This window comes from Anabrus simplex, chromosome 2 (assembly GCF_040414725.1).
Source record: "Anabrus simplex isolate iqAnaSimp1 chromosome 2, ASM4041472v1, whole genome shotgun sequence".
Classification (NCBI taxonomy): domain Eukaryota; kingdom Metazoa; phylum Arthropoda; class Insecta; order Orthoptera; family Tettigoniidae; genus Anabrus; species Anabrus simplex.
Genome location: NC_090266.1, coordinates 930,444,509 through 931,021,224, shown reverse-complemented (window position 1 = coordinate 931,021,224; position 576,716 = coordinate 930,444,509). Strand labels below are relative to the sequence as shown.

Sequence of the window (576,716 nt, the reverse complement as noted above, 5' to 3'; positions counted from 1 at the left end):
GTACGCTTTCGCCGTCGCTGGGATAGGAGAGGGGTAGTACTGGGAAGGTAGAGTGGCCTTTGTTTTAATTAAGGTACGTTCCTAACATTTGCCTAGTGTAAAACATAGAAACCACAGAAAATCACTTTCAGGTCCGCCGACAATTTTGTTCGAATCTACCATCTCCCGAGTGTCTTTTCCTTTAAGTTACTATGGTGACAGTGGATAATTACTACTATCATAATTTGTCTCACTTGTTCATAACATCACCAAGTCACAATTCATTGACGAATTTACGCATCGTGCACAGCATTGTAGGCTACATATAAACACTTGATTTCGGGTGATTTGGTAGAAACTGAGGACGTTTTTGTAGTACGAAACAAGTCATTCTTTGTTTATTAGTGTGTGCGTTTTTACGGGTATTTTATAGTGTTATATGTGTTATGATTGTTGTTTTCGACACGCTGAAAATCTTTAAAGTTACATCTCCTGAATGCACACATACGTCTACACGAAGAAGGACCTTCCACGCGAAATTTACCAGATAGCCATCTCATTCGGCAGTCTACGACTAGAATGGAAAGAAACATAAAGGAAGATATCATTCCAGCAATCTTCTGTAACAAATGTTATAAAACTGATTATGAGATAAAATCACACTGACTTCAGCCGCAGGCCGAAGTTGAACAACTCACGTTTAGCTTCTTAGATGCAGTATGGTTATTGATTTAATTACTGAGAATAGCCTAGGCTGAGAGGCTCAGAGGATAGAGCACTGGATTTTCTGAGATGGCGGGTTCGATCCCGGTTCAGTCTGGTGGTATGTGAAGACGTTAAAATATGTCAGCCTTATGTCGGTAGGTCTACTGATACGTAAACGATCTCCTATGGAACAAAATTCCGGTGTCTTGGCATCTTCAAAAACGGGTAACAGTAGTTAGTGAGACGTAAAAACAATGTTATTATAAGTATCATATGACTCCTTGAATGAACTGTCAGCGCCATGGCCTTCGGTTCAGAAAGTCCTGGGTTCGATTTCCAGCCGAATCTAGGATTTTAGTCGTGTCTGATTAAGTCCTCTGTTTCGGGGACTGGGTATTCAGGTACTTCTCAAGACACATTTCTTCATATACGCACAACACACCACATTACGAACCACCACAGAAATGTAAACTATGGGTCCTCGTCCCGAGATGGTGCAGCTCTTTTCAGGCACACCCCTTTGGGGGAAAGCTGCATGTACCATGTATCATTTTCACACATACCAGCTCGCCTGCCATTCTTAAATCTCTGGCAGTATCGGGAATCGAACCCGAACCACAGAGGATGCCAGGGAATAATGGTATGGAGGCGGACCCAGCAGAAATACTTAATAGTGAATGCTTTCCCATTTTCAAACAGGCAAATGCTGGGGCTGTACCTTAACTAAGGCCACGGCCGCTACCTCCTCCACTCCAAGCCCTCTCCCATCCTTGTATCGCCGAAAACCTTCCATGTGTTAGTGCGACGTTAAATTACTATCAAAATAGTGAAAAGCATCCGGCCGTAAAACTGCGGCAAGTCAGCACATGAGACACAGTTCGCACCCACGACCTCACCAAGGAAAATGTACAGATTATTATTATTATTATTATTATTATTATTGTTGTTATTATTATTATTATTATTATTATTATTATTATTATTATTATTATTATTATTATTATTATTATTTACATTCGGGACCTTTTACTCCAATCATCTGGGGTCAGCACTGATGTGGATTAACCCAAGTTTTATGGCTGGATACCCTTACCTACATGGACGAATGTATTGAATATTGCGTGTTTCTGCGGTGGACGACAGTGTGATGTGTTGTATGTAGATGTATATTAAGACCAAGCCTCGAAACAGAGGAACTAATTATACGCAGTGAAAATCGTCAGCCCGTCCGAGAATCGAACCCGGAACCCTCTGAACCGAAGAACAATACGCTGATCATTCAGCCAAGGAGCCGGATTATTATTATTATTATTATTATTATTATTATTATTATTATTATTATTATTATTATTATTATTATTATTATTATTATTATTGATGTAGGTTAGGGTATTATAATGAAGATGAATGAGCATTACGAAGTACCAAGCGAAATGTTTTCTTACGCAGCAATATTCCCTGCATAACGGCGTCGGGGTACCTGCCTTGCATACAATTCGCAGCATCCGTTGTGTACCGTTATGAACACTTTCGTCCACTTTCTCCGACTGCGAGTGGCGTGGAATGTGCCTGATCATATCGAGGGAAATGTGCCACGTTATGCAACAACCGGTAAATATGATGAAATGGAGGATCTCCCTCCAGACCGGGTCAGATACACACAATAATTCCTCCAGTGATAGTTAACATTCTATTGTGTCTTTCTCGTGGCCATGGGAGGGGGGGGGGGGCGAACTGGTATTTTGTCATTACAATGCGTCACTTAAATGGCCCTGAAACACCAAGCATCAGAACTGGCTGTGTGAGATTATCACATTAACCATAAGTGGGAGATCCTGATAATTTTACACCTGCTAACATGGGCGCCCGCAGGATCTTTTCCAGGGGGGGGGGGGCACATTAAAAATTTTCTTGAATATAAAAACCAATATAACGTCAGCAACATTAAATTGTTTACAGAAACTTCCAGTTATAACATATGCTAGATGACTGTCAGTAATTTCAGTTTATGAAATAATCTGGTATGATATTAAACAATTGAACATCAACATCTTTAGAATTCCAGGGGGGGCAAGTGCCCCCCCTTGCCCCCCCTTGCGGGCGCCCATGCCTGCTAACCCTCTGGTTACACCTGTTCATATCCAACCTGAATGATACTTCCTCTTTGCTTACGCAATTCTACGATCTATCCCTAAAAAATCAGGTGGTGTTATCGCATTAGTGATATCCATCGCAATTCTTCTTTTCCTCCCTTTTACTGCAAATAATAAATTCCGTGGAATCCAGTTTTACCCAATCAATCAAATTCTATTTTGTTCTATAGTATATATAGTTGTCCTTTTAACGTGAATTGGTACTCGACCCGTAGAAGATCTATATATATTTTAACTAGGCAAATTCACACTGTCCTATTAAAATGCATCACTTAAATGGCCCTGAAACACCAAGCATCAGAACTGGCTGTGTGCGATTATCACATTAACCATGTCCGACTCGTTGGCGTACCGGGTTCGATTCCCGGCCGGGTGGGGAATTTTAACCTTAATTGGTTAATTCCAGTGACACGGGGGCTGGGTGTATGTGTTGTCTTCATCATCATTTCATCCTCATCACGACGCGCAGGTCACGTACGGGTGTCAAATAGAAAGATCTGCACCTGGCGAGCCGAACTCGTCCTGGGATATCCCGGCACTAAAAGCCATACGACATTTCATTCCATTACATTAACCATAAAACGGACGTACACGTCCGGGATACGTACCCGGGCGCGTAGTGAATTTCGTTCACCATTTGTTCTTCTTGATCTTGGAAAATTGTTAACAGTTTTTCACTTGCATGCGCGAACCACACACTTCATTATGCCCTCTCATAATTTTGTAACTATAAACCCTCCATCGGTCGGTCCTGGCTACGTTACTGACCTAAGACCAGTATTAAAATTCCCGGAATGGACGACGATTCAACACGGGGCCTTCTTTTAGATGCAGATACGATGCCCTTACTCGATGTTTTATATATTTCTCAGACTAGCGAACGTACATGTAAACAGAAGAAAGTGGCATCTCAAGAACTACATAAAAGGAAGTGATTGCTTTTGGTGCGATTAGGCTATAAACTAGTTCCTAAACAATCAGCTCAAAGAATAAAACCTTATTTTGTCAATATGGCTTCGAACTGAGAAGAACGTGCCTGTGTCCAGGAGTGAAGTATCATCCCGAAGTTGAAATAGGAAACAACGGTCATTCTCGTCCTGGACTGAAGGTGAGAAGAAACTTCTGGTGTCTCGAGGACATGACCTAGTTTTGAATCATTAAGTCAATATGGTCAGTGCATATTAGAACTGACTGTTCTTTTTCCTGAAACGTTTCCTACACCCTTCTTTTGTATTTCTAAAATTATGTACTTGTCATGGTCCGTTACTTTTTAATGCTGTGTTGAACATTGTAACTCTTGAAAGTGAAATTTTATCCACGTCACACGTCTAAACAGAAGAACGTGGTATCTCAAGAACTATACAAAATACAGTAATTGGGTTTAGTGCGATTAGTTCATAAAGTAGTTCCTAAACAGTCAGCTCAAAAAATTCCTTATTTTGTTAATGCTTTTTAAACCGGTGGGCACGTTGCCGAACTGATTATTCTCGTCAAAAATGTAAAACCATAAGCTTTCAAAACTGACTAAATGTTATGTTTCAAATATTTTGTTACAACTACACCCAGACAATTGAATTGTCTTCCTCGAAGCCCTTCTGCGGCATGTCCGAACCTCTGGGGTGCAACTAGGTTTATCTTCCTCTACCAGAGTGTCTCATCTTTGTTTGCTGTATATAGAGGAACGTGCATCGATCAGGTTGAGGTTTCTGTTAGAAACTGAACGAGACTTCATGATCTGTTTAACATGATGAAACTATGACTTATATTTCGAAATAATAATTTTCTCCGTCATCCCCGTGCAACCCTGGCAGCAAATACACTGGTGTGTATCGTATCATTTTCCAGTCCACTTCCACAATTTGTGTGACACAGTCAGTGCTCCAATGGTGCCATCGTCCACATTTCATGTTAACGTCATATTAGGTTATTGTAGTGACAATGAACACATTTCTACTTACCTTCAATATGCTTATGTGCCCATCGATGAGCATAAGATTCCTGACAAGGTGTTGGAATACCACACCTTACCAGGAAGAGTACAGTCCTCCACTTTTGCTCTTACGTTTTTACATATAGATCGATATCTATGAACCTGCCAATGAAGTTCATGGTTCTCGTGTAACTACCAACGACTCATAGATGTTATTCTGTGATGAACAATGGCAAATACTTCTTGTTGAACGTAAATATGGCGCCCAGCGAGTTGCGGAGTGCTCAGAATTTCACTTGAACAACGCAAAGGGAAATAAAACCGTTCCAGTAAACGGAAGACCTTCGTACTCTCAACTCATAAGGAAGACTACTTCTCTCTTCGATCTTTTCACATATTAACCACTCTACAGCCCCTGATTTTTTTTGTATCTCTAATACCATTCGTCGGCAATTGAAATATATTTGATTGCCTCCTCAGACGGCTACTCTGAAAGAGTCATTATATGAGGATCACATCACCATACTTCTGCCATATTCAACGAGGAACGAGATTACATTCTGCTTTGCACAAATAGATCCGGTGTATGAGCATGTGTCTCGGGGAACCTGGTTTAATTCATTGTGCGTCTCCACTTCCTTTAATGATGTTTATGTATCGTGGTGGAATGTATCGTCAAATTCATGTTAATCTCACGGCAGATTGTATCTCGACGTTAGGGAGAACAACTCACTGTGTTAAGAAAGCATTATCCTTATAACGTAATTCAATTTAAGCAGGGTTTCTCACGAATAAACTATCGGGAAATTGTTTACTTATACCTAACATTGAGGTCTTCGATTGACCAACAAAGGCACTAGTTCTGAATCCTATTGATTGGGAATGCGTGGACCGAGATGAAGAGACTGTTGGGGCTTTGTTTGCCTTGGACAGCAGACTTCCTGCGGGATAGTGTATTCCGAGTGTGGGAAAAGATGACGATGAACGAGGTCTGTGGCTAGTAGATTCATTGCCACTCTAGTTGCTAGACGAAGTGAATAACAACGGCACGCGGACTAGATGCTTGTTTCACACACTTGTTAAGGTTTTCATTTTCAGTGCCAGCAACAATTACAGCAGAAATTAAGAATAAAATTATTTGTAACCTTAATTTTACCTTACAATTATAAGGACGAATCTTGTAATGTGTTAATGTGTGATTGTTCTGCTATCAGTTTTATATTACCACACAATTATCGAGCGATTTGGCTATGAGGTTCTGGTTGCTTAGCTATGAGTTGCATTCGGGAGATGATGTGTTCGAATTTCAGCGTCGGGAGCTCTTTTTCCATGGTTTTTCATATTTACATCATGCACTTAAAACTAGTAATTAACTGCCTTCCCGAACATAGCCCTCTTCCATCCATAATCATCAAAAACCAGTTATTAGTGCGATGTTGATCCACTGGCAAAACAAATATATATCTTATAAGTGTAACTAAACCGACATCAAATCTCCAGAGTGAACGTAATGAATAAGTACCTTTACGCATCAAAAAAGTAAAAGTTGTACCAGTTGATTACTCCCTTTCGTTTTCAGTTTTTGAATCCTTGAGGTATAGATTATTGACTCACCAGAAGCAGTAGACATTCACAATATTCCGCATATATCACCCCCTTTATAATGTTTAAATTAGTCTAAATGTTCCTCATGTTCCTCTCCCCCTAGAATATCAGCATGCTCTTCAGAAACCAACCTCATATTCATGCAGAGTAATTTGTAGGGAATGTAATCGTTCCATATGCAACATGACAAACCAAATTTTAAAAAGTGGAATTAACAAGTATATATTATGAAAGAAAAGTGCCCCTGGTTAGTAAATCATTTTCCTTCTGCTCCCACGATAGCGAATTCGACCCAGGCTGAGGTTGGCGACTTTGAGGCTGTAAAAATGAAACATTTCCATGTTGTTGGTTTTCGTAATGCAATGAACTCTTCCATTATTGAATTCTGACACCTCGACGTTTCCTAAAATGTACATACATTGAAGGAACGTTAAAAAACAACATTGTAATGCGTTCAATAAAAATCATGTTCTAAAAGTCTTTAAATCAAATTTGATTTACTTATTGAAGTGCAAATGGCAGTTTAATACAGCTACCACGAAGAATATATTTTAGTCAGTTGTAATTTGTTCGATGTTCTCACTGATTATAAGAGAACCGTGATCAGAGTCCTGTACCACAGTTGAAGGTTAACTCGCAGTACGCATCATTGATCATTAACCTTCGATAATTCTCATTCTCCAAGGTGGATGTCCACAGAATATTTCTAAATTATATATTCATAAAAGTTAGCTATAAAATCTAACCTGGTACGTCCCACCCCCAGAAACTCATAGGATATACAGATAGGTTTTCAATTAACAAGAAAACACTTGTTTGTGTCCTCCGAAAAATGATTTGCGAGCCGGAGTTCACATGACGTAGGACGGACAGTTTTTGTATTGAATACAGGACTACCTCACATTGACTTCAGCAAGAAAAAATTCACAGAACATGAATAAAAAATATTCATCCACCTTCTGCCTCTTTTATGACTGGAAAATGAAGTAATATTTTTCTTCTGAGAGCTAACTACTGGAACATTGGAACATTAATTCTTAATGAACAACGCATCTAATTGGCGCCAGGAAATGAACTTCTCTGCCTGTCGATAATAAACCATGGGCGTACAGGCATTGCGAAGAAGGCTACCTCACTGTTTCATCTCATCTAACATCACCGTAGTTTATGGTCCGTTACCAGCGTCTCTAACTTTAATAATTATAATCATATTCGCTCACCGTTTTTTGTTGTACCGATCAAGTGACTGCGTACTTTGGGCCACGTAGCTGTCAGCTTGCATTCGGGAGATAGTGGGCTCGAGACCCTTTGTCGGCAGCACTGAAGATGGTCTTCCGTTGATTCCCATTTTACACCAGGTAAATACTAGGGCTATACCTCAATTAAGGCCACGGTCGCTTCCTCCCACTCCTGGCCCTTTCCTATCCAATCGTCGCTATAAGACCTCTCTGTGTCGGTGCGATGGAAGGCAAATTGTAAAAAAGAGTTATGTAATGTGATGTGATGTGACATTTACTGGGCGAACGAAGAAAGTAGCTTGGGGAGGTTTTCCTCAGGGTACTGCACGTTCTACTTCACTTGATTTCCTGTTCAGCAATCTGCTATCCGTACACGTCTTTAACCTGAAAGAGTAAGTAAACACTGCGCTGCTCTCAGACAAGGTAGACTTCTACCTCCCTGCAGAGAAGTGAAGGGGCGATGACAAGACAATGCACTTATGGCTGGGCAGCTAACTGAGCTACCCTTGTTACCTTTGTGTGATCAGACACCACCCATTCATTGCGTAAAATACGAAGAATCTTAGCCAGTCCTGCTAATTGATAATTGATCTATTGTACGACTATGTGCAGCTACTAATTCCTCCCACGGGAACAACTGATACCGTAAATCGGAACAATATAATCTCCTGCTTTGATGTTGTTAGTTTAATTTAGATGGTTTCCAAGCAAAAGTGAGCTTGAAAGGTGATTTCATTTTAGCCTCTGGCATTCGGGAATTACTGGGTTAGAACCTCACTGTCGGCAGCTCTGAACATGGTTCTCTGCGGTTTCCCATATTCACACCAAGCAAATACAGGGGCTGTACCTTAATTAAGGCCTCGGCCGCTTCCTTACCACTCCTAGCCCTTTTCTATCCCATCGTCGCCAAAAGAGAAATTTATCCTGATCTAACAATGGCTAAATGGTTAGCGTGCTGGCCTTTGGTCACAGGGGTCCCGGGTTCGATTCCCGGCAGGGTCGGGAATTTTAACCTTAATTGGTTAATTTCGCTGGCACGGGGGCTGGGTGTATGTGTCGTCTTCATTATCATTTCATCCTCATCACGACGCGCAGGTCACCTACGGGAGTCAAATCGAAAGACCTGCATCTGGCGAGCTGAACTTGTCCTCGGACACTCCCGGCACTAAAAGCCACACGCCATTTCAAGGGAATTATCAATGAACTCATAACAAAATCTTCTTTGACTTCTCCGAGAGATTGGTCATACGCAAGTCATGCGACTTTCAACTGCATTTTCCCAAAATAGAAACCAAATTGAAACTGAGTAAGATGAGTCTGGGGAGCCTTGGTTTCCGGCTGGCCTACACTGACGACACTGTACAAACCACATGGCATAAGCACTACCAGTTGCCCAAAAGGGTGTCTAACTGCTGCCTCTGTTTGAATTTCATCGTGAGATTTCGATATAGATCATATTTCTGTACATTTGAGGTTAATTTTTATAGTGGTTTAACGTCACAGTAATTCCATGTTTTCACGTGAGAGTGCGTTAGGAAAGGGTTAGGGCTGAGAAGGAAGCGGCTGTGGCCTTAATTAAGGCACAGCATTTGTCTCGCGAGATGCCGGCCTGAGTGGCTCAGGCGGTTGAGGCGCTGGCCTTCTACCCCAATATGGCAGGTTCTATCCCGGCTCAGTCCGGTGGTATTTGAAGGTGCTCAAATATGTCAGCCTCTTGTCGATAGATTTACGGGCACGTAAAAGAATTCTTGGGGGGACCAAATTCCGACACCTCGGCGTCTCCTAAAACAGTCAAAAGTAGTTTCTGGGACGTAAAAACAATAACGTTAGAACATTCTTATTATCTGGCAAGATAATCGGAAACCATGGAGAAGGTGGGATTCGAACCTACCGACTTGCGATTGCAAGCAAATAGCTACATCGTCGTACCGCGCATCAAACTCACTCCATTACTTACAGTTGAAGGTCATAATTTTTTTGTACATGGATTTTCTAGAAGGCCCGATCTTCCAGAGAAATTTCAAGGTAGTTTTTAATATCTGTTAATTGATCTGTGGTAAGACTTTCCTTCACAGTTTAATCTGTTTACCCTCCAGGGTTGGTTTTTCCCTCGGGCTCAGCGAGGGATCCCACCTCAACCGCCTGAAGGGCAGTGTCCTGGAGCGTGAGACTTTGGGTCGGGGATACAACTGGGGAGGAGAACCAGTACCTCGCCTAGGCCGCCTCACCTGCCATGCTGAACAGGGGCCTTCTGGGGGGATGGGGAGATTGGAAGGGATAGACAAGGAAGAGGGAATGAAGCGGCTGTGACCTTAAGTTAGGTACCATCCCGGCATTTGCCTGAAGGAGAAGTAGGAAACCACGGAAAACCACTTCCAGGATGGCTGAGGTGGGAATCGAACCCACTTCTACTCATTTGACCTCCCGAGCCTGAGTGGACCCCGTTCCAGCCCTCGTACCACTTTTCAAGTATCGTGGCAGAGCCGGGAATCGAACCCGGGCCTCCGTGGGTTTCAGCTAATCACGCTAACCTCTATACCACAATGACTGCAGGCAGTGCTATGAGCAGTAAATACATGCCTGATAATACGGCAATGTACACCTAAACCAATATTATACTTTTATATACTGAACTAGCTGTTGTACCCGCCAATGACTAGAAAACTGCTCCTGTTTTCTAAGAGGGACGAGACAGGAAGACAGACCCCTATAGGAATATTCGTCCCCGAAGAACTCCCATTCGTCTTGCCGTTGACGTAAACCACCTGTATTGCGAGCAGCGATCTGGCTATTATTCAGAGGTTCGAGGAACCTGTGGCTCAGAAGGTTAGCCTTCTACTCCTGCATCCTGGGTTCAGATCTTGGGCAAAGCAAAGCTGTATACATTTTCCCCGGGTATATTTTTCTCGTTATCATTTTTCTACTTTTGCTCTGCCAACATTCATTTGCTATTTCTCGACAGGTATTCGACAGCCATCAGTAGTCAGAATGTTCCAATTCTTCATCACTCACTCTGACCTGATACTTGGCTGAAGTAATTTCAAGTATACATACACTTATTACACTCATTATGTGATAAAAAATAGTTCTTTTTTACTTCTTTATTCATTATGGAACACAAATATTTTGATGCATGTCCGTGGTGTGCTATTTTGTCCAACCTACGTTTTGTGTGGTCTGTAGTTGTGTATTTAAGTGTAATTATTTAGACATAGTATTAGTCTAGGTAGATCCTCCTTGGCTCAGGTGGCAGCGCGCCGGCCTCTCACCGCTGGGTTTCGAGGTTCAAATCCCGGTCACTCCCTGTGAGATTTGTGCTAGACAAAGCGGAGGCGGGACAGGTTTTTCTCACGGTTCTCCGTTTTTCTGTCTATCTTTCATTCCAAAGACAATCTCCAGTATCATTTCTCGTCGTCATAAAAATAAATAGCAAAAAAAAAGTATCGTTTCATTTCGTCTGTTAGTCATTAATCATTGTCCCAGAGGAGTGCGACAGGCTTTGGCAGCCGGCACAGTTCCTATCTCCGTCGCTAGGTGGGGATTACATTCATTCCATTCCTAGCCCGGTCGAATTATTGGAAACACGCGGAGGATTTTCATTTTCATTGGTCTAGGTGGTCTGAAACTTGAAATAAGGCCCTGTTCCTCCAGAAACATTCAGTGAACAGAAAATTTCAACGGATCCTGTTGTGTATTAATTTAATTCTATTTGATAATGATAATATAGTGCATAAGTATACAAAGATGTATGCCATTTCTTTGTCTGAGACATATGTACTTCCAGTTCGTGATTCAAAATTGGAAAGCAAATGATTATTTATTCATCCGTCTGTTGGGACTTGATATAGTAATTCAGTATTGTATTAATTCTCTGAGAAAAGGGAATAATAAATACATGTACGTGTCACTGTCGAGCCTAATACACGACGCCGGTCGGCGTGCCAGCTGAGTTTGACAGTCGTGGAAGGCAGCAATTGGTAACGTGTAAACAGCTAGGTCCTGTCGCTGGACAAGCCAATGTTGTGCCAGTAGCTGTCCAGGCCGGTGAAATCAAACATGTTTGAATTTACCAGCAACTGACGTTCCCCCACCACCAGTTCCGAAGCCGACGCGAGTGACTGTCCCCGTGTGAACTCCTGCCAGTGGTTGTAGATGGCATCGTACGCATTTGATTTGCAGGTTTTGGGGAGGCGAGAAAACTATTGAAACACTGATAACCTTCGAAAATTAGTTTCAGAAGCTAGAGCAGCTAGTGTAATCACTAAGAATCCGATCTCCATGCAGTAATAGGTTAGATTTCAACGAGTCGAAGGCGTCCTTTAGGGTGCACGTAACTTCAGTAGGAAAAGACGCATAAATATCAGGGATTGAATATTGCCGTGCCCCTAATATTTATGCAACTCTCTAAACAGGAGCGTTGTGCGGCTTTCTACTCGTTGAAATCTAACCTATTACCGGTTACAAATGCCCTTGCTGGCGAGATGCAGTGTTTACAGTGCACTATATCTTCTGGTATGGGCTATATCAAATTTGTTACTTTCATAGATCTGTCTCAGTCTCATCGTTGGCTTTGACAATATGAAAGTGACTGAGGTATGAGTGATGCTAGTAATACCATTCCGTATGCAGCCAGTCCCTGTTATGAATGGTGTGAAGATATCGCTCATAGGGTCTGTTGGTGCCTGCATTTCAGTGGGCTTGGCAGACTGATACGTAATAGCAGCGGCTCGCTCGGTGAGGAAAGCAACGGGAAACTACCTCACTCCTCATTTCCCTAGTACGCCTCTTCAGTGACGCCTAGGCTATTTATGACAGCTGTTGGCGGAGCTGTAGAGGATCAAACCAGCCTTCGGGCTGAATACCCAACATACATACTGGTTACAAAGCCGCTCCCTGGTAAAAATCCTTGCTGGCAGTGCACCGCGCATTACAGTATCAGAACATATAGCCAGCGACTTCGTTAAACGCAATATTTCCTGTAGTTGTATGTGTCAGACTCATTAAAGCTTGGAGGATCTTGATAATATAGTTCGCCGGGCTGAGTGGCTCAGACGGTTGAGGCGCTGGCCTTCTGACCCCAACTTGGCAGGTTCGATCCTGGCTCAGTCCGGTGGTATTTGAAGGTGCTCAAATACGTCAGCCTCGTGTCGGTAAATTTACTGGCACGTAAAAGAACTCCTGCGGGACTAAATTCCGGCACCTCGGCGTCTCCGAAAACCTTAAAAGAGTAGTTAGTGGGACGTAAAACAAATAACATTATTATTATTATAATATAGTTCCTTTACAAAACTTACAGAAGCTCCCAGAGGATTTTTGTTTTGTTTTTACTTACCTAGTCTCATACCTATATACTTCATTCTTCTCTCCTCCGCTCCTCCTCTCCTTGATCAACAATTCCAATAACCCGTCTCATAGCACCAAAGTAAAAGATCTTACGGCATTTTTAATTGAAGCTCTTTTCTCTTCGGGCATTTTGACGAAGTTCATCTGGATGCCAGCAAGTCCACCTTCGACTGTTCTTGCAGTTTCTGGTACCATGTAAACAGCAATGGACAGTCTGTCATTCCATTCGCTAGATTCCAAAGTCATATCGAGCTCCTATCCAACTAGCATACCAGTCACCGAGAACACGTAAATTAGCCTAGAGAATGTTCATTCAGTTGTTAGAATAATACATTAATAATGTTAATGCTTTTACGTCCCTATTTTTATGGTTCTCGGGAACGCCGAGGTGCAGAGATTTTCTCCGCACGATTTCTTTTACGTGCCAGTAAATATTCCGACACTAGGCTGACGTATTTGATCACTTTCGTATACCACCGAACTGAGCCAGAATCGAATGTGCCAAGTTGGGATTAGAAGTCCAATCACTCAGCCCGGTTTATTCAAATGTTGGCCTTGTGTGTTACATACTGCTATACTATCTACGGTCTCCTGAGTAAATTATGTGCTGCTTTCCAAATGTCATGGCCTATGGCCTCCTGAGTTATGTCGTATTTTGCTAAACTGACGTAAACATCCGTGGCCTTCTGACGAGGAAAGGTCCCGATAGTTGTCGCTGAGAGTTGAATGAGACTACTTAAATCGTGTTTCAGGACATAAACTTAAGAGGAACTCATCGCACTTCAAGGTCGGTAAAGCAAAATGTTAATATTATTAACAGAGCCATATAACGATTAGTTAACATTCCCGATATTAGCTGCTAGTGGAAGACCTTGTCCACAAGAGAGTGATAGTAACCTGATTTTTAACAATAATAAATAATGTTATAGGTTTTTACGTCCCACTAACAACATTTTTACGGTTTTCGGAGACGCTGAGGTGCCGGAATTTAGTCCTTCACGATTCTTTTACGTGCCAATAAATTTACCGACACGAGTCTGACGTATTTGAGCACCTTCAAATACTTTGTACCTCCGGACTGAGCCAGGATGTAACCTGCCAAATTGGGGTCAGAAGGCTAGCCCCTCAACTGTCTGAGCCACTCAGCCCGGCTGGGTTTATTTTTGAGTGGTGTTAAAAGCATCCGCATGTGAATAAAAAGGTGGTCTGTAGGTGATAGCAGTTACATTTCACAAAGTGGTCATTGTGAGAATTCACGAAACGATCAATGTAGAATTTTTACTTGCACCATGCGCAGCGGATGAAGAACAAATTACTGCATTGATTACGAAAGTTCACTCCACCCAAAGTTCGGCTCCATGGCTAAATGGTTAGCGTGCTGGCCTTTGGTCACAGGGATCCCGGGTTCGGTTGCCGGCAGGCTCGGGAATTTTAACCATAATTGGTTCATTCCGCTGGCACGGGGGCTGGGGGGGCACATGTGTCGTATCCATCATAATTTCATCCCCATCACGACGCGCAGGTCACCTACGGGTGTCAAATCAAAAGACCTGCTCCTGGCGAGCTGAACTTGTCCTCGGACACTCCCGGCACTAAAAGCCATACGACATTTAATTTTACTCCACCTAAATAAAAGTGCACTCCTCCATCCTCCTGTGGACAAAATTTCCCATCAGCAGCTTTTACTGCTCTTCTGATCCGGCTCCATGGCTAAATGGTTAGCGTGCTGGATTTTGGTCACAGGGATCCCGGGTTCGATTCCCGACAGAGTCGGGAACTTTAACCATCATTGGTTAATTTTGCTGCCACGAGGGTTGGGTGGATATTTAGTCTTCATTATCATTCCATCCTCATCACGGCGCGCAGGTTGCCTAGGAGATTCTAATCAAAAGACCTGCGCCTGGCGAGCCGAACCCGTCCTCGGACACTCCCGGCACTAAAAGCCATACGCCATCTCATTGCTCTTCTGAGCTGCCGCAGACGTTGTGTGGTTCTTTCACCAACATCAACATCGTTGTACTTTCTCAAACTCAAAGTGGGATGGATTTCTTGAAAGACTCCAGGGAAGTATGCAGTCGCTATGGGCCTATGTTGCAGACGACGAGGGTTACAACTGTCGACAAGTTCCGACGTACGTCATGAAGTCTGGAACAATACCATTCAGTTGTGTTAGGGAGTGTAAGCTACAAATACTGCTGACAACATCTTAGCTACTATGGTGCAAAGGTACAGACAGATAGCAGAGGGTGTGGATCCAAGCTTAATCCAATTTGCTTCCTCCTAAAAGGTTGCACCAGACATCAACCACGTCGGTCGTCATCCTGGGCACTCTAGACCCTTCGAATTCTTCTCATTGTACTCAATGGATCACTTTTTTCTTCTGGATATCGAATGCATATAGCTGTTAAATATTTTTCTCTGTGTATATTTTTCTCAACCAAATGCACAACATTTCGCAATTAGCACAATTAGCGCGAAATCATATTGAGCCCCTCCCTAGTGGAATACTTTGTATAATTCTGTACTAATACGGAAGTTAATGGTCACGTGGCCTTACGAAAACTGTCTAATGCAAGAGGAAAAGTGCATTTGGCCGTGTTTGTTTTCTTGAAATTGATAAGAACATTTGTGGAGCAATATAACTTTTCTGGTTCCTAAATTAACTCGAAATTTTTAATAATAATGGCGTGTGGCCTCCGAAGAGGCCTGGTGCAGGTGTTTCGAGTTGACGCTGTATAGGCGACTTGTGCGTCTATGAGGATGGGGCGCTACCTCTGATGAATTCCAATGATGAAGATGGCACACACAACAGCCCCCGAGCCATCGGAATTAACCAATGAAATTTAAAATCCCCGACCCGTCCGGGAATCGAACCCGGGACCCTCTGGACTAAAGGCCAGCACGCTAACCATTTAGCCATGGAGCAGGAAATATTTTTAGATGGTATGTGTTCTAAACGTAATTTGAAACACATTTCACCTTTCACACATAAGAGCTGATAATATAGTGAAGAACTAATTCGTTCTCTACAGTGAAAAACTTAAGCATATATTCATACTTTTATCTTCGTTGAAGGGCGGCAAATTCCACCAAAGTGTCGATCCGTGAATTATTATAAATGTATTTATTAATTCCATGAAGTATCAGCCACAAAAGAAAAGATCCATTAACGTGCGCGCAGACTATCTCTCTCTCTCTCACTCACACACACAATTTGATTCAGAAGGAAACGAGATTAACATAAACTTTAAATATCGTAATAATGATAACATAAAGTGGTTGTTTTTCAAAATAATAACAAATTCACTTGGGAAATGAATGATGACCAGCTGATAGTGCATTGTCTGAGAAAATGTGCGATAGAAATGATTCCTGTGGTGGGCTACCCTGCCACCAAATACCGAAGCATAATATTGATATGAATAATGAATAAGGTGTATAAAATTCATTTTTATGCAGTAAAGTGATTTAGTTCATCATTGTGGAAAGTCTGCCACTGGTATCCTCACTAGGCTTGGATAGTGCTGCGGTTGCGCGACTGGCCCTATGAGTAGCGCCTTTCATAACATCCGAATACACTAGTTGTGATCTGAATGTCATTACTCAGCACCACCTGTACCTCAGCAGCTTTTACACTGTCACATCACAAATGAGACTAAGACTTCAGTCAAAGTTACATTTTTCCTGGCCCTTATCAATATTCGGCTGCAAATATATAGCACCCATCATAAATAGCAACAGGTGGAATTAAAAGTAATCGTTAGTTTTTCAACATAAATAGGAACAGAAGTAATTCTACTCAAAACTATCCTCGGTGCTGTTATTCTTTCAGGGGCTGATCAGAAGGATTTCCGCTGCTGAGTGCGAACTAATATAATGTCGTACATGACCATGAAATGATATTAAATAAGGAATAAGTGAAAGTGAGGCTGCCATATGTTGGGCATGTATCCTGTGGTCTTGTTCACGCTCCGTTCATCACAATAATGTGAAGTAAATGTTGTAGTTTCCGCTCGCACTGGCTTGAGGTCACTTCATTTTACTGCTTCCGCCATAAACCGAGCTGTGATGGTGGTCATAATGTTGATAAGTGAGAGTGCACATTGATATATCCCAGAGCAAAGTAAACGTATAACTTCGAGCGTGTCGGTTGTGACTGCATAAGATCCACGCCAGAGTTTCCAACCTAACATTACCAAGGTAAACCCTTGTCTCTTTTCCTGGTTTGGATAACAAATATCTAAAAATAAATTCAGGTATTTTGATGGAGCAGACACTTCATGCTACCTCTCTCCCTTCACGATGGGTTGTTTGTATCTAAATTAGAGTGGGATGAAAATAGATCGATGCAACAACTGGGCCCAGTCTAATTAGATGGGCATCAGTCTCGTTTCCTCGCTGTGTGTTATGTCCCTGTTAATAAGCTGGAAGCTAAGCCTTGGAACGGTGCACCATTCAAATAAGTGCCATCCTAGCATCTGTGAGAGGTGAGGGTGGTCAAGGTGGTTGTAAAGCCTCCTTAGTCTCGCATCGAGCCATACAACTTTGACTTTCTATTCATTTGATGGCTAAAACAGTAGACTGCTCTGGAACAAAAGAATATCGAGTCTCGTCACATTTCTGAGGTTAATGCGAACTTGAGTTTAACGATGTCTTCTTCTCAGCACAAATCATGATACATAATTATAAAGTTACTGTATTTCCCACTGTGAGAGGACTAACATGTGGTTTAGAGGAAAAGTGGTTCACAGATAATGTAGTTTTAAATCCTTCAATTTTCATTCTGTAATGGGGCCAACATCTACTTGCTAAAATGGCTGACTTTACACAACAGAGCTCGGAGGTTCAAAACAACCTGCCTGGGTAGTTTGTGGTACACGAAGGATTTCCATAAATCTAGTTAAATGGTCGTTATATATCTGTGGTACATTCTGCGAAGCGTTGATTACCAGTATAATTCTTCACCGTCGAATTACATACATTTTAAATTGCAGAAGCACGAATGCTATGAGAAAGAGCAAAAGAGACATGATGTGTACTTTGCGCTATGAGATGTGGCTGGGACAATTTGTCTTAAGACTATGAAATTTCTAGTAATCTTAGAGAACCATCTCTGTGGTGAGGCATATTTACTCATATCTGATTTCAGAGTCACAGGCTTTTTTTCAACACACAACATGTTTATGGAGAAGGTAATTCCAATATATTAGCTGTGTGGGAGAAGAAAACAGTTGACCTCACTTCCATAGTTCCCAGAATCAAGAGTGCCCTTGAATGGTTCTATGGCTTGGATCAGATTGGCATTAACTGAGTCTACCAACTACCCATGGTTCTTGAAAGCAGCAAAATATAAAAATGTCCCTAAACCCACTAGGAAAGTACTAATACACTAACCTTGGTGTTTTCTCTAAGTGAACAAAAGACATTCAATATAAATATTTGATATACCGTAGTCTATTGTTTGTCTCAAAATAAAAGCAATGACAAACTACCTCACTCCTCATCTTGCCTAGTACTCCTCATTTTGGTGCTTGCATTGGTTTTTGTGGTTTTCCTATAACTATTTGAGGATCCAACCAGCCTCTGAGCTGATGACCTAACAGACAGTAAAGCAAATCAACTAATCAAATATATAGACATTACTCAAAAACTAGATGATATAGAAAAAGTAAATTAATTAATTAATTTGAAGTTTTGTGCAAGATGTGCAACGGACAATGAAATATTCTCGTGTACAGTAGTTTCTTACTTGGGAATGAGTGTTTCGGGTAGGTATGAAGAACGCTCTCAGAAAAGTTGAAGCCTTCAAGTTTCCTTTCCTTGAAAGCTAACCACGTGATTGAGACTTCAGAGTCTTTCTTATTACTAAGCAACATTTGTCCTGTGTCAGTACGAGGTCAAGATTAATGCACGGCGTGAGATCTGTGTTACGTTCAAGAATTTGGGGCGCAAGTTTCCCTGGGCCTTGCCGCAATGAGCAGTTTCTTTCAAGGACACATTGAGGAAGGTGAAGTGTGGGGATTCCTCTGACATCGTCTCCTATATTGTAGCACATTTCTTGGTAATTATCAACGGCAAAGAACCGCATGGTGCAAAGGGAAAGAATACCGTCCACGTCTTGGAAAGTTGCCATATCATCCCATGTGAAGTTCGTTTGTAGTCTACTTCCTTTCTTAAATACAACACCGACAGATTTTTAATGGAAATGAGCTTGTGGATGTTTGAATTATTGTTTTCCTTTAACCCCTTTGGCTTTCTTCTCTGTTGGTTTTTTACAAGAGACGTGAGAGGTGAAACCTCCCCAGCCCCCGTTCCCTCTACTGCACTTTTTAATTCATATCCACAACTGTGCCTTTAGGCGAGGTGGGATCCCTCTCTGAGTCCGAAAGAAACCCAACCCCGGAGGGTAAACGGTTTAAGAAAGAAAGAAAGAAAGAAATGTTTGATTTGTGACTTTACATGTTTCTTGCGTTCATCAATCCCATGATATTTTAAATACCGGCTTGGGAAACTTAGTGCATTAAAGTGCAGCCGATGCGGCGAGGACCTATGGACTCAAGAGAAAGCACTGTAGGTTTGCATTACACTGCCGGGTATCTTTGAATTTGTTTGCCATTCTTGCTTCATTCCAACTAGAGATGAAAGCTGGGATGATACTTTTCTAAAGAAAATAGTCATTCTCTTCCGAATTCCGGTAGCAGATCAGATCCGACTGTAACACTAATTTTCAGATACACTTTAAACACAATCATTACATGGGGCTATTAACCATAGTGTACCAGATCCCAAGGGGAGGACATTACAAGGCAGATAATATTTCTGATATCACGAGTTGATCGGCTTAAATTTGGTTCTAGGTTTAGGATCACTAATTTAACGTTAAAAACATGTCTTCAACTTGTAAACTATCCTTTAATTAAGGTGGTAGAGGTGGTGATGGGAAGAGTGGAATGGATAAATAAGGAAGAGGAAAGAAAGTGGCCGTGGCTTTGAGTTACGTACCATCCCGTCATTTACATGAAGGAGAAGTGGGAAACCACGGAAAACCATTTCGAGGATGGCTGAGGTGACATCAAGTCGGTTGACTTCCCGAGGCTGAGTGAACCTTGTTCCAGTCCTCGTACCACTTTTCAAATTTCATGGTAGAGCCGGAAATCGAACCCGGGCATCCAGGGGTGGCAGCTAATAACACTAACACAGAGGCAGAAATAATAATGTTATTTTGCTTTACGTACCACTAACTACTTTTACGGTTTTCGGAAACGCCGATGTGGCGGAATTTAGTCCCCCAGGAGTTTTCACGTGCCAGTAAGTCTACCGACAAGAGGCTGACGTATACGACCACCTTCAAATACCACCGGACTGAGCCAGGATTGAACCTGCCAAGTTGGGATCAGAAGGCCAGCACCTCAACCGTCTGAGCCACTCAGCCTGGCTGTGCTGGGCAGATATGTTCAGTCTGTTTCCCTTCACGAGATGTACTGGGGTCAATTTACTGGGCTGCTTTTTAGATATTTCTTTATCGAAATTGGATTGAAAATTATTCCATTTCAGGAAAATTCCAGATATAGTTAATTATTCTGCGAAGTGAATGAATATAGAGTGATATTACAGAAACAATGGGAAGGAGAACCAATGATATGGAAAAAGAACGTCGCACCTACACCGACAAGTCTTATGATGACGATGGAATAGGATAGAGCTAGGAGTGGGAAGAAAGCGGCCGTGGCCTTAATTGAGGTATAGCCCAGCTGGAGAACCATTTTCAGGGCTGCCGACATTGGGATTCGAACCCACTACCTCCCGACTGCAAACTCACAGCTGCGCGGCCCGAACTGCACAGCCAACTCGCTCGCTCTTATTAATTTATCTTAGACCAGTACATTTTAAATGCACCGGCTATGACTTAATATGAAGATAAAATGGGGTCTAGTGAAAGACACACGTGTAATAATATGGACCGAGGAAAATCTTCAGGACCGAGCTCGATAGCTGCAGTCGCTTAAGTGCGGCCTTATCCAATAATCGGGAGATAGTGGGTTCGATCCCCACTGTCGGCAGCCCTGAAGATGGTTTTCAGTGGTTTTCCATTTTCACACCAGGCAAATGCCGGGGCTGTACCTTAATTAAGGCCGCGGCCGCTTCCTTCCATTTCCTGGGCCTTTCCTATCCCATCATCGCCTTAAGACATATCTGTGTCGGTGCGACGTAAAGCAAATAGCAAAAAAAGAAAATCTTCAGGAGTATCCAATTGTGTAACGTATACTCGGCTAATACAAAAAATAAAATATTTATTTTCCTTAATAAATATGAGTGAATTGTTGAACTATGACATAAAACACTTTGGCGCGTCTGGTGTTGCTGGTCAGGGATACCTTAATAGAAACCTCAGATTGTTCCTCTCCATGTGGTAAACACATGAGACCAGCGTTACGTGAGGCCTTTTCGCGACGAATAACAAAAAGACAAATTTCTGGCCAACGGGGGCAGCACATGGTGTACATATTGACATGGCTCTGTTAACCTTTCTGATCAACAGAGTATATGTTTATTCCCTTGACGTCTTGTTGTTGACCGGTGCAACATTGGCGCTGATGCTTTCGTTTGTCTTGTAATAACGTCATGTAAGAAAGTATTTTGATCTAATGTTCATACATACGTCTCAGGAACTTGATTTTATATCCTATATTACTAGAGTACTTTACTACCACAAAAGAGCAAAAACTCAAGGAAAGTATCTGGTCACTAAGAATTTTTGTGGCCTTTATTGATATTACTTCTGAGTTCCTTTACAGTACACGAGTAAAACTATGTTTCGTGATAGTTTCGTGTCAAACTTTATATGAAAAATATTTTCAATCTTTATACACTTCAGATTATTTTAGGATTTAAAGGAATTTTAAAAGTGTTAATTGAGCATTTTTCCTCTTTTGTAGGTGAGTATGCGTGCTGTGTGGCCACCCATTAAGGAATCTTCAATACGTAAGTTACTTATAATTCTCCTTATACTTGACTCAGAAATGTATAATAATACTTACATCATGTCATGGAATAAATTGTTTTCTTCGTATCCAAATGCAAGCATGTTAACGTTTAAAACTGTTGGCATCTTAAATGATGAGGATGCAATTCACTAACCTGTCCTTTCAGAATAAGAGCATCTCTTATTGATCTCCACATATTTAGTCCACGGACAATTAGTCTACCTATCACATTACCTTTTTCTGTCCACTCCAATATTTTTTCCACTAATTTTTTCGTCCAAGTAAAATATTTTCTTCCATTTATGACCACTTCTTCATTGTGTGACCTGTCAATATTGCAGAGTAGATTTCAAATAATATTGTGAATATTTGAAAGCCGAATATATTGCAGGGCTGGAACGAATTAGCCCACAATTATATTTTCACCTACATATATAGGATTCAAATAAATATTGTAAAATATTTCAATACCAAATGTATACAGTGGACTGTTCTACAACTATTACATTTCGAAGAGCTGCTTCGAAGTTACTAGGAAATTGGTAGTTTCTACCGATCGTCCTCTGCTGGTGCAGTGTACCGTCGTTTTGTAGTTCAGGGCTTGAAAGTATACAGGGTGAGTCACCTAAAATTACCACCAGCAATATATCTGAAATAACAAGGAATGCAAAACACAACTTTCACAGACAGCACTTTAGGAGAGAGCCTCAAAAATTAGTGGATACAATTGACTCAAAATAGACGGAATTATAGTTTTCACTACACACATACGTATTATTAAATGTAAACCCGTATTATCTTTAGTGGAAAGTAGGGAAAATAAGTAAATTATATCGTTTGTTACAATGTAATACGTTCATTCATTCTCGAGTAATTGTTGTGTGAAGTTGACCCTTGAGATACACTCCTCAACAGTTAAAACTGCAGAGGACATGAAATATCGCATAGAGGCAGGCTGCGCCATTCATTACGGGACTGATTACAAATGAGTACAGAAAATAAGGGGCAAAGCTTGGAACATTTAATTGTGTAGTTGAATATGTGCAATTCTCTAAAAAAAAGGTATCCTATACAGCACAGAAATTTTACAAGAACAAAGTTAATACAATGTTGACATATGCATGCAATGTTCTGCTGATGTTTATTTCTTAAAAACCGTTCATACTAATAAGTTACATTGTCACTGTTCTTCCTTCACCCAATTGGCTCCGATAGACACATCATTAAACTACTGAGGAGTGTATCCCAAGCGTCAAATTCACATTACAATTACTCGGGAATGAATTAACGTGTCACATTGTTACAAAAGTCCGGCTCCATGGCTAAATGTTTAGCGTGTTGGCCTTTGGTCACAGGAGTCCCGGGTTCGATTCCCGGCAGGGTCTGGAACATTAACCGTAATTGGTTAAGTCCGCTGGCACGGGGGCTGGGTGTATGTTTCGTTTTCAACATCATTTCATCTCCATCCACGACGCTCAGGTCGCCTACGGGAGTCAGATACAAAGACTTGCATCTGGCAACCCGAGCTTGTCATCGGACATTCCCGGCACTGATTTCAGATAATATGGGCTTTACATAAAACATACACAAGTTTCTGTTGAAAATTATCTTTTAATGCATCGTATTCACTAATTCCTTGATCTGTCTGTGAACATTGCTTTCCAAAATTCTTTGTTGTTCCAGAAGTATTGTCGGTGGTAATGTTAGGTGACCCACTCTGTGTATCAACATTTTTATGTCGATTATTGTTCTAACACTCTACATTCCTCTCTCTTTCCTTTTCCTTCAGTCCATCCAATGAAAGGATGAAATGTACTATTCTGGATTAATTCACATGGATGAAGTATTACGGTGGACGTAAAAAAAAGCAGGACCGAGCAAGTGGCCACGAAGTTTGGGTCACGTAGCAACCAGCTTGCATTCGGGAGATAGAGGCTCGAACCCCACTGTCGGCAGTCCTGAAAATGGGTTTCCGTGGTTTCCCATTTTCACACCAGGCAAATGCTGAGGCTGTACCTTAATTAAGGCCACGGTCGCTTCCTTTCAGCTCCTAGAGCTTTCCGATCCTTGCGTAGCCGAAAACCTTCTGTGTGCTAGTGTGACGTTAAACCACTAGCAAGAAAGAAATCTCCGTTCGGTTAACAGATTAATACACTTAATCGCACTTGTTTAACCGTAACCAAACGGAGATATTAATGAGATTCTTCAGATTAATACGAATCTTGTTCGACTCAGGGTGTTCATCGTTAATCACGTAAGAGAGCATTTTTCTTCTCTTGTGTAAATGGTCGACAACGAACGAGGGCAGATGACTGAAACAACAGTCATAATAATCGTCATCACCATAACGAACGCCGAATGAACGTGAGAGAGATGTGGCAGAGGATTTACATCTAGAAGAGGAAGTAGAAGAAGAAGAAGAAGAATTGCGTGCACAAAACTGCTGCGTGAATGCATTCTAATCTGCCTACGTTTAGGCTGCCTGCGTTTGTCCAGCTCCTTGGTTGAATGGTCAGCGGACGGGTCTTCAATTTAGAGGGCCTCGGGTTCGATTCCTGGCCAGGCCATGGATTTAAACTGTCCTAATAAACATCTTCATTTGTATACAATACAATGCATTACAAACCCCCACAAAGCACACAAGAGTGAATACATCCCTCCACATATGGTTGGCGTCAGGAAAGGCATCCGGCCGTAAAAACTGAGCTTAATCCACAGTAGTGCTATGAAGAAAAAGGCTGCCTACATTTCAGTTTCGACGCTTCATTTATTCTGCCAGATGGCAGAGAAATTGGAACACGTGGAACATTTCTTGCTCAGTTTCAGTTCATTTTCCCGGGGAGTGTTGAACGCACCTTGTTCCGCCTTTCAAAAGTCCGACTACTTCTGCTGTGTGTGAGCTGGCCTCTTGGGATCTTGAGACCAACACTATCACTGATCCAAGGAAGTCAAGTATCATCAGACCCAAGATACAGAGAGTGAATTCTGTCGGCAGATGGAGAAGGGTGATAAGTCTTCAGGAAGAGGAGGAGCTAATCTATAGCCTACATAGTAATATGCATATTTGCATCTACAGTTGGATCCTGAATTTATACTCAAATGTATTCTTTACTCGAATATCCCGATAATGAAGAAACTGTAAATAACTCCACAGTCACTCGACTTGCATAGATATAGTGAGTGTCCAAGCTACACTTTGGTACTCCTTTTACGTTCCAGTTTCCTGTATGTAAATAGCCAGGGTCAGTTAATACTTGACGCCGGGAAGGAAACAATTTACTTTCTTAATTCGCTTTCTAAACTCGAGGCGGATTTGTCTTAGAAGGTGTCCTGTCGTCGAGTTCTCAGGTACTGTAAATTGTACATGTACCCCATTCTTGACAAGATAGTTCATTCTGAAATTTATATTCTGAAATTTTGATAAATTATAAGAATATTGTGGTATTGTTCGTTTCTCTGACTGAACGGTCAGCGTTTTGACCTTCGATTCAAGGGCACTCGGGTTCAATTACCAGCAGGTTCGGGGATTTTAGCCACGTCTGGTTAGTTCCTCTGAGCGAATACAGCCCTCCCCAAAAGATTGCCTTTAGGAAGGGCATTCTGTTGTAAAATTAGTCTTAATGCACGTTAAAGCCGGCCCCAGATAATGCGAGAAAAGGCCAGGAAGAAGATAATATACTAAAGGAAATGGGTTGGGATATAGTACCAGATCTGAAATATTTATCTGATTACTGTTTGCATGAAGGAGTGATGCCAAATGAATGGAGAGTTGCAATAATAGCTCCAGTGTACAGGGGAAAGAGTGATAAACATAAAGCGGATAATACAGGTCAGTCTGTTTAACGTGTGTTGTTTGTAATCTCTGGGGAAGTATTCTTTCTGATTATATTAGACACGTTTGCGAAACTGGTTTGATGGAAGCACTCTTCGGGTTTAGGAAGGCTTTTGATATGGTAGATTGTGGGAGGCTACTGACGAAAATGAGGGATATTTACCGGACACAGGAGTGGTTAAATGGATGTCAAATTCTAGAAAGAACTCACAGAATTAGGGTAGGTGAAGCGTTATCTGATGCTGTAGTAATTAAGAGGTGAGGGGGTCCCACGGGGCACTATTATTGGACCTTTATTTTTTCTTGTATATAAATATGAGTAAAGAACTGGAATCACAGATAAGGCTTTTTGCGGATGATTTTATACTGTATAGAGCACTAAATAAGTTACAGGAGTTTGGGCTACTACAAAAAAACTTGGACAATGTTGTGAGATGGACAGCAAACAAAATTCACACACTGGTGAGTGTTAAGATTACAAGAGATGTTAAACTTATACCAAGGAAGTAAGCTTGTAGTTGTACGTGACTGTAGATATTGTGATCATAGTCACGACACCTCCTGCTTGACGTGAAATCCGAACCACTGAAACTTGACTTTTCACGAACTAATACCGTATCACCAATAAACATCATCATCATCATCATCATCTTTGATACTTGTAAGAAATACCATGTAGCTAAAAGATTTAATTAAATATTTCATTCGACTTGTTGAGAAAAGTGAAGAGAAATCATTTAAGCTTCAAGTCTAAAAACGTCAGTGCACATACCTGTCCCATTACATTTTGAGTTTACTACTATCACTATGAGTAGAAATAATAATAATAATAATAATAATAATAATAATAATAATAATAATAATAATAATAATAATAATAATAATAACACAAGGAGGAGGAACAAAATTTCTTTAATTCCTCTCAAGTTATTCTTATCTTATTACACTCCGGGAAAGTGAAAAAAGAACACCGTGCATTCGTAGACCCAGCAGAGGTAAATTTTATTGACACACTCTTGAGGACGTATACAACACACGATCACACCGACAAAACCATAAGCATCTGAGTGCAGTCGACAGGGCGTGCGCAATGGCAGCGTTAGTACCGTGCATACCCTCTTTTGCAGCAATGCAGGCCCATGGAGACGATCGTAGAGGTAAAGAATGTAGTCTTGCGGACTGGCCTGCCATGCAATTTCCACCAGGTGCCTCCATTGGGCCAGATTTCCAGCTGGTCGTGCAGATGGCATTTCATCTGGTCCCAAACATGCTCAATGGGGGACAGATCTGGGGACCGTGCTGACCAGGGTAGTTTTGACGTACACCTTTGGAGAGCACGTTGGGTGGCACGTCCTATTGGTGCAGGAACGGTAGCACGACGGGTAGAATGATGCACTGTTCACGGCCAGTGTAGGATATTGCTCCCCACACCATGATGCCGGGTGTTGGCCCAGTGTGCCTCTGCTGTATACACTCCAGACGTTGGCACTCACCTGCACGACGCAACACACGCGTACTACCATCATTGGCACCAAGGCAAAAGCGACTCTCATCACTGCAGACGACACGTCTCCATTCGTCCTTCCATAAGCGCCTATCGAGACACCACTGGAGGCGGCCTGCTCGATGTTGGGGCGTGAGCAGAAGACGAACTAACGGCACGCAGGATCCTAGCCCTGCTTCACGGAGACGGTTGCGAATGGTCCTCGCTGATACACCCGGACCAACAGTCTCCGTAATTTGTTGTGAAGTCACGGTGCGGTCCAGTACGGCACTTCGTAAGATGCGACGGTCTTGGCGTGCATCTGTGCGTCGCCGCTGTCCGGAACCAGGCCGACGGGCATGTGCACCTGCTGACGACTGGCGATGACATCGATGCACTCTGGAGACCTTTCGCCCCCCGTGTTGCGCGATTCTGGGGTACAACTACCCGGCCTCCCGCAGGCGCAGCTTGCAGCATTCCACGGCTGATAACGCCGTTGCTGGTGGGTCCGCACTCTGCAGCGCTGCCCATTTCATTATCACATGCACTGTAGTGTTGGCTACTGAATGCATGACTTGAAGCAGTGTATCGATTCATTCAAGCGTCCGAGTGAATCGATTCACAGGAACGGCGAGCTCACGGCACACGATTCAGCTTACTCCCAGCGGACAGTGCTGAGTGACGCACTCACTGGACGTTGACGGGGAGCCGAGCTTCCGCTGCAGCGAGACAGTGAATTATGGCACATCGAAAGAATCGTGAACGAGCACGGGTCAGTGAGGCAAGATACACACGGCTCCTTATCGGCTCACTGGACACGCGGAGAGACGAGCTTCCGCTGCAGCGAGACATACAGTGAGCCATGGCACACCGAAAGAATCGTGAACGAGCACCGCTCAGTGAGACACAAGATACACACGGCTCCTTATCGGCTCACTGCAGCGAGACATACAGTGAGCCATGCTACACTGAAAGAATCGTATGCTTTAATGGACTCTCGAGCTCAGCTTATTTCAAAATAATACCCACTTGCATTCACTGTACTCTTCTTACAGGGAGGTTTATATAATAGATGGATTTATTAGCAGTGTTAAATGGTAGTCAAAACATAATTCTGAAGTAGCTAGTAAGTAGGTAGGCTATAAGGTTATACTATTTATTAGTTTAATGAATCTTAGTATTATAACTTAGTTGACATTTGACAATTAAACTCGACTCTAGCCTGCCCTATGACTATGAGTCATGCTCATGACCACTCAAAAGTACCTGTTTTACATTGGGAAGAACGGCTCAGTATTCTCTCAGTTCATATGCCACACCGTTGCACAAGACTTCAGTCATATGTGGGCAGTAAGTGAGCCGACTGACTCAATAACTTAACCAACAGTATGTTGAATCAGAAAACCAGCGGGCTACTGTACATCTCGGGTAGCCTATACAAAATATGACGATTTAAAAAAAAATTCAGCTGATAGAAAAATGCATATGACTGAGCGAGTTGGACGTGCGGTTATTATCGCGTAGCTATGCGCTTGCATTCGGGGGATGGTGGGTTCGAATCTCACCGTTGGCAGCCGTTAAGATGATTTTCCGTAATTTCCCCATTTTCACACCAGGAAATGCTGGGACTGTACCTTAACTAAGGCCATGGATGCTACCTTCCTAATCCTAGACCTTTCCCACCCTGCGTCGCCGGAAAAATTCGATGTATTAGAGTGACTAGCATTTTTTTTCTAAGAAAGACCAGATGGCAGCTGCGAGCACTGAATGCTGTTGCTGCTGTCTTACCAGTACATACTACACAGATGCAGCAGGAGCTGTGACTAATGTGCCGTGAATCAGATCACTGTATCGATTCAGTAACGTGAACGAAATCAAATGAATCGATTCAGTAAAATGAATCGAATGTCTCATCACTAATACACTGCCCTGCCGTAGTGTCCCGTGCAACTGTGGCAGGCCTTATTCACTGGCATCAAGGTTTCTGGAAGTTTCTGGGAGCTTAATTGTATTAATTCTTTTTCTGTTTACAAAAGCAAAGCCATCTCTGTAGATACAATGAAGGCCCATAGAAGAGTGTAAGGTAAAGGCTTCCACTATCTGTAACCTGAGCACCAACTGCAGAAGAGTGTTTAAGTTATTTACCGGCCGCTTTTGGTTCTCGTTTTCGGTATAGGCTGCGTAAACCCCAGGGCTATGAGCCTTTCCAGAAGTGGAAGCCTCGTTTCTAAATATATCGACTCCTTAACATTTAATAAAACCCACGTTCTTCTGGGGAAACCGAGCACGCCTTTACTGACTTGGCTAAGCTGCCCCTTATTTTAAGTCCTACTAACATTGGGAAGTTTTAGATGAGTCTAGTATTGTACTTGGCTAGCAATGAAGTGGCCTTGGCCTTGATAATCATACAGTCCCTAGCATATAACTGGTGAAAATGGAAAAATACAGAAATCCATCTTCAGGGCTGCCGATGCTGGGATTCGAACCAACTATCTTCTGAATGCAAGCTTACAGCTATACGACACGTACCTCGTAGCAAATTCATTCACGTGTGCTTCCAAATGCTAAGTCTACCATAATTTAAATTAGAAGTATGCTGGTATAGGCCTATATTATAAAACTAAACATCTTCTCAGTCAGTTTCATGTAATGGTACTCCGTACAGAATTGCTTTTTTTTGCTAGGGGCTTTACGTCGCACCGACACAGATAGGTCTTATGGCGACGATGGGATAGGAAACCACGGAAAACCATCTTCAGGGCTGCCGATAGTGTGAATCGAACCTACTATCTCCCGGATGCAAGCTCACAGCCGCGCGCCTCTACGCGCACGGCCAACTCGCCCGGTCGTACAGAATTGTATCCTAGCCAATGTTCATGTACTCGGCTCTTACTAACACACCATAGCCACGGCTCCAGTTTAGGCATTTGTTGAAAGGAGGTATACGTCGCTAACCAATAGGTAAGTACGATGTACTCTAACAATTTTCAAAGGAAGGTAGTGATAAAGTACGAATTTCGTACTTTAAGCCATGCATGCTTGCGCAATAGGAAAGTGAATGTTTACTGCTCAAGCCAAATGAAAACTCAAGGAACATTTTTCTTATTCTTAATCTTCCACCACCTTTATCGCACCGTAGTGAGGTCGTGGGTGCGAAATGTGTTACTCTGTTTTACCACAGGGTGGGCTTCCCGACGCCAACCCTATGTGTAGGGATGTATTCATTACTGCATGTTTCTACGCTGGCCAGTAGTGTGATATTTATATGAAGAGGTGTGTATTAGTACAAACCCACATACCCAATCTTCGAGCCGTAGGAATTAATCAGACGTGGATAAACTCCCCGACAAAGCAACGAAACGAACCCGGGACCCTCATAACCAAAGGCCTCTATGCTACCATTCAGCCAAGTAGCCAGACTCAAGGAACGTTTTCTCATCTTAGTGAAAATTTCGTCCCAAAGTCTTTGTGCTCCTTCTGTATTTAACAACTACCAAGATGCTATTGCGTTTTAGATAAGGTAAGTTAATAATACTATGATGAAGCATTTTATTCTTTCTTTTTTTTACAATTTGCTTTACGTCGCACCGACACAGATAGGTCTGATGGCGACGATGGGAGAGGAAAGGGCTACGAGTGGGAAGGAAGCGACCGTTGCTTTAATTAAGGCATAACCTCAGTATTTGCCTGGTGTGAAATTGGGAAACCACAGAAAACCATCTTCAGGCCTGCCGACAGTGAGGTTCGAACCCGCTACCTCCCGAATGAAAGCTCACAGCTGGACGACGTTAAACGCACAGCCAACTCGCTCGGTCATGATGAAGCTGTGTGCCATCACAAGAGTTCATTTTTCTTTAAATCTTCCGCGTAAATTCTTCCGAAATATTGTAACTAGATACTTAGCTTAGTAGGTCAGGCTCTCGCCTCTGGTCATGGTTACGGAATCGATTCCCGACAAAGTCCGTTGGCATACCCCGTATGTTGAATCCTCAGCCGCAGGGCGAGTTGGCCGTGCGGTTAGAGTCGCGCAGCTGTGAGCTTGCATCCCGGAGATAGTGGGTTCGAATCCCACTGTCGGCAGCCCTGAAGATGGTTTTCCGTGGTTTCCCATTTACACACTAGGCAAATGCTGGGGCTGTACCTTAATTAAGGCCACGGCCGATTCCTTCCCATTCCTAGGCCTTTTCTGTCCCATCGTCGCCATAAGACCTGTCTGTGTCGGTGCGACGTAAAGCAAATAGCAAAAAAAAAAAGAATCCTCAGCCCGTAGGCTGGTTGGATCCCCAAAATCTCAACCACTAGCTGACATAGATAGCCTTCCTGAGAGTTCGTATTAGGGATATGAGGAATGCAATAGTTTGTCGTTGCTTTCCTTCCTGAGCCAGAAGTGTTTCTTACATATCAGTCTACTAAGCCTATTGAATATATTCTCACCAACCGACCTACGAACGTCACTTTCACAGCATTCATCATAGAGATTGCCTGCATGAATTATGGTGTTATTAGCACCGATTATACCTCCTCAAATTTCGTACTATCGAAGCCAAGGATGGGACTGAGACAGATCAATGAAAATCCCATATCAGAGGAAATGGAGCTTTGTGAACAATATAATATCCCACCAGAGTTGTAGCTATTATTATTATTATTATTATTATTATTATTATTTTTATTATTATTATTATTATTATTATTATTATTATTATTATTATTATTATTATTATTATTATTATTATTATTATTATTAGCTGCGAAAAAGACCAGAAAACTGATCACGCAAAGCTCACTTAGAAGTTGTGCATTTCCTTCTTTGCCAGGCAGCCTTCAATTGTCCTCTCATCGTGGTTCTTCGTTCTTCTGTCCATTTAGCTCCTGTCTTCTTCTTGTGGCTTCTCTCTGATTCTACTTCCCACTTGCAGATTTTCGTTCTGTGGCACGGCCACTTTGATTCCTGATTTTTCCAGGTCTTGGCGGATTTCTGTTGTCCACCTATTTGTTTTGATGTTTCCTGTTGCCTCAAGTAAGATTCTTGTCAGTCTGTTTTCTGGAAGGCGTTTGATGTGTCCGTAAAATTTCAGGCGTCTTTTTCTGATGTCGGGTGCAAGGTTTGAGAGCTCCTCAATTTTTGTACGAGATTGCAGTCTGTATCCTTCGTCAGTCAGTTTTGGGCCGAGAATTTTCCTGTTGATTTTACGTTCCTCTTTCAGGATGTCTTCGAGTACTGTTTTTTCTGTGGAGATCCAGTGTTTCACTCGCGTATAGTATTTCAGGTTTGATCACAGTGTTGTAATGTCGAATTTTGGTGAAGACTGAAAGGCATTTTTTGTTGTAAATGTTTTGCGTTCGGCCGGGGGCTCTCTTCATTTTCTGGATGCGGACCTCGAGGGCCTTCTGTTCTTTTCCTGTTGGTACTACTCAGTTATGTTTTCGATTGTGCCAAATTTCGTGTTCAAATTCTGTAAGTTGCAGTGGTTTGTAGCTATTATTATTATTATTATTATTATTATTATTATTATTATTATTATTATTATTATTATTATTATTATTATTATTATTAGAACGCCAAGAGGGGATTCATCGCGCCGAACACACGACACTTCCTAATCTGTAGGCCTCCGGGCTGAGCAACGGTCGCTTGGTAGGCCATGGCCCTTCGGGGCTGTTGCGCAATGGGGTTTGGTTTGGTTTGGTTTGGTTTGGTTTGGTTTGGTTTGGTTTGGTTTGGTTTGGTTTGGTTTTTTTGGTTTGGTTTGGTTTGGTTTGGGTTGGGTTGGGTTGGGTTGGGTTGGGTTGGGTTGGGTTGGGTTGGGTTGGGTTGGGTTGGGTTGGGTTGGGTTGGTTTGGTTTGGTTTGGTTTGGGGGTGGTGGTAGATGACAAAGGCTTACCTACATACACATATCGAAATAAGAGTGTTGTCCCTGTCAATATCAATGTCAGCCTGTCAATTTTGTAATTTTCCCACAGTATTGCAGAGTTCTTAAATTCGTGTTACCTGGTACAGTGGGTCAACTGGTATGTTAAAGTTCGGTACTTCATTTCAGAGAACTCCTGCGGGACTAAATTCCGGCACCTCGGCGTCTCCGAAGACCTTAAAAAAAGTAGTTAGTGGGACGTAAAGCAAATAACATTATTATTATTCATTTCAGAGTAAAATTCTAGTATTCTGGTGTCTAAAAAAAGAACAAAAATATTCAATTTAGGGAATGTCACACACGGCGATGAAATATTATGATGATGGAGAAAGACCACCTCTCGAGACTGGTTGACAGGGCGAGTTGGCCATACATTTACGGTCGCTAAGCTGTGAGCTTGCGGTTGGGATATGGTGGGTTCGAATCCCACTTTCAGCAGCTCTGAAGGTGGTTTTCCATGGTTTCCCATTTTCACAAGAGGCAAAATCCTGTGGCTGTACGTTCATGAAGGCCACGGTCGCTACCTTCCCAATTCTAACCTTTTCCCATCTTTGTGTCGCCGAAAACCTTCGATTTGTTAGTATGAAGTTAAACCATTAGCAAAAAAGACTGGTTGAAGGAAAATGAAGGACTTAGATCTCAAGTTTCCCCAGGTATTCATACCGATATTTATTATTATTATTATTATTATTATTATTATTATTATTATTATTATTATTATTATTATTATCAGGTGGTGGTGGTGGTGGTGGTGGTGGTGGTGGTGGTGGTGGTACATGACAAAGGATAGCCTACATACACATGTCGAAAAGAGTGTTGTCCTTGTCAAGTTCAAAGGTCAGCCTGTTAATTTTGTAATTTTCTCACGGTATTGCAGGAGGCAGTGTATGCCAGGAAGAAAGTTTCCAGGATGTTGCAAGCTGTCACATCTACTTCTTACGCACGCTCTCGAGAAATTGTCTTTTGTATCTCGGTATTGTTTCGTTATACGCTCAAGGTTGATGCAAAATAACACCACTTGAAAACATAGGGTCTGCGAGGAAATGATCACTACAGCAATAGACAGTTATTGGAAATTATTTCGATATTGTTAGTCGCGCTCTTTATGACTGAACTTTAAGGACAGTCCATCGTAATACAGTACAAAGGCTGTCACACATATCTAGATTAATTTATACTGTATCTTTAAGGAATTTTAGGACCGAAGGAAGAATGTATTTAGACACATTTAAAACATAGCTTGCCTTTACCGATGAAGGTACATTTCTCTTCGAATCAACATCCTTGGAAACGAGGAATATTGGTTGATATGTTTATTTTAATACAGTAATGTATAGAAATCCAGCCCGATCGTATATACGTCAAGTGCCTTCAGTAGATGTACTTCAGTGCAGTAAAAGACTTGATATTTGACCAAAATAAATCAGTCAACCAGAACAATATTTGGCATAAAAGTTTGGGTAAATATCTAAACTGCCGGGCAGCGTAGCTCGGACAGTCGAGCGCTGGTCTTCTGAGCCCAACATGGCAGGTTCGATCCTGGCTCAGTCAGATAATATTTGAAGGTGCTCAAATACGTCAGCCTCGTATCGGTAGATTAACTGGCACGTAAACGAACTCCTGTGAGATAAAATTCTGGTATCTCGGCATCTCCTAAAACCGTAAAAGTAGTTAGTGGGACGTAAAAATCAATAGCATTATTATTATTATTATTATTATTATTATTATGACCGGGCGAGTTGGCCGTGCGCGTAGAGGCGCGCGGCTGTGAGCTTGCATCCGGGAGATAGTAGGTTCGAATCCCACTATCGGCAGCCCTGAAGATGGTTTTCCGTGGTTTCCCATTTTCACACCAGGCAAATGCTGGGGCTGTACCTTAATTAAGGCCACGGCCGCTTCCTTCCAACTCCTAGGCCTTTCCTATCCCATCGTCGCCATAAGACCTATCTGTGTCGGTGCGACGTAAAGCCCCTAGCAAAAAAAAAAAATTATTATTATTATTATTATTATTATTATTATTATTATTATTAAAAATTTAAACTGAAGTTCCTGTGTTTTGTCCCACTTTAGAATAAGAATGTCCTCACCTCTATAAGTTCCTATTGAAAACATCGTAGGAAAAATGTTTTCTGTATCAGAATTGAAGTGACTCTCCTTTATTCCATGGCGTGTCACGTGGTCAGCATTACGACATCTTCAGCCATATTGCTTGGCTTTCCTGACCGGGTCTGTTGCATTTTGTCTTCAGGTCTTACGAAGACAGGTGATCCTCGTTCCAGCCCTCTGTTCAGAATACAAATGCCTGGACTGGCCGGGAATCTAAACTGGGGCCTTCAGCTAAGAGGAAGACTCACTATCCCAACACCGTAAATATTAAATAGTGTTATTAGATCCATTATCCATACATCATAAAGGTAACAATAAATATATAATATCCTTCATTTCACGAATTCAAACTAGCAGAAGTATATTCTCTAATCTACCTTATTTCAACCTGACCTGATAACGGAGTTATTAGCAGTAACCACAGTAATTAGATGGCTGAATGATAAGCGTACTCCCTTCGGTTCAGAGGGTCCCGGGTTCGATTCCCGGCCGGGTCGGGGAATTTAATCGCTTGTGATTAATTCTTCTGGCTCGGGGACTGGGTGTATGTGTCCGTCCCATCACTCTCCTCAGTATATTCAGACAACATACCACACTACCAACCACCACAGAAACACGCAATAGTGATTACATCCCTCCATGTAGGGTTGGCGTCAGAAAGGGCATCAGGCCGTAAAACAGGACCAAATCCACACATGCGACGCAGTTCGCACACGCGACAGGTGTGGGAAAAGCGGTAGGAAAAGAAGAAGAAGACGACAGTAATTAGATGAGAGGAATGGAGCGAGTACATGGTCACAGTTTAGCCGAAAGATGTCCGACTCGTTGGCTGAATGGTCAGCGTCCTGGCCTTCGGTTCAGAGGGTCCCGGGTTCGATTCCCAGCCGGGTCGGGGATTTTAACCTTAATTGGTTAATTCCAATGGCCCGGGGGCTGGGTGTTTGTGCTGTCCCCAACATCCCTGCAACTCACACACCACACATAACACTATCCTCCACCACAATCACACGCAGTTACCTACACATGGCAGATGCCGCCCACCCTCATCAGAGGGTCTGCCTTACAAGGGCTGCACTCGGCTAGAAATAGCCACACGAAATTAAAAAGCCGAAAGATACACTGTTTTGGTAATCAGGCCGCTTAGAGTGATATATGAGGAGTTCGTAAAAAGTGCTTTTCTTCTGTTCGAAAGTTCCGTCCGAAACTATGTAGACACATTACGTTACAGATAAACAGGTAAACATAAAAAGATGGACACTGGTTCAATAATTTGAACATATCTAATCTTCTTTTAATTCTCGAGATAACTTCTCCATACTAAAACAATCACCACAAAAGCACAGGATCTCAGGCAACTTTAAGAATACGCATTTGTTACTGATAGTGGGGGAAGGTTACTTCAGAAATACAATTCATCATCCTGGAAATAAAGGACTGCAAGTAGGACAGTTTATCTGTTCACTGAATTTGCATTTCGATAGCACAACTTCCGCTCAGAATAGTACAGTTGATGATACCGAAATCTCCAACGGTTCCACCTGCGTGCAGTCGGTCAGTTGGAAAGTAAAGTCCCATTCTACTTCCGTGGGAACATATGACGTGTTCTGAAGTGATGGTTATGTTTACATCACATGGGATAGGACCGTTATGCTTAAAGGCTGTGACATTATGAGGACTTTCTTAGTTCGAAACTTTACCATCTGGTAAAATTGTATTTTTTAATTGCATAATACAATGGGGAATTCTTTTAATCACAATTTTCTCAATATTTAAATTTCTACTGCACTACTGAAGGTAATAATAGCTAGCAATATCTGTTCGGTGTCCATGAGAAATTTGGGGTCGATTAACTGAAGTCTTATGGTCCGAACTTCTCTTTTATAAGAAAAATACGATAAATTTAAGCACATACCCTTTCATTATTCTCCAAATAGTTACTTAAAGATCATGACATGCATCTAGTTAAAACGAGGAGAGAATTTCAAGGTCCTAAATGTAAGTCTAATCGCTTGGCATGATTTTCGAAATTTATTTCCGTGTTCCCAGTTTTAAATCTTCTTTGTTGTTGTTTTTATTTAACGTCGGACTAACTTTTAAAGGCTTTTAGCGACTTTGGAAAAGAAGAAGGTTAGGTCTAGGAAGGTAGCGGCGTGGCTTTAATGAAGGTACAGCCTTTTCATTTGCCTGCTGTGAGAATGGGAAACCACAGGAAACCATCTTTGAGGCTGCCGACAGTGGGGTTCTAATCCGCTATCTCCCGGATGCAAGCTCACAGCTGCGCGACCCTAACCACACGGCCAACTCACTCGGTCAGCCAGTCGTTGTCCTTCTGCTCCCTATGATAAACTCAATTACGACTCCCTCTGAGATTGTTAAAATCCTACAACTCCATGTTGTTGCCTTCTGGCACGTTAAAGAACCATTTCGGGACTTACCTCCGACATCCCATCATCTCTTAAAATCCACGGTAATTAAATAAATGTTAAACGAAAATATTATTGTTACTTACACCTCATCTCGTCTCGTCATATGATTATTCCCAGACACTCATATTCGGAGATTAAATATTGGAAAGAATTCAATTCCCTAAAAAAACCTCATAAAGGCTCTTGGCCTTGCCAAGATGACTGCTGCAGAGTCAGATGGCTTGCAGATATTGGAGTGTCAACTGGTCAGCGTTACGGCATCATCAGACTTTTGCTTGGATTGTGCGACCGGGTACGTTACCTCTCTCATCAGACAGGCACATTGTTTGGTTTCATGAAACTGTGTGAATCCCGTTCTAGCTCCCGGACCGGAAATGAAATCTTTGGACTGACCGGGGATTGAACCCGAGGCCTCCTGGTAAGAGTCAGGTACGCTACCACTACATCACTGGGATGTCTCGTTTCTCTAATACGGTACATTCAACTTCTAAAGGGGACAAATTTCTAGCGTGTCACTCCTTCCATCTGGACAATGATATTTTGCCATATCAAACATATTTACAGGGTTTCCGCCAGCTGATAGTTTTACATTATATAATAAGAACATCAGCCGAAGATAAAACATATTCTTGATTTTCAGTCAACAAAAGAAAAATAGACAGCATATAAAAATAAAAATAAATCAAACAAAAGAAGAGAAAATTGGAGGTAGCAGTGTAGAGTTGTAAGTGGGTACCTGAGCCTCTCATTCTGGCTGGTGTTTGAGGATATTACTGTTCTTGTTAGCGCCACGTATGATCTCATCAGGAGGGGCGGGGCAGCCACACGTCCTATTGACATTATACATGTGACGTCCCAGGATCGCGGAAACACGAGATGACATTCCACTTACGCAAATATCTTGACAAAACAAATTAATAAATAAAGGAGACATGAGCCATTTCCCTTGAAGTCCTTCAGAAAACCTGCCTGGCATTACTGAGAGGTTGCCTCACGACTCCTTATCTTATTTAAAGTTATCATCCTAAACAAACAAGTCGGTACATTGCAACTTCCAGGATTAAATAACTCACAGTGTGCGTTAGTTCTCTCTTATAACCCGACGTAATGGGAGAAATCTCGGATAACGAGATGAATCTTAGCTGTAAACGAATAATAATAATAATAATGTCATTGTTCTTACGTCCCACTAACTACTTCTGAAGGTCTTCGGAGACGGCGAGGTGCCGGAAGTTTGTTCCGCAGGAGTTTTTATGTATCAGTAAATCTACCAACACAAGGCTGACATCTGAGCACCTTCAGATACCACCGGACTGATCCAGGATCGAACCTGCCAAGTAGGGGCCAGAAGGCCAGCGCCACATTCGCCTGAGCCACTCAGCCCGACCTCGGCACGAATATCACTGCTTGGCCAGTGAAATGAATAATGATGGCAGAAGCATGAAGTGTATCAAATACAGAAATGGGGACATTTGATCAGAAGACGACATAGGTAGATAGAGACACGCATAAGTTACTCAGTTTGATTTGGAGGGAAGTGTTAGAGTAAGAACAGTATAGGAGGACAATATACGAATATAACAAGCAGGTCAGAGTAGTTGTAGGCTACAATAATTATGTAGAGATGAAGAGGTAGGTGAAGTATAGGGTTGGATAGAGGGCTACATTTTATCAATCTGATAAACTAAGAAATAGCAACAACAACAACAACAACAAGAATAACAACAACAAAAATAGGCTTGTATTTTCACATTACCAGAAATGAGGATGATCGGCATCAATACTGGCGTTTGAACCTCGGGTATCCAAAACATTTACCGCTTTTCACAATTCAGGAGTGTCTGTTCAAAAAGGTGCTATTCCCCTTCAAATTTTTTAGTATTTCGTCCACATGCATCAACGTAGTTAAATACTATCAATTGCCATGAGCAATTCAGACCAAAAAAGCTAAATTCATTAAAAGTAGTACCTTACACGATCATGGGTATGTTTTATGTGCCTTGTATTATCCGTTTACTTTCGTTTTTCACAACTTTCTTAGGGTGGAAATAGCATCTTTTGAACAGGCACTTCTCAAATAATCTGAGATATAATAAATGATGCCAAGCTGGGCGTCCCTTGTCTACTATACCAGGCGGCTCGCAAACGACGTACTTCCTACTTAGAATTATCCCGCATGCACTATTGATGCATGGGATGCCTAACCACTTGTTTCCGAAGGAGAGCTACAACGTGCTGTGTTTTGGATGTTGTGAAACAAATAGCAGTCATTTAACTGCACACAGTCCACAACAGGGTGCATTTGTAAATAAGCCAAACATGCAGAAAAGAAAATTTAATAACGTATTTATTTATACACGTGTAGACATTCCGCCCTTTAAAAGAGTTGTTTGTATGAAATAAAAACTAATCCTGTTTGGCGAAATACGTGTGTACGTCTGTTTGGAACTTCGGCTGCATTCCGACCAGGTTCTCCAGATTAAAATGCTGTATGTGCATTCGTTGTTGCTGAACACACTAGCCATTGCCGATATGCAGACAGCAAATGTCGTGCTGCTGTACCATATACCAGTCTAGTATTATGCGGTCAAAAACTAGGTTTACTAATACAAGTGGTTGCATTAGACGGGTAGCGCTGAGTAACATGCTGCGAGCGACTGTCCGGTTGTTATCTCTTCATATTCCCACGTAACCTACCCGCTGGCAGTAGTGCGCCTGTGAAAATCAGTTGGAAGACATCCCGTTCATCATTTGTGTATGCGGGACATTTAAAAGTAGAAAGTACGGCGTTCGCGAGTCACCTGGTATAGCTTTTAAGAGATCCTTAGCGTTCTCTGCTCTCCCATTTAAGTACTCTTAAATGCCAACCCACTGCGCCCTTATTGGCGGGGAATTGGTTACTAAACGTATTTAAGCAAGTCACAAGTATCATCTAGCATACTGTACAGTTATGTAGGTGAATTACATACATTTTAGGAGTTCTCATAGTCCATACCCCTGATATTTATACAAATCTCATTGCAGAACCATTGCGCGGGCTAGATGATACTTGCGATTTTGCATTCTTACCAATTCGTGCCCAAGAATCCTTTCCCTACTCTTTAGATCCCGAAACCTTGTGTACAAAACGGATGCACTATAGTGACTGCGCAACTGGAATGATCGGAATTATACCCGTGGGATTGTAAATAGAAATCATTTCACTATTTACTCAGGGATAAAGAAACCAAATATTGAATTCGGATCTCGTTCGCGATGATTCTGTATCATTTTCCGAAAGAGTCTCTTCGTCAAATTGATGTTATCCATTCAAGCGGACTCCGCACTAGGAAATCAGTTAAAGACTACAGTGAAGAACAGCGTTTCTGTTTCCACAAAATCATGAACATGATATAAATGAGGAGACATGAATCGGAAGAGGGGACACAGAGGTCAACCACCACCGTAATCTACGTGGTACTGCGTACTCTGTTCAGCATTTTTTGGAGCAGTTACATTGGGTGAGGTATCCACACTTAAGATAACGTTGACGGTGCCGTGATTCCAGTAAGCAAGATGTAGGGCCTAAGCTTGTAGTTTTCCGTGACTGTTGACATCGTGATCATAGCCATGGACCTCCAGATTTACGTGGAATGAGAATTTTTATTTTTAAAACCCCACACGCATTGGCCAAGTTTGGAACGGCGGCGGCTTTAATGATCAGCCAGGAACAATACCACTCGTCTATCACGTCTGCGACAATCCAGTAGCGGATCTCCGCACATTGCACGTTCGCAATCTCCCATGGAGAGCGCGTTAACGCTCCTAGCTGCAAGAAATGAGTAACAACAAACGACACATCTAGTTATGATGGAGCCTGCTTCTTATCCATATTAATACGCAATCTTCCTGCGAAATCATTCGGTGTTGTCAGCAACTGGATGATGAATCTCTTTCTTGTTCATGAGGGGATGGAAGGAACTCTTCATCAAGTAATAGGAACGGCTGCTCATCATTCTCCTTTGGCACTTGTTTGGCCCCAGTTGTAGTCACCAGCATCTGGATAGTGATTTAGGAGCATCGTGATGAGGATTGTTCTGTCTTGACTACACACAACTTGGCCTAACTTCCTTTGTAACTCGCACCGTGACAGTCCAGAATCTAAATCTTATTACTCCTCTGGGACGCTGATGAGTAACGAAACATGTGATTACCTTCATTTAAAGGTCAGTATACAGCATACGATATCCAAAAGTACGCTGGCGGTAATCAATCGCACCGAGAAATGTAAACATGAGTTATTTTCAACTTGTGAGCGTCTGGTGTGGTGAAGCCGAACCACTAACAGAAAAGGCTCGTGTAACACGAGTGCTAGACATTCGCAGATAAAGCACAGCTGAAGTTTATAAACTGGCTAATTTGCAGCTGTTATTCAGATTTTAAATCGATCATAGTCGGATACATACCTGTTTAGAAAATGTATAAAACAAACTTCTAATCGTACGTGACTCTAGTTATCGTGATCATGCCCATCGGACATCCAGTTTTACGTGGAATTCCAACCATTAGGACGTTAATTTTTAATGTCACAAATTACACATTCATTCGTTGTTGTCAACAACACTTTCGTGTTGTTCATGAGGGGATGAAAGGATTCAAACTGCAGCAGCGTTGGCGAGATTCGACTAGCATATCCCATTTAGAATTCAGATTTGAGTTACGAGTCCTAAGTCATATTTAGCTCGAGATAGTTGCATTGTTCTGCCTGCGGCTGTTTCTTGGTAGAGTCAGCATTTTTTCATCTGTCCCTTGGGATAAGTCAGAGCAAAATGTACATCCACTGAAGTCTCAGTCTCATTCATAGCTGTGATGGTATGGAAGTTTCTGAGGAATGGATGGTGCTGAGTAATGCCATCCAGAGCACGACTTGCGCTTCTAGATGCTGTAAAGGTGCAACTCATGTGGTCACTTGTGCTGCAATAGCGCTTCGTGGTTCAGTGTGGAAAGCAATGGCAAACTACTCCAATCCTCACCTCGCGTACTAAGCCTCACTGTAGCACCGTTATCGGTTTTATCTGTTTCCTCATAGCTGCATAACCTTTGCCGGTGCTATTTGGGAATCCAATCACCCTTTGGGCTAATGACTCGACAGACAATTGTACTGTACTAGAAAACTGCTCATATGACTCGACCTCTCTTTAGATCTTTTCAGTCGAACTATGTTAACTGTGTTACATCTTCCTCTCGCCCCACGTAACTCTTGTAAGGGAAGTTGGTTAGATTCTCCCTTCCTGTGTTCAAGTTTGCTGAATCAAATCATAACGAACTCGGTTGGTATTATGAATTCTTAAAAGTGTGGCATCTTCATCAATATAACCGTTGGCACTCTGACCCTATAAAAATATAAGGTAAATGTTGGGTACCAGGAAGATATATATGTACAATTAAATATAGATTCGACACGAAATTACGAGGGCGAGTCCAAAAGTAATTTACATTTCCAAGTAATGGCCATTTATGAAACCACCTACCAACACGGCTATGACAGCATACAGGGTAAGTTCAATTTTCCACATAGTCCCCAAGAGTCTGTTAACATTTCTCGGAACGGTCAACCAACGTTTCGATTCCTGATGCGTACAAATCACCTCCAGCGCTATGTAACCTCCTGGAGACAGCTGCTTTCACCTCCTCATCGTTTGGGAATCGTCGTCCATCGAGATCTTTTTTCAGCTTACCGAACACATGATAATCGCGTGGCGCTATGTATGGACTGTATGGAGGATGTTGCCATACCTCAACCTTGAATCGCTGCAGCAGTTCGGACGTTTGGCAGGCCGTGTGAGGTGTTGCGTTATCGTGCAACAGAATCACACCGGCGCTCAATTTTCCCCGCCACTTTTCTTTAATTGCTTTACGCAGCCGTTTCAACGTTTGACAATAAGAAGCCGTGCAGACTGTCGTGCCTTTTGGTATAAATTCCACGTACACCACACCCTCTATACCAAAGAATACTGTCGCCATTGCTTTTCCTGCTGAAGGTTGGACCTTGGCCTTCGTTCGTGGTGGTGATGTGGTGTTCTCTTCGTTTCGGGGGTGAAGTGGTGGACCCACTTTTCATCCCCTGTGATGATTCGCCGCAGATACTCGTTGCCCTCCACAGAATACGGTTGAAAAAGCGACTGGAAACGTTGTCCCTTGTGAACATCGGTGAGCAGACGTGGGACCCATCTTTGACACAGTTTACGAAATCCAAGGTGCTGGTGAACAATCGAAAAAACACTGCAATACGAAATGTTCAGCATGCTGGCAATTTCCCGCCTTGTTATGCGCCGATTCTCTCTAATGATCCCATCCACATGGTCAACATTTGCAACGGTACTGGACGTTGTGGGTTTGCCTTCGCGATATTCGTCCGTGAGATCCGTGCGTCCGGCGTCAAATTGCTTACACAACCTGGGCGAGAAATTGCACGCTCACCATATACAGCAGTGATTTCACGATGAATGTTCGATCAGTTGAGCCGTTTAGCCCATAGAAATCTGATCGTTGCACGCACCTCCAATTTGGAGTTAACATCCGGTTGACGCGCCATTGAACCTAGCCCGCTCTGCACACACTACACGACGGGATACCAACACTAACCTTCCTTTCGGACGTGTCAGCAGTTACTGTAGCTTGCTCCGCATTGACCATGGTCACGACACACAGCGTGCTCTCGCGGCGAGCTAGTGTAACTTACTTTTTGTTTCGCCTTCGTATAATACCCACAGCTGAAGTTAATACATCTCAGATTGTGTCCGATGATTAATTGTTCTTATGGTAGGCTTTACATCACTCACACCTGGAAAACATGCTTTACAAAATGGATAAACTGGTTACTAAGCAAGTTAGAAACAACGGGAATATCTAATCTATAGTTTATGCAAAATATAATATTAAAGAAATAATACTGCTCGTTGAGTGAAATTGACTAATATGTCGCTAGGATAACTTGTGGCTTGATGACATTTACCTAATATTCACAGTAAATAAGCTGAGTTTCTCTAAAAATAGCCCTGAGTCTAGCACTAGGAGGATATCTCTTTTTGAATTCTTGAATATACATTCAACACTCGTAACTGTTGAACACGAACAACTTGTTCATGGATGAACTTGTGCCCTATAATATCAGTACACGAGAGGATTTAAAATAAACTAAGGTATGACTTGAACTTCTTCCGCGTACTTCAAACTAAACATAGAACCGATCGTTCTCGCTAGAGGAAATCTGCTGACCTTCTTATTTCGGTTTTTCAGGATAAGACAATAAATTAGGTTACAGGATTGTTCTCCGGTTAAGTAACTATATAATGATATCCTACAAGTTCCCTTCGTTAAAAGAGAACTCACACAGGCATAATGACGGCGGAGGGTATTCACTACAGCTCTTTATAAAGCATGAATCAATTAGTACTCCCATTACCGGTCTTGACAGCACATAAGTTCAAAACAGACAGTTCCATAACATCGTGGTATAGTGAATTTCCTCAGAAGAGAGGATATTCGCAAGTTCCAACTAACTTTAAGGCGTGATTTCCAAAGCTGGCAGGCTCTTAATGAAAGGGATTACTCTTACTCAAGTATTTCCTGTACTAGTCCTCTGCTACACACCAAACTACTGAGCGTCACTGTTGTATAAGATAATACTACTAGTACAATACATATATATATATTGGATATAATTGGATGTTGGTATATTTGTAATTAATAGACTCAAAAACTACTGGACCGATTTCGCTGAAATTTTCACAGTTTGTTCTTATTACATCTGAGAGGGATTATGAAGTGGTTTGAACGAAATCGGATAGGTAGTTTTATTATTATGAGTAATTTTATGTAATGTTATTAAATTGCAAAGCCGCACCAAGATTGAATCGACTTGATGGACAAATTGTTGCTAGGCGACAGCAGCTTACGCTATATTCTGATAGTCCGTTAAGAAATGCTGTATATGGGAGGATAGGAACACGTCACCATGGTTTATAAAGTACCATCCCTTGCTAGGAGCTTCATGAATGACCGTGGCTGTTATTTGAAAATAGCAATCTAACATGCCGTGATCGAGGCGTACTTTCAATATATAGGACCAACTTTGATAGGTCTGCCCAGTTTGAAGAATGTAGCTCTCTATTAGATGTGTAAAATATTTAAGAAACTGTGAAACATATAGAATATCAAGAGTGGAATGACACGAGTTATCACCCACTCCTAATGAAGAGCAACGGGGGGTTCCCAATGAGCAAAGGTGAGTCTATGTAATCTATCTATAGATCTATATACATCAATGTCATTGTATGTGGATATTTATGTATTACATTTCCTAAACCATTGGAGCGATTTCAAGCAAACTTGGTACACGTATGACTTAGTATCAAAAGACAAACTTCGTGGGGCAAAAACACCACAAGCACCCTTAAATGCGGATGTAGGGGGGCGAGGGGCTGATTTATAAAAAATAATCGATAATGGTATCGAATCCATATACGGGGTCGATGCGATGAATAGTGACACTCCGGATATTTGAAAGTCCAAGTTCAGCCCCCTTTTGTGTGGGGGAAAGGAAGTGAGATATAAAATAATCGAAAGTAGCGTCGAATCTATAGCTCTCGGGGTCGCCGTGTTAATGGTGACACTCCGGATTTTGTATCACTTAGGGGTGGAGTTCGAGGGGGAGATATACAAATAATCGTAGATAGTGTTTAATCCATTGCTTTTTGGGTCACTGAGATGAACAGTGACACTCTGGATTTTTAAAGTCCAATTTTAGCCCCGTTTGGGGCGAGGAGTGAGTGAGATATAAAAATAATCGAAAATAGTGTCGAACCCATAGTTTTCGGGGTCGCAGAGATGAATAGTGACACTGAGGATTTATTAAAGTCCTATTTCAGCCCCATTTGGGCTGGGGACGAGGGGGAGTGAGATATAAAAATAATCGAAGACAGTGTCGAATCCATTGTTCTCGGGGTCGGTGAGATGAATAGTGTCACTCCGGACTTTTTATCACTTACAGCTTAGGGTCGAGGAAGGGGAGATGTATAAAATAGTCGAAAATAGTTTTGAATCCACAGTTTTCGGGATCACTGAGATGAATAGTTACACACCGGGTTTTCTGAAGTCCATATTCATCACCCTCTGCGGGGTGCGAGGGGGGAGGGACACATAAAAGGGCGTGCTGTGAAAATAATCGAAAATAGTATTGAATCTATAGCTTTCGCGGCCGCTGAGGTGAATAGTGTAATTCCGGAATTTTTAAAATCCATGTTCAGCCCCCTTTGAAGTGGGGGCGAGGGCGGGAGTGAGATAAATATAATCAAAAATAGTGTAGAATCCACAGTTCTCTGGGTCGCTGAGATGAATGGCGACACTTCGGATTTGCTAAAGTCCGATTTGAGCCCCGTTTAGGGTGGGGGCGGGGGGGACTGAGATATACAAATAATTGTAAATAGTTTTGAATCCATAGTTTTCGGGGTCGCTGAGATGAATAGTGACACTATGGATTTTTAAAGTCCAATTTCAGACCCCTTTGGGGTGGGGGTGAGGGGGCAGTAAGATAAAAAATAATCTAAAATAGTGTCGAATCCATAGTTCTCGGGGACATTGAGATGAATAGTGACACTCCGGACATTTTATCCCTTTCAGCTTAGGGTCGAGGAAGGGGAGAGGTATAAAATAGTCGAAAATAGTTTTGAATCCACAGTTTTCGGGGTCACTGAGATGAGTAGTTACACACCGGGTTTTCTGAAGTCCATATTCATCACCCTCTGGGGGGTGCGAGGGGGGAGTGACACATAAAATTAATCGAAAATAGTGTCGAATCTATAGTTTCCGTGGTCGCTGAGATGAATAGTGACACTCCGGATGTCGTATAAGTGCAAGTTAAGCTCCAGTCGGCAGGGGCGAGAGAAGGGACGAAGAAATAAAAATGTCCAAATGACCATATATTATGGATTTTTATATGTTTTTCCAGCATATGTGTCAACTAAACTTGGTTAAAAAATTACCGACTATCTGGAAAAAATACTATGGGGGCAAGGCACCCCTAGAACCCCTAAATATGGGGGCGTAATATAATTATAACTAAAAACGACCTATATTGGTGTTGAATCCATACTTCTCTGGACTACGGGAGAGATTTCAACCAAACATGGCACACTTATGACTTACCTCCAGGAGACAAACTGCGAGGAGGTATGGTAACCCTAGCACCCCTATGGGTGGGGTGGGAGGGGCTGAGATGTAAAAATAATCGAAAATATTGTCGAATTCATAGTTTTCGTGGTCGCTAAGAAGAATAGTGACACTCCGGACGTCGCTGAAGTCCACCTTCAGCCCCCATCGGTATGGAAATGAGAAGGGATGGAAGGGAAATTGCCCAAAACGACCGAAATTACGGATGTATAAGTGTTTCTTCTAACATAGCCCTCAAACAAAATTGGTACACATATTTCTTACTGTCTAAAAAATACTGTTGTGAAAAACACCTCTAGCACTCCAAGCGGAGGTGGTGAAATATGAAAATAAACAAAAATGACTAATATTAATGTCGAATACCATCGTTTACGAGGTCGCTGAGTTGAACTGTGACACTCTGGATGGTTAAGTCTTACATACGGGTGTATATGGGTATGTTCCAGAATAGCTCTAAACACATATGACTTACCATCTTGAAGAATAATACTATGGAGATAAAACATACCAACCCCCGCTGGGGGTGGGGAGTGGGAGGAGATGGCATTTGAAAATAATAGAAAATAACCGATATTAAAGTCTAATCCAATGTTTATGTGTCGCTGAGATGAACTGTGACGCTCTGAATATCGTTTAAGTCCACGTTCAGCCTCCATTGAGACGGGAGGAAGAATGGGGTTTGATAGTAAAAAGTCTAAAATGACTGAGATTAGTGTAGAATCCACTGCTTTTGGAGTCACAAGGCTGATTGGTGACAGTCTCAAAGGGAGATGAAATCGTGTAGATCATATCTATAGCGCGACTAATACATACATGTAGTTACCCCTTATTAATTTTTTGAAAGAATCAAATACTTCCCAGTCAATTCGAGCTTCCACAAGGATAAAGTTTTACTTGATGATTAAATAATCGAAAACTTGAAATCAAACACATCTAAATAACTCTAAAGCTTCATAATATATATTAGAAATCAATATTCCAAAAAGGAATTCTATAAAAATTCACTTCGCACACAACTAACTCTTAATACTAATCTTAAAAGTAATCATTCAAAAACCAATCGGGCAAGGCCGGGTACTGCAGCTAGTAGAGTATATTAATGATTACTGTGATTTAATATAATCCTAGCTATTTTATAGATGCCGGTATGATACATGTTGGTGCCAGATATGGAATATTAGGTCATTAAAGCAACATACTGGCACCATATTGTATGAACCTGCGTGTAATTGGAATGGGGATAGTATGGAATGTTGTGTGTGAGGAAAGGAATATTAAGGACGTCACAGACACCCAATTCCCAGACCAGGGATATTAATCATTACAATTAAAAATCACTGACCCGTCAGGGAATCGAACCCGGGGCCGCAGGGTGACAGGCGGACGCGTTGACCCATACACCGCGGGGCCGGACAAGGGGCTCATTATCTGGACAAAATTTCATTACTCCGTAGACTTTAGGACTGCAATTGATTTAGGGGATGTGGGTGTCAAACTCATAGCATCAGGTTTGTGTTCTAACAGTTTACATATGAAATACTGTTTCAGAATGATATAAACCCCACGGTGCTTTATTCAAAGAATGTAATGGTACAAAAATACTGCTAAACAATGGCGCATTACCATTAAATTACCCTTGATACTTCTCGTTCCATTTTCACTTTCTTTATCGTATACTTCGTGATCTGTAACTTGTGAATGAAGGATTATATGTCTTCAAACTGGCAAGGGCAACAGCGTAGCAGCTCCTCGAAGTGCGTTTCTATCTGGACATACCTATCTTCTGAAGCCGAACATACAGCTACGTAGAAGGAAAGTCACAGCTCCTTTCACGAGTAAGTAGTACCAGGCATAGGAGAGGAAGTGGGCCAGTGTACGACCGCAATGAGTCACAGGACGGGTAACATCGTTTCCATTCTCGCTGTGAGTTTAACCGAAATATTGGTACCGTATGGACAGGTATGGGTTCCTGATCAGCTCTTAGAGACAGAGTACCAGGATAATGAGACGTAGTCGGGTCACGGTTCAGATTTTAATTCTTCTTCTTCTTCAACCGCTTATCCCACATCTGTGAGATCGCGGTTGCGAACTGTGCCACACATACACAAACATACATGGATTTGGCCCTTTTTACGGCCAGATGCCCTTCCTGACACAACACTGTGTGGAGGGATGTAATCACTATTGCGTGTTTCTGTGGTGGTTGGTAGCGTAGTGTGTTTTCTGAATATGAAGAGGAAAGTGTTGGGACAAACAAAATACCCAGTCCCCGAGTCAGAAGAATTATTAATAATAATATTATTAATAACCATAATACCGAGCGAGTTGGCCGTGCAGTTAGGGGCGCGCTGCTGTGAGCTTGCATCTGGGAGATAGTGGGTTCGAACCCCACTGTCGGCAGCCCTGGAGATGGTTTTCCATGGTTTTCCGTGGTTTCCCATTTTCACACCAGGCAAATGCTGGGGCTGTGCCTTAATTAAGGCCATGGCCGCTTCCTACACATTCCTAAGCCTTTCCTATTTTCACACCAGGCAAATGCTGGGGCTGTACCTTAATTAAGGCCATGGCCGCTTCCTACCCATTCCTAAGCCTTTACTACCTCATCGTCACCATAAGACCTATCTGTGTCGGTGCGACGTAAAGCAAATAGCAAAAAAAATGTTATTGACTTTATGTCCCACTAACGACCTTTTTCGGTTTTCGGAGACACCGATGTGCCGTAATTTAGTCCAACAGGAATTCTTTTACGTGCCAGTAAATCTACCGACACGAGGCTGACGTATTTGAGCACCTTCAAATACCACCGGACTGAGCCAGGATCGAACCTGCCAAGCTGGGATCAGAAGGCCAGCGCCTCAACCGTCTCATCCACTCAGCCCGGCCCAGAAGAATTAATCAGACCCGGCCGGGAATCGAACCCTGGACTCTCTGAACCGAAGGCCTCAACGCTGACCATTCGGCCAATGAATCTGCCACGATTTAGATTTTAATTGGGGGAGTTTATTTGGTGGTAGTGAAAATATGCTCACAATCGCGTGAGTGTAGGGAAGGTTTACTGTGTAGCGAAGCTTGTGACATAGATAATTATATTTCGGGGTCCGTCAATCCGAGGCGTTGAAGATATTCCGTTCATGCGGAAGGACGTGGGTTCGAATCCCCGCCAAGGAATCGAAAACGTTAGTAATGAGATTTCGCCTAAAGTTTCAACCAGTCTACTTGCAAAAATATGTATCGGGTTAATTTCGGGGTGCAAATGTGACCAGTTATAGAGCTAAACACTCTGTCCTACTTAGCGCCGAGGTTCCGGAGTTGGAGGCCTTTATCGTCTACGCCTACAAGGGCCTCCATTTTATATACGGAAATGGCTTTGCTTTTATAGCTCAGGTTGTTAGACAATGACTTTAAGGGATTAGTGAGGGCGTGGTTGGAATGTACGTTCGCAGATGGCTTTCCACCCAGACGAACGAGCTTTGAACTCCGGCGCATCCTGCAATGATATTTTTCTCGAAAATTACGTGGTGACAGGAAGAACACCCAGCCCTTAACCCCCAGTTAAAACCCAAAATACGTCAGCCTCGTGTCGGTAGATTTACTAGCACGTAAAATAATCCTTCGGGACAAAATTCCGGCAACTCGGTGTCTCTCAAAACCGTAAAGTAGTTAGAGGGACGTATAGGCAATAACATTATTACTCTGCCGGCTCAAGTCAGGAAATAAGCTTGTAGGTTTTCGTGAATGTTGATATCGTGATCATAGACAGGGAACTTCCCAGTTTTACTTGGAATACGAACCACAGGGTGGTGACCTTCCATTTCAAATATTCCATATCCATTGGCTGGGATTCGAACCGCAATCACCTTGGAGAGAATCTGGTGAAGATGTCACTCCTTTATCACGGCCATAGCCGAGGATCAATCCCGGTGTCCACCTTAATGTGTGAATTTTATGTTTGTTTTGTCCTAAACTGTACATTTTACATGAACTGTGTCGGACAAGACACACAATAAAGATACAAGTGAGGAGAATAAACCATGTTAACTAGACTGATATGGTAACCTGCCGTTATGCCGAAATCATGATCGACCGGGCGAGTTGGCCGTGCGGTTAGGAGCGCGCAGCTGTGAGCTCGCATACGGGAGATAGTGGGTTCGAACCCCACTGTCGGCAGCCCTGAAGATGGTTTTCCGTGATTTCCCATTTTCACACCAGGCAAACGCTGGGGCTGTACCTTAATTAAGGCCACGGCCGCTTCCTTCCCATTCCTAGGCATTTCCTGTCCCATCGTCGCCATAAGACCTATCTGTGTCGGTGCAACGTAAGACAAATAGCAAAAAATCATCATCGTGGTAAAACATTGAAACCGCCAAGAAGACAAAAAATACTGTGAACATACTCGAGGCAAGATTAATCGATAAGTAATGGGAAATTTTAAAACGTGTTATTTTTAAATAAAAGAATGAACCCAAAACTGTTTAGGCGTGCCTGGTCAAACATCAGCGAACAAGTTGCAGGCAACGAAGGGATGGCTCATGTATTGAACGTTCCCCGTGCTTTTGGATACAAGGATTTAAACAGTCTCTGGGATAAAGGGAACATTCTTAGATGAGAGTTCCTAATTTAATGCGCAGTTCCCTATATCTTCGTATTCTTTGGATTGCACAGAAAGTTACTTTTATAAAAAGCGTCTGACTCCTTGGATATGCTTTAAAACACTATTACTTTGTTTGAGAGGGCAAAAAGGAGGACTAATTCACCGAGATTTACCTGGAAGGACAAATGTTCAATTCCCTATCAAGAAACTGACAGATTTAGAAACGAGATTGCCGTTTCTGGACAGGCACTATGCGCAACAGAAAGAAGTATCAGGTTAATTTCTCGTTGTAAAAGTATCTGGGATAAACTTAACAATTCTATATTACGTACAAGGTAACTGTTTGTGATGGACCACACCGATTCAGATGAAACTTGGTAGGATGATCAACTAAGTCATAAAAACATCTCTGCTCGCCAGCCATTATTGTCTAGCCTGTCCACAATACGACAAAATTAGTGATTCTGAACTGGAATCCAGCAGTTTCCTAGTTCCTGCTAATAAAATATTATGTTAATAGCATGTACATTTATATACAGATGACCGAGCGATTTGCTACGCGGTTTGGATCATGTAGCTGTCAGCTTGCATTCGGGAAATGGTGGGGTCGAACCCCACTGTTGGCAGCTCTGAAGATGTTTTACCGTGGTTTTCCATTTTCACATCAGGCAAATGCTGTGTCGCTACCTCAATTCAGGCCGCGGTCCCTTTCTTTCCGCTCCAAAACCTTTCCTATTCCATCGTCGCCTTAAGACCTATCTCTGTCGGTGCGACGTAAAACAAATTGTAACAATATAACTTACAGATGACCAAGATTTTATACCTTGCAGTGCTCTCATTTTATGAGGAAACTTCCGCGGATGGACACGAAATCCGCAATTCGGCAAAGGTCGAGGAAGGGTCCACTGATCTCCCTACGCGAATTCCGTAACTTGCTCTTCTGCTCTTCAGGTAGAAAAACAGATGCGTCCGACTAGCTTGTACTGTACCTGGCGGCAGAGAAGAGCGTAGTAGTAGTGAATCTAGTGACGAGAAAGTAAGGTACTATTAGACGTATAGGATAGTGATACTGAAGATGAAGAATAGTGTAAAAGTAATGTATAGTGAAAGGGGTCAGACACTCCTACTTTTTAAGAACTTTACATTCAGACATTACAGGGAAGTGAAATCTACTGGTGATCATGGTCGGAGATGCTCGAAGAAGGAGAACTCTATTGCCAAAATTTTTACACTGGGAATGATCATATTTTGTCTAGGCACGTGGAAAATCACACTCATGATCCATCTTGAGAAGAGTACAGACACATTTGACTAGATAGTGTCTGGTCTGGTTCCGTACCAAAACTTGACAAGAAAACCAAAGAAAGACATCCAGAAGAAAATGGTGAAATGGACATATTGCTCTTTTTTAAATGTGTGTCAAGTAGAGTTTCTTACACAGCTTAAATGTTATCGTTAGCTTAAAAATATCTTCTGAACAAACGTACGTATTGCAAGTTTCGCACTGTTATTGTTAGCTTAAAAATATCTTCATTAGCTTCTCAACTGAGGTTGCTATCAAGAAGGGCATTCGGTCGTAGAAACATGCCGTATAAATTCGTCTCATCGCATCTCCGACCGCGTATCAGGAAACGGGACTAAGAAGTAGACATGCATACCGATAGATGAAAGTAGGCTTATTATATTTTGAGCAGTTGTTTACTTAACGTGTCAGTTTGAATCTTCGAACAGTTTGAACATTACTTAAGCATTCATTTAGTAGTGTCACCTATTGCGTAATGGGGAAAAGAAATTGTAAGTTTACTGTTAACTTGGAGATGACCTACAATTGCTTCAAAAAGGGTTGAACCGTCGAAGAAGCAGGGTGTTGCAACAAAAATCTTTGTTTTGAATTTGAAGAGAGTAAAATTCAACGGTTTTAATACACCCTCCTTTTGTCCTGCTTTTAAAACTCATTTACTTGCCTTTATAGTCATAACCATCTAGTAACCCTAAATTAAAGGTACTTTTGAGTCCTATATAGTCTCTGTTTGTCTGTCCCGATATGCATTAGACTCAAACGGTAAACATAAGTAATTTACTGTTTCAAAATCAGAATCCTATTAGTTTACGCCACCTGCTTGAGGGATGTCTTCCTGTAACAGCCCTTCAGTAGGGAATTCCCTCACAGCAACCTGAGTGTTTGTAATACATCATTATATTCTCACTGATAAGAGTGATCGCAAATTGGACAACGCTTAACACGTCAAAAATAAATTAGTCTTGTAGTCTGAGTGATCGCAAATGCGACAATTTTCTTGACCTTCATGAAGACATCACGGGGGTGGCTATTCTGCTTATGTTGTTCAATTTCTTCACAGATTTAATGAATCTGGTTTAATTTATCGAGGCTTCACTGGTTTTGAATCTGCCGAGAAAGTGATGGCTGTGTTGGTAAATATTGATCATTTAATTTCTAGCTGTTTTCTTTCCTCTGTTAGCCTCAAAGTTTAGGCACAACCATGGCTTCCGAAGTAATGGGGTCTTTCCATGTATTTCTTAGCTGCGTTGCTCACAGCGGTCTGCTCCATACTAAGTCCGCAGTCAGTGGAATTTACTTTTAATGTCTGCAGTTTGGAACGAATAGCCTCATCAATTACGGAGAGCAGTATCATCAATTTTCATTTCCCTTACCTTTGCTTAGAGTTTCAGCCGCATTCTGATGACAAGGACATGGTCTGGACCACATTCAGCACCAGGGTAACTTCTGCTGTTTAGGATGGAGGACTTCCAGCGACCTCTGATCAGAATAAAATCAATTTGGTTTCGTTCATTATTTCTAGTGGTATCCATGTAAGATAAATCGACGAAGAGGGTGAATACTGAAAGACCGTATTGGTAACAGCCATGTCCTTATCTACACAGGTGTGCAAAATACGCTCCCGTCTATCATTTCTAGTCCTAAGCCCATAGCGACCAACATGTGCATTAAGGCGGTTATTAAATGGTGTGTCACCAATCGTGGCAGTGAGGTCACCTTGAATTATGAGATCTTCTGTTTGAAGCATTCCAGTTGGCTGTATAATTCTTTTACATTCAGGAGCATCAGATGTCGGTGAATACATCTGTACAATATTTCAATGTCAATCAATCACTACTGATCTGCATTTAGGGCAGTCGCCCAAGTGGCAGATTGTTTGCGTAGCCTTTCCTTAAATGATTGCAAAGAAATTGGAAATGTATTGAACATCTCCCTTGGTAAGTTATTCCAATCCATAATTCCCCTTCCTAAAAACGAATATTTGCCCCAATTTGTCCTCTAATTCCAACTTTATCTTCATATTTTTATCTTTCCTACTTTTAAAGACACCACTCAAACTTATTCGTCTACTGATGTCACTTCACGCCATCTCTCCACTGACAGCTCAGAACATACCACTTAGTCGACAGCTCGTCTCCTTTCTCCCAAGACTTCCCAGCCCAAACTTTGCAGCATATTTGTAACGCTACTCTTTTGTCGGAAATCACTCAGAACAAATCGAGTTGCTTTTCTTTGGATTTTTTCCAGTTCTTGAATCAAGCAATCATGGTGAGGGTCCCATACACTGGAACCATACTCTAGTTGGGTTCTTACCAGAGACTTGTATGCCCTCTCCTTTACATCCCTACTAAAACCCATGAATACCGTCATAACCATGTGCAGAGATCTGTACCCTTTATTGACAATAATATTTATGTGATTACCCCAATGAAGATATTTCCTTATATTAACACCTAGGTACTTACAATGATCTCCAAAAGGAACTTTCACCCCATCATCGCAGTAATTAAAACTTATACGACTTTTCCTATTTGTGAAACTCAAAACCTGACTTTTAACCCCGTTTATCATCATACCATTGCCTACTGTTCATCTCACAATATTATCGAGGTCATTTTGCAGTTGCTCATAATCTTGTAATTTATTACTCTGTACAAAATAACATCATCTGCGAAAAGGGTTATCTCTGATTCTACTTCTTTACTCAATTCATAGATATATAAGAAAACATAAAGGTCAATAATACTGCCTTGAGGAATTCCCCTCTTAATTATTACAGGGACGGATAAGGCTTCGCCTACTCTAATTCTCTGAGGTTATATTTCTAGAAACATAGCCACCCATTCAGTCACTCTTTTGTCAAGTCCAATTGCACTCATTTTTTCCAGTAGTCTACCCTATCAAATGCCTTAGACAGGTCAATCGCGGATAAAGTCCATTTGACCTTCTGAATCCAGGGGATCTGCTATATATTGCTGTATCTTGCTTCTTAACTTGCTATTTAATTTACAAGGTGCTGAATTTAACCTGATGGAAATAGTTATTAGTGATGGGACATTCGATTCATTTTACTGAATTGATTCATTTGATTCCGTTCACGTTAGTGAATCGATACAGTGATCCGATTCACGGCACATTAGAGTCACTGCTCCTACTGCATCTGTGTAGTATGTAATGGTAAGACAGCAGTCTTGTGCAACGATGTGACATACAAACTGAGACAATACTGAACCGTTCTTCCCAATATAAAACAGGTACTTTTGAGTGGTCATGAGCATGACTCATAGTCATAGGGCAGGCTAGAGTCGAGTCTAATTAATTGTCAAATGTCAACTAAGTTATAATACTAAGATTCATTAAACTAATACGAGTAGTATAACCTAATAGCCTACCTACTTACTAGCTACTTTAGAATTATGTTTTGACTACCTTTTTAACACTGAAAATAAATCCATCGATTATTTAAACCTCCCTGTAAGAAGAGGACAGTGAATGCAAGTGAGTATTATTTTCAAATGAGCTGAGCTCGGGAGTCCATTTAGCGTACGATTCTTTCAGTGTATTGCTTCAGAGGAAGCCCGGCTCTCCGCCAGTGTCCACTGTCCAGTGTACCGATAAGGAGCCTTGTGTATCTTGTGTCTCACTGAGCCGTGCTCGTTCACGACTCTTTCGGTGTGCCATGGCTCACTGTATGTCTCGCTGCAGCGGAAGCTCGGCTCTCCGCCACCTGCCAGTGTCCAGTGAGCCGATAAGGAGCCGTGTGTATCTTGTGTCTCACTGAGCCGCGCTCGTTCACGATTCTTTCGATGTGTCATGATTCACTGCCTCGCTGCAGTGTAAGCTCGGCTCCCCGCGTGTCCAGTGAGCCGATAAGGAGCCGTGTGTATCTTGTCTCACTGACCCGTGCTCGTTCACGATTCTTTCGATGTGCCATGATTCACTGTCTCGCTGCAGCGGAAGCTCGGCTCCCCGTCAACGTCCAGTGAGTGCGTCACTCAGCACTGTCCGCTGGGAGTAAGCTGAATCGTGTGCCGTGAGCTCGCCGTTCCTGTGAATCGATTCACTCTGACACTTGAATGAATCGATACACTGCTTCGAATCATGCATTCAGTAGCCAGCACTAATAGTTATATCATTAAGTGGATAGTATCCGATTACTGCACTACATAGCGTCTTTGGAACAACGACCGCTACAACATTTCGGCTTTGATGATTATGTCCGGAGAAATATACTGCGATTCCATTGGAAGTAGTGAAATGCCTAGCACCTGTCCAGTGTATCTGACACAGTCCCAAGGTCCCACGCCATGCAGTGTATTTCTCTCTCGACAATTGACAGTTTTCCAGTCTGCAGGAGACCACTCACATTCCAGGTTCCACATAATGTCTATCTGCGAAGCGAATATCTATGATTCGAGGCTTCTCTCAATCCTGTCTCTCCGGAAAACCGACTCAGGGACTTCAAACTTCGGAATTACATTTAGTATTAAATCCTAATATTTAAAATTGAGCAAAGCAATATTGGGTTGTCTTCGGAATAATAATGAGATGGGTTCCCCTGTCCTTCCTCATATCTACCAGGCCACTGCTAACATGGAGGCAGACGCATTTTGCAGCCGTCCCTAACACAGAGAGCAGACGCTGCGTAGAGGATTCCAATCACTGAGGGGACCATTATCTCACCCAAGAGGGCTCAGTTGCCCAAAACCGTTAATACTTTTAGGGAGTCAGATCATTTATCTCCGCCCAACACTCGGCGTTGAGTTGCTGGCTGCACGGTCTATTCAATTCCGTAGCAGAGATCCCTGGCCAGACAGAGATATTTATAACCAGATGTATATAAAACTCAGTACTGTATGTTCACTCCAATTCATGTTCATGGACTGTCACAAAGCAGTGCTGGAAACACGGCTGTTTCTTGCACCAAAAATGCACAATATACGCAATGTCTTCCCATTCTGGAAATAAACTGTTTGTACTTGCATGGAAGTCGATTTCTAGTACAATTTGAAACACATCCTTATTTGTGCGTGGTAGAAAACCAGATGCTGTCAAAGATTACCTTAACATAGGGGCAAATTTGAGAGAGCTTAACTGATTATAAATTAAACTGTGCATCTTTATAATAAAAGGTTAAGAAGTGCTCCTTGCACCCTATATAGCCTTCTAGCAAAGAGTTTGTTCTTTCTTTCTTTCTGTCTTTCTTAATCTGCTTACTCTCCAGGGTCGGTTTTTCCCTCGGACTCAGCGAGGGATCCCACCTCTACCGCCTCAAGGGCAGTGTCCTGGAGCTTCAGAGTTCTGGTCGGGGATACAACTGGGGATGAAGACCAGTACCTCGCCCAGGCGGCCTCACCTGCTATGCTGAACAGGGACCTTGTGGGGGGATGGGAAGATTGGAAGGGATGGACAAGGAAGAGGGAAGGAAGCGGCCGTGGCCTTAAGTTAGGTACCATCCCGGCATTTGCCTGGAGGAGAAGTGGGAAACCACGGAAAAACACTTCCAGGATGGCTGAGGTGGGAATCGAACCCACCTCTACTAAGTTGACCTCCCGAGGCTGAGTGGACCCCGTTCCAGCCCTCATACCACTTTTCAAATTTCGTGGCAGAGCCGGGAATCGAACCCGGGCTTCCGGGGGTGGCATCTAATCACGCTAACCAGTACACCACAGAGGCGGACAAAGAATTTATACTGATGAAAAATATATTCGTCAAGTGGTTTACAACATTTCGTCGTTCTTTACTTACCCCTTTCTTAAACGTAGGACTTTACCTTAGTTTCTAATACACATTTCTCTTTTATCCCTGAAAGTTTCATCAAAATCCTAAGCAGGCACATCATGCACTTGCTTTGTTAGGCGACGTCTGTAGTCGAAATAACCCTTCAGATATCTCAAAAGGAGCTCTCGCGACGTCTTCAAGCACAATTAAATTGCGAACCCCCACCTTTTTCAGTGCCTAGGGATCAAGAAACGCTACGATCCGTCAAAAACACGATGCTGAGTTCTTGCACGAATGCAATATGCTCTTCACTGCTATTGCCGTTCGAAAGTCGAGAATGGAACTAAGACCAAGTATAACGACCACGGAGGCTACCACCTGATAAATTATGGTTGAACGCAGTTGACTCAGAATGAATATTACGAGTTAGTGGATTGGTTCCTGTCCTCATAAATTAATTGCCTTGACCCCCTTTATCATGGTTATGGTTACTGGGCAGAGGTGTTGCAGCTCTTCTCAGGCACACCCCCAATGGATGTAAGCTGCATGTACCATTTCAACCACATACCAGCCCTCCTGTCATTCTTAAATTTCTGGCAGTGCTAGGAATCCAACCCGGGACCCCGAGGGCGGCAGCTAATAACACTAACTGTTACGGTACGGAGGTGGACAATAAAATTCTCCTATACAGTATTTATGGAAATAGGCTATAATAATAAAGAAAAATGGCTTTAAAATATTTGACCACACTGAATTGTGGTGATAGTTTAACAATGGTTTCAGGAGAAATATATCCCTGTTCTATTCACTGCACAGCTTTTGTTTTTACAGAAATAATTATCTATATAATTTACAAAACAAAACACGCCCACCTAACGTAAACCCGTCTTTTCCAAATTCCTTCACTAGCTGATTTAAAAATACACTTTGTGGTGTCTTCAATTTCGGCTTTTTTCATGCACAGTACTACAGCACACATTTGGGAGGATAATTCTGTTCTGGAAAGGAAAGTTAACTTTTGCTTCCAAACCCTTCTCCTTTCCATTGTTCTTGGCCTTGATGTTCGCGGGGGTTGGCTGTAGTGGCGGATGTGAAGCCATTTATTGTGCTTGAGACACGTTAGGAAATACTATCTCCTAATTATCGGAGTTCTGTTTTGTGTTCCTGCATATTACTGCGAAACAGAAGGCTCATATGTATAAATACTTTCCTCACCCTATATTAGTCACCAACAACTGCTGGTCAGTTTGTTTGGGCATGAAAAGTATTTAGCAATTTCAACCGTATGCAAGAAGAATTTATAATTTTGTTATTTTTACTTGTGGATTTTTATCAGTCTGAATTTTAAAAATAAAATGAAAACAAAATTCTTCAAAATGCTATATATTGACCTAAATCCTTCTTAAAAGATGAAATGATGACTGATCAGCTCAAATCGGCAGAAAATGAAAAATAAAAACTTGTAATCATCCTTCGTTATATTGTAGAAAGCATTCCTATACTACTGAACAACTTTGTAACGCAAAGGGATAAAAATTGACATTTCGTCAACATACGCTCTGTAATCATCAGCATTAGCGTGGCAGGGACCCTTATCACTCCCGCAAAGTGTCGTTAACCTCGTTAATCATGCCTTTTTATCGATTACCTGACGTTGGTATCATAAAACTCCGGCATTCATGTACAATGTATCAGAAGTAGCTTTCAAAGAAGATGATGGTAATGCAGCCCAGACTGAAATAAGCGTCGATGAAATGAACCCATTCTGGTAGACATTCTCTGAACAGCAGAACATCATATGAATATTTCACGCTTAACGTTTTACTAACTCGGCTGGGTAACTCAGATGGTAGAATGCTGGCCTTCTGAGCTCAGTTTGATCCTGGCTCAGTCTGGTAGTATTTCGCGGTCCTCAAATACGTCAACTTTGTGTCTGTATATTTACCGGTACGTAAAATAACTTCTGTAGGACAAAATTTTGGCTCTTCCGTGTCTGCGAAAACCGTAAATGTAGTCAGTGGGACATAAAACCACTAACATTATTACAGCATAAGGATTGGTATTACTAACGTCGATCATACTTCAGTCACTTTCATGTTTTCAAAGCTAAGGATGAGACTGAAACAGATTATTGAAAGTAAAACTTGATTTAGCTCATACCAGAAGATACAATGCACTGTCAACACTCTTCAGAGATGGATCTAGGCTTTCAGTTACATCTTTTATACTTTTCTTGCGGAAAGGCTACACTTCTGCCATTGTACCTACCTGATCATTCCAGCAATCATTTGCGCCACTTTAATGTGCGTAACCACCAGTTCCAGAAAGTAACCGATCTACCTAGCTTTCACTTCCGTACAGAAAAGTCAGCCTAATTATAGAGCATTGTAAGGATAATTTGACCGAGCGAGTCCGTGTAGTTATGGTCGCGTAGCTGTGAGCTTGCATTCGGGAGATGGTGGGTTCAAATCCCACCGTCGGCAACTCTGAAGATGGTTTTCGCGTGGTTTCCCATTTACATATCAGGCAAATGCTGGGATTGTACAAGGCCAGTACTAACCCTTTACAATCATTGAGTCACCGAATACCTTCGATGTGTTAGTGCGAAGTTAAAGCACAGGTAAAAAAATAGGATAATTTGACCAACTAACTCACTTCCTTTTTTAACAAATGCCGCTAATCATTGCAACAAACTCGCCTTGTTTAGTTGGTTGCACTTTGATTCAACTTCCCTCTGTGAACTGCAGACCTGCAGAACTAAGTAATCTAAACAGTTCATCGGTTGCAATGTCACGTTTCCTACCTAGCATACGATCATTTTAAGAATATTCTCAAGTGACATCACTTTAGTCTTCGAATTGATGATTTTTCAAACCGTAACCACGTCAGTATTTTTTTTTTTTTCAGTTTCCAATATACTGTATTACATTGCAAGGTTTTGACATGCTGCCATTTAAACTAGGCCGTCAAAATAAGCCAATATACCTACGACATTTCTGTCCGACTGAATCCCTCTCTGCAGTTATGGCTTTCAGAAAATTACCCACGTAAACTATGAACAGCGAGATTGAAAAATTGTAGGTTCATTTGGTCCCCGGGCCGATGACCTCGGTGTTAGGCCCCTTTAAACAACAAGCATCATCATCATCATCATCCTTTGGTCCCCTTAGGTAGGCTTACTTTAAATCAAGTCCGACTCGTTGGCTGAATGGTCAACGTACTGGTCTTCGGTTCATAGGGTCCCTGGTTCGATTCCCGGCCCGGCCGGGGATTTTTAACCTTCATTAGTTAACTCCAGTGGCCCGGGGGCTGAGTGTTTCTACTGTCCCCAATATCCCTGCAAATCACATACCACACATTACACTATTCTCAACCACAATAACACGCAGTTACCTACATATGGCAGATGCCGCCCACACTCATCGTAGAGTCTGCCTAACAATAGCCACACGGAATTATTATACTTTGAATCAAGAATCCATATTGCAGCCTACAACACAAATGCGCATGTTCGATACCACAATCCCTTACAATAGACAATAATATATGGTTTCCCTTAGAACTCTGTATTATTATTATTATTATTATTATTATTATTATTATTATTGCTAGTGGTTTAACGTCGCACTAACACAGGAATGTTTTCGGCGCACCTAGCAAGCATGGATAAGGACTGGGACTGAGAAGGAAGCACCATGGCCCTAATTAAACTGCACACTCAGTATTTTCCTGGTGTAAAAATGAGAAACCACGGAAAATCATCTTCAGAGCTGCTGACAGTGGCGTTCAAATCGACCATTTCCAAATACAAGTTTACAGCTACATGGCTCACACCACGTAACCAACTCGCTCGGATTATTATTATTATTATTATTATTATTATTATTATTATTATTATTATCGTCGCCATAAGACCTATCTGTGTCGGTGCGACGTAAAGCAAATAGCAAAAAATTATTATTATTATTACTAGTAGTAGTAGTAGTAGTAGTAGTAGTAGTAGTAGTAGTACCAGCGAATTCTCCCAACATTGGAAGACGTTAAGTAAATAATTCAATCAATCCTTCTGCGGGTTCTTCTTGTTGTTCCTGAAGGCTTTCATTTTTGGCAAGGCTTGTTTACGTTCTTCCAACAACTTTCGTCTGTACTGTTTTTGTTGCGGTTGCTCTAATGTAGCTTCCCAATTGCTTACTTTGTGTCTAAATATGGCTCTTTCTAGAATGTCTGTTGAACTTGCATTTTTGAGGTCCTTTCGAATTTCGCTAAGCCGGGGTGTCGAGTTCTTAAGCGAGGTTACATAATCTATTATCCTTTTCGTCCATCGATTTCATGGTAATCTAGTGAGATGACAGAACAATTTCATTCGTCTTTTCCTGATGTCAATTTCGATGTTTGAGAATTGTTCTGTTTTGATTGATTGTAACCTGTAACCGTGTTGGCTGTATTTTGCTCCTACGATCTTCCTCTCTTCTTTTTTGATTTCTTCAAGTTTTTGCTTGCTGTTGAGTACCAGTGTTTCACTTGCGTAAAGGACTGTTTGCTTTATGACTGCTGTAATGCCGAATTTTGTATGTCTTGACATGGATGTTTTGTTGTAGATGTTTTGGACCAACCCTTCTTTAATTCTTTGGAGACGAGTTTGTTGCGAGATATTTTCAACGCCTGTCGGTTCGATAAATTCTTCGCGGTATTTAAAGTAAGGGACTCTGTCATTTGTACCATATTTTGTTCTCGGGCTCTTGAAATATGTCCTTGAGCATAAGAATGTAGTTTTCTCGAACGATATCTGCATAAGCGAGGTATGATATGGAGAGGTTATCTTTGGGAGAGCCTTCCAAAACTCACATTTCTTGAGTTCTTTCTCCCATTTTTCCGTATCCTTGTCTAGGACGACGTTGAACAGAATATGAGAAAGTCCATCACTTCGTCTCACACCTGTTTGAATGTCGAAGGGTTCTGAGATTTACCCCATCAATTTCACTTTATATTTCGTGCCAGACAGCGTTTGTTTTATGAGTTGTCGTGTTTTGGGATCTAGTCCCGTCTCTTCTAGAATTTGGAACAGTGAGGGCCTGTCGATCAAATAGTAAGCCTTCTCGAAATCTACAAATGTGAATACGAGGGTGTTTTGTCTGAGAGCTCGCATTCTGAGTATGGTTTTGAGGTTAAAAATTAGTTCTGGGTACGACCTACTTGGTCTGAATCCTGTTTGATATTCAGCTAATTTGGGTTCTAATTGGTTCTATGTTCTATGCAAGAGACATGCTGATAAAATTTTGTAGGTGACAGATACAAGGCATCTTTCATTATTTACATCGATTTGTCATCTATTTTATGTAATTGATGGATTAGAGCAATCATCCAGACATCCGGGAGTTTTTCAGCTTGCCAAATGTTTGGAATTATTTGTGTAATTCTTTTGAGTGAATTTGGGCCTAAATATTTCAAAAGTTCAGGTACAATTCCGTCCTCCCCTGATACTTTGTTGTTTTTAACTTTCTTGATGTGTGAATAAAATTCCTCTTGTGTTGGTGGTGACGAATTTTCTAGTGTAATTTCTGGCTGTATTTTCGGGAATATCTCTGTAGGTTCCGGACAATTTAAAAGCTGTGAAAAATACGTAGCTAGTTCCTGGAAATTTTCTTTATTTGTTAAGGCCAGTTTACTATCTTGTTTCCGAAAGCAAAGGTTCTGTGAAGAAAGCCCTTTAATTTGGATCGGTAAGGTAGTGAAAAATCAGTGTGTGTTCTAATGTTTGAAATCGTCTTCAGTTGGCTTCAGTTGATCGTTGACGTATTTCCGTTTATTTTGTCTTAGAATTTTAGATGCTTGTTTGCGAACTTCGAAAAATTTCTTCTGTGTTTCTCCTGATTTGTTGCAATTGTAGTTTCGAAATGCCTTTTTCTTTCTTCTAGTGCGCTCTCACATTCCTGATTCCACCAAGGGTGTTTTGATTTCTTGTGAAGAGGGATGAGATCTTTCGCCGTTTTGATGATCTTGGTTTGAAATTTTTCCCAGTTCTCCGCAGGTTGCTCTTCCCATTCTTCTGTTATTTTGTAGTCTTGTATTTTGTGTAGATCAAATTTTGTGATCACAGACGTTTTCCTGTTGAATTTTCTTTTGGGTGTGAATTTAATTTTTCTCCTGATTATTTAATAATTCGAATCGATTTTAACGCCTCTGCACATCATGAATTTCGGTAATTGTACGATATTGCCACATGATCTATTATTATTATTATTATTATTATTATTATTATTATTATTATTATTATTATTATTATTATTATTATTATTATTTCGAATGGGCCACCTGAAGACCACGATGTTCAACTTTTCAGCTTAGAGAGGGACTTGTTTGTCCAATACTCGCGCATTCTCTGACTGTGTTTCTCCCTTCCTTCCTTAGACCAGAGGGCGCCTGTTTAATTACAGCGTGGTCTGTCCTGAAACCTCTTTTGTCTGGTTATTCTTCTGAGAGGTACCCGGTTTCTGATGTCGTTTTAAATTACTCTCAGTTCCTGTATTTTTTTCTTCACTATGGTGTACCTATCTTCCTGTATGAGAAGCAGGTAGGTCATCCTAGTTGGGTTCATCCTCGTGACATGTCCATAGAAAGTCAGACGCCTCTTCCTGGCTCCGTCTGTGATTTTTTCAGTATAACAGTATAACTGTTCCTGGTTTGGTCGGCTTGTGTACTCGCCATCTACTGTGATCGGTCCCAGCATCTTTCTTAAGTTCTTCCTCTCCTGGACCTCCAGTTTGTCCAGCAATCCTTTTCTGTTCAGTATCAAGCAGTCTGCGGTGTATAGGGCTTCTGGGCGGATAACTTTCTGGTAGTCTGGTATTATTATTATTATTATTATTATTATTATTATTATTATTATTATTATTATTATTTTATAATTACAGTCTGTACCCTCCGTTCTGCGAAAGAATGACTACGGTAGCAGTTCGTTGGTTTGCACTAATTTCTGTACAAGAATGTTGTTACAGAAGAAACTGTTCTGCCTATTGTACGCAGTTTTCTTCTAGAACACAACCCAGACATAAGGCAGTGGGTGTACAGGCTTCTGCAATAACAAATGGGCCAGCCATGGTCTATTTGTAGGGTCACTGTGGTAGGAGATGAATGCCACACCTAAATATTTCCTTTATTTTTCTCAAAATTTGAGATTAATAAATTAATTTAAATATTAAACCACGAAAGACCATCTTTAGGTTACGGACAGCGGGGTTGAAAATACGCATATCCGAAAGTAAGATTAAAACTATATAACCCATACCAGGTAGCCATCTCATTGGATAATGCAGAATTTCAGCAGCGATACCACGCTGGTTTGGAGGTATTCATGACATTTCGCAGGTGCCACCTCTCCCAGAAGGATAATTTGTATGTGATACTTTCAAGCATGAAGAAACAAATAGGGGCCATTCCGAGGTGTACATTGTCGGTCGGTGAAATAACCAATGCAAAACCTAACAGTCTAATATTAAACAGCAAGTTTAGCTTTTGAGAACATCGACTGTTACAACGGCTGTGATGTATACATTACGTTCAGAAAGAGTAATGTATATTGTTCTTGCAGCGTGGCTTCCTCCTCAAGACGGAGAGGATGGCTTGCACGTGAAGTAGCTCACTCGTCAGCCTCAGTTCAACTCGTATTATATTTACGTGATTGTTGAAAATCATTCGGTCGTCGCCATAAGACCTATCTTTGTCGGTGCGACGTAAAGCCCCTAGCAAAAAAAAAATTAATAATAATAATCATTCGGTAGTACATTCTATGTACCTTCATCAATTGTTGATAGACTTATACTTCCTTTCGTAGAAGGGTGAAAAATGTTTCTAGACGTGAATATAATAATAATAATAATAATAATAATAATAATAATAATAATAATAATAATAATAATAATAATAATAATAATAATAATAATAATAATAAATGTTTGACTATTCTCCTGGGAGTCTAGATGCCGACTGACATTGTATTGGCTTCTCACCAAGGGACGACAGTTCGAATCCCTCCAGTGCATATGAGGGTTTAGGAAGGAAAAGTCCTATTCCCATGGCTAATATTCCACAAAGAATTTGAGACCCCGTAGCTTCTTTCTTTACTTTTTTCCGTTTTCTATCGGACTTAATATACACTACAGCACTGGAAATTTGCCTTGAATACCATTCCTCAATACGCTAATAATTTTTTCGGCACGAGCGTCTCATATGTAAGCACATTTGAATGCCAGCTGACTGCGTCAGGATTCGATCTAGATACCTTTAACTCAGGAGGTGAGCACAAAATCAATTGTGCCACACATTGGTCTTAGAAAACTGAAAACAGCAATACTATCTCCTATTTAGTTGAATGTGTGTTATATAAAATATATGGATTCATTTTTATTGTACAGTAGAATATTTCAAAATTATTTCTCTTCAATATTCCTTTAATTTATATAAATAAGTTCATTTTGCGACCATCAATTTTCCTTCGTAGAGAATCTAAGAAAATAAGAATAAAACTGTACGCTCCTTCATAGGCCTAATTATGATAATTAGAACATTAAAACAAATTACGAATGGTAACTGCTGTAAAATCATTTGAAGCAGAAAGTGTTGTCATACCAGGCACTCTTTGTGGAAAGGTTCAACACAGAGGTCCCCAGCTCAGATAACTTAGCGAGTGTGAATTATTTCTGATAACTTGAATTGGTGTGGAGTAGGCACTGGGTGAATGCGTTGTAATGAATTATTTCGAGATATTATTGGGAAGAAAGTGGTTACACCTCTGTATCAGGTACTATCCACGCATACTCCTAGAAATAAAGCAACGGAACTAACGAGAACCACTCTCAGGATGCCCGCCTAAAGCAAGATGTTAGATTTTAAAACGATTCACTCCTCAATAGTTCTCCCGAGGCTCAGTTCAACCCATTCTAAACTAGTCCCAAATTCTTGGTAGAGCCGAGAATCGAATCTGGACCAACCGAGCGAGGAAACACCTAGCCACGAAAGTATCGTCCAATTTTTCAACGTGTGTGTCCGCGATGTATGTGTGTTTCATATGTATATAAACTGAGTCCTCAATCGGAAGGATGGTCGGATATTCAACCATTTATCCATGAGGTCCTTCAGGCATCACTGAAGGGGCGAGCTAGAGAAATGAGGAGTGGGCGAATTTACAATTGCTTACCTCACCGAATCAGAATGTACTGTCAAATATCAGTCTGTCAAGCCCACATAAATGTATACACCAACCTACCCTGTGAGCTACAATTTCAACACAATTCATTGCAGGGACTGGCTACATAAGGAATGGTAAATCTAGTAATATTCGTACCTCGGTCACTTTCATATCGCCAAATATCAAGAATGAGACTGAGGCAGGTCAATGAAAGCAACAAACTTGATCTAGCCCATACGAGGAGTCCGTGCATTCTGCAGGGATGGATATGGGGAGATTTTATACGTAAATAAGCCTTCCCTTTATCTATACGTCATTGCTCCCCTTGGACAACACTCTCCCCTTCCTTTGTCAGTTAAAGCTGAAAACCTGACACTGAGGAGTTTTCACACAGTGTATTCGTTCTATTTTACTATGTACACTATATGATCCGAAGTAAATAACAACAAATCGTATCGTATAAAAGGAGGCGGAGGCTTTGTATTGCGACTACGCAACAGCAACATGGATAGGTCAGATGAGCTTAGTGACTTTTACGTTGCGTAATCATTGGTTGACACATAAGCAAGGAATCTGTAAAGGATATTTCTAACCTTACGAGCGTACCCAAATCTACCGTAAGTGATGCAATAGTAAAGTGAAAATGTAAAGATACAACTTCAGGACATCCACGATCTGGTCTGCCACATATACTGACACCCAAGGTAGTGCGAGAGAATCGTCGGTTGTCTGTGGAAAGAATCACCAGGGAATTTCAACGTGCTACACAAAGTACAGCCAGTCCCATGGCTGTGCGTAGGTAATTAAAAAGAATAGAATTTCATGGCCGCGCAACTGCCTATAAACGAAATATTTTTCCCTCTTAATAAAAAGTTCCACATGGCGAGGTGTAAAGAGCGACGCCGCTGATACTGAAACAGCGGAAACAGCTAATATTTAGTGATTAATCGTTATAAATTGTGACAATTTGATGGGAGTATATGGGTAAGGAAAATGCCCGGGGAAGTCTATCCACCTGAATGTTTAGTACCAACAGTTAGGTGGCATAATGGTGTGGGGACGTTTCTCATGGTACGGACTCGTCTCTCTTGTAGGATTGCATGGCACGGTAAATACAGATGGATATCAACACATTTTTAGTGATTAAGCACTGCCTACCATGGAAAATCAGTTCGGTGTTGACGATTGCTTGTGCCAACATGATAACTACCCGGATCATAAAATGAGCTCTGTAAGCCAATGGTTTAATGATAATGATTTATACAAACGGGCTGGCCTGCCCAGAGTCCCAAATTAAACCCAATAGAACAGTTGTGGGGTGAGTTATAACGGCGAGTTCATTCCAGAGCCTACCGTCGAAAATCAACGTGTTCTATGCCCAAGGCTCTTTCAGAAGAATGGGATGCCATTCGCATGGAACCGTATCGAAACTTGGTGGGAAACGTCCCCAACAGAGCCAGGGCTGTGATAAAGGCAGAAGGTTGACAAGCATCATATTAATATCAATTATTAGCAAAGTATGTTACCAACGAACTCTTTCTTCAGTTTGAAGTAGGTGTCCGGATACATGTGATCAGAGAGTGTACTGGTGATGATTAAAGTATCGTTAAATTCTATGTGTGTTACGATGTATATATTGTACCCTTAAGGGACATGGGTGCAATACACCAGACGGCTCGCAAGCGCCGAACTTTCTACTTATAAATGTACCGCATGCACAAATGTTGAATACGGTGTCTACTAACTGATTTTCAAAGGGACACTACTGCCAGCAGGCGGGTTACATTAGAATATGAAGAGATAACAACCGGACGGTCACTCGCAGCCTGTTCCTCAGCGCTACCCGTCCAATGCAACCCCTTGGATTAGTAAACCTCGTTTAAGACCGCATAGTACTAGGTTGGTGTATGTACTAGTGTACAGTAGCACTATATTTGCTGTCTGCATAACGTCAATGGCTGATGTGTTCAGCAACGATGAATACACAGACATCATCTTAATCTATGTAGAGTCTGGTGAGAATGCAGCCGAAGCTCCAAACAGACGTCTGCCTCCTACACATGCATTTTGCCGAAATGTATTAATTTTTGTTTCATACAAAAAACTCTTTTATAGAGTGGAATGTCTACACGTGTATAAAATAATAATTAAATTTTCTTTTCTACACCTTTGGCATGTTTACAAATGCACCCTGCTATAGAACGTATGCAGTAAAATGACTGCTATTTGTTTCACAACATCCACAATACAGCTTGTTGTAGCGCTCCTTCGAAAACAAGTGATTAGGCATCCCAGGCATCACTAGTGCATGTGGGACAACACTGTAAGTAGAAAGTACGGCGCTCGCAAGCCGCCTAGTTTATATAAACCAAACCAAACCAAACCAAACCAAACCCCATGGCTCTAGAGCCCTTGAAGGACCTTGGCCTACCAAGCAACCGCTGCTCAGCCCATAGGCCTACAGATTACGAGGTGTCGTGTGGTCAGCACGACGAATCCTCTCGGCCTTTATTCTTGGCTTTCTAAACCGGGGCCGCTATCTCACCGTCAGATAGCTCCTCAATTCTAATCACGTAGGCTGAGTGGACCTCGAACCAGCCCTCAGGTCCAGGTAAAAATCCCTGGCCTGGCCGGGAATCGAACCCGGGACCTCCGGGTAAGAGGCAGGCACGCTACCCCTACACCACGGGGCCGGCCCTAGTTTATATATAATTACTTAATGAATTCATTTTTCCCCGTTCAAAATATTCCTAAGTACGTGCTCCGTAATCTGCAATAAAAACCTACCATTTGTGTATGTGAGCTGTTTAATCGCTTTACACCGATTATTAGTATGTTGTTTAATTAAATTCGTGTATTCATCCTGAGGCGGTGCAGATCTTTTCAGAAACACTCCCAATGGAAGTGAGCTGCATATATCTTTTTATTCACATACCAGCCCACCTGTAGCTGCAGAGGCTGACGATTGTTGGTTAAGAAACCTGACCTCTGAGGAGTTTTTGCTGGTGGATTAGGTTCTCGTCTCCTGTGTTGAAAGGTTCAGGATCAAATTCTAGCCCCACTGGTTGACATTTGAGGGTGTTAAAAAGTGATATACACGTGTCATAGACGTACAAGCAAGTTTAAGAACTCGTTATAGGGAATATGTCCTAGCGCTCCGGTTTCCCTTAAAGACGACGGTAGCCGGCTCCTTGGCTGAATGGTCAGCGTACTGGCCTTAATTGAGGGTTTGATTTCGGATGGCGTGATAACCTAACACAGTTCTCTTCATCTACATTAAACACACCACAGGAACACGCAATAGTGAATAGATCCCTCCACATAGGTTTAGCGTCAGGAAAAGCATCCGGGTGTAAAACTGGACCAAATCCACATCAAGCGGAGTACTGTATATATTAAATATATTAAATCTTTGTCAGTAAGATATTTCCAAGATATCTTCGTCTCTTTAAAATTTACTTCCTCACTAAAGACATCCACCAGTAACAGCATGTTTCGCCAGCCCCGTGGCCTGGAGGTAACGAGCCTAACTCCTACACGGAAGCACTAGTCCGATTCTCGGCCAAGTCAGAGATTTTTAATTTGATCCGAGAGCTGGTTTGAGGTCCATTCAGCCTCCGTAAGACCAACTGTGGAGCTATCCGACGGTGAGATGGCGGCCCCGTTCTACAACGACAAGATTAACGGTCAAGGGGATTCGTCGCTCAAATCATGCATCACTCATAATCTGCAGGCCTTCGAGCTGAGCAGTGGTCACTTGGTAGGCCAAAGCCCGTCAGGGGTGCAGCGTATTTCAACGATTCAGTTCAATTATATTAAAGCTCAAAATCAAAATGGATTGTCCACTACAGGTGTTTAGAGATTTTATCAGGACCATTGAAAATAAGTATAAATATTGATTTACAAATTATTGTACCACGTTTATTCAATGCGTAAAAGGATGCATGCATGTGCTTATTAATTCTGTTCAATGGCTGTTCCGCTAGACCTGAGATATTTATTTCTCAGTTCATCAACAAGATTTCCTCCCAGAAGTCCTCATTTGTCAGCAGAACACTCACAGCTTTTATAACTGAAGATAGGTAGAATTTGGGTTCTAGGGTTACATGTATCCAAAATATGACAATTTTAGAGTTGTAGCGACATTGAACTAAGCGTCCGACTCATTCGCTGAGTGGTCAGCGTTGAGGCTTTCGGTTCAGAGGGTGGATTCCCGGCCGGGTTGGGCATTTTAATCGTGTTTGATTAATTCTTCTGGCTCGGGGACTGTGTATTTGTGTTTGACCCAACAATTTCCTCTTCATATTCAGACAACACACTATACTACCAACCAAAACAGAAACACGCAATAGTAATTATATCCTTCCATATAATGTTGGCGTCAGGAAGGGCATCCGACCGTGAAACAGGGTAAATCCACATGTGCGACACAGTTCGCACCCGCGATCCCATAGGTGTGGGAAAAGCTGTAGAAGAAGAAGAATATAATAAGAAGACACGGTATTGAACCAAGCCGTCGATTATTTTCCTTGTTACCAGGACAAATTGTGCTCCTTGAGTGTAGATTTCTCTGCGTTACTGTTCAGCTCAACGGATCACTGCACTAACCAGAACTTACTGTACTTGATGGACTGATCGCAATTCATCTACTTCTTACTGTAAACGTGCATGAGATATCAGCAAAGATGAAAATGAGTGCCCTCTTCCTAGACACCATCGCAGTATGTTCTTCTTGATGTGCCATAGGCTCTGATACGTTTATTGAACCTTCCAAAGGAAAGGATGTAGTTTTAGAAATATATCTAGAAAATAATTCAGTCATATTCAGTCGTGAAGTCTTTCCCCATTACCTCCTATCCAGCAGAATGGAACGTTTCCTGAGAATTCACCCCTTTCTCACTGGCAATTCTCGAACATTTGGCTGGTAGAAGTGAAGAAAATTCCAATTTGTATAACAATATTTCGTCCATACTTTGTGTGAATATATTCATATATTCTTACAGGCCATATTTGTGACTGAATAGTTACTCGGCGAAGAGGAGGTTCAGGGGCCGATGACCTTAAATGTTAGGCCTCTTTAAACAACAATCATCATCATCATCATCATCATCATCATCATCATCAAGAGGAGGTTCTCTGGGCTCTCTGTGCACGATGGCAAACTATGGCAAATACATGAGTCTCGTTTCAAGAAAGTTAATAATTCAATCGTAATTAAGATTACTTGTCTGCAGGAATTTAGAATTAAACTTTCCTTCTCAAATAGGATGTATATTAGTATACTGAGAACAACAACTTTGCTCTAGAATTTTCTGTCTCCGACATAAATGGGCAAATCACATCACGCTATACCGTGGGAATTCGTTGTCAGTATTCTGAACTTAAATTAATTCCTGTTAAATTTCGGGAAATTTATTCATGAGAAGTAGTAGTATACACGACTATTGTATTTTAACACACCGGGCATGTTGGCCGTGCGGTTAGGGGCGCGCAGCTGTGAGCTAGCATTCGGGAGATAGTGGGTTCGAACTCCACTGTCGGCAATCCTGAAGATGGTTTTCCGTCAATTCCCGTTTTCACACCAGGAAAATGCCGGGGCTGTACTTTAATTAAGGCCATGGCCACTTCCTTCTCATTCCTAGACCTTCCTCATCCCATCGTCGCCATAAGACCTATCTGTGTCGGTGCGACGTAATGCAAATTGCTATGTATTTTTAGTTCTCTTTATTTTAAATTTTACAGCAACTGTCTCCAGTTTAGATCCTCTCAGTTGGAGACTACTCTTCATTCGGACTAAATGCTTACATAAAGTGTTAGAAAACTCTTGAGCATATGCGGGCTGTCATTAGGAAGGAGTTAAACTTGTAACAATGGTAGAACGTAACATTTACGGTTTCAATTATTTTACTCAGTTATTTAATCGCCATCCATGGTGTGGTAAACACTGTGGAGAAAGAAAAAGGAAGAAGAATATATTTGCTTCAGCACGTAATTGACAGTTTGCATATCCTCTATCTCTCCAGTACATTATCCCTTATATTACGTTCTGAACGATGCCCCTCCTCGCGCCAATATTCCGTAACAAATAACACGCAATGGAACCACGCAAGAGTTGTATTCATGGTTCGGGTTACGTAGCTGAAAGATTGCATTCGGGAAATCGTGGGGTTCAAATCAAACCGTCGACAGCACTGTCAACATTTTCCATGGTTTCTTATTTTCACACCAGGCAAATTATTGGACTATACCTCAATTAGCGCTACGGCCACTACCTTCTAATCCTAGCCCTATTCGATCTTCGCATCGCGAAACTCTTCTGTGAGTTAGTGCGACGTTCAACCTCTGGGGAAAAAACTACGCAAATTTACTGACGAAGTGTATACTGGATTCCCCGTCAGGACGTCGAAAATTTTCAGAAAAGAGACTTACACTTCTGGAGGTGCACATGGTCCTGAGGTTCACTCATCCTACATCAAAAACGAGTACCAGGTTAATTCCTGAGGCAAAGCTAACCACTCTACCCCACTAGGTACTAAGGTTACGGATAGTGGAAGCCTTTACATTCCACCCGCCCAGGGGGCTTCGTGGCCTGCCCGGGGATGACTTTGCTTTTCTTTTATGTATATTAAAGAGTAAGAGAACAATTATATAATGATATACGGGCTCTGACGCTGATTATTGCGTGCAAAATTCCGCTAAGTTTTAGTGTCATGTTCATGAAGTGTGCATAGGTCAGTAGAACACTACCATCGCCTAGTAAGTGAAGACAATCCGTTGCTTATGATCCATTCACTTGGTCCTTTTATTACGATTCACTTTCTATAAATACATTAAACATTGTAAGGGTTTATACTCATTTTACAAATGGTCCCTTTCTTTTTTTGTCCTAGATTATATATAGTGTTATAGGCTATATATTAGCCGTCCCCGCGGTGTAGGCGTAGGTTGCTTGCCTCTTACTCGGACGTCCTGGGTTCGATTCCCGGCCAGGTGAGGGATTTTTACTTGGACATGACGGAGTGGTTAGAGGTCCAGTCAGCCTACGTGATTACAGTTGAGGAGCTATCTGACGGTGAGATAGCGACGCCAGTTTAGAAGGCCAAGAATAACGACCAAGAGGATACGTCGTGCTAACCACACGACACCTCGTAAGTTGCAGGCTTTCGTACTGAGCAGCGGTCGCTTGGTAGGCCATGGCCCTTCGTGGCTGTGGACCCATGGGGTTTGTTTGTTTTTTGTTTATGTATATTCTAGGACAAACATTTCATCAACTCCTGCTTTATGAAAATGGAGTTTATTTACCATCCCTTCCACTTCTTCAAGCGTAATTTCACCATCATCATTTTCTTCCTCCCCATGTGCTTGGTTGTTCGCGACACCACCAGGAAGTTATCCTTTTACGTTGAGAAGATTTTCAAAATATTCCCGCCACCTGTCCAGTGATTCCCTGGGATGTATTATGAGTTCACCTGAATTACTCAAAACACTGTTCATTTCCTTTTTCCTTCCATTCCCAAGATTCTTTATTACTGCCCAGACCTAGCCTATCCAGGTTATTACCAAAATCTCCCCACGACATCTTTTGGATTTAACAACTATTTGTTTCGCTCTGTTTCTTTCATCTATGTACAATTCCCTGCCTGCATCGGCCCTTGTTTGGAGCCATTTCTGATAAGCCTTCTTTTTACCTTTACAAGCTGCTCTCACTTCATCATTCCACCAAGATATTCGCCTTTTCCTGTCTTAACACACAGTCGTTCTTAGGCATTCCCTTGCTGTTTCTAATACAGCATCCCTGTATGCCACCCATTCACTTTCTATGACCTGAACCTAATTACTGTCCACTGTTCGAAACTTCTCACTAATCTTATCCATGTACTTCTGTCTAATTTCCTCGTCCTGGAGATTTTCTACCCTTATTCGTTTGCCGACAGATTTCACTTTCTCTACCCTAGGCCTAGAGATACTTAGTTCACTACAGATCAGATAGTGGTCTGTATCATCGAAAAATCCCCGAAAAATCCGTACATTCCTAACAGACTTCCTGAATTCGAAGCCGGTTAAGATATAGTCTATTATGGAGATGGATTCCTTAGCCTCCCATGTGTAGCGGTGAATATCCTTATGCTTGAATAATGTACTCGTAACTGCTGAACCCATACTAGCACAGAAGTCCAGCAAACACTTCCCATTCCCATTAGCTTCCATATCATCCCCATATTTACCAATCACCCTTTCGTGTCCTTCAGTTATATCCAACTCTCGCATTGAAATCGCCCATTAGCACTATCCTATCCTTGGTGTTGACCCTGACTACGATGTCCCTCAATGCTTCATAAAGCTTGTCAAATTCATTCTCATCTGCACCCTCACATGGTGAATGCACTGAGACAGTTCTCGTCCTAATTCCTCCAACTGCCACATATACCCACATCATTCGCTCATTTATGCGCCAAACAGAAACTATGTTGCGTGCAATAGTATTCTTAATAAACAGTCCTACCCCATACTCTGCCCTTCCCTTTTTAACACCCGTCAAGTACACTTTATAATCTCCTATCTCTTCCTCGTTATCTCCCCTTACCCGAATATCACTTACTCCTAGTATATCAAGATGCATCCTCTTTGCTGACTCAGCCAGTTCTACTTTCTTTCCTCCATAAGCCCCGTTAATATCGACAGCTCCCCATCGAATTCCATTTCATTCGCCAAGTTGTTTCCAAGGAGTCCTTCGCCTGTCAAATGAGAGTGGGACTCCATTAATCCCATAGGTCCGAGGCTTGCTTAAAATGTTCTGCGCTCGGTAAATTAAAGAAGCAGGATGCTATCCTACTTGCACATAGTCCAAGTGAGGATCTCTCCTCTAGGGGTTAGGGACCAGCGGAGGATTGTATAGTCTTAGTCTCCTGAGCACAAGGAGGGCCACGACTCAGAATACGTCCGAGATGCCCACTCCCATTCCATAGCAACTGGTATCCCGGCTCTCAGGACCACTTATAAGGCCACTCAGCCGTTACCCATGGTTCACGTACTAGGACGTTACTACAGTAACCCACACCATGAACCATGAAATTAGACCTGAAATGGTGAGGTATAGTGGGAAGACAGGGATGAAATAGCTTCATAGAGTAGTAAGATTAGCATGGAGTGTTGGTAAGGTACCTTCAGATTGGACAAAAGCAGTAATTGCACCTATCTCTAAGCAAGGGAACAGGAAGGATTGCAGCAACTATCGAGGTATCCCATTGATTAGTATAACCGGCAAAGTATTCACTGGCAACTTGGAAAGGAGTGTGCGATCAGTGGTTGAGAGGAAGTTGGATGAAAACCAGTGTGGTTTCAGACCACAGAGGGGCTGTCAGGATCAGATTTTCAGTATGCGCTAGGTAATTGAAAAATGTTACGAGAGGAATAGACAATTGTGTTTATGTTTCGTAGATCTAGAGAAAGCATATGACAGGGTACCGAGGAAAAGATGTTCGCCATACTCGGGGACTATGGAATTAGGCGTAGTTTCTTAAAATCAATCAAAGGCATTTTTATGTTGACAATTGGGCTTCAGTGAGAATTGATGGTAGAATGAGTTCTTGGTTCAGGGTACTTACAAGGGTTAGACAAGGCTGTAATCTTTCACCTTTGCTGTTCGAAGTTTACATGGATCATCTGCTGAAAGGTATAAAGTGGCAGGGAAGGATTCATTTAGGTGGAAAGGTAGTAAGCAGCTTGGCCGATGCTGATGACTTGGTCTTAATGGCAGATTGTGCCGAAAGCTTTGAATTGAAAATAGGTGCAATGAGTACGGTATAAAAATTAGCCTCTCGAAGACTAAATTGATGTCAGTAGGTAAGAAATTCAACAGAATTGAATGTCAGATTGGTGATACAAAGCTCGAACAGGTAAATAATTTTAAGTATTTAGGTTTTGTATTCTCCCAGGATCCGAATCAAGGTGTCGTAAAGCTAATGCAGTTGCGATAAACAGTGTTCTGTAAGAAGGAAGTCAGCTCCCGGACAAAACTCTCTATACAGCGGTCTGTTTTTGGACCAAAATTTGCTTTGCGGAAGCTAAAGCTGGGTGGACTCAGGATATATTTTTCATAAGTTAGAAGTAACACATATGAAAGTATCCAGAATGATTGCTGGTACAAAGAGCTGGGAACAATAGCAGGAGGGTACCCGGAACGAGGAGACTAGGGCTAAGTTAGGAATTAACTCTATGAATGAAGCTGTACGAATAAACCGGCTTCGGTGGTGGAGTCATATGAGGCGAATGGAGGAGGATATAGTACCTAGGAAAATAATGGACTCTGTTATGGAGGGTAAGAGGAGTAGTGGGAGACCAAGACGACGATGGATAGACTCAGTTTCTAACGATTTAAAGATAAGAGGTATAGAACTAAATGAGGCCACAGCACTAGTTGCAAATAGAGGATTGTAGTGATATTTAGTAAACACACAGAGGCTTGCAGACTGAACGCTGAAAGGCATAACGATCTATAATTAATATATATGTGTGTACTGTATTTATGTAGGACAAACATGTATCCTACCCTTCATTGGTTAAGTTAGTGCTTATGTTTTCTTTTGCCACATAGTTTTTTTAAACAAAAATGGTGTTATTCCCGGTTCGGTCCAATCTTTGGTTATTGATTTTACAATTGGTACACATATGTAAAAACCACAATGCCGTATTTTGTATTTCCAGCAATGCACTTTGGTCGAAAATCCCAGTCTTTATTAATGTTGGAAAATAGAACTTGCTTTACGTCGCACCGACACAGGTAGGTCTTATGGCAACAATGCGATAGGATAGGCCTAGGAGTGGGAAGGAAACGGCCGTGGCCTTAATTAAGGTACAGCCCCAGCATTTTCCTGGTGTGAAAATGGGACACCACGGAAAACCATCTTCAGGGCTGCCGACAGTAGGGTTCGAACCGACTATCTACCGGATGCAAGCTCACAGCTGCGCGCTCCTAACCGCACGGTCTACACGGCCGGTAATGTTGGAAACCAGCTGACAACATTACCCTATTAGGAGATAGTTTTATTTTGCTTCATATCTTGCAGACTCCTAAAATGAACTCTCGCTTCAAGCGAATGAGCTGACTGCTTGCCATTGTTCTTCTACTTTCTATCATATCACCGGAAATCCTATCCACACACTTTCTCGTATCCAAAGATGGGCTGCCCTCTCAGTGGACAATCCGAACAAGTGGATCACGGTCAACACTCACTAGCAAGTACGCGACATTCCGCTCTAAATAACTGACTACAGAAGCGGAGGACCATTGATTGCTATCTCAACTTTCTAGATAAATCATTGTTCTTTTGTTGCGAAAGTTACAGCAACCATCATATAAAGTAATAACTGATTCTGTTCGGCGTTTTCTGCAACAACATGATCCATGGCTTTTCCTTTGGCATTGAATCCTAAGGTTTGTCGATTCTGACTGCAATATACACTTTCTTTGTCTAAGACATGTCGCCAACGTCTACTGGATTGTACTTTAATGTTGACTTTCTTTGACTTGGGGCAAGAACCGTATCTCTATACTCTAACCAGTGGAATCTTCATACTTTCGAAGTAATTAAGCTAGTTCAAATATAATAATAATAATAATAATAATAATAATAATAATAATAATAATAATAATAATAATAATAATAATAATAATAATAATAATAATAATAATAATGATAATGATAATAATAATATGAAAATGTACAACCTGTTTCCAGTCATTCTACCGGGCCAGGAATGGAATGAATGAAGCTCCATCTAGCGGGAGGACAGGAATTATGCCGGTTGCCGAAGCCTGTCGCACTCCTCTGGGGTAATGATTAATGACTGACAGATAAAATGAAATTATATTGGAGAGTGTAACTGGAATGAAAGATTAAAGGGAAAACCGGAGTACCCGGAGAAAACCTGTCCCACGTCCGCTTCGTCCGCTTCGTCCAGCACAAATCTCACATGGACTAACCGGGATTTGACCCACGGAACCCAGCGGTGAGAAGTCAGCGAGCTGCCACCTGAGCCATGGAGGCTATAATAATAATAATAATAATAATTTATTATTATTATTATTATAAATTATTATTATTATTATTATTATTATTATTATTATTATTATTATTATTATATTATTATATTATATTATATTATATTATATATATATTATATATATTATTATATTACATTATATTATTTTTTTGCTATTTGCTTTTACGTCACACCGACACAGATATGTCTTATGGCGACGATGGGATAGGAAAGGCCTAGGAAGTGGAAGGAAGCAGCCGTGGACTTAATTAAGGTACAGCCCCGGCATTTGCCTGGTGTGAAAATGGGAAACCACGGAAAACCATCTTCAGGGCTTCCGACAGTGGGGCTCGAACCCACTATCTCCCGATTACTGGATACTGGCCGCACTTAAGCGACTGCAGCTATCGAGATCGGTTATTATATTATTATTATTATTATTATTATTATTATTATTATTATTATTATTATTATTATTATTATTATTATTATAAAATTATTATTATTATTATTATTATTATTATTATTATTATTATTATTATTATTATTATTATTATTATTATTATTATTATTATTATTATTATTATTATTATTATTATTAGTTTTGATATTACAGAATTTGTGTTGCTGTGTGTTGAGTATTAAGCCTGAAGGTTGGTTTGACCCTACACAGCTGTCTTAGATAACCTAGACGTCACTGACAAGGCATTCTAGATATATGAGGAGTGCTTTCTTCCCCGAGCCGGAAGTTGCTATCACATATCAGTCTGTCAAGCCCACTGAAATGCGTGCACCAACCGATTCTATGAGCGATATCTTTATACCATTCATAACAGGGACTGGCTGCATAAGGAATGGTATTACTAGCATCGCTCATACCTCACTCACTTTCATACTGTCAAAGCCAAGGATGAGACTGAGACAGGTCAATGAAAGTAACAAATTTATTCTAGCCCATGCTAGAAGACATAGTGCACTGTAAACACTACATCTCGTCATTCACATATTGTAAATGCGTTCCATGATTACCCGATATGATCTGTAGGACATAATTCATTTCAAAATGCAGATACGGGTCAAGTGGTTTTGACGGTGTAAGCGCTGGCCTTCCGAGTCCAAGTTGGCGGGTTAGATCCCGTATCGTTGCCGTGGTATTTGAAGGTGCTCAGATAAGCCAGCCTCGTATCGATAGATTCACCATCATGTAAAAGAACTTGAGCGGGACAAAATTCCAGCACCTCGGCGTCTCTGAAAACCGTACAGATAGCAAGAGCGGCGTAACACGAATAATATACGGAAACGTAAGTGTTAGTGACCTTGTCGTTATCTCCAGGTAGGTCAAGGCCCACTGACCAGGCATTCTGAGCGATAGTTTACTTGCGGTTGGGTGGCCAGTTTACTTCCATTCGTCTTCAAAGCAACACCACGCTGGTTAGCCGTTCCAGAAGTAACCATGCTCAACGTTGCTTAACTTCGGAGATCTCAGGGGATTCATTATTTCAACATAGCTACGCTTTAGGCCCAAACAGATCCCTATATACAAAATTAGACTGAGATATACTGTATCCGAAGAAGTTTTTAAAAACCTGAATAGTACAGAAAATAGAACAAATATAAACAAATGCTGAATACAAAGAAATACATGTTAAATAAATAACATTGTCATATTCTTGCTGTCTTAAATTAACTGAACTATTTCACACTGGATTTTCTCTTGGCTCTAAATTATCAAGTTTCTCGATTCGTTACGTAATGTCTTTTTTATTTTGTCAAAGGCAAATCTTCACCAGCAGTTCGAGAAATATATTTTAACGTTAACCATTTTCAGTATCGCGTAAGTCGTATCTTTATATTCGACGTAATGGAAGTTGCGGTAATTCTGACGTAATTAAAATAGTTCAAATATAATAATAATAATAATAATAATAATAATAATAATAATAATAATAATAATAATAATAATAATAATAATATATCTTCTCCTTCTTCTTCCTCTTCTTCTTTGAATAACCCTTTCGAGGGTACGATAAATAAACTTTGGTTACTTTTCTTCGTTTCGAAACTTCCTAATGTTGTTCCTCTTCCTCTTGAGTCCATTTTCTTCCAGTTGTTAATTTCTTTCTCTCCTGAAATCCTGCCTTTCCTGTTACTTCTCTGAAACGTGTTCTGTTTTCTATCGTATCTATTTTATTTCCAGCGTTTTTCATATCCGTTTCAATTTCAGTGAACCACGTTGGCTTGGATTTTTAACTGCTCGGTAAGTTGAAGATTTGTTTAGTTAGTCTATTGTTATTAATTCTATAAGTGTGTCAAAAAACTGGAGTCTTCTTTCCCTCATCTCAGTTGTCAGTTTTTCAAATTTTAAATATAGCTCTCTGTTTGATCGTAGTCTAAATTCGGCATTGTTGTTTCTTAGAGGTCCCTGTATTTTTCTCAAATTTTTTCTTTCAACTTCTTCTAATTTTTCAATATCCCCAATTCTTGTACGTTTAAGATTTTCTGCTGCATATAAAATTTCTGGCCGGGCCACTGTTTGATAATGTCTTAATTTCAGTTTCCAGACTAGAGATTTCTTATTGTATATATTTTTTGTCACATGAAACATCCTTTCCATTTTGTTTACTCTTATATCAATAGCTACATTTTATCTCGTGTTGTTTGTTATCCATTCTCTCAGGTATTTAAAGCAATCTGTCCGGGATATTATGTTATTGTTAATTGTGATATTTAAGGGACATTATTTATGTTCGTCATGAACTTTGTTTTTCAAACGATATTTGCAATCTAATGAGTCTGTAATTAGTGCCATATCATCTGCGAAAGCTAAACAATCTATAATGATTTTATTTGGATTTCTTCCTACTTGAACACCTTTAGTATTGATGGCTTTCCTCCATTCTCAAACTACCTTCTCTAATGCACAATTGAAGAGTAGAGGTGACAAACCATCTCCCTGTCGTACACCTAATCTTATTTCAAATGGTTTTGAGAGTTCTCCCAAAAAATTTACTTTGGATGTTGTGTTTGTTAATGTTGCTTTAATTATTTAAATTGTTTTATTATCAAGTCTAAATTCCTTTAAAATATCAAACAGAGTATTTCTATCAATTGAATCATAGGCCTTTTTAAAGTCAACAAAAGTGATTACAAATTTAGAGTTTCCGATCTTCTTCATAGCTATTATGTTCTTTAGATTTAAAATTTGTTCTGAACATGACCTTCCCTTTCTAAATCCTGCTTGATACTCTCCTAACTCTGGGTCTAGTTTTTCTTCAGCTCTTTTAAGAGTGCCTTGGACACAATCTAATATGCAGTTAGTAAAAGGGAAATTCCCCTATACTTGTTAGGGTGTGATTTATTCCTCTTTTTGTGTAGCGGATGTATTAATGTTGATGTCAATCCTGCTCGTAAAGTGCCTGTTGTCCAGATTTCTTCGATGATTTCTGTTAAACACTGTATCATATTATCACTAGAGTATTTCCACAATTCAGCAACTATATCATCTTCCCCAGGTGCTTTCTTATATTTAAGTTCCTTTATGATTTCTTTGATTTCTTCTTCTGTTGGTGGTTTTGAGTCTGGTTGTATTGTTGTTGTATTATCAAAATTAAATTTGTCTACTGGTTGATCGCTGTTATATAGTTCTTCAAAGTATTCTGCAAGTATCCTACAATTTTTTTGTGGTTAGGATCTCTGAAATGTAAACTCGGTGGTGTGTATTTCCTTACGTTGCTTTTGAATGCTTTGTAAAAAATCTCTTGAGTTGTTCTGTTTGAATTCCAATTCCATTGCTGTTAGTTGGTCTTTCACATGTTGTATTTTGCTTTCTGAGGCCTTTTGATGCAAGCTTCCTGGCTTCTGTGAAGCTGTTTCTATTTTTAACATTTTTGTTTGCATGCCATATGTTCCAAGCTCGTTATCGTTTTAGGATTAATTGATCACCTTCATCATTCCGCCAAGCATGTTTTCTTTTTTTAAGAATGGTAGTTTCTTCTGCTGTCTGTAAAATGTCATTTTGAAGTTGTACCCGTGTTTTAGGTGTCCTTTTTTTCCAAGAGTATTTTGAAACTCTTTCCTTTGACTAGATTTTGTACGTCAAACCTTTAGGTTGATGTTCTTTCTTATTCTTATTGGTTTAATTTTGAATTTAATGATTGACAGATAGTGGTCTGAATCTAAACTGGCACTCTCAGAAACCTTTACATTAAGTATCTCTGGTGCAGACTGTCTACTTATCGCAACGGTGTCGTCCCATTTGCGATCAGTCATCAGTCTCATTTGCGATCAGTCCCATTTGCGATCAGTCTCATTTGCAATCAGTCTCATTTGCGATCAGTCCCATTTGCGATCAGTCATCAGTCTCATTTGCGATCAGTCTCATTTGCGATCAGTCTCATTTGCGATCAGTCCCATTTGCGATCAGTCTCATTTGCGATCAGTCTCATTTGCGATCAGTCCCATTTGCGATCAGTCATCAGTCTCATTTGCGATCAGTCTCATTTGCGATCAGTCTCATTTGCGATCAGTCTCATTTGCGATCAGTCATCAGTCTCATTTGCGATCAGTCTCATTTGCGATCAGTCTCATTTGCGATCAATCCCATTTGCGATCAGTCTCATTTGCGATCAGTCTCATTTGCGATCAGTCCCATTTGCGATCAGTCATCAGTCTCATTTGCGATCAGTCTCATTTGCGATCAGTCCCATTTGCGATCAGTCTCATTTGCAATCAGTCTCATTTGCGATCAGTCCCATTTGCGATCAGTCATCAGTCTCATTTGCGATCAGTCTCATTTGCGATCAGTCTCATTTGCGATCAGTCCCATTTGCGATCAGTCTCATTTGCGATCAGTCTCATTTGCGATCAGTCCCATTTGCGATCAGTCATCAGTCTCATTTGCGATCAGTCCCATTTGCGATCAGTCTCATTTGCGATCAGTCTCATTTGCGATCAGTCCCATTTGCGATCAGTCATCAGTCTCATTTGCGATCAGTCTCATTTGCGATCAGTCCCATTTGCGATCAGTCTCATTTGCGATCAGTCTCATTTGCGATCAGTCATCAGTCTCATTTGCGATCAGTCTCATTTGCGATCAGTCTCATTTGCGATCAGTCCCATTTGCGATCAGTCTCATTTGCGATCAGTCTCATTTGCGATCAGTCATCAGTCTCATTTGCGATCAGTCTCATTTGCGATCAGTCCCATTTGCGATCAGTCCCATTTGCGATCAGTCATCAGTCTCATTTGCGATCAGTCTCATTTGCAATCAGTCTCATTTGCGATCAGTCTCATTTGCGATCAGTCTCATTTGCGATCAGTCTCATTTGCGATCAGTCTCATTTGCGATCAGTCATCAGTCTCATTTGCGATCAGTCCCATTTGCGATCAGTCTCATTTGCGATCAGTCTCATTTGCGATCAGTCATCAGTCTCATTTGCGATCAGTCTCATTTGCAATCAGTCTCATTTGCGATCAGTCCCATTTGCGATCAGTCCCATTTGCGATCACTCAGAATAGAGGACTAATTTATTTTTGACGGGTGAAGCATTGTCCCATTTGCGACCACTGTCATCAGCGACATACAGTCAGGTTGCTGTGAGGGAATTCACTACTGAAGAACTGGTACAAGAAGACATCCCTCAAGTAACTGACGAAACTACACACTAGGATTCTTACGAATCGTGTGTTGAAACTCATTAAATGACTTATATTTGCCGTTTGAGACTGATGCATTAATATCGGGACTGACAGAGAATAAACAGGACTCAAATAAACCTTTTATTTAGTTACCAGATGGTTGTGGGTGTAAAGGCTGTTAAAAGAGTTTTAAGAAGTAGGACAAAAGATGGGCGTATTAAAACCGTTCAATTTTACACTTTACAATTTCAAGACAAAAGATTTTGCTGTAACACTTTGCTTCTTCGACAGTGCTACCCTTTTTCTAAGCAATTATAGCTCATTTCAAACTTAGCAGATAACTTACACTTTGTATATATAATAGGTGACACTATTAAATTACTGCTTAAATAATGCTCAAATTATTCAAACATTCATACTGACACATTATGTAAACAGCTGCTCAAAATATAATTAGCCTACATTAATCTATCTGTATGTATGTCTAGCCGTTTTTTTAATGCTACTTGTTCGGGGCGTCGACCTAGAAAGATCTCTTGCCCCTACTTGCACCATATGTGAGGAACCTGTGTGTATTTTGTAAATGGCGGAAGTGTAAAGCGTTGAATGTGAGGAAAGGAACGTTAAGGACACCCAGTTCCCAGGCCAGGTATATTAATCATTTACAATTAAAAACCCCTGACCCGGCCGGGAATCGAACCCGGGGCCAGCGGGTGACAGGCGGACGCGTTGCCCCCTACACCACGGGGCCGGACACGTCTACCCCTTAGTCTCCTTTCTTGATACCGGGTCATGGATGAGATGAGATTAATTTATACGGCATGTTTCTACGACCGGATGCCCTTCCTGACACCAACCTCATTTGAGGAGCTAATGAACATGAAATCTGTTATGGTGAATGAATATGGGTAAGGGGGTGGGAGGACTCAGCTCTATGGATAGGAACTGTCCGGCATATGCCTGGAAGTGAAAATATTAAACCACACAAAACCATTCTGGGAGCAGCCGACGGTGGGGTTCGAACCCACGCGTTTCACGAATGCAGAGATTGGCTCAATAGCCGTAGCGCGTTAAAACTCGCGGCCACTCAGCCTACTTTCAACTATATAAATAAAATTACAATTTTTATCTCTACACTCGAATTAGAGGTACAGGATTACTGAACTTAATATTAAGAAAATGTATAGATTAAAATAAGTTGAAGCAATTATAATTCTGTAATGATAGCGCTAAAACTTGAGATTGCATTCGGGAAATAGTGGGTTTGAACCCCATTGTCGGCAGCCCTAAAGATGGCTTTCCGTGGTTTCCTATTTTCACAACAAGCAAGTGTTGGGGCTGTACCTTAATAAGGCTACGGCCGCTTTCTTCCCACTCCTAGCCGTTTCTTATCCCATTGTCGCCACAAGACCTATCTGTGTCGGCACGACGTAAACCCAGCGGTAAAAATTAACACCCATTTCACCAAACATCCCTGACTTTTCCGTAAATTTCTGTAAGAGTAGGCCTATCCATAATATAAAGCACAAGGCTTGCCTCTCTTCGTCTCATTGACCTGTATGTCGTAAGTAAGCACGCAGATAACAACAAAAGCTACATAAACGATAGATGTCTACAACTGGTATAATTACAGTATGTTAAAAACTATAGACTTATATTACTTCGAAAACGTTCAAGAGAGAGGGGACGGGTTGGGAGAATCCTTATCACACGGTTGTGCGGAGTACGCCTGCTGCATGGACGCTGGAAAACCATGATAGGCTGCTGATTAGTGATGGGCAGTCTGAGACGAGGTCTCGAGATTTCTCGGGATTTCTCGAGACTAGCGCAGGCACTATTTCTCGCGAGAAATTTCGAGAGATCTCGAGAGCGTTGTGCGGCGAGCAGCGTGTCGTAGGCCTACAGGTAGTCGGAGCTGAATGTTGTTTGTGCCGAGTATGCAAATAGCCAACAACTGACCTAATCCATTTCGTAAATACGTGTCAACAAGCGACTAGGGCGTTCATTTCTCTCATTTTTATCCAAGTCTATTTTGACGCAGTATAACATAAGTATAAAGGTTACACATTCTGGCATTGTATGCAGTGGTATTGTAAGTACACGAATGAATAGGCTAAGTACAGAAACTGACGGCTACTGTAGGTATACCGACCTGGATACTAGAGGCGTGCATTATTCGAACTCGAGACGAGGCAAGATGCGCCCTGCTGTCTATGCAACCACCATTACGTATGAGTGGAATGTGTAGTTTAAATTGCTTGAGTTTGCTCCAATTCTTTCGACAGGTTATCAGGTTATCGTTATCAGATCCCACATTCCATATCATATTATGACCACTGTTTTTATTTACCGATATTTTGATGACGAAGAAAATAATTCCTTAAAATGTTATGGAGTATTCGCGTCATATGTAAAGTTAGCATAACTACCCAACAACAACAAGAGTACAACAAGCAATTCCATGGAGAGAAAATATTAGAGGAGATACTACTAGCTCAACACTCTAAATCCAGCTGAAAATCACCAATTCAGTGTCCGTCGTTTACAGCTTTTACATTCCTCTTTACACTAGCGCTAATCATCTTCTTAAACGATATGATACCGGAAGATAATCTATCAAAGACTGCTGCAGGTTATTTGTTCCAATCCCTTATGGTCCTGTTTACGAAGGTAAACTTGCCCACATCAGTATGCTGGTTATTATTACACTACTGTAAGTGACCATTGCTACCGGGATATTTCCCATTTGCGATGTATTTGTTAATAATAATAATAATAATAATAATAATAATAATAATAATAATAATAATAATAATAATAATAATAATTAGGTGCTTCGGTATATGACAGTGCAAGTGTCTAGTCGTGGATGTCGGTTATTTTGAAGAGATGCCACATAGCACAGCCCGCTGTGTTGTTTATTCAAAATAAGTAAAATACGTCGGCAGAAATACATCTGGGATGATCTGACACTTAAAAACCCATACTATAAATGAAGAGGAATAGACATCGAACACCTCCAGCCCGGCCTGCATCACAGGAAGCTACCCTGCCGACAAAGATTGCGAGGCACCCAGGTAGGTTTACATCCTAATAACTGTTATTAACAAATTATACGGGTAATTCAGCTAAGAAGTCCACCTGAAATAACTCGTGAACAGTTTAAAATACTGGCATTCTGTTTTCACTTTCGTTAATGCTATTAAGGAGCTCATAGTTCAACATGCAGTGCTTTCCTATGCTTTTGACAAAATTTGTCATCACACATGTTTCTATATGAGAACTGCTGATGATAACTATCAAGCTTACACTCGTAGTAACTGGGACGTCGCACAGCTCGCAGCACACGAGAATCGTGCTCGAGAGCGTTACCCATCACATCTGCTGAAAGAATTGGAGCAAAGTCGGGGGTTTTAGATTACATGTTCCACTCATGTGGAATGGGGGTTGCATATGTAGCAAAGTACATCTTCCCCGTCTCAAGTTCGAATAATGCACGCCTCTAGTATCCGAGTAGATGTACATCCTATCTACAGTTATTCACAAATTTTGCATTGTTATTCAGCTAAGACGTCCACCCCAAATAAATCGTGAACAGTTTAAGATACTGACATTCTGTTTTCACTTTCGTTAATGGTATACGGGGTTCATAGTTGAACATGCAGTACTTTTCCAGGCTTTTGACAAAATGTATTGGCTCACACGTTTTCATATGAGAACGTTATTTCGCGCAATAACTGCCCATGATATACTATCAAGTTTACAGTCATAGTTACTGGTACGTCGCACAGCTTGCACTACAGGAGGATCGGTCTCGAGATTCTCGCGAGAGTCTCGAGGTCTGCGACGTCAGTCTCGAGAGTCTCGAGCGAGAGCGTTGCCCATCACTACTGCTGATAATTTTACAGTGATCGCAGATGGGACACGAACTGGTCTTTCTTCACATCCTTTTTCTTTTTTGCACTGTAATGGGAGTGATCGCCAATGGGACACAACCATGGCAACATGGTCAAGTTGTTTCTCACCACAGATTGGATTTGGGGAGACCCACGTAGTCTTTTTTCTAGGAAATTTTTTGAAGAATGTAGATTTTAGGACTATATTATGTTCTCTGCATATGCTAATGACTCTTTCATTGGTTGAATGGTCAGCGTTGAGGCCTTCGGTTCAGAGGATCCCGGGTTTGATTCCGGCCAGGTCGGTGATTTTAATCGCGTCTGATTAATTTTTCTGGCCCGGGGACTGGGTGTTTGTGTTTGTCCCAACACTTTCCTCTTCATATTCAGACAACACATTACACTACTATCCACCACAGAAACACGCAATAGTAATTACATCCCTGCATATTGGGTTGGCGTCAGGAAGGGTATCCGGCCGTAAAACAGGGCCAAGTCCACATATGTGTGACACAGTTCGCACCCGCGACCCCCTTTGGAAGAAGAATAAGAAGAAGATATACTAATGAGCCTTTCTCCATTAGCATTTGTTCTTCGATGAACAGGGAATTTACCTACTACAGATAGATGACAACGTTCTTTACCGATTTGAGCATTAAAATCTCCAAGCAATATTATTGCGTTTTTCGATGGAATTTGTTCTAAGGTGTTTTAAACCTCTTGCCAAAAATGTTTCTGTTTCTTCTTTCTGGGTGTTATTTATTTTTTAAGTGTAGGTACATGCACATTTACAGTGTGTAGACTTTATTCGTTGATTTAAAGGTTAGCGTGGAAAGTCGTTCACTAGGAGATTTAAACTCTATTATAGAATCTAATATATTCTTATTTACAACAAAACCTGTTCCAGATTGAGGTAAATTCTTCATAATTCTTTTTCCTTGTTTTCCCTTAAATACCCTGAATCCCTCTGAGTCAAAGTGCTGTTATCGAAATGTTTTAAATTCTTAGAACATGTCATTGTTTTAATTTTTTCTGTCTTTAAAAGTGAGTTCACATTAAAAGTAGCCACATATATTATACTGTTGTTATTATATTATTACGCTGTTTCATTCTGACTCTTCTAAATGCCAGTCGATATCGAACGCGAGGTTCTAGAGGGTAAATGCCAATAATTGTCTTCCGAATGCTAGCACGCAGCTGTGCGACACTAATCACACGGCCAACTCACTCAGTAGTAGAGTTTTGATAACGTTGGATACTATATAGATAAGTAGCTCACTGTACAATCGAACTTGTCCTGAACGATCTTACTGGATCCACGTGTACCAGATATGGATGTCAATTCAATCAGTATTGTGTGTTATCATGGGAAACTCTAGTCAAATGTCACTGATTACGATTATTTGAGACACATTTTCAGCCACTACAGTGTTCATGGTTAGTGTTAATCTTTTCCAATATATATTTGCAGTAAACCAGTACATGATTGATCATGATCCAAAGAATGTAAAATGCCTGTACGACATTGGGAATGGAATGTCCCATTCATCTGCTACCATTACCATGCCCGTTCACACTCCAATAAATCAAGACATATTTCCATTAATGGTCTGGTCGGTACTCACATAACACTTCCCTACTGATACAAAACACTCCATTTAAATATTCATTCACGGAGAGAGTTGCTGGGCGCTTCGGGCCGTGTAACTATTAGCTTGCATTCGTGAAATAGTCGGCAGTCCTGAAGATGGTTTTCCGTAGTTTTTCATTTTCACACAAGATATGACTGGTATATGAGATACCAAGCTATACCTTAATTGAGGACACAGTCACTAATTCCCAGTCCTAGTCCTGTCCTATCCCATCATCTCCATAAGACTTGTCTGAGTTGGTGCGACGTAAATCAAATAGCTAAAAAAACGAATGATTAATTTTGACGAAGTTTAATCTTCCAGCTAACGGCCTTTTGGGAATCTGGGAACAAGAGTATGCGAAGAAAATAATATGTCTCAAGTATGGGCATCTTATTATTTCCATTGGAAATATTCTTGCTTACTGAACTGAGATGATTCCACAAGGAGCCGAGCTGGCGTGTTAAACGGAAACCGCATAACCACAGTGAAGAATAAATCTGATATGCAGAACAATTTCGTGTCACAGAGATTTTGGATGCATTCTGCTGGCATAGGCTATTGCGTGACCATTCCATTGACCTCGTAAGTATCTAGTGTATCATATTTCTTCATATCTCTATACTATTCATCTGTATTAGGCTACCACTGTATGCATGTATGTGTTAATGACTGGTATATGAGATACCAGGCTATACCTTCATTGAGGCCACAGTCACTATTTCCCAGTCCTAGGCCTGTCCTATCCCATGGTCTCCATAAGACTTGTGTCAGTTGGTGTGACGTAAATCAGTAATCAGCCCGAAGGTGGTTGGATCCTAAGCGGATCCCCCATCAGCTGTCACAGATGGCCTAGGCGTCACTGAAGGGGCGTACTAGGGAAATGAGGAGTGCGGTAGGCTTGTTTTCCTCACAGAGCCTACTGAAATGCACGCACCAACCGACCCTATGAGCGATATTTTCACATCATTCATGACGGGGACTGGCTGAATAAGGAATGGCTTTACTAGCATCGCTCATACCACAGTCATATTCATACTGTAAAATCCAAAGAACAGACTGAGACAGGTCAATGAAAGTAACAAATTTATTCTAGTCATACGAGAAGACACAGTGCACTGTAAACACTACATCTCGCCGGCAAAAGCACATCACCATTTCTAAGTAATATGTATATTTTCTTTCTCAAGATATATTCTCTCCAGGTTCGATCCTGGCTCAGTTCGGTGGTATTTGAAGGTGCTCAGATACGTCAGCCTCGTGTCGGTAGATTTACTGGCACGTAAAAGAACTCCTGCTGGACTAATTTCCGACACTTCGGCGTCTCCGAAAACCGTAAAAGAGTAGTTAGTGGGACGTAAAACAAATAACATTAATTATTATTCTCTCTCTCTCTCCCTCTCTCTCTATTTATCCTTCATGGAGTGTGGTGGCATGCCATGTATGGTTTCGCCATGCTCTTCTATCTGGCACTAGATACGTCGCTTGATGTAGAGACCTCCCAATCAACTCCATCATCTGGTCAATCCACCTTGCTGGAGCTCTTCCTTGGATCCTTTTTCCTTGCACTTTGCCCTCTAGACCAATTTTTCCACAGCTTCATTCATCCTTGATATGTGGCCACAGTATCTCAAATAGGCCTGGATAATCTTCTTCATGAGCCTGTCCTTGATCTTGACAGAAGCGTTCATCCGGTGCTCAGTCCAGGATACTCTTAGAGCTCGGCGGTACACCCACATTTCCATCGCTTCAATCTTCCTCTTGGCGGCTTTATTAATTGTCCAGATTTCAGCTGCGTATGTGGCAATGAGAAAAACCAGAGCATTTACCAGCCTGAGTTAGGTGTGGTTGATGATGGCTCTGACTTTCCAGATCTTCGTCAACTTCGCCGTCATATTGCGTGCTATTGCAGGGCGTGTCCTGATCTCATCCGAGCAGCCCCCATTGATCGTTATTATGGCACCGAAATAAACAAATCTGCTCACAATTTGAAAGCCTCTTTCTTGTCTCAGCAGTGGCCAGTTGTTGTTCGCCCGGTCCACGATCATGACCTTTGTCTTGCCAATGTTGATCTCCACTCCACACTCCGCACTGCTCTTGTGAGCCGGTCCATTATGATCTTCATTTCCCTGATGCTCGATGCTATGATGAGGGTATCGTCTGCTTACATCAAGTTGCTGATCGTCCTTCCTCCAGCACTTTCCTCAAAATGTATTCTGAGTAGATGTTATAGAGCAGAAGCGACAGAATGCACCCTTGTCTGACGCCAGCCTCGGTCTTGAATGATCAAGAGACAGTATCATTGACGCGAACACTTGTTACCGGGAAGTGCCTTGGCTAGATTTATGAGATATATTAGATTGGGAGAATGTTTCCATTCTTGATATCACCATCCAGCCAGTATCTATAACTGAAGGTTTCAATAAATATAATAATAATAATAATAATAATAATAATAATAATAATAATAATAATAATAATAATAATAATAATAATAATACCAGGGTCACTGATTTCTCACCAAGGTGACTGTGGTTAGAATTCCAGCCATTGAGTAATATATTCCTGAAATGGAAAGTCATGGTCTTATGGTTCAAATTCCCGGACCTCTTCTATATTCTGTGTAGGTATATCAATAACATATCTTCTGTTGTTAAAATTAGTAAATTTCATCTTTATGCTGACGACCTCCAGATTTATCATCATTCCTTCACAAAATTATTCATAATATGAATGAGGATTAGAAGTCAATTTTGAAATGGAGTGAGTGCATTGCTCTCGGTATCAGTCCTCTATTATAATTGGATATCTCAAACTCCTCCATGTGATAAGCCACTATTAAGTCATTATACCCACTTCATGAACTGTAAAGAACTTTGGTGTCGACCCAACAGACACTCGTAAGTTGGTCAAAATACACAACCACTACGTGTGAGAAGGTTTATACATCTTTCTACCCTTTAAAGCGGATAAATAACTTCCTTCCTTACAAATTAAAAAGAAAGCCTATCCGACCTCTTATATTTCCTTTACTTGACAACTGCGACTTTGTACTGACAGACCTAACAAAAATGCCTTTGCTGGCAAGACCTAGTGTTTACAGTGCACTACGTCCTCTGGTGTGGGCTAGAGCAAATTTGTTACGTTCATTGTCAAGTCTCAGTCTCATCCTCGGCTTTTACAACACGAAAGTAACCGAGATATGAGCGATGCTGGTAATACCATTCCGTATGCAGCCAGTCCCTATTATTATGAATGGTGTGAAAATGTCATTCATTGCGTCGGTTGGTGCATGCATTTCAGTGGGCTTGCCATATACTGAGATGTAATAGCAACTTCTGACTCAGTGAGGCAAGCAAGCAACGGGAAACTACCTCAATCCTCATTCCCCTAGTACTTCAGTGACGCCTGGACCACCTATGGCGGCTGATGGCGGAGCTGTTGAGGTTCAAACCAGCCTCCGGGCTGAGCACTCAACATACATACCGGTACTTAACAAAAGACCAATGCCTGATAATAAACGCATGTGTTAGATTAATTTATAATTTACGGTATCGTGCACACGTAACTCATGCTTATAGGCAGTTAGGTCGGCTCAAATTAACAGAGAGAGAAGAACTCTATGAATTTTCAGATAGGTCTAACTATACTGAGTGTTAACCACTTCGACACTAGCATCTTTGACATCTAGATTTCATCTCCTCTTATCATGTCCTAACAACAATACAGGTTCTCGTTCAACTACTACCCTCCCTACTCCCCTATATCGAAGTGATTTGTAGAGTGATCCTTTCACTGCCGTTGCCTCTAAATTGTGGAACCCTCTCCCAGAAAGTATAGAACATCCAACTTCCTAACTATTTTGCGTCAGAAAATCACAGAATATTCCAGCTGTTACAGGAATGAATGCGATTTACTTGTTTTTCTTTCACTATTTCCTTAAATATATAAATTTTACTCATTTACCAAGTAGGACAAACAGTATGATAATCTTCCTTTTCGCGTTTGGTCACTCTTAGGCAATAGGTTTACACTAACATTTGTATTACATTTCATATTGTGTGATTAAATGTATGAGAAAACATCACCGTCCCAATTTCACTACTAATAAAGAGACCTACTACTACTACTATTATTATAAAAGGTCCCGTGGCTATGATCACCGTCTTGACATTCACACAAAATCATAAACTTATTTTTGCTTTAAAAAGAATATCTTCATTATACAGTGTGATGCCTTTCACCATTCAGTCTTCAAGCCCCTGTAAATGGACCAACCGCCTCCACAATCCTTCCCTTGCAACTAAAAATTCGGCTACGAAAGAATCATTATTTGAGATAATCTCATTGTATCCGTAGAGAAAACTTCAGCTTAAAAACAGTCTCATAGCTTGTGGTTGTTTGGCCAGTAATCGCCCACAGTACATTGTGTTACCACCCTGTTGTTAATGATACTCGAAATAATAATATGGAGTCTGTCTTCAGTACGACCTCTAAACAAGACTTCAAGCGCTTCAAAACTCCCACTGTCCTTCACATACTCTCCGTGCAGAGCAGACGATTGCCCTAGGAGACCATGCATAAGATTCTGCTTGGTATTTAGGTCATGCATTCAGTGCAGTAGAATAATGAAGAAAAGAGGACGAGGTAGACTTTAATAAGTCACTCGTAAGGTATATTAACAAGCATCAGCGGGTAATTATAGCTCACAGTGAGAGCTAATGAACGATATTCTACACCACGAGCTCCCCTCACCTTCCACTCAGCACTTATCCATTGCAGCCTTGGGAACAGCTGACCGCAGGAGCATCACGTTTGAACCCAGGATTTAAAATACAAAAGATAATTAAAATGCAAAACTATTGTTCTGAAAGGAAACGTGATAGTAATACGGTAGAAGTACACGTATAGCCCGCCGTGCCGGACGGAGTAGTTCAGAGCAGTGGCCTTCTGATTTCAAGTTAGCAGATTTTATTCCGGCTTAGTCTGTCGGTATTACAAAGGTGCTCAAATACGTCGGGCTCATGTCGGTAGATTTACTCGGACGCAAAAGAAATCCTCCAAACAAACAAAAAAATTGACTCCTCACAGTCTATGAAAACTATAATAGTAGTCAGTGGGATATAAAAGTATTATTATTATTATTATTATTATTATTATTATTATTATTATTATTATTATTATTATTATTATTATTATTATTTAAACCGTTTACCCTCCAGGGTTGGTTTTCCCCCGGCCTCAGCGAGGGATCCTACCACTACCACCTCAAGGGCAGTGTCCTAGAGCGTGAGACGGTTGGTTGGGGATACAACTGGGGAGGAGGACCAGTACCTCTCCCAGTTGGCCTCTCCTCCTATGCTGAACAGGGGCCTTATAGGGGGTAGGCAGATCGGAAGGGATGGACAAGGAAGAGGGAAGGAAGTGGCCGTGGCCTTAAGTTTGGTACCATCGCTGCATCTGCCTGGAAGAGAAGTGGGAAACAGCAGAAAACTACTTCGAGGATCCCTGAGGAGGGAATCAAACGCCACTCCCCCTCTCTACTAAGTTGACCTGCCGAGGCTGAGTGGACCCCGTTCCAGCCCTCCTACCAGTTTTCAACTTTCGTGGCAGGGCCCTCGGGGGAAGGGGGGGGGGGGGGGGCAGCGAATCACACTAACCACTACACCACAGAGGTGGACATTATTATTATTATTATTATTATTATTATTATTATTATTATTATTATTATTATTATTATGTCTGCCTCCGTAGCGTAATAGTTAGCGTTATTAGCTGCCATCCACAGGGGCCTGAGTGTGATTCCCGGTACAGCCAGAGATTTTAGAATGGCAGGAGGACTGGTATGTGGTTAAAATGGTTCATGCAGCTCACCTCCTCTGGGGGTGTGCCTGAAAAGAGCTGCACCTCTTCGGGACGGGACACAATTTGCGTTTATTATTATTATTATTATTATTATTATTATTATTATTATTATTATTATTATTATTACAAGTAGCCTATACTCGCGAAAGTGCAAATTTCATCGCAGCTGAGTCATCAACGAACAGGCCAAATGGGTCTATGTAGAACTGGAAGGTAAACGTCTTCCACTATTAGTAACCTCGGCACTTAATGGGATATAGTGTGTAGCTCTATACCCAGCCGACATTGCCTCGAGTAATTAGCCTGGTACGTATTTGTAGTGTAGGCTGAGCGAACTGGGAACCCTTGGGAGTAAGGAGATGAGCAGCTCGACTGAGCGGTATGTTCCGAGTTATCATTGGAGATAATGCGTGGAATGACATTAGTAGACGAATAAGCTTGATGGAATTTTTAAATGTAGGGAACATAATATGAAGATACAGTCGGAATTCAAGAGGACAAACTGCAGCAAATATTCGTTTATAGGAAGAGGAATTTGTGAATGGAAAAATTTACTAGGAGAGATTTCGATAAATTCCAACTCCTCCGAAAGAATTTAAGAAAAGTCTGAGGAAGTGAAGTCCAGGATCGGAGTGAACTGTTGTAGACACCTTAATTTACATCTAAAAATTAGACTTCGGAGATGTTATGTTTTCTCCACCTTTTACTATGGAGTTGAAACCTGGACCATAAAGAAACAATTCCACATGTTAGGGCCGCGTCTATAACTACTGCCCGGTCATGTCAGGGCACATGTAAGCGGAAATCCCGTTCCGCATGTGCGCCCCTCCCTTTCTTCTTTCTCTGTTGCATTTGTAGACACTCTACCCCATTCGATTGGGATAGGCCCGTCTTATCCCGTCCTCCCTCGGTTATGTCCTTACATGAATAAATTAATGATTCCCTGCCTAAATTTGTGCTTCCTTACACGGGCGGATCACCATTCCACATGCAAGGGCCACGCCTACGAGTTTTTTACATGAATGAATGAATGAATGAATTAATTAACGATTCCCTGGCTGGATTGAGGACTAATGTATGGATGGATTATAAATGGGTACATGAATAAATGGATTAAATGCACTCAGCCAGTAGCTACAGCCCACCAGCAGCTACGGAGAGATTAATCCCTTCAGCGAGGATGAATGGCATTCATGCATGCATGATAAGCAAGGAGACTCTTCACTCCCAGTAATGTATAACCGGTAACTGCGGAGAGAGCCCTTATTACTGAATTAAATGAATGATTGAATGAATAATAAATGGGTGAATGAGTAATGAATGAGTGAATGAATGTTATCAACCTATAGCTACGGATCGCCAGCAGCTGAGGAAGAAACATTCTATCTATTGGACCCTGTCTCATTACATGCAATTTAACAGTTGATTACGTTATGGCTGAATAACACTAACGACCTTACAGTGATACTAATACTAATATTCCTTATACTAAATACCACTATTGACAGATTACTAATACTAATATTCCTTATACTAAATACCACTATTGACAGATTCTTAACTAACCGGTTCATAACACAATCATCCCTCCGTAATCTGCCCTACCCGCATTGTACGCTCTTTCAACACTCTTCTATAAAATTTCTAATTACAATTAATAATTTACTGAGATTACCAGGCTTATACCATTCTTTGCTTATAATCCTAATAATCCTATAGACATTCTCATCCTCACTTACCATATATTGTTCTTCGCTATTCAAAAATTTCCTTCTCACCGCTAGGGTTTCTTTGCATGATTTCAACATGTGAAATTCTTCACTTTTTTTTCATCCATCCGCAACATTTTCAGATCCTCTGATATGTCTCACATCAAAGTGGAAGGCAGAAATCCTGATGGCCCAACGGGCTATACGACCCGTACGACGCGGCCTAACATAATAATTCCTGCTTATTCAAAGTTACTTCTCACTAAGTTAAATCATAAATAAATAATATCATTGATTGAATATTCGAAAATAAAGACGAATATTACTATCTTGAAAGAGAGGGAGTAGTCCCAAAATAGTCGCTGTCGGTGCTGAAATTCGAGCTTCGGATCTTTAAACGGAGTGGTTTCCCACTCTAGCATGGGAATTCAGCTAAGAAGATGAATTATGAGCTGATTAATGCAGAAAATGCAGTAATCAGTCATTCACCGTCTCATATAAATATATACCTTTCAGTGATTAAATAGCTAAATAAACTGGTCAAATTGTGATACAGATCTATAGAATGATTTCTATAATCCATAAAATGTGATTTTTTTTCAATTTGCTTTACGTCGCACCGACACCGATAGGTCTTACGGCGACGATGGTATAGGAAAAGACTAGGAGTGGGGAGGAAGTGGTCGTGGTCTTTTATTGCACTTGAGTGTTTTCAGGACTGCAACTAGTTCTGCCATGGTACAGCCCCAGCATTTGCTTGGTGTGGACATGGGAAACCACGGAAAATCATCTTCAGGGCTGCCGACAGTGGGGTTCAAATCCACTATCTCCCGAATGCAGGCTCACAGCTGAGCGCCCCTAACCGCACGAATACCTCGCTTGGTGGAAGATGATATAAAGTCCATGATAAAATGTTCAGCATTATGGAGGGAGAAGTTCAATTGATCTTTTGAAATAAATTATTGTTTCGTTTATTATTATTATTATTATTATTATTATTATTATTATTATTATTATTATTATTATTATTATTATTGTACCGGCTGGTACACCTCTACGCCGCACATTTCAAATTTCCGCCTTAAAGTACTCCTCTACAGGAGGAACTGTGAACTTAAAACTGGATCTACTTAAACTTCTGCTCTGAAGTTGTCACTGTGTTAATTTCGTCGTATTTTTGTTTACTATTTATCAAGAAGTTTGGACATTGTCTCATAAATGTCTCTACTAAAAAACTTTGATCATGCACCCTGGTGCGAAGTGAAGGAACTTTTTTGAAGAAATTTTGGATTCACAAGTTTTCTCTTTACTAAATGTCGTTCTTTCATTTGTGGGTTGAGAATATTAATCTTTTCTTCCGCCAGTTTTGAAGTTAGCCAATCAATTATTTATGTAATTAATTTTTGACCAATCGTGTCTTTCTTCTTCGATTTTGTGTGTAACTGTGTACGGTGACCAATAAACGTCTGTGTGTGTGTCTTAATTATTCATGAAAGATCTCAAATCTTCCCCGAGGGTATAAAAACTGCTGATTTTCTTGTCTCTCGGCCACATCATCAACATCTAACTTAGTGTACGAACGTGTAGCAGGAGGCGGGAAGCGCCTCTTTCTTCAGGCAGCAGTTTTCAGTAAGGTAATGGCCACTTAACATCTTTACTTCTTGCTAGCTCAGCAGTTTAACCCGCGGGGAAGGTCCGAAACTTTTACCATGTAACCTACCTCTTAAGAATGTAAATTTCTTCTTGTTTATGTAAAAACCTTATATATCTTTAACTGTAAATCGGGGATAGAGAGTGCTTTACCCTCTCGAGCTACCCTTTATTTTGATTTGAGGTGACTACGTTTTTGTAACCGATTTTGTACTCTTCCTTAATGTGTTAAATTTATTCAGTATATGAGTTACCTCCATAGTTTGGGAATAGCCCCTGTTTCATCGGCCTAGTGCATCTTAGGTTTTAGAAGTTTCATGTAGAAGTGCAAATTCACGCCTGTATTCATTTTGCATTTTGGGCCATTAACTTAACCTATTATTTTTCTACTAAGGCCCAGTAGGCTGGGTACAAGATACCCCCGTTTCATGTGGTGTGAGTTGTGCCTTGTTGGCAATTTAGGGTTGAGCCTGGTATTGCCGTTCATAGGCTTGGAAAAATGAGAGCGGGTCAGCTCTTTTAAGTATTGGAAATGTGCCTCTAGGAGGCTTGACATTGCTTGGTGGGACAAGTGCTCCATATTATTTGGGGATTTCTGCCCTGTGTTAAATATGTGTTTGTGAGCTGAGAGCTCAGGAATTGTAAAACTTGGGGCTTGAAGCCCAGATTGTTAATTTATCTCTAAATCTTGGTTTTCCTGGTCTTGTACCTGATTGTCGGTTATTTGTTGGCATGTTGTTATTTGTTAAACTTTGAAAGTCTATGTAAAAATTGTTAAGTGTTTCTATTTCCGAAAATATAACCTTTAATGAAATTTTAATTCATATCTCGGCTTTGTATCTAGACCCATTCACCCCGGCACCTTCTTTCACCTCTGCTAATCCATCAACCCACGGTAACAATTATTATTATTATTATTATTATTATTATTATTATTATTATTATTATTATTATTATTATTATTATTATTATTATTGTACCGGGGGTACACCTCTTCTCCGTTCATTCAAAATCAGCGCCTTAAGAATCTCCTCTATTGATCAAAAGGTGAAATTGATACTACACGAACTTGGAACTTTAATCAGAAGATGTCACCACTGAAATATTAAGTAATTTTGTTACTGTGTAGTTTCCTAAACTAATTGAATTTCTCCTTGTTTTGTTCTGCTATATATCAAGAAGTTCGGACATTTTTCCACAGATGATGCTACCAAAAAACTATGATCATGCACTCTGGTTCAAGGTGGAAGAACTTATAACTTAAAGAAGTTTCATATTCCCAGGTTTTCCATAACTGATCTATGTTCATTTATTTTTGGATTGGCAACACTTCCTTTCCTTTCCGCCAGTTTTGAATCGGACCAATCATAAATTTTGGTAATTAATTTTCAACCAATCCCGCATTTCTTGTTCACTTTGAATCTGACAATAAAAATTAAGAGGGTGTATCTTGATTAGTCTTGAATGCTCTCGAACCTTCCCTGAGGGTATATAAACTGCGGCTTTTCGCGTTTCCTTGTCAATTGATTATCGCCTTTCTGTGTGTGTGTTAAGGCAGGAGGCGGGGCTGCCTCTTTCTTCGGTCAGCATAACATCTATAAGGTAATGGCCACATAAATTCATTCTTTCTTGCTACCTCCGCAGCTTTATTCGAGGGGAAGGTCCGAATCTTTAATTTTGTAACAATGCTTTTCTAAAATGTAACTTTTCTTTCGGCTAATGTAAAAACTTCATAAAATCTTTAACTGTAAATCGGGGATAGAGAGTGAGTTACCCTCTCGATCTCCCCTTCATCTTGCTTTGAGGCGACTACTTTTTGCAACGTTTCTCTAATATGTTAAATATATCTCCATGTGAGCCACCTCAGTAGTTTGGGAATAGCCCCTGTTTCATCGGTCGAGAGTCCTATAGGTTTTAATATTTCATTATCTGGAGCGCTGTGTTCGCCTCCATTCAGTTTGTGTTCGGGCCATTTTATTTAACCTGTTCTTTTTTCGCAAAGGTCCTGTTGGTTGGGTACTTGCTACCCCTGTATTAAGCAATTCCCATTTGTAATTCGTGCCTTGTGAGGCCATAGATTGTAATAGTTTGATGTAATATTGCCTTGAGCGGGCTGCAAGAAACTGAGAGCCTGTTAGCTCTTTTCAAGTTTTTGTAATAGTAACGAGTGCCTCTGGAAGGCTAGATATTGTATTTTGGGAGCAAGTGCTCTTGAATTATGGGATTTCTGCCCTTGAGTAAATGATTCCTTGTTTGAATTAAAGTTGTAAACTGGATCCGGTATATCTGGAATTGGAACTTAGGGGCTTGTAGTCCAGAATTGTCAAGGTCTGAATCTAGAATTTTCCAATTTCTGAAATTGTCATTGTACCTGATGTTTCATTGTTATGAAAACTTGTTAAGTTTGAAGTTCTAAAAGAAATTTAACCTTCAGTTCAAGTTTTAAATTAATTTTGATATTGTAGATAGACCCATTCACCCCGACACCTTCTTTAACCTCTTTCTGCTCCACAAGTACCCCCGTAACTCTTATTATTATTATTATTATTATTATTATTATTATTATTATTATTATTATTATTATTATTATTATTATTGTTGTTGTTGTTGTTGTTGTTGAATCTCCGATATACATAACCCTATTACACAAAAAGTACGTTGGGATTATCATTTTACAAAATATAATGAACTATTACTTATAAATATAAAGAATATAATATGGCTGTGTGCTTCTTCTTCTTAATCTGTTTACCCTCCAGGGTTGGCTTTTCCTTCGGACTCAGCGAGGGATCCGACCTCTACCGTCTTAAGGCCAGTGTCCTGAAGCTTGAGAATTTTGGTCGGGTGATGAAACTGGGGAGGAGGACCAGTACCTCGCCCAGGCGTCTTCACCTGCTTTGCTGAACAGGGGCCTTGTGAGGGGATGGGAAGACTGGAAGGGATAGACAAGGAAGAGGGAAGGAAGCGGCCGTGGCCTTAAGTTAGGTACCATCACGACATTTGCCTGGGGGAGAAGTGGGAAACCACGGAAAACCACTTCGAGGATGGCTGAGGAGGGAATCGAACCCTCCTCTACTCAGTTGACCTCCCGCGGCTGAGTGGACCCCGTTTCAGCCCTCATACTACTTTTCAAATTTCGTGGCAGAGCCGGGAATCGAACCCGGACCTCCGGGGGGTGGCAGGTAATAACACTAACCACTACACGACAGAGGCTGGCTGTGTGCTTCTACAGTTGATACTGCTTGTGAAGATTTGATGGTGAATTACTATTGCTGCATTGTAGACTCAAATGTCTGTCAAGTCGTGAGAAATTCCGGTGAAAGTGAAAGTAGGTAAGGATTCCTTCACATTCAAGTTTTAACATTGCGAGTATCGGTGTATTGAAAGGAGTTTGTATTGTAATTTGATCGCCTGTCCTTCCTATCATACTTCAAATCATGGTGGAAGCGATGCAGCATTGAACGGAATTGGCTAAATACCAATATATATGGTTGCAAATTCTGAGCGGGGGATTGAATATTTTCCCCTGTAGCCCTTACAATATTGATTTTACTCGAAACTGTTTTACGATCTGTGTTGCTGTGAACTGGCACAGCGATCAGTTCAGTGAAACAGGGTTGTAGTTTTACGTGTCTTCTTATATCGTGACTATAGCCATGGAACAACCAGTTTTACATGAATCCGAACTATAGGAACGAGAATATGCATTTCAGAACCACGGCCACCTTGGTGAGAAGCCAGTGACTGTCACACGGCTATCATTCCCTTCGCTTAGCAGAGATTGCTGCCTTTCAGAATGGTTTGCGTGGGTTATGAGGATATAAAACTCGCGGCTAGGAGCTGTCAAAGGTTTTTCCCGGTCAAAAAGGAAATAAAATGTAAAAATATTTAGTCCAAATAAGCTGTTATGAATGAGAGCCTCCGTGGCTCAGGCGGCAGCATGTCGATCTCTCACTGCTGGGTTCCGTGGTTCAAATCCCGATCATTCCATGCGAGGTTTGTGTTGGACAAAACGGAAGCGGGGCAGGTTTTCCTCCGGGTACTCCGGTTTTCTCTGTCATCTTTCATTACAGCGACACTCTCCAATATCATTTCATTTCATTTTTCAGTCATTTATCACTGCCCTAAAGGAGTGCGACAGGCTTCGGCAGCCGGCACAATTCCTAACCTCGGCACTAGATGGGGGCTTCATTACATTCCTGGCCTGGTCGAATGACTAGAAACAGGCTGTGGATTTTCATTTCAAGCTGTTATGGATGATATTTTTGGTTTTGTTCAAAATCAAAATAGTCTGGCTCCTTGGCTTGAATGGTCAGTTCACAGGGTCCCGGCTTCGATTCCGTACCAGGTCGGGTAATTTTGCTATATCTAGTTAATTCCTCTGGCTCTGGAAATGGGTACTTGTGGTTGTTTCAATACGCATAACACAACCAACCACCACAGAAGCACGCAATAGTGAATACGTCCCTCCACATAAGGCTGGTGTTAGGAAGGTCATCACGCCGTAAAACAGGGCCAAATCCATATGTCTTACACGGTTTGCACCCACGACCCTACAAATCTGTGGGGGAAACACGAGGAAGATGAAAAAGACAAAAAGAGGAACATTACAGAGCGAGATACAGTACATCTTGATCATCAGTCTCAGGTGCTTAGTAGGTGTATCAATGATCTACCATGCCTGTACTATTCTAGTGTCCGTACGGCTGTTTGCATAGTCGAGTGAGAATCTCAGTAGAAATATACTCTGGGCCTGCTAGCAAGGATTCAATGGATACACTCGGATATTATGTATAATTCAGGATAACAGGAGAAAATTGGTTCCGACATAGCATCAAATCCTCGGTCATGAACAGAAACATATGACCTGCATTTGCAGTACATATTTATGTCAAATAAATTAGAAATTGGAATGCAAAATGCGCATTAAATATTAACATTAATTTTGTCATTACAATTCCATTCAGGGAAACGGTAACATTTATATTCTTATTGCAAAGATACGTGCTGATGATGATGCTTACTGTTAAAAGGGGCCTAACATCTAAGATCATCGACCCGAAAAGATACGTAGGCCGGGGTGACTTTCGATTTGGGGGGCGTTTGGCTCACTGGTGTATGCAGTATATATCTGGTGGCTCTAATAATGGGTTCATGGCCTGAAACTCAAGCTTCAAATTTCACTTCCATTCATAACTACAGTATTCCGTCACCCTCATCGGTTGATTGTCACAAGTTATCGACGTGCACAACCATGTATGTCATTGACTTCTGTACTGTGAGCCAGCCACGCCGTCTAGGGGTAGCGAGCCTGCTTCTTAACCGGATATCTCGTATTCCATTCGTGGCCAGGTTAGTTTCTTTTACCTGAATCTGAAGGCTGGCTACGTGAGAACGATTGAGAGCTATCTGACGGTGAGATAGCGGTGTTACTGCACATTCGCATTAACAATTATATCTAGAAATTATGTCATTTATTTGTGTTTTGTAAAATCTACATTATCGTAGTATTTCATGTATAATATGTATTTATTAATGAAAATGTGTATAGAGGTCAGCACTTCGCTTCCGGGACTGCTTTCTGGCGCAAGTGACTGGCTAGGGACGCGAGGGAGAAGCGCGTCAGACATGCCGCGAGTAACATGTGGAGACAACAGTCTCATAAAATAATTGCACAACAGTGCTAACATTTCCAGTGCAGCACAATAACAATTACGTCTTCAAGTGTAAAGAATATTTCTAGTGTTAATTTGTGTCAGTACATACCTCATGTGTAAATATATAATTGTATATGTACAAGAAGTACTTACAGTACTAGTGTGTTTTTTAGATCACGTACATCCGAATAAATCAGTGACTTGTGTGCTCTTTATGTTTTACATACTGTATTTTCTTAATAACATTTAAGTGGTCCTCCGAAAGTGTACTTTATTTTTTATATGTGGTTATCATACGCGACCACCACAGGTAAGGTTAGATCGGAAACAAAACAACAGTTTCATCTCGGTCAAACAAGCGGCCCCCGTCTAGAAAGCCAGGAATAACGGCCGATAGGACTCGTCGCCCTGATCACGCATCACCTTGTAATCTGCACGTCTTCGGGCTGAGCAGTGGTCATTCGGTAGGCCAAGGCCCGTCAGAGCTGTAGAGCCGGCGGTTTGTACTCGTACACTGTGCACTGGGCTTAAAATGAGTACTGAAATATTCTACTTTCGAGTAGCACAAATAAAATTAAAAGGCCTCTATAGAAAACCAAACCCCATGGCGCAACAGCCCCGAATGGCCATGGCGTATCAAGTGAACGCTGCTCAGCCCAAAGGCCGTCAGATTACGAGGTGTCATGTGGTCCGCACGACGAATCCTCCCGGCCGTTATTCTTGGCTTTCTAGACCGGGAAAAGGCCTTTCAACAGAGATGAAAAACGAACAAAAATTTGTTGAACTAAAGAACAAGACATGCTTTAATAATGTATTTCATAACCTCTTGCTTCCTTAATTTGTCTCCGTCGCGTTAGCATAGTAGCTTTCTACCTGGATTGGTCTGAGTTCAACACTTCCGGATTTGCCACAAATGTACGACTGGTTTAATGGCCTACAACAAGATCCAGTCAGCTGTAGGAGTACAACTGAGCATAGAAATGGGTTAATATTCCATTCCCAACACTTTAGAAGAATTTGTTTTCAATCATTTCCATCTTCAACACCAAACGAATGCTGAGATGACACAACTTAGACTCTTCCTTTCACTGTCACTAGTCACTGCTAACAACGATGGCCCAAGTCCCTTAAGGAAGCAATAACACATTCCTTGCTATGTTAGTTCTTTCGCTCACAAGTGCCGGCCCCGCAGTGCCTGCCTCTTACCCGAACGCCCTGGGTTTGATTCCCTCCCTGGTTAGGTCAGGGATGTTCACTTAATCTGATGTCTGGTTACAGGTCTACTCAGCCTACGTGATTACGATTGAAGAGCTATCTGACGGCGAGATCGTGGCCCCGATCTAGAAAGCCAAGAGTAACGGCCGCGAGGATTCGTCGTTCTGACCACACGACAGATCGTAATCTGCAGGCCATCTGGATGAGCAGCGTCTGCTAGGTAGTTCATGGCCCTTCGGGGCAGTTGGGCCATGAAATTTCGGTTTTTTCTCAGACAAGTAGGACAGAGTATTTAGAGCCATGTGCGGCTGTATAGGGGATCCGATATCGGCAGAGCATCGACATTGACTTCTCACCACGGCATGTGGAATGTTTTGAACGAAATGTTCCATACCATTGGTTCATAATCCACGTAAAACTCCAGTCTCCTTGGCTACGATCACGTTTTAAACAGCCTTGTGAAACTACAAGCTTGATTGCCACTTTACTGTATCCCTGACCACCTTTGTGCATCTCCAGAAAAGGGAGTATTGTTTCTATAAATTTGGACTTTCTGATGGATAATCGAAGTTTTAGGATGACGGTAGCACGCCTTTACCGTCTTGGTTAGGCAGCCCCGCAGGACTGGTTTACCCACCTAATGGGATGCTGTGAGGTAAATGCATTAATATTCCCCGCCAAGGTGGACACTCGGTTAATACAAGTGCATTAGAATGTGCTAATTAGACAAGCTGCGTTCCGTCACGCAACGCAATCGTCTCCTTCCTCCTTCGATCATATACAAAAAATGCAAACTTATTCAAGATTCAGTCATATTAAACGAATTAAATTTCAGTGGATTTCAATCTCCAGTGCGTGAAACAATTTTACTTGCTCACAAAAACTGGTTTCACTTTGTAGAATGTGAACAATTTCAAAACATGAAACATTCCACTTAAAGAGATACTTACAGCAATATTTGCGTTAGCGTTATCTCGCGATCTATAAGCCCTGCGAGTGCGATTTCTCCAGAACTCTTATTCGTTGCTCGTCAGTTATGGGCAAATGTTTATTGTATAACGGCTGCCTGTCAATAAAGAACAGTGTAGTCGAGACAATAAAGGCTTAGTTCAATCGAAAGGATAAGAGTTCAATTCTCTGTCATAAAGGTGATGAATTGTAAAACGAGACTACTACTCCTGGAAAAGTTTATGGCTTGTAATAATAATAATAATAATAATAATAATAATAATAATAATAATAATAATAATAATAATAATGTTATTGGCTTTACGTCCCACTCACTACTTTTCAGGTTCTTGGAGACGCTGAGATACCGGAATTGTGTCCCTCATGAGTTTTTTTACGTGCCAGTAAATCTACCGACACGAGGCTGACGTATTTGAGCACCTTCAAATACCACCGGACTGAGCCAGGTTCGAACCTGCTAAGTTGGGGTCAGAAGGCCAGCACCTCGATCGTCTGAGCCACTCAGTCCGAAGGAAACGGATGTGTTTTGGACGATTTGGATTCGTATTTCTAAATAGTTTGAATCAATTCCATCGCGCAAACACCAAGTTAGTCACCGGAGATCTTTTACTTGCTTACATCCCTTGACATGGAAAGCCGAGTAGATTTCTTCAAAAAAATAGTCCGACTACTTCTTCCGGGTTTCAACCCACAATCTTGGAATCCGGATGCCGAAACTCTACCACTGATCCACAGAAGGAGTTAACAACAGAAATGAGTACAAATTATTCCTGAGAGCAAAGGTAGGCGGGCAAATGGTAATCTTCGTTATCCTCCTTTGTGCTGAAGTAATTCATCTTGGAAATATTTATCTCCGGCATGTGCACGATGTAGGGGCTGCCTGGTCGAGGCGGTAAAGGCGTGCTCGGTTCGCCCGGAAGAACGTGTGTTCGAATCCCCGTCAGGAAGCCGTAAAATTTAAGAAACGAAATTTCCACTTCCGGAGGTGCATATGGCCCTGAGGTTCACTCAGCCTACACCAAAAATGAGTAGCAGGTTAATTCCTGGGGGCAAAGGCGGCCGGGCGTAGAGCTAACCACTCTACCCTATCACGTGCCGAGGTTAACAATGGTGGAAGCCTTTACCTTCCACTCCTCCAAGGGCTTTCATGGCCTGTATGGAGGTGAATTTGTGCACGATGTTTAAAGTTCTTCGTACAGAAAACATCTATGCTAAGCATTATTATGTCACTAAAGTGCCGCCAGGACACCAGCAACTAAGACTGCCAAATGCTACAATGTAAAACACAACTCCTAGAAACATTATGTTCCAGTCGTTCTAAACGAAATCGACCGAATCTCTAGGAAGACTTGTCACGTGTATCATACTAAAATGAAAATCTGATCATATTTTCAGACCTCAATCAATATTTTGTATCATACTTATAAATTTGTCCTATATTTACCTTGTTTAAAAAGAAATCGCCTCATTTAGTATAATACACCACAAAAAGTATCAAGCATCAAGAACTGAAAGAAAATGTATTAAGTAACACCTTGACAGTTACATTGTCTGTGCCTTCCTTATCCTAAAATGCCCGGATACCGGTATATTAAAAAACCCACTGAGATCGCTGTTACTCGATGTGATGATGTATCACTACATAAAAAATGTCATAAGATAAATGTATTGTTTGAATCATATTACATGAAATCCTCGTCCATCGTGATTCCTGAGAATGAATTACGCATAATAAATAATGATGATGATGATTTTAGTTGTTGAAAGTCCAAACATCGGTGTCATCGGCCCCAGACTGAACTAGTGTGAGTTGTGTTCTGAGTTACAGTTTGTTGCTGCTTATTTCACTTTTTGACCAGTGTAGGTATGGTGCCTCGATCATGGTAAAGCACTCCTCTCCGAACTTAATAGAGTATGAGATGGTCCGACGCCAGGCTATATCGGCAAACCGCTAAACGTTCCTGTAAAGCAGTATTGTCTATTATAACGGAGTAAGAAATATCCGGCCGAGTCTCTTCATGTTCCGTCCTTTCTGTCTGGGTGAAATGTGTCACCTCTGGTTTACCTTGTTTGCCATAGAATTGTACCACCACCACCACCACCACCACCACATACAACAAGAACAACAACAACAACAACAACAACAACAACAACAGGGCCGATGACCTAGATGTTAGGCCCCTTTAAAAGCAATACTAATTTTCAACAACATACTCATACGAAATGACTGTTTGAATTCCCGTTATGTGTGAGAAAATAAATTTGTTTCAATTACTATATACTAGTCATTAATTAATGCAATTACGTTTGTTAACACAATGAGAATACTCTAGGAACACAATATGTTTATTACTAAAATCATTTTGAACGAAACTTAATCGTACAGTTACGAGTTACTACATGCAAATGCCCATGGTCACAATCTGTATCGTCGTTTATGAACCAATAACCATGTAAGTGTAAAATACAAACGTTACACTATAAGGAAAAAATACATAAAACTGTGCAAAATGAGCCAGAAAACTTGGGAATTGGTCTCTTATAATGAAATAGTTCAATTCACTTGTATGTAAGAGAAAAATCCACAGTTCAAGCCTTTCAGGTATGCAACTCAATTTTGAAAACATCCTAGGGATTTGAGCTACGAATTTTAGGTAAATAAATTATAATAAAGTATGAGAATATTTTCTTCATTTATTCCTAAAAATTACAATCCTATTCTTAACCATCGTTATCCGGTCAATTAGATTAGCAATTTGCCTTTTTCTAGCACAACGAGGGCTAATGTGAGCCCTCATAACTACGTTCGGTGTGTGCATTGAACCAAGGAGCACATTACGGAAAGAATTATGTAAATAAGTTAATTTGGCTAGGATTTGAATCAAAAATACACTGACTGACAGTGACAATGCAACACCAAGGAGGAGTGGTTCGAAAGGGATGAAAGTTGGAGAAAAAACAGAGACGGTACGGATGAATAATTGATGTTTATTTCAAACCGATATGCAGGTTACACAATGCGCACGGCATCGACTCAGTAGGATGTAGGACCACAGCGAGCGGCGATGCACGCAGAAACACGTCGAGGTACAGAGTCAATAAGAGTGCGGATGGTGTCCTGAGCGATGGTTCTCCATTCTCTGTCAACCATTTGCCACAGTTGGTCGTCCGTACGAGGCTGGGGCAGAGTTTGCAAACGGCGTTCAATGAGATCCCACACGTGTTCGATTGGTGAGAGATCCGGAGAGTACGATGGCCACGGAAGCATCTGTACACCTCGTAGAGCCTGTTGGGAGATGCGAGCAGTGTGTGGGCGGGCATTATCCTGCTGAAACAGAGCAATGGGCAGCCCCTGAAGGTACGGGAGTGCCACCGGCCGCAGCACATGCTGCACGTAGTGGTGGGCATTTAACGTGCCTTGAATACGCACTAGGGGTGACGTGGAATCATACGCAATAGCGCCCCAAACCATGATGCCGCGTTGTCTAGCGGTAGGGCGCTCCACAGTTACTGCCGGATTTGACCTTTCTCCACGCCGACGCCACACTCGTCTGCGGTGACTATCACTGACAGAACAGAAGCGTGACTCATCGGAGAACACGACGTTCCGCCATTCCCTCATCCAAGTCGCTCTAGCCCGGCACCATGCCAGGCGTGCACGTCTGTGCTGTGGAGTCAATGGTAGTCTTCTGAGCGGACGCCGGGAGTGCAGGCCTCCTTCAACCAATCGACGGGAAATTGTTCTGGTAGATATTGGAACAGCCAGGGTGTCTTGCACATGCTGAAGAATGGCGGTTGACGTGGCGTGCGGGGCTGCCACCGCTTGGCGGCGGATGCGCCGATCCTCGCGTGCTGACGTCACTCGGGCTGCGCCTGGACCCCTCACACGTGCCACATGTCCCTGCGCCAACCGTCTTCGCCACAGGCGCTGCACCGTGGACACATCCCTATGGGTATCAGCTGCGATTTGACGAAGCGACCAACCTGCCCTTCTCAGCCCGATCACCATACCGCTCGTAAAGTCGTCTGTCTGCTGGAAATGCCTCCGTTGACGGCGGCCTGGCATTCTTAGCTATACACGTGTCCTGTGGCACACGACAACACGTTCTACAATGACTGTCGGCTGAGAAATCACGGTACGAAGTGGGCCATTCGCCAACGCCGTGTCCCATTTATCGTTCGCTACGTGCGCAGCGCATTTCACATCATGAGCATACCTCAGTGACGTCAGTCTACCCTGCAATTGGCATACAGTTCTGACCACTCCTTCTTGGTGTTGCATTTGCTCTGTCAGTCAGTGTAAAACGAATAAACAAACAAGCAATTTTAGGTTGTTCTTCCGGACCTGCATTTAGGCAGAAAGTGATTTTCGAATGATGTCCTTTTTAGTTCCTTGGCTTCACAGTTTGAAACCTTTCTGGGTCTTTTAGACCTTCAACTTTCGGAACGATTGAGGAAATTCCATAATTTTACGTTTTTCGTGGTATGGGGATCCCTACCTTGCTAAGACATGATTTCAACCTTAAACACATCAGTTCTATATCCATGTTAGTTACGCGATATTGAACCACCACATTGACTATAATCTGTTAACTATACGGTGTTGTTTTCCAAGCGACAGTAGACACAGCGGCAAGTTCGGTCTGCTATGAAATGTTCGCATCATGTTCGCTGATTGATTGAAACCGAAGCGAGTTTAAACCAGTTTCTACAAGACGTCATATTGACAAGTGTAGGGATGGTTCGACCAGCATGACAGAGTACTACACTCATTGAAAATCCACAGCCTGTTGCCGGTTATAACCGGGTCAGGAATGGAAGGATGAAGCCGCTATTTAACGGCTAGGTTAGAACTGTGCCAGCTGCAGAAGCCTGTCGCACTCCTCTCGGGTAATAATTAATGACTTACAGGTGAAATTAATTATATTAGAATGAAATATTACAGGGAAAACCGGAGTACCCGGAGAAGAAAAGCCTGCCCCACCTCCGCTTTCTGCAGCACAAAACTCGCATCCAGTGCCCTGGATTTGAACCGCGGTACCCAACGGTGAGAGGCCGCCGTGTTGCCACCAGAGCCAGTGTAGGGATGGTACCATGTGCATGACAGGACACCATTCATGTGCAGTAGCAAAGTAAAAGTGCAGCTCTTTTCAGGCACATCCCCATTGGAGGTGAGCTGCGTGTACTATTTCAACCACATACCAGCCCTCCTGCCATTCTTAAATTCCTGGCAGTACCGGGAATCGAACCCGGGCCTCCGAGGACGGCAGCTAAATACACTAACCGTTACGCTACGGAGGCGGACAGTAGCAAACTGAAGGGATACTCTACATACTTCTATGTATCTGAAGCACTAGTGCATTATTAGCAGGGAACGGCTTGAAGCAGAGTAGCTTTCAGCGGGCTAATGCGCGATGTCATATGTGTATTTAAGTTTGATATTTTTTCTTAATCTGTTTACCCTCCAGGGTTGGTTTATCCCTTGGACTCAGCGAGGGACCCCACCTCTACCGCCTCAAGGGCAGTGTCCTGGAGCGTAAAACATATGGTCGGGGATACAACTGGGGAGGTGGACCAGTATATAGCCTAGGCCGCCTCACCTTTTAAGCTGAATAGGGGCCCTGTCGGGGATGGAAAGATTGGAAGGGACAGACAAGGAAGAGGGAAGGAACCTTTTTTTACAATTAACAACACAGATAGGTCTTACGGCGACGCTATTTGCTTTACGTCGCACCGACACAGGTATGTCTTACGGCGACGATGGGATAGGAAAAGCCTAGGAGTGGGAAGGAAGCGGCCGTGGCTTAGTTAAGGTGCAGCCCCAGCATTTTCCTGGTGTGAAAATGGGAAACCACGGAAAACCACCTTCAGGGCTGCCGACAGTGGATTTGAACGCACTATCTCCCGGGTGCAAGTTCACAGCTGCGTGCCCATAACCGCATGGCCAACTCGCCCGGTCGTGGTCTTAGGTACCATCCCGGCATTTGCCTAGAGGGGAAGTGGGAAACCACGGAAAACCACTTCGAGAATGGTTGAGGTGGGAACTGAACCCTCCCCACCGCTCTGCTCAACTGACCTCCCGAAGCAGAGTGGACCCAGTTCCAGTCCTCGTACCCCATTTCGTGGCAGAGCCGGGAATCGAACCCGGGCCTGCGGGGTTGGCAGCTAATTACACTAACCACCACAACACAGGGGCGGACAAGTTTGATATCCTACGAAACAATATGGACAATATTCAATTTACAGAAATGTAAGCTGAAGAGCAACATTTCTATGCATTTCAGGCAGATTAGGAGTAGCGTCGAAACACTAAGTTCTATGTAACTATATTTCGCTGGTGAGATGAAATAAGGTAGGTAGGTAAGGGTTATTCTGCCCGAAGGCAGGCCCGAACCTCCGCAGAGGTGTTCCTGAGCCGGAGTTTTCGTGCGGTAGGGTGGCCAGTTCCTTTCCGCTCCTCCATTCCCTTACCCCCACCAACAGCGCGTGGTAACCCATCCAACTTATGACCACGCCCAATGTTGCTTAACTTCGGAGATCTCACGGGATCCGGTGTTTCAACACGGCTACGGCCGTTGGCAGATGAAATAAAAAATAAAATAATTGTATTCCAGAAACCAACCTGTACGTAAAGAATCACAGTTGATTGCCAGTTGACTCTTCATCACCGTCTCCACCCGTCCACGCAATTGATACTAGAAGGAATGACACAATGTTAACGCAATTTCTCCTTGTATAGGCCTATTATTTGCTTACCATTGTACCTCCAACTGTTCAATTCAGCCGTGTTTGTTCGATATGAATGAGCTATCTGCACTTTCAGAACACATTAGTAGTATACTAATGGTTAGGGATGAGATTTTTCCTATTTTCCTATTTTATTCCTGAATACGGGAACGTAGGCTTTCAAGATAAAAATGCATTTTAAGTTCCTTTTAGCAAGATTTTGTTAATATTATTGTGTCTATAAATAGCTATTTCAGGAGTCTGTGTCTGTTTGTATCATACTTGCTTATTTAATTCCTTTTGGCAGTCTTTTAAAGTATCCGATCTTCTTCCATTTCATTATGTCCTAGATGATGTGTTTGACAGAATTATTTTCTCGTTAATCAACATCTGTTTACGCCACTGACAAAAAGGAGAATTCTCAGAAGTATAACATAGTAGCGCTTGGGGAATTTATTTCAGGCCAAACAAGGAACAATTTGACCACGACGCTTTCGACCCCTCCCACCTTCTTAAGACGATATGCGAGAACTAATCAACGTCGAACTATGCTGTACACATCCATATTGCCTACCTCTCTCTCGACGTAAATTGCTGGAAGTCATTTCCTGAGATCGAATTGAGATCTGCTTTGAAGAAGTGATGATGAAAAAATGAAATGGCATATGGCTCCTAGTGCCGGGAGTGTCCGAGGACAAGTTCGGCTCGCCAGATGCAGATCTTTCGATGTGACTTCCGTAGGTGACCTGCACGCCGTGATGAGGATGAAATGATGAAGACGACACGTACACCCAGCCCCCGTGCCAGCGAAATTAACCAATTATGGTTAAAATTACAGACTCCGCCGGGAATCGAACCCGGGACCCCTATGACCAAAGGCCAGCACACTAACCGTTTAGCCATGGAGCCGGACAAGTGATGATGATTGTTGTTTAAAGGGAACTAACATCTAATAATAAATTATAATAATTAACTAACTACTTTTACGGTTTGCAGAGACGCCGAAGTGCCAGAATTTAGTCCCGTAGGAGTCCTTTTACTTTCTTCCTTCCTTTCTTTCTTTCTTATCTATTTACCCTCCAGGGTTGGTTTTTCCCTCAGACTCAGCGAGGGATCCCACCTATACCGCCTCATGGGCAGTGTCCTGAAACGTGACACTTTGAGTCGGGGATACAACCATGGAGGAGGACCAGTACCTCGCCCAGGCGGCCTCACCTGCCATGCTGAAGAGGGGCCTTTTCGGTGAATGGGAAGATTGGAAGGGTTAGAGAAGGAAGAGGAAAGGACGCACCCGTGGCCTTAAGTTAAGTACCATCCCGGCATTTGCTTGGAGGAGAAGTGGGGAAAACACGGAAAACCACTTCGAGAATGGCTGAAGTGGTAATCGACCCCTCTATACTCAATTGATCTCCCGAGGATGAGTGGACCCAGTTCCAGCCCTCGTACCACATATCACATTTCATGGCAGACCCGGGAATCGAACCGGGCCTCCGGGGGTGACAGATAATGACACTGGGCACTACACCACAGAGGTGGACGAGTTCTTTTACGTGCCAGTAAATCTACCGACACGAGGCTGTCGTATTTGAACACTTTCAAATACCAGCATAATTAGCCAGGATCGAACCTACCAAGCTGGGACCAGAAGGCCAACGCCTCTACCGTCTGAGCCACTCAGCCCGATGCACTAACATGTAGGTCATCGGCCCCTCTGAAGAAGTGTGTTTGGCAATGCCTGAAGCTTTCAAGTCCTACTGGCTGAAGCAGTTGATTAATGGAGATCCCATCTTCACTAACGATGGAGTTGCCGATGTTGAAGTAAGGAGGTCTCTTTTCTCTCACATTTCGTTGTAGCATTTATAGGCCTATTAATGTATGTATTGTGGTAAGTTGTTTTGTTGCACTGCTATATAATTTAGGCCATGGACGATGAGGACGCTGTCTATAAAAGAGAAGCCAAGAAAGTCATGCCCTGCCCATCGGTAAGGTCAGACTTTGCGTTCCTGAAGGAAACTTCAGTAAGCTGCCGGGAACCATCACAGAGTTGGAGAGAAGTAGCATGCCCCTTATGGAGTCCCTTAGGATTGTGAAAGAAGTTAAGGGAAGTCTTGATCAAACATCTGGGAAGGTAGACGCTATCAGGAAAAAGTTTGATTGGGTACTGCAATGAAATCCAGGGTGGAGAGATAGTAAAAGTACCACTTCATGTGATGTTGAGAGATACATCTCACAATACTGAAACATTCTTAATGACAACAGAACACGATTGTTACCTGAAAATGTTGAAAATTCCTTCCATCGTTGGGTGTACTGTCTGACTCCTTCCGTTCACAGGGTCGCGGGTTCGATTCCCGGCAGCGTCGGGGATTTTAATCGCATCTTAATAATTCTTCTGGTTTGGGGGCTGGGTATTTGTGTTTGTCTCAACAAATTCAGACAACACTCGACGCTGCCAGCCTCACAGAAACACGATATAGTAATTACACCCCTCCACATAGAGTTGGCTTCAGGAAGGGCATCCGTCCGTAAAACAGTGCGAAATCCATATATATGTGTGTGACACAATTAGCACCCGCGACCCCACAAGTGTGGGAAAATAGGTGGAAGAAGAAGTCACTGAAACCACGGAAAACCATCCACAGAGCTTCCAACAGTGGGGTTCGAACCCACTATCTCCCGAATAAATTATTATAACCGAGAGTTCGGTATCGGTTACAGAGTATAGTTCTGTAGTCACTGAAATATGAAATCAGTTAAAGTTAAGCACGAACAACCGGGCGAGTTGGCCGTTCTGTTAAGGGCCCGCAGCTGTGAGGTGGTTTTCCGTGGTTTCCCATTTTCACACCAGGCTGTACTTAATTAAGGCCGCTTCCTTCCCACTCCTAGCCATTTCCTAGCCCATCGTCGCCATAAGACCTGTCTGTGTCGGTGCGAGGTAAAGCCACTAGCAAAAATAAGCACAAATATCTGAGTGGTGCATGGTTGGCAGTTCAGCCGTTAAACCACAGAGGCAGTCAAATAAAACTTATTAAACTTATTTAATACTTCATACAACCTGACAATATATTGCATTACTTCTGCCTGCTGTAATTACATTTATATTAATGTATTCATAGGTTTTACAGTTCATTTGAGGGGGCCCGAATTTTTATTTTTATTTTGGCAGTGTACAGCGACGCGTTCTTCATTCGTTGCTTTGATCGTTTTGTGAACTCCGGTGAAGACCATGTCGTGAAATTTATTAATATAATTTCTGTCTCCTCTAGATCACCTTCTCATTCTGAAATAGATGCTTTCCGTATGAACCATATGTAAGCATTCCATTGTTCTCCCGTGGACAAAGAATTCGTGCGAGCACTAGACATTTTATGACCATTTCAACGATACTAGCAACATTGTGCTCTCCCGACCTTGAAGTGAGATTAGGTTCCCTGTCAGAAATTAGCTTCAGAACCCCAGTTATTGCTTTCATGGCTTCTTTCTGTAACCCAATTGTTTTGAAATTTACGACGCACGAGCGAAGTATAATTTTTGTGCCCACACAATTAGTTATTTGTACTGACAGCAATAACAGATATATTTGCTGACTTCGTAATTCCGATGAGATCATCATTCTAATCTCTTTGAATTATAATGTAGCTAGTGTATTTGCCTTCATTAACAAGAGTTATTTGATAATCCATTCCATTTTGTTTGTGTATTTTCAGAGAACAAGAGGGCGGATGAGGGAGCGCGATGATCAGCGTCACGGCGCTGCTGCTGGCTGTGACGTCCCTGTTTGAGTGCACTGGGGCGCTCACCATCAGCCACTGGGACCTGGAGGGAGCCAACGGGTATGAATCATTCTGCTACTAAGAGCCATCCACCGCCGTAGTCTACAGTTAGCTAAGTTTTTCTAGAAATAGTTATCTGTGGTTTCCAACTTGAACTCCATAAAAATGCCTAGCCTACCTGATCAAAGATCAGTCACCACAGTTGCACAGGTCATCAAACTTCTCACCTATTAAGAACACGGAGTGTACAAAAAACCTCCACTGAGGTTTTTCTACTCAGGTGCTCTAATTTGAAGAATGTGTCTGACATTTGCCTTGAAAGGAAGGGGAATTTCCTTAAATTTATTGACATATATCTTTAAAGAATTGAGTACTCTTAAAAGCGGACTGACTGGGCTGATTTTCAGAAAGCGACAGCCTAATCAAGTGCCCTACCAAATCGACCAAATGAAATGAAATTAGCTCCTCACCAATCGGATCCCAGTGAATGCATGTCGAAGTTTTGAAATAAAGAGTCGCTTCCTTGTGTCAAGATACATACGTAAATCTGCAGGTGCCAACATTACTATTTGCTTACTTACGGAAAATAAAATATCTTTGGTATCACAATCATGCATAATTTACGATTAAGGAAATATATTTAAATAAGATGAAGCTATTGGCATTTTTATCCCTCAGTCATGCCTTACGTGATGTGTCCGACCTAAATTAGAGTCTATTGTATATGTCTGATATTGTTTTGCACTAAACCCGTCATATGTGCCAACTTAGGTCTTGAGAATTATTTTACTATCCTGGGTGGCAATGTTTTGAGTGAATGGAAAAACCAGTTTAGATGAGAACCGAAATTCACTTGGCCGGGATCGAATCCCTAAATTCTCGCTCTATTGCACACACAGAACGTACCTTAGCACAGTTGGATACAGGAGTAGTCCTAATACGTTTCTTCAATAAATGATTCGTTAATGTGTCCCGTAAGTAGCACATTTTAAAAACGAGCATTTTAAATGTATTTGGAGAATTAATACAATATTGATAAAACATCAATTATAATTAGGGAGAGGATTTTAAGGTGGAAAATATGGTGATAAAAAAGGGGGAAAGATTCCGAAAATACGTACAATAAGGTACAGAAAAGGTGTTATTGAAATCGCTTTATTAAGGTTTAAAACAGGTACATGGGTTCTAATAATTAATAAACTTGTTATATTGGATTATACACAACAGTTCAATATTTTTGACAGTAAGGCGCTGATACTTTGAGCTCAGAAGATGCTTATATATAGAGAAACTCCACTCGACATATACAGAAAATATTGGAGCATAACTTGTCAGCACTCGTAAAGGAAGTTCAGTTAAAATTGCTAAGGTTTCCACATCTGGATTGTTTTTCAAATTTAATTCTAATTTGTATTTAGTAAATCCATCAAGGTTGTTCCTAACACTCATCAACTTCTTCCACTATTCCTCCTCTCGTAACCATGCGCTGCAAAGATTTCCATTTCTAGATCTTTATTGTTAAGTAATAGTTGCACCTGCTTGATGGATATTGCAACCGTTGAGTCTAGGGCACATATGAATCATTTAATTTTACCAAAGAATTTTCATAAGAAAACTGCGCATCTTATTCAAGTACCTCACCACGTGATGACAGGAAAATGTGGAAGGGGGAGCCCAGTCACCTTTTGGTACAAAACTTGAGGACTGTAAGCCTTACGAGAATTGTCTTCCGAGTAGCAATAAATTAATTTACCCTGCTAATTCTCCCCGATACTTTTACAAACACGGCGTAGTCTACGTGCAATATACGTCACATGGTCGAGGTTGGGGTATATGCTGTTCAGTCTTTGAAAAGCCGAATGCATGTAACGTGTTTCATCAGTCACCTCAAGCCTGACTTTTTCGTGTTGTATGCCTCATGACCACAGGTTCATACATGAGTCACTGAATGATCGAATTATTGTGCAGGCATTTGTGCTTTCGAGCTGGTATATTTTTAAAAGCATAGGCTTCAACCATTCATCAGATAATGGAAATACCAATACCTTCAAATCATATCTTTGCAGCTCATTAGTAGTATCAGCTAAAATGAATCCCACTTCATGTTTGCCGACCACCTTTCTTATTTTGTCGAAAACGTTCTTATAAATTGGCTATATGTAATTTTTTCTCAGAGTGCTCCGATCCGGTATTGACCTTTGAGTGTACTTCTCAAGTAATGATGTGAATGCGGGATTGTTTACCTTGTGGACTGGAATTCCAGACTCGATTTATGCCATGGCAAGATCCGCACTGAACTCATGCAATGACCACTGCTTTTCAGATCCTGAAGCGAAGGCGTGTGTCAGAGTAGTTTGCTTAAGTTTTGACTTGCGGAGTTCAGTGTTCTTTACATGTTTGCTGTACTGGATGTGCCGGTCTTTGACACTTGTCATCGATTGCAATATTTACTTTGCAGACGGCACATTGAAGAATGATGATATCAGCTTTGATGCATTTTGTATTTCCTATGAAAGTGCATACAACTTCTCCTTTCTAACCTCTGGCAAGATTTTGTGTTGTGGGAAATATGTTCTGGCCCGGACTGGTAAAACACTAACACGGCCAACAAGAGAGTACACAGTCGATAGATGGAACAGTTAAATTTATGTCAGTACTAAATAAACATAGTTTTAACCGTTGCATCATTATTGTTTAAATTTAAATTTCACTTCACAGCTGCAGCTTGGCCACTCTTGTTGGGATGTGAATTAGTGGTGGATCCCATAAATTATATTTTAATGGTTATTTGTTGACTACTGTTGACTTCTGATTAAACAAAATTTAAAAGATCTGTTTCCAAAAAGGGAAAAAGTTCTGTATAATCTTTTCAAAACACTGATAAAAGAGGGGGAGGGAGAAGGTGTTGAAGCACGAATTAAAAAGGAAAAGGTGACAAAATACAGTAGTCTCACAAGAAGGCGCAAAAGGTGGAAAAAATGTGGTTATTTTACTTCATTTCATGTCCAAAATACATATATTGACCAATTTGTATGAAAAAACTATATCTTAGGAAAGGTGCGGCACCTTAAAATCCTTATTATTAGCCTATGGAGTTTTCGTGGCTCACAGAAGAATAAGAAGTGCCTGGGTTTAATGGCTGGACATGGAATTACTTAGAGCGGCATTTAACATAACAAATTTGGAAATATTATTCCTTTCCTTTTTTAACAATTGAGAGATAGAATCTGAATGAATAACAATCAATAGAACAGGTTATTAACGATCTCGTCAGCTCAGACAATATCGGGGACTTAGAAGTCCGATCATCAGGTACAAAAACTTGCGGTAATTACAATATTAAAGTTACAAACAGAAGAAAATAAGTGCTCGGGAGATATACTATTCTACTAGATCAAGATATGCTCGTAACAGGGGTCCGAGCTCCAAGGTACCACATTCTAGCCTCGCAGAGTTACACTAGGCAACTCATCGGGTGACCCCACTTTAAAGGGTTCATCAATTGCTCCACAGTAACAATAACGTTGAGCACTGTCCCTGAAGGGAATCAAAACGCAGAAACAGTTACAGAATAAACAGCTACATGATTGCCCATACTACACTGGTTTAATAGTAAAAAGGAAAAGGTTGTACATAATCAGCCATAAACAAAAGGCGAGGAGGCGAAACAGCTGCGTTCCTTATGGCTTATGGCCCAATGATACATAGGCAATTCCTATACTACAAGGTGTGACTAAAGGAGAAACATTTAAATCCGAGACAAGATTTTTAAAATTTTGAGGTTGAAAGCTGTAGTCACCCAATGCAAGGCTGAATGGGGAACGACAGAAGGCCATAACTCTTGTTCCCTTACACTGGAACAGTTCAGACAAGACGGCCCTAAAGTGCCCTGTTTTTATAGTTCCGTAAGGGAAAGCTTTCAGAACCCTTTGTTGATAGGTTGAATTCCTGTACACATCCCCGGTTTTAAGTGGCTAGAGAAAATATTTATACGCTTCTGATATGAAGATAACAGTCGAGGAGGAACCAGTTGAAGTGTTGACAACTTCGGTACAGTATAAACAACAATCCTCAGAAAAAGATGTACCAGCAGCTAAAATAAGCATTACTCCATCATGTAGCTAGTGTTTAGTCCAGTAGAGGGAGCAAACAAATCGATGGTAGAGCCATCCAACAGTAGAAGGCGAAGTTCTTTGGTAGTTTACCAGTTCAAGTCCGTTGGCGTAGAGGGTCGTCAAGAAGGCGCTCATTTTAAATAGCCGGGAAATGTGTACCCCTGGGATACTGATGATAATAATAATAATAATAATAATAACAATAATAATAATATGCTTAACAACCTTTCACCTACTAATGGTCTTAAGTAACATCGAAGAACCAGAATCTACTCTAAAACGTTGTTTTGGCTTAAGAATTAAGATTATCCTAAATATATCTGGGGCACTGGAAGCTGACTCAACTGAATGATCAGTGGTGTGACCCTCAGTTCGTAGGGCTCTGGGTTAGATTCCTGGCCGGGCCGGGGATTTTAGCCACGTGTCGTTACTTCCTCTAGCTCAGGGTCCGGGTGCTTGTGATCGTCTTAATGCACATCTCCATCTATATAACACATCATACTACCAACTAACACAGAAATATGCAATACTGAATCTATCCCTCCGCATAGGGTTGCACCAGGTAGGGCATTCAGATGTAGAACTGGGCTTAATCCACATTATTGCTACCTCAGACGACAACTTGGAAAAAGGCCAAGAAGGGAAATTCTGGGTCACTAGAGTCACACTGACTCATTTTCGTTTTAGACGGTGGAATGAAGCCACATGTTCCCCATGTATTGTATGTGGTGTGTGATGCAATAATGTTTGGGACAGGACAAATAACTAGTATCCGAGCCAAGGAAGTAAATCATTCGTGATTTAAAATGCATGATTCGGGCGGGAATCGAAACCAGGATCCCGACGACCAGCCAGCTACGGAACCAGGCCGGTAATTTCCGGTAAGAGATCCGGTGGGGGCAAAAGTCCGTTCGTATCACCATTTAGAAAGCCTCAATTTGTCCGTCCACACCGTTAAGTGGGTATGAATACCTTCCAGGCGTTCTAAATGACTATATGAACGGACTTCTGACCCCACGAGAACGTTTAAAAGAAGCCTATCGCCTTAAATTCATAACTGCTCGTATGCGAAGCGGGAGCGGGTAGCTAGTATACACACAACGTGAACCGGGTATATGAGCGTAGGAGGGTTCGTCATACTGATAACAATTCGAAACAAAATTGATATCTCGCGCCGTTGTAATTTTAACAGCTTCTAGAATTACCCACTTAACAGTGTAGACGGACAAGTTGCCGACGTGACTCCTAGCCATTCCAGTGCAAGGACATCTGTGTTTGTTTTCATTTTCTCTATGTTAATAAGACCGAATGAAGTAAGTTAGTAGAGCAGCAGCATCGGTGCAATGGGAAAGATGGATAATCTACCAAAGTAAACTTTATTTCAATCGACTGCCAGGGAAGCAGATGAAAGGAAATACAAATCTCACTTATTGACTTCTATATAAGAGTGTAAAAATAATTATTTTCAATTCTCTAAATCTGCATTATCGCATAAAGTTTAAATTTTTTACGGTACTCTCCATTACTATCAATGACTTTTTTCCATTTTCCTTCTAGCTTAAAAATACCACTTTCCCAAAAAGTAGCAAGTTTTTGTAGGGTGAGCTGTTCGATGGTAGTTTTTCAGTCCTCGATTGAAGCAAGGCGTTTACCATTCAGAAAATTCTGCATAGATAGATTATAATTTGATGAAGCGATATCAGCGCGGTAGGGCGGGTGAGGTAACACTTCCCAGCCAAAAGACAGCAACATCTGACGAGGCGTAATAGACATGTGTGGTCTCACGTTGTCATCACTGAACACCACTTCACCGTTTGTTAATTCTAGGCGTTTCTCTTCAATGGCTCCTTTCTGATGGTCCGGCTGAGAACAACATCTGACTGAACTGATGATACGACCATTAGAGTTCAATTTGTAGTAGAGAATGCCTTTCCAATCCCAGCAAATACAAAGCAGTACTTTTCTGGAATGGAGACTTGGTTTAGCAACTGCGAATGGAGGATCATCTTTCCTTCGCCAGTGTTGCCATAAATGATCAACTTTCATCACCCATCACCAGACGTTTCAGAAATGGATCATGTTCATTGTGCCTTAGTAAGGAATCACAAATGGACTCGCGCTGTATCAAATTCCGTTCGCTGAGTTCGTGTGGCACACAGACATCGCAACGAAGTATCTAACCAAGCATCTTCACGTGTTTCTCCCGATGTCACCTTTGGGTTACTTTCAGCCAACTCCATGAGTCTTCCTTCGCCTGAAACAATGGATCTGTCGGTACGAGATTTGTTCTTTAAGGAACGAATTCCAGATTGAAACGCAGAAAATCATTTTTGGCATGTCCGATAGGTTACCCCATCCTCATCGTAAACAGCACTATCTTCCTCCGGATTTGCGAAGCACTTCTGCCCTTGCGACAGTAAAAGAGCATGAGGCGTCTGAAATTCTCATTTAAACTTCTCCTTTAAATAAACATTAGCATACACGAACCGCAGCAGATGATAGCGAGATCATCGACAGTCAGACATACGCTGAACATCTTATTGCGAGGAATTCTTCGTTGCCTACGTGAATGAGTGACGCAGCAACTGCTCTATCGCTGCTGTAGAGCGGGTTGTGGCCTTCCCAGGCTGAATATTCCTGCTGTATGGATTATAATACGAACAAAATAATCTCTTCACCAAATAATTCTTCTATTGAGCATTCATGCATGCCAAAGGATAGTGTACGGCAGATGGTTGGGCGCTCACCTCTTATACTCAAGGTTGTGGATTAGGAGTTCCGCACAGTTGACTTGCAATTAAGATTGGTAGATTTAAGATTACAAGAGACCCATGTCTGTATATTCACTGGCATGTTGAACAACCCTCATTCAGAGCGACATTCCGACACTCCAGCGTCTCATAAGACCAATAGAAGATGAAGGTGGCTTTGACACATTATTGTTAATAATAAACAATAATAATTTTATTGGCTTTACGTTCCGCTGACTAGTTTTACGGTTTCCGGAGACTCAGAGGTGCTGGAATTTATTCCTAAAGGAGTTCCTTTACATGCCAATAAATTTGCTGACACGAGACTGACGTATTTAAGCACCTTCAAACAAAGCCGGACTGAGCCAGGATCGAACCTACTAAGTTGGGGTCAGAAGCACCTCAACCGTCTGAGCGACTCAGACAGGCGTTATTAACAGTATTCTAAAATTTGAGATAAGATATTTATATCCTTATCGAGCGATTTGAATACATGACACAGGCCGTGTAGCCGTAATCCTGAATTTGGGAAGTGCTGGGTTCGAAATCTATGGTAGGCAGTCTTGAAGACGTTTTTCCAGTGTTATCCTGAATTTGAGAGATGGTGGTTTCTAACTCCACCGTAGTTAGTCTTGAACGCCGTACATTATTATGAAATGAAAATTCACAGCATGTTTCCTGTCATTCGACCGGGTCAGGAATGGAATGAATGAAGCCCCTATCTAGCGGGGAGGATAGGAGTTGTGCTGGCTGCCGAAGCCTGTCGCACTCCTCTGGAGCAATGTACACTGACTGACAGAGCAAATGCAACACCAAGAAGGAGTGGTCAGAACTTTATGCCAATTGCAGGGTAGACTGACGTCACTGAGGTATGCTCATGATGTGAAATGCGCCGCTGTGCTGCGCACGTAGCGAACGATAAATGGGACACGGCGTTGGCGAATGGCCCACTTCGTACCGTGATTTCTCAGCCGACAGTCATTGTAGAACGTGTTGTCGTGTGCCACAGGACACGTGCATAGCTAAGAATGCCAGGCCGCCGTCAACAGAGGCATTTCCAGCAGACAGACGACTTTACGAGGGGTATGGTGATCGGGCTGAGAAGGGCAGGTTGGTCGCTTCGTCAAATCGCAGCCGATACCCATAGGGATGTGTCCACGGTGCAGCGCCTGTGGCGAAGATGGTTGGCGCAGGGACATGTGGCACGTGCGAGGGGTCTAGGCGCAGCTCGAGTGACGTCAGCACGCGAGGATCGGCGCATCCGCCGCCAAGCGGTGGCAGCCCCGCACGCCACGTCAACCGCCATTCTTCAGCATGTGCAAGACACCCTGGCTGTTCCAATATCGACCAGAACAATTTCCCGTCGATTGGTTGAAGGAGGTCTGCACTTCCGGCGCCCGCTCAGAAGACTACCATTAACTCCACAGCATAGACGTGCACGCCTGGCATGGTGCCGGTCTAGAGCGACTTGGATGAGGGAATGGCGGAACGTCGTGTTCTCCGATGAGTCACGCTTCTGTTCTGTCAGTGATAGTCACCGCAGACGAGTGTGGCGTCGGCGTGGAGAAAGGTCAAATCCGGCAGTAACTGTGGAGCGCCCTACCGCTAGACAACGCGGCATCGTGGTTTCGGGCGCTATTGCGTATGATTCCACGTCACCTCTAGTGCGTATTCAAGGCACGTTAAATGCCCACCGCTACGTGCAGCATGTGCTACGGCCGGAAGCACTCCCGTACCTTCAGGGGCTGCCCAATGCTCTGTTTCAGCAGGATAATGCCCGCCCACACACTGCTCGCATCTCCCAACAGGCTCTACGAGGTGTACAGATGCTTCCGTGGCCAGCGTACTCTCCGGATCTCTCACCAATCGAACACGTGTGGGATCTCATTGGACGCCGTTTGCAAACTCTGCCCCAGCCTCGTACGGACGACCAACTGTGGCAAATGGTTGACAGAGAATGGAGAACCATCCCTCAGGACACCATCCGCACTCTTATTGACTCTGTACCTCGACGTGTTTCTGCGTGCATCGCCGCTCGCTGTGGTCCTACATCCTACTGAGTCGATGCAGTGCGCATTGTGTAACCTGCATATCGGTTTGAAATAAACATCAGTTATTCGTTCGTGCCGTCTCTGTTTTTTTCCCAACTTCCATCCCTTTCGAACCACTCCTCCTTGGTGTTGCATTTGCTCTGTCAGTCAGTGTACATTATTATCGTTATTATTTTACAATTTGCTTTACGTCGCACCGACAGAGATAGATGGTAATGATAGGATAGGGAATTGCTAGGAGTGGGAAGGAAGCGACCGTGGCCTTAATTTAAGGTACATCCCCATCATTTGCTTGGTGTGAAAATGAGAAACCGCAGAAAACCATCTACAGTGATGCCAACAGTGGGGCTTGAACCCACTGTGTCCCGAATGCATGCACATAGCTACGTTAATCAAACCCCGCAGCCACTTGCTCGATTGCTCATTAATTAAGGCCATAGCCACTTCCTTCCCAGTCCTAGCCCTTCCCTATCACATTTTCGTCCAAGATCTGTCTGAAATAGTGCGCAAAAACTAGCAAAAACAGTATCCTCTGAACTGTTCCATTTTGTGAGAAAGTATCAAAATTCATTCGTCATATAGGAATATTTCTGCGGTGGTGAAAAATGAGAGTTTGTGAATGGAAGAAAGGAAGGAGATACTACATAAGGTAAAGGATATCGTGGACAGTAGCACACCAGACCAGCTGACAATAATTATGTATGTTCATTTGCATCACTTATGACAGGCGAATGAAATCCTTACGTCTGTAAGGCTAGTTCTCGTCCATTCTTTCAAGGGCTGTGCGCTGTTCAGTGTCCACGCCAGACGGAAAAACAGCTGTTCTCATTACTTTTTCAGCAACTTCCAAGCTAGTGTATGCAGCTAAAATTATGCATGCGGCCTTCTGTTAATAAATATTTCAAGGGAAAAATTGGATACAAAATCGACATGACAAAACTGAGCACTTTCTTGCTAGAAACATTTCAGTCCACCGCTAGTTCCATCCTCCCTGCCTAACGACAGTCACGTCCTGCCGAGATTACAATACCACCCCTCACCTCATGAATCTGTTACGCCAAAATCATTGCACACGAAGAATTTTTTGAACACTTGTTGTTTGTACTACACTCCTCGGTTCAGGCTCGGTATTTCAGTTGACCAACTCACTTGTTACAAGTTATTAGGGATCCTACATGCTTAGGAAGGTAATTATCCCCAAGCATCGTGTGCCTGCTTCAGTATTCTGAAATGGTGTGAAAAGGAAACACGCTTTTATTTAGAGAAATCACGTCCTGCACGGAAATTTAAAACTATTATCTGCTGTAGAGGACTGCCTAACCGAGTCGTTAAAAGCGTGCATGGTTCACCCGGAAGGGCACGAGTTCCTTTCCTCGTCAGGAAGTCGAAAAATGTAGAAACGAGACTTGCACTTTTGCAGAGGCACATGGCTCTGAGGTACACTCAGCCTATATCAAAAGTACCATGTTAATTCCTGGGCTCAAAGACGGCCAGTCATGAAGCCATTAACTCTATCCTACTCAGTGCCGAGGTTAAGGATAGTGAAAGTCTTTACCTTCCACTCCTCCAGAGGCTGTCCGCAGATGGCTTTGCTATTCTTTTTTAGTGCCTTCTGTAATACCAGCCTAACTTTTCACTCATCAGTGATCTGGAAGGATTCAGTTCATGGCGGAATAATGCTCCCTGTGGCACCGGTTAACCATACGACAATGCTGTGAAGTGAGTTACATTAATGAGAATTTCCCTGCTTCCAAGGACCATGGTAGTTTAATGCCAATGTTTTGACATCTGCAAGTAAAAAGATCAAGTTCCGACCCCAGAAAGTAGTAGAGGTCTGAAATTTTACCCTGTCTCTCAGCAAAACAAGCTAATTCGCTCAGGTGTCCATATTAGCACAGCAACGGTAGTTAATGAATATTTAGTTCAGGTAGCCAATTGGTATATAGATCTTCAGTTTATTATTATTATTATTATTATTATTATTATTATTATTATTATTATTATTATTATTATTATTATTATACTTTCAGATTTGGACAGGTGCAGTTTTCTCACGATTTATGTACAGGAGTAGTTGGCAAGGCAGAGCAGGACATTCCCGGAAGAGGAGGGATAGGACGGGCCTACCCCTTAAAAATAAAAGAGAGATATGTGCGGAACGAGGAGGAGAGAGGCGGGGTACAGTAGGAGAGCGGTTACAGCCACACAAGTTCGACTGCTAACGGAATGGTGAGAGAGCTCCACTGTCATCTGGTATGGACGGTTGGAGGCGTCTTACGGGCCCCACGGATAGGGCCGGTCGTGTCATCATGGGAGGGCGGTCTTTTTTCTCACCAGGGATGATGACATGGCCGGACAGCAGCAGATCTTTTATTTTATTTACTTTTTATCCAGCGGGGTCGATGGTCGTGGCGGAGTATCTGATGGAGCTCATGCCCTAAGAGTCTCGTGTTGTTGTTTTTCTTTGTTCCTTTTTCCTGTTTTTGTAAGTTGTTTCCTATTGTGAGCATGTATTTGGGGCTAAACGCCTGTTATGTTCAAGAATAAATACAAATACAAATATTAGCACAGCAGTGATTTCCTCTGCACCGAACGAGTTGATTACGCGTGTCGGTTCACGTGGTTGTGAGCTAGCATTCGGGAGAGACTGGGTTCAAACCCCACTCTCAGCAGTTCTGAAAATGGTTTTCTGCGATTTCTCACTCCCACACCAGGCAAATGCTGAGGCAGGAAATTAATTAAGGCCACGGGTGCTTCCTACCCGTTGCTGTTCTGTCTGTGCCGATGCGTCGTAAAACTAAAAGATTCCTCTGTGCACAGGTTTTCTAGGGAAGAGAGACATCCCTTATCCCCTGAGCTAGAGGTCAAAAGAGAGAGAGAGAGATTATGTGTATCCGTTGTAAAATAGAGAAACGTAGGGGCCCACTGTTATGCAGTATGCTTACATTATCACTGAATGCTGCTGAAAGGATGCAGAACATATTCTTTCCCTCATAAATTAATGACGTTACACAAGTAACCTCATTAATATGTACTACGACTAAGCCAAGTGTAGGACTGGCCAAGAATCGGTTAACTATGGAGTGTAACCCTTGCACCTCTTGCGGTGGGCCGTCTCCCATCTGCACAGTGCAGTGCACTTTCAGTCCACCCGCATATTATTGTTCAGACTTAATCAGAAACCTAAAATTTCTTGTACCTTCTATAGGGACATTCTTTTATCTGTGCAGGAGATTGTCGCTCCCCCGGTCGCCCGCACTGCGAGCCTGTCTTCCCCCAAGCACTTTGCCGTAATGCGGCCAGCACGTACTTTTGCACAAGATTTCCCATATTTTATGAAGTTATTATGTATACATACACGCTCATATAATTAAAATGATATTGGAACAACACACTGAGCACTAAACACGTGAACACTTAACTAAGCTGAACCTTACGCTGATAAAGCTCTCAGCAGACTGCAAAGGAGGGGAACCTGTGGCGCCGAGAAGCGTACTGTATTAACGCAAAGTGCTTGGCGCGAGAGAAGCTCACAGCGCTGGCGATCAGGCGAGCGACAATCCCCTGCATAGACAAGAGAATGTCCCTGTAGCAACATAGCTATAATATAATCATAAGTGATTTATACAAATGTACCGGTTCTGTGATTTTATACATAACATGAAAGTAAGAATACATTACACTGAGGAAAGCTATATTAAAAATGACAAGCAAGAAATAAGTATGCACCGAGCTCGATAGCTGCAGTCGCTTAAGTGCGGCCAGTATCCAGTATCCGGGAGATAGTGGGTTCGAACCCCACACTCGGCAGCCCTGAAAATGTTTATCCGTGGTTTCCCGTTTTCACACTACGCAAATGCAGGGGCTGTACCTTAATTAAGGCCACGGCTGCTTCCTTCTCACTCCTAGCCCTTTCCTGTCCCCTCGTCACCATAAGACCTATCTGTGTCAGGTCAGTGCGACGTAAAGCAGCTGGCGAAATAAGTATGCATAAACAAAGTCTCTTCCACTCTTGAGATGTCCCCTTTTTGTAAAGAATGGTGTATATCGTAGTATTATAAATTAAATTTCTTAACGAACGGTATGTTATTCACACCAAGTACTGAGGTGTTCACGTCACTCAACGAACGATTACTCATTCAAATTGCATTGAATTTCATCCATGTTAACCGCCTCCAATATACAGGCTGTGTTGCTCTGATATACTGTGCCTGACCACCGAACACTGTGTTATGCACTGGAATTAACAATGAAGCGATATGTTGCCTTGGTTCGAATGGGCCTATTTTGGACAATGCTTGTTCAACTGTTGCTTTTTGATCTTTGCCCAATATTGGCGCATTTTCTGTCGGTGTAACTCTCCTTCATCTGTGCAGGGGGTACATTTCTTCCGGTTTTTGCCTGAAATCCATGGACTTCTTTCAGGGTATGTTGTACAGACAGTCTATCTTGTAGGTCTCATGTTCCCAGATCTTTAATGTCTTTCTCAGTTTCTATCAGCCAAGTGGCACGAATATTCGTGTTCTGCTAGAAGAAGAACATACGATTGGCCAATCGTTTGGGAGGCAGTCTTACTATATGGCCATAGAAAGCTACTCTACAATCAGAGAGTCTGTCTATATGTTCGTAGAGCTCGGAATTGCGCCGTTTACGGAATTCTTCAACTTCCTTAACCAGACCTAAGATCTTCCTGTGAATTGTCCTCTCTCTGACTTCCAGTTTTTCCATCAGACCTCTTCGGCTCATTGAAGGACACTCCATGGCATACAGAGCTTCTGGTCGTATGACTGACGTGTAGTGCTTCAGTTTCAGGTTGCGTGACAGGCATTGTTTGTTATAAGTGTCAGTCTATAGGCCAGTTCTAACTTGTTGATTCTCATGGATAATAATGCTCATTCTGAGAAGTTGGGCTCAATCCATTCGCCGAGATACTTAAATTTCTCAGTCCTCTTGATTTTTCCCTGTCCTAGTAGTATCTCTCTGCTAGCTTCTTTGATGTTAGTGAATAACTCTGCTTTTTGCAACGACACTTGAAGACCCAATTCGGTTGCGTCTTCTGAGGCAATTGACCTATATTGTTCCTGTATCCAGCGAATCGCCGATCGGTGCCATGTCATCAGCGAAGGCCAGGCAATCTACTATATCAAAATATAACATTTAGGCCTATGTTTAAAATAACAAATGGATCCGATAACCACATAGATCCTTAAATAGAAACAAAATTATTTCCTTCTACAAAAATAAACATTTTCTGTTTCAAATCTAAATAAGATTGAAAACAAAATACAATTACATTTTGATGCATGACGTACATACAACTACGCAGCAGAAAGTTTTTATAAATATTATAGGACATGTCATGATTCCTGTCTGAATAGCAGCCACCAAGGACGAGTGTTCCTACTCGAATGAAAGCTCACAGCTACGTGATCCAAACCGCGTAGTCAACTCGCTCAGTTATATATATTTTATAACCCGAAGTACTGTTATTTGAATTTTTCGATACCTCGAAGGATATTTTGAGCCCAGGTATAAAATATTTTCCCCTAACTTCAAGTTATGCACAAGATTATGCTAATGCGTATTTGTACTTTATTATTACGATTTGCTTTACGTCGCATCGACGTAGATAGATCTTATGACGACGATGGGATGGGAAAGCCCTAGGAGTGGGAAGCAAGCGGTCGTGGCCTTAATTAAGGTACAGCCTTAGCACTGGCCTGGTGTGAAAATGGGAAACCTCGAAAAACCAACTTCAGGGCTGACCGGATGCAAGCTCACAGCTGCGCGGCCCTAACTGCACGGCCAACTCGCCCGGTATGCATAGTTGATTATCTTCGTGAAAGACTTAACTCCTGTAATAGGAACCTGAACTTAAGTCGTCTGTCTCCTCATACAAAATAAATATTCTCTATATTTTATTCAGAAGGTTTTGTCTGACTAACCGCACATCATAGCAGTTTATAACCCTACTTTAGGCTACGACGCATCCCTCAGCATAATGTTACAGAGAAAACGTGCATAGGGAAATGACAGACTTATTTTCGAATATAGCATGAATCTTAACATGAGAATGATAATTATTAAGGCATGTAAAACTGGTTTCAAAATGAATGGTGAACACATGACGTTTAGGCCTACTTATGCTGTAAACATATTACCTCAGCTTTATTTATTCTTATATCACGTTATTCATTTCATCTCATTAACTCCTCTGATGAGATTGACGTTAGGAAGGGAATCCGGTCGTAAAACCTCGCTACGATGATTCATCACGCTTCACATCCGACTCCATAAATAAATGGGTTGAGGGTTCGACATACATACAGTAAAACTGGTTATAAAGGCACTGACTCTTGATAAGATTTTTAACAAAGCAGAATTGGTGACAAATATGAGGAAGTAAATAACGTTGCAGCTGATACATTTTGTGCAGGTGAAGTAGTATGAATGTTTCTCGATATCTCGAATTTTCGATAACTCGAAGTATTGTCAGCCCTCCGCAAATACTTCGAGACATCGAAGTTCGACAGTAATTTTAAATTTTCATTAACATTTCAATTAAACGTCACGAAAATGGAAAGTAAATTTCCAAAAACAACTGAAATGAAATGGCGTATGCCTTTTAGTACCGGGAATCGAGCCCGGGACCCCCGTGACTAAAGGCCAGCACGCTAACCATTTAGCCATGGAGCCGGACTTCAAAAAATACTAATAATTTATCAAATCAATTCTCGTGAAGTTTTACTTAGGTGACATTTCCACAAATGTTCGTGAAAATCCATGCATTAGGTAAATAGATCTGCTTATCTCCTGACTGCCCCGTTAACACTACTTAGAATAAAAATGGAGGAATGAGGTTATAGGCAAAAAGAAACGGAAGGGCCACAAAAGGGTGTGAAAGTGAAAGATATCCTAGGCCTCTCAAACCTACAAATATTGGATTCAGAAGAGAGCGAGAATCGACCATGGAAATTCAGATGCGAAAGATAAATTTGAGGTGCCCAAATGTGTAAAAGTAGTGGTAACAGATTATGCTATGGTGCTGTAGTTGCCACCCCACGTTCCCAAGTTGAAAACCTCGGAGAATTCCCGTTTTATGACAAGCAGGGGATACCGTGGATATACTCTACACCCATACCAACAGGGGGTTTGAGCGGTTTGAACACAGACACCCATTCTTCAACCCGAGGAATTAACCAACGTGGCCAGAATACCCGACCCGGTCAAGAATTGAACTCGGGACCCTCTGAAACGAAGCCCATCGCGCTGACAATTCAAATCAAATCAAATCAAATCAAATCAAATCAAATCAAATCAAATCAAATCAAATCAAATCAAATCAAATCAAATCAAATCAAATCAAATCAAATCAAATCAAATCAAATCAAATCAAAATACTTTATTTGCAAATGAGGTGTCTACCTCGGTGGCAAATGATACACAAAAATACATTGTTTTCAACAACCAAATTTTAAATTTAAAAGAAAGAAGACGTTTTCCTAAAATACCGTATTATACAATTTGCATTAACAATTTTTCTGTTCAACACACAGCTCACCCTTAATAAATTTATAATATTTACAAAATTCTACTCATAATATCTTCTGTACTTATACACATAATCAACTCATATACAGTATGTGGAATCACTTCAAAAAATACTATACAACTGCTATAAGATTTAAATTTACAATGCTTTTTTAACCCATTTTGGTACCTAACGTGTGTAACGACCTGCTGCGTCTTAACCAAAGCACTTTTTGCCGATGCTTTTCAGAGTTCCTGAAGGGCCTTCACAGCTACCGTAGCGGTCCCAGGGCCTTAGAAGACCCCACCGTACTTCACCCCTACAGGCAGTCCCCTACTTCAGCTGTCCAGTCTCCATGGACAAAGGGATGGAGTAATTTATTCACAAAAATACTTTATTTAAAATAACCTACACAGGTCGAATGCCCTCTAACATTTCTTTTCTCTTTTGCTGTTCATTCTTTCTCTTGCATATGTGTACGGATTTTTGAAAAGGATCAAACACTTCCCCAAGTAACCTGTTCCACTCTTTCACTCCCTTCCCAATGAATGAAAATTTACCCCAATCGTTTTTGCTAAAATCCCGTCTAATTTTATACTTGTGGTCAGCCCTGCTATTATAATTATTTTTCAACTGAAGCCTCTCATGGATTTCACCCCCAAGGTTCCTCTCCTGTATAGGCTCTATATAATCCTATAAATCTAGTTTTCTCCCTTCTCTTACTTAAAGCTTCCCACCCGAGTTTCTCAAACATTGCTGATACACTACTTTTTCTCCTGAAATTCAGTTAAGGAATCGGACAACAACAACACCACCACCACCACCACCACCACCACCACCACCAATAATAATAATAATAATAATAATAATAATAATAATAATAATAATAATAATAATAATAATAATAATTGTTACCGTGTTTTTGTGGTAGTTATGCGTGAAAGAAGGTGCGGGTGTGAACGGGTCTCAAACTACGAAAGTAAAATTAATTTAAAATTTAACAAGGTTATATTTTCTTTCCAAAAACAAAGAAATAACAAGCATGGCAGGTACAAAGTAGCAAGTCAAAGGGTAGTTACAATATTTACAGGATTTGGGCTTCGAGCCCCGAAAACACAATGCTTGGGCAATCAGCTCAGTTTTACCCCAAACACAAGTTTCAACAGAGGGGCAGAAAACCCCATTCATGCCTAGGAGCCCTAGCTCCAAATTACACTGAAAAGCCTCCACGAGGCATACAACACTCAATTTACATAAGAGCCACTCGCTCTCAACTTTAAGCCTCTCAAAGGCCACACCGAACTCCACCTTCAAGTTGTCCTCACTGGACATAGACACAGGGGTAAAATACCCAACCTACTGAGGTCTATTAAATGAAAAGGGGTAATTACATGACCTCTAAAATAACAATTTGAGAGGAGGCGATCTGCACTCCTAATACACTTGTTTTTAAAACCTAATCCGGCTCTAGGCCACTAATGCAAGGGCTAATCCCATACTACAGAGGTGACTTTAGAAAAGAACAATTTGTTTTACGTTAACGAAGAATAGGTTGAGAAAATAAGTTCACCTCAAAACAATATGATTGGGAGCTCGAAAAGGTTAAGCACTCTCTATCCCGATATGCAGTTTAAAAGATAGGATAGATACCAGTTTCTTTACATTTTACGGAAGGTTACATAATGGAAAAACTTCGGACCCGCCCCGAGAGTTAAACTGCTGAGCTAGCAAAGAAAGAAGTTATTAATTGGCCATTACCTTGTTGTTGACCGCTGCCGAAGAAAGAGGCGCTTCCCGCCCCCTGCTAGGTACTTTACACATAGAAAGATGGAACAGAAGTGGCGCAGAGACCCTAAAATCAGCAGTTTATATACTCTCGCGGAAGGTTCTAGGTGTTAGGGGAATGAAAACACCCTCCCACAAACTTTTTATTGGGTAGGATACAGCAACATATTCAAGTTGGGGGAAGATACCTATGATTGGTCAGAAATTAATAACGGAAATTCGGGATTGGTTAAATGCAAAACAAGGGGAAAGAGAGGGGTATACAGCCAACTTAAACAATAACAGAAAGAAATTTAACAAAGAACAAACTTTTGAAATAAAATTTTCTCCAAAGAACAGTTATTTTTCTTCGCACTAGGGTGCACTATTGTAGTTCTTCAGTAGTGTCCTCTAGAAGAGAAAGTTCACACTTCTTACTTCAAGCAAAACAAAAACACATCAAAAATGACACAGTTCTAAAACTCCGAAATTTACAGGTAGTGACATCTTCTGTGAAAGTAGAAAATTAATACCGTCAATAAAGTTCAGACTTCCTCCAGCAGAGGAGTTTCAACTGGCGCACATTTTAAATTAGCGGCGTGGAGGTGTACCGCCCGGTACAATAATAATAATGGATAAATCTACGATCTATGTGCTTCGGTTATACATATGTAGATTTATAGAGAGAATAATTCCTACTCATGCAGGAGATTAAGAAATGCAAGCAACTGATATTGTGAAATAATTTGTCTTGTATTCTGTTTACAGAACCTGCGACGGCAAGGCGACCTGCGAACACGAGACAGCAGGGCGTGGTTCCCGCTCTAGGCTAGACTTCGACCTTAATTGGCGGGAGAGGAACTGCATGTGTGATGCTCTGTGCTCTCGATACGGAGACTGCTGCCTGGACTCCCAGTACTTCATAGCAGCAGAGCAACGACGTGGTGCCACCTCTTTCTCATGTGTGGAGCTGCGTCAGTTCGGTGGCATCTACATGGTGACAACGTGTCCACCGGAGTGGGAAGATGTCGATATCCGAGCAAGATGTGAGAACGACGGCGACGAGCAGAAAGATCCTGTGTCCGCCATGCCTGTCACAAGTCATGTGACGGGACTGACCTACCGTAATCCTCACTGTGCCGTGTGTCACAGTGATCTCAACCACACGCTTAGTGACTTCTGGAAGCCCCGCCTAGAGTGTCCTAACTATAACCCTCAGCGTGGGCTGCCGGCCGATGTTATTTCTCAGGCACTGACTTTTGACAATGAAAGTAACTCATGGGGCCTTAATCTCACAGATTCCGGATTCCATGCTTGCTTCGTGGACCCTGTCATTCCTGAAACGTCATCTCACGTCGTAAGACGATGTGAGCCCAATATAATCCGTACTTGTGCTATTAACTGGACAAACGCTGACATTCGAGACCGCTGTGATGCTTACACATCCCACGTGTATCAGGGTGGAGATGGTTACCGCAACCCACATTGCGCCATGTGTAACAACGTACCCGTTCAGTATCTCGCATGTAGCAAAACACTTTTCCGATCAATGTTCCCGAAAGATTTTAATCCTGTAGCCTTTGCCGTGCTCTTCGATCTCTCTGGTGGAGGAGATACGGTGGGAATGGTGCGCCCATGCCCGGATAAAAAGCAGCTTTACGATCCCTTCTTCAGGCGTTGCCGTAGTGTTGTGTGTACAAAGGCGGGTCAGGATTACTCTGATGGTCGCTGTATTACCATAGCAAAGGATGAGGACGCCGAAGATGAATATTCAAATGAGCATCCTTCGAATGATCATATATATATTGTGGACCAAAACAGCACAGGACCTATAATTATAGAAGAAGAAGTCTATCCAGACTTAAACGAAACAGAAATCACTTTCTTCACCACATGCCCAAAATTTCTGTTAGATCAACAAGACTACGAGCTTCAAGATGGCAATTCTTCAGTTTATGTTCCGACATATGAAAGGACTTTTGGTAAAGGTGAATTTCGGATTCAGCCGGATGGCCACCTAGAGATTTGTGCATCTTCTCTTGGAACACAGTTTATTGACAAGTTCGGTACATATATGGGATATGTAACATTCGCAGGTCTTGGAGTATCTGTAGTGTTTCTAGTGCTTCACCTAGTGGCCTTTGTCCTTATACCTGAGTTGCAGAATTTATCTGGTAAAAATTTAGTGTCACTTTGTGTGTCACTCCTGTGCGCCTATTGTGCTTTCATGCTCGGTCAAGTTTTGGAATCATCCAGTGGCGCCTGTAAGGGCACAGCCATTCTTACATATTATGGTTTTCTGGCATCATTCTCGTGGATGCTGACCATGGCTTTTGATGTTTGGCGAACTCTTAGACTCGCAACATCCGAACTTCGTGTCTCTTCAGGAAAACAGTGGCGCAAATTTGCACTTTATTCAGCTGGAAGCTGGTTACTCCCCGCAGCAGTCGTAGGGGCAGCACTAATCACAGAGCATGCTCCATCGGGATCCGTGAATGAAGAATTTAGACCATATTTTGGTACATATTCTTGTTGGTTTGGTCATCGTAAAGCCTTACTAGTATTTTTTGCAATACCATTAGCCGTTGTCATGGCCTTAAACATTGCTTTCTTTTCTTCTAGTGCACACATGATATTCTCCACTACCTCCACTACCCGATTTACTTCTAGTAGTGGGACACAGCGTGACTTTCGCCTTTATATTCGATTGGCTTTGGTCATGGGACTGACTTGGACAGTGGGCTTGATTGCAGGCTATCTTGACATGGAGGGTCTTTGGTATGCTTTCATTGCACTTAATACTCTTCAAGGTCTATTCATTTTCTTGGCTTTCACATGCACAGAAAAAGTAGTTCGTGGAATTGCAGATGTAATCAACAATTGCTGGATGGAACATAAAGCCAACACGCGTATAAAGCCTCGCCGACCCCCTTCATTCTCTTGGTCTGGTGTATCAAGTTCTAGTACACACAAATCTCAGCTTGGAGGCAGCAGTGAAACAAGTCAGATCCCCAGAGAAGGGGAATCCGTTGACACCCTTTACTGAAGTAAAAGGAAATTATCATCAATTTATGGACTTCTAAAATCATAAGAAATGCCATGAATAAATGTAGTAATATGTTAAGCTCATTTTAATAACCCTTGACATATTTTACATATCCTTATGAATGTCAAGATAGATGCTTCAGTGTTAATTCCAAAATAAATATCATAAGGAACCATGATGGAAGTAGTTAGATTTATAAAAGTAAGCCTGTTACCCATTTGACTGAAACAATTTCTTTATGTGGATAGGTATAACTTATTGTATGAATACTTTTAAAATACTTATTCAAGAACAAAAGAAATAACACTCATCTCATAATTTAATATGTAAAGTTAATATTCACCTAGGGTCGCAATATACAATAAAATCTTATATGTATCCATTCTTGAAGGAGAGTTATGTAGTTGACGCCATTTTACTGAATACCAAAACACTTTGTTTGAAAATGTTATTGATCAGAGAAAAACTAATCAGTGCTTTTCTAGAATCTATTGGATACTAATCTACGTTCATAAATGATTCAAATCAAAGGGTTTGAACTAGATATATATGTAAAGTTATTTAAAGAACGAGCAGTTTTTGGAGATAGTTTTCATGTTCATTTATCAAACATTATTTCTGAATTTCCTTTGTTGCCATCCTTGTGCTAACTGAACCTAATGTTTGTGCCATATCTGAAGAACATTTTCAACGAATAAGAAATTAAATGTTCAAATGTTTCCATGACATTGACATCACCTGGATAAACAAATTGTTACTGGCTATGGGAAGATATTAAAACATTATATTTCCTTCATTCATATTATTTATTGAAGGTTTTGATCAATTATTCTATATTGCACAGGTACTGAGAAGTCATCTGTGAATTTCATGTAAGATTCAGTGTACTATAATAGCAACATCACATCATCCTACTGAATACTGAAGTTTAAAAGTGATAGAAAACGGTAATACCATTTCAGATTCTACAGTGAAGTGCTGTCTGGTCATGATGAAAGCAAAACTATCATCTAAGAAGTAAAATTTGCTTTCTTCAAAATAGGCTAGCACGTACACAATCCCATAATAACGTAACCGAATGCTTTAACATGTATCACATAGATGGATACTTCCAATATTATTTGCTATGTTGTTTTACCGAACGAAGGAAACTGAATTATCTTCTGTCCTAAAGCTCACAAGTCCATTTTAGCATATTTTCATTACATATTTAATGCCACAAGGAATAATAACTTAGTGATGTTCTTCAAGTTGTAACTTAATATCCATCTTTACCCTCTTCCAGTGAGACGATCATATATAGCCATATATCAGCAATATGTGAATCATTATCATTTAGAACAAGGTTCAAGTTATACTGTAAATACTCCCTTTATTAACAGTCCAGCCAAACTTGTTTGTGCTGTTGATTTTGATTTATGTTTCAATGCATTTTAAAAATGATCTTTATGCGACTATTTACATTCTCAAACCATTTTTTCCATTAATGCACGTGCTTAACTGATTAATAAATGTCATATGTGCCTTTGGGATCACCTATGGCAACTTTTATAATACTTTTAGGATGATCCATCATGTTAGAAATAAGATACATCAATTTAATAGTACCGTATTGAAGATGCAACTGTGTTTGATCTAAGTGAAGTAACGAATCATTGAGTTCAATGGCAGTCATAAAGTTATCAGCACAGTTTCTTGTTTGTAACATAACAATAAATAATTGTACCAGATATATTTACCATACACTTGAAAAAACAAGCTAAGTTAATTTTCTATCGCCTGTACAGTGAAAATAAGAGGCACTAGAAGGCCAAGTAAATATTTCATTTTCTTGTCCCTTTATCATTTGAGCCTCAGCTATTTAATTCCTCACCCAGTCGTACATTAAAGTGACAATTACATAGTAAGAAGTTACCGACTGCTTACTTAACAGTACATTATTTTGTAATCAGTGTTATGATGATTTTATGGAAGTAATACCAGTAACTAATTGGTGAATGTAATACTGAAATAAAATATTACACATTATTGGGCTGAAAGAGAATACTAGAAATCTGAAATGTACAATACAAATAAAATATTATTATACGACACTGAACTAATTTATTAAAAGAGCATACTATCAATCTGACCTATCACCAAAGAGAGGTATGTACAATGTTGGAGGAAATTGTTCGTACAGTAAATTAAAAGGTAAATACCCTTCGAATGTTGAATAACAATATTCATTAAGTCATTTACGAACAATGCTTAAGTTGTTTCCTGAACTGAAATTTAGAGCTCCAACTAAATACTCTAAGTTTATTATTACAAAGTATGGTAACATGCAATTCTTTCAAAGTGTATAGTGTACAGGAATACACTTATCATCAGTGAAGCTCTTCAACATTTTAAATATAAATGGACTCCTATGATAAAAGTATTACGTTGTATACCTTTGAACCTACCCATGTGTAGTTTTGAGGTAGATTGAAATAAGGTGTTGAAATGTAAAAAACAATATAATGTATCGTACCACTTGTTTCACTGCACCAAGTGGGTACAGTAATAATAAGAGTCACTGTTGCAAGCAAGTAGAAAAGACCAGTTTTCTCCTACCATTAAATTATGTAAAATGTAAATAAATATAATCTCAAATGTTTAATAATGTACATATTATTACACAGATCACAGTTTCCTACAGAAGTAATCAATAAATTTGAAGTCTACAGTAATGGCTATCAGACATGATCAGCATTATCGTTAAAATTTCTGCTCCATTCTCAGTAACAGTAATGCTTAAATAGTAAATATACACACACCAACCTTAATAATAAAAAGGTTATTGCACGAAGGAAAAGTTAATACCGGTATTAGATGGAAATTATAAAATTTTACAACAAGCTATTTCTATCAAGTACCGGTATTGAAATCCAAGTCAAGAATTTCAGAGTTTTTATAAGTAAAAGGTTTTGATAGAGGACTGCTCAACATTTCCATTATTTTCACTGAAAATTGTATATTGTAAAACCGAATATACCTGTGAATTTATGCTTCTTCTGAACTTGCTTCAACAAGATTAAAGAATACACCTCAGTAAAATTCAGTATCTTACTAACAATTTTAATTCATTGATGGAAACAGCATTGTAAAATTATTTGTATATTTGATATGTATAAATGTAAATGATGCTTTCTGTAATATGTTCACTGAACATTTAGAAGTAACTTTCTTGTTAATAGCAGTGCAATTATTCTTGTATATATAAAGTACAATTGAAAGGCACAAGGGTAAACAATAATCTTATTACAAAATTATGTGTTTGAAATGAATACCAGTATACCAGAGAATACAGTGCGCCAGGTAATTTTCTCCGACGCGATCCTAGTTATGCTCTGCTGTTAGAGAAAGCATTAATGGGCCGATGACTTAGATGTTAGGTCTCATTAAACAAGAAGCATCACAAGCAAGAACGCATTAATTTGGCAGCAGTAACAAGGATGGGTCATTGTCATGGCGTTTAATGGCAAAGGTAATGTGCATGTGAAGGGAAGATTGTCACGGGAAGGTTACTGAAAAGTGTAGTGTGCGTGCGTTTAGGCCTAGTCAAAATGGTGGTGACTGTGCGACACAGTAATGCTGCTAATGTTCTCTATTGCAGAGAGAGCTTTTATAGTTTACGAAAAATGTAAATTGAACTTTCATAAGCGTTTTCCTATTTCCAGCTGATCAAATCGCGATACTGTAAGTGATTTGATACGTAAATGGAGTGTAATCGCTAAAGTTCATGACGTACCAAGAAATGGCAAGCCTATGATTTTGACGGATCAAAGACTTGATCAAATCTCAAAAATAATGTTGCGTAGTTGTACAGAATCAACACGCAAGGTAGCACAATAGTCCGTAATCTCTAAGATACAGCAAATAAATCTCTATGTAAAATACATTAATTGTACCCCTATAAAGTTACTGTTAAAGATACTGTGGTTCAAGAATTAAAACAAACCGATCGTGCGAAGAGGTTGTTGTATAGTGCTTTGTTCCACAAATGCATAAATCGATATGAACTTGAAAGTTTTAAATGAGACTTCCTTTACGAATGAGGCATGGTCTCAAAATTCACGCGTTTGGTCTTCAGACAATTCCAATGCAATAAGCGAAACACCACTAGGTCTACATTAGCAGAAAATCTGTGCGTGGTTTGCCGAACATCTTTGATAGTTCCATAAATTGTAATGTCAACTCTTCCGAGACACTTTACACTTTATCCGTGTAATGCTCATCCGAATGCAGACGAAACTGAGCGCTATTTTTTTCAACAGGAGAACGTTATAGCGCATAACTACAAGCGCAAATTCGTGCTACCATCATAACTGCAGTTACTAGCAAATCCTTCAGCTTGGAGTCGCTACGGAGAAACATTCTTTGCACACTGTACTATTTCACAGGGACAAGTTTTATGTGATCTATTGTAAGGTATAAACCAGTGTATTATACGAGTATATTATATTGTAGTAAATAGGATAGTCAATATAATACCGGAACCGTATGTTTAAAGTAATCATTCACCTTGATGAGAACGAGATAGATAGATAGATAGATAGATAGATAGATAGATAGATTAGATAGACAGATTAGATAGATAGATTAGATAGATAGATTAGATAGATAGATTAGATTAGATTAGATTAGATTAGATAAAGATAATCAACTAACGAAGGATTTGTACGAAGTTCATCAGCATAAAATGGTGAAGAAAATGAAGTGACCGGTCTAACTTTCAGAGTTTGCTAATTATGTTAATGCCCGGTTGACTTCAACTGTAATCTTCTCAACTGGTCTTAAAATCTTCAGTTAGGTTCAAAGACGAAGACATTACTGCCATTAGTGCTCACAAAAGAGTTGTGATGATACAATTTGTGTAGAAGGAGTGGATATCAGAAACGCCGGCTGGCTTCCCACTGATATAGAACGCTTTAACCTGCATTCATGAAGCAAGAAATATCAGAAATATAGCCATCAAAATTCAAAGCACACTCACACCGTCACTCCATTTATAACCATTTAATTTTACACATTGTTCTGACATTTATATGTGTGCACTTTCTATTTCTTACCAGCACTACAGAATGGACTAGGCCTAGTTAGACAAGTATAATCATGTTAACCCTTGTGCCATTCATTTAATTATTACTGTAATTCCTTGTATGTAATATATTTTATTATTATTCCCAATTTCTGTTGAAATAAGTCTGATGTACGAAATTGTCATTACTTTTTACAATAAATAAGAAGAATAAGGCATTACTTATTTTACACCTTCATATCATTTCTGCTGGAGGTACCTTGTTTTTGATATGTATGGAGATACATTAGATATATACTGCGCATATTAATGCGCATGAAAGTGCCCATGTTAGAACACAGAAAATATTTCTAATGAGCACCTCACACTCTCATAATTTATCACTCCCATTAGTATCAAAACAAGATTATCGTCTGTATGTGACCCCCAAAATAATGTGCCTTCAACTAAACTAATTATCGTGAATGAATGAATTTGGCATAAATAAAAATTCATGTGTGGAACTCCAATGGCTTATGTTACAAATTTGTAAACTGAAGAATACAACAAGGCAGCTATGTGTATTATTTAAGCATTAAACATGTTATCCACAGAACTGTTCAAGTCATCATCATCATACACTAAAGGCTAAGCCTTGTGTCCTCTCAATCCTGCTGTCCTATTCACTTCCTTGTAGTTTTTACATCCCATCAAGTTTCTCACATCCCCGAAGTATGTCTTCCTTCGTCTCCCTCTTCCCTTCTTTCCTAGTATTTTTCTTTCAAAGTCATTATGTCTCAAGGTATAACCTACAAGTTTTATCTTCCTTCTTTCTATGTCATTTATCAGTCTCGATCGTTCACTGATTTCCTTTAGAACATCTCGATTCGTCTTTTTTAAGTCCAACACGTCTTCGTCATTTTCCTTCGAATCCACATTTCGTTGCTTCCAATGAATTTCTTTCCTTTTCCCCAATAGTCCAGCTGTCAAAATCGTAAAGTAGTACACTCCAGAGAAAGAATTTTACAAAAGCCTTCCTTGTTTCTAAACTTATATGGGTACTTGCTAAAATACTGCTTTTATTTGGAAAGGCCTGTTTAGCAAGAGCTGTTCTCCTTATGATTTCCTTGGTGCATCTATTGTCTTCAGTGAAAATGCTTCCCAAGTAACAGAAATGTTGCACGTGTTCTATTTGGGAATTTCCTACTCTTATGTTTGTATTAACTTCCCTGCCATTCTTCTTACAACTAAAATGTTGGTTTTCTTAGTTTATAATGTTTCACAGAACAGTCAACACCCTATTTAATTCCTTCTCAGAGTCTACTACTACGGAAGTGAAATCAGCAAATTTAATACTGTGGATTATTTTCCCGTTTAGCTTTATTTATTTAGTCCTTTCCTTTAAAACACATATTGCTGCATCAGTGAACAAAATTTAAAGGTAAGTTGAGAGTGGACAACCCTGCCTCACTTCTTTCTTAATTCTTGCCATTCTTGTACATCCATACACCACTACATTTGTACACTGGTTCTTGTAAATTTTCCAGATGAGCTCCTATTTTTCCAGTCAATTTCTACTTTTCCTTACATATAAACAATAGATCCCAGCTTATCATGTGAAAAGCTTTTTCCAAGTCAATGAATCCTATGAACACCTTTCTGTTCATTTCTAACCTTCTTTACAGTATCATTCTTAATGCAGGAATTCTTCTCTCGTTCTTTTGCCATGTCTAAAACCAAACTGATCATCATTTCTCTACTGCTCTATCTTAAATTTTATCTTATCCTTTATTATATTTAGGAGTACTTTTGAGGCATGGGATACGATTGAGATCTTTCTATAATTACTACATTCTATAGCATTTCCTCTTTTTGGGACGTGATGTTTCTGCTTCTACACTCATGTTCATAAAAAAGAACACCTTGAAAGACTAGAAATAGGAAGTTCATATTCACAGGACATATGTTCTGTAGAAACGATTAGCATTTCCGTCACCTAGGTTCAGCATGTGTCCCGTTGCCTAGTAGGCACTGGGTCCTCCATGGGCACTGATAACTTGTTCCATGCGTACTGATAACTTGTTCCATGCGTGATGACATCGGCGCGTATAAGATGCAAATTGCGCCCTGGTGTATAGCCATCCATGTTGCATTCACTTGATGATTGGCATGGGTCACAGCGCCGCACCCGTCGTTTCACCATATCCCACACATTTTCGATTGGCGACAAGTAAGGTGATCGGGCGGGCCAGGGCTATAGTCTGATAACCTATGACAACAAGAAGGCACGTGTTCGTGCAGCAACATGAGGTCACAGATTGTCCTGCTGAAATATGGCGTCTGGTGTGTCGTGCAGAAAGGGTATGGCTACGGGTCGCAGGATGTCATTCACGTAGGTCACAGTGCCCTGGACACGCACCAACTATGATCTGTGGTTGTACCCAATAGCACCCCACACCACAAAGCCTTGAGTTGGAGCTATATATCTTGTGCGAATGCAGTCAGTGTGATGACTTCTCCTCTGTCTGCGGTGAACCAAAATGCGGCCATCATTTTCAAACAAACAGAACCTGGATTCGTCCATAAACACTATCTGCTGCCATTCCTGTCCCCAGTGACGTCGTTCCATACACCATTGCAGTTTAGCATGTTTATGCACATTAGTCAAAGGTAGGCGGAGAAGTGGACGACGCGCCGGTAAACCAGACCGTAATAAACGGCGACGCACTGTCACTCCTGATAATGTACGATGTGTTACACTGTTCCACTGTTGCACCAGAGCCGAGGAGGACGCAGATCTGTCTTGCAACGCCATTCGGTTTAGGTGTCAATCTTCTCAGGGGATGGTCTGGGTGGTGCGACCAGACCCATCGTGTTCTACGCCCTTCTGTGAACCATTCTGTACACACCCGTTGCACTGCCAACACACTTCGTCCCACACGAGCAACAATTTCCCGGATGGATGCATCACGTTCTCTCATGCCAATAATGCGCCCTCTTTAAAACTCACTCATTTGACTGTACTGTTCTCGGATACGTCTGCGAAGCATCCTGCACGTCTGCTCGAGTCACACTGATCCATTACCTTCGGTTTATAGCGACAACGAGAGCTACAGGTACATTTTACCAGTCGGTGGTAGTGCGCCGAGATATCGATGTGGACCTTGAACCTGAGGGCTGACATAGTTCAAATGCTAATCATATCTCTATTCTTTCAAGGTGTTCTGGTGTTTATGAACATGAGTGTGCTGAAGTCGTTTGGGATCTCTCTTGTTTCATAACACAATGCAATTGCATTAAAAAATAATTATTCAAGTCTGAACCAGCATTTTTAAACAGCTTTGCAGTTATAATATCAGTAGCTGCTGATTTTCTCTCTTTTAAGCTTGACAGACCTTTCTCAAATTCCTGCCTGGTTATTCGGGGACCCATTTTATCACGGTCCTCATCTGTTACCTCTTCCAGTGCTTCATTTATGTCTCTGATTTCTTTATCAGTGTACAATATGCTTCTCTATATTCTCTCCAACGTTTACATATTTCTTCATTATCCACCAGTAGGCTTCCATCCTTGTCCTTCAGCAGGGTGGATTTTGTTTCAGGTTTTTACTGCAGGTATTTAATTTTATGGTATGCCTGATACTGTCTTCCATTTCTCGTATAATTTTAATGTCTTTAGCTACTTCCTTTGCCCATTTCTTTCTTCTCTCTACATTTACTTGTGATCTGACTTTTTATTACTTTATAGTCTTCCAATTTATTTTCTTTCCTCAGTTTATTCCTCTCTACTATAGGATCGAATATCTCATCTGGCATCCGTTGTTTTCTTGGCTTCAGTTTATTCTTACCTAAAACGTCATTTGCAGCCTATACTATTTCACCCTTTAACTTGATCCATCATCTTAATTTTTCTCGATATCTTGCTATCACTACATTGGTCTTCTCTTTGAAGATTTACCTAGTTTCCTCATTCCTCAGACCATCCAAGTGCCATTTTGTCTTTTCTTGTTTCATGTGTTCTTCTTAGCCGGATATTACATTTAGCTAGGACAAGATTATGGTTACTGTCAATATCTGGACCTGAGTAACTGTCTCTAGATTTAACTTGATTCCGGTAACGTTGATTAACTAAAATGTAATCGATCTGGAATCTCTGATGTTATCTAGTGCTTTCTATGTATATGTTCTTCTGTTATGCACTTCAAAAAGTGTTCAAGTAATTATCAAAATGTGTATGCGGAAAGGAATTATTCACTTAAGAGGCATCAGTTGCCAGTACCACAAATTCAAATCCAGTCAGATGCAAGCCTACATAGCATCTGATTAATGACTTTAAACCTGTTAAAACTGTATCTCAATAACAGACGGTAAGCAACAAAATACGTCTTCAGAACTAATAAAGCATAGTCAAAGATATTTTCAAGGGAGATCTGGTTCGAGAGGGAGTCCACAAGATCCTTGCTTTTCAACTACTGTTTTATGTATTTAAATAATTTAATACCCATGGAATACAATTTAGTTGTTAGGGAAGAAACTTTGGGGGGATCTTTTCTAGCGTCATTCCCAAACTTAAAATACTATTGTTTGTCTCTGTTTGAAGCGGCATACACTACTATGGATCCTGAAAAAGATTTCAACATTTTTTTAAAAAAAATTCATATTTTACTTAATACTTTGTAATATTTTAAAATTTGAACAGTATCTGTGGTTTATGACTATATACCTATACAGAAGAACTCCAGGGTAGAGATATCTTAAGGTGCCCGTACACTTGAGAGTAAATACTGGCGAGAACCTCTCGATAGCAGTTACTCGCCAATGGACACAGTGCCGAGAGCAACTAACGGAAATTCGCTCGCAACTCTCCGAGAGCTAACTTGTCTGAACTTGCTCGCTAGTCGACACATGCTCCCCGACCCTCCCGGAGATTAGCTCTCCAGATACGAACTGTGTTCGAATTGTGGCGAAGCTATCGAGAGCTTGGTTCAATTTCAATTTGAAGATGACTACAAATTCGTCACCGGAGGAAACAAAACTGTTACGGTAATTGAAATGTATGAAAGTCCAGATACTTTTTGGAATATGAAATGTACCGATTACCGTGACAGGGTGACGAAACATACAATTTTAGAGCAGATAGAAGTGAAGTTTTCGTGTTCCGGAGCTGAAGTTCAAAGCAAACTTCACAACTTAAGAAACCAAGTAAGACTGATTAATAAAGCTGAATTAAGAGTAAATTGTTAGTATACATTTTATTATAATCACATCAGTTTGCATTCATATAAATATATTATAATGATTGAAGCCTGGTTATTATTATTATTATAAGTATGTATATATATATATATACATACAATATTTAAATTAATCAATAAAGTCATGCTCTTTCTTGTTTAAGGTATCTCAAGAACTGAAAAAAATGAAAAACAGAAAAAGCGCTAGCGGGGCAAATGACACCAAAGTAGATCTTTTTACAGAGAATAATCACAGCTCCTGCGACTTTTCAGTGGTAGAGTGATGACATTTTGACTACTCTCCACTCTCTACAGGTGCACAAGTGGACAGGGTGTACCGAGAACTCGTGAAAGCTATCTTCGCGAGGGGACTCGCCGGGTACTCTCGATAGTTATTCGGGTCGAAATTAACTCTCAAATGGACAACGAACTGAGAGCGAATGTCGAAAGTTACTCTCCCAGTTCATCTCAAATGGAAACTCCACCCTTAGACTTGGCCAGTAGATTGGGTAGAGGGGAGTCCTGCCGAACGAGGTACGGAACGAAGGAGACATACGCAGTCCTTTACGAGTCAATGCTAAACATACGTAAATTCTCGTGTCCTGGTCCCGCGATGGTACAAATCTTTTCAGGAACCGCCCGTGATGGAGGCGAGTTACACGTAACATTTTAAATATATACCATTCTCCTGTCAATTCTCAATTACAATAGTGCCGGGATTCTAATCCGGGTCTCCCAGGACGATAGCTAATAGCGCTAACCTTTACACCGTAAAGCTGGACAAGTAAGTTATTACGACCAATGTAGTTAACAGTTTACTTGTTACACAGAGCATGCCTATGTTTATCACAGTACAACATGTCTACATGCCTGTTAGTGCTACAGATAATTAATAAATCAAAAGAATATACAACAATTAGATATAATTCAATACAGCGTGTAAAAGGAGATTACAAACCTGATTGTGATGAGATACTTGAATGCATAGGTAGCCAAGAGACTATGGATCGCGGCAAAGCAATGAAACAGAAAGCCTGTGGTGGAACTCCTTACTAAACACAAATTAAGCCTTGCTAACATTTTGTTCAAAACCCATAAACAGTGCTTTCATGCATATATAAGGCCAAGAGAAATTCGAAGATATGTAATAAACTTCATTGTGGTTAGGAATGGACCTCAGAGCATTATAATATAGTCAGAAAGTAACATCTGTCGTAACAAACCGAAAACATATGATAAGACTCGACATGATTCTGAAATACAATATTTTAGAAATTAATGTAATGAAACTATGGCTACTTTCAACGATGACCAAATATGCCAGGTGCTTCGCTAGCGCCGTGCATTCTACTTATAAATGTCCCGCATGCAATAGTGATGAATGGGATCTCTACCAACTGATTTTCACAGGAGCGTCGCTCGTAGCATGTTCCTCAGCGCTACCGTGTAATGCAACTCCTTGCGTTAGCAAACCTCAATTTCAACAGCATAGTACTAGGCTGATATATGGTACAGCAGCACTACATTTGCTGTCTACATACCGGCAATGGCTAGTGTGTTCAACAATGTCGAATACCCAGACATCATTTTAATCTATGGAGAATCCTGTCGGAATGCAGCCGAAGCTCGCAGACGGTATGCACAGGAGTTTCCACACAGACGTCTGCCTTCTACACACGTATTTCGCCGAACAGAGCTGCAATCAAGAGCTAATGGATAGTTCAAGGCACAAATGATCAGGGACAAACCCGTCCGCGACAACGCTGATGTTATGCAGAATGTACTGCAATACTTTGAACGCAGTCCTTCACACGCTCAGTTGAAATTCACCGTACTGTGATGATATAATAATAATAATAATAATAATAATAATAATAATAATAATAATAATAATAATACACAAACGAACATTGTTACAACGTGCACATGTTTAATGTTACTTACAATTAGGGCAAAGACGAGCGGATGACCTACGAGTATCCCGAACGTCAATACAAAGGATCTTGAAGGAGACAAAATGGCACCCATGTTAGGAGCACCTACATCAGAACTCTATGGAGATGATTTTGATCGCAAGGTAACGTATTCCCGAATAATGGCAGCGGCATTACAGCAAGATCCACATTTTATTAGGAATATCCTGTGGAGCGATGAATGTTACTTTTCGAATGATTCCGTCGTCAGCACTCACAATCTCCATTATTTGGTTCCAGCAAACCCGCGCAGGGTTCGAGCACATCACATGTAACTCCAGTGCGGGGTTAATGTGTGTTGCGTTATTATGGGAGGCTACATCATTGGGCCTCTTTTTATAGCCCCTAGGCTCACCTGTAGGCATTATATGGAATTTTTAGAGACTGACTTGTCTCTGGAAAATCTTGTAGAAGATATTCCACTGCAGCTAGTACTACAACATTGGTTCCAGCATGATGGTGCACCACCTCACTATTTTCGTATTTTTAGGAACTTCTTGATGCACGTTGTCCTGAACGGTGGATAGGTCGTCGTGGACGCTGGCAGTGGTCACCATGTCACTTGATCTCACCCCCCTGGAATTTTTTCTGTGGAGATATATCAAACCGAAAGTGTGCGAAACTGAGGCATAAAATACTGAACAATTACAACAACGAATTCGTGAGACCTGTGCTACAGTAACTCCTGAAATGTTGAGACGTGTTCATGAAAACACTGCGATACGTCCTTAGCACAGCCTGCACCATCAGAGACATGTTCTCAAGCATATCTATTATATTTTAAGTAGATGTAGAAGGGAACGTTCTGGTAGATCCAAGAGTGACCTTTTAATTTTCTGAGCTTTGAAGCTAATATGTATTGGTTTTCGTTTCATACACACAGCTATTTTATAGAGTGGATTGTCTGCGCGTGTATAAATTAAGAAGTTATTAAATTGTCTTTTCTACATCTTTGGCGTATTTACAAGTGCACCCTGTTATAGAACGTGTGCAGCAAAATGACTATTTTTTTTTCAACAACATCCAAAATACAGCACGTTGTTACTCCTTAGAAAACTAGTGAATAGGCATCCATGCATCAACAGTGCATGTGGGACATTTGTAAGTAGGAAGTTGTTTTTACTATTTGTTTTACATCACACCGACACAGGTAGGCCTTATGGTGACGATGGGATGGTGAAGGCCCAGGAGTGGGAAGGAAGAGGCCGTGGCCTTAATTAAGGTTCAGCCCTAGCACTTGCTTGGTGTGAAAATGGGAAACCACGGAAAACCATCTTCAAGGCTGCCGACAGTGGGGTTTGAACCCACTATCCCCCGAATACTGGATAGTGGCCGCACTTCAGCGACTGCAGCTATCGAGTTCGGCGTTTTCCTTCTTAAGGAAGATTGAAGAAGAAGAATAGAAAAGATACAGAAGGGCCTTAAAACATTTTCTTCTTATTATTATTCTTCTTAAGGAAGGCCGAGGAACGAGAAGGGAAAGTGTTTAGGAGGGTCTTGAACTGCTTCTTAAATAAGACTGAAGGACGAGAAGGGAAAAATATACAGGGGGCTTGAAATGTCTCTTCCTCCTTCCCTTTCTCTTCTTTTTCTCCTTCTTCTTCTTCTTCTTCTTCTTCTTCTTCTTCTTAAGGAAGACTGGGGAGCGAGAAAGAAAAAAGGTACAGGATGGTCCTGAAATTCTCCTTCCTCCTCCTCTTCTTCTTCTTATTTTTCTTCTGCTTAAGGAAGACTGAGAAACGAGAAGAAAAAGAGGTACACTTAAAATTCTTTTTCTTCTTCTTTTCTTCTTCTTATTAAGGAAAACAGAAGAACATGAATTTAAAAAGATGCAGGAAGGTCTTGAAATTCTCCTTCCTCCTCTTCCACCTCATCTTCTCCTTCTTCTCAATGAAGACTGAGGGACGAGAAGGGAAAAAAGTACAGGAGCTGCCTTGGCCGTCAGACCTGCTTGGCGGGCGTTGGTGCATCACAGCGGGGTTCATCGAGAAGAAAGTTACCAAGACCTTGTTATTAATAATAAAAATTGCTGCTTATGGTACGCAAAGAACAATAAATTGATAATAAATATGATAACGGTTATCAATGTTCATCCTCCCCTGCGAACCATGTGACCATGCTGCGGGGTGGGGGGAGGGGGCATACGCGTCTCAATGAAGCAGATAGCCGAGCCGCAGGTGCAACCATATCGGATGGGCTACTGTTGAGAGACCAGACTAAGGAATGGTTCATCGAAAGAAGGGTAGCAGCCTTGCGGAAGATATAAGGGCGACAGTGTAGATGATTGACTGATATGGCCTTGTAATATTACTCAACATGGCTTAATAATAATAATAATAATAATAATAATAATAATAATAATTGTTACCGTGTTTTAGCGGTAGGTAGAGGTGAAAGAAGGTGCGGGTGTGAACGGGTCTCAAGCTACGAAAGTAAAATTAATTTAAAATTTAACAAGGTTATATTTTCTTTTCAAAATAAGGAGATAACAAGCATGGCAGGTACAAAGTAGCAAGTCAAAAGGGTAGTTACAATATTTACAGTATTTGGGCTTCGCGCCCTGACTTCACAATGCTTGGGCAATCAGCTCAGTTTTACCCCAAACACAAGTTTCAACAGAGGGGCAGAAAACCCCATTCATGCCTAGGAGCCCTTGCTCCAAATTACACTGAAAAGCCTCACCGAGGCATACAACACTCAATTTTCAAAAAGAGCCACTCGCTCTCAACTTTAAGCCTCTCAAAGGCCACACCAAACTCCACCTTCAAGTTGTCCTCACTGGACATAGACACAGGGGTAAAATACCCAACCTACTGAGGTCTATTAAATGAAAAGGGGTAATTACATGACCTCCAAAATAACCATTGAGAGGAGGCGATCTGCACTCCTAATACACATTGTTTTTAAAACCTACTTGGCACTAGGCCATTAATGCAAGGGCTAATCCCATACTACAGAGGTGACTTCAGAAAAGAACAATTTACATTATATTAACGAAGAATAGGTTGAGAAAGATAAGTTCACCTCAAATCAATATGATTGGGAGCTCGAGAGGGTAAATCACTCTCTATCCCGATATGCAGTTTAGAAGATGAAGTAGATACAAGTTTCTTTACATTTTACGGAAGGTTACATAATGGAAAAAGCTTCGGACCCGCCCCGAGAGTTAAACTGCTGAGCAAGCAAGAAAAGAAGTAATTAATCGGCCATTACCTTGTTGTTGACCGCTGCCGAAGAAAGAGGCGCTTCCCGCCCCCTGCTATGTACTTTACACACTGAAAGATGGAACAGAAGTGGCGCAGAGACCCTAAAATCAGCAGTTTATATACTCTCGCGGAAGGTTCTAGGCGTTAGGGGAATGAGAACACCCGCCCACAATCACTTTATTGGAGAATAAAGAGAAACCCCTACACAAGATGAAGAAGAAACACATCATTGGTGGAAAATTAATTTCAGAAATTCGGGATTGGCTAGTTTTAAAACAAGGGGAAAGAAAGGGGTAATATTGCCAACTTAACCAATGACTGAAAGAAATTTAACAAAGAAACTTTTGAAATAAAATTTTCTCCAAAGAACAGTTCTTTTTCTTCGCACTAGGGTGCACTATTGTAGTTCTTCAGTAGTGTCCTCTAGAAGAGAAAGTTCACACTTCTTACTTCAAGCAAAACAAAAACACATCAAAAATGACAGTTCTAAAACTCCGAAATTTACAGGTAGTGACATCTTCTGAGAAAGTTGAAAATTAATACCGTCAATAAAGTTCAGGCTTCCTCCAGCAGAGGAGTTTCAACAGGCGCAACTTTTAAATTAGCGGCGTGGAGGTGTACCGCCCGGTACAATAATAATAATAATATTAATAATAATAATAATTTTACCGCTGGTACACATTCTCCGGTCAGCTAAGCTGCGCGCCTTCTATAAGGCCATTTAGGTAATCTACCTTGAACTCATGTTATGCTAGATAGTCTGGGTCTCAACTGTTAGACGTCTCTACCATTATTTTAATTACTCCATCTTGTGGGGTAAACTGCAATTAATCCATAAAGAAATTTATACACCTCGCTAAGAATTGTAAATTGCAGAGTACAAATCCTTCATGTTCTACCTCTAGTTCCAACAACAACTCAATCTGACTAAAGTGTCCGACTGAATCCTTTTCCCTAGCACTGTATCCAGGCTCAGTCCAGTTTAAACCTGCGGGTACTATGTCACATAACCAGGAAGGAAGACCGTCTAAGACCATCTTTGAATGTCTTAAAGAATGCCCCAAAATTGCCTCCCATACTCCAAGATTCCTGCCCTTCCTCGAAGTTGAGATAAATCACGAACCGGTAACGGCCCTTTCTGATTCCGGAAGTATTGTGTCCATCATTTCGGTAGAATGGTATTCCAAGCTGAAGTACTGTTGTAAATTTTCTGAACATGTTTCTTCTTCTGTAATGTGTTTCGGCCAACTCTTCTCCACTAGAAATTTTAGGATTTATCCGTGCCAAAATTCATATTTCAAAATTTACGTGGAAATCTAAGTTATTTGTTGGTAAAAATTTGTCATGCCCTGTGATATTAGGAGCAGATTTCATGTCATAATCCAGTATCGGGCTCTATCTTCAAAGTAAATCCTGCACATTCAAATTCAGGAGTAATTTTCATACACCTCTTTTAAAATGTAATTCTGTATCATCTTCTATTATTTCGCCTACCCAGAGTGAGAAGTCGTTAGATCATAGGCATCTACCTGAGGATCAGGCTGGTTGCATTCGTAAATTATGTGTCATTTCCCGATGTGTTTTCTGAAAATCTAGGTGTGACTGACTTCATTGAATACAAGATTGAGGTTACGGATTCGATCCCAGCAGGATTTCCTCCTTACAGGTTATCTCCGCCGAAAATGAAGGCCCTCAAGTAAATCATAGACCAAATGTTGAGGGATGGTATCATTGGACCTTCCAACTCGGCGTATTCTTCACCCATTTTTAGTACCTAAACCACACGGCGGCTTCAGGCCAGTAGTTGATTACACGGCGTTGAATAGTAAGATCGTCCTACAGTCAGTACCCCTTCTCGACTTACACTCATGTTTTTTTTTTGTTTCGTAAGGCTAAATTTTTTACCATCGTTGATATAAACCAAGCATATAATCAGATACCTCTTGCGGAAGAATCGAAATATCTGACTGCGTTCGCTACCGACTGGAACCTGTATGAATACAACCGCGTTCTTTTTAGACTCCTCGGGGCGCAGCGCTTCTCACTACGCTGTTAGACAGAGTCGTCTCTGATATTAAATTTGCCTATGTTTACCACTATTCAGATGTTACTTTCTCCTAGACCTTTGATGAACATAATCTCATATAGAGGAAGCTCTGAAACGCCTTCGTAACACAGGTTGGAGGTTAATCTGTCAAATGTATATTTTGCTAAACCATCTATGTCCATGGAGTTTCGGCCGATCATTCCAGAACACAAGCCTCCATAGTTTCGGAACCCCCAAGGATATTAAAGGGGTTGCTAGATTTCACCTGTATGATGAATGTCTTTAGAAAATTCATCCCCAACTTCGCTAATAGGGAAAGGTGTCAAATTCGAATGGGGTCCGTCTCAACAAGCCGTTTTCGAGGATCTGAAATTAGCTCTATGTAACGCCCCGGTCTTGGTTATGCCCGATTTTTTCAGAAAAGTTATTGTACAGACCGACGCCTCTTCATCTGCGGTTCTTCTTCCTGAATCCGAACTCGGAAGGCGGCCCATTGCCTATGAGTTCCGGACCTTGCCACCTCAAGAGGCAAAATACTCTATATACAAGTTAGAGAGAATGGTCGTGCTTTTTTGCCTTAGAAAAACTCCGCATTTACCTTGAGCATGTTAAATTTGAATTAGAGACCGACAATCGGTCCCTTAGCCGGGAATTAGCTAGGCCCCGTCGTACCGGGCGCATCGCCCGTTGGGCGATTCGGATTTCAGCGTTTCAGTTTGGCGTGCGACACATTCGGGGATCTGAGAATGTGGTCGCAGATGGATTAAGCCGAATGATTTCCTGCGATTCTGATTCTGTTAGTCGAGAGGAAAGCCCTTCGTCTTCTATTTCCACATCTCCTACTATTAGTGTTATTCTAACCGACGCCGCTATCCTATATCATGACATCGTGAAATACCAACATGAAGATCAGATGCTGGCTCCCATTCTAGAAAACCTTTCTTCTGGGGAACATGTCGTCCCTTATGTTTTTAGGAATGGAGTCCTGTGTTACCCATTCGAGGCACGATCAGAAGATGAAAGTTGTCGTTCCAGCAGAGCTAGAACCTATGATTTTCAAGTATTAACCATGAGACAGCGTTAGGGGGACATCAGGGCATCTTTAAAACCAGAGAGAAGATAACGGAAATATTTATCTGGAAGAGTATGGACGGCGAGATTAGGGAACCGGTTGAAGCATGTAAGTCCGGTTTGATTAGCAAGTCCACGTTGTCTACCATAGTAGGGCTATTGTCATCACACCAAGCCCCTCGCCCTATGGAACGATTCTATATCGATTATGTGCGACCTTTCCCGCAATCAAAAGGGAACGGGAATAAATTCATTCTCGTGTGTGTGTGGATGGTTTTACACGTTTCTCATGGCTGTTTCCGATAGGGCTTGCCACTGCACAAACTACTATTTCTTGTCTCAATTCTATATTTTCATCTTTTGGACCCTGTAAGTATATTGTTTCAAATAACGCTAAGGCGTTCACTTCTAATTTATTTCGTAAGTTCTGATTTGATCTCTCTATTTCACATATCACTTCATCCGCGTACTGCCCATAGCCATCTCTAGCTGAACGGGTGAATCGGAATCTACGATCAGCCCATATTGCTTTCCACCACGAAAATCATTCTCGTTGGGACACCTCCTTACAATGGTTATCGTTAGCCTTTAACTCGGCCGTACATATGTCCCACAAGTTTCCTCCCGTATCTCTTATGTTTAAGTTTGTCCCAAACACTCCCTTGTCCAATTTGTGGTCAGTCAATGAGCTCTTGCCAGAGACAATAGACCCAGAGAATATCAGGGATCCATGGAGAAAAGCTAGAAATAATCTTAAGGCCTCTCTTCAGAGAGTAAAAGAAGAGGTATGACCGTGGACGAAAACCCACCAATTTAAAAGTTGGAGATCAGGTCATGGGTAAAAATTGTATTCGAGCAGATAAGCTTGCCCCAGATTTCATGGACCTTGTATTAACCTTGATTTTCTAACTCCTGTCGCTCTCTTGGTGGGTAATTCGGGCACCGAAAGGATTTTTAGGGTTCACCTGTCTCAAGTAGGGGCCTCCGTGGCTCAGACGGCAGCGCGTCGGCCTCTCACCGCTGGATACCGTGGTTCAAATCCCGATCACTCCATGTGAGATTTGTGCTGGACAAAGTGGAGGAGGGACAGGTTTTTCTCCAGGTGCTCCGGTTTTCCCTGTCATCATTCATTCCAGCAACACTCTCCATTCTCATTTCATAGCATCTATCAGTCATTAATAAATCACTTTGGGAGTGGCGACCCCATCGTACTAACAGCCTATATCTACTTCATTCATTCCATCCCTGACCCGTTCTATGACTGGAAAAAAGGTTGTAGGTTTTCATTTTCACCTGTCTCAAGTAAAACCTGTGTGAAAGCCTTTGCTTTTTCATTATATGCCACCAAGTGAGGATGTTGCTGAATTACCTATATTTCTTTCCTTAGCTTCTTATTATTGTAAGTTTTGTGTAAGCAAAGTAAGAATAAGAGGGCCTTTTGTCCCTGTTGATTGTCAAAAGTTGTACTTATTTACATGTTTAAGTTACATCCTCAGTTAACTAGGATTTCTGGAAAAATATTATTTCAAAAAACCTTCCCTTCTTAATTGCTGAACCATTCTGCCATTACGACCCCTGCCCCCAAACCTGAGTCAGGAACTCCGTGTGCTCCTCCTCCCAAGTAGCCAAAATTATCTACACCATAATGTAGCACCGCCTGAGAAACAAATACTCTTGCCCCCAAATTTGAATGTTACAGTACCCAACATTCATCCGAGGCCACATCATGTCAACCTGGGAGATATTCCGGTGCGGGATATGGGCTCGCCTCGTCGCGGCCTAGACTCCATATTAAACTGCCTCCTTTGGGACTGTCAGCATTGGGAGATGCTGGGAGGCTGGTCCCAACCTCCTACTTGGGCCTTGGTGACCATCGCATTGGCTGCTCCCCTCAATATACGGGAGGACGGTATCTCAGGGTACCTTGGGAGTCCGGGCGACACCATTCTAACATAGCCAGCAGTGGCCGCTCTTGCCGTCAACTCTGGGAGCACCAGCCCGAACTTAAACTACTTCGGAAACACCATCAAGATTACCTTATTTCTAAAAACAAATTAGAACGGGATCATTATCAAGATATACTCCAACTTATATACGTTTTTCTAAAAAATGTATGTATTACAAGATTCAAGATTTCAAAGCTGTTAATACCGTGGTAAAACCTTAGGGGGTGGAGATCTGTACCAGGGGTACACCACCTCCAGCCAGTTAAACTGCGCGCCTTCCGTAAGACCATCTAGGTGATCTACTTTGAACTCATGTTATGCTAGACAGTTTGGGTTTCAACTGTTAGAGGTCTCTACCAAACTTTAATTGCTCCATCTTGTGGAGTAAACTACAATTAATCTATAAATAAATTTGTAATGTGGAGGTTTTCAACCTGGTTTTAGGATTGCTTTTTAATGTATCAAAGTTGTTTACACTTCTGCTGCTTCCTTTTTCAATAGCTATCAACCAATCAGAAATTTGTAAATATTTTTGCTAGTCAATTGAAATTGGGAGTGTGTACAGGAATCCGGCCTATCTGTAAAGAGTACTGGAAACTACTTCTCGAGATATTATAAAAGCTGGGCACTTTAGGGCCGTACTGTCATCTTCATCCGCACAATATTGAGCCCCAGTATAAAAAGCTAAGATTACCTCTTATGAACTGTGATATTGACATTTACACAGATGGGTCAAAAATACAACAGGGAGTCGCAGCTGCATTCTTTGTCTCCTAGTTTCTGAACATTACCACTTACCGCAAACTTTCTCCATTTATTCAGCTGAATTATTTGCAATCCGTCAAGCGTTAATTTATATCAAAAACCATTCCTTTCCGAAAGCAACTATCTATATCGATGCATTAAGCATGTTACAGGCTGTACCTTCCTGCAAATCATCTTTTAATTGGTTTTTGTACAATGTCAGATATCTCATTTATCAACTTTAACAATCTGGAGTTTATTTAACTTTAATATGGATACCAGGACATTCTGGAATAATAGACAATGAAAAAGAAGTTTCTGCAGCAAAATACGCAGCCCAACTTCAGACAGCTCCCCTTACAGTAGCCATATCTCCCCCAGACTATTATCCCCTTATCAAGTACGCAGCATATCATACTTGGCAGGAGGAATGGCGTAAATCTGCCAGATGTAAAGGAAAATTTTATTATCAAATTCAACCTCTCATACCTATTAAGCCTTGGTATACGACAGGTTCACACACTCGACGACACATTACAAACATCATATTTTTACGTTTTAACCATGTACTTACACATCCATTGTTGGATGCGCTTGTGAACGGTTAGCTGTTGAGAGAGCTCTTGCATTATTGTAGTGATAAAGTAGTTAAAACCTATTGAAATAGCTCAATTTTGTGTGTTTGTGGTTCATTTAGTGCTATTTATATTGTGAGTTTTAATCTTCTGGACAGCGTTACAGTCTTCAGTAACTTCTGGAAGGCGAAGTAACACATGTTCCCAGCTGCCACCCTAGCCTTTATCTTCAGTGACCTTGTTGTCCTCAGTCATGCGGGCTCCCAGGTACTTAAACTGCATTACTCTCTCGTAGGTATTTCCTTCAAATTCCAGTCCTTTAACACCGCGAAATCTTGTTTTGTCTCGGGTGTTCACCATGTACAGTGTCCGGCTCCATGGCTAAATGGTTAGCGTGCTGGCCTTTGGCCACAGGGGTCCCGGGTTCGATTCCCGGCAGGGTCGGGAATTTTAACCGCAGTTGGTTAATTTCGCTGGCATGGGGCTGGGTGTGTGTCGTCTCATCATCATTTCATCCTCATCACGACGCGCAGGTCGCCTGCGGGAGTCAAATCAAAAGACCTGCATCTGGCGAGCCGAACTTGTCCTCGGACACTCCCGGCACTAAAAGCCATACGCCATTTCATTTCATTTACCATGTACAGTACTTGGTTTTGTCCTTTTTTGATCTGTAAGCCCAGATGTTGTGATCCCTGGCTAATGTGCTCCAGAGCTTCCATCAGGTAGTTCGCACTTCTCCCGTGTAGATCATCATTATCATCCGCAAAGGCCAGGTACAGGAGGGTTCTGTTGCAAATGGTACCCCCTGGGTTCAGAGGTATTCGTCGCATAACATGCTCCAGACAGAGGTTGAACAGAGTGGTTGACAATGCGTCACATTGCCTCAATCCTCTCTGCACTTCGAACTCCCTGGAGAGCTGGCCCTGGATTTTCACTTTGGCTCTGGTACTTCTCACAGTCAGGACAAGGTTGGTGATCTTCGTCGGCACCTGCATCTCTTCCAACACCTGTCGCAGCCTTGACCTGTCCACACTGTCGTAAGCCTCCTTGTAGTCAACGTAGCTCTTCTCCTCCATACTTGAACAGCTCTGCTGCTAAACCGTCTTCTCCTGGTGCTCTGTTATTGCACATGAGGTCAATTGCCTCCTTCACCTCATTCCTCTTCACTTCGGGGACTGGCTCCTGCTCATTGTCAGTAGATGGATGGTCAGCTGTCACCTTCGAAGTGCTCCGCCCATCTTGACAATATCTTCTCTCCAACCAAAAGACCCTTCTTGTCCCTGCAGTATGAGGTTCTAGATTCAAACCCATTCTTGATTTCCCTTGTTCCCTGGAACATGGCGCGAACCTCCTCATTATACAGCTCCTCGATGGCTTCAAGCTGCTCTTTCTCTCACTGTCTTTTCTTCCTCCGGAGCACCCTCTTTGCTTCTACTCTCGCCATATGGTAGTCTTTTGTTGACCTTGTCGGTCTTTGTAAGGTCTTGTCCCTTGCTTTGGTCCTGCTTTGGATGGCCTCTTCGCATTCTGCATCGAACCACTCTGCTCTTACACTTGGTTCTTGGAACCCTACAGATTTTGTCGCTGCATACGTGATAGTTCTTCATAAAAGAACTCCTGCAGGACAAAATTCCGGCACCTCGGCGTCTCCGAAAACCGTAAAAGTATTTAGTGGGATGTAAGGCTATTAGCATTATTATTATTATTATTATTATTATTATTATTATTATTATTATTATTACACGGGAGGACATACGTCCTGTGAGGTAAGTCCTTGAACTTACAGAAAGTGAAATAAATTATACAGTCTAGATTCTATCTCTCTCCCTCTCTCTCCCCTCCACTTAAGAATACAGTTATAGTAATGCGTACGGTACATCAGAATAAAGGCAGGAAATGTGTAAAATATATATAAGCGAGTGAAGGAGAGAATGTATGACCAGCTCAGGACGGTGGGTTCGAGTCCAGCGGTATTTGAAGGTACTCGAATACGTCAGTCTCATTTCTAGATCTTTTTTGCAAGTTGCTTTTAGTCGCACCGACATAGATAGGTCTTATGACGACGATGGGAGAGGAAAGGGCTAGGAATGGGAGGGAAGCGGCCGTGACCTTAATTAAGGTATAGCCCCAGCATTTGCCTGGTGTGAAAATGGGAAACCACGGAAAACCATATTCAGGGCTACCGACAGTGGGGTTCGATCCCACTATCTCCCGAATACTGGATACTGGCCGCACTTAAGCGACTGCAGCTATCGAGCTCGGTGATGTCTACATCTACCGGTACATAAAAGAACTCTTGCGGGACGAAATTCCAGCACCTCGGTGTAAACGAAAACCATAGTAGTATGTATTTATTTATTTATTTTTTATTTATTTATTTATTTATTTATTTATTTATTTATTTATTTATTTATTTATTTATTTATTTATTTATTTATTTATTTATTCACGAAGCACAAGATACAGCTACACTGAGCAAATTTAACTTGCACTGTCAACAGACTATTTAACAAACGTAAACTTTCATAATAAAATATAACAAACATAACAAAATATAACAAGATCAGGTACATAGCCCACTAACAACAACTGTCCAAATCGAAAACCATGAGAATGTCCATGTTCACAGCCAAGTCGTCGTGGGTCAAGATGGCGGTATAATCCCTTCACATCAACTTATCTTTAAAAGACTCTTTACACACCTCTCGAATACACTTTTATTCGATGCTATATTAAGCTCTTGTCTCCTATTAATATTGTTAGTGTTGGGAGGCGGATTAGGAAAGATCGTTGAAGTATTGAGTGCTGAGTGTGGGGAATGTGGAGAAGGTCTTTGGTTCTGGTGGAGCGGGAAGGAACACGGAGAGAGAAGAGTGAGACAAGATTCCGAGCGGTAATGGCCATTTAAAATGCCGTGGAGGAAACTCAGGTCATCCACCTGTCGCCTGATGTGCAGCGGTGACATATTAATTGCCATTAATACCTGCTGCGTAGACAGAAATCTGAGCTTGGGGTTTCTGTTCCTTACAATTGCAGCAAAGGAGGACACTGCTCTGTCTAACTGCTTAGTACTGGAGGGGGAGGCTCTTGTCCAAATAGGAGAGCAGTAGTTTAAGAGAGGTTGAATGATCGTGAGGAAGAAGTGACGAAGAGCAATGGGGTCAGAAATTTATGTGAAGCGATAGAGAATGCCTAGTAATTTCATGGCCTTGATTGTATATGTTTCTATGTGGGTCTTAAATTGTAATTTTGTATCGAATATTACACCTAGGTCACGCTGTTGCGTAACTACGGTGATGGGCTTGTCGAGTAGGTAATACGATGTCGGTAGAGGAGATTTACGTAGTGTTATGGTCATGTGGCTGCATTTTTGTGGATTGGGGATAAGTTTCCAAGTACGGCACCAGTTCGAGAGGACATTGAGGACTGTAGCAGAGCTGTATCTGCTGTATTCCTGATCTCCTTAATATCTTGCAGTCGTCAGCAAAGAGTAGGGTATTGGCTGTTTCGTTGAGTTCGGACGGCAGATCGTCCATAAACAAAAAAACAGCAAGGGGCCAAGAGTACTGCCTTGTGGGACACCGGGGGTGACTGGTAACTATGAGGATGAAGTCCCTGATATTACCACTCTCTGTCACCGGTTATGTAGGAAGCCAGCAAGAAGGGTCAGTGTTTATGGAGCAACAGAGTATGGTCTACAGAATCGAAAGCTTTCGAAATGTCTACGTAGCAGATATCCAGCTGTGATTTAGCTGCAATGGCGTGTGATGCAAAAGCTATGCAGAGTGGTCAGGTTTGTTAGACAAGAGCCACCTGGTAGAAAACCATGCTGCTTGGTTGAGATATACGGCAAAGTGAATCCGAGGAGACGCTGGTGTATAATTTTTTCGAAGATAAAGGATAGTGTGGGGAGAATAGAAATTAGTTGGTAAGATGAAACATTAAATTTGTTGCCTGATTTGAGAAGTGGAACAATATTTGCCTGTTTTCAGGTATTAGGAAAATAGCCCGCGGCAAAACATCTGTTAAATAATTTAGAGAGAGGGACGCAAAGAGTGCTGGCAGTATTTTTGAGGAAAAGAGGACCTATAGTGTCGGTACCGGTAGCTTTGTTGGTACGAAGAGTTTGAAGAAGGTTATGAACTTCACTTGGTGTGGTAGTTATGCTTGATAGGGTTCTGTTTGAAGCTGTACCAACGGGAGGGAGCGGTTGGTTTTGTAAGGGAGGGGAGAAGTTGGAGAAGAAATACCTGTTGAACAGTTCATTGCAATCAGCGCCGTCTGCTGTTGCATCGTTGTGGTTAACGCTGACAGGAATCCGCTCCGTCCTTCTCCGTGTGTTGATGAGACTCCAGTAGCGCTTGGGATTGCTGCGGACATTTTCAGTGACAGTGTCTACGTGTGTTTTGTAGTCTCTTCTGACCATAAACCTCGCGTGGTGGCGGATTTTAACGAAGGTATTGTGAGTGTGTGGGTTAGGGAAGTCTTTCCACAGGCGCCAAGCTCTCTTATTAAATAGTATCATCTGATCTCTTGTGATATCCAGTGTTGATATTTGCTGGTAGTAGCCCACTGTGCAGGTACGAAGTCTTTAATTGCAGCTTGCAGCCAGTCGTACAGCAGGTCAAGAGCCGATTCGATATCAGCTATTTCGAGCAGACTCCAGGGAAGGCATTCCAGGGCACGACACATTGCAGGCCAGTCGGCACGGCGCCAGATGTAAGTAGGGCGGTAGGATGTCCTGCTGTGAGGCTTTGAGGAGGGGTGGGGAAGGAGGAATGTACCATCGAGGGACTGGTGGTCGCACAGGAAAAGGTTTCTGCCTGGGGTTATTGTTTTCAGTTCTAATGAGGAGAGTATGAAGTCCAGGGTGTTGGGTCCACGGGTTGGGTGCATATTAAACTGTTTCAGTCCGAGGCCATTAATAAAATTGTCTATAAAGTATGTGCCACAGTTGTTAGCTGACAGTCCGGTAGTTGGAGAAGACCACTTTATAGACAGGTTAAGGTCGCCCATTAAAATTACTTCACCATGAGGGAAAGCTGCAATGACTGTGTCCAGGCACTGTTCAAGGTCACAGAATGGGCTGTTTGGTGGCCTGTAGTAACATCCCACAAGTACAGGGCGTCGAGGAAAGAGTAGCTCCACCCACACTAACTCACAGTTCCGTTCGAGATCTGTCCTTCGCTTACACGGTAACGCACTGTTCACTGCTAGCATCACTCCGCCACCTCGAGGAGCGCGGTCACGGCGGAATATGCTGTAATTAGCACTGAGTGGTAGTTCACTGTCACTAGCCCACGAGAGCAATGTTTCAGCAAGTACTATCACGTCAACTTCTCTTAACTCTGGCAGGTATAGTTCACAATCAGAAAGTTTATTATTTAGGCTTTGCATATTCTGACAATAGATGTTTATCTCTGTTTTCATTTCACAAGTGGTGTACCGGGGTTTAAGTGGACATCTCCAGCCAGCAGTAGGAGGCAAAGCAAGCCTCCAATCGCTGAGCGACCCGGTCTAGGCTTGTTCGGCTCGGAGCTAGTAGGGAGGCGCCTCAATTCCGCAGTAAGCTTGAATGCTGGCCTAATTTCCATTCACGTAGCTTGGCACATTAGTGCTCCTATAAGTTTCCTGGATAAGCTTGAAGATATAACCAGCCTGCAAGCTGAAAATATGTCCAATAATCTCTCTCCTTTACTAGTTATTGAAGAAAAAAAGGAAACATTCGTGCAAAAGAAAGGAAAGGCATTAAGTAATTACCGGAATTTACGAAAATCACACTGCAAAGAGTTGTTAAATAAATTGCATCGTTTAAGATGCCCCTCTTTTCAAGAATATGGTTATAGTACTGTATATCAAAATAAGGACAGAAATATGTAACATTAATTTGAGTGAGAAAGTGTTCATTTCCTTAATTCCTCATTGAGCGTGGAAACTAGAGAGGGTCATCTGAGATGAGGTCTCGAGATTTTTCGATATTTCTCGAGACTAGCGCAGGCACTATTTCTCGCAAGAAATTTCGAGAGATCTCGAGAGCATTGTCCCCGCATTGTGTAGCGAGCAGCGTGTCGTAGGCCTACAGGTAGACGGAGTTGAATGTTGTTTGTGCCATGTATGCGAATAGCCAACCACGGGCCTCCTACATTCCGCAAATACGAGTCTATAAGCGACTAGGGCGTTCATTTCAACCGAGGTCTGTTATGATGCAGTATAACAATCATAAAGGATACTCATTCTGGCATTGTATGCAGCGGTAAGTACACGAATGAGTAGACTAAGTACAGAAACTGACGGCTACTGCAAGTACACCTACCGGGATATTAGAGCCTCTAATTTAGAGGCGTGCATAATTCGAACTCCAGACGTGGCAAAGTGCGCCTTGCTGCGGATGAAACAACCATTACGCATAAGTGAAACGTGTAATCTAAAATGTCTGAGTTTGTTCCAGTTCTTTCAACAGCTCGGTGTACATCGTTATCAGACCCCACATTCAATATTATATGACCACTGCTTGTGTTTACCGATATTTTGTAAATATAGAGTATTCGAGTCTAATTGTACGCGACAACTGTAAGACGTCTTATTTTGAAGAGATACCACATAGCACAGCCCGCTCTGTTGATTGTTCAAAAGAAGTAAAATACGTCAGCAGAAATACTTCTGGGATGATCCGGCACTAAAAACTCATATCAATGAAGGCGAGTCTTCACAAAACACCTCCGGCCCGGTCTGCATCGCAAGAAGCTACCTTGTCGACAACAATTGCGAGGTATCCAGGTAGGTGTTCATCCTATCTAGAGTTATTAACAAATTAGACAGGGTTATTTAGCAAAGATGTCCACCTCAAATAACTCTTGAACCGTTTAAGATACCGACATTTGGTTTCACTTTTGTTAATGGTATTCAGGAGCTCATAGTTAAACATGCAGTGCTTTCCTAGGCTTTTGACAAAGTGTATCGGCACACACGTTTCAATATGAGAAATGATGATGATATACTATTAAGCTTAAACTCTTAGTTACTGGGACGTCGCACAGCTCACAGGACAGGAAAATCTGTCTCGAGAGAGTTACCCATTGCCCCTGTTGAAATAATTGGAGCAAACCAGAGCATTTTAGATTACACGTTCCACTCATGTGTAATGGTGGTTGCATATGTAGTCTCAAGTTCGAACAATGAACGCCTCTAGTATCCAGATAGGTGTACGTCTTATCTACAGTTATTTACAAATTATACAGGGCTATTCAGCTAAGATGTCCACCTCAAATAAGTCGTGAACAGTTTAAGATACTGACATTCTGTTTTCACTTTCGTTAATGGTATCAAGGGGTTCATAGTTGAAGATGCAATACTTTTCTGAGCTTTTCTTAAAATTTGTTGGCTCAAATGTTTCCATATGAGAATGTTATTTCATGCATTAACCGCTTGTGGTATACTATCAAGTTTACACCCTTAGTTACAGAGACATCGCACATATCGCAGCACAGGAGAATCTGCCTCGAGATCTGTGACGTCACCCTCGAGAGTCTCGAGGGAGAGTGTTGCCCATCACTAGTGAAAACCGACTTAATTATGAATATCTTGATTTATTCCATCTTAACTTTTATCATTTACTAGGGTAAGGGAACATACATCATCAATTTTTACATTGAGGTGGTTCTTTTCTTTATGGGGCCTCTAAATATTAGTTCCTAATTACGAGGGCAGATCATAAAATAAGTTGCACTTCCCAGTTATGGCCATTTATTACACCACCTATACAACAGCAACACGACTATAACGGCATACACTGTAACGTCACTTTTCCGCATAGTCTCCAAGAGACTCCAAACATTTTTGCGAACGCACAACCAACTTGTCGATGCCGGATGCATAGAAATTTCCTTCAGCGTTCTGCAACCACTCTGACACAGCGGCCTTCACCTCCTCATCGGTCTGGAAACGTCGACCACCGAGCTCCGTTTTGAGCTTACCGAACAGATGAAAGTCACATGGCGCTAGGTAGGGACTGTAGGGTGGATGTTGCCAGACCTCCCACTTGAAACGCTGCAGCAGTTCTCTCGTTGGGCGGGCCTTGTGAGGTGTTGCGTTATCGTGCAACAAAATCACACTGGCGCTCAATTTCCCCCGGCGCTTCTCTTTAATCGCTTTACGCAACTGATGCAACGTTTGACAATACGACGCCGCGTTGATCGTCGTTCCTTTCGGCATGAATTCCACGTGCAGCAAACCCTCGATGTCAAAGAACACTGTCGCCATAACCTTACCGGCTGAAAGTTGAACCGTGGCCTTCTTTCGTTGTGGTGATGAGGGTTGCACCCATTCCATTGATGTTCTCTTCGTTTCAGGGGTGATGTGGTGGACCCACGTTTCGTCGCCTGTGACAATTCGCCGCAGAAACTCGTTGCCGTCTGCGGCATAGCGTTGAAAAAATGCCAGGGAGGATTGGAAACGTTGTCCCTTGTGCTCATCGGTGAGAAGACGTGTGACCCATCTTTGACGCAGCTTACGATATCCAAGATCCTCGTGAACAACGGCGAACACACTGCCATACTACATGTACAGCTGCGTCGCGATTTCTCTCAGTTTAATGCGCCGGTTCTGTCTAATGATCGCATTCACACTGTTGACGCACGGGTCCTGGACGTTGATGGTTGTCCGTGATATCCGTGCGTCCGGCTTTGAATTGCTGACACCACTTTACGATACCTTGCCGGAAAAGGGCCCGCTCCCCATGCACAGCACCAATTTCACAATGACTGTCCGTGCAATTCTTTCTTTTGGCCCATAGGAATCTGTCGCACGTACCTCATATTTGGAGTGAACGTCCAGTTGACGCGCCATTGCATTTGGCCGCTATTCACACAATACTAGACGAGACACCACAGCGACCTGCCTAACAGGCGTGTGGGCAGTGTCTGTCCCTTTCTCCGCTGTGCCCATGTCTGCGACACACAGCGCGCTGCTGCGGCGCGTTGGTGCAACTAACCTTTTGATCCACCTACGTAGCATCGACCTCCAAGACCTTCTGCTAACATTTTTTCCTTAAGTTCCCACCTAGATATACCTGCTCCCTTCACAAAACTGCAGGTTGTTCTTATTGGGTCTTGGATATTCTCTCTCTTCACCTGGTAGTCTTAGAGTGGAGAGTGATTCTACCCAGCACCTCACATTCAAAAAGTACGTGTTCAGCCGATTCCTCTGCTTCATTGCATTTCCTACATATATTGTCTATTATTCCAATTCTATCTAGGTGTTTTTTTTCAGATGGCAGTGTCCTGTCAACAGTCCTACCCATCTTATATTTTCTCTGCTGAGTTTCAACAGTTCTTTAATATGCTTCTTGTTTAGTCCTTTTATCAGTTCCTTTGCAAGCCTGCATCCTGTAAGTACATTGAGGTTAGTTTTTTATTGTTATGTCTGGTGATTTTAATATGCAAATACTCAGGTTGACAGCAGTGCTCAGCCATTACAAAAAAGAGAATTGGGCGGCGATATTTACTTTCTAGTGTATGGCCTTAAGTGGCAATTATTATAAACGTTTCCTTCCTATTCATATAAACAGGCTTATCACTAGTGATGGGCAATGCTCTCGCTCGACTTGAGACAGAATCGAGACATTCTCCTGTGCGACGATCTGAGAGACGTCCCAGAAACTACGACTGTAAGCTTGACAGTATATCATGAGCAGTTATTGCGCAAGGTAACGTTCTCATATGGAAATGTGTGCACACTCAAATTTTGTCAAAAGACGAAGAGTACTGCATGTTCAACTATGAACCACTTAATATCATTAACAAAAGTGAAAACAAAATGTCAGCATCTTTAACAGTTCAAAACTTATTTGAGGTGAATATCTTAGCTGAATACGGCAACCTTGCATAATTTGTGATTAACTAGATAGGATGTACACTTACCCTAATACCTCGCAATTGTCAACTGGACAGCTTCTTGTGATGCAGGCCAGGCCAGAGATGTTCTATTTCCATTTAGCGATAGTGTGCATTTTTAAATGCTGGATCATCCCAGAAGTATTTCTGCCGATGTATTTTACTACCGGTACTTTTGAATAAACAACAAAGCGGGCTGGGCTATGTGGCATTTCATCAAAATAATGCAACTTAAGTTATGGATGTACATTTTGGACATTGTCTAAGTTTTGTACAGGTATGTGCAATTGTACATTGCATCAACATATACTGAATTATCTCCTTCGTAACCAAATGTCGGTAAACACAAGCACTGGTCATATGGATATTTAATGTGGGGTCTGATAATATACACCCACAGTAGCCATCGGTTTCTGTTACTTAGCCTACTCATTCGTGTACTTACCGCTGCGTACAATGCCAAAGTGCGTCTCCTTTATAATTATGTTATACAGAGTCAAGATAGACCTCTGTAGAAATTAACACCCAAGTCGCTTGTTGACAGGTATTTACGGAATGGAGAAGGCCCATAGTTTGCTATTCACATACTCAGCACAAGCAACATTCAGCTCCATTTACCTGCAGGCCTACTACACACTGCTCGCCACAATGCAGGGACAATGCTCTCGAGATCTCTAGCAATTTCTCGCAAGAAACGGTGCCTGCGCTAGTCTCAAGAAATCTCAAGACCCCTGCTCTAGACTGTCCATCACTAGTCCCAGGAACATTAGTTGGGTCTGCCAATAACACATATGGTCAAGTTTTCCACAAAGGCCAATACACATTTCCATAGCAACATATCATTCAAAGATTACTTTGGCAGTAAGAACAGTACAGGGGAATCTTCATGGATTGATCCGAACTAGTTACTTTGTTGTCACACATTATGGTGGGAGGTAGATCACTTCACTCTATAGGAAGGAGTGGCTATATTTGTGTGCATACAAGTCTTTCTAGTGCCTCGTTGGCATTCTAGGGTTGAAGATCTATATTCCCTGTCAGTGTCTGGCCCTTGTTCAGTTCATTCATTCATTCATTCATTCATTGAATCTTTTTTGGCACCAATGGAACTGAACCATAAACCCAACTGCCTTCCAAAACACACTGCAGGAATTACTCTACATTTCTAAAACATCTACACGACTATGGGAAATTATGAAAAATGAAGTAATGTTGCAGGTCTTATTAAAGACATTGGGATCATCACATTATCAAGCCTGCCTGGTGGCCATGATCATTAAGGGGTCAAGTTAGTGATGGGCAGTCTGAAACGAGTTCTCGAGATTTCTCGAGACTAGCCCAGGCACTATTTCTCGCGAGAAATTTCGAGAGATCTCGAGAGCGTTGTCCCCGCATTGTGCGGCGAGCAGCGTGTCGTAGGCCTACAGGTAGTCTAAACTGAATGCTGTTTGTGCCGAGTATGCGAATAGCCAACCACGTAATTACGTGTCAACAAGAGACTAGGGCGTTCATTTCTACCGAGGGCTATTTTGACGCAGTATAAAATTATTATAAAGGAAACTCATTCTGGCATTTTATGCACTGGTAGGTACACACACCTGGATACTAGAGGCGTGCATTATTCGAACTCGAGACGAGGCAAGATGTGCCTTGCTGCATATGCAACCACCATTACACATGCGTGGAATGTGTAATCTAAAATGCTTAAGTTTGCTCCAATTCTTTCGACAGGTAGGTGTACATCATTACCAGAATCCACATTCAATAATATATGACTACTGCTTGTGCTTACCGATATTTTGGCGGCGAAGGAAATAATTCCATACGATGTTGTCGAGTATTTGCGTCATAAATAGGTACTTCGATATATGACGGTGCTATGTGAAATTGTGTCTAGTTGTACGCGACAAATTGAAGACGATGTCCGAAACGCAACGCAAGTCGTGGATGTCTTATTTTGAAGAGTTGTCACATAGCACATCCCGCCGTGTTTCTTATTCAAGAGAAGTAAACTACTTCTGGGATGACCGGACACTTACAAACGCATAATATCAGTTAAGAGGAATCGTCACAGAACACCTCCGGCCCGGTCTGAATCACAAGAAGCTACCCTGCCGACAACGATTGTGAGGCATCCAGGTAGGTTTACAACCTAATAACAGTTATTAACAAATTATACGGGTTATTCAGTTAAGAAGTCCACCTGACAACACTCGTGAACAGATTAAGATACTGGCATTTTGTCTTCACTTTCGTTAAAGGTATTAAGGAGCTCATACTTCAACATGCAGTGCTTTCCTAGGCTTTTGACAAAATTTATCGTCTCACACACACGTTTCCATATGATAACTGATAACTACCAACCTTACACGCGTAGTTACTGGGACGTCGCACAGCTCGCAGCACACGAGAATCGGTCTCGGGAGCGTTGACATCACCTCTGCTGAAAGAATTGGAGCAAAGTCGGGCATTTTAGATTACACGTTCCACTCATTTGTAATGGGGGTTGCATAGGTAGCAAAGCACATCTTCCCCGTCTCAGGTTCGAATCCAAGTAGTGTACATCCTATCTACAGTTATTCACAAATTATGCACTGTTATTCAGCTAAGATGAAGCCTCCGTGGCTCAGCCGGCAGCGCGTCGGCCTCTCACCGCTGGATACCGTGGTTCAAATCCCGGTCACTCCATGTGAGATTTGTGCTGGACAAAGCGGAGGCGGGACAGGTTTTTCTCCGGGTACTCCGGTTTTCCCTGTCATCTTTCATTCCAGCAACACTCTCCATTATTTCATAGCATCTATCAGTCATTAATATATCACTTTGGGAGTGGCGACCCCATCGTACTAATAGCCTATATATGCTTCATTCATTACATTCCTGACCCGGTCAATGACTGGAAAACAGGTTGTAGGTTTTTCATTTTCATTCAGCTAAGATGCCCACCCCAAATAAGTCGTGAACAGTTTAAGATGCTGACATTCTGTTTTCACTTTCGTTAATGGTATTAAGGGGTTCATAGTTAAACATGCAGTACTTTTCCTGGCTTTTGACAAAATGTATTAGCTCACACGTTTTCATATGAGAATGTTATTTCACGCAATAACTGCCAATGATACACTATCAAGTTTACAGTCGTAGTTACTGGTACGCCGCACAGCTTGCGCTACAGGAGGATCGGTCTCGAGATTCTCGCGAGAGTCTCCAGATATGCGACGTCAGTCTCGAGAGTCTCGAGCGAGAGCGTTGCCCATCACTAGGTCAAGTCTTTATACAGTAGTCTGATACAATGTTTAGCTGGTTCTAGTCCTGCTGGTGGAGAACACTATCAGAATGTTGGCTAACAGGGTAGGAGAGGTGGTGGTATACAATTTCTAATCACTAATTTGCGTGCTAGAAGCCTGGGTTAAATTCTAAACCTCTCCATACTGTTCATGAGTGAGGGCGTATGACTATGGCAATTCATCCATCAAATGGAGACTCGATGCATTGAACAACCCCCTTGTTATTTGACAGGAGTAGGCTGTGTAGCAACATTGCATTTCACGTACTCCCTGCCTCATAACAACAACAACAAAAACCATATGTGCAAGTCGTCCACGGGAGACAACTCGAAAGACCTGCACCAGGCCCCTCCAGTCCACACATATCAGACATACCAGGCACTTTAAAAAAACTGGGAAGGTGTTCATGGGTGTGTTGCAAGTGATATCTGATGACCATGACGAACTTCAGCACAATGCTAAAACACTATGCAAAGCTGAACATCTGAGACTGGACTACTACTGCTGGCTACTGTCTGGGGTTTAAAATTCTGCAATGGTTTCATACTGTGAAGTGCAAAATTGCAGTCCCCCAAAACTAGTCTTATAGTATTGTTAAATTGTGTCCTTCACCATCACATTGTAACTCAGACGAGGAATAGGCTTCAGTATTGTGAAAACTTTCCAAAAACCTTACCTGGTATACAAGCATACAGGGTTGATCTCTAACAGAACAGCAAAGAGTGGTGCATGATGAAACAACTGAGCAGGATACTTCTGTCACCAGTCAAGATTTTTTTTTTTTTTTTTTGCATAGGCACTTTGAAGCATTATTCCATCAAGAGCAGTCCCCAATAAATTGGGTAAGAGGCCAGGAAGATAATTTTATTCTAGATAGTGTAAGTATTGAGGTACAATTCAGTCTGGGAGACTATGGTCAGCAGTTAGACATTCACCTACTTTTTAGAAAACCTGACTAGTTTCACAGCAGATAATTTAATTGCAAGAGCTACGAACTGATTTTAGTTTATCAGGACGACTGAACACATGCATGGAAGAATCTACATCTCGCTTCACGCTTTTAACTACTTTTAGCAATACTCCAGTCTCTCCTCTAATAACTATGGTAAGTGTTGTTCTACGCATGTATCAACTTCTTGAAGTATACCCTAACGTAAACATGGCAGTTTCAAATACTATGTTTGCCTGACAAGAACTGTTCAAGTTAATTTTCCACAATATGACAACCGAACAATATTTCTACATCAGCAATGCTTGCTATTGTATTTAATGCAAATTTGTAAATGTCCCTGTTATTAAAGTGCCTGGTGTGAAAACTGGAAACCATGGGAAACCATCTTCAGGGCTGCCGACAGTGGGATTCGAACCCACTATCTCCTGGATGCAAGCTCTCAGCTGCGCGCCCCTGACCGCATGGCCAACTCGCCCGGTAAGACCAAGAATTAAAAACTGCATTTTTGAACACTGTAGTGTACATTTTTTAGATAGAACTAATATTTTGCAAGAAATTTGAAAGTTTAATAAATATGATTTTTAGTGTCTCTTATTCCTCTTACAGTAAAAATCTTATGAAACAGGTCAGAAATTATAGTTTTTGCAACTTTTATTATATTCAAGTTTTTGATACAGCTAATTTTAACAAACATAAGGGACATTCCTTGTTTAGTTTCCCTTAATATTGCTACGCCACTGAATTAATTCCTTGCCCAGTGTATACCACAGCTATCCCTGAACCTCCATACCAAGTTTTTAAAATTCTATTACCCCATTTTCCCAATGATTTACACCTAAACATGAACTGAACTGCTCCCACTTTCTGCTTTCTTCTGTTAATACCTAATACAAGACGAGTATGAAGTATGATGAAAAAAATATCAAGTGTACAGACAAGATGTTTTTATTTACATAGATTTGGCACTCTTATTCCTCTCCATTACTTACTGCACATCATTCCTAACTTAGTATGTCCCCCATTTCCTTTCCATTAACTAGAATGATGGGCTTGTATGATCCCCTTTTCCAAACTATTTTGTTACCTGCTAAGCATATTTTCTCCCCATAATTATTCTTAAAAGTTAAGGATTTTTTTTAAAAAAAAATGGTAAAATAAGTTCCATTCTGTTGAAGTAAAGAAAGTTAACTTTATTGAGAAATCTTAATTCCTACAAGTGATGTAACTAAAGATTTAAATAAACTTATCCTATTCATAAGCCAAGTTTAGTAAGTTAAACTTCAAAATGGGCACTGAACTAAACAGAATTAAAGCTTTTACTGAAGACAAGACTAATGTATAATAGGTCTATAATACTTAAAATAAACTATCAATACTGGTATATAAAAATATAATATAAAATAATATTTCATATTTGTTATTAATACAAAATATGTACAATTATTTGCTTTCCATGAACAACAATTAGATTTGAATGTAAGTAGACAAACTTCAAACCAAAAGCATACTAAACAAATGAAAATGGGAATCATTAGAATATGACATAGCAAATTATAAGCGCACTCCTGAAGAAAACAAATATGCAATCAAAGTTGTCATGCAAAGAAGGAGAAAGAAGTTGGTCTCCGTTGCAGCTGCAGCTCCATCCTTATCCTCAGATGTTTGTAAACCCTCACGTAGTTCCTTCTTTGGAGATTGTAACAGAACAGTTCTCAATGCTGTCATCTGATCAACAGAAAGCATCTCCTTTTTCTCACTGTCCACCATTTCAGCTGCCATGGGAGATAGAGAAGATATCTGCTCTGCAGTTAGTGCCTATGTAACAACAGTAAAGATTATAAAATTATTACATGGAACATATTTATGCAAGACTAGTATATTTCACAACACACCAAGTAGGCTCATGTTATGGAAGAATCTACTGCATACTATGAATAACTTATGATTGGTTGTAATAAAAAAAAATTCCTTTTGTATATATTTTTTCAAAACACACTGCCAGTACTATTATGTTAAACAAGTGAGATCATTTAAGGCAAATGATGATAATACTCTTCTACTATAGTCTGACTAGCCAAGAAATCTGCAATAATGTGACATTTCCTCTTGATCACACGTTTATTCCAGGACTTCGAAATGTTCATCCGATCACCTGAAGTGCAGAGAACATTTATTAATTTCAAATTCTATGTCTTATTAAATTATATTCTTTTTAAATGAAGTATAGTATAGGGTCAGTTTGTATGTACATTTCAGTAGGTTAGACAAATTGATACTTACTAGCACCTTCTGTAAGCAACAAGCAATCCCCTCCCTTATTTCCCTAGCATGAGTTCAGTGAAGACCTTTTCTAAGAAATTAAAGTAAAATTTACTGGGAAGTTATGGTATATGAGTGCTACTTTTTATGGCTTTGAAATGTAGGCCAGTGGAAGAAATTAAAAGATTAGGGGTATTTCAGCTTTGGTGGTTGAAACAAAAGAATACCCAGAACATAAAAAATGACAAACAGGGATGTGCTTATCAGTTGTGATGATGCTTGTTTAAAGGGGGCTTAACATCTTAAGTCATTGGCCACTAATGTTATGAGAAGAATGACAATTAAAATTTTAAAAATTTGTCCACAGACTAGAATTTAATACAAGTGAAGATGAACAACGATTGTGAATTTAATCAGTGGATCTAATTAACAGTGCCTTATTTTCAGTAAAATGATTATGGTAGAATAAGACATTGCCTCTGCCTGCTGTCATTTCTTGATGGATACAGTACTTTTGCATCCATCTCTTGGCACAGGCCAGAGTAAAGTGTAGCTTCCACCGAAGTCCTAGTCAACATCCATGACTGACAATATGGAAGCTGCTGGGGTGTGGGTAGTGCTGAGTAATGACAGTCAGAGCACGACTAGTGCATCTGAGTGTTATGAAAGGTGCTGCTCATAGGGTAAGTCATGCTGCAATAGTACTTTGACCCAGTGAGGAAAGCAATGGCAAACTACCTCGCTCCTCATCTTGCCTAGTACGCCTCATTTTGGTGCTGCCATTGGTTTTTTGAGTTTCCTTATAACCGCATAACCTTTGGTGGTGCTATATGAGGATCCAACCAGCCTCTGGGCTTATGACCTAACAGACAAGACATTACCATAAAATGCAATATCATGCAAATTATTATTTCAAAACACACATTAAAATACACAAACACAAACTAAAACAAAGTCAAATAAACAAAACTTAGTAAACAATAATACAAAGACTAATATGAAACACTTAAGTTTATATGCCTAAAACAACCACTAACCCTCATAAAACAGATGAGGTCTGCTTACTGCTTGTCATCTCACAGGATGAGGGAGATGGTACTCTGGATTTATAGACTACAGTGCAGATCGACCAGGTCATCGCACTCCGTACGGATGTGTACCGCTAAGATCGCCGTAAGTACACACTGGAGGGGGGTTTTCCTTTTAGTTAATGGGAGTGTGTTACTATACCATGGCAGATCTGAAGACTATATAATACCACTGCTGCTTTCCTCTGAGAAGCCTGAAGGGAAGTCCTCCATACCTTTGTTGTACCTTTTATTGCTCACCTTATTTGGAAGTGAAGTGGCCTGCCACTCCATCTCCCAATGGGACATAACCAAATGTCTCAGCTGAGAGCTAATATCACTTGCTGGAACCTTGTAAGGCAACGAGCGCAATGCAACAGCCTCCTTGGCAGCTGTAACTAGTTGCCCCTCTATACCCACATGGCTTGGGAGCCACATAAACAAGATTCTGATGCCGGCATCCAAACACCCGGCCAGCAGGTCATGGAACCACAGCACCAGAGGGTATCGAGGGAAACTTGTTTCAATAGATTGTAGAGAGTTCAAGGAGTCTACGCAGCAGAAAATGCTGGCGCTCATTGGACAGCGTGTACCGCAGAGCTTTACAGATGTCAAAAGAAAGAAAAGTTCCACCTGATCAATACTTATTTATTATCACATGTATGATAGAATATCCCATGTATAGTAGGACCAGTTTCAACCTCTTACAAGGTCATCCTCAGCTGCATTAGAATCTTATGTTTGCATTTTTGTATTATGCCTCATTCTTGAAAGCCTTATGACATACTCTGAAATTTAACATTATGTTCTAACGTTACAACATAGCTAAAATTATAACATGTTAAATACTGTTATTACATAATATAATGACCCAATGTACACATAATTATAATAAAATGAGTTTTTTTTCTTTTTCTAATGCGTAATGAGTATATAGGAATAGTTTACCATAGGCATTTGCCTATTCAGTTAAAATAAGCTCCATTCTTATAAATGTTTAGTCATGTATGAGGCGAGCTTTGTTGATACTTGTGAAGTGATTAATGTTATAGCAGTAAATTAGTAACATTCGCTAACCAAATGGAATTATAAGCTGATAGTTCAATAAAACACATATATCTACATTAAAATATTAGCAAACATGGTTAAACATGCTTGAATGCATTTTTGTAAGTCTTAAACAGCTGATAACAATAAATCTTGCGTTGTTTTGCAGTACGTATTACATTGAAATAATGTGAAATTTGCCCATTATACAAACATATAAACACATTAAAATATTCAATATTGTAAGATATGTTTTAGACACAAATGTCTGTCTGTAGTCTAAATTAACAAGTGACAGTACATTCTTATGTTTTAAAAACAGACTGATGAACATGCAAGTTACAAGCCTGAATTTGTTTAAGCTTAGCCGATACACTTTGTGTAAAAAACTACCACTTTATCTTTCTAATTTTGTTTTTGTGACTAACAATCCTGACTTGTTTGACGTGGCTGATGTTCTGGAAATTGTTCAATTTGAATGACAAAGTCGTTATTATTGGTGGCTCTTTCCTTTCTTATGATGTTGGTGTTGGTAAATATCTGCAAGTCGAAATGAATGAATTAGAGATTTGTTGAATTAAAGTTTGCGTACTATTATACGAGTTCTGTGATAATCTACTTACTGTTGTGGAGTGGTTGAGATGTATGCTGCTTGGCTGTCTGTCGCGTATTGTATCTCGTACTTCTGGTGTTGGTGTTGCCTGTTGTGAGGGGGATGGAGGGGTGAGTGGGGGAAGCTTCGGCGTGTGTGTGGGCGGTGCCAGGTATGTCCGCTGTCTGCGCTATAGCTTGCATGTGACGTTTGTTGACTAGTCTGAGGTAATCATTCTTTATGATAAGGATAATCTTATTAAATAAAATATTAGTTTTCTCAGTTATTGCATTAATATTGTAATTGGGGTTTGTATATTCATCAAATGTTATGTATAAGTATGTATAATTCTTCAATGCCATCAAGCCTAATTTTTCTGCAATAGGTCAGCACATGCACGAGTACAAGCATAAATGTACGGATATAGGTAATGATTTGAAAATATTAAATACAAATCCCAAAGGCCCTTTGCTTAATATAAATTAATATATAACATTTGATCAATATACAAACCTCGATTACAATATTAATGAAATAACTGAGAAAACTAATATTTTATTTAATAAGATTATCCCTATCATGAAGAATGATTACCTCAGATTAGTCAACAAACAACGTCATACGCATGCTATAGTGCAGACAGCGGACATACCTGGCTCCGCCCACACACACGCCAAAGCTTCCCCCACTCACCCCTCCATCCCCCCTCACAACAGGCAACACCAACACCAGAAGTACGAGATACAATACTCAACAGACAGCCAAGCAGCATACATCTCAACCACTCCACAACAGTAAGTAAATTATCACAGAACTCGTACAATAGTATGCAAACTTTAATTCAACAAAAATTTCTAATCCATTCATTTCGACTTACAGATATTTACCAACACCAACATCATAAGAAAGAAAAAAGAGCCACCAATATTAACGACTTTGTCATTCAAATTGAACAATTTCCAGAACATCAGCCACATCAAACAAGCCAGGATTATGTTAAAGTTACAAAAACAAAATTAGAAAGAAAGTGGTTCAGTTATACACAAAGTGTATCGGCTAAGCTTATACAAATTCAGGCTTGTAACTTGCATGTTCATCAGTATTTTTAAAACATAAGAATGTGCTGTCACTTGTTAATTTAGACTACAGACATTTGCATCTGAAATATATCTTACAATGTTTAATATTTTAATGTGTTTATATCTTTGTATAATGGACAAATTTCACATTTCAATGTAATACGTACTGTAAAACAACGCAAGATTTATCGTTATCAGCTGTTTTAGACTTTCAAAAAATGCATTCAAGCATGTTTAATCATGTTTGCTAATATTTTAATGTAGATATATAATTTGTTTTATTTAACTATCAGCATATAATTCCATTTGGTTAGCGAATGTTACTGCTAATTTACTGCTATAACAATCACTTCACAAGTATCAACAAAGCTCGCCTCATACACGACTAAACATTTATAAGAACGGAGCTTATTTTAACTGAATAGGCAAACGCCTATGGTAAACTATTCCTACATACTCATTACACATTAGAAAAAGAAAAAACTCATTTTATTATAATTATATGTGTACATTGGGTCATTAAGTAAGAGTATTTAACATGTTATAATTTTAGCTATGTTGTAACATTAGAACATAATGTTAAATTTCAGAGTATGTCATAAGGCTTTCAAGAATGAGGCATAATACAAAAATGCAAACATAAGATTCTAATGCAGCTGAGGATGACCTTGTAAGAGGTCGAAACTGGTCCTATTATACATGTGATAAGTATTGGTCAGGTGGAACTTTTGACATTTGGTGGCTATCAATACAGAACAAAAATGAAATTTATAAATCAGGAGCTTTACAGATAGCAGAGAGCTGTAGTAAAGGAAGAAACCTGTTATGGTCAACAATGAACACACAACCCATTTTAGTTTCTGTCCTCTAACCATCATTGTAAACTTTGAACCTAGATACCAGCCAACAACGGACAGGAAGAGACTCCAATGAATCAAAGGGTCTGCGTTTTCCTTCAGGCTAGTATTTCAGGTAGTCTTATTCACAGAGGTATCCCACTTGGTTGTTTATCAAGGCAGGGAACTGAAAGGTACACCAAACAATTTGTGACTGCTATCAAAGCATATTCCAACCAGCCGCGTTGCTCAAGGATAAGCAGTGTACAGCCGATGGTTTCCATTGTGGAATATGCAAGGATAGCTTGGGTGAAGTGGCATCTGTGCAAATTTGCAGCATAGGAAAGAAGCATATGCTGGCACCTCAGGTGTAGATCGAGCACATCAGATTCAGCAAGCAGGCTAGCAATGGGGCTTGTATGAAAAGCTCCCATTGCCAACCTAACCCCTTTGGTGAATGCTATTCGGTTTTGCAAGGACGCTTTGCCTTGCTGATCCATATGCTGCACTGTCATAGTCTAACCTGGATAAAATATGTGCCCTGTAAAAATCGCAGGAGCACCATGCGGTCAGCCCTCCAATTAGTGCTGCTAAGAAACTTCAAAATATTCAACTTAGTGCATTGCACTTTGAACTGCCGCACGTGACTCCCATGATAATTTGCTATCGAAAAGGAGCCCAAGAAATCGTTAAGTGTCAACTACAGGAAGAGCGAAGTTCCCTAAATGAAGCTCAGGATGAGAGTGAAGAGTGCACTTTTGGCAAAAGTGTACAGAGGTCTCTACAGTTGAAAACCGAAAGCCATGTTCTTAAGTTCACTGTTCCACTCTCCTAACAGCTTGCTGTAATTGTCTTTGCAACTACCATATTGTGTGAGCTATAATGCAGAGCAAAATCTTATTGCTGCTGAACCAGCAGCAGCAGCAATACAGTTTATGGCAATCGCGAACCAAGTGACGCTAAGAACCGATCCCTGTGGAATTCCATTTTCCTGAATGTTGTATTGCAAATATGTCCTCCCTACTCTGATACATGAGAGTTTGAAAGGAGCTATTAAAATAATGAATTGGTTCATAAGACACTTGTGCAGGCACAACACCATCGTTAATGTTTTAGAGGCAGAAAGTGGAGAGAAAGAGGGAAAGGTAGGAGAGTATTGCAGTTCATTAAGCAAATCGATGTGAATGTAAAATCCTGTGTTCAAGTTATACTAACTGAAGAAAGGGAGTGGAAAAGAATCCCTACCCACCAGTCTGCATTGATGAACCAAGAAGAATTTTACATAAAACTATTCAGCATCTTAATATAAATTCTTATGAAAAATTTTACAATTTGCTTTATGTCCCACAGCCACAAAGGTCTTGTCAAGACTATGGTATAGGAAAGGAGTACGAGTGGGAAGGAAGTGACCAGGACCTTAAGATACAGCCCCAGCATTTGCTTCTTCAAAATGGGCAATTATCTTCTAGTATAATTTACTTGAAAAGATGGTTTAATTTTTTCCAGTTATATCTTCAAATAGTTGTGGTATTTCAGATATATTTGTGACAGGCTTGTATTGATTTATAATCAGTTTTATCCCCAGGTTGAGACTAATTACATAACTATACTTACATTTCTGCTTTGAGTTAAAGACATATTGAATAAATCTAAGAGTGAGTTAGAATTTAACAGCATTCCTTGAAGAGATGGAGATGCCAGATCAGGGCCATATGAACAGTTTACTTTGAGAGCTTAATTTAGAAAATATGTAAATTCTGCTTATGTTAAAGTTTCTCAAATCGACTGAATGAGAATCAAATTTTTATTATATAAACTGGTAGAAAATACAAGTAAGAGTATTGCAGAAGGATTTGTTTTGTGTTCTCCAGTTTCAGCTCTCATTTCACTTAAATGCATTGAGACTGATTTCAGATAGGGTCCGAAGAAAGCGTTATAGAAATAACTGTTAGAATTTACAATCAAACATGTCCCTGAAATAGTATAATTTGTGCTTTATTTTATATTTCTGTCCTAGCCTTGACAATATATTAAAATGGCTTGAGTATTTTCAAGTGTATGAAATCTCCTTTCTAAAAGTGTGTCACTGAACCACTTAGGGAATTTCAGGATTCTGTAATATCTCACTGATGTAGCAATGAATACTATAATGAAGGATATTTTGGAATATGTGGTTTATCTTCAGTATTGAGATACTTATTACATTATTAGGTCTGAAGTGTCCTGCAGATCTCTCCAAGGCCATGCACATCAAGTTGAAATACAATCACCTTTCTGGCAATTTATATGTTACACGTAGTGTTCCACAAGATTCTCATCTTACCAAAGTGATGTTTCTGCTATAAATTGATACCAAGACACCTTTAAGTTTATTGATGTAATAATGGTTCAAAAAATCTAGAGAAAGGCAGTTAATGAGAAACAGCGAGGTCTGTGGAATTTATTGCAATTTTTATCACAAAGTAACAAAATGATATAGAAAGTCGCGTCTTCATAAACAAGTTATTTCTCGCTACAAGTTAGAACAACCACATCCTTTAATTCAATTATCGTAAGTAAATTTTCAACTGAGGGTTGATGTTATATGTGCACTTTCAGGGAAGACTAAGGATTAACACTTTAGCGTCGACGTGTACATTTGCTTTTTTTGTGGAAAATTGCTGAATTGCGATATACATTTTTCAGGTTTTTGTGGGCTACGGATGTTCGTAATTTCTTAATAGATGATAAAGACATAATTTATGTTCAAAGTTACTATTTGTGTCCCCCCCATTGGGGTGACGTATGGTTATTACGTTGACTATGCAAAAGAGAAAGCGCACATCACCCTCACAGGGGTGACGTCCTTTTTACCTTTGTTGTGGAATACTGTGCTCTGTGTTGTGAGCTGCTGTTTTACGTGCCTTTCAACAAGTTCCTTGTAATTTACAGTTTTGTGACAAGAATTTAATTCATGTTGTGTGTTTCTGTGTTGAGTAAGCCATGATTAGCGATAGAGATAGTGATGTTGACATTTAGGATTTGGAATATGATGCCACCTTTTCAGAGTCAGAATTAGACAGCTTGTGTAGCGAAGACACTAGCAAAGGTTCCAGTGCTGCATCGGGCAATGATTCAACCAAACCACCAGCCAGTGACAATTACTGGGGAACATTTTCAGGTTTGCAGAAACATTTTTTATTTACACGTAGCCCCGGTTTACAGTTTCCTCCGAGTGCTAAATCTGAACTAGTATGTTAAGAATAAAGCAACAATAGACTCCAGTCCACATTATTTTCCTTGCCATTAATAATTGAATTATGATGGTTGCGTATGTCACCCCATAGAACACCTTACGTGAACAAGCAATGCAATAAAACAGCGAATGGTAGCACTAGTTTCGTGCGACAGCCTTAAGTAGAGAGGCCTCGACACACTACTGTGCCACCCTATGAGGGGCGACATACTATATTTTGTATGAGCATCCGTCACCCCACATGGGGCGACTTCTTTGACGTGATAAAATCATTCAAATACACACTCCCGAAAAAGAAGTTTTGCATTACTCCCTGTCAGCAGTACCAGATCAATAGTTTTTGGCCTTTAACGAAGTCCTTACTAGTTAGGGCCTTGCCATTCAATGCCCTCTGGGGAGGAGTGAGAATTAACTTCTTGAGTACTATGGACCAAGCCTATAGTTTTAGAACTAAGTGCAGTAACTTCTTAGTAATAACACGACTTACCAATTGTAGGGTCGTTCCATTCTTCGAGAGTATTCTCCACAGAACACCATATTATTCTATTTCCAATTGGAAAGAATAATTTGAGGAAAACACTGATGTTTGCTGTACAAATTGATTTTTCCTCTTATCCACAGTTTTATGAAGATCAGAGACAAAAAATGGTTAATAAAATCAACAGGTTGGTTGGATTTTTATTTCCCATACTTAATTCTTGATCCATAATTTCTTCATTTACATACTCATCCCTTATTTTTAGAATCTTACCATGTAAATTAAATGCAGAGTCAATAAACTTCACCCAAGGTATTTGTATTGTTTGGTTATAATACCAAAACTCTTGTAAAGTGCACTGAACTTTTGAACAATTGCCTCCATTAAAAAATAAAATAAAAAATAATGGAGAGGGAGAATTTGAATTTATTGATTATTTACATGCCACTGCAGCTGAAAAGCCCCTTTATGTAGCATCTTCGTATAATCCAATACAGGTTTATGAACACATTTTTATAATATTAAACTAAACATTTAACTTTAAAAAAATTAAAATACAGATACCAAATCAAGTAAAATTAAAATATACATTATATAATAAATAAGAAAGTAAATCATTAAGCCCATTTGTTATTTTAGACTACATGGATCTAAAGAATACAAAGCTAAATCAGAGAAACAATTTTCTTCGAAATATACATATTTCTGGTTGTTAGACACAAGAATGCCTGATCTCAGCCTCATGAGTACTCCTCTAGAAAGATAGATGTTAAGGACTGTTTTAGTTTGGTACAGTTGCTATTTGCGAAACTATGAAGACCAAAGACGTTAAAGATAACTGATGCAGTGCAAATAAAGGATTTGTTAAATTTAGTGGTACGATGAAGGGGAATTTGAAGGGTAGTTTTTGTAAACCTATTATCTCTCATCTACCGACTCCATAGGTTTAAATGCATTATAAAGGTAGGATAGTATCTTCAGTTTGAGAATTTTGTGCGTAGGAACAGCTACTGAGATTTCCTGACGTTCATGGAGTTGAAACCATTGTAGCTGTATGTAATAGGATGTTATGTGTTCATCATGCCTGGCATTTGTTAAGTGACGAACACATGTGTTTTGTACCCTCTGTAGTTTTATGTTCAAAGTTTCACATAAGTCTTTGTATAACACTGAACCATAGTCAATTATTGGGAATATAAGACTTTGAACAAGTAGTTTTCGCATGAAAAGTGGAGTACATGACATTACATTTCAAAATAAGCATGGATGACAACTTTTCGGATTACATTTGATGTATGATCAGACCAGGATAAGGTTCTGTCTTAAATTAGACCTAGATTGTTAACGGTGTCACTATAATGGATATCTGTCTAGAAATTTTATTGCTGGGAGGGATTTGAGGTCAAGAGTTTTCAGGAGTTTTGTGTAACCTATGCAAATAAGCTGGGTCTTAGCCACATTTAATTGGAGGTTATGATTTACGCTCCATTCTATCAATCGAGAGGACATGGTTAAAATGCATTATACAAGAAGATGTGTTAGTGGGACAGAAGTGAAAGTAAGCTTGTAAGTCATCAGCATACATGTGAAAGGTACTGCTTTTAAAGACTTCAGATATGACATTAATATAAACAGAAAAACAACGAACCAAGAATAGATCCTTGTGGTACGCCACAGTTTACCAATTCCCAGCTAGAGGATTGTCCGTCAACAAACGTGACTGATTTGACAGGTATGATTCAAACGATAACAGAGCACTCTGGGAGAAGCCAGTTAACTTCAGCTTAGCAAGAAAAAAACTTATGATTAACAGAGTCAAATGCCTTAGAGAAATCAAAGAGACATGAGATAGTAAGCTGCCTCATATCGGTGGCTGCACGTATATCATACATAACCTTCAGCAGAGCAGTAGTACTATGGCCCTTATTGAAGCTAGATTGGTAGGGATTTAGAAATGTTGTATTTAGACAGATTCACATATCTGCTTATGAACAATTTTTTCTAGTGCCTTACTAAGTGCAGAGAGGGTGTTGATAGGCCTGAATTCACTACAGACTGCTGGCATTTTCTTTTTGGGCACACCTCTCCAAAAGTTTCAGAGACTGCCAAACATCATGGATTTTTTTGCTTTCAAACGCCCCAGTTCCGAACCGAGCATTAACATCGCCCACAATGAATGTGTATTTATTATTCGTAACATAAGAATACACATTCAGGAATGTATCCATGAACCCTACTTTTCATGGACGATGTATACAAGCGAAAATAATTTTAGTGTCTGAAAGGGCTACCTATATCAAGGATTATGTACTCCGGTTTCTTACTGTACTCTCCAGGAGATTTACTGAGTACACTACATTTCATGCTTTTCAAGTAAACTGCAACACCACCAGCAGCTCTTTATTCTTTCATTACAGAACATAATATACTCTTCAAGACAGATGGTAGAATGTGGTACTGAAGGTTTAGGAAATTTTCACTGACTGCAATAATATCAAACGAACTCTTGCCAAAAATTTGCCGGAACTCAGATATATGGGAGGAGTCTACGAGACACTGAATTGATATGAATGACCGTAAGATTTCTTGTGTTTCTCACACTAACACCGTATAGTAAGTCTGATAAGGGACTTACTACTTGTCACGAGTACAATATAGCACAAAGGGTTCAATAGTAGATCATTCAAAGATATATGATCTTAGTAGCCTATACTAATATAAAATAATTCAAGGATTTAGAAATTAAGTAATGAAGTGAGATAAATAAATGAGTAGAAAATTTGTATAAAATTAATCGTGTTAGCAGATATTTCTAAGTATTAAAAAAATTATAACTAATATACTACACTAAATAGAATGGTTTCAAAAGAGACTTGAATTGTTAGGCTCACCAGAATTATCTCTACATCTCATCGTAAGCATTTCCAGTTCAAGTGATACACAGGAATATGAATTCTCACCGCATCATTTAGCCTTCACTTGTTTACCAGAGTTACCCATTGTAATTCGATAAACTTTTACAAATTACTTATGAATCACGATACCTTCTTCCAATTGAAGTACTACTGAACATGCACAGGTTAAAACACCACTGAATGCACACTTGATATACACTTAACACCGCCTTATGACACCTTTGCAGTGATAAATACTGGAGAGAATCTCACTTGTGTCTAGACCAACATGAGGTAACAAGAGTTTTACATCAGCCTTACATACGTGGACAGAGACATGAGAGATGGTCTACAGAAATCAATATCAGCTCAATAGAGAGGGTTGTTATATGGCCACAACTGCATTTGTTGCAGGATCATTATTTGTCAGTCTGCATATATTTTTGTACTAATATTTGGAATACTTCATTACATTCTTGTTATGGTTAAAAGTTCTTAAGGTCAACATTAAATTTCAAAAAGTGTACAAATCTGATCTGGATCAATGAGGGCTGGATAAACGAGGTTTTGCTGTAAATTTTTTTATAGTTTTTGTTGAAATTTTCATACTACATTCAGTATGTTCTGGTTCAATAGAAGGGAGTTCGGGTTTGGGAAAGGTTATTCTACTGAAGCTCAACTTGTAGGTTTCCAGCGAGATATCTGATTCAGGTCAAATGCACTGTATCATGATTGACCTAATCTAAGGCCTAAGGTAGATCATGGGAGACTACTGGCAAAAATGAGGGCTATTGGACTAAACAAAAGAGTGAATGGTTGGCTATATTTCTAGAAAATAGAACTCCAAATTAGAGCAGGTGAAGCTTTATCTGACCGTGTAATCATAAAGAGGGAGATTCCTCAAGGCAGTATTATTGGTCCCTTATGTCTTCTTATAAATGATACGAGTTAAGAACTGGAATCCTAGATAACTTTTTGCGGATGATATTCTATACAGAGTAATAAATAAGGTACAAGATTGTGAGCAACTGTGAAAAGACCTCTACAATGTTACAAGATTGACAGCAGGCAATGGTACGATGATAAATGGGGTTAAAAGTCAGGTAGTGAGTTTCACTAATTGGAAAAGTCCTCTCAGTTTTAATTACTGTGTTGATGGGGTGAAAGTTTCTTATGGGGATCATTAATATTTAGATGTTAAAATATGGAAAGATCTTCACTGGGTAATCACATAAATGAGATTGTAAATGAAGGGTACAGATCTCTGCATACAATTATGAGGGTATTTAGGGGTTATAGTAAGGATGTGAAGGAGAGGGCATGTAAGTCTCTGGTAAGACCCTAACTAGCTTGGTTCCAGTGTATGGGACCCTTACCAGGATTACTCTATTCAAGAACCGAAAAACACACCAAAGAAAAGCAGCTCACTTTGTTCTGGGCGATTTCCAACAAAAGAGTAGCGTTATGAAAATGCTGCAAAGTTTGGGCTTGGAAAACTTGTGCTATATTCTGAGCTGTCAGTGTAAAGATGGCATGGAATGACATTAGTAGACTAATAAGTGAATGACGTTCTTAAAAGTAGGGAAGATCACAATATGATGATAAATTTTGAATTCAAGAAGAAAAAAATGGGGCAAATATTTGTTTATAGGAAGGGGAGTTAGGGACTGGAATAATTTACCAATAAATTTCTGAATACTTTGCAATCATTTAAGATAAGACTAGGAAAACAACACATAAGGAATCTGCCACCTGGGCAACTACCCTAAATGCAGATCGATGTTACTGTTGAGTTTAAACACAAGTGATAAAACAAGCAGAATGATTCTGATAATTTTTATGAACATCAAAGCAAATCTAATAGAAAACTGTCAGTCTTGACATATGGATTTCAAAAACATTTACTATGATTTTAATTGTTCTGTAGTGTAGTTAGTAGAATAGTAGAAACACTTCCAAGCTCAGCCAGCCATTTTCCCTTACAAAGTGTGGGAAGTTGACCTCACAGTATGCAGCTTTATCAAAGATAATACTTCCTTTATTATTGCAGGGAAACTATTTTATTTTGAGACTGTCCACAGTGATAGTCAAATTAGTGCCACTTATATTTTTGCAATATTAAAGACCAAGTAATGCCTTTCGAACAGCTGAACTGCTCTAGTATTTAGCAAATAGTTTGAATTGTTCATGTAGTGTGCCATTTGGTCAGCGAGGAAGTTCTTTTGTTTCCATTCTGAACTCTTTGAATGGATTTTCCTCTGGTGATGCAGCAAGTCTGTGGTTGCCCTTCATGCAATAGGGATGCTACAAGTGGAGGACATTCTGTAACTGGTACTACAATGGATTTCATACACCCAGCTTCATGGATTCAACTACTATAATAAGAGAATCTTCCTCTGAAGAATTTTTTTCTTTCTACTAGTTCACTTTGTTAATGGAGTGTTCATTTATTTGTGGACCTTGAAGGTAATGCAAGCACAACACCACACGATTTACACTTCATACCAGGAATTTTCTTTTAAGTAAGCAAGCAAGCAAATGTTTGATATTTGCCAAGCTTTGGTAAGTGAAAAACTCTTCAGAAAACAATATGCATGACCTGATTAATTTGTTAAGTAGAAATTGTTTAATATACATCTCCACAATTGTGAATTACTCCATGTTATACATCTTTGCTTCAAAAATGCCTACATTATTGTAATAAGTTGCAAGTTCTGAATCATGAATTGTTAGATTAACCCACTGTAACGTCGAGAAAATAATATTTGAAGATTACTATTATCTCTGCTACCCTGTATAATTACTTCCGGTATATCTGGTATTTTACTGTAATTTTGGTATTCTACTGTAATTTTAGTACGTCAGTACTGTGTGCAGCATCCTATTAATTTCTGAATGAAGCCTACTATTCTGGGATTCTTATTTTCTGACTGGCATGTAATGTTTAGGACTACCTCTTAGGCGATTTTAATATTTGATAATTACCGTATTTTCTTACCTAATTAATGCAATTTTTTAAATGAAAAATACAGGCAAAAACTTTGGATGCATAAGTTATTCAAGGAATTCAGATATTTAAAAATGACTTAAAATTCATTTACATTTAAATGATACATAAAATATAACAAACAATTTGAACTTATTTGCAGTTATAGTAATTTGGCATAAAATTCCAGCATGAGATTTTTTCTGAAAAGTCAAATAGGATACATCAGGTAAGTTGGACATGTGGGTTTGAAGTATGGACACTGGAAAATATTCTTTCCATTACGAGCTAACAATATGACCTGAAGTGAAAAAAATATGAATTAAAAGTACAATTCATGTAATGCAGTAACATGACATACTGGCAAAAAAGGGAACTGTCCACAAGAAGGGTTGGGCATCAAAGGAGAGACCCTGGTAGATTTCCCCAAACAGTTCGTATCCAATCTTGTACGAGTGACTTGTCCATCCACCCTTTTTTCTTGAATATGAACGTGGATCACTCTCAGAAATTCTTGCTTTAGGCACCATTTTTCGTTTTAGAAAAACGGAATGTGCAAGCTTTCTGCCATCAGCTGTTACAGCAAGCATTGCAGTACATAGATTTTCCCTTCTGGTAGCACGTACGAAAACACTATGTTCCTTTCGTATCGATTGTTCGACTTTGTGGCATAAGGAAACAGATTGGCATCTGACCTGCAATTCCTTTTTAAGAGATCAAATATTCCTTCACTTTACACTTCGTAATTACAAAGCAATGAAAATGGTTTAAATCCTTCGTCAATTTATGCCATAATGTTATTCTTCGAAGAGAAAGTCCATTTCTCATCAAATTTAATCAAGCCTTGGCTAACCTTCAAATCTGAGACGCTGATTCCATGTGCAGTGGCTATTTCTCATTCTTTAAAATACAGCATTTTATGAGAAACTGCTTATCCAACATTGCATAAAATCATATTTAAGCAGATGCTCCTCTACATGCAGAAACTTGCCACATTTTAGTCTACAAACCGCTTTGCAAGACTTGTTGGTCGCTTGAAGTCCACTTCTGTTTCTCTGTTACTGCGGTAGCGCACGTTGCATTCGGACACTGAACACTTGCGGCCCGCTGCCCTATTCCCATATGTTTTGGTGTAACTGATCACCGCGAGTTTGTATGATGCAGTATTACTCAAATACTTTCTCACTGTGGAATAAAACAATTGAGAGAACGTCCCGTATCCAAAACGCTCTTAAAATGCGTTTGTATGACACAAATGGAGCGTGACTAGTCACTTCTGGGCTGATTCTGACTGAATTAGTGCAGTGGGATTTCCTGCCAGCTAATAGCACGTTGCCCTCTATTTGGAACGCCTGCCTTTGCAACAGGAAGGTTACTGCTCCTTTAGTTGACATCTTGACTGTTTTAGAATGCTGAAGTCAACCATATGGAGGGAAAACAGAGCTTCACTTACGAATGTATGGTCACAACCAAATTTCCTTTTTTTGCAAAGAGGACTAGGGAGATAATTTATGAATATTTTGAAATTACATTCAGGAAATTTTGAAGTACTTAGAGTGAAAAATTATGTAATAATACATTTCTCTACAATATTTATAAATGCAGGATTATTTTCCAGTTTGGAAGAGTTTTTGCACACTTCCCACATTTCTGAACAGTAATGTTTATTTGACAAAGGAAGTAATGTGAAATCAATAAGCATTACCTGGAATGAGCTAGGCTGCATACATTTCACAGCAGAAGGTTGAAGTCCCACAAAAGGATTGTTGCTTGCTGTAGAGTTTAGAAGAGTCAAATCTTCTCTTTTTAAACCTAAGAAAGATTGAGATTAATAGTTTCACTACTTTCAATACAATAAAAAGCAAATCTTTTAGACCAACATTTAATTGGACAGAATTTGATTTTTAAACAGTGTGATATATATTATTCACAGTAGAATATATTCTTGTTGAAAGTAATAATTGCAATTATTCCTATAAAGCTATATTATAATTCTATCTCCTAACAACTTTTATGTTAAAGGACATCCTATGAATTAGGTTTAGCATGGTAAATGCATACAAAATTTAAATCATTCTTGCCAGATGATTTTGACTTCAAACTGTCATATTAAAGTTGAAGCAAGTGTAGCATTATCAGCAGAACAGCAGAAAAAATTTGTAAAAACAATTTACATTACGAATACGCAAAAGCATATTTCTAAAGGCAATAAAGGTTAAGAAATAGTCCGAGCAATCTCCTCTGATATTAGCAACTTCTTCCACAGCCTTCTATGGACATATATAATGCATAGTGACTTTAATCCATGTGACCATTTCTAATACATTGGGCATACATCTTCATTATGGACTTCTGCCTTTTAGTGTTCATTGTGCAAACCTTTTGATAACTAAGCACATCCACAATTCTCTATTTGAAACTAGCTCTGTGACTACATTTAGTTCCACACCTCCCATTAAATCAAAGAACAGTGTATACCCATCTTTGTCTTCCTCTAGATTTTGTACCACCCCTGCACCCCCTTCCTCTCTATAACCACATCCATTATTCTCTTCCTATGTAACTTGTCCTTCGCTTTCCTTACGTGACTGCATCACTGAAGTTCATTTATGCATACTGCTTCATGCATAAAGTTTATTTCCTAACATAACCTGCATTTTTTAAATTCCGAGTACCTTTCTACCAGTTTCAGCTTATTGTAGAAGGAACAATTTTAATTTCATTTTTAATTAAAAATTAGCTTCCTTGTAATGGCAAGGAATCCTGATACAGTATTATGGAACATCAGAAATTTTGTTGCACTACACATTAACAAGTAAAGGACTCTGTACTTGTGGGTCTCACCTGCAGCTATCACTCCAAGAGACATCAAGTCCTCTGCTGTCCAGCGTTCAGGATTTCCATAAGATGTGCGCTTTTGAGCAATGCGGGCCAAATCTTCCAGGCATATCCTTGGGCAACCATCCAAGAGTGTTTTGCCCATCACAACAGAAGTTTCTACAAATATGTCATCCTGTCCAAGAGAGCGATCCAAGTATGACTTTTCCAGCTTGCAAATCATATGTCCCATAGCAGCAATTGTTTCTGCATTCCACCTTGTGGGTTCTTCATTATTAGCCAAGAATTTTCGTGCAGTCAACTGCAACTAACATTGAACAAGAATAAGCAAGCTAACAAAGAAACAAGTGAAAGCGAGGATGTACCTACCATAAATTCTTTTGCTTTATTAATAATCATATCAGTGTACAGCAATAAGAATGTGAAATAGTACCATCTCATTACTTTGAATAAATCATTTTCAAAACAAAATAATTGCATATTATAAGGTATTTGTTTTCTAACATCAGACAAGTTTTTAAGGATATACCAGTAATTAATGTGAAGCACTGGGCGACTGATTTTTTATATTTTCTTCAATTAGATCTTAAGAATTTCAAAAATAATGAATTATCAAATTTGGAAAACTAAAAACTTGGACCTAATTTTGAAGTTAGTGGTTTTCGTGAGACGTTTTGTCTAGTTCATAATACTTATAACAGTATTTAAGTTCTATAGGTATTAGAAAATTAGGTTTTGAAATTGCACTTTCAAAATGAAAATCTTCGTTAACACATTAACTTCCTTAAGTTTTATGCTACTGTACTGAAATCCAAATTCCTGCAAACTGTTCTTATCACAGGGGTAATTCTATATTTGTTATATAATTTTATTAGAGCTCTGCACTATGCTCGTGACAAAATATTTGTATTTAATATTTCAAGGTAATGAGACTGTACTATTTCACATTCTTATTGCTGTACACTGATAGGATTATTAATAAAGTAACAGAATTTAGTGCAGGTTTCCTCTATGGTACATATTAAAATGGGAGTGTTCTCATAAATGAAATGACCCCTTGTGAGATGTGTGGCAAACAGGTATTATGCAGGTCATTGCTGGCATTAAAAGCTAGTCCAAAAGGGTGAATATGTACTACGAGAGAGATTTCCAGTTTCCAGTCACGGGCTTATTGGACCTTTCCTCTTTGAAGAAACTGAAGAGCGAGAGTTATCTGAGCATGCCGCACAATAACTTCATTCCACATCACCTTGCTACGGTATAGCCCTTCAACACACAGTGCTTCATGGAAGATGGAACAAGGCCACACAATGCAAACTTGTTCAATTTCAATGATGCACAATTTTGGCCCCTCAATAGTCCAGACCTTAAACCATGTAACTTTTCTGTGGGGGGTACCTAAAGGAAAACATTTCTCCTAAACTTCCACATGATTTCATGGAGCTCAGAAGACTTATCGAAGCCTGCAATGCTATCACAGAAGACATGTCTCGTATGGTAATTGCTAACATAAGTGTTCATTTGAAGGAAGTTGGAAATCTAAATGGTGCCGATATTAAGCATGTGCTGAGTTAGAATTTTCCATAGTGTGTTCTTTATTGCAGAAGGTTTCATCAAGTTTGTATTGATAAAGTTCTTATTCAGTAACAAAATGGAGACTATGTTGTGCACCACCCTGTAGCTGCAATTATCCTCTTTACTATTAAAGATGTTCTAGGCTTATTTCATTGCAAAGACTGAACAGGAGATTAGTTTTGTGAACTTACTTTACAGGTCTTGACTGAATTAGGATATAAGATTTAGTATCATTTCACATTAATAACTCAATTTTTATTAAGTTTATGTGGCAGAACTATTGTAAGTTTGTTAATCCCTATAACAATTTCAATATTTTTGTCCTGCGACTACACATTAAGTATACTAGAATTAACTGGTTAAATCGAACCAAAAGCAAAACATTTCCCACAGTTTTCAAATCGTGACTACACACCTAACATCCACTTTAAAAATTTTGCAACAAAGCGAACAACATAGCGTAATTAAATTAGCACTTTCTATCGATGAAGTGTTTTAAACTTATGTGCCAGGTTTTTTTGGATGAAAAAATGTGGCTGCTCTGGAACAATGTCAGCTAGAAAATAGAAGACTACCTATTACTGGGATTTTTTGTAATTTTATGACTTTAATACAACAGAATATACCCATGTAAAAATTTAGTTCAGAGGATCATTTCGCCCTGAGGTCTGGGGTAGTATGATTCTTTTTATTAGTTTAATATCTGTTCTTGCCATATGCTTGGAACAATTTATTAAATGTCTGGGAATACCAGAGGAACATAAAATTATACATTAAAAAATTCATGAACTGGTTTATCCATTTATACACACAAATTGAAAAAATAAAATCTTAAAATAGTTTTACAAAAGTTAATAGTAAAAGCAGAAGGATCACATTACTCATTTAACTTGGTATGACTTAGTGGGAACCCCTTTTCTGTTATGACTACAGTTAGGACTATCACAGAATCGTCATCCTCATCATCCACAACACTGGTGATGAGCCCACTTTGCACATTTGACATGTAATCCAACCTTCGGTATGTACAGCTCGTGAAAAGGTATAGCAATAAATGCATTTCTGAATTATCATTGCCATCATTATCACGACTCATTCACAGGCAACTGCTTCATATCACCATGTCTCCTCTTAGCTGATTCATCACTTTTTGTTCCCTGTTCTTTGAAGCTGCTTTCTCCTCATCCCTTTTTTTTTTCATTCACTAAGGAAATTTTATAAGGGCTACTGGTGGAAACTTCAGCATCACCTCTTTTGTTATGCATCAAGGTCCTTGATTTTAGGAATGGGGCTAATGTTAACTGGTGATACTAAATCAAATTATTTTTTTACCAGATATAAGCCTAGGCCTAGATGTTCCACTCTGTCCTGGCTGGGGGGGAATCATGATCTGGAAGGTCACGTACCTCAATAGAAGTTCTAGTTTGTGATACAGGCCTTGCTAAACCACCAGAAAAGACATTTCATCTGAAAAATCTGAAATGCATTTATTGAGAATCTAACCCAGTCCATCTTTGTGAGAGGTGAATCAACTTTAGTGCCATGCCATCACTCCGTGTTCCAAGACATAATAATAATAATAATAATAATATACAAAGGGCATACTATATTGTTTTACACTGTTTTATTCTACCCAAATGAAGTACATAACATCAGTTATGTCCACCTTCTCAATCTCCTTGTAACTGTATGCACTTTAGCCATTGATGTATTAGTCTCTCCAGACCTTGCTAAAACCATTCTTTTGATGTGCAGCATACCCATGCCTTGACAGCTGTGTCCAGTTCTGCAAATGCTGCAAAATGACTATGCAGAGGTTTCTTCATGTTCCTGCTTGCCAACTGATGGCACTGTTCGACATTAGTGGTGGAATGCCCCTATGCTTCTATTACATCGATTGTTTGTGGCTCATGGTAATGGAGCCATGTCTCGTCACCAGTGTAGTCATGAAGTCCACTGGATCTTGATCAAGACGTTGCAAAAGTTCTCTGCACACGTTCACACGCCTGTTTTTCGTCTGCAGGCGAGAGTCTAGGCACCCAAGTGAATGACACTTTCCCCAACTCGAAGTGGCCATGCACGATCCGCTGCAGGGTGTTTCGTTTAATTCCCGTGGCTGCCTCTATTTCCGTAAATGTGATTCATTTGTTTCCTTGGATGGCCCGGGCAATGTTGCCTGGTGTTCCAATGTCTCAATCCTTCCAGAACTGGTTCTCTTGTTCAGAGATGTGTGCCTTGTTTTCCAACCTTCCACCCAGTTGTAAACCGTTTGTGACGGCGTATGTTCTCCACAGACTGCCACCAAGCGCTGATGAATTTGTGCAGTGGTCATGCCTTCTTTCCATAGGAAAGAAGTTGTACAGCACTGTCCCCGACTTGCTTTCCATGTTGTCTGCTCCTACGCTGACAGTGTTGTTATGAAATGGCTATGACAAGTGCATTCATTTGCCCCTGTGTGTGTGCTGCCACCAAATGGTGGAACAAGACACTAGTTACATGTTACCACATTCAAAAGTGAAATGTGAACCATGCCGAGACGTACAAATAATAGTGTAAAACAATATAGTTCACCCCTCGTAATTATATTTTACTGTAATATATTATGGCAATATGATCCCCATGGGGTATAACGATCCCTTTCTCTGGGAAGTTTTTCCCAATTGCTCCCCTTACAGAAAAAGCAATGCAACAAATATGTCATCTATTGCAGACTAAATGAAGTGTCAGCAAGCATCTGCATTTAATGCTAAAGGCTCTTGCATACTCATGAATAAATCCATTTGTACACCGTGGGAGACAAAAAAGCAAAACAATTCCTGAAATCCTGAAATATCAAGACTACTTGAAACAACCTTTTCATGCATAATATTTTTCAAAATAAAATCATAGCAAATTAACACAGATGGACCTCAACTGAAGACTTAGCTGTCTAATTCTCCACACAATGGCACCGCCAAATCTAGCACATTAGTGATTATAGTATCTCCTGAATGCCATACACCAGTACTAGTGTCTGAGGTGCAATGTCCTAGACAGTTCAGACTTTAGGTCAATCGTGTACAAGGATTCAATTGTTTTGAATGCATGTTGCACATTGTAATGTTTTCCTGAACAATTATAGTAAGGTAATAATGCAAAGGTTAGGTAGTGGTGATAAAAATGAAAGCATGCTAATAACTAGCCTTAATTAAGGTACTGCACTAGCATTTGCCTGGCATGAAAATTAAAAAAGCACAGAAAACCATCTTCAGGGTTGCCGACAGTGGGGTTCAAACACACACTCTCCGGAGTTCAAGCTCACAATTACCTTTTTGGCACTATTGCAACTTTAAAATATTGCTCTCTTGACAGTGCAGCATTTAAATGGCCATGGATGAAAAAGGTAAACAGAGACCTTCATATCCCTTGAGGTTCATCAGTAAAAAAGAAGCCAAGTACATTTGATATTGATTCCTCTTGAAAGAAAATGAAAGCATTTTCTTGGATATTATGAAGTCAGTTTTAGGAATTAGAGCTCTGTCCAGCTTGATTGCCACTTACTTCCAAATCTAAACAATTTCCATACATACTTCTTAGAATTAGGCCTTAATATGGTTCCATTTAGGAGGCATTGGGAAGCTTTCCAATTTTTTAGGGAGCATAACTATGGCTCCAATTTTTAGAATAAGAATATGTGGAGGCAAACCATGAATTCCATGGAATTCAAGAATTATGAAAGAAATTGAAGTAGCGAGCTTTTATCTTCCATATTAATCTGTTGATACTAGTGTATGGTTTTGAACTATCAGTATAACTTTGAAATTAACTAAGAATGGTAACTTTTGATAAAAATGACATCTTTTGCAGAAAAAAAATCACATTATCATGTGCTAAAATTCTGGCTGGTAGTTCAGACATTTGATCTATCACCATCTACAGAGGGGTAGTTACAGTTAACTGCATATTTTTATGTAAGCTGTGTATTTTGAAGGAGGGTCCAAGAGGAAGAGTATTTAATACAATTATAAATGTTTGGTGATACGAATGTGGCAAAACCTTTATGAAATCTTGAACTGTAATTTTGCTGCTATAAGGAACATTATCTTTGATATATCTTAGAAGACTATTCACACACATTAATGAATGACTATTTTGCCATTGGGGGTTTATAACATTTGCTGTGCTAATCTAAGTCAGCTCCTTTGGAATAATCTTAATTCAGACACCAAACTTTCACTTAAATTTAGAGGAATTTTGAATGTAATGTGCACTGTTCAACCACTGGACAGCAAAACAGCAAGTATTCCTTTCTACAAAATGCAGCTGACCAGGAAGCCACCTGACTTCTTACAGCACATAGGTGCCTACCACATACCTCAGTCAGTCAATCAGTACTGATCTGCATTTAGGGCAGTCGCCCAGGTGGCAGATTCCCTATTTGTTGTTTTCCTAGCCTTTTCCTAAATGATTTCAAAGAAATTGGAAATTTATTGAACATCCCACTTGGTAAGTTATTCCAATCCCTAACTCCCCTTCCTATAAATGAATATTTGCCCCAGTTTGTCCTCTTGAATTCCAACTTTATCTTCATATTGCGATCTTTCCTACTTTTATAAACGCCATTCAAACTTATTCGTCTACTAATGTCATTCCACGCCATTTCTCCGCTGACAGCCCGGAACATACCACTTAAACTGTATATAGGATAATATCTTTTGTTTATTTCCACCTATTCAATACATTACAAGAAGTTGGCATTTACTTTAAAACATTATTCAGATGAGACATGTTTCGCCTCTCACTGTGAGGCATCTTCAGTCATTATCAAAAACCTTATTATTTTACCAGGCATCTGGTTAAAGATATTCAAAAATGTGTTTGATGATTATAAGAGAGGTAAGATTTACGTTAGTTATAAACATGTTCATGAAGTAACTAAAAATCAAATATATTGATAAAAACATATGTAGTTCTTTGTTGAATAGGACTTGTTTGATTCTACTATAGTAAGAGAAGGTGGCTTGAAGCCATAGTCGTTAATAGATGTCTAATAGATAGTGGAAGGCATAAAATATCAGTTCTATGAGAATATGCATTACATTCAAATGATACTAAAAACTAGTGGATTCAAAGGTAGTACATATAAAATGTTCAATGAAATAACTATAGATCTAATAAAATGTTAGACACATATGTAGTTCTTTGTTAATTAGGACGTCGTAAGATTGTTCGGCTTAAAGCCGTAGTCATTAATAGATGTCTAATACATAGTGGAAGGCATATGAAATCAGTTCAATGAGAATATATAATACAAACAATTGATACATAAAAACTGGTAGATTCATAAGAGGTACATTTAAAAATGAAGGTGTCATGTGACTATAAGAGACAGTTGATGGCTTAAAGCCGTAGTCAAAGTTTGAAATGTAGGTCAAATAACTGCTAAATATATGGTAAAAAGATATAAGTCAAAATATACAGCTTAGTATAAAAAATATGAAGGAAAAACATTCCAATTGCTTGACAAAAGTTACTTGACGTTGGCATGCGTATGTCCGTGATATTTATTGGTCAACATTTCGTAGGTTATTTTAGATTTATTCGGCAAGAATGCGTTGACAAGAAGTTCACCAGATGTTTATAGTTGGCCTAATTTGTAAAAACAAAGTTGCAGAGATGATGATGGGTGGAAATTCTCAACGTTGGTATGGTTTTTTTGACGTGAAGGTTGGAGAGCTGTTGTGTTCTTCTTCGATGACAATATATTTTATAAAACGTTGATTGTAAATAATTTATACTATTGAAGAGTATTATGGAAGTTTGATGAAGCTGTTGAATTATTGTTATAGAATGGTTCTGAAATGAAGAAAAAACTGTAGTTAATTTTGACGAAAATGAAAGAAAACATGGGAAGGTTTTGTTTAAGTGTTGTTAGTGAGAAAATGTTGGTGCTTACCTATGGCGTTGTAGGCCCATTTAACAAGCTGTGTGAGGCGCTATTAGGATACTAATGGTCACTAACGGTTTTTACTCCTTGTGTTGTACGTATGTCGTCTGGCTAGAGGGGGGTGGGTAGGAGGGGGCGGAGTTGTAGGCTTGTGATTCGTGAACGGGAGGGAGTTGTGAATGGTAGGGGAAGCGGAGGGGCGTGTATCATTTATTGGTTTATGAATGGCGCGTGGAGGGGAATTACGTAAGATGGGAGGGGGAGGGGGGTATGATGTATTTGTTGACGTAGGGGTGTTTGTTGATACTGTTTTGAAAATATTAAAAAACTTTTTGTCTTGAAGGTTTACATTATTGAATAATGTTACTATTTGGTCATAAAGGGCTTCTATTGTCTATTGGATCATTTAAATTCTTATTAGCATTGAATTTTTGGTCCAAAAATATGTATAAATTTTCGAATTCGGTCATAAGTCTACCTTTTTTTACCGTTTTTAAAATTTGAAGGTCCTGTTCAATTGTGGTAAAGTTGTGCCCCGTTTCTTTCATGTGATTGCTCATTGCTGAGTGTTTATTATGTTTCTGAGCATTGAAATGTTCCGTGTACCTAGTTATGAAGCTTCTTCCTGTTTGTCCGATGTATGAGCTGAGGCACTCGTTACATTTTAATCCATAGATACCGGAGCCTGAGTATTTATTATTTTCTGAATTTATTGTATTATGGGTGAAGAACATTTTTTGGTTTGAATTTTGAGTTTTGAAAGCTATTTTGATCTCTTGATTTTTTAAGGTGTTGGTTACTTGGTGTATGATTGGGTTGGTGTATGTAAAGGTTGCGAACTTTGATTTTTCATTTTTTATTGGGGAGAGGTTTGTGGATAGTTTCAATTTAACTTTATTGATTAGTTTGTCTATGATAGAGGGATTATATCCATTAAAAGTGGCTATTTCTTTTATTGTATTTATTTCTTGTTTTAAATTTGTCACTGAAAGGGGAATTTTTAGAGCTCTGTACACCATACTATAAAATGAGGACTGTTTGTGTGATTGTGGATGAAGGGAACTTTGTTTAATAGTTATAGGTGTGAATGAGGGTTTTCTGTAAATTTGGAAATCAAACTTATTGGAAGTTCTTGTTATTGTGATGTCAAGAAAATTAATTGATTTGTGGTTCTCGTCCTCTTTAGTGAATTTAATATTGTTATCCAGATTATTTAAATAAGTTAATATGTTTTCACTATTGTTGAGGTTTTTGTCAATTATTACTAGCGTGTCAACATAGCGTAGCCAGAGATTTAATCCATTGATGTTATTTATTATTTTGCTGTTTTCGAGGTTTTCCATATAAATTTCAGCAAGTATTCCAGATAAAGGGTCTCCCATGGCCTACTTGCTGAAATTTATATGGAAAACCTCGAAAACAGCAAAATAATAAATAACATCAATGGATTAAATCTCTGGCTACGCTATGTTGATGACACGCTAGTAATAATTGACAAAAACCTCAACAATAGTGAAAACATATTAACTTATTTAAATAATCTGGATAACAATATTAAATTCACTAAAGAGGACGAGAACCACAAATCAATTAATTTTCTTGACATCACAATAACAAGAACTTCCAATAAGTTTGATTTCCAAATTTACAGAAAACCCTCATTCACATCTATAACTATTAAACAAAGTTCCCTTCATCCACAATCACACAAACAGTCCTCATTTTATAGTATGGTGTACAGAGCTCTAAAAATTCCCCTTTCAGCGACAAATTTTAAAAAAGAAATAAATACAATAAAAGAAATAGCCACTTTTAATGGATATAATTCCTCTATCATAGACAAACTAATCAATAAAGTTAAATTGAAACTATCCACAAACCTCTCCCCAATAAAAAATGAAAAATCAAAGTTCGCAACCTTTACATACACCAACCCAATCATACACCAAGTAACCAACACCTTAAAAAATCAAGAGATCAAAATAGCTTTCAAAACTCAAAATTCAAACCAAAAAATGTTCTTCACCCATAATACAATAAATTCAGAAAATAATAAATACTCAGGCTCCGGTATCTATGGATTAAAATGTAACGAGTGCCTCAGCTCATACATCGGACAAACAGGAAGAAGCTTCATAACTAGGTACACGGAACATTTCAATGCTCAGAAACATAATAAACACTCAGCAATGAGCAATCACATGAAAGAAACGGGGCACAACTTTACCACAATTGAACAGGACCTTCAAATTTTAAAAACAGTAAAAAAAGGTAGACTTATGACCGAATTCGAAAATTTATACATATTTTTGGACCAAAAATTCAATGCTAATAAGAATTTAAATGATCCAATAGATAATAGAAGCCCTTTATATGACCAAATAGTAACATTATTCAATAATGTAAACCTTCAAGACAAAAAGGTTTTTAATATTTTCAAAACAGTATCAACAAACACCCCTACGTCAACAAATACATCATACCCCCCTCCCCCTCCCATCTTACGTAATTCCCCTCCACGCGCCATTCATAAACCAATAAATGATACACGCCCCTCCGCTTCCCCTACCATTCACAACTCCCTCCCGTTCACGAATCACAAGCCTACAACTCCGCCCCCTCCTACCCACCCCCCTCTAGCCAGACATACGTACAACACAAGGAGTAAAAACCGTTAGTGACCATTAGTATCCTAATAGCGCCTCACACAGCTTGTTAAATGGGCCTACAACGCCATAGGTAAGCACCAACATTTTCTCACTAACAACACTTAAACAAAACCTTCCCATGTTTTCTTTCATTTTCGTCAAAATTAACTAGTTTTTTCTTCATTTCAGAACCATTCTATAACAACAATAATTCAACAGCTTCATCAAACTTCCATAATACTCTTCAATAGTATAAATTATTTACAATCAACGTTTTATAAAATATATTGTCATCGAAGAAGAACACAACAGCTCTCCAACCTTCACGTCAAAAAAAACCATACCAACGTTGAGAATTTCCACCCATCATCATCTCTGCAACTTTGTTTTTACAAATTAGGCCAACTATAAACATCTGGTGAACTTCTTGTCAACGCATTCTTGCCGAATAAATCTAAAATAACCTACGAAATGTTGACCAATAAATATCACGGACATACGCATGCCAACGTCAAGTAACTTTTGTCAAGCAATTGGAATGTTTTTCCTTCATATTTTTTATACTAAGCTGTATATTTTGACTTATATCTTTTTACCATATATTTAGCAGTTATTTGACCTACATTTCAAACTTTGACTACGGCTTTAAGCCATCAACTGTCTCTTATAGTCACATGACACCTTCATTTTTAAATGTACCTCTTATGAATCTACCAGTTGTTATGTATCAATTGTTTGTATTATATATTCTCATTGAACTGATTTCATATGCCTTCCACTATGTATTAGACATCTATTAATGACTACGGCTTTAAGCCGAACAATCTTACGACGTCCTAATTAACAAAGAACTACATATGTGTCTAACATTTTATTAGATCTATAGTTATTTCATTGAACATTTTATATGTACTACCTTTGAATCCACTAGTTTTTAGTATCATTTGAATGTAATGCATATTCTCATAGAACTGATATTTTATGCCTTCCACTATCTATTAGACATCTATTAACGACTATGGCTTCAAGCCACCTTCTCTTACTACAGTAGAATCAAACAAGTCCTATTCAACAAAGAACTACATATGTTTTTATCAATATATTTGATTTTTAGTTACTTCATGAACATGTTTATAACTAACGTAAATCTTACCTCTCTTATAATCATCAAACACATTTTTGAATATCTTTAACCAGATGCCTGGTAAAATAAGGTTTTTGATAATGACTGAAGATGCCTCACAGTGAGAGGCGAAACGTGTCTCATCTGAATAATGTTTTAAAGTAAATGCCAACTTCTTGTAATGTATTGAATAGGTGGAAATAAACAAAAGATATTATCCTATATACAGTTTATGAAACTTTCAATACGGACGAAAAATGATTTTCATCACTTGTAACATACCACTTAGTTGAGCAGCTCTTCTTTCTCTCAATTCTTCCCAACCCAAACATTGCAACATTTTTGTAACGCTACTCTTTTGTCGGAAATCGCCCAGAACAAATCGAGCTGCTTTTCTTTGGATTTTTTCCAGTTCTTGAATCAGGTAATCCTGGTGAGGGCCCCATACACTGGAACCATACTCTAGTTGGGGTCTTACCAGAGACTTATATGCCCTCTCCTTTACATCCTTACTACAACCCCTAAACACCCTCATAACCATGTGCAGAGATCTGTACCCTTTATTTACAATCCCATTTATGTGATTACCCCAATGAAGATCTTTCCTTATATTAACACCTAGATACTTACAATGATCCCCAAAAGGAACTTTCACCCCATCAACGCAGTAATTAAAACTGAGAGGACTTTTCCTACTTGTAAAACTCACAACCTGACTTTTAACCCCGTTCATCAACATACCATTGCCTGCTGTCCATCTCACAACATTTGAGGTCACGTTGCAGTTGCTCACAATCTTGTAACTTATTTATCACTCTATAGAGAATAACATCATCCGCAAAAAGCGTTACCTCCGATTCCACTCCTTTACTCATATCATTTATATATATAAGAAAACATAAAGGTCCGATAATACTGCCTTGAGGAATTCCCCTCTTAATTATTACAGGGTCAGATAAAGCTTCACCTACTCTAATTCTCTGAGATCTATTTTCTAGAAATATAGCAACCCATTCAGTCACTCTTTTGTCTAGTCCAATTGCACTCATTTTTGCCAGTAGTCTCCCATGATCCACCCTATCAAATGCTTTAGACAGGTCAATCGCAATACAGTCCATTTGACCTCCTGAATCCAAGATATCTGCTATATCTTGCTGGAATCCTACAAGTTGAGCTTCAGTGGAATAACCTTCCCTAAAACCGAATTGCCTTCTATCGAACCAGTTATTAATTTCACAAACATGTCTAATATAATCAGAAAGAATGCCTTCCCAAAGCTTACATACAATGCATGTCAAACTTACTGGCCTGTAATTTTCAGCTTTACGTCTATCACCCTTTCCTTTATACACAGGGGCAACTATAGCAACCCTCCATCTGGTATAGCTCCTCCGACCAAACAATCAAATAAGTACTTCAGATATGGTACTATATCCCAACCCATTGTCTTTAGTATATCCCCCGAAATCTGATCAATTCCAGTCGCTTTTCTAGTTTTTAACTTTTGTATCTTATTGTAAATGTCATTGTTATCATATGTAAATTTTATTTCTTCTTTGGCCTTAGTCTCCTCCTCTATCTCGACATTATCCTTGTAACCAACAATCTTTACATACTGCTGACTGAATACTTCTGCCTTTTGAAGATCCTCACATACACACTCCCCTTGTTCATTAATTATTCCTGGAATGTCCTTCTTGGAACCTGTTTCTGCCTTAAAATACCTATACATACCCTTCCATTTTTCACTAAAATTCGTATGACTGCCAATTATGCTTGCCATCATATTATCATTAGCTGCCTTCTTTGCTTGATTCAATTTTCTAGTAAGTTCCTTCAATTTCTCCTTACTTCCACAGCCATTTCTAACTCTATTTCTTTCCAGTCTGCACCTCCTTCTTAGTCCCTTTACATCTCTATTATAATAAGGTGGGTCTTTACGATTCCTTACCACCCTTAATGGTACAAACCTGTTTTCGCATTCCTCAACAATTTCTTTAAACCCATCCCAGAGTCTGTTTACATTTATATTTACCGTTTTCCACCGATCATAGCTACTTTTTAGAAACTGCCTCATGCCTGCTTTATCAGCCATGTGGTACTGCCTAACAGTCCTACTTTTAAGACCTTCCTTTCTATCACATTTATTTTTAACTACCACAAAAACAGCTTCATGATCACTAATACCATCTATTACTTCAGTTTCCCTATAGAGCTCATCTGGTTTTATCAGCACGACATCCAGGATATTTTTCCCTCTGGTTGGTTCCATCACTTTCTGAATCAGCTGTCCTTCCCATATTAACTTATTTGCCATTATTTTGTTGGTCATGCTTTCTGTCGTTCGCATTTCCTTCCCAATTGACATCTGGCAAATTCAGATCTCCCGCTACAATCACATTTCTTTCCATGTCGTTTCCCACATAGCTGACTATCCTATCAAATAATTCTGAATCCGCGTCAGTGCTACCCTTTCCCGATCTGTACACTCCAAATATATCAAGTTGCCTATTATCTTTAGAAATGAGCCTTACACCTAGAATTTCATGTGTCTCATCTTTAACTTTTTCGTAGCTTACAAATTCTTCTTTCACCAGAATGAACACTCCGCCTCCCACCCTTCCTATCCTATCTCTACGATACACACTCCAGTGCCGTGGGAAAATTTCTGCATCCATTATATCATTTCTCAGCCATGATTCAACACCTATTACAATATCTGGTGAATATATATCTATTAAATTACTTAATTCTATTCCTTTCCTTACAATACTTCTACAGTACAACACTAACAATTTTATGTCATCCCTACTTGATTTCCAGTTCCCTGTTCCCTTATTACCGCTCCCTAGGCCATCCCGTTTCCCTGAATGTACCTCCCTATTACCCTTCCAAACAAATTTCCTAACTTATACGTACCACTGCGGTTTAAATGAAGGCCATCTGAGCGCAGATCCCTATCTCCTACCCACCCATTTGGATCTAGAAATTTCACTCCCAGTTTCCCCACATACCCACTCCATAGTCTCATTTAAATCCCCCATCACCCTCCAGTCAGTATCCCTTCTACACAGTATTCCACTAATAATCTCCGCTTTCTTAAACTTCACCCGTGCTGCATTTACCAGATCCCACACATCTCCAACTATGTTGGTACTTATATCAGCTTGCCTTACGTTGTTGGTACCAACGTGAAACACTACCACCTTCTCCTTCCCCTCCTCCCTCTTCTACTTTCCTCAACATCTGCCTCAACCTAATTCCTGGATAACACTCTACCCTGGTACCCTTTCCTCCACACACTTTCCCCACGTGTCTAACGATGGAATCTCCCATGACCAGAGCCTCAACCCTACCCACCTCGTTTGATCCCCTCCCCTCCTGATCAGCCCTATCTTTCCTGATAACTGCAGAAGCTATTTCCTCCTCCCTTTTCTCCTTCCCATGACCCTGTTCCACCTGTCTTTTCCTATCATCTACTCTACATTTTCCTTTTCTACCTTTTCCCTTCCTCCTACTCCCACACATCTCAGCAACAGTTCCCTGTCCCTCATCTTCCCTCTGTTGTTCTACCTGGAGTGACTCGTACCGATTTTGCACAGACACCTGTCCTGAATTCTGATCCTGAATAGAGCTCTTAGCCTGCAATCTCCTTCCCCTTAGAACATTAGACCACCTGTCTTCTACAACTCCTCCCTTTCCTTCCCCTCCCTCTTGTACACCTACTGTAACCTGTACGTTGTTTGAGGGATCTTCCCTCCTGTCTTCTGTGAGAATCCTAATTATCTCCCTCAAACTTTCCAACTCCTCCCTCATACCCCTCAATGCCTCGCCACACCCACAGAAACTACACTCGCGCTCCTTAGCCATTCTTTACGGGGGGAAAATGAAATTAAAAATAAAATAACTTATTTGCAAAAAATAAATGAACGGAGGGATATATTATCTGGGATAGTACACAACAATAAGGTAATTAATATACGACTACACTACAATACTACTTAGTCGTGCTCTATTTTTTTTATCCTACAACCCCTGACAGGATAAAAACTGCTGTTAATTACTGAGTATATCGAAAGTAATAGCCTACACAAGAACTACACAATTCCAAACTGCAATTAAGCCTATTCTAATTACAACAACAGTATTTTAGTACGAGTTTCTACGGATACCTCTACTACACCAGTACTACAAAAATATTTTACAATAATAAAATAATCACACTAAATTCTAATAGGATATTACTCGTATACTACTGTACAGTACACTACAGTAATGTTAAACTACTTTCAGACGTATCCTAATTACGGAACCGTACCGTATGTCACTAAATTAAGCACAACAGAAATGAAATTTGCAAGAACTACTGTACTCAAAGATTACCAACAAAGCTAAATGCTTAGACAAATTATTATTAGTATTACGGTCTAATAGATACACACGAAAAATAACACACGAATATAGCAGGCAAGATACGGTACTATCTAAATGTACTGTATCTATACTACAATGTATCTACACTACACTACCCTGCGTTTGGTTAAATGCTTAAGTATCGAAAAGATTGCCGTACACGAAGAAAAACACGAATATAACTGGCAAGATACTATCTAATATATTATACCTTATCTTCACTACAATTCTACTGAAATGTGGTTATGTGATTATTACAGCTGGTGGATTACTATTATTTTCCCTACTCCACGGGACGGAAAATAAAAGTGTCCTTAATTAGGCCTACTGAAAAATACGAGGTTGTCTACAGTAATTTCTCAAATATTTCTATAAAAACTACTACTACTACTCCTCTAGGGACTTGAACTGCAATTACTGGGACATATGAACTTTATTATTATTAGCTAACCGCTCATAAATATTGAAAGATCGAGGGAGCGAAATATAAATTACGGATACTTTAACTACCTACTTAGAAGTACCAATGAATGGAATACAAGATCAGCTGATTTTTATTTATATTTACTTGACTACACTACACCCTTTGTTCACAACTTAGCCAACAATGCAATATTTGAATATGAGGACCGACAATAATCAATAACAATACAACGACTGTTAACTATTACCGTGTAATCTCTTTAACTTCTTTTTAAATGGAGGTTTACAGGCGTATCGTGGTTTTTTTTTTTTTTTTTTTAATGTAGTAAATTATTACCTTCGCGACAGTTTGAACGGATATCTATACGAAATAGCGGAGAAGTTGCTGCAGAAGTTACGGTACTATTCCTTATGATAACCTACCTTTGTAAGTATAACCAACGAACCTACAGATATTTACAAATATTTTTAAAGTTAATATTATTACCTAAAGTATTTCCTAAACCTAAAATCGAAACAAGGTACACCTAGCTAGCCTACTTAACCTAGAAAACGTAATTTACTGAGGACCAACTGAATTACTTGTTACAAAATTTAAATAAATGTCACTACTCCCAATTTCTACCAACAAGCACTAAACACCACTATATAAACAGCACTAAATGAATCAGATATACACAAAATTTAGCTATTTCAATAGGTTTTCACTAATTTATCACTACAATAATGCAAGAGCTCTCTCAACAGCCAACCGTTCTCAAGCGCATCCAACAATGCAATCCACCTCCCTTATCGTGCCACCAGATCAGTGCTCTCAGGCCAATCAGAATGCTACATTGTCTTTAATAATTCAAAAATATATAGAAATAAATTTTTATGCTTTTAAAGACACTGCAAATCTACAGGACAAGGGCTATCATCAAAATGCTTTGCGATGTCAATCGGTTCAACCATTCTCTCAAACTTGCGATCACAAAAATCAGTCTACAATTTTAAATATACTGAATTAATTTTGTTCTTAGAATTTGTGACCTTCACGTCATGGTTTAACAAGTGTCATTGTGATATTTTTCTGGAAATTAATGCAATTCTTTTCTTCAAGACTATTTCAGTTTTGTATCTAATCTGAATTATTTTAGTCAGCTTATTTATCCTCCAATATGACGACTACAATATTGAGTGTCTCCTCTTTATGCTGATGACTTGATAATTATGGATGTTAATTGTGAAAACCACAAAATAAAGCACTGTTTCTAGTATGTAATTCAGTTTTGAATATATAATTAAAACAAGACAAAGAATTCAAAGAACTTTTATACACAAAAACCTATGTCAAAATAGCCAAATTCTAAGATTATGTATAAGTTAAAATATAAAAAATATCACCAGGGTCCACCAAATCAAATTATGATGGTGTAAATAAAGTGAAATTATGATCATCATCATCAAGTTCTAACTCTCCCTATTTAAAAGGGAAATGTAATAACGTGGCAGGGACTGTTGACGAACGATTTGGCTGTCACTAACTGTTTATGGTGTACCGCTAATCTATTATTCAACCGATTAAAGGTGTGCTAGTAATCACCAGTAGCCCATTGGGTACTGCTGCTTGACATTCAACTGTTTGTCATGCTTTAGTGCTGAACTGTGTAACTTGGACTGTTTAAGAGACAAGATGGATGTGAACTCTTATTCTGTGGCCATTATTTTCCCAAGAGACTGTTGTAAACCACTGTAATTGGCTTTAACACACGTTTTGAAGCTTTATGTACTGTAATTTGGACAATGGTGGTGTGTATCAATTTATTTTGGTGTGGTTTGTCTGTATGTACTTTTGTGCCAACTGCATCATCTTTTAGTAGTCATAATTTGTACGTCATGTATAACTCAACACGCTTCGTATCAGGCAAGCATTATAGCGGATTACATAAATGTTGCATGATCGCTCACAAATGTTGAAGACTAAGTCTTAATTCTACCTTCCTCTGTGACAATGAGGCATTGCACAACTATGATATTTTCAAGATTTCATCCAGCACTATGCCTGATATTCAGGTTCAATAGAGTCATCAACTCATTTTGGATACAATTGTTCAACATTGATTATCCATGAATTTTAATTCAGGGAGGACATCAAATAGTACCTCCCTCAACAAAGACTTAAAAATTTTAAACAATAATAATTGTAAAAACTTCAAAAATTTGGAATTTTAAAAACTTGTCCACGGTCCATTAACTTAAAATATATTTTAATTGTACGTCATGGTGTTATAAAAGGCTATTCATGTATGGAACGGTTCTAAATGATAATTACGTTTTCACGTGTGAATTAAGTACGCCAAGCTTATTATACAAAGGATTCATAGCCATCAACGAGATATGGTTTGCCGCCGACATCATCACATTTATTCTATTGTAGAAACACATTATTTCCTTACGTAGTTTTAAAATTTCTTACGTTTCAATGGAGCACTGAAGTTAGTTTAAATATATTGATCTACATTTTAAATTTAATTTCTGGCAGATTATTTCCCATGTAGCATGCCTTCGGGTGCTACATTAAGTCACGTTTCGAGACAGTTTTGTTTCCCTGTGATGGACTGATAAGGTAACATTATGTAATACATTGTCATTGCAATTTTTAATTGGTCATCATTCAAGATGGACACGTGATTGACAGCAATTCCATGCAGCTAAGAATATCAACATGCAGCAATGAGATTGTACTGCTGTTACTACTAACTAGTGCCCCTGCAGTGCAAGTTTAGCACTGCAGAGGCAGTTCCCTTACAATGAAAAATCTTTCCTTAAGTTAATACCTCTACTGTGTGAATTTTCTAGTTGACCAGCTGAGCCTGAATTTTCCACATCCTACATTATTTCGAAGTATAGTGTTTCACAAAATTATCTATGAAAGATAGCTTTGCCTTTAACTTTGTTGAACAGGAAGACAACTTGGGGAAATTACCATTTTTTCCCCTTCTCTTATAACTTACCTACATAAAATTCACAGAATGACAAACTTTCACCGATTTCATAATACTCACTTGAATTACCTTTTAACTGTCTGAATGGCCATCTACAGTAATCTGCTCTTAGGAGACAAACCTGTCCATTAATAATATGATTTGAAAGGTAGTTTAGTATTACGTGGTCATGTGTATGTGTCCATCCATTATTTGCTATCTATTTTTATGAAACCCATTGCATTTACTACAATTCCAAAATACATAAGTTCCTCTCCTTAAACAGGGGCAATGTAATATTTGAGGTTACAGGCTAGAAGGCAGCAGGAATCTTGAGCACCACTATTAATTCGTTACTGACTGGCAACATACCCCGAACAAACCGGTTAAGTGAGGACTTGTGAAGAAAACTTTCCTTTCAATAGTAAACACACGCACACAGGTATTGTAAAGACTGGGAACTGCCCACTGTATGTCAAGTCTCGCAATAGTGTGCTTGGAAGGGGTGTGCTCTGAGATGTGATCATGGACAGTGCTCAGTACGGAGGTTAAAATCCCAAGCAAGTAAACTTTTTTAACCTCCAATTTCTTGGAATGTGGCAAGGTTTCATTATCAATAGTTTCCACAGACTGATTTGTTAATTCAGCCCTGTAAAGGGTCATTTGTTTCATAGTGTAGGATAGAGCCAAGCTGGGCGAAGATGTCAATGGTATGTGGCTCGGACACAGGCAACCCGTTAGCTATGTTGTACGTGTTTCAAGCTTCGTAGGACAGATGGGGAGAAATATGCCCCATTGGTAAGAGTGTCAGATAGGTACGTAGCTCCACGAACTCCTCTCCTTCGAGGAAGGTCTCAACGCAAAGCTTATTCACTAGCTTGCGATATATTTCAGTGATGGGTATGTGGATGTGTTTCTCATTTATGGAGAAGATTAAATGCATTCCAAGTACAATCCCTGTATCAAATCCAGAATGCTATCCGAACAAGACAACTGACTGGTATGACATTCGAGTATGGAAAGAATGTCTGGGCTGCTGCATTCCTGTGAAGGATGCCGACTGTTGAAGATAATCCCATGGCATTAGCTCACAATCAAGTTTTATTGGATGCTATCTGGCACAACCCTCCTAGTATCACACTGGCTATTGCTCAGGAGACCTATGTCAGCTGGGAGTCTTATGCAGATATATCATATCCAGTCGTTTTATCATTACCACCTGTACTTACACCAAGAGCTCCATGGTCATGATTTCTAAGCCCGGGTGGTCTCAACAGACCCTATAGCATGTGGACACTGCTCCTGCCTTTTTAGCAGCCATCTTATTAATGGACAAACTGCAGTTCTACAACAATAGAACTGTTAATCATCATAATGTCCACTACTGGAGTGTGGATAATCCCCATTGGGTAATACGGGCAACTTTTCAGGGACAGTGAGAAAGTATGGTGTGGCATCATGGATGATCGCCTCATTGGTCCCTAACTTTTTGACGGCTATCTGACAAAGTTATCTGCAGTGTCTCCAAGGTGAACTCCCACTATTGTTTGAACATGTGTCACTCCTTGACCACTGCAGGATGTGGTTTCAACATGACAGCTCCACCGCACGTGGCAGTTGTCATCCAGAACCATATCCACGAGACTTATCCTGATGAATGGATATGAAGGGGAGGGACTTGTGTAGCCTGCCAGATCATATCTTATTCTCCTGGATTTTTCCTGTAAGGGTACATAAAACAACTGATGGGGTATGCAAAGGACCCAGCCAATCCTGTCACTGTAGACCAGGGCCTCTCGAACGCCCAAAATCTTGCGCACGCAAATAGAGGCGCAGAGACTCCATGCACTGTGCATCGGTCCGACTCTGCTCAACTCTGATGGTGTAGTGTGCCGAGAGTAACGAAGCGTTCAGTAGTAGATGGCTTGTTCATCAGTGAAACAGAAAAAGCTCAAGACAACATAATGGAGCAACCTGTTTCCAAGAAAGAAAAGGCTTCCGAAAATCCATTTCAATCGAACTGGGAACTTTTGTATTTTTCCTGAATCATGATGATAAAACCAAATGCTTAATCTATGGGACAATAATTACGTGATCATCAAAAAGATCTATTTTTAAATACGAAGGCCTTGCTTGAATTCTACGAGAATTTGTCGAAGGAAGATTTTCTTAAGCTGCATCGAGAAGCAGCTAAGATTATCTGCATGTTTGGTTCCACATGCATATGTGAAAGCATTTTTTCCATTTTACTTATACGAAAACTAGATTGCGTGCGAGTATCAGATTTCAATTTGAAGAACGCTCTCAATTACCATCAGCTGATCCCTAGTTCCAGACATCACTGGTATAACTGCAAAGAAAAAGGAAATGAAGAGCTAGAGAAGATAAACTGTGTGCTCAAACCAAACTGAAAGAAGAGTTTTTAACACCAGTAACATTGACCCATACAACAGAATGTCTCCGGTCACAGCACAAACGTTTCGCAGTGAGGGGAGAATCAGCGGGGAAGGTGAAGAAGGCCGAGACAGGCCGAACGGGTCAGACAGATGTAGGGAAAGAGTAGGGTTTTGTACTCTGGTCAACCTAGTGAAGTAGTCTCTTGCACCTTGCAGTGCACGGGCACATGCAGATCATATGATCTTGGTTCACCACCAAGACTAGCTGATAAGTTCGGCCAGAGGTGTTCAACGTGCCATTGTCCTTATAACATTGTGATTAGGTCTGTATTGACCACCGAGGTCATAAGTTTGAGCAGGTGTTGCAAAGAAAGACTTAGGTAACTGAAATCCCATCCACATTTCCTTGCAACTTCCAAGCCAGGTCAATACCATATGCCATGATAACACTGCCCATTTCAGGGCCAAATAAATCAGACTGGAACCTTAAGTATGCAACCTTAACATCCCAGGCGATTTCCAGTAAAATAGGAAATATTTGTGTGGGATTCCAACTTCCATACCTTCGAGCAATGTTGATTATGAAGTATGCGACCATGCTCTTTTCAAGTGATCTATTGCTGTACATGCAGAGGGAAGTTCCCAGCTTATTATTCAATACCTGTTCCTGGTTTGTGTGTGCACCTCCTGCTGTAATGCGACACCTTTTTTTTTGGTATCTATGCTCTTTAAGGGTTCATTCTGGACACCCAAAATTAAGAACTAGTGTTAGGTTTAATGGTCCACCCAATCAATACACTTCACTTTACAAGTGAAAACTAATATTAAAATATACTACATATACTTTGGAACATGTTTCCTCTAAGGCTTCTTCACCCATAACTTCTCGTAACAGATTACGATACTCATTGTTGCCATCTAATTTTAAAAATGGAAGAACCCATGTCCTTTATGAACTGTGAGAATACACTAAAGACAAATAATATTTACATAAAATTATCCAACACTTCTTGCAAAAAAAATTTCTTTTATGTTAAAATTTGAATTATTTTTCTTTAAAATATGACCTGCAGTGCTGGTAGCTTCAGTGTACTGACTGAGGGAGGTTTGAATTATGGTCTCCGAATAGGAAAATGGGACCATATCCATATCGGAATACTTAAAAGCTTTTAATTCTTATAAAAATTCCTTTAAAAAAATTAAACTATTCCTGGTAGAAGGAATCTAATGCTTCTGAGATAGCCTGTCGTATGGCAAAGATCTGCGCTGCATGACCACCATACTAATAGCTTAATTCTTATGAATATTCCTTTCAAAAGAAAAGGTCTGGAAAGAAAGATCAGAGGTGCCAACCAATATGGATTATTATGGATTTCACCTTATGATTACAGAATTACGGTCAAAGGGGAAATTACGGAAAAGCTGACATTATCAAAAGAAAAAATAATTTTCTACAGAAAAAAAGAAAAGGGAAAATGTTCAATCCTTAGGAGCCTTTCTCCTAAATTGTCTTCATTTCAATGCTTGAGAGTTGGCAATGACCCTTATAAAATTCATTGTGAATGAAGCTCAGGTACTGCTTTTCTCCACTATAAATCCTTCAGTAATGTATTTGCTGAGTTAAGTGTACCCGACAGTTGACAGAAAAATTGAGAAAGAAGTGAGGCCTACATTAAGCACATCTGAACTGGAATCTCTTATGGTGTAGAAGATAACAATGTCACAGTGGGAAGGATGCTTCAAGAAAATTACACAAACTCAGCTGCTGTGTGAGAAACAAGTTACAAGGAATGTTTTATCACAGAACTAACAGGTTGTGTGCAAATGTTATTGTGTAATTTGATATACATTCTAATAGACTGCTAGAGGGAAAGGCAAAAGTGGTGTCTGAGAAGGAAGAAGCATGCTTTGGACTTAACATTTTTCTCAGGGGCAGATGGCAATTTCTGATAATCCATTTCAAATGTTGGCACCTCATATAATTAATGGGTTTAAAACCCTCAGATATTTAAGAAACGAGTTTCAGTCACAAATGCGTAACATAAAAGCTTACCATCAAAACTGGTAAAATTCCCTATAGCTGGTTCACATCTGAGGCCCGCTCAGACTTTCTTCTCATCATAACTGTAATCTAATTATAACACGCTACTGCACATGTTATAATTATGTTTCCTCTCTCCCCATAGAACTTGGGTAGGCGGTAGGAGGGGGAGCAGTGCTATTAGTAGGGGAAGGGGAAACTGCTCTGCCTATAGGTAGAGCACGAGGGTGGGATGTTTCTTTTAGAGGAGGTAACTTCAATTTATTCACTTTTTGTTATCTACGTCATTCAAATTTTTGTTTGCGTTAATACTCTGGTCCAAACTTATGTAAGTATTTTCGTAATTGCTCATCAGGTTACCATTGCTCATTTTTTTAAATGGTCAAGTCTCTATATCCCTTTCAGACCGTGTACGCACAATTGTGCGGGTTCGTATTTTATTGATGTCTGGGCTTATTTGACGTTTTCGTTTTTTTGTTGTTTAAAGGGGCCTAACATCGAGGTCATTGGCCCCTAATGGTATGAAATGAAATTTTAAAAAAAATCAAAATCATCCACTGACCAAAATAAAACATCATGAAGAAGGAATGGATGGACATGAACCAAAAAACAAAAAACAACAAAAAGAGTGGATCCAACTCAAAAAAAGATCATAGATTATTTTTGACCAAGGGACCACTCATGAAGCACAATCCTGAATCGAGGATGCTTGATGTTTAAAGGGGTCCAAAATCCAGGTCTAAGGCCCCTCAGAATGGTACATGTTACGAGCAAAGTAGAACCATGGTATTTGTCATGTTGGGGTACTAATCAAAAGTAGCGAAGACTCACGGTGTTCCACACAAGATGGTACTACTCACAAGTATTGTACTTCGTATAGGTAACGCAGACCTATGGTGTTTCTCACACAATGGCACCACTCATAGGCAACGCAAACCGACGAGTTTCCTCACCTAGGTGTACTAGGCACGGGTGCGGGTCCCACGGGCCCCGTGGTGTTCCTCGCATAGTGGGTACTAATCACACGCAACACAGACCTACGGTGTCTCATATAGTGGAACAACTCTCAGGCAACGCCCAGACCCGCAGTGTTGCTCACATGGGTATGACGCATGGGTACTGGAAAACCCCCAGGCCAGGCTCTATACTGCTACTAATCACAAACCTATTTCGTACCCAATATAGTGGTACTGTTTGCAAGTACAGGCAACCTATGGTGTTCCCCGCGTGATGGTACGAATCGAAAATAGTTTCATGGTTCTAATTCAATCATCCTTTGGTCGCCCCTTTTAGTCTCCTCTCACGACAGGCAGGGGATACCGCAGGTGTATTCTACATGTGCGTCCCCCACCCACAGGGGTAGTGTGTTTGGTCCGCGAGAGGTATTTTATTTCCCTCAAGTCTGCCGGCAAGCCGGTTAGGACCTCCTATCCGCCACCTGGGACGCGCCACGTGGGAGTGTCACCTCTCCCCCTGCCACGCCTCCGTAGCAGGTTCATGGATTTGACGTTTTCTTGGCACTAGACCAGACTGCAGTGCTTGTGCGGGACACGTAGCATGTACTTCAGCTGTTTTTATTTAGTACTTGACCACCAGGGGGCAGGAAGAAGAGTTTAAAAATAGAGTTCATTAGCAAGATGGCAGGAAGCAGCAATGCCTAAAGTACGTATTTATTTATTGCATTCATATTAATCTAGAAGCTTTACCGAATAGCAGAATATAATCAATGAAGTGTGTAGACTGTGTAGCAAACGTAAATTGTGAACTTACATCGTACGTAATACCATGAGGTTTTGAATGTTGATACGCACATATGTGCGGGCTAAGTTTCCTTACAGGCAATGCATGCAGGAGTGCTGGGTGCTGTCACAAAAAGGACTGAAAGCAAAACTCTTACTCTACATGAGAAGTGTAATGTATATTTAAATTGCTTAAAATTGTTCCACACTGTAAAGTAGAACATTTGATCATGTACATGTGCATATTCACATGTACCGAGTTTTTTATTTTTTTATTTTTTGCAAGTAGTGAATGAAGTCCTGACGGCCACAATTGTGTGGGTTCTGTTTTTCAGCCGATAGTTCTTATTTTGTAATATGAACTGTAAAAACCTGTATTTGAGAGCATTTTAGTCAGTTTTTGACGTACAAACAAAAATTCACACCGCCAGTTTTCTTTAAGGTCTGAAAGGGATATTGGTATTTTGGTGACCAGCATCTCCCATATGGACACTCGGAACAGAATACTACTTGTGTTTATTAGCATTGACATGTTCTAGATACCTAGTCTGAAAACTAGTTTGCCCCACATACACGTAATTTACACTATTATGGTTATAAAATATATGATCATTATTGTTCTTTGTTGAAAATGAGACTGTATAGTCTTGTTTCTTACATAATTTGGGATTTGAAAATTCCCTGCGTTTGTAAATGTAACAGTCTCTTACTTTGAACTCTTGCGATTCTCTGGTGTTAGTCTTATGTTCTTTTCTTTTACTTACAATTTTATTAATGGTATTAACACCGAACCCATTCATATTGGCAATCTTCTGTATGTACTGCAATTCTTTTTCTCTTTCTGTGCAAGATAAAGGTAAATTGAAGGCTTGATAAACCATACTGAAATAAGCAGCCCTCTTATGACTCCCAGGATGTAAAGAATGGTTACCGGAGTAAACTTATCCTTTCTATATACTTCGTAAGAGAACTTACTGGGTTCCCTCTTAATGGTCACATCCAAGAAATTTAAAGCATTGTCCTTCTCGTTTTGAAGTGTAAATTTTATTCTTTCATCTAATGAATTTTAAAATTTTAAGATATTGTTACCATTGTTGTAACATTTATTATTACAAAGGTATCGTCCACGCATAGTGTCCAAAAATCCAAACCTTCAATATGTCCTATTTTGTGTAATTAGTTGTGCTCACAATTTCTCCCATCTTGTAGCACATAACCACATCCAGATATATTACCCCATTTTACGAAGAGATACCAATTTCAAAATTTTACTAAAAGTGGCAGCTTCATAAAACAATCTTAAGGGGTGGGTGGATCACCCAGTATTAATAATAATAATAATAATAATAATCAAATTCTGTAGTGTAACAGCCAGGCAAAGTTGCTCATAGGGTAGCAGTTTTTTTGACTGCAAGGTGGCAAATTCTATACTATCTCAGTCCAGTTGTGTTTTTAAATGCTTCAGATATGCAAGCCTCATGTTAAGATTTTCAAGCACATGCATGAACTCCTAGGGACCGAGCTCAATAGCTGCAGTCACTTAAGTGTGGCCAGTATCCAGTATTCGGGAGATAGTGGGTTCGAACCCCACTGTCGGCAGCCCTGAAGATAGTTTTCCGTGGTTTCCCATTTTCACATCAGGCAAATGCTGGGGCTGTACCTTAAGGGCACAGCCGCTTCCTTCCCATTCCTAGGCCTTTCCTGTCCCATCATCGCCATAACACCTATCTGTGTTGGTGCAACATAAAAGCAAATAGCAAAAAATAATAAAAGTCTTTAGAAGAGGAAACAGATTATCTGTCATTTTAATATAACAGAGCATCAATTAAGTTCATGTGTTTGAGATTTGGACCATGTTCCTTTATAAATTGGATGAAGTTTTGTAGCATATTTTCTGTAATTTTAATTCTGTTCATTTCTCTGCAGAAATTGAAGACATTTTTTGAAACTATTCAACATAATGGAGTTAGCATAATTACATTAGACAATGCAAAGCAAGGTCTTTACCAATGTATTTTGTCCGGAATTAATAGTCATTAACTTACACAAGTTTTCCAGTAAATATTGTGTGAATTATACTTCAAAATTCCATAAAAACATATGCCTCTTTTACAGTAAACTGCATATTATCAGAGACTGAACATAAGCTAATAAGCAGGTGTGAGCTCACTTCTACAAAAAACAAAGATAAATCTATCAAATTTTGTTGTATGCTTTCTGGTATTTACATCTCAATACACTTTGACATCCCTCACATGTTGGCACAAGGGCAGAAATTTGAATATGGGAAGGTTTTATCCATTAATAGTATACTTAAAATTGTGCATCAATGAATTCCTTTTTTCTATGCATTAAGTAAATTTATAACACTTCCTCTAATATCCCACACCTATTTTTTTTGTATTTGAGGAAAACCAACAGATCAAAAAAAGAGAAAAAAAGCACTTACCACAGTCTTGTTTGTCACCTCTGCACCCAAACCAGCAAAAATTTCTAGAGATGAGGGGAAAGTGAAATTCAGTTTGGATACTACCTCTGCAGGAATACTAGACAGAAGATGGCCTGCAGTTTCCAGCTCAACAGAAATGTTTTCCTAAACAAAGAAGCATTTTATTCAATTTTGGAGCATTTAATCTTACTCAGACAAGACATTGTGAAAGACTCAATAAGCAGCCTTAAGACTCATTGAAGAGATATCAACCAACTGGTCATTTCCACTTTTGTGGCAATTATCTGAAATTAAACTGTCAATGTAAGAAAGTTCAATGAAAATCCAAGTATTTCTTATACAAGGTGTCCGGGTTAAAGGTATAATATAAAATTTAATAACTTGAGAAGTAGGAGATATTTACTTGCGGTTTGTTTCTACAAGTAGAGTAACTCAAAATGTATTTTACATACCCACGTACCACACCACACTCTTTCGGCGAGTCCCGTTCCAACTATCACTATGCGAGGGGGTTCAGATCCCCATATGCGGCAATTGTGCTTGTTTACCGTGCCGGAAGTATGGAATGTAGTCTCGTCCGAGAAACAGAACAAATTGAGAAATGCCTCTTTTCCATCCATGTTTGCAGAATTGTCTCCGCGAATACCTTCCGTAGCAGCCTGTCCTGAGGTTTGATTTTCTGACGAAGCTGCAGTTTGTACGCCCATAGGCGCAACCTTTTGCGGATGACATCGTGTACTGTCAAACGAGGTAACTAACTGCCTACTTGCTTGTTGAATTGACTTAAGAGGGCTCCGCTTTAAGGACTCTTGGATTAAATCAACAGTAGCCTCTGAAACTGCGTGCTTGGTGTGGCAGACCGACATTGACAGCAAGGTCCCAGATTCTTGAAGGCGCCTGTCCCTTATCATGATTGTTACATAAGTGGGAACATCAGTTGGCAACAGTCCATACTCTGGCTGAAATCTACGTTGTACTAGTGTAACCGATATCTCTGCAAACGAAAGCACACGGAACACCTTCTGCTCTGGAGCCAACATGGTTACTGGTGTGCTTCTCATGAACAATGCAGTTATGTGCATGCGGTAACACCGCCACCGCAAGCGAACACAGAAAATATTTTTTGAGTTACCCTAGTTTTAGAAAAACTGCCAATAAATATCTCCATTATTTCTCAAGTTATTAAATTTTATATTATACCTTTAACACAGACACCTTGTATATTTGCTTTATTTTCAGCCATGGTATAATTTTTAATCTAATGCCATTACACCTCCCCCTCCCCCCCAAAACAATTATTAGGCAGGTATTTTGAAAAATGGTGATTTGTCCTATACCAGCACAATTTTAACGAGCTTCCTATTATGTTCCTGGTCTACACCACCTACTCATGGTTATAACCATATTATTTAGGTTCCTCACTAATATGTAGGCCTATAACTTGACCATTCATTATTTAATCATACCTTCTAGGATTAAAAATTACCCAATACCAGGAGCATGTATCTGGAGATCCCAATAATCATAATGTATCAGATAAGGAGCTGGTTTTTATCTATGTTCACAAAATGAGAGAATTTTAATAATCTCTAGAAAAAATTAAATCAAGAGATCAAGGAAAGCAGTCCCGAAAGTTAAATTTAAACACAATCACCAATTACCACTTTTGTACAACTGAATTTCAGTTTGTGAAAACTAATGCAGAATTAATAAAATTAGAAAAGACCTGAGTAATTTTTTTTTTTTTTTTTTTTTTTTTTTTAATCATACACCTGTAAAGTAAAATTTAATTTAAAACACTTTAAAACTTTGACGTTATACATTAAAGGAAAACCAAAAAAATTGCTACCACAATCACGTCGTTTTACAGTGAATTTCATAATGAAAATTTAAGGTTTCTTTGCTGCATAATGAAGGTTTGTTATTCAATTAGAAACATTTGTAGAGAAAATGTCTGCATATGCCTACTGATTATGAAAACAATGGGTCATTCATTTACAGTAATACAGATGTATGCTGCAGAATAGCATACCGTATTTACGCGAATACCCGCATATTTTAAAAAAAAAATTTGAGGCACGAAAATGGGGTGCGAGTTTTATTTGCGTCAATGTTGGCATTTTTTCTTTTTCAAAATCAGCCTTCCTAAAGTTAGGGTGCAGGTATTATTCGGTGGTGTGGATTATTCGCGTAAATACGGTATGATAGGTAATGTTTCCATCCTCTGGTATTTTCCAGTTATCAGGGTTTTACAGCTAGTTTTCTCCAAACACTGGTCAGATGGGGAATCTCCATCACTGAAGTTAATGACATCATTCCTCCATACTGCAAGATGTAGTTTTGAAGATGGGACACTATCACTGGTTTCTGTTGGAACAAGCACAGGCAAACAGTCTAAGGAAGTTTTTAATTTTTGCAAGTGATGAAATCTGTTTCTGTAAGGTTTGTAATGTTCGGATTACAATCTGTTTCTGTAAGGTTTGCAGTGTTCAGATTGATTACAAGTAAAGCAACATATGTGAGGGAACTTTCCAAATCATTAAGTCCACAAAAAAGAAGTCCATGAACAACCATGAAATTAATAGGCAACCTGCCATCAGAGGATCTTTTTTCACTGCAGAAAGACTTGGATGACCGAAGAGCTGGTAATATTTCCTCTTCCGCAGCTAACACTGGTTGGGGGCAAAAATGGTTCCTCTCCACTTCATCCTGTCTCTACAACATTCCTCATCCAACACTGTTCCAGTTCAGGTTCCTTTCTCCTATGCTGTTCTCAGTCTCCGTTGTAATGTTTGTCTTCGTCTTCTTTCCAGTACTTGCCTTGACAGCATTTCATGTCCAGACCATCTCAATCTGTTCTGTTCCAGTTTGTCATTCAGATTTTATATATTTAGCTCTTTCCAAGTGTTCATCCCTCCTTGTCTTCTGTACCATACTTCTCAGCTACCTGTACTCGTCTCCAATCATTATCCAGGTTACTGCTGCATACGTCATAAGTAATACCCTTGCACATTACTTTTTCAGCCTTCATGGGTACATCCTTTATTCTACATTAATCTCTGACTGTAAAAGGCACTCCAACTCTATCCTAATTTCCATATCCGGTCTTCCATTTCCTGCCAGTTCACTTCAAGTATTTTAAGTGATGTATTTCCAGTTACTTGTCTCCAATTTTGATAGCTCTTATTTCTTTTTTTTAACTTGTTCAAATTGATCCTCAGTCCCCAATGTTCAATCCTGTTCTGTACATTCACCTTTTGTACCACCTCATCTCCCCAGATGAGATCTGCAAAAATCATTACATTCATTCTTTCCCTCTAGAAACTTCCCTTTCTGCCTTTACGATGTCATCCACCACAATTATGAACAGTAAAGACAACAGCACACACCCTTATTTTAGCTCATTTTCAATTCCAAACCATTTTGATCAACCCACTTTTCACTCAGCTGCAACAGTTATATATTGCTGTTATCACTGTTATTAGTTCCTTGCCAATATTCAGTGTCAGGCTTCTCAAAACTTGTTCTGGGGATGCTATCTTTAGCTATGCCTTTTTCTATAAAATTCATTACCATACCTTCCCATATTCCCAGCTCTTATCAATCATCTGTCTTGGAATGAAAATTTGTTCCACTGTTGTCCTTCCACTTCTGAATGCTACTTGTTCCTCTTGTAACCAACTTTCCACTTTTTCTTTAATTCTCCCACTTGTCACAGTTCCCAGTACCTGAAGAATTGTTTCCTGCAGGAGACACCCTAGCATTTTCTGAGGCAACACCATATTTGCTCTCATTTTATGCTTTTATTAAAATGGGTTTGCCACTCCCAAAGGCATTTTAGAGCTAATTCCATGAGGTGATTAGGCCACTCCTAACATTTGGTACCAACTCCTGCAGCCACCCCTAACCTGGTGACAGACTTCTTGATGGGTTCCAGCATCATTTCCTAAATTGACGGGGCCATCACTCCAAGTAAGAGAACTACTCCACCGAAAGCCATTGGTCCTCTTAGGGAGTAGTTAATTTTTGCCGCCCAACACTGTGCAGATTTGCTGGCTGTACGGTCTACTCTATCGTAGCGGACTGGACCGGCCAGACAGTCTGGTACCAAAATGATGCTTAAGGTTAATCACACAAATAAATTAATAAATAATGAAAAAATGAAACTCCATTTACTCTCAGGGAGAAGATTACACAAGACAATTATTTACATGCTTTGTGAATTTTTTTAAAAACAGTAGATCAAAGCACTTTTCTCAAAGTTTTGAACAAAAGATCCCATTATTTACTTAAAATTTTCAATATTTTAATAAAAATTATAACATCTTTTATTCCCTTTATTAAAACAGAAGTTCTTTACTAGATATTTTAAAAATTTTCGGAAGTGCCAAATTTTATTTTATTTGCCATAGGTGAACATCCCAATTGAAAAGTCTATACCATATTAAAAGTGGTATAGATCTCCCAACAGCTTCCCAAATTCTGAGATATTTTGTTCAAAGTGCTCGAAAGATGTCAAAATTACCACTATAAAAGAATTAGAGATATTAAGTATGATATATACTATTACTGAATTAGAAACATCAGAAAGCACTTTGTTTAGAAGATTTCTTTAGGACCCCATTTTTGGCAACAGAAAAATTTCTAGCAAAACCATCATTGATACTTTTAAAAATCTTTGAAGTTATAAATGGAAGTATCTTTATAATCTCCACTTTACATGAGAAAGTACACTAGATGTTGAAAGTATTAGCATGTAGCATAAGCTATCTTTAAATAATAATTTTACATCCTACCGACTAAAGATTTTCAGAGATGCCGGATGCTTGTCTTGCGGGAATTTAATGTACCAGTAAATTTATGGACGATGAGATATTTGAGCACCTACAAATACTATCAGGCTGAACCAGAAAAGAACCTGTGAAATCTCTCTCAGAAAGCCAGCACTACTATCCGAGATAGTCTGCCTGGCACCATATTTCACATGCTGGGTCTATAAATTTAAGAGTTATATCACGAATGTTTGCCAAATACAAATTTCTAAGATCAAACAAGTTTTTAGGAATACAATAAAATAGAAAAACTGTTCCTTTAACAATTTAAAATTTTTAAATAAAACCATAGTTCTTTCCGATTCCAGTTTTGACATGTTGGTTATGGTTTGAATCTGCACCGTTCAATATACGTAAGCTGTAGCAGTTTATAACATTCACTGAAAGGCCATCCAAATTGGTCCCAGCATTACACTTATTGCCGTACTTTGAGGGTTGTGGGCGATTGGAATATAGCACTTCCCACCAGATTTTTGGTCTCTTGCTCACTTTCCCCAGAAAGTCTTGAGACTACAGTCGTTGGGAGGGCTGAAAGCTTTCCTCAGAGCAAGTTTTGTTGCAATAGCACTTTGCAGTGTAGCAACTGAAACATCTGCAAGGTACCTCATATCTCATATTGCCTAGTATGCTGCATAGCCACCATGATTTTTGGTTTTCTTAGAACTGCAAAACTAGAGCTTTTGCTGTCTGACGATCCAGCCAGTCTCAATGCTTGTCTTAATTTAACCTGAACTCCATTGTTTGAAATAATTTCAATTTTTGAACACTTTGATAGAAAAATGAACATGTTTTTGAAAGATCACAAAATAAAAAAAACACCTAGGCCCTAAGTAGTTTTGCAAATTTGTCTAAGAATACGCAATTCAGAATCTGCAACAATTATTTTACCAGCTTTATGTGGTGTAGATCAACAAGAAAACCTGCCAAACTGATTGTTTTTAAGAACAGATTCCTGTACAGATCTAGTAGCCAAGTTAATAAGGCTAATATCAGGAGGATTCATTGTTATCACAAAATTAGGGCATAATTTAACTAAGATAATTATTGTAATATTTAGCAGAGATACGTAGCCCATATTTTACAGAATTAGGGCTAATTACATCAGTCTCTAAGTGGACAACTGGGTGGACAGAATGGAGGAGAGACCAGGTCACTCAAAATACAAGTAACAAGGCCCAGATAGAAAATTGGAGCACATAGCACATAAGTGGGTAGACAAGTGATCAGTGTGCGCACCTCAGCACCAGTATTGTTACGTTACAGGCCATGAAGGTCAGTGAACAGTAAACATTCCTTTACAGTACAAATGAAGATATATCCACACAAACCATTCATAGAGCCATTTCCCAACTTCCTCGAAATTGAACAAAGTCATTTTGCCATATCTTCTGGCCCATTCTGGTAGTCTTTCAATCAATGGGTGATTTAAATTAATCATTTGTTGGTGATAGCATTGTTTGAATAGGGTCATTATCCATTAACACCTGCAATTGCTTGTCTTTGTACTTTTGTGGTCTACCAGAGCACACACCGTCTTTCACATTGAAATCACCATGTTTAAATTGTCAAAACCATGTCTCACATGTTCTAATCGAGGGAGCATGTTCACCGTATGTTTCTACCAGCAAACTATGACTTTCCACAGCCTTTTCCTTTTGATTAAATAAGAAAAGCAATAGGTGCCGCAAATGTTCTTTTTCAGGCACAAACGACACAATCACTGAACGATACAGAGACGCTGGTGTTTGGCAGGCTCAACTTCAGCGCGTTGGTAGGTTAATGTCAGACTAACAAACTGACTTACATGTCAAATTCACATGCTGCGTACTGTTTGCTGGTGCCATCTCTTAGTGAAACCGGAAAAGACTTCTGCATACACCTGGTATTTGTACATTGCAACATGAAACTTAACGTCAGTATTTTGAATATCTAAACATAGAAAAATAAAACTTAACAGCAGTATAAATCAAACCTGAATATTTATAGAATGTTTGTATTTCTTGAGATTATAATGCCTTTAGTATTGCACTAAAACATTGTTCAATGGTGTGAGGAGAGCGTGCTTGGCTCAATCTAGTAGCATTGCTCATGAAGAGTGCATTCAATTTTCTTTTCGACATATACTTGGTACGCAAGCTGGCAGCATTTCAGATTAGTAAGCCCGGCTACACCGGCTAGCCTCAACAGGTACCCAGCCTTAGCAAGTCTGGTCTACCACCTCTTACTCCCAAGTCTTCCCACCAAAATTTCAAACATTTTCGTAACATTACTCTATGGAAATCACCCAGAACAAATCTTGCGGCTTTCCTTTGGATATCTTCTAGTTCACAAATAGAGTAATTTTGTTGAGTGTTATACTGATGCCATACTTTAATAGTAACTTCTATGCTTTCCTACAAACGCTGAATACCCTGAACAATTTTATGAAGTCTAATTCTTATTCACAACCTCTGTGCGATTATCCCAATGAAGATAATTTCTTAAATTTATGATTATGATTACTATTTAAAGGAATCTCTTAACTTGTACCTATGTAATTGCAGTGAACCACGAGATATTTTACTCCAACAAACGTAATTAAAATCTGAAGGACTTACCCTTTTTGTGAAAATTACAACTTTACTTCCCACCATTTACCATCCTACCACTGTTTCCTGCCCATCTTAGAACTTTGTCGAGGTACGTAATGGTGTTCACTGATGCTGAATTTCTGCAAATATTGCTGTGAGAAGGATTATTTAAAATATATTCTAGTAGGCATACCTCCCAACACAGAAGCAGGCTGAAAATTTCAGTGTCTCCAAATGCAAGTATGACTAAGAGGAACAAGCACATCATCATAGTTAGCACGGCTAGGTTATACACTGAAGCTTATTTACACTTCAATAAACAGGTGCACTTTTATGCTTTTAGAAAGAGTTAACTACCATTTGCTACAAATTGTCCCGAATCAATCAATCATGATCATCATCATCATCATCATCATCATCAATCATTTAGGGCAGTTGCCCAGGTGGCAGATTTCCTATGAATTGTTTAACTCAGATTTACATTTACTTACAATTGTTTACCTACCTTTTTCTTAAATATTTTCAACAAACTTAGAAATTTATCGAACATTTCCCTTGATAATTTATTCCAATCCCTTACTCCTTGTCCTATACATGAATATCTGCCCCAGTCTGTCCTCCTGAATTCCAGCTTCATGTTCATATTATAATTTTTCCTACCTTTCATAGCTCCCCTCAAGCTTATTCTTCTACTTATCTCATTCCACGCTAGCTCACCACTGGCAGCTCGAAACATACCACATGAAGTAAAAAATTTATTATTCCACCTATTTAATACTCGACTAGCTTACAAAATTAGGATTTCATCCTTATTTTATTGCTAAATTATTTAAAACATGGTACATGTTTCGCCGATTTTCTGAGCATGTTCAGCCACTTTAGAATCTTATGGCTAATTAGAAATATTGACCTTTAACTTACATGATTTGTCATTAGCAAGCTTAAAATTAATGCCAATTTTAAGAAAACATAGCTAAATACAATTTGCTTGTATAATGTCAAATGGTTGTAATCCTAGTATAACAGCTATTCACAATCAATTAAAAAATGATTAAATAATTACTACAATTGCAGAAATAGAGTAATATAGGACAACTACTGGTAGATTTGCAAAACCAAACTAGGTTTGAAATTAAAAAGAAACTTCCTACCATAGCAAAAGAATTAATCAACAATAAAATCAACCATTCAAACCCTACTCTCTCTAAGCAGATTAAAGATTTAAGAACTAAAATTAAAGAAAAAGTAGTAACTAAAGCTGACATAGGTGAAACAACAGTTCTATTAAATAAGAATGATTACATTAAACAGTTTTTTCAGATAAAAATTACTTGGTAACAAAGATCCTGTAAATAAAATACAGACGAATTCAAAGTATATACTTAAAATATCCACTTTTTCCTTTAATGAACATGAGTACCAGAAAATGATTAATAAGAATCCAAAATTACCAATGGCTAAAGCCCTGCCGAAAGTCCATAAAGCAAAACTGCCTATATGACCTATAATCAACAGTAGTCCCAGTTATAAAATTTCAAAATTTTTACATTATTTAAAAAACTATAAATTTAACAATGATTCTACTACCTGTAATTCAATAGAATTTTGTAAAAAGAAATTGAACAATTTCAGCCTAAAACCACATTACAGGACGATATAACATCCTAGCATACCTATTAACAAAACCATTGAAATCTAGTTTAAACTAGCCAGGCATAGTAAATTGAGTAAGTGCAAAATAGAAGAATTTATTACTTTATTAAGATTAGTTTTCAACATTAATTACTTCACATTCAACAGTAAGATTTACCAACAGATGTGTTTGGGAATGGGAGATCCCGAATCAGGAATATTAGCCGATACCATATAATCCCGAATACCACCCGCCACCGAATAAGACCCGCACCCGAAATTTGAGACTGGGGAATACGGAGGGGGGGGGAAAAAAAAATTAAATAACTTCCACCTATTTAATTTTCTTCAAATATACCGCAAATATAAATTCAAAGAGCATACAATTAATAAAATCATCACAAAAATCTTATAATCGGTCCAATACTCAGATCATCCACAATTCAAGTCATCTGAAGTTTCACCATAGGAACTTTCGTCGCTGGCATCTTTCCACAAATAGTCCTCACTACCATCCACTGAATTTGAAATTCCATATTTCTTAAAACCTTTTGAACACTATATAGTTGGGAATGCGTGCACATGCAGTCTTGATCCAGCTGCATATTAGTCCCACTTCAGGCCTCTTCACACGTCCGGTTGGTGTTAATGCGTGATCACCTTCAGACATCCATTCGGTGTACAACTGATTCATTGCAGTTTTGAAAGGCCGGTTCGTGCACACATCCAACGGCTGTAGAATAGAAGAGAGTCCTCTGGGAACTAATCTATAATCTTCATTTCCGTATTGACGAAGTACACAATTAGAAATAGGAAAGGATTTCCACCTATCAATACTTGTTTATTACACTTATTATGCTGTAGCATTTCCTATTTCTAATTGTCCTCTGGGAATTATCGCAAGATCGATTTTTTCTTTCCTCATCATACTTTCTACAGCATCAGTTGTATGTCCTCTAACTGTCCAACACAAACATGTTTCGTTTTTGTAACAAAGCTCCTGGGTGAGGTTGCTAAACTCACTTCACCCAGTCCTCAACGAATGTACTGTCCATCCAGCCAGACTCCTGTGTTCGAACAATAACACCGGACAGCAGGTTTCCTTTCGGAAGAGTTTTCCTTCTCAGAACCACATATGGAGGGAGTTTGGTTCCATTCGCTAATACGCACAACATTACCGTGCATCGTTGCTTTTTGTCACCACCTGTTCTGATGGTTATACTTTTAGAACCCTTTGTATCCACTGTATTTTCCAAAGGCATTTCAAAATAGACAGGTGTGGTCAGCATTCCCAATTTGAGACAGCAAATAAGAATTTTGCTTCCTCAAATGAAGAATGTGACGCTGAAAGGCCATTCATTTTTCTTCATACGCCCCAGGAAGACATTGTGAAATGGACTTACGACGCCGAATGCATAATCCCTTTCTCCGATAAAAGTTTTGGATCAATCCTTGGCTTGCAGTAATACCCTGTGTTTTGAGTTCTTTTGAGATCTCTAGAGCTTTCAATTGACATTTCACTAGAAACACCATATCCTAACTCATGTCTTTTTTTATCACAAATTTGTGGGAGTCTCAATTTCCGGAAATGCTGCACTCCACCCGAGGAACGCTTTGCGATCACTGTTACTTAGTTTTTCCTTTTTCTGTCAATCGCAAATATACAATTCATCAATATCGTACTTCCTGCCAACGGCACGATTTTCATATATTTCAGCTTCACTTACAACTTGTAATTTCTCATGTACAGTAAATGACCGCAGATGGCGTTTTGAATCCATCGCTTACTATCGAGACAGCACTTTCACGAGACAGATATGGAATTCTAATGTGAGCGAGGTAGACTTCCATAACCAACAGTCTTGACTCTCACAAAGTATAATATCCTGCGAGATCAGCTATTTGCGTACCCAGCATGCCATCAGCACTTGAAACAAATGACGATCGAGCATCTGCAGCAGCGGCTTTCATATTTACCACATATTTACCCATATTCTTTGATTTACCGTATTTTATTACCTTACATTTCGCGTTTACATGCCACTGTAACTGTACCGAGATAAAAATATTTTGTTCTGGAAAGCAACTAAAACACAAAACATCCAGATAACTTAAAAAAGAATCTTCATCCCAAGTCACATAAACAAGCTGCTTTTTTTTTTTTTAGTCTGGTTTACAGAGCTTTTAAAATGCCTCTTAAAGAAAATAACTTAAAGAAAGAACTTAAATTCATGAAAGACCTAGGATCTATCAACGGTCATAAAACAGAAATTGTCAATAATATAATAAATGAATTAAAACTGAAAATGGCCACTAACCTCACTCCGATGAAAACCGCAAAATCTAAGTCTGCAACTTTTCTATTCACTAATCCAGCCCTACATCAAATCAGTAATACTATAAAGAAACTAGAAATTAATATTGCATTTAAAACTCAAAAGACAAACCAAAAATTTTTTCATATCATAACATAGTAAATTCACGCAATGAACAATACCAACGTTCAGGAATCTATACACTCACTTGCAGAGAGCAAGTATTTTTGTATATTGGCCAAACTGGCAGAAGCTTCATAATCAGATAGTTAGAACACGTAAATGCTGCAAAACAAACATTCAGCTATGAGTACACACATGCAAGAAAACTGACACCACTTTAAGACTACAGAACAAGATTTAAGAATAATCAGATCGAAAAAGGAAAATTGATGACTGAATTGGAAAATATATATCCACTTAGACCAACATTTCAACAAAGATAAAAACTTTAATGATGAGATTGAGGTTAAGAACCCCTTAACCCCTCAGCGCCGACCTCTATGTGGTATAGACCCATACATGGTTTCACATTTACGGCTATAGCGCGAAGAGTTTTGGAGTTACTGATATGCAAATTGTTGTTTCCAAGAAGACAGTTTCGGTTTTATCAGTGTTGTAAATAAGAATTGAAAAATCGTTATAATGTACTTGTTTTTGCAAGGATAATTATTTGTCAAATAAATCTGAGCACTAATCTCTTGCTTTTTTAAAAGTCTGTTTGCTTCATTCTTTCCCACAGAATAAAATAAAGAAATGATGATCTGAGAAGTTTGTCTTTTCATGTGATGTTCTTTGCTCTATTTTTACATTGGGAGTGCAGTTTATTTATTACATTTGTCTTTATTTCTCAGCTTGTAATATTTATGTAACTCCACAAGCGCTCTGTGTAGGCATCAGTTAGTGCTGCTTTTTGTCATACGATACGAGAACCAGTTCATGGTATATATCTCGTTTGAAAGACGTCTCGACCTTTTATCTGAAATGTGTGTCGAGTTGGTTTGTTTCGTCATAAATGTTATTCCCCTCATTCAGTTTCGTCCTGTTGCTTTCGGTCTCACTGCAGCTTCATCAGTCCATGTGACGCGCCGCGCTCAGCCGTGGTATGACTGACAGTAACGTGCTTGAAATATTGTATAATTCAGATGAAAGTTTAGTTGGAAGTAGCAGTGACAGTATAAGCAGCAGTGATAATGAAATAGATGATGTAGCAGTGGTATGTGATGAGAGTGACGATGAGGAGGAAACAGTACTTGGAAATTTCGTGTAAGAGACTATAAATAATTATACAGGTCAAAGAGAAATTTTGAACGGTGAATTCTGATAGCTAAATTCTCTAACATTACTCACACAGGCCACAGAGACAAATATTGAGCAATTACCTTATCGTGTTCAGCTGGTGAAAGGTTTGTTTACAAAATACGCTCTGGAGGGAGGGGAACGAAATATTCAAGGCCGACACGCATCAGATAATACAGTTCCAAGGTTGCAGGAAAGACATTTTATCAGGAAATTAGCACCCAAGAGTTGGAAATTCAAACCTCAGAGACATTGTATACTGTGTTCAAAACACGGCGAAAAGAAGACGTCAGTGTACTGCTGCCAGGAGTGTGACTTGAGTCCCTGCCTCAAAGAGTGCTTCGAACTATCACACTGAACTAAATTACTAAGGAAATGTGAAACAATTATGTAATTATCTGCATGTGCATAGTTCTGTCATAAGGAATTCCAAATGACGTGAAAATCTGGCTACTCTTATACTTTTAGTAACGCTTTAAGTGAATCGATGTATTTCAGTCGCGCGTAGTTGAAATCTCATCCAGCCGCGGGGTAGGAAGCTATTTAAATGGCTGTGACGCTGAGGGGTTAAATGAACAATTACCAAATTTAATACAAACATTTAAGTTTGATAGATAAAAATTCTCAAACATTTCCTTTCCAAACAATATCACACTACACAAATAAACACCCCCTCCTATGCTACTTCTAAATATTCCCCCTCCGCAAATCACTCCATCCACCATGGCACCGCCCAGTGCTATTTCCCCTTCTCACTCCCCACAGTTACTTATCCACACATACAACACAAGGAGTGCTAGTGGAAAGATGGGCAGTCGTCAAGCAGCCATGAACACTGACAGATACACAGGCAGGAGTTGAAGGGGTAAGTGCTGATCCCTTAACGTGAGGTTTCGATATTTTATTACAATATATCCATATGAAATTTTCCATTGTTCCAGATATGTCAACAAGCTCATTGCTTAGTTTGGAAAAATCATAATTCAACTGTCAACAAGTTCAAGTGTGTCTTTTGACCCAGGCCCTATTCATACACACTGATTTAAAATCTTGAGCAAGATATAGTTAAAATGGATTACAACAAGTTTTAACATATGTCAATTGAAGTGTGTAACAAACAATCAATACCTATAATAATAAACTGCATATCATGAGCTTCAGTTAGCATGAATGAGTATAATAATTCTTTAGCCTGATCTCAAATTGTTTCAAGAGTGTAATATAGTCACTTTTTCTAGTTTATAAGAAGTGGCAACGTTTCTTCAAGGTTTCAGTAAAATTTTGTAGCTATTGTACCGTGAGGAACGTTTTTCTCTCCTCCCCTTTTGTCTTGTTTTAATGCGTTCTTTGTTTGTGATTGTGCTTGCAAGCTGTGTTTTTTTTTTTTGCTAGGGGCTTTACGTCGCACCGACACAGATAGGTCTTATGGCGACGATGGGATAGGAAAGGCCTAGGAGTTGGAAGGAAGCGGCCGTGGCCTTAATTAAGGTACAGCCCCAGCATTTGCCTGGTGTGAAAATGGGAAACCACGGAAAACCCTCTTCAGGGCTGCCGATAGTGGGATTCGAACCTACTATCTCCCGGATCCAAGCTCACAGCCGCGTGCCTCTACGCGCACGGCCAACTCGCCCGGTAAGCTGTGTTTTAACGGTGTTCTTATTTGTATGTGTTATATTGTATAATGTATTCTTGGATTGCCCTTTTCTTCCTTAAAGTCTGGTCCTCATCCCCTGATGGCCTCAGGATGAAGGGAAGTTTCTTCCCGTCCTGGAGTATTTACCCGCCTTAAGTTGGCTATCTTCCTCTTGGCTCTACGTTCTGGTGAGAAACACCCCGCCCCTTTTGGTGCACCAATCAGAGGCGGATCACCTTGCGTGTACCTTCCCCTGCTCCGGGCAGGGTAGCGCTTGCTTGACCGGGTCGTCATTCTGGATTAGCTCGTTCACTGCACACTTACGGGCAGGTCATGCCGCAGCCTCTAACCAAGTACTCGCTAGACATGGAGGTAAGACAGATTTTTCCCCTTGTGTAGCTCGTTATGAGGAGTTTGAGGAAGTGGATCGCAATCTTTAAGCTATGTATATGTTTAGTAGGTGTAAAGCCCAAATTAATGGAAAGTTTTAAAAAGGACTCTCGGCCCGTGTATACTTCACTCTCAAACATGGTATGGATGTTAGATTTATATTATGGTTTTACGACCTGTGTTCTGTTTAGCTATGCTGTTTCTTGAATATGGTGAGATCACTTAATTGTTTGTAAATTTAAAGTTGTGTAAAGTCCTTCCTTTGAGAAGTTTAAAGGGTCTGCATAGTTACCGAGTATGTCAAAGTACTAGAATGTTTTGGTAAATAGGGCAAATATTACGGTATTGTATTTCTAGTTGTAATGAGTTTACTTTCGAGACATATGCTTTCGCGCAGCATTTATAAGTCTAAGATTATTTTGACAATCTGGGATACCCTAAGACCCTACAATTTGATGTTTGTGTGAAGGCTATGTGTTGTGTTTTCAGGGTAAGCCCCTGTTACTAGTGGATAGTGTGTTAACTAGTAAATTGTGCTAGGCATATGTGTTTATAGTATTTTAATAAATTGGGTTTTGAAATGTGACATGTCCCTGGCTGTTTGAAAAATTGTGTATCAAAGTAATGCAATGGCAAACTCAACGTGCCTTTATGCCCCATTCCCTCGGCCCACCGCTTCTTCCAATAAAAGCTACTGGGTATAAGCCCAGTACAGCTATAATACTTTTAATTGAATGTGAAAATACTGATCTGCATTTAGGGCAGTCGCCCAGGTGGCAGATTCCATTTCTGTTTTTCCTAGCCTTTTCTTAAAGGATTTCAAAGAAATTGGAAATTTATTGAACATCTCCCTTGGCGAGTTATTCCAGTCCCTAACACCCCTTCCTATAAATGAATGCCCCAGTTTGTCCTCTTAAATTCCAACTTTATCTTCATATTGTGATCTTTCCTACTTTTAAAGACTCCATTCAAACTTATTTCATCTACTAATGTCATTCCACGCCATCTCTCCGCTGACAGCTCGGAACATACCACTTAATACCAATATAAATGGTCCGTTATTGGACATAAATTTTCCAGCTAATTCATTTCTGGTTGCTAGTGTTTCGCCCTCGTGTGCTAGGTTGGGCTCATCAGTTGGTACCTAGCACACCTAACAAGACGCTAGTTAGTGCATACCGTGGAGGCCACTGCGTAGGCTACTTTGAGCCACCGGCAGTGCCAATGCACTATGAGAGACTGTCTTTATGAAAAATTGATGCCTGCTTGGCTATCAGATGACATAGATGTTGATTACCAAAGGGAAACTGAAATATTTGTCTGGCAACCAGGAATGAGTTAGCTGGAAAATTTATTATGTCCAATAACGGACCATTTATATTGGTATTATAAATTTACTCATTCGGGACAAATTTCAGATCTACATCATCACGTACCACTTAGTCGAGCAGCTCCTCTTCTTTCAATTCTTCCCAGCCCAAACTTTCGTAACGCTACTCTTCTCGGAAATCACCCAGGACAAATCGAGCTGCTTTTCTTTGGATTTTTTCTAGTTCTTGAATCAGGTAATCCTGGTGAGGGTCCCATACACAGGAACCATACTCTAGCTGGCATCTTAGAGATTATTTGTGCCTGATTATTTGTGCTTAGCAGTGACATACAGTGCCAGTACTGTAAGTAGGATAAGTCTGAACGTAGTTTAAAATTATTGTAGTGTGCTGTACAGTAGTATACAAGTAATATCCTATTAGTATTTAGCGTGCTTATTTTATTATTGTAAAATATTTGTATCGTACCGGTATAGTAGAGGTATCCATAGAAACTTTTACTAAAATTCTGTTGTAATTAGGATAGGCTTAATTGCAGTTTAGAATTTTGTAATTCTTGTGTATTCCATTCGGTATTCGGTAATTGACAGCAGTTTTTATCCTGTTAGGGTGTTGTAGGATAAAAATATAGTACGACTAAGCAGCATTGTAGTGTAGTCTCATATTAATTACCTTATTGTCGTGTGATATTCGAGTACTATCCCATACTATATATTCCTCGTACACAGTATTCCACTGACAATCTCCGCTTCCTTAAACTTCACCCTTGCTGCATTTACCAGATCCCACACATCTATGTTGGAAACAAATCTCCAATTGCAACGATTGTACATTATACAAGAACATTTTGTTTAGCCATGTTTTCTTAAAAATTGCATCAATTTTAAGCTTGCTACTGACAAATTAATCCTATAAGTTCAAGGTCAATATTCCTAATTAGCCTTAAGATTCCAAAATGGCTGAAGATTCTGAGAAAATGAGCAAAACTTATACCATGTTTTAATAATTTAGCAATAAAATATGGATGAAATCCTAATTTTGTAAGCTAGTCGAGTATTGGATAGGTGGAATAATAAATTTGTTTTTACTTTCATTTGATCTTCAAAATGAGTTTTTGAAGTGAGAATAGTTACTTGCAATATACCACATAGCCGAGCATCTCGTCTCCTTAGTCCCAAGTCTTCCCAGCTCAAAGTTTGGAACATTTTAGTAACACTACCCTTTTGTCGGAAATCACCCAGGACAAACTGTACCGCTTTCCTTAGAATTTTTTCCAGTTCTCGTATTAAGTAATCTTAGTGAGGGTCCCATACACTGAAGCCATACTCTGAGTTCTTGCCAGAGACTTATACGCCCTCTCTTTTACATCCTGACTACAGCCCCTAAATACTCTCAACCATTGTAGAAACTGAATACTGCTAGTGACTGAATATAATAGAACTATACAAATTTAGTAGTGAAAGAATGTACTGGACAAGTATCTATTCAAAATTAAGAAACATTTTCTTACAAAAAGACCACAGCACAGGTATGGAATACCAAACTTTGATGCTGGTCTTCCTTATAAGAGCATACAGTGTTTGTCAGAACTTTACATTAATTATTCAGGTAACTTATTATAATAATTGAATGCCAACCAACTGCACCACGATTCAATCCTGTAACCTGTAGGATAAAAGGGAAGTATCTATCAATGAACAAGCCATAGAATTATTACTGCAGCTGGCAGAGAAGAAATTTAAGTTTTCTTAGGAAAATTGAGGGCTTTCTTCCATTACTTCTTTCCTCACATCTTCTACAGATGAAGTCAAAAGTAACCAAGGTTATTTACCTTAACAACCAGCATCCAAAATGTCTCCTTCACATCAGCTGCAAGTTCCAAAGAACCCAAGGTTTCCACACAATCATTCAGATCTTCAGGGGACATACGAGCAATATCTCCTCCTTCCAGAGCGATACTAGCAGACTGTCCAGCAGTTTTAATAGCATCACAAGATACCTGTAAGCAAGCAGTTTTAGATAATAATTCAAGTTCTTGCACCACTTGCTGTAACAAAAATTTACTTCAGGTACACACTTTAGCAATAAAGGTAACAATAAGAGAGTAGCTCTACAAGATCTAGATAAGCAAGTAAGGTGTGTAAACTGTACAGACTATGTCTAATTTTGATCATAGTGTCCTATACCTAAAATTTTATTAACAAGGCTCTGAAGTTCAGGGAACATCTTTTTTCGAGTGTCTGAAGATGAGGCCCAACATGTTCATTTTTGGTCATTGTAGGCCAGAAAATTGTGGTCCAACTTGTTGGCTGAATGATCAACATACTGGCCTTCAGTTGCGTGTGTCCCAGGTTTGATTCCTGGCTGGGTCAGTGATTTTAATCTTTATTAATTCTTCTGGCTCTGGGACCAGGTTGTGTCCATCCCAACACTCCATATTCAGACAACATACCACACTACCAACCACCACAGAAACACTCAGTGATTACAGCCCTCCATATAGGGTTGGCATCAGGAAGGGCATCCAGCTGTAAATCAGGGCCAAATCCACATCTCAGATTCAGTTCGCACCCGTGACTCCACAGATGTGGGGAAAAGCGGTATGGAAAGAAGGCCAGAAAAGGGTGGGTTTTATTAGTGCTTTTCTGCCTTTTTTGGTTTATTGGTCCTTTAGCCTTTTTTAGGCTTAAGGGCTTTTATTTTGCAACTTCACTTCTTACAACTTTAATGCCCATTCTCAATTTCAATCATCAGTTCATCCATTACCTGTTAACATTTTTTTTTCTAGTAAGTAGATAAATTTGAACCATATCTGGTAAGAGAAAACTAAATCAAAATGACATTAAATGAAAAAAATAAACTTTTGCCTGAAAAGCCAGGGCTATCTGGTATCTATGTGCAAGATAAGTGAAATATTGAAAGGAGAACATTTTGATGCAAGTGTTTTTGAAAAGGAAGATGTCTCATGCTTTAGGTATGAACCCTTCACATCTGTTTATGTGGAGAGAAGTTTGTCAATGTTTCTCAACATACTGTCTGAAAACAGACAATGCTTTACACCTAAGAAGCTGGACGATGACTTGAGATATACTGCAAAGCCAACCGAGGTAAGGTTTCCAAATTACAATTTCTGTAACCCTAGAGTGGTTAAGCCAAATATGATTCAAGTTGTACTAATTTCAATTTCTTCCTCCAGGATGTCCATTGCAGGTTTGCTGAATTCATTGTAGGTGGAAAAAACATTTCATTCTAAATTCACAAGTACTTCAACCAACACTTTTTTTTTAATGACTTTAGTCTAAAAATATATAATGTCTGAAATAAGTATTTCACTCATTTTGCACTGTATGTTGCTTACCACCAGAATTTTGCATTTAAAAACATTTATTCCTTCACTGAATGTCATTAAAACAAATTGACCATTTGGACTGCATTTTTATATCATTTTTGGATATTTTTAGGTCTTTAGGCAATTTGTATGTCTTCAACTTCCAAGCCCTTGTTATTAAACTTACCTCAACATCAGTTTTAAGAGTAGGCTATATCTAAAAAGATCTGCATCAAGTATAGTATGAGAGACAGCACTGTGAAGACTAAACAGATGTCAATTAGAAAGAAACAAAAGGATTTTATGTCAAAGGGAATACAAAACTGGAACAGACAGGGCATTTTAAGTACTTAAGATGAATAATTAAAAATCTGCCACCCATAGATACAAACCCTGCTGATGCACACAAACCTATCTATAGATCCAACTGTTTTTGAGAAAAGTACCTGCAAGGAAATGATATATCATGTGCTTTTTTTTTTTAATTTAGTAACTACACACACTTCCAGGAAAATATGCTAAGCTAATAAGAGAATTAAGTTAATTCAGTGAGCTCCCAGTTGCAATGAATTGTATTGTGCCATGAAGACAATTCACTGAAGAAACTATCTTTACAATAGTGTCTTTAGAGTGCTGTGTGAGAATGAAAGCTAGGCACCCTGGATATCTTGAAAGTGAAGTAACAGACACGAAAGCACAAGATTGATAGCTCGTACTTACAGTATGAAACAATAGCAGAAGGGTAGCCTACTCTAAATTAAGGGATAGTCAAAATTAGAAACAAACCTGAGTGGTGAAGCTGTGCATACTGTATGAACCAAACTAGTTATGATGCTGGGGTGATTTAAAGTGAATGGGTGAGAAAAGTTACCTAGGAGAACAATGGATGGTTGCATGGATGGCAAGATAAGCAGGAGCAGCCCAAGGTGTCTATGGTTAGAATTTATTAAGAATATAAAAGGAAGAGGTATGGAACTAAACTAACACAGTTATCAACAGAGGCTTGCAGACTGAATACTGAACAACATTCCCTACTCTAAACAATATGTCATTTTATTGATGTTGGAAAAATGTTCAGCTCTTAAGCCATTGTTTATTTTCACCGTTACTGAGGGAGAGTATTTATATTTACAGCTAAATTTTATTAACTAGATGTTGTATACCTGTGATTGACTAGTTAGTTTTTGAATCGCAGTAGTAATGCCATCTATTAAGTCTCATTGGTAGCAGAAGAGACTGAACACACATCAGAGTAATGTTCTTTGTCAATTTTATGGGCTTAAGGCATGGTAGGCCATCAGTTTTTGTTCCCAGCTTTGCAATATTTGAGCATCCATGGTCAAAGGAGTCTACTTACCTTTTAAAGATTGCCTTTTCTATATTTGAATGATCATTCTTCCAAGTTTTCCTCATCTTGATATTAGTCTTCATTATGTTTCTGATCAGTATGATCTGATGGTCATGCTGTTTTGACCCTTGTAAAATCAATCTTTATAACATCACTGCCACATAACACATCACTACAAGTGAACACTTTCCACTTCAACAATTTAAATTTGTGAATATCTGGAATCGTAGCATGCATGGTACAAATTTTCAAAATGTAAGACTGATAATTATATTATGCACAAATTGTATTAAGCACGGTGTTTCAATACAGCTGATATTGATAGAGTAATTTGACATTCCCTGTTTTTGTCCCCTTAATATTGCTACACCACTGGGTACTAATATGTATAGCCTAGTTCACAACATAGCTCTCCCTGAACTTATACCGAGTTTTGAGAAATTCTGTTAAACAATTTTCCCATGATGAAAGGAGAAATTCAACTGAACCCACCAACTTTTGTGTATTTAGTCCAGGATAGTTTTGTATTTAGTCCAGGATAGAAGCAAAGTATCATGCAAAAATTTGAAGTTTGCAGCTAAAATTATTTTATCTACTGTATATAGGCAATACCTGTCCTGTTATTTAACTTTCCATTACAATTTGTCATTTAATCTTTGCAAGCTAGAGGGAAACGTTTCATGCAGTAGAGAAGGAAAGTGACATACCTGCATAATTCTTCAACACTGTGCATAATGTACTGTAAATATTAGAAAATCTAAATTATGGATTTAAGAAAGTTGTGGTTTAATAGATCTGCATCCAATTTTAATTTAGAATTCAAAATGCAACAAAATTATTTTTCTGTGTTTCCAAATGCACTTCCTGAGACAAAAGGATGGCAGATACTTGAACGTTTGAATCCACATCAAACTTCGTATACTCTGTTCAAAGAGGTTCTCTTTCCCTTTTTACGTTGCATTAACAGATAGGCTTTATGGTAACTATGAGACAGGACAGGACAAGGACTGGGAAGGAAGTGACAGCGACCTTAAGGTACAGCACCAGCATTTACCTGGTGTGGAAATACCAAACCATGGAAAAATCTTCCAATGCTGCTGACAAGGGGATTTGAACCTGCCATCTCCAGAATGGATTTTCACAGCCATGGGACCCAAAACAATACAGCCAACTCACTTTGTTCATTTTTATTTTAAATCTGCTCTTTTACAAATTATGTCAACGTTCCCCTTTTCTGTGTCAAAAAAGCAACAAGTAGTGTGTAGGGCAATTTGTAACAGTGGTTATTACTCAAACTCTTGAAAGTGTGTGGAAGTGCACCTTCTTATTGTTTAAGTAAAAATAAATTTAAATTTATCAACTAGTCAAGAAATCTCAGAAAATGTGCTCCTTTCTTTTGGCTGTACTTGTACCCACAGACTTAGAAATTGTCAACTCATCACTGTGTCAGGTGTACATAGGAATTATATAAAGCAACTGCTTCTTACTTCACAATTAGCCAAATTTTAGCTTGCGCTGTATGATGTGACCAGAATCCCCTACAAAAAGCTGCTATACAGCATTTTCTCAAATGGCTCATTTTCATTCTATTGTCCATCATTTCAGTCATTTTACAAAGCCTGGCTGTCCATATTGGATTTAATACTGTTGGTTTTACATCCCACTAACAAATTTTTTATGGATCTTCGAGACCAATGCCAGAATATTGTCCTGTAGGAGTTTTTACATGCCAGTAAATCAACAGACATGAGGCAGATGTATCCGAGTACCTTTGAATGTACCACCGGACTGAGCCATGATCGAACCTGCAAAGTTTAGCTTGGAAGCCCAGTGCTCTACAGTTGTAGCCACCCAGCCTGGCACATAGCATTTAATACCATAATCTTTCTGATCTATGATCTTGTTCTCCTCTGCAGATCTTTAATAGATTGTAGTGTGAAGGAATGGAAGAATTCAAACAACTTCAATTTACTGAGTTATTTCTTCACTTATATGCTAGGACCATGTTCTTTCTTTGCCTTTCTACAGGGGCATTATTTGATCTATTCAGATGATACTCACCCGGTCACCTGCACTGCGAGCCTGCCTCCCGCCAAGCACTTTGCCGTAATGTGGCCAGCGCATGTTTTTGCACAAGATATCCTGTACTTCATGAACATATGTATACACACATTCACCTAATGAAAATGGCATTGGAACAACACACCGAGCACTAAACACGTGAATACTTGACTAAACTGAACCTTGCGCTGATAAAGCTCTCGGCAGACTGCATAGGAGGGGAGCTTGTGGCGCCAAGAAGTACATTACGGCGAAGTGCTTGGCGGGAGACAGGCTTGCGGCTCAAGTAACCGGGCGAGAGAATCCCCCGAATAGGTAAAAATGTCTATGTATACTACAGCCTTGAACAACAATTGTGGCTATCCTTTCCCGGGACTATTCATATATCCACCATGCACAATTTATTTTCAGAACATGTTAAACTAGAAGTACCTTCAGGTTCATTAGGTTACCACATGACTTAACGCAATGTGTACCCCAAAGTCCATTGTCTCACAAGAATTGTGAATTTGTAGCCAAGACAGAAATAAGTCTATTTCCTTTCTCTGAAGCTTTTCCATTTTTTCTTATATTTATATATACAAGCATCCCTCATTTCCTAACTAGAAAAACTAATTTAAAGAGTAGTTTCCCCAGAAAGTGTGAAGTAAATTTCAAAGAACAAGGGGAAAGGAGAGGCTTGAGGAAACTTCTAAAAATTTACAACATTTATACCAAACTAGCAATTACCCGTGGCTTCGCTCGCGTGGATTTCATGTGATCAAAGTAATTGTTCCTCGGCATTGTACTAAGACATTATCTGAAAATTCCTTAAGTATAAAAGCTCGTCCAAAAATTGAGTTTCATTTACCCCAGAAATTCTTTGTAAACCATGTATGTGGTATTATCTTGTGGGGCTAAGGCGACCATGCAACATAGAACTGTAAATGTGAGAAACAGTCTTCTCTCAAGTCGAAAAAATAAATACACCTCCAACATCTTCAGTTTGAGATATACATAAGTATCCCCATAAAAAGAATTCAACCCCTTGATCATTCCTTCCCCCACCCCCAACCCCATTTAAGTGTATTTCTGAAAACAAAAATACATGTTTCTTTGTTTTTAAAAGAGATTCCAAATACCAATTTTCACATCTGTAACATTTAGTTTTTAAGATATAAGTATCCTCATAAAAAATAATTGAAATATTTTTTTACTTGTGCCCCCCCCGTTAAGTGCCTTCTCCGAAAACAAAAAGGTCCATGTTCCTGCATTTTTAAAGAACATTCCAAATACCAGTTTTTTTGTCTGTACGTCTGTAAAACCTTCAGTTTGAGATAAATGTATACTCAAAAATAATTGAGCTTCTCTTCAATTCTTTCCACCCGTCTCCCGCCTTAAGTTGACTTTCCAAAAACAAATACGCATTTTTTTTATTATGAAAGGAAATTCAAAATACTAATTTCCACGTCTGTAACCTTCAGTTTTGAGATATGTTTCTACAGAAAAAGAATTCCATTTTTTTCACTTCCTTTCACACTCCCCACTTAAGTGAGTTTTCCCAAAATAAACAGTATCCATTTTTTTAAAAGAGCTTCCAAATATGAAGATCACAACTGTAACATCTTCAGTTTCTGAGATATAAGTATCCTCATTAAAGGCATTTAACCCTTTTTCACCCCTGCTATTGGGATTTTCCAAAAACAAAAAAATATGCGTTTATTTTTAAAGGAGATTCTAAATACCAATGTTTATATCTGTAAACTTTTAAAGTTTTGAGATATAGATACTCATTTTAAAAATTCACCCCCCTTTTCATCCCCTTAGCGATGGTATATCCAAAAATCCTTCCTTAGCGAGCACCTGCATTGTAATATGAATGTATCCCCAAAATTTCATTCCTTTATAATGAATATTTTATTAACGGTAATACCATTTTATATAACAGTAAAGAAGAACAAACAAAACAAAACACACTAAGAGAAAGTTCAATGGAGTATAAGTAGAAAATTATGTACAGATATATACACAGGTTATATTAGACGTAATCACAGGAAAATAATAGTCAATTCTGGAGATTATGCAAGTGATTTCTCAATTTTGACAATGAGCAGTTAAATATATCAATATCCACTTTGTTCAGAGATCTTGACATTCGTTCAATTGGCCCATTGAATGCGTAGTTAGTTCTATGCCAATTTGTAGACAATGTATTCTTGAACCTTGTGCGTCTGTCTGGTACATGTACGTTAATTTTTGCAAGGAGTTGTGGACAATTCACCAAGGAATGAAGCAATTTAAAAATGAAGAGTGTATCCAATAATTCACGGCATTGTGACAGGCTATGCATATTTAAGGACTGTTGCAAGGATGTATAATCAACATCATCATATGAGAATCCTGCTCTGAATGAATATAAACGAAGAAATTTATGTTGTACTGAATCTAATCTATGGATAGAGGTCTGATGAGAAGGGTTCCAAACAGGTGTACAGTATTCTAGTATAGGGCGTACCATAGACACATACAGCAATCGATAGTTAGCTAAGTTTGAAAATTCTCTAGAATATCTAGTAATGCAACCCAATCTTTGAAATGCTTTCTTACAAATATTTTCAATATGTTCATTAAACGATAGGTTATAACTGAATAAAACACCAAGGTCATTAACTTGTGAAACAGGAGTTAGAATGTTATTACTAAATTTGTACTGAAATGATATTTTCTTCTTGTTTTTAAAAAACTATATTTTAAATTCCTCATGATTAAGTTTCAACCCATTTTGAATACAGTACTTTTCCAGATGATTTAAATCTTCTTGAAGTTTTAAACAATCAAGTGGACAATTAATTTGCATCAGCAAACAAAAGCAATTCAGAATTCTTAACTATATTTTAATGTCATTTATGTAGAGAGTAAAAAGTAAGGGCACAAGGTGAGACCCTTGAGGAACTCCACTGGTAACAATAATAGGTGCAGGAAAATGATTCCTTATTTTAACAATCTGCAGGCGATTTTTAAGATACGATTCAAACCATGAGAGGAGAGTCCCATTATTCCGTAGCCTGTTAGTTTTTGCAGCAAGATATCGTGGTCGACAGTGTCAAAATCTTTTGAGAAGTGTATATAAATGCAGTCCACTTTGGAGTGGTTCTCTATTGCATCCACGAGGAACTGACAGAATAAAAGAAGATTGCTACAAGTTGACCGTCCTGAAAAGAATCCATGTTGGTCATCAATGATGATTCTAAAGAGAGGTGTGATTTTGTCAAGAATTATCGAGTCAAAAATTTTGGAAATACGAGAAGTTATAACTGGTCTATAATGTTTTATGTCAGTTTTATCACCGTTTTTGAAAACTGGACTAACAAATCCTTTCTTCCATTCCACTGGAAAAATGCCTTGGTTTAATGATAAGTTGAACAGATAAAAGAGTGCTTCACATAAAATAAATGAGCAGTACTTGAGCAGGTACATTGAAACACCATCAGGTCCAACAGTTTTCTTTAATTCCAGAGATATCAGTTTGTTGTGAACTACTGCCTTACTAATGTTTATAACTGATAGACTGACAGAGAAAGGATAATCATATTACATACTACTACTATTCTGATAAGAATAAATGGACAAAAAGTGGTTAGCAAAAAGACCAACAATATTTTCTCCAGTATCTGCTGTAACTTCATTAAGATGTGTTGTTGAAGGAATATTATTACATGACTTTTAGAACTTTGATATTGCCAGAATTTCTGTGGATTGGAAGTAATACTTCGTTCACAGTTGGAGACATACATTGTATAGCAAGATTTAGATTTAGACTCGCATTCATTTCTTAATTTCGAGAAATGCTGATAATCACTATTGAGACCTGATATTTTGTATCACTTGTGTGCTGTCTTCTTTTCAATAATCAGGGACTTCAATTTATGATTAAACCACTTTGGGAATTTGGGAGTCTTAATATTCCATATAGGGATGTAAAGTTCCATGCCATAATGTAGTACTGAATAGAAGATTTCTACTGCTCTATCAATTGATAAATTTTGAAACATCTCCTTCCAGCTGAACTGTGACATAATAATTTAGTCCATTATAGTCACAAATAAAAACTATCAGCAGGCAAGGAATTGTATAGCTCATTTATAGGTAAAGAAATCTCTAATGCTGGGTGGTGTCTGTCGAGGGGAACAATGCTTTCATTACTAGATTTTACTTCAATGGAACTGGAGTTACTGAAAACCAAATCAAGAAAGTGATTCAGAATATTTGAGATAGCATTAAAATGATTTAAACAAAGATAAGACAAAGTGTCTAACTAAACTGGACTGCATAGTGTGGTTACCTACCGACATAAGGCCAGAAGATCTTTCTTCATTTACTATCCAATTAAGATGTGGTAGATTGTAGTCACCAACAATGCGCAATAAATGGTTGTCAAGATTTGACATAATTTTTTCAACAGCACTGCAATGTTCGAAATATTTTTGGACAGGAGACTTGGATGGAATGTATACAGCACCAATGATTAATTTTGTGGTGTTAAAAGTCGGGGACACAACTGTTCAACTGTGTTAATGCATGGTATCAGAGTAGGTTTAAACTTCTTGTTAATACAGATCATTACCCCCCGATGGGATGCCTTCGTACTCGTTAAAGAAGACCTATCACATCTGAAAATTGAATATGTTTTGAGTCCGAGTTCCACATCACTAATTTCATCATTTAAGTTTGTTTCTGTTAATACCATGAAGTCAGTCAGCTAAACATGAAGAAATTTTAAGTTCAGTTAGTTTGCTTAGAAGTCCATTTACAATTTGACAGTATCCTCTAAAGTGTTCAACTAACCTTGTTACTTTCTTAGTATCGTGTATCTGATCTCAAATGATTCCCTATCTACATTTTGTATTGTATTCCTGATATAAGTTATACTTTCTAAATCATTTTCTGTATAAGTTATACTTTCTAAATCATTTTCTGTATAAGTTATACTTTCTAAATCATTTTCTGTATAAGTTATACTTTCTAAATCATTTTCTGTATAAGTTATACTTTCTAAATCATTTTCTGTATAAGTTATACTTTCTAAATCATTTTCTGTATAAGTTATACTTTCTAAATCATTTTCTGTATAAGTTATACTTTCTAAATCATTTTCTGTATCACTTAAGTTTTTGCCATTAGGATTATCATCCCCCCCCCCCCATTTTCTTCATTAGTTTCCCGAGAGCATTCTTCTAGATATTCTGTTGAGAAGTTTACCAAACTTAGCGGTTCCTTTTCTGTTAAAGTGTAGACCATCTTTTCTAAAATCACTACCTCTAAGCCAACTATTACCATCAACAAAAAGGACATCTCCATTTCGGCATAAACAGTCAAGAGTGGAGTTTACAGCATCTATATAGCAATAATCAACATCATGCCGATATAAAACGCCACTGAGACAAAGCTTTGCCGCTGGAAACCACCTTTTTATCGCAGTAATAAGCCTATCAGTTTCGGCCATTATGTCACTAGGTGTTGAGAAATTACAAAGGTCATTTGTGCCAATATGAACTATCAGGGCTTCAGGATTTTCCTTAATACTGTCACTGTTTACATGTTCAGCAAGTTGATCCACTCGTATGCCTGGATAGCAGTACGCAATTCCCACTTCCACTTCGGGTCCAACATTTCTTATCGAGTCCCACACTATTACTGTACGGGCTTGTTTTACTTAGCGGTCGCCGACGGGATTTCTTTTTTTGTCTTTTCGACACTGCAGTTGAATCATGTTCTACGATTGCCTCATGATCATTACATTCTAATGCTTGAAAACTGTTTTGTGTCACTATATTACTATTTACAGAATCTTTAAATGCAACATGTTTCCAGTTAGGCCTAACATTCGACTTAACCTCTTTGAAATCATTTTCGTATTGTCTCAGCATTTCAATATTATTTTGTTTGAAGTTCTTCAATTCCAGCAGAGCATTTTCTAGATCTGTTGATAAAATTTCAATTATTTCATCTTTGGATGAGAGTTCAAGTTCCAGATTTCTTATTCTAAACCTCAAATGCGAGGAGTCCAAAGTGAGGTTATCGGAAACTAGATCGCCTACCGGATCCGACACTTCGCTACCGAACGTATTCTTGAATACGCACTCATAAGAAGCATTAAGACTATTAAGACTAGCATTACTTCCGTGAATAGATCCATTGCACTTCATACCCATATTACCAAACATATCACCACTCGGAGAAAAAACTAAATCACTGTTTACCGCCATGTTGCTTGGATGTGCACTATGTCCACTAGTTTTGGCTCGGCGATGAATCAGTCGGGACAAGTTATTTTATATATATATGGATAAACAATGTCCACATCTTGTCTGGCTCTTTGGCTGAATGGTGAGCATGATGGCTTTTGTTTGATAATTTCTGGCCAGAGTTTTTAACCATGTCTGGTTAATTCCTCTAGCTTAGGGACTCTTGCATTGAGAAACTCAAAGTGCCACCAATTTGCACACAGTATGTTCCACTACCGACCACGACAGTAACTTGTAATAGTTACTACATCCCTGCACATTGGGTTTGTGTTGGGCAAGACATCCGGCCTTAAAACTAGGCATAACATACATTTAGTGCCGACCAATAAGAAGACTTAAGGTTATTTTCGGTGCGGAAATATCATTAAAATATTTATGTGACCCATTGTGCAGAAAGGGACCTAAAGTCAAATTCTTAATTTATGAAGTTTTTGTGGTTCTAAAATTGGCATAAAATACTGAGCATTAAAAAAAAAAAAAGTTCATGCTTCTAGGTGCAAAACTCCAGAGAGGTAATTGACCGTTTCTGTTAAGCAAACCACCCGTCATTCTCATAAGGTGAGGTAAGTCCTAACATAGATGTACTTTAAGAAAAGTGCAATTGCAGCTTTACTTTTCCTCCAAATTGTGGAAAGATTTCATGACAGGATGACAAAGACAGTTTAAGTCAAAACATAGAAATGCAATTTTTACACCCTGACACTTCTGTTCAGCTCTACTGTAAAATTTCCACTGTCAACTTTGTGTGTCTGTGCAGCAAGTCAAATACACTGTGCGCAGCAATGAGTGTGCAGTTTCAGTTTCCATTTGGAGTGAAACAATATTATGAAGGAGGGTATTCAGCAAATTACCTTCATGAACACAAGAACATTGAATTTTATACTATTCAACAACTAGGCAACAACATTACTTGGAACTCACCTTTGTTACTTGTTGACTCAATACTTCACTTTCTATAGACAATATCCTAGGCATCTCCATATGGTTCAGCGTTTGGCGTTTCACCATTACTCTCAACATTTCTCCAGTGACTGAAAATTAAGTTTCCACAATTATGCTGGGCAAATTTTAAAACTATAATAAATATTCTCATTATGTACAACAAAGTTTTTATTTTAACATAACTGCTTTCTTAACAAAGCTACTTTGTGCAATGAAGTACTCCTCAGAAATTTCACTTATTTTAACCTATTGAATCAGAATTCTCCTCTAACCAGAGGTTAATTTTTGGAAGAACTGAAGGAAGCACTGAACCCTTATGTTTTCAATACTATCCAAAATAAAATATGATAGATTTGTTACATATATTTGAAATTTTACAACATTGCCCATGATAATGTCACAAATTAGCTAAGGCATCATCATCTGAATCTTTAACTTTTGTAGCATAGGTTAGATTTGATACTGTACCCAACTGCCTATGATGTGCAAGCAGGACGAGTAACTGCTCCCTTTTTATATCTTTATGCATTTGGAAGAGAAAAGTACTTTGCTGCAGACTGTCTAAATCTGAGATTGTGTTCTTACATGGGTTAACAAATGGCAGGATTCATGATTTGCATTTGTCTGTGCAGGGACAAGTTTTCCTCTTGATAGAACACTATTTATTAGATAAGGTAAATTAAAACAATAGAAATTTGAGAATATATTATTGATCAATGTTACCAGCTAGAGATATGAAACATTGATTTATTGACTATTTCATGATCCATTACACAGCATTTCAACCCACACAGAGCTATATGTAGGACACTTGTGGACATACTCATGGAGAGAAAGGGAAAAAGGTTTTGACAACACTTTCCATATTTTTATCATTAAAAACTTGAGTGAGAATTATATTTTTTCAGTGCCATTTCAAGTGCCGTTTCAAGAGATTTTGAAAGACCCTGCGATAAAAAGTGAAGAGTTATGCAGAGTGGTTTATAGAGTGATGTAAAAGATTTCCCTTCATTTGAAACCTTACTGCATCACTAGCAAAACTCAAAGGGGTCAGCTCCCAAGGTGAATCAGAAGGCAGACTTTATGCATGTTGCCCAAGTGATATAAACTCTGAAGTCCACCTTTGTGACAGTCATTTTTAGCTGCACAATTTGAGATTATCTGAATTTCACAATGTACACAAGAAACTCGTGTATTTGTTGTATAGTGCAGTCTACAATTCAATTTTCTTGTGTGTTAATGACCAAGAATTAGAGCTTGTCTGACAACCTGTGAAACTAAGTTTATCTTAGTTTAGTGTAATCTCCTGGCAAGATTGCACAGTGAAACCAGCTGTGAATGTTATCTTTGGAGGTAAGCTTATAAGTGCTCTCAGTGATAAGATATTTTCATTATCGATCAATGATAGCCGGAGGCAAATAACTCCTACCACAACTACGCTGCGAGCAAGCAAAAGATTTTGTAAGTTATTTCGATACAAGAGAAGTGCTTGACGAGCCCGAAGTGTTCTGATAGGAAATAATCTGCGTCCATCAAAGTCGCATTGTTTAATATCCAAGTGTTAATTTTTGTTCAACTAGAATTTTAGTATAAATTTGTATCCAACAAGTGTTCCCATTTTCATATTCCACTGAAGGAATGATCCCACAATAGTTGTATTTAGCAAGATCAGTTAAATATGAGGAAGCTGACTAATCACATTTAACCTGTATTGGTGATGCAGCAACAAGTTCTGTCTAAATATTTATTCTTGTACTGTCATGTCAGTTGTGGATATATTTTCATTTTTTTACTATTCATTTTAAATCGCACCAACACAGATAGTTCTTATGGCAATGATGCGATGGGAAAAGCCTAGGAGTTGGAAGTGGTCATGGCCTTAAGGTATAGCCCCAGCATTTGCTTGGTGTGAAAATGGGAAACCGTGGAAAACCATCTTCAGGGCTGCCGACAGTGGGGTTTGAACCCACTATCTCCCGGATGCAAGCTCACAGCTGCACGCCCGTGACGCATGGCCAACTCGCCCGGTATATTCCATTTCTTGTTGGATGTAGGTTTTAACAGCTTTAAGATAAGCACACTAGAAGCACACCTAATTATTTTTTTTTAAATTCAGTGCCTGCAAGAGTATCTGACGATTGTTAGGTATGTTATTGTCAGATCAGCATTTGTTTTGTTTCTGTCTTCAGTTTGTCATTGGTGGTTTCTCCGCTGAGTGTGTTTATATTTTATATTGTGTGTGGTGTTTATTTTATACCATCATTGTGATGTGAATCCCCCCCCCATGATGTAATTTGCAATCTTGTAACAATATATGTTCATCTGGGAGAGATTACAGCTAGTCAATTACACTTACTAAACTTTTCATCCCATTCCCCATCATACTGTATCTGCTGTCCATCCCACAGCTTATAAGTATGGTATGAAATCCATGCAGAGGAAAGCAAGACCATGGTGATTATCAAGAAAAGAAAAATAAAGAGAAAGGCATTGGTGGTCAAAGCCTTGAAATTATGCAGTTTCAAATACCTACAAATGAGATCAATGCAGAATGCAAGGCTGAACATAGAAATAAGGAACACTGAGCAACAGGCAATGCATTCTACCCGAGTGTAAGAAACCGCCTCGAATAAGGAAGTACAAAAGAAGTGTAAAAAGAATGTACAAAATGTATTAAGTATGGACAGTAACAAGGAGGGGGATAGAATTCAAGCCAGTGAAATTAAATACCTAAGTACTGTATAATAGTAAAGACAAGGGAAGAGTGAGAAATTTCAGGAATGAAGTCTGTATAGAAAACCTAAATGAGAGAATTTATAGGAATGAACTAAGATGCCTTGGACATGTAAAGAGGATTAAGGAAGAAAGAATACGAAAACAGTGGAGAATGAGTGAACGAGACCTAGAACAAGGTGGATCTATTTAATAAATAGAAGTGCAAAGAGAAGAACCCTGGACTGGGATGTGATGGAAGAGGAATGGTGAAGTATCAAATTCCCAATCCAGCAGGAGCTGGATAAGAGGAAAGGAGGGCTATGATTATGAGCAAGGATATAAAGGAGAGGGCATACAAGTCCCTGGGACTCAGGAGGATTACATTATTGGAGTACTGGAAGAGATCTAAAGGAAAGCAGCAAGATTTGTTCTTTGCAATTTCATAATAAAGAGTAGCATTGCAAAAATGTTGTTAACTTTGGCCTGGGAAGACTTGGGAGTAAAGAGACTAGATTGTCAATTAAGTGATATGTTCTTAGCTGTCAGAGGTTGTGTGGAAAGACAAGAGTAATAAGCTTGAGTAGAGATTTTAAGATCGTAGGTACGGTTCATAATATGAAGATTAAGTTTGAATTCAAGAGGACAAATTATGGTAAATATTCATTTATACAATGAGGAATAAGGGAATTTAATAATTTATCAAGGGATATGTTCAATACTTTTCCAAGGTCTTCAAAAACACTTAAGAAAATGCTAGGTAAGATTTCCACAATGAAAACCCTATACAAAGGCAAAGGAGACCCAAATAATTCTGAAGTGTATATAAGTATAGCACTTTAAGTAGCTGCTTTCAAAATACTCTCCAAGATTGCTAGCCTTGAGGATAGGCCCAAAAAAAAAAAAAAAAATAGAGGAACATCTTCCAGACAAGCAATTTCCATTCAGAGTAGGTCACTCGATATTAATGTCAGCCCAATATCTAACAAGACAAATACAAGCAGAAATAAGAAATGAGGAAAGCTGTAAGAGATCTTCATAGATTTCTAAAAAGCTTTTGACATTGTTAACCACAGGAAGCTAATAGAAAAACTAAGAAAACTCTACGAACACCCATGGATAGGGACCTAAAAATAAAAACTTTATTTGCAATAAATGCGAATTCTTGAATCTTGTACTGAATTCAAGCCTATGGTTATTCTAATGTGGAATAAAATAATTTTTATGCATAAAAAGAAGTGCAACAAAATGCAAATTGTGTCCCGAAATGTAAAATTAGTATGAATATGCAATTTTGGTGTGGATTCTGCAAAAATGTGCTATTTTACTGGCAAAAACAACATTTTGGAAAAATCAGAAATGCTGAAAATATGATGCATAAATCTTTCGACCGTTCCGATAGATGAAGGAAAGTAGCCGATCGATTGCTCCTTGAGAATAGTTACTTGTAAGGATTGCTCCTTATCAATTTTAATCGGTATTTACTAATGGAAGTAGCAAGGGGAATAAGATCTGTATAGATTATCAAAATGTAAATAGAGTGTCATGGAAATAACGAGATGGACACTGCGCTTTTTCCTGTTCAAAATTTAAACTAGTGAAGAGTAGAAAGTCGAGCGATCATTTAGGTTATGGGGCACACAACAAAAACTGCGCACGAAAGGGTTCAGCAATATGCAAAGGATGGTTTATATGCCACAGATTCAGCAACAGCATTTCGCAAATATTGTAATTGCCGAGTTGGGTGAGAAAAAAAAAGAGATAGCACTGTGAAATATGTTAAATCTGAAAAACAAGTGGGTAAGTGATACGATAACAGAAGTTCAACCCCTGCTGCTAGTACGTCTCACAGAAAGCAATCTTCTGTGCTTACACAGATAGTTTTAAACGATGAAAAATTTCCAGAGATAACTTCTCGAATCTCACAGTTGAAGTATTTGCCAAAGCAAATATACCTCTGGAAAATCTGGAAAGCAAAGAGCTAAGAGCGTGGATTACCGAGTTTTCAAATGATGAGCTGCCATGTGTGAGAACTCGACGTGAAGTATAATTACCAGTTAAGTTTCTATTACACCGATTGGGTATGGTTTAGGTATTAAGACATCGAAACCACGCACAGAATTGAAGGATACCGAATTTTAGTGCAATTTCCATATCTATCTTACTGGTACCCAATTGATCTAGTTTTTTTTTTTTTTTTTACAATTTGAGGTCTTTCTTCCTTTCTAGAAGTTGCATCATACCACCAGAAAAGAACAGCAGAGGCTCTAGTGGAGAAGAACAATATACTCTGATAAAACTACAGATTGAATGGGCTGTTTTGTTTTTATCATATTCCAAGTCCCAGCTGGATTAAAGAGATGCACGTTGTTTCTGTGAACTATCTTGATGCAGGAAATGCTACAAACTGCTCTCATGCCATTTTAGAAGCTCTGCGCAGTTATAGTGTACCATACTGAGCCATCCCCTGGACGCCTCGATTTGTAATAAAAATAACACTGGACATTTTTGTTTAATAATATGCATAGAGCTGGGTACCAAGTAAGGGAGTCCATTAGCCACCGATCTAGGCGAGCCGCAGCTTGTAATTTTTCAGTAAACATTGTGCTGTTTGAATCCAAAGCGAGTCGTTGCCTTGGTAACTACACATGCCAACCCCCTTCCAACTTTCAAATTCAAACTACTCTAGCTTGGCAGAGGTTAGGTTCAAATATAGGGAACCCCTCAACAGCACTTCAGGATGACCAACTTCGACTTCACTGGACTGGGATCTCAGCATTTACATAGCTATTTTTGCCACTAAGCTAGAATTCCACAGGTCCAAACTGCATAACACTTGCATGCGTATTTATCAGTCACTCGCATGTGCACCTGTGCACTATTAGAGTAATTTTTATTTGAATGGAAAATCGTTGGGCCAAACCAGAGTCTGTTACAGGCAACCTCAAGTGTTTGCTGGGGGTTCACCTGCTGCCATAAGGACAGTTTATTTAAAGACCCGTGGTGGGGAAGCAGCTCTTTTCTTCTGTTTTACTTCGCGAGAACTGCACGTTGTGCGTGAGTGATCAAAGTTCTTTGTACCGACTAAAAACGGTTACACGCTATGTGCGCATTGATATTTAACCTCGAGCCGAAGTTTACAGGATAATTATTATATCCTAATATTTGATTCAAATACAATCGATAGACCAAGTGCGGTTTGGTACCGCAGATTTAATAACTTATAATCCGAGAGTAATGTTTTGCTCAAGATCCGCGGATGAGATAAGTGAACATTCCGAACAGTGACCAATATCTCATATCGGTACGCGATCGCGAGATATATATGCATCATGTGTACTCCGGTTATTTATTACCGCTGTGAAGGACTTAAGTTGATTGGGCTCAGTCCCTTGACCTAATAACGCCCCAGTTGGACTAACACTGCAGCGTAGGTTGCGCAAATTACAGTCTAGCATTAGAGTCAACTTTGTGTACTCGTACAAGCAAAGCAATGAAGAAGTGATCATAAAACAGATCAGATGTAAGGCTTTTCAGGCGCTTGCTCTATTAACCAGCATTTCGTCTTAGGTCTGACACTAGACTCAGAGTGGGATGTGTCAGACCCTACCCACTGACGCTGGGGTGTATGCAGGTCAGAAGCCCCACATAAGAGGCACAGTCTGATAATTGCATACGGGAGATAAAACTCCACAATGGAATTACTGCCCGCCTAGCAATTCCGAATGGAAATTCTAAGTTCCCAAGGAGGGAATTAGATATTTTTCCACCAATAGAGCCAGCCTTACATCTGATCTGTTTTTTGACATGCTCTATTGGTGAAAAAATCTAATTCCCTCCTTGGGAACTTAGAATTTAGAATTTCCATTCGAAGTGATCATAATCCAAATATTCTACAGAGTTCCAGGGATGTCAAGAAGTCATTGCTGTACATGGAGTCTACGCCAGGACCAATCAACCTCGCCTCACCGTCATCGCGATGAACTAAGCAGTGGAGACATGGCCATGTGGGCCATGGTGAATGGCACGTAATTGCAATAGATAAGTACGAGAATCAATTTCTAGGCATGTTCTGATAAGATCTAATACATTAGGTTAGAGAGTTTTTCATTATGTTTAGTAAAATTAAATGTCAGCCACTTAGGCTGGAGATTTGTTTTAATTAAATTAACATTTAATGTTGGCTAAGGCTGGGATGCATGTATTCAGCCCAGGCTATTTGTATATATATATTTATTATCGTTAGATGGGATCGAGGGACGATGTTAGGAATTGCGTAGTAATTGAATTTTGCTAGTGTAGTATTGTGTAATTTCATATTATTTTACTTTGAGATATTCAGGTGAAGGTCCTTATTTTCAGACAGGCTAGATGCCTTCTGTGTTGGTTTATTTACATCAGTTCACAGTATAAATTCAGTCAGGTATTTTCTATGCATGCAGAATGTATGATTTCAGGTACCACTAGTGCGGCAGTGAAAATGGGTGGTGTGAATAAAAATGAGTAAGCGAGTGAGTGTCCTCGCTGAGTGCCTGAGTCTCCCCCTGCCGATGAGCTTCCACTCTGCATTTGTGGTGAATAAAAATATAGAGCGGAAGCACAGCGTACTCTAGTGTCTGGAGCAGCCACTCAGTGTCACTGATGAAGGTCGTGCACGCGCCATGTATGTAACACCGTAGACTGTGGTAACACTTTGATGACTTCCGGGTAGTTCAATGCTTAACACGGCAGATGACAATGCGGAATTCCAGTCCGCTTTTATCTCAATTTTCAAGGAACATACAATTATGTTTTCAAAGTCACAGTTACCGGATATGAAGCACAAGAAAAGAAATGCAATAAATGCAGTTCAATGTGAATTACTCTCTAAATTTAACTTAAATGTTTCCATCCAACAACTGTGATTGGCTGAATGGCGAGCATTGAGGCCTTCAGTTCAGAGGGTCCCGGCTGGGTCTGGGATTTTAATCGCCTCTGACTAATTCTTCTGGCCCGGAGACTGGGCGTTTGTGTTTGTTACAACACTTTCCTCTTCATATTCATACAACACACTACTCTACCAATGATCACAGAAACACGCAATAGTGATTACATCCCTCCATCTAGGGTTTGCATCAGGAAGAGCATCCGGCCGTAAAACAGGGCCAAATCCACATGTGCTACACAATTCGCACCCAGGACCCCACAGAGGTGGGAAAAGCGGTAGAAGGAGAAGAAGAATTTCCATCGAACAACTGTTGGTAAACAATTACAAAACATGAAAACAAGACAAATATAATGTAGAATTAAAGCGTACGGTAAACAAATGCACATCGTTAAAATAATGGGAGAAGCAGCTGATGAATCTGATGCACGGGGAGAATAACCCTACCATCGGCCATCTGAAAGGTAGGAAATCATAGTCTGAATATTACGACATTAATAAATTGAGGAAAATGGTAGGTCTATAACGTAAATAACATACATTAATTACGATGAAAATAATATATTGACAATTGAATGAAATTTTTAAGGAGCCAGATCTGCAGGACCGGATGAGTTGGCCATGTGGTTAAGGGCACGCAACTCTTACGTTGCATCCGGGAGATAGTGGGTTCGATCCCCACTGTCAGCAGCCTTTAAGACTGTTTTCCATGGTTTCCTATTTTCACATGAGGCAAATGCTGAGGTTGTACCTTAAGGCGATGGCCGCTCCCTTCCTACTCCTACGCCATTCCTATCACATCGTCGCCATAAGACCTGTGTGTGTCGGCGTGACGTAAGGAAGTTAAGATCTGCAGAAGTTGTCATCCTTTTGACTGCCTACAGAGGCGTCATAACTCTGCCAACATCATTGTTTCTCCAAATTCGGGAGTCATCGAGTCAGGCTGTGATACGTCTACACTGGTTGAATTCTTCCTTTCCATTGCAAGTGGCCTGTACATTAATGCTAGGGACGCCTTTTCTGTAAATGTAGTCATTCCCATGACCATGGGGCTTCTGAATTCATACACGAGTACAGTCTACAGTTCCAACAGCATAAGGGAAGCTCAAACGTTCTTGCCACTTAGCCCGTGCTTCCTGCATCCATTTGTTGGAATTTTGTCTAATTATCTGCTTTCATTTCTGTTCATGTCAAAACCTGCAAAAATGTTGTTGACACAGTTCACCGAGATGTCTTCACCAACTCCACTCAAACCCAGGGTCACCAACATAATGCAAGAATGTTTACATTTTTTCTTCATTTGTTAGTGTACCACCACTCGTTTCTTTGGAGTGCCCAAAGAAATGCTCCGCTAAACATTCAGTATGCTCCTTGAAAATTCACAGCCTGTTTCCAGTTATCTGACCGGTTCAGGAATGCCAAAGCCTATCGCACTCGCATGGGGCAATGATTAATGACTGACAGATGAAATATGATATTGGAGAGTGCTGCTGGAATGAAAGATGACAAGAAAAACTGGAGTACTGAGAAAAACCTGTCCTGCCTCCGCTTTGTCCAGCATAAATCCCACGTGGAGTGGCTGAGATTTGAACCACCGAACTCAAAGGTGAAAGGCCGGTGCGCTGCCATCTGAGCCACGGAGGCTCTTCAGCATGGTCCTTACTGGACATTAACACACTAATCAAGTTGAGATGATTCTCTGCAAAGTTTATATAATTTTCTTTTCTGATTAACCACCACCATAACCTCTACCATGCTATTGAACTTTACACTATCATTTGGAGTCACCTACTGAGTTAGCTCAAGGAAACATGAGCAGGCGCTTACCAGAAAGAGTGCCTGCTTTATCTTTTTTCACCAGAATTCTGAAGCGCCCACTCTGCTACTTGAGCGACCGGAGTGTGCACTCAAGGTCAAAGATCTGCTTTGAGAGACTGCTTCCGACAGGCAGATTTTATTCACCTCATTGCGATTGCCTGCTCTAAATTTGCAAGTAAAGAGTGCGTGTTCGTTTTTATTCACACCACCCAATGTATACATCGTTGGGATATAAGAGGCTCATTTAACTTAGCAAGAAGGCGAGTCTGGGATACAAGCATGGGATTGAACCAATGATATGTATTATGAAGGCTTGAAATGCCAGAGGGATGATTTTTGGTCCATCTATATGTGATTAGGCTAGATATGTCTTTTTATGGGAGCTGTGTCTGAATATCAATTAGTTGGCCGTGAAGTTGCAATGAATGCCACGGTCGAACGGAGAAAGGAATGAATATTTGCTATCTCCCGAGGAGATGATGTACGGGCACTGGCTTGCCCCATTGAGCTTCAATAAAAGTGAGTGTGCTCAGCTGACAGAGCTGTTTGTTCCCCTCATGGCCAGAGAATTGTGTAAGGAAATCCTGTTAAGCCTCCTAGACTATGACCTCTCGTCTGCGAATATTTGTTTTCTTTATTACAACTGTCGAACTGAAGGCATGGAAATATGCGAGACCATTTGTGTCTGCTTGCAGTCTCCTAACCAACGTAGCCTGCAGATGCCGTGTTCTATCCCTGATGTCCAAGTTATTTGTGTGTTGTATATATGTATTTTTTCTCTCTTTCCCACAGCTGTGTATAGTTGTGATCTTTGTGATTTCGATGTCGTGTGTTGATTAATTTCCGTTATCAGCTCATTAGCTGAATTTTATTGATAACCAGTTTTGCCTGGTATATTTTGTATGAGCATGGGCTCATGGTAGCTTCAGTGCTAGTTTTAAGCTAGAATAGGGAACCACCTTATGCCATAGTGATTATGTATATCCGCAATAGCTGGAATGTAAATATTGTGTTATAGCTATTGTTCCAATGTATTAGTTCTTCCCAGTTTATAATATGAACGATTTACTTCGTTAATGCCCATGGGCCGAAATACTGACAATGCTTTCATTTGAACAACGAATTTTTATTGTACGTGAACCAAGGACAATAATTGCACTTCATAAACTTGAGATGGTTAAAATTAATACCATGCAATTATTTTAACTTTGTAAATAGATGCTAATTTTGGAAAAAATAGATGCTAATTTTTCAGGTCCCTAACCATGGACAATAGAACTCTTAAAACTCCAGTCTGAAAGTTTTGTGAGAATCAACGACAGTATTGGACAGTGATTGGTTAAGTCAGACTAATGGAGTATTGCAGGGTGATCCACTTAGCCCATTGCTCTTCAATGTTCCTACTCAAGATTTAGTAGCTGCAGTTAATAAGGGATCATGACCTTAATCTTCATCTTCATATGTACATACATGCAGACTATATGCCACTAGCATCAAACAGGGAACTTCAAAAAGGACACGACTCCTTGAATGGATAGAAACGAACTATAGAGGAATCTAGACAAAACAGAGCTAGTAATTTTCAGGAAAGCAGGAAGACTAGCCTTGAACGATGAAATCTTCTGCAAAGGTTTACAACTTAAAAAGAACATGTACAGATATTTAGGAATTGCAATATCGATGACCGCAAAATCTTTCTCGGTACACCTCAGAGAAAGACTGATCATGTAAGTTAAAGCAATTAACAAAATCAAAAATCTACAGCTTCTCTCCCTGAAAACTGTCTTGAAGTTGTTTGATACCACAATACTACCCACGTTAACATACGGAATAGAGATCATCTGGGAACACCTGACTAGAATAACTGGAAGATATCGAGGCCCTAACAGCCAGATTCTTGAAAAGAATGATGGGCTTATCAAAATACATGCCATCCCAACTTGTTTATGTTATTACAATGAATGAACTTTTAACGTCCACCTATTCAATACAATAATCTTGTTTATAGACGTAATTACAACATTCTAATCATATACAGTACTAGTTTCGATGCATTTTTGCATCATCTTCAGCTGTACTAAGAAACTAAAAATAGGCAAATTATATAAAAAACTCATGATAGACGTTAAATTGTGCACGATATAAAACCCTGTGAAATCTACATTAAAACAATGACACATAATAAAACCTTATTGAACAAGTTAAGACTTGTGAGTCAAACATATACTGAATGATTAACAGTTCTTAAGCTGATTAATGTCCCTGTGGACATACAGTAGTAAGCTCAAATTTGGTGAGCAGTTTACAATAATAAAATATTGTGTGTTTTAAAACATTTTTGGACCTTGATTCAACCACGGTTAATAAACTGCGGAGTCATCTTAAAAAAATCGTGAATATTGCTGAATAAAATTTCAGTATGACAGAATTCTTCTATATCTAAGGCCTATGGGGTGGAAACATAAATAACTCCTTAAGATGTAAACAGGATCTGTTTCTCAGTTCAAATGCAGAACCTGTGAAAAATAAAAATAAAAAAACCAGTAACGATTCGAAGCGGAAAGTCTTAAGACTACTCGATAATAGAAGTATGCAAGACTTGCCCCGTACGGCCATAGACTGATCATAATGCATATAACGTGCAGTAAACAATGAACAGCTTGAGTCAGGTATGCATATCTGGACGAGACAAGGGAGGGGCGATAGGGGTAGGCCGAAGTAGGGCGTGTGGACGCTAAGCAGAGATAAACCCAGTCACAATTCCTATTCAAACTTCACATTTAATGACAACATTTAGGAAGTCACTAATATATTTAAAAAGTATGAAGTAAAGATATCCTTTTGTACTGATAATAGAGTACTGAGGTGTTACATAATTCAGCCACTATAAATAAATCCAATCCTTATCTCAGATAAGGAGTATATAATTTCAGTGCAATGACTGTTAGCGCCTATCTCGGATAAACTGGGCGCAACTTCATATCTTGAACATGTTAATGCCGTGAGATACAATAGATTCTCTACAGTAGGCCAACATGTCCACGAATTAAAACAATTTCGCAAGCTTGGAGCAAGACATTCAGATACTAGAGACTTTAAGTAAAGGACCATTGCTGGATGCTACTGAATTATGTTATATCCATTTAGACCAGTATTTCAACGCAAATCTCAATCTAAATGATATATCCGAGACGCCAAAAGTTCTTTGATTTCCTTATAGCATTTTTCAAAAATGTTCAAATTCCAAACAAGAGTTTAATTTCACATATGCGCAACAAGTTCTTACTCGTTTCGTAGTCCACGCCCACCAGATCCCCTCCATACGACCGCTCCACACGCCCTACTTCGGCCTACCCCCATCGCCCCTCCCTTGTCCCGACCAGATATGCGTACCTGACTAACTGTTCATTGTTTACTGCACGTTATTTGCATTATGATCAGTCTACGGCCGTATGGGGGCGAGTCTTGCATACACTTGTATTGAGTAGTCTTAAAACTTTCCGCTTCGAATTGTTATTGGGTTTTGTTTTTTTTTTCCTATTTTTCACAGGTTCCAAATTTGAACTGAGAAACATAGATCCTGTTTACATCTTAAGGAGTTATATGTTTCCACCTCATAGGCCTTAGATATAGAAGAATTCCATCATACCAAAATTTTATTCAGCAATATTCACGACTTTTTAAGATGACTCCGCAGTTTATGAACCGTGGTTGAATCAAGGTCAAAAAATGTTTTAAAACACGAAATATTTTATTATTGTAAACCGCTCACCAAATTTATTGAGCTTACTACTTTATGTCCACAGGGACATACATCAGCTTGAGAAATGTTATTCATCATTCAGTATATGTTTGACTCGCAAGTCTTAACTTGTTCAATAAGGTTTTACTATGTGTCATTGCTTTAATGTAGATTCCACAGGGTTTTATATCATGCACACTTTAACATCTATGAGTTTTACATAATTTGCCTATTTCTGTTTCTTTGTACAGCTGAATATGACTCAAAAATGCGTCAAAACTAGTACTGTATATAATTAGAAGGTTGTAATTACATCTATAAAACATTATTGTATTGAATAGATGGATATTAAAAGTTTATTCATTGTAATTCTCAGTTCAATATGGACAAAAAATGAAATTTCTTATGTTAACTCATTTATGTTACAGCAAAAGAAACATTTTTGTTGGAAGTTCTGACTTTTAGTGACTTGTTACGAAAGACACCTGCACTGAAGACTGCTCTGTGGAACAGACTGGAAATGGAAGATCAAATATGGGAAGACTTCTATGCAACAGAAGCAGTGATGACTACCAAATGGAGAAAAGTAAACCCAAAATTAAAATATGTGGTGACCAGGATGGCAGTGCACAGGTTTCATACCAAATTGTGTATAAATATCACTATCACATCCCCAGCAGTGTGTGTGTGTGTGTGTGTGTGTGTGTGTGTGTGTGTGTGTGTGTGTAATGATCGCTGTGAATGCTACCACATTCTCAGTTTTAAATTACGATCAAAAAGTATCTGAATATTAGAGTTTGTAATGCAAAAGTTTTATGCACTTAATAAAATTGATTGGGAATTTGTCACCTGGGCAAGAGCTGTAAATGCAGATCATTGATTTATTGATGTAAGCAATTATATGCATTACATAAACCACTTATCTGGGCAACCCTCTTTGCTTATCATCCTTACAGAATTCATGTATTTAATAAACAATCAACAGAAGGATGAACATTTTAGAAACAAAGCAAATTAATGGTAGTTTAAATAATATTACTGTGATAGATTTCTTGTGTTATGACAAACTATCAACTATTGATGCAGCTGTAGATGTTCTGTAAATGAAGAGTTTTTCTTTTTGTTTTACTACTTTCCTCCTCTATTTCCTGCCATGTACTTTATTGTAACAAATATAAATTTTGTGACCTTTATGTTTGTTGGTCTTAACAGGAATACAAATTTATCAGTCATTCAGCAGGAATACAAATTTCATTGCATTTCTGGTCTCTCTAGTTGTCTGTGAACTCTTCACTAAAATAAAATTCTCTAAACTATTTACATATTTAGAATAAATTATAATTCCAAGTTGTGGGTCATATACACCCATCTTCAGGCATTTATTTGCTGATAGGTGGTATTCTAGAAGTATTAATGGTAAAGAAACATTTTGGCCAAAATAAACACTACATTGATCATGTTGATCATTCTTAGATTGGTTCAAGTTCACATGGCCCTAGTAAGCAATAGGTTCATGCAATAGCTAATCTTTAAAATTTGAATAAACTGAGTCACTCCTCTTTACATGGAACTCCTGATGCTTTGTAAGACTTAGCAATGTCAAAATAAGAATATATAACAAAATGATCACATTAGTAATAAGGTATATACATAATACAAATATAATTATGTGCACTACTACAATCCTAAATTTTTATCTATCAAGCTGTATCACACTGAGGTCAAAGTAACCTCAACCTCTTATTGAACTTGAATAAACCGACTGTTCTAGCCAATACAGAGGATTGCTTGTAAATTATTCTGAATGAACTGAAACAAGTATATACAAGAACTAGGTTTAAACTTGACATCAACAAACCACAACTTCTTAAGCAACCTGCACCAAATGTCCGACATTCTATCCAAGAATTTTAACTGATAATCAGCAACAATGATTTACTTCAAAGACACTAAGTCATCAATGAGTGAATGCTTAGGCTGGTTACAATTGTCAAGAGATTAAGCTATACAGTTTGCTGCTATGTCAACCAGTAACCTTGCACACTTAACACAATCAGTATAAGTCTGTAGATGTCATTTTACAGGAAACTATGTAAGAGTTTTTGAATAAGATATTTTACAAATTTCTTAACATAGTCAACATTATTTTTCCATGCATCTCAAATTAATGCACCCCTGGACATATGTAAAACCTAAGAAATGTAGACCTACCTATATAGAGTAGAAGTCCATTATAGAGAATTCATAACTGCACAACATTTACTCACTATAGTGGACTGTAGTTATGCAATTTTTTATGTAAGTCTGGAAAATAAAGCATTAAAATCAGTATGGAACTGCAGTCAATTTAATTGAAACCTTCGTTTTTGCAGATGGTTTTTATACTGCAGTTGACATTTTAGTTAGTTTTCTAATTCCAATATGTGTGTACACATGTTCAATTTCATTCGTAAAAACTGAGAAAATGAAGCACCTCCCCAGAGGCTTCTGTGGTTATTCCAGTTTTCATACTCAAAAAGTATCAACTATACTTAACAGTTTATGTATCACGAAAATATATTTCGAGACCCAAGAAGAATAAGAACCTTTTCGCTAGACATTACTTGGCAATAGTCTTTCTGAAATATAACCAGACAAGAATATATCAGGCAATCTCTAAAAATCCACGATGCACCATGACATTTCTTGGAAGTATTAGGCTATATCATAGCTCAGTTTTAGTACCTATGATAGTATCAAAATCATGTGATCTTTTACTTTAACACTTGTTCATAACTAATTAACAGCTGCTTTCCACCACATTATTTATGCATTTATTATGAAAACATGTTCTGCGCTTTTGTTTGAAATGTGAAAAGTTTGTTTACACTAGGTGGTCTACTGATATTCAGGAACTTTTGCCGGGTTTTTAAATATTTACGATTGCACTCTACCACATATAGCAAGAAATCTACACAAAATATAGATCTTATCCAACATAATCACCGGAATGCATGAATATCTAGTGTTGAGAGAAAAGCATCAATTTTCTATAGAGGTTAATGTACTATAAATTTGCACATTTGTACACCGATTCATTTCATTCATTGAACCGAGAAAAATTATGTATGCTAAAACTCTCGTTATAATGGATGTATCTGTGAAAGGGTTCTCTTAACCGAAGGATATTAGAGTTTTCAAGGAACATAAAACTGGGGTTGCAACAGAGTTCTTATATGCTGTACTTGCTATAGCAATTTCTACTGTAGTGTGTTTAACTTTCCATTGTATTCTCTCCCCCTCCCCATTTATTTTTCAAAATTTATATAAACACAGTTATGCCTTTCTTTGAACACTAAGAATATGCAAGAAAAATTCTGACAAATGAACCAGCATTGCACAGCAGTGTTTTTATTTTTATTTTTACAATACTGGAATTTCCTACCATTTACTTCTCTCATCAGCCTTTCAGTTGATGCATTTCCAGTGAACTCATTTCCAACTTCTTCCTCAAAAACTGTGGAACTTTCTGAAAGAATAGCAAAATCGGAAATGAAGTTTCATTAGTATTTGAGATAATTTCAATTTTTGAGTACATGTTTAATTTCAATTTCTAAGAGACTTCACATTACTGATAATTCAAATTGTTCAAAAACTTTTCATATTTTTAACAGACAATATGGTTTGAAAATGGTATAACAAATGAATTTGCCACTCTGCATGCACTGAATTTTAAGTTTTTAAATAAATAGTGTTTTCCCCTTATACTTTCCTACAGAAAAAGTAAAATTCAGTTTTAAACTAGGTACCCAGATATGTCATTTCCTAACCAAATCTTACTTTATCACAAAATCCCAGGATCAAGAATTTTCACCAATATAAATCCATTGCTCTTTCATGTGAATACAAAGACGTTTCTAACGTAGGCTCATCATTGCTACAGGAAGTAGCTAACGTAGGCTACAAGTTTGTTTCTCCAGCTCTTGAAATGGGTCACATTTTAGTAGTACAGTACACTGCATATTAAGCCTTACAAAACAGTACCTGCAAGTTTTGCTTGCAATATGGGCAAATGTTTGTACCCAGTGCAGGTAAGTGTAGCATTATCTGAACTGCAGCATCTTTGTCATACAGAAAGAAATCTATACTAATAAATCCACCAGATTTCCATAACACACGTCAGAAAACTAGGTAAGACTGCCATCTACAACTGAAAATTTAACCAGTACATAGTACATACACGTCACTTTTACTGATTTATGCCAGATGTTTCTTGCAGGGCTTCAACGGCAAAATCTCCCAGGATGGGTATCAATGCCATGGTGTATTTGGCAGCGAGACAAAGAAAAACTTTCTTATTTGCCCTACACTCCTCCAGGATTATTCTATGAATGAGGCTGTCTTATAGAGAGCCTTTTAAATTCTTCCTTTGGGATCACAAATGTAATTAGAAAATATCTGTAATGGTACATCAACTGCTGAATTAAAAGAGACTAAATCACAGAAGTTTCAAGGGACATTTTAATGCACCATGGTATCCAGAATCACTATGGCTGTCCAGTAGTAAAAATTAATGACTCTTGCTGGTTGCATTAGCTTTTATCAAAATTTTAAGAAATTCAATGCACCTGTGAAAAGAATCATTTAATGTCTTAATCAGTACATGCAGTTTATTACTTTGCCCAGCAAGAACTTCCGAGGGGCAAGGATGAGCCCGACTGCTTTGTCAACAGGGTAAATTATGTGGAAATTCTATGCTTCCTTGCTCAAACTTACAAATTAGAACACCACCTTCAAACTGCTACTGTTTTGTGAAATATCAAAGGACATTCATAATGACTTAAATGAAAGTATTATTTGCATTTTGATTAATGAAATTAAAAGGAAATTTGTGTAGTTTTATATTTGTCATTGGATGAATCAACACATTTGTCCCAGTAATTTACAGTCAACAATTTATTGCTTTGTCGAAGGTGACAAATGTTTAAGGATTTACAGGTTTTTGGGATGCATGTAGTAACCCCAGGGCAGTCTTGTCCATGGTTTTATTTGATTACATGGAGAAATTTATATTTGGTGATAAATTTGTGGTGTAAACTCATTACTGGGTGCTGTGATTGCTAGCAAGCACAATGGTTTACAAACCATATTCAAAAAAAATAGAAGCAAGCAAAGTTTGTCCACTGTTATACTCCAAAGCTTAATTTAGTTCTGCAAAAATGAACCAGTCAAAGAGTGCCAAGTATATTTTTCAGGCAGTTGCAGGATTGTCTTCATGTGTGTATGTATAATGTATATATATTTACAACAATACTAAAACAAGTTGTAGATTAGGTAAAAAAAATGCCCCCAACAGTATCTGCCACTAGATGAAATTATAACCAGAATGTTGGATGCCATTTGCTTGAAAACAAAGCTTTTCACACTTTCAGTCAACGACTGTAGATAAAGAGATGTGGGATAATCAAACAAGGGCATGTGTCAAGGTATATTATCGTGTTGTTGAACATTTAGAATTTTGCTTTTGGTATTTTCATCTACTAGTGCATCAAACAAATCAGAATTTAAAATCAGCAGCTCTGGTAGCTAACTGAATTGGGTGGGCCTTGAGAGGATGTTAGTGAGGATTGCTGGAGTAGGGATCTTGATGCGTTGCACACCACATAGTGACCGGTTGCTTCAGTACACCATGAGCAAGAGGTGCATGTCCGTTGCACAGCGCATTATCAAGTTTCTGGCAAAAGAAGGCACCAAAGCTTCGGAAATGGAGAAGGTTCCGTGCACAGTTTGGGGACGAAACTTCTTCAAAGCACCAGGAGTATGAATGGTCCAAACAATTTTTGGCAGGACGGGAAGAATTTTAAAACGAGCCTCACTGAAGACTATTGCGGACAAGCATCACTGCAAACAACATTCGTGTATATATTATATTTTATATTATATTATATTTTATACAATACAAGAAGTGCAAACAGAACAACAAGTAGTTCTGAAGAAGCTAGGAGTAACACCAAACAATTACACGCAGAAAGAAAAATGTACCAACAAGCCATTATGGAACTTACGAGAACATTTTATATCCAATATCACATTAGAAAGTGTTTCATCAACAAGTTTAACAAACAATATTATCCTATTGACAATATAAAATTAATGCCAATACATTTGTATAAATGTTACTCCAGCAACGAGAACAAATCAAATGTCCATAACATAGACAATTATCAACTGCAGAAAATTGTCAATATAGTTTACGAAGTTTTAACGACAATCACACAAGTTAAGCAACATGAATCAATACAATTAGCCATATCTCAAAAGGTTTTTTTTTTAAACAATTTAAAAGATGTTCACCAGATGAGTTTCGTCAATAAAATGTTAGACTTAAATAGATTTTAGACAAAAAGTTTTAAAGACAATTTTATTGTTGTGCGACTTAAAATGTCATACGATTTGTCAATTAGTTTTATAGGAATAATCTTGATCCAAAAGAATTTTTTCATGATCTTATACAACCTTAAGTGAATGATAGTTGGCTGATGATGCTCACGAAAAAGGAGCAAAACATGTACCATATAAACATCTTAATAAATATATAAGTTTATACTATGTTTTTATTGTATTGAATAGGTGGTAATTAACAAAATTATGAGAATTTTTATCAGAAGTAGATCTTCAATATGGACAAAGATGAAATTTATAGCCCGCAACTTTTCAGAAGCCAAAAAGAGCAACACTTTCTCTAGATGACTTGCTCGCATGCTACAGTAGGTTGCATTTCAAAGTGTACAACCCCCGTAAAATAAGCAAGTACAGTATCATGATTTGCATGGTCTGAAAATCTTAGTGAATACTTGCAAATTATCGATTTATGATGGAGCAGATATGACAGTACACAGTGATCAAGTTCTCATCTTGGGAAAGGGTACCATATCTACATGGACAAAAGTTATAATAGCGTGAAATTGTCTGTGAAGCTATTTACCTTAAAACTGTCGCATGCGGTACAGTGAAAAACTAAGGGACTATCTTAAGACTTGAAGGATGAAATTCAAGACTTGAAGCATGGGGAAAATGATTTTTAGAAGGGATGGGGATGTTCTTTATCAGTCTTGGAAGGATAAGAGTAATATCGTATCAACTGGACATTCTGCTACAATGGTCGAAGTGAACAGATTCAACAATACAAAATTAAAACCTGCAGGTATTGTTTAGTATAATAAATACATGCATGATGTTGACATGCCTTGTATCCATTTCTCTGCAAAACTTAGGTGGCCTAAAACATTCATTTTGTCTGCTATTTTGCACTAACTCTAGTTCTGTTAATAGAAGTATGATTGTTAAACAAAAATTCTTATTTTCATGCAGGAAGTAATCAGATCACTGATAAGAGATAGGGAATCTTCACCTGCAGCATTAGTCACCACCCCCCACAACAAAGGTAGCAGTACCTCCTCAGAGCTCCTGCTACTATACAACCCTTCAGAGTGGACAGAAATAGGATCACATTAAAACACTTCCCAGCAACACCAAAGATAGAAAACCTAGAAGAAAATGCAGAGTTTGTCTGAAAAAGGAAAATTAGTTAACCTGATGGTTCTGCTGGAAACTCAGGCTACTACTTCATGACACTCCAGGCTTATTAGCACCCTTCGAAGGCATGTTCAAAATTTCATTCATTTTTGTACTTAAGTTCTAGAGAAATTTAAATTAATATGCACTATTGTAGAACTCTGCTCTCAAGTAGGTGGCTTTTTAAGAATTCCCAGGAAGCAGTGACAAGCTGCTGAGGCAGCTGGTAGTGCAGATGTTAATTCAGAAACTTGGTGGGGGAATCAGTGTGCAGGATGCCAACATTTCTACAAAACTTCCTTTTTTAAATAATTTTGCAACTGTTGGTGGTTTAGGTAGGCCTAGTCACCTGAATACAAACTAAAAATGTTTATGATGCAAATTTGTCTTCTGTAGTAACTAGTATTTGAACTGTCACTTATTTCCCCATCATATGTGAACTATAATGGGACTGCAGAAGTTTCATCCAATTGCACATGCTACAACAACTGGAATTAAATCTAGAAAGTTTACTACATATTTGTTGACATTGAGGAAGTCCATTGTGGTAACTAATATTCCCATGGTCATTGGATTACAAGGGAAATATATTACTGATAAAATATCTGGATTTGAAAGATTTCACAAAATTGAGTGTTTTGAAAAGAAATGCATTGTTGTGAAGAAAAAATTTCTCTTTAATCAAGCAGAATGAACAGGACATGATGAATTTTGGAAGAATTTTACTGTTGCATGCATATTGGGCTTCATAACTGACAGTGAATGTTATGGCACAATCATTCATAATACAGTATCAGTTTTAAACACAGAATAGTTTAATTTGCCAAAAGGTAGAACTAAACAGCAGATTTCAAATATATTGCAAAGATATGAACATTTCATCACTCAGATTGATGAAAATACAAACCATTCTATGCAAAAAAAAAAGTAGTCTTGTACAAACAAGAATTTAAGCATTTGTACAATTTTGCTGAAGCATTTTGCTTCAGTGGAAAAATTCTAGATCAGAACATAATAATGAACATACTACACAGGAGATAATGCCTCTAGATACAAGGATTTAAGGGTATAGATGAATGTATTTCTACAATATTTCTTGTAAATTTTGTATTACCTATTGTAAAGTTCTCTTTCAGATCTTCACTTGTGCTTTCATCTTCTGCAAACTCCGGAATTATTTCAATATCTGGAATAGGCTGCCCAAGCTTGCTCACTGGAATTATTTCAATTTCTGGAATAGGCTGCCCAAGCTGAACACTCACTGTACGCAATTCAGGTTTGGAAGCAGGTTTAGGCATAACATTCAGCAACTCTGACGCAGGAAGAACGGTATTCAAGAGTTTCTGTGCACCTACCAAATACCTACGTACCAGTTTATGCACAGACTGTGTGTATGCACTGTGATCAGCTCCATCAAGGAACTTCAAACACACCTAAGTAAAAAATGAAACATACAATAAATCAGAAATTTAGAATAAACCAAATCACTCCTATCAATCTTTAAATATTAGTAAGAAATTTACTCACTTTCACACATTGTGTTGTAGGAAACCAACTACCATGATTTATTATAACAGAACTCATTAAGAATTCATTTAAAAAAGAGAAATTCAGAATCACAAGAGTTACCAGCCCAACTTAAGATTAGAAACAGGAAATTCTTTCCACAAGAATTATGCAACTCCTCAATAGTTGAGAACAAACAGGATTCAACAGAAATGAGATTATCCATGGGAATTAACTGGTACACTTGGAAATTTACAGGTGCAGATTTAGGCACATTACTCAACTACCAATTAGGAAAATGCCAATGAACGGTAGATATGTCAAATGAGGAAATTTATTAAAGAATCCTTTTTGTTATTGGAAACTAGTTCACTGCATTACCAATACAGTTTACCCAATGTCAGATCAACAGGGAGAGTGCAAGCATGAGATTGACAGACTGAAAGAAACTGGCCTCAAGTTACAGTCCCAGAATGAAGGTTACTTCACCTCAGAATTCTTGAGCATGTATAAATTTGCTTCCATTTCCTCTTAAGAAAATAGAATAATAACAGCAGGCCTTCCAAGTATAGTTTTAAATGGCAAATTAATAAACTTAAGATCACTATATAACCCTGACCATCTGAGCAGTGTTTGGCATTCCTACAGATTAGAAGCATCAGGATGCTTTAAAGTTGTATTACAGGAGTTCAACCGACTCATACTAATTACAAAGACTTGTCAAAAATGCTGAAAAAAAGTTTCTTTTAAACCATTTAAATATGTGGGAAATTCAGCAGTAAAGTTATTTTCATTTGCTAAATTATTGCTAATCAATTAATGAATATTCAAGATAAACTTAAATATTATATCTATGTAGTCCGCCTGTTCAATACAATATATAATTTATACATGTTTCGTCGCCTAAGGGACATCAGCTAATAATAAATTAACATTAATATATCAGAAATACAGAAAAATTATTAAAATTGGAAAGACACATTAAAATTTTTTGATATATGGTTATGACATTTAAAATAAGATCTTCAAAATTGTGTTAAAACTGTAGGTCATAAGACAGATAAAACAGTTAAATTATACACATTTCTCTTGTTTATATTCTTGGGAAATACCAGTTATGCTTATAAAATCTTGAAACAGTTGTTGTAAATAGCACACTTTATTTGTGTCTCTTGATGAAAGTTTTCTTGAAAATCAATAAGTATTGCTTAGATGGTATAATAAATTTGAATGTATCAGAATTTAAAGTTAACTCGGGGCCGTGATGGTAATGTTCTGTGTGGTAATGGATATAATTTTCTCTGAAATAAAATTAAAAAATAATATAAGTGTAAGTAACGTGAAATGGAAGACTAAATATACCGTAATGTAATAAAATTGTATTACTTGCTCATTATTGGCCCCGATGTGCGGAGAAGGACTCTCTTCTACTGAGGTACGTGTGGATGTACTTTAAAACAAGTACTCGTAGTTGCTAACCTGAGCGGGGAGTGTGGAGGGGAAGTAGGACAGTGTGTCCTAAGGTGAACAACCTGAGGAAAACCGAGTATGTGACGTGTTAGTCCGACATTTCTTCCTAACTTTCGCTTGTAATAGTTCTTCATATAAAATGTTATACTTCTCAGAAAGCTCATTGATATAATTTGTTGGATTGTTCCTCTGGTCCAGATAAATGTAGATTTCCTCACATATGTTTAATAAATGGCCTTTATTTGCATTTTTCAGTATTTTAAGGTCATTATGTTTTAAACATGTGATTGGAGTCTCATGTGTTCGCTCATGGCCAAGTATCTGTTATATTTCTTGGCTCTGGTGTGTTCCTGATATCTTATAAAGAAGTTCTTACTTGTTTGTCCTATGTAACTTTATAAACAACTAGCACATTTCGGTTTATAAACACCCGAATTTTGGAATTTATTATTATTATTATTATTATTATTATTGATATGAGTGTTATAAAATAATTGAGTTTGTGTTAGTCCTAAAAGCAGCAGGAACCGGGCGAGTTGGCCGTGCGCGTAGAAGCGCGCGGCTGTGAGCTTGCATCCGGGAGATAGTAGGTTCGAATCCCACTATCGGCAGCCCTGAAGATGGTTTTCCGTGGTTTCCCATTTTCACACCAGGCAAATGCTGGGGCTGTACCTTAATTAAGGCCACGGCCGCTTCCTTCCAACTCCTAGGCCTTTCCTATCCCATCGTCGCCATAAGACCTATCTGTGTCGGTGCGACGTAAAGCCCCTAGCAAAAAAAAAAAAAAAAAAAAAAAAAAAATAGCAGCAGTTCTTAAATTACATCTTTTGAATAGATTCGTAATACTACATATTTTATTGCTATTATATGTAAATAGGCAAATTTCTTATTCTCTTCTTTTCGTTCTTGTATTAACATTGTCATAGGCTTATTTTTTACTTTATTTATTATCCTGTTTACAAACTCTTTATTATAGCCATTCTTAAAATGGTACATAGTATTACTGTAATTCCTTTTTTTTTTAAATCCTGGGTTGAAAGCGGAAAAGCTCTATATCATACTAAAGAAGCCGGCTCTTTTATGAGCTCCCGGGTTTAAAGAATCATTTTTGATCATGTTGACACTATGCGTTGGTTTTCTGAAGATGTTAAAGGAAAGGTTTTGATTATTTCTAGTAATTTTCAAGTCTAAATAATTTAAAATGTTATTTACTTCAGAATCAAGTCTGAATTTGATATATGGATCAAGGGAGTTGGTTTAAAAAGGTTTGGCCATTAGTAATTCTTTCATCTAGTATTACAAAGGTGTCTACAAATCTAGACGAATGGTACAAACCATCAAGTTTGTTGATAATTTTAGTCTTTTCCATGTGATAAATATAAATTTCGGCTAGGATGCCTGATGCTGGGGCACCCATCGGAAGACCTTTTTGTTGGTAGATTTTGTTGTTAAACAAAATAGTTATTGTTTAAGACAACATCTAGGATGATTAAAAATTCACTTATTTCTTGTTAGCTCAAGTAGCTAATTCTCTGTAATAATGTTGGTTTCTTTAGTGGAATACTAGGATACATATTTTTAATATCATACGAGTGTATTGTGTGATTGGAATTTAATTCTGAATTTTTGGTAGCGTTACAGAATTAGACAGAGTTCTTTAAAGATTTATTGTTATGAAATTTGAAATCTGTTTGAGGAAATTTATGTACATATTGTGAAATTTTATATGTTGGGCTAGTCCTGTAATTAATAATAGGTCTGACGGGTGCCCGAGGTTTATGTATTTTTGGCATTGCTCTAGCAGTAGGAAGCCTCGGATTCATATTAAGCAGCTTCTTAGATTCTTGTTCATTCATCAGAGATTTGTTTTTCAAAATTTGTTTTAACTTTTTTGGAGTACATTATTGGGATCTTTTTAAACTATTGTAATATTGCTTTCTGTGAAGAATATTTCAGTTTTTTCAACATATTGAGTTTTGTCCATAATGACTAACATTACCTTTATCAGCTTTTGTAATTATAAGATTATCCTGAATATTTTGCTTCAGTTCTTTTAATTGTCTATTATTAGTGTGTTTATGTTCAATTTTGCTATCAGGATTGACTAAAATATCGTCCCTTGATAGCCAAAAGGGCCAACGTTACATTTTTTGCGAAATTGAGTTATTGATATATTCGTATTTAGCTATGTGAAATGCACATTCTGGCAAAGGGGCAGACGTTTTAGTCCCATAATAAGCCGAAAAACACAAAATCAAAGTATGAGCCAAGGGCGAACGTTCTCCAGACGTTACCGTCATAAGGGCCAACGTCCTATCTTTCCAATACATATAGCCTGTTTTACGAACGTAAATTGGGTACATTATATCCTTAGTTGGAGCTTTGTTACAATTACAGATAATGTAATTTACAATGTATCATAACGTATGTACCCGTATTATGCTTCAGAGTCAGCTAGAGGTACAGTTTACCGTGTTTTGTTTGTAATATTCATGTTAACATCATCTCTCTATAACACAATCTCATACTGAGATATCTCGTGGACTGTCGTATTTGTGTCGAATAGTAACAGTCAGAGGAGAAATAATTCCATCCCACATCAGTCTACAAATAAGTCATCCATAAGAACATTTGTAGGTAAGGTAATAAACATTTATTTTATATCAAAGTATGCAACTTAACATTGTGCCTTGCTTCTAGGTCAAGCCATGTAAGAATCTTGTGAGGTTATGTTATATTAATATTTTCATTATTGTACGTTTTAGATGTTACTGTGTACAGTTAATTACAGAGTGAAGTTAGATTGTACTTTATAAATAATGTTTAGGCTTAGCCACACTTCAAGAGATTGGATTTCTATTGTTTTTCAATATTTATTTCATAATTACGAATAAGTTTACACGAAGTTTGCAAAGTCTTTTACTTGATTTTAAAATAACAGAAAACTTCGAAATAGTGATTTTGAACCTTGTGCAGGCTGTAAATAAATCATGCCTTTTTTCAGTGACTACGAACTGTACCACTATGTCAGCACGGTCTCGTCGTATTGGTGGTGGTGATTATTGTTTTAAGAGGAAGTACAACTGGGCAACCATCCTCTCTCGTCGTATTGTTCAACTCTCATGACAAATATTTGAAGGAGCCATTAATTTCTGCATTAAAGAGAGTACGTCTCCAGAATCACAAAATCAGCCATTGGTAAATAGTGAAATTGTTGATCTTGTTGATCCTGATGAAGTAAGTTCAAATCTATCTGAATTTGAGCAGTTCGAGGAAGCTTATAATGAACGAATTGGAGAACGTGCAACTACAGGTCCACAAAATGATCAATTTAGCATTAGTGACATTAGTTTTGAGCCTGTGGAAATGGGTACAAATATAAGTGATCGTGAACTGGACCGTTTCGTGTCTACTAATAATGACATTCAAACAATCAGTGTGTTTGCAACAGAAGCAGATTGTATGATAACCTTGAACTCGACCTTTAAAAAGTCTTCAGTCAACAACACTCAGGAAATTTCTTCAGCTGCAATTATTGTAGGAACACAGGGCAGTATACAAAATTATGCCCACAGTGGTAATGCTCAAGGGTGCGTAAATATTGTTAGTGATAGTGAGTGCGTAGGGAAAACGGGAACGCGAAAACAAAGGCCATTTTCTGCAAAATTGAACAATAAAATAGCTAGAAGGGAGGAAAGGGAGTACACAAATTCAAAAGGTTTTCAGAAAAATAAGAGGAGTTTGGGAAAAAACTCATGCTTTGGACGAAAGTGCACTAAATCTGTTAGCTGTCACTTATTCACAGAGAATGATAGGAAACTGATTTTCGAATCATATTGGCAGCTGGGTTCCCTTGAACAGCAACATGATTTTTTGTTGTCTAATATGCCTAATGCCAGGGCATTCCTTCATCCCTGCCGATTCAATGCATTCCACAAGTGAATCTAACTACGGAAGGAAACCGATATGGGCTCCCAGTGAGTGGTCCACAAGTATTCGTACTGCCCGAACACAGCCTGCTCCATATGAGGTAAAAGTGCTGACATACAACGATTTCTATAGCTGGAAAGAATTTGTTGGTGATATTTCCATGATGAGACCAGATGGGACTAAGGTAATATTGAGGAATGCAAGAAAGGTTGTATTTTCTAAGGACTCATGTAAGGTATTAGTAAAATGCTCACTGCAACTTAATGATAGTATAGAAACTGAAATCTAGCAAAAATCTAAGAGATCACCCTGAGCTGCTCTAGTAAAACCTCGATTTCTTTATACTTTACAATAAGGAACTTCCAGTATCTTCAGCCAAATACAAGGATTTGCATAACTAGTGCACATCAGGTGTTATTCATCCTTGTTACCATGATGAACACCTCAGTCTGAAGCCCATGCCTAATGTACCAGCCACACTGTTAGAAACAAATGAAGAGGATGTCTGAGTTGAAATTCTACTTCATTTAATAAGTACTCGAGTATTTTGGATTTATTTCAAGTAATGAAGTTTAAATTTCTAACTAGAACATCCCGAACTTTTGGTTTTTTATTACCCCATAGTATTAGAACGCTGCTAACATGTTTGATCATTTGTTATGTGTAGTTTATTTTTATGGCTGTAAGGTAATTTTGAAATGATTAAATACTATAAACACATTGATGGGATTTGATTACCCAATTTCCATTTAATTTGTGTGCAGTTCTACTTCTTTTAATGATAATTACTTGAGATTGGGGTTCAGCACTGCAAAATTGACATCCAAATATTTGCTGCCAAAAGGGCCAATGTCCGATAAAGTTACCTACAAAGGGGCCAAGGTATTAATTCCAATATGGAGGCTTACTGGCAAAAGGGCGAACGTTGCAGTTTTAACATGTATTTTATATCTATTTCAGTTATAACCAATAATAACAGAAAAAAATTGTATCAACATAAACAGAAACGTTGCACGCTTTATATGAACTATCATTATTTACCTGAAGATAAACCAACATTTCCTGAAACGTTTTTTGCTTCTCCTGAAAAATTAACAAAATGTAACGTTGGCCCTTTTGGCTATCAAGGGACGATATCTTTTAGTTTCTTTTTGATTTCATATCATGTTTCTTCTTGTTGATCTAATGGTAAGTTTTGTATTGAGTGTTCTATTTCTGAAACTGTATCTTAATTTATTAGAGTGGGGCCAATTATATTTGGGTCTGTTACTAAGTATAGCTGCTCCTGTTGTACTGAAGGATATATCAGATAAATTCTTGATGGGTGGATGGAATTGCGTTTCTATTATGTCCTCCCTTGGTTTTGGGGAAATATCTGCAGAGCAAGATCAAGATTGGCAAAATTGGTAAAGATATAACCTTTTTAAAACAATGTTTAACTCACAATCTCACCCCCAACTTCTTGAGACGTGGGAAGATGAAAATCAAAAAACCTGAAAGACTTCTTAAAACTCAAAAACTAATGAAATTTGGATAAAGTGAAATCAAATTTCTCTACAAGGAAAAAGCTCATTTAAACTCAAAAGCTTTATGAGGCACACCTCAAAGCCCCATTATCATTGGGCCCCGATTGAATGGGACTTACCAAAAACATTTAAACATTAAACTCAACCTTATTTTGAATTTAAAACGAAGTAATTTGGATAAGAAATTAAGAGCATTATTTAAACAATGTGAAGGCTCTCCCGATATCTCCCTGAAACCAAGGGAGGACATAATAGAAACGCAATTCCATCCACCCATCAAGAATTTCTGATATATCCTTCAGTACAACAGGAGCAGCTATACTTAGTAACGGACCCAAATATAATTGGCCCCACTCTAATAAATTAAAAGATACAGTTTCAGAAATAGAACACTCAATACAAAACTTACCCTTAGATCAACAAGAAGAAACACTAAATGAAATCAAAAAGAAACTAAAAGATATTTTAGTCAATCCTGATAGCAAAATTTAACATAAACACACTAATAGACAATTAAAAGAACTGAAGCAAAATATTCAGGATAATAATCTTATAATTACAAAAGCCGATAAAGGTAATATTAGTCATTATGGACAAAACTCAATATGTTGAAAAAACTGAACTATTCTTCACAGAAAGCAATATTACAATAGTTTAAAAAGATCCCAATAATGTACTCCAAAAAAGTTAAAACAAATTTTGAAAAACAAATCTCTGATGAATGAACAAGAATCTAAGAAGCTGCTTAATATGAATCCAAGGCTTCCTACTGCTAGAGCAATGCCAAAAATACATAAACGTGGGGCACCCATCAGACCTATTATTAATTACAGGACTAGCCCAACATAAAATTTCACAATATGTACATAAATTTCCTCAAACAGATTTCAAATTTCATACCAATAAATCTTTAAAGAACTCTGTCGAATTCTGTAATGCTACCAAAAATTTAGAATTAAATTCCAATCATACAATACACTCGTATGATATTAAAAATATGTATCCTAGTATTCCAATAAAAGAAACCATGAACATTATTAAAGAGAATTTGATCCAATTTAGCCAATTGAGCCAACAAGAAATAAGTGAATTTTAATCGTCCTAGATTTTGTCTTAGACAATAACTATTTTATGTTTAACAACAAAATCTACCAACAAAAAGGTCTTCCAATGGGTGCCCCAGCATCAGGCATCCTAGCCGAAATTTATATTTATCACATGGAAAAAACTAAAATTATCGACAAACTTGATGGTTTGTACCATTGGTCTAGATTTGTAGACGACACCTTTGTAATACTAGATGAAGGAATTACTAATGGCCAGACTTTTTTAAACCAACTTAACTCCCTTGATCCATATATCAAGTTCAGACTTGATTCTGAAGTAAATAACATTTTAAATTATGTAGACTTGAAAATTACTAGAAATAATCAAAACCTTTCCTTTAACATCTTCAGAAAACCAACGCATAGTGTCAACATGATCAAAATTGATTCTCTACACCCGGGATTTCATAAAAGAGCCAGCTTCCTTAGTATGATTTAGAGCTTTTAATATTTTTGCTTACCGGGTGAGTTGGCCGTGCGCGTAGAGGCGCGCGGCTGTGAGCTTGCATCCGGGAGATAGTAGGTTCGAATCCCACTATCGGCAGCCCTGAAAATGGTTTTCCGTGGTTTCCCATTTTCACACCAGGCAAATGCTGGGGCTGTACCTTAATTAAGGACACGGCTGCTTCCTTCCAACTCCTTGTCCTTTCCTATCCCATCGTCGCCATAAGACCTATCTGTGTCGGTGTGACATAAAGCCCCTAGCAAAAAATATTTTGCTTTCAACCCAGGATTTAGAAAAAGAAAGTAATACTATATACCATTTAGCATACAAGAATGGCTATAATAAAGAGTTTGTAAACAGGATTAAAAATAAAGTAAAAAATAAGCCTATGACTACGTTAATACAAGAACGAAAAGAAATTTGCCTATTTACATATGATAGCAGTAAAATATATAGTATTACGAATCTATTCAAAAGACGTAATTTAAGAACCCCTTTTAGGACTAACACAAACTTGAAATTATTTTATAACACTCGTATCAATAATAATAATAATAATAATATAATAATAATAAATAATTCCAAAATTCAGGTGTTTATGAACTGAAATGTGCTAGTTGTTTAAAAAGTTGCATAGGACAAACAAGGAGGAACTTCTTTATAAGATATCAGAAACACACCAGAGCCAAGAAATACAACAGATACTTGGCCATGAGCGAACACATGACAGACTCCAATCACATGTTTACAAACATAGATAATGACCTTAAAATACTGAAAAACGTAAATAAAGGCCATTTATTAAACATATGTGAAGAAATCTATATTTATCTGGACCAGAGGAACAATCCAACAAATTATATCAATGAGCTTTCTGAGAAGTATAACATTTTATATGAAGAACTATTAAAAGCGCAAGTTAGGAAGAAACGTCTGACTAACACATCACATACTCTGTGACACTCAGGTTGTTCACCTTAGGACACACTGTCCTACTTCCCCTCCACACTCCCCGCTCAGGTTAGCAACTACGAGTACTTGTTTTAAAGTACATCCACACTTACCTCAGTAGAAGCGAGTCCTTCTCCGCACATCGGGGCCAATAACGAGTAAGTAATACAATTTTGTTACATTACGGTATATTTATTTAGTCTTCCATTTCACGTTACTTACACTTATATTATTTTTTAATTTTATTTCAGAAAAAATTATATCCATTACCACATAGAACGTTACCATCACGGCGCCAAGTTAACTTTAAATTCTGATACATTCAAATTTATTATACCATCTAAGGAATACTTATTGATTTTCAACAAAACTTTCATCAAGAGACACAAATAAAGTGTGCTATTTACAACAAATGTTTTAAGATTTTATAAGCATAACTGGTATTTCCCAAGAATATAAACAAGAGAAATGTGTACAATTTAACTGTTTTATCTGTCTTATGACCTACAATTTTAACACAATTTTGAAGATCTTATTTTAAATGTCATAACCATATATCAAAAAATTTTAATGTGTCTTTCCAATTTTAATAATTTTTCTGTATTTCTGATATATTAATGTTAATTTATTATTAGCTGATGATGTCCCTTAGGGGACGAAACATGTATAACATATATAAATTATATATTGTATTGAACAGGCAGACTAGTCATAATATTTTAGTTTATCTTGAATATTCATGAATTGATTATAGTCAATACAGGATTAGTATTACTTGAAATGAAGCTGTTAAAGCTCATCACTTGTAATTATTGCTATGTAATTGATGCCAACACTAGAAGAATTTCAAAAATATCCCATAAGATGTGTATGTTATCTACAAGTCAATCTTGGTGATGACCAGGAATTGATTAAATTACCATTGATAAACTGTCAAACATACACACCAGGTTTAGTGTAAGACAGCAATATTAAACTACTATCACCTAGGACTCATTCATTCAACATACAATTACACATTTTAATAAACAGTTATCCAGAACTGATCCATACTGATACTGTACAGTATTAATACTGAACTTTCTTAATTGCACTTTTGACAACTCCAAACCAACTATATCTGAACTGTATCCCCCACTGAATTTTATTGCAGTAGGTTGAGTAGGTTCTTATGTGTATCTATTTCTGGCGAAGTTTATACAATTTTGGTCTTACATCTTTATTACCACAATATATCCATATAGTTAAGTTACTGTTCCAGAGGTCTCCAATTAATACAAACCTACCTGGATGTTTCCTGAACATACTGCGAACACATGAAAAATTGTTTACAAGTTGTAAAGATAACATAATTGTAACACACAAGCATACATTAGGTAAAAATGTAGAAAGGTGTTATCTTTTTTTACCCACTGAGAAAAAAAAAATCCAACTTCAGTGCATTTAAGACAAATCTTAAGTTTAGCAGTCTTCAGTCAAAAAGCAGAATAGAGTTTGGTACATGGTATGTGTGGCTGAAGAAAAATAGCAACATTCACAAACCCAAGCAAAACTAGGGAAAAAATTATAAACTACAAAACAAACACAATCAAACCAAACACCATTCTCCTATTCAAAGAAAGGATGTTCAATACACAAACACACAACCACCTAATTTTTCAATAGGTGAAATTTATACTGGCAACACAAGAGAATAAAAAACCTATCTCTCCAATCCTGGTTGAGTCAGCAAGTCTTGATCCATTTACATTCCGTTCCACGTCAAGAGCCCAGCAGCTCTTGTCCTGTGTCATGTTGCAGTGTTTCTTGCCAAGGCTGCTTTCTCATTATCGTGACCTACCTCACTGTAGAAGACTTGCCGATTCACCCTTATTTCTTTACTTTACCGAGTCTCTTGTCTGCCTTTCTCTTTACTTTTAACTCGCTACTTAGGTACTCAATATTGACAATGCAAGATATTACATTGTCCTACTTATTTAATTTCATGGCGAACTGTCTCATTAGCCCACTTACACAACCACTTCTTTTAGCCACTTTTAATTCTTAAATGAAAATCAACTCAGATTCCCTACCCTAAATGACTTTAGACAGCCACTTTTAATTTTTTTTTTACAGCACATGAATACCAATTCAGATTTCCTACCCTATTCCATTCTTTAATCATCCACCCAATTATTTTCTGCTCATAACTCTTAGTACCTCTTGCTGCCTTACACTCAAAAATTTCACTCACTTTTTCCGTTTATATCAGCCTAACACGTGCATATCCTCATTCATTTCTCCACACAATATACATAGCGAATTATCTTTATTTCTGATCCACCCCTTGCTTTTGTACAAGCCCAACATCCACCACAGTAAACCTCACTGTTCTATCCACATTACCAATATTAATCCTTGTTACTTGGCTTGCCTTGTTAAGTATGCTTAGGGATGCTCTTTTCCTGCATTCCTCCATCTGTCGTTGCATCTATATCCTTAATCCTCCTTAAAATCTTTCTCCTACTGCTGTTACCCCTTTTATTCCAAACTACATGTCATATGTATCCCATGACCAACCTTTCCACATACTTTGTAATCTTCGACAGCCAGCTCCCAGCAATTTTACTTTTCAGCTGTTGCTGGTAGGCCAATTGTAAAACTATACCTCCCTCCCTTCTCTAAACACATCCAATAGTTAAGTACCCTCATCACACTTTCAACTTCTATATACTACCCACAAATTAATATCGCTGCTGCATTTGCATTACACTGCAGGAGTCCCATTAAGGTCCTACTAAATTTACAAATCTGATTTAGCATGGCTTTTCCTTCCTCTAGACTCGATAGTTCGGCTCCATATATTACTCTGCTCGCACTAATGACTTAGCTAATGACTAATGAGTTAGCTGGAAAATTTATAACGGACGATTTATATTGGTATTATAAATTTACTCATTCGGGACAAATATTTCAGACTCCCTATGGAAATCAACATCCACATCAACTATTGACTAACACCATCCTTTGAATACTATACTTGATACCCAGGTACCTGGTCTCCAAAATTTTTACCACAGAGCCACTGCCCTCTTCCATTTTACCCTCTTAATTTGATCCTCCCAACCCCCTTTTTTGTTTAAAAGCACTCTTAGATATTTGATCTTATCTACCTCTTCAATCATCTCCCCCTGGACCACTAATTTCCTCTTCTTTCTTGCCTTGTTCTTTCGGACTGCCATCAGCTTCGATTTATTACAGTTAATTTTTAGGGACCACATCCTAGCATTATCGTAGACCGCCTTTAAAATTCTATATAACCACCCTGTTAAGGTTATTACATCATCGGCAAAAATCAATCCTGGGATCTCATTTACCACCGGCGATGCCCAGTTATTCCATGACCTTGCAAAATGTCATTTATGACTAGAAATAACGACTGTCACAATGTTCTTCTATCCTTTCTGAATCTACCCTGAAAATTGACAGTATCTACTGCTTCTGCCCAGTCCCTCAGTCTGTGACAGTACACCTGTATAAATCTTGCTCAAGGAGTCCAGTAAGGTTATACCTCTATAGTTATTTGGGAGGTTCCTCTCCCTTCTTTTTGTAAATTGGGCATATAATACCCATTTGCCATTCTTTTGGAAACCTGCCACCCTCAAAAATCTTCTTGAACAGTTTTACTATGCCCTCATCTGCCTGTTTACCTATTTCTTTCCAAAACAAGTTATTTATACCCTTGCTTCCACCCACCGACTTACCCGCAAGTTTTCATATCACCCCGAATACTACTACTATCGATATTTCTTTATCAAGCTCATATCTGTATATTCACACCTCTCCATTAAGACCTTTTCTCCTCCCTCTATGTTTCCTTCCTTCCTTCCTAACAATTCTCAGAAGTAGTCCACCCATTGATCGTAGTCTACTCTATCACCACTCTTCCCCCCTTATTAATTATATTAACTTGCGTTATACCCTTTCAGGTTGCTTCATCTTGCACTCCCTATTTACTGACTACTAGTTCTCTCATCCACAACTTCAAGCAATTTTAAGCTTTTTATTATTTTCTTAATTTCCAAAACTTTTCTTTCTGCACTTCCACTGTTTTTTTAAAATCTTTTAGAGACTTCATAACCATTTTACTTTTTTTCCTTACACTCTTTGTTGTACCACCCTTCTTCCCCTCCTGTCTTTCTTCTGCATCTACCTGGGCTACCCTCTTAATTGGGTATTCAATTAATTCCAGCGCCCTGTCCACACTCAAGGCTGCCATCCACACTCAATTGCAGTTAATTTTCTATGATGGCATCAACATCCCATTTTACATTATCTGACCATTTATATTTGATAATCTACCCTTCTCAACACTCCTCTTATTTTCTCCTTTTCCTCTAATTTTCATCACCCAAACCAGGGCATAGTGGGATTCAATCCAGTCTCCTATTTCAATCCTCTTAATTCTCCCTAACATGTCTTCCAAGCTAATTAAAACACTTCCACCCTGTGACTTAACATACACCAACTTCCCTTTCCTATTCACTTCCCACGAACCATTCAAAATATAAAATTTGCCTGCTGTACATAATTTAATCCATAACTATTTCTTTATGTTTGCTATGTCTTCCTCCCATCATCCTCTCTGAATGAGAATATAAATGGTCTGTTATTGGACATTATAAATTTTCCAGCTAAATCATTCCTGGTTGCCAGCGTTTTGCCCCCATGTTGGTACCTAGCACACGCATGAAGATGCACGGCTAGTGCATACCGTGGAGGCCACTGTAGGCTACTTGGAGCCACCGGCAGTGTCAATATTGAAAAAATTTACTCATTCTGGACAAATATTTGAGGTTCCCTATGGGAATCAACATCTATATCATTTTTTGAATGGCAACAAATATCACCTATCCTAACGTTCCAATCACCAAATAGCACTATTCCAGCTTCTATTTCCTGACTTTGAAATTTGTTTCCAGTAATAAATCCTAAAAAGAATTTCACTAGCGTATGTGGAGCTCTTGGGGTGACAGTATAGAAAATCCATGCATACCTTCCTTCCTCTCCCTTTCTCGCTCCGCATATTAAACCTGACCCAGACCACCTCTCCCATCTCATTCCCAACATCTTCAATTAACTCTAATTTCTTCCTTTATTAAAACAATACCACCCAGCAACATCCACTTTGTCCTTTCTTTTAGATTTGTACTTGACCACAAACCCCCTCTATGTTAACACGTTCCCTGTTTCTAACCATGTCTAAGAGCGCCACAATATCGAAGCTTTCTACTAATTTTTTTTACTTCATTACATACCTTACTTAATCCTTCAATATAAACAAATCCTATCTTCCAGTCTAGTTAAAACCTAGCCTCCCCTGCATCTCCATTTCCTCCCTTATTCTTACTCCCCTCTGCCACATCACTTCATTTACTTCTCATTATTATGGCCCTCTCACTTTCTACTTCTATTCCTTCTTTTTTGGAAATTTTGAGATGCTCTTTGCCCTCCTTATCCTCAACACCTTTAGTTTTCTTTCCCCACAGGTCCCTTAAACTCCTTCTCCCTTTGCTCAAGACCTCTCTTCCTTTTATTTCTTCCCACGTACCTTCACCTTTACCATGCATGTGCACACAGATGACTGGTCTTTCAGATTCTTGAGTTTCTCCTTCCACCAACACCTGCTGAATCCTTGTTTCAGTTCCTGGGCTACACTGGACACCAACTTCTGCCCTGTGCTCTCCTCTTGCCTTGTCATGTCATGTCCCTCTGTTCGCACTGTGGCCTGTCTGTTACCTTGCCTTGTCACCATGCACTCTTTCTGCTTGAGCTTCTCATCAATTTCTTGAAGCTTGACCACTGTCCACGTTCTCACCCATCTACCATTGGACATAACCAGCTGTTGGCCCCTGATATGCACCCTCAGTCCTTGGTGCATGGTTTTCATTAGATGTCTCCTTAAAATTTTCAAGCTCTTGTTACCTTCACTACCCAAGTCTCTTTTCAGCCATACTTTCTCTCCTAGTAAATTTCTAGCATTTCTCACAATATCAGCCATCAAGGTAGATAACCTGACCCTAATTGGCCTGTGCCCTCTCACGTTTCCTACCCTTTCTATAGGGAAGATCATCTTCACTGAAGTTAATCTTCATTTTGTTCTGCATTACCTCCACCACTTTGTATACGATGTCAACCTTATTTTCTTTCACACCCTCCTGGACACCATAAATGAATATACATTTCCTCGAACATTCATGACTACCGATTGCTTCCTCCTCAATTTAACCACCACCTCTTCCAAATTTACCTTCTTCCTCAATAGTGCATCATCTTCCTCATTACTTCCCATCTTGGATATTGACTCCCATTTTTTCCTGGATCCACCTCATGTTTTTAAACTCGAGACTGATCCTGGATTTTAATTTTTTTTTTTTTTACAATTTGCTTTACATCGCACCGACACAGACAGGTCTTATGGCAATGATGGGATAAGAAAGTCCTAGGAGTGGGATGGAAGCAGCCGTGGCCTTAAGGTACAACCCCAGCATTTGCCTGGTTTGAAAATGGGGAAACAACTGAAAACTATCTTCAGGGCTGCTGACAGTGGGATTCAAGCCCACAGCTGCGCGGTACTAACTGCACAGCCAACTCGCCTTGTGATCCTGGATCATTTCCTTAATCTGGTCCAATTGGCACGCATCTTTCACTACCTCCTTAATGGGTTCAATGTCTTCCCACCTGATATTTCCACTTTAATTCTGGCCGGGATTCAATTCCATGCCCCCAATTATTAGTAACACTGTCACTACAGCTGCCACCAGAACCACCTCGCTCATACTTCCCAAATCACCCTTTTACTCCATTCTTTTTGTGGTTTTCCTCTTCGAACTCCTCTGCCATCTTCCAATTGCAGCTCGAGATTGCTCCACTGCAATTATTTCTCGGCACTCTCCACTCAGCACGTCTGCTTTCACTCCTTGCTTAGGCTATACTGGTAACTAACACTTAACTTAGATTTCCCTTGGGTTTGCCCTCCATGGTGCTGTGTTGCTTAATTCATGCTAGTTAAAGCTATGCTTTTTAGAAGTGTTTTTACCATCTTAACACTGAGGCCAGTTAAGGTGCTAAGATTTTTTAAATCTCCCCCTTTCTTTTATGTATTCATATTTTTACATGTTACTTTCTGTAATCTCATTTCGTTACAAGGGGTTAGGCCTTTTATTAACCATATGTTACATCTATTTTTCCTTTCTCATACATAATTTGAAATTGACATCACTTGTAACAAATCTGCAAATTTACCTTCGTTCGTAAACTAGTTTTTATTTTGTTACTAGCTGATTTACCCGTGCTTCGCTACGGGATTCTCAGAAAGACTGACTTAGTGGTTTTCGTAAATGAAGTAGACATAGGTCATTACAAAAACGTCAGTAGGAATATAGCGATTAAAAGCAATGTTATCACATAAAATACTCGATCAAATGAAAAACTGCACTTTTCTCACTTTTAGCGAACAGAACTACGGTGCCGATCTAACAGTCCAAAGTTCCAGAGCTGGAATAACCAGGCCGCAGACAGCAGTGAACACTCCTCTGCCATTCCATTAAATATGCACACTTCTCATTCCAATCAATGCCTCAGAGTAGGGACTGAATAGCTCGAATGCTATAATGAACCAGTATGTTACGTATCAGAAGTATCGAAAAATCGATGAAACAGGAATGGCATGCTAAAGAAGAAATTTAGCTAACTCCCCAGGTACTTCCTGCCAATATTTAGGCGAACTGTTACACTCGTACGACTGGGCGAGTTGGCCATGTGGTTAGGGGCACACAGCTGTGAGCTTGCAACCGGGAGATAAAGGATTCGAACCCCACTATCGGCAGCCCTGAAGATGTTATTCCATTATTTACACCAGGCAAATGCTGGGACTGTACCTTAAGGCCAAGGCCTCTTCTTTCACACTCATAGACCTTTCCTATCCCATCGTCACCATAAGACCTAACTGTCGGTACGGCGTAAGGCAAATTTAAACAAATACTCTGTACGCAGCAGTAATCCTATCTATCGGAGATGGGTGGCAACAGAAGACAAAGCACACCACAACGAACAATGGTCAATGTAATGTTGTTGATTAATTTTATGAGCTTTCTGTATTGTAGGCATTCACGTTTAGTTTTCTTTCGACTCATATTAGGGCAGTGTTACAAAATTATAGCGTAGACTGTTGTTCCTTATTCTCCGACTTTACATACCGATTTTCATTAAATCCTTTTTACCCATTTTCTCATGACTCTGCACTGATAAGTAACAAAAATCCAAATTTATGAATACCTCTGATCATAGCCGGTATGGTAACAATGTATAAGGCAAATGATGGGAAATTTAATACTACATAACTTCAGTTATGTAGTATTTATCGATACGACCATTAATAACAATATGGGAATTAAATTTTAGGCCTACCCCTAAACTACCATTTCACTCAGTGTGAGTAAAATTATTTATGGCCTAGATTATGGCCACTTATTCCCCGACTTCGTATACTGATTTTGATTAAGATATGACCACTAATAAATATTTGAGAATGAAATTTTAGGCCTTCCCATAAAGTACCATTCAAGACTGCATGAATAAAATTATTTATGGCCTAGATTGTAGTGACTTATTACCCGACTTTGTATACAGATTTTTATTAAATTCTCTTTAGCCGTTTTCTTGTGATGCGTGTACATACAGACAGGCAGACAGAAATTACAGAAAAGTAAAAAGTGCATTTCCTTGTTACTGTGGGCACGACTGATACAGAAATACGATCCTTTTTGAATTCTGAGCAATGTACAGACAACTCTTATTTTATATAGATAGATTCTTGTTTTGCTTTGGTTTTATTCACCCCTTTTAATCTCAGTTTTGTTAGTTTATTTTATTAAAAGCTTGAGGGTGATTACCATCTACTTTTCCTTCCCCACAATGCAAACCTAACAATCTCCCTCTTAGGGTTCCAAGCTCTTTCCCACATCCTTTCTTAGCCATCAAGTTCGTCAACCTGTTTCCTTGTATTTCATGCAGCTTCAAGTCTGCAAACCTTGCGAGTTAATTTTTTTATTCTTAGGATTCATTACGTTTTTTGTGTGTGTAACCTATAGTGAGGTTACAGTATGGATCAGATAGCTATCAGACTGCATTTGCAAGATAAAGGCTTCAGAACAAACCATTGGCAGCTCTGAAGATGGTTATGTTTGGTTTCCCCATTTTTTTTTTTTACCAGGCAAATGACTGGGAATTACCTTAAGGCCACAGTCTCTTCCTTCCCAGTCCTAGCAGTTTCTTATCCTACCATCACCAGATCTGTCAGTGTAAAAAACAGTAGGAAAAAGAAAATTATCACAAAGATTTGGTATCAGTAATATAAACCAAAGGCAATATATTGAGTTAATTGAGTATGTGGTTGCCAAACCTGAACAAAAGGTATTTTAGTAGCTTCTCCTGGCCAGTCCACTGAAGTGTGGTAAGATGTGTGTTCTGTGAGTACATCTGAAGCCAAAATCCAACTATCTGCAGGTATCTGTTCCAACTGATCCTCATTCAGAACTAGAAGCAAATCACCCAAGGTTGCAACTGTTCCAAAAGTCCAAGTATTTGGATTCCTGTAACAAATTACAAATTTATTGGTTTCCCCTAAATAACCTGAGTAAGGACAAATTATTTACACAAAAAATATACCTCGATATTAAGCTTTCATAAGTCAGGGTGATGAATGAGCCTGTACAAGAAAATACTGACTGGCAAGTTCCATGGAAGGAATGTGTAGAATATAAACAGATTAGACTTATTAATTTCATTGCCCAGTCAGCATTTCCAAAAAACTGCAGCTGTGATGACCTTGTTTCCTGTAGAAATATCTTGTGATGTGCACGGGTTGTTCAGGAGGGGGCATAAGATGTCTTGGGTCCTGTTTAGCACCACATTCACATGAGGTGTCTGCATTTACTGGAAGGGTCCCCCATTTCTTCAGGCTGGTCTTATTGAGGGACCTTCATACTGGGTAAGGTAAGTGTGCCAGGAGCTAGTTCTTTCTTTGGTGACATGTCTGTGGGCAGTGAGCTCCTCCATCCAAAAGAATTACTTTTATTGAAACAAGATCCAGAGCAAAATTTTAAAAAGTAAACCAAGTTTTATGCTCCTCAAAACCATGTCAAGCCAGACCACTCCAACAGCATTTGAAGGTTAGAGCCCCCAATGCTGCCCTGTGTCTGCTTGGTCTGACCCACTACTATTGTCTCTCCAATATGAGATAAGAACTCTCTTGCTACGTTGCTAATATAGCCTTATAGTTAACATTACAAATTAAAGTTACTTAAACATTTCTCTGCAAGTCAAGAATATGTAATTATGTGGGTCAGAGTTCGTGCTTTTAAGATGGAACCTTAAATTCATCGGGAAATTTGGGGGAAAAGATTTAAGAATTTCCATCTTGAAAACCATGTGATCCGATTGCAACACCAATAATTACTGTAAAACCGTTAAACAACTTGACAATTATTTTTAATTAAGAACCATTTAGGCAAGCCTCGGACCTATAGGAGTAACCGAGTCCCATTCCCATTTGACAGGCAAGGGACTCCTTTGAAGCAACTTGGTGAACAAAATGGATTTTGATGGTGAGCGATCAATATCAATGGGGCTTATGGAAGAAGTACAACCGACGAGTCAGCAAAGAGTAGGCACCCAGATGTGCTATGAGTAAGTGATATTCAGGTAAGGGGAGATAACGAAGATATAGGAGATTATGAAGTGTACTTTACCGGGGGTTAGAAAGGGAAGGGCAGAGTATGGGGTACAGTTGTTTATCAGGAATACCACTGCACGGAACAGTTTGTTAGGCACATAAATAAGCAAATTATTTGGGTAGATTAGGAAGTTGGAGGAATTAGGACGAGAATTTTCTCAGTGTATTCGCCATGTGAAGGTGTAGACGAGGATGAAGTCTACAAGTTTTATGAAGCATTGAGTGACGTAGTCCGTGTCAACATCAAGGATAGGGTAGGGCTAATGGGGGATTTCAATGCTAGAGTTGGAAATAGAACTGAAGGATACGAAAGTGTGATTTGTAAATGTGGGGAAGATATGGAGGCTAATGGGAAAGGGAAGAGTTTCCTGAACTTCTGTGCTAGTATGTGTTTAGAGGTTATGAATACATTCTTCAAGCATAAGGCTATTCGCCGCTACACATGGGAGGCTACGGGTACCAGATCCATAATAGACCATCGTAACCGACTTCGAATTTAGGAAGTGTGTTAGGAATGTACGAGTTTCCTGGGGAATTTTCGATGATACAGATCGCTATCTGATCTGTAGTGAAGTATCTAGGACTAGGACAGAGAAAGTGAAATCTGTCCGCAAACTAAAAAGGTAGAAAATCTCCAGGACGAGGAAATTAGTAGTGCATGGATATGATCAGTGAGAAGTTTCAAACAGTAGACAGTAAGCAGGTTCAGGATATAGAAAGAGAATGGGTGGCATACAATGATGCTGTAATAGAAACAGCAAGGGAATGCCTAGGAACAACTCTGTAAAAATGGGAAAAGTGAGCATCTTGGTGGAAGATGAAGTGAACTTGAAAAAAGCTCATCAGAAATGGCTTAAAACAAAGGCTGATGGAGACAGGGAATTGCACACAGAGGAAACGGTTAAATATTTGTTGAAACCAAAAAGTCTTGGGAAGATTTTGATAAACTGGAAAGGCTAGGTCAAGCAGCAGAGAAACCTTTCTGGACAGTAATAAAGAATCTTAGGGAGGGAGGGGGAAAAAGGAAATGAACTGTGTTTCAGGTAATTCAGGTGAACTCATAATAGATCCCAGGGAATCACTGGTCAGGTGGAGGGAATATTTAGAAAATTATCTCAACGTTAAAAGAAATCTTTCTGGTGGTGTTGTTAACAACCAAGCTCATGGGGAGGAGGAAAATGAAGTTTGTGAAATTCCTGTACACTTGAATTGAAAAGGATGGTTAATTCCATTGTCATAAAGCAGCAGGAATAGATTAGACCTGAATTGGAGAAGTACAGTGGGAATGGAGGGATAGAATGGCTACACAGAGTAGTAACATTAGCATGGAGTGTGTCAGGTACCTTCAGATTGGACAAAAGCAGTAACCACCTATCTATAATCAAGGGAACAGGAAGGATTGCAACAACTATCAAGGTATCTCATTGATTAGTATACCAGGCAAAGTATTCACTGGCATCTTGGAAGGGAGGGTGCGATCAGTGGTTGAGAGGATGTTTGATGAAAACCAGTATGGTTTCAGACCACAGAGGGTCTGTCCGGATCAGATTTTCAGTATGCGCTAGGTAACTGAAAAATGCTACGAGAAGAATAGGCAGTGGTGTTTATGTTTCGAGATCTAGAGAAAGCATATGACAGGGTACAGAGGGAAAGGATGTTCACTATACTGGGGGACTATGGAATTAAAGGTAGATTATTAAAATCAAAGGCATTTAGGTTTACAATAAGGCTTCAGTGAGAATTGATGATAGAACGAGTTGATGGTTCAGGGTACTTGCAGGGGTCAGACAAGGCTGTAATCTTTCATCTTTGATGTTCGTAGTTTACATGGATCATCTGCTGAAAGGTATATTGTGGCAGGGAGGTAACTGCAAATGTAATGGAAATGGAAATGTAAGCAGTCTGGCCTATGCTGACGACTTGCATCTTAATGGCAGATTGTGCCGAAAGCCTGCAGTCTAATATCTTGGAACTTTAAAATAGATGTAACGAGTATGGTATGAAAATTAGCCTTTCAGAGACTAAATTGATGTCTGTAGGTAAGAAATTCAACAGAAGTTATTGTCAGATTGGTGATACAATGCTGGAACAGGTAGATAATTTCAAGTATTTCGGTTGTGTGTTCTCCCAGGATGGTAATGGTAAGAGACTGATTCGAGTTGTAGTAAAGCTAATGCAGTGAGCTCACAGTTGCAACAAACAGTATTCTCTAAGAAGGAAGCCCAGACTAAACTATCTCTACATCGGGCTGTTTTTAGACCAACTTTGCTTTACAGGAGCGAAAGCTGGGTGGACTCAGGATATCTTATTCGTAAGTTAGAAGTAACAGGCATGAAAGTAGCAAGAATGATTGCTGGTGCAGAGAGGTGGGAACAATGGCAGGAGGGTTGAATGAGGTGAAGGCTAAGTTAGGAATGAACTCTATGGATGAAGTTGTACACACAAACCAGCTTCGGTTTTGTGGTCATGTGAGGGGATTGGACAAGGATATGTTACCTAGGAAAATAATGGACTTATGGAGGGTAAGGTAAGTAGAGGGATACCAAGACTATGATGGTTAGACTCCGTTTCTAATCATTTAAAGGTAAGAGGTATAGAACTAAATGAGGCTACAGCACTAGCTGCAAATAGAGGATTGTGGTGATGTTTAGTAAGTTCAGTGTGTTGCAGACTGAACGCTGAAAGGCATAACTGTATGATATTGTATGTGTGAAGGTATGTGTTATGAATAAGAAAGGTCTCCTGAATTAAACATGATTTTCTGTAAATTTTGGTCAAGTTCAAGTTAAATTTCAGAGCATTGGTAAGGCATGAAAATTAGGTGATATATTCAGCTCTACGTTTTATTGAATACATTTTCTCAGCCGTGTATCTGAATAAAAATGAAACTAATTCAAGTTCGTCAGATTTTGCAATCTGCTCTAACAATTTTCTCCTGACATTACAAGGTTTGCAAAATCAAATTTCAGGAATCTTCTCAAGTGCAGGAAAAAGGAATATTTTTTTCCAAAAGCTGATTATAGTTCTTAAATATTATCTCTCAAACCCCAAGGCCAAATAAGCATTGCAAACTGACTTATTTTGACAAGTGAAATTCAAACCAGAATAGGACTTGATCCTGTACATCTCTTGCATTGACCAGAATCTGAATAGTGGACCTTTTGAATGAACTTTAAAAGCACTGACACTGCCTAGTAACATCCATATTTATTGTTTTATATACATAATATTTTTACAACTTCAATACAAATGTTATACTGCTTACATTCCAAGTATCTGAAAAATGACTGAAACATGATTGAAAAGTATGACAGGCAAGATTTGCACTTTTGATTTCTACTCATTTGGTGCTTACTATTATTTTTGTTTAAAGGCTTTAGTATTTCTAATTGTACGAAAGTATGATTTCACTAGTAAACTTCATGAAGGGTGAAGAGAGTTGGGAATGCATAATTATGTTCCAAGGGGCTGCCACAGCCATGGAATTGCCAATTTTTCTCAAATTTTGGGAGGTTTATCTAAGTCAAAAAAAACAGGCATGTCCAAAGGTATATGCAATTGGCCTTTCTTCAACAGGAAAGGGATCCTTTACATTTAATAGCTGGACTACCTGCTAGCAATTTGCATGCGATAACCTGCAACACCACTGGTCTCCTGGCATGCATTCCCAAATTCCACACTGTCGTTTCAGGTTTGAGAAGTCTTGGGAGGACAGCAAGAAACTTAAAGCAATTGTAAAGGACATATGCCAAGTGGACAAGAGGTAAGTCTTAATGGAACAGTAAGGAAATCAAGAATATGAAGACCTACTTAAAAACAGAACAGAGATGAGGTGAGCTTTTCTCGAAGTCTGAACTGGATGAAATTAAGAATCAAATTTTGGACTTAGAAAGGTAAGGAAGCTTGAATTTAAGGAACACAAGACAGGGAAGATACAAGGAAAAAATAATCATTTGGACTGAAATATTCAGGTAAGTTAAATATGCTGAACGAAGTAACCCCTGTTGCCAAGGAGAATGTGGAAGTTGATCAAGTGACCTGTATAAAGCTTTTAGAATAGAGAAGAAAACTAAGAGCAGTAAAATTCTGCATTGTTTTGAGCCTAAGGACCTGGAAAATCTTTAAAAATTAGAGGCACTGAAATGAACTAAAATATGAATCAAAAACAAAGTGGATGCAGAAAAAATTAAAAATAGAAGAACTATTACGTTTTCACTTAGGTAAAAATGGAACGGACTGAAGGCATTTATCCACCAGAACAGATTGAGAGTGGTCTGTGACAGAACACTATCAGCCAAACAGCTGCAAGAAATGGAAAATGCCCAGACGTGACAGCACGAGATGTCTTGTAGGAACTTTGCAGCAGCCTGGATTGACAAAAGCAGAAATTGAGGGAGCGATAACTCTGCGAAGACCTCCTTACATTTACACTCCAGACATGTAGAGACAGTTTCCAGGAGAGAGGAGATCACAAGAGAAAAGGAAAAATTTAAGGTACCATAACTTTAAGACATTTGGGTTAGAAAGGTGATGAGTACAAATGAAGAAAAGTGTACAGAAAAGGAAATTATTAGCTCCTGAAATGGAAGCTTTTACAGATAGAAAAACTATGCATCACACTCTAGTGAGTGAAAGTATCAGACATAGGCCCTACCAAATATGTAACTTGTCTGACACATAGCATGCATAAATAGAGGGCATACCGAGTATACTGGGAAACTGGGTGAGGGAATTAATATTTGAAAACTAGATTATGGGAATACAGTAAAACCTCGATGCATCGTTCATCAAGGGGAAGGGAGAAAATTACTATGGGTGACATAAAATAGGGGGAAAGCAAAACAATAAAAGATGGGTACTGTATTTGGGCATTTTTCATCATGTAAATATAATAATGATGGCGTGTGGCCTCCAAAGCCAGGTGCAGATCTTTGGAGTTTTCTTGTGACAGGCGATCGACGCACTTATGAAAATGCGGCTCTACCTAAGATGAATCCTGATGCATAAATCTGTGCTCACACACAACCCCCTGAACTGTCGAACTTAACCAACAAATGTTAAAATCACCGACACGATCGTGACCCCTCAAACTAAAAGCCAACACATGCTAACCATTTAGCCATGGAGCCGGATATGCTCATGTTATAACTGTATCAAAATATTGCAATCTTGATACATGATGAAAATAAAAAGCATGACTTGCGCCGTTTTGTTTCAATTTTCCTTACATCTTGTAATAATTAGGAAACCTTCAAATCGGTTCTTTTATTGCAAATTAATGATATATGTGGATATTATGGCGATAACTTATTTGGGTAATGATTCCGTACACCCTTTGCGAACGATATGTTAGAGATCCAACATGGTGCAGCTCGGACGAAGTCACAATGGGCTAAGCGATGCTGCCAACTTAGGAATTAGTTCGAAGACCAGGCTAGTGAAAAAATTCTTAGTCTGGCTTGTAAAAAGACAACTGTGCAAGGGGGCAACAAAGTGGTAAACAGGCCTCTAGCAACCCACACACATCACAAGGTATGATCCGATTAATAACCCTGTGACTAATTATAAAACATACCCAGCACATTGTGAAACTATTTTAAACTGTGTGATTCTCATGTTCAACAAGGCTGGCAGCCCTAGCCAGCCAATAACACATAAAATGGTGGCAAATTTGAGTTTTACAGTGCTTCTGTTTTGGTTCTTGTATATAATACTTCTAGGCGCCAGTTAGTGGGTCGAGGAGAAGCGTTTGTGCCAGGAGGCTCGTAGTGAGGTTGCGCGTGAACAACCTGCGCACAGCACTCCAGCCTACAAGATCCTTGCTCAAGACTAGCAACTCTTAATCGCTCTTACATTCTCTCGTAACAAATTGCTGTTATATGCTAGAGTATTCAGCTGTGTAATTTCAAAAAACCTTTGCGTATATTTTTCTTGCGTACGATCGATCCATGTGGGAAAATTGTGGCAGAGGACAAATTTTTTTTGAAGATCGATGCGATATAACGATAGTTCAAGGAATGATGCGGGGAAATTTAACATTGGTTTATATGGAACATTTTTGGGACCAAATAAATTGAACTATGGATACCGGAACGAAACAGAGGTTCTACTGTAATTTAAACACTGCTACCAGTAGGATGGTAGGATGTGGACTAGATACTATGTTATAGTATATGAAGTTAAAACACAGGAGAGTATGTTAAGGACATTATCTGGTAACGATATCTGTATATAAAAGAAGTTAACAAGTAGAACTAGTGGAATAAGACCTCTTAGTATTCTGGGTTAAGATATTTTGAAGGAAAAAGGGTGAGAAAATTTGTGTCTTCTGCTGTAACCACCCAATGGCATCTCCTTTTAAGAAAAAAATTCTGAAATAACCTTATTGTATAAGTAAACCAGATCATATCAGAATGATCAAGGTAATTTTAAAGCAAGGGTAGGTAAAAATCCAGTATACAATAGATATGGACTAAATATTAACTGAGGAAAGGAGAAGTGAAGAATGCAACAGAATTAGAGAGAAACTATTGGAAACTTTTGCAGGAGAGGAACTAGACATACTGAAAGGTTTGTGGTCAGGGGATGAAAGTGGGAATATAACTTACTCAGTTATACTTTACCACTATGATGTAGTTACTGATACATTGAAATGATAGCTAATTTCAACAATCACAAGGGCAGTAGCTCCCTTTGTGGATTAGTGGTAGGGTGTCTGCTTCCAATTTGTAAGTTTGTGGGTTTGAACCCAGCAATTCCATCTAGAGGTACTGAATTATGTTAAAAACTAAGATACAGAACTGGGCAGAATCATTTCACAGAAGTTACTCAGATGCAGAGAAGTGAAAAAAACCCATTTGGTTACTAATGTACAGAAACAGCTTATAAGATATAGAATGAGAGAAGGATTAATTTACGGATTCTTTTAGGAGAAAAGAATGAAGCTAGATATTGAAAATATGATGAACAGCAGTGACTATGAATCAATACAAATGGTGGAAATATAGCTGGTAGCAAAATTTCTGTTAAAGAAGGCAAAATAAACCGAACTCCTAGTACGATGATGAGCGCAAGAAAAAATCTTAAGTGTTAAGAGTACTAGAAGCATACAGAAATTAGGGATTGCAAGAGTTAAGGATAGAGTTCTGTAGAAAATGAAGCAGTACAAAGATTTACAGAGCAAAAATAGAATTGGTGGGCCAAAGAAGTACAACTGTTAAACAGATATCTTAAACAAAACCAAGAAAGTATGGAACAGAATAAAAACTTTTAAGAAAAAAAAAAATGACCAAGCAACAACTAGCAGATACAGTGTTTTAAGTAGATTCCTAGGGGGTTGTGATAAATTGAAATTTAATAAGAGTGAGAGTTTCACTTCGACATAGAAAGAACTGCCTGTATTAGATTCGATAATTTTGAAGTATGGTAATGACTAAAAGGGAAACCGGAGGGGGGAAATCAGTGGAATTGCAAAGTATGGGAAGTTTTGAACAGACTCAGGTTGGAGTAATAATATAATAAAATTTGTTACAGTAGAGAAACTAAGATTTTGGGAAGAAATAATGATCCATGGGCAAAAGCAAGGGAGAGAGATCTAATACAAATAATTATAGGGGAATTACTTTGTTGGACACACACTTGACAAGATTTATACTGTGATACTGTATTACCAAAAATAATTAAAATGGGCAGAGGATTCTATTAGTGCACCAGTCAGGATTCAAGAAAGAAATGAACTTCAGACAATACTTTACTGAAACCACAATAGATAAATAGTTAAAGAGATAAGGGGGTAAATTATGTCACCATTATAGATTTATAACAAGCCTTTGATTCTGTCAGAAAATTGGCAGTCACTGTAGATGTCTAGAACAGGAGTATTAAATAAAATTGTTAATGCAACAGAATTTTATGCAGTGGTTAAATCCATAATTAAAATAGACAATGGTCTAAGAGAGACATTGGACTAAAGTAGGGGTGCAAATTACCAGCTATATTGTTAATACTCTTCATGAATTATGGGTAATTGAGGTAAGAATATGAGAAGCCCATATCTTAATGATGAAATTCCTGATTTCTGCAGATATCCTGCTCTCTAACATCAATATGTATGGAAAGCAATATCACAAAAACTGCTCAATATTGCAGAAAATGTAATTGAAAAATTCATATTAAGAAAAAAGTCACATTATGTAAGAAGAGAAATTAAACAGAGAAATGGTGGTGGTTAGGTGTAGAATTAGAAACAGTAAAAATTAGTATATTTAGGAACTGTCTGGCCTATCCAGTCTGCTACAGTAATTGAGTAGTCCATACAGCCAGCAACTCTGCACCAAGTGTCAGACTGTGTAAAATAACTACCCTAAGAGGGCCAACGGCTTTGGGGCGGATGAATTCTCGGGTGGGGTAATTTCCCCCTCAGTGTTGGTAACGACACTGGAACCCATCCAGCAGAATGTGTCCCTAGGATAGAGTCAGCTACAGAAGGAGTCTACTCCATGTTATGAGCAGCCTCATCACCTGCTGGCAGCAGCTGTAAAATGCCTTTGGGAGTGACAAACCCATTTTAATGGAAGCCTAAGAACTAGTGCAAATTTGGTGCAGCCTTGGAAAATGCTAGGGCACCCACTGCAGGCAACATTCAGTTCTTCAGGTAATGGGGGAGCTGTGACAAGTGAGCAACCAGTATATCACAATATATCTATATCAAGGGAGTTAACACCCTAACCCTGACAGACAAGTTCGAAGAGCTGATAAGAGTTCATGAAAGAGAAGAACATAGCCATACTTTGTCTCAGTGAAACAAAATTGAGAGGAAGAGGGGAAAGAAAACTGAAGGAAGAGCATAGCCTGTTTTACAGAAGAGGACAGGATGCAGTAAACTGAGTAAGAATGATCATTAGAAAGGATGTCCTGTAATGTGAAGAAGATTAAGATCGGTGACAGAATGATTACAGCAAATGCACAGTTTAAGGCAGGAACATAGAAGTCTTTCCCAAGTATATGCTTCACAAACTTTGTATAAAGAGAGTACAGAACAATTACTTGAAATGGCAAAATACAGAGGACAAGGAAGTAATTATAATGGGAGATCTGAATGCACAAGTGGGAAGAGAGACTTGGAAGAATAAATTCTGGGGCCATATAGATATGGCAACAAGAATGAAGGGTATATGTTAATGGACTTGTACCCGAGAAACCAACTAATAAACACATGGTTCAGGAAGAAAAATTAAGAAAACTCATTACATATTAGTAGAAAAAGGAAATCTGATTGTATGGATGTTACAGCTATGCCTGATGAAGCCTTTGGGGGAGACCATAGAGCAGTAATAGAAAAGTTTCAAGTAGGCAAGGTCAAAAAACTACGAGAAAAAGATTAGGGTCTGGAGATTGAAGGAAAAGGAGGTTCAGGAAGAGTTCAAAGAAGAATTACATAAACCGATACACATGACAATGTTTAACAGGAATGGAATAATTTTAACCCTAGAACTGGCAACTGCTGAATATTTGACACTTTGGTACCTGCTGTTGAATGTTCAACATGTTCACATTTCATCACGTAATTTTTCCAATTCAACAGATGTCATGACAGTCTACATTTTGTCATTCAACCACATCAGCCAAGATTTCAGTTTTATTCCTAGTTATAACCTCTTTGGGCGCAATTTCACAAAAAGAAATGAGTGCAGTTTTACGACCATCTGTTTCAGTGACATTTGGCTGTAGTGTGTATATAGGCCTATTGTTATTTGAATGATAACATACATTTTTAGTACAGTTTGTGTACTAAAGATTTTTCACAATGTAAAATAAGTGACGTCTGGCAAAATTTGTTGGAAGATGAAAGAGACTGATCTGAGGATATTGAGAATGAACTAACAGATTCAGAGTGATTCGGAATATGGATCCACTATTTCTTTGCATCAAATATTTGAAAGAAAGTTATGAACTTGTCATACAGAAACCTATCATAACAACATGGTCTAAGGTCACTTCTTGAGCAAGGCATGCTCGTGTAGTATAAAATATATTTTCCCTAATATTTTCAAGAATACCTAAGTCAGTGACAAAACTCACTAGTACATTATAGGTACATCACTAACGATCCATGTATCTGTGACATGTTTCAGTTGTGTGTTCATATGATTAAAAGATTTTAATTTAGAAATTCCACATTTTGAACAGACATTTTTCTAGACAAAATATATATGCAATTTTGTATCAGCACTTCAATCCTCAGTGCATTAGCTGTACGTAAATGTATAAAACTTCATAGATTTCTTCATACCTCTTTGATGTAATTTTATTTAGACAAAATTAAAGCTGCCAAATATGGCACAAGATTTAACACTGCCAGTTCTAGGGTTAGGAGTGTATTTGTAAAGTGTGCAGAGAAAATGTGTGGTGGAACATCAGTAAAGGTAAGGGGGAGAAAAGTTAACATGGTGGAATGATAGAATCAAACTACAAGAAAAGAAGAAAACTTTAAAGAAACTGAAAACATTTAAAGATAGAAGAGAGTACAGTCAGATACACAAGAGCTAAGAGTTTGCAAGAAAGTAGTAGCCAAAGAAAGAATAAAAGTTGGGAATCATTCAGCCAGGAAGTAAATTAAGATTTGAACTGTGGGAAAAATTATTTGATATATATATGTATCTCCATGATTCAAATACTGATTGCCGCAAAGGCATTCAAGAAGACCACCAAGGAAAGATTCCATTAACTTTAACAGAAACTAGGCCTACCAAACTTCCATTGAATGGCAGAAGAGAATGACAAATATTTCCCAACAATGCCTCCTGTGAAGAAGACCACCACCTGGTTTCGAACTCCCTCGAAGACTATGGTCCACACTGAACAGGATTCGAACCAACCATGGGAAATATGCAGCCTTACACTACAAGTGGAACATAATTTCAACACCTGAGTGACTGCAGTGCTACACAGACCATCCAGCACATCGCGAACTGTAAGACAAAGTATAATGGCAGTGCTGACGACTGCTCTCGCAACCCCACAATTATAGACTACATCCAAAATTTAGATATACGTATATAGAAATGTAGTTCCTATCGAAGACACTGAGCCGATGCAAAAATGACAAGTTTTAAGCCTTAGACCATGTCTACCTAAACGATGTCTAAATCTAGCACGATCTTCCATTGCGTAAACAATGTTCAGTCTATGTTTAACTAGACATCGCTTAAAAGTTTCAATATTGGTTTGAAAATGGAGAGACGTATCTTTCATGCAACTCTTTGCTTGTCACAACCAATTAAATTCGGTGCATGCGCCAAATGCCAGTCAGCTGTTTGTCTTCCTACACATTCAAGTATGGCTAAGCAGGAGCACGACTTGCCCAGAGATGAGAGTATCTCTTTCGGTGGAAATTAAATCTTATATTATCGACACGCCACCATACGGGGAAGTGTAGCTTTGATTGGAGCGTTCTTACAGCGAGTGTCGTCCACTCAAATACAGTAGCTTTGATGAAGGGAAAATCAAGCAATAGTAATGTGTAACCAAGTGTGCTATACAGGCCATATAGAAGTGGCTTGCATTCTGGAGATTGTAGTTTCAAAACTCATCAGCTGCCCTGAAGATTGTTTTCTGTAGTTTCTCTATTTTTACACCAGGCAAATACTAGGGCTGTTAGGGCCACAGCCCTTCTTCCTCAGTCCTCTGAGCAATAATCACCACCACCACCACCACCACCACTTGCCTTTTCCTATCTGATACATGCCAAAAGCTTATACGATTATATATGGTATATATAAAACCCCATACAACCTACTTTTTAGTTTTCACTATTATGTGTGTTTACTTGGCAGTAAATATAAGCGAATCCCTCCCAGCTGATGTATGCGACAGCCCTTCGACGATCAGGACACGTAACTGATATGTAGTCGAAGCAACCTATAATTCCATGGAAATTACCCCATGTATATAATAAAATAAACCTGTTTCCAAAAATTGTGTTCAACTTTAACATTACCGGACTGTCTCTTTGTCCATCAAGAAACAAGTGTCTCGAAAAGCGAAACCGTATTTTAAGATCTATCTCCCCGTAGATGTCAAAGGAAATACTGCGATTTAGCAGCGGGTGACCCACAGAGAGGCCGCTGGAATAACCTTTCTTCCCGGAATCATCTTAACATAATACAATTTACATGTTTCATGGTACATAACCTCAAATTGTGATTCACTCCTCTCATGTGAGGTTAAACAGTGCTCTCGGCAGTGTTTAAACATGACTAGTTTAACATTGGTTTTAAACAGTGTTTAAGTGATAAAATCTCTGCAATGCGACAGCCATACTTAGGCACTGTAATTTTAGACATAGTCTAAATACCGTTTCTGCAATTGGCCCACCTCTCATTGTAATGTCCAATTCCTTCAATTACTTCTATTCCTGCTGCCTGGATAACCTTTCCCACATACCTGGTTTCCCACATTCAGCAGTTCACTGAAATATTTTTTCAATACATTATCTCTTCTGGTTTTGTCAGTATTATTCCTTTAGTTTTTGCAGACCCTGTGTTCAGTTTTATTCCTAGTTTCTTCCAATTCCAAATTCAGAAGATTTAAAGACTATGAAAGCTGTGGGAATAGATGAAGTAGCCATGGAAATGATCAAGGCTGCAGGATCAGCAGGACTCAAGTAGACTTACAGAATGCTAAAGTGTGGGGGGGAGGGGGGGGGAGAGAGAGAGAGAGAGAGAGAGAGAGAGAGAGAGAGAGAGAGAGAGAGAGAGAGAGAGAGAGAAAGGGGGGTGGGATTGGAAAAGGGGGCAAGGGAGAGGGGTTATAATTCCAAAATTCAGTTAAGGAGATTTAGATGTCCAATAACTACAGAGGAATCACCATCCTTTGGCATGTTTAAGATAATGGCAAGTATAATTGGAAAAAGTTGAGAAAAAAATTGGGAAGTTAGTTCCAACAGGAACAATTTGGATTCAGAAGTGGAAGGTCAATAGTAGAACCCACTTTCAGAGACAGATCATGGAAAAGAGCTGGGAATATGGGAAGGAAACAGTAATTACTTATAGATTTAGAAAGGCATGACAGCATTCCCACATTGTGAGTTAGGCTGCCTGACACACAGGGGCATTGACAAGGAACTAGTAATAAAAGCAATATGATAACTGTTGCAGCTCTGTGAAGACAACAATGAATAGATCAGAATGGTTTGGAATTGACCATGGGCTAAAGCAAGAGAGTGTGATCACTTCAGCTGTACATAATTGTGACTTATTACAGGAAAGGCAGCAAGGGTAAAGATTATAAAGAGGAAAGAATGAATGTAATGTTTGTGAATGACAATATGATTTGTGGAGAAGATTAGGAGTAGCTAAAGATGAAAAGTATTGAACAGGACTTAACAATGCAGACTGAGGATCGTAATTTTATTAGCGTTACGTCCCACTAACTACTTACAGTTTTCAGAGATACCGATATGCTGGAATGTAGTCCCATAGGAGTTATTTTAAGTGTCATTAAATGTACAGACATGAGGCTGACATATTTGAGCACCTTGAAATACTACAGAACTGAGCCAATATTGAAACTACCAAGTTGGGGTCAGAAGGTCAGAGTCTGAACCGTCTGAGCCACTCAGCCTGGCTGGATTTAGGATCAATGTGGAGAGGAGCAAGACAATTATGATTAGTTGAGGAAGTAAAGGAAAAGGAGCTATAAAAATTGGAGTCCTAGAATGGGAAATAATAGAATGCTTCAATTATTTGGGAATTTAACCAACAGAAAATTGAAGAAAGGATTTGGAAATTAGGATACAACTGGAGAGTGCATTTTATCAACAGGTACGAATATGTAAGGGATAAAGATGTACCAATGAAAGTTAAAAGAAGATGTGTACAAGGGATATTACTTTCTTATAGTGGCATATGCAGCAGAAACTTAAACAAGGAATCAGATGAGAGTCAAGTACAGGTAGTTGAAATGGAGTTCCTGGGGAGTATGGTACAGAAGACAAGGTCGAGGAAGAAATGAAGACATACGAATAGTTGAATGTGCAAAAACTAAATGACGAACTGAAACAGAACAGATTGAGGTGGTTTGGACATGTCAGATGGATGAAAGAAGACATGACAGGGAAGAGAATGAAGGAGACCAAGATTATGATGGACTGAAGAACAGTATGGGACAATGGAACCTAGACTGAAGCAGCGTCGGATGAGGCATGGTGGAGAGACATGATGTAAAGTGGAGAAGAACCATATTTGCCCCCACCCAGTGTCAGCTGGAAAAAGGGAATGATGTTAACCATTAACATCAAATGTTAAGTGGCATGAATTAGAATAGCAGAAATAAAAGTGCTGGCTGCTCTATCTAGCACGAGATGTTTAAAACATTGACGAAGGCAGTAAACGAGATTTAATAGGCCTTTATCTGAATTTATTGCAGTCTGTACTCTTAGCAGATTTGACCCAGTTGTATGGCCGGATGACCTTCCTGAAGCCAATCCTACGTAGAGGGATGTATTCACCATTTAAGTTTGCAGAGATTAGAGCTCGAAAACTCTGTAAAAACAAGGCCAGTGTGTTTTATAGATGAAGAGAAGTGCCGACACCCAGTACCCAAACCAGAAGAATTAATCTGACGCAGTTAAGATAATCTGCCTGACCGAGAAACCCTTTGAACCGATGACAAGAATGCTAACCATTCAGCCAAGAAACTGGACAGATTTAGGACAAAAAGTTCTGCTTAATAATAATAATAATAATAATAATAATAATAATAATAATAATAATAATAATAATAATGGGTCTGCCAGACTGTAAATCTAATACAAGCAGATGAAATAAAATGTTTAAGATCATGAACAGGAAATTGAAAGGATATATTGAATTTACTACACTAGCATCAGATGAAGTTTCTAGAAGATAACAAGGTGAAGAGAATGCTGGAGAGAATAGGAATTTGAGACTGTTGGGACAAAGAGATCCAGAGCAAAAAAAAAAAAAAAAAGCTGAGTAAGAAAGTAACAAATGGTATAAAAGATATTGAGAAGCAGATCACATCAAAATGTAGACCAAAGGAACATTAACAATCCAGAGAAAGTATCCAAAACTTGTCAAAGAATTACAAATAGAGAAGTAAGAGATTGTGTGGTGGTTAATGAGTATCTAAGTATAGGGGTCGTCAAAGGGAAAAAACATTAATCGTTTGTTGTGGAGAAGCAATGGAAGAGGCACATCTGAGAAAGAATACAGAGAAAGACTTAGGGTTAAGTATCTGAGTAGGGAATATAAAGTAAACAATGAATTTGATAAAATTTTAAAACTTAATGTGTGGATCGCACCAGGAAGAACAAAATTCTCTTGTTACTTAATGTAGCAAAGGAAAATAAGAGAAAATATAAAAACTAGCAATTACCCGTGATTTTTCTCACGTGGATTTCATAATTTGATCAAAGTAATCGTTCCTTGTCATTTTACTAAGACATTATCTGAAAATTCCTGAAGTATAAGAACTCTCCCAAAAATTGAGTTTTATACACCCCAGAAATTCTTTGTAAACCATGTTTGTGGTATTACCTTTTGGGGCTAAGACGACCAAGTGACAAAACTTACATGTGAGAAGCAGTCTTCTCTGAAGTTAAAAAAATAAATACATGTTTATTTTTTTTAAAAGGAGATTCCAAATACCAATTTTCACATCTGAATTTTACAGTTTGAGATGTAGATATCCTCATTTTCAAAATTCCCCCCCCCCCCCTCCTTTTACCCCTTAGCAGCAGAATATCCAAAAATCCTCCCTTAGCTAGCACCTACATGTTAATATGAATGTATCCCCAAAATTTAATTTCGTTATGTCCATTAGTTTTGGCTCTGCGATGATGAATCAGTCAGGACAAGTTATTTTATATAACTGACTAGCAAGATACCTGTGCTTTGCTACGGCTTTAAACTGAAAATTATTATTCAATGTTGAACATTTTTAAGAGTCCACCGTCGGCTAAGCCTAATACGTCAAATGTTTTAGGGAGAATGATTATTTTCTGATCTAACACTCATTTGAACCCCATACGGAAGAATTTGAATGTTTCAAACCAGATCTTATTTAAAATCTGGTACGTAAAAGCGACTAACCTGAAATTTTGATTTTGTACATCAAGCAGTAATGAAGGAATGAATACATTTTAAGGGGTGAATGTTTTTAAATATTTATTAACATCTAGAGTAGTCTACTCTTTGGCTAAATGGTCAGCATGTTGGCCTTCGGTTCAGAGGGTCCCGGGTTTGATTCCCGGCCAGGTTAAATCCAATGGCGCAGGGGCTGGGTGTATGTGTTGGCTTCATCATTATTTCATCCTCATTACGACGCGCAGGCCGCCTACGGGAGTCAAATAGAAAGACCTGCACTTGGTGGGCCAAACCCGTCCTGGGATATTCCGGCACTAAAAGCCATACGACATTTCACATTTCAACATCTAGAGTACAGAAGACCAACCTTCATAAAAAAAGTTAGTGCCTGAAAGGGTTTTGGAAGCATGGATATTGTGTTTTTGAAGATCAACCACCATCTAAACCCCTTAGGAGATAAATACTTTGAAGTATACGATATTTTACACCTAGACATAAAAGAACACCCTTCTCATAAATTTACAACTTTGTACGTCAAACAGTTATGGAGGGATGAATAATCTCTTTTACAGAGCCTCTTAATTTAGGGTTGGAACGTTAATAGTTCCTACTTCACACCTAGGGTTTGGAATTGGAATTTTGTCTTTGTACATTAAACAGTTTCGGAGGAAGGAATAAATAAGTTTTTGGATCTCAACCCCCATTTCATTCTCCAAGTGGTTAAATTTGTTTCAAACGTTCTTTTATTTAACGCTGAGGATATCATTTGAAATTTCAACCTCATAATTCAAACGGTTTCATATAAATGCACATTTTTGTCATTCCTCAACCCCCCCAGACAAAACCCCCCTTAAGGGTGTATTGTTTTAAGTCCACTTCTTACTTGCATCCTCATAAAAATCATTCAACTTTTTTACACCCCCTTAAGTTAATCACCCCATCCCCTGCCACAAAATATGCGTGTATTTCTGAAGGAGATTCAAAATACCAATTTTCTCGTCCGTAACATCCTTTGTTTTAGAGATAGAAGTAACCTCAAACAAACAATTCAACTCTATTTTAATTCATTTATCTCTCCCCCATTAATTTGATTTACCAAAAACAAAAGAAATAGTGTTTCTTTTTTTAAAGGGAGGTTCCAAATACAAATTTTATGTCATCTTCCGTTTGAGATATAAGTATCCTCCTAGAAAGAGTTCAACTCCCTTATCAGTCCTTTTTAACTCTCCTTAAGTGTGTTTTCCCGAAAACAAAAATGCGTGTACTTTCTTTGTAAGAGATCAAAAATACAAATTTTTACTTCTGTAATGTGTTACATTTTTTAAATATATTGTACATATACTCATTTTGAAAATACACACCATTTATGACTCCTGTTTATCCCCTCTTTAAGATTTTCCAAAAACAAAAATTACATGTTTCTTTATATTTAAAGGAGATTTCAAATACCAATTTTCAAGACTAACACTTTAGATTGAGATATAAGTATCCTCAAAAGGTACTCAACCTGTTTTTCACCTTTTATCACACCCCTGAAGAGGATTTTCGTAAGAAAAAAATATGAATTTCCTTATTTTTAAAGAAGATTCCAAATACCAATTTTCACGTCTTTAAACTGTTAAGTTTGAGATATAGATACATTCATTTTAAAAATTCACCCCCCTTTTCACGCCCTTGGCGACTGAATATCCAAAAATCCTTCCTTAGTGACCCACCTACATTATAATATAAATGTATCCTCAAAATTTCATTTCTTTATTTTCAGCAATTTTGGCTCAGCAATGATGAATCAGCGAGTCCGTCAGTCAATCAGGACATGTTATTTTATATAGAGAGATTAAATAAACACTATCTTAACCAATGGAGGATAGGATATACGTTTGTCCAAGAACATAACACTAACGCCTGTGACAAATTTTTATTAAGATTGGTACAAACGTTTATTAAGGTTTATAACAAGGTTTAATTTAGTATTAGACTAACTGACCAACTACTCTTAAGAAAAATTCAAATGCATGTATCAAAAACAATGAATTTCAATAAAATTATCCTCTTTTTCAAATGATCCAGAACCAAGGCATGGTAGTATTCTGTTCCATTGCCATGTGATTAACCCTAAAAGGTTCTGATCTTCAGCACAAATTTGGGAGTTGACAAAATACATTCCTTAAATTACTACAAATTGTACAGCATCTTAAATTAGGAGAAGATCACCTTCACAGAAGATCTCTTCATAGATTATCTTACTGCAAAATAATGAACACTAATCATATAAATATCAGTATCTTACCCAAAAGCAGATACAATTAAGCGATTCCACGCATTTCTTGCTTGTGTTCCAGCACATAAAATTTTATCTCTTGGTTTCACAAATTCAATAAAGAATTTGAAAGATGCTGATTTGATACTATTGATCGAAGGAACATCAAGGAAGAAAACCAAGTTTCCCAAGGTAAACAATTCATTAGCATCTATTTTCAGAAGCCTTTCATTGGATGAAAGCTGGAAAGAAAAAACATACCCTATAAGCCATGGGAATTAATGTTAGAATTTACAGAAGAACACATCAAATTCTGTATGAAGTGGTCTGAAACAGTACATAAATGCTTTAAATGTTAAAAGTTTCATATTACAGGCACTATAAACTTCAGTATCGAAACTGTATTACGGTATATCTGATTTAAGAAAAAGTTTGAAAGGTTTGTAGTAGGAAGAGCATAAAATTCTTTAAATAGAATCTTAAACTATATTTAGGGTGGCAAAAGTTTTATTAACTGCAGAATGTGACCAATAGGGGACAAAGTAGATTTAAGAAGAAAATGTATGTCAAGTTTGTTCCTGTAGTACTTTGATACATATGAAGCTTGAAGCTGAAATATATTCTTGGAAATAAATACCTCAATTCCAGGTTACAGATTTTCAGTACTATCAGAACAAAATATACAGAAAAGCTACAAAGAAAAATTGTTACACACTCACTTGTCTACAATTTTAGTGTATTTCAGTAACAAAATCTATCAAATCAAACAAACTTGTTTAAAAGTGCCTAAGTTTTTAGGATTTTGTTAAGGAAGAGAAAATCTATACAGTGATTCATAACTAAATTGCACTGGCTTGTAAAGCAGAAGTATTGCTTTCCTACGGTTATGGCTAAAAATTATTAAGACCTGGATTAAGCACTATTCAAACTACTTCCATCTTGAAATTAAAATAGAATATTGAAATTACAGTAGGCCAATATTTGAAATAACAGTACAATCATAGGAAACAAGCTGCAGTCCACAGGTACAGCTAACGAATTTAACATTCTCAAACCTACAGAATGTAAGGATTGTTACCCACTAATTTGGATGTATTCCATTTGCTATCAATCCAACACACCCATATTTTCAGGAATATATTGTCATAGGTACGACGTCTTAACTGGTGCAAAACCTTCAGTTATGTTTAATATATTTTAATTATATTTTATTAAATGCTAAAATACCTTTTATTAAATGTTCAATATGGTTTCCCTGTAAATATGTACTGTATTATAAATCTGTATAACCTCAAATACATATTGTGTATAGGTTTAACCTCAATCTATTTAGTTGAAAGCAATAGAAAACTCTTAAGTATGTATATTAGATTTATTCTACTATAATTTGGTATATATGAAGAGTTCTGGAAACTTACTGTAAGATTTATTATCCAGATACATGTAGAGATATTAGGAGTGTTTTAGAGATTTCCATGTGTATTGGTGAACTGTAATGAAGGTTCCAGCTGGATCCATTATTGGAGTACTCCATTCGACTAGCTGGTCGATCGATGTTTCGAGTGTTCCATTACAGAGCTGTAAGAACCCTCCCAGAAATCTATAATTCTAGACTGTTGTTCGAGCAGTATATAGATCGAGATGTCAGCGAGTCAGTCACGCTGGACTAAGGCAAGTGATGGACTGCAAGTGATGTTGGGCTCCGAGGTGGAGTCTGAGTTCAAGAGAGCGAGTCAATATTGTTGATATCTGTACTTGTCAGAATCAACTTCAGGGTTCTCCGCTTGTAAGTGTTTTACTGTCACTTGGTACTGTGTACGACTGTGTTGTGACTTACAGTGACGAAGTTATTTACACAAGGAAGTGAACGTGTTCTCGTGTGATATTTATTTCCGTTAAATGAAATTGCATTTGAGAACGAGAATATTTCTCACTTTGTAGGTCTCAATTATACAAGTTTGCCCACAGTTTGTAAGCTCAACCTACAGTACTTAAAGCTGTAGTGTTAAGGAAATACTTAAGTTGTTTGTGAAATTGTATATGATGCTGGATTTAGAATGTTAAACTAGTGGTATTTCTTGAAGTATTTTCTTTAAATGGAAGGTGGTTGTTATCAGGCAATTATGTTTTAATTTTACCTGATCACACTACTGTAAGTGACCATTGCCACCAGGATATTTCCTAATTGAGACGTATTTGTTAGTGATGATATTATTATTATTATTATTATTATTATTATTATTATTATTATTATTATTATTATTATTATTATTATTATTATTAAGTCTAACTTGGAAATTTAGTTTTTTGTCAAATCCTATGTACGAATTTGGTTGAACCTATACCAGGGTCAACCAACTGCTTGTACGTGCGACATCAATCAACTCGTCACACACTGACTGGGCAGTGAACGAAGTACTTGAGAAGTGCCAGCAAGAGGGGCGAGGGGAAATGAGACTTAATTGGTAGTGGAAGGCCTAGGGCTACAGGTAGTACAAGGCGGTATGTGTTGTATATATTTCTCATTACATACTTCATTGTATTGTAACTTTATGAAGTAGAATAAGAGTTAAACAGCAACTGGCTAATACAAACTGAACTTTTTTTCGGTGCCATCTTCGAAAAGACAGTTTATCCTTCCCATAAAGACAAAAATATTGGAGTCAGAGATAGCTTGTCACACAGCGATGTGCTCTTTTCATCCATGGTAATGTAGTGTACTGTATGACTAACACCACTATGTATGGCACAGCACGTGCCTACTACAAAGAGAGGCGGTCAGTTTGACTGTACAACTGAAGCACCTGACCACTCTGTGCACTTACGTCACATGGGCTCTCCACCGTCACGTGAGCCAGTTGGTGGACAGTGACCTATACCATTTCTATGAGATTTAACTGACAATAATATGGGAGTAAACAAAAGCACAATTCCATTTGGTTCCCAGTCTAGCATTTTTAATCATCTCTCTTTCTATTCCCTTATTGACAGTCTCCCATTTACCCAATAATAATAATAATAATAATAATAATAATAATAATGTATGGCCTTCATAAAGGTTTGGTGCAGATCCTCTGAACTGATGCCCATAGGAAACCATATTTGATCATTTACTTTTTGGAGATGCTACTCTAAAGGATTATATATAAAATATTAACTTTAGCAATTTTCATATTCAATATGTGGTTATAATGCAGCACAAAGCAATTAACAGTTTGAAAGATTGTTTTAGAGCAAAATACCCAGGTACATGTTCTCTAAACCACTGAATAATTATCTCCTGTATACATTGTAACTTACGAAGGCAAACAACTATCAATGAGAGCAATGTAATGAACATCCAATTCAGAGCTGCAAGTACCAGCTCCTAATTCAGGGCTATGCAAGAGACATTTCTTCTAAAAATATAAGTACTGGCAAAATTAAAGCACCCAGAAAGGAAGGAGGAAACCAAATGAAACTTCACATGTTGAGAGGGTATGTGATATTTCAGCAACTACAAAGTAGAAAAATTTTTACAAAGAACCTGTCAGTACGAGCCCACTGATCAGTATGATGTTGCACACCCTCTGGCCTGGATGCATGCACCGATTCAGTTGGGAAGGGTGTCAAAGCAGTTTTATCCTCTGAGGCAAGCTGGGCCACAACATATCATGGTCCTTGATATCCTGGATATTTGTACTGGGAAGGAGTTTACATCCCCACTGGTCCTACACATTAAATCTAGACAGATCTGGGGATCATCCTGGCCACAGGAGTACCTCAACATCACAGTCGGTACATATGACACTTGCCATGCGTGGGCGAGCATTGTCCTGTTGAAAAGATGAACCACAATATTTTGTACTTTTTTGCTAATTGTTTTACGTCGCACCGACACATAGGTCTTATGGCGAAGATGGGAAAGGAAAGGCCTATGAATGGGAAGGAAGTGGCCGTGGCCTTAAGGTACATCCCCAGGGTTTGCCTGGTGTAAAAATGGGAAACCACGGAAAACCATCTTCAGGGCTGCTGACAGTGGGGCTCGAACCCACTATCTCCCGGATGCAAGCTCACAGCTGCTCGCTCCTAAGGGCACGGCCAACTCACCCGGTACAATATTGTCGCACGAGAGGTAACACATGAGGAAACAATGTCCATGACACACGACTGTGCTGTCGAGTTTCATCAATCACTACCACCCGTGACCTGAAGACATACCCGATGGCTCCCCACACCATGACAGAGTAACACCGCTGTGCCTCTCCACAACATTGGAGACTTCGACCTCGCCAGGTCGCCACCATACTCTCCGACTAGTCTAGGGGAACTGCAGAACGGCGATTCATCTCTGAACAAAATGAGACTCCAGCAGTGCATGGTTCCAGGTTATAGCACCACTCCAAATGCAGCCCTTTGTGTTGTGTTATAGGCAGCCTACACATGGGACGGTAATTCCCTAGCTCGGCTGCTGCTAGTCTCCAACTAATGGAGCGACATGACTCAAGATGTTTCAATGAGTCAGTTACTTTTTCTCTGATGGCAGAGCATAGATGTGAAGGGGTTACGATTTGCTTCGTTCACAATATTGCTATCCTTGCTTGTGGTGGTCAGACGTGCTCGACCGGAATCTACTAGTATGCCTGCCTCCTTTTCCCATGCAATCCAAGATCAGGCCACTACTGCATCCGAATACCCCATAAATCTTGACATTACAAAATTCGACCAGCCAGCCAAATGGAGACCCACAAACAGGCCCTTTTCGAACTGTCAGATGCTGACAAAAACTATCTTGCATGGGTATGCAGGATCAGTGTCCTTCACGGTGATCACTTATCAGACTCTTCAGGCCCCTTGTATACAATACCAGGCCAGGTCACAACACTAAACATGAACACAAACACACCGATGGACGTTCTACGTGTCTGAGAATTTCTCTTAATTATTTTCGTACCTGCCAAGGGTGTGTACATGTACGAAGTTGCATTGACATCTTACCATTCTTCTGGGTGTTTCAATTTTGTCAGGCAATGTAAATTCGTCAACATTTTTCTCACTTTCATCCCCTAATACCAATAATTAGTCCATTGTAAATTTTCCAGCAAACTCATTCCTGGTTGCCAGCATTTTGCCCATTGTGCTTATTTGATGATTCTTGTTTGAAGGGGCCTAACATAGAGGTCATCGGCCCCTAATGGTATGAAATGAGATGAAATGAAATGGAATGACAAATTAAAAGCCCAAAAACATCCACTGACCACAATTCAAAATGCGAGGACGAAGAATGAATGGATGGATATGAATTTAAAAACGATCGGTGTATCTGACCCACTGTGCCTCACATGCACAGAAGCTGGCATAGAATAATATAATTACTGACCAAGGGACTGCTTCTATAGCACAATACCGAATCGATACTTGTAGTTAAAAGGGGTCCAAAATGGAAGTCAGCGGCCCCTCACAATGGTACTTATCGCTAGGAAAGTAGAACCATGGTATTTATCATGTTGCAGTACTAATCTAGAGTAGCGTAGACTCACGGTATTCCACACAGTATGGTACTAATCAGAGGTAATGAAATTCGCACATGTATTACAGACCTATGCCGTTTCACACATTGCAGCGCCATTTACAGGCGACTTAAACCTTTGGTGTTCATCACAAAAGGGTACTAACCACAGGGACTCTTACTATCCCGTGATGTTCCTCATTTAGTGGGTACTAATCATAGGCAAAGCAGAACGATGGGTTCCCTCATCCCATGGTGTCGCTCATAGTGCTACTAATCACAGGTACTGTAAAAGCCATTGAGCCCTCGTCTGCTGCTAATCACAAACCTATTTGATACCCAACATAGTGGTACTACACGTAAGTAAAAGCGACCCATCGTGTTCACTGCATGATTGTACTAATCACAAGTAGTTTCATGGTTCTAATTTGATCATCCCTTGGTTGCCCCTTTTAGTCTCCACTTACGACAGGCAGAGGATACCGTGGGTGATTTCATCGTCTGCGTCCCCCACCCACAGGGGGGTTGTGCTCATTTGGGCACATCAGTTGGTAAATAGCAAATGAAAAGACCGGTTCTCTGTCAGTGCATTGGCACTGCCAGTGGCTTCAAGTAGCCTAAGCAGTTTCCTCCACGGTATGCACTGACAAGTCTTTGTAGGTGTGCTATTTACCAAATTGTAAGCCCAAATTAGCACACTGGGCCAAAATGCTGGCAAGGAATGTGTGAGCTGGAAAATTTATGTCTGATAATGGACCAGCTATATTGGTATTATGAATTTACTCATTCTGGACAAATATTTCAGGTTACAATGGGAATCAACATCCACATCATTCCCCCTAACATTAAAAACAAGTTCTGATCACAGTAACTTTTTCTACACACTTCAAGAAGTATCCACATACACCGTTGTGGTCATCAGAAGTTTCAACTGGACATTGCAGCTCAGATTATAATAGGATATGCATTAAGCCATGTCAACAAAAAAGATGTTTTCATCTTTTTCAGCCCTTAAACAGCCCTCGAAGCTTATTAACAGCCTCATCAGAAGCAGCTTTTGGCATTTTACCATAACATTAATTGGAATTTCAATATTTTATATTATGAACATTTGGCAACATCACATGCAAAGATTAGGACAAGTGTAATCGTACAATACATGTTTGAAAGAGAAAATTGATGCCCATTAAGCTTTCAAGCGGGAATGACAAATAGTCATAGCTGCATGGCTTCCTAAGTGGTCATGACTTAATATTCCATCGTCACATTGTGTATTGCATCGTAGGATCAGAGATAGCTTTCCTTTATGTGTGTATGTTAGTTTCGAGCTTTGCCTACAGCAGCACACTCCTAAAAACTACGTGACCAGACAAAATTCCTTCATTCCATGCCTAGCTGGCAGCCAGCCAGTACCGACCGCTCGACTGCTGAGAGGTAGATAGTGCATTTTGGCAGGTGCAAGTGGAGCTCTGAAACGTCTGCGAGAAGAACCGTTTGATTTATTACACTGACAATTTGGAGAGTGATTTCATCTGATAGTGAGACTAATGTTGAAATGTCAGGAGATAGCGGGTGCAATGGTGAAAGCGACTCAAGTGAATGCGACTAGCACAAGCGGTAATATTCAGCTGTGTATGGACAAAGGTAGGATCGGAACAGCCTAGATTTACATCTACGGCGCAACCTGTACTAAATGTACAAATTGAAGACTTAAATAATCCGCTAGAACATTTTCAATTGTTTTTCACTCCTGAATTAGCGGAACTAACAATTAGGAAAAGCAACCGGCATGCTCAACAGTTTTTAGGAAGTACACCAACCTTTAAACTACATTCGAGAGAATCTGTGGACCGACACGAATAAGATGAAATTGTGCCTTGACTTTCATTCTTTCTCTTGCAAGGCATTCATCAGCTACCCAACAACAAGAGCTGCTTTTCTTGTAGACATAGAGACCCCAATATTTTTGAAACTGTTCTCTGAAAGATGATTTCATCTCCTCCTCAAATTCTTAAACTTTGTCTATAACGAAGCATACAATAAAGCCACGTGTAGTCTGAAGAAACTCTACAAATTGGAACCTATTCTAGACCACTTGAATAGCAGATTCCAAAGTGCGTACACACCTGAAAGCGATGTGCCTGTAGAGTTATGTTACTGTAGGTTTCCTGTTTCCTCAATGAGCCAGATTCTCTTTCCTTGCCCTTGGCACTGTAATAATTTTAATAGCTTGAAAGAGACTTAATAAACCTGATAAAAATACCTGACCAATTAATACCATCTCGCAAGTTCCCGTTGCTTTCCTCAGCAAGCAAGATGCCTTGCCCTTCATACTATGATTATTTGACAGCTTGATACATATTCTGTACTTTTTGAACCTGATAAATATACTACACAAGAGTATCTCACCATATGTTACTTCCCAGTACCTTATGGAAAATGTGCCACTTAATAGTTACTCAAAAGAAATGTGCTACTTGAAAGGTAAAATTGCCTAACAGTCTAAGGTAGAGGCATGCTATACAAGACCGTGTGAATATTGAGGTCACAGCAAACACTTGAGGCAGTATTTTCTCAGAAATATACTCAGCCTGATCCAGCCTAAGAGGAATCTAGATGAATACCGGTAGCAAGATTTCAGAAAAAAACTTTTACAGAGTTGATCATTAAGCAAACTCCTAACATCTGAAGGGAATTTTTTTAGCAGGTCTACAGTTCATTGGTCATCTCGTGAATCAAAAACAATTCATCCTAGAATATATTAAATTTGTCAAATCATACATAGAAAACCAAACATTTTTAGCTGACTTGCAGACATCAGCCATGAGAACTTGTTTGGGATGGACACTTATGGGGCCCTTCTGAGACCACCTCAACAACTGCCTTGTCTTACACTCTGCTTACATTGACTTAAGAGTAGCAGATTTGTGGGAAATTAAAGCCATGGGTATAAAAGATCCTGGCAAACAGATCAAAAAGTAAGAGGGAACAATAGGTCAAGATGTTCTTCGATAAGACTGAAGAGAGAAGCATCTGGACGTTAGCTACATTGTTGAACTACCTCGGATTGATGGTTGTACTTCTCTGGAATCAAATCGTGAAGTTCTTGAGAAACTACTTGAGCACTTCAAGAAAGTCACTAGTGTAACAGGTGTGTCATCAAGAAAGAACAGCAGATTTCATTTGTTTGTAGTATTTTTGTATTGTGAAAAATACAGAAATAAGAATTCTGGACTCTGCTGGATTTCTTTTATGTAACTGGAAGAAAATTTACATATGTTTGTAATATTTTTTAAATGTAATTTAGGGAAACATCAAGATATATGGAACTGTAAATGAACATTGCGAGATGCGAGAATTATTTGAAGCGATTTTTTTTTGTATGTAAATTTTATGTAGTTGATCATTTAATGTCAGCAAGCGTGAAGACATTTGGGACGTTTTAACTTCAAGAATTTCTTGAATTTTATTTTTTTCATTCTGCATGTCAAAATTGTAACATTGTGGTAAAATTATGTGGTACATAACGTTTGGACCAGTGGGTACTGCACATGCAGAGTTTAGGTGATGCAATTCCTCTTGCTTCAGCAAGTCAGGAAATGACCATACATGGTCATACAATTGGATTGGACAAAAGAACGGGCTTTTCAATTGGCAAAAAGAAATGGAATCCAGTGGAAATTATATCCTATTGGTTGTTTGTGATCTGGCCATTTTCGGTCTTCTGCCAGCGTTGGGAGTATGATGCAAGTTCTTGGCGACATATTCCATCCGACCGCCCTAGTGAGCGTTCGCGCTCGGAGCCTAGTTCCCCTTGAGTACTCCTGCCTTTCCTTGGTAAGTGCTAGTTCTATCCTTTCCTGATTATGTTTGATTTTATTTCATTCTTCCTGTGTTTCGGTTTTTTGCGTTTAATGTGATTTTCAAAGTTTTAAATTCAACGTGTCCGAGTTTGCCCTAGATTCCCGTTGATCAGAAATTCAACTCTCACCTACATTTGTTTTAAACTATACATTGTAATACAGCATCACCTTTCTATGCTAAACCAAGTTTCTAAGTTACTTAAGTATCTCGCTTATGTCTTGGGTGCGGTTTCATGGATCTGCATCTTTTGTTGAGGTCTTTTAAAAATCCTTTGTTTGTGAGTTAAGTATCAGTTGCTATGTCATTTAACTTGTTTCTTGTAATTTTTCATTTGTTATTTTCTATATATTTAGTCAAGGGTGAGCTATCTTAAACCTTTTTTTCCCCATAATGTCATACCTCCTCATGCACCTCAATAGGGCCCCTTCACATTTCACACAATCCTTTCTTAGTTGTCTTTTTAGGCCTGTCAGTTTCCCCTCGCACATGCGTATTATCTCTCGATTTCCATGTTTTGATGTGCAACTATTGCTACTGTCATTTTACTTGTTCCCCATTCACATTAGTAAGTGTTGATTATCATTATCATCATTTCTGTATTACCTCTACTCCCGCTAAAATGAGGAATGCAGAAATTTCAAAAGAGATTGGGCCATTTATTTTAAAGGCAGAAGAGTTGATGTCCTCTGTAGGTTTCAGTTTGAGGGGATGGGTGAATTCCTCAGATTGTAATGTTGGCGCAACTGAAAATGTCTTGGGACTTCAATGGTATTGTGACACAGATGAGTTCTGATGCAACTTCGGCTCAACTACAGGTTTGTTAACCCGAAGGGTGGTACTATCTAGTGTGCAGAAAATATTTGATCCAGTTGGATTTTCAGCCTCAGTATTGCTTATTTCCAAACTCATTCCACAGAAGATGTGGCAAAGGAAGATAGAAAGGGATGTGGTTTTACCAGAAGATATTTGTGAAGAATTCTATCGATGCAACCAGGAGCTATAATACCTACATAACTGCCAAATACCTAGAAAGATTTCCCTGAATGACAACAGCTTGTTGCATATCTTCGATGCCAGCAAAAGGGTGTTTGGTGGTTGTATATTTCTGAGGAAAGAAGAAAAACAGGAAATCAGCCATCTGATGGCTAAATTTAGAGTGGCACCTCTCTAAGAACTAACACTACCTCGTCTCGAACTGATTGGTGCGCTCCTTGAGTTAGGATGTGTGTTGAGCCTACGACGCTTACATCAGGATAATATAAACAGCGTTTTGGTCCGATTGAATAGTAGTCTTATCCTGGATAGAAAACAAAGGACATTGATCTGCGTTCGTAGAAAATCTGGTAAAGGAGAGTCACGAGTACAGTAAGGCTGATTCATGGAGGCACATTCTGGGCAGTCTCAACCCAGCAGACCTGCTGTCTAGAGGATGTTCACCAGCATAGCTTGGAGATCCCAATGGTGGGAGGCATCCTATTGGCTTGAAAGTAAAGAATGGGTCTAACTGCAAACTGATGGCTACATGACCCAAACTGCTCGGTCCTACATAAAACTGAAGCTTCAGACATTATGAACTTCATATTAAGGCAGTAAAAATAAGATTTATGGTAATGATGGGCCATTTGTAAATGTACTGAAGAAATTACAAGTCTTTGAGAACACAGTAAAGGGAAATGCAATTACAAGTATTTTAAAATATATATGAAATTAACAAATCTTGCAGTAACACAGTAATCTTACTATAAGGGGAATTTTATTCTATAAGCAAATGTTACATATTAAAATATTTGTTACAAGCAAAACAATACTTACCAGGTTATCCACATACATCTTTGTGTAAATGTTTGGATTACTACTGCTGCTTGCTAGGAGTATCTCTGGTATCGAGAGAGAACCAATGGCACGTATCACAGCAGAAATGTCCGAACTTTGAACTGTAGTCTTTGAAAGACTTGCCAAAATATATCCTGAAAAACAGTTTTTATTAATAGGTACAGAAACTGATGATACATAAGGTATTTAATAATGCAATGGAAGATAACAGCCTACGATCCTCCAGATTCTCGCTAAATATTTAAGATGTTTAAAATTATGAGTAACTATATGAAAATTTCCTCCTCTGTGAATCATGTGAACTTGCCACAATGGGGAGGCTTGCATGTTCCAATGATGCACATAGCCGAGCCACAGGTGCAACCATATCGGATGGGTATCTGTTGAGAGACCAGACTAACGAATGGTTCATCGAAAGGGGGGTAGCAGCCTTTCGGTAGTTGCAAGGGAGGCAGTCTAGATGATTGATACGGCCTTGTAATAATACTCAACATGGCTTAGCTGTGTTGATACTGCTACACAGCTGAAAGCAATGGGAAACTACAGCCGTAACTACCTCCCGAGGACATGCAGCTGTCTGTCTGAATGATGTACTGATGATGGCTTCCTCCCGGGTAAAATATTCCGGAGGTGAACTAGTCCCCCATTCGGATCTCCGGGTGGAGACTACACGAGAGGGGGCGATGATCAGGAAGATGGATACTGACATTCTGCAAGTTGGAGCATGGAATGTTAGAAGTTTGAACAGTTGTGGTAGGTTAGAGAATCTGAAAAGGGAGATGGATAGGCTAAAGTTAGATGTAGTTGGTATAAGTGAAGTACGTTGGCAAGAAGAACAAGATTTTTGGTCAGGCGACTACCGAATTATCAACACACAATCAAACAGAGGAAATGCAGGAGTTGGTTTAATAATGAATAAGAAAATAGGGCAGCGGGTAAGCTACTACGACCAGCACAGTGAAAGAATTATTGTCGTCTAGATAGACACCAAACCAATGCCCACCACAATAGTGCAGGTCTATATGCCTACTAGTTCAGCAGATGACGAAATCGAAAGAATATATGAGGAGATAGAAGATTTAATACAATATGTAAAAGGTGATGAGAAAGTAATTGTGATGGGAGACTGGAATGCAGTGGTAGGCCGAGGAAGAGAAGGTAGTACAGTAGGAGAATTTGGATTGGGACAAAGGAACGAAAGAGGAAGTCGGCTGGTTGAATTCTGCACTGATCATAATTTAGTCTTTGCCAATACTTGGTTCAAACAACACAAGCGATGGCTGTATACGTGGACGAGACCTAGAGACACTGGAAGGTATCAGATAGACTTCATTATGATTAGGCAGAGATTCAGAAACCAGGTTTTGGATTGCAAAACTTTCCCAGGAGCAGACGTGGACTGACCACAACTTGGTCATGAAATGCCATCTGAAGTTGAAGAAATGGAAGAAAGGAAAGAATGCAAAAAGATGGGATCTAGACAAGTTGAAAGAAAAGAGTGTGAGGGATTATTTCAAGGAACATGTTGCACAAGGACTAAATGAAAAGGCTGAGGGAAACACTAAAGAGGAAGAGTGGAGAGTCATGAAAAATGAAGTAGGGCTGCTGAAGAAATGTTACGAAGGAAGAAAAGATCAACTAAGAATCAGTTGATAACTCAGGAGATATAGGACCTGATTGATGAAAGACGAAGGTACAAGAATGCTAAAAATGAAGAGGGCAGAAAAGAATACAGGCGAGTAAAGAATCAAGTGGATAGAAAGTGCAAGGTAGCTAAGGAAGAATGGCTGAAGAAGTGGAAGGATGTCTAAGGCTGTATGGTCCTGGGAAAGGTAGATGCTGCATACAGGAAAATCAAGGAAGCCTTTGGAGAAAGGAAATCTAGGTGTATGAATATTAAGAGCTCAGATGGAAAACCACTTCTAGGTTAAGAAGACAAAGCAGAAAGATGGAACATATCCAACAGTTGTATCAAGGTAAAGATGTAGATAACTTGGTTCTGGAACATGAAGAGGCTATTGATGCTGATGAAATGGGAGACCCAATTTTGAGGTCAGAGTTTGACAGAGCTGTGAGTGACCTAAATAGGAACAAGGCACTTTGAATTGACATTCCCTCTGAATTACTGATTGCCTTAGGAGAAGCCAGCATGGCAAGGTTATTTCATTTAGTGTGCAAGATGTATGAGAGAGGAGAAGTCCCATCCGATTTCTGGCAGAATGTTGTTATACCTATTCGTAAGAAAGCCGGTGCTGAAAACTACTGCACCATTAGTTTAGTATCTCATGCCTGCGAAAATTTAACACGTATTATTTACGTAAGAATGGAAAAACAAGTTGAAGCTGAGTTGGGAGAAGATCAATTTGGCTTCAGAAGAAATGTAGGAACACGTGAAGCAATCCTGACTTTACGTCTGATCTTAGAGGATCGAATCAAGGACAAGCCCACGTATATGGCATTCGTAGATCTAGAAAAGTCATTCGATAATGTTGATTGGACCAAGCTATTTAAGATTCTGAAGATGATAGGGATCAGATACTGAGAACAAAGAATTATCTACAATCTGTATAAAAATCAGACTGCAGTGATAAGAATCAAGGGCTTTGAAAAAGAAGCAGCAATCCAGAAAGGAGTGAGGCAAGGCTGCTGTTTGTCCCCTCTCCTTTTCAATGTTTACATAGAACAGGCAGTAAAGGAAATTAAAAGAATTTGGAAAGGGAATCACAGTCCAAAGACAGGAAATCAAAACCTTGAGATTTCCTTATATTGATTTTATCTGAGACTGCAGAAGATCGAGAAGTTGCTGAATGGTATGGATTAAGTCTTGGGTAAGGAGTACAAGATGAAAATAAATAAGTCCAAAACAAAAGTAATGGAGTGCAGTCGAACGAAGGCAGGTGATGTAGGAAATATTAGATTAGGAAATGAGTCTTAAAGGAAGTAGATAAATATTGTTACTTGGGTAGTAAAATAACTAACAATGGCAGAAGTAAGGACATAAAATGCAGACTAGCACAAGCAAGGAAGAGCTTAAGAAAACAAATTTGCTCACTTCAAACAATGATATCGGAATTAGAAAGATGTTTTTGAAGACTTTCGTGTGGAGCGTGGCATTGTATGGAAGTGAAACATGGACGATAACTAGCTCAGAAAGAAAGAGAATAGAAGCTTTCGAAATGTAGTGTTACAGAAGAATGCTGAAGGTGAGATGGATAGATTGAATCACGAATGAAGAGATACTGAATCGAATTGGTGAGGGAAGATAGATTTGGAGAAATTTGACAAGAAGAAGAGATAGAATAATAGGACACATCTTAAGACACCCAGGACTTGTTCAGTTGGTTTTTGAAGGAAGTGTAGGTGGTAAGAACGGTAGGGGTAGACCAAGGTATGAATATGACAAGCAGATTCGAGCAGATGTAGGATGCAATAGTTACGTAGAAATGAAAAGGTTAGCACAGGATAGGGTGGCATGGAGGCTGCATCAAATCAGTCTATGGAATGATGACTAACGCACATATGAAAATTTTAGTCCAATGAATTCAATCACCCAGAGAATTTTAACAAGTTGGCTGCCACCCGATTCTTACGCGAGTCGTCTATGACCCGGTTTTACTCTTCAATTATCACTGAGTGGGCTTTTTTTCCTTTCACTGTACACAGGCTGAGTTTCGAGTTACTTATGTGGGTTATTGGTTCACAACTGGTTGCATTCAAACTTTGTGCAATACTGCATGAAAGTGGCAATGACAATTTTATTGGTCCTTCAAATTTGAATACAAAAAGTAAACACAAGAGGCAAATCAATGAAAAAGCAATGTAAATTGTGCCATAAAAAGGGGAAAAGAATAGACTGTTTATTATTGTCCTCAGCTCTCTGAAAATCCTGCATAAACTTAGTCTTTCTTTAGGATTTATCATTAGTGTTATAGCCTATATGATATGATTACAATAATATTTTAACTACTGCATCAAGAAACAGTTGCTGAAGGGTATTCTTTGTGTGAACAATTCTTACATAATTTAACATTGGTTACAACTGAATGTAAATATGCTGTATTAGTAACACTGATTATGCACATGTGCATCTACTGGCACCTAAGATATTGTTCTTCAGTGCCATCTCATCATAGATCAAAACATGTTGCTTAATGGAGTAGCTTGTCTCCTTCCCAGCACAATGTTTGCAATATTTGCAAATACTACTCTTGGCTGAAATCACACAGAACAAATTGTGCTGCTTTCCTTTGGATGTTCTCCAGTTTTTGAATTAAGTTATCCTGGTAAGTGTCCTATACACTGGAACCATACTACAATTGGGGTCTTGGTAGCAACTTGTTTGCCGATTCCTTTACATCCTTCCTACAACTCCACAATCGTATGAAGTTACTAACCTTCATTTTCATCCTCATTAATTTGATTACCCCAATGAAGAATAAGATTACTTTCTTTAGAGGGCAAGCTTCCTATTACAACTCTGCATTCACTTGAGTAGGAAGATTGAAATAAAGATTTTTTTTGCAAGTTGCCTTACGTCGCACCAACGCAGATAGGTTTTATGGTGACTATGGGAAGGAAGCGCCGTGGCCTTATTTAAGGTTCAGCCCCAGCATATGCCTGGTGTGAAAACGGGGAAACCATGGAAAACCATCTTCAGGGCTGCCGACAATGGGGCTCGAACCCACTATCTCCCGAATACTGGATACTGGCTGCACTTAGGAGACTGCAGCTATCGAGAAATAAATATTTGATCAGGTAGTAGTTTTGACATGTCCATCTATAACCACAAAGCAATTTTTCTAATGTTTTATAGCTATTGTCCTCTATTATGCCTCTTGTTTGAAACTGGAGCATTCAATCCTCTTCCCCACAGATTCAGGGTGACATGGTGCTTGTGATAAACCATTGAGCATGTGTTTGGTGCACTTTGATTTGCTAGGTGATTTGGTGTTTGATTTGTTTCAGACTTTTTGAAGCTGAATAGACACGACACACAACAAAATATGTTAACACATTACTTGCAACACTACTTAATAATTCTGCACAAATTTTGGATCTTAGGACCATGGCTTCCGTTAGGCCGGTACTCACGGGCGTTGAGTACTGGTAGTTATAGGATTGCCCGAATTGAGTACCAAAAGTTCTAAACCCTGCAAATCTATAGTGGTATGGACCAGCTCTTAAAATACCAATCCTACAGTTTTTTTTATAAATTGTATAAATTTACTGAATCAGTCAGGTAATAGAAAATCTTCTACAATACACCTAATAATGGGCAACACTATAATACTGAAGAAAGGTATTTCTTTCTGCCTCATGTTACACGGTACTACAAAGAAAAATGGGCTTGAACAATGAGTTTGGCTGACATTAACTATTGTCAGCTTGCTTAGCTCTAAAATAGATTTAATGTATGTTTTATGTCGCCAAAACTTGGCTAGAATTAGGTTGCATTTTAAAAAGGACCTCCATTGCAATAGCAGTAGCTACTGTGACTTGTTAGTAATCCGATGTATGTGGTAGTGAAATAACATGCAAAATGAGTTTTAGGAAAGTGGTTAAAACAAATGTGGTGGAACCAGTGATAGTGAATGTAATATTGCAAAAAAATTTGAAAAAAAGATAGTGATAGTGTTGAAAGCGCAGTAAGTACCTCTGAAAGCACTGCAATAAATTGTGTAACTTTCATTTAATGACACCACTCTTGCCTCCTTGCTGGACTTCAGATCAGTGGAATTATTTTAGTGCTACAATAATAATAATAATAATAATAATAATAATAATAATAATAATAATAATAATAATAATAATAATAATAATGGTGTGTGGCCTCCGAAGAGACCTAGTGCAAGTCTTTCGAGCTGAGACCGTATAGGTGACCTGCCCATCTATGAGGATGGGGCGCTACCTGTGATGAATTCTAATGCTGAAGACGGCACACGCACCCAGCCCCCCGAGCCTTTAGAATTAACCAATGAAGGTTGAAATCCCCAACCCGGCTGGGAATCGAACCCGGGACCCTCTGGACCAAAGGCCAGCACGCTAACCACTTAGCCATGGAGCCGGACATTTTAGTGCTGAGAATCCGTGGATAATTATTAAATAAAGGTAACTAAGGATGTAAAATATGATCAGAAGTGAATTTCATTCCCAACAAGCCTCAACGAATTGACATTTTGCAGGAATGTGTGCAGGGAAAACTAAATTGCTATGGAAGTGATAAAGCTCAACAACAGAGTTTAAGGGGGGGAAAAAAAAAAAAAAAGTCGACGTTAAGTAAATCGTACATATCCGAGTCAGAAATAGTAGAATTAAGCAAAAAGCAATACTTGGTACAAGGAGTTATAAAAATGCAACAAGAAGTGTAAATCCCCGATTGTGTTTTTATAACATCTTACAAAATTGCAAAATACTGATATGCCAGTTGATCTAGGTCTCCAATCTCTTAACAGGCTCAATATGGGAAGAATCAGTCACACAAATTTCTCTCACTAATCACATCCCTCATCGCTATATGTATGTGCAACAGGATATGAGACACATTGTAGAAAACAGAAAATAAGTGTATTGAAAATGAATATCATACTAAGAAAAAAAAAAAAAAACAGTTTTGTTTAAAATTTCTATGGAGGAGACTGACAATTGTCAAATTATGTTTTTAGATCAGACTGAAATGATTGACCGGAGGATGAAAGAATCTCAAATTTTTTTTATCTTATTGTCATTTGACCTGTTGCACTGTCAATCACTACCAATCTGAATTTAGGGCAATTTCCCAAGTGGCAGATTCCGAATCTGTTTTCCTAGCCTTTTATATGATTCCAAAGAAATTAGAAATTTACTGAACATCACCTTCGGTAAGTTATTCCAATCCCTTACTTCCCTTCCTATAAACGAATATTGGCCCCAATTTGTCCTCGAATTCTAACTACAGTAGAAGTCCGTTATAGCGAGAAATCATAACAGCGAAAAATTTACTCGCTTTAACGGATTGTCGTTATATCCGATTTTTATATAAAAATCGGAAAAACCCTTCATGCACTTTAAAGTCGGTATGAAACGGCATTCAGTTTGTTGAAAACTTGCGTTTCCGCATATTATGTGCACACTACGACTTGTTTGCTATTTTTCGTAATCCGATACTACGTGAAAGTGTGTGTTTAATTTCATCTGAAAAAAATTTAGTTCCGTATTCCTCCAAATCCAAGATTAACCCCACTTTTTCCTTCAAAAAATTTAAATCAGGCTCAAAAAGAAGTTTGTAAAATCATACAAGCCTACGCATTTTTAGACTATGTTTAGACGCCGAACATTGACTTTCGTCACGCCGTAGGCCTATTTCATTTTTTAGCGTCTGCAGAATTATTCCTTATTTCCGCGGGTTTAAGGACCATTAACTTAACATTGGCATCATAATACCGAAGAGAACTCTTTAAAATTTTCCGGCAATACCTATTCCATGCGTCTCTACAATACAACGAACCATCAGGAAATTATTCTTGCTGTCTATAAAACTATTACTTTTATGCAGCGTCAGATATACTGTAACCGGCTACCGCTAAACGCAGGTCTCTCTTGTCGGGTGCGGCCAAAGTAAACGGCTAGCGATGTATAGGCCTAATCGCGAACGTTGAAAGTCAACGAACGAGTTTATTGGTCCACGGTATGGCCAACCGCCCTTGCGTTTTTCGTGCTCATACCTCTCAATTTCATCATCGACTTCTTTAAAGCGTCCTTGTTGCGGACCACTCAATAAATTTTTTGTACAGTACCGGTACGCATTTTTTCTTCATTTTTTTCTCTCCACGCTTACGCCAAATATTGGCTTTAGTTAGGCCTATGCCGTATTTACTTGCGGCTGCACAATTATTCTACATTTGCGAGTGTTTAATAAACAAACTTGGCATCATAATATCGACTAGAACCTGTTGAAAATTTGCCGGCAATACCTTTTCCACGTATCTTTACAATACGACTATCCATCACGAAAATATTCCTGCTGTGTATAAACCTTAATTTTACTAAGCGTCAAGTGCAATAGACGCGTTTTGACGCTGCCACTGACTAGCCATGGCGTTTCTAAGAATTCGAAGGATCGCATGTTTTGATTCCATTCTGCAGATTTGAGAAACGCACAGGCACTGCACAACCGGTAGCGATGTGTAGTAAAGAGGCGGTCGTTTATTGTCAATGAGTTCTGTGTGCGTGTGAAAAGAAGCAGCGTGGTTACCGCGGTAGTTGCCAGTGGTATCTGTTAGGCCGTGAATGCAACAACTCTGAGTTTTCGCATGAGATTCTGAGAAAAAAAGGTCTTGGAGTCTGAGAAATACGGTATCACTCCAGAGATTTCTGTGGCAAACACCTGAGCTTTCTTCTAACCGTATATGTAGCCTATCACGAAAACATATTTGAAACGCATGTAGAGAAATAACCCCCTCAGCGAAAAATATACATGTAAATAGCCGTAACTAGACGCGAGAAGATATGAAATATCCTCTGAAATCAGTGATGTACTCTGCCATATCTTGAGGTGTATGACATTCTTACGTCATTTCCGTATATAACATTAAAAATTAGGATATAGTTTATTCTGTCTAATTTTACGAGTTAACTGCTATCGGCCACGTCATTTACGCATTTATTACGAAAACGTGTTATCCTCTCATTTCGAATTTTCTTTACGGGACAGCTGTCGACGGATATTACTAAGCGACTCCGACATCGCCTTCGAATGTCGACGAGAGAAATCGCTAGTGCACATAGCGAGGAAACGATGCCGAAGGTAATCGATCGCATGCAATATCATCGCTGGGGTACATAAATATCGGTAACGGAAAAAATCGGGCACGCATAATCGCTCGTATTAACGGATGCGCCAGTGATAGTGTTCTCGCTGTAACCGAAGGACGATACACAGTTGAATATAGGAATTTTGAAGGGACAGAAAAAAGTCGTCGCTATAACGGAGTTCTCGTTATATGTCGTACTCGCTATAGCGGACTTTTACTGTATCTTCATATTGTGATCCTTCCTACTTTTAAAGACACCACTCAAACTTATTCGTCTAGTGATGTCCTCCCACGCCATCTCACCATTGATAGTTCGGAACATACCACTTAAAAGGAGAACAATAAAACAGATTTCCACCTGTTCAATACATACAAAGTTTTATTGTTCTCCTTTTAACGTATTTTCAATACGGAAAAATAAGGTTAGTCTCTTGCAACATACCACTTAGTAGAGCAGCTTGTCTCCTTTTTCCCCAAGTCTACCCAGCCCTAACTTAGCAAAATTTTTGTAACGCTACTCTTGTCGGAAATCGCCCAGAACAAATCGAGCTGCTTTTCTTTGGATTTTTTCCAGTTCTTGAATCAAATAATCCTGGTGACGGTACCATACACTGGAACCATACTGTAGTTGGGGTTTTACCAGAGATTTACATGCCCTCTCTTTTACACATCCTTACTACAACCCCTAAATACCCTTAACTATATGCAGAGATCTGTACCCTTTATTTACAATCATATTTATATGATTACCCCAATGAAGATCTTTCCTTATATTAATACCTAGGTACTTACAATGATCCCAAAGGGAATTTTCACCCCATCAATGCAGTAATTAAAACCGAGATGACTCTTCCTCTTTGTGAAACTCACAACCTGACTCTTAACCCCGTTTATCATATCGTTGCCTACTGTCCATCTCACAGTATCGAGGTCATTTTGCATTTGCAGTTGCTCACAATCTTGTAACTTATTACTTTGTATGGTTGCGAATGTTTGCCGACTACAACACAGCATCGACTGGGCATCAGGGTGAGATTCTGAGGTACATAGCTCGAGTCACTAAAATGGATTGGATCTCCAATGAATCCATTAAGGAGAGATTCAGCATTTCACTGATTCAAGAAAGAAATGTTTAAGTCTTCTACGAAGGTTTGGACATGCACTAAGGGCAGACTCAGACATTATCGCGAAGACTTGTTACATGTTAGAAATCACTGGTAGGAGACCCAAAGGATCACCAAAACAGTGATGGGCTGATACCCTTCACAAGGATCTAAAGAGCATCAGTCAGAACCCTGACATGGCCCAGAACAGAACTAAATGGTGATAAATAATCCATGTAGGAGACCCCACCATCAGAAGGGACAAACTCTAAAGAAAAAGACGAAGATCTGATTAAACTAAAGAGTGGAACACCACATAGTATTACTCATTTCCCCTCACCCAACTGTAGCCAGCTAGGGACAAATATGGTTCCTCTCCACTTTCTTCAGTCTTTCCACCACTCCAACACTGTCCCAGTCCAGGTTTCTTTCTACAATACTGCGTTGGATTGTATCCTTCCATCTCAATTGTGGTCGTCCACGGCTTCTCCTTCCTTGCATTTGCATTTCCATCACCTTTTTTGGCATTCTTTTGTCACTCATTCGCTTTACGTGCCCAAACCATCTTAATCGGCTTTTCTGTATTTTATCATTCATTTTTTCCACTCCAGTTTCTTCCCGGATTTTCTCATTCATTATTTTGTCTCTTCTACTCTTTTGTATCATACTTCTCAAGAACTTTATTTCGAATGGCTGTATTCGACTCTGATCCTTCTTTGTTATTGTCCAAGTTTCTGCTCCGTAAGTTGTTATGGGTACGTAATACATCTTGTACATAGTATCCTTTGCTTCCATTGGCACATCTTTGTCCCATAACATGTTTCCTACACTATGACAAAACTTCCAGCTTGAATCCTCTTGCTAATCTCAGCATCCAGTTGATCATTCTCCATTAATTCACTCCCCAGGTATTTGAACGTTTCCATTACTTCCAGGGGCTTGTCTGCAAGTTTCCCTTCTTTCTTCCCTCTAGTCAAAAGAGTTTTACTCTTTTCTACACTTATTTTCAATCCAAATTCTTCGATCTTCCCATTCACCACATTCAACTGTTCTTGAACCTTCCTGTCATCGTCTCCCCAAATCACAATATCATCTGCAAATAACATGTTCATTTCTCTTCCTCCATATGCTGCTTTTGCTGTTCTCATGTCATCCATTACTATTGTAAACAGGATTGGTGATAGAACACTTCCCTGTCTCGGTCCACTAGTTATTTTGAACGAACTTGTCCTGCCCACGTGTTTGCACGCAATTACAACATTCCTTGTACAGTACCATGATCATTTTTATTAATCCCTGTCCAATTCCTTTTTGCATTAGTCTGTCCAAACTCTAGTCCTGATGACACTCGTATGCCTTTTCAATGTCAATGAATGTCGTCGCCATATCATTCCCGTACTCCCATTGCTTTTCCATTAGTTGTCTCAATGAAAATGGGCTCTACTGTTGACCTTCCACTTCTGAAACGAAACTGATTAACCTTATTCTAGTTTCCAGTATCCTTTCCATTATCTTAGCAACATGGGATATTAGAGTAATTCCCCTGTAGTTCTTCAAAACTTTCTTATTGCCCTTCTTGAAAATTGGGATGATTATTCCTTTTTTGCCAATCCTCAGGGACCTCCTCATTCTCCCAGACATTCCTGAGAACCCAGTATGTCCACTGCAGGCCTACAGCTCCAGCTGCCTTTATAATCTCCCCTCAAATTTCATCTATTCCAGCAGTTTTTCCATACTTCATCTTTCTTACTGCCATTTCAATTTCATTCATTGTAATTTCTTTATCCATTTCTTCAACCAATTGCCTTTCCTGGTCATCCATTGAATGACTCATCAGTTCTTATGTTCAGCAACTTCTGAAAATACTCTCCATCTATTTCTAATTTCTTCCGGGTTTGTTAATATGCCACCTTCATCCTTCACAAATCGGGTGTTTACTTGGTCTCTGTTTCTTAAGATATCATACAGTAATTTCTTGCTGCCCTGCATATCATCAATTTCTGTGTGAATAACGCCCAGCTTTCTCTCTTTCCTTCCTCCACTACTTTCTTGGCCAAATTCTTCGGCCTCCAGATCCCAAGATAGCGGGTTCAAACCCGGCAGAGGTAGTTGATTTTTGAAGGGCGGAAAAAAGTCCATTTGACACTCCATGTCGTACAATGTCTGCATGTAAAAGCTCTCTGGTGACATTTGGTGTTATTTGACAAAATTAAATCTCAGCCATAGACGCCCAAGAGAGTTTCGATTTACTCTGTCTGCCATCTAGTGGGCCTAGAGTAAGACGGAACGTCTAAATTGATGAGGAGACAGCCAGATTGAGTCAACTTGAAATGTCGGCACACGGAAGCTGAGGCCATACGATTATTTTTTGTCTCCACATATTTCCTTCTACTTTCTTCAAAACATGCTTTCTACACCATTTTCTTTTCCTTCACTTTTATCTGATTATTACTGCCATTCTTAAACTCCACTTCTTTGGAATGAGTGAAGAATATTTAAAATTATGTAATGTTTTACATGTGATGGTGCCTTGAATGATATGCAGGAACAGTGGTATAGGGACACAACAAATTTATTTCCCTGCATCTTAATCTGGAATTTCAGCAACCCTAGACTAAAGCTAGCTGTTAATGATTCTATCAGAGAAGTCCATGGAATAAATTACTTCCAGATATTTAGAAAAACTGTATGCTCTATACACAATCTCATAAGAACCAAAGGGAACTAAACACCTGTACAAAAGCTTTGTGGAAACGAATGTTGCGTATTAGTAAAATTTTCACAATTTGGTGGGTTTGATCAACTAAAGACTCAAACTGTATGGGCAAATGGTTTATATTCCCATCTTGACATGGCTGAGAATGTTACCATGAATCTTGTTAGATCTGTGTTGACATCTATTTAGAAAGTTGTACAAAATTATTTTGATATCCCCTAGTCAATACTGTAATATTTTATGTCCAATTAAGACGAAACTTCACACATGTTTTGACCCAGCATTGGGTCATCCTTAGTAAAACATGAAATTAACGTTTACCAGAAACCAACTTACACTGCTAACACCATTAGAGTTCAATACATCTTAAGCTCAAAAAAGCTGCCTACAATAGCATGTTAGAAAGAGCTTTAAAAATCCCACTCTCTAAGAAAAATTTGAGAAAAGAAATCGGGACCATCCACGAAATAGCCAAATATTCTCATTTACGAAAACATTAGAAAGTGCAGAGTTTGTAGAAAATTTAGGAATAATGTTGGATGCATTGATAGAATTAGCTGATTTTTCATGTGATCTTCAAAAGAGTGAAATTACTCTGCCATCAGCAGATATACTGATAAAAGTAACATCCAAGTATTTCAGTCATTGCAGCAAAATCCTGGCCATTATGGCAAAGTAGTTAACAGTATGACTAAATGAAACAAATTTAAACTTGTGCCTCTGTCGAGATCAAATAAATACAAATTATTCATGCAGGACAGTTTTACAAGAGTCTTTCTGCCAATTTAGGATCAAGATTGTTAACTACTCTATCTTCTTACAGTGGAATGAATCAAGATTTACAAAAAAGTAGTAGTTATGATCTGCATCTAACAGTGTTAAGTCCATCTGAATGGCCTGTAAAGCTAGATATAATATATGGAGAAGAAAGTATAGTTCATTTCTGCAAACATTTTCAAATCTCATAACAGGAAAACTAGAGCTTCGAGGGAGTACAAGGAATATAGAAATATTGAAAGGAAGCCTCACAATATGCCAGTGCTTTGTCCTTCGAACATTTTTGCTATATCAACAGCTGATATGAATGTTCATTTAGCTCCATGAATGAGACTAATCCCTTTAAGAAATTCTCTTAGTGGATCATTTGTCTGATTTGATGTTTATCAATTTAAGTGGACCTATTTCCAAATTCAACCCACTTACATATGTGAAATCCTGGCTGGCAACTGGCAGACAATTAGCAAAGGAAGTCTCCTGTCATAAAATAAAAAGGACTGCAGTGTCGGTGGATGTAGAGTGGGTCTCTGCCTCTAAGTGGCCACAGCTGGTCCATGGTCCAACAGCTCTGCACTCCGACCGGCCAACCGAGCAGAGGAGTGGCCACGGCTCAACCACGACTTTATGTCTCTGCATTCGGAAGACGGGACAGGGCTGGACCTCATGGCTGGCCCCAACCGTCTGCTGTCCTGAGAATGGTTTTCCATTCTCCTGAACTACGGTGAACGCTGGGACAGTTCCTAATATAGGCCACAGCCGCCAACTCCCTCACCTTCTCCGTTCATCTCCTTCACCGTAACTAAATCTCCTGGCCTGAGAGACTGCGTCATCATCTAAGGGGCCCGCTTCCCCCTTCAGGAGAGGAATGGAAATGTAGTAGTAGTAGTAGTAGTAGTAGTAGTAGTAGTAGTAGTGCAGAGCAACATCCCTTTGAGCTTGTCTGGAAAATTTTGAAAAATTAGGCAAGTACCAGAAGTTATAATTTTCTAAATAAAGCCCTGCTTAGGACTAAAGGAGACTTCGGGCCTACGTTCCTATTTCAATCATACCATTGAAACATTTAACATCTCGTTAAGTCAAATGTGATTGTGAAAGAATCCTATAAATATATGTTTCAAGAGATTCCACCCAACAGTGTGATCAAGGTAAGTCTGACAAACATGAAGTCACCAGTGCAACCAACCTGCAACATGCCTAACTTGTTAAATGCAGTGATACAAAGCTAACCATTCCATTCAGTTCATTCTGTGATTCACAAATAAATTTGTTACATTTGATTTTCTTTATTTCACTAGAATGCACATGAACTTTTCTCACACAGCCTTCGCAATTTTTTCATCCACATTTCAATAACTATAAAATTGCTGGAGATTTAGACTCAGATGGGTTAAATAAAACTTGTCACTCAGTATCAGACATGATATTGATTATTCCTAAAGGGAACCTGAAATATTTTTTCCGAGTGAGTAAATTTATGGAACCAATAGACTGTAGTTGGTCCGTTATTGGACATTATCAATTTTCCAGGTAACTCATTCCTGGTTGCCAGCGTTTTGCCCCATTGTGCTAAGTTGGGCTCATCGGTTGGTAAATAGCGCACCCACCAAGACGTATGGCTAGTTCATACCGTGGAGGCCACTCTCTAGGCTACTTGGAGCCACCGGCAGTGCAATGCACTATGAGGGACTTGTTTCCCCAAAAATTGATGCCTGCCTGGTGTCCAATAATGGACCAACTATATTGGTATTATAAGTTTACTCATTCAGGACATTTCAGGTTCACTATGGGAATCAAAATCTGTATCATCTGATGGCCAAGCAGGCATCAATTTTTGGAAAGGAGACAGTCTCTCCTAGTGCTTTGGTACTGCCAGCAGCTCCAAGTAGCCTAGACAGTGGCCTCCACGGTATGCAGTAGCCACTCGTCTTGGTGGGTGTGCTATTTACCAACCGATGAGCCCAACTTGGCACACTGGGGCAAAATGCTGGCAACCAGGAATGAGTTCGCTGGAAAATGTATAATGCCCAATAACTGACCAACTACACTGGTATCGTATGTTGATGTCTTAAGAGCTCACCGACTATTTTCATGGGTTGACTAATGAAGAACATATGCACCACTGCGGTTTAAGCGACCAAAGTGGGTGGCAAGGAGTCAGGTTAAATCTTATGGGAACCAGTCACAAGAAGACAACTCTTGAGGGGACAGCAAGCAAAGGAAGCAGCACCACCACCAATGTATGTCAAAAGCCAAGTCCAACAGGATTATCAGCAAGCGTGACAAGTCAGTTCGAGTGTTACAGGAGTATAGTCTTATCATTTTATCATCAAGTGAGAGCTTTTATGGGATGACAAAGTACCCAAGAGAACAAAATTAACATTATATAAACAGTATTTCATACCAATTTTAACACACAGACTAGAAATGCTGGTAACTAGGAGACAAGACAGTAAGACCCAAGCAGTAGAAATGAAATTTTTAAGAGCAGTTAAATAGACAAGAGATATAATTCAAAATATTAAAATCAAAGAAGAGCTAAATAAAGAACCATTAGTACAGATGATACAGAAAGCTAGACAGACTGTTCAGAAATGTGAAAATGGGGAAAGGAATGGTAGCAAGAAGGGAATTGTAAAGGAAGTTAAGGGAAGGGAAAGAGACCATTTGGAAGGCTGAGAAGGTGGATGGATCAGATGTGGAAGGAAATTAGAGTAACCAGACAGAATGTGACAGAAGTAATGTAGCAGGAAAAGTGGAAGGACAGAAAGGAGTGGAGGAGGCTTTTTAACCACACCCAGGCAACTAGAGTGGGACATGGATGATGAGTAAGCATACCAGTTTACCAAACCAAAACAAGATTTTAAATGTTGTAAGGCAGGGGAGTGAGACATGCAGCCAGAAAGCAAGGCTATTCTAATCAGCAACATGAAACAGGCGAGTACTTCAGCGCATGCTAATACAAAAGAAAAATTGTGACAAATTTATGGTGGGAAGTACCGGTAACTGCATTTAATGATATGGGTGCCTCTAAATACAATTGTGGTAATTAGTCCTTAATGAGGGATTCAAGATTTATCAAGATCAGAGTATTTGAGGATTTTGGAAATTTTATGTCACCAGGAACTAAATGAAGTACAATTTTTCAAGCACGAAACCTAGAAGACTGACTTTCCACATTTGAATTTCCATTTTGTAACCAGATTACTCTCAGAAAACTGGGCTTAACTTGGGAAGATTATACAATGAACTATATATATCGGCATGTGATTAATAATGTGAAATGTACTGAAATAGATTCAAATGGTTCTCATCAGGACAAGAAGAGCATTGCTTTCTAAACACTTTGGTTTAACAGGTTAAAATAGATTAGGTTCATTAATGTATCAACATGAGGCTATGTGGAAAAAAAATTTCTACCTGTTCAGAGTAATTGAAGGAAGTATAAGAGTATATTAAAGGGAGCATATTTGATGCATGTAAAACATTACATTAGAGCATATCCTGTGTTTGAATCAGAAATCAGTGTTTGCAACAACAGAACAAAAGAAAGATTACAAGAGACTTAAATGCAGGATTTTAGTTGCAAAAAATGAGTACAAGTTAATAAAAGCAAATTTGACATGTTTAGAAGGTTCCAAACCTGTATAAATTAAATGCTACACAAGAAACCAATTTAAATAAGAATTTAATAGTATAAGAGGGCAGGATTAGTGATTAACTGAATCAGAATATGTGAGTGCAGAGTTTGCTGTCCAGAGTTTGCTCAGCTAGGGTAGTAAATTATGGCAGTTTGAACAAAATTGAACTGTTGACAGACAAATTGTTGGAGAAAATTTCCACAGGTAAATATTTTATTATTTCAGACCTAGTGCAAAATTTACAGATACTGCTTACAGAATCAGCCAAAGATGAAAGCCTTCAAAACAGAGGATCAAACTGTACATTTTCTGAGGCATATGCTCTGACTAAAATACACCCAAGGATTTCGCTAAGCTAATTTAGGGCCAACTACTAAGAATTGGTTTTTTTTTTTTTTTTTTTTTCCCACTTCTATGATATTTGTATTTGTGCACATATGGGAAGACCTAATAAAATTTGAGACCTTCACGAAACTGAAAAAAAAAAAAAAAAAAAAAAAAAAAAACAGCGTTTATATTACGCTCGACAAAATGCAGTTTTGGGATGAAAAATTTATTATTTGGGATACACTCTGGGAGAGCAAACAAAGCTATCAAATGTTTTCCAAACCAGCAAATGTATACCAAATTAGGATCATGTTTTTCAGGTGGTTCATCCCTAACTTTGCCACATTAGCATAGCCTTTAACATATCTGTCAAGGGAAGGAATAAACTGTTTGGGGTCAGCCCTGCCATAAAAGCTTTGAATCACAGTTTTTGGAAAGACTTTTTTTGAAAATGTATAACCCTAGTTTCAAAAACCAAATTTCATACATTTTTACAAGCATTGAGAGATAATACCCTGAAAATTGTTTAACAGTACATAAGAACCTCGTTTATCTGGATTAAGTGGGACCAGAACCATTCTGGATTATTGAAAATCCAGATAATCTGGAAAAACTAAAAAACTAATACAGTACATGTTATATATAAGTTCTACAGTAATACCTTTTTAAAATTTTACAGGAAGATATAAGAACACTTCTTACTTTTAGGATTCTGTTTCATGCACTGAATAATGCATTTTTTTCCGTTTTACATTTGTACCGTGTTTTTGCGCAGCATGATCACAAAGAAGTTTCACTAACATCAGTTCTGCCAGTGTGGTTTCAGTCTGGATTCTAAATAGGCTATCAGTTTGTCCAGCTGCATTGTTGCTTCTCCACGAGTCATTGCTCCTGATTGAGCGCCGGTTTCATTTTCGAATTTACCATCACTTTTGTAATTACCTGCTGAGGAACACTGAGGCAATTTCTTCATCTGTCATGCCATAGCCTGAAATACAGTGATTTTTCAACCAGTCATTTATGTCCTTATGTAAGTCCAAGCTTCCAGAAATGTGTGCAAATGTGTCATGGAACTTTAAGAGTCCACAACTTCACAAACCTCTGCAGTAGATGAACAGATAGAAGGCCATAGATATTTCCGAGACTGTCATTTCACTAACTTGATCCCATGCGGATGTGATCATATGAATGTCTTTCATATTTTTAGATTTCAGTACTGAAATTACACCATATTCCTCCTCTTCAATTTGCTGAGCAGCTGCCTCCTACACTACTCCTTGATGTTTTCTAATGCACTCTGGTCTATTGGTTCCAGAACAGCTGTTACATTAGGTGGCAGAAATTTCACTCATATCACCACTGACGAACTCCTCTACTCCTGGATGTGACTGCGCATTGTAAATGAACAAAACTGCATTCAATGGCAAACACCTTGCTTCGTTAAAAACCTTCCATTCAGCACAAAGTCTTCTTGGAGCCAGTTTGAAACTTCCACTGTCCATCCATGCATTCTTTTTGGATGTGTAAGGAAATGGCAAGGCAGATCGATTCACATTTTTAAGAGCACAGGGATTTTTTTTATTTCCCTATTAACAGGAGAGGAAATTTGTCCTCCAGGTGCATTGGCGTATGCCATAATTGCAATGCGATCTTTACTTCTTTTATAACCCCTTGCCGATTCATCTAATTTAGATGCCAGTATCCAATTTGGCAGCATGCAATAAAACAGCCCAGTTTCATCGGCGTTGCATATCTGATATGGCATTACATTATCAGAGTTAATAATATCCTGAAATTCCTTAATGACACTTTCAGCAGAGACTATCCTCTGAAATTTTTTTTTTTTTTTTTTTTTTTTTGCTAGGGGCTTTACGTCGCGCCGACACAGATAGGTCTTATGGCGACGATGGGATAGGAAAGGCCTAGGAGTTGGAAGGAAGCGGCCGTGGCCTTAAGGTACAGAACCAGCATTTGCCTGGTGTGAAAATGGGAAACCACGGAAAACCATTTTCAGGGCTGCCGATAGTGGGATTCGAACCTACTATCTCCCGGATGCAAGCTCGCAGCCGCGCGCCTCTACGCGCACGGCCAACTCGCCCGGTGTGAAAAACTTTCAGTCACAAAGTTGGTGTATGCCATGACTAGCTTTCCACCTTTCCATCAAACCCTGACTAGCTGTGAAGTTAGTATCCATTTGCTAGCTTGCTGTTTAAACTAAGTGCCTTTCCTTGTAAAATCTGCACTGAAATCTGAAAACCATGCTCTTTTCACTGAACCACATGAATAATGCATTATCTAGAGATTCATTTCTAGCTTTCTTTACTGTGGCACAATTCTCTAAATTATTTTAAGTCACTTTAAAGCAGAAGTCTTCAATTCCTTTTCAGTTTTTCTTCCAAATGAACACAGTTGATGTCCTTGCGCCATAGTCTACAGCAATATTTTTCAGAAGTTCTTGTTTGTCTAGCCCGTTTAATGCTGCTTTTTGCCCATGGAAACTACCACTTTCTTCTGTTTTGAAGCCATTTCATGCTCACTCAAATGAAATGCTAGGGGCTTTATGACGCACCGACAGACATGCTCACTGAAACAATACAATACTGCACAGGAAGATAATGTATCTGCACAACATTGTGCCAACATTCAGCTACTGATGTGGTTTCTCAGACTACTGGATACAGCTCATTCTCTCATCTTTAGCAGTCACACAGTGGGTCATTGAGCAATGATGTGAACACGAGACAACTTCTGCAGTAACGGATGAGCAAGACTCCACATCAGCAGGACAGTCATTTAAAGAGAGATTGATGAAGTGACTAAATGTTTACAGAGCAGCAAAGCTCTGCATGCTGAGGCATGTTCGTACTGCGTTGCATTCAAAAGAGTGGGTTTGAATCCCATCTCTGCCAACCTGGGAATGGTTTTCCATGGTTTCCCATCTTCAATTCCAGGTGAATGCCGGGATAGTACCTTTGATAGACCGTGGCCGAATTGCTTCCAATTCCTGTCCTTAACTATCCCTAGCAGAAGAGACATTCAAGAAGAGTCGACCCTGTAGAAGAAATACTGTAGAAGCAAAAATAAATTTTCAATCCGGATTAACGAGGGCCGCAAAAACTAGATTCTTGTGTAGTTTTGCTAACAGCATATATCTCCTCACAGCCCATGCTTTTGCCATTATGTCCATTCCTTATCAGCATTAACTTTGTAATTGTCATACATTGTCAATGTATTTTTCCAGGAATTTACATTAACCAAGCAAGTCCACATATGGCAAGATGGGAGAGTTATCAGAGTATACTTTTGAGGTAAAGCATAGACCAAAAGAAAGATTGCTACATATTTATGCCCTTTCAAGAGCTCCATTTATCAAAGTGAACAACTAGGATGAAGAAAGTCTGATACCAGAGAATGAGTTTTCAAAGAACTTGCTTCATAAAAAGGTGGGACATGAAAACTTAAAAACAAGTTATTCTCAGCAGTATGAGAAAAGTTGTGGTATTTAAGTTTCACAACTTCCCTCACCATTCTTTACTTCCTTTAATTCCTAGGTGGAACATGGGGCCTTCACAAAATTTTGAGTCTGTTCTATCTGCCACTAATTCTTTCACCTCTCACCATTTCTTGTTGACTCAAGATCTTGTTTATGGTTCTCTTCCACGTAATCCTCTTGTCTGTTTTGCCTGTGACCACATTGTGGATTCCATTTCAATGCTTGCCTTGCAATACTTTGTGTGGCCGATCCACCTCAGTTTTCTTAATGGTTTCTGTATGAAACGGACTTATGGCCTCCCTAAAGGTCTTTGCTCAAAATTGTCTTGGGCCACCATATTCTTAATGTATTTCACGGAACAGTTTATAAGTCCAACCTTCGGCAATGTCATTTGTCACTTGTCAGGTCTCTTTCACACACAAAACAGATTTATAATACGAGTTCAATATTTAAAGCTTCATTTTTATGGAATGCAAGGAGATATTCACCCAAACGTCCCTTTCTGTACCTATTCCAGCAATGTTTAACACATTTTCTATCAACAAGAACCTTTTCCTTCTGTCGTGATATTTCTCATAACTTAATTTTCCTTCTTGTTCTTTCCTGTTTTGCTCCTGTATTTACTGTAAATGTAGTTTTCTTTGTTAATATAGTTTATGTAAATATTATATATGATTGTATAGTTTTTATTTTGTATATTTGTGTCCTTTGTAAATATTTACATATATTTCATTTTAGATTCATATCTATTGTATATAGCTCAGATCTTTGTAATTTGGTGTTATGCTGTTGCTGATCCTGAATAAATAAAATTTGCAGTAACTGAAAAAGATTCTTTGGCTTCATTCGTAAGACTTCCTATATCTCTGAAAGCACCTCCAACATGGGTCACCATACTTCGTAAGTAGTAAAATCGCTCTACCTTTTTGATGTCCATTCTCTCTACAGTGAAGCTAGAATTGTTACGATAGTTTATGCACATTTCCTTAGGCTTTGTCATTTATCTTTAAGCTCATTTCTTTAGCTTCTGTTTTTAGGTAATTCAGTTTCATTTCTATGTCCCGAAAACATTCGCATAATCCACTTCTTCCAATCAGTTATTTAATCTCCACTGAATGCCTTACTTTTTATTGCTGCCTCAACATATAATACAGTGTAATGATAAACAAGATTGGCAACAGAAGACATCTGTCTTGCTTCAGATTTCACAGAAGGTTGAGACAGGTTCCCTTTATGTTCTACTTGACAAGTAGATCCATCATATATTGCCTGCATAAGGCTCTTGTCGGATTCCAAAATTCCCCATAACCCTCCACATTTTACTCTTGACAGAATGAAAGGTATTTTCTAAATCAATGATAAGTACATACAAGGATGTCCATTGTGCAGTAAATTGTTTAATGATTACCCTAAGCATGTTAATCTGATCCATAGTAGGCCGACCACCTGAAACCTGCATGTTCTTGGCTTATTCTGTTCAGTATGACGAGACATCAATTACTCCCCCTCCCATATTAGAGTAACATTTTCCCTCTAGTCATTGCAATCTGAGGACTCTCCCAACACGTTGGGAAGGCGTTCATTTTGTATTAATGTTATAGACGGCTCCACGATTTTTCTACTAAATTGGATCTGCCTGTAGGGCTTCTGGGATAATATCTACACCAGACTCTTTGCCCCTCAACATTTGTCTTTCTGCTTGTGCAATTTCCTGTGTTGATTGTTCTACAGAGACATCTGTCCTCCAAAATTATTGTTCCTACAGTTTGTTTCCTGACAGATTATGAAGTACATCTATGAAGTGCTGTCTCCATCTTTTCAATTCCTGTCTCAGATGTCAAGGCTATTCTGTTTGGATCTTTGACTGGATTCTCCCTGAGAAAATTTCTCCTAGAAAGCTTTCTCTAGGTGCTATTTCTGCTTGTGTTGCAAGTTTGTTAGCACTTGGCTATTAACACTTAATTTCCTTGTTGCCGTACCCATATTTTGCTGCTTTGTTCTACTGGAGTTTGCCAGTGATTGTCTGCATGTAGCACTGCACTAAGGTCACAACTTTGGTTCTTATACAGTAATTGTGTATGACACAGGAGACAATTCCATTGACCTATATTTTGCTTTCCTTGGCACCCACTTTAACTGAATTCTGTTCATTTCCTTCTCTTCCAGAAAGAGTGAAGATGCTACCCTCTTCTGTACTCAAAAACCAAACCCCATGGCACTACAGCCCTTGAAGGGCCTTGGCCATCCAGGCAACCGCTGCTCAACCCAAAGACCTGCAGACTGCGAGGTGTCTTGTGGTCAGCACGACGAATCGTCTCTGCCGATATTCCTTGCTTTCTAGACCGGTGCCGCTATCTCACTGTCTGATAGCTCCTCAATTCTAATCATGTAGGCTGAGTGGACCTCGAACCAGCCCTCAGGTCCAGGTAAAAATCCTTGACCTGGCTGGGAATCGAACATGCGGCCTCCGTTTAAGAGGCAGGCACGCTACCCCTACACCATGGGGACGGCTTCTGTACTCACCTCTTCCTAGCCTGTCCTCATTTCACTCAATGGAAGCATTTCCAGTCTTTTCATACAAAGTTTTCACATTCCAGAATTTAATTTGTGTCCCATATTTCATTGCAAAAGTAGTGTCTAAAATCTAGCCAGCAAAAATTTACTATGGTATCTGTAAAAGTGTTTTGGGTGTGGAAGTCATTGGCCCACTGCACTAGTCCAATGGAGGGGCTGCTTCCGATCTGCACTAGACTTCAGAACTTTTCTGTAGGGGTTATCCCTCGTAGCCTTTCCAGATCCTCCTTTACTACAAGGCAGTGGCTTCTTGCTTGTTTAACCCCAAGAAGAGCCGTCTCCACCACCAGGTTTGCTGTACCCAAGGACAACTGCTGTTTAGGTCTTCCTCACCAGTCTGGCTTAGAAGAAAATGTTTTAAAGGATGATTCAATATTATTTTCCAGGAATAAGAAACTATCACTATGTACTATTGACTGTTTGGGTAAGAGAATCCAGAAGAAAAGTAGCATTTCATCGAATTACACCAGGGATAACACTCCTTTAGGAGATAATACAAGATCATTTGGGGCCTTTTGTTATTAGGAATGAAAGGAATCCACATTTTGGCAGTTCAACAACCTCACTAGGTTTACAAAATTGAAAACCATTAGAAAATCAGAAGCCCGTTAAATTATTAAATCTCAAAAGAAATTTTTTATTTGGTGCTCTAATACTTTTGGACAAATAGATTGCCGTAACAGCAAATATTTGAGATTTTCTAGATAATTGTAGAGCAAGTCATTCTCCTTCAACCAGACATTCTCAAGCAAATTGCTTAGTAGAGGGAATGAATAATATAACTCTACCTGTTCCAAGATGCGTTAACTATGAACAAAATTGGGATAATCAATTACTATTGTCAAAGATTTTAATAAGATAATTAGTGCAGCAACAACAACCATGCATCCTTTTCAAGCAGTTCATTATTTTTAGAGATTTGGGGATGTGTTAATGAGAGAACGACTGACTGCAAAAAACAGGACACTCATCCGAGTTGGAAAAAAAAGATGGTACAAGAGAAAATAGAAGAAAGTCGACAAAAGGAGTGGTATGATAGATATTTAGGCTAAAGTAATGTAGATCTAGTGTTTGTAGAAACATCTATTATTACTATCAGAGCCTTCCCTAAATTTCAAGATAAATTTTGTGGGCCATTAGTCATAGTTCAGGTTTATGTTAATGATGCAAGGTTAAGTATTGTAATGTGACTGGAGTGAAACTGAACTACTAGCAATTTTGATTCATTTGGCTAATAGTTCTTTCACACCAGCAGACCAGTTCACAGTTTGTGTTCTCTATTATGTAAGCACTCTGAACCAGACAAGTTTTTCAGTTTACACTCCAGTACTACACACTTACAGTCTCACTGGTACACAATTCCACTGAACTGTTTCAGTCATGCACCGTTTCAACTATGAATCTTACTTGTTTGACCATACACACAAATCATCTGATTACACATGCCGGTATCCCATGTTGTCATGGTGCTCAGAAATTGCAGAAAGAGACTGAACTCTTGGCAGACATTGAACTCTAACAACTCCACCTCAGTACACATAGTACTCTGATGCTGAACTCTTAACCCTCTGTACTCTACATAGTCAACTCAACGAGTGCGACTAGCTGCCTGTGTCATATATGGGCTGACCTAATAGCAGAGAATAACCCAAGGCAGATTTACCTGGAACATTCTGTTAGAACACACTGGGCTGGACACAGATCAAAGAGCTGTAGAGAGGGGACTGCCTGTCACACCATCCTTCGAGCGGTGGCCCGCATGGAAGAGAGAAGCCAATAAAAGCGGTGACTTCTCTCTCTCTCAGTTGGAGCCAAAGTAATTTGCTCATCTCTGAGACATGGTGGCAATCCCACAACAATATTTAAATGAAACATTAGTAAGTCTTTGTAACAAATGGACATTTAACACGTTCAATGCTGAGGGACCAGATCCGGAACCTAGCGTGCTTCCCGCTAGTGCGCGTGACATGGATCCGGCCAGCATTGCCATGCCATTTGTAAGTGAGAGCTCAGCTCTTGACAAAGACAGATCGTAGGTTGTACGCATCTTGAGTAGTAGTGGCGTGATATTTTTGCTCGTTGTACGTCGCTCACATCCACATCTTTTCATGATTTTATTTTTTGATTGTGGCAGTAGTGGGCTTATATGTTATAACTTTGAATTATATTTAAATTGTTTTTGTGAGTGTGTGATGGGTCAATGTTGTGTTGATGTGTGATAGTGATGAGTTTACAAGTGAAGGAAGTGCTGATTCTGAAACAAAGTTTGGAAAGCAAGGACGAATTGAACTTAACCCAACCTGGTCAAATCTAACATTTGGCTTCAAGAATATACCATTTTGGAAAGAAAACTGATAGTGCCAATACCGGGAGAAAAGCCAATTGACTGGTTTCTATTGTTGCTTGATAACAGTTTTTTGGAATTTGTGAGACAATTATGCATTAGTTTTGTGGGCCAGGCACAAAGGAGAGATGACTCATTACTAGATGGAAGGATGTCTGTCAATGAATTAAAGACCTTTTTGGATTTGCCAATTCATACAGGAACATTGTGAATGAGCAAACTCACAGATTATTGGAAAACTCGCAGGCTTTTCAATATTCCTGAGTTTCAACAGTGTATGAGCCAGGATCGTTTTCTACTTATATTACGATGCCTACACTTTTCCCTGGCTAGACCTATCATACCAAACCCCAGTCATTAAACAGGCTGGAAAAGGTGAGAGATTTTGGACTTTTTCAACAATAAAAAGTCTAGCATTTATTATCCTTCACAGGGACTGTGCATTGATGAAGCTATGGTACTTTGGCGGGGTTGCTTGATTTTCAAGCAGTATATAAAGGGGAAATCACCTAAGTATGGCATAAAACTATGCTCTAAATGAAGATGAGAGCTTCACTTTCAAATTTGTGTACGCCGGACCCAACGACTAGTTGTCCGGGAAAGGACGCTACAAAAGTGGTAATGAATCTTTTGGAGCAACTTCTGAATAATGGCCATGCCATGTTCATGGACAATAATAAATTTGCCCTAGCATCTAAGCTGCTTTCAGAAAACACACAGTATAGGAACACTCCGAGCTGACCAGTAGCACAACCCTCCAATAGCGAAGACTGCAATATTGGCTAAAGGTGGAACCATCGCTCAGTACGCCGACAGAATTATGGTGGGCAAATTGAGGGACAGGCGAGTGGTACAATACATTTCCTCTCAATTTGAGAACAATGGTCACTGTCACGAAAGGGGCCAAGAAAAACCTTTGCCAATAGTGCAATATAATGCACACATGAAAGGGACTGATCGGTATTACCAACTCAAGGCGTACTATCCTTTTGAAAGGGAAACTCTTCACTGGTACAAAAAGATTTTTGTCCACATCACTGAACTGATGATCAATGTTTTACAGTTGTTTTTTGCTATGGGCTTTACATCGCACTGACACAGATAGGTGTTATGGCGATGATGGGATAGGAAAGGCCTAGGAGTTGGAAGGAAGCGGCCGTGGCCTTAATTAAGGTACAGCCCCAGCATTTGCCTGGTGTGAAAATGGGAAACCACGGAAAACAATTTTCAGGGCTGCCGATAGTGGGATTCGAACCTACTATCTCCCGGATGCAAGCTCACAGCCGCGCGCCTCTACGCGCATGGCCAACTCTCCCGGTTTTTACACTTTTAACAACCTGCACAATACCAGGCTTGGAAATCCAAAAATGATTTTATACGACTTTCGCCTACAAATAGTGGAATCACTTCGGCTGTCTGGATTTGCCAGGGCTTTGCCCAGTTGGTTGCTTTGACAAGTACCACTAAGACATGTAAGTGGACCAAACAGTGGAGGGTGGGCAGAGCTGTAAATTATTTTATATAGTGAAAAAATACATAAAGCTAAATGTGGTTTTTAGTTTTCCAATTTATAACATGTCATAAACAGTAATTATCGTATTATGTTCCATTATAACCTAAGATTTTCAACAAAATAATGATCAGCGTTTTTGTGCACGGTGCTGTGGGGGTGAATCAGACCCACAGACAGACGTTTTATAAATTTTGATTTAGGCATGCATCATCTCTATAGGCACATATTTGGATTTGACATTTGATAAGTTTCATATTTTTTAATTCATTTTTTGGGGATGGAAATTTATAGTTTACATAGCAGCAAACGTGTTCAGTGCATTAAAGCTATGGTGAGGCATAGCTAAGTAGACTGAAGATTCAGAGGTAACAAGTACATTTGAAGGCAAAAATTAAGTCTAGTCAGAAAATGAAGATCAGAAGTCTAATCAAAAGCAAAATAATGAAAGGAAAGTGAAGGTTAATGAGAAGTGTTTAAACCACTCAACTGCTGGGCTTATAATAAACTAACAGTAGGCCTGTATTCAAGATATTACATGGGTAGGATGGCTGAGTTTCTTTCACTGGGTAGCCAGTGTGGCAACTTGACAGTCGACCTGATGTGGCAACTGTGGAACAAAAAGGACTGCACAACATGCTGTGATGGCAACGAGAGGAAAAAGTGATATGTGAAGAGGTTCCTTTGAGAGTTGTTCAAGAGTAGTCTGAGTGCACTTTTAACTTAAATGTATTTCATATATGAAGACATTGTATTTAACTAGCTATTTAATGGAGTTGGGTTATCCTGAAATTAATTTCCTTTTGACAATGAAAATTTAATTGATTGTAATTTACAATGAATACACTGAAGGAAATTATTATCTTAGTTATTAACTCAGAACCTGACAACATTTAATAAACTTATCTTTCTGCACTCAAACTAACAACCAACTAATATTTCATTACAAACTTACTATTGTTTATAACAACACATTAACCAAAATCATAAATTAGCTCCTATTCATAATATATAATTATTCCACTTTTAATAAACTCTCGTACACAATCTACTTCCTAAAAACTAATTTTCAAAATTTTTCAAATTTCTGTCACACTAGCAATTAAATACAAATCAGTTAATTTTATTACTATACTAGAACTAAAAACCAAATGTTATTTCAAATAAATATCACCTACCCCTACAATAAACTTAAATTTGTACTCTCAAATTTAAATTGCACTAACATCCTCTCAACGTGAATTAAATTTTTCACTGCAAGCTTTATTTTGCATTCTCAATACACTTTAATACATCTGCTATGTTACAACTTCTCACCTTAATTAGTGTGACTGGCAATTTGTAAATGTTTTAGAGCTAAAATCATATAATGTAACAATATAACTTTCAAATCCACCTTCACATGCACATTTTGAATGCAAGATCCACTAAAAACTTTATTGTAATCTATCTTTTACTTAACCATAAGCTGCACCTTGACCTGACAAATTCTGATCTAAAATTAAGAAAAAAATCCGAACAATTTAATAAAGATGTGGAACTTAGAGGGTTTATGGAAGCATGTAATTCATGAAGACTGACGCTAACATTCTAACGAATATCTATGAAGACTGGAATGGCAATGGTGGTTTGCTAGATGATGGAAGGTGCCTGTCTGGAACTGGAAAAGTAAAACTGATGAGATTGGAAGTGAACGAATAAGACTCGATGTGCTACATCTGGCAGTGTCTCATGCAGGACCAATTTACTAAGTTCAAATCCTGCATGTAACCAACAAGTAACACTGATCTCCAAAACATATAAAGGAACAGTTTTCATAGACAAGACTGGAAAATACTGGGAATACAAATTGACTTGTCGAATGTCTCAATAAATATTCTAATGCCAGCTCCCATTGCTGATCAGTGGTAGAGTATCTGCCTCTGGATTCCAAGACTGGTTTAAAACCCAGCAGAGATAGTCTGGTATTTGAAGGACAAAGTTCATTTGACACACTTTTGTACTATGTCCACATGCAAAAGATAATTGAAATTCAGCAACTTCATCAGCCAAATACAGCTAGCTCTTCTCATCTGGCAGTAGAAAATTGAACAAAATTGACTCACAGGCAGGAGCACATGCATCAAATGACAATGCCTGCAGAAGAAAGCAGAGGCTATACAACAGTTACCTGAACAGGGAAACTACTATACCTACTCTATTCAGGTATGTTGAGTGTCAAAATCCTGGGTGAATTTTTGAAATGTGAAATGTCATGTTTTGCCATAAATTAAGCCATGTACCAAATTTCCAGTTTCTAATTTTGAGACAAAAAACTGTGCCATTAGCAGTGTGCACTTAATGCAAAGAATACTAAGGAACCCACCCCAGTTCAAGGTCAGTGAAGTTTAATATGCACAACATTAACTGCTAGTGGAAAACAGATGATCACAATTTTATACACAGCAATTCAATATGCATTCCTGAACAAGTAACTATATATCCGATTCTAAACGGTTTACATACTGAAGGAGTTGTTCTTTGATTTGGATGGGGTTAACCTTTGTAGCGATTAAAGCAACTTTACAACTTTAATTATAATTTGGATCCACCTTATTCAATACATAAAAACTTGTTTAGACGAAATTACAACATATATTTCTATCAGAAATAGTTTCAACACCCTTTTTGCGTCATCGTCAGCTGATATAGGTTCTTGGAAAAATTGGCAATCACATGAGTTTATCTACGTCAAATTGAACACAATTTAAAACCATATTAACAACACTGCTCACTAGGCTTCATTGTGCTTTGCATGGACAGTGATCTTTTGAGGTCCGCATTGAACTGGGAAAGTTGCATTTGTTAACATCTTAAAGGACCGATTGCTCATTTCCACCTCACTAGGATTGCTCCATTAAAGCGACTCTAAGATTTTATTGAATTACTTTAATATGATTCTAAGTCACGTTTTAGGAAGTGTTAAATTAAGCTAAAGTTTCTTCAAGACTATTTTATTTTTAAGTTGTTCTTTTAAATCCACGTTAGTTTATTAGTGAGCAAACCGGTTTACATATGTTTTCATCAATTTAAGACTCACAAGTCTCAGACTTGTAGAAAATATGGACTTTGAAACAGTTTAATTGTAACACAGTTTAGGTTGTTAATATTGTTTTAAATTTTGTTCAATTTGATGTAGAAAAAACTTATGTGATTGCCAATTTTTCCACGAACCTATATCAGCTGATGATGCAAAAAGGGCGTCGAAACTAGTTCTGATTGAAATATATGTTGTAATTTTGTCTAAACAACAGTTTTTATGTATTGAATAAGGTGGATCCAAATTATAAAAGTTGTAATCTTGGTTCAATACAAACAATGAAATTTATTCATTTAACTGAAGCAACGTGTTCACTCTCTGCCGAGGTGTAAGTTGAAAGTGAGAGACTGACCACATTACACAATTTTCCCCACTGAAAAGGTTCCATTCACACTACCCTAAACTAAAAACTTGTTTGTTCTCTTTTATGGAGGAGAGTTTTCCATTAACAGTTACAATTTACCCATGTGAATGCGACATGCAACACTTCACAGAAATTTGATGGGTTTCTTGTAATAGTATTAAATTTTTTCCACTTTCAAGTAGCTTAGTCACATTTAATGGTCAAGACTACTTACAAAATCTAGGGATTTCATAGATGTTCTGTATTGCTGGTACGCAACTTCTGATATTTAAAAATGGCATTAAATATTTGCATTACTTAACATAGGCAAGTGAACTAACCTCCAAATGCAGTGATCTCAGAAGGTTCCAGAAAGCTCTGCAATGATCCAGTCTTGTTTGTCTGCCTCAAATCTCTCTTCATTACCAATAAATCCATTAAAGCTTTCTGTGAGCAATATTGCAGTTCTTTCGGAAAATCCTAGAACAAAATTTTTTACCGGTATCAACTACAGTATATATCATTCTTGGTTTTAAATCCTCTTATGTGCAACAGATCAGATGTTACCTTATGCAACAGTTTTCTTTCCCTATTGAATGTTGCAAAGATGCTGACCAAGTCTGCTGTTTCCATAGTAGCAACATCATTGCATGTAATTCCAACATTAGCAATGTGGAGGCCAGATGAAGATGAAGTTATGCTTTCTAGAGTCCATTTCAGATTATCCTTTGCCATATTTTCCCGTGTTTTACTCAAGAATGTAGACAGCTGAAACACAACATTGGAATATAAGTTTGTGATAAAAATGCATATTGTATAAAGTTCTCCATTTATCCTGTAAGGTTTTAGACCCTGCTGACAGTTTTAAAATAGATATTACAGTATTTCACTATCAATGTTTTAGTTTAAGTCTTATCGATCTGGAATTTAAGTTTCAACTGAACAGTTTAAAGGTTTGTAACTTTTTAAATATGGCAACTAATTCAATTTCAGAATAAAATATTGAGTGAACTACCCATGCAGCAATATGAACTGAATAAACCTGATCACATTTCAATTTGTGAATAAGCAGGTGCTTTTATTAAGAACAATTTGATTTACACTGCACCAACATATAGGTCTCAAGGAGACTATGGGATAGGAAAGAGCAAGGAGTGGGAAGTGATCATGGCCTTAGCGTACAACTCCAGGCATTTGCCTAATCTGAAAATGGGAAACCACAAAAATATTTTCAGTGCTGCCAGCAGTGGGGTTCAAACCCAGTATTCCCTCAATGCAAGCTGATAGTCATATTACACTAACTGTGCAGCCACTTGACCTGTGAAGGTGTTTTTAAGTAGCATTAAAAGATTTATGAAGTCTTAAGGAAAATGTGTATCCCATTTGTCAAGCCTTAACAATGCTGTTTTAATATATCACCAGAATCCTTTCCATCTTTTAAGACAAGAATATTCGGGCAAATTAAATTACTAAGCCTAAGTGGTACTACAAATATGGAAACTTATGTTTTTACCAATGACATATCTACTGTTTATTGCCAGGGCAGTAAATTTTACTTTACACCTGGGATGCAAAGCAAACCATTTTACAGAACTTTGTACTGTATCACTATCAGCCATGGACCCCAACTTCACACTTAATTTATACCACAGAGATTAAACTTTTCCATTCAAAAATTCCACGTGCATTGGTTTGGATTTGAATTGTGGTGAACTTCGTGAGAAGACAGCGGCAATTTTCTGGAAAGCAGCAGACAAATTTGGATTGGATTGTTAATTGCAATAGGTTGAGAATATACAATAATTTTCAGTTATATATTCAGTTTCATGAAGAAAGTATTCTTTTATAATTTACACAGAAGACCTTAAGGTAATTTCTACAGGTAGAGACTAATACTTGCCATAAGTGGGGACAGTCTCCTTGCACTCTGTTTCAGTGGTTCTTCTTTTAATGTCTGAAACAGAGCCTTCATTTGTTTAACATTTGCAGAAAATTCCAGTGAAGAAAGGAGTCCAAAGAATTGGTTTGGATTTTTGTTCAGGAGCATTGCTCTAATTCTACCTGCATCTGGAACATAATGTATACTAGCTCAGTAACGGTTCTTGTTTCAAGAAAGTCAATATTGTTTGTGAACAAATGTTTTCATCTATTCTAAAATGCTCAGTTTTAGAAACTATGTAAGTATCAGCAAACATAAGATATTAAATCACAACAAGAGCTCTTTATTTCAAGTATTAATTAGGTTGACCTTAAACAAACATTTTATTTTGTAAATTATAACTTTCAATATAGAACACAGCTATATTTGTAACGATTACATGCTTTTAAGGTTCCCATTTTCATGGTAGAGTTATAACAACATTTTAATTTAATCAGGAATTAAATGCCAAGGAATTTATCTTAGTCATTTAAATCACACACACACACACACACACACACACACACACACACACACACACCCACAGATTTTCTCATTTGTCATTAAGTCTAAGCTTTTATGGGATGACAAAGTACCCAAAATAAAATTAACATATAAACAGTATTTCATACCAAATGTAACATACGGACTAGAAATGCCGGTAACTAATAAGAAACAAGATAGTAAGATGCAAGCAGTAGAAATGAAATTTTTAAGAACATCAGTTAGAGAGACAAGAGAGAAACCAAAATAAAGTAGTCCGCTATAACGAGTAGGCACTGTATATAACGAAAAACCCGTTATAACGTCAATTTGTTTCTGTCCCTTCAAAATTCGTATATCAAACTGTCTATTATCCTTCAGTTACAGCAAGAGCCCTATCACTGACTGATCCGTTATTACGAGCGCTTAAGCGCGCGAGATTTTTCCGTTCCCAATATTTATACACCCCAGCGATTATGTTGCATGCGATCGATTGATTACCTTCGGTATAGTTTCCTCGCTATTTCCACTAGCAAGTTCTCTCGTCGACATTCGAAGGTGACGGGGCCGATTAGCAACACTCGTCGACTGCTGTTCCGTTAAGAAAATTCGAAATGAAAAGACATTTTCGTAATTAACGCGTAAATAGCGTGTCCGATAGCAGTTAACTCGTTAAAAATAAAGGCTGAAGTTAAGTAAGAATGTGATACACCTCAAGATATGGCAGAGTACATAACTGATTTCAAAGGATAGATCCTATTTTCTCGCGTCTAGTTACATTTCGGAAAGGCTATTCACATGTAATTTTTTAGCGAGGTGGTTATCATTTCTCTACATGCATTACAAGTATGTTTTCATGATACATATACGGTTAGGTTAGGCAACGCCGTTTAAAAAGAAAATAAGTTAAGAAATGTTTGCCACCGAAGTCTATGAGTGATACCGTATTTCTCCGAATCCAAGACGACGTTATCTTTTCTTAGAACTTCATGCGAAAAAAAAATCAAGGGTTGTCTTGCATTCCCGGCCTAACAGTAACGAATGCCACTCGGAACTGCTGTGGTAACCACGCTGCTTCTTTTCACTCCCGCGCGCGCGCGCATGTATATATAACTTACACAAAACTCTTTGACAAACGATCGCCTCTTTATTATACATCGCTAGCCGCGACAACCGGTTGTACGGCGCCTGTGTGTAACGTCACTGGATCTCAGGAAATAGTTGAGAGAATGACGTTCTGTTAGCCTCTACAAAAAAGTTTCTCAAATCTGCAGAATGGCATCAAAACATGCGAGCTTTTGAATTCTTAGAAAGGCCAACGCTTATCAGTGGCAGAGTTATAACGCGTCTACTGTGCCCGACGCTTGGTAAAATTAAGTCTTATAGACAGTAGGAACATTTTCGTGATGGATAGTCGTTTTGTAAAGATACGCGGAACAGTTATTGCCGGCAAATTAACTACGGGTTCTCGTCGGTATTATGCCAATTTTAAGTTAATGGTTATTAAACATTCGGAAATATAGAATAATTGTGCATAGGCCTAACTAAAGCCAATATTTGACGTTAGCGTGAAGACAAATATAGCTTCAAAAATGCGTACTGTACAAAAAGAGACAAGGACGCTTTAAAGAATTCGAAGATGAAATTGTGAGGTAAGTGCACAAAAAAAAAAAAAAAAAATCAAGGGCAGAATGGTCATAATGTGGCGCATTAAAATCTTTCCTTGACCTTCAACGTTCGCGATTACGCCTATACATCGCTAGCCGCTGAAGTTGCCGAACCCGGCAAGCGAGTCGTGCGCGTAGTGCTGGTTATATCTGACGCTGAGTAAAAGTAACTGTTTTATAGGCAGCAAGAATATTTTCCTGAATGACCGTCGTATTGTAGGGACGCATGGAATAGGTATTTCCGGCAAATTTTCAACGGGTTATCTTCGGTATTACGATGCCAATTTTAAGTTAATGGTCATTAAACCCACATAAGTAGAGAATAAATGTGCAGCCGCCAAAAAGTACGGCATAACGAAAGCCAGGGTTCGGCGTCTAAAATGCGTACCGGTACTGTAAAACAAAGGCATTCATATGATTTTACAAAGCACTTTTTGAGCCTGATTTACATTTTTGAAGGAAAAAGTGGGATTCGTCTTGGATTCGGAGAAATACGGTACTATAATTTTTTTCAGAATGAAATTAAACTCACACTTTCACGAAAAAAAAAGTAAGCCGTAGTTTGGATACCATCAGCGGAAATGCCTCTTCATACCGATTTTAACATGCGTGGGGGTTTTTCCGACTTTTATACAAAAATCGGGTATAACGACAATCCGCTATAGCGAGTCAATTCTTTGCTGTTTTGAATTATCACTATAGCGGACTTCTACTGTATTAAAATCAGAAGTGCTAAATATAGAGCCGTTAGTACAGAACACACAGATAGCAAGACAGATGGTTCAGACATGTAAAAAGAATGGGAAAGGAACAGGTAGAAGGTAATTTGAAAGAGAAGTTAAGGGAAAGACCAGTTGGAAGACCAAGAAGGTGGATGGATCAGATTTGGAAGGGCAGAGAAGCTGGATTGGATGTGGTGGAAGTATTGGAGCAGGAAAAGTGGAAAGGAGTGGAGGAGGCTTGTTAACCACACCCAGGTGATTTGAGTGGGACATTTATCATTTCTGCTCACTGGAGTCCTAAAGAAATAAAAATTTCTGTTAATTACCAGACACCCTGAAGACAAAATATATGCCATAAGCCTATACAAGTCCGTGAGTTTTCTGTAGAAACTTACAAGTTAAAGTGGCTGAAAATGACCTGCAGCGAGAACTATACGAGACCAATTAGGTTACTCCATTTCCAAGATTTGCGTCAAGTTTCAGATACCACATTCAACAGCAAAATTTAGTGACTTTCAAACCTAGGGAGTTCTGAACCCATCTTGACCAGCTAAGGTAAAACAAGTAAGGGTTAGGGACCGCTAATGCCTTCGAAGTATGGCAAAGTCAAATCTGAAAGCCTTGTGAAATTATGGCCACACACTTAGATTGGAATCAGAGTTAAACCAGCATTTGTCTAGGTTTCTGCAGTTTGATTCCATTGGCAAGCCATGGAAAGGATCTCTAAAATGAATTCTCTCTGCCAACTACTCATGCAGAACAGATTGCCTGCAGACTAACAATAGAGCTTCATGCGTACTGAAAATCTTTCTACACACTGTGGTGGTCCAATGGAAATGAATGCCAGCTGATGCTTGTTTAAAGGGGCACAACATCTAGATTGTTGGTATGTTTCATGCATAGGTCTGGGTACACTGGTTTTAATTTCTTAAACCATCAATACTCGAGTCGATCAGGCAATATTGGACAGTTATGCTACCACCCAGTGGTAACAATTTTGAAATGGCTGTTCCTTTTTAAGATGAAAAAGGAACTGTTCATAAAGCGAAGGCTGTAACAAAATGGTTTATCAAAATAGGAGAGTGAAATCGAATGGCCAGCCCAAAACCCTTATCTAAATTGAACATCTCTGGGAAGAGTTCCATCGCTTATTGACAGCCACACCAAACTGCCTCAAAACAGTTACAGAACTTAGTTATATTGCAGGAGTAATGGAAGAAAATACGAGCAGACATTTACTTCACACAATGAACATAAAGTATTTCTAAACACAAAATAAACATTTAAATAACTATTGAAAGAACACAATACAGTAAGTTAGCGTAGTCAAATTTTGTATTTCTTGTTTTGACGGAATATTAACCCGACACTAAAAGAATAGGTTCCTTCATAACAAACTTGCAAGAAACTCAACTCGTACATAACTAGCCAAGGTGGTGTGCTTTTCAGAAATTTGAACTATTTTGGCCCCCGAGTGATTTACAGCCATTTTCAAGCATTGATGTTTGCACAGCTCACTTGAGGGAATGTGTCGATAAGAGGGCTGGCTATTATCTGAGCGAGTTACAGGCTAGCGCACTGGGGAGTGGTTCATCTAGGCCAAGCGATTCCAACTGAGGTGCTTCCTCGGCCCCGGCAGCAGTTTGAGGTGGTGGGAGAACGAGGGGAAGTGACAGAGGCAGAACCATAGGTCGTCAAGTCAGCGCACAGCTTATGAAAACATTATTTATGACAGTTCTGTGAAACACAAACACACAATTTATTCTGTACATAGTTTGTGTTTGCCTTAATGTACATTTAGCGTTTAAGTCTATTGCTGACATAGTTTTGCAGCAACTAATTTACCAATAATGGGTACAATCTATTTGGCAGTAGAAATTCTAAATACAACCTCTAAGTCCGCATCAGACAGAAGTACTAGTTCTCCATTTATTAAAATCAGAATTGAAAACTTTTTTTTTTGCAATTTTCAGAGCAACAATAGCCCATAACGTGCTCAAACTGTGCCTTCTAAAGTATTGGGTTCAAATATCTCTGGGACAGGGAGATAAAATAATTAAATTATCTTTGTGGGTTCTTTTTTGCAATAGGTCTTATGGTGATGATGGGATAGGAAAAGGCTATGAATGGGAAGGAAGCAGCTATGGGCTTAAGGAACAGCCCCAGCATTTTCTTGGTTTGAAAATGGGAAACCACGGAAAACAATTTTCAGCGCTGCCGACAGAGGGGTTCGAACCCACTATCTCCTGTATGCAAGCTCACAGCTGAGCGCCCCTAACTGCGCCGCCAACTCCACCGGTGTTTTTTCTTAGCAGTACATCTAAGTCCAATTCTAAACAGTTCTTAATAATACAATACCAAAAACAAAAACAAATCTAAATTGCACGTAAAACAATTCCTAGTGACTAAGTTATTACGTATCTCTGAAGAACTTGGCAATTCCGATTTTAACTTAGGAATTTGTTCGGTTCTTGCTGCGCCAACAATTTCATCATAGGTGGAAACATGTTTATTGTGGTAGTGTCTAACGGTTGAAGACTTTACACTTAAAATGACATGACAAATTTAACACTAAGCTTTCCCTTCGGTATTGAGAACAAAATATGAATCCACCCATGAAGGATGAAACTACATTTTTAATGAAGGTGAAACCAACTGCTCTGTCTGTTCTATAGAATAGATTCCACTGAGTATGACACAGAGAGAGAATGAGAATGAATGTACTGTCTCTTACGTACACATGCACCGACCACTGCATGGGGTAGGTGGGGAAGGAGGGGAAAGGTGCTGCTGAGTGCAGCGCTGGTGCGCCCCGGCACTAAGTGCTCGATTTGGAAAGGCCTGATCTAGGCAGACTGAACACACCAGAATGTGGCACACAAGACTACAGGACACAGGAAGAGAACTCTATGTATGCTACTGCAGGTAATTCCATACAATTATTTATTTTTTTTGCTAGGGGCTTTACGTCGCACCGACACGGATAGGTCTTATGGCGACGCAATTATTTATTTATTTATTTTTTATTTATTTGTGTCTTTATTAAGTGGCGAAGTTAGGGCTGTTGGACCTCTATTACACTTAAACACATACAATTTTTTTATTTTTATAGTATTAATCTAAAATATCATTGTAATCAATTACTGTTATGGAGATATGCAAGTCAGATAAGGAATTACAATAATACAATTAAGGTTACTACTGATGAAAAATTATAGGATAAATAGAGTGGATAATAACAAAAAAGAAAATATATTAACTTATAAGCTAAAGAACATATCTACAACTAGCTTAAAGGAAAACTTATTCAAATATAAGGCTAAAATGACTTAACGTATGTTACGATCTGAATGTATTAAAATCGATGTTACCATGTAGTCTACTTCTACGAACAGTCTATAGCCTTAAATGAGAGTAGTAAGAACGTAAATGGGATAGCCTAAGAATTTAAATCTAGTATGTCATTTTCGCTTTTATTCACACGTCATTCACTCTTACATTTACTAGAGTCAACTGTATGTACTCTGGAGGAATTTACAGTAGGCTGTTTTAAATGTCCTAGACGAGCAAGACTTAATATCTTCTGGGATCGTATTCCATAACCTCGTAGCAGAGACCAGAAATGAATGGCTGTAGGTATTCGTTCGATGCGGTGTTATTTCAAGTAGTGATCCGGAACTAGTGTTAATTTCGTGGAACGAAGAAAGAAGCCTAAAATTGGACGATAGGTAGGTGGGGCTGTTTGAAGAAAGCAACTAATAGAAGAGGGTCATTTGGTGCATTTTTCTACGGTCATTTAAACGTAGCCATCCCAACTTTTTGTAGTATGGTGTTATCTGAGCATCATGTTGTAGCTGGAAGGCATATCAAATGCAAGAGTTCTGTACACGTAGCTTTGTTGCTTGTTCACAGGTTAGGTCAGTCAAACTGTCAGAGTAGTCAAAGATTGATAATAAATGTGTTTGTATGAGTTAATTTAAGGTCCAGTGGGAGAACATTTTTATGATGCTTCAAAGGATAAATAGATGAATGTACTTTTCAGCACACATTGGTTATATGCTCATTCCAGGTCAGAGTCTCATTTAAGGTGACCCCAAGGTTTGTAACAATCTTGGAGTATGGCACTTCGATATCAATGGTAATTGGAGGAAGATTGTGCTTACTATTTAGAGCACATAGTAATTTTTTGTGTCCAATTATTATGCTTGGGGTCTTCCGTGGGTTGATGAGTAAGGCGTTGTTCCTGGCATACGTTGTGAGTCGTAGGTCTATATTCATATGCTGGATCACTTCGCATATACTATCTACACTATTATGGTAATATACCTGTAGGTCATCAGCATACAGATGGTATTTACAGTGGACAAGTGGGGATGAAATATCATTGATACGCAGGCTGAATAATAAAGGTCCAAGCACAGATCCTTGAGGCACACCAGATAATCTGATAGCCCATTTGGACGTAACATCATTTAATGAGGCACACTGACGATTCATGAGGTAGGATATAAAGAAATTGAGCGATTCTGGTCAACGCCAAGGGAGCGTAATTTTGAAAGGAGTAGTTGTATGTTGACTGTATCAAATGCACACACTTTATATAACTGACCTTTGGCCAGGTGCACATGAGGCAAATTAACTAGGTTTCTAAAAGACTGCACTACTTAGCTACACTCCAGTAAGGGACAACCATGTTGCTAAATATTCTGTAGCTACTATCTAAGAAGTCAGACAGGCCAACACCACTTAAGAGTTGTAGAGTAGAGGGCTTTCACAATTCATTACGCAAGTTACCTATGCCGCAGCAGGTGGTTAGACTGGCCACATTGCTGACTCACGTCTAAGAGTTATAAACTTATCAGCCACCAAACACAAAGCAAGTATTTTACTTTTTTCTTGACATAGTATATGATGAATTACTCAAATATATTCCAATGTGATATTTTTCAAATTTTGATGTATTACACCTCTATTTCACTGTCCTTCCTCACTCGTCTTCACGTTTCTCTCCAGGTTATGAATACCTATGATTTACTCAGTCACGTTTGGGTTTCAGGGAATGTTACCACAGACTTTATATTTCTATAATTCCTCAAGGGTTGGAATTGAAATGAATGGACTAACTGTAAGACAGGACAGAAGACCTGAGAACAATCCTCATTTTGAGACTGAAGGAATACATGAGGGTGATGGTGAGTGAAGTGTAAATTTAAAATAATGGCAAAGAAAACTCTGAAAATAGTGAAATCTTTCATTTTTTTATCTGTAGAGATTGAGAAACATTGTGGGTGAATGATCCTGTGGCAAATATTGTAAAAACAAAGGGAAGAAATATTATCAAAACTTTCCCTGCCCTAAGGCAGCTACCTGTCTGACAATGTTTTTCACTAATAATGTCCTCTGATATTGATAATGTTGAGAACACCAATATCTACATTCAGAAAAAGGAAACCAAGTCGAGAGATTTTAGGTTGATCGATATTGTGATGTTTGGAACATCACAGCATGTGATAAATTATTGAACTGTAATTAATTGACAAGATGTATATATTTAATCACCGATAGGTCATTTTTAAATTAATATATATACAGGGTTTTAATCGTCCATTTCACATCATTTCATTTCTTTGTATCGCGGCTATAACGTATTCTGAACAAACCACATATTGGGTACAGTATTTCAACATCATTCATATTAACAGCTTGCAGTAAATTTTCCAATAGCTGTTGTGAGGTGACCAGAGTCAGCAGGCTAATTTCAGCCCATTTCCAGGAAAAGTACGTCATCAAGGTTACGAGAGACCTTACCCTCTCCACCTCATGAAGAGACAGTTGATACATTATGAACACCCACTTTTCGAACTTCGCTACCTGACGCTTTATTTCAGCGGGAAAGTTCAGCCTATGTGAATGAACGTAATGAAGCAACGTGATGGATTCACAGCAATACATAGAAGGGATGAGACCTCGAATCTTACTGGACCATGTGATATGGGTGATGGAAGGAGATTTTTGAACCTATATACATCGAAGAGAAGAGCTGGAGAGGACAGTCTTATTCTCACTCTTAGACACTGAGACACTCTTTGAAGACACTACAATTCTATGTCTGCAAATCTGAGAAGATTTTAACTTAGTTCACATCACATCTGAGTAGTACCATAGGATACTACTCAAAAGTTACTCTCATTGGGACTCATCTCAATGACGAGAGGTATAGTTTATGGGAGACCGGTTTTGACTAGTACGGGGAAGGAGAGCTTTTATCATGAATTTAGCTACGCTACTGTTCCGTAATATGGAAGAATACAAGTGTATTCTCTCCATGAACATAACCTATGGTGGTTTTGCATTTAAAATTAGGACTCATTACGACTTTATGTAAGGAGTACAGTAGGAAGTGTTGAAGGCAGGAAAAGCAGAAGTAGGACTGGAATCCAACAACAGATGATGCAGCCGGTACAAGAGATCCACCCATCAAGAGCTTCAAGATAACAGCGTCTACATATGGTAAGCTAAAGGCATAAGTTATTGCAAGTCTTCACACAACACTTCATTTTCTTAGAGTTAATTTCATTGAATTTCTCTTTTGTTTCCATAAGTTCAGATTTCGTTAATACGCCGTTACGTCACATTTTTCATCCTAATAAATAGCAGTTTTAATTTGTATTTTATGAAATAATTATTAATGATCCTTAAATTCCAAGTTAGTGTACTTAATGGTTAGTGTCTCGTCACCCTACTCCTGGGAGTTGGGAGTCTCACGACTTATAATAATTATAATTATAATTATAATAATTATTATACAAGGCTTAAAAATAGCCTACTGAAACCACATGTAACAATACCAACATACTATATAACTCCAAATCAGTCAACATAAATACAACCATTCAGGAGTCTACCGCCTCAAATGTAATGACTGCAGAGCCAGCTATGTAGGACTTACCGGGAGAAGTTTTTCAATACGATACAACGAACACGTAAATGCTGTGAAGCATAGACACTTTTCAGCAATGGGACAACACATTAACGATCAAGAACATGAATTTACAAGTATCAATAATGACTTGCAAATTCTCAACATCAACCCAAAAAGCCCCTTGCTCAGTATACTAGAAGAATTTTACATAAACCTAGACCAATACACAAACCCAAACTTCAACTTAAATGAAAATACTGACAAAAATAATGTTCTTTTCAATACAGTCATTCCCCTCCTAAAAGATTATTTAAAAAGAATCAACAATCAACAACCTACACATACAAATGAACCGCTCAAAGATCTCCCCTCCTCCAACCCCGCTTCCGTCACAAACGCTCCACCCATCCCTCCAAACCTTCCCTCCGCTGCCACTAACTACAGTCCCAGGATAACACACAACAGATCTCGACAGGCAGCCACGCAAAGCATACAGTCTGAACATTCAACGTAAGTAACACAACATATAACTTACCATCTGCACCTTTATTATACACCAACTTACACACCTACTATTTCTGCTTGCAGATAATCTAAAACACACAGAAGCCTTCATGCCATTACCATAAAGTGCAAATTTAAATTCCATGAAGACGCACGCCACCTCGAACGAGCTTCATTTTGCAACAGTCACCATTCAACCAGCAACGACACATTAACAATTTCCTAATGACATCCATAGACTAAGATACTTCACCAAAAGCAGCAGTTTACAAATTGCAACAAATTCAACAAGAATCTAAATCTAACAACACACATATGTTATGCACTCCACCAGTTGAAAGTGAAAAAACAAACAGTAAAAAGAGGAATTGGTCCCATTCCATTAGATTATACTTTAAACATTTTCAGTTGGCTGCTATGTCAGATTGTAATATTACATATGTATTACAGATGGTAACAACCCACAGTACTACTGTTTAGAAATGTAAATCCCATTTTATACATGGTAAAACAAACATATGAGGTATCACATATCAATACTTTAGAAATGAAGGATCCATTTTAATAAGGTATCACATACTAGTACTTTTAGTAATGAAGGATATATTTTTAATTAACCCTTTAAGCTTTTCCTATGTTTACTCCAATGGACTTTTTTAAAAAGTGGAATACCCCAAATATTAATACAAGTGAAATTACGTCTTATTGACATCACAATAACCAATGAGCTGTTATATACCTCTACAACAAAATACTTTTAAGACTCTATAATGGACTCATCACTAATGTGTATGAGTGAAAAATCTTATTCCACATTTTGTAATACAAGTGTAGTATGATCCAAAAGACTAACAAGTACTTTTTAAACATATGATGTATATTTTTTACCATTTTAGTAGATATTTGTTAATGTTTTAATCATATGAATCGATCATATTGAATGTAATATTATCAATACCAGATGTGAATAAGTGTAGAACCCATTACATGTACAAAAAGGTTAGACACAGTGAGCCAATATACCTCATACAATAGCATGTTCAAAAACTACGATGTACCCACTAGTACTTGAACGACATAACTTTCAACACTTGATTTAATTGAAATAGTCACCAAATGTAACCTTTCATATGTTATGTTTTTATAAATTTCTTTTTTTGTGTGTCAACTGAAGATGATCCCCAAGGGATTGAAACCGGTATTGACCAATTTACTAATTTAGAGTAAACTAATGTATTGATAAGGTGGAGACTTTAGACTTTCTTTATATCTATTACTGGCATGCGACTCATTCTGTTACAGTGTTCATAACTGAAATGAATGTACTACCATTATTACCTGCTAGGTCATTACAGATTAGGCCATTCTGTAGCAGTGTAGAACAGTTCAAAGCAAACCAAGCCAATTTTTTTTCCTGGTCATCTACTTGAAGCAAATTTTAAAAGCCGGTAAACTGAAGTCTCATTTCAGAACTTGCTTGTTGACATTTCCTTTGTATACGGTATAATATTGCAGTGATGGGAAACTGGTAGCTTACCGTAAATACCCACGAATGGCATGCAATATTGTGATAAAAATTTTATTGTAAGTCTAATGTAAATAAATTACCAGTGTTCATACAAAATAGTATTTTCACAGCAATCTGCGATTTCATTGATTGTATTTGAAATTTCGGAGCAACTTTATCCCTTCGATAGAAGTATGCGTAATGTATGCAGATTGATTTTAGAACAAAGAATTTGGTTGATAATTACATGGGTAAATATGGTATCTCTCTGGTTATCACACAAATTTATGTTTTGCACATTCCTAGCCCATTACAATCTGAACTATGTGCCACCTCATTTCCATAGTCTTTCAGTAAAATGCAACTATACCCCTCCACTTTAATGATTGAGAATGTTGCTGGGATTACATCCCAAGTACTCTTACAATACCCACAGACTCCGAGGTCCCAGAATTTTGTCCCGCAGGAGTTTTTACGAGCCAGTGAATTAGCAAAATTAGGCTGACTTGTGCAAACTCCTTAAAATACCACTGGAGTGAACCAAGATCAAACTTGCCATGTGGGGCTCAGAAGGCCAGCTCTACTGCCTGAGCTACTCACCCTGGCATTATCAGTTTAAGTGGAATCTTAGCATACCAGTAAAAACACTGACAGGTATTTAGCATTCAACTACAGTAAAACCTTGTTAGGAAGTTTGTGAAGGGGACAAGGAAAAAGAATGTGTTAAGCGAGAAAACTTCCTATTGAATACATGAATAAAAACTAACAGGGATATGGAAATGCCAAGATAAGATTTTTCCCTGACAATGGGATTTTAAGTTATATCTACGGGTACAGTGACAACTATGAGAAGGGAGTATTAAAAGGTGTGAAAAACCTGAGAAATATGAAAACTAATTCCGCTGGGGCTTATAAAATAGTGCAATGAAGTGTTAAAAGCACCAAACAAATATGAAAACATTTGAACAGGTCCCATAATAAGATGTTGCTGATCACTTTTTCTAAAACCGTGTTGATTATTAAACATTTTTCTGATCACACACTTAGACAATGAATTGGAGATTACACGGCCATATGAGACTGCAACAGAATGACTTTGGCCACCATTTTGCACCCAGTGAAACTTCTGGGGTACTGTAGTTTTTGGACCAACCAAGACAGATTCAAGTGACTACTAAAAACTGGAAGGTGCTAGTATAGACATTCACGCCAATTTTGCACGCTTGATGTGGATGCCAGTGTATTTGCTGATAGACTAATTTTGTCTTCATTAGTAAGGAATTCCACAACTTTTCCTGTATCCATAATTAGGCTATCACAAGACAAATATGCACCATGCCGGTCAATTTCACATGATCCAGAAGTAGGCTATCGCGCTACAAATATTCACTACCCGGTACAAATGAACACTAAAATACATTTCTAACTTGTAAATGGAATGTGAAATACGAAATGGTATTTTTATCCCTTTATCCCTGGAATGTGAAATACAGGCACTAACATGCTTGTTATTCTGCAGTTTCACTGCTAACCAGCAAGCAAAACTAAAGCATTTGAGGCTAATGGCTTGCTCCCTGAAAGTGCAATTTATCCTGTAAAGTTCAAGAATTCAAGGCCTTTTCCTGTTCTCACACAACTGCGGCAAGGGCTCTTACCAACGTTGAAAATCATGTTCCTTCCACAAGAGATGACAAATACAATATCAGGGCTAGGAAAAATGTCATCGTACTAAGCGGTAATAGCAAAAATTTGTGAAGTGATAAGAATTTTTATATAGATTTAATACAAAGAGAGTCGGGACTTAGAATTTACGATGTGCTAAGCGGGAAAATTTGTTGAATGCACTAACAAGGTCTCACTGTATTATTGAGCAAGAAAATGCTATTAAGGAAATAAACGTTTATTGCTTACGAACTAGTAATCTTGTTCTTGTATCTTAAATCATTCCAATTTTGGCTGATTTTCTTTTGAAATATCCTTCACAGCAATACTTAAGCTATGTAAATTTTCTGCCTTGCAGAGATCTGTCCTGTAACATTCCCATCCCCTCAATATTTGATCTAGGAAAATTTGATCTAAATATCAATGTGATCATGAGCAACCTTCACTGAATTTCACATGCTCATTGATACACAGATCAGTAAATATCCTTTTTTCTATTCTTGAAACTGAAATTCACTATTTAACTAGACAAACTAAGTGAACAGCATACAGTTACCCCCACCAAGAAGTACTGGTCTAATGAAGGGTTGAATATCACATTACACTTTTAACTTTGCCCCAAAATCAGATTTTTGGCAACAATGCAACAGGATGGAGTGGGGATAAGGATAGAAGCAGCCATAGCCTTTAGGTACAGGTCCAGCAGCTGCCCGTAATGAAAATGGAACCATACAGCCAAGTCAGTTTTCAAGCCTATATTTGATGCAACTACTGCACTATTCGATACTTTAAATAGTGCTGTACATCATTTGTTCAACAATGCATTTGCTCATTTATTACATATCAAACAATTAGTACCTTCTGTAGGCATTTTACTGTAACAGTGTACAATTTGATTCAATGAAAGTAATACTCTGGAGTTAAAATATAAACATAGGGAAATTTCTTATATACCACAAGAATATATTAAATGTAAGGGAACAGAAAGTTACATACTTAAGTCCTTTCGAACCTTCTGAAGAACTACGAATGATCTTGCAAGTGACCCATCAGGTAAATTGGAAAGCACATGGTTCAGAACTGGTTGAGGTAAATTTTTAACATTCAAGCTGGAAAGGTTTGAAGCTTTTAGACCATTCAGAAGCCCTTTCGACTGCAGAATGTCTGAAATATTGCTCCTTGCAGCAAGGTACCGAGCCTACAAAGAGATTTAGCTGTTAATATAGCAACTGGAGGAATTTTAATTATAAGTTAAGAGAACATAAAATGTCAACACAGGATAGGACAAATCTTAAAATTGAAGCTTATTCCATTAAGAACGAAGGAAAATTAGAATAACGCACCTAAAATCATTGTATGCTTTAAATATAAATGCAACACTAAACAGATCAGTACATAAATCAATATTTTCTTGTAGAGGTGACACACACGTGTATTGTGTAAGTATAGGGCATTTCCTATTTGTACAGATTAGACAAGTTCAAGATGATAAGGATCATTTCCCTTTCCTTTTTTTCTTTTTGAAGAATGAACAGAATGGCAACATCAGGTTCTGAAACTTCCAAAGAGGTCAAATATTTGGTAATCCTTGAAAAGTCACATTTGTGAAGTATAGACAGTTGCAAGAGGTTATTGAATGTAGAAAATTGTTCAGTGATTTGCACAATGAGGAACAGTACTAACCAGGCAAGGCACTTTAAATAGTTAAACTACAATGCAAATAGACCTACTTATTCCTGTTCTTAGACGGGAGTACTACCTGGCGGAAAAACTGATTAGTTTCTTATAAAACTTTCTTACCTGTGTCATGCTCAAATTTTCCGAGTCGATAGCAGTGAGAACAGTCATCGGCAAGGATTTATTATATAGCTTTAATGCAGAATTTGGAAGAGCATAGACCAGTTTTCCCAGGTTGTGGATGCTCTCACCCCAAGTGGAGGCATTTGTACTGGCAAGTTTACCATTGATGACCAACTGTGCAATTGATAATTCCAAGATCTGTAATCAGTTTGATAGGATTTTCAGTAGTAGTATGTGCATTAAATTTTTTACATTTCGCTACAAAACATTTTCATGGGAAACTTCATAAAAGTCTTGAGGGTCTAACCAATACAAGAAATTTATCACTACAATTTTCTTGAAATAATGTTCAGAGCAGTCCCTAAAATATTCAGTAAGTTTAATTATTCCCCTCTTAATGTACATGGCAATATGCTAACTTATGCATGCTGAAGAAGTCCCCAAAGATGGTTCGGCTGAACCATGCAAAAATAAATTTGATTTTTGATTAAAAGAAGTGCAATGAAAATTTACTTCAAAGAAATGTGGATCAGTTTCCTTCAAATCAAATTTAATGCCCTCATACAATTCTGTTCAGCATGTTTCAAGAAACAGGTTCCACAATCAATAATAAGCTTACTATGGTTTTAATTTACATTTTTCTCAAATGCAGTGAAAAAAATGTTGGAACATATTTTCCCTTTCCTTTAAATGTCCTTCACTCTCTTAATAAAGAATGTTCAGTTGCAGTGGCTACAATGTAGCAAACAATTCAAGAGAGCTATCCCATATTCTCTCAAAGCTTTTATTTCCAGGTAATTCTGGGAACAAACTAAGTAAAAGCTTTGCAATATATTCTTATAACCTCAAACAGGTGGAAGAAAATTTGTAGTATGCCCCCACTAACTGTTTTATGGTTTTCAGAGATACCAAGGTGCAGGAATTTTGTTTAGCTGGAGTTTTTGCATACCAATAAATATACAGTCATGAGGTCAAGTTATTTCAGCATCTTCAACCATAGGAGCAAGCTGGGATCAAACCTGCCAACTATAGCTAAGGCCATTAAAATGCCCCTTACACCAGTTTGATATACAATATACATCCAGCACTACTCTTTGCACATGATTTAACTGTAGTGTACGTCCAACCTACAGTCTTACATAAGCATTCTTTAGTTTTCATCATGAACGCTACAACTTTTGTGGCATCCATGAATTATGACAGGAAGTGCTAGAAATATGATTTTAGTCTATCACTGAAACTGATCAAAATCTAGCTGTGTGTATTGAGTGCATCGTAGTATAGGCGTATCCAATGAACTACCCTAAATATTTTTAAAATGCTATAATCAACCACAGCTACCTATTGTAGGAAGAGGACACCACTTATCTAGGGCAATTTTCTGTTGCAGGAGGGAATCGTAGGATCATCCCATCCTCTTCCAAGTGCTAAAGTTTCAGATTTTTCTAATGAAGGAAAGGAACAGTCATGGGAGGTTACTAATTTTATAAAGGGTTTGTAGCTTAAGAAGTTTTAGTGCAATTTAAGGATTAAAATCGGTATATCTCCTACAGCACCGGTAATCTGTAAGGATCCAAATTTCACCCTCTCAAGAGATAGCAATGCTTTAGATAACTGTTGTTAGAATGTCTTGCATTGGTGAAATTAGAATTCTAAAAGAAAAGTAGAAGTGGTAGAGAGCAGGAAATGCTAAACAGACAAGCCTACATGAACTTTAGGAATTGAGTTGTGCCTCCAAAAGAAGTTTGAAAAGTACAGGTAAGTGAGGGTTATATTAATACTTGGGAACATAACTTAAACATATGTTCTAAATCAATCAATAGAAATAAAAACTATTTTAATAATATTACTATTCTTTTACAGGTAGGAGAAGATGAGGGAATGGCACCACCTTAAAGATAACACTGTATTAATAGTTTATTGTATGTAGTAACAAAATAAAATAACTTGTTCTGACTGACATTCATCATCGCTGAGCCAGAACTACTGGACATAAATGAAATTTTGGGGATACATTCATATTAAGATGTAGGTGCTCGCTAAGAGAGGATTTTTGGATATTCCGTCACTAAGGGGGTGAAAAAGGGGGGTGAGATTTTAAAATCAGTGTATCTCAAAAGTTGAGAAGTTTACAGATCTAAAAATTGGTATTTAGGATCTCCCTTAAAAATAAAGGAACACTTTTTATGTAAATCCCAATAGGAGGGGTGTAAAAGGGTGAATAATGGGTTGAATGCCTTTAATGAGGATACATATATCTCAGAAACTGAAGATATTACAGAACAAAATTTGTACATGGGATCTCCTTTAAAAAATAAACTTATTTTTTTGCTTTTGGAAAATCCAATTAATGGCAGTTAAACAGGAGTAACAAATGGGGGTGAATTTTTTGAAAGACTATATCTACAGAATATCTGAGAAACAAACTGTTACAGACATAAAAATTGGTATTTGGAATCCCCTGTAATTGTAAAGGAACAGACATTTGTTTTTGGAAACTACTTAAGGGGAACTAAAAAGGGATGAAATTTTACAATGAGAATTTCTACAGTATATCAATAATGTAACATGTTACAGCCGTGAAAATTGGTATTTTAATCTCCTTTAAAAACAAAGAAAAGGACGCTTTTTTTTTGGGGGGGGGGAAGAAACCATCTTCGGGGGCGGGAGTGAAAAGGTGTTGAATTCCTTTCATGAGGACACACAAATCAAACACTGAAGAAGTTAGAGATGTGATAATTGGTATTTAGAAGATCGTTTACTATTAAAGAAATTAGTATAGTTTGCTGGAAAATTCACTTGGGGGGGGGGGGGGGGGTGGAGTGTGAAAGGAAGTGAACAAACGGTGAATTATTTTTATAGGGATACTTGTATCTCAAAACTGAAGGTAATAGACGTGAACATTGGTGTTGGAATCTCCTTTAAACATAAACACACCTTTTAATTTTGGGGGGTGGGTGTAAATAAACTTAACGGCGGTGGGGTGTAAAAGGAGGTGGGACCAATTGATTTTACTGCTCATAATGTACTTATAGGGAGCCTCTGTTGCTCAGGCGGCAGCACGCCGGCCTCTCACAGCTGGGTTCCGTGGTTCAAATCCCCGTCACTCCATGTGACATTCGTGCTGGAAAAATGGAGGCGGGACAGGTTTTTCTCCGGACGCTCCGGTTTTCTCCGTCATCATTCAATCCAGCAACAGTTTCCAATATTTCATTTCATTTGTCTTTCATCGATCATTGCCCCAGAGGAGTGCTTCAGCAGCCGGCACAATTCCTATTGTCGCCGCTAGATGAGGCTTTATTCATTCCATTCCTGACCCTGTCAAATGACTGGAAACAGGCTGTAGATTTTCAATCTACTTATTCTGATCATAAACTGATCATTTTTTATCTTTCCTGGGTTCGTTTTCAAGAGTTATCTTTTCCTTCAGAGAACGTTCTTAGATTACAGTAGATTCTCCTGGCATATAAAAATTTAAACACATTTGAAATGAACTATAGGAATGAGATTGACCGTCCAATTGTTCACCTCTAAAATAAGGTCAATAATGCAAGGAAGTATGTCATTCGTATCGCCAGAAATCCCGCACACTTGCCTATGCGCTACAATGGTGCTGGCGACATTGTTGACAATGACAATGGCAGCAGATGTAATTTACCGCCAAGTAGCAGTCTCGCATGTTGCTGTGGGGTCCAGAACATTAATAATAATAATAATAATAATAATAATAATAATAATAATAATAATAATAATAATAATAATAATGTACTGGACCGCCGTCAAATGTGCAGACTGTGCTGGAAACTGGTCCTGGACGGGTAATGACTAAGAATTCAGTCCGGCCGTGGGTTCAGTACCGCCAAGGCACCCAAGATGACACCACGTCGGATCTCCTGAAGGATTTGAGCCATATTAAAAATGCTTATAGGAGAAGATGGCAAAGATTTAGGGACCCAACTGACCGGGTGGAATACCTGGATGTAGCCCGGGAAGTACAAAATAGATTGCTGGAAAGATAGATTGAAAAATGGGAGGAAACTTGCCGTAATATTAGAAAAAGAGATAGCGAATTTCGGCGGATTATATATCTAAAACAATAACATTCAATTATAAATTTTTAGTATTATACCATAGCAATGCACAGGTATCTTGCTAGTATAGAATATAGGTCCTTATGATAGATTTTACAGTAAAGTATAATTAGTAGTTATACATAATTATACATATTGCCCATGCCTCCAGGGCAATTCCAGCATACTAATGGGGTAATAGCACCATCTGCAAACTTAAACAGATAGGCCCAGGATGTCAAACGCCCTATTAGAATAGACGCAACATGTCTAATTGCATAAACAAAAATCGCGAACAGTTTCCATTAGAATTTTGACGACTGCATTCTGCATGGGCCCATTTAGAGCAATGTATACATCTACACCACAATTCGTTTTCTGCACATTTATCACATAATACATTCACATCACCAAGTCCAATAAGATCAATGTCAATCACAAATATCTGACTCGTTGGCTGAATGGTCAGCGTACTGGCCTTCGGTTCAAAAGGTCCTGGGTTCAATTCCTGGCCGGGTCGGGGATTTTAACCTTAATTGGTTAATTCCAATGGCTCAGGGGCTGGGTGTATGTGGCATATTGAACGTTAGAAATCATCCTAGGTAGGGTCCTCATCTTCACAGACATGCAGGTTGCCTAATAGGCCCTCTTCTAGTAAAAGACCTGCACAGGGCCTCTCCGGAGGCCAAACACCATTATTATAATCACAAATTATAATCATTTTTGTCCAATGACTAATGTTATACTGTATTCTCTCTGCAAGTATCAGATTTTCTTGTCATTCTGGTTTGTCACTTTTCTTGGACTGGAGGCCTTGTGTTTTGCTTTCAGGTGTAGATTTAAGAATCTGAGTTTCTTCTCTGGGTGACTCTTACCCTGACGAGTGGACTTCGAATGTGATTGCACAGGAGATGTCCTGCACAGTTACATTAAGCATGTTCCCTATTTGAGTGCTTGAGCTGGAAATATTCTGAATGGTCTCTTGCTGAACATTGGGAGAGTGGTGTTGCCCATCACCTACTTCAATTGGCATAAGTGCTTTAAGAAGCTGAAGGACCTAGAAATCGTCCCTGTAGAAATTGTTTGCATTGAGTGGGTAAATCCTTGCCGACTGAATTCCACGCACTTTCAAGAGTTGCCATCCTAATGTAGGCTCGACTGAATATATCTGCCAAAGCAGCGTTATTTTAGTCTGCATGTTGCTGTGGGCTTTTAGAATGAGTCCACATTCTCTGGTAAATGCAGTCTTCAGCAGTCCATAGAAGCTAACATCTAGAAGCTAAAGTTAGTGCAAAGTGTGTGGTGGCAGAGATACAATATGAATATTATTTCCCGGCAGAAATTATAGGTACACCAATTCGTATGGCTTGAGTGGTTGTCCAGAATTGAAACAGGATCCTCACTTGTAGGTTTCACGAGTCTGCTGAAGTGTTTTTAGCCATTCCAAGTAAAGTTGCCAGTTACTTCCAGCTATTTTTTGAATAATAGAGTGGATCTCACATCCCTTCTGCAGCAAAGGAGTCATCCTATTTCTTAGATATATGAACATTGGTGGAATGAAATTTCTGCTACACTCATTGCACAGATCACAGTAACGTTCTTTCCCACCTGGTTACAGTACCTACTTGTTTCTGGCCCTTGGGGCCAAAACTTTACCCTGGTTTATGGACAATGGAAATCCCCACTTCATCTATTATATATGAGGAGCACCGGAACAAAAAACTGATAAATCCACTTTTACTGTATTCGAGTGTTTGACGTGAAGGGAAGAGATATGGGAGAAATGCATGTTGCCACACAATCATTTTAATCAAAACACAGGACATAACGCTTATATCGTCAAAAGTGCACGACTTAAAACCGATAACTTCCAGGAAACACGTGAGGGCAAGAAAACTTCTCTTAACCACGTGGTTGTACAATTGTTGAATATGGTAGGAAACCAAAGTATAGAAACGGAACATACAATGCAGTACGTTTTTGTCCCTTCAGTGGATATTTATGCAACAACCAGGGCATTCTGTGCAAAAATATAGAAATGTCTGGCTTTGCTTGAACTGTTTGGAGTTATCCAACTGATCCAACTGCCCTGGAGTAGTCCAGTAAGCAATATACTATATTGGGAACAAGGCAGCTAAATGGCAACAAACACGTTTAATATTAAACTATCACTGGCAGTTCATCTTGAAAACAATGTCATTGCTCAACTGCAGATAATTGCTCTTCCTCTGTATAGTCATCTTGGATTTCACTATCATTAACCAGGTTCTTGTACCACAGAGAACAAGCATCCATTGCAGTCCCTTCACTGCCTGACCAGCAAACCTTGCACATCTTTTTTCTTGGCGAATGCCTCACAACGCTGTACCTGTACAGTGTTGTATGTCCGGATGGTTTCTGCATCTCTAAAATACGAAACAGATTTCTTACCTCAAGAGATTCATACTTTTGATTCCTATAGCATTTTATTTGGAATAATGTTGCCTGTCTTTGCTGTCCTTTTCCCTTTTATGTCCCTTATTCCAGGGAATTTCTTCTGCACACAAAGCTCAAACTGTACAGGTTCACACATGCCCATTGTTCAAAACCTGTTGATCCAGCCACAAGAGTCAGATAATGTGAGTGGTATCTTGCATCATTGAATAATCATTTATTCGACCCACAGTTTGTGTTAATTTTGGATGAGGCCTAGTTTCATCTTAATGGTCGTGTTAACAGGCCTAAATCTTTCTCTCTGTGTGTGTGTGTGTGTGTGTGTGTGTGTGTGTGTGTGTGTGTGTGTGTGTGTAGAAAACTAATGGTGTTTATAATGTCCCTCATTATGAAGGATGACACTTCGGGCTTCCTTTATCACACAAGATTTCAGGTAAGGTCGTATACACGCTTAAAGTAGGGTGGCGACACACGACGTAAGTTGGGCTGCGGTAGCAGCTGTAGCGCAGAGTACAAACACCGTGCGCTTTGAGTTTATTGGAGACTATGTATGAATGGGACAAGAGCATATCCTGAGCATTTAAGTAGGAGAGAGTAGCCTAAGACAGAAAACATGACAGCTGGATCGAAGAACATTGTGATTGAGCATTTTGTTAATCCAGATCACATTCTATTGCCTCCACTGCACATCAAATTAGGATTGATTAATCTGTGTGAAAGCATTGACAAAACAGGAAAATTTTCAAAACCTTTGTAGCCAATTCCCAAATCTAGACCGAAAGTTCAAAGAAGGAATATTTGTTGGACCGGACATACGTAAGTTGACACCTGATGAACACAAAGTACAATGACTGAAATAAAACGGCAAGCTTGGAGATGTTTAAACAATGTTGTGCATTATTTCCTTGGCCAGAATAAGCAGCTTGATTACAAGGAAATGGTGGAATATATGCAACAGTCATTTTGAACAGTTAGGATGGGTTTCCCTGAAACTAAGTTTCTTAGTGTTCCACGTGGACAATTTTCAGGACAATTCAGCTGACAGGAAATTTGAGAATGGTTCCATCAGGAACTTTAAACTAACATGGTTATCAAGGTCATTGGTGAATAAACATGCGACTACTGTTGGTGTATCATACGCGAGGGAGAATGACGCACAAGGCAGTCTTCTCCCCAGAAATTTGTCAGCCAGGTGGGGAATACTACGTAAAACTTCAATATGAAAAAATTGAAATTCATTCCCCTCAGGGCATTAATTATATCAGGCAGGTAAATATTAACTGCAAAATTCAACTATTTTAGTGTTATTTTCAACAAGGCAAGAGTATTTTGAACTTCTAGTGTTCTACTGTTCGTTCTAAATCATGTAACAGCGGACTTAGGCCTACCACTCTGTTGCTGTGCACATGCAGACTGCCATTCGGGTTAGTGAAGTCTTGCAGAATAGAGAACTCTTGCAATTCTACGGTAATCGCAACCCCGATTGTGCACAACACTAGACTATCTCCGATGTAATTGATTCAATTAAACTGACAATTATTTATCATTTAAACTCATAGTTTTACAGTATTTACATGTTAATTTGAAGCACTCAATTACTGTGTATTATGTAACCAGCACACATCTAGGTTATATTACCCAGGCGGTCCATAAAAATGGCAGGGCAGTGTGACCATTAAAAAGGTCCTAGGGAGAACAGTGGAAGGACGTCAAGCATTCATTCACGGGCAAACTTAAATGGAAGTAATACTTCCACGTGGTGCAAGCCAAAATCACTATTTGCTTCCTTCTAATTCATGTTTGTCGCACATTAGCCTTTTTACCATTTTGTCCCCCATCTTCATGTAATTCCTTTACAATTTCATTGGGTACAGATTTCGATGATTGTGCAAAAACCTGACGTGTTGTAGAGAAGCAGGCTTGAGATTCGTGATCAGCACAATTTGTTCAAACTAATTTTCATAAAAACCCCCAGACAAAATTGTCAAAATTTGTCGACCTGTGTAATGTTACAGATATTACAAAGATACATTTTCAAAAGATCCTATATATACCATCATTGACAACTAGCAAAATGTATTAATACCACTAGTTTTCATGTTTAAATCTGTTCATATTAATGACAGAGGCATGCACATGTCTTCGGAATGAGTGTTCGTGAAGATTATAGTGAAGAAATAGTTTCCACATTGCTTGAAGTTATCTCTCTCCTCTCCAGTAAGAGAAAGCTTATAATTTGGACAGGAAATTGTAGGACAAAAATATAGAGGATTGCTGTTGATCTATAGCAACCAGATGCTAAAGAGCAGCTTGTATCAAATCTGTCTAGTTTCATATTCATGTTGATTCATTTCTTCCGGGTGACTAATTTTGCTCTGTTGAAGAATAGCAAACAGGTAGGCCTAAGCAAGGGTATTTGTGTAAGCATGATTTAGAAATTTTAGTAGACCAAAACATCCTTACTCTGAATTTTTTTTTTTTTTTTTTCAAAATACAGATCTATTCTTAAGCAGGTTAGCAGTCATTTGCCAACACAGACAATATGCAGACAGTCTGTCACTTCAAACTGGAGTCTAGGAAATGTGTGTTAATGCAACTGACTAGACCAAATGGTTCATTCTGGGCAAAAGGTTTCACGTTCATACTGCATAATAACCAAATAGGTTGGTTCTATTACTGTAATTTTTCATTTGGAGGACTATGATTTCAAGGATTTGTGTAACAAAGCTGTCTAGAAGTATCCGAACAGGCAAAGATAATTTCTTCAGTTTCCTGCATTAAAATCATTAAGAAGCCTATGTACATGTGAAATGTTATGACAGTGCCTCCTGGAAAACATTTTAAAGTTTTAAATAAAGACAAAGCCAGAAGATCCAGCAGCTATGGAACTTTCATTACTAGCACAAAAATAACCTCACAATGTAAAAAAAATCCTTATCTGGCAGAACAAGCAATTTTATCGCAGTGAAACTATAGATTTCAGTATTCTGTGTCACATTAAGCTGTACCACACATTCTAATAGTATACTAACAGAAAACAAGTTGTGAAATATAACTATGTAAATCAACATAGTGCATGGAACCTTTTACAAATTTCAATTCCACTTTATGTCTTATATTCAAACAGTAAGTTTCCTTGACATTTTTCTAGACAACATGTTCTTATGAACAATTTCTTCGGAGTAATATATTGTATTCTATTAACCCCATATTACAGTATATCATGTTTGTCAGCTTTCCTGCAAAAGAAATTTTCAGCACATATACAATTTTTAATTTTTAGTGTTAAATTGCCATTATGAACATGTGTGGAAGAAAGACTTATTCTAATGCCAAGGTCACTAAAAAGAGCCAGTGACTAGGGAGAAAAGTTTCTGCAAAAACGAATGTTTATAGAAATTGTCTTCTGGTCATGTGAGACTATTCATGAGGTTAATTTTGTGTGGCTATTTCTAGCTGAGTGCAGCCCTTGTAAGGCAGACCCTCCGATGAGGGTGGGCGGCATCTGCCATGTGTAGGTAACTGCGTGTTATTGCGGTGGAGGATAGTGTTATGTGTGGTGTGTGAGTTGCAGGAATGTTGGGGACAGCACAAACACCCAGCCCCCGGGCCATTGGAATTAACCAATGAAGGTTAAAATCCCCGACCCGGCCGGGAATCGAACCCGGGACCCTATGTACCGAAGGCCAGTACGCTGACCATTCAGCCAACGAGTCGGACTATTCATGAGGTGAAGCAGCATAAGATTACCAGATTAACACAGGAACACAGAGAATATGATTACCCACTGGCATCTCCTGTGGTGCTAGTTTTTTTTTTTTACCATCTATATTCAGAGAATATGCTAATATACTGAATTTATTTCAGTCTCATTGCTTCATTCCAAAGATCTAATTTAAGTTAGGTTATCAGGATCCTCGAACTTTTGATCATTCATTCAGGAGTAGACAATATGTGTAGAACTCCATAAAATCACGATATTCTGACTTTATAAAACCACCAAATGTACAGATATACAGCAGATTTAATTCTAAATAATATTAAAAATTCTCTATAACCAGTTTATTATTTACAATTTGAGATTATTCATTCACTTATGAATAGAATTGAGTTCTATGACATGAACCATTTAATCAAATAATTAAGTAAAAGGTTCCACCTGATCGATAGTTATTTAGCCTTTGGCTAAATTTTGTCATTAAAAACCTACAGGATATGTTTTGATTGCTTAGCAACCATCAGCTGTTTTGCTTAAAGCTTAGGTGAAAAAGCATAAAACATTTCATAATTAAAATTAAAATGTGTTAGTAAGGGACACTCAAGTGGTGAGGGAGGGTGGGGAGTTGTGTTTGTTAGTCAAGATTAAAATTATACAAGTTAAAAACTATTTGTAAACTAAGAACTTCTTTTGTTTCATTCTTTGTCACTTCACTGGTTCTTAATTAAGTTCGACAGTTTTCTGCTAAGCTCTTGCACACTTGTCTTGATTGTATAGTGTACTTTCTTTTTCTAGACCTTTCTTACTGTTCGGTGGAGAAGATTATGTAGATTGTTGTTGAACTGTTCAGTTTTCAGTTTGATAATTTGGAGTACGACCTGTAACCAGCAGGCAAATGTAACTATTAATTAAAAAATTTCTTTGATGGTATATTGCCTAAAGAAATTGTCTACGTTTTTTATAAATGAAAATGGGATTAAAACTTACCCCTGTCCAATTATTCGTTGTACGAATTTAATTCAGAATAATTAAGTTGGGAAGTTTGGTGTACGACCTGCAATCTGTAGAGAGAACGTGTTAATTGAGAATACCTGGAGATTTATTTTCTAAAGGAATTATTTGGACTGTGAAAAACTTATTTAAACTTACCCCTGTTCAATTTGTTCTTGTCCGATGTTCACGAGTTTGTATCTGTCTCCACCGTCCTCGACCTTGTGTAGGAGCTGTGTGACGATGACGTTTTACTGACTTGGTTTGGAGGGGGAAGGGGAAGTGAAGGCGTGTCTTCATTTGTTATGTGCAGTGGGTTGGCTTCTATTTGTGACACAGCTGCTGTGTGATTTCTTCTTACTTTTGCTGGGCGTATTCGATTGCCTTTTAATAATTCCATGTATCTCATCTTGTTCAAATATGGGGTTTCTTTGTTCGTTTCATTTAAATTTTATCCTTATTAAGCAACTTATCCAGAAATATATTTATACTTTCTAAACTATTCATTAGTTTTCCTTTATTTAGTCTTTCGATGATTGCAAGATCCTGATTGATATTTGTAAATTTGTGGCCTGTCTCTTTCATATGTTCGCCCATTGCCAAAAACCTATGTCTCTGCATTAACGTGCTCTTGGTATCTTATTGCGAAGTTGCGTCCGGATTGCCTGACATGTGGCCCGACACTGATTACATGTTAACTTGTAAATTCCTGAATTTTGAAATATTCCTTCATTATTCTTATTGACACTTATGACTGAAGAATCTGTGTCTAGTGTTGTTCGTTGAAAACGCTATCTCATTGTCGTGCTTCCTAAACAAGTTAGTGATTGCATAAATGTTCGGATTATTAAAAGTGAACCTCACATTTTTTGGTTCGTTCTGTTTAATTAAATAAAAATTACATAATTACATATAAAAGGTATACCCATTAGGCCAGTAATAAATTTCCATAAGAGCCCCACATATAAAACATCTCAATACATTCACAATTTTTTAACACAAAATTATGTTTTCTATTCAAATACAACTGTAAGAAATGCTAGTGATTTTAGGAAAATCATCAAGGAATTTAAACTTAAACCCTCTCATGTCACATGTTCATTCAATATAAAGGACATGTATACTAATATTCGTATAGAAAAAACGATTAAAATCATAAAAACTAATTTATTAGAAAATAAACATGTAAGCATACCCGAAATAGGAGAGTTTATGACAATACTGATATTTGTACTCAACCAGAACTATTTTTTATTTAATAACAAAATTTATCAACAAGAAGGCATTCCAATGGGAGCTCCAGCCTTGGGTATATTAGCCAATATATATCTGGACCACCTTGAACATGCTCAAATTGTAAAATACAAAGGACTAGACCTGTGGGTACACTATGTGGATGAGACACATGCTATAATAAACAAGGACCTTAACAATAGTGTCAGTATTCTGAACATCCTGAACAATCTAGACACCAAAATACAGTTTACTATTGAAGAAAAAAACTCAATCAACTTTTTAGATGTAAATACAACTAGAAAAGGGAACCAATTTTACTTTGGGATACACAGAAAACCAACATTCACTTCAACCACAATTCATAATAACTCCTTACATCCTGATTCAGAGAAAAAATCCACTTATTACAGCTTTATTAACAGAGCCATCGAAATTCTGTTAACCGATAAAGAGAAGAACAAAGAACTAAATTTCATTTGACAACAAGCCCTCCTTAATGGCTTTAATTTGAACATGATTTATGGGCTAATCACTAAACGCAAATATAATCGGCAAACAAGTTTAATTAAACAAACAGAACGAACCAAAAAATACGTGAGGTTCACTTTTAATAATCCAAACATTTATGCTATCACTAACCTGTTTAGGAAGCACGACATTGAGATAGCGTTTTCAACAAACGCTAGACACAGGTTCTTCAATCATAACAGTGTCCATGAGAATAATAAAGGAAAGTTTCAAAATTTAGGAATTTACAAGTTAACATGTAATCAGTGTCAGGCCACATGTCGGGCAATCTGGATGCAACTTCGCAATAAGATACCAAGAGTAGGTTAATGCAGAGACACACGAGGTTTTTGGCAATGGGCGAACATATGAAAGATACAGGCCACAAATTTACAAATATCAATTAGGATCTTGCAATCATCAGAAGGCTAAATAAAGGAAAACTAATAAATAGTTTAGAAAGTATACATATATTTCTGGATAAGTTGCTTAATAAGGATAAAAATTTAAATGAAACGAACAAAGAAACCCCATGTTTGAACATATGAGACACATGTAATTATTAGAAGGCAATCTAATACGCCCAGCAAAAGTAAGAAGCAATCACCAAGCAGCTACGTCATAAATAGAAGCCAACCCACTGCACATAACAAATGAAGACACGCCTTCACTTCCCCTTCCAAACCAAGTCGGCAAAACGTCCGTCACACAGCTACTACACAAGGTCAAGGACTGTGGAGACAGATACAAACTCTTAAACAGCGGACAAGAACAAATTGAACAGGGGTAAGTTTAAATAAGTTTTTCACAGTCCAAATAATTCCTTTAGAAAATACATCTCCAGGTATTCTCAATTAACACGTTCTCTCTACAGATTGCAGGTCGTACACCAAACTTCCCAACTTAATGATTCCGAATTAAAATCATACAACAAATAATTGGACAGGGGTAAGTTTTAATCCATACAGTTTCATTTTTTAAAATGAAACAATTTTAGACAATATACCCTCGAACAAATTTTTTAATTAATACTTACATTTTCCTGCCTGTTACAGGTCGTACTCCAAATTATCCAACTAAATGAAAACTGAACAGTTCGACAACAATCTACATAATCTTCTCCACTAAACAGTAAGAAAGGTCTAGAAAAAGAAGGAACACTATACAATCAAGACAAGTGTGCAAGAGCTTAGCAGAAAACTGTCTAACTTAATAAAGAACCAGTGAAGTGACAAAGAATGCAACCAAAGATGTTTTTAGTTTAGAAATAGTTTTTAATTTGCATAATTTTAATTATAACTAACAAACACCCCCACCCCCCCCTCACCACTGAAGTGTCCCTTACTAACACATTTTAATTTTAATTATGAAATGTTTTATGCTTTTTCACCTAAGCTTTAAGCGAAACAGCTGATTGCTAAGCAGTCGAAACATGTCCTGTAGGTTTTTAATGACATAAAATTTAGCCGAAGGCTAAATAATAAAAAGTATCGATCAGGTGGAAACTTTTACTTAATTGTTATTTGATATGGAATGAAGTGGATAGTATGTAATATGAACCATTAAGATAAATAGGAGAAGACTTTATCCTTAAAGACCATCTGCTTTGAAAATTTGTTCTAAGAGTTAATTACCTAGTATTTGAATAACATTTTATAGCCACTTACCTGTTTAGCAGTTGGAAGAGATACAGAGTGCCCACTTGCGGAAGACAGAATAGTTGAGAAGTCTATTGAATCATTCAAAAATCTAAGGAAATCCCTAGGAGCCATGTGATGCAGTACTGGACGAACTTTCTCGAAACTGACAGGTCCTAGACTGGAGTTTGTGAAGAACGACTGTAGAAGAGATCTGACCTACAAAATTTGTAACCGAATTAGATTTCTACTTGTGGTTTCAAACAACTTAGACTATGTTGCCTTAGTAATGCCAAAATATATTTCTTTTTCAAATTTTTAGGAAGTAAATGCAACCCCAACATATTTTAAAAGTTATAGAAGTGCAACAGTCAGACATATCTAATACAATTAAGTGTTATCAATGTATGGTAAAAGTAATTTGATGTTTATCTTCCTTTATTGCAGAAAATAATAAGCCTCCGTAGCTCAGGTAGCAGCGCACCGGCCGCACCGCTGGATACCATGGTTCAAATTCCGGTCCCTCCATGTGAGATTTGTGCTGGGCAAAGCGGAGGCAGGAGAGGTATTTCTCTGGGTACTCCGGGTTTTTGCCATCGTTTTTCATTCCAGCAACACACTCCAATATTTCATTAATCATTGCCCCCACAGCAGTGTGCCAGGCTTCGGCAGCCGGAACATTTCCTATCGTCGCCGCTAGATGGGGGCTTCATTCCATTCCTGACCGGGTCAATTGACTGGAAAGAGGCTGTGGATTTTCATTTTATTGCAGAAAAAGCCATTTCTAACCAAATTAAGAGATATTATCCCACATTTGCAGAAAATTAAACCTATGGGTGAAGAAAATGCTATAGCTTAACACGCTGTGAGAATTGAATCTTGTAAAGAGACAGCAGGATCATTTATTCACTGTACAGCTTTTGGAGCAGTTGATGGGGAAGGGGGGGAAATGTGGGAAGGGGGAACGGGAGTAATATATACAAGAATGTGTGTGCAAAATCTAGGTTAGTCTTTATATTTATTGGCTTTTTATTTGAAAACCTCTGAACATCGTAGGTATTATCTTTTTTTCTAATTAGCTACTACATTAATTTTCCTTTTTTTTTAAGTTTCTTTATATCACACCAAGAAAGATTCTGCTTTTACACCTATCAAAAAGGGATTTATGAGGCACCTACCATTTTGGTATGCTTAAGTTGACTAGTAAACTAGTTTCTCCCTATGCTGTGCATTGCTTATCTCTGAAACAAAGTGTGCACTCACTCTTAACAGATTTGAAGGTTATATACATACCTGCAGCTTTCCCAGTTTTAGATTTGTGAACATTTGGAAACTTCCTTCTTCACGTCTTACCAGTTTCAGCTCGTCAGGCATAGCACCACTCAACAGAAAACCATACCTGAAAGAAAAATTTACCCAATTAACACACCCTTAAATATTCGAAAGTACAGTACATCAAGCTAGTTATTTTTAAATAAATCATCTTTAGGATTTATATTCCAGTATATTCCTGAACAGTAACTTTCTTTAACGTAGTATACACAATTTATGTGAACTACATAAGCCCCTCTGTAGATGTGTGTACAATATATCAGACGTCAATAAAATTAACATTAGTATTAATTAGGCATTAAACTTAACTAGCTGTAGTGCCAGTCTGACAGGACAATCTCTTAGCATGTGCATGATTTTTCCACCCCTCATATCCTCCCCCCCAGATTTTGCGACTAACTGGCATACATGCTTGTCAACAACTGTCAGCTTGTGACATACTTCCTTCCTTGATCACTTCCTCCTCATATAAAAGAAATATATGTATCGTGTTAATATTTTTAATATACAGACACATACAAAATCTTAAAAATGTTGCCAGAATGATTTCCATAGAGACTCTTTACAGTATTGAATTATTTCCCTTATTTTTGGCTGTATCTGAAGAAGATATAGAACGAAAAATTGCAGAGCTATTTGTGTAAAACCAACCATAAGAGAGTTTTATACATTAGGCACCATCTCTAGCACCCCACATCAAGATGAAATTTTTTGAACAACTTATAGCTAACAAGGGGAGGTCACGATGTCCACATCAATTGTGGAAACTTCGTGGGTTGGTAATACATCGCAAAACACTGGCAAAGAAGTAGCGTGCAACTCTATAAATTCCAAAAAAGCAATTTTGAAAATATCGCGAAAAGTAGCGAGAGCTTTAGCATGCCAGGTACAGTCAAGCGAGACTGGCACGGTGGTCGAGTGGTTAAGGTTCTCTACTTCAGCTATGAAGATGACAAGTTCGAGTCATGCTAGTCTTAACTTTTCCCCCCTGACATTTCCTGATCCCTTTTTCCTCATGTTGCAGTTGAGAGCAGCAGTTAGTCACTGACCACGTTGTGTCATGTAACGTGTGCGTGATTGAGATCTCTAATTCGAACAGAATTCAACATGAAAGTGTTTTTGAATGTGAGGCTATGCAAAGTGCAAACTAGTTCCTGGGAGAGCAAGCAATAAATGAACAGTTGAAAAGGGCCATGGCTTACATCTAGCATCTTAATATAAATCTCTTACTGGACCCCAGCGACTGGAGATTAAAGAGGCCAAATTACTAGGAAAGAAATGTTAAATCTATTTTGACAGTAATAGAAGAAAATATTTTAACAGATGAAAAAAAAAAGGGGGAAAAAACAGGGGGTAAAAAGCTGGTAGCAGTGTGACAATGTTCGTACCTGAAGAGAACCTCAACCACTCTACCACCGTACCGTCTTGCTTGATGGTATCTGGCATGCTAAACCTCTTACCTTTAGAGGTTTTCAAAATCTCTTTTTTAAAATGTTTTAGAGTTGCATGCTACTACTTTGCCAGTGTGTTTCTGTGATCCACTACCAATCTACAAAGTCTGAACAAAATCCCCTTTTAAGATCCTACTCCACATTATTCTAAACCAAATACCAAGTTTCATTTAAATCCACACCCATTTTTCTGGTGATGCTGTAACAGGCAAATATTAAACAAATATAGGTCATTACAATCATGTCAGTATTGACATCAGTACAATGTTAATTGACCAGAACGTAGCATTTAGAAGCAATATTCTCATATGAAATTGTTAATCAAGTGAAAAACTGCAGTTTCTCCATTTTAATGAAGAGTACTATGCTGGAGTTCTAACCGTGGGAAGCTCCAGAGCTGGAATGACCCCGCCACAGCTCGCATTGAATGTGAAATTTTCCGTTCATTTCGCTCCCTATCCATTCCTATCAGAACCCAATAGTAACTCCTCAGCTACTTCCCCTACCAATATTTAAGCAGGTTGCTCTACTGGGTACGCAGCAGTAATGCTATCTATCAGATGAGTGGAAGCAGAGGAGACTAAGCACATCACAGTCAGTGTAACGTTGAACTTTATGGACATATCGTAGGCCTCCATATTTTCTTTAAACTCGGATATTAGGATATCCATGATGTTCCTTCATGATTTCTTATTTTGATGGTCACCTTTACAAATTTTCTTTTAGATAATGGGCTGATGACCACATGGTCTTCACCTTAAGGCCATATTAACAAATACCACTACAATTGCCAGTTAACATAATTAAACAATATTTCCATGTTAGCAATGTTCTGTATTGACAGATTAAACAAAAATCATAAGTTATGTATATATCTCAGCCGGTGCAGTAAAGCTTAAGACAAATGTTGAAATAGTGTATTTTCTGTAACTTATGTCTCTTATCGGTAAGACCACATTTGAGAATTATATTTTAGGCCTTCCCCTAAGCTACCATTTCAACCAGCATAAATAAAATTATATCCAATTGTAGCACCTTAACAGAGGTAGTGGATGTACAGGAAGTGATGTGTGTTTAAGAAGGAGAAGAAAGGGGAAAGTAGAAAATAAGTGGTATAATTATTGAAGGGGAAAGTAGCTGAGGACCAAGGGGTCTATTCAGGAGCTCAGTTCAGGACAGGTATCAGGAGATCTTTATACAAGTCTACAGAGGGAAAACGGCAGAGGAAAATTTAGGAACAGGGAAGTGTAACAGGAGGGGAAGGTAAGAGGAAATTGAAAGACTGGAAAGCAACACCATAGTAGACAGAAAGATTGAGAGCGAGTATAGTCACTAGAGAAGGGAGGAAAAAGAAGATTCTGTAGCTGTTAGAGAAGATAAGGGAGACCAGGAAAGGAGGGATCTAATGAGGTTTGAGAGGTTGAGAATCTTCATGGCAGACTCCACTGAAGCACGTGAGCAGAAGTGTGAAGAAAAGGGAACCAGTTTAGAGTGTTATCCAGGAATTAAGCTTAAGCAGATGTCCAGAAAAGTAGTAGGGAAGGCGGATTTTATGTTATTTTTTTACAAGCTTCTTTACGTTGCATCGACACAAGTAGGTTTATGGAGACGATAGGATAGGAAAGTGCTAGGAGTGGGAAGGAAGCAGCTATGGCCTTAAGGTACAGCCCCAGCATTTCCCTGGTGTGAAAGTGTTAAACCACTGAAGACCATTTTTGGAGCTGCCGACAGTGGGGTTTGAACCCACTATCTCCCAGATGCAAGCTCACAGCAGGGAAGGAGGTTAAGAAGGTAGCGATTCAAGTTTGAACAAACAAAGCTAGGCAAAGTAGGAATGTGTGTACATATTTGGGATCAAGAAGTTCAAGGGAATGGAGAATTTTATCAGTACAATACTGTGCAGGAGTGATACCACCTGATAGGTGAACAGGGATTTAAGGTAGACTGGGGTGGATATGTCAAGAGATTCAGAAGAGTTTTTCAAATTTAATCACGATTGGTGGAAAGCTAAATAAAAATGTATACGGCATAAAGTTTAAAGCACCTTTTTAGAAGTGTGAAAACATCTGTACCTTTAAAATGTGGTAAGGAATGGTAAGGACCCACCATATTTTCATTAAAAGATTAAGGAAGTTATGCAGGTTGGAAAGAAACAGTTAACAATAGTTGCAGACGTAAAACAAATTTACCAGGAAATGTAACTTGGCAAAGGAATCAGTATTGTACAATGGGTAGCATAATTGTAGTCATGAATTTTGGTGAATGATGGAAGGGTACATCTAGGTACTTTCAGGAAAAAACAGATTCTAGGAAAACATTCTAGGAATTATAAATGACCAAGAGCAGTGTACATGTGAGAATTTACAGAGGGCAGAAATATTTTGCCAGTAGTATGTAAAGGAAGTGTGATGCAAGATAATGACCAGATCGAGGTGGTGATGAATCCTAACCTAGTCCTGAAATTTACCTACAAAGAAGATATTTACAAAAAGATACAAAATTTTAAAACTAGCAAAGCAGCTGGAATAGATAGGCTTTGTAAAGGTATAATAAATGCAATGAATTGGAATAATGTGCATATCTGAATTACTTATAATTTATATGAAGGATATCCATACAGTATACAAACAATGAAAACATAGGTCAGTCAGCTTGTCATGTTTTGCAAGCAAGTCCTGAGAAAGAGTTCTAATTATACCATACACTTAAACTATTAATTACTTTGGCAGAATAGAGTTTAGTTTAGGAAAGTGTACTCCAATGAGAAATATAACGACTTTATGCACTGAATGAAAAAATTGGAAAGTATGACATGGAAATAAGCACCATTAAAAGCAAGGCCATGGTGATATCAAGAGAAGACAAAGGAAAGGCATTGCCAAAATAGGTGGTCGAAGCCTTTAAATTTGAGATTCAAATACTTAGGGCATGAATTAATGCAGAATACAAGGCTAAGAGAGGTTAGCAAGACTGCAACAGGGCAATGCATTCTACCAGAGTAAGAAACCTTGTTTGGAATGTGGAAGTACCAAGGTAGTATGAAGAGAACATAGAAATTAATTACCCACCCATATTTACTTATACAGATGAGACCTTGATCACAAGTTTTATGTCGCACTGACACAGGTAAGTCTTATGGCGACGATGGGGTAGGAAAGGCTTGGAAATAGGAAGGAAGTGGCTGTGGCCATAATTAAGGTACAACCCCAGCATTTGCCTGGTGTGAAAATGGGAAACCATGGAAAACTATCTTCAGGGCTGCCGACAGTGGGGCTCGAACCAACTATCTCCCGATTACTGGATACTGGCCGCACTTAGGTGACTGCAGCTTTCGAGCTCAGTAGAATAGAATTCAAGGCAGCAAAATTAAGTACGGTACATTAGTATGATAATGAGGAAAAAGCAAGAAAAGATGGGAAGTATGAATAAAAAACCTAAAAGACAAATGACAGGAATTAACTGAGATGGTTTAGATATATGAAGAGGATGGAGGGGAAAGAATATCAAAACCGACAGATTAGGTTTGAGGGAAAAAGTGCAAGAGGGAGACCAAGAACAAAGTGGATAAATTCAATGTGAGTGCAAAAAGAAACCTGGACTGGGACAAAACAATGGAAGGGGAATGGTGGAAGGAAGGAGGAAGGTGAAGGAGTGCCATAAATGCCGTGACCCAGCAGGAGCTGGATAAAGAGAAAGGAGGATGACAGTGCTACATGCTTCTTATCTGCTGGTCTTATTAGTCTTAACAGAATTCTTTAACCTTTAATTTATCTTAATTTTTGATAACTATATACAAACTTGTATTGGTATTAGAACCTTTCTAATTGGTCCATTATTGGACATAAATTTTCCAGCTAACTTATTCCCGGTTGCCAGCATTTTGCCCCAGTGTGCTAAGTTGGGGTCATCGGCAGTATGCACTAGCCATGTGTCTTCGTAGGTGTGCTATGTATCAACTGATGGGTCTAACTTAGCACACTGGGGAAAAATGCTGGCAACCAGGAATAAGTTAGCTGGAAAATTTATAATGTCCAATAACAGACCAATTATGTCAATTTACTCATTTGGGACAAATATTTCAGGTTCCCTATGGGAATCAACATCTATAGCACATGATTTTTCTAATTTGTTTACGTAAGGAATTTTCCAACTATTGACCACTTCATCAATTGAGATTAAAGCACTGAACACTAAGTATTTAAATGGTCTCAAAGATGTAAAATCCAGTACTTGAAATATTATTCACCAAGAGAAAATTAAAATTTCAGTTTCAAAAAAGTAGGGTCAGTATTTGAGGAAGATTACCAGTTTCCTAACAGATCTATAAGTAACTGACTTTGGAACAGTTCTTATGATAAACTATTTTCCTTCTTTGGGCAGTCTAATGAACTTTCCTGGAATTGTCATCTTTGCACATCGAACGGAAAGTGAACATTATGCACAGACAAAAGCTAGATCTCACGTTTGTATTACCAGTACATTGTGGCAGATTGGCTGCCATGCTGATTCCAAGGTGGGAGGAACAAGTTAGTCTGGCCCTGGGCACCAGAAAATCTGGGAGTTATTTGCCCTAGCCTACTTGCCTATGCAGGCAACCAATCTGGACTAAGCAAGGAGTGCAAGACATACCCTTCTCTAACATCCCTCTGTTATCTCCCTGGAAGCCTCTGGCGACTACCCGATACCTTGAAACTACTGGGTATCACGAATGTTCTGGGTGTATTCAGCTTCTGGACTGTTCTGGAACTACTAAGCCTACCCATATAAAGGCAGCCAGCAAGTGTCGTCAGTGCTGTATGCTGGTACTGTTTGGTACCCAGTACTGTGAGTGCACTGCCCTGAAGTAGAGCAGAGTGGAATACTGCCGTGGACTTCATGGGGTGTGCCTGAGTACAGCCATGATTTGGTCAGTCCACATAGAATCTAGCAAGTGTGATCTATTGTGGGGTTTGGTCATTCTGTCCTGCAGCATCTGATTTTCACCTCTTGTGACTGCAGTGAAGTGAGCAATTTATGTCTGGTGTGCACCATGGAAGTTTGAGGATTGGCAAGAGACATCGAATGAAGACCGTTAGTGTACAACCAATGAAGAGAGCTGCTGGCTGTTAAACACTGTGCAAGACATTCAGTATTGAGAAACTGTAGCGGATAACTGGATCTAGTGTGAATGTTTAACTTGTGGGAGTGAACAGTCCGTGCGAGTTGGTTTGAGCAGAGAGCACAAACGGAACTATGTGTAAGTGTCAACCAAATTGTTCTTAAAGTCACAGAAGTAAAATTCAACTAGTTGTGGATTTCCTACTGCTTTATATCTCAATTTAACTAATTTTATTTTATAAATTACAACATTTTAAAGTTGCCTGGAATACCATCATTAATACAATCTTTGCAGTCTTCCAGCCTAAAGAAAATGAGTCCCTTTGGCAGACTATTACCTACTAAGATGTATTATGTTTGAAGTCATAGATACCATTTTACATTTTCTTTTGGAAACAGATTGACAAAGTTAAACATGCATCAAAATGCATTCCCTTACCTTTCCAAATCTTCCTGCTTCCAGTCCTGTAGTTTAGAAGGATAATCATGAGAAATAGCAAGGTAGGACCAGACCCTCTTGACTGCCCATGGCTTGTCCTGAAGAGGAAAATTTTGATTTCCAGAGAAATCTTTCCATTCTCTCATGTGAAATAAGCTGGAAATTAGAAAGCATTTTAAAATTATTTAAAGTCTGACATAAATCCATATCGTCTTATCTTTTATATTAAACCCTCTGATCTAATTAAGTACCTTTCACATATACTATTTTATACAACAGAATTTACACTCCTGTAAGTTACGTCCTATTCTAGTTTTCATTATTATACAAATTTTATTCTGGAAACAAAGTAAAATTCATTACATTTGTAATACATTGGAAAATTACTTACAATTTTGTTGCGGTGTCTTTTGAAAGGTTGAATAGAAAATGTGGTGGTAAGTAAGCCAGAAGAGGATTTCCAATTTTCTTCACAAGGAATAATAAATCAAATTTCCAGTGAATGTCAGGATTAGGATACCAGATCACAAGTGTTTCAGCAAGAATCTGCTGCACATCTTCAGATAGATTTGTATCCTGCAACTGTATGTCAATGCTCATATTAATCATATCTCTGAAGCACATTTATGTCTAGAGTAAAACATTAAGATTAATAATCATCTTGCTATTTAAATTTGTCAAAAATTTAAGTAATATTTCCCTTCTACTAGCTGAATATAGAAGTAACAAAGCTAGCTATCATGAGGTGCTATAAATTACAGAATATGGTTTGCTCAAGTTATTTTTCAGCAATTTTGGGTAAGTAAGAAATTCAAACCCTTTAAAGAAGGAACTTAAACATACAAATAGTAATCCATTCTTGTTGAAAGTACTATGAAACTACAGTGTATGTTCTAGATCTAGTTTCTTTGAAACTGATTTTATATTCATTGCATAAAGACCATGACCTCACAGGGAAGCTTTCAGTTTTACCCAAATTTTTATACTGCTATCATAGCCAGAGAATATCTAGTCTTCCATGAAATGCAAACCACAGATTCCACTCATTTTTTAAATCCCCACATACACTGGCCAGGATTCAAACAGATGCCTCAGTGAATAGCCAGCAACTATACCACTCCTAACACCCTACAAGGACATTTTGAAGAAACGTCAAAGCTAGGAAAGTAAAAGGGGAGGAAGGTAAGGAGAAAGGTATATTTTTTTGAAATTGGTACCAAAACCTCATTGAAGCAGAAATAGCTACCAGCATAGTTCAGGACATGTATATGATCACTGCAGCCTGAGAAGTTTAACGGGACAGATTGTTATCGGTAAGATACCCTGTAGGAGGGATACTAAATGGAGCATAATCTGGTATTTAAATTAGACTAGAGTATGAGACAGATTGAATGAGACGTGGATCCTAATAGGTGCATAAGAGATGTGGATCTCTGCTGTAGTCTCCTTTACTTGATGCGAATACGTATACGATTAAATGGTGTACGGCTTTTAGTGCCGGAGTGTCCGAGGACATGTTCAGCTTGCCAGGTACAGGTCTTTTGATTTGACGCCCGTAGGCATGATTAGGATGAAATGTTTATGAAGAACACAGACACCACACACACACACACACACACACACACACACACACACACACACACACACACACCCCCCCCCATGCCAGAGAAATTAACCAATGATTGTTAAAATTCCCAACCCTGCTGGGAATCGAACCCAGGTCCCGTATGACCAAAGGCCACCACGCTAACCATTTAGCCGGACACGTATACGATAGTTCAGTAAATTAGAAGGGTTATAGGGTGGTATATTCAGGGAATGAGACGTTTCACAATATACTGTCTAATACACTAGTTCCCATTAAACATCCATTGAATCATGCAATACAATTTAAGATTGTATTATTTGTATTATTACCTCAGCTAGCATGTGCAATCATTTTTACTTAACACTTTCTGGCTGCTTGCTAGACAATTTTGACATTCCATTTTGCTCTAGACCTACTAGATGGCAGAGTCAAGTGATCTCTTGGGAGTCGCTGGCAGACAATTTTCTTGGCTGAACACCAAATATGCGTTATCTTTTACTTGCAGACATACTACATTTAGTGTCTAATGAACCTTTCTTCACCCTTCAAAAATCAGACAACCAGGTTTGAACCCAGTATCTTGGGACCCAGAGGCAGACTATCATTATGACTGATTTACAGAGGGAGCTATAGAATCTGCTCTTTCAAGGACAAAACATATTTTAATGAATTAGTTTTGCAAGAATGAAGAACATAACAGTTATATAAGTGATATGGTGAGGAACATCAGGATAAGACGAGTGTGCCTGAATGAAGGACTTTAGTTGGGAGGTGGGGTGGGAGGAGAGACTGGACACTTCATTAGAATGGACCAAATAAGAGTCAAAACTGATATTTTGAGAGCTAGGAGAGAAGAGTGCTAACATCACACTTGGCAACCCAGAAGACTCATGGTTTCCACGTTTTCATACCATGCAAATACCAGGGCTGTACCTTAATGATTGCCACAGCTGCTTGTGTCCCAGTCCTAGCCATTCCCTATCCCATTTTAGTCAAAAAGCTAGGAGTTAGTACAAAATTAAACCACTGGGAAAAACAAAACCTTTTGACAAAGCTTCCAATAAGTGGTGGCAGAAGGACACTGATTCCTAAATGGGCATAAGAGAACAGCAGCTCAAGCAATTTCAGTGAGGTTTCAGTTTAAATGATGATTAATTCCATTTTAACTCTGGTTTGCATTTGGACAGCACATTTAACTCTGGTTTGCATTTGGACAGCACAATCATAACATAAAATATTTAAGTTATTTAAGTTTTTGTACTAATTTAATAAGTTGGACCAAAGTCTGTTTCATGTAGATTATTCATTAAGAGTCATTTCAGCTTTAGTTGAATGCAACCCATCAAAGTAATTTTCCTCTGACTGTTCATTAACACTCCAGCAGTGGCATATTCCAATAATGGACAGCTTAATTGAATGAAGCATAGTCAGACAAGTCACCACTTTACTGCTTTATCATACTTAGCATGCCGTTTGTCTTAATGTACTTGTGGACCCAAATTTACGTTTTGTATGGCGTTTTAACCCAGTCCGGTCCATTCCATGGAAAGCAGTCTCTGAACATATAATCAAATACAGTAGAGAAAATATGCAAGACTCTGAGATATCGAGGGACAGCTATCTGTCATAAGAGCATGTGTATTTGTGAAGTTTTTGGTGTTATGCGTTATCAGCAAGTCGACAAATACTAGCATGTGTCATTCCTTGATATCTCCTCAACATGAGGGGAAAGGTATGTGCTGTGTTTGGCTGCAGTAACTATGAAGTACAGAAGAATGTGCAGTCTTTCTTCCCTTTCCCTCATGACAAGAAGTAATATTGTGTTTGCATATATATTCTTCCAGGGACAAAGATTTTTATAGTACATCATCTGACCTGCTCAACCTTTAGTTTAACTGGCTTAAAGTATAATACGCATATTTTATTGTATAGTGCAGCAGTTAACCTTCAATACCGATGTGTTGTAGGTGTGATCTGTGGGTTTGATTTAATTCAGGAAAATACATATGCATACGAGTGGCTGGTTGTGTTCCAAGTTACCCCATTTGGAATGCTGTAATGCGTTTGTCAAGCACTGGAGAAAATATGTGATTTAATAAATGTACATATTTTGTTGAAACAATATGATTCAAATTTGCTTTACCCAAATGTAATGGCTTTATGGGAAGTATTGCTTATAGGGAAAGTTTGAATGTTTGAGGCTAAATTTGTAGATTTTCTTTCTGTTAGTAGGCTTCAAGTTAAAAGGAAAATTGTCCAGCTCTTAAATGTAAATTCATTGAATCGTGTGTAAGGAATGTGCTGATATTTTTGTTAAGTGTTTAAATATGATACAATGCTTTTAAATGAGAAAGAAAAATCTAACTGAACATTCAGGCAGGAATTCTAAAGCTAAAAAAGTAATGCAGTCCATATCACATCTTGATTATATGTCTAATTTCAGTCTTTAAATAATAACCTGTTAAATAATTTGTCATTTATCCAGAATTGCTTTAGCAGCTTTGAAGTTAATATCTTAGTAACACACTTTCTAGACTCAATTTATTTACCTATTTCCGTATATATATTTTCATTGATATTTGAATTTAGCATGAATTTTTAGGTCAAGCCACTAGGAGCGCCACTTGTGACTTTTCTCCCGTTCTAACAAGACTAAACCCGGAAGTGTCACGTATTGGTTCTACTGTATTTGATACAATCTCTTACAAATTTCACTGTAGGCACTTCTTGTGGCAGTATCTCTGATCCACTTCCAGAAAGATGGGTGATTCATGGAACTCCACTTTCTTCCATTATTCTTGATTATTCCATTCCAATTTTTTATTAATACTGTTTTTTATCAAGTCCATCTGCCTTGTTCTGGGTTGCCCTCTAGCACTCTCTCCCCTCAAACTTAGCCTCTATCAGTTTTGGTATCCTCTCCACTACTTACTTTACATGTCTAAACTGTTTCCAAATCAATTCTTCATTCTGTCATTCAACATTTCTACTTCAATTTCTTTCCCGCCCTCATTTCTCACCGTCCATCTTTCCCATTTCACTTAGGAATTTCATTCCACTGGCATCAATTTTACTCTTCTCATTACTGCCCAGGTCTTCACTGCATGTATCAACATGGGTATATAGGTCATCCTGTAAATCACTACTTCTAAACCAGGTTGCTTACATTCTCGGAGAATGCATTTGCCTTTTTAACACTTAATATGGGCCCCTAGAGAACTTTGACGTTTATAAGTGGTGCTGTGAAACTACCTGCGGGGAGACACTTTCTCTAAACTAAAGATTCAACAGAGTAGCTGAACACAGGTTTGAAAGCTATTACTCCAATTTGAACTTTGAACTAGATTTCAGTGTTAACCGAATTAGTGGATGGAATAATTCAGAATGGAGGGCTTAAATTTTTTTAAAAAAAATCACAGGTATTTCAGGAAACTAAATGAACCAGGTTTGAGGTAAGATTTTAGAAGCTGAAATTCCAAAATATTCAATAACACCACCACATCTATACAGAATTATCTGCAGAATTAATTTCAAGTATTTAATGGCCCTTATTGTCATAGAATTTAACCCTACACTCCTTTCACAGTACTGTACAGTTAATTCTCATCTCCCCACAACAAAAGCTGAAGCCTGAAATTAGCACAGCTAATTTCTGCATCACTCAACTGAAGATAAGAGCACATAGAAGAGAAGAGCAACCACCGTTTTGATACAGGAATCAAATTAAAGTTGCTAGTAGCTTTACGTCGCGCCGACACAGATAGGTCTTACGGCGACAATGGGACAGGAAAGGCCTAGGAATGGGAAGGAAGTGGCCGTGGCCTTAATTAAGGTACAGAACCAGCATTTGCCTGGTGTGAAAATGGGAAACCACGGAAAACCATCTTCAGGGCTGCCGACAGTGGGGTTCGAACCTACTATCTCCCGAATACTGGATACTGGCCGCACTTAAGCGACTGCAACTATCGAGCTCTGTCAAATTAAAGTAACTGGCTGAATTTTGGAACGGGTTGTGTCGGCCCCTGTCTATTCTAGAAGCATGTCCTTAGTAATTTTGGAAGATGGAAAGTTCGCGATTAGAGTTAAGTGATGTTCTAGAATATTGTGAAAACATTGCGATGTGATAAAGGGTTTTGATTGGTGGATCTGGGTGGCAATAGGAAGACGCCTGTGCTCTGATTGGTCACACTGATCACACCAGGGCCAGGCTTGCCTTCTTAAGAGAGTGAGAAGAAATTTTGTGGTCTTTCATTTTCTCGTCAGTCCAGCGATCTGAGGCACATGAGTGAATCCTCCCGGGATGGGCTACCTTGGGGTAAGCACTGTTTTAGTTCCACCTTGTTCGCTTGTATTTTCACATAGTAGCATACCCTACTCGCCTAGACTCCCCACTAAATTACTATGTGGCGCGATTGTCAGCACGTTAACTTTAATATTGTATTTGTATCTTGTGGTTCCTCTTAGTCTCAAAATTGTATTGTAGAAGTTGCATTACATTAAGATATCTTTAGTTAACCTCTTGGCCCAAGAGGAAAGCTCTCGGCAACTACATTGAATTTGTATTTTGGAAATACAGTAGCATAACTGAATTGTTTGGATAGATTGATTTTGTTCCTTATTTTCTTTGTAATGTTTATTTTGGAAAATATCTTTAATCAAGGGATCACCGTTTATTTTTCTAGAAACCCGCAGCCTTCATATCCCAATGGCCCTGGTAGGTTTCCCAGACCCGTTCCACATTCCTTTATCCTAGTCACGTTGCCCAACCTGATGTTAGTTTCTATTGATGCAGTTCATCTGATGTTTTATTTGGTGCTCAAGTTTTAAGGTGCCATGTAATTTAATTTTTCTCTCTTTTCTTCACTGTGTATCATTAACCACTGGAATCTGGTTACAAATTTCACAATTACATCTCTTATTTGTATACATGCCCCCGAACTTCCTCCTCCGGGAAGTTTCCAGTATGTGGTTTTGGGCTTCGTCATGCCAGAATTAACCAGGCATGCCAAGTCCAAGAGAGGCCTCTGAAAATGCTACGGCATCCCCAACAGGCAATGCGCAGTTCTTCATGTACTGGAGGTGTGAAGTGGGCAACCAGTATTGCTTACCTGAATCGGTACAGACAACATCCTAACGCTGACGGACAAGACCGAAGAGCTGAAACTTCATGAAAGAGTAGGACATAGCCATCCTTTGTCTCAGTGAGAAATGGAGAGGGGTAAGAAAACCAAAGGAAGGGTACAGGCTGTTTCACAGTGGAGGACAGGATGCTGTAAATAGTAGGAATGATCATTAGAAAGGATGTTATGGAATATGTGGAGGAGGTAAAGATCAACAATCATACCAAGGATATAATTGAGACAAACAATCTGTTCCAACTATATGCTCCAGAAATTGAAAAAACATAGAACAATTCCTTGAGTGGAAAAATATTCAGAAGGCAATGGGGGAGATCTGAAAGCAAAAGTGGGAATAGACTGGGAAAGATTCTAGGGCCATATGAATACAGCAACAATCACGGAGGGGATATTTTGAAGGACTTTCGCCAGAGGAACCAACTAATCAAATAGATTCAAGAAGAAGGTATGGAAGAGGAGACAACAAAAACTGATTACATAGTGGAAAAAGTAAATCTGAAAGATCTTCCAGATCTTACAGCTATGCCTTTGGGGGCAACCATAGAGCAGTAATATCAAAGTTGAAAAGTAGGCAGTCACAAAACTTCAAGAAAAAGACTGAAGGAAAAGGAGGTTCAGGAAGAGTTTAGGAAAGAACTACAAAAACTAAGGAGGACATCATATTAATGTTCAACAGGAATGGTATAATTTCAAGATTTTATTTGTAAGGTATGCTCAGAAGACATGTGGCAGAACTTATCAGGAAAGGTAAGAGAACCATGATGGAATAATACAAATATAAAGTAAGGAAAAAGAAGAAAACTTTGAAGGAATGGAAAATTCACAAGATTGAGAGTAGAGCAAGGTACAAGGAAGTGAAAATAGTTTGCAATAAAAGCAGTAGCTGAAGAAAAGAAGTTTGGAAAACATTCACCCAGGAAGTAAAGGAAGATCTGAAAAGTAGGGAAAAAATTATCTGCAATTTTAAGAAACTGTAGGAATGAAACTGAAAAAAGGTTTTGTGGAGAATAAAGCAGTAATACTGAAACCAGGAAAGAGAATGAACAGAAAATTCCAGTATCATACCTGCCAACTTGACAAAACAAAAATCAGGAGATACAATTGGTCAAAACTCATTCTACGTGTCTTGTGCAAACAGCACTATGATATTTTTAAAACACTTAGCGTCTCTAAGCACGACTTGCTATACAAGGCTAAATCTCTATTACCTCACAGGAAGTATGCAAGCGAGATGGTCTGATAAGCCTTCCAAAAATAGCATGAATTCATGCTCCACACATGTGGATCAGTCATTCACTTGGATGCCATTACTTAGCAAATGCATGTATTAATATATTGCATCAAGCACCCGTGTGATTATGCGAAGTGCAATGCTATTTGTATCGAATAACAAGCTGTCGTACCCGCGCTTCACTATGGAATTCTCAGAAAAACTGTCCTCATAGTTTTCCCAACTGAAGGGCAACATAGGTCATTACAATGATACCAGTACAAATGTCAAGATTAAAAGTAATGCTGTCATGAAATATTCAATAAAATGAAAGACAGCATATTTTCTCACTATTAAAGAAAACTACTATGGTGTCAAACAGTTGGAAGTTCCAGAGCTAGAATGACCAGACTGCAGACAGCTGTGAACACTCCTGTGTCATTTCATTTAAAATGCTTGTTTAAAGGAGCGTAACATCTAGGTCATCTGCCCCTAATGGTACGAAATGAGACTAAATGTAATGACAATTTAAAAGTCTGAAATCATGCAGTGACCAGAATTTAAAATGTGATGAATGAATGGATGCATATGAATTTTTTTCATGTTATTTGCTTTATGTCACACTGACACAGATAGGTCTTATGGCGACAATGGGACAGGAAAGGCCTAGGAATGGGAAGAATGTGGTTGTGGCCTTAGGTACAGCCCCAGCATTTGCCTGGTGTGAAAATGGGAAACCACAGAAAACCATCTTCAGGGCTGCCGACAGTGGGGTTCGAACCCACTATCTTCCAGATGCAAGCTCACAGATGCGCGCTCCTAACCGCACGGCCAACTCGCCTGGTGCATATGAATTTAAAACAATCAGGATCTGACCTGCAGTGCCCCACGTTCCCAGAAACTAGCATTAAACAACGGTATTAGTGACCAAGGGACTGCTTATAGGGCACTTTCCTGAATCTATGATGGGTGTACTCTAAAAGGGGTCCAAAATTAAGGTCATCGGGCCCTCATAATGGGGAACGGTAGGAAAGTAGAACCTTGGTATTTGTCATGTTGCACTAATAATCAAAAGTAGCGTAGACTCGCGGTATTCCACACATTATGGTACTACTCGCAGGTAATTTAATGCGCACATGTAACGCAGACCTATGGTGTTTCTTACATTGCGGCACCATTTACAGGCAATGCAAACGTATGGTGTTCCTTGCACAGTGGGTACTAACCGTAGGCAAGGCAGACCCATGGTGTTGCTCACAGAGTGGTACTAATCATAGGTACTGTAAAACTCACCCCAATTCACACACTGTTGCTACTAATCACAAACCTATTGTATATCTAACATACAGGTCCTAAGCGCAAAAGAGACCCATGGTGTTCCCTGCATGGTGGTACTAATTACAAGTAGTCTCGTGGTTCTGATTCGATCACCCCTCGGTTGCCCCTTTCAGTCTCCTATTACGACAGGCAAGGAATACTGTGAGTATTCTTTGCCTGCATCCCCCACTCACAGGGGGATGTGTGTGGTACGCATGAGCCATTTTATTTCGCTCAAGTCCGCTGGCAATCCGGTTAGCACCCCCTACCTGCCATGTGGGAGTATGACCTCTCCCCCTGCTATGCCAACGTGGTAGGTTCATGGTTATTCCATTTAAGTGTGCACACTGCTCATTCAAATTACTGCCTCCAACTAGGGATCGAATAGCTTGAATACTATGATGATCCAGTGTGTTACGTACCAGTAGTATCAGAAAATTTATGAACCAGAGGAATGGCATGCTGAAGAGAGATTAACTCCCCAGCTACTTCCCGCCAATATTCGGGCAGGCCGTTATACTAGATACACAGTAGTAATCCCATCTATTGGAGATAAATGGCAGCAGAATACACAAAGCACATTACAAACAATGGTCAATGTAATATTGTTGATAGATTTCATGAGCTTGCTATATTGCAGGCCTTCACATTAAGTTCTCTTCCGACTGTGATATTACAGCATCTAATGTAAAGCGAGTCCTTTCTGTCGTGACTCCCTCATGTTATTCAAGCAATCATTCTTTCTTGACATTTTTCTCATTCTTATAATTTTCACAGTTTAATCACCATCACCACCAATATATTATAGTCTGTATGGTAAAACTGAATAAGACATAGCATAAATAATTAGAAATTGTACTCTATGTTTTGTTATGTAGTACTTTTCGATATGACCAATAAGATAGGCCTAATTAAAAATTAAATTTTTGACACCTTCTCCTGAACTACCATGTCGAACAGGGTGAATAAAATAGCGTAGACTGGTTTCTTATTCCCCGACTTAACATACCAATTTTCATTAAATTCTGTTCGCCCATTTTCCCATACCTCGGCGCTGATATGGACTTGGCAACAAAAATCCTAATTCATGAATCTCTTATCATAGCAAGTACGGTACAAACATAAGATATAAATGATAGGAAATTTAATAATATATAACTAATTATGTAGTATTTATCGATAGGGCCAAAGGTAACAAATAATTTAGAATTAAATTTTAGGCCTTCCACTAAACTACCATTTCACTCAGCGTGAATACAATTTTTCATCGCCTAGATCAGAGCCTCTCAAACACCCAAAATCTCATGCATGCATACTGAGGCGCAGAGTTCCTGTGCACAGTGCATCTGTCCACTCTGATCGGACCAAAGCTTTGTCTCTGGGCAACTCTGTTAAGCTCTGCTCAGATTTGGAACACTACGCGGAACAAGCGAGGAAGAGGGAGACAGGCGTGGGGAAAGAGAGAGCTCAATTTCTCCTAATCGAGGAGTGGGAGTCTGCACTCTGATCAAACGAGCAAAGTCGTCTTTTGCACCATGCACAGTGGATGCACCAGGTGCATGCACCCTAAGAGGCCGTGGCCTAGATTGTAGCGATTTATTCCCCAACTTTATACGCTGGTTTTCATTAAGCTCTCTTCAGCCGTTTTCTCGTTATGCATGTATACATGTACATATAGACATTACAGAAAATTAAAACTTGCATTTCTGCTTACTGTGGTCACGACTGGTACAGAAATGTTCTTTTTAAATTCTGAGCAATTGACAGACATTTTATATATATCAAGATGAATACAAATTAGTCAGAACTGTCTCCAAATGGCTCCTATAATCTCTAGGGAAGTCCTTGTCATTATCATTGAAATTCTGTCACTAAATTACTAAAAAGACTCCATATCTAGCGACTAGTCTAGAATAGACTAGACTGGACTGGACTAGACTGATGTGAACGAACACTAACATAGTAAACGAGAACGAGAGATTGAAAATCGATATACGCGTCGCAATATACAGGTTTCAATAAACATTGCACATTCGCGCACATTTCTCATATTAAATGTCTATATTTCGTTTGAAAGCAGCCAATCAGTGAAGGACTTCTGGCCACTGGTGTAAAAGAAGCTGAAATAGCAGGATATGAAAAATTTTTGAAGTTCACCAAAAAATAGCTAAAATTGGGAGAAATAATAGAATTGGGGAGGCGGGAAAATCTGTTAAATCGGGAGTCTCGCCTAAATTGGGAATGTTGGCAGGTATGCAGTATACCTGAGAAACGAGACATGGACAAGGTATCCAGTCAGGTATCCTGTAACAGGTATAGAATTAACAGAAGGAATTTGACATTACAATGATATAAGTGGAATGGACAATTAAAGATGAGCTATGGGGACAGATGAAGTAGCCATAGAAATGATCAAGGCTGCAGGACCAGTGGGACTCACAGCAGACTCCTAGCATACTTAAGTGTGTAGAGAAAAAAGTGCCTGAGTATTGGGAAAAGAGAGGGGAGGGGGTTATAATACATTATTCAAAAAAGGAAATAAGAAAATTATCTTTGATGTCAGGATAATGGAAAGGATATTGAAAAGAACTATTAGAGGAAAGGTGGCAAGTCTGTTACAAGAGGAACAATTTAGATTCAGAAATGGAAGATCAACAGTAGAACCCATTTTCATTGAAACACATCATGGGAAAAAGTTCAGAATATGGGAAAGATATAATTACTTTTAGACTTAGAAAAAGCATATTACAGATCACCAGAACAAAAGTTTACAAAGCCTGATAAAGCAATGTCCATGAACTACTGATAAAAGCAATGCATGAGAACTGTTACGGCTTTGAACACATCTGTGGGTAGAACAGAATGGTTTGGAATTGAAAATTGGCTAAAACAGGGGTCGTGTTATTCTTACTGTTTAAACTGGTGATGGAGGAAAAAAGGCAGCAAAGGAAGATTAGTGGGGAAATATGAACGTAATGTTTGCAGAGGATTACATGATCTGCAGGGAGGATGAGGTATAACAGGTGTGAATTTAACCCTAGAACGGTAGCGCCCGCCACGAACACTCGATATGCTTAAGCTTCTGCAATTCTCCCTTCTATTCTATCCCCCACTTAACATCTGGCAGTGCCTGGCACAATGTTTAGCCTCCTTCCTGCTAGCAGAGAGTGGACGGAAAGTTGAGATAAGGTGTTTAGGATCAGTTTCTAAAATCGTAGTCGTCGCTACATAAATGTTTATTACTTAATTCGTCTCTAAGATGAAGTGCTACTAATGATCGTGTAGTTTACATTTAATTGCATAAAGTGGGATATTTCACTTAGTAGTTTTGTGGAAATGTACACCAGGACTAGGTTTTTCGTGTATGGTCGATAGTCTGAAATGGAGATTTCACGGAAGAAGAAATCCAGAATATTCTCGTTGAATCTTCCAATTTTACAAAAGAAAATGTTTATAAAATCCTCCTATCAATACAAGTCAAGTTATCTGTTAGATTAAGCAAAGTCAATACATGTTTCAGCCTAACCTCAAGGCCATCTTCAGTAGTAAAACAATGATTACATAATATACAAACAAATTAAAAATCGTAATGATGTGAAGTGACAGTGATCATGATTGGTGAGTTAAAAACACATTGAGGTACAAAGTCCTCTCATCTAATAGATCTTGCTGACTGTTAAATAAAAACACTACACTCCTCAGCATAGTGTTTTTATTTAACAGTCAGCAAGATCTATTAGATGAGGACTTTGTACCTCAATGTGTTTTTAACTCACCAATCATGATCACTGTCACTTCACATCATTACGATTTTTAATTTGTTTGTATATTATGTAATCATTGTTTTACTACGGAAGATGGCCTTGAGATTAGGCTGAAACATGTATAGACTTTGCTTCATCTAACAGATGACTTGACTTGTATTGATAGGATTTTATAAATATTTTCTTTTGTAAAGTGATAACCGTCAATATGGAATGAGATTCATAACTTGCAATGAATCTTCCAATGACAAAGGAGAAAGACTACATTGAACACTATTATGATTTAAGATTATGACCTAGATCCAGTTTATACCAGATTGACAGTCTGATACAGAGGAAGATGAAAATTAAATTGCATATGGCTTTTAGTGCCAGGAGAGTCAGAAGTTCAGCTTGCCAGATGCAAGTGTTTCGATTTGACGTCTGTAGGCGTCCTGCAAGTCTTGAGGATGAAATTACAAACCTAGACCCCGTGCCAGCAGAATTAACCAATTAGTTAAAATTCCCAACCCTGAGCCAGACACACAGGTGGATGATATCATTATGACCAACATTAGAATTGAATAGTGTGTCACGTACTATTATTCATTGTCTATTATAAAATGTTTCATGCAAATGTTATATTGCTCCTCCACTCCTACTCTTGTATGTCACTAAATCTGAGATGTAGTTGTAATTATAATTTAGTCATATCAGATGAAAAAACATTTATATAACCATTACAATATGGACTTAATTATTTAAACCCCCTTAAATCGACAATGAAAATTGCCAATTCATAAACCTACCAAAGTGTATGAGTTGTTGCCATGACAAAGTGCTACCAATAACATAGTAATTAGTGCTACTGTTCTAGGGTTAATAGAAATATTTAACAATTTCGGTTTAGGATTAACATGGAGAGGACAATGGTGATGAGTAGAGGAAATAAAAAAGGAACTATCAAAATTTGAGACGAGGAACTGGAAAAGAACACTTCAAATATTTGGAAAGTAAACCAGACAAAATACGTGACTGGATACGGAAGTTAACAGAATGATAAATCCAGGGAGTGCCTTCTACCATGTGGTAGAGATTACTTCCCTACGACACATGCAGCAGAAACCTGGACAATGATAAGTACAGGCAGCTAAGGTCTGAGGAGTATGGTATAAAACAAGAATAAAGTGAGAGGCAGAGCTATATGTGCAAAACCTAGATGACTAACAGAACAGACTGACATGGTTTGGAGGTGTCAAGAGCAGATGGAAGAAAAATATTTCCAGGCAAACACTGGAAAGAGAGGATAGGGAAGACAGATTGCAAGGGATTGACTATGAAGAACAGCATAGGACAACAGAATCTGGATTGGAACACTTTGGTGAGGAATTTGCAGAGAGACAGGACTAAGGAGGGGAACAATTGTTCCCAACCTGGTGTCAGCTGGAAGAAGGGAAATAATGTTGGCACCGACCTCTTCAATAAACTCGTTGAAATAATCCTGACACTTCTATTTTCAGCACCATGCGATTTCCTTCAACTATGTTCAATACACGAATGAGAAATCTACTATTTGTGCATTCATCTTCAAAATACTGAATGTTCTTAAATTGAATACCGTCTGGCTGAGCTATTCAGAATCCTGTCCCAACAAAATTACTTATGATAAGAAGAAGCCACCGCACTCTTTGAAATAAAATCTATGGTTAATTTAAATACCACATTCTTTACACAAAATATAAATTAAGTTTATGTGAATGTAATAGAAACTCCCCTAGAGTAATCAACCACGGTTTTTTTTTTTTACAACTGGCTTTACGTCTCACCGACACATAGGTCTTACGGCGACGATGGGATAGGAATGGCTTAGGAGTGGGAAGGAAGTAGCCGTGGCTTTAAAGTACAGCCCCAGCATTTTATTGGTGTGAGAATTTAAATCGCTGACAATCTTCAAAGCTGCCGACAGTGGGGTTTGAACCCACTGTCTGCTAGATTCAAGCTCACAGTTGAACTCCCCTCCACTGCACACAACTGTGCTATGTGATCAGCAGAGACTGAACAGTAGCAAAGATGGTTGGTTGACAAACTGAAGTAGATCCCTATAATGGGAATAGCTGAAGCTGACCGAGCATACATCGCATCACTTCAGAACTGTCAAAAGCTGTATCCTTAGCAACCCCATAATTTTTACTTAGCCTTGCATTTTGCATTAGTTTACTTGCTAGGTGCTATAAGCAATCTACAACTTTAATATTTATAAACTGCAATATTTATGATTCATTGCCCCAATGTCAATTTTGTTACCATCTCTCCCCATTCAATTTTGTATGGTATTTTGCAATTTTCTCATTCAGTATGCCTAGTTATTGTATTAAAATGTCAGTTCCACACCAGAATATTACCAGGAAGCAACATCACCTGAACGATTCCAGGAGTATGTATGATACCTTGAACACTATTGTAATATGCACTGTAGGCCAATTTGAGACACAGATGCTAAACTCAGGCCAGATTTGATATTTGTCTGACATGAGGCATTTGTTGTGTGCCAGTTTAACATCACGTATAAGTTCAGTGGTATATGAACAAGTGTAGGCCAGAGGTAAACTTGACAAGCATACCCATTTCTGCCAATGACAATTCTGCAATAAGAAGGCTGGGAGTGGATATTTCCGTTTGAATTAGAGCAAGACCAAGTGACATCTGCAGAAGTTTGGAAAAGGTTAAGGGAGATTCAACCTGTTGCTGACGAACTTACCAATAAATAACAGACACTAACAGGATGCCCACACAACACTGAAGGGAGGATAAGTATTTGTTGCTTTCAACAAGTCTCCAGCCTACTGATTCTGCCAACTCTTCACCAGATCTTCAAAAAGCCGCTGGAGTGGATGTGCCAGATCAGACGAGCTGCTCCATTCCACCTATCCTATCTGACCTCTCAATTTTTTCTTGTCTGACGGACAGTATCAGGTTTGAGAGGCCTAAGAAGTCATTTTCACTCCCTTTATTGCCCTCGTCTTTCTTACGTAAGCATTTTTCAGACGGATTGTCGTTTCATTTTCCTTCAGATTCGTGTTGCAGGATGGTTGCACCTCCTCTTAAAAACAACTGCCATCATAATCCTAAATCTGTTGCATGACTGGACTGATATCAAGGAGGCCTGTGCTAAAATTCCATACATCACACTGTGCGGTAGCTCACGTGAGGTGGGCAACAACTCTTAGGATCAGGAAGAAAATAAGTGCACACTTTTGTGATAATCACCATAAGCTTATACCTATGCAACAGGAGCATCAGAATCTGGGGACAATCTAGTGAGATTTGGAATGAAGTCTTTCTTCCTGGAGCACCAGGATCAGGATCATACTTCGTCAACATGCAGAATTCCTGTTCTAGTATACAAAGATACATCCTCCAACCTTTAATTACAGGATCTGCAGCTATTATAAGAGGACTAGTGGATGATAACAGCTAATGATAATTTATCATTCCTTGAGAATGCATGGAATACAGCTAATGGTGTGGCTAGCACTTTTGTGACAAACCATGTTAAATATGCATGGCTTTGAAGAAAGCAATTGCCCACCAACCTAATCCTGCTAGCACTTAGCAACAGACTGAAGCAGTTATTGATGAGTGGGATAATCTGCCTAAATATTTTTAAAAATCTGAATTATTTGGTGCCGAGTATAACTCGTGTTCAAGGATGTCTGGGCAGCAAGGTGGATGTACAACTGTATTGATCTGACACATGAATTGTTCAAAATCCCACAGTACCAACTGTGGGTTTCATTTTGTGAATACCTTTCAGAATTTATAATAGGTGTACACTCAACTGCACAAAAAAATTGGCTGGCAAAGAAATGAAAGTTTTGTATAGTATATTCTCCAAATATGAGAATATTTGTAAACAGCAGATAGCTGAAGACCTGATGCTTTGAATCCTACCGACACAATGTGTTCATTCTATTTGAAAGAGGATTTTGAAAGAAAGTTTTCTTCTATGACTGCCAATTTTTGTGAGATTAAGTGTACATACAGAGCATAAGTGAGTCAGAATATGAAAAGCATTTCCTTGAGCACTAAATCATAAGTGGGTGACAGTTTGCTTTCCTGTCTTAGGTCAGTAACATTCCTAAACCATTCTGTCCTCTGAACTTTCACTAGAGACGGCTAAAACATTTGCCGTAAACTGTCCACAGAATTTTAGATCATCACTTTGCCAACTTACTTTCCCATACCTTTTCCCCGATTATAGTTTCATATGCCATTAATACAAGAAATTTAATTACTGTATCTCCCGTACTACCAAGCTCCAACCATCTCAGTCAAAAATCTGTCTACCATTTCCAAAGTCATACTGCTCTATTTCAAACTGTCCTTTTTCCTTTCGATCTTTCTTATCCTTTCCATTCTGGCAGATATCTAGGCATTTGTCACCTCCAGACTTGCTGGATCACCACATATACTATTGTCATTACTGCCCTTCTGATGAAGCTGGGAAGTTACAACAAGCTCATAAGAGACTGCGAAGAAATGTATTTAGAACAGATTGATTAGAAACCATTTATTATATTAAGACATGGTGTTTTTCAGGAAATGTTTGATATCTAGTTTAAATACTGTACAATCCTGAATACCACCCACACATTTTCCCCAAAATATTTGTTCTAAATCTGGGGTGCGGGTCATATTCAAGCCATTCATTCTCCTAAATATTTACGTTTACATGGAGTATTGAAATAGATTTGAATATGGTTACCGTACTCAATATACCACATGTAAACAGGCATTCAGGTCTTGTTTTAGTTGCGATACAGTTCCAGTGGCATGTAAATGCAGAATGTAAGGAAATGAAATATGGTAAATCTAAGAATATGGGTAAATATGCGGTAAATATGAAAACCGCTGCTGCAGACGCTCGATTGTCATTTGTTTCGCAAGTGTTGCTGGCATGCTGGGTGCACGAATAGCTTATCTTGCAGGATATCATACTTTGCAAGACTCTAGACCGTTTGTTACGGAAGCCTACCTCTCTTACATTCAAGTTCCGTATCTGTCCTGCGTCAGTAGTAAGCTACAGATTCAGAACTGCACCTGCGGTCATTTACTGTGCATGAGAAACTTGCAGATTTAAGTGAAACTGAAATATACGGAAATCGTGCCTTTGGCAGAAAGTACGGTATTGTTAAATCGTGTATTCGTGATTGGCAGAAGAAAAAAGTTCTAAAAAGTAATAGCGATCGCAGAGCATTCCGTGGGCAGAGTGCAGTGTTTCCAGAATTGAAGAAAGACTGCACAAATTTGTGATAAACAATTTATTAAAATTCGTATCCACTTTATTCAATACATTAAAATGTTAAAATATATGTTGTAATTTCATCTTATCAGAACTAGTTTCAACACCCTATTTTGTGTCATCAGCTGAAATACATTCTAGGAAATATTTGGCAAACATAAGTTTATCTACGTCACAAAACAAATTTTAAAAACATGACGATTTAAAAACATGTTGTAATTAAACTATTTCCAAGTCCATATTATTTAAGACTTGCAAGTATTACACCTATAATTGATAAAATCCGATGTAAGATACGAATTATGAAATTTATCTACTTAACCAAAAATAAAGAAACAAGTTAGAATATGGCATTTCTAGAGAAACGTCAATCGAAAGCACTAGGGATCTCGAAAGATCTCAAAACACAGCATTTAGTGCAAGCTGCGGATGGATCCAAAACTTATCGGAAAAAGGGATTGTTTATTCGGAGACATGCGTCTATTTCACAACATCTCCCTGGGGCATATGAAGAAAAAATAATGGCCTTTCAGCATCACATTCATTTGAGGAAGCAAAATTCTTACTGTCGCAAATTGGGAATGCTGACCTGACACCTGTCTATTTTGAAATGCCATTGGAAACTACACTGGATACAAAGAGTTCTAAAAGTTTAACTATCAGAACAGGTGGTAACGAAAAGCAATGATGCACAGTAATGTTGTGCGTATTAGCAGACTGAACCAAACTCCATATGTGGTTCTGCAAAGGAAAACACTTCCGGAAGGAAACTTGCAGTCTGTGGTGTTATTGTTAGAACACGAGTCCAGCTGGATGGACAGTGCGTTAGTTGAGGACTGGGTGAAGTACGTTTGGCAATGTTGCCAGGGAGCTTTGTTACAAAAACAAAACATGCTTGTGTTTGACAGTTACCAAGGACATACAACTGACGCCATGAAAGATATGAGGAAAGGAAAAAACTATCTTGCAATAATTCCCGGAGGACTCTCTTCTACAGCCTTTGGATGTGTGCATGAACTGGCCTTTCAAAACTGCAATGAAACAGTTGTACACGGAATGGATGCCTGATGGTGATCACGTGTTAACACCAACCAGACGAGTGAAGAGGCCTTAAGTGGGAGAAATACGCAGATGGATCAAGACTGCATGGGCGGGCAATCACAACGATCTAGTGTCCAAAAGCTTTAAGAAATGCGGAATTTCAAATTCAGTGGACGGTAATGACGACTGCCATTTGTGGAAAGATGCCAGCGACGAAATTTCGTATGGTTAAACTTAAGATTGCGATGGCTAATTGTGAATGATCCGAGTATTGGACTGATTTAAGATTTTTGTGATGATTTTAGTAATTGTAAGCTGTTTGGATTTATATTTGTGGTATATTTGAAGAAAATTAAATAGGTATGCAAGTTATCTTATTTTTTTCCATATTATGCCGTCTCAAACTTAGGGTGCGGGTCATAATCGGTGGCAGGTGGTATTCAGGATTATAGGGTAGCATGCACTATATGAAACTTATAGGGGAGAGTGTTGTACCTTGGAACAGTTTTGACGTTTCATTTTTTAATTTCTTTTTTGGTATTTCTTGAATCCTACTTATTATTAATCATTAATATAGGTCTTTCCACGTATTTTAATGCAGTTTGCACTGCGCTCAATGTCAGAGTTAAGTATTTAAAAAACATTTTGTTGAACTCTGTAGCATATTCAAAGGTACAACAGTCATGTACCTTGGAACACCTTTAACAGTTATGACAGAATTACTGAATATTACAAAAATATTCTATTTTTCACAACAAATGATGTTATTCATCTGTACATGTATACATAATACTAAACAGGTTGTGTCACTGGACATAGTATTATGCTCTCATTACAAGTCCCTAAAAATGACTTAAAAATGTGATGAAAATGACCTATTAATAAGACAAAAAAGAATCAGATTAAACTAGTTTTGTTATCAGTTTTCCTTCATATTACAGCAACAGCACAATCAAACACAGATTTGTTTCAGTGATGATGTACCTGGAAGTTATGAAATCTATTTCATAGTGCATATGTTTCTTTTGTCACTGGGTGCCACCAGAAACATTTGGCTGAGGCAATTTCATTATAACGTCTTCCTCGGGAACATCATATAGTGTATCTTTGACAAAGATGAAGTTTTTAGTGTTATCCTGTCTCTTTAAAAACTGAATTTTAGAATCATAAAAACAAATTCTCCTGGAAGACATGGGTGATCAAAGTGTAGGCTTAATGCAAAGTCGTCCTTTTGCTGCTCTCCCAGCAGATCAGCTGCATAATCTGCTTCACTAGACACCATATCAGGTTCCTCTTCTGAATGGAAAATATTCCTGTTAGTCCTTTTCATTGCAATCAAAGTTTTAGATTCATTATTTTCTTTCATATTGGACAAGTTAGGTTGGGGATCACGTTTGTCAGGAATAGCTGTTAGGACTGTTGACTTCCCTTTCCTTCTTTCCCCGGTGCTCCCTGGTTTCCTCTCTTCAGCTGTGGGGAAGAACCTGATAATATGAGGTGATATGAGAGGACGTCTGTTTTGATCAAGATCAAGATCTGTAGACAACTTCAGATTATTGGGTCTAGATCTATTAAAACTGAGTTGGATTCAGGTGAACACAGAATAAGAACAAGATAATGTTTCAAAATAGCATCTGAAAGAACTTAGTGTACCTTGTAATGTACCTTGGAACACCTATTGTACCTTGGATCATGTTCCAAGGTACATGATGTAGCCATTTAAAAAATTTCTTTTATAGGCTAGGTAGAACAAAAATGTAACCTGTGTGTAAGTTAGCCCATTTACATACTAACTTAGTGTAAATATTGAAGGAATCTCTTTTACATGTGTGAACTACTAATATGCCAATTTGACATCACTTTCAAAATACTTTCAAGTACCAAAATGCTTTACACTTAAATAACTTGGAACTGAAACCACAATGGATGCCACCAGACAAACTTTGCTGCCCAGGGTGGCAAAGTAATTAAATCAACACAACTGATCCAAAGAATGTTTACTACGATCAAAGATAATGCAACTGTTCCAAGGTACAAACGTTCCAAGGTATAACACTCTCCCCTAACTGTAAGAAGAAATTTATTCATTTTTAAGTACTATACCAGTTACCAACAATTCCAAACAACTGGATCATCAAATGTGGGCATAAGTTGTTTCTACACTAATATTTCTTCTTAATACATTTATCAGAACTTCCCCCTTAAGAACTATATACCATATTAAATACTTAGAAATGAAAATTCTCACGTTTTTAAGGAAGGATTCCCTTTCAGCAATCGACACAGATTCTATGCATTTTGTTGTCACTACTGGATCACCTGAATGTTTCTTGACCAAAGAAGCCAAAATTTCTCCAGGTATAGTCTGCATGTGGAGAGTCTGGAACAGTTCCAATAAACAGTAAATATGTTAGCAGTAGACATTTCAAAGAAAAATCTACAATAATCCTCAGAGTCCATATGTTGACTATTACAACTTTGAAATAATAAAGTAAAATAATTGCAAGAACTAGTATTAATAGGAAAATAATACTAGTCTTACCACTAACCATTTCCATCTGGCTATTAGTCCTGTATACATATTATACTATTTCGGATGAAATCTCTTACATGTAGCATTGTTAATGCCTTCATATGGAATATTTCTTGGATGATCAACTGAAAGTTTAAGAGATCTGTTCCCAACTGCACTGTATAACATACAAGGTTTTTGAGCTATCCTGGTAAATTCTTCAACATCCCTGTATATTCTTCCTGTTCCAAGAATGGTACACCAAATGGAAACCTGCATTCATTATCATTCAAATAATCATCTATCCATAGGTGCTGACTTAAGTGGAGCAAGGCACTTCCTTTCCCCCTGCCTTAGTTAAGGTTATCATTTATCCATAATGAAACTAAGATGACCTCACCTCAGATCAAATCTATAAACTGTTCCAGTTGGGTCTGTCCATTTCAATTCATTATCAATATTTTATTTAATAAAATGTTTTTAAGATTGGTATCAGTAAAAAATGAAGTATATGACTACATTAATGAATTTTATTAACACTGATACTATTTCATTGTTCTTATGCTTAACTTGTTATAAAACCATTACTGTAGTTATACATTAATTAGCATACTGTCTTGTAAGTGATGATTTACTGTGTTGGTTTAACATTGTAGCAGTTCATGTTTCGCAATCCAGTAGTTCTACTCAAACTGGATTCTTAAGAGCAAAGTGGTTAAAAAGATACTTGTGCAGGGGGATCAGAAAGAAATCTACATTCAGTAGCAAAACCTGCATTATCGTCACAAGAGTTAGCAAAAAGCCAGCAAAACAAGGGGGTAAGGAACTTAGTTTTTAGCAGTGTTGGACTTAGTCATTTCTATGGGTATTGTATGAAAATATGAAGCTTTTCTGTTAACCATGTTATATGTTTATAGAAAAAGAAACCATTTCTCAAATGAAAATGACAAGTCAGGTTTTTGGAACTGGAAGAAAAGAGTTTAAAAACTAAAAATATGAACATTTGGCCTACCACAGGAAAGCAGTAGTAAAATTTAGTGCTTAAAACAAAAACAGTCTTCGGCTTGCAAGTGAAAAACTCAAGGAAATTAAAGAAAATTTTATTTTCTTCCACAAATGAATCTCCATTATGTTACCTGCTGTACAAGGAACTTCAATCTGTGACCCAGAAGATTGGTAATTTTTGAAGTTTGTTACAACGTAAGTGCAAGGATAATCACGAACATTAAAAAAAAATTTCAATGCAATTCCTATAAGTGAATATCTCATGATATACGAAATTGCTATCCATTTTTAATTGCTCCTTACTTTGAAAATTGATTGCAGATATTAGAGCTGCAAAATATTTTTCTGTTTTAAGGGATAAAACCATGGACTTGTCAACAAGATTCTATTTTAGATTTATTCTGGACTCTAAAAATAAAAATTTCTTGGGAATTTTCAGCTAACACTTCAGTTCATTGTGTATCACTGTCAACATCATAAGGTGTTCTGACTTGATGTGACTAGGACAGTTGCGATGGGGCAGCTAACATAGCTCGTGTCTGGAGTGTAGGCTTCCTTACTTGCTCTGCAGTGCTCTACCACCTGAGCAGAATTCAGCCGGGCTTAGTTGAGTTGCCCCGACACAAACCACTTGTCTGAAATGAGTCCGACCAATTCACGGTGCACCGAACAGAACCACTGCATCTGTGTGCACTACTTCGATTTCGGGAGTTTGAGGACCTGCCTTAATTTAATCAGCTACTTAATTTTCCAATACTAAAAAGTAGATGTGTATTAACACCATCACCTAACAGCTGTACTAAATATTTACTTGATTCATTTACTGCATAATCATGCCCCCTAACAATGTTTAAGTATGCACTTATGCATACATTTCCCTTTAATAGAACGACTGTCTTGTAGTACTGGCAGTTACAGTATCGCTCTGGAGTGCGGGACCCAAGCCAGGACTATAAAAAATTCAAAAGAAGGCAACGCTACTTCTGGGCGATTTCTGACAAAGGAGTAGTGTTACTAAAATGTTTCAAACTCTGGGCTGGGAAGACTTGGGAAAAAGAAGAAGCCTCACTATATGGTATGTTTTGAGCTGTCAGTGGCAAGTTGGTTGAGAATGACATAAGTAGAAGAATAAGATGGAGTGAAACTTTTTTAAGTAGGAAAGATCATAATATGAAGATAGAATTCTTAAGGACAGATTGGGGCAAATATTCATTTATAGGATGAGTAACGGATTGGAGTAAATTATCAAGAGAAATGTTTGATAAATTTCCAAATTTGTTGAAAATATTTAAGCGGAAGCTAGGAAACAATTTGAATTCATATAAATATGAGGTAAACAATTGATAGTGAATCTGCCATCTGGGCAACAACACTAAATGCAGATTGCTGATTGTCTAAATGAATGAGAGCACTCATCTGCCTTTATACCCCTGGCGTGACCTTGTGAGTGCTGGGGCTCTAAGTTAGGTCAGTGTGCAATTTACTTTATGTAAATTACTAGAATTTAACTATTTTAATTTTATTTCAAGAAGTATATTACGAGTAAACCATTTTTTAAAAGTAACAGTTTAGGCCTGTAAGTGAATATTACTTAAGTATTAATTAGAAGTAATTCAGTTACTTTTGCTTCCCTACTCTGCACAGGACCATACCACAAACTGCAGGACGCATTCATAAAGCTGATCGTATTTAATACATGGCATGGTGGTAGGAATACAAGAAATCAGAAACTAGAAAACCAATACAATAGTTAAGGGGACAAGGAAAAATAACTTGTTAAGCGATAAAAAGTACAAATGAATAATAAAAACTACCTAACAGGAATATGGGAACTAGATTTTTTCCAACATGAGGGCATTTTATGTCATGTAGGCCTATCCGTGAGTACAGCGAAAGGACTGTACCATTTCTAAAGATGAGGAAAGTATGAGAAGGTGAGAAAAACACGAGATTATGAACTCTTTCCTGTTGGGATTATAAAATAACAAGTACCGGTACACTGAAAGGTGTGAAACACCAGACAAAAATGTGCACAGGGAACAACAAAATTATGTATTACTGCAGATCACTTTAAAACAAATGTTAGAAGACATTTTGGGGCAATGGATTCTTAAACCTTATTTTCTGGTTGCACTCTTAGACAATGAATTACCGTGAGAGTTAGCCATGCGGTTAGAGGCGCGCATCTGAGCTTGCATCTGGGAGATAGTGGGTTCGAACCCCACTGTCCGCAGCCCTGAAGATGGTTTTCCATGGTTTCCCATTTTCACACCAGGCAAATGCTGGGGCTGTACCGGAATTAAGGGTATGGTCACTTCTTTCTCATTCCCAGGTCTTTCCTATCCCATCGTCGCTGTAAGACCTACCTGTGTAAGTGCGACGTAAAGCAGAAAAGAAAAAAAGAATGAATTGGAGGTTACATCATTCGACCATGTGCAATTATGACGAATGATGCTGCCAATTTGAATCAAACAAAACTTTGACCAAATTGAGTGACAAGAGTCTAAACTCGAAGGTGCGAGTTTTAACATTCGTAACCTCTGCGAACTTTTGCCAGTCCACTTTGACAGTTTTTAATTTTGTCTTCATTATGTTATTAAGGAATTTCATGTTTTCTATGTCCATAACTAGGCTAGCACCACGCTAGTCAATTTCACACGAATACATTCCTAATCCAGAAATATCCTGCCGTATCACACAGCAAATATTAGCTACACTTCACTGTACCACTCCAAGCATTTCTACCTTCTGAATGGAATGCAAAATACAAGCACAAACAGGCTCACTCTCCTATTCAGCAATCTCATGGAGAACCATCAAGCAAAACTGAAAATTCCTGAGGCTAATGGCTTGCTCCCCTTAAGTGCAACTTATCCTTTGAAGTTGAGGAAGGCCTTTCCCCACAATTACGCAACCATTGCGACTGCTCTTACCCGAGTTGGAAATAAAGTTTCTCTCAGAAGGGCTGAAAAATACAAGAACATTTTCAGGTTTAGGAAAAATCTGATCGTACTAAGCAGTAACAGCAACAATTTGTGACTCTATAAGAGGAATTTTTATATATATTTAATATGATGAGAATTGGGACTTCGAATTTATGACTTACTAAACAGGAAAATTTGTTGATGAGGAACACATGAGGTTTCACTGTACTGAAACATGCTTGTGGGTCTTTATGTAGAAATCTCAAGTGCAAATGTAACCTAAATGAAATTATGCATTTGTGTATGAGTTGAGCAATTTTCAGTGTCTCAGATAATGTCAGGCATGACCAACTGGGAATTTAAATTTCTCCCAGACTAATTATTGAATATAGTAGCTGAGAACTGATTATGTTTTAGCGCATGAAGGTTGGTTGTAGTATTATGGCTCTGGAGGTTAATATCAATCCTGTCTATAAGTTCCCTTACAAAAACATTAGGCAAACTTCCATTGATGGAAAAATTGTACACCCAAAAGATTAAACAAGGGAAGTTGTACCTGATGAAATGGTTACCTGTACGTACTGATCTGAAAATACGAACAGATTTGTTCTAACATTAATCTAAAACCATGCATTTTGTTCTAATGTTAGGAGAGAGAATTAACCCCGCCATTGTTCAAGAATACTCTTGTCCACTTCGCCTGATTTTAAACGAGTATATGAAGTCTGATCATGTTCCGCTTTACAAGAGAACGGAATTTGCCACTTGTTCACTGAAGACAATTTAATGGCGCATGTCTTCCAAAGCAGCCTGATGCAGGCCCTTCAATTTGACGCGATATAGGCAACCTGTGCATCTGTATGGATGGGCCCTACCCACGATTATTTTTAGCAATTAAAACGGCACGTGCACCCAGCCCCCAAGCTATCGGAACTAAGCAATGAAGGTTAAAATTTCAGACCTGGCCAGGAATCTAACCCGTGGTCCCCTGGACTGAAGACTACCATGCTAACCGTTTAGCTACGGAGCCAGACTTAAGAAAGTGGGTGGAGAGAAGTTTACCTTCCATGGATATAATGGGATGAATTTTATACGAATGATATTTCAGATGCTGATTCCACTCGAGACAATCTTTCTGCCCCTGCAACAGGTTAGTGTTCTGTGTCTGAATTTCATAATTGAAGGCAGACTTTGTATTACAATTCAAGCAGATTCATTTTTAGGAACAATATTGCCTATTAATTCAATACCAAATGCAATCTCAGAATTCTTTCTCCCCCTTGCAATTGAGCATGTATGCAAGTTAGTAAGTGCATAACTTTGCAACTAAATCTTGTCTACTGCCTCAAAATTCCAAACAGGTCGATCTAGCTTTGAAATCAATCCAGGAACTCTAGCTTTTCTGCACTCGCAATGCCTTTCAGTATCATACACAGCCACTATTAGCTTTTGCCTTTAATATTAGAGCACAGTACTCTGACATTACTTAGCTGTAAGTGTTTCTTGTTCATTTTTGATAGATCACTGATCTTTACCCTCCAGAAGTTATGCATGATGATTTCAATCCCCATCCTTAATTTCTAGCTTCAATTACCTTTTTGACAATAGAATTTTGGCTTTTTCCCCTGCCAGTTTAACGCCACACCAACAAAGGTTTTCGGCGATGGAAGATGTGAAAGGGCTAAGATTGAGAAGGTAGCTGCTGTGGCCTTACGGTCTAATGTCTGGTGTGAAAATTGGAAGCAACGTATTCAAGGCTGCTGACAGTGGGATTTGAACCAACCACCACCAGAAGGCAAGCTTGCAGCTGCGCAACCGTAACCGCATGGCTAACTTGCTCGATAGCTTTTGCGATCGCTCCACTTACAGAAGGAAAAAAGAATGAAGAATCATTAGTTCGTATGCCATTTGTAATTGCTGTCAAGTTATCAGCAGTCTATCAGGGTTTTCCAATGTCAACACAGCAAGACTGCTAATAAGGTCATACTCTGGATAACCGTGTGTAAGGCTAGGCTGAGGGATTCTCAGAACCCATCCACTCTCCTGAACTATTTGAGGTACTGAACCCATAATTCTGCCTTGCTGAAATTTCAATTACAAGATGGAGTGCAACCATTTTTTTATTGCAAGCTCCTCTCTTGTTCCGGAACATGACAACTCACAACGGGAAGCGAGCCACTGATCAAATGAGGTCTTAACATTTCAGAAGACTTCTGGCAATTAATGAAATTCTGGATAATAACCCTCGCTGTGAGAGATTTTGGCACTGTCATTAACAAATGAACAAGTAGTTAAGATTTTGGGAAATATGAGGAAGCTGAAGTCCATAGGGTGGAAATTTATTTAATTAGGCTTGGAGAGAAGTTGGCATCTTGGCCAAAAGGAGTACATGTGTCAAGGATATGCAGTCAAAATGTGCAGGAACCCTTGTGCACAAAATAATACCCATCAAAGAAACAGGAAGCAAACACCATCATGACCAGAAAAATGGGTGGAATCCCTGGGGCGAGTCGAAATCAGGCCAGTGGTCATCAAATGGAATGATTTAACTACAGTAGATAACGCCAAGCAGAGAGTCCCTGCAGAAGGCATAAATACCCCTCCTCCACCAAGAGCACCAGTCATTCAATTGTCCGAGAGGGAGTACCTACGTCAGACGACATTAAGACAAAATGGGCAAAATAGACTTAGAATCCCTGAAGCCAGTTGGCTTGAGGGAGGAATATATTACCAAGTGGTAAATGGTGAATGGAGACAAATTAGATATTGATAACATTGTATCCACGATATCCATCCCAGTCAGGGAAGAAAATTATAAGTTAAATAATTGTAGGATTCCTTAACTTCTGCGTAGGGAAACAGCAGATTCGTAGATAGCTCTTGTGAATTACTGCGAACGATATTTTGGTAATCTGTAAGGGAGGACTTGTCTGGCGGAGATAAGCTTGTATCTCATGGTCAGTCACACCTGTGAAACACCTGGGGAGGAAGGAATGAGATTTCTGCAAACTACATTAGTTGAATTCGACACGAAGCGGGGTGGTTCAATTGTTTTATGTGTACAGAATAAAATTTATTTTAAAGTTGTCTATAAAAATTAATGTGTGTTGCTTCAAAACAAGTGAAAAATCAGTGTATTTATAAGGTAGTATTCAAGCAAAGAATGCATCCTACAATGAGATACCAAGTCCCGAGGTGGCTGGTGTAAAATGAAGCGGAGAAAACTCCATGCCAATAGCACAATTACAGGTCTAATTTATATGTTTTGTAGTTTGAAATTTGAATGCTTCTCCCTTTAAATTAAATGTAACATCGCATTGTATGTGTGCGGTGTTTAAAATAAGTGCTGCGACAAGGGTATGTCTTATTCTAGTGTGGAGGCGAATTGTCTTATTTACGTCAGTGTGCAAGACTTTAAAATGTGTTTAAATTTCTTTAAAAAAATAAAAGTGAAGTTTAATACTGCAATGAAAATTAAATAATGTTTGGGGCAGTGAAAGTTACAATAATGATAAAGATAAAATAACGTAAGAGTGTGATAAAGTTGAGTATCAACGTATCCAATAATAAAAATATTCACGTAAGGATGTAATTTGAGATAATTATGTGTTCAATAATGTCGAATGAGATTTGCGGTTTACATCTAAATGAAGTGAAGTATGATAAAGATGGCATTTTTGGAAAATTTAAATTTTGTGACACCCTGTATTTGTGATACAGAAAATCACAGGATGCTTTCTTGCTTCCAAGGTTCAGAAAAATTGAGCCGGTATTTTACGAGTGATATGTAATAAGTGGGAAGCCGAGAGTAAGAAGGGGAATTTTTGTGACATAATGGATAGGTTGAGGTGTAATATTTCTGAGAGGCTGTATAAGAGCAATGTCCTGTAGCAATCTGGAATGATTAAAGGATTTAAGGGTTGTCAAATCTAAGAGTGCGTTGTAATGTCAATTTTAAGTACACATTTATTCTCCCATGATAATTTTATGTAGTTAAGTCTAAGCAACTGTTCCATTTGATACCAGCAAAGTGTACATTTGTGATAGCCAAACTCATGAACAAAATACATTCTGATGCACTGTCAAGAAAATTATCATAAATTGAATTCTATTCTGTATCTATGAGATACAAAGATGTGACTGGAAATAATGTGGGTGTGAAAAATGAATTTTATTACAATAATTTAGTTTTCTTAGATTGATGAGAAGTTACTTCATTGGACAGTTCACAATGATGCATGTTTGGAGTGGTGACATTGCAGGTCAGTTGGTGCCTCACAGTTATGCCGTGAATATCGTACTTTTAGTGATAATTGTTTTCAGTGATATTACGTAATATCAAACTAGAGTAGAGGTTTTTTTTTAGCAAACTTCACTGCATGTGAAGAGATTGTATTGAGGAATATATTAAACTATTTCAGTTTAATTTCAATTTCACGCTCTATCGCAGGAAATAGACAAATATTTCCAGGTTTGAGTTCAATTTTGTAGCGAATTTCACTTTGTGCGATAGTTTCAATGAGGATCAGATTTAAATATCTGGAAATTGTTGCTTTCGATTTTGCCTGACAGTACGAATGATTTGTAGATACCATAAAGTTTAACGATAGATTTAGGATGCCGCGTGTATTATATAATGCAAGGACGAGTAGACACTGACGTTGGCTCAACAACAGGATTACTGCATTGTCTGTACAGTCAAGTCATAAGTTAGGCATTTTTGCAAATAGACGAACAATGTTTGTGTTTGCAGCAGTGGGTAAGAGCTTGAAAGATTAGCAGATGATATTTAGGCCACGTTTCAGCATAATTCTTACTAGACGTAAGGTGCTCCCATAATAGCATTGCATCAGTAATGGCATGAATGTAAGGGTTTTCCCCACATGGAAACCTGGCTAATGGAGACTGATCACTACTGCTTAGCCGTGCATGTTAAAGTTTCATGAACTTTATTTTTCTCTTTTCTTTTCTTTAAGCTGGGTTCACACAGTGCGAGTAGGCACTGAGCGAGTGGACTCTTGATGTGTGCGCATGTTTGGCGTGCCACTCTTATGTGAACAGTTGATGCGAGTCCAGTTGTCAGTTTGAGAGAAGAGAAAACTGACCGTGCCCAACTTTCTGCAAGCGAGTAACAGATTCAAGATGATGGAAAGCTTTAAGATCGCAAGGAAGGCAGTGGAGCGATACTCTGATAAAATTATTGTACAATTATACAAATCTGAAGAAGTGTTGTGGAATGCTGGGCTTCCCACTTAAATAGAAGCCAGAGATTCAACATTGCTAGAGACTGCTGAAAAAATTAACATTCCTGGGGTAGGTGCCAAAGCAACGCAAGGATTGAAAACATTAGAATGTGCAGACAAGAACTATTAAAAATTAAGAAATGCAAGAAGTCAGGCACATCACCCAAAGAAATTTATTCACCGACAATTCAATGGTTTAACATTACCGATTGCCAAATGGAATAATGAATACAAGAAGCAATTTCACGAACTCTAAAGAGTGCGATGTTTACTTTTTACTCCAATATCATGTATCATTTATCAATTATCAATTCAGTATTGCTGGCCTGATTGAATGTTTAACAGTGTATTATATTCTTTGACATTTAAATTGTACATGCGAACATACTATAACGTATTCCTTCAGTGCATCATAGATCTCGTCCAATGCAGTCAGCTTAAATGTGGATACTGTAATCTTTGGAATTAGATATAAAAAGTTTCCAAAAATCTGAAGCACGTCACCAGTCGCCATGTACTGTAATGTAACCTGGAGGTTCAGACTGGCAGGTAAATCTGCTCATGTGTCGCGGTTATGTATACGTACTTTAATCATCTGTAGAAGTTGATCAAACTGGATAGCTGTGAGAAGGGATTTTTAAATGTGCTTTCATCCTCCTTGAGAACTTTATGTAAGAAATTTGACTACGCACCAAATGCTATACCTCGTAGAATACCTTCCCGCACCCACATTTTCTTTTCCTTTCTTTTAATTTTTCCAACACTCATCATACTAGTCCACTCACTCCAAGTTGACTCTTACCATGTGGACCCAACTAAGATTAATTGATCGGGTGTCTGGTATATTATGATAATGCCATGTGTTGACACTTAGTCGATTTTTGTAGGATTTTCACTATGAATGCAGTTTCCATTCGTCAGCTATTAACATTTTATTTTCATTTTTTTTATTCACAATGAGAGCCGATCTACCGATCACTTGTTTGGTTTAATGGGACAAGTGCAGGTAGACAGATCTGTAACTTTAGTCTAATTATAGAAAATTAGAAAGATTTCCATTTGTTGGATTCATACTGTGGACTTGGTATTTAACGAATTTAATGTAACTTTCATAACCTGAAAGTTGTTTTAGTTTAGTAAGAACATTTTCAATTTATTTATCACTTTTCTTTAACTTCAGTGTTTGGCATTTCTTGTTGCTATTTGCTTTACGTCGCACAGACACAGATTTGTCTTATGGCGACGATGGGACAGGAAAGGGCTAAGACTGGGAAGGAAGAGGCTGTGGCCTTAAGGTACAGCCCCAGCATTTGCCTGGTGTGAAAATGGGAAACCACAGAAAACCATCTTCAGGGCTGCCGACAGTGGGGTTCAAACCTACCATCTCCCGAATACTGGATACTGGCTGCACTTAAGTGACTGCAGCTATTGAGCTCGGTGGGCATTTCTTCTGAATGCACAATGAATTAACGTTTTGCTGCATTTCACAGTTTTATTCCTTCAGAACGATTTAACATAAGATCCCATTCCATCAAGTGTGTTCGTTCCTAACATCTGGTGTGATGCATGTTTCAGCATCAGGATTCCTCTAACTTAAGGGTATCAAGAGATGACCGCACATGATTGAATTTTGCTTTTGATTGTGACAATTGCTGTTAACTTTTAATGAACACCATGGTGTCAAGTAATATTTTGCAACCTATCCAAAGCAAGTGCTACGTCTAGTTGGTTCGATTAAGGATCCATTCGGGGGATGTTCGAATATCCGACAGGATAGTCGACTGGTGGATAATCTTTTAAATCTAGAAGCCTACTTGTTGAAGATCAGATTTTCCACAGATCATATGGATTAACTCTGTTCTCATTTGGATGAGTTGCCCGACTTCCAGGTTTAAAAAAAATTATTTTCTGCTTTTTGCTGTCCACGAATGTAACACTACATTTTCATTCTTTGGAATACAATAATAAACAATGTAAACATATAACATTTACCATTCATGTTATGCATTGTGACCATTTTAAAACACATGGAAAAGTTAAAATGACTTCTCTTGCCTATAATATTTACAAAATAAATTATTTACACTGAGTAAATATTTTATTAAGCCCATTTTTTGCTCCTTATTTGAATTAGTTCTGCTCTCCTCTGAACCCTGTTTGGTCGATGAAGTGATAGAACAACTTTTAACGACCCCAAGATCCAAGAGTACGATATTGCTCTACCGAAGCAGAATATCAACGATGGAACGGTAATTTCAAGGGTTCAGTATATAGTAGGCATGTCAAACTGTGCCCGCTGCGAAACATTGCACGGCATAAAAAAGACCTCTCACTGCTGTGTGCAGAACGATTCTCCAGGCTGGGAGTTGAACCGACAGTACAGCAGGAATTAAACCAGATCTCTTCGTGCTACTTTCAACAAAAGGACAATGCAATCCACAACAGTACAATGGTATTACTGTTGATGAGAGGCTGAAACTAATAGAACTACTTGTGTGATGTGTGTTTATAATGTAGTTAAGAAAACACTAAACTAATTTACAAACAATGGTAGTTGAAGTTCCAAATATCTACTTTTTTACATTCAGAAATCTGTTAGCTCACTAGAGACACTTCATTTACGCTGAAAAGTTAGGTGCAACAACAGAACAGAGGAGTTTGTTATTGGTATTTACACATCCACTTACTAACAGTATTTCTATTTCTATTTGGCATTTCTATATTTCACAGGCTGGGGTAAACAATATCTGCAAGATTTCTAATGAGCCATTACTGTAGGTTACATATGAACTTTCCCATAAAATTGCAGCAAGTACTTATCCCTTTAGAGGCAGTTTGTTAAAGAGTATTGTGGTTGTGGTACAAATATTGTCACCTAGCAGTATAGAAAGCTATAAATCAATCCATGTATTGTGAAATATCATGGCAACGAGAATTAAAGAGCTTGCAGGTGACCCAGCTTTTCAGTCTAGCGATGTTAGCAGGAAATTTGGAGCATTTTCATTAGCAGTTGACAAGTGCAAGGATGTTGCAGATGTTGCAGATATTGCAAAGTTTGCTGTATTCATTCATGGTGTAGACACCTGTTTGGAATTAACAGGAGTTAGACTTTATTCATCTAAGAAACACCACAGCTAGACAAGACATTGAATGTTGTGCTGTCTGTTGAGGACCTTTGTGTTTTTTTTTTTTTTTTGCTAATGGCTTTACGTCGCACCGACACAGATAGGTTTTATGGTGACAATGGGATAGGAAAGGCCTAGGCGTTAAAGTGTCTGTGGCCTTAAGGTACAGCCCCAGCATTTGCCTGGTGTGAAAATGGGAAACCACAAAACCATCTTCACGGCTGCTGACAGTGGGATTCAAATCCACTATCTCCCGGATGGAAGCTCACAGCCATGCGCCCCTAACTGCAAGGCCAACTCTAATGGCTGGTGTATCCTGGGATGAACTTATATTGATAGCGACCGACAGTGCTCCTGCCAAGATAGGAGCAAAGTCTGATTTTGTTCGGCTTAACTTCAAAATGTTAGTGAATAGCAGTTATGGAACAATTACATTCTGCTTAATCCACCAACAGGCTCTTGGCACAAAATCAGTGAAGCACATGATGAACTTAGTAATAAAGGTTTTAAACTGCATTAAGAATCATGGGCTGTCCCATTGCAGTTTACTTAATTTTAATTTCATGTGGCTATTTCTAGCCAGGTGCAGCCCTTGCAAGGCAGACCCTCCGATGAGGGTGGGTGGCACCTGCCATGGGTAGGTAACAGTGTTATTGTGATGGAGGATAGTGTGTGGTGTGAGCTGCAGGGATGTTGGGGACAGCACAAACACACAGCCCCCGGGCCATTGGAATTAACCAATGAAGGTTAAAATCCCTGACCCAGCTGGGAATCGAACCCGGGACCCTCAACGGAAGGCCAGTACACCGACAATTCAGACGAGTCTGACATTTCAGTTTACTAACCTTCTAGATATGTATGAATGTAAAGAGATTGCACAATCATATCTCATACTACTGAGAAGTATGGCAGTTAAATATGGGAAAAACTAACATTTTTGAATACAGAAACCATATTGCTGATTTTTTTTTAGATCAGAAGGGCAAGGAATTTTCTCAGCTCCATAAGTAGATTAGCGACTCCATTTTTAGTGGATATTACCATACTTAATGTCTTAAATTGACAATTTTACAGGAAAATAATTTGAAAACTGACATGAATGAGGCCATAGAAGCCTTCAAAATGAAATTAGCTTTGTGGAAGAAACAAATCTCACGGCACATTTTCCAAGTATGGGATCCTTTAACATCTGCACCAAGTTTGAACTGCAAAGATATACGAAGATTTGAAGCTCTCATTGGCTGGTTTGATGGGAGGGTTCAGAACCTTGATATGAAAGGAAAGTTTCAGCTCTTTTTCATACAATTTATTGTTCAAACAGATGATGCATCCCAGAATGTACAACTGGAACTTAAAGAGTTTATACATGATTCACAGCTGATGCAAGAATACAGAGGAGGAATTAATGGCGAGGGTTACTGTAGTCACGTCCTAGTTCGTGAACCATGGGCAACGGTTGAGTGGTCCCGAGTGTCGGGATACCAGCGGCTATGGAATGGGAGTGGGCATCTCTGACATATTCCGAGTCATGGCCAACTTGTGCTCAGGCGGCTAGGACTATACAATCCACCGGTGGTCCATAACCCGTTAAAGGAGGGATCCTCACTTTGACTATGTGTAAGTAGCATCCTGCTTCATGGATTTACCGAGCTCAGAACATTTTAAGCAAGCCTCGGACCTATGGGAGTAACCGAGTCCCACTCCCATTTGACAGGCGAGGGACTCCTTGGAAACAACTTGGCGAACTAAATATAATTTGATGGGGAGCTATCGATATTAATGGGGCCGATGGAAGAAAGCAGAACTGGCTGAGTCAGCAAAGAGGATGCATCTGGATGTGCTAGGAGTAAGTGATATTTGGGTAAGGGGAGATAACAAGGAAGAGATAGACTATAAAGTGTACTTGACAGGTGTCAGAAAGGGAAGGGCAGAGTCTGGAGCTCTATCAGGAATACCATTGCACACAACATAGTTTCTGTTAGGCACTTAAATGAGCGAATGATGTGGGTAGATTTGGCAGTTGGAGGAATTAGGACAATTGTCCCAGTGTATTCACCATGCGAGGGTGCAGGTAAGAATGAAGTTGACAAGTTTTATGAAGCATTGAGTGAAATCGTGGTCAGGGTCAACAACAAGGATAGGATAGTGCTAATGGGCGATTTCAATGTGAGAGATGGAAATAGAACTGAAGGATATGAAAGGGTGATTGGTAAATGTGGGGAAGATATGGAAGCTAATAGGAATGGAAAGCATTTGCTGGACTTCTGTGCTAGTATGGGTTTAGCAGTTACGAATACATTCTTCAAGCATAAAGCTGTTCACCGCTACACATGGGAGGCTAGGGGTACCAGATCCATGATAGACTATCTTAACCAACTTCAAATTCAGAAATCTGTTATGTACGAGTTTTCCAGGGATTTTTCGATGATACAGACCACTATCTGATCTGTAGTGAACTAAGAATCTCTAGGCCTAGGGTAGAGAAAGTGAAATCTGTCTGCAAACGAATAAGGGTAGAAAGTATGAGGAAATTAGAAGAACATGGATATGATTAGTGAGAAATTTCGAATAGACAGTCAGCAGGTTCAAGATATAGGAAGAGAATGGGTGGCATACAGGGATGCTGTCGTAGAAACAGCAAGGGAATGCCTAGGAACAACTGTGTGTAAAGATGGAAAAAGGCAAACATCTTGGTGGAATGATGAAGTGAGAGCAGCTTGTAAACTGCAAAAGAAGGCTTATCAGAAAGGGCTCCAAACAAGGGCCAAGGCAGGCAGCGAATTTTACGTAGGTGAAAGAGCGAAACTAATAGTTGCTGAATCCAAAAATTATTTGGAAGATTTTGGTAATAACCTGGAAAGGCTAGGTCAAGCAGCAGTGAAACCTTTCTGGACAGAAATGAAGAATCTTAGGAAGGGAGGGAAAAAGGAAATGAACAGTGTTTTGAGTAATTCAGGTGAACTCATAATAGATCCCAGGGAATCACTGGTGAGGTGGAGGGAATATTTTGAACATTATCTCAACGTAAAAGGAAATCTTCCTGGTGGTGTTGCGAACAGCCAAGCTCATGGGGAGGAGGAAAATTATTTTTATGAAATTATGCTTGAGGAAGTGGAAAGGATGGTAAATAAACTCCATTGGCATAAAGCAGCAGGAATAGATGAAATTAGACCTGCAATTGTGAAGTATAGTGGGAAGGCAGGGATGAAATGGCTTCATAGAATATTAGCGTGGAGTGTTGGTAAGGTACCATTAGATTGGACAAAAGCAGTAATTGCACATATCTATAAGCAAGGGAACAGGAAGGATTGCAATAATTTGAGGTATCTCATTGATTAGTGTACCAGGCAAAGTATTCACTGGCATCTTTGAGGGGTGGTTGAGAGGAATTTCGATGAAAACCAGTGTGGTTTCAGACCACAGAGGGGCTGTCAGGATCAGATATTCAGTATGCAGCAGGTAATTGAAAAATGCTACAAGATGAATTGGCAGTTTGTGTTTCGTAGGTCTAGAGAAGGCATATGACAGGGTACCGAGGGAGATGTTCGCCATACTGGGGGGGGACTATGGAATTAAAGGTAGATTATAAAAATCAAAGGCATTTATGTTCACAAGTGGGCTTCAGTGAGAACTGATGGTAGAAAGTTCTTGGTTCAGGGTACTTACAGGGGTTAGAAAAGGCTGTAATCTTTTCACCTTTGCTGTTCATAGTTTTCATGGATCATCATCTGCTGAAAGGTATAAAATGGCAGGGAGGGATTCAGTTAGGTGGAAATGTAGTAAGCAGTCTGGCCTATGCTGACGACTTGGTTTTAATGGCAGACTGTGCCAAAAGCCTGCAGTCTAATATATTGCAAATTGAAAATATGTGCGATGAGTATGGTAGGTCTTATGGCGACGACAGGACAGGAAAGGGCTAGGAGTGGGAAGGAAGCGGCCATTGCCTTAAGGTACAGCCCCAGCATTTGCCTGGTGTGAAAATGGGAAACCACGCAAAACCATTTTTAGGGCTGCCGACAGTGGGTTCAAACCTACTATCTCCTGAATACTGGCCGCACTTAAGCGACTGCAGCTATCGAGCTCAGTTGCATTCATTTAATGGTGTTCCCTACTGTATAGGCCTTATGGGGAAAATAAAGTTTTCTGCTAAGTTTGGAACAAGCTACAATTTCTTCAAGAAGCATCGCACTGCTAAGGAAGCAGTGTTACAGAACAAGTTTTGTTTTTTTAATTCCACCAGTAAAATTCAGCAGTTCTAGTACACTGCTTTTCTCCTAATTTTTAAAACTCATTTGATCACCTTTATGAACACTACCATCTGGCAATGCAGAATAAAAGGGACATGGGTGCTGTTTGGTCTGTCCAGATATTAATGCATCCTACGCAACAGCAAGCACAATTAAGTGAATGAGTTTCAATATCAGAACGCTAGCACATAGGCCTAGTTTCAGTTACTCGAGGGCTGTCACCTTTTACGAGTCCTTCAGTATGGAATTCCCTCGCAGAAGCTGGAGTGTTTAAGCAAGTCATTCTCACTGTTGAGTGATCGCAAATGGGGCAATGCATAACACTTCTTTTATTCCAAGTGATTGGAAATGGGACTGTTTGCAAATAGGACGACACTTTGGTGACATGGTCTTCAGCTACATTATCACTCAGACTGTAACAGGCTCTGTATCAGTTTCCTTCGATGGCATTTGCACAAGTTCATCCTACAGGATTTCAGTGAGAGTGGCAGCTTCAATCTCTATCAAACTGAAAAGTGTTCGAAATTTCTCTTTCCATTTTATGTCATGAAATCAATTCAATCTGTTGCAAAACCTCTAACACTTTTTTTGTGTCTTATTGTGCAAGATAAATGCACAATCAAGAATTTACTATTTATATCCTCCCCAGTTTTGATATCTCCTATAGGAGACACTAACAATGTACTTTCGAAATTAGCAGTAGACCAAAGAATTATAGTTTTGTATTACTGTATGATAATAGTTGGCACTATTTTCTGAGAGTTGGACATCCTGGAGGTACTGACGAAGTGATGCCAACTGTTTGAAAATGGAGATTTCTAGGAGGAAGGATGGAGCAGAAGTTTGTGCTGGTATGTAATTATTTTGTTGGCAATTTCTGTTGATAAGTTCTGATTTCCCCTCCCCACGGTCTGGTACCTTGACGTGGTGGGGAGGCTTGCGTGCCTCGGTGATCCCAAGAGTGATGCCGGCGGGAGCTTCGGCTCCTGGCAGGGTCACCCTTGCCGGTAAGGTCGAGGGTGAGGGGCCAGACTAAATGACGGACCTTCAGCTGTAGGTCCTGAAGGAAGAAAATCTTTGTCTCGGGGAGTAGGGAATGAGAACACCATCAGTCCTGAAATCGCAGCATGGCAGGGGCAGAGGCCAAAAGAGGGCAGCCCACTCACTGCCCTATAGGCACTGTGGGCCCATATCTCACATGCCCAATATAACTTCCATCAAAAGTCAAAACGAGATACACCGGACTGCTGAACCCGCTGGCAACATGGCGAAGAAAAAGGATTATGAGATTTGGAACATGGAATATAAGAGGATTAGCTGGAAAGGAGAATGAACTAGTGGCAGAATTCGAGAGAGCAAGACTTGTAGTGCTGGCACTGACAGAGACAAAAAGGAAAGGTCAAGCGGTGGATACAATGGTGAATGATCATGTATTCATTTATAGTGGAGTTAGCATCAGACTAAGGGCCAAATCAGGAGTAGCACTACTGATCCACAAGAACTTGTAGAACAAGATTCAGAAATGGAAATTCCACACAGAATTTTAACGGTCAGCATACGATTAGATACTGAGACAGAGCCGATGACGTTTATTGTGGTTTACGGAGTGAATGACAATGTAAGAAAGGAGGATAGGTTCCACGAAGAGCTCCAGAATGTGGTGGATGACACTCGAGGGGAAATCATTGTATTAGGATATCTCAAGGGCAGAGTAGGAAACCAGCCAGAGGGAAGTGGCGGAGCTGTTGGCCGGCATGTTGAGCATGTGGTTAACAACAACGGTGAGAGGATTGTTGATTTCTGTGTTGCCAATAATCTCGTCGCAGTGGACACCATGTTCCCACACAAGATGATACATATGTATACGAGGGAGGAACCCAGCCGAGATGAGCGCTCCATCATAGATTATGTGTTAGTGAAGAGATATCACCTCCAGAAGGTGACAGATTGTTGAGTATACCGTGGCTACGAAATAGGACGCGACCATTTTCTCTTGATAATGGAAACAGCAAAGGTAAAAAGGAAACAACCTATGAACAAGAAGCAAGAAAAGATTAAGGTGTACAAGTTAAGAGAGAACAGGGAGGTACAGGAGCAGTTCACACAGGAAGTGGAGGAGTGGTGTCAGAGGATAGAGGAGAGGATCGAGGAAATTGACCTGGAGGGAAAGTGGAACATGCTCAAGATACTACTAGAAGTGGCGAGTTAAGTATGTGGAACAACAAAGGTGGGGGAGTACAAGAAAAGAAGCTGGTGAAATGATATCAAGGAAGAAGAAAGAAAAAGGAAATATGGAGGAAATACTTAAGAAGCAAGGATGCTGAGGACGATGAGATGTATAAGAAATAAAGAAAGGTTAAAGATCTAGTGAAAACAGCAAAAAGACAAGTCTTGGGAAGAATTCGGACAAAGAATGGAGAAAAATTATAAAGAGAACCAGAAGGTGTCCTCTAGAGCACTGAATAACATGAGAAAGGAAAAACAATGCCCTCTAAAGTTTATAAAAGATAAGGTAAAATCTTAACAGAAGACAAAGTAATGGAGAGATGGAAAGAATATTTTAATGATTTACTGAATGGAAATCAGAATGAAGACAGCCCATGGTCAAGTGAGGAAAGAGAGGAGACGGGGGGAGGAGAAGAACAAGAGGGAGAGGACTTAAGGATAAATGAAATGCAGTTGGCTATTAAACAACTCAAGAATGGGAAGACCCAAGGACATGATGGAATCGCCCCAGAAATGATTAAGAACTTTAATAGAAAGTTTTCTGCTTTCTTTCCCAAGATTAAAGTGGGGGCCTGGAGAACAAAAAAGGTACCTAGAGATTGGGAGGTAGCAGTCATCATCCCCATCTTTAAGAAAGGAGACAATCGAGAGTGCAGTAATCATCGTGGCATATTGTTATCAGTGCCTGGGAAGGTCTTCTCAAAGATCCTGGAGACTAGATTAAGAAAGGAGGTAGAGGCTAAACTTTAAGAAGCCCAGTGTGGCTTCCGCCCAAATAGAAGCATGCAAGATCTCATTTACTGTTAGGATGGCCAGTGAAAAGCTACTGGAGAAGAACAAGACCCTTCATGCTGCCTTTATTGACCTGAAACAGGCATTTGACGGAGTCCCGAGGTCCAAACTCGGAAAAGTCCTAAAGGAGTATGGAGTTAGCAAGTCGCTTTGCAGTTCAATCATGAGTCTGTATAAGAACTGTCGGAATTACGTGCGGACAGGAAATATGAGGTCAGCAGAGTTCACTACGAGACAAGGAGTTCGGCAAGGCTGCAGTCTTAGCTCTCTTCTTTTCATCGTATACCTCGATCATATTATGAAGCTGTGTCATGAGAGAATCAAGAAATTGACTGTTGGAAATTATCTCTTGCGGCCAGTATGATTTGACCTGGCATTTGCTGATTACCTGATTGTTGTTGCCTCCGGTGAATAAAACCTGCAGCACAACATCAATGTAAGGGTGGAAGAGCTTAAGGAAAAAGGTATGGAGGTGAATGTGAATAAGACAAAGACTATGGTTATCAGCAGGAATGAGGCAAGGCACTGTATCATGGTCGATAGTAAACCATTAGAGCAAGTCACCAAGTTAAAGTATCCTGGCTCAATCATCAGCTCAGACGGGAAGATGGAGGAAATAACAGAAATAGGAACAGCAGGGCGCTTGTTTAATGCCATCTGAACAAACTTCCTAAACAAGGAGATCTCAAAGGGCACAAAATTAGCCGTTTACAAATCCACCTTTATTCCCACATTGACCTATGGCTGCAAATCCTGGGTGCTAACAGAAAGAACCAAGAGCAGAATCCAGGCAGCAGAGATGAGGTACCTCCAGAAAGTAGAGGACAAAACCAGGATAGACAGGATCAGGAATACAGCCATCAGGAAAGTATTGAATACGAAGCCACTGGAGAAAACCATCCAAGAATATCAATCGAGATGGTTTGGCCATGTCCACCGAATGTCGACAGACCGCTTGCCGAGGTTAATGGGGGAGGTGAGAGTGGAAGGAAGGCTCGAGGAAGACCACGGAAGACATGGGAGGAGGGGATTAGAGAAGCACTGCAGGAGAGGGGACACTGTACGAGAGGCCGTTGCCATTACCGGAGATAGGAGTAGATGGAGATCTCTCGTATCCTCGACACCTCATGGTACAAGAGGACCGGATTAAGTAGGTTCTGATTTCCACCAATTATTTAACCTAAGATACTGATAGTTCCGAACACCATGTTACTTGTGTTAGTCTTATCCTCTAGGTTAGAGACCTTGACTTTTCTAGTATATCCTGTAGGAGACATTATGCCATAAGCTAGTATGCTTTAACTTTCATGAATGGAAGTTGTGCGTTTGATCATTTGGTACTCACCAATAACATACATAGAACAATACGTCGTCATAGGCAACAATAATTCCATCAACAGCAATAATAATAATAATAATAATAATAATAATAATAATAATAATAATAATAATAATAATAGGCATGACTGAAGTTACAGAGGCAAAATCCCAGTATTATTAGTACTGTTATGTTTGATACATTACTCCTTTACATTCTGAATATGAGCAGCATTTTGTGCTTATTTGCAAATTAACTATACTTAATCCCCTTATTTTATAATGGTTATATTAAAATTGCTTTATTATATTATCACTTTACGCAAATAATCCCCGCATATTTTTTTTAAAAATGTGAGGCACGAAATTGGAGTACAGGTTTTATTTGCGTCAAGGTTGCCTACATGCTCCTGGCTCACCTAGATTTCGATTGCTGAGTGTACAGTGATGCTTTGTGCAACTGTAGATTGAAAACTGTCCCCATATGTCATATTTAAATGGAAAACAATCCAGACTTAAGTTTAAACTGACTTAAAATTTTTTTTAAAATAGTACCGTATTTTACAGAGTAATTGAAATTCAAACTTTCACCGCGTCACTATAGAACGCATCTTCCGGAATGTGCAGGGGTAGCTTTCCGTACTTTCACTCTCTTTGGTGTGTTTATAGTGTCTATAATTGAAAATAGAGTGAAATCTTAATTCTTTTGTATTCAGCGTTTTAAGGAACGCCACAATATCACGTAGCAGGCAGGACGCAGAAAAGCAGAATCTACAAGAACTGGCAAGGGTTGGCATTTCTGAAATACAAGATGGCTGTTAATTTGAAATCACGTAATTGGAAGTGCGATTTCTGTATTACAGAAACATCGAATTAACAAGGTTTTACTGTATCGCAAAACTACCATCAGATCGTCTGTGTGTATTTCAAGTGTTTACATTGCACGAAAAGAATTATCCACCACAGGTCCTGTTACTGTCCAGTAAAAAGAGACCACATGCGAGAAGTTTCAGACGTGGAGTGTGATTAACTTAATTTAGGAGAGGATTCTAGTGATACAAGAGAACGAATCTTGCCATCTACAGGGAATCTAGCCTATTGCAAGTTCAGATTAATGAAATACCTAATACCAATATAAATGGTCCGTTATTGGACATTATAAATTTTCCAGCTAACTCATTCCTGGTCGCCAGCGTTTCACCCCCATGTGATAGGCTGGGCTCGTCAGTTGGTACCTAGCACACCTACCAAGATGCGTGGCTAGTGCATACTGTGGAGGCCACTGCATAGGCTACTTGAAGCCACCGGCAGTGCCAATGCACCATGAGAGACTTAGTTTCACTACTAAAAATTGATGCCTGCTTGGCCATCAGATGATACAGATGTTTATTTCCATAGGGAATCTGAAATATTTGTCCCGAATGGTATTAAAAATTTACTCATTCGGGACAAATATTTCAGATTCCCTATGGGAAGCAACATCTGTATCATAATGAAATACCTGTCATGTAAGTAGGCCTACTTGCTCATTTTAAGGGAAAATATATTCCATAGCAGTGATAATGTATTTTTATCTCAGGCAAAGCAGCTATATCCGTAAATTTACCTGTTCATATTTGCGTCAAGACCACGTGGACCTCACAGAGTGATACGAAATGTGTGTTTATGCCTACGTTACTCCTGATTGAAAGAGTTACTTCATTTCTTTTTTTTTTCAAAATGAGCCTTCCTAAAATGAGCATGTGGGCATTATTCTAGTAAATACGGTAATAGTATTATTGAAATTTCAAACTGCTATAAAAAATTGACAGTCTTGCTTTACTTTGCAGACGACCCACACTTCAGTGAGTGTGATGGAAAACCTGAATGGAGATGTCTGATCTATTTTCCGATGACTAGGATATAATAGATCCAGCTTCTATTCCTCAGTATGACACTATAACCCTCTGACAAAAGTTAAGATCTAGATTCTTCTCAAACCTGAAACATCTATCCTTTCCATAACCCGAACTACCACACATAGTTCACTATCGAAGGATTCATTTTGGATAGGTCCTGACACGTCAAATTCTTGTCCTTCATTCCTCAGGACCTCAGGAAGGAAACCAACATTTCCACAAGAATCACCTTCTCCGACAGACTATCTCCAGCTACAGATACTAGAGCATCTAGAATAACTTACTGGAAGAATGTGGCATCAGGTGCATTCAATCCTTTACCCCCAGCTCCTCGTACTGAAGACTATGCTGTTATCGCCATAGAATTACAGCCACAGGACTACTACAATAAATACTTTCCAGATGAACTCATAAAAACACTTAGCACAACACACAAACCAGAGATATCTAAGACACACCGGCAGGAACTTAGGTCTAACAGAAACAACTTGGCCCGGAAAACTAAAGTTCCTGAAATTGCTGATAACATGTCGAGGGATAGATACTTCTTGATTAGGAGAAATTTAAAATTAAGGAATGATTTACTTGTTTGTCAATGAATGGGCTGAAGATAAATTTTGGAAAGCGAGACCTCCTCTTAAATACATTGAAGCGGCATGTTTCTAAAATGAAACATTTAATGTTGCCATCGATGAACAGATGATCGATTCCCCTCTACGGCCATGCACCTGCAAGGTAGTATGTGAAAGGGAAGCCAAACCCATGTGGTCTGGAATGTTTCATAGCAACTGCCCAGGATGGTCTACCACTGGATTTTTTGTTTATGCAGGACACGGTACACCAAATCACTGATAACGGTCCGGACATTAATAATTTAGATCTTGGTGGAAGAGTAGTAGCGAGGCTGGCTAAACATATGCCTGCAGGTTGTACTTTGTATATGGATTGATATTTTACATCAGTTCAATTAACAGATGTTCTCCATTGCAAGGCTCAATGTCAAGCAACAGGGACACAAGTCCCAGATCCCTTCAAACATCAGTTTCAAGTCTGATGCAGAATTGAAAAGACTGTTGAGGTTCTGTAGATGAGAAAGTGAGAAATGATGGCCAAATTTGCATTTTAAAATGGTTTGATAACAAGCCAGTTATATTAGCATCCTCCGTTGAAGGAAAGGATCTGCAAGATGTTTGCCGTCTGTGGTCCAAGAAGAATATATTCTAATAAATCTTTGTTGCTGTGAAAAATTATGCTTTCATGGGAGGAATTGACCTCTTGGACAGGATAATTAGTTATTACAGAATTTTTGCAAGAACTAGAAAAAGGACCATCAGAATGATGCAGTTTGATTTTGTGATAGCAACAAGTTTGATAGATTCCAACTTGCCTTGAAAACTCCAAAAAAAGATGTACTCTACTAGTTGTGTTTTCAAATGGAATTTGCAGATTAATATGTAAATCAGCTGATTAACATGATACACCAGAATGAGCCCAGTGAACCTTCTCCCAAGAAAATGAGGTACAACGCAAGGACACCACTACCTTCATCACCTGAGGACAAAGGAAGTCTTGCGTCCTCCAGAGATCCCTACACTATGATCCAAAAACAGATGCAGAATGCCAGGTTGTAAAGCCAACTCTGCAAGAATAAAATTTTCAACTTGTGCCGTCTATCTCTGTACGCAAGAAGACAGTGCTTTAAGTTGTTTCATGAATTGTAAATGTAAGAAGCAGTAATTTAGAGTTCAAGAGTGTGTTATGACAGGTTGTGAAGTGCTAAGAAAATGGACTTCAATACACCAAGGCTATATTCATAACACAAAAATACAGACAATACTTTGAATTTTAAGAAAAGTGTTTAAATTATTTTCTCCCTCAATTCCCTTCTAAATAAAGCTCACATGTCAATGAAAAATATAATTATGTAAGAACACTAGATTTTTATTAAGACCTAATGTCCCCTGCAGAATACAGTAAATTTTCAAATGAAGATTTGGTCAAAGATCTTCATCATTTTCCTAGTATTATGAACATTATTTAGCAATAATGTTATTTGTTTTACGTCCCACTAACTACTATTTTACGGTTTTCGGAGACGCCGAGGTGCCGTAATTCAGTCCCGCAGGAGTTTTTACGTGCCAGTAAATCTAATGACACAAGGCTGACATAATTGAGCACCTTCAAATACCACCGGATTGAGCCAGGTTCGAACCTGCCAAGTTGGGGTCAGAAGGCCAGCGCCTTAACCGTCTGAGCCACTCAGCCTGGCACACATTTAGCACCAGAATAAGTATAAAAACAAAATTAAAATTCAAACCTACCCTCAGGACTGAGGATGTACCACAGTACATACAATTAAATTTAAAAAGTACTTCAGAGTCAGAGTTAATGCACTGCCACAACAGTATGCTGTTACATGCATAACTCCAACTGCTTACCTGTAGTGAAAGAGTCTATGGGTAGCTAAAACATGCCTTACCACCTCTTGGTAAATCCTTTATGCCTGTTTACAAAATACCTGCCAGGCACTTCACAAATATTCCTCAGTTTTAAGATATTTGACACACACCCCATTTTGTTAAGCAAATGGTCTGTGATCCAGTACTAGTACTTACAGGAATCAAGTAAATCAGCTGAAGAGGAATCTCTAGTAGTTGACTTTCCGAGAGTTGTGCTAGATTTCCATGTTTGAATTGTTTCTTGGTTTCATCACTTATACCAAAGTACAGTTCCTTTAGTCTTTCTGGGATAGAGTCAGCAACTGGAAAATGAAAAAATTAATGAAGGAAATCCTTAATTACTGACCGTAACAAGCTTTAAAGGTCATGGAGGCTGTGTTTGGAGGGAATCAAGTCAATTGTCAAATACTTTGCTTTGTAATTCTGGCTTTGTTCAAAAATAATTAGGGCTACTCTTTGCACTTTTTAATATTATATCCTGTATTTTTAACACCCACCCTCTACATATCAAGTGTACTTCTGCAATGCCAATTTTTAGACTACAACCAGATTTCAGGATGAAGAAATTATTTCATTTTTCATTTAAATCTGAAAAATGAATCCCTGATAATTCTACTGTCCCAATATATTCATGAAGTATAAAAATTTAAAAATATTTACAGGAGCTGCATGCACTTCATAGCACTAGAAGTAAACTGCTGAAACTTTCCAGGTCCTAGCTCAAGCAAGACAAAGGAAAAGAGCATAAATGTCAGAGTGGCAGCTTCAATCTCTCTAATACTGAAAATAGGGTTTGCGATTTCTCTTTTATGTTCATGTCATGAAATCAATTCAATCTCCTTCAAATATCAGGAATTGGAATATAACTTTAGGTACACCTTAGAAAATTCAATACTCATTTTCCAAGTATAGTGTAGCATGAAATTCTTTTGCTGCATGGAGGAGGGCATGTTTCACAACAGAAGAAAATGAGGTGGAAGGAAGACAAAGTTAACATTGAAAAAAGTTAAAACGAATTCTTTGTGGTGATGAGTAAAACAAATGTAAAAGTTATTTTTACATCTTGCCACATGTGGCATTTTGAACATTCTACATTCTTTAAGATATGTCATACACTTACCTGTAACATTAGTGCAGCCTTCCGGCATGTTTTCCAGCAAGATGCATTGAAGTGGAACTAGATCTTCCTGCTGTTCCAGGCTCTGAGAGCTTACACCAACTGAAACACATCAGCTAGTAAAAATATGGGAAAGTAAATCATGTAGGAAGAATTATGTATATTTCATTTACTGGTCCACAGAACAGTGCAGCACTGTGGCACTGAGTTAGGCGACATTTGATACTCTCCCCGGCAAATTTGGTGAATAAGCATATATTTAAGAGCCCGCATTAGTTATTTTATTGAAAGTCAAGGGCTAGATTTATTATTGGCGAGCTAGTCCAGCGTGTAATAACTGGCTTGACAAGTTTCAGCAAGGCAAAGTATTGATGGGCCAGCACACCTTTCGATCGAAGCAGTGCGAGTCACACGACAGACTGGATTTCTGAAGGGTAAGCTCCACGCCTGTACATGCACGATTGCTTTCCACAAGTTCTGGAATATTCCTAGCCAATAAATGTAGCCCAGTGCGAACGAATAACCTGCTACAATAAAAACACCAAGCCGGAGGCTATAAAACGTCAAGCTCACATCAAGTCTCTGCTTTTTTCTGCTAGCTGATTTTCTGCTCAGACTAAGTTATTCTGCGACTCATTTTATGGACATCAGCCCACTCTATTTGGATTATTAACTAACGATAATATTGCCATGTGGATGTATTTACAAGCATCGAACCTAAGTTAAGTGTGATATTCAACACTTCAGTAGAGTTTTGTCTGGTTCGTGCACTCTTAACATTTGTGTCAGTTACAGCTAATTTCAACCTCACACATGGAGAAGTCTACAATTCACTGGATACAGTTGCCAACTTCAAGATGCACCCTGCAATGCCAAGAGGAATATCATTTTCATCGTGGGACATTAACTTCCGTGCCATCATGAATTGCTAAGCATGTAAGGCGATTCTAGCATCGAGAGGGTGAACGTGATTGACGTGCTGGAATGTTTACATCAGCCAGGGATCGAATCCCATCCTAAAATTTAAGTATCATGTTTTGTAATATCTGCTCATCTGTGTAGATACTAGATCTATCTTTAGCCAGTAGAACTATTAATTTTGCAGTATTTAGACATATTTCACACTTCCAATCTTAGTAGTGGCAAGGTAGACTAGTTGGATGTTTGAGCAAGATTTTGAACTCTCAGTGTAGTTTAATGTAGTTCTTCTGAATGATTTATCAATCTTATGCCTATATTTAAAGTTATATTTAAAAATAATTGACCTCACGATTAATATTGAATTTAACTTACAATTGTGACAGGTACTATGAGATGGAATTGGATGTGGGTCCATTTTAGAGTTGAATCGAGTTTTATCTATGCATTGTCCGGCAGTTAAGATTGTGTCATCTGGTTTCTCATTTTCAAGATTGTTAATAGACCTAATAATAATAATAATAATAATAATAATAATAATAATAATAATAATAATAATAATAATAATAATAATAATAGCTTGCAAGTTACGAGATCAGGTTAAACATTAAATTAATGGTCGTAAGCAATAAATAGTAATAGATTGTTCTTTGATATTTTGAGTGCTCTACTTCATGAATTTTCCTGGAATATTGGTGATCCCATGGGACAGAATTAGTCATTTTAAAGCTTTTGTCTTGGGAACACAGTGTATTGTATTTTGGAGCAAGTTTTAGTCGCATTTATGTGTAAGGATAATAAATTGATGCTAACCGACCAGGTGTTAGCGATTTGAGATGACCCACCTGATGGTGATTGTTTTTTGTCAGATCTTTGGATAGTAGTCTAATCCCAATTGATCATCGTACGTGAATAGCACATTCTGTGAAAGTGATAACTAATTCACTCCGTACCACATGTTACGTCGAGCATGTTTAACGAACCGAAATTCATCTATTTGATTCCACTGACTTGACCATGACTAACAATCATGCAATAATATATATATGCCCAGGATTTGATTGTAAATCTATATAAATAAAATTGTTCGTGTCTGTTTGTCTGTCTGTTTGTTCCACCATCACGTCGAAACGGCTGGATAGATCTCAACCAAACTTCATATTTAGAGTATACTCATCCCGGGGAAGGTTTCGATATGCATATCATTTTAAAATCTTTGAATACACGGGGGGTTTATAAAGTAGGGCCCACGAGAGTTGAAGTCTGACAGGTGAGCGGCGAAAGCTGTAACTACGAAGTACGCTGCGTTGTCATAGTTACCTCCATTTGCAGCCTACCACCCTTTCAGACAGGCTGAGTGTTTAATAAAACAGGTAGGCCTAGGCCTAATACAATTCATTTACCCTTGACCGGTTCCTAAGCTAGTGTTAATAATTCCAGCATTTAAGACAGAACACGACATTATCGATATATATAAATGATTTCATAACACTAACAAAATCATCAGTTTCTGACAATAACCTCAACAAATGCACATGTTAATCACAGAATAGAACAATACTACCCGCATTGATAGTTTATTATTATTTAACTCGGATTGTTAACGGTACCTGTACAATTCAGGAATAAACTACTGTATAATAAACACAATAGGAAGACGATACTTCATCGAGAAAAGAAATCAGTCAGAATATGAACGACAAGTGACTGAGAGCAAGCCAATCCACGTGATTATAGCGTCCTAAAATGTTGCAACTCTGTTATCGTTGCCATAGCAACAGGCCATTTTCGAGCAGCGTTAGTCAACTTTTTCTCGCCGGTGGCGCTAAACGTCAGACTTCAACTCTCGTGGGCCCTACTGTAGGAAAACCAGAATGGTTTTCCTCCATTTTCTCTTATACTATTGATTTTCTATAAACTTCGTTTACCGTACGTGAAAAGTCTGTTCATTATAAACAACTTTCATTATGTTCATAATTTACCTTACTCTTTACATGACGGAGAAATTTAGAATTTTCTGCTGGTACCATGCTCTGCATTGAGTGACCGACAAACCGACAACGAACCTACAGGTTACCATGGTAACGTCTCTGACTGCATGTCAGCAGGGAAGTAACGTATTGCCATTTTCCTCATCATGCTTTTAAATTCGTGGTTGTTCCTTAGGTAGAAGGCAAGAGAGGCGTCAATCGGCCTATCTGCGGGATATTGGCGGAATATCGTTGGATGTTATAACCGCCTTCGAATAGATTAAGTAATAACACCATTAGTCATCGTATTTGTTTACCTAGGAATCAATGGACCTAAATTTCTCCTGTTACCGCTTTATTATATCCATAACTTACACTAGCATAATTTATTGAGGGGCATTTGATTTTCCAATACATTAACTTGGCATTTACATATTTGTCGTTATCCGATTGTCCTCAGTTATAATCCATTTTCTATTACTTTCAACTTTCTTAACTGTATTATTTTCTTCCTTAATTACGCCGTATGTACGCGAGTGCTACAAACTACTGGATGTATTTCCACCAATACTCATATTTAGAATACACCTGTCCTTGATATGTTTTAGGGCAAAAATTGTTTCTAAATCCCTGAACTGACTGGGGTTTTTTACGAAACCGAAACAGTGATTTTGCACTTCCACAAAATATACACAACCAACGTTAATTTAAATCTACCTGCCTTGGTTGAAATTAATTTCTAAACCTTTTTTCTCATGTGCATCATTTCGATACGAGGATTAATAAGGGAGATATCATTAACGGACCGTTTTTCTGTACAAGTCCCATCGGACTTAACTCACGAGCGGGTGCGTGTAAAGCGTATTCCTTACAACTTGAAAACTACTGAAGACATTCGAACCAAAATTCATATTTAGCATCCACCTGTCCAAAGGTAGGTTTTAAACGTAAATAACATTTCATGTTCCGGAATGGACTGGCGGTTTATAGGGAACCGAAATGGTGATTTTACTCTTCCACAATACATACAGAACAAGACCAACCTGACTGGAAATCGACCAAACGTGATTGAATTCCACCTCTAAACCTTTTGTTCATGTGCATTTTTTCGTCAGGAGGATTAATAAGGGAGATATCGTGAATGGTCAGTTTTGCAGGTTAAGTCCTGCGGACATAGCCAAAAAGGTGTTTTACATGGAGCAGATTCCTTATCTACATAAATCAAATCGTAACGACTGTGTGCCTCTACACTGACTATTTTGGCGAAATTTTCGTACAGCTTTCCGTTTAAGGGGTAATAATGACCATCTGCATAATTTTTGGTTTAGTTTCCTGAAAGTCCTAATTTTTACCCGCCTCGCTCAAAATCCAGATTGCGGCATAATCTGCCAGAAGAAAAAGAAGATAATTGAAATTTGACAAAATTATACGTTTTAGCCTGTAACGAACCGAAAACATCCAAGATCATTAAATTTTTCACTTTTTATCCCCGAAGAAAATCGAAATATGCAGGCAATTTTAATGATGGTGCAGACCTTCGGAAATTCCTATCACATAACAGATTGCACAATCTCCGTTCAATTTGGAATGATCTGCAACCTTGGTCTTATGACTTTTTGCCGTATCTGTATCCCTTTTACGTTTGATTTTTCTCTATTAATGGATGTTAAGTCAATTTGGAATTTTCACATGCATAATTCATACCTTCGATTACTTATATGAAATACAGAATCATCAAACTCTTCACGAAAATTGGCCCACCCAGTAGCCATATATGAGCCAAATGCTATGTATGTAGCTGTCACATAATTATCCGAAAATTAATGTAATGTGAGATAATCTTACAAGAACGTTACCCTGTTCCACGTTTCTAACTCAATCTGACCCAAGAATATGACATATCATAGGACCAGCCATTTAGGCCACTAAATCCGGCGTGTCTTATGGTATAATCCTTTGTCGATATGACGTACGTTTAGTAGCAGTTAATCTGTAAATGAAGGTCTAATATTGTAAACACGCATATACTTTCGTATGTCGATTTTTAGCGATCGAGAAAGGGTGGGTCTGCTATTGTAATCAGTACTCCCCACACCGACTTTGACTGGCAGTATGAAAGGGTTCCTTCTCCAACTCCTGTGTAACTGTCATTAGTAAGGAAGGTCTACAATTGTAATGAATAGTTCACTTCTCGATTTGACTTGCAGAAGGCAAGTGAGCATGCAGTTTTGTTTAAAACTCCCCTACCCGATTGTGTTTGGCAGTAGGCAAGGGTGCCCGCCATTATAAAGAAATGTCTTCATCTAAAATGTGACCGGCATTAGGCATAGTGGCCCGCTATTTTGATGGAAACTCACCAACTTGGTGTGACTGGCAGTAAGCTGGCTGGAAGTAGGAAAATAGGCCTGGCATTATAATGATAACTGCACAACTCAATTTCGAGTGATAGTAGGATAATCGCCTGCCATTATAATAAAAACTAATCTGCCTGGAAGTAGGAAAGGGGGCTGCCATTTTAACGAAAACTCCCCAAATCGATTCTGTCTGCGTAGTAGGCAATGGGGCCTGCAATTATAATGTAAACTTCCCAACTAGATTGTGAATGGCAGTAGGCAAGTGAGCCTGCCGTTATGTCACAAATCCATAACAAACACTTTACATTGGAAACAACGTACGGGGACCTCCCCATGCTCTTCCTCGGATAACGCTAAGATATATGCAATTTTAAAACAATCTTATTGACTGCATGCACACTATTTACTTCGATATTCGAATACAATGTAGAATACCGTAGCGAAGCACGGGTACATTCGCTAGTAATCTAGATAAATTTTGTGTACCTATTGTGTGAATGATGTGTGAATGTGGAAGTTATATTTTTCTGATATTAATTGTGAACATTGTGCTTTAATCTGGTCATGTGTTCATCGGGTGTTCATCACGATGATCAAGATTTCAGTGTTGCCTTTTGTCGATTTGTTGTTTGTATGGAAGTGTTTAATGAAGTGTATTGAAATTACATTAACTTAACGACAAAATTTAGTTTTTATTGGGGTTGAATTAAGATGAATAAGATCATCTGCTTTAAAGGCAAAGGCAATGATGAGCAATGATTAAATACTCACTGACTGAATAAAATGGGCAATGATTAATAATTAAATAATTAATGATTAAATAAATGACTAAACAATCTGATTACATAAGCCATGACTAAGAAATTAGTAATTAAATAATTGAAATAAATTATTTCATGTTAATTCAATAACACGATAGTGTGACCACCGAAATAAAATTTGAATGAAGGAATTCAATTCTAGTCAAACAGGGGTATTGTTTTAAGATTCAACACTGATCTTAAGTCACGTGATAATGTAATTTGTAAGTTAATAATGCGAAAGATAATTGAGCAATTTAATTAGGAGACACGAATTAGAAATACTCAATTGGAGAAGTTTATATAACCCATCTTGAAATAATGTAAACAATTCTTAATTGGCATGTCCGCAAGGTATTTACCACGTGGTTAAGTGGAATTTTGACTATTTTTGTAACAGAGGAAGTAGGTTATACAGACTAAACAAAATGCCACACTTTGAGGTCGGCATGCGATTCCTCATCCCATTGCAAGACAAAAGTTTCCATAGCCAAATTTGATCTGGTGCTGTTGGAAAACAAGTCTAAAAAGAGAAGCCGGCAACACTGTCACATCCTGCAGTGCAACAGAATGTAATAGAGACACTTGCATCATCCCGCTCTACCATACCTACCGTTGCAGCTCACCAAGTAGACTGCTGGGTTATCGAAGACATCCGGTTGTCACATTACAATAGTCTAACACATGACAGTGTGATCCGTTCAACTGAATGCACGAGTTGACTAACCACTCGGTGCACAACCATAACTGGTCCTGTCAAGTGCATGTAGGGCAGCTTTCTGATGGAGTACACAAACTGCGAATATGTCTATATGCTTTTAGCGTTTGGTGCATCCGATAACCAAACCGCTGCTGCTAGTGCTCATATGCAGCACGGTACCTTCAAAGCCGCCATCCCAATAGGAATGATTTTCGTCGCCTTGAGCAACACATGCGGGAAACCGGTAATCTTTGTCCACAAGTAATGGACAGCAGTGGCGAAGCTAGCTATATTACTTGGGGAGTCGAAGAATATTGTTCAAGCTTACCTTAAATTCTTTTATAAAGCAAGTGTATGCGGCGCTCCTTTCTCTCTGCAAATGTATCAATGACACTGTCCCTGAAGCTCTGATTATTTGACAGTTCGTGCAATAGAGATTTCTCTATCGGAAGTGTACTTAAATTACGTAGTCTGCTGTTTGTCATTGAATTCCTCAGGAAGGTTTTTATGCGTTTTAGCGCACTCATACTTCTTTCACTCGAACATGTTGTCACTGGAAATGTGGCAACAAACGTGTTGTTTGTTCGTAAACCTTGTCCAGACCATTATCCAACATATATTTTAGCAGTATTTGTGGAGGTAGATGTTTAGCTTCATCAGAGTACACATTCACAAGTTCATTTGTCTGTTGTTCACTTTCGAAAAAAGGGTACATCTTCAGGAGTTGTTTCATTTTCATTGAGGGAAAACTTGTGTTGTAAGCCTTAAATTGATTCTCATCCAATAATTCTGCAAAATGGAAGTTTTCAAAGTCACAGAACCGTATTTCCATCTGTACCACGGTGGTATCAATTATTTCATATGCTAATGCTGTGAGGGTTGGCACTACAAATGATTCTGTTGCCATTGCGGTATTGAGAGCTTTGCTGGTGTCTATGCATTCATTCACTGTTTTTCATTTCTCAGATTGTTTAAGTTATTTATGGTTTGCTTTATCTTATGGTTGCAGATATTTACATTAGATGTGCATTTTGCTTGCAGCACCTTGAATAAATGATCCGTGTAGCAAAATATCTTGTTGAAGAAGCACAACAGGAAGAGGAAATTAGGGTCATCTAATCTCCTTATCAGTCCCATAGCACCATTAACAGGCTCGCCATCCCATTCTTCATCTTTATCAACAATGTGTGTAAGCTTCTTTCAAGTCCTTGAAATGGGATGCTATTGTTAGTGTTGCTCTGGAGTGGAAGTTCCAACGTGTCGTACATGCCGGCGGAAGTTTAAAGCCTTTATCTCTTAGGACTTGAGTTCTCTTTGATGACTTGCTGAAATATGTATGGAAGGCAGTCAAATCATAAGTAACGAGACGCACTTTCTTTATAGCTTTTGCTCTATACAAGAGTATGAAATTAAGCTTATGTGCATAGCAATGTATAAACACTGCATGTGGGCAAACTTGCTTTACGATAGTTTGAACACCCTTTTTAGAACCCGCCATTACGGAAGCCCCGTCGTAAGTCGGGCATATTAACTTCTTTTCTACGCCCCATTTTCGTAAGACATCCAATATTACGGCTGACAGTCCAGTGGCACTTTTATCTTTTGAGACGTCGTAGAACCCCACAAACCTCTCGTGAACGTTGTGTTTGAGTCATCAGTCCATAGACTGGTTTGATGCAGCCCTCCATGCCACCCTATCCTGTGCTAACCTTTTCATTTCTACGTAACTACTGCATCCTACATCTGCTCTAATCTGTTTGTCATATTCATACCTTGGTCTACCCCTACCGTTCTTGCCACCTACACTTCCTTCAAAAACCAACTGAACAAGTCCTGGGTGTCTTAAGATGTGTCCTATCATTCTATCTCTTCTTCTCGTCAAATTTAGCCAAATCGATCTCCTCTCACCAATTCGATTCAGTATCTCTTCATTCGTGATTCGATCTATCCATCTCACCTTCAGCATTCTTCTGTAACACCACATTTCAAAAGCTTCTATTCTCTTTCTTTCTGAGCTAGTTATTGTCCATGTTTCACTTCCATACAATGCCACGCTCCACACGCAAGTCTTCAAAAACATCTTTCTAATTCCGATATCAATGTTTGAAGTGAGCAAATTTCTTTTCTTAAGAAAGCTTTTCCTTGCTTGTCCTAGTCTGCATTTTATGTCCTCCTTACTTCTGCCATCGTTGGTTATTTTACTACCCAAGTAACAATATTCATCTACTTCCTTTAAGACTTCGTTTCCTAATCTAATATTTCCTACATCACGTGCCTTCGTTCGACTGCACTCCATTACTTTTGTTTTGGACTTATTTATTTTCATCTTGTACTCCTTACCTAAGACTTCATCCATACCATTCAGCAACTTCTCGAGATCTTCTGCAGTCTCAGATAAAATAACAATATCATCCGCAAATCTCAAGGTTTTGATTTCCTCTCCTTGGACTGTGATTCCCTTTCCAAATTTCCCTTTGATTTCCTTTACTGCCTGTTCTATGTAAACATTGAAAAGGAGAGGGGACAAACTGCAGCCTTGCCTCACTCCTTTCTGGATTGCTGCTTCTTTTTCAAAGCCCTCGATTCTTATCACTGCAGACTGATTTTTATACAGGTTGTAGATAATTCTTCGTTCTCGGTATCTGATCCCTATCATCTTCAGAATCATAAATAGCCTGGTCCAATCAACATTATCGAATGCCTTTTCTAGATCTACGAATGCCATGTACGTGGGCTTGTCCTTGATTCGATCCTCTAAGATCAGACGTAAAGTCAGGATTGCTTCACGTGTTCCTACATTTCTTCTGAAGCCAAATTGATCTTCCCCCAACTCAGCTTCAACTTGTTTTTCCATTCTTCTGTAAATAATACGTGTTAAAATTTTGCAGGCATGAGATACTAAACTAATAGTGCGGTAGTTTTCACACCTGTCAGCACCGGCTTTCTTGGGAATAGGTATAACAACATTCTGCCGAAAATCGGATGGGACATCTCCTGTCACATACATCTTGCACACTAAATGAAATAACCTTACCATGCTGGTTTCTCCTAAGGCAGTCAGTAATTCAGAGGGAATATCATCAATTCCAGGTGCCTTGTTCCTATTTAGGTCACTCACAGCTCTGTCAAACTCTGACCTCAAAATTGGGTCTCCCATTTCATCAACATCAACAGCCCCTTCATGTTCCAGAACGAAATTATCTACATCGTTACCTTGATACAACTGTTGGATATGCTCCTGCCATCTTTCTGCTTTGTCTTCTTTCCCTAGAAGTGGCTTTCCATCCGAGCTCTTAATATTCATGCACCTAGATTTCCTTTCTCCAAAGGTTTCCTTGATTTTCCTGTATGCAGCATCTACCTTTCCCAGGACCATACAGCCTTCGACATCCTTGCACTTCTCCTTCAGCCATTCTTCCTTAGCTACCTTGCACTTTCTATCCACTTCATTCTTTAATCGCCTGTATTCTTTTCTGCCCTCATCATTTCTAGCATTCTTGTATTTTCGTCGTTCATCAATCAGGTCTAGTATCTCCTGAGTTATCCACTGATTCTTAGTTGATCTTTTCTTCCTTCCTAACATTTCTTCAGCAGCCCTACTGACTTCATTTTTCATGACTCTCCACTCTTCCTCTACTGTGTTTCCTTCGGCCTTTTCATTTAGTCCTTGTGCAACATGTTCCTTGAAACAATCCATCACACTCTTTTCTTTCAACTTGTCTAGATCCCATCTTTTTGCATTCTTTCCTTTCTTCAATTTCTTCAACTTCAGATGGCATTTCATGACCAACAAGTTGTGGTCAGAGTCCACGTCTGCTCCTGGGAAAGTTTTGCAATCCAACACCTGGTTTCTGAATCTCTGCCTAATCATAATGAAGTCTATTTGATACCTTCCAGTGTCTCCAGGTCTCGTCCACGTATACAGCCGTCGTTTGTGGTGTTTGAACCAAGTATTGGCGAGGACTAAATTATGGTCAGTGCAGAATTCAACCAGCCGACTTCCTCTTTCGTTCCTTTGTCCCAATCCAAATTCTCCTACTGTGCTACCTTCTCTTCCTTGGCCTACCACTGCGTTCCAGTCTCCCATCACAATTAGATTCTCGTCACCTTTGACATATTGTATTAAATCTTCTATATCCTCATATATTCTTTCAATTTCTTCATCATCCGCTGAAGTAGTAGGCATATAGACCTGCACTATTGTGGTGGGCATTGGTTTGGTGTCTATCTTGGCGACAATAATTCTTTCACTATGCTGGTCGTAGTAGCTTATCCGCTGCCCTATTTTCTTATTCATTATTAAACCAACTCCTGCATTACCCCTGTTTGATTTCGTGTTGATAATTCGGTAGTCGCCTGACCAAAAATCCTGTTCTTCCTGCCAACGTACTTCACTTATACCAACTACATCTAACTTTAGTCTATCCATCTCCCTTTTCAGATTCTCTAACCTACCACAACGATTCAAACTTCTAACATTCCACGCTCCGACTCGCAGAATGTCAGTATCCATCTTCCTGATGATCGCCCCCTCTCGTGTAGTCCCCACCCGGAGATCCGAATGGGGGACTAGTTTACCTCCGGAATATTTTACCCGGGAGGAAGCCATCATCAGTACATCATTCATACAGAGAGAGCTGCATGTCCTCGGGAGGTGGTTACGGCTGTAGTTTCCCGTTGCTTTCAGCCGTGTAGCAGTATCAACACAGCTAAGCCATGTTGAGTATTATTACAAGGCCGTATCAGTCAATCATCTAGACTGCCGCCCTTGCAACTACCGAAAGGCTGCTACCCCCCTTTCGATGAACCATTCGTTAGTCTGGTCTCTCAACAGATACCCATCCGAAATGGTTGCACCTGCAGCTCGGCTATCTGCATCATTGGGACACGCAAGCCTCCCCACCGCGGCAAGGTCACATGGTTCGTAGAGGAGGAACGTTATAACCAACATAATACCGAAATATAATGTTCATCTGATTCTGACAAGATATATCTAATGTTTCATCCGCCTGAACGGATACAAATTCACAAATAGAAAGTTCTTTCTGAATCTCTTCATTCATCACTTGAGTTACATAGTCAATAAGTTCATTCTGAATGTCACTCGAAGTTCCTTTAAATCCTGAAGTTGCTCCCAGATGCTCTCATGAATTGTTCTTGTGCTAGCAATTCCAAGGTCTCGAGGTACCGGTAGTTATCTTTATTTACGGAGTCACTACTCTCGTCATGCCCACGGAATGGAAGTTCTTGTTTTCCGAGAAAACACACCACTTGAACTAACCTGCCAAGAACCCGTCTATTATGATTTACTAACTCATTATGCTTTAGAGCTGCAAAACGAGCCGCTTCGGATATCGCATGAACTATTCTACTCCTGCCGAGAAGAAAACGTTCACTGTTCTGAATATGTCTTTTTGAAATCTGGCGTTTACGTGCTCTTCTATGAAAATTTTTTAGGGCACTGATGCCACCCTCATTCCTTTCACTATCACCTCTAAATAATATGCAAATGTAACAATAAAACTTACAATCTGTCACACTTGCTGTAAGCCATGTATAATCCTTATACCACTGGGACTGGAAAGTTCTTATTTGGTTCCCATCCTTTTGCACAATTTTCAATAATGGCTGTCGCTGCTTGTCTTTCAGGGCACATTTTTCTTCGAAAGACAAAGAAGAAAATGGAGTTCGAAGCAAGTATGTAATAAGATCATTACTTTCATTCATTATACACGGATTTAAAAAATACTGGCAACTCTTCACAAAACACAGACCACTAATAATAAGTTGTAAACTTCACAGATCAACATATCAGAACGTAAACATTAACTCGTGACTCGAGACTTTGAAACCTAGCTGGGAGTCTAGTCTCCAAGCGAGCACTTACCGCTGCATGACGTCATACGTTGTCATAGCAACCAGCACAAGCCCCGCCCGCTAGCAGATAGGTAAGAGTCTGGCTGAAGCCAGACTCAACGGCTAGGCTCAGTGCTCTGCGAGTAGCGCGGCAGATCGGAGAGCCGTGAAGTCTATTAAGTTTATTAGACATAATTTTCGTGCCTTATATCAATAATTTATTATTCGTATTTCGTCTGGGGAATCTGAGACTCTTAGATTCCCCCCTAGCTTCGCCACTGATGGACAGAGGTTGTCCAAGGCAGGCCCAGAACTACGGCAAGGCAGGGCAGCAAAATTAGGAAATTATTAAAAAGGGGGAGTTTAATTTTTCAAAATACCACAATTAATATTTAATTTTGATTTTGTTGCCCAATTCATCAACTTTATTACACTGACACTGTATACCAAGTTATTTTCATTATAAGATGCTGCACAATATTTAACATAATTCTTAGGTCTGGAGTGAGTCTTTTACTGTTATGCCTACTACTGATATGAATAATTAGTAGCCTGAACGCTCTGCAGAGGGGTCAGGGACTAAAACAGTGACCTTGACGCAATGTGCGAGCATCTCATCCACCTCACCCCCTTTCTCCCCATGCTCCCCCCTGCTTCCAATAAACAGTAAACTAAATAGACACCTGCAGTCATTATCGACGGCTATACATGTAGCCTGCCAGTACACTTGTCTGCGTGCGTTGATACAAACCAATAGTTTTATTTTATTTGCATTTAGTATTTAGTTAGTGTTCGGAGTCTTATTCGTGTTACCGTTTATCAGTGTTTGGAAAACAACTGTTTAGTACACTTTGAGCTGAGTTTTTTTCAGTTTCCAAATCATGGATGGCAGAAAACAACTGAGAAAGAGTATAGAAAACTTGCCAAAGAAAAAAGAAAGAAAGAAAGCGATGTGCTGTCACAGACACCAAAATTAGAAGCATTTTTTAAAAACCAAATGTTAATTAAGATGAAGTCTCAAAAGAAAAATCAGGTAAGTAAATAAATTTTTATTTCAATATTTAAATTATAGCACATTAGGGAAGAGAGGAATTAACTGTGCCATATCGCACTTTACAATGTTTTTAATACTTCATTTTGTAACATATTACTGATTGAATTTGAATCCTGGCTTTTAATATTTTAGATGACGAACCTGGAGAGGAAGGCGCGCAACATGTCTAACTTCGAAAGAAACTCGCTCCTACTGGTGAAGCGAATGAAGTTTAATTATCTCGTCCAGACCCCGTAACTGGTCTTCAGAAGAAACGTCAGAGTTATCCTTTGATTTTAGGAATACTGCTTCAGATTTTGAAAGGTGTTACAGAACAAACATGAGCTTTGAAAATCTGAGCCAAATTTAAGTAATAGCAGAGGACGTAACTTAACCAAAGATTAGTTTTATAAAGTTCTCGAAAATGGAGAAAAACTAAAAAGATCATGGTTAAGCTATAGCGAAAGTAAGAAAGCTCTATATTGTGTTCCCTGCAGGCTGTTTTCACACTTAGCATCAAATTAAGCGCCTTCCTTAGCTAAACAAAAAGGACTTGGTAATTGGAGAAAACACAGTGAAAAATTGCCTGAACATGAAAATTCATCTAACCACAAACTTTGCTTTTGTTCATGGAAAGCTTTAGAATCTTGTTTAGGAAAGAGGTATTGATGCAGAACTCCAAAACCAGATCCATAAAGAATCTCACTGGAAGGCTGTATTGCGCTGCATTATCGATGCTATTCTATTCCTGGCAAAGCAAGGGAGTCCATTCCGAGAAAACTGATTTCAGCGACCCATCCAGTGGAAAGCTTTTGAACACAGTAGAACTTGTGTCCCATTACAATGTCTCCTGTACAACATATCGAACAGCGTAAGAAAGTGCAAATCTTTTATTTCTCACATAAAATACAAGATGAGTTCCTTGAAAGTATTGCCAATAACATAAGGCAAAAGATAATACAAGACATTTTGGATGTGAAATATTATTCCTTGATATTGGACTGCACTCTGGATATCAGCCACAGTGAGCAAATTACTCAAGTAGTTCGTTACGTCAAAACAAATACATCGGAGGTAGAAGAAAGTTTTGATTTTTTCCAGTTAGTGACAAAACAGGTGAAGGTCTCAGCCAAGAAATCTTAAAAAAATTAGATAAAGATGGACTAAACTAAGAACTGCAGAGGCCAATCCTACGAGAATGGGGCAAATATGGGTGGGAAGTATAAAGGAGTTCAGGCCAGACTACTTCAAGAGAATGAGCTAGCATTTTTTTTTCCATGTGCTGCTCACTCTGTTTAGTTTGTGCAAAAGCGGCCAATGCTACTATTGAGGCTCAGAATTTTTTCGGAACTTTGAACAGTGTGTATTCTTTCTGTGCGGCATCAACTTCACGCTGGGAAGTTCTCCGAAAATATGTGCCACTGACATAGAACCATGAAAGCAATACAAGATGGTCTGGAAGATTAGATGTGGTCGAAGCTGTGTATAAACATTACGGTAAAGTTGTGCAGGCTCTAGAGGATCTTAAAAACTATGGTCTCAACACATCGACCTAAGAGTGAGGCCAGCTCCCTTATGAAAAATATTTAACTTTTTATCATCGTTTTTGGCATGCTTTGTTCAAAAAGATCATGTCAATGAGTTTTTGCAAAGAAAAGATAGAACAGATTTGGCTGCCTGGAACCTTCAAGGTCTTTTAACGCCCTTGAGGTCTTGCAGAGAGTTTGCTTCATCTGAGGCCATTACTGAGAGAATTTTTACATGGTAGATCACTCATGCTTGTGAGTTCTCAGAAAAAAGACAAAGAAAAAAGAAAAATGATGAGCTGTGTGGCAATGAAGCTCCAACAAATACTGAGAATTTGTACCAAGCAGCTGTGTCAGGTTATTGACCAGATGATTACGGAACTCAGCGACAGGTTTAAGGCTTTGGACAACAGCAAGTTTGGATATTTGAATGAAATTGGAATTAAAGAAATGCAAACAAAGATCTAAAAATGAAAGAAGAATTGGCAAATATCTACACTGCTGATCTCAACATTGAAGAATTTAAATTTGAAATAGAAAGTTTCAAGCACCACGCTTTATCAGTTGACGAAAATTTAAAGGAAGCCACATTGAAGAGAAATGTTAAGTCTTATTTATAAAAATAAACTAGAGGAAGGTTATCCTTACATTACTACTGCACTGAATATTTCTCAGTCAGTGTCATCTGGAGAACAAAGTTTTAGCAAACTCAATCATCAAGAGCTATGAGAGAAGTACAGTGGGACAGGAGAGACTCTAATGTAAGTATTATATCAATTGAACATAAACAAGCATGCTTTATCAACGTTGACGACATCAGTACATTTGCAGCTAAGAAGGCTCGAAGAATTCAATTTTGAGGTACAATACATAAAATTTTGCATAGTTACAATTGAGTTACGCTACAAACAAATTATTTGTATTAGTCATGTGTAAGTATTAATATAACTGATTTTCAATATAAGTGTAATGTATTAGTGTTTTTCATAAGTAAAACTTATGGTGTGTAATTTCAACTGCCACATCTAAAAAAATAGCTTATGGTGGTATATTTTATTGAGGGGGAGGGAGGAGGACAGGGGGATGGGGCAGCAAACTGATCTTTGCCCCCACCCCTGACAAATCTTAGTTCTGGCCCTGGTCCAAGGACTAGACGTACCCCACAAACAGGGGAAGACATTCTTGGAGCCGTTCACTCTGCGAAGTACCCGTGATACTCAAGGTAGTTCCAGGTATCTCGAATACTGGTTGATGTGTTGCACGACGAAAACTTTTAATGATATGGATGCAGTTTAACTCAACACCAGTGGCCAAAAGACTGCATTCAAGGAGTACAGTTCTGTGAATGGCTTTTGCAACAAGTTGATAACTAACATTTTATAAAGAATGTGATATGGAGTGACGAACATAGCTTCACTTGGGAAGGTATTTTCAACCATCACAACAGCCATTATTGGTCTGACCACAATCCATGTCTAAAAATTAAGAGGGTTCCTCCTATTCAATACAAAGATATTTATTAATGTGAAAGAATCACATATCGTTCAAATGAGGTACTAGTTTCGGCACCAGATATGTGCAATCATCAGCCACAAAGTCAAATCGGGCAAACGCAAAACCCTAAAACAACTATACACACTATAACATCTGCATGGATGAATATGAAATATGACTTTAAAACAACTTTAAAAACACACTAACATTTGCACAGATGAATATAAAATAAAATATGGTAGATGAAGTTGCCTTCCATTTTAAAATCCGTTAAAATGATGACTCCGTTGTTGTATACCCATGGCGGTTTGTCCAGCTTATATATAACTTTAGATTTCTAAAACTGTTAAATTATGCTGTGAGGTTTATTGTCATATGAAGTTGACACTGTGTGTTCTGTAGTTTGGTTCCGGAAAATAAACGTAAACATGAACTTGGTAAGATCCAAAGGTTAAGGGGCGAGGCGTAAGGGAGGAGAGGGGAGGGGTAGAGGCGGAGCAACTGTCACGGAGCTAAGGTGGAGCGGAAGGATGTGGTAGTGGGGGTAAATGATGTGGATATGTACTGCGTATGGTTTGAAAGATCGAATTGTTTTTAGGTGGTCTAATGTTTCTTAGCCATTTAATTAAGAGATCATAAAGAATTAGTTTTCTCGGAAATTTCATTTAAATTATAGTTAGGGTTGAAATATTGATCGCAATGAATGAAACAATTTTCAACGATGTTCATAATTGGCCCTTTGTTTGCTATTTGAAGTATTTCAAAATCATGTTCTATCAGTAAACTTATGATTAGAGTCGTGAATGTGTTGGCCTATAGCAGAAAACTTGTTATATCTTACCGCGTTGACGTGCTCTGAATATCTAGTTATGAAGTTGCGTCCTGTTTGTCCCACATAGGAGGCGCTGCAGTCGATACACTTGAATCTATAGATTCCAGATTTGGAAAATCTGTTAGAGGTGTTGACTGATGTTGAATTATGTATAATTTCTGAGGTCCTATTATTAGTTCTGAAGAAGATTTTTACGTCCTGTTTTCGAAAAACATTGGTGATTTGATGGACACCGTTGTTGAATGTAGAAGTAGATGAAACGTTAGTGATAGGTTTTTCTTTAGTGAGAGTAGTCTTGGGCCGGTGTCTAAATTTATTGATTATCTGTTCTATAAATGATCTGCTGTAACCGTTGAATTTGGCGATTGCTCTTATAGTGTTGAGTTCGCTATTGAGGTCTTTTTTAGACAGGTATCGTGAATGCACGATGAACCACGCTATTATACGCTGCACGTTTGTGTGTTTGAGGATGTATGGAATCTTGACGAATAGTATTGGCAGTTTGTGTCTTTTCTGAAAATTCTATATGAAAGAGCAGATGGATTTCTGAGAATAGTTAAATCCAGAAAATTAATTACTTCATTATTTTCGGACTCAAGTGTAAATTTGATGTGGGGGTCAATATTGTTTAGTTCTTGCAGGGTAGAGGTCGCATTCTTGATTTCTTCATCCATTATAACAAATGTGTCGTCAAAATTACCTGGCCCACATGAGGATGTTTGTAAAAGTATTGCTATTTATTTTTGTATATTCCAGAAAATCTAAATAAATGTCCGCTAGAATTCCCGAAGCGGGTGATCCCATAGCCAGTCCATTTTGTTGATATATGGTTTCATCGAATTTAAAGAAATTATTGTTGATGAACAGTTTCAGAAGAGAAATAAAATCTTGTATTTCTAATTTGCTGAGAGAGCTCTGTTTGTTAAAGTTATCTTCAATAATGGAGAAAAGTTTGGTTGTGGGTATGCTTGGATACATATTTACTATGTCGAAAGAGTGAAGGGTATGGTTGGGTTGTACATTAAATGACTTCATTTTTTCAACTAGTTCAGTAGTGTTCTTGATGGATTTTTTAGAGAGAAATTGATAGTTCTTAGTTAAAAATCGTTGAACAAATTGCGCAATTTTATATAGGGGGCTGGGTTTATAGTTAATAGGCCGGATAGGGACGTCAATTTTATGTATTTTAGGGAGGGCTTTAACTGTGGGTAGACCTGGATTCATATTAAATAGTTTCGATTTTTCTTGATCTGTAAAAAGATAAGATATTCTTTAATGTTTGTTTTAACTGTCGCTGTATTTTCTGTGTAGGATCTTTATTGATTATCGTAAACGTGCTGTTAGAAAATTCTTTCGTTTTAGATATGTAATTAGTTTTGTCCATGATAACTGTAGTATTCCTTTTATCCGCTTTTGTGACAATCAGATCGTTATTTTTAATTTTCTTTTTGAGTTCCGGCGATTTGTTTATGTTCGGAAGTAAAATTATTGGCATTAGAATTGATAGGGGGATTTCTTTTAAGTAGTATAATTGGATGGCTCGGGCGCCACCGCCGGCTCCCAGAGGCCACCTCCACCGCTACCACAGCCAGAGGCCTCCCAGAGGCCTCCTCCACCACCACCACAGCCAGAGGCCTCCCAGAGGTCTCCTCCACCACCCGCGGGAAATTTGAATTTGTAAACAAAGCCACGTGCTTTTTGACAGCTATCATCGACAACAACGCATCGCTAACCTCAGTACTGCCATCTTGACGGGCCTAAACCTCAGTAGTACCAACTTAACCTCACAAGCGTGAGATAAACAAAGCCACGTGAATTTTTTTGACAGCTGTCACCAGCCATCTTTAATCTATAGAGCGCAGTGCTGCCCTCTTTAGCTACTTACCTTTGAAATGTGGTACGTCACAGCTGTCATCCGCCATCTTGCATCGCAAACCTCAGTGCTGCCCTCTTTAGCTAGATACCTTTGAAATGCGGTGGCGGGAAATTCCACATGCTCTTGTTTGGAAACAAAGCCACGTGCTTTTTTGACAGCTGTCATCCGCCATCTTTAACCAACAGAGCACTATGCTGCTATCATGCGGGCAATTTCATTAGCTGTCATCCGCCATCTTTAATGAACACAGCACCGTGCTGCCCTCATGCGGGGTAATTTCGTCAGCTGTCATCCGCCATCTTTAATCAAGAGAGCGCAGTGCCGCACTCTAGTTGAAATGTGGTGGCAGACAATTTGAAAAGCTGCCAAGAGAGCATCGTGTTAGCATCTTTATTCTTCGACATGTGGTGGTGGCAAATTCCACATCCGTCATCTGAGAGCACCGTGCTGCGCTCTTGATCGTAGTAGCGGACAATTTAAAAAAGAACATGTCAAGGAATACCTTTGTTCTAAAAGAAAACAAGACTACGGTTCTGAACGGCTTGCGTAAGATGGCGATTGTGTTAACCTCATTTTCCCTGCTCTGTTAAGGCATAGCTTTATCGAATACTTGAGGATTATATTACAAAAGAAGTGATTAAGAATATAATCGATACAACATATGATCAGAACATTGAATGATGTGTTTAGAGTGCACCTTCGTTCTAAGAGAATCGAACCCGAGACTGCTGGGTGAGAGGCAGGCACACTAAACCAAACCGTAGGAGCTAGCAATTCTCTTTGTATATAATAATTTCGTGTAGCTATTTCTAGCCAAGTGCAGTCTAAAAATAAATCCTAGTCTTGTTACATCGGGAAGGGTAACTGGCTAAATCCAGGTCTTTCAGCGTCAGGAAGGGCAACCGGCCGTACCGTGAAACAATAGCGTATGATGTAAGAGGCTAAATACTGCTTTTTAAAATCCTAGAAGGGTATCCAGTTGTAAAACAGATTCTTGTGATTTAAACTCTTGCGTCAGGAGGGGGCACTCGGCTGTAAAACAGATTTTTAATCCCAAGAGAATCGAACCCGAGACTGCTGGGTGAGAGGCAAGCACACTAAACCAAACTGTAGGCTATAGGTTACATTTTTTTGTTCCACAGTCTTTGAAGTTATATCAGCGCAGTCAGAGCGAAGTATGGAATGCATGCGTTGGCTGAAATTGTACACTCGGCTTCCGGCTGTACTAACCTTGAACGAGGACACTGCGTGCTGATAAGCCACTTGTAACTCACGGAACGTTTTCTTAGCCGTGTAGTATTTAGCCCGTGTAAGTTCCTAACAAAATATTATGATTGTACGGGGAGGTTATAACCCAGTACTAGCACATAGCCTACTCCTATCGAAAGAGCCTGCACGGCGCCGGTATATAGGCTACTCCTGTTGGAGCCTGTACAAGGTTTAACGCCCCCCTATCAACAGCCCTTACTTAATGTTGGCTTTTTGCACACCCCGCCTCTTAGATCATACACCATAGTTTTACGACCGTTTACCCTTCCTGACGTTAAAGGACTAGGATTTTAAATCTCAGTATATGCGATAAATTTGTTGTAGCGGGTTTTATAACTAGATGTCCCGGTACCGGCACATAGCCTACTCCTACCGAAGAAGCCTGCACAAGGCTTTTCACCTCCATCCGACAAATGAATCACCCTCAACACTCTTGTACCCGCAATCATTCTCGCTATTTCGGGAGATAGCGGGTTCGAACGCCTACTGTCGGAAGCCGTAAAAACTAGCAAATGCTAGGCGAGGGGTCTGCGCGATCGTCATAACGTGTAATTACATGATCTAGCTAAATGTAGTTTTAGCTCAATACCTTTAAGTGCCTACAGGTAAGGAATACCGCGGATGTGGCTTAGTACCCTCCCGTTTAAGTCCAGCGGTCGAGGATCGCGCGCTAACTTTCGAAGGCTCGATCCGCGGCAGAACTCAAATTCTGACACCTCGGCATCAACAGCAGGTTCGATCCCGGCTTAAATACATCAGCCTGCGGAACTCAGCGTAAGACCCTCAGGAGAGCTCTTGTTGCATAAACATTTCGTTCCGACTGTACTGCAAACTTCTGCAATTCTTGATATCCGCTTGGTAACAAGGAGCATATTTACTCGCTGCAGTCTGCGTGAAGCGCTCACAGTTCTTTGTATGTGTTTATTACGTGCACATCTCCCGTCTAAGTACTGTCCGCTGTGAATATTATTCTTCAGCCTTTATCTTAAGGTAAGCCTGAACTGTTAGTTACTGTTTGCAAAGCAACTTCTACGCTAGGTAATAAACATCTACATTCATATATGTTTGTTCTTTTCTTTTTAGGTACAACTAGAATATTATTCGAGTTACAGGCTTGAAAGTACGCATTTTATTCATCCGAGTAACAGTCTGCAGCGCGAAGATTTTAAGGTATGTCTGACCTCTATACGTTGAAACTTGGTTTCTTCCGAACATCGTAACTTTAAGCTAATCATAAGTAGTTCTCTTCAATCCTCATGCTATAGACGAGGTTAATCTTATAATTTCAAACTCACAGCAATGTCCGACCTCTATACGTTCAAACTGGGTTTCTTCCGAACATTGTAACTCTAGGCTAGCACACCCTTTTATATCCTCTTATTACTATGTGTGATGCAAGTGCTAACGCTACATTTATATATTTGTTCTTTTTAGAAAAACCATGGAGAAGATTAACCAGCTAGGTCATATTTCAACTCCAACTACCAAGCCGCTAACAAGTCTACCGCTAAATGAGCAATTTAAAGTAATTTCACTACGAAGATTAAAAACGAAATTTGGAGAAAGGATTTTATGTGTCTGCAAAGACTTTCAAGTTTTTTTACCTAATAGATTTAGCGTGCTAATTGATTTAGAAATAGAAGAACTAAATCAACGTTCTATTTTCATTATATATCGCGGCATAGAGAACAAATCTTGTGTTATTAGTTTTACTGACGCGTAAAAGCATGTACATACAAGAATTACATCGAGAAAGCAAAAGTACGCAAACATCACTACAAGTAAAATCATTCATGATAAAACTAGTACATACAAGATGTAAATAAATACTGTAGAATTGGCATATTCTTTTATTTTAGATTAGGTATTACCTTCTCCTCCTACTCCTTCCTCTCGAAGAAGAATAAGAGCAAGAAAGATGTTGATTAAATTCGTAAGTATGTTATCGTCTAGCACAGTAAGTATGTTGAGAAGAGATTTTTTTTCTTAAACAGTGCTTGATTCTAGTCTTGCAATGTAGTGTACTACAACATCGCACTATAGTATGTGTATATATGTTTTTTTGAACGGTAGTATGTATTCAAGTCTAAATTTGCACACTCTCGCTTTGCAATGCATGTTCGATAAAGATGTACCTTGGCAGAGTAAGTAAAGGTAAAGGAAGTTATACACATCAATTGATGTTCTGATCACATGTTAAAGTTAACAACATCAAGTGCAGTGTTCGATTCTAGTCTTGTTATGTTTTACAATCTTGTTTTTTGCAATGCACGTTCGATAGAGATGCACCTTCACTGAGCAGGAAGAGCAGCTCAGTAAGTATGTTGAGAAGAGATTTTTTTGTTTTTCTAAACAGTGCTTGATTCTAGTCTCGCAATGCTGTGTTCTGCAACATCGAACTATAGTACGCGATTCTAGTTTTAATAGGTTTTGAACAGCAGTATGTGTTCAAGTCTACATATGCATCACTCCAGTTACGCGATATGTATAAAGGTATTCTCAAACATGTCGTATCGTGTTCTATTCTAGTCTTGATCACTTATCTAGTGTTTTGAACACATCAATTAATGTTCTGATCACATCTTAAGGTTAACAATATGGAGTGCAGTGTTCGATTCTAGTATTGCTTTAATGTTCTAATCACATGTTGAAGCTAAGCAAACAATAGCTATCTTACGCAAGCTATTCAAAACTGTAGTCTTGTTTTCTCTTAGAAAAATCGATGTTCTGATCATATGTTGTATCGAGTACAGTGTCCGATTATATTCTTAATCGCTTCTTTTTAAATTGTCCGTTACTACGATCAAGAGCGCAGCACGGTGCTCTCTGATGGATGTGGAATTTTCCGCCACCACATGTCGAAGAATAAAGATGATAACACGATGCTCTCTTGGCAACTTTTCAAAGTGTCCGCATGATGGCACCACGATGCTCTGTAGATTAAAGATGGCGGATGACAGCTGTCAAAAAAGCACGTGGCTTTGTTTCCAAAAAAGAGCACGTGGAATTCGCCGCCACAACAAAGAGGGCAGCACTGTACTCTGTTGCTTAAAGATGGCGGTTGATGGCTGTCAAAAAAGCGCGTGGGTTTGTTTCCAAACAAGAGCATGTAGAATTTGCCGCCACAACATAGAGGGTAGCACGGTGCTCAAAGATGGTTGCTGTCAAAAAGCATTTTTCAAATTATCCGCCACCACATTTCAAAGGTATCTAGCTAAAGATGGCAGCACGGTGCTCTCTTGATTAAAGATGGCGGATGATAGCTAACAGAACTTTTCAAATTGCCCGCTACTACGTGCTTAAGGTAGTAGCCATAAAGAGGGTAGCACGGTATTCTGTGGATTAAAGATGGCGGATGACAGCTGACGAAATTGCCCGCATGATAGCAGCACGGTGCTCTGTGGATTAAAGATGGCGGATGACAGCTAGCGAAATTGTCCCGTATGAGGGCAGCACGGTGCTCTGTCGATTAAAGATGGCTGGTGACAGCTGTCAAAAAATTCACGTGGCTTTGTTTATCTCACGCTAGTGAGGTTAAGTTGGTAGCACTAAGGTTTAGGCCCGCCAAGATGGCAGCACTGCGGATGACAGGTGACGAATTTGCAGCTACTGCGATAAAGAGGGCAGCACAGTGCTCTGTGGTTTAAAGATTGCGGATGACAGCACGTGGCTTTGTTTATCTCGCGCTTGTGAGGTTAAGTTGGTACTACTGAGGTTTAGGCCCGTCAAGATGGCAGTACTGAGGTTAGCGATGCGTTGTTGATAGCTGTCAAAAAGCACGTGGCTTTGTTTACAAATTGTAATTTCCCGCGGGTGGTGGAGACCTCTGGGAGGCCTCTGGCTGTGGTGGCGGTGGAGGTGGCCTCTGGGAGCCCGCGGTGGCGGTGGCGCACGAACCATCCAATTATACTACTCTTATTTACTTTATTAGGACTGAACATCTTATCTAATTTTCTTTTTTACTTCAAATCTAATTTAGTCTTGATCTGCTAGCGGCATTTTATTGATTGTAGCTTCCGACTCAATCATTAAGTTAGTGACTGCGTTTATTTCGTTCATATTAGGCCAATTATGCTTCGGACCCTTCGCTAAAATGGCAGTTTCTTCCGTGGTTAAAATTACGTTCGAAAGATTCACAACAGGATGGAAATTCTCGATTGAGTTTCTTTGCAAACTAGTTTCTTTGGGCTGAGTTTTTGATGCATTTCTGTTCATTTTTAATGCAGCTAATTTCTTCTCTAACGTAAACTGTTTTTGTGAGAGTAAGTCAAACATTTTATTATTAACCTGATTTAGAAATAAATTCCATTGAGTGCCAGGAAGCAGATTAGCTGCTTCAAGGTGAGTTTCGTAAAGTTTACTGTTTAAAAACGATTTTTTCTTATATAAAAAACAAAGTTCGTGTTTCAACCAAATTTTGTTTGTTTTTTGTTGGGCTTGGACGGAATGTGGTGCGGTACGATGTTTTTGAGCGTTCCTTTCAGAAAGTTCGGTGTTAAATTGTGCATAATACATTGCTTCAAGAAGCTAATATCTTTGCCCAATTTGGCGACATTAATTTTTAAACCCATATATTGATGGGCTTTTCTTTTTGCCTGGTAGGCATTTTCATTAATATTTAGAAATTTCATGATCCGTATTGAAGTGGGATTACAATATTTAAAAATTAAGAGGGTTCCTCCTATGGAATACAAAGACATTTATTAATGTGAAAGAATCGCATATCGTTCTTCCCCAGGTTCCTCAACCCATATTGAAGTGGGAATTAATTCTTTGGATCTTACCAAGTTCATGTTTACGTTTATTTTCCGGAACCGAACTACAGAACACACAGTGTCAACTTCATATGACAATAAACCTCACAGCATAATTTAACAGTTTTAGAAAACTAAAGTTATATATAAGCTGGACAAACCGCCATGGGTATACAACAACGGAGTCATCATTTTAACGGATTTTAAAATGGTAGGCAACTTTATCTACCATATTTTATTTTATATTCATCTGTGCAAATGTTAGTGTGTTTTTAAAGTTGTTTTAAAGTCATATTTCATATACATCCATGTAGATGTTATAGTGTGTATAAAGTTGTTTTAGAGTTTTATTGTGTTTGCCCGATTTGACTGTGGCTGATGATGGCACATATCTGGTGCCGAAACTAGTACCTCATTTGAACGATATGTGATCGTTTCACATTAATAAATATCTTTGAATTGAATATGAGGAACCCCTCTTAATTTTTAAATATTGTAATCCCACTTCAATACGGATCATGAAATTTCTAAATATTAACACAATCCATGTCGCCCGTGAACGTGGCTTTCAGGCACGCTTTGGCATAAACCTGTGGGCTGCAATCGTGGAAGGAGTGCTTTTAGGCCCTGATCTATTGCCAGACAATTTGAATAAGCCCCGCTATCATACGTTTCTGGGCATTACTTTGCCTGATTTTTTAAAACACGTTCCACTTTGTGTTCGCCGACAGCTATGTTTTCAGCACGATTGTGCACCGCCACACTTTGGAATGACTGCGTAACTGGTTAAATGAGTTTCCAGGGAAATTGGTCGTGGAGGTCCAATGTTCTGGCCTCCACGGACCCCGGACCTTAATTCCACTGAGAGGCGGTTATTCAATGGAATGAAGGGAATGAGTCATTCCCTTAAAAAATATTACACAAAGAAAAAAATTAAGCATGTTATTGCAACCAGTATTTATTTTGAGTTTTGTGCCGTTTGGTATAATATATAATTAACTTTATTTTAACGTGACAGTGTGCATGGACAGTTGAGAGCTGCAAACATACGTCCGTCTCCATGAGCTCACGTGATACATCACGGCCGCTCGTCAGCAAGTGGCTTGCCAGACTCGACCTTGGCTTCACTCTGGTCCCTTCGTAATTATTCGTTTGGGTTCGGCAAGCTTCGTGGGGCGAGCCAAGGGAATGCATCTGACTACTCATTCCGTTCGAGAATATTTGTATGTGATAATTGTGATAAAACTTGTGAGAAAAATATTTAATTGTGCTTGTGTTTCCAACTGAAGTGAAATATCGTACTGTGAGTTGTACCATTTAATTTACTTTGTGTTATTTGTGAAAATTACACCAAATTTACATGCACACATGTAAATTAAAGGAACTACTGCGATTCTGCCGGCTTAGAAGGGAATGCATTGACTGTGTTCATTCCCCGCTTCGAGTCTCTGAAGCATGACAACTGTCGACGCGAGTGAGGAGAGCGGAGGGGGATGTGGATGCGTATTAGAATCTCTTAATCCAGGGCATGAGTTCGAGGGCTTTTCAAGAGAAGAGTAATATAATTTCCGGTGGCAGGCCAATGCCTGATTTACCGGGTGTAAAAACTAAAACGAAACGTTGTGTTCGACACTTTAATACAGAGCAGTATGGAAAAATGGTTATGTGGTTGTCAAAAAACATCAAAACTCTGTTGGCCTTGCGTTCTATTTTCAAATGAAAAGGGGGTGTGGAACGGTGTAGGCTTCGATGATATGAATAACTTGCTTAAAGCATCCCAGCGTCATCAGCTTAATCGAGCTGAAATTCTGTTAACAACTTTCGGAACGACCAGAATAGATTTGCAACTCGATCAGCAGCGTAAACTGGAAACAATGAAACATAACGAGTTGGTAAAACAATAGAAAGGTGATCCAACGACTGATTGACGTTGTAATGTATCTTGCAAGACAAGAACTTCCTTTCAGAGCGCATGCAGAAGATAAAAGTTCCTTAAATCGTGGAAATTATATAGAACTCCTAACGCTGCTGAGGAAGTATGACGACACACTGGCAAATCATTTGCAGAAAGCAACGGTGTTCACAGGTCTTTCACATCAAATACAAAATGATTTAATTGACGGAGTAGCCAGTGTGTTATTGACCGAAATAAAGAAAGAAATATCACAGTCACCATTCGTGGCGATTATTATTGATGAAACTACTGATATTTCTGCCCATTCCCAACTTTCAACTGTTGTTAGGTTCACGTCTGCTGATGGAGAAGTACAGGAGCGACTTCTTGGATTTACCGACGTAAGCGCCGATCGCAGTGCTCCTGCTCTTGCAGATCACGTGTTCCACATAATGGACGAGTTCAACTGTGGTTCTAAACTAGTCTCTCAATGTTACGATGGAGCCGCAGTGATGTCAGGAGACCTCAGTGGTTTACAGAAAAGAGTGAAAAACAAATATCCCGACGCTATATTCATACATTGTTTTGCTCACAGACTGAACCTTGTCCTTACAGACAACTTCTAATATAAAGGAATGTAAAATATTCTTCATGACTGAGTAGCTTGGCCTCTCTTCTAATTCGACGAAGAGAACTGCTGCATTAGATAAAGAAGTCAAGAGAAGATTTCCTAAAGTGTGTCCAACACGATGGAATTACAACGGAAGACTTGTTGAAACAGTTCGTGAACAAAAAGAATTGGTTCAGTTGTTCGAGAATATCCTTGATAATCCAGAGCAATGGGATAGTCAAACGTATCACGAAGCTCGAGGTTTTAACAGCGTTCTCTCAGAATTCCAGTTCAATTTCATTTTATTAGTTTTCAGCGAGATATTTTGCTTAACCGATTCTCTCTTTGAAATTCTTCAAACGAAAGCACTGGATGTAAATTTCTGTATTGCCAAAGTAGGGGAAACAAAAAGTATCATTCAGGGAAAAAGAAATGAATTTGAAAGAGTATGGAACAAATGTCAAGAGAGCTGCGAGCTGCCAAAGAAGAGGCTACGTCAAAATGAAACCTGCGACATAAATTCACACTACCGTCGCATATATTGCGAGATATGACAATCTACATACCCAACTAGAAGTTCGATTCCAAGCACTCGAGAAATTAACATTTTTACAGTTAGTTGATCAAAGGAACACGAAGAAAATTTTCCCTGAAGCAGCATTCTGTTCTTTGAAACAAAGTTACGGTCAGCATTTTGACTTCGCCCGCTCAGAAGCGAGCTAAGCGTAGCTTATTCCTCCGATGAGTATCTTACGATGGGAGTTCTAAAACTTTTGTTTTATTTAAAAAGTAGTGGACTGTCATCTTCTGCCTTTTCTGAACTGTTTAAGTTATGTGCGTTTATTTCAACTATCCCAGTGTCCAGTGCTAGTGCCGAACGTTCATTTTCGGCACTTCGAAGAATCCACACCTACTGCAGAAACACAAAGGGACAACAGACTCTCGAACCTATCTCTACTGTCGATTGAGAAGACGTTACTAAAATTGAAGTCATCAATGAATGAAGAAGAATTCTACAGCCTTGTCATAGAAGAATTCGTCAAGAAGGAAAGGCGGATGGAATTAACATTCAAATAGCACAAGATAATGTGAGTTATATTTATTTCATACATCTTCCTAGCTTACGATATGTGCTTCCCTTACTGTAAAAGTCACGCGCCGCCACTGATTCCACTAGATTTTTATTTGTGGGGACATTTAAAGGAACATTTTTATAGTACTCCACCCATGGATGTACAGGACTTAATAGCACGTGTGCATGCTGCATCGGCAATGGTAGATGCAGTTGTGTTGCGTAGGGTCTGGCAAAGTACGCTCCAGCGAGTAGCTAAGTGTTTGCAAATGCAAGGTGGTTGCTTGAACATCTGCTGGTGAAGTGAACGTTGCTAGTAAGGGTACGTACCGGCTCTGAAGGCAAGACTTGACGTCACACACACTATGGAATTATTGTGCGTAGCATAATGGGCAATCCAGTGTAGCCTACCTACTGTGCTGTACTGTACTGTGTTTTGTACCGCACTGGATAGAGACTTACTGTATCCACTATTATGTTCTACGTGTTGGCTTTATTTGTGCCATGGATGAAACAAGTGGTGGTTTACGTCTAAGAAGTTCATGTTATGTTTGAATGTTTAAATAAAGGTAACTAACGGTAAGACAGAACATAGTACATATATTGCATGGTGGAGGTGTACACTGGATACAATTTGAAAGCCTACATTAACTGAAAAAGAAAAATTGGCATGAATGCGACTTACATCGGCGCATCCGCACATCTGGCATTTATAGCATTTCCTCATCTCAGTGAGCTAATGAGACAGCTCCAGCAGAACGCCGGGTTCATGAGACCTGTGCTTTGCCACGCTGCACGCCATTACAGTGCTGCCAGAGCCTTGTTTCTTAACTCTCATTACTGTTAAACCTATTGGTGGGACTAGGTTCTGGAAGATGAACTTTTGTCGAATGACGAGGAACCGCAGGCAGACCTCCAAGTGCTGCATTTTTTGTTCACCCTTTATACCAATTAGATTGTAAATGTTAGAATAAGTTAGGAAAGGCTCATCCTCATTTAATTTTTATATTTTAAAGCCACTGAAGGCCTAATTTTTTGTTTGTTACCTTCTTAGAGCATAACCTTTTGCCTATGCAGATGAATTAATTCAGTTTTGTTGTACAGCCAGATCCAAAAAAATCAACATCTTGAAAATGTTCATTGTGAAAAGCAGCAAGAATATTGTGATTTATTTCCTTACAAGTGCTTATGGAATAAATGTCAAATTTTGTTTGAATTTATTTCTTAGTATGGTCGTCAATCCTATCCCTTTTAAATGCCTTTAATAGGTCAACCTGTGAACGAACGATCCCCTTTGGGATCTTGCTCACCGGCTGGGCTAGTTTAGGAAAAAGGGGGCAATACCAAATGTAGAATCGTCTTTGTATTCTTCATACTGATCAGCAGTGATGAAACCATTTAGTATAGCATACCCGGAGTGGCATGTGAACATATTCATTACCCCAGATGCAAAAACTTCAAGCAATCGCAGTCCAGCCAGTCTCTAAAGACAACATTACTGTTTGTAAACTAAATAACTATGTGGAAATATAACAAGCAAACAGATCAGAAAGACAATTAAGTATTAAGAAACTTATGAAATTGTAACTCACTTGAATAATATTTTCAACCACATATACATTTCCAAATGTATATTCATAGCAGCAACAGAACCATTATAACTTAAGCTATAGCATATCTTTGACGATGTACTGTACTTACAATTTCACCTGCAAGCTTCATAATAGTACAGTTCTAGTTTTCACAGAAATACTAGGACTACCTTTCAGTTTTTAACTCAAAAAGCCTAACCACTACTGAATGACCAAAATTTAGCAGGTATTTTACAGTTGCGTAAGTTTTACAGTTTCACTTTCTTACTAAGCATAGGTACATCAACAAAATTAGGGATAATGTTCCTCACAATATATACCATAAATATTTATGAAGAAAGCCACAAAACTTGAAAACTTTACCTGTAATCTGACAGGACCACTACAAATATTCACAACATACCACAATATAGGCAAACCCACTTTTACAAAGCAACCAAATACGAATTTTGTTCTTTGTGCTTGGCTCTGTTCATGCTGGGCAATTATTTTTCTATGTGTATCAAAACATCTACATGTGCCATCAATAAATTCCTCCCAAGAACTTCATGCATGCCAAAAACCATAAATAAAATACTTTTCTTACATCTCATAAAAAGCAAGACTAAGTGCAAGTACCATTTTTCTTTTACCCTTTCATATGTGGTGCCTAACACTGAGTATCAGTATGTACCCAAGGAAGCTAATCGATCAGTAAGACAATGACAAGTGGGACCAACAGCTATCACCCTGCCTCCAAGGGGAGACAGCTAAAAGCAGGTGTCAGACTTAATTTTGCTGGGGTAGCTTTCTCACACTGGCAAAGAAACGCCACTCACTGGAGAGACCTGGACTGTGGTAGAGCAAACTGGTTATGAAGTCTGCTGTACTTACCTTGATTTAGCTCTTTGCAGTTATTTTAACTTGATAAAGAAATTCTACAGAATAACATGAAAATGTAATTACAAAATTCTTTGCCCCAGCAGGACTGGGGGTTCATTACACACCACTGGTATGGCCTCAGATTTAATTTCATACCATGTGGTTGTCTGTTCAATTTTGACTTAGTTTAAACCTTCTAGAAGGTAGAGTAAACAATCTTTTGAGCATCTATGGCTGAGGTTTAGGCCTGGGTAGTAATGAACTGGTCCAACTGTCAAAACATTCCGGAGATATTTTTGTTCCATAACAAACTTTTGCGGTTGAACTGGTCTGACTGGTAGTTTGCAGGAATTCCGGGATCTACACTCCTCTCCCCCCCCCCCCCCCACCCCCACCCACTCCTCAACTGCCTTGTTTTACTAGACTGTTGGTTTTCAGTCTCAGTACTGTTTAGTACTAGCAGAAGTGTACAATGTTTTCCATGTTAAGTGAGAGGGGATTTAAGTTGGTCAAATTTGAGGGATTTAAATATTCAAAGGTGACAAGGCAATCTGGTCAAAAGTGGTGATGTTGTAGAAGTGTTTGGCACATTTGTTCATGGATGATGCAGGTGACATTTTATTAAATACAGTGTGTGCATAACCATGAACCATATCCCAACCTAAGTAGACATTACATTTTTAACAGTGTGAAACAAGGCAAGTGAAACATCACTGAAACCTCCTGCATAATTTTTGGGCCTTTTGAAGCATTTCATAAATGTGAAATGAAAACTTACATGCAAGACTAACTGCCGACTTTGAAAATGCAATACACAATGCAGTTGAATCTGTTTGGCCTAGTATAGAAATAATTGGGTGCAGATTTTACCTGTCTCAGGCCTGGTGGAAGAGAAGTTGGGTTGTACATGAAGTACCTACAAAAGTTTTACAGACATTGGAAAATAGTTTCACTGGGGTTTTGGGCTGTATATTGAGTCATGAAGTAGGGGACTAATGTGGGAGATCTTGAGCCAACTCAACCCTCATCTCCTTATGTTTATAAGTTTGTCAACTATTTAATAGAAAACTACACTGACAACTAACAGTTGCTTCCTTCAGAGATGTGGGCATCAGCGTCATCATCCAAGAGCACCACTAATGTCTGCAAATTTTTTCTTGCAAAATTCAGAACACATTTTAATCACTCCCATCCCAACATGCATGCTGTTATTGAAGCCACACAAACTGATGCATGTATTGCCATCCAGATTTCAGCAAAACCTAGACCTATATACAACAGCAAACAGGACAAGGCTTCAGTACTTTAAAACTTTACAGAAATACTGTAGATCAGCCAACCCAAAATCAAAAATATCAAGGTTGCAGTGCTGGTGTATTAAGAGTGCTTCATACCATTATATAAGTTTTAAAAGAGCACTTATCACTCCAGAACAATGACCTGAAACAGTACATAATTTTAAAAAATGTAAATATTCTTAACTAATGGAAATTATTTGACAAAGCCAAAAGACCACTACATATACAAATTTGACAAGGCCAAATGACAGCTACATATATTTACTATTTTGTCCTGTCTTTTTTTTTGGGGACAGTTTGTATAATATGAGTGAACGAAGAGGCTTCTTCGATCCTTTGTGTTGATATTTTAGCTTTGGACCAGTTTGGCACTACCCAATTCTAGTCGTTGGACCGGTTCGACACCACTATTTGGTTTATCTCCAAATTTTTATAACCATCAGATGAATTTGACAACACTTTAGGCCTAATGAATTTTGCCAGGTTAAAAAAGATCTTTTACATGCTGACATCATGGACTACATTCTGCCTTACAAAAGTCAGACTACCTCCACCTGGAATGAACCCACAATCTTTAAATCCAGAAGCAGACAGTACCACCAATCCACAAAGGTTATTCTAATGCGCTTAAATGAAGCGTTTGAAGATGGCAGCATGCATGCCAGTGGTTACAAGTGTTCTCTATGAATTATAGCTTTACTGGTAGCAAGTACACTTTGACAGTGCATTAAAGTTATGTCTTGCAGTGATTTGAAGATTCTCCTACCCAAAAAATTCTTTGCAAGTGAGAAATGCTCTCTTGAATGTCTCAAATGTGTGGCAGTGAAAGCCTCTGGTTTGTAGCAGTAGGGCAGCCGTGTCATGGTTCTATCGCTGGGCAGTCACTGTGGTGCTTAACTCTCATTAGAGAAATCTAGTTGAAACCCAGACCTCAGCAATGTACAATATGTAAAAGCATTGGACATCATAAGTAAATATTTGTGAACTTTCACAGTTAGTCACAGGGCATGTGACAGTTTCAAATTCTGAATACAGAAAATTAAAGAAGTGGGGAAGAAAGACTTTTTGGCATTGAGAAATGCTGTCACTAACAAATTCTTTTCCAGTACCAGTGACTAAAACGCTACAATTGTAAATTATAATAAAACTCAAATGCATGCAGCACTTTGCATCCAGGTAGAAAAATTCTCGCTTAGCTCTCAAGTCTAAATCTCTATCAGTGAATCATTGATTCCAGACAATTATGGACTTCAAAGCACTAAGATTCTTTTGTCCTGTTCCGTAAGGACCAGATAGAAACAATAGGAGGTAGAGTTCTTATTGCTGCAAATCCTGAGTGTAATTCAACAATACTTCCCAAGTTGGAGACTACCACTCTAGCCATGTGGGTAGGAATTACATTTGATAAATTCATCGGATCAGTATATCGTGCTCCAAAACAGTTTCGAACAATTCCTTGCAACAAAATTACAATTACAATGCAGTTTATATTCCCTTTGAATTCAATCTCAAAATTACCTGGTCTAGAAATGCTGCCCTAGTGCCAAAATCCTCTTGCCAATAGTTCTCTCTCCACCTTTGAAGACATTTTCCCCCCATCAGTGTTTGAAGCTACTCTTATTACTCAAAATTTCCATTCCACACTAGACCTGTTCCTCATCATCTCTCCAGCCCTGGACATAATACCTGGATTTTGTGAACACCTAGCTGTAATTACAAATTTGACCTACAGAGAACCTTCTCAAGTACTATTCCAGAATATACAATTTTTCCTGCATTAAGTGGAACAATCTTTCCTCTTCTATCAAAGAGATTCCTGTTCCCCTTGCATCCTTCACTGGCTATATAAATAGCAGCAAGATCTGTCAAAAATGGGAAAAGTATTTTTCGAATGTGGTACTGAAAGTTTCAATCTTTGAGCAAGAAATTCCATTGATCACTAAAAGTACCCAGAAAGAGAAATAATTTATTCAGGAAATGGAAGGAAAATAAGTGACAGTAGGTAGAAGTAGTACAGACTGGCTAGGAACAAATCAATCCATGATGTGTACAGTTCATATATACAGAGCCTTAGTTGCAATACTTTGAGCTATGGGTTTTCATCAGAAACAAAAGCAGCCACAGTGCTCCATCCATCTTGAAGTACAATGGACTATCAGTTTCCTCTCCAAGAAATAGCACACACATTTAACAGAATTTAAAAATAACTTGATCACAGCTGACAAGGACGAAGACATGTTCACTACAGGGAAAACCCCTGCCTTCCAGCCCCTAACTAGTCTAATACACAGCTAAGAATTTTGCAGTAAGTCTTTGGAGAACCAGACCACATGCAGTGGAAGGCCCAGATAATGTGCCTGCAAGAATTCTTCAATGCTGTGAAGATGCAATGGCACCTTCCCTCTTTGGAAACATTTAAACTAACAGTGAGACTGTACTGGAGGAATCTATACAAGCAAATGTTCCTGTATTCAAAGATTGCAACAGGGAAAATGTAGACAACTATTGCCTGGTCTATTACATCTGGCGTTTGTAAATGCATGGAATGTCTAATTGGTAAACATGCTCAGATTTTCTGAATGAGAGAAACTGTTGAATAACAACCAACAAGGATTCCTCTGGAAAATCCAGTACTACACTTTAAACAATTTATGAGTGGCAACATTCCCTGGACCAGTCTAATAGTTTTTTGAGTGGACTGCATAACTAGACTGAGGTAAGGCCTTTGATCAGGTACCTCAAGAACTTAAAACTTGTTAAGTATGGCATTCAGGGAAAACTACTGGCATGGCTTCAATCAATCCTGATATGTTGAACGCAGCAAGTTTTGTTCAGTGGGGCCAGGTCATACGAAATTTAGTCAATTGATACGATTCAGGGTAGTGCGATAGGGCTACTTCTGTAAATTTCTTATGCTGGATGTAGCAGATCATCAATCAAGTAGAAGGATTGCATAAAATCAATCACTACTGATCTGCATTTAGGGCAGTCACCCAGGTGGCAGATTCCCTATCTGTTTTCCTAGCCTTTTCTTAAATGATTGCAAAGAAATTTGAAATTTATTGAACATCTCCCTTGGTAAGTTATTCCAATCCCTAAATCCCCTTCCTATAAACAAATATTTGCCCCAATTTGTCCTGTTGAATTCCAACTTTATCTTCATATTGTGATCTTTCCCACTTTTAAAGACACCATCCAAACTTATTCGTCTGATGTCCTCCCACGCCATTTCTCCACTGACAGCTCGGAACATACCACTTAGTCAAGCAGCTTGTCTCCTTTCTCCCAAGTCTTCCCAGCCCAAACTTGGGAACATTTTTGTAACTCTACTCTTGTCGGAAATCGCCCAGAACAAATCGAGCTGCTTTTCTTTGGACTTTTCCCAGTTCCTGAATCAAGTAATCCTGGTAAGGGTCCCATACACTGGAACCACACTCAAGTTGAGGTCTCAGAGACAAATATGCTCTCCTTTACATCCTTACTACAACCCCTAAATACTCTCATAACCATGTGCAGAGATCTGTACCCTCTATCTACAATCATATTTATGTGATTACCCCAATGAAGATCTTTCCTTATATTTATACCTAGATATTTACAATGATCCCCAAAGGGAACTTTCACCTCATCAATGCAGTAATTAAAACTGAGAGGACTTTTCCTATTTGTGAAACTCACAATCTGACTTTTATCCCTGTTTATCATCATACCATTGCCTACTGTCCATCTCACAACATTGAGGTCATTTTGTAGTTGCTCAATCTTTTAACCTATTTATTACTCTGTACAGAATAACATCTGCAAACAGTCTTATCTGATTCCACTTCTTTACACATATCATTGATAAATATAAGAAAACAAAGGTCCAATAATACTGCCTTGAGGAATTCCCTCTCAATTTTTACAGGGACAGAAAGCTCCACCTACTCTAATTCTCCGAGTTCTATTTTCTAGAAACAGAGCCACCCATTCAGTCACTCTTGTCAAGTCCAATTGCACTCATTTTGGCCAGTAGTTTCCCATGATCTACCCTATCAAATGCCTTGGATAAGTCAATCGCAATACAGTCCAATTGACCTGAATCCAGGATATCTGCTATATCTTGCTGGAATCCTACAAGTTGGGCTTCAGTGGAATAATCTTTCCTAAACCCAAACTGCCTTCTGTCAAACCATTTATTAATTTTGCAAACATGTCTTATATAATTAGAAAGAATACTTTCCCAAAGCTTACATACAATGCATGTCAAACTGACTGGCCTGTAATTTTCAGCTTTATGCCTATCACCCTTTCCTTTATATACAGGGGCTACTATAGCAAATCTCCATTCATTTGGTAAAGTTCCTTCATGCAAAGAAAAATCAAATAAGTACTTCAGATATGGTACTATATCCCAACCCATTGTCTTTAGTATATCCCCCAAAACCTTATCAATTCCAGCTGCTTTTCTAGTTTTCAACTTTTGTATCTTACTGTAAATGTCATTGCTGTCATAGGTAAGTTTTAATACTTTAGTATTAGTCGCCTCCTCTATCTGGACATTATCCTTGTAACCAACGATCTTCACATACTGCTGACTGAATACTTCTGCCTTTTGAAGATCCTCTCGTACACACTCCCCTAGTTCATTAATTATTCCTGTAATGTCCTTCTTGTAACCTGTTTCTGCCTTAAAGTACCTATACATACTTTTCCATTTTTCACTAAAATTAGTGTGGCCACCAATTATGCTTGCCATCATGTTATCCTTAGCTGACTTCTTTGCTAGATTCAATTTCCTAGCAAGTTCCTTCAAATTCTCCTCACTTCCACAGCCATTTCTAACTATTTATTTCCAACCTGCACCTCCTTAGTCTCTACCTCCCTGTTATAATATAGTGGATCTTTACCATTCCTTACCACCTTTAAAGGTACAAACCTATTTTCACATTCCTCAACAATTGCTTTAAACCCATCCCAGAGTCTTTAGATTTTTATTTACCGTTTTCCACCGATCATAGTTGCTTATTAAAAACTCCCTCATGCCTGTTTTATCAGCCATATGGTACTGCCTACAGTCCTACTTTTAAGACCTTCCTTTCTTTCACATTTATTTTTAATTACCACAAAAACAGCTTCGTGATCACTAAAACTACTATACCACAGTACACTGATAATGTCTTAGAGCCATTTGCAATGAGAAAGACTTGAATAGCTTACAGTCTGATAATGTACCTCTATGGTGCAAAATAAATAGAATGTAAATATGTGCAAGTGTAAATATATCCTCTTAGAGAAAAATCACCATTACAACATCAAATTTCACTGTTAAAAACCTGATGCCTTGCACCTAAATAACTATGCTTGGCATTCATATTTGCAGCAATATAAAATCAAATAAGCATGTTGAGGAAATAAGATGCAAGCATACAGTCTGAGGATTTATCCACAGATCTCTACTGGGAGCTAGAAAGAAAAGTTCAGACAGGCTACTTGACAGTATGGCTATACTGTTATACAGCCTTCCTTCCTGGCAGCCCTCCATAGTAGAGAACATGACTAAACTAGGAGTTTAAACACTAAACAGAAATTTCTCAACATTTTAATAGCCAGGTCACTGCCCCCCCCCCACAGCTCTCGCTAAACAAATAGGTATTTTTCTGAGAATATCCCTTGCATGTAGCATTCATATCAACACTTTCGAACTCTTAACAGCTGAACTAATGTTCCATTCAAAGAGGTCTAGGCGTGTTTCTTTTCCCTCCACTTTCAAGAATAGCATCTTTTCAAAGTGGCTTCTTCATTCGTTCTGCTCGGCTGTGGAATGAACTCTCCACAGGAAAGATCTACCTACTGAAAAATTTTGTGAAGAAGTAGAAGGAATGTATACATAACTAATCATCCTGCACATAATTTCCTACTGTAAATTTTCAGTATGCATGGGAAGAGAAATGAAAGTTTGTGATCCAAAGTTTCTTAGACTGTGTGTGGGTATGAATGAGCTGGTCTAGCTGAAGTATACGTAAGGTTTCAAGTGTGTGTGTGGAATTTAATGTTGAACAGGTCCTGTTAATATTATTTAAATATGGGCGATTATTTAAAAGGCCTAACATCTAGGTCATTTGCCCCTAATGGTACAAGATGGAACGAAAGAAATTTTAAAATTTATCTGGTGACTAGAAGTCAAAACAAGTGATGAAAAATGATTATGGAATTAAAATAATCAGTGGATCTAATTCACAGTGCCTTATTTTCTGATAAAATGACAAAATATATAGATTAAAATAGAATAAGGGATTGCCTTTAAGTACAGTGATCTATTATCACCCAAGTTAAAATAACATTAAAATACACTAAAATAGAGTAAATGGTATAGAAGGGTAGTTAAGAAAATTAACACTAATTGAACATACTTTCATACACTATAAAAAGGCCACTATCCCTCAAAACAGATGACAAGGTCTGCTGAAAGCTCATCTCGTAGGACGAGGGAAATTTTACTATGGAGTTTTAGACTACGGTGCCAGGTCAACGCACTCCGAAAGGATGTGTAAAACGGTAAGATGACTGCTGCAAGTACACACTGGGAGACCTTCACCCTTCCGTAAGTAGGAGTGCATTGCCATGCCACAACTGATTCTAAGAAGACTATACCACTGCTTCCCTCCGAGAAGTCCAAAGGGAAGTCTTCCTTACCTTCGTAGTTCCTTTTATCGCTCACCTTATTTGGGAGAGGGGTGGCCTACCACTCCATCTCCCAATGGGACATAACGAAATGTGTCTGCTGAGAACAAAAAATAAGTGGCTAAAACCTTTTAAGGCGATGGAGAAATTTAACAGCCTCCCTGGCAGCCTTATCAGTTAACTCATTTCTCTACACCTATGTGTCTTGGGAGCCACATGAACAGGATTCTGGTGCTTGCATACCAACACCCAGCCAGCAGGTCCTGCATGCGCTGCACCAGATGATGCTAAGGGGAAACTTAGATTGTAGCGAGCTCAAGGAGTCCGTACATAAAGTGCCGCCACTCATTGGACAGCGCGTACTACAGAGCTTCGAAGGTAGCATAGACCTCCACTCTATACACTACAGTAGAGGAAAAAACAAACCTGTTATTGTCGACAATGAACAGTCTACATGTAAATATGGTTAACTGTACATAACCGCATTCCGTAGCCTACAAGTTTAATTATTAATATTGTAATTTCAAGTGGGGAAGGATGCACATGTGTATGGGGAGGCTATGTCCTTTATTCAGTCAACATCTCTGAATAATATTTCAACTCTTGAGAAGATCTCTAACCTATGGGAAACATTACCGAATAAATCTTTCATATAAAATTGTTTGTTACTGAGTAATGTTTGTAAACTGAGTAAGTACCTTTTGACACTCCTAGAGTCATTCAGATCTGTCAGCAAAAGCAGGCATCCATAGGAGATAAGCAGTGGTTTAGTTGGACCAGAACAGGACGGAACGCCGTTCCGGAAAATACTTTCCCGCTTTAGAATGACGTAATATTTTTACATTCAGTAAGAAAATCTTTTAATCTGTAGATAGCGCTGAAACGTCATGGGTGTACTCTAGCGGACTAATATCGAACTCTACGGTTTTATGTTCATAAGATTCGATCGCTATTACACTCCTGGGCGGTTTTCTGGTTTTCTAAGGTTGGCTACACTGCTATTGGATTCGGAGAGTGGGAAGTGACACTGCCTTCGTATGAGATAAGATGGTGGCTATACATGACTCCTTATGAGACAGCCTAGGGGGTGCTCGCACAACATGGCGGCTACTCTTATGAAGAAAGCTAGCTTAGAGGCTACTGCGCAAGATAACGGTTGCTGTTATGCATGCGGTGGAGAGCAAATTGAAATTCTATGTGCTTAATCAACAGAGCACCCTGCTGCCCTCTTTAGCTGAAATGTGGTGGATAATTTGAAAAATTCTTTTGACAGGTGTCATCTTTAAACAATGGCGACTATACATAGGCCGTAGGCCTACTGTAGCTCTGATGACGTCACGCTTTGGGTGGGACTTGGAGGCGATACGCATCCGCTCCGCTTGAATTACACACTCGTTTAAATTATTTAAGAAACTATTAATAACACCTTATAAAACCAAAAACTTTTCTTAAATATTTGTCAGTTCTGACATACAATGCATATCCTTCCCCGTAACGTTCTATTTCTCGCGTATATCCGTTCGTTTCCGTGAGTACAGGCTAACACTTTGGGACATACTCTTGCGTTTCTATCCATTTTCTAGTCAACTGGAACATTCATATCATACACACTGATAGAAAACAAGCAACCAATTACCAATATAATATGCTACAAATGTAAATTTCTGTACCACCAATTCAGTACCTACAAGAAAGGTTACGAGTAAGCTAACCTCCAACAATAACAAAACATTTACTGTCACTGTCATGAAATTCAGTTACTGTTTCAGAAAAGTAGTATTTTAAACAGCAAATAATATCTATGCAATTATTTTCATATTCAATTTTCATGGAATAAGCCTGTTCCATTGCCTATGATATGAAAATTGATAGGAAAAATCTCAGCAGAGTTATTTCTACCTAAAATGGTAAAACGCATAAATTGTACTTAAATATACGGATACACCGATTTGAAATAAGCCGTAAGTCTGACTAAATAAAAATATATCTAATGTTACCCGTGTTCTTGACTCACCATATGGATGAGACACTTATTTACCTCAGAATTTAGTCTTCAGAAAATTGGTTGATGCACACAACTGTTTGGTGATTATTAATTTTTCCCTAAGAATAGCCTTCTTCCATAACCTAACTCTTTCTTCATCAGAAGGAAACACAAATTAATTTGCTTTGCAGCCCGGCACACATCAACTCTTAGCATGGTGATTTCTCTCACTGATAACTTTAATTCAATTCGAGGTTGATAAGAAAACCCTGAATGCACTAACTCAATTCATTTTACACTAGGGATATAACATTACAAAAATAAACTACAAAATTAAAGCACGGCAGTGCGATATTAACCTATAGCCTCACATGATTACACGCTCACACTAAGTTTTCTTCACTAATTGAGGACTTTTCACTTAATAATACAGTCGACAACGCCTTAGTCTGATTTATATTGGAGTAAACACGCAGCCAACGTTAAAAATTTCAATAAAACAGCGAAGAATTTACATGTAATTCAACTAACTCACGTGCTAAACTCCCCCCCTAACGATCAGCTGATTGCTTTCCCGCGCTTGCTACAGTATGGCCTGTACTTCACGAAGGCAGTGGAAGTGAGCACAACAACTTTCTTCCACTTGTTATGTTTGTGTGAATCGAAGTTTTATTTTATGTTTTGCTCAAGGTGTTGCTGTGAAGCAGATATAATGGAATCTCTGCAGTTAAAGAACATCAGTAGTCCCCTAGTACCTTCCAAGTTTTCCAGTGGCTGCGAAAGTGAGTTGTGAGTGTGACCATGAGTTTACTGAAGTGGCTGGGTTCAAATAAACGTGCTGGGGATGAAAATGAAGAATCAAAGAATACTAAAAATATGTGTGATGGCTCAAGTAAAAACGAAACTGAATGGAGTTCCGAGAACATTAGTTTCATTAAAGACCTAAGAATAAAGACAGAGCCTGGGTTAAATGTTGCTGAAACGTGTGATTCAGATTCAAGGGAGAATCAAAGTTATGGTTCTACACCTACCATCGACTGAAATTCAAGGACCCAGCTTCCGAAAACTAAGATTTTCCAGACTATTGGAAGGAGTCTCAGTACCGTTATTTTTTGTCAGAGAACAAGTGGTTATTTGCAGAAAAAAAATTAGGCTGCAATATATGTAGGCCCTATATAGGAAAGTATATTAGGATTAGGAGTTTCTAATGGGGCAGGATTTAAGCTAATGAAAGTATGGGTAGAATGCAAGGTTCATCCCAACGGAAATAATATTAATCAACAACAAACAAGCCTTCGGAAAAAAATTTCAGCACAAAAATTCAGAATCTCACAAAAGAGCTATGTTACAAAAATCAGAATCTAATCAAGATATTTGAAAGTTGCTTGGACACTATGAATGACAAACACCTAGAAACCACCATTAGAGTATTTCGAACAGCATACTCAATTGCAAAAAGAAATAGACCCTTCGTAGACTTACAGGCTTATGTTGAACTTCAACAATTAAATGATTTAGATATTGGACGAGTTCTTCATACAAATTCTAGTTGTGCTAATATTATTGAACACATTTGACAGGAAATAAGAAATAAAATAGCAAAATCTATAACCGATAACCAGAGGAGAATCAGTGTTATGATTGAAGAATCAACAACAGTTAGTGTAAAATATGTATTATATTTGAGATGTGCCTTTTCAGATAATTCTGAAGTTGTTTCCTTTTTCTGGGACTTGATAGAATTTTAATCAACTACAGCAGATATTACTTGAGATATTGAAGAATCTTTCTTAATATGGGATGAATGAAAACTTTCTAGCAGAACATTTAGTTGGTCTAGCATGTGATGCGGCCTCTGTAATGTTAGGTAGAAAAAATGAGTTGGAGCACAGTTTTTAAATTTATTTCCAGATATAGTAATCTGGCACTGTTTAAACCATCGCTTGGAATGGCCGTTTCTGGTACAAGAAATGAAGTTACAGGTGTTAATCATTTCCATTCTTTCTTTGACAAATTTTATTCTTTACACAGCATGTCTCCCAAAAATCAAAGGTAACTCAACATTTGTGCTCCTTCACTGGAAGAAAGAGTTAAGATTGGGAAAATATTTACAATAAGATGGGTAGCATCAAGCCAGAGAACTGTAAAAGCTGTCTGGGAAAACTATAGTGCACTAGTAAAACAGTGAGGCCAAATATGACCACCAGAGAGACTCCAAAGAAAGGGCAAAATTCCAAGGTCTAGAAAATATGTTAACATGTGTAGAATTTCTAGAAAATATTGCAATTATGTATGATGCTCTTGTTAAGTTAGCTGATTTCTCATTAGAGTTGCAGAAAAGAGAGAAGTCTGACAGAGGCTCAAAATGCAATCAAGCACACTATAAAAGTGTTTGAATCTGTAACTCAGCTTCATTGAACAGTTCATAAAGCAGCAGAGAACAAAGAGTTTAGAAACATAGGATTACATGATTCTAAAAAAGTTGTAAAAATTGACAGAAAGTAGTTTATCAGAAGTCTTGTGAACAATTTAACAGGCTTATGGAAAATTTGTCCACATCATCTCATCTTGGTTCCAGCTCTAGTCAGCAGACACATGAGAGAATAACACGTTATCAGTGATTCAAAGGCACTATAAAAATATTATTGGCTCTCCACTTCTACTTTGGATATCTGCTATGGTGATGAGAGTGTTGGCAACCTTTGTGACTTTTTCCACATGTCAGACAAGAGGAGGTACATTAATGCTTTTATAAAGTATATCGAGACCAAGGAAATTCCAGTGGAGCCGATGCCTTTAATCCAGACTGTACAGACCATTCCAATCTCTTCAGCAGAAGTTGAAAGAGCTTTCAGTACCATGAATGAGATCCACACCGAAAAGAGAAATAGGCCGCTGGTTGCAAGATCAAGCGGACTTATTTTCATAAGCAGCGTTGGACCTCCTGTGCATATATTTAACCCACAACCATATGTCAAGTCATGGCTACGAAAAGGGAGAAGTTCAGCTGATGAAACAGCTTGTTGGAGACATGAAGTCGCTGATTTTGACACCCAATACGAGTCCATTTGGAAACTACTGAATTAATAAGTTGAGTTCCTGTAAATATTTTGTTCCAACTAAATCACTGGAGATAAGTAAATATACCACAGGGTCACAGAAACCCCAGTGTGGTGTTCACGGTTGTCTTCCTGGTGTGTGCCATGCTGCTGCAATTCTTGCTACAGTATGGGTTAAACTGGCAGGTGTTTCCTTAGTGCCAGAGACAGTGTTTGAAATGGCTAATTCCAAGGAAGAACTATCAGTAACATTAGGGAAATGATTACAAGATAGTGACAGTGAGCAGGATATTGTTGGTGATTCACAATTTGAATCTGACAATGTGTTTGAGAACAGTTAACACTAAAGTGAATTCAGTGCCGAGTATGAAAGTGATGCCGAAGTTGAAGATTAGGTACTGGGTTCAAGTCGCAATGTATCCAGCCTGTTTGCAAACTGACTGAACCTACTCTTTTTAACAGGAATGTAACGGTCAACAACCGATTAGAATCAGTTCCACTTGCTGACATGCTCCTCAGTCAGTACAGTCTTACAATGGTGGGAACGCTAAGGAAGAAATTTTACCAAGTTTTCTCACCATACAACCTACAGGATCATCTAGGTTTGCATTCTATCGTGAGGAAACACTGTCGTATTCACCTAAGCAAAACAAATTTTATCAACTACGCATCATAACTCCGTGAATGAAACTTCAAACCAGTCATAATTCACACATACAATGAAACTCTTTTGCCCACCAAGTGTAACATCAGTTTGTCAGCCGCCTGACCAAGGAGTGATCCAAAACTTCAACGTCATGTACAGACAGTGATGATGCACATAGTATCAGAACTTAACGGGAATGAAATAACCCTTCAAACACTGACAAAGTGACAATGTTCTCCAGCGCATGGAAAAGCTTTACGGTCTCAACAATTCGTAACTGCTTTCTGAAAGCTGGGTTTCCCGCTAGTGGTGGACATCCCAAAATAGAATCGGATACCCTTCTTGACAGCATGGAACAGTTGATTAATGTAGCAGGTTACAGTATACAAGTGAAATTGATTCATATATTCCAACAGAGTGTGAGAGTGGAGACACGAAAAAGATTTAGTCAATCCAAGGGAAGAAGGAAAAAAATTAAGATTCCGACGAAAGGGGGAGTGAAGGTAATGCTAATGACTTTGAAGAAACTATGGAAATTAATGTGCTGCCAATAACATCGTACAGTGAGGCTCTCGGCTTTGTTAAGCGACTGAAAGCATTCTATTATAAACAAAACGATGAATAGGGTGTAAATTTGACCCAGGATTTAATTGCACATAGTGAAAATATCATTGGTAAACCGAAATTGACAGAACAAACGAATATTAAGGATCTTTTCAAGTGCTAATGTTTTACTGTACTGTGCTAGAGATTGCTACATCTACATATTGATTTGAAGTTTCAAGAGCTCTTATGTTCTTCATTTTAACATGGTGAACGGTAATAGTATACAGAGTGCTCAATAGAGGTTTCCATAAGTGTTCTTTTACATCGTAGCTGCAGCAGACCATCTACAACTTTCTCATGCGAGTACAGTGCAGTATATTGTACAATGCTGTATATAGTTTACAATTAAAGGTACATTTGCGAGAATTGTTAACACATACAATACATGGGTTATTCTGTTCGAACTTGTATTTAATGGTACCGGATTCATAACCTCTCTCGGGCAGCCACCCCTTCATAACGGATATTTTTTTTTTTAGGTCCCAAAGGTGTCTTAGAGGTTTCACTGTATATGGCCACATGTGGAAGATCTGGTGGCATTTTTCAAAACGCTGGAAGATTTAAAGTCTGGGGTAACATTTTTCCAACAAGCATCGACTTCAACAATACAGGTTATAATTTTTTTGCTAGGGGCTTTACGTCGCACCGACACAGATAGGTCTTATGGCGACGATGGGATAGGAAAGGCCTAGGAGTTGGAAGCGGCCGTGGCCTTAAGGTATAGCCCCAGCATTTGCCTGGTGTGAAAATGGGAAACCAACGAAAACCATTTTCAGGGCTGCCGATAGTGGCGTTCGAACCTACTATCTCCCGGATGCAAGCTCACAGCCGCGCGCCTCTACGCGCACGGCCAACTCGCCCGGTGGTTATAAAATTACACGCCGTGTATGTTTGTTGGCGTTTCTTATGGACATGCTTAATTTCTTGGCGGGATATAAGTACCAAACAACTCGTGCACTTGCTGGGAAGCTAAGTGACCTTGAGGTAAACCTCAAGCTATTAGGCGATGGAGTATTCAACCAGACTATCCTCCAGAACTTTGAACAGCTTCCTCAAAAGATGCAGATAATGCTTAAGTGCAAGCTTACGTGTGTTGCTCTAGTTAATGTCAGGACCTTAAGGACCACGGATGCAGCCAGGAAGACTGTAGAAGCCAATGGGTCATTGTCATTGTTTGATCCTTTGCATGCACCTAAGAACGTCTCTCCTACAGAACTGCTACAGTTTAACAGCAATGTCCTATTTCTTAAGAGGATGGAGTCAACAGTTTTTAGAGGCTCACTGAAGTTAACCGACTGCCATCAAGAACCAACTGCGTCAAGATAATGTGTCCCAGAGATCATGGGATTAGGGCTTGCTCACCGAGAGTAGGCAACTGCTGCATTAAAATGTGTGGTATTCATGTTGAAATGTGGAATCTGAAAGTAATTTTCAAAATATAGTTTCATAGGTGATAGGAGGGAATGATTGACAGGTGCAGATGCTGAGACACTGACCATTATCTACAATGATTCCACTGCAATATTAGGACAAATGAAAAAGGTAACTTATTGAAAATGTGAGATTCTGCTTGAATGTAAAAAGTGGAACTTCCTTATAGATATTCTCGTTCTTCCACAGGCATGTTTAACGGTTTGCCTGTGCTTTTGTTTTTTACTTTATGTTTTATTAATTTTAGAATTGTTTAAGTGCACGTATTGCACAAACGTAATCGCTTTCCAAACTTCAAAAATTTTCCCGAAAAAATAAAATCACATTTTAAATTTCAAATCAACAAATCATTTAAAAAATGGAAATACTTTCTAACACCTCTTGATAGCCGAGGATGACTGCTATGTATGTTCGAAACTAGTACGGTTTGAGAGTAAACCGTGTTATGAGGTGGATAATAAAGTAAAGTGTTTGCAAAAAATAAGGTAGGAGTTACGTAGATTCTACCACCCCCACCCACAGGGGTTACGTGATCGAGAACTGAGCCAAAATAAACATGTGACTGAAGGTTTTAAGGCACTTTCATTCCTTTATTTGAATGAATACCGGTACTTTGAATTAGTTATCCTGAACATAATGAACACGAAAGTGGCATGCAAATATTGCTTGGAAGCAATCATTTTGTAAGTCTGAAGTTTCAACTAGTAATGAGCCAGTTAATGTCTATGCTAGAAAAGACAAAATGGAGTTTTCTAATGTTCTGTACTTCCTTTCAAACTTTGGTATAATTCCATCACCATGTGAAAGATTCAATTTATTTAGTGTATGATGTTTACAAGACAAGAATTATGATATTGTTACATATAAAGAATTTACAACATTAGGACCACTTTTCAAATATGGATAGAAAGGTCTGCACAATCCATGTAATTCCTTCTGGAGATGCTGAGGTGAGTTCATCCAAGAAGCCGGGATGTGCACGTAGAGGGCACTCCTGCACAATATGCTTGATGGTTTGCAATTCAAAACCGCAATCACATTGGGGAGAATTTATCCAACCCCATTGATATAGGACTACGCCAGTTCGACCAGTACCACATCGAATCTTGTTTAACCTTGACCAGACTGTCCTAGGTAGATTAAAGCCAACAAGCCTTGTAGTGGGATCACTGAAAATAGGCCATGAGGTGTCGAGTTTAACCATTCATCTCTCCAGGCGTTTCGGAGATTGAACCTGGTTGACGTAAGATGTACAGCCGTCTTGCAAGCTGACTGAAGTCAGTCTCTTTTTAGAAAGAAGTTTGACATGATGAATTGAAAGAGAATCATTTTCCAAGATCCTACACCACAGGCGAACAAGAGCTTGCTGTCTCCTAAGATGGGGTGGAGCGATGTTACATAGTACAGGCAACCACTGGGGAGTAGAACGTAGAGTACCAGGGATGTTGCGCATTGCTTGGGTAAGTTTAATATCCCCTAAATGGCAGTGAGAGCTATTTGAACAAGAGATTCAATGATCCAAGACTCATTCAGTGATGTAACTAATTTTACAGATTGTCGAGAAAGTAGTAATGTTAATGTAACTTTTTTTTTAACTCTGGCTTAATAGTATTTTATCCTTTTCGCATCACTGCTTATTGAACAGATTGTCATTTTAAAGACTAAATTCTCATCTAGAAAAAAATTATGCTGAAGGAGTACAGATGACTGCTGGTACAGAGCGCCCCATTCCTCAATTCAAACACAAATGAAGTTTTAAATCTATAAAGCAATGGAGTCTAGAATGTTTACATGCGGCTCCACTGATAGTAAGCAATGATAGAAGAAAAACCCGCCATGAAGACAGACGACTCCCAGACATGAGTGATTGGAAAAGACTGAATAAATTGCACTTAGCCAAATTTTTCCAGGAACTCTACATACAGTAAATATGGAAAGATTTAACCTACAACTAAGTTATGGGATAATGTGAAAAATATATTTTGCACACAAAATAAACCTGGATTATGAATGCCTGGAAAATTATTTTACAGATGAGGATTTGAATTAATTTGAAGTAGATTATAGTTCTATAAACGTTTTGTTGTTCATGGAGTGGTACACGACATTCCATCCAATGGTCTTTTAGGAAAAGCAATACCTTCGAAATCAAACTAAGGCTACTGTATTTTAGTTTGGCAACCAGATAGATTTTGATTTTCTTTCATTTTTACTGTAACGTTGCACTAACATTTTCAGCAACGACGCAGTGAAGATCTAGGAACGGTAAGGTAGTGGCCATGATTTTCAAGTGCAGCCATATAATTTAACATATGTTGAAATAGGAAACTACGGAAATTGAAGTAAATGTTAAACAGCCTCATCCCATGACCTATGACCGGTTTTGTCTGAATGTGTTGTGTATTTTGTAAATAAAATTTAACACAGAGAGCTCTTCCTAGTAACTGGTTTTCAACACGCTCAAATATTTGAAAGCAGTGTAACTAGTCGGTTTGTCATAAGTCTGTACAGAGTTCTTCACATTCAACAGGCACTATGCATGAATTGAATAAATGAATGGCTGCATGACCGAACATTTTTGTAACGCTACTCTTTTGTCGGAAATCACCCAGAACAAATCGAGCTGCTTTTCTTTGGATTTTTCCAGTTCTTTAATCAAGTAATCCTGGTGAGGGTCCCATACACTGGAACCATACTCTAGTTGGGGTCTTACCAGAGACATATGCCCACTCTGTAATAATCGTGGTCGCCACGACATTCACATAATTTGATTGCCCACCCGAATTGTGTATATATGTGTATCATGTATCATATGTAATTTATTCATTATTAACGTCCATTATCATTTATGTAATTGTACGTAAGAACGAGAAATAATTTTTAATTTTAATATATTAAAATATTCCGCGGTAATGTCAAGACAGGTCTTGCGCTAACAGGCTACTTGGCGTCTTGCAATAGTCCAGGAAGGTTAATTTTGGATGGTTCTTGGAAACGTACGCAACAGCAAGAGGAAGATACATAATTTCGTTGTTGGGTCGCTAAATTACCCCATATCACGTGCTCCTATCAGGAGGGCTTTTTCTGTCAAGGACACACTATCTATATATCGACAGGGTGGTGACGTATATCGGCTCTCATTGGAACAAGATGTCATGTGACATCAAGGGAGGAAGTGGGAATATGAAAAGGATTTATAGATCTACACGGCGTGGTGAAGATCATTCTGTATTCTGCATCCACCTTTCTTGAGTCTCCATTCTCAGGTAGTCCACGGGCTTTTGGAGAGTCACCGAGTGCATCGCTTACGATGTGCTTATACTTCACATTTCTTATCGGCTCTGAGACTTACTCAGATTATTTAGAAAGACAAGTTCATATAATATAGAAGGATTGGCTGTTTTTCCGTTCTCTCTATTCAATTAATTCCGATGTGGAATTTCACATTGTAAGGCTGGTACTATGTTTTTGGTACTTTAGCACAATAGGGAGTGAGATTCAGGGTGGAATCCATTCCATGAAGCAGATGCCAAGGACGATGCTGTTTGAAGAAGGACGACAACGATCAACCACGGAAGCAGACTACGAGAAGATCAACCTCCGGTGAGCATGAGTTATCCCTGTTATGCAAGTCCACCCGTGTAGTATTGAATTGTAATCTCAGTCAGTAATTATAATTTTGGTAAAAACTCGTTTTTACGTAATTTCATGTTTTTGGAATAAAACTTTTCTTTTTACATCGTTAAATAAATAACTTTAATAGGTTCCCTATGTTTTACCACATGGTATTTAACGGTCAGTATCCTTATACCTCACGACCGGGATAGTCTCGTTAAATTTAGTATTTTTTTTAGATCTAAATTCGGTTTCAAATTACATTTAATTTCGAAGCCTGGCGTCCAGCGTGCAACTGTTGTTAATTATCTATATCGGGCGTTTGATCTGTTACATCTCCTTTACATCCTTACAACCCCTAAATACCCCCATAACCATGTGCAGAGATCTGTACCCTTTATTAACAATCATGTGTGATTACCCCAATGAAGGTGTTTTCTTATATTAACATTTAGGTACTTACAATGATCCCCAAAAGGAACTTTCACCCCATCAACGCAGTAATTAAAACAGAGGACTTTACCTATTTGTGAAACTCACAACCTGACTTAACCCCGTTTATCATAACTTTGTCCACCGTCCATCTCAACACTATCGAGGTCACCCTGCGGCCGCTCACAATCTTGTAACTTATTACTCGGTACAGAATAATATCTGCAAACAGCCTTATCTGTGATTCCACTTTACACATCATTGATATATATATATATATATAACAAAAAGGTCCAATAATACTGCCTTGAGCAATTCCCCTCTTTGTTACAGGGTCAGTTAAGGCTTTGCCTACTCTAATTCTCAGTTCTATTTTCTAGAAATATAGCCACCAATTCAGTCACTCTTCTAGTCCAATAGCACTCATTTTTGCCAGTAGTCTTCCAGGATCTACCCTATCAAATGCCTTAGATAGGTCAATCGCAATACAGTCCATTTGACCTCCTGAATCCAGGATATCTGCTATATCTTGCTGAAATCCTACAAGCTGGGCTTCAGTCGAATAACCTTTCCTAAACCCAAACTGCCTTCTATCAAACCAGTTATTAATTTCACAAACATGTCTAATATAATCAGGAAAAATGCTTTCCCAAAGCTTGCACACAATGCATGTCAAACTGACTGGCCTGTAATTTTCAGCTTTATGCCTATCACCCTTTCCTTTATATACAGGGGCTACTATAGCAACTCTCAATTCATTTGGTATAGCTCCTTCAACCAAACAATAATCAAATAAGTATTTCGGATATGGTACTATATCCCAGCCCATTGCCTTTAGTGTATCCCCAGAAATCTAATCAATTCCAGCTGCTTTTCTAGTTTTCAACTTTTGTATCTTACTGTAAATGTCATTGTTATAGGTAAATTTTAATACTTCTTTAGTATTACTCACATCCCCTATCTGGACATTATCCTTTTAACGAAAAATCTACATACTGCTGACTGAATACTTCTGCCTTTTGAAGGTCCTCACATACAAACTCCCCTTGTTCATTAATGATTCCTGGAATGTCCTTTGAACCTGTTTCTGGCTTTTCTGGCTTAAAATGCCTATACATAGACCCTACCCTTCCATTTTTCACTAAAATTTGTATGACCAATTATGCTTGCCATCATGTTATCCTTAGCCGACTTCTTTGATAGATTCAATTTCCTAGTAAGTTCCTTCAATTTCTCCTTACTTCAATAACCATTTTTAACTATTTCTTTCCAGTCTGCACCTCCTTAATCTCTGTTATAATACAGTGGATCCTTACCACCTTTAACGGAACAAACCTATTTTCACATTCTTCAACAATTTCTTTAAACCCATCCGAGAGTGTTTACAGTATTTACCATTTTCCAGCGATCATAGTTACTTTTTAGAAACTCCCTCATGCCTGTTTTATCAGCCATATGGTACTGCCTAATAGTCCTAATTTTAATATCTTCCTTTCTTTCGCATTTATTTTTAACTACGACAAAAACAGCTTCGTGATCACTAATACCATCTATTACTTCGGTTTTTCTATAGAGCTCATTTGGTTTTATCAGCACCACATCCAAAATATTCTTCCCTATAACTGGCTCCATCACTTTCTGAATCAGGTGCCCTTCCCATATTAACTTATTTGCCATTTGGTGGTCATGCTTCCTGTCGTTCGCATTACCTTCCCAATTGACATTTGGTAAATTGAGATCACCTGCTACTATCACATTCCTTGCCATATGAATGAATGCATCGAATTTATGAATGAATGGACGAATTATAAATTCACTGCCTATAAATACGAAGCGACAGCAGCTACGGAGAGACTACCCCAGCCACAGGGTTTTTATCTACACGAGATGAATTATACTTTGATGTTTAAAGGGGTCTAACATCTAGGTCATCGGCTTCTAATGGTATGATGCGAGACGAAATGAAATGACAAATTAAAAATCCCAAATCCTCCACTGACCACAATTCAAAACGTGAGGACGAAGAATGAATAGATGGATATGAATTTAAAACGATCAGTGGAACCGACCCACAGTGCCTTACATGCACAGAAGCTGGCGTAAGAAAATAGTATTACTGACCAAGGGACTGCTATAGTACGATACTGAATCGATGAGGCTTGTAGTCGAAAGGAGTCCAAAATCCAAGTCATCGGCCCATCATAATGGTATTTATCGCTAGAAGTAGAACCATGGTATTTGTCATGTTGCGGTACTAAGAGTAGCGTAGACTCACGATATTCCACACATTATGTTACCACTCACAGGTAATGAAATTCGCACATGTATTACAGATTTACTCTGTTTCGCACATTGCGGAGCCATTGACAGGCAACGCAAACCTATGGTGTTCATCACCTAAGTGTACTAACCACAGGGACTTACTATCCCGTGGTGTTCCTCATATGGTGGGTACTAATCATAGGCAAGCCAGAACCATGGGTTCAGTCATCCCATGGTGTCGCTCATATAGTGCTGCTAATCACAAACTTATTTGGTTTGAAACTTAGTGGTACTAGGCGCAAGGAAGAGCGACCCATGATGTTCCCCGCGTGGTGGTACTGATCACAAGGAGTTTCCTGGTTCTAACAATCATCCCTTGGTCGCCCCTTTTAGTCGCCTCTTACGACAGACAGGGGATACTGCGGGTGTATTCGTCTGCATCCCCCACCCACAGTGGGTTAATTATACTTTTATAATCGAAGGCCTGCAAAACTTGCAATGTATGCCATGCAGGGGCGTAGCCAGGGGGGGGTTACTGGGGGTTAGAACCCCCCCCATTGAACTTTCACAAAAATAAAATAAATAGAAACTGACAGTAAACAATAAACTTCTTTTATGTGATCAAGATAAACTCCCTGCAATCTACTGCTTGTTGAGAGTGTTTGCCACCCTACCTGTCACCACTGCAGCCAGTGAGAGATCATTTTCAACATTAAGACGCCTTAAAACCTACCTCAGAAATACCACAAGTGAAAGTCGACTCAACGGGTTGGCTCCCTTGAACATTCACAGAGACAGTTGTAAAACCAACAGATGTGTTAAATTTATTTTCTAGGAAGCCTCGAAAATTAGATTTTAGATTGTAAACTGAACATACCGTTTGAGATAAAACTGCTGACCTCGATCATATTGTTCTTGTTCTGTATTTTAAAGTAAGAATTTTTTAGTGTATTGCAATCTGAATATCACATACAGTAATTCACTCTTGTATCAGTATCCTTATGACAGTCATGCATGCGCGTACCAGACACGCACAAGCACAAGCACTTTCATTATGTTATATCTTAATTTTGTAACTGTAACCCCCCCCCCCCCATTGGCCGATCCTGGCTACGCTACTGATGCCATGCACCTATAAAATAATTAGTCGCTATTATTAAAAGTCAAACTACGTAAATAGCCTAGCTCTCAACTCTTCTGTACAAGTCAACTATCGCTCTTTTCGCCATTTCACAGAAATAAACTGCATACTAGTTTGAAGTTCCAGTCTGTTCTTCCCTCCCTGTTTATTTCGGCTATATTCGTAATTTACATTCTACCATGTTTGTTTCAACTCCATACAGGAAAATTAATCCTCTCGTTTCTTAAGTCACAAAACAATGTGGCAGTACATTTACACCATTTTAACTGAACGTCAAGCAGTGCTATTTCTTCTGATCCGCTTCAAGCAACATCCCAGTCTTGAATGTATTTTTAAGGGCATTTTTGAAGCACACGAGTTTTAAACAGGCCACAATTTAAAGCCTACCTTGAAGAACGTTTCCACTTCCCGGATTGAACGGAATTTATTTGTACTTAGGCCCTATTCGGAGTTTCAATACATTCACTCCAAGGGTGTATTGAGAAGATCCAGGGGGAATGATAGCGAGGGCAAATCAACATTTAGACAAAAAAAAAAAAAAAAATGAGCACGGAATTTACATTTCTCGATGTTAATACTTGATCAGACTTTATTACTGAAATATGCCACCTCTCCTAAGATGCACAAACTCCGTCGATACCCACAACACGTATAATTTGCTTGTTTCGCTAGAAACTTTTTACGAAACCATGCGCTCGCTTTCTCTGAAAGTAAGCGTTAGAAAATTACAATTCTGGAGGAAAAATTAAGTGCGTAAACGTCGTTTAATTCGAAGACTTCTTTTAATGTACCGCTATTTGGTTAAAAATAAAGATGAATACCAAGATAAATGTTCTTATTAATTCAAACATATGGCTAGTTTCCATTTCAATCCTAATTTAATTTCAGTCCTTAATCAAATGAAAACACCTTTAGGAATACCTTGCTACAAATTATAAGTTATGCAATACTCAAATCTTACTTTCCTCTCCCACCATCCGCAAGGATTGATCTACTGAATGCCCTAGATATTACGTTACAAGATTCAGTCCACTGATGCAGGGAGAGTCCTGCAAGGATTGCGGTTCTTCCTGCATGCCCGTATCGGTGGAAAAGAGCGCAGTCTACTTCGCACCGTTCCCGCACGCACGTAGAAAACAACCTCGATGAGTGGATAATCCGAACAAACATCCCTCAGCCCATAGACAAGCGGCGTAACTTAATATTCCGGCTTACTCTGCAATTCAGTCTCAGTCTTTAAAATTACGGTGTGAATTGTGTCTGGAAATCTACAGCATACGAAAACACTTTCTTGAATACTTAAATCAGAAGCCATGAAACTCACTAAGCCGATGAAGTTCTGCTAAATAAGCAGCAATCGCTCTGCACAGAAGCTTATCGAAGACTGACCATGAAGACACTGCACAGGGAATAACCGGCAGCTTGACAGTTTTCCGGAAACAAATTACATCCAGACCTTCCTCAGCAGATTCGACGAAAATTTGTGCCCGAGATTGCAGGAGGGGCAATTCTGTACCTATTTTAATTTATCGGACTAATTAACTGTTTGTAAAATGCCCACTTAACATTCGCTGGGACACCAATACACGGGGGTGTAATGATTTAGCTGAACCAGCAAGTACAGTGGGATTGGACGAGTTAAAAATAATGGGTAAGGGGAGTGAAGGAACCTCGGTAAGGTATTTAAACTAGGCCTAATCAATGTTAAGTTCGGAATTAAGACACCTCACCTCCAAATATTTTAACACTAGGCGCTACCGTACACCTCACATCCTTTGAAAAGTATTGAGCACGACCATGATATACTTCTAATTTTATATCCGAGGCTCTGAATGAACTAAGCTAATGAACTAAGTACACTAACAGAGCTATCACAACGTACCAATCAACTAAAATATCAGTGAAGTACCCATAAATGGCGATGAGGCAATTTCCTGCAGTTTGGTCATAACAGTGCACGTAACTATCACGGTCTCATTCGTTTTCAAGTATAAAGGTTTCAAATCAAGGTAAAGCAATTATTTTTACGGAAAACTACATTGGCTAGGATGTCTACACATTTGTCCTTCGAAAAAGGCTCACCATGTACTTCTGTATATTAGACTAAATCCGAATGAATTCTTTCCACAAAGAGAACTACTTTCCAAAGGCAACCTTGGAGGGATTATTCAGATTTTAAGGAACGCTCACACCCATGCAGTTGTCTTAACACAGCCATAATACAAAAGAATGTCACCAGGAAGTAAACATACCGTACGCTCTTGTCATTTAAGAAGCGGAACATTACGTGTCGTCTCAATTTGGGAACATGCATGATCCGGGGTTTTAATTAAAAATATGCTAATCTGATTCAAATTTTATACAGAATTCAAAAATGTTATCAGAATGTACAAATAATAACTCCAAACATGATAAAAATCTAAATCAATGTACGAAACTGTCACGTGACGCAAGTACGCGATCTCATTGGTCTGACGTCATCGTACAGGTTGACAATTAGCAGACGAAATAACACATAGTGTACTGTGAGAAGCAGGATACACTTCGCGTATTTCTACTTTATGTTAGTGTCTGGTATGGTTAAATTCGAGGTCTATACATTGGATAATAATCTGAGTGGTATATCTTAGACTTAAAATGAATCCTGCGTAGACAGTGAGGCGGAAAACTTATAAATGGTGTAGAGTTCCGATGTGCAATAGCACATCGCATACCATCCCAAACAAATTGTTTATAAATGTTCCAAAGACGCTAAAACTAGGGAGAAATGGATCTTGGCGAGCCGAAGAAATGCTGGTGATATATCGGAAAAGTCTACAGTTTATTTTTTTGAAGATTTTAACGTAAGATGAATTTGTTTGAATTTTCAATCACTTTTCCATGTCAGCTGTTCTAGTGGTAAATCTCTAAATTTTAATGTATGATGCTTTATTTAAATGCTTCAATTACATCTTGGAATATGAAAGTAATAAACAGTGCATTAATTAATGCTGATTATTGAAGTATTCTCCAAACCTAACCTATGTTTTGGGTGATCCATGTCAAGATAATAAGTCAAAGGGGTTATGAATCTTTTGACAGCTCTAATTCTACCAATTTATCTTGGCATGCGACAATTATTTATGTCTTTATTGAAGAGCTCAATTTGTAAAGAAATTTAGGCTATATCTAAATACTCTATAATATAGCAAAGGATAGGCGTGTACAACATGAAAGGAAACAACGTGACTTTAACAAATGTATATCTCTACACAAAACCAATGCTTGTCTGTTGGGGTCTTATGAGTTAACAATGCTCAATTATAATAATTATCATAATATTAATGAAATAAATAACATAATTGCACACAGGTGAAAAGTGATGTTGGTGTTTAAAATATTATCCAACTTAGCCTAAGTTTTAGGTTATAGTACAAGCCAAGTCAATAAACCGAAGGGTGAAATTATCGGGCGAGTTGGCCGTGCGGTTAGAAGCGCGCAGCTGTGAGCTCGCATCCGGGAGATAGTGGGTTTCGAACCCCATTGCCGGCAGCCCTGAAGATGGTTTTCCGTGGTTTCCCATTTTCACACCAGGCAAATGCTGAGGTAGTACCCAAGTCCACGGCCTCTTCGTTCCCATTCCTAGGACTTTCCTGTCCCATCGTCGCCATAAGACCTATAAGTGACGGTGTGACGTAAAGCAAACAGAAAAAAAGTAAGGAGGGAGGGATTTCACCTCTACCGCTTCAAGGGCAGTGTCCTGGAACGTGAGACTTTGGGTATGGTTATGAAACTGGTGAGGAGGGCCATTACCTCGCCCAGGCGGCCTCACCTGCTATGCTCAACAGGGGCCTTGTTGGAGGATGGGAGGATCGGAAGGGATAGACAAGGAAGAGGGAAGGAAACTGCCGTGGCCTTAGGTGCCTGGAAGAGAAGTGGGAAAATACGAAAAACCACTATTCAGTTGACCTCCCGAGGCTGAGTAGACCCCGTTCCAGCCCTCGTACTATTTGTTTTCAACTTTCATGGTAGAGCCGGGAATCGAAACCGGGCCTCCGGGAGTGACACACATTAACCACTACACCACAGAGGCGGACTAGTACTATAACGCTACCCATATGTTTATGTTAGTGCTGAAATCTGATTTATTACTTTACTAATGCTGAAAGCCCGAAAACGTAATGTTATTCTTTAATATGGGAATCAGTCTAGAAAGAAATGTTGAAAGTGATGTGATATCTATCCAGGTTCGTTGTTATCCTAATACTATGGGTTACAGTACATTGCACTTACAAACTTGCTTTTTATCCGCGAATTTCTGCGGCCACAAAAGTCACTATTTTTCAAGAATGATATCTACACATGGTAGATTGACTGACTGTGCTGTTTTTAACCTTTCTTCTGTCATTTCGAAGTTATTCGCGATCACGAATAATAAACAATCGGCTTTTAGCAACGGCTGATGCACAACGGCTGGTAGAGCTGCATGCGGTACTGGATCGTGACGTCACAGCGCGCCGCTTACGTCAGAGGCCGTTTCACTCGCCTTGCGGAAAGGCACTATTAAATATATTTTTAATGGTAGAAAACAAGGCAACTTACCACAATGTAATACGTTTACATACTATTTCATTGGTGTACTTTTCAAAAAAAATATTTTTGAAAATGATGCATGTTCCCTATTCACAAGTCTCAGAACTCACGGGTATCAAAATTCACGAATTCCAAGACGATTAGTAAGAGTAGGTTTTGTCTACCTGTGCCAGTCTCAACTTACGAGCAGGCAGGCCCCGATTTACAAATGGGCGGACTGGGCATTTGCCCAGGGCGCCAGTTGTTGAGGGTCGGCGGCCGGCGGATCGAGTAATTATGGCCTGCGTGAATTAAGTCTTAAATTCATTACACTCAAATTACTTTTACATTCCACAAATTATTCCAATTTTATTAGACTATATAAAACACTTTAAACTATTCTAACTTTAAAACCTGAATTTAATCTATATATTTAAATTTTATGACGAAAACGTCTTATTTCTAAAATTATTTGCTTACATACAAACTATCAAACTGAACCAACGGCTTTTTAAATAAGCATAAAAACAGCCTCATTCTTATTTGGCTGTTATCTTTATTTGGCTTGACAACTTTAATGAGAATTAACTGTATTTGCATAATGTGCTGTTTAAAAACTCATAATCTTGAAAACTGTAATATTTAAACTTAATTCTTTTTTAGAACCAGCAGAGGGGCGGGCGGCTAAATATTGTTTGCCCAGGGCGCTAACTACTTGAAATCGGGGCCTGCGAGCAGGGCCAGTTCTTTGAATAGATAAATGCCCACCCTATTAGTGATAGGATACTTTAATACTTTTAATAATCGAATAACTTCTATCCGGTTATTTAAACAATCTAATGAGTTTCAAATATTCTGTTATTTCGCATAGAATAATCGGATGGGTCATGAATATTTTTCGGCTTAAGTGTGTGATGGATAATCGATCGAAATAAGCGAATAGATTAACTCTTACAAAAAATAGAAATACGCCTTTTCCCCCATTCATAAGGTCTAATGCTGAAGAATCAAAAAAATACCCTGTCCCCGAGCCAGAGGAATTAATAATGAAAGTTAAAATCCCGGCCGGGAATTGAACCCGGGACCCTCTGGACCCCTAAGACCAAAGGCCAGCAAGCTATTCATGGAGCCGGCCGACATAACAGGTATATTGCCTGCCGCTAGTTAAATTGTCAATTGGTAGTAGGCTACTGGGACTTAGTATCATGCGGCTAGAAGACTGCAGTTACTTAAATAAGGAAATTTATTTTACGGATATTAAAGATCACGACTGTTAATTCACTCATTTAGTTTCAACATTTAGAGACTCTATAGGATAACTAGCAAGATACCCGTGCTTCGCTACGGTATTATACTGAAATTTATAATTGAATGCTTATTGTTTTAGATATATAATCCGCCGAAATTCGCGAACTGACTCGTTTTCTGCGAGAATCCACCAAAATTCCCGATCTGACTGGTTTTCTATTATTTCACGGCACGTTTCCTCCCATTTTTCAATCTTCCTTTCCAGCAATCGATTTCGTACTTCCCGGGCTAGGCTCAGGTATTCCTCCCGGTCAGTTGGGTCCGTAAATTTTTGCCATCTTTTCCTATAATCATTTTTAATATGGATAAAATCCTTCAGGAGATCCGGCGTGGTGTCATATTGGGTGCCTTGGCGGCACTGAACCCGCGGCCGGACAACATTCTTAGTCATTTGTCCAGGAGCCGTTACCAGCGCGGTGCGCACATTTGACGACGGTCCGGAATATTATTATTATTATTATTATTATTATTATTATTATTATTATTATTATTATGTGTTGCTTGAATGGCTGATGACAGGGAAAACCGGAGTATCCGGAGAAAAACCTGTCCCGTCCCCGTTTTGTCCAGCACGAATGTCACATGGAGTGACCGGGATTTGAACCACGGCACCCAGCTGTGAGAGGCCGGCGCGCTGCCGCCTGAGCAACGGAGGATACTTATAAGTACATTAATAACAGTAAAATCAATTGGATACACCTCCTACACCCCACCGCCGTTAAGTTTATTTACCGCCACCCCCCCCCCCCGCCAAAAAAATATTAAAATAATGCTTGTTTCTTTATGTTTAAGGGAGATTCCGAACACCAATGTTCACGTCTATTACCTTCAGTTTTCAGATATAAGTATCCCCATAAAAATAATTTAGTTTTTTCACTTCATTTCACAATACTCCCCCCCCCCCGAAGTGAATTTTCCCCTCAAAAAATACTTGTTTCTTTAATAGTAAAGGATCTTCTAAATACCAATTATCACGACTCTAACTTCTTCAGAGTTTTTGATTTATGTGTCCTCATGAAAGGAATTCAACTCCTTTACACTCCCGCCCTCCAAGACGGTTTCCCCACCAAATGCGTTTTTCTTTGTTTTTAAAGGAGATCCAAATACGAATTTTCACGTCTGTAACTATATTAGATGTATGTATTCTCATAGAATTAAGTCAATTTTTCAATTCTTTCACCCCCCCCCCCCAGACCTTCAAGGGATTTTCCGAGAATACGTGTTTCTTTACTTTTCAAGCAGATTGCAAATATCAAATTTCACGTCTGTAACATCATTTTTGAGATATCAGTAGCCTAATTAAAAGAATTCAACACCATTTTCAGTCACTTTTACCCCCCCCTTCCACCCGAGTGGTATTTCCGAAAACTAAAAATACACGTTTCTTTATGTTTAATAGAGATTAAAAAATACCATTTTTCACTTCTGTAACATGTTAAGTTTTTTAGATATACTGTAAAAATTCTCATTTTAAAATTTCACCCCTTTTGAGTTCCCCTTAGGTGATTTGTTTTTGGAAACTCCGCTTATGTTTCTTTACATTTACAGGAGATTCCAAACACCCACTTTTTACGTCTGTAACATTTTACGTTTCCAAGATATTCTGTAGATATAGTCTTTCAAAAAATTCACCCCAATTTGTCACTCCTGTTTAACCGCCATAAATTGGATTTTCCAAAAACTAAAAAATACGTGTTTCTTTATTTTTAAAGGAGATCCCAAGCACCAATTTCCAGGTCTAATATCTTTCGTTTCTGAGATATAAGTAGCCTCATTAAAGACATTCAACCCCTTTTTCACCCCTTTTCACTCCTATTGCGATTTTCCGAAAACAAAATACGTGTTTCTTTATTTTTAATGAAGATTCTAAATACCAATTTTTACATCTGCAAACTTTTAAAGTTTTGAGATATGGATACACTCATTTTAAAATTTCACCCCCCTTTTCACCCCCTTAGCGACGGAATATCCAAAAATCCTCTCTTAGCGAGCACCTACATCTTAATATGAATATATCCCCAAAATTTCATTTCTTTATGTCCATTAGTTTTGGCTCGGCGATGATGAATCAGTCAGTCAGTCAGGACAAGTTATTTTACACTGACTGACAGTGACAATGCAACACCAAGGAGGAGTGGTTCGAAAGGGATGAAAGTTGGGGAAAAAACAGACGGCACGGATGAATAATTGATGTTTATTTCAAACCGATATGCAGGTTACACAATGCGCACGGCATCGACTCAGTAGGATGTAGGACCACCGCGAGCGGCGATGCACGCAGAAACACGTCGAGGTACAGAGTCAATAAGAGTGCGGATGGTGTCCTGAGGGATGGTTCTCCATTCTCTGTCAACCTTTTGCCACAGTTGGTCGTCCGTACGAGGCTGGGGCAGAGTTTGCAAACGGCGTCCAATGAGATCCCACACGTGTTCGATTGGTGAGAGATCCGGAGAGTACGCTGGCCACGGAAGCATCTGTACACCTCGTAGAGCCTGTTGGGAGATGCGAGCAGTGTGTGGGCGGGCATTATCCTGCTGAAACAGAGCATTGAGCAGCCCCTGAAGGTACGGGAGTGCCAACGGCCGCAGCACATGCTGCACGTAGCGGTGGGCATTTAACGTACCTTGAATACGCACTAGAGGTGACGTGGAATCATACGCAATAGCGCCCCAAACCATGATGCCGCGTTGTCTAGCGGTAGGGCGCTCCACAGTTACTGCCGGATATGACCTTTCTCCACGCCGACGCCACACTCGTCTGCGGTGACTATCACTGACAGAACAGAAGCGTGACTCATCGGAGAACACGACGTTCCGCCATTCCCTCATCCAAGTCGCTCTAGCCCGGCACCATGCCAGGCGTGCACGTCTATGCTGTGGAGTCAATGGTAGTCTTCTGAGCGGACGCCGGGGCCGGGAGTGCAGGCCTCCTTCAACCAATCGACGGGAAATTGTTCTGGTCGATATTGGAACAGCCAGGGTGTCTTGCACATGCTGAAGAATGGCGGTTGACGTGGCGTGCGGGGCTGCCACCGCTTGGCGGCGGATGCGCCGATCCTCGCGTGCTGACGTCACTCGGGCTGCGCCTGGACCCCTCGCACGTGCCACATGTCCCTGCGCCAACCATCTTCGCCACAGGCGCTGCACCGTGGACACATCCCTATGGGTATCGGCTGCGATTTGACGAAGCGACCAACCTGCCCTTCTCAGCCCGATCACCATACCCCTCGTAAAGTCGTCTGTCTGCTGGAAATGCCTCCGTTGACGGCGGCCTGGCATTCTTAGCTATACACCTGTCTTGTGGCACACGACAACACGTTCTACAATGACTGTCGGCTGAGAAATCACGGTACGAAGTGGGCCATTCGCCAACGCCGTGTCCCATTTATCGTTCGCTACGTGCGCAGCACAGCGGCGCATTTCTCATCATGAGCATACCTCAGTGACGTCAGTCTACCCTGCAATTGGCATAATGTTCTGACCACTCCTTGGTGTTGCATTTGCTCTGTCAGTATATATATATATATATATATATATATATATATATATATTACAAAATAATCGCTTGTTCGATTATTTTATTTTTCCAACCGAGAAGATGGTAATTGCTGTTTTAAGAGGGTAACCGGGCAGCAATCCTTTAATACTAATCAGAGGGAAAAACTGGAATGTGACCCACACTTCGAAAAATGAAGGTATCGGGCAAAGAAAGTGACCACGAATGGCGTGAAAATGAATGACTCCCTAGGCTTTGGAAACCTAATACCGCCGAGGTCGCAAAAGAACAAGAGTTGACTAAGGAGCCTGCCAGAAGCGAGTGGAAGCAATGCTTTGACTCAACTAAGGGCACCGTGGTCGCCAACCCAAGCTTTCAGTCACCACTGATGTGCATTTAAGGTAGTCACCATGGTGGCAGATTGCGTATCAGTTGTTTATCCAACCTTTTATCAAATAAATCAACAGCCCCTGGGGCCCCCTTTTGTCACCTCTTACGACAGGCAGGGTATCCTTTGTATATTTTTCTGCCACCCCAGCCTACAGGGGAAAATAATGGTTGGTGAATGAAGGTCAAATCTGTATTATATTATTATTATTATTATTATTATTATTTGTTATGCCTTTCAGCGTTCAGTCTGCAAGTCTCTGAATTTAGTAAATGTCGCCACAATCTGATTTGCAACTAGTGTTGTGGCCTCATTTAGTTCTATACCTCTTGTATTTAAATCGTTAGAAACCAATTCTAACCATCGTCTTGGTCTCCCCCTACTTCTCTTATCCTCCATAGCAGAGTCCATTATTCTAGGTAACCTATCCTCCATTCGCCCCACATGACCCCACCACCGAAGCCGGTTTATGCGTACAGCTTCGGCCATCGAGTTCATTCCTAAATTAGCCTTTATCTCCTCATTCGAGTACCTTCCTGCCATTGTTCCCACCTGTTTGTACCAGCAATCATTCTTGCTTCTTTCATGTCTGTTACTTCTAACTTACGAACAATATATCCTGAGTCCACCCAGCCATCGCTCCCGTAAAGCAAGGTTGGTCTGAAAACAGACCGATGTAAAGATAGTTTCGTCTGGGAGCTGACTTCCTTCTTACAGAATACTACTGATCGCAACTGCGAGCTCACTGCATTAGCTTTACTACACCTTGATTCAATCTCAGTATATTACAATCCTGGGAGAACACGCAACCTAAATACTTTGAATTATTGACCTGTTCTACAGTAGCTTTGCATCACCAATCTGACATTCAGTTCTGTTGAATTTCTTACCTACTGACATCAATTTAGTCTTCGAGAGGCTAATTTTCATACCATACTCATTGCACGTATTTTCAAGTTTCAAAATATTAGACTGCAGGCTTTCGGCACAGTCTGCCATTAAGACCAAGTCGTCAGCATAGGCCAAACTGCTTACTACCTTTCCACCTAACTGAATCCCTCCCTGCCATTTTATACCTTTCAGCAGATGATCCATGTAAACTACGAACAGCAAAGGTGAATGATTACAGCCTAGTCTAACTCCTGTAAGTACCCTGAACCAAGAACTCATTCTACCATCAATTCTCACTGAAGCTCAATTGTCAACATAAATGCCTTTGATTGATTTTAATAATCTACCTTTAATTCCATAGTCCCCCAGTATAGTGAACATCTTTTCCCCTCGGTACCCTGTCATATGCTTTCTCTAGATCTACGAAACAACTGCCTATTTCTCTCGTAGCATTTTTCAATTACCTGGGGCATACTGAAAATCTGATCCTGACAGCCTCTCTGTGGTCCGAAATCACACTGGTTTTTATCCAACTTCCTCTCAACGACTGATCGCACCCTCCCTTCCAAGATGCCAGTGAATACTTTGTCTGGTATACTAATCAATGAGATACCTCTATAGCTGTTGCAATCCTTCCTGTTCCCTTGCTTATAGATAGGTGCAATTACTGCATTTGTCCAATCTGAAGGTACCTTACCAACACTCCACGGTAATTTTACTACTCTATGAAGCCATTTCATACCTGCCTTCCCACTATACTTCCATTTCAGATCTAATTTCATCTATTCATTAAAATATTTTGCAGTGGTATTAAAGCTAATATAATGTATTGTCCCTTTGACAATTTTATAATAATGGTGTGTGCACTCCGGAGAGGTCTGGTGCGTGAGTCACCGCGTACCTCATCCCTCCTGCGGTCATCTCAGGCACCTGCTGTCCGGAGTCGTTAATTTCGAGACTCATTAGAATGTTCAGCTACTAGTTTGTAGTCCTGAATTTTGACACTATGTTATCAATTTTAGCCAGTTAGTTTTGAGACTTAAACATTGTGCATTACATCAAGCCTAACATAACAGATTTATAGCGAGCGCGCAAGTATAAATATTACTATAGAATGGGACTGACGATTAAGACAGCAAGATGCTCTCAATGAAGGACTCTTCGCGACGAAGTCAATTCCGTAGGATTTTAAGGAATTCGATTTTCAAAATGAAAAAACTAATGCATAATGAAGATTATAGTTTGCGGCGAGAACAGAACATCACTATAATTCCCGTTCGACAGTTGCCCGTTTACCATAATCCTACTTTCCTTGCCCTATTTTACAGCATTTCTGCTTTAACCGCAGCTGCAGTTCTATCCAACACTTCACAGAAATGAGAGTACCATTATTACCTTTTTCCCGTTCAAAGTACTCTCGTAGGTAACAAATTACGTCCCGAGTTTGTCTCTATAGGAATGCCTTTGCCGAAACTTTTCCTTTCTTCACTTTCCACTATTGGATCAAAATTATAAGACGCTAGGCATGCAAAAAACATTTATTACAGTGCTTTACGTCGCACCGACATAAGTAGATCTTACGGCGACGACGGGACAGGGAAGTGGTAGGAATGGAAGGAAAACTGCCGTTACCTTAAGGCACAGTCCCAGCATTTTCCTGGTCTGAAAATGGGTTACTGCGCAAAACCATTGTCAGGGCTGCCGACAGTGGGGTTGGAACCCACTGTCTTCCGAAAGGAAGCTCTCAGCTGGGCGACCCTAACTGTACGGCCAACTCTCTCGGTCAAACAATATTGAAAAATTAACTGTATAATTGTAACTACGCTGTTATACACACGCACACGTCTTTAGAGAAACGATGAATAACAGTACAATTACATACGCGGACACAAATACAAACAGTTCACATTGTCTTAAGCTTTCCCTCCCTTCTCTTCGCTGGCCTGAGCTCTTTTATGGTTAGTCGCATGTGTTTGGTCAAATTCCGGGTTGTCAAAATAACTTGCATCCCTCTTTATCCCATTACAGCTGGAGAAGTGTTGAAACACTGTCAGTGTCAACCCCATTCTAGTTCCACGTGGACTATTACGATGTCTAGGTATTTAAATATAGGCATATTGTCATTTGTTACCACTTCAGTAAGCCTACCAAGTAAAATCCCAGGTGCGCTCATGAGTCGCTAACTCCACTACTCCGCAATAGACAAAGCCGTTAAAGCTCAAGGTATCAATACTGCATACCAATTGTAAGCAAATAGTGCATGTGGGGAGAAATGTTTAAGGCCTAACATGCCACGTGGCAAAGAAATCTTGCAGAGGTATCAGTGTAGACGAGGGCCTCTCAGGGTGCATGCGCCCGTGCACTGCCCGGCGCAAAGTGCAGGAAGACTACTTCACTAGGTTGACCAGAGTGCAAACCCCCACTCCACTTCACGTACATCTGTCTCACCCGTTCGGCCCGTCTTCGCCTTCACTTTCACCTTCCCCGCTGATTCTCCCCTCACTGCGAAATGTTTATGTGCGGTAAGCGGTGACAGTGTTGAATGGTATGTTACCGGTGTTAAGACACTTCTTCCAATTTGGTTTGAACAGACAATTTATATTCGCTAGCTCTTTTCCTTTATCTTTGCAATGATACCAGTTATGCCTGGAACAAGGGACCGTCTGACAGCAATTCTGAGAGGCTTCTTTCAATTACAATCAGAAATAGGCCTACTCGCACGCAATGCAGTTTTCGTATAAGACAAAACAGGAAAAAATACCCTTCATATGCATGTGGAACTAAACATAGAAATAATCTTAGCTGCTTCTCGATGCAGCTTAGGAAAATCTTCCTTCGACAAATTCTCATAGAATTTGAGCAAAGCCTTTGTATTGGAAAAAATATTTGATTAACTTATCACAATTATTGTCCCACTGATGAAGCATTAGGCTTTATCGTCACGACTGACAAAATACAAAAGTTCCCAGTTCGATTGAAACGGACTTTCGGAAGTCTTTGCTTTCTTAGAAACCGGTTGCTCGATGATGTCTTGCAGTAATCTATTTCACTCATAAGCCGTCTATCACCGAACGCTTCGTCGCTCTCAGCACACTACACCATCCGAGTCAAGCCGAGTTGGACCGATGCACTGTGCACGGAGTCTGCGCCTCTATTTGCAGGCGTGAGATTTTGGGCGTTTGAGATGGCTGGTCTAAACTATAGTACGCGAACCTTTTTTTGATACCAAGTTCCGATTCAGCACTAGGGAGCTCAGGTATCAAGGAAAGGTTCGCGTACTATAGTCTAAGACTGATACCGTACGTGACCCTGGGATAAAGATCATATCCAAAAATAACACCGTTCGTGACTAGAAGAAAGCCGTCAGATGAGTGCTGAGTGACTAATGAAGAAAGGCCCACAGAAATTCCACGACTATTGAATGTCAATGCAGGTATTTCAATGCCCGACACCTTGGCTGAATGGTCAGCGTTCAGGTATTCGGTTCAGAGGAACCCGGGTTCGATTCCCGGCCGGGTCTGGTATTTTAATCGCGACATTCATTCTTCTGGCTCGGGGACTGGTTTGTGTGTCTACACTCTCCTCTTCATATTAAGAAAACACCACACTACCAACCACTACCGAAACACGCAATAGTAAATACATCCCTCCACATAGGGAGGACGTCAGGAGCGGCATCCAGCCGTGAATCAGGGTCAATACACATGTATGACACGGTTCGCACCTGCGACCCCACAAGGCGTGGCAAACAGCGGTAGAAGAATTCAGACATCTCACTCAGTATTTGCTAAAAGGAATTGAAGGTAATATGAAACCACGGAAGTACAGGAACTATGTCAACCATATTTCCATTGAAGAAAAGCTGGTCATTACAATAACGTGAGCAGTAGTAATTTGTATTCTCCATTTCAATAAAGTAACCCCTACTTCATCGGAAGACAAGTTGCGGAGTGTAAAGTTAATATTAGACAAGTAACCTACTTATTTAATATTGATATTTTACCATCATTAAACTTAGGCCGATAAATATGAGTAGGCGGCCTTTGCCTTGAGCCAACCAATCACAGAACAGCGCTCAAGAAGCCCATCGCTCCAAAATCACACCGATTTTATTCTTGGAGTGGAGAGAAGAGGGAGAAGTGCCGGTATGAACGCCACGATTTAAATACGGGTTTGTTTTGCATATCTTGGTTTCCTGTGTGAAGAGAGTGGAGCGCTAAGTGACGAGTAATCCACTCTGCATGTTCGTGCCCTTACAAGTGCTGCACCAGGCAAGCAATAATCACTGAATTAAGTACCACCTCAAAAGAAACGACACCTAAGTAAGTATTCCCTACTTATGCATGTGCAATAGGAAAATATGTTTTTGAGCAGGAATGCAAGACATTTCAGCAGCCGAAGGGGGGAGCAGTACTAGGCCTACAGCACACGAGACGTTGGGGTTGTAGGGTCGAACTCTACCTCAGGTCAATTTTTTGTTTAAAATACGAAATACGTCTGTGGTAGACGGAACATTCCCATGTAAAAATACAGTCAAACTGAACGGTCGTTATAGCCGATAGCAAGGCCATACCCAGGAATATTTCACGGCGTAGGGAAGGGGGGAGGGGTGTGCGGGTGCTCCCAAAACGAGCTATGGGAGCAATAAAATAGCCTGTGGATGGGAATGGTAGGGTACACCTGCGACTTTCTCCACTTGTAGCTGACTAAAAGGGAGACCTAGTCTGTTCAATTTTCGAGCTTGGGTCGGCAACCACGCTTTCTGGCATTGCTTCCACTTGTGTCCGGCTTCTCACTTCCATCTTTCCTATCCTACCACCCTTTGTCAATACTAGTTCTCTCCCGACCGGACGTTATTACGTTTGCAAATCCTAGGAAGCCTTTTGTCACCCCCCTTCGTCGACATTCCCTTTCTTTTGCCGATGCCTGAATTCTTCAAATGTCCGGCATCATCTACATTCCTTCTGATTAGTGATGATAGAGGCTGGTTGAATAATATGGTTCGTGGTGTGGGTTACTGTAGTCACGTCCCAATTCGTGAACGATGGGCAACGGCTGAGTGGCCTAAGTGCTCCTGAGAGTCGGGATACCAGTTGCTATGAATAGGAATGGGCATCTCTGGCATATTCTTGGTCACGGCCCTTCTTGTGCTCATGCGGCTAGGACTGGCCCCTAACCCGTAAGAGGAGAGATCCTCACTTGAACTGTGCTTAAGTAGGGTAGCATCCTGCTTAACGAATTTACCGAGCTCAGAACAATTTAAGCGAGCCTCGGACCTATGGGAGTAACTGAGTCCCACTTCAATTTGACAGGCGAGGGACTCCTTGAAAACAACTTTGCGAACGAAGTGGAATTCGATGGGGAACTCAATATTAATGGGGCTTAAGGAAGAAAGTAACTGGCTGAATCAGCAAAGAGGATGCATCTGGATGTGATAATACTGTAAATGATACTCGGGTAACGTGAGATAACGAGGAAGAGAAAGGAGCTTTTAAAGTACTTGACGGGTGTTAAAAAGGAAAGGGCAGAGTGTGGGATAGGGCTGTTCATGAGTAATACTATTGCACGCAACACAGTATGTTAGGCACGCAAGTCATCGAATTATTTGGGTAGATATGGCAGTTTAGGAATTAGGACGAGAATTGTGTCTCCATGTGAAGGTGCAGATGAGGTTGAAGTTGACAAGTTTTTTTCCCCAAAGGGAACCTGAAATATTTGCTCCGAATGAGATTTTATAACACCAATATAGTAGGTCCGTTATTGGACATTATAAATTTTCCAGCTAACTCATTCCTGGTTGCCATCGTTTTGCCCCAGTGTGCTAAGTTGGGCTCATCAGTTGGTAAATAGCATACTGAAGACGCATGGCTAGTGCATATTTCAGGTTCCCTTTGGGAAACAACATCTTTATCTGATTCCCAGGCAGGCATCAATTTTTGGAAATGAGTCAAAGTCTCTCACAGCGCATTGGCACTGCCGGTGGCTCAAAGTAGCCTACGCAGTGGCCTCCACGGTATGCACTAGCCATGCGTCTTTGTGTGTGTGCTATTTACCAACTGATGATCCCAACTTAGCACACTGGGGCGAAACACTGGCAACCAGGAATGAGTTAGCTGGAAAATTTGTAATGTCCATTGACGGACTAAGTTTTTACGAAGCATTCACTTAGTCAGGGTCAACAGCAAGGATGATAGTGCTAATGGGCGATTTCAATGTCAGAGGTGCAAGTAGAACTGAAGGAGACGAAAGGGTGATTCGTAAATGTGAGAAAGATATGGAAGTTAGTAGGAATGGGAAGGGTTTGCTGGACTTGTGCTAGTATTGGGGTTAGCAGTTTCGAAAAATGTCTTCAAGCATAAGGCTATTCACCAGTACACATGGGAAGGTAGGGGTACCAGATCCATAAAAGACTATCTCAACAGACTTCGAATTCAGGGAATCTGTCAGGAATGTAAGAGTTTTCCGGAGATTTTGACGATACAGACCACTATCTGATCTGTAGTGAACTAAGTATCTCTAGGTCTACGATAGAGAAAGTGAATCTGCAAACTAATAAGGGTAGAAAATTCTCCAGGACGAGGAAATATGAACACTGAGAAGTTCCGAACAGTGGACAGTAAGCAGGTTCAGGATATATAAAACGAATGGGAGGCATATAGGAATGCTGTAGCAGAAACAGCAATGGAATGCCTAGGAACAACTGTATGTTAAGATGGGAGAAAGCTAATATATTTGTAGAATGAAGTGAGAGCAGCTTGTAAATGTAAAAAGGCTTGTCAGAACTGGCTCCAAACAAGGCCTGATGCAGACAGGGAATTGTACATAGACGAAAGGAACAAAGGGAAACAAATAGTTGTTGAATCCAAAAAGAAGTCTTGAGAATATTTTGGTAACAACCTGGAAAGGCTAGGTAAAGCAGCAGGGAAACCTTCCTGGACAGTAATAAAGAATCTTAGGGAGGGAGAATGTAAATGAACAGTGTTCTACCGAGCTCGATAGCTGAAGTCGCTTAAGTGCGGCCAGTATCCAGTATTCGGGAGATAGTGGGCTCGAACCCCCACTGTCGGCAGCCATGAAAATGGTTTACCGTGGCTTCCCATTTTCACACCAGGCGAATGCTGGGGCTGTACCTTAAGGCCACGGCCGCTTCCTTCCCACTCCTAGCCCTTTCCTGCCCCATCGTCGCCATAAGACCTATCTGTCGGTGCGACGTAAAGCAACTTGAAAAAAAAAGTAATTCAGGTGAAGTCTAATAGATACCAGGTATTCACTGGACAGGTGGAGGAAAATGATTGTGAGATTACGGTTGAGGAAATTGAAAAGATGGTAAAACTCCATTGTTAAAGCAGCAGGGATAGATGAAATTAGACCTGAAATGATTAAGTATAGTAGGAAGGCAGGGATGAAATAGCTTCACAGAGTAATAAGATCAGAATGGAGTGTTGGTAAGGTACCTTCAGATTGGACACAAGCAGTAATTGCACCTATCTCTAAGCAAGAGAACAGGAAGGATTGCAACAACTATCGAGGTACTGTACCTCATTGATTAGTATACCAGGCAAAGTGTTCAATGGCATCTTGGAAAGGAGGGTGCGATCAGTGGCTGCTGGGAAGTTTGATGAAAAATGTGGTTTCCGACCACAGATGGGCTGTCCGGGTCAGATTTTGAGTATGCGCCAGGTAATTGAAAAATGCTACGAGTGGAATAGTCGTTTGTTTCTTAGATCTAGAGAAAGCACATGCCAGGGTACAGAGGGAAAAGACTTTCACCATCCCGGGCGACTGTGGGATTAACGGTAGATTATTAAAAACAAAAAGGCATTTATGTTGACAATTGGGCCGCAATGAGAATTTATAGTAGAATGAGTTCTTGGTTCAGGGTACATACAGGGGTTAGAGAAGACTAAACTTTCACCTTTGTTCGTAGTTTACATGGATCATCTGCTGAAAGGTATGAAGTGGCATGGAGGGATTCAGTTAGGTGGAAATTGAATAAGCAGTCTGGCCTCTGCTGGCGACTTAATTGCAGATTGTGCCGAAAGCCTGCAGTCTAATATCTTGGAACTTTAAAATAGATGCAATGAGTCTGATATGAAAATTAGCCTTTCTAAGACTAAATATATGTCAGTATGTAAGAAATCCAAGAGAATTTAATATCATATTAGTGATACAAATCTGGAACAGGTAGATCATTTCAAGTGTGATGTGTATATGTACGATGTGTGTTCTCCCAGGATGGTAGTATAGTAAGCGAGATAGAATCAACGTGGAGTAAAGCTAATGCAGTGAGCTCGCAGTCGCAATTGACAGTAATCTGTAAGAAGGAAGTCAGCTCCCAGACGAAACTAAATCAGTCTGTTTAGACCAACTTTGCTTTACGGGAATGAAAGCTGGGTGGACTCAGGATATCTTATTTATAAATTTGAAATTATTGTTTTAAAGGGGCCGCACAGCTATGTCATCGGCCCCTAATGGTACGAGGCGTAACGAAATGAAAATTAAAACTTCGAAATGTATCCACTGACTAGAATCATAATGCTATTTGCTTTACGTCCCACTAACTACTCTTATGGTTTTCGGAGACGCTGAGGTGCCGGAATTTAGCCCCGCAGGAGTTTTTACGTGCCAGTAAATCTACCGACACGAGGCTGACGTATTTGAGCACCTTCAAATACCGCCGGACTGAGCCAGGATCGAGCCTGCCAAGTTGGGGTCAGAAGGCCAGCGCCTCAACCGTTTGCGCCACTCAGCCCGGCTCTGACTAGAATCTAAACAAATTGGGAATTAGGATGTTCGTGAGAAAATCAGTGGATCGAATTCACAATGTCTTTACTGGGAAGGTGCTTATCTAAAGAGGTCCAAAATCCACGTCACCGGCCCCTCACATTGGTACTAATCACTAGAAAAACAGAACCATGGCTATCCTCCTCCAATGGTACTAATCACAGGTAACGTACTCTTGGTGTTTCTCGTATGGTGGTACTAATCACAGGTAATGTAAACCCATGATATGTCTCACGATGGCACCACTCGCAGGCAGCACAAACCCATGCCGTTTCGCACATAAGGGCACCACCCACAAAGCAACGCAGACCCATGGTGCTCCTCACCTGGGTGTACTAATCACGGGCACCGGTATTCCCGTGGTGTTCCTCACTTGGAACTAATCATAGGCCACATACTCGTGGGGTCGCTCACATAGTGGTACTAATGACAGGCAATGCAAATCCACGGTACATCACACATTATGGTAACTCACCAACAATCCCATGGTGTTCCTCGCATAATACTACTATCGGGCAATGCAGACCAATGGTTTTCCTCAAATAGTGGTACTAATCACGGGGGTGAGCCAAACCCGTGGTGTTTCTCACATAGTACTAACCGCAGGCAACTTAGAACTATGGCGTTGTACATGAGGTACTACTCGTAAGTAACGCAGACTATACTGAACAGTGGAACGGACCAATGGAATACACATGATCTCTTTCACAAGCAACACTCAGACCCACAATGTTCCGCACAGAATATTGTACTGCTGCTATGTAACTTAGACCCTCGCAAGTTGGTACTAGTCGCAAGTAACGTTGACTCATGGTGTTCCACACGTAATTGTACGAATCAACTAATCGTATGGTTCTAATGTCATTCCTTGGTCACCCCTTTTAGTACTTTTACGACAGGGGATACCATGAGTATTCTTCGTCTGCCTCTCTCACGTACAGGTGGTAAATTAGAAGTAAGGGACATGAAAGTAGCGAGAATGATTCCTTGTACACACGGGTGCGAACAACGGCAGGAGGGTACTCTGAATGAGAAAGGCTAAGTTATGAATAAACTCTATAGATGAAGCTGTACGCATAAATCGGCTTCGGTGATGAGTCATGTGAGGCGAATGGAGGATATGTTACCTAGGAGAATAATTGACTTATGGGGGAGTAAGAAGTAGAGGGAGACAGACTACAATGGTTAGACTCAGTTCCTCACGATTTAAAGATAAGAGGTATAGAACTAAACGAGGCCATAGAGCTAGCTGCAAACAGGATTGTGGCGACGTTTAGTAAATTTACAGAGGCTCGCAGACTGAACGCTGAAAGGCATAACGGTCTATAATGATGTATGTGTGGAATAATATGACATCCGGAGAGGCGTGGGGCAAGTCTTTCGAGATGACGACCTGTAGACTACCTGCGTATCGGTGAGGATAGATTCCTCACCAAGATTAATCAATGCTGTGAAGACGGCCCTAACACCCAATCTCCGAACCAGAGGAATTAAGCAATGGAGGTTAAATTCCCGACCCGGACGGGAATTGAACCTGGAACTCCTTACCATTTAGCCACGAAGTTCAACAAAACTTCTCGCTCCGCGGTGGTAGAGCTATTTTCAGACAGCCGTAATGGAGGTGAGGTACATGCATCATTTTAACCTCAAACCTGTCCTGTCATTCTTAAGTCTGGCAGTACCGCGCCTCTGGTGACTGCAACTAGTAACACTAACATTTACGCTACGAAGGTGAACGTTACAGTTAACTTTTTCTTAAAACAATAAGGACCATCAACAACAACAACAAAAAGCTATATTTTTAGTTATGAAATTCACTTTAACAAATTTCCAACATTTTTCGAGGAGCACCAATTACTAATCAACAGATTAAGTGGAAAGGCTGTCACAGCGGTCTAGACAAAGATCTTATTTGTTTGAAAATTGAGTAAACTCCTTTTTAATTCTAAATTAAAAGAAGTTTGCAGGTTTGATACATTTTGAAGAATCTAACTGCTCGATAACATGAAAATATTTCTGGATGTTCTTTAAAAATTATTCCATCTGTGAGTCATGTTACTACAGATTACCGTTATTACGGATTTCGGAGACTCCGAGGTGCCGGAATTTAGTCCCGCAAGAGTTCTTTAATGTGCCAGTATACCTAGACACGAGGCTGACGTATGTGGGCATCTTCAAATATCACCTGACTGAGCCAGGATGGAACCTGCTAGGGATGGGCTGCGAACGGAGTCGCGAAGAGTCGAGACAGCTACCTCCGGAACCGACACTACTCCAATATCGACTCCACTAATGCACAAACGCCATGTAACAACTATTGCCGGAACTGCTGGGAATTGTAGTTCCACGATCCTCCCTTGGTAACTTGTACAATATACGTCAATACACGACGATCGGACATGTGACCCAGCAGCAACTATGAGATGTTTCAAAGTCTTCAGACGGAGCACTCAATTTTCAGGAACGACTGTTCGCTAGAAAAATGCCAGTAAGTTCCAGTGTTGGGAGTTTTGTATCTTAATGCGTTCCCTGGACAATTTCAATTATCTCCTGCATTTGGAAGTAGACATTGATAAGTCATTTCCATGCGCGATGGCTACTGAAGTTTCTTGTCATGTACGTAGAAATCTAATGCCTCAGTGTAGTCACAGTAAGAGTCAGGATTCATGCACAATACCTCAGCTTACCACAACCGTGCTTTGTATAACGAGTGAGTTTGCTCACCATGATCTTCACGCAACAGATGGCCAGCATAGCGTATACTAAGGTCTGAAGTTCTGATATTTGGGATTTCCTTCACAAAGTATGGGTCATTGAACGACAGTCCTGAATGCAGACCAGTGGTGATTAATTTTTGAATGCGTGGCTGAAGATCCTTCAGGCCTAGTGCTGCCAAAAGAAGTTTCACCTGCCATGGCGAATGTCTTTCCACCTCCGGTTTATATAAACAAAACTGAATTGAAAAACCTTCGCTATGGAAAGTACTCTCCTGTGTGTCATCTCCTTTGGTTACAGTAACTCCAGTTGCTCTAAAAGAACCTGCAATTAAATTAATGTCTGGTAGTACCATTTACAGTTCGTGTAAAAAGTATTCTGACAAACGCGACTATCGCGAGAAGGCGCCCTAAGGCGCGTGAAGACTTGCGATATAGCGGTTTAAGAATAGTATTTTCGGTTCACCGACATCTTTTTCATACATAACAATAAACATAGTAGTAATAAGGCCTGGTAAATCACAATAAGAAAGGAAAAGGCTTTTTGCGGCGACAAGTATTCGGACATTAGCATAACTGATTTAACGCAGGGAAGAGTCCTGATTTGTCCAAATATCATGAACTTAATACTTTGTTGCGTGGCCCTTGGTCTTTATTACAGCCCCAAGACTGTTCGGCATTTATCTGTCGAGGAATTTGGTTAACGATGTTGGTATTTTATCCCATTCTTCCTGTTGTGCTGTTATGGGGCTTGTTTTACTCTATCTTCCGGATTGCCTTTTCGAGAAAACTCCGTAGATTCTCGATGTGGTTTAAGTCTGGTGACAGGTGGCGTGTGTAGTCGTTTGGGCGTGTTATGTAGCACCCACAGCCGCGTGTTTAGCACCGTATGCTTCGGATTATTGTGTTGAAATACAAAATTGTCACGGATTCTTGACTGTTCTGCACTAGCCACCAGATTGTTCTTTAGAACGTCTATGTATTTCATATGGTCCATGATTCCGTCTATTACATGGAGTTTCCCGAACCCTGAGGTAATCATACAACCCCACACCACTACCGAGCCTCCTCCCGTGTTTCGCCGTAGCTTTTAGATTCTCCGGTCGTAGTTCCTTATTTGTCTTCAGCCATACCGTTTGGCATCCATCAGAACCAAAAATATTACATTTAATTTCGTCACTGAAAACCTTGTCCCAGAACCCAGGAGTCATTGCGATGTTCTTCGCAAACCGCAGTCGCTTCTTACGATTTGCTTCATTTCTCTATGCTTTTCTACGGGCTACACCATGAACGCCTTCTGAGCGACACATTACTCACTGTACTCACGGATATATTCACTCTTGCGTACGGCGGCTTTTATTGTAGGGGCACTGGTCTTGGGCCTCTTATCTGTCGCACGATGAACCGCCTGTCCTCGTCCGTGAGGGAGCGAGAGTGCCCACTTCGTGCCTCGTTTTCTACTATTTTCAGGTGCCCAAAAAGTTCAATGACATACACCGTCGATTGTGGCCTTCCAGTGAGTTACAATATCTGAGTGTTTTACAATGATTGTGCAGCAGAAACTTGCGCTTTGATTCCGCTGTCTCCCGTAATTTGCGACCCATGTTGACTCGTTACCGTTCGTCTACTGACATGTTCGTCTAGTACTGTAAGGCGGGCAGGTCGGTGGGAACCATTTGACCACTCGTGATCTACACGTAAACCCCCAGATGTCCAGGTGTCAGAATACTTTGTCGCACAAAAAGAGACTGATTTACCAGGCGTTGTTACCGTTATGTTTTTTGCTACGTATGAATAAATGCAGATATCAGAGGACAGAAAATGCAATTCTTAAACCGCTATATTCCCGTCTTTACGCATCTTAGGGCGCCTCCTCATGATAGCCGCGGTTGTCCGAATACTTTTTACACTAACTGTACGCCTAATGCCCAAGTATACACTTTATGCACAGACTTCGAGGTCCCGATTTCAGAAGTGACATTTCAAATATATGAATCCACAACACTAGTGGAGAGGCCTAGGAAATAACAGCACCTCCATCGAAATTTTTGAATATGCATTTCAAAGTGACAACCGATGATAAAACCTAGTAGACGCTAAATGAGAGGGAACCGTCGAGTTACAATGGTAGTTTAACCGAGTCAGCGCTAGTCAAATCAGCATGTCACTCACCAAAACCTGATTGTCACAGTTTTAATGGTAAAACGAACACTAAAGCCTAATCCTTTACGCCGAGTGAACAATGAATACTTTAGGAACAGCCTGAGCACGAGGGACCTCAACAGGGCTCCATTTTAATTTTTAAAAATTGATTTCAACTTTTTGAAGACACGTGTGAAATTAAATGTTTCAACACTGACCTTAGAGTCCGAAAACCGGGTTTGTATTAAAATTAGTGTGCTGATACGACTATGCAATTAATAATAATAATAATAATAATAATAATAATAATAATAATAATAATAATAATAATAAGTGAACACGACCATAGGAACCAAAAAAAAACTGCGCACTGCAGCTTTACATGCATCACAAATTCACTGCCGACCTCTTGAAAATGAAGTCTTCAGCAAGAGCATTGAAGGTGATAAATTGCTGACGCTAAGCTTTGAATGTGAAACCAATATCAACGCAGCTGAGGAAAGTTTGCCCCAGAGCGACAGGATCCGCACCTATCCCTACCACACCCAGCTAGCCACAACCAAGTATAAATCCCATTATGCCCCAAAAATCAGGATCGCGGAGCAAGCCCGGTGAACAGTAGCCGGGCCCCTGTTCCCCCGACACCCAGAAGCTACGAAACACGCAGTAACACTGCTTCCAAGAATTTAACCCAGGTATCCCCTCCCCCAACCACTGACCATCGAAATTCTAATAAAACCCCGTCACCAGTGCCAAAATGTAATTCCAGAATCCAGGACCATAATTTCGAACATCCATATACATATATCCGAAATAACTTCATTCCCAGTCTCACCAAAATTTAAAGTATTTATAATCCCCCTCAGTGTCGGAGGACCAGTACCGCTAAACAGGTACACCATCCTCGGTGCCATTCAAGATCTTGTTCAAACGCACGTTGCTCTAATAGAAGAAACTCATAATAACCTACTGCTAATAACTGCACTCAACGACCGCCGCTCTGAAGATATTGCTGACCGCTTATCGGCACTTGACATCCCAGCACCAGTAACCTTCCATCCAACGGACACATACCCAGTCCACAAGCCAGGAGACTTCATTGAAGTGGGAGAAGACGACTCGGAATACACAGATATAGAAGAAGCAACGGAGGAAGGTCCCACGTGCAGCGAATTCGGCACCCGAACCACATCTCAAACAACTGAACAAGAAATCCAAACAGATCTGTCTCCAAGCAATACCCCAAACTTCTGAAAAAGAAATCCAAACTGATCAACCAATTGAACCCACAGAACTACCAGGTAATCCTCTTGACCCTACGACATCTCTACCACCTCCGTCACCCAGGAATCGAACCCGCACCTCACTAAAGAAACCTCAACCACACTCACTACTCATGTGCTTCAACTGTTTACAGCTGAACCATTCAGCTGCAAGCTGCAAAAATCAAACCCGTTGTAACCGCTGTGGTGACCACCACCATCACTCAAAATGCCCAGTTCCCCGACACCAGCCAAAATGTGCAAACTGCAGTGGCAAGCACGCCGCCCCTTACCTAGGTTGCCCTTTCCTCAAAAAGGCTATTAAAGCCCACCACATAGCCAGAAAACATCTCCGAGAATCAATCAACAAACCCCTCTACCGAAGACTCAAACCAAGGCCACCAACACATCTCAAACATACCCCCACTCCTGGATCTTAACAAACCCTTATCCTGTAAACAACCAAAGTCGCACATCGCAACCCAACCTTAACACGCAACTTCTCAGAAATCTCCTACTAACCAATTTCACATAAACCAAGTATCCTCCCCCCCCCCACCCAGCAATACTGCATGCTCCAACACCCCAAGTCGCATCCCACACCACGTTACGAGCACCTCTCTAAATAATGCCAACCTCCTTACCGAAGTCTCAAATCAAAGCCACCACCACATTTTAATTGAACCATTTCGCCTCTCCTATCCTTCGAATACTGGAATTTTACCAAGAAAAACGAAAGTCTACGCCCTAAGGGCCACATGTCAAATTGAGATAAAGGACCAAGTAGGTCGGGGATCTCAGACAAATCTACAGCTGCCGCTCTTCGCTGCGAATCTCTTTAATACTACGTCGTTTCCAAGTAAAGGTCAACAACATTAAAAGAATAGACCCTGCGGTCCAGCATTCAGTTCCTAAAATCTGAAGTAGGAGCCTCGTTCATTACATTAAATCACAGCTAAGGAAATCTGTACTTCCAAAGAAAGGATTCATAGAGTTGCACCAAATTTAGATTTAATGACAGGAATTCCTGTTGTCTTTTAAGAGTTCTTCACAGCAACTCTACGGAAAATTGAAATGAAATTAATATGGCTAGCATTACTATTGTACGCCACAGTCTACGTTTAAGGGGACTGACTAGACAATATTTGTAAACACGTGATTGAAATTGTATACAATTTGAATGCGATTTTCAAGGAACCACGAATTTTATCTTTAATGTCTCGTGCGAGATAACTTCGGAACATAAATACTAAGTTCATACAGACACTAACAAAGAAAATTAATAATAATAATAATATTATTATTTGCTTTACGTCCCACTAACTACTTTTTAAGGTCTTCGGAGACGCCGAGGTGCCGGAATTTAGTCCCACAGGGGTTCTTTTTCGTGCCAGTAAATCTACCGACACGGGGCTGTCGTATTTGAGCACCTTCAAATACCACCGGACTGAGCCAGGATCGAACCTGGCAAGTTGGGGTTAGAAGGCCAGCGCCTTAACCGTCTGAGCCACTCAGCCCGGCACAAAGAAAATTAACAACCCGTATTAAACAGTCCTGTGTCAATGTGAAGTTCAGGTAAATTTCATTTATATTGCAGACTACTTAATCTGTTCAGCTACAGAATATTTGTATGAACTGAATGTCTATACTTCCATCATTCAAGCAGGAAATAACAGATAGCATATACATTACACAATTTAAGTTTCTCATCTGGAAAACAATTTGTAATCAAAATCAACTTCCTAATCCTTTGCTATCAGATAAATTATGAGCCACTCATCACTTTAGGAAGATCTCGGTACCACGTGATTTAGCACAGGTACCTGCAGCCGTTACTATTTTTTTATTCATGAAGTAAGGGCTTTAAGTGCGAGACAACCCGAGTCCTTTTTGAATTAGAGACCAGCAAGTTTGAATAGCATAATATACGACTAAATAGGACTGTACGAGGAAGTATCCAAAATTTGGTACAAAGCAAGACCATAAGCAATACATTTTTACCACCACAACGTGGATCAAATCCTTGCTAATGCATGTTGGATATTTGATGTGAAGTGTCCACGTAACTGATTCCGCGTAACATACAATGTCCCACAGATATGTTCTTCGTCCGGGTTGAAAAGAGGATTCTATGAACAGATTTGACATATCGAATTTAATATTTATCAAGGAGACTGGATCCTTGGCAGAATAGTCAGGGTAGTAGTCTTCGGTTTAAAGGGTACCACGTTCAATTTCCTGCCGGGCTAGGGATACCAACTGCGTATGATGCATTCCTCGGCCTTCGAAACTGAGCGAGTGTGTTCGTCTTAACACACACGTCATCTGCCGTACGCAACGCCAACCTCCACTACAGAAACTGGTAATAGTAAATACATCCTCCACATAGGCTATGCGTCAAAAGGGCATCCGGTCGTAAAACTTACCCAAATTTACATTAAGGCCAGGAAGAATATTGTCTATCAAGGCGGCCGATGTACCCCTACTCGATAGACTATTTTAGCTGCCTGGGCTTTTGCCATTTCTTTTAACCTCAACCTGTGGCGATGGTATTTGAGATTCCTGCCAGCCTTCGGCTGATGACCTAACAACGGAATGGCTCATCCGAGTTAATCATCTCCCCAGGCAACTAAAAATCGTCCATCGCGCAGGCGTACACAGTTCATAAAGAATACTGTAACGGAAGTATTAGAAAATGACAATCTGTATATAACGCATATTGGACGATGACAGTCTTATCCGGATGAAGAACTTGGTCATGTCAACAATGTTTCCACAATAACCAAAGGGTTGCGACTCCATACATGTCAATACCCGAACCCTTCGCTCAAATTTCGGTAAGGGAAAATTTCCAGATAGAAGCCTATCTGGAAGCCTTCCTACAGTGCTTTAAGGAAGGAAAAAACCTTCTGGAGAGACCTAGTAATCTACAAGTTTAACGCGGATGTGTATCTGCAGATCTGACAAATTAGGACGGCTTAAGACTTCACAAATTGGATGCTGATTATGGTTGTTTAAAGGGGCCTAACATCTAGGTCATCGGCCCCTAATTCACAAATTGGATCCAGGTGCCCGAAGTCTTGCTCGTCTATTACCACGAACCAATATCGCGAGATTTTCCAAAACTCATACATTACCCTGGGTGCATCCAACATACACAGTAGGCTACTCCAAAGAATCCAGAAAAGATGCAGTTATCGATATTGCACCCATAAGCGAAAAGGGCACAATATACGTAGTTGAAACAAACATTGACATTTCCATTTCGAATATAGGGGGCCCCGAGATCTATGGCATACATAGAAATACCTCTAACAGCCGCCCGACTGTCGTATGTACTGAACAAGACCCCTCACTAACCTTCCAAGAACTCAATAGAGTAAAAGGACTTTCACATTCGGAAAATCTAAACTCCAGCCATTCAGATCACTCGTGGAAGCGTGAAGATTGAGTATATATATATCAGAACCTCGTTTATCCGAAATAAAGGGGGCGGAGCCACTTCGGTTGACTCTTTTCGGATGACACATGGTAAATATTTTCGGAAGTTAAATGTCGAAATGAAAATGCATGAACTCTGCTAAGCAAAAGTGCATACTGTATATAAACATTAAAATGTTTACATAATGTCACTCATTGTATAAAATCAGTTATTTTCTTCTGAATTTTCTTTGTGCAGCGCTGTCGTGCATCTATGTCACGCCACCGCTGAATCAACCATACATCAGCTGGTGTAGATTCATTGTTTTGTTCAACAAAGCGCAAAGCAATCTGAAATAATAAAAATTTTGTAATGGTGTAAGAAAATCATTGGAACTTTAGTATAATACCGCAATGGCAGTGGAACGACCTTGGGTGAAAATCTGAATGGAGAAGGCTCGCTGGACAGAACCTGCAGTGTAGTCCGAGCAGTAAACAAGATGAAGTGAAATGGCGTATGGCTTTCTAGTGCCGGGAGTGTCCGAGGACAAGTTCTCCCGTAGGCGACCTGCGCGTCGTGATGAGGTTGAAATGGAGACAACACATACACCCTGTGTCAGCGAAATTAACCAATTATGATTAAAATTCCCGACTGCCGGGAATCTAACCCGGCACCCCTGTGACCAAAGGCCAGTACGCCAGCCGAAGAGTAAACAAGGTGAAACTCCCGCAACTGAAGCGACGTTAACCACACTACATAATCTTCATGACGAATATTATTATTATTATTATTATTATTATTATTATTATTATTATTATTATTATTATTATTATTATTATTATTAATAATAATAATAATAATAATAATAATAATAAACACCTGCTTGATCAAGAAAAATTCATCATGCGATGAAGTAGATGGTAAGAACGTTTTATGCTACACGTGTATTCTGGTTTAAGTCACGATATAAAAATAGGGTTTGCGCCTAGTAGCTCTCAGCACATATGGCAAGAGAATTACTAATATCGACGGCTAAAAACGAGAGGGTAAAAACAAAATAAAATACAATTTTTGCAGAGCATTTCGGTTTTAAGCCGGGTTTTGGTTAATCGAAGTTTCGTTAAACGGAGTTCTGCTCTATATGTTATATTGAGATAATGTACTGTTACCAGTTTCTGTAACAAATTTGCAGAATTCCTCTACGCAGTCTACCGTATGCAGTTGATAGCCAAGTGCGAAAGCGACTGTCATGTGTAAGTCGAATATTTATGAACGTCCCAAATTAAACGAAAGTGCAGTTTTTCGCACGCACAGAAGCGTGATTGGCCTATAATCTATTTTTAAAACTGACCATGCAGGGGGTAAATAATTTCTCACTACTCCACGCCTTTGAGAACCCTCCCACAAAGGTTCTTTGGGGCTGGTCTGACATTCAAATGGGTACCGCGCCAAAGCCATAACGGGCCAATAATTGCCACTTAAATAGAAAAGATGGAAAATGAACTTTAAATACTTTTTACAGTTTTAGATTTTGCAGCTTCCGGATGTAGGCTACTTACGATGCATTTCCAATTGAAGGGAAAAGCAGTATTTCAGCAGGACGATTCGCTCAATGTTTACAATGGCAATGCTGAAAAGCTTACTGCCGACGTAAGATACGCCACAGTACGTGGCGGGAAGCGCAAGATTAATTGATAACAAAGCAAAGTTACAAATTTAAATTTGCCCAGTTCAGTCTGTGGTAGGATTCAGTGCACCGCACCGGGTCTCCAGGTGTGTTCTACATGAAATGTGTTTCATTAGTTTTTCTGCCCGTTTTAATCTCATCCTTGGGCTTTGACGATATGAACGTGATGGGTACGAGTATTAGCAACACCGTACCTTATGTTTTGCTAAGGAGGAAGACGCTCGAGTTATTTTTTAGTGGTTTAACGTCGCACTCGCACACTGAAGACAAGGATGGTACAAGTGTGGTCTAGGACTGAGAAGTTAGCGGCCGTGGCCGTAAGGTGCAGCCCCAACATTTACTTGATGTGAAAATCGGAAACTACGGAAAACAATCTTCAGGGCTGCCGACGGTTTGATTCGAATCCACCATCTCCTGAAGGCAAGCTCACAGCTATGCGACCGTAACCACACGGCCAAATCCTTTTCAGTTTCGACTTAATGTATCTTATTCGTTATATTCTTTATGCAGCCAGTCCCTGTCATTGGCGGTTTGAAAGTCATTGAATCAGTTGGCAGGCGTACTATGTAACGACGTCTGGATCGGCGAGGAAACCAACAGGAAACTAACTCATTTCCCTGGCACGCCTCTTCAGTTGACATCCAGACCATCTGACACCTAACGAAGCTACCGACTATCCAACCATTCTTCGGCCAGAGGACTACAGTATGCCACTTTCCTATTCATACACAACCCATTTCCTTATGTAGCGTTCCATGTACCTGTAGTTATAGTTTTGTCGTGAATGTAAGAAGACTTAACCACTCAATGCACAAATAATTTGTGTTTACACAAATTAAAACTGCATACACCCCAAAACTTCAAGTCACTTATACACTAGTATAGATGGAGTCATCCGACAGCACTGAACACGGCATAGGCCTACGTAAGTAGGTATGGTGCGAGGAGAGGTGTTGCTGGTGGTGTTCGTCTTACACCTGTGAGAGTGCTGGTTAGAAATGGGCAGGGGTAAAGAGCTTGACTAGCACTTACAGGATACTCCCTGCAAAAAATAGGACTCGCGGTGAAGGAAAATCATGCCACTGTTCAATATGTTGTAAATAAGTTCAAGTATGAAGGGTCAGTGAACAATGTGCCAAGAAAACCCAAACAAAAGAAACTAAGTCCACAGACAGACTTATTGTGAGGCGAGTGATACCCGACCCTCTCATAGTGCTCCAAAACTGGAGCAGAGCTGGAAGCTGCTACTGGGAAGAAAATTTGTACTTAGACGGTCCGGCGAGTTATACATGCCCATGTACCAAGGAAGAACCATGCTGTAAGACTGCTCTTTGTGAAAGAACACTAAAGCAAGGGCCAGGAGTTCTGACAATGTAATCTGGTCCGATGAAACTAAAATCGACCTGTTTGGTTCCGATGGTGCCTGCAGGGTGTGGAGAATTACCAATACGGACAACGATGTGACCAATACAATTCCCACAGTGAAACACGCAGATGGATCTTATGATGTGGGGGTGTATGTCGGCACAAGGTGAAGGAATATTCAATTTATTGATGGAACGGTGGGCAAAGTAGTGTACAATAATATGTTGAACAATGTTAAACGAAGTGCTGAAAATTGAGAATGCTACCGACCAACATGACTCAACAGGATAACGACCCCAAACATACCGCTGCTCTGAAGGAGTTAATTTGGAACATTCCAGAACAATTAAAAACACTTCACCAGTCTGCTGATTTAAATCCTATTGAACGTTTATGGGCGTTTTGAAGTCTGGGGTTCACAACAGAAAAGTATCATCCAAAGATTTAGAACGAGTGGTGACCCAAGAATGGTACAGTGTCAATGAAACACGTGAGGCTAGTAAATTCCGTGCAGCGTAGGTGTCAAGCTGTCAAAGCCAAGGGTTACTCCACACAGTACCAGGATTGGTGCAAATTGTTCATTTTATTCATATGTTTAGTTTAAGAACTGGCATCTGTATGAATAATAATGACGTAGGAAAAGGTCATGTTTTGCAATATTCTCAAGTAATTTGTACTATATGTTTTAAATATTTTCGTATGGCATTATAGAGAAATCTACCAGAAATAAATTTCATAAAAGACAATTACTATAACATCCATTTGAATGACCAAAATATACTGCTCTTTTCACAATATGAAAATGTATGAATCAGAAAGTGACATACTGTATATTCACAGTTAAATGCCATGGAGAACTGTTCTTAATTGAGGGTATATAGGTGGGAGGGGGGGGGCGATATTGTCGATGGATGCGTTTGGAATTCAAGGGCTAAAGGGTATTTACTACGTGAACCATGTCTTCACTCTTTGAACGTCCCGAATGTAACATCTTTATATTCATCTGCACTCCAACCACCGAAAGTGGAAGACTGATTAGGCTGTAAGTCACCAGTAATTGTTAGCGACAATACATGCCATGATTCCAATAAATTCCTACTTTGAGATTTCGTGATGTAGCTTCTAAAGTGTTTACGACTCCGGTGCTCTGGTACAAAAATTGCGACGATTATCAGGACAATTTTTCCTATATCAACAAATCAGTAACATTAAAGTTATGAAGTCATTAACGTTTGCAAATTGAAATTGATCCTGAACACTTTAAATTACATCAACCAAGTTGGCAGGAAAAAGACTCGCTACGTGCACAGCACATCGCACCTCAACGAACCGGGGCAGAATCTCAGTTAAATTCAGCATTTCATGAACAGGAAATCACACCTGCATAAAGTATTAAACCGCTTTGTAGATAAGGTTGTATACACCTCCGAATGCTGCGTGTTTTAATCTTTCAAGTTTATCAAAATCGTAAACTAAAGAAAGTTTCAAACCTGCATTAGGCTATAGGCCTACACTACATGCCACGGCGACGATGAAATTAACGGTACAAGCCGGAGGATATTCAGATACTTTGAATTTACTCCATATACTCAAATATATACAACAATCTACTAAAACATTCACCAACAAACTCTCATAAGGACGTTTGCTAGTGGTTTGTCTCTAAACATTGGAGGTTTTAGGCAACGCAAGAAAGTGGAATGTGGTAGGATTTGGAAAAAGCAGCCGTGGCCTTAAGATACAGACCCAGCATTTGCCTGGTGTGAAAATGGGAAACCACGGAAAACCATATTCAAGGCTGCCGACAGTGGGGTTCGAACCCACTGTCTCGATTACTGGATACTGGCCGCACTTAAGCGACTGCAGCTATCAAGCTCTGTGACCGAAGTTAACTCTTTCGGCATTAAACAAAACTAAGCACAGGCTTTTTCTTATCTCCGACATTCAAAATTCAATTGTACACAAAACTAACGAATCGTGTCACGGATTTGTAACTTGAACTGATACCAGACTTCAGTGGGTCCCTGCTACACCAGAACATTAATGGTTCGCAGCTAAGGCAGTTCTAATACGACGCGAAAGCTAAGAAAGGGAGCAGAAGGTAACTTGCGTAACAATTGCCAGTGGGATTTAATTTTATTTCTCCTTAAACAGGACTTTAGAAAATTAAGTTTATATATTACCCTGTTTAAAAGAAACTATAAATTGCTTTTAATCACCAATGGGCAGAATTCTACACTACGAGAAGGGATACACCGAAGCTCAATCGCATCATCGAGAAAACGCCCAGTGATCACGGGGACAGCAACCGAACATTGCCTGTGGGAAGAACAATTTAACGAAAAGCCAACCTTTCGTTCTGAAGGAGTAGGGCCTATTGAAGGCAATGCTAATATGGTTCAATGTTTCGAAAATTATCAACAAAATTTCCACATAATTGAGGGGTAAAACTGTCTCAGATCCTCTTCGAAATAGGGGGACTGTGAAGGTGCACAGTTAATTTATAGAGGCTTGCAGACAACGCTGAAAGGAAATAACGCATGTATCAAAACTGAGGCGTTGTTCGTATCTCAAGGAATCTTAGAAGAGTAAGAAGATTTAATCATGTTTCCCCTACGTTTAGTAGACAACACTGTGCTCGTTAGAAATTTAAAACTGCAGGTTCTGTTACAATCGTGGCTTAATTCTATGTTGAGTAAACTAGGAGTCAAAATGGATGTGGGATTTCCATCAAAACAGTCCTACAACTAGCTACGAAGAAAAGTGCACTCAACGATTTCCATACACATTAATGCTACACATTTTGACGATAACTCATTTGTCGTACGTGAATCTTACTTTTAAAGCAAGACATCGACGATGTGCAGAAGAAACCTTGAGAAAACAGCCTGCGACAGAATGCCGCTACTCTAGCTGCCCCATTAGCTTCCAAGACACCACAGTGGTGAAGTCTACAAAAGAAAAGTTTGCTTCGAAAAGTTGAATAACACTAAGATTCAAGTACCTTAACAAAGAAAAGTTTTACTTTCAGCGGAAGTACACGCCAGCTCGACGCTCAAGTAGTCACCGAGTAGTTAAGGGAACACGCCCTAGTTTGACAAGTCAGCATTAGATGCCAAACTTCCTTAAACACATCGTCCACTGGCAAAATCTTGATATAACTTCGCCTGACGTACAAAATCCTTAGTATAATCTTGCGAGCAGAAATGCAGAGGATAATTCTCTGAATTTGAGTACCTATGTGTATTATTAGAGCAAAAGAAACTATCACCACTAAAATTTAATCACATCGGTTTTAACATTCTACAGAAAAGTTCTTTTCACCTGTTCAAGTCGCAGCGTTCGTATTTAACTACATTCCTCTTTTTGAATGGAATAAGTTCAGACTTAGAAATACGCACATGAAATAAAAACGAAGTAAATGTTAATGAAACTCGTACACGCCTAAAAGGCATCAGTATATTGCAATACGCACATAAACCTTAACTTTATCAAATCTTAATCTACCAAAACGTGTTTATTTACCTGTCAGCAGGCTGATCAGACACCAAAGCACGCCAGAAGTGGCCCTCATTGTGTTATTTCTCTTTTCCACGGCTACAGGTTTGATGAACCGACGGACGAGGGCGAAAACTATAGACCGACTTCAACCACGAGTTATCAGGGAAGAACTACTCAACGCGCCCCGACCGCTTGCATCCACCCAGTTGCCCTTCTTCTCCTCCAGACCTCCCACCATTTACTACACACATCGCCACGCCCCGACAACGGGTTATTCAACCAATAGCATTGCAGTAAGCTGTCTCCACAGGACAACAAGACAGAACATAGATGCCACTTTTCTGGATTTTAGACTAAACGTGAAGATATGTCGGCAGGGGAGAAGAGTCTACTGCACCCGGATTGGCTTAAATCAGCTGGCAAGACCCTCTAGTTTGTATCTGAAGGCGGGCTCGGGCTCGGCGGCTAATTCGAATTTGGCTCTGGCCAGTTGTAGTTTTATTTGTCATAACTTACTATATGTTGTATTTAGTAAATGTAACTTAGGTCTATATCTAAAAGGCTCATATCCATGAATACAAATGGAATACGTTAATGGCTGAGTGGGTATCGCCCCAATCACCATAATAATAATAATAATAATAATAATAATAATAATAATAATAATAATAATAATAATAATAAATATATATTATTATTAATCAGGTGGAGAACAGAGGTGTAAAAGAATAATAGGTACTACTGCCCTAAATTAGACAATTTTAGGCAACACGGAACTGATTAGTGAACACTGAATGTATTATTCAAAAGGTGGAGGCAACAGATATGAAAGCAGCGAGGACGATCACTGGTACAAACAGTTGAGAACAATAGCAGGATTGTACTCACAGTGAACAGATAAAGGCTAAGTTAGAAATTAACTAGACAGTCGATAGATGAAGCAAAGGCTGTACCAGGGCGGGGGAGAGGTAAGGGGTGTTCAAATCCCCTCCGAAATAAAAATGAACTTGACAAATTTTAAACAGCACATACGGGTTTTGAAATGCTTTCAATTAGAAATATTATGAAAACAAACATTTGCAAAATAAACAATTGGATTTAACCTATAAAATCTGTGCCATCTACATGAATATCGTTAACAAATTTACTGAAAAGATAAATGGAAATTTTAATTTTGGTGAGATATACGGATTGTTTGTTTTTAATGTTCTTATTAATTTTTCACCATCATTCAAATGGTATTTTCACTCCACTCCAAGTTATCAATTCCAAAATATTTTGTTTGGGCATTTTATTAGCGTCGTACAAATACTTTCTTACAAATTGCTTTACGTCGCACCGACACAGATAGGTCTTATGGCAACGATGGGTTAGGAAAGGGCTAGGAGTGGGAAGGAAGCGGCATTGGCCTTAATCAAGGTACAGCAATTTGCCTGGCGTGAAGATGGGAAACCATGGAAAACCATCGTCAGGACTGCCGACAGTGGCATTCGAACCCATTATCTCCCGATTGAAAGCTCATAACCGTGCGCCTCTACCCGCACGGCCAACTCGCTCGGTCGTACAAATACAGAAAACGAAGCCTACTGTCTTCAATTTACAACTAGTGGAAAGGAACGAACAAGTATCAAATCAAGTTACAGTATGTACAGAGATCAAAAGAGCAAGAAGTCCGGCTCCGTGGCTAAATGGTTAGCGTGCTGGCCTTTTGTCAGAGGGGTCCCGAGTTCGATTCCGGGCTGGGTCGGGAATTTTAACCATAATTGGTTAATTCCCCTGGCTCGGGGACTGTATTTATGTGCCGTCTTCATCATCATTTCATCCTCATCACGAAGCGCAGGTCGCCTACGGGAGTCAAATAAAAAAAGACGTGCACCTGGCGCGCCGAACATGTCCTCGGACACTCCTGTCACGTAAAGCTATATGACATTTCATTTTCATAGGAACAAGAAAGAACACACAGCAGGACGAACATAATGGCAGGTCAGTATGGAAAGAGGACACAAAGAAAAAACATGTTCCTATCTATCTGCACACGACTTGAAATAGCCCGCTTATAAATTTGAAGGATTATAAGACTAAAATTCATGATAACTTCGTCTTCCGTTTTTTGACACATTTGTTATCAGTTCATGTGGATCATATTGTCTCCCTCTGTGGTGTAGTGGTTAGTGTGATTAGCTGCCCCCCTCCTCACCATCACCCGTAGGCCCTGGCTCGATTCCCGACTCTGCCACGAAATTTGAAAAGTGGTACGAGGGCTGGAACGGGGTTCAACTCAGCCTCGGGAGGTCAACTGAGTAGAGGTGGGTTCGATCCCCCCCCCCCCCCCCTCAGCCATCCTGGCAGTGGCCTTCAGTGCTTTCCGACTTCTCCTCCAGGCAAATGCTGGGATGGTACCTAACTTAAGACCACGGCCGCTTCCTTCGCTCTTCCTTGTCTATCCCTTCCAATCTCCCCATCCCTCCGCAAGGCCCCTGTTCAGCACACCAGGTGAGGCCGTCTGAGTGAGGTACTGGTCATCCTCCCAGTTGTATCCCCCGACCCAGAGTCTGAAGCACCAGGACACTGCCCTTGAGGCGGTAGAGGTGGTATCCCTCGCTGAGTCCGCGAGAAAAGCCGACCCTGGAAGGTAAACAGATAAAGAAGAAGTAATAATAATAATGTTATTTGTTTTACGTCCCACTAACTACTCTTTTACAGTTTTCGGAGACGCCGAGGTGCCGGAATTTAGTCCCGCGGGAGTTCTTTTACGTGCCAGTAAATCTACCGACACGAGGCTGACGTATTTGAGCATCTTCAAATACCACCGGACTGAGCCAGGATCGAACCTGCCAAGTTGGGGTCAGAAGGCCAGCGCCTAAACCGTCTGAGCCACTCAGCCCGGCTAAAGATAAAGTAGTCAGGACTAAAAGGCGGTAAGCAGGTTGAGGTGGGGTCGCCGGCCGGTTCATTTGTCACTAGTGATGGGTTGCGACTGGAATCGTGACGAGTCGATTCCATATGCCTGGAGAATCGGGTACCCGATTCCGGAATCGATTCCGAGGAACTACTAGCACCATCTGTGATGCAGAAACGTAAACACGTGCAGCAAGAATGTTTTCTGTAATGTGAGCTCGTTTTGGTTTATAACCAGGTCACTTTACAAGCCATGTCAGCTCTCATTGTATTGTCCTGCAGTTTGTCCTGTCCTGTAATTTGATCAGAAAATATGATTCTCTGTTTGAAACTAATCAAATTGTATGGATTGTAAACATTTCTTCTTTTTCTTTTTTTTTTACTACTTGCTTTACGTCGCACCGACATAGATAGGTCTTATGGCGACGATGGGACAGGAAAGGGCTAGGAGTGGGAAGGAAGCGTCCGTGGCCTTAATTAAGGCATAGCCCCAGCATTTGCCTGGTGTGAAAATGGGAAACCACGGAAAACCATTTTCAGAGCTGCCGACAGTGGGGTTCGAACCTACTATCTCCCGAATACTGGATACTGGCCGCACTTAAGCGACTGCAGGTACGGAGCTCGGTAGGATTGTAAACAATCTAATCTTGTATGGGGATTATGACATAATATAACACTACTGTTTCAACAAAACACAATTGCACAAAAGAGACAACCTTACCTCATGTTAAGCTGCGATGAAAACAAAAATAGTAATTCTGATGGTTTCCCATAATAATATTTAGCAGTAATATGAAAGTTCTTCTTCTTCCTCTTCTTCTTCGTTTTCTACCACTTTTCCCACATCTGTGGGGTCGCGGGTGCGAACTGTATAGCACATGTTGATTTGGCCCGGTTTTACAACCCGATGCCCTTCCCGACGCCAACCCTGTATGGAGGGATGTAATCACTGTTGCATGTTCGTGGGTTGGTTGGTAGTGTAGTGTGTTGTCTGAATATGAAGAGGAAAATGTTGGGACAAACTCAAACACTCAGTACCCGGGCCAGAAGAATTAATCAGAGGGGATTAAAATTCCCCACCCGCCGGGAATCGAACTCGGGACCCTGTGAACCGAAGGCCTCAACGCTGACCATCCAGCCAACGAGTCAGACAGCAGCACGAAATGTGCATTGCAAATTAAATGTAACGGAAGACAGGTATGCTACGAAACAAGTTGTGTACTTACTAAAAATGTGACTTAATTCCACAGATGAATACGTTTATACTAGCGATATTTGAAAACCACATTAGAAAAATACAGTATAAGCATAAATAACAATGTCGATTGCTACACACAGAGTCGAAACGTGTAATGTGGTTTCCAGACTACCAGAATAAATTGTTATTTCATTCGTGACAACCATAAATCATTTCTTTCTTTCTTTCTTTCTTTCTTTCTTTCTTTCTTTCTTTCTTTCTTTCTTTATCTGCTTACCCTCCAGGGTTGGTTTTTCCCTCGAACTCAGCGAGGGATCCCACCTCTACCGCCTCAAGGGCAGTGTCCTGGAGCGTGAGACATTGGGTCGGGGGATGTAACTGGGGAGAATGACCAGTACCTCGCCCAGGCGGCCTCAACTGCTATGCTGAACAGGGGCCTTGGTGAGGGATGGGAAGATTGGTCGTGGCCTTAAGTTAGGTACCATCCCAGCATTTGCCTGGAGGAGAAGTGGGAAACCACGGAAATCCACTTCCAGGATGGCTGAGGAGGGAATCGTACCTACCTCTACTCAGTTGACCTTCCGAGGCTGAGTGGACCCCGTTCCAGCCCTCGTACCACTTTTCAAATTTCGTGGCAGAGCCAGGAATGGAACCCGGGCCTCCGGGGGTGGCAGTTAATCACACTAACCACTACACCACAGAGGCGGACTATAAATCATTTCACTGTATACAAAGGAAACAGTAAATATTGCACGTTCGGATTTGCCCCACTTATATACGGAAGACTCACTCTAGTGAGTGGGCCCAGCCGTTGCCTACGAGATATACAAGGCCGGGACATAGCTACTAATTTGCCGCTGAAAAGACGGTCCGACCGTGTTCACGGTTTCGCCGCTAGATGTCAGGTTTATGTTCTGCTCTTGGCGGACTTTAACATTATGATGTACGGAGTAATTGAGATGTTGTGTTGATTTTAAGCAATTATTGTGTGTATTGTTTCTGTCGGCGAGTGTCCGTGAGGTTGAAAAGCATGTTGCACTGTTGTGTACCTCTATGTACTTCGGATACCGCTAAAAAAGCAAGAAAACCGGACGAGTTGGCCGTGCGGTTAGGAGCGCGTGGCTGCGAGCTTGCTTCCGGGAGATAGTGGGTTCGAATCCCACTGTCGGCAGCGCTGAAGATGGTTTTCCGTGGCTTCTCATTTTCACACCAGGCAGATGCTGGGGCTGTACCTTAATTATGGCCACGGCCGCTTCCTTCCAACTCCTAGGCCTTTCCTATCCCATCGTCGCCATAAAACCTATCTGTGTCGGTGCGACGTAAAACCACTAGGAAAAAAAGAAAGCAAGAAAATGTGACGTTCCAAAATTTACCTTCGGAGTGCGATTTAAGAGAGAAATGCAGGCAAGCTATTTCGAAGCACGAGTATGTAGTTTGCATTTTAATACTTCAGATTTCAGTGTAAGCATATCAATCAAGTGAATTCTCCCCAACGAAGTTCCTTCTGTTTCTTGTGTAGGCCTATATCCTGTTCACAACAGAAAAGTTTCAAACGCAGGAAGGCTCTAGCTCCAAGAAATGACGTATTGCCGTCAAAATTTAGTAAAATTTCTGATTCGATAACGATGAACATACCATATCTTCAGCATATAACTGATAAACGTCCCCCATAAACAAAAAGGAAGTACCTACAAGTCTCGTTTCTATGTCAAGGAAAGGCTACGAGTATCTATGTTAAATCTAAATATACGTATATGGATGAGATTTCAAATGCCAGATTACGGAAAACAGTCTTTATATTGAGAAGTAGGATACGGTAATGAAATCAGAAAAAATATTTAAGGTATCTGAACTTGACCAAAATGTAAACCAAATTGAAAATAATGGTACAAATGATCATTTAGGAGCTTTATTTCTAAGTAATAATAATAACAACGTAAACGTTTCCACCTTTTCAATACTAAAATATATTCACAAAATTATAAATTACACGGTACTAGTTTCGACCCATCTAGGGGTCATCATCAGCCGTATAGGAGCAAAGATCACTTTTGGCGAAATCCTAAGAAAATGTTATTTTAAAGAATAACAAGTGAAATGAGATGTTATTATGGTAATAGTTAATAATACAAGGAATATACATACTAAGAGGTTTTTAACAAAGAATAAAGTATAAATGGGAATCAGTAAGTTCTTGTATTGAAATGACATATATAAAAAAATTATATATGGCTTAGGAAGAGGGCTTAAGGTGGGGCTGAAGGGTGCGGGAGAAAGTGTAATTGTCTTGGAAAAGTACCTTTGATTAAATTTAGGATTGAGTTTAGGTTGGCTGCATTATTGTTTCTGAGGAAAGTGATAAATAGATCGAAGAGTATGTTGGGTTTCTCTGAGATTTCATTGAGATTGTGACTGGCATTAAAGTATTGGTCAAGGTGTATGTAGTAATTTTCCATTATGTTGAGTAAAGGGCCCTTGTTTGCTAATACGAGGATGTCCATGTCTTGTTCAATATTGGTGAAATTATGGTTATAATCTTGCATGTGTTGGCCGATGGCTGAAAACCTGTTGCATTTTATTGCGTTAGTGTGCTCGTGGTATCTGATAATGAAGTTTCTCCCGGTTTGCCCGATGTAGGTTTTTTTTACAGGTGGTACATTTGATCCTATAAACTCCTGATTTTAAAAAACTGCTGGTCTTGTTGATGTGTGAAGTATTGTATAAAACGTTCATGTTCTTATTGTTGGTTTTGAAGGCTATTTTAACGCCTTGTTTCTTAAAGATGTTGGTTAACTTGTAGATATCATTGTTGAACGTGAAGGTGGAAAATGTTAGAGGTTTGGTTATTTCTTTTTTGAGGGTAGTTTTTGGGCGATGTTTGTGTTTATTGGTTATCCTTTCTATAAAATGATTGCTGAAGCCATTGAATTTTGCGATTCCGCGGATTGTGTTGAGTTCGTTTTTTAGATCTTTATTGGACATAGGTATGCTGAAGGCTCGGTGAACTAGGCTGTTGTATGTGGCTCGTTTGTGGGACTGGGGGTGCACTGAATCTTGGCGAATGGTGGAGGCTGTTTGAGTGGGTTTTCTGAAAATTTTATAACTGAAAGAATCTGAGTTTCTAGTGATGGTTAAATCTAGAAAGTTGATTTTTTGATTTGATTCGGATTCTAGTGTGAATTTGATATGAGGATCAATATTGTTGAGTCTTAAGAGGGTGGTGGGTGCGTTAATTGATTTCTCATTCATGATTACAAAGACATCGTCGAAATATCTGGCCCAAAAGAGAATGTTTTCGAATTCGTTGTCAATTTTGGTGTATTCGAGGAAGTCCAGGTATATTTCTGCTAAGATACCTGAGGCCGGTGACCCCATTGCCAAACCATTTTGTTGATATATGACATTGTCAAAAGTGGAGAAGTTATTGTCGACGATAAGTTTTAATATTGTGATAAAGTCTTGTATCTCTAGTTTGCTTAAGTGGCTGTTTTTGTTTAAATTGTTTATAATTATCGGAATTAATTTTGATACTTGTATGCTTGGGTACATGTTTACAATATCGAAAGAGTGGATGGAGTGATCCGGTTGTAAATTGAACTTGTTTAGTTTTTCTACTAGCTCAGATGTGTTTTTAATAGACTTTTTGGATAAGAATTGATAATTTTTTCTTAAGAAACATTGGATGAATTGTGAAATTTTGTATAAGGGGCTCGGTCTATAGTTGATAATTGGCCGGATGGGAATTCCGGTTTTGTGAATTTTGGGAAGAGCTTTAGCAGTGGGGAGTCCTGGGTTCATATGTATGAGATTGGATTTTTCCTGTTCGGTAAATAAAAATGAAGTGTTTTTAAGAGTTTGTTTAAGTAGTTTTTGAATTTTTTGGGTGGGGTCTTTTTTGATTATGGAAAATGAGCTGTCTGTGAAAAAGTTTTTTGTTTTTTCAATATATACTTTTTTATCCATGATAACTGTTGCATTGCCTTTGTCAGCTTTGGTTACGATGAGTTCGTTGTCTTTAATTTTCTTCTTGAGGGCGTATATGCGCTTTTGTTCAGCAATTTTTTCTCTATTATTGAGGTTATTTGCGGGGTTAGTTAAATTGGGGAGGATATCAGTCAGTTTCCTTTTAACATCGGTTCTAACCTCATTTTGCGTGTCTTCCGGCATTTTGCTGATGGCTAGCTCTGATTCTGTGATCATAGTAGCGGCTATGTTGAGGCTGTTCAAGTTTGGCCAGTTGTGTTTCGGTCCTTTAGATAAAGTTAAGTGTTCACTTTCACTTAAGGGCGTGTTAGATAGATTTACAACAGCTGGATGAAACTGCATACGATCGAACGTGTTACTATTGGAGTTTCTAGTTTGTTGGTTATGTAGTTGGCAGTTTTTTAGCCTGTTGAGTTTATTCTCCAAATTTGACTGTTTTTTGGCTAGTTCGTAGAATAATTTGTTCTCTACTTCTTGATAGAATAGTGTCCATTGTGCGTTTGAAAGTAGTTTAGTCGCTGCGAGGTGAGTGTCGTATAATTTCTGATTCAAAAAAGATTTCTTCCTGTACAATAATTTAATTTCGTCTCTTAACCATATTTTGTTTGTTTTGTTTTGAGTTTTGATGGTTTGAGGTGAAGTCCGATGTTTCTTTTTATTGCTTCTTAGAAAATTAGGTGTCAAGTTAAGTGATATACATTGCTTTAGGAAATCGATGTCTTTGCGTAATTTGGCTATCTTTAATTTTAGGCCTAGATATTGAAAGGCTTTCTGTTTTGCCTGGTAAGCTACATCATTAATGGTTATGAATTTCATGTTTTTGGTCCGTATTGAATAATATATAAGTAATAATAATAACAACGTAAACGTTTCCACCTTTTCAATACTAAAATATATTCACAAAATTATAAATTACACGGTACTAGTTTCGACCCATCTAGGGGTCATCATCAGCCGTATTGGAGCAAAGATCACTTTTGGCGAAATCCTAAGAAAATGTTATTTTAAAGAATAACAAGTGAAATGAGATGTTATTATGGTAATAGTTAATAATACAAGGAATATACATACTAAGAGGTTTTTAACAAAGAATAAAGTATAAATGGGAATCAGTAAGTTCTTGTATTGAAATGACATATATAAAAACATGTACCCAAGCATACAAGTATCAAAATTAATTCCGATAATTATAAACAATTTAAACAAAAACAGCCACTTAAGCAAACTAGAGATACAAGACTTTATCACAATATTAAAACTTATCGTCGACAATAACTTCTTCCCTTTTGACAATGTCATATATCAACAAAATGGTTTGGCAATGGGGTCACCGGCCTCAGGTATCTTAGCAGAAATATACCTGGACTTCCTCGAATACACCAAAATTGACAACGAATTCGAAAACATTCTCTTTTGGGCCAGATATGTCGACGATGTCTTTGTAATCATGAATGAGAAATCAATTAACGCACCCACCACCCTCTTAAGACTCAACAATATTGATCCTCATATCAAATTCACACTAGAATCCGAATCAAATCAAAAAATTAACTTTCTAGATTTAACCATCACTAGAAACTCAGATTCTTTCAGTTATAAAATTTTCAGAAAACCCACTCAAACAGCCTCCACCATTCGCCAAGATTCAGTGCACCCCCAGTCCCACAAACGAGCCACATACAACAGCCTAGTTCACCGAGCCTTCAGCATACCTATGTCCAATAAAGATCTAAAAAACGAACTCAACACAATCCGCGGAATCGCAAAATTCAATGGCTTCAGCAATCATTTTATAGAAAGGATAATCAATAAACACAAACATCGCCCAAAAACTGCCCTCAAAAAAGAAATAACCAAACCTCTAACATTTTCCACCTTCACGTTCAACAATGATATCTACAAGTTAACCAACATCTTTAAGAAACAAGGCGTTAAAATAGCCTTCAAAACCAACAATAAGAACATGAACGTTTTATACAATACTTCACACATCAACAAGACCAGCAGTTTTTTAAAATCAGGAGTTTATAGGATCAAATGTACCACCTGTAAAAAAAACCTACATCGGGCAAACCGGGAGAAACTTCATTATCAGATACCACGAGCACACTAACGCAATAAAATGCAACAGGTTTTCAGCCATCGGCCAACACATGCAAGATTATAACCATAATTTCACCAATATTGAACAAGACATGGACATCCTCGTATTAGCAAACAAGGGCCCTTTACTCAACATAATGGAAAATTACTACATACACCTTGACCAATACTTTAATGCCAGTCACAATCTCAATGAAATCTCAGAGAAACCCAACATACTCGTCGACCTATTTATCACTTTCCTCAGAAACAATAATGCAGCCAACCTAAACTCAATCCTAAATTTAATCAAAGGTACTTTTCCAAGACAATTACACTTTCTCCCGCACCCTTCAGCCCCACCTTAAGCCCTCTTCCTAAGCCATATATAATTTTTTTATATATGTCATTTCAATACAAGAACTTACTGATTCCCATTTATACTTTATTCTTTGTTAAAAACTTCTTAGTATGTATATTCCTTGTATTATTAACTATTACCATAATAACATCTCATTTCACTTGTTATTCATTAAAATAACATTTTCTTAGGATTTCGCCAAAAGTGATCTTTGCTCCAATACGGCTGATGATGACCCCTAGATGGGTCGAAACTAGTACCGTGTAATTTATAATTTTGTGAATATATTTTAGTATTGAAAAGGTGGAAACGTTTACGTTGTTATTATTATTATATATTATTCAATACGGACCAAAAACATGAAATTCATAACCATTAAAGCTTTATTTCTGTTAGAACAAACCGAATCTTACGGGAAGAAAGAGTGAAATATGGAGAAGCGACGCTAAAAATTTGCGTCCTATGGCATAGGAAAGCAGCTACCGGCTACAGATTTGAGATTCTTGCACTGCCTAACTGTACCACATCAGAGGATGCTGACAAATTATATAGGATTTTCTAATGACGAAATGGGCATAACATCCCTCTCCAAACAGCGGCTTCAATACGAATGTCGAAACATCAGATGTGTGGAGGAAAAGGCAAGATAGCTGATAATAAGCTGGTAATAATAATAATTTCGTATGGCTATTTCAGGCAGACCCTCCGATGAGGGTGGGCGGCATCTGCCATGTGTAGTTAACTGCGTGTTATTGTGTGGTGGAGGATAGTGTTATGTGTGGTGTGCGAGTTGCAGGGATGTTGGGGACAGCACAAACCCCCAGCCCCCGAGCCAATGGAATTAACCAATTAAGGTTAAAATCACCGACCCGGCCGGGAATTGAACCCGGGACCCTCTGAACCGAAGGCCAGTACGCTGACCATTCAGCCAACGAGTCGGACTATAAGCTGGTGATTAAACCCAAAGTTATTTATGACCGCAATCTCGATCAGTTTATCAGATTACACTGAGGCAGAATTAGAGAAAACGGGAAAAAGTGACAAACTCACTAATGGACTTACAGTATCTGCTTATTTCGTGAATGACTTATTTCGTTTAAGCAAAGTGTAAGAAATACGTTGTAGAAAGTGAGTCATACAACTGCTCTTGGTATATTTTTTTTATCTCACATCTCTTTGGTGTCTTGTGGAATTGCTAGTTTTAATGACTTTTTATAGGTTTTCGTACTGGAACGTGTTGCAATGAGCGGGCGAGACAGCTCAGTAAAGAGAACTCTAGCGGCACTCATCGGAAGTATCTCGAGGACGAGTCTAGTGTGCTGTATTTCCCGGCCGTAGGCTTCGCTCACATTGGAGGCACACTAGTGCAAGTAATTTGATGGCGCACGCGTGCGCAAGCTGGCGTGAACAGCAATGTGCTCACACTAAATGCAAGCAGGTGCAAGTTAATTATTATGAACAGGTCAGACGATGAGGACATTATTTTGGAAAATGGTGTTTTAAAGTTTTTATTTCTGGATGAGCAGGAAATCAGGGAAGGGTGGGTGAACGAGTACTTTTTGGATAGAGAGGAAGATGGGGAGTATGCACGAATATTCAACGATTTTCTTAGACAGCCTGATAAGTTTTTTGAATACTTCAGAATGATACCAGACACTTTATAACCTACTATATCATCATCATCATCTGTTTACCCTGCAGGTTCGGTTTTTCCCTCGGACTTAGCGAGGTATTCCACCTCTACCGCCTCAAGGGCAGTGTCCTGGAGCTTCAGACTCTTGGTCGGGGGATACAACTGGGGAGTATGATCAGTACCTCGCCCAGGCGGCCTCTCCTGCTATGCTGAACAGGGGCCTTGTGGAGGGATGGGAAGATTGGAAGGGATAGGCAAGGAAGAGGGAAGGAAGCGGCCGTGGCCTTAAGTTAGGTACCATCCCGGCATTCGCCTGGAGGAGAAGTGGGAAACCACGGAAAACCACTTCCAGGATGGCTGAGGTGGGAATCGAACCCACCTCTACTCAGTTGACCTCCCGAGGCTGAGTGGACCCCGTTCCAGCCCTCGTACCACTTTTCAAATTTCGTGGCAGAGCCTGGAATCGAACCCGGGCCTCCGAGGGTGGCAGCTAATCACGCTAACCACTACACCACAGAGGCGGACTATAACCTACTATATACTGGACAAAATCACACCTAGAATAAGGAGGCAACCTAATTTCCGAAAGTGTGTATCAGCTGAAGAGCTCCAAAACACTACACTGTCACTGCTTCGATGGTCAGAAATCAACTGAGATCACGCACGCTTGCAACTATAAAAAAAAAATATTTTTGTTTCGAAGTTGGGTCGGATGAAGCTTGCGCAAGCGTGCATTTGCTTGTGGCGGGCAGTGTGAGCGGCGAAGGACAAGTCACCACTTGTTTCTGTCGCTTTCCTGCAGATTTTGTTTACATGTGCACGCTTGCGCACGCGCGCGCCACCAAATTGCTTGCACAAGCGTGCCTCCAATGTGATCGAATCCTTATGTATCTCGTACTCGTAGGCAACGGCCCAGCACACCCTGGTGACGTCATCGGGAACCGATTCCTTGCATGCGACATTGAGTGCGACCGCGAAGTCGTAGGACCCGATTCTCGCGTTCCAGGCGTCATTCGCACACATCACTATTTGTCACGCTCTCACCTTTTCTCTCTCTCAACATTACTTCCCCACTTCTGCTTCCCGCAGCTCACTCCTGTCTACGCGGTGCTTAAATGAGCAAACTTTCCCACCCCAAAACAGGTGCTAAATATACGGCTCAGCATCTAGTTTTGATATGGCTGAATAAAACATTCCTACTGAAGTTGCACCAAATCTCAATCAGATCGGAAACACACAGTAGGAAGGGTTTCCTTGTTAGATGACTTTTCCTTGCATCCTGGCCGGCTCCATGGCTAAATGACTAAATAGTTATAGCGTGCTGATCTTTGGTCACACGGGTGCCGGGTTCGATTCACGGTAGAGTCGGGAATTTTATCCATCGTTTGGTTAATTCCGCTGGCGTGGGGGTTGAGTATATGTGCCGTCTTCATAATCCTTTCGTCCTCATCACGACGCGCATGTGACCTACGGGTATGAAATCAAAAGACCTACACCTGGCGAGCTGAACATGTCCTCGGACGCTCCCGACACTCATACGCTATTTCATTTCCTTGCATCCTACTAGATTTCGTCTAGAAAATTTTTTACGCATTTAAAATTAAAATTAAGTTTTTTTTCTTTTTTGCTAGTGGCTTTACGTCGCACCGACACAGATAGATCTCATGGTTTAATTGCGGCCAGTATCCAGTATTCGGGAGATAGTGCGTTCGAACCCCACTGTCGGCAGCCCTGAAAATGGTTTTCCGTGGTTTCCTATTTTCACACCAGGCAAATGCTGTGCTGTGGCGCGCAGCTGTGAGCTCGCGAACACCCCTGTCGGCAGGCCTGAAGATGGTTTTCCGTAGTTTCCCATTTTCACACCAGGCAAATGCTGGGGCTGTACCTTAATTAAGGCCACGGCCTTTTCCTTCCCATTCCTAGGCATTTCCTATACCATCGTCCCCATAAGACCTATCTGTTTCGGTGTGACGTAAAGCAAATAGAAAAAAACCTTACCACCGGACGAGTTGGTCATACGGTTAGGGGCGCGCGGCTATGAGCTTGCATCGAGGAAATAGTGGGTTCGAACCCCACTGTCGGTAGCCCTGAAAATGGTTTTCCGTAGTTTCCCATTTTCACAGCAGGCAAATGCTGGAGCTGTACCTTCATTAAGGCCACGGCCCCTTGCTTCCAACTTCTAGCCTTTCCTACCCCATCGTCGCCATAAGACCTATCTGTTGTCGGTGCGATGTAAAGCCAATTGTAAAAGAAGAAATCCCTACCTAAGTCAGCCTATGTTTTTTAAAAAAAAAGGCTATTCCCTGATTCAGACCCAGGAAAATAAAGGTTTACAAAGAGAACCTCCAGGTAGGCCTATATGATACATATTCAAATCCACAGAAATTTGTGAAAAAACCCAACATTTTTTGGACAGATTTTTCCTAGTATACTCATGTTAGTTCTTTATGTTTTAAAAAATTAAGTTTATTTATTGTCGCTTTAACTTAGAAAGTCATATCGCGACATTCATAATTATATACAGGATTATTACATTGATTACATAGAGTTACAATTGCAAAAAAAAACAAAAAAAAACAATAGTACATATTGATTAGATAGTGATTACATGTCATTGTATAGATTTGTTTTCTAAAAAATTTAATGATGTTTTTACACTTAACAGAGTATCATAAACTCTTCGAAGAAAACCCTTTCAGCAATGACACCATCACAATGGGACAACAAGTAACCTCTTCTATTTCTGAAGTAAAACGGGCACAGTGGTTAAGGTTGATGGAAGAGATTGACATGGGAAAAAGTAGTCAAAAAGCTTGGCGATTACTTAGACGACTCAGTAGTGATCCTAATAAAACTTCAACACATTCCAGTGTCACAGCAAACCAAATAGCACATCAACTTCTACGAAATGGACAACCATCAAATCCATGTCGGCTTCAGAATAAAGGAATTGAGAGGGATTATGAGCAGGAGACAGATACACTCACTAAACCTTTTACTTTATCTGAGCTGAACAGAGCAATAAATCAGTGTAAGAATGGTAAGGCTGCCGGCCTAGATGAAATATGTGTTGAGCAAATTAAGCATTTTGGACCTGTTGCTAAACAATGGTTACTGGAACTGTACAACAATTGTATAAACACCTGCAAATTACCACGTGTGTGGAGGAAATCCAGAGTAATCGCAATTCTCAAACCAGGAAAAGACCCAAATGATCCAAAAAATTACAGACCTATCTCACTGTTGTGTCATCTGTACAAGATCTTAGAACGGATGATCCTGGAAAGACTTACTGTAATCATTGAACCACTTCTTATTCCAGAGCAAGCAGGATTCCGTAAAGGAAAAAGTTGTACTTCACAGGTCCTCCATCTGACACAGTATATCGAAGATGGATATGAAAATCATAAAATCACAGGGGTGGCTTTTATCGACTTATCTGTTGCATATGATACAGTTAATCATCGTATACTGTTGCGCAAATTATACAACATGACAAAAGATTACAAGATGACTCAAGTAATTTGCAATCTTCTCCAAAATCGTAGGTTCTTCGTTGAATTTCAGGATCAGAAAAGTCGATGGAGGAAACAAAAGAATGGTCTGCCACAAGGCAGTGTTCTCGCCCCTATGCTCTTTAACATCTATACGAATGACCAACCTCTTCTAGTTGGCACCAGAAGTTTCATATATGCGGATGATCGAGCTATTGCTACTCAAGCAAACTGCTTTGAGGTTGTAGAAGAAAAGTTATCAGAGGCTCTTTCTGAACTATCCTACTACTACAGAGGAAATCAATTGAAGCCTAACCCATCTAAAACTCAGGTATGTGCCTTCCATTTAAAGAACAGACAGGCGTCAAGGAAATTGCAGGTAGTATGGGAAGATACTCAACTAGTTCACTGCCCAACACCTAAATATCTAGGTGTAACATTGGATCATGCTCTCACCTACAAACAACACTGCATGAACATCAAGCAGAAAGTGTCGGCTAGAAACAACATCCTTCGCAAGTTGTCTGGAACCAATTGGGGTACACATCCAAAGACGTTGAGAACTACAGCCCTGGCTCTGTGTTACTCCGCTGCAGAGTACGCTTGCCCTGTTTGGTACAGACCAAGTCATGCTAAACAAGTTGACATTTCTCTAAATGAAACATGTCGACTCATTACTGGCTGCTTGAGACCAACTCCACGAGATAGAATCTACTGTTTGGCTGGAATCGCCCCACCAGATATAAGAAGAGAAGTTACATCCATGAATGAGAGAACTAAAGCACTTGCCTCATGTGCACACCCATTAAATGGATATGAACCTGCCCACCGAAGATTGAGGTCTAGGAGGAGTTTCCTGAATACAACCGAAGATTTAAACGAATCTGCCCAATCCACACGGTTGAGATTATGGAGAACTAGAAATCCTCAACTTGCTGATTGGATGCTACCAATTGAACATCTCCCCCCAGGACACGAGGAACATTGGTCTACGTGGAAATCGCTGAACAGGCTTCGCACTGGGGTTGGTAGATCAAGAACCAATATGGTAAAGTGGGGCTTTCCTGGCACATCCAGGCAATGCGAATGTGGTGAAGACCAAACCACAGCCCATTTCATGAACTGTAGTAAGTGTCCTTTAAGTTGCACAATAGAGGACTTGATGGCTGCAACACCTAATGCCCGTGATTTGGCAAAATTTTGGGCAGACACTATTTGATATGTATGTCATTAAGTACCATTATGCAATGTAAAATGTATGCTTCTGATACGAATAAATAAATAAACTGAGTATCTTTGTTGAAGATGTCACATACACTATTATTCTGGTTTAAATGACACAATTGTCTTTGTTGATCGTATAGATGACATTCTAGTAAAACGTGGTCAACAGTTTTTCTTTTTTGACATGAGTCACATATTGGTGGAGGTTTCTTAGAGAAGATATGTGCATGAGTCAGTTTGCTATGGCCTATACGTATTCTAGTAATGAGCACTTGTTCTTGACGCTGAAGGAATGAAACATCGAATTGATCTCTAGATCCACGCCTGATATCATGGAGTCTTGTGGGTTGTTCCCGTGTCCACTCAGTTAACCACTGTTTTCGGATCTTTGTAGTAAGAAAAGGATCAACATCGGTGTAGGGGATTAGAAAGTTTGGATCATGTACAGGAAGACGAGTTGCTTCTTTAGCTGATATGTCAGCTTGTTCATTGCCTTTTATTCCCTTATGTGAGGGAATCCACATTATGGTAACTTGCTGTCCTTTATTTTTCACAGTATTGTAAGTCTGCAGTATGTCTTGGGCTAATGTATTTGAGGATGATGCATTTTGAATGAGTTTTACTGTTGATAAAGAATCACTAAGGATTAAAAAAGGTTCTTTTTGGGGGGAATTCTTTATGGATTCCATAGCTTTTAGGATAGCATACAGTTCACACGTGAATATGGAGCATGTACCTGGTAGTGCATACTTCATTGTGTGATCGGGGTGGACAACAGCATAGCCGCTACCATATTCGGTTTTTGAGCCATCAATGTAGTACATAGGAGTGTGTTTGGACAGACTTTCACACTTTTCGGATAGCATTTGTTTAAATGTAGTACTGTCTGTTGTTTCTTTATTGAATTCACTTAAATCTAATATTATTGGTGGTGGTTCAGCTTTCCATGGAGGGAATGTGATGTCTTTTTTAGTTCTTGAAGCAATCGGGGGAACTGAAGAATTAATTTCCTGTAAGTATTGTATAAAACTAATGAGGAAGGGTATATGTCTCTTTTGTTGCGCGGAATAGCGTTGAGGCTGATAGCGTGGGAATATATAAGCATGTGCTCTGGATTGAGGAGAGGTCGCTATCTTTACTGCGTAGTTGATACTTGTTTTCTGCGAGTCCGAAGCGGAGGTTCGTTAGCTTCAATTAATAAACTTGAGATCGGGCTAGTTTTGAATGCTCCCAAGACAATCCTGAGAGATGTGTTTTGAATCGGTTCAAGCATTTTCAGTGAGGATGCTGTAGCCGAATTATATATAATAGAACCATAATCCAGTTTGGTGTGAATTATAGATTTGTAAGTGCACATTAATACATGAAGATCTGCTTCCCAGTTGTTAGCATTTATGTTTCCCCAACTAAATGGTCATATTTTGTAGCAAACAAAGTGGATAAATGTAACAACGTTAGTCAGTGTAAAGTCGTATTTGGACAACCCAAGTCTCACTACCGCATCTTTCTGAGTACCGTTAACTTGTCAGTTGTGAATAGTGACAGTATAGACGTGATGTATGTCTCCCCTCCAGTCCCGTTTCCTGATACGGGGTCGTGGATGAAGTGAGATGAAATTATATGGCATGATTTTAGGGCCGATACCCTTCCTGACGCAAACGTTAGTTGAGGAGCTAAAGGAATGTTGGTGAATGAAATTGGGTGAGGAGTGAAAGGAATTGGCTTTGGCCTATGAATACGAATTGTGTCGGTATTTTTGCCTGGAAGTGAAAATGGGATACCACGGAAAAACATTCTCAGGGCAGCCGACGATAGGGTTCGAACCCACTCGTCTTCCGAATGCAGAGCTTGACTGCATAGTCGTAGCGCGTTAGTACGTGCTGCCATTCCGCTCGGTATAGTTTGATCGTGATCTCACGAGTTTTTTTTTCTATTTGCTTTACGTCGCACAGACACAGATAGGTCTTATGGCGACGATGGGACAGGAAAGGGCTAGGAGTGAGAAGGAAGCGGCCGTGGCCTTAATTAAGGTACAGCCCCGGCATTTGCCTGGAGTGAAAATGGGAAACCACGGAAAACCATCTTCAGCGCTGCCGACAGTGGTGTTCGAACCCACTGTCTCCCGAATACTGGATACTGGCTGCACTTAAGCGACTGCAGCTATCGGGCTCGGTAGTTATTTATACTGACATCACCAACGCACCGGCAAGTTTTATGAACATTTTATTATACTTTAATAGTACGTAAATGAAGGAGCCTCCGTGGCTCAGACGGCAGCGCGTCGGTATCTCACCGTTGGATACCGTGGTTCAAATCCCGGTCACTCCATGTGAGATTTGTGCTGGACAAAGCGGAGGCAGGACAGGTTTTTCTCCGGCTGCTCCGGTTTTCCCTGTCATCTTTCATTCCAGCAACACTCTCCATTCTCATTTCATAGCACTTATCAGTCATTAAAATCACCTTGGGATTCAGGATCTCTCACAGCCTGTCTCTTTTGCAAGTCTGTTAGCCCCAGTTATTTTATGTCCTTCTCAGCCTTCCTCAGCTCTGTGGTATGGACTTGCTTGTTTTGCAGGAAGGCGAGTAGGAGGTTGGTCATTCTGATGGGAGAACATCTTGTCACATATTCATAGAAAACTATATCGAGGAGTAGAGCTTAGAATTTTGACAACCGAGCCTGTATCTGTTTCATTCATTACATCCCTGACCCGGTCAAAGAGTGGAAAACAGGTTTTCATTTTCAGTACGTAAATGAAATACTGTGTATTTTGCCTATAAGCAAATTCGCAAAATTATTATAAAAATATGATAAACCACTCCGCGGGAGTTAATACGCTGGAACTGATCTGTCGAGTGACTCAAAGCACCTACAAAAATCAATGTCGGTCACGTAATATGAAGCTAAAGAACATCCGGCATCAGCTCGGAAGCCCTGTAAGCCATGTAGTATCTGTCACTAAACAGGGAAGGGTTGATTGAGTAACTGGAAATCAGAGAGTGAGAGTTCTTAAAAGATCCGCGGTGCGGTAATGGAAGACGAGGAATGTCGGAGATGTCAAAATTCTTTCCTCTTTTTTTTCTACTGGATTTACATCGTTCTGACACAGATAGGTCTTATGGCGACGATGGGACTGGAAAGGGCTAATAATAATAATAATAATAATAATAATAATAATAATAAGTGGTACACCCCTACGCCGCGCATTTAAATCTAGCGCTTAAATGAACTCCTCTGTTGGTGAAACAGTGAAATTGTAACTACACCAATTTAGAAATTTACTCAGAAGATGTCACCTCTAAAATATGATGTAATTTTGTTATTGTGAAGTTTCCTGAACTGACTGTATTACTACTAGTTTTGTTTGCTATCCATCAAAAATTTTGGACCTTCTTCTACAGATGTCACTACTAAAAACTATGATCATGCACCCTGGTGCGAGGTATAGGAACTTATTATTCAAAGAAGATTTGGATTCATATTTTTTTTTTTACTGACTGATGTTCATTTATTTTTGGGTTGGCAATATTCCCTTTTATTTTGAATCTAGCCAATCCCTAATTTCTGTAGTTAATTTTCTACCAAAAACAGTCTTCTTCTTCTTCTTCTTCTTCTTCGATTTTGAGTGTGACTTTTAAACTGACCAATAAACATGAGAGGGTGTGGCTAGTTTAATCTTGAATGATCTCGAACTTTCCCCGATGGTTTATAAACTGCGGATTTTCTCTTTTCTTAGCCAATTGATCGCCATCTTACTAAGTATGTGTGTCAAAGCAGGAGGCGGGCGGCCTCTTTCATCAGGCAGCAGTACATCGACAAGGTAATGGCCACATAACATCTTTATTTCTTGCTAGCTCCGCAGTTTAACCTGAGGGAAAGGTCCGAATCATTAACTATGTAACCTAGTGTTCCTAAAAGTGTAACTTTCTGCCGGCTAATGTAAACATTTTATAAAATCTTTAACTGTAAATCGGGGATAGAGTGATGTACAGTCTCGAGCTCCCCTTCATATTGGTTTGAGGTGACTACGTTTTGTAACTGGTTTTCTTCCTTTCCGTAATGTTCTAATCTATTCTTATACGAGTCACCTCCATAATTTGGGAATAGCCCCTGTTTCATCGGCCTAGTGCCCTTTAGGTTTTAAGTGTTCATATCTAGGAGTGCAAGTATTCGCCTCCATTCATTTTGTGTTCGGGCCATTTATTTAGCCGTTATTCTTGTTCCATGAAGGCCCAGTAGGTTGGGCATTAAATACCCCTGTATAATCCACAAATTGTAAGTTGATGTCGCCTTGAATAGGCTTGGAAAACTGAGAGCCTGTTAGCTCTTTTTCAAAGTTTTTGTAAGATTAATGAATGCCTCTTGAAGGCTAGATGTTGTAATTTTGGAAGCAAGTGCTTAAAGCCCAAAGTGTTAATATTCTGAATCTTTGATTTTTCCCTATCTGTTTAATGATTGCTACCTGTACCTGTAAACATTGTTAAGTTTGAAGTTTTTGAAAATATAACCTTCAGTTTAAGTTTTAAATTCAATTCTTGACATTGTAGTTAGACACATTCACCCCGGCACCTTCTTTCACCTCTGCGTTCCACAGATACCTCGGAATAATAATAATAATAATAATAATAATAATAATAATAATAATAATAATAATAATTTTATCGGGGATACACCTTCTCCGTCCATTTGAACTGCGCGCCATCTAGAAGGCCATCTGTGCTGTAAAGCCTGAATTACGTATCTGAATATACTTGGACCTTTAATCTTTAGATGTCTCTACCATCGCCTTATGTGCCCCCTGTAGCGGGAAGACGGACTATTAATTTTTTGAGGGAATTTTCTATTGTCTAAGTCGGCAAACCTTAAGTGTTTGTAAATTGGAGTTTTATGTGCTGAGGTTGTCAGCACTTCTAATGCTTCCTTCTTCCTTATGTTATGGACCAATCAGAAATTTTGGTGTATATTTTTCTAGCCAATTAAAATTGGGGGTGTGTACAGGCATTCTGCCTAATCCAAGAGCGTTCGGGAACCTTCCCCCTGAGTTGCTAGCTGGGCGCTTTAGGGCCGTATTTTCATCTTCATCGCTCCGGTCTAAGTGTGTGTACGGCACAGTAGGGGGCAGCCTTGCCGTCGTCGGAAGGCTCAACAGCTCAAGGTAATTGCAGACATCTTTTATTACGTGGTATCTCCAGGCAGATAACTTGAGGGGAAGGTTTCAAACTTCTTTCTTAATGTAAAATTCTGAAGTTTAATATCACCTTTTAAATGCAAATTTTCAGGCAAGTCTGAAGACTTTGTTCAATCCCTGCTGGGAAATATGTAACTTAGGGAATGAGGAGTGTTCACCCTCTATTGATTCCCATAAAACTAAATTTTTATCTCTATTTTGGAACTTAAAATTTCGCATCTAGTCACCCCTCTGTAGTATAGGCTTAGCCTCTGTAACTTCGGGCTATAAGCCCATGTAGGATTTTAATTGTATTTCTGAAGGATTGCGAGTGTTTAGACTCCTAGCATTTTGGTTATGGCCGATCGTCCTAAACCTTTTCTTTTGTACTTCTAGGCCATTTAGAATGGGCACTCATTGCCCCTGTTAAATTCTGTCGAGCTGAAATGTCAGTAAACACAGTTTTAGAAGTTTACCTAGTGTTAATTTGGATAAGAAATTGGTGCCTAGAAAAGGCTGGTTTGTATTAATGTTTGAAGCTTATCGTACAGTACCATACGATGTGAGTGAGTGGAGCTAATATGCTAATATGCTTTAGAGATATCGTGCTCATTCATTTGGAAACTATTATATCGAAAATATTCTCCATTGTACCTGATTTTTGACTTTAAGTCATTGTTGTTATCAGAGGTGACGAGTTTTTCGTTATTCCATTTAACTGTTGTTTGTCGTTGTTCATTCATATTATCTATGAAATTTTAAGCTCAAAGAAAAAAAGGAAAGAAATAACAGTTCGAAATTTAGTGTTTTAACTGTCCGCATCTGTGGTGTGGTTGTTAGCGTGATTAGCTGCCACCCCTGGAGGTCCGGGTTCGATTCCCGGCTCTGCCACGAAATTTGAAAAGTGGTATGAGGGCTGGAACGGGGTCCACTCCTCCTCGGGAGGTCAACTGAGTAGAGGTGGGTTCAATTCCCACTTCAGCCATCCTTTAAGTGGTTTTCCGTGGTTTCCCACTTCTCCTCCAGGCAAATGCCGGGATGGTACCTCACTTAAGGCCACGGCCGCTTCCTTCCCTCTTCCTTGCCTATCCCATCGAATCTTCCCATCCCTCCACAAGGCCCCTGTTCAGCATAGCAGGTGAGGCCGCCTGGGCGAGGTACTGGTCATTCTCCCCAGTTGTATCCCCCGACCCAAAGTCTGAAACTCCGGGACACTGCCCTTGAGGCGGTAGAGGTGGGATCCCTCGCTGAGTCCGAGGAAAAACCCAACCCTGGAGGGTAAACAGATTAAGAATAATAATAAGAAGAAGAAGAAGTGCTTTAACTTATATTCTGATCTTTTCTCTGTCCATCCATTCACTCCGGCACCTTTCTATACCTCTGTAAATCAAGGAAATCCCGTAATAATAATAATAATAATAATAATAATAATAATAATAATAATAATAATAATAATAATAATAATAATAATAATAATAATAATAATAATAATAATAATAATCGGCTGTTGGTTTTACGCCTCACTAACTACTTTTAAGTCCGGCCCGGCGGTGTAGGGGGCAACGCGTCCGCCTATCACCCGGCGGCCCCGGGTTCGATTCCCGGTCGGGTCAGGAGTTTTAATTGTAAATGATTAATATCCCTGATCTGGAGACTGGGTGTTTGTGTCGTCCTTAACGTTCCTCTCCTCACATTCAACATACTACACTCCCGCAAATCCAATTACACGCAGGTTCATATCACATGGTACAAGTAGGGACAAAAGACAGCAATTTAAAAAAAACCTACTTTAAAGGATTTTCGGGGACGCCGAAGTGACACATTTTGCCCTGCAGGAGTTCTTTTACGTTCAGGTAAAACTACCGGCACGAGGGTGGTGGATATGAGCACCTTCAAATAGAGTCGGACTAAGCTGTGATCGAACTTGCCACCTACTGAGCCCAGCTCTCTTATTTAAAGGAAACTCTGGCATAACGCCAGAAGGTTTGCAAATATTGGGTTGTTGCGTGGTCAGCGTAACGACTTCATTTAACTTATTTCCTGACTTTCTTGAGCGGAAATTTGGGATTTGGGAGGACAATGATTTGTAAATCACAGTGATAAAGGAACTCATGTGGGTCAAAATTGAGACTCACCAGTGTGCCTCAAAATTTATAGCAGTTTCCTTTATTTTTGCAATTGACTTTACGTTGCACCGACGCAGATGGCGACGATGGGATAGGAAAATGCCAGGAGTGGTTATTGTAGCGCGTGGCTGACATGCGAGTTAAGGCAGTCTCCATGTTGAATGGATCAGTAATCATCTGTTTTCAACTGTTTTTCAAAGTGGTTTTTTTTGTTTTTGTTTTTGCAAGTTGCTTTACGTCGCACCGACACAGATAGGTCTTATGGCGACAATGGGACAGCAATGGGCTAGGAGTAGGTAGAAAGCGACCGTGGCCTTAATTAAGGTACAGCACCAGCATTTGCCTGGTGTGAAAAATGGGAAACCACGGAAAACCATCTTCACCTCTGTGGTATTCGGTGTCAGTTGTCAACTGTTTAAATATGGCGGCTTGTTGATATTCTACAATTGAAGTGTTTTTGTGTTGTGGTACTGTGATTAAGGTTATGTGTGTATTCATTTGTAAACATATGTGAAAATATAATTGTATCAACTGACAGCATCTCGCGTGCGTCTTTGTGGATACGTTAAATTAATGTACATCCCCAGCATTTTCCTGGTGTGAAAATGGGGAAACACGGGAAAACCATCTTCAGGGCTGCCGACAGTGGGGTTCAAACCTACTGTCTCCCGAATGCAAGCTCGAAACTTCGCGCCCCTAACCGCACAGCCAACTCGTTTCGTATCTATAGCAGTAGAAGAGATGTTGAACAAATAGCATTGTTTATTTTCCATTTCATTTATTTTATTTTATTTAAGGTCATCTATGGAACAGGTTTACACAATCCACTAGATCTTCTATCTCTCAAACTTAGTCCTTTTTCTTTGCACTCCTTCCTGATGTTTTAAGTCTTTGTCTTCTCCTTTTTCGCTCTTCAAGCGAGATGTTGCGTGACTTGACGAGTTTCTCCGGTGCATCCCTCATTCCCGCAATTTTCTTCCTGAAGTTTGTTTTTTTCATGTATAGTTTCCTCCTGGATACCCACTTCTTCCAAGTCCTTGTGAACCTCCTTAAGCCATTGTTCTTATAGACTAAGTATCCTGCGTGCCTGTCTCTTCGGATTCATCCTCTTAATGTGTCCATAAAATGACAGTCTTCTTTTCCTCACAGCAGTTGTTATCTTCTCAATTTTTTCAGGAAGTTCTCGATTCAGTCCCAATCGGAACACATGGGATTGTGATTTTCTTGGGCCTAAGATTTTCCTAAAGAATCTCCTTTCCCTTTCTCAATGTCTGGGTCCATTACTTTCGTCATGGTTTCAGCCGCATGTAGCCACTGTGCTCTTATCAGCGCACAATAATGTTTTAATTTTGCTTGGATGGATATGGACATGGATTTATAAGTTCCATGACATGGTCTGAAAACCATTTTCATCTTTCCCAGCCTTCTATTTATAGCGTTTATCGCATTTCCATTCGACTTTGAGAATTTCTCCCAGGTACGGTTATTTCTGAACATGGTGGATTTTCCCAAATTTTGTTTTGAGTCTTTCTGTGAGATCTGTTACGTCTGACAAAGGGAAGGGCGCGTATCGGGTCATCGCCGATCTTACGTAAATTTTGCACACAAGTTAAATGAGCCAAGAATAACACAGTGGCTAAAATGCTTCTTTCTGAAATTAACTCGTTCGACCTACAGAAAGCGTTAAATTTCGCATGTTTGAATTGGCACGCTCCGCTAGGCAGTACTGCACCGCGTGCTGGGTTCACTCGTCGAGAGGCCGCTACTCCAGAATCTTGCCCAACGAGCTAGAATAACATGGAGGGGTTGTATGCCTGACATCAGCGTTTTTTTGCAGAGCCAAGTTCATAGAGTGCAGACATGTTTCGAGTTGTCAAAACAAAGCGAGATGGCGCGAGAACATATGAGTCACCCGCTTGCAAAGTGGGCAAAAAAAAAAAAAAGTTGTTGGCACTACTAGGCAGAGTTTCTTTTTGGATGTCAAGGGGATTATTTTTCAGGCAGAAAATTCCGCTAAAGGCCCTTTACAATACGTTTAAAAACGTATATGACTACAAAGGGTGACAAGTTTCTTCTGGCTCACGGTGCATAACGGGCCAACTGCACAGCGGTTGCAAAACGGTCTATATTCACATGAAAACAAGGCCACAGGAAACGGGTGCGGGTACTGAACGGGCTATCTTTCCATCATGTAGCTGTGGTCCTCTTTTCAGGAAATAAAATGTGAATGCTGAGATTATAAAAGTTTAAGTTGGCGGTACAGGAGATCTGCATTTGTTTCTCCCGCCATGCCGGCGCAGTAAAACATGAGGAAGAAAATGATGGAGAACATCGCTCAGCTACGATTGCCAAATTAATTTAATGCTTCCAAAGGTTCCCGACCAACCCGCTTACTATATTACTTGTACAACTTTACCGTTTACCCGGGCTCATCCACAAGCACTCAGACCCCAGAAAACGTCACGTTCTACGTTTGGTTAGGGAACGAGTTCGCTAAAAGTTTCAACGAAATCGCATCTGCTGTACCTCACTAACTAGTCCATGTGGATTTGGAAAGTATTACCAAAATACGATTGTTTTTGGATGGATGTGGTGGTCAGAAAAAATACCTACGTATATGACTATAGTTGGAATGCTGATGCATTGGTTCTTATGCGAGGCTACAATACAAATCCAAAGTATAGAAATGAGGTTCCCGATCGTCGGCCATTCATTAATCCCCTACGACAGAGCCTTCGGAAACTTGGAGAGGAAATTTAAGAATATAAGCGTGTCTGAAAACCCAAAGACCTACAGAAACATGTTGAAATTTTTTTCGAAATTAGTATCGCTGGGGGCGGAAGATTGTGAAGTAAGAAATTGGAAGCAACTCACTCATGGGAATATTGTAGACGTCACTCGCATTAATATTTAAAATTAGGCTACATTACATAATGAACCATTATTAATCCCAGTACGATACGGTAAAAGAAAATAATGTCCCCTACAGTAGTCTATTATAAATACTTTTATCGATCGAGTTGGCAGAACGGTTAGGGTCACGCAGATGTAAGCTTGCATTCGGGAGATAGTGGGTTCGGGTCCCACCGTCGGCAGCCCTGGTGATGGTTTTCCTCTGTCTGCTTGTTAAACCTTTCGTTTTGTTCCAATTATTCGTTTAACTGTTTGCTGTGTTCGTCCATCCTTTTATTAGCTTCGACCTTGTGTTCATTCAATCCCCTACTTAATTCAAATTTAGTTTATTCTACTTTTTCTTTAAATTTCTGATTTAGTTTGTTCCAATTAATTTTTTATTTAAAATTTATAATCCTATATTTTCCTTAACAACTGCATCATTTCGAGTAATTGATTGTTATTATATTCATTGGTAGGACTAACCTCCACCTCGCCCCCCAGTGTACTATCGTCTGAATCTACAGTAACCTCGTCATTCCTACTCTTATTTCCTTCGCTGTCTTCACTCCTATTACTGTTTCCTCCTCTATACTTTTATCTACCTCTTCCTTAGAATTACTTATGCACCACCCTTTAGCACGTACCTACTACGCAGTGTCATGTCTTTCTCCTCTTGCTCAGCCATGCTACCTCCAAAATCAAACACAAAAATGCACTGTGGATACACAACAGTCACCCCACAAATCACTGATTTTATCCTCTTTACAGTCGTTCTAATCAAGTACTTAATGGTTTTTCATGCTCCACGCTTTCGGCGCCAATATATGACGTGCCGGTTTACCTTTATTTTAATATAAATAAATACTCACTCATTTCCCTCTCCATAAATAATATCTCTTGGGTGCCAGCCTTCCAACGTATGGCTTAAAGATGATAGATGGGACTCTAAATACACACTACCACTAAGTACACACTAACTAGGAAACTAAGGATCGTTAATAAGAATTTCTAAATACCACTAAGTACACACTAACTAGGAAACTAAGGATCGTTAATAAGAATTTATGAATGTGCCAATTAAAATAATGATGTATTAGGATGATAAACGTGGCAGCGTATTTACGAAAACTGAACTTACGGAAACAAAAGAAAAATTGAATGAAATAACATTTAATAAAATGAACTGTTACGCGGAGACTTGCAGTAATTTATGCCATTAGCTCACCTTTTGTAGATTCTGATATCTGGAAACGTTCGGTTAGGAGCTGCTGCTTCCTAGTCCTCTCGTACTGCCGTTGTCATCTCTCGTAGTAAGTACCAGTCCTATTTCCGATTCATGCATTGCCCGCTGATTGGACAACGACTTTTCTGACTTTTCTGACCTTAACACTTCCTATAATACTCATTACTTAACGTGGTATTGAACCCTAATTCCAATATCAAAAACACCTTGGGTTGCGTTCATGGAGAGAATATACTTGTATTCTTCCGTATTACAGGAATGTAGTGTAACTAACGATATAACAAAAATATCTCCTGTTCTAGACAAATCAAAACGGGTCTCTCGCTAACTTTATCTCTCGTCATTGAGACAGCCAGTTGTCAATGAGAGTAACTTTGAGTAGTGTTCTACTCAGATGTGAAGTGAACTAAACGGAGAACCTCCTCTTGTTATCTGCCCTGTCTTCTCTCGTATAATAAGAACGACGAGAAAGACTTTCTTCCTCTACAATCATGACTATAAGACGGTAAGATGTTCAGTAGTTGAGACATTAAGGCCATCAGACGCTAAGACCTTCAGAGCTCTTGTCGTTGAAGTATATAGGCTTTCAAATCTCCCTACATCTCCCATATCACATGGTCCAGTCAGATCTCATGTTCTATCCCTTCTTCTTTCCATCGCAGTATATCCATCATCTTGCTTCGTAACGTTCATTCACGTAGGTCGAAAGTTCGCGAGATTCGTAAACGTCAGGTAACCAGCTTCAAAAAGTGGGAGTTGACAATTTCCAACTACTTCGCTCGAAATACGTTGGGCAGGGTAAATCTGTAATCTCGGTGACGTCCTTTTCGTGGTAAAGGGCTAAAATTAGCATGGCGTGTCCGGTCGACTGACCCCGGGCTACTGGAATATTACTGAAAGCTACTCGTATTAATACGGGTGTTGTAATACCTTACTCAAGACATAACTAGTTCATATTTCGTTATTGCCGTGATCCAAAGAAATGAGATGATAATGTGAAATAGATGACTATAAACCCTATATATACGCATAATAATTTAGAATGATCTACCATAAATTAAATATAAACATCTTTCCATCTTTGATAGTTTTATGCTGTGATGTTCAAAACATCACAGTTTATCAGATTATAATTATTATTATTATTATTATTATTATTATTATTATTATTATTATTATTATTATTATTATTAATTTTGCTTACTGACTGAGGTTGACATGTAGTGTTTAAAGACAATTGCTGTTTATAGTCAGACAGCTATACTAGGGATAAAATTAATGGTGAAGATTTTATGTACCTGGTTATTTACATTGAATTGCATAATATTTACAAGGTGTAGAGTAGATGTATGTAATAGTTGCGCAGACATGGAAAGGTTTTTACGGAATAGTACTGCATCAAACCAGTCTATGGTCTTTTGACCCAAACAACTACAGGCCCTATTATTGTGAACTACTTGAATACTTTCGCGATGACTGTCAAAAGAAGAATTAATAGGCTATATTTTGCACTAAAATCCACAGCCTGTCAGTCATTAGACGGGGTCAGATATGTAATGAATGAAGCCCTCATCTAGCGGCGAAGATAGGAATTGTGTTGGCACTGCCCTGGGGCAATGATTAATGGCCGACAGATTAAATGAAATGATATTGGAGAGTGTTCCTGGAATGAAAGAAGACAGGGAAAACCGGAATACCCGGAGAAAACCTGTCCCGCCTCCGCTTTGTGTAGCACAAATCTCACATGGAGTGACCGTGTTTTGAACCACGGAACCCAGCGGTGAGAGGCCACACGCTGCCGCCTGAGCCACGGAGGCTAAAATATTTTGACTGAAATATGCTTAGATATCAATTTTGAACGCGATAAATTAAGGTTAAACAGGGTAACCTTAACTAAAAACCAACGAGGGAAGTACCCCGGTTCGAATGGCTAAAACCGACAGAAAGTGGGCTTAAAGTATACAGTTGTACCTATGTCAATAGCTATCAAGGCCATTCATCTGTAAACGTACGTGTTCGGTCGCCAGCGCCTTCTGACAGTCAGCGCACAGGCCGCGCTGCGTTGGAGCTGTACACGCAATGCTTGTTAGTCAGTTGCAGTGTGTCGTAGTATGGTGCACACACAAACGTCCGACATGAGTAGGTGGAAGCCAATCAACCCTGTGAATGTTGTGAAGTTGTTGCGCGAAAATGTACGCCGACGCTACACACTAGATAGTGAAGATGTAAGTGGAGTGGAGGATGGGCCATTTGCATCATAACGCAGAAATACAATTGATCTGTAACAGAACTGCATACCGACACATTGGAGAGTAATGGTGACTGTGAGGCGGACGGCGTAGAAGAAACAGCACATGAGTGTGAGGGTTCCAACCGTACCGACAATCCAGCAACGGAAGTAACTAAACGTGACAGTGATTTCGCTCCTTCACCCCCAACACGTGTACGAACAAGTGTGATACGGAGTATTGATGACCCAACATTGGACAACATATATGAGGATTAGTATATTCGCGGTTACAATATTCTTATCAGAAACTAATGAAGCGTTATAGCTGCATTAGGTCGAAATCAAACTGCAAGGTAATCTTAGATTATGTGACGCGCAAAAGGCAAGACTCAGGTCTGTTCAAGGGAAACAAAACATTAACATTGAAAGCTTTAAAAGAGTCTGTAAAAGCACAATTTGACAGACCTAGAGATAATGGATCATTGGTCCACTACTGGCACATTCAAGCGTGGGCTCTGGAGGCCACTAGAGCAGATTCTGTGGACAATTTTAAACCGTCGTTGCATTTTGTCAGGGACTTCAAAGACGAAAATAATATTTCGTCCAGACATATCACCATGTTCATGGTACGCAAATAGATTGAAGAAGAGCATGTTATTATACAAACAGCAGAAACATTGTGGCAGACGTGACCATATTTATTCAAGGCGGGAATATAATGAATGCGTGTGAAATAGTGATCAGAGCCAACATTTCAACTCTCTACGTAGGGTGCGTGGTTCGAATGTGAAACCGTACGCTTTATATACGGTTTTGCGACATTTTTAAAGGAATGTTTTATTATTGGAAATGTTCAGATTTTGTATACAATTTTTTTCTCCTGTTTGAAAATACCTCATTTCCTGGACATGTATGACGTGGCCTCCATTTCTCCAGGGGACTCTCAAACTTTGAATGTTGTGATTCAACTCTGAGCTGGTTTCGGATCAACCAAAGAAGCGCCTGAATAGTCTGACACGTGATATTTTTCTGTCTCACTCTGCGGCCGGGATTACCCTACTTCAAACAGTGGCGTATGCTGGAATTAAGGCATGGGCTACCATTAGACTTAGGTTACCCCTTTTCGATGGTTGGTTTAGCGAACGTCAAGCCTTCCGCATTTTGAGCTACAGTAGCCAACCGAGAAGCCTGCTATGTTGTCAAGGCTGCTTTACAGGCTACTGCCCCCGCCTCTCCTACTGCCAATGCTCAACCCGTGATCAGTGCAGTTGGTAGCCTAAGGTTTAGCAAATGAAAGTCCGGCTTTGTGGCAAAATGGATAGTACGTTTGCCTTTGTTCCGATGGGCCCTGTTCAGTTTCCAGAATCAACCCCTCATACTGTTAATTCCCCTGGCTTGGGGAATGGGTGTTTATGACGTCTTCGCCATTAATTTTATCCCCATTAGGTCAACATCAAGCCTGTATACTGTCTGTATACTGCCTGTATACTGCCGTGCCACATTATTATTATTATTATTATTATTATTATTATTATTATTATTATTATTATTATTATTATTATTATTATTATTATTATTATTATGCAGCGGTCGTATCCATCGTTCACTGGTTAATTAGCTTCCTCGGGAAATCAGCGGTGGTGTCCGACCCATGATCACGGGTTCGATTCCAACCAACAAAAGAAAACACTAAACCTCAAAGATGGCATTTCATTTAGCAGATCTACCAATAAAAATAAAACTATATTGCTCCTCTAACAGCAGCCCTGAAGTCTTCCTACAAGGATGTAGAATTAAAAGGGAGTGAGGAATTCCCATACCCTCTTATCTATATCATTAAGTCAGAAGTATGAGGTGAGAAAGTATATACGATGAGTAACGCATGGTTGATAGCAGTGGCGATCTGGCGGACCGAAGCCTAGCACACTTATCCTCCGCCGGTCCCGCTCCTATCCGATATCCAGCAGCAAGCCGTGTTAGATGGCTCGAGGGAAGAGGGACGAGAGTCTTGGCTGCAATATCAGTCTCCGATGCCTTGCTCTCAGAAATATGCGCGACGTTTCTTCTCACTGCTTTCAAGTTTTGTAAATGGAACAATGTTTCAGATGCTTACATTACAATGTGCTTTTGACTTCCATCATTCTCAATTAAGATTTGGGCTTCACTGATAGCCTTGGTAGCCCTCAGTATACGCCACTGACTTAAAACTTTATCAACTGTGGATCTCGTAGTCGGTAGTCGTATGTTTGTTCACACTCACACTCACAGTCACACTCTTGGTCTTGGTCTTGGATTAGCCCACACCGAACTCCGTCAATCGTTTCTTAACCAATCACTAGGCCTACTGGTCTGCAATTAGGGCTGTCACCCAGATGGCAGATGCCCTGTCTGTTGTTTTCCTAGCCTTTTCTTAAATGATTGCAAAGAAATTAGAAATTTATTGAACTTCTCCCTCGGTAAGTTATTCCAATCGCCAAATCCCCTTCCTATAAACGATTATTTGCCCCAATTTAAAAATCACCGACTGAAATTGCTATTATCACTTTTCATCCTCCATTTTAGTATCGGACTTTCATATTTGTTTTCCATACAGCCCAGACGCAAATTTTTTGAAGTTCACTTTTTGTTAAAAATTTGCGTCCCTTGTGGGGATCGAACCCACGACCTTTGGATTAGAAGTCCAACGCGCTATCCTCTGCGCCAAAGGGACCTAGCAACCATTGCGTAGTTGTTAATCTTATGAATATGCTAATGCGATTTCGTCAAACTTATGAATAATATTGCGATGTAGGTACTTGCAAATTATTTAGCGTGACAGTGCAGTGTTTCAATTTATTGTTAGTTAGGTTACTATGTATTAATTAAGTATATATTATTTTATTTGGCGTTTGTTTTGAATGTTAACTAAGTAAAGTTTGCGGTTAACTTCTGATTCCTAAACTAAAGCAGGTCCTTCGACACCAAAAAAATTAAAACTTTCCGATAAAACACCCAGAAGGAAACTAAAGTACAGGCAGTCGTGGGAGAGTGTAGACAGTATAGGCTCCGTGCGTATAGCAATTTGCTGCTGCGGGTGGAAATTACGAGAACTACTTACGGGGCACCGCGGCCGACTGGATCCCTCGCTGCGCTCCTAATACCGGCCTTGACAATCGCTTGTCAAGCCCAGGATAAAGCTGTAATTGAAAAGTTTCAACATAATGCCGCTGGAGCGGTGGCCTCCTATTCACCGACAGGAAGCTGTATACCGCAAATTGCCGCATTTTCAGTTTTATTTATATTGTTTTGCTGTCGTAAATGTTGGCAATGTGTTCGCAATGAGGTGCTTGTTGGCTTGATAATTTGAGCTGGTAGTTATGCGCTAGTGAGTTTAATTTTTCATTCTGTGGTGCGGTGATTATATTTTTAAAAGTGTGTTTACAACTCTTGGAATTTGTGACATTATTGTGCGCCTTTTTGTACTTCGAGCAGAAATTTTCTGCAAACAAGAACAATTGTAATGAGTGCCTCAAAGTGTTTTCTAGCTGTAACTTCGTCCTAAACAAAAATTTTAATTTATACGCTAATTCGTTCTTTTTTAATGGTGTAGTGATTTGCTTTTCTTCAACTGTCTTTGGAAATATACGAATATATATTGCTGTGTGCCTTTTTGAATTTCGAACAGAAAAAAAAACAGCAAAGGGACACTATCATTTCACGAATTCTCTGTAGACCAGGACAAAACTACGGAGTGGCTCAAAGTAGTTAGCACTTTCATCTTAGTTTTCCGTTTCTATTTCGGGTATTTATCTTCATTCTTTCTTTCTTTCTTTCTTTCTTTCTTTCTTTCTTTCTTTCTTTCTTTCTTTCTTTCTTTCTTTCTTAATCTGTTTACCCCTCCAGGGTTGGCATCTCCTTCGGACTCAACGAAGGATCCCACCTCTACCACCTCAAGGGTAGTGTCCTGGAGCGTGAGACTTGTGGTCGGGGGATACAACAGGGAAGGATGACCAGTACCTCGCCCAGGCGGCCGCAACAGCTATGCAGAACAGGGGTCTTGTGTTAGGGATGGGAAGACTGGAAAGGGTAGACAATGGAGACGGAAGGAAGTGGCCGTGGCCTTAAGTTAGGTACCATCCCTGCATTTGCCTGGAGGAGACGTGGGAAACTATGGAAAATCACTTCGAGGATGGCTGAGGTGGGAATCGATCCCCCCTCTACTCGGTTGACCTCCCAAGGCTGAGTGGACACCGTTCGAGCCTTCGTACCACTTTTGAAACTTCGTGGCAGGGTCAAGAAATCGAACTGGGACCTCCGACGGTGGCAGCTAATCACTCTAATCGGGTATTTTTTTACCCCTAAATTTTCTTTCATTGAATAGCCCTTTAGGTGGAGTCGTAATTGCCATATGACAGCAACACAACACATTTATATCCAAGATAATCGGAACTTTAACATTTAAACAGTGTCAAGTAAGAACCATTACTGTTATGACGGTAAAGCCAATGTATGAAGTGTTGTTATCTGAGCAATGAACAGTTTACAGTTCAATGTATTTACTCTAAATACTTTTCTATCACTGAATTTTTATTTAAAATTCGTCTTCTTGTTTTTCTTAATATTTGTTTTACGTCGCACTGACACAGATAGATCTTATGGCGGCGGTGGGATAGGAAATGGCTAGGAGTGGTAAGGAATCGGCTGTGGCCTTAATTAAGGTACAGCCTGTTGTGAAAATGGTTGCTATTAGTTTTTTTTATTTATTTATTTATTGCTAGGTGCTTTACGTCGCACCGACACAGATAGGCCTTATGGCGACGATGGGAAGGGAAGGGCTGGGAGTGGGAAGGAAGCGGCCGTGGCCTTAATTAAAGTACAGCCCCAGCATTTGCCTGGTATGAAAATGGGAAACTACGGAAAACCATCTTCAGGGCTGCCGACAGTGGGGTTCGAACCTACTATCTCCCGAATACTGGATACTGCCCGCACTTAAGCGACTGCAGCTATCGAGCTCGGTAAGCTATTCGTTTTACGTCGCACCGACACAGGTAGGTATTATGGCGACGATGGGATAGGAAAAGCCTAGGAATGGGAAGGAAGCGGCCGTGGCCTTATTTAAGGTACAGCCCCAGCATTTGCCTGGTGTGAAAATGGGGAAACCGCGGAAAACCATCTTCAGGGCTGCCGACAGTGGGGTTCGAACCCACTATCTCCCGTATGCAATATCACAGCTGCGCGCTCCTAACTGCACGGTCAACTCGCCAGGTATGTGAAAGTGGGAAACCACGGAAAACCATCTTCAGGTCTGCCGACAGTGGGGTTCGAACAACTATCTCCCGGATGCAAGCTCTCAGCACGGCCAACTTGCCCGGTACTTAAAATTCTAGTGAAAGATATGAATGAAATGTAATCTGAAACTATATATATATATATATTGAAATTAAAATTTAAACATGTTTGAGTCAAAATACTTCCAAATAACGAATGTTAAAGAAAAAAGTAGGATTTTTATGTATTGTCCAGCCCCCTTCCTGAGAGCAGCACTTGAAGAATTTTAAAACTTTAATCGAACAATGACTCTTAATCTCAAGGTTAACATCACGAGACAAAAGTATTGTGGTAAGTTCTACTATGTATGTAAATGCCATGATAATGAAAGCGATTACTGTTATTCTTCACAGTTACGGAACGTCAGTTGGACTTCTCTATCTCTCCGCAGTTTCATTTCACGACGTTATTTTGCCACAAATCAATGAAAGTAGCCTTTAGGATTAATAATTTTAACAGTATTAGTCAATGTAACATAATCCTTTATTCCCTGAATTAAGATAAACAATCAGCAATCAGAGTCAATATCAGAACGTCATCTGGACTAGTCCATCTCTCCGCAGTTTCATTTCACGACATTATTTTGGCAAATATCAACGAAAGTAACCTTTAAGATTAATCATTTTAACAGTATTAACCTATGTAACATTCTCCATAACTCTAAATTACGATAAATAGGCAATCAGGGTCAATATCTTTTCCATAAAGAAGTATGCATTTCTACTGCAAATAGATAGGCCGCCAGCGCAATGTGTCGAGATGTGTAACTACTCCGATTACAGTGCGTGGACCTGATTGTCAAGGCCGGTAAGGAGCTAGCTAGAGCGACGCATCAAGTCGACCGTGTAGTCAGTGCATTGTTTCACTTAAAGACCACTATGAGCGCTAATGTGAGTCAGTGCATTGTTTCACTTCAGCACCACTGCGAGCGCTAATGTGAGTCAATGCATTGTTTCACTTAAAGACCACTATGTGCGCTTATGTAAGACAGTGCATTGTTTCACTTAAAGACCACTATGAGCGCTAATGTGAGTCAGTGCATTGTTTCACTTCAGCACCACTGCGAGTGCTAATGTAAGACAGTGCATTGTTTCACTTAAAGACCACTATGAGCGCTAATGTGAGTCAGTGCATTGCTTCACTTAAAGACCACTATGTGCGCTTATGTAAGACAGTGCATTGTTTCACTTAAAGACCACTAATGGCGCTAATGTGAGTCAGTGCATTGTTTCACTTCAGCACCACTGCGAGTGCTAACGTGAGTCAGTGCATTGTTTCACTTACAGACCACTACGAGCGCTACTGTAACACAGTGCATTGATTCACTTAAAAACCACTATGAGCGCTAATGTGAGTCAGTGCATTGTTTCACTTAAAGACCACTACGAGCGCTAATGTGAGTCAGTGCATTGTTTAAATTCAGCACCACTGCGAGCGCTAATGTGAGTCAGTGCATTGTTTCACTTACAGACCACTACGAGCGCTAATGTGAGTCAGTGCATTGTTTCACTTACAGACCACTACGAGCGCTAATGTAAGACAGTGCATTGTTTCACTTAAAGACCACTACGAGCGCTAATGTAAGACAGTGCATTGTTTCACTTAAAGACCACTACGAGCGCTAATGTGAGTCAGTGCATTGTTTCACTTCAGCACCACTGCGAGCGCTAATGTGAGTCAGTGCATTGTTTCACTTACAGTCCACTACGAGCGCTAATGTAAGACAGTGCATTGTTTCACTTAAAGACCACTATGAGCGCTAATGTGAGTCAGTGCATTGTTTCATTTAAAGGCCACTACGAGCGCTAATGTGATGCAATGCATTGTTTCACTTAAAGACCACTATGTGCGCTTATGTAAGACAGTGCATTGTTTCACTTAAAGGCCACTACGAGCGCTAATGTGAGTCAATGCATTGTTTCACTTAAAGACCACTATGTGCGCTTATGTAAGACAGTGCATTGTTTCACTTAAAGACCACTATGAGCGCTAATGTGAGTCAGTGCATTGTTTCACTTACAGACCACTACGAGCGCTAATGTAAGACAGTGCATTGTTTCACTTAAAGACCACTACGGGCGCTAATGTGAGTCAGTGCATTGTTTCATTACTAGAAGCGCTAATATGAGTCAATGCATTGTTTCACTTAAGCACCACTGCGAGCGCTAATGTGAGTCAGTGCATTGTTTCACTTTTTTCTAGTTGCTTTACGTCGCACCGACACAGATAGGTCTTACAGCGGCTATGGGATGGGAAAGGCCTAGGAATTGGAAGGAAGCGTTCGTGGCCTTAATTAAGGTACAGCCCCCGCATTTGCCTGGTGTGAAAATGGGAACCACGGAAAACCATTATCAGGGCTGCCGACAGTGGGGCTCGAACACACCATCTCCCGATTACTGGATATTGGCCGCACTTAAGCGACTGCAGCTATCGAGCTCGGTATTGTTTCACTTAAGGACCACTACGAGGGCTAATGTGAGTCAGTGCATTGTTTCACTTAACCACCACAACGAGCGCTAATGTGAATCAGTGCATTGTTTCACTTAAGGACCACTGCGAGCACTAATGTGAGTCAGCACGGCCGACTGGATCCCTCGCTGCGCTCCTTATACCGGCCTTGACAATCGCTTGTGAAGCCAAGCATAAAGCTGTAATTGGAAAGTTTCACCATAATGCCGCTGGAGCGCTGGCCTCCTAGTCACCGACAGGAAGCTGTATACTGCAAATTGTCGCATATCCAGTTTTATTTATATTGTTTCGCTGTCGTAAATGTCGGCAGTGTGTTCGCAATGAGGTGCTTGTTGGCTTGATATTGAGAGCTGATAGTTTTGCGCTAGTGAGTTTAATTTTTTATTGTGTAGTGTGGTGATTATATTTTTTAAATTGTTTTTACACATCTTGGAATTTGTGACATAATTGTGCGCCTTTTTGTACTTCGAGCAGAAATTTTCTGCAAACAAGACCAAATGTAATGAGTGGCTCAAAGTGATTTCTCGCTGTAACTTCGTCCTAAACATTAATTTTAATTTATGCGCTAATACGTTTTTTTTAAATATTGTAGTGATTTGCTTTTCTTTAACTGTGTTTGGAAATATTCTAATATGTATTGTTGTGTGCCTTTTTTGGATTTCGAACAGGAAGAAAAGAGCAAAGGGACGCTATCATTTCACGAATTCTCTGTAGACCAGGACAAAACTACGGAGTGGCTCCAAGCAGTTAGCACATTCGTCCTAGTTTTCCGTTTCTATTTCGGGTATATATCTTATTTCTTTCTTTCTTTCTTTCTTTCTTTCTTTCTTTCTTTCTTTCTTAATCTGTTTACCCCTCCAGGGTTGGCTTTTCCCTCGGACTCAGCGAGGGATCCCACCTCTACCACCTTAATGGTAGTGTCCACCGGGCGAGTTAGCCGTGCGCGTAGAGGCGCGCGGCTGTGAGCTTGCATCCGGGGGATAGTGGGTTCGAATCCCACTGTCGGCAGCCCTGAAGATGGTTTGCCATGGTTTCCCATTTTCACACCAGACAAATGCTGGGGCTGTACCTTAATTAAGGCCACGGTCGCTTCCTTCCAACTCCTAGACCTTTCCTATCCCATCGTCGCCATGAGACCTATCTGTGTCGGTGCGACGTAAAGCCCCTAGCAAAACGAGGGTAGTATCCTGGAACGTGAGACTTCGGGTCGGGGATACAAGTGGAAAGGATGACCAGTACCTCGCCCAGGCGGCCGCAACTGCTATGCTGCACAGGGGCCTTGTGTTGGGGATTGGAATATTGGAAGGGATAGACAAGGTAGAGGGAAGGAAGCGGCCGTGGCCTTAGGTTAGGTACCATGCCCGCATGAAATTTCGTGGCAGGGCCAGGAATCGAACCCCGGTCTCTGACACTGACAAGTATTAACCATAATTGTTATGACGGTAAGGCCATCGTATAAAGTATTGTTACCTGAGCAATGAACAGTTTACAATGTATTTACTCAAAATACTTTCCTCTAACTGAATTTTCATTTAAAATTCTTCTTTTTTGCTGTTTGTTTCACGTCGCACCGATACAGATAGGTCTTATGGCACTGGCGTAGCCAGGGGGGGGCCCAGGGGGGCCGGGCCCCCCCAAAATATTTCCTGAAACTAGAGCGAGGATCAGCCTTTGTTTTACGTACGGTACGAACAACTTAAAAACGTACGCCAAAATGTTAAATTAACGTAGCGACAAGAATCTATTAGTAGGGCTCAATAGGGACATACATAATTCTCCATATTTGTACTGCTTGAATGAAAGGAAGACACTCAGGATTGTGATGCGCGAGGATATTTCCCTGTAGAGGCCTCAGTATTGGGATTGAAACCGTGTATTGACAAATGTCAAGACATGAAGAAAGGGCCTATTAGCAAGGGATTACTCAGTAGGGGGCAGGAACGTGACCACCGAGATTCGGGGGCCACGTCCAGAAACAGCTGCAAGCTTACAACATCGTGTCAGCTTTTGCAGATCTGTTCCAGGAAACAATATCCTAGGCATCCTCGGGTTGTACCGTGGTTGAGAGATGTGCTGTGTTTGAGTTGCAGCGTTGGGAAGACTGTGACAGGATTGTAATCTGCACGTTAGTTCCTCATTTTGTGCCATATAAGTAACATTTTTTGAAGAGGGACCGTTTTGTCACTGAAAAGCCAACACTATGTGCATCCTCGGTAAGTTACGAAAAAGTTTTTTTTTTTAATTCTTACAGTGCCAAGACAATCGCGGATGCGTGCCTAAGTTCGATAGGTAGGCCTATATATTTTGTCAAATGCCCGGGGACTGATTGGAACCTCAAATGGCACCATCAAAAGTGCGGGTAAATACTTTGTAATTGTTGGGCGTGATAACTCAGTTCCAATGCTTCTATCTTCTCATCAGGACGGCCCAGGCTTGAATCGCAGTCGATACATGAAACATTTTTAAAATGGGAAGTCACGTTCTATTGATACGGATTCTACTTAAAACACTAGATCCCGTCCCTTACCTTTCTTTATACTTTTGAGCCATAATCGCATCTTTTATGGTGGTGTATTTTGAGCATTCAACCATTCTTCGGGTTTATCTTGTACCTTAAATGGTGAGTGGATGCAGTGGCGTACCCACAAAATAATTTCAGTGGGTGGGGTGTAAGTCTAGGCCAGTAGTGTGGATACAACTTTTCCTTGGAAGGGGTTGTGAAAAGATTTTTTATTTTTTATTTAGAATTTGCTTTACGTCGCACCGTAGGTCTTCAATGGCGACGATGGGAAAGGAAAGGGCTGAGAGTGGGAAGAAGCGACCGTGGCCTTAATTAAGGCACAGCCCCAGCATTTGCCTGGTGTGAAAATGGGAAACCACTGAAAACTATATTTAGGGCTGCCGACAGAGGTGTTTGAACCCACTATCTCCCGGTTGCAAGCACACAGCTGTGCGCCCCTAACTGCACGGCCAACTCGCCCGGTGAATATGAAAAGAAAGCCGGTCCTACCGAGTGCAGTGACGGATCTTCAGTAGATATTGTTGGTTTTGATTGTTACCATGTACAATCAGAGCTTTTGTACTCTTAACATAAACCGGCTGCATTATTGAAACTGTTCGTAAAATTGATAATATCGTTCTTCGTTTGTGAGGAAGTAGAATCATTTTTTGTCTTCTTAAAAAAAAGGAACCACTTTGGTACTACACCCCGTGAAGGTGACTACCTTCCAGGCCGTATATATTTCGATTACGAGAGAATCAAGGGAAACTACTGCACCCAAAAACAAGGCTGTATCCTCCCCATCCCATGCCTTTCTTAACTCTGTCAGTGCCGGGAATCGAATGCAGGATGTCTTAAGTCAAATTCAAAAATAACGAGACCTAAAAGTACCAGCCAGCCCCACAGTGTACGGGTAGCGTGCCTGCCTCTTACCAGAGGCCCCGGGTTCTATTCCCGGCCAGGTCAGGGACTTTTACCTGGATCTGGGGGCTGGTTCGAGGTACACTCAGCTCACGTGTTTATAATTGAGGAGCTATCTAACGGTGAGATGACGGCCCCGGTCTAGAAAGCCAGGAATAACAGCGGAGAGGATTTGTCGTGCTGACCACACGACACCTCGTAATCTGCAGGCCTCCGGGCTGAACAGCCGTCGCTTGGTAGGCGATGGCGCTTCGGGGCTGTT

General features: G+C 39.3%; 2 protein-coding genes, 1 long non-coding RNA gene and 1 other non-coding gene across 5 annotated transcripts; 2 read left to right on the top strand and 2 right to left on the bottom strand.

Annotated features, from left to right (window-relative positions):
- Positions 1–119,434: 119,434 nt before the first annotated feature.
- Positions 119,435–140,729, top strand: LOC136863742 (uncharacterized). The gene is made up of 2 exons (XM_067140095.2): positions 119,435–119,532; positions 138,452–140,729. The coding sequence occupies exons 1-2, from the start codon at positions 119,435–119,437 to the stop codon at positions 140,727–140,729; spliced, it is 2,376 nt and encodes a 791-aa protein (XP_066996196.2).
- Positions 140,730–177,433: 36,704 nt separating this feature from the next.
- LOC136863739 (uncharacterized) lies at positions 177,434–534,878 on the bottom strand. Of its 2 annotated transcripts, XM_068226336.1 has the most exons (24): positions 534,749–534,878; positions 444,671–444,769; positions 443,707–443,852; positions 418,051–418,182; positions 396,855–397,045; positions 396,464–396,619; positions 389,438–389,543; positions 388,175–388,363; positions 373,554–373,751; positions 372,750–372,951; positions 358,269–358,435; positions 356,936–357,136; positions 356,710–356,848; positions 325,655–325,809; positions 314,521–314,732; positions 294,790–294,979; positions 275,528–275,846; positions 270,284–270,367; positions 253,643–253,752; positions 241,532–241,699; positions 223,702–223,845; positions 196,009–196,309; positions 194,870–194,976; positions 177,434–178,506 (listed from the first exon to the last, which is right to left on the bottom strand). In XM_068226336.1, the coding sequence occupies exons 1-24, from the start codon at positions 534,795–534,797 to the stop codon at positions 178,243–178,245; spliced, it is 4,029 nt and encodes a 1,342-aa protein (XP_068082437.1). In that variant the 5' UTR covers positions 534,798–534,878; the 3' UTR covers positions 177,434–178,242. The 2 variants fall into 2 exon arrangements, with proteins under 2 accessions (XP_068082437.1, XP_068082438.1); XM_068226337.1 differs by lacking the exon at positions 270,284–270,367.
- Positions 252,678–269,171, top strand: LOC137498560 (uncharacterized). Its single transcript, XR_011017845.1, has 3 exons — positions 252,678–252,803; positions 260,275–260,420; positions 267,288–269,171. It is a non-coding gene; the product is annotated as an uncharacterized lncRNA (long non-coding RNA).
- Positions 534,879–567,894: 33,016 nt separating the features above from the next.
- Positions 567,895–567,967, bottom strand: TRNAR-UCU (transfer RNA arginine (anticodon UCU)). The gene has a single exon. It is a non-coding gene; the product is annotated as a tRNA-Arg (tRNA).
- Between the last annotated feature and the right edge of the window lie 8,749 nt (positions 567,968–576,716).

What these genes read in the sequence shown, in the direction of transcription:
- LOC136863742 (XM_067140095.2), top strand. Translation starts at nt 119,435, where the DNA reads ATGATCAGCGTCACGGCGCTGCTGCTGGCTGTGACGTCCCTGTTTGAG. An exon ending in GACCTGGAGGGAGCCAACGG is followed by an intron (nt 119,533 to 138,451) that starts GTATGAATCATT and finishes TTCTGTTTACAG; the next exon opens with AACCTGCGACGGCAAGGCGA.
- LOC136863739 (XM_068226336.1), bottom strand. Translation starts at nt 534,797, where the DNA reads ATGAGGGCCACTTCTGGCGTGCTTTGGTGTCTGATCAGCCTGCTGACA. An exon ending in CTCTTCCAACTGCTAAACAG is followed by an intron (nt 373,752 to 388,174) that starts GTAAGTGGCTAT and finishes AACTGATTACAG; the next exon opens with ATCTTGGAATTATCAATTGC. An exon ending in CTAAAATACCTTTTGTTCAG is followed by an intron (nt 275,847 to 294,789) that starts GTTTGGCAACCA and finishes TTTTTTACTTAG; the next exon opens with GTGTGTTTGAAGTTCCTTGA.